Consider the following 476,956-nt stretch of genomic DNA (forward strand, 5'->3'; position numbering starts at 1 on the left):
TGAATACAAATTTGAAATTTACGAGTTTAACTTTCAGCAGCATGAAGCTGCTGAAAGTTAAACTCAAAAATTTCAAAGGAATTCAGGAGAAACACCCAACAATGAATGCCTATGCCAATCAGAAAACAATCAGGGGCTCTGTTATGGTTTTGGGCTCCATTTCAGTGGTGTTGGGGATCTTGTCAAAAATTGATGGAATTAAAGTACCATCAGGTTTTAATCCACCACGCAATACCCATCTGGAAAGCATCTGATTGGTAACAACTTGCCCTGGCCCTCACTGTAATTGAAGCAGTGTGCGATCATCTTGACAGAGAACATAACAAATGGCAGCTAACATCCAAAGAAGGGCTCTGAGTGTCCTCCAAGAATCCTGGAGAACTACTCCTGAAGACTACTTAAAGAAATGACAAGAAAGCTTGCATAACAGAGTTCAGGTTGTGTTGAAGAATAAAGGTAGTCACACCAAATATTGACTTTCAAGGTCATTAAAATGTTACAAACTCTGTTTCTGTATGCTCTGTATGCTTGATATCCATTTATCCATTTTCCAATAAATTACAACACTTATTTCAGGTTTTTGTGCAAAATATAAAGAAATGGTGCTGCTTGAGACTTTTGCACATCACCTCCACACAAAGCTAATTCATCCTCAGTCAGCCCCCCTGGGGGCACCCTCGATGGTTAGGGTTTAAAGTCTTTGTTGTAAGTCGTTTCCCACCTCTTTTTTCCTCCCTCTCATTTCGTGCCATTTCTCCAATAAACACAAAAAAGGAGGAAAATAGAAAAATGCTTAAAAACTAGCCCTCTTTTGAAGGTTCGGCCAAAGTGACTATCGGCCAAAATGAATTACAAAGACAGATGTTCGTCAGCACATCTGTCCTTTGGCTCAGGGTTGCAAGTGGATGACTTCAAACATATCTGTGTCACATCTTTTGATATAAGGATTAGCGTTAAAACTAATTGCAGGCAACAGTGTTTATGATCATTTAACATATCGTCTGAGTGATTGCTGAAATCTGTTTCTCATTCGAAAAACTGAGGGTGGGATGAAAGGAAGCAAAGTAAACATGAGGACTGACACCATTAGTCACTTCTCCCCCGAGTCCTCTCACATTTATTTAATTCTAAACTTATGCCGCTTGTTGAAAACCCCCCCCACACATTTTGCGTTTTAATGTGACACTGTATCGTCTGCTAAATGTGTTTTTATTAAGCCATTCACAATTACCATCCATCCTGAGACGTGAATGAAACTTGTTGACTCAATTAAAAACGACTCGCAAATTGTCAAATATTATTGCCGCAGCCATCTTTTGCTTGCAGTTCTTGTCAGAGGGTTATGTAAAGTAACTGATAATTGCTAATTATGCATACAGCGCTAATTGTCATCAATATAAGGTCACCTCCCTCTCAATTATTCAGTGTCTGTTAATCAAAGGCTCATCTTACAATTCTTCAGAAAACAACCGTTCAGGGGATTAATGATGCAATGTTTTTTTCCTCATTAAATGATTTTTTCCCCCCCTTTTACCTAATATTTTTTCTTTGGGCTAAGATGAATAACAGACTCGCTTTATGTCTAACAAGGGGTGGAAAATACACTCTCTGGACACATTATTATTAGTTAAACCTGTTCAGCTACTTGTTAGCGGAATATCCAATAAGCTGTTTACATGGCAAGAACCTAATGTATTTAGGCTCGTAGACTAGGTCACGATGACCTTCTAAAGTTCAAACTGAGCACCAGAGAGAGCGAGAAAAGCGACTAAAGTGAGTTTGAATGTGGCATGGCTGTTGGTATCAGAGTATTTCAGAAACTGCTAATCTACTGGGATTTTCATGCACAAACATTTTTAGTGTTTACAGTGAAATAAAGAAAATTATTGAGTTTTTTTGTGTAAAAATGCCTTGCTCGTCAAGCTGCTTTGAACTGATAGATTTAAACTCCAATAACCAATGTATGCAGAACAGTATCTCTGAATGCACAACAAAATACTGTGCAATAGATATTTTGGCTGCTACACTGGTTATTCTTACATGTTGTATTTATAGATGCATGTATATATGTTATATTTATGCTTATATATTGATATTCATTTTTCCCCTTTATTTTTTATTTTAATTTTTTATTACTAGGCAAATTTTTGTCTGTGTTTTGCTACTGGAACCTGAATTTCCTGGACCTACCCGATGGATTACAATTTTTCTCCATTGGTTAGGCTCATTTCTTGAAACAGAAATTACATTCTCAAAATAACATGGGCAAACCTCCAAACCTCTTGGCAAATGTTCACAACAGAATGGCATTTCTCATTAATTTTATCAAATGGTAAATGCCTTAGTACATGTCTCAATTGTCTCAGTGCATCTTTGCAAATGATTAAGTACAAGTAGCCTACAGTTATGCAGTTAGCCCACATTTAGCACATTTTCCAAATGAATAGATCTTGTAGATCTAAACTGATTAGTTGATTCTCAGTCGAATGATCATTCCCTCCAAAACATGTCAGCATGATTTCATTGTATAAGTACTCGCATGCACAACTGTCTGTTCAATTGTCAAAATTGGTCAAGAACATAATACCATGAATACCATATATGAATTTCTTTGAATATTTGATAAATTGATGACAGTCATTGACAGTCAGGTGAAACTAGACTAAGAGGGAGTGTCACACACAGGTGTGTTCCATGATTGTGTGCTGCCAAACACAGATATATAGAGCTTGATCAGGACCAGTCCGATCTCTGAACATGGATAGACAAGGCCAAGCAAACGGACAAGGGGAAGTTCTTCCTCGAGGAGGAGGAGGAGGAGGAGGAGAAGGAGAAGAAGAAGAAGAAGAAGAAGAAGAAGAAATTCAGGCCACAATTATAGACCATGTCATAAACCATTGCCTCACAATGGCAGAGGCAGGTCGTCGAGTGCAGCCTAATATGCCTCACTCTTCAGTCTCCTCCATCATCCAAACCTTTCGCAGGGAAAACAGGTATGGACTCCATGTAATCTATGATGGAATTATATGTTGTATAGGACAGGGCACTGTGCGTGAGGCAAAAAATGTATAACTTACTGTAGAGATTTTGTGTGCATCTGCCTACAGTTGTAGGTCTATACTAGCAGGTGGAGAGGACTAGTGGAATGTTTTGATACTAAATATGACAAGAAATGTATTGAACATATTACTGTAAACTATGGAATTACATAATTAGAAAATTAAGTTTAGAGTAGTATTCCAGTCACTGTGCAATGTTGCATTAGGATTGTGGTGAAGTTACTGTGAGTAAAACAATAATACAATTACACTGGTAACTTACTGTATTCTGTTCTTTTTGTAGGATTGGACGACAACCTCATGTGGGTGGCAGAGGAAAACTGCTCAATGAACAACAGGAAAGAGAGATTTGTAACATGGTGATGGCATACCTGCTTGATACCATAGAGGACAGGGCTGTGGCTCCCCACACTCTCTAGCAGATCATTACATGGAGAAACCTTTGGAATGCAAGCATGCTGATCCACACAGGTATGCACACAGGTGTACACATGGGTATTCACAGATGCGGACTACAGCTTTCTTGGCTGCTGCCTCAAAGCACACTGTGCGCTGTCTATCTTGCGTGCTGCACAATATCGTTTATTATTTAGTAACTATTGATATCTATGACTAGCTAGTTTATTGTGATGGTGCTTTTTTTTTTTATTATTATGTTGCTCTTTGTTGTTTGCTGTCTCCCCTGTTTTTTTTGTTTTTCTTTCTCTCCATACAGGTGACCCAGGAGTTTTTTTTTTTTTTTCTCTCTCTCTTCCCCCCCTTCTCACCGTCTCTTCTCCCCTTTGGTTTTCTTTCTTCCTCTCCCCCTCTTTCTTTCATTCTTTCCCCCTGTCCTATTAAAAAAAAAAAAAAAAAAAAAAAAAAAAAAGGATGACAAAGGATGAACTGAAGCTCCGCCATCACGTGATGTCACATGCTGCTGTTTCTGATGTCACTTCCAAAAAGAAAAAAACAAACAAACAAACAAAAAAAAAAACATGGTGATGGCAAATAATGCCATCACATTGAGACAGATCCGTGATGCCATCCTTCAGGACAATCATATATTCCAGAATATAAACACAATAAGCATCTCCACAATAGACCGGGTTTTGAAGAAGCATCAGATGACAATGAAACAAATCTACAGGGTACCGTTTGAGAGGAACTCTGACAGAGTGAAGGAGCTGCGCTACCAGTATGTAAATGTAAGTCAGTTACTGGTTGTCTCTTATTATAACCTTACCTGTAATCACAATAAGCAGTAGTTCTCTTATTTGGTTTCAATACCTCCATTATTCCCACTCCCCTTTCTATCAAATACCCCTGCAGTACTTCCTCATAGGCCTATCACTAGTTTAGAACCACTGGAGTAGTGGCCTGTAGTATATTGAACCTGTGGGGGAGAACAGGTAATTGTCTAACTGTAGTATATGACTCTTCTGTATGACTGATTTCATGTTCTTTACTCTATTTTAGAGAATAATGGTATTGGAAGGACATGAGACCCCTCACATCCTGGTGTTCGTGGATGAAGCTGGCTTCAACCTGGCCAAGGGCCGAAGACGTGGCCATAATATTATTGGCCACCGGGCCACAGTGGATGTCCCAGGTCAGCGAGGGGGCAATATAACTATGTGTGCTGCCATTTCTGAAAATGGTGTGGCCACTCACATCCCCAGTCTTGACCCATACAACACACACAAGCTCCTCATCTTCTTGGATCGCCTTTATACCGATTTTATCCCTGAAAATGAGAGAGGTCTCATAGGGCCTCACCTACCTATTTATGTAATTGTGTGGGACAATGTCAATTTCCACCATAGCCCACTCATTAGGGGCTGGTTTGCAACGCATCCAAGGATGGTCATGGGGTTCCTGCCACCTTACTCTCCTTTCCTCAATCCGATAGAGGAGTTTTTCTCTGCTTGGAGGTGGAGAGTGTATGAGCATCATGCTCAGGATCAGCCGTCCCTGCTCCATGCTATGGACGCAGCGTGTGACGACATTACAGGAGATCAATGCAGGGGATGGTTGCGGCATGCACGCCGTTTCTTCCCTCGTTGCATTGCAAGAGAACTTGGCATGAGAACTTTCTTTCCGTGTGAATAAAAAAATGGTTATAATTTCCTTGGTAGTGTGAGTGCAATCTGTGATATCAAACCTTGGAGGCTACTCTTTTCTGTTGTATATTGTTGGTCCTCTGCCATAGTGACAAAACATCTAAATATTTTGTATGACAGTACTCACACAATGCCAAAGGGACGATGCATTTTGGGGGCACTGACTATTCAGATTAAAAAGAAATGTAGTTTTGACACATGAGTGAACTGTTTTAGGAGAGATATGAGCTTTTGCAGGTGGACCATGTTGTTGTGATCAACCATCTTGGTTTATTTTGACAAAAGCACCAAGAATGATGAGAATGTCCGATCTGTGCCGAGAAATGAGCCAAAGCTATTGAGAAGGATCTTTGCCATTTTGGAGACACTGACTGTTTAAATGCGAAAGGGATTTAGATTGACGCCTGAGTGAACAGTTTTGGAAGAGATATGAGCTTTTGCAGGTGAGCTATAGTGTTGTGCTAAACTGTAAGAGTGTTTTGCCAAATGATCTTAGAGTTTTGAGAATGTAATTTCTGTTTCAAGAAATGAGCCAAACCAATGGAGAAAAACTGTAGTAAAGTTGAAAATGATGCTGTTATACTAACAAAAGATGAGATGAAATAAAAGGCTTGTAGACAGTGGGCAAACTGGCCCTCACAGTGTCTGAATTGGGAAAAGGAATTTAATTTCTGGGAAAAATCATTTCCTTTTGGTTTGTATTATGCACATAACAGCAGCTTTTTTAAAATTTCTAGAATCATCTGACACGAACATGTAATTTACACAAAGGATGGATGGGCGGCTCGCTTTGTTGCACCTGTAAGAATCGGTGATGTCACAGTTTGCTGGCAAACCTTGGAGTACTCATACCTGCGTTGTGCTTTCAGACGCCGCAGCTTAGCATGAAACTGTAAAAATAAACAAATCAAAAGGCAAAAAACCCTTATGAAGACAAAACAAATGACATTTATTTGAATGTAGTCATACAGTCTGGTTTAGTCAACACTAGCTAATAATTTTCTAGTCAATTCAAGCCCCCAAACATTGTAAATCCTTCTTTTTTTTACTTTTGCACATGTGGACTTCTCTTTGAAAAAATGTCAGTGCATTTCTTTCTGCCACATTCATACTGAAGTGATTATGAGCATCAACTGTGACACGAAATTGCAGCACACAAGGGATATAAGCTCGTTACATAACTTTGAAAGTAAATAGTGCCACAGATGGTTTTTGTTTTAAAATGAAAATTAGATTTTCATAATGTCTTTATTACGAACACCAATAAAATTTAACATCTTAAATCATGTTGTTAACAAGAAATTAAACTGTAATTGGTAACATATCTCTTGGATCCTAGCTCTTTAGATCTCATAACTGCGAAATGGATTCATACAATTTCTAACATATTCAAGTTTTAATGATTGCTTTAAAGAAAAGCAATAATTACATTGCTAATACACCTCCATTCACATGTAAATATGTTATATAACACATTCTCCTGTAGCTAATGACCGAATACGCTGATAAACCTGTAATAACAATACAATGATGTGCATCCTTTAAATCCCCAGTGTGGAGCAGATGAAAAGCAATATGTTGGATGACAAGTTAAAATGTCAGAAGGCCACATTGTTTTCACTGTGAACAAATATTGAATTTCAGTGTGCACACGGATATTGCACAATGTTTTGTGTTGTTGAAAAAGCAAGAAAAAAAGTCTTCTTTCAACATAGTATATGATGTATACTATATATCATGATCCAGCAGGCCTGCCAGATGCTGCAAACCAAATCATAGTATTTCAGTCAGAATCATTTTAGTCAAGGAAAATTATTTCCATCTGCAGTCATTTATATTTGGCTGTATGGCCCTGCCCTTCTCCCTGCTCTTCAGTGTGTATACATAGAAAGGATAAGGCAGGGAGAGCAGCAACCTAAACTCCATAGGGCACAGAACAGTGCTGGCTTCAGTGACAGCTGATTAAGTCAGGCATAGCTTGAAGAGGATGAGCAGGGGTGGAGGTGGGTTGCAAAGCAGTTTGTAGAGGAAGCAGCTTGCAGCTTGGATTGGCAGGCTAAAGCAGCTTTAATAGGATATTAGATTTGCCAACTGCATGCTTAGAAGGGCATCAGCTGAGCCATCAGCTGATGTGGGCCGGAAAGAAAATCAGCTGATGCACTGGGAATGTGGGCTGAGTTTTACTTTATGGCCTGCCTAGACTAGCACTTTGAAGCAGTCACGACTGTCTGACTGTCAAAGGAAATCCTTTCTATCTGCAGCATTTTATATAAGAAGAAAAAAAAAAAAGAAAAAAAAAAGCTAATAGGATAAACACTGCAAAAGCACTCAAAAAGTGTTTTGGGGAGACAATAAGGTGACGAAACAGATGCAAAAGTGACAAGATAACAGTAAACAGTTAATAGCAAACATTAATATTATATTAACAGCATTACATGCAAGTCATGCGATTAAAACTGTCTCCGTGCAAATCTTCACAAGTTTTGGTTTCTGTAGGATCTGTAGCTGCTTCGTCATGTTAGCATCTGCCCGAAAACACTACTGCTATGGTTTTTGAGATTTTTTTTGTAATTTGTTTGTGTTTTATTCAGCTTCTGTCATATTTTGTGTGATTTTGCAGTTGTTGTTTTGTTTTGTTTTTAAATTTGCTGGTGTATTCTTAACTAAGAGTGCATTTGACCTCTAAAAGGTAACCTTAATTATGGCTGTGACCATTTTGTGAGAAGAACAAGTCATCAAATTTGGATGAGAGGATGGTGTACTAAATTTTCATCAGCCATTATTATTAGCAAGGCGTATCCCTAAACTGTTTGGGTAAATCACTCAGACACAGACCTGATAATTACTGTTAACTAATGTAGAAATAAAATACTCACCAAAATTAAAGCGCAGCCTTTTTACATATCAACCACAGAGCCGAACTTACTATTTGTCAGATCGCTGCTTTAAAATGCTCAAAAAGCACCAACACCTCAAAGGTGTCTGTGAGGTCTAGTTCAGGGACTCAAATTTGCTCACTTTGGTCTAGCACAACATTAAAATTACAGTGTGCAGTGTATAAAATCTCATAAATCTCTATAGATGTCAATATAGGGAGTGCAGAATTATTAGGCAAGTTGTATTTTTGAGGAATAGTTTTATTATTGAACAACAACCATGTTCTCAATGAACCCAAAAAACTCATTAATATCAAAGCTGAATGTTTTTGGAAGTAGTTTTTAGTTTGGTTTTAGTTTTAGCTATTTTAGGGGGATATCTGTGTGTGCAGGTGACTATTACTGTGCATAATTATTAGGCAACTTAACAAAAAACAAATATATACCCATTTCAATTATTTATTTTTACCAGTGAAACCAATATAACATCTCCACATTCACAAATATACATTTCTGACATTCAAAAACAAAACAAAAACAAATCAGCGACCAATATAGCCACCTTTCTTTGCAAGGACACTCAAAAGCCTGCCATCCATGGATTCTGTCAGTGTTTTGATCTGTTCACCATCAACATTGCGTGCAGCAGCAACCACAGCCTCCCAGACACTGTTCAGAGAGGTGTACTGTTTTCCCTCCTTGTAAATCTCACATTTGATGATGGACCACAGGTTCTCAATGGGGTTCAGATCAGGTGAACAAGGTGGCCATGTCATTAGTTTTTCTTCTTTTATACCCTTTCTTGCCAGCCACGCTGTGGAGTACTTGGACGCGTGTGATGGAGCATTGTCCTGCATGAAAATCATGTTTTTCTTGAAGGATGCAGACTTCTTCCTGTACCACTGCTTGAAGAAGGTGTCTTCCAGAAACTGGCAGTAGGACTGGGAGTTGAGCTTGACTCCATCCTCAACCCGAAAAGGCCCCACAAGCTCATCTTTAATGATACCAGCCCAAACCAGTACTCCACCTCCACCTTGCTGGCGTCTGAGTCGGACTGGAGCTCTCTGCCCTTTACCAATCCAGCCACGGGCCCATCCATCTGGCCCATCAAGACTCACTCTCATTTCATCAGTCCATAAAACCTTAGAAAAACCAGTCTTGAGATATTTCTTGGCCCAGTCTCGACGTTTCAGCTTGTGTGTCTTATTCAGTGGTGGTCGTCTTTCAGCCTTTCTTACCTTGGCCATGTCTCTGAGTATTGCACACCTTGTGCTTTTGGGCACTCCAGTGATGTTGCAGCTCTGAAATATGGCCAAACTGGTGGCAAGTGGCATCTTGGCAGCTGCACGCTTGACTTTTCTCAGTTCATGGGCAGTTATTTTGCGCCTTGGTTTTTCCACACGCTTCTTGCGACCCTGTTGACTATTTTGAATGAAACGCTTGATTGTTCGATGATCACGCTTCAGAAGCTTTGCAATTTTGAGACTGCTGCATCCCTCTGCAAGATATCTCACTATTTTTGACTTTTCTGAGCCTGTCAAGTCCTTCTTTTGACCCATTTTGCCAAAGGAAAGGACGTTGCCTAATAATTATGCACACCTGATATAGGGTGTTGATGTCATTAGACCACACCCCTTCTCATTACAGAGATGCACATCATCTAACATGCTTAATTGGTAGTAGGCTTTTGAGCCTATACAGCTTGGAGTAAGACAACATGCATGAAGAGGATGATGTGGACAAAATACTCATTTGCCTAATAATTCTGCACTCCCTGTACATTACAATCAACTGAATACTTTTCTCTTACCGCTCCCATTTCAAGTGTATAATCTAAGCTATGATGGCCACCATAGGGCAAGGAAACCTTACTGTTGTTCATTTGTAGTGAGTGTAGGTTGTTAGTCCAATGTTTATCTGAGCAATTAGCATGTGTCTAGAGCTGGGCGATATGAGATTTTTTCATATCACGATATGTTTTTTTCATTTCAGGCGATAACGATATCTATCACGATATAAGCCAAATAACTATATTTGTAAGATTTAAATGTGCCGTTGCTCACAAGTAAAATGTGAAATAATCAGCAGCTTGTTTTTATTTAAATATTTATTTCCCATAATAAGTTCAACAGGGTAGATGTACTTAAGGAACATGAGACTTTTTCAGATAAATAAAGGCAAATATTGCAAACTACACAAAAGGCAGCCGCTAAAGCGTTTAAGTTTCAAAATAGAACAAACGAAACAGACTAAATTGTCAATTCCACTTAGAAACAAAATATTAATTCTAAAAATAAATCTTAGTTTGTTTTACAGAAGAACAGACAAAACTAACTAACTTTTGTCAATATCAAATAAACTGAGAACTAAAAGGAAATTCTCAATCTCTCCTTGTTGTATAGCTGAGCTTTTCAAACAGTTTTAACAGTTACTTTAGTCTGACAAAAGCCGAATGACGAATTAGCGCTTCCAGTCAGAGACTGAGGCTACGTCTACACGTACACGGGTATTTTTGAAAACGGAGATTTTCCGTTTTCGTTTTAAAAAATAATCCCGTCCACACATAAAGGCAGAAATGAAGGAAAACGCTGCTATGAACATGCCAAAGCAGCAGGTGGAGCTAGATTCCTAACCGTGCAGAAATGTTGGCCAATCAGAAGTCTAGAAGCCTCGGTGGGAAAAAGTAAACAAAGCTGGGGCATAGAAGCAGAACAGAGTCGTATGTGTGGACGGACAGTAACTGTGTATATGTAAGCATTTAAACACTGCAGAGAGTACAATTAACAGTAACAGTATTGTAGAAATTCATTTCACCGAAACAATAACGTGGCGCACAGTGTGACGCATGCACCAGTTTATTGTATTTCCAGACTTGCTTTCGGCACAATTTACAGTGCACGCTACTCTGTTTTTTGTCAGACTTGAAATAGCCGAAATACCTTCACACTACGGAACTTCTATGGCTCTTCCGTTCGACAATCTCTCCGGCATTGGAACCATCATCTGTTTTCTCTTCGGTCACGCTCGGTTGATTTTTCTAGTCGGCACACTCATTTCCTCCATTACGCGCTGGCTCCATTACCCGCTGGCTGCTTCCCAAACAAACACACGTGCGGCTTGGCACTTGTGCTGTACGTAACAAGTCACGCGACGTGACGCTGCGGCTGTGATTGGTTCGGCTCTGCGCTACTTAATTTGGATTGGCTGACCTTTTTTTTTTTGTAGATCTTATCCACTGTATTCAAGATTGTGGGGCAAAACATGACAGCTTCCACAAATCTGCTCTTTTGTATGTTAAATGGATTATTTCTAAGTTTATCAGAGTTCATCAATTTATTGGAAGAAGTGATTACACACTAATCAGCTTTAAACTTTCAACTAAAAATAACTATATGATAATAATAATTATTATAATAACCTGTTCACCTGTTGTCACAATGACAGAAATTAGCTATAGAAACTAATACTTTTTACCAGGCTGTGAACCTGTTTTATTTCTGGTGTAAAATCCCAAGAGTTTCTGGTGGGTTAAGAGTTCAATAGTTAAACAAGGATTTGGGTGTAAGCTTTAAAACACTATTACCAACCATAAACCCACTTTAGTATCATGTTCAGTAAATCCAGATGTTAATTTTAAAGTGAGCTAGTAGTATTAAGAACATATTCTGCTGGCTAATGTGAGCAAAAATAATAATTAAGTGTGCATTCAAATTAGTAACAACTAAGGCCATCGGCTGTTTTGCTTGCCAACTTTTTTCTTCATGAGTACAATATGTCACAGCTGCGCTTGAACTGCTCTGTGAGCTTCACAATGACAAAAGTAGTTTTTCTATATTAAATAAATCAGCCTGTGACTACAACCTGGCCACATCTTTCCTTCCACCATAAATCATTCGCCAGTTTAAGTTTCAGTATTCATGTGTGGAATCTCTTTTAATTAAAAGCACCATTGCAATATTTTCTAAGCCAAAATCACAGTTTAGCCCACAAAAAACAATTGCCATCTTGATTAAAGTCTTTAAGAAGGTGATCATGAAAAAGATGGCTGAGTGCGGAAGAGAGTAGACGTGTATTCGTGAGCTCTCGGCGGTAGGCCCAGGAATCTATCTTTATCCTGACTTGCCCTCATATAATTCTGGACCATAGCAAGAGGCAAGGTTACTAAGGAAACTTCTGTATGGCAAGTTATAATTTGCGACACTCAAAACGAAAGAAAACGGCTAAAACTTCAGGACACCTGCACATATTAGCAACAAGAAATATGGCGGATGGGAAGGAGGATTTGCCAATTAGCAAATTACTCAATGCTATCAAGGAAACTAAAGAGGACCTCACGAACCAAAAACAAAACAAACAAAAAAACCCCCAAAAAAACGGCTGACATACAAACAACCCTGACGAAAATTGAATCCTCTCACAATGCGCTTTCAGAGCAGGTTGAGGAGATGGAGGCGTGAGTGAGCGCAAACAAAGACGACATTAAAGATGCACACAACCGTGTCGATAAAATGGAGAAATTGACAACGCAACTCAAAAGACAAAATTGACAACTTGGAGAACCGCAGTAGAAGGTCCAACCTTAGGATACTGAACATCCCTGAGCAAGCAGAAGGCTGCGACGCTGTTGGATTTTTGGAGAAATTTATACCACAAATCCTGGGGAATGATAACTTCACCTCACACATTACCCTTGAAAGAGTACACCGCGTTGGGAAGAAGTCTGACAGACCACGGCCCCTCATTGCTAAGTTTCTGAACTTCAGAGACAAAGAGAAAGTCCTCTGACTGGCTAGAAGTAGGGGAGAGATGACGTATGAGAATAAGAAAATATCTTTTTTCCCGGATTACAGCGCAGACCTGCAATGCAGAAGAGACGAGTTCCGTGACGTGGAACAGAGGCTGCGAGAGAAGGATAGTGTAAAAGGGAAATATGGAACCTTTGAAGAAATTTGGGGCCCCTTCCTGGCAGTACTACCGTCTTTGGACCTAATAGATCATAGAGATGACGCAAATCCCCCTGGGTCTGCCTTGATTTGATCCCCGGTTAGGATGTACCCAGCGCAACTTCGCATCAGGCACCAGGGATCTATCAAAATTTTCCCCACTCCTGCCAAAGCGCAACGTTACCTGAAAGATCTTCCGAGTGATTAGACTAAAGTGATCTAATGTGATTTCAACAAAGCAATTCGCTCTTATACTCTCAGATGAGAAGGCCTCCACTGTTAACTTTGGGGGTGGGGGCAAAATGAAGGAAGAAAAGACTATAACATCAAGCATTGACATAGAAACTCTCCATCCTCTACTTTTCAGACGAATTGGAGATACGACGTATGGTAATCCGGTATTTGATAACTAATAGAAATAATTGCTCGTTAGTCAGTTAAAATAATGTGTACGAATTCATAAAAGTACAGATTTTGTGTGCATTTATGATCATGATATCAACCCCCTACTGGATGAGTGTGATTACATTTTGATCAACCATTTATTTGTCCCTTATACAGTTATGTTCTATATCTGACTGTAAAATTCAGTACTTTGCTGTAAATATTTCACCAAGAGAAATGCATCTTTGCACCAAACCATGGAAGTCAATAAAAGGAATAGCATCTTCTATATATGCTATTATGAATGAAAAGTTACCTGACCATAACAAAGCGTGTATAAAAAGAAAATGGGAGACAGACCTGGGCCATGTCTATGAAGAGGTAGAATGGCACCATTTACTGGAACAGGCACAGACCATGTTAATTTCTACAAAACACAGGCAAATGCAATTTAATATATTTCATAGGATATATTACACCCCTTATAGGTTACATACATTCTTATTGTATTCTAATTTTTGCCTCATAACTTTTGCACTGTCCACTTCCTGCTGTGACAAAACAAATTTCCCACGTGTGGGACTAATAAAGGTTATCTTATCTTATCTTATAAAATTGATAATAATTATTCCCCCAAATGTTTGAGATGTAAGGTGACAGATTATGATCTCCTGCACATGCTGTGTCATTGCCCAGTGATAGAAGAGTTCTGGAGACGGGCCATTGAAATAATCTCAAGGGTAATGGGGATCCAAATTGAACTGGACCCAAAACTATAATTCTAGGTGACACAGGTTCTATTAATGTGAATTACCATAAGAGATATTTTATTTTACTTGCGAGTACTGCAGTGAAAAAATGTATTCTGCTATATTCGAAATCTGAAAATTCTCCAACATTGAGACACTGGATTAATGAGCTAGCGTCCTACTGCACACCTGAGAAGATATCGCATAGTGTAAAAGGGAAATATGGAACCTTTGAAGAAATTTGGGGCCCCTTCCTGGCAGTACTACCGTCTTTGGACCTAATAGATCATAGAGATGACGCAAATCCCCCTGGGTCTGCCTTGATTTGATCCCCGGTTAGGCCCTCCTGACTCGATTTCCTGAATGCTGCAGTTTTATCGTGGGGGATGTTGATTCCTGTGCATGAGAGTTTCTATAGAAACTGTCTGGATACACGAATGTGATGAGGTTGAGAGCCATACAGGGGTAAAGGGGTGGGGGGGATGGTGGGAGGGGGTTTACATGATGTGTTTTGTGTTTTGCTCACTTTTTTTGAGTTCTTTGTTTCTTTTGTTTGTTTGTTTTTAAAAAAAATTCTGTAATTATCAATGTTGTTATGTTATTATTATTATTATTATTATTGTCATCATTATTATTATTATGCTTGTATTTTCTGTGTTTGGTTTTCAGATGTCTGAGGTTATCCTTGAAAGGCATAGATACAAGAGTGTGTACCTGGGAGTGCTTCTGTGGTCACAATGGCCTGCCATGTTGTGGTTATTTGTTGATACTTGCTCTGTCCCATAGTTGTGAGTTTTCTGGGGTTTTTTTTTTGTTGTTGTTGTTGCTTTGTTTGTTTGTGTTTGTTTTCTAATTTAAAAATGAAAATAAAGCTTGGGAAAAAAAGAAAAAGAAGGCGATCATGGTAATGAGTGCATGCTATGACCAATAATGAAAAGCTGCTGTTTTTCAGTCAATTAGGAGCATTTTTTCCAGGAATTCATTCATGCTCTCAGAACAGTTAAGCCAGCCATTAAAATGCATTGAAACCATTCTTCCCCAAACAGCCTTGTTTTGTACTAATGTTCATTTCTTTTGAAATATTTATAATAAATACTGTCTGAACTTGCAGAGTGCTTGCTATTCCATTTTTTTTAAAATTTAATGTAGTTTTATTGTGTTTTGACATTTGTGCCAAAAAAAAGACTGTTTTGTATTACAGCCTTTAACATGGTTTTAGGAATAATATTTCTTAAGTACAGTGTTTTAAATTTAGTAATGAAGCATATTTAATACAGCGGCAAACCAGAGGAAATGAGCAAACAACATCTATTTCCACAAGGAAGGAACTGTTTTAAAATGTAAATATCATAAAAATGCAATGACTCGAGAATCACTTAAATGCTATAATTATTTGAAACTAGTACACAGAAAGCATGACTGTTATCCTTCTTGAAACATACTTCATGGGCCTATTTTCTTTGGATACTGGCTGAATTTTAAATAATTTTCAGTCCAGTCATTGTACCTGATCATTTTCAGAGGAATGTCTTTTGTCTGTTTGTTTAAGTCACTTAACACTGACCTATAAATAATTCAAGCATACAAAAATTTGTTATCCAGATACATTTGTTTACCTGCTTGAACTTACACAGCTTTGATCCTTCATTATCATATTCGAGTTGGCATTGAAGGGGGGATTAGGCTTGGGGCCAGTGGTGGATATAGATAATACCACCTGCATCTAATTGCTAGGTTTTCCACTTAAAGACATCATTAAAAAAAGACATTCCTCAAAGGTGAATCACAGGCCTAAACTTGCTTCACTTAATGAAACACTGAAGATTATCTTAAATAGCAACATATTTAAGAAAACCAACTAAAACTAACTTTTTTTTTTGACAATTTCCTGGCAGGTTGCTCTTTAAAATGTTTTTCGAGGTAATATTTTGATCTGTCATTCTACAGTCTATTTACCCATGTCATTTTGAGCTTCTTCTTAGAACTAGTGTGTCCCCTTCAATTAGCAATAGACGTCATCACTGGCTAAGGTGAGGGTAAGAAGCAGAAAAAGAGATTAAAAAGCATGGCACAGCAAATTTTCAGATCTCAGTACATAACACTTAGATTCTTGCCATGTTACATGCTTTTTCACTTTGGTTCCTGCTCTTCTGATTATTCCCTTTTAGTCAGTCTGAAGCTGACGACTTGGGACCAGAATTAAATAGTCTTTTGCAAGTCTTTGCCTCAAATTTATCATTACATTTCTTGCTTCAATTTTTCCTGCAATGTCTAGTTTTTAATTTTGAGGTTTGTCTTTTGCTTGGACTTCTATAACTCTGAATTCTCCACTCCACCTTTAATTGTTTATTTTAACATAAACTATTGACATGCTCCAGGGCCTGATCAACCCTGGCAGGGCCTCCTTGGATGAGGGTGTCTAGCGATAATGGCCGAAACACCCGATGAATCCAAGGTCCACTACTGACGATGTGTCCCAAATTTTAACAATTTAGATCAGATCTCTAATCCCTAAACCTAACTGCGGAAAATGGCAGGTTAGTTTGGGTAAAAGAACTAAAGTTGTGCCACACAACGATGTGGTAAAGTTTCTGGGCTGCTTTTCCTCATAACAACCATCCCTCAAGATTTTCTCCATTAAAAGCAATGCATTGTCTGGGATTGTAACATCTAGTCCTTTACTGACTCATAATGAACCAGCAGAACTAGACATTTGACCTCTGCTTCTTGCTGTTTGAACTTTCCACTTGTCTCACTGTCATCCACATACATATGCTGTTTTACTTCTACTAAGTTTCTTTCCACTTCTCTAAAGAGCACATCTCCACTTCTCCAGGCTCTCTTCCAAATGCTCGTAAACATCATAGTCCATGGAGACTCCTGTCTGACCTTATCTGTCAGCCTGTCCATCACCACTGCAAACAAGAATGGGCTCAAAGCCAGTGTATACCGATATAATCCCAACTTCCACCTCCCTGAACCCATCCATCCCTCCTACTGCACACCTCACCATTGTCTCACTGTGCTCATACATGTCCTTTACCACCCTCACATACTTCTCTGCCACGCCTAACTTCCTCACGCAGTACCACAGTGTTAATCTTTGCTAACACTGCATCTGTAGTGTTCTTTCTCAGCATGAAATCATATTGCTGATTCTCTTCTTGAACTAGCTTCAACGAGTCATGTGGCTGTAGAGCAGATGGTAGAGCAGGTCCATCAGTTACTCCATCAGTGCTCCTGTCTCTCATTTTCTCCATTTGACTACCTGACAGGCAGATCGCAGTTTGTGAGACTGCAGAGCTGTGTGTCAGAGTCTGAAGAGCAACATAGGAGCACCCCAGTGAACTGTTCTGTCCCCTTTCCTCTTCATCATCTATACAGCCTACTTCAAGTACATCACAGAAATGTGCCTCCTCCAGAAATTCTCTGATGACACGGCCATTATTGGAAGCGTGGAGATGGGAAGGGAAGAGGAGTACAGAGGAATGATTGATGGTTCATGAGGTTGTGTGAGGAGAACCACTTGCAGCTGAATGTGGCCAAAACAAAGGAGCTGGTGGTGGACTTTGGCAGAAACAGATCCCGACCCTCCCCTTGTCTGCATTCGTGGGACTGATGTCAAAATAGTCACATCCTACAAGTATCTGGGAGTTCAACTGGATCACAAGCTGGTGTGGTCTGCCAACACGGATGCTGCCTACAAAAAGGGTTCGAGCCGGCTTTACTTTCTATGAAGGTTCAGATCCTTCAAATTATGCAGCAGGCTGCTCTACATGTTTTATCAGTCTGTTGTTGCGAGCACCATCTTCTTTGCTGTGGCGTGCTGGGGTGCAGGCATCAAAGCAAAGGACGCAAACAGACTGAACAAACTCATCAGGAAGGCAGAGTCTGTTGTTGACATGAAGCTCGCCACCCTGGAGTTGGTCATCAGTGACAGAATGCTGGCAGACTGCTGGGAATCATGGACAATGACTCCCACCCCCTCCATAACACACTGGACAATCTGAAGAGCAGTTTCAGCAACAGGTTCCTTCGCCCTCGCTGTCTGAGAGAACGTTACAGGTGGTCGTTCCTTCCTGCTGCTATCAGACTCTTTAATTCATCCACTTGGGTCAGGTCCACACATGTGGAACAGAATTAATCACACCTCAACGCACCTTGTCACTTTTGTACACTGCAAAATATTTCCACACATACTCGTCCTTTTATATTTATATGTATACCTATATCCATATATTTATCTATTTATTTTAATATTTATCTATTATAACTCTGTTTCTACACTAATCTTATGTGCGTGCTTGTGTTTGTTGTATATTTGCTGCTATGACAACTCAGTTTCCGTCTGGGATTAATAAAGTTTCTCTGATTCTGATTCATCAGCTTCTCAACGCACTCCTATCTTTCAGTCATACTCTCTTCATTCTTCTTCGTTAGTACATTTATAGAACAGCTTCTACCCGTGGGCTGTCAGTACCATAAATGCAAATTAAGAGTGTGAGCAGACAAATAGCAGCTATTGCTGCTATTTGCTATTGATTATGTTTAAATTTTTTTGTGCAATATTTTGTTCTGTGAATATTTCAGCAGATGTTCAATTTCCATCCCTCAACATATCATCACGTCAAATTGGCAGATTTACACCAGATGGACTTCCTGATACTACTGTCCCCAATTATATGGGCTTAGGACTAACAGTAGGACTACATTGGGTTGTATGTCAACTAAAAACAAAACAAAACACAAACAAACAAAATATATATTCACAGATATCTGGTATCACTTATAATTTCCAATGTAAATGTAAATGAGAGTAATACTCTTTAAATTTAAGGCGCATGTGGTTCATACTTGAACCCTTCAGCACTGTCAGCGTGCTATACTTTTGTTCAGGCAGTACTTGGCCGCCACGTTAGCCGGTGTCGTAGTCGTACAGGACCTTTCAACATGGCGGCGACGGGTACAAAGTCGGTTTTGTTCGTTTGTTTGGGTAAGAGACGTCTTTTAAACCCACAAAACCTCAGTTAAAACTTACACGTGTTACTGCTTAAAAGCAAACATGTCATTCTGTCAGCAGGTCAACTCATCGCATTTTAATAAATGAAATGAGCTTCGTTAGATGTACCTCAGAGTGCTAACTATGTACTAGCTGCCTTACAATGAACGCGAAGCTGCCAAACACACTTTCCACTTAAGGCTCTTAAACTTTTAACTTCCATGTGTGTATGTTTGGTATCTAATCAGCTGTAGCCTTATGTGTAAACGTCAAGCAAGGTGTCCGTGTTTAACTGGAGAGATACGTGTTTAACTGGAGAGATACGTGTCTAAGCTCAAAGAATCCAAAGTGAAAGCTGTCAGGAACTCACCTCAGCACGGAAACGTCACTGCAGATAATTTGAAGCACATGCGTCCAATTCTGAAATAGTTTTCAAGATGTAGCAGAGTGTAGGTTGGCTCTGTTATTAATTTGAGTGGTAGATTTTTCATTATAATTCGTTTCACATTTCATTAAAGCTTCTACAGAGGATTTTACTTTACCAATGGACTGTTTCCTGAAAAAATACTAAACGTGATCAAACATTTTAGAAACTGCTTGATGCAACTACCAAAACAGTAACTTAAACATTACATGTTAAGACACACATAGATTTTATGTTATATATTTTGGACATTAACAGATTAGTTGTTATTTTAGCCATTTACTAAAGCATCCCGTTTAGGGTTTTTTTTTTTGCATACTTTTACCTCTGGTGCTGTCGACATCCTAATTGGAGGAAGGGTTCAAGTAGTACTGGCCTTCTGTAAAACAGCACAGATAATTAGGCGGGTTAGACAAAAGCTGTGAACATTTTATTTATGGTTTATTCAATTTGACTAATTAAGCCCCTGAAAATATTTTTAATTAATTTGTTTTATGTTAATTGCATTACATTTAAGCCAAAAGTCTGCTCTTCAATTAGATCTTTTATGAGATTCTAGATTTTGTTTAGGACATTTAAAAGAAAAAAAAAGTCACTGTTCACAAAGTTGCGACTGTATTTCAAATAGGAGTTTTATATAAGCACAGTAAATCCATTGTCTTTGGATGTTGCCAGTAATATGCTGGACTTCTGCATGGGTCTACATGTTAAAATATGTGCTTAAGTTTTAGAAATATTTTTTCAGGTTTTAAAATATTGTAAAGGTTTTGCCCCTTTTCGTCTGTTATGCCTCAGATGCTGTCCCAGGGAGCAATCACAGTGCACAGAATAAGAAAGAAAAAAGCTTAATCAATATCTGGCCTCGACTCAAGATTTTAAGTCATTTTAGTTGTTGACACAGTCCGAAAGTAAAGTCAGTTTCACAATACATTTCTTTTTTGTTTTAGCAGTTGAAATCCATTTACCGTATACAGAAAAGTTTGTATTTTAAAATATCATACATATATCTTTATGATATACTGAAGTTATGTGTATTACCACTGGGATATTGCAGTTTTCTAAATATATCCTTATCCCTTTAATATGGTGATGTTGTTTGTGGTGTTGAACAGGGAATATCTGCCGATCCCCCATTGCTGAAGCAGTCTTCAGGAAGATGGCAACTGATGGTGGCATCGTTGATCAGGTAAAGTCATTGTTGACATATGTTTTCATTTCGTACTATAGATCTGCTGTACACATTTTTTCTGTTTATAACTCCTGCCATTTGATACAACTATGGAAATGACAACAGAAGTGTCAGCCACTCACCTTAAATGTTCTGTTCAGTGTTGCATGTTTGAAGAGCCCTTTACATATTACGTATAACACTACAATATGAATAACATATCAAGAACTAGTCTCAAAAATATTTCCTCTGGCATTAGTGAGGAAAATTATTTCTTCATACTGGTTGGTTGATAATATATATTTTTAATTTGGCAGTATTAACTTCGCAGTTTTAAAGTCCTGGTCTCTGGAGAGAAATTCTATATGAAATTAACTTTTGCTACTAACTGCAGTACATTGATTTAAAATGGAAAAAATGAAAGTTCAAAATTCCTCACTGAATTCAATTTGGATAATAGCGACCTGCTTACAGTCTCTAAAGATGATTAGGAACATTTACCTTCAGTTTAAATGTGGAGTTGCCCTTTATTCTGTACAGAAACTTCTTTCCTTATGAGACTGTAATTCGGTTTTGTTGAGTTTCTGATTCCCGTGCTTTGTTCTGCCTAGTGGAGGATAGACAGTGCTGCCACCTCCACCTATGAGATAGGAAACCCTCCAGACCACCGTGGTCAAGCCTGCATGAAGAGGCATGGCGTGCCCATGAGGCATGTGGCCAGGCAGGTATGATCACCCACCACCTCTCTCAAGACGTAGCTAGCGCCCCCTTTTTGTTCTCTGTTGCAGTGGATCATAGACAGTGGTGCCACATCAGACTGGAATCTAGGCAGCTTACCGGATGCCCGCGGTCTAGCCTGCCTCAGGAAGCATGGCATTGACACGGACCACAGGGCGCGACAGGTACAACCAGACGTCCCACAGCTGCTGTCACTGCAGTGGAAAGTGTGTGTGTGTGCGTGCGTGTGTATGTGAGAATGTAATGCTGCTCAATCACATTTTTAAAAATAAATTGTCACATACTTAAAACAGTGAGTAAGAAGAGTAGGTAGCAGTCTTCTCTCTTAATTACAGGATGATTTTCAGGCATCTTGGCCTCTTGTGGTAGCATGGATGTTGCTCACAGACCAGCTGAGTGTTACTGGTCTACACTCTATGTTTCACTTGGATTTTATTCTGAAGGTCTTGATCTGTTAGTCTGCTCCATCATGCTTTCTTCTGTCTACAGAAGAACTGTTAAATAGCTATTGTGGTTGTTTTTGATGTCAGTCAGCTGCCTACCAGGGAGTCTGTCATCCTAGAAACCTATTCTCCAGGTCTGTGTAGTCAGCTTTCTAATCACAAGAACCAACTTTCCACCTGCTAGAAGTTTTGGTTTGTGCTGTTTGTTCTTCTCTTTGGATCTTTCAATTAGTAGAGAAGGGTGACTGTTGCTAAGACTGCAAGACATTGTGCCCAAACAGCAGCATGAAGGAAGTGAAACACGTGTTTGTACTGCTTGGGGATAGCTGCTTAACTGGTTTTCTTTTGAAAAGGAGACTGTCAGCTAACCTGCTCATGAGTTAACGAGATGCGCTAGAACAGGATCTTCCACAGAACTGTCTGAAGTAAATTTTAAACCTGTTTGGAAAAGGGCCTACATTTTTAAAAAAACATTTTGAGGCACAGGCTATCTAATCCTTTTAAAAAAAGAAAAAAGTTTGTTTGTATAAACCCAATACACTAATTGCCATATTTGCTAAGCCAAAATGTAATTCATAATAGAACATAAAAACTTGGGAAAATTAACCATTTTAATGTAAATATAAGTTCATTAAGAAATTAATGGCAGCACCATGTCTCAAAAAAATGTTGGGCCAGGGCCGAGAATAATGTTCCTCAACATTAAAGACTTTTAATATCTCATTATCTGCAGTACAAGATATAATCATAATAGATTCAGAGAATCTGGAAAAAACTCTGTGCGCAAGGGACAAAGTTAAAAATCAGTATTTGATGCCTGTGATCTTTGGCCCCTCGGGTTGCACTGCATGAAAAATAGGCATAGATCAGTAAACATAGTTCGTCATGCCATCCACAAATGCAGGTTAAAGCTGAGTCATGCAAAGAAGTAGCCAATCGTGAGCACAATCCAGAACACTACAGTCTTCTCTGGGCCAAAGCAAAGCGGAAAACTGCTCTGTGGTCAGAGAAATTAAAATGTAAAATTCTTCTTAAAAATGCTGCGTCCCTCAGAGTAAAGAGGAGAGGGACGATCCAGCTGGTTATACGTATTCTGTTGAAAAGCCTACAGCTCTGATGGTATAGCAGTGTATTAATGCCTTTGGAATTGATATTTTGCACATCTGGAAAGGCACTAGCAATGCTGAAAGCTATTTTACAGGTTTTAGAATAACATATACTCCCATTCAGATGATGTCTTTTTCTAGGAATGCCTTGCATATTTCAACAAGACCATTCCAAACTGCATACTGCAGCTATTGCAAGAGCATGGCTTCATAGAAGAAGAGCCCAACTGTCTTGCCTGCAGTCCAGACCTTTCACAGACTGAAAACATTTGGCTCATCATGAAACCAAAAATATGACAAAGAACACCCAGGACTGTGGAGCAACTAGAATCTTATACCAGACAAGAAGGAAAGAAAATAATTTACCCAAAGATCAGCAGCCGGTCTCCTCATTTTGCAGTTTTTTATGGACTGTTGTTAAAGGAAGAGGAGCTGTTTCACGGTGGTAAACACGAACTTGTCGCGAGTTTTGAGATGGGTTGCACCATCAATGCAAAATGGCTTAAAATGGCTCATTTTCTCAGCTTAAGGATTTCAGAAAATATTCTGTTTTTATTTACATATCACAAACTGTATAACATTTTTAGGAGTTGGGGTAGTATTTTTGAGTGTAATAAAGAAGCTGATAGCCAGTCCCTGGTCTAGACTAATGTTCAAGTTGATGGCACCTGTGACGTTTGTGAAATATTGATGAAGCCAGTGTAGCAAGCATCACTGCACAGATGTTTCTAATCCTTAAAGAGGCCTGAAATTACACCAAGATGTTTGTCCATGTATGGCTTCAGGCTTTATGCTGCGCTGGCTTCTCCTTACAGTAACTCCTACTCCCCAGTGCCCTTAAACACTGAGAGATCTCCGGTGTTTCACCCTAGACTTGAGATCTCCCATCTCCTTGTTTTGGCTTACTGCAAACCAGTTCTGTCAGACCCTCATCTAATCTCCTCAAAGCAGGGATGGGAAGGCTCAACCCTTGGCTTAAACCCAACCAAATCCACACAATAAGCTTTGACAAGTCTTTGTTTTTTCCTCTTTTTCTTTAGCACTCTTTTCTGCCACGTTTTCTTTTTTAATAACCCACCCTCCAACTTTGCTGAAGGCCTGGCGTGGCCAGTGTCCAAGCAAACTGGCCAGCTGGGAGCTCGTTTAAAGACCTGTGTATCCCCAAATAAACAAAAGTGTGTTTATTTTATAAACACATATTTTTCAAAGTGATCCATAACAAGTAACTTAGGGTAATCAAAAATTTGACATCCAGACATCAGATTTAAGAGAGTTGCAATTTGATTATCGTAAAACCAACACTTGAGGAATGAACACTTTTTGCCAAAATACCATCATCCTGTAGTAATCACATTAATTTCACCTGTCACCAGTTCAGCATTGATGCTGTGCAGATAAGTTTTACAAGCTGAATTCTCGTCCTTTTCCCACCATTACTCAAAAGTGCAAACATAATTAATGAAGAAAAGATCTTAGCTTATCTGTTAATGGTTATTTTTTGGATAATTCCTAAGGAATGCTTCTTCAACACAACACACATTATTATGTAGATATTATATTTTATTACTGGCTAGAACTATAATCGACAACACAAGTGAAAGCTGGTGTGCAAACAGATAATTAACTTCAAATGTAGATGTGCCTGCTAGGTAGGGCTGCACGATTTTGCATAAAATGAGAATCACGATTTTTTTGCTTAGAATTGAGATCACGATTCTCTCACGATTTTCTTTTCCAGTATAAATATTTATTGCACTTATTAACTGCACATCAACTTCGTAACAGTTGAGACTGAACATAAAAACAATAAATAAACATAAAAACAACAGATGTCTCACGTTTTGTTGTTGCCGCAAAATGTTGCACTGCTTGAAATTCCGTCTCCACCGTTGCTCGACACTGCATGTATAGAGCAGGTAGTGCAACAATAGAAAAATAGTTGCTGGACGGCACTGTGTAGCGTTTGTCTAGGGTGTTTCATCATTTTCCTAAATCCCTGGTTTTGCACAGTGTTGATGGGAGCCATATCTTTGGTCAGGTGATAAGTAATAGCCTCCGTAATTTCTTTGTGCCTGCGGGAGTTCGACGGGTATAGGGAAGCGCTGTATAAGGTTCCCGTTATTGATGTTTGGGTGGTTGACCGGGACGGATTTTGTCCTGTCACTTTCTCGTCATCTCTGACGTGTTCTCTGTTGTTTTTTCCCTGCTAATTTTAGCATCACACGGCACAGCTTCTGTATCACGTGGTATAAGGCTCCGCCCTTGTCATTCGTTGAGCAGGAAGAGTGAGCGCTTGTTTTCATGCAGATTACGTCCCGGATCAAAATGCGGTACAATCGTCGTCGTCTTTTTTATTTTTTATTTTTTAAATCGTTGTCATTTGGAAATGAGATCGCACATAAGTATGAATCGAGATCGCGATTTTCTAACGATTAATCGTGCAGCTAGGGCTGCTCGATTATGGCAAAAATGATAATCACGATTATTTTCACTGAAATTGAGATCTCGATTATTTGACGATATTTATTTAACCCTTTAAGACCTACTATAGAACCAAGTCCGCCAGAGCTTATATTATATTTTTACATGTTGTAGTGCCATTTGTGGGAGCATTTCAAGTTGCTATACAACTGTTATAGCCCATATTTTAAATAATATGTATTCATTAAGTCCATAGTAACTACATTAATTGCAAAAAAGTGCAATAAACTACAAAAAAATTGAAAATCGTTTTTGTTTTTTTTTTACATATATTTCTACTTGGAGAAATTTAAGGGTTTATCCCTCAAAACTTTAAATACAAAAAAGTTGCAAAAAATAGTTTACAACAACAGGAAATTTATTTTGAGTGTCTTCATAGTTTTATTTTGGAGATACAGCAATTTTTATATACTGCAGGAAAAATGAAAAAACAATCCTATGATGCAAATTTGCAAAGAAAACAGCAGGTGCATCAAAATAAACTATTTCCAGCAGTGCAATTCGAGTTCTAAGCATCACAGAAACTATTCAGAAAGGTCAAACATGACCAGTATAGGCTTTTAAGGCCTACGAGTAAAAAACTACAATTTCCGCGAAAATTACGTCACTTCCGGTTTCGGCCAGGAAATGGCGGATATGCGGTAGTTCGTGCTGACGACTGTTTCAATGTGGGAAGTGTTACGAACAGCTGATCGGATCGGCAAAGCGTGTTTCTGGAATATTGTGTTTTTGTTCCTGCAAGCGCTTTTTATGCAATTTTTGCAAAGCTTTATGTGGAAGGAAACCGTGACCGAGGACAAGCTGATGGCATCAGATGTAAGTACAACTCCTCTGGTTTTATATGCAAAACAAATTATTGCGCTAGCTTACACGGTTCAGGTTCTACAGGGATTTAAAAATAGTTACACAACACGGAGCGTGCTGCTCTGACCGGCTTTAAAGGGTTAACAATGACTTTAAAAAAATAATGTAAAATAGTGTGCAACACCACTGAAGTTTTTTTTTTTTTTTACCTGTCTTTTCAACCAACAGCAGTCACTCTCCTCTCCAAATAACTTCTGCTTAGCTTTCTGAGCTTCCCTCGGGTCCTCTTAATCAGCGGTCTCCACCCTTTTTTGCGCCACGGACGGTTTATGCCCGACAATATTTTCACAGACCGGCCTTTAAGGTGTCGCGGATAAATGAGGGAGGGGCTAATAATCGGCTCAGTCATTTTTAATGATCGTTGAAAGCCCAGATCGTAATCGTGATTAAAATTCGATTAATTGAGCAGCCCTACGTGCAGCCCTACTGCTAGGGCTGTTCGATATAACGATATAGATCGGATGACGATATAAAAACGTTTATCGTTTCATTTTAGCTATTGTTTGTTTCGTGGTGTCGCAAAATAAACTGTTTACGGCAATATTTTTTCATCGTTTTGATGGTCACTGTAGTGGCTATATTAATTTCTTCAAGTTCTCTCTTTCTCTTATATTTAATATAACCACACTACGGACAAGCGCCTGTTTTTATGCGTTGTGGTTAGCAACAACGACGGTAACACCATCGTGTGTCTGCTTGTTTATGTTCCACATAAACCTTTCACAATAAAGCTCAAGATCCTGTTGAGACTTTTCAAAATAAACTGAATCACGTGAAAGAGCAGATTATTTACGGATGAGAAGTAAAAAAGAGCCGCCAGGTGCTAAAAAATAAACCTTAGACTCAAACATTAGAACAGGCTTTTCCCCGCAGCACCCTGTGTAATAAATACTCACAAAGAAAACTGCGGCTGTTACAACTTGTGTCTAAAAATGTATCGTTTCATGCATCTGTTAAAACACTCGACTCCAGCTACTTGACGTCCAGCTGGAAACACTTCCCGCAAGTCGAGCTGCCCGAGATTCACAGAATTTACAGAAAATGTTACATTTTTGTGATTTATATTGTTATCGAGATGATAGAATTCTTATATTGGGATATGAGATTTTGGTCCTATCGCACAGCCCTAGTGCCTGCTTACAGCAGTGTTTTAGTGTTTTGTTTTTTTGTGTTTTCTAAGACTGTTTCCCCACAGAGTAGTAAAACAGAACTTAAAATCACTCCGCTACTATTTCTTTATAAGAAATTGAGTTATGTATACTATATATCACACAGATCCATATGATTTTTAGGGCTTTATTATGTGTCGTTTTCATTATTCATTTATATGTATCATTTTAAAGTTTCATTCTATGCATGTTGATTGTTTTTTTTCCTTTTATGCCTCTTAACTACTTCCATCTTTACTTGCTTTTTCCCCCCATTTATTCTTAGTTAATTCATTCCACAAATAGGATCAGTGGTGGCTTTACAGTGTAGTAGTTATCACATTTACCTAACCTGTAAAAGATCCTTAGTTTGAGGCAAGAACACACAAATCCCTGGGACGGTTGCATCGGAAAGGACAGGCATAAGGGCATAAAAATCGGTGCCATACTGGATATACAGAGCTCTTTGCAGTGGCAACCACTTGCGAAAAAACCTTTATGAAATTGGATAAATATTAATAAATGAAATGTTACAATATTTTATAATTTTCCCCATCACCCATAACCTTATATAAAGTGTATAAATATATTAAGTGTCTTCAGACTGTACTCCATATAACCACGAGAGCGTTACTAAACACTTAAATCTACTAACAACTACATTACAGAGTGTCTGTTTTTTGCTCCTTTTATAAACTTAACAAGTTCAGCATATGTTGAAATTTAACTACAACAAGAGGACATGTTTGTTATCACCACAGGCTAAAGACGCAAATGTCTGAAGTGTCACCAAGGAGGCAAATTTCAGTGGCTGACTGGCCAGGCGTGCAAGGTTTTTGTTCCCTCACATAGAAGAACCTTGTTGAATGAAGATATAGGGCAAAATAAATTTACAGCTTTCCTGAATCACATATCAACAAGTACCTCTTTTGTTAAAGTATGACGGTAAACCAACATGCACGGTGACATGTCAAATTCTTCTTTTTTGTTAAAAAGAACCATTAACTTTTAGATTTCCAATCCCTTTTCTATGAGTGTCTCCCGACTCTTTCTTTGCTTTCCATAAAAACCTCCTTGCTCATTCTTAGCCAAAGATTTCAGATACCAAACTAAGCTCTCTGTCAACTTTGTGAGGAGGTCTTGCACAAGACTTTTTGATAGAGGATTACCACTGCTTCATTTACACTGTGAAAGAAGCAGGCACTGAGATTATGATCAACACAGATTATCATTGTGTGTGAGAGAGAGGATGTGAAAGTGTGAGAATGGGTGAAATACAGTGATCAGACTGCAGTGGCTGGAGCGTTTCGCTGCGTGAATATAATCGAAAACATTTGTAATGAACATCTTTTTACCCGTCTGCTGTTACAAGCTGTCACTGTTATTGTGTCCATATGTCAACATCTGGAGCTATGCGGGAGTTTTATTCATGCCTCTGTGCTCTCATTTGTTTCTCTCTGCCCTTAGCTTCTCCTTGGCATTCCTATAAATCCACTGTCAAAATACTTTAAAAGTATTCGGGGTGTTGCCTGTTTTTCTTATTTTTTTCTTTTTGTTTTTATTGCTGCTTGTGCCATTAAATCATCACAGAATGCAGTGAAAACTGTATAAACCCCTCCACAGGCATACAGACGTGCTCCTTTCCCTAACTTGGTTTTCCTCTAGGTCAAGAATCAAGAATTCAAGTTGTTATAAACGCGACCTTGTTTTTTTCACGTTAAAATGAGTTAGCCATTGAGCAGGAGAAGGAGGGAGGAGGAATAGATGGGAAAATAAGGCTTGTGTGACTTGTTGAAAATGCAACATTAGTTTATTTATGTTTTAAAAATTCTTTGTGCATGTAACAGCAGCTGGAATCCAGCACATGGATGCTGGCCTCCATTACGAACAATGAAACGTAATTAAAAATATTGACATAATATAACTACATCCAAAAGCTATTACTAAAAAGGCAGATGATAAATGAATGATTTAATAAGATCTGAGTTGTCTTATTTTTCTTGTCTTTAGAGGTTTAATGTGTCAGTGAAAAAGCTGCTTTTTTATTTTCTTTTAGCTGCATAACCCATTCAGCCCTCTTTGAAGGACCAGAGGGAGTCTCTGCTGGTCATACTGAATTTCCACACAGAGCCAAAAGTAATATTTGTTTTGTTGTTCTTGCAGGTGACCAAGGAAGATTTCATGAGCTTTGAGCACATTCTGTGCATGGACGAGAGCAATCTGAGGTAGTTATTTCAGCCCACAGCAGCAGTGTTTATTTTTTTTCTAAGAGTGTCAATCACGGTTGGATACTTAGACACTGAAAGCGCTGGTGTCATGTGTTAAGTGTCAAAAAACATTTGTCTTGTAACGGTCCAAACTAGTGTGTCCTGCTGTCATGACGTTTATCTGTGCTGTTCTTTCACATGCATACATAAAAATGGTGGGGACATTGAGCTATAAATGCCTTGTAGGAGAATGCCTCCCTTTAATGACCAATATCCTTTCTTAAGCTCTTTGCAGAGGTCAGGGGGAGGGATATTTTTTGCTACTTTGAACGTTTAAGGATCATTTTGAGATCACATGCCCACGGCAGATCTGATCTGTAAGCAGCTTACTGAGTTCTTTGGATGCCTCGTCTTTGCTCTTTGGGGCAGTCTTTTCTTTTCCCCCTGCACACTTTGTTTCCTACAAATTTTAAGTTGGCCAGACTGAGAATTCATTAATTCTTTGACCTACTGCTTTTGTCTGGGATTGACTTAAACATGTTAAGGTGTTACTTTTCATTTATGTACTCTGTATGTTTCCAGACTACACCGTTTTATTATTTATCACTGATTTAAAGTTAATGACATGAATGTAATTATTATTAGAGGAATGCTAGAATAAGAAGCAGACAATAAACACTATACAACAACATTATCTCGAATATTTAGAAGCATGTGACCTCTTTAATCCAGAGGTGCTCAAACCTCCCTTGTTTCGTGCTCTGTTCTTTTGGAGTTACTTGTTTTCTCTCACCTTTGCAGTGACTTGAAACGGAAGTCAAAGTCCGTGAAAGACTACACAGCAAAAATTGAGCTTCTTGGTTCTTATGACCCCCAGAAGCAGCTGATCATCCAAGACCCTTATTATGTAAGTATTCAAACACATCCCTATGTTCAACTTTATTGCTCAAATTTAGAGGATATGTTTAATTTAATGTTGTAGCGAGATGGTCCAGCAAAGAAGCCAAAGCCAGTAAAACTACAAGATGCAACATTTAGAGGCCTTTACTTACATTTAAGGGAGACACAAGAACTCATTTTAAATATCTATACCATTTGGCATGTTAAATTAAGTGCCATGCTAAGGTCTCAACCACAAAGGCCTAGAGACCTCTCTGGCAACCAATGGTTCCAAGGGGAAATGTGCATTCTCTGAAAGGTTGGTGAGTGGCAGCTGGCACTTGCTGTGAAATTGATTGCTAAAGCCCAATTCATGCAGGCGTAAAGACCTGTTAGTTACTCAGTGACGGCAACCTCAGCTTGCTAGGGAAAAGTGCATATTCCTGACTATCTCTATCCACATTCAAATTGGATAATGGTTTTAGGATTTTTAGCTCCTTAACACGTGCTCCTTTTTTTTTTTTTTTTGAAGGGACCAAAAGTAATTGGACAACTGACTCAAAGGCTAGTTCATGGGGTGGTGTGGGCAGTTACTTCGTTATATCATTATCAATTAAGCAGATAAAAGGCCTGGAAATTATTTGAGGTGTGGTACTTGCATTTGGGAGATTTTCCTGTGAACAGACAACATGGGGTCAAAGCAGCTCTCCATGCAGGTGAAATCCCCCATCCTTAAGCTGCAAAAACAGACAAAAAAAAACATCCAAGAAATTGCAGCAATTTTAGGACTGGCAAAATCTGCGGTTTGGTACATTCTGAGAAAGAAAGAAAGAAAGAAAGAAAGAAAGAAAGCACTGTTGAACTCAGCAACGCAAAATGACCTGGACGTCCACAGAAGACAACAGTGGTGGATGATCACAGAATCATTTCCATGGTGGAGAGAAACCCCTTCGCAACAGCCAACCAAGTGAACGTCACTCTCCAGGAGGTAGCTGTATCAATATCCAACTCTACCATAAAGAGAAGACTGCATGAAACAAAAAAAAAAAGCCAGCACAGTTCTGTCAGAAACATTCTTTGGACAGATGAAACCAAGATCAAACTCTACCAGAATGACTGCATGAAAAAAGTATGGAGAGAAGGCGTGGAACAGCTCATGATCCAAAGCATACCGCATCATGTGTAAAACACAGCAGAGGCAGGGTGATGGCTTGGGCATGCATAGCTGCCAGTGGCACTGGGACACTAGTGTTTATTTATGATGTGAAATGGGACAGGCGCAGCCAAATCAATTCTGAGGTGTTCAGAGATATACTGCTCAAATCCAGCTAAAGGCAGTCAAACTGATTTGGCGGCATTTCATAATAAAGATGGGCAAAGACCCAAAACATACAGCCAAAGCAGGACCCAGGAGTTTATTAAAGCAAAGAAGTCAAATATTCTTGAATAGCCAAGTCAGGTGATTCAATTAAAATTCATTCTGGTAATGTACAGAACCAAAATTAGAAAAAAAGTTGTCTCTGTCCAAATATTTATGGACCTAACTGTATACATCAAGTTTGCTTTTCTTCTGTTGAACAGATGATTTGATTAAAAGGTCCTTCCATATTTTTCCTAATATAGGTTTTTATGGCGATTACAGTTACATGGACTGCTGTTTTGAAAAAACATTTTCTTTCACTTAACCTGAGCTCACCATTCAGTAATGGCTCAGCCTTTTTGCTCTTCTCCGTGTGTGCAGACAAACTCCGGCTCCACATTAAACTATGACGTCATCTTGTCTGCTGTGTTTGTGCTATCAGTTATCAGTTTTTATTTAAAAACTGGGGGCTGCATGAGCTTAATGTTGTAATACTTTTTTATTCACATGCGTGGCCCTAGATACATTACTATTGCACATCTATTTTTAGTCTCAAATGCTGGTAAAATTATCACGTTTACATGGTGACAACTGAGCGCTACCGAGCTGTGGATTAAATGAAGCATTGAATTAAAACAATTTGTATTGAGGGTTTTTTTTCCTATAATTGAGTTATTTGAGTGACTCGATGAATTGTTATATCCCTAGTCTAATGTGTGAGTGGGGATCATCTGACCTGCCCTTTAGACTCTCTACCCAGGCAAAAACCCAATCTAGTATTTCTACTAGTGATAAGGTGTCTAAATGAACTCTGTTGTGCACTAAATGTGAAAAGGGGGAACTTTAAGCCAAACATACAAAAAAAATGAAATCTAATATATACAAGAGACAATAAAGCGGGAAGAACTTTTTTTTCATAATAAGAATCCTGATTAAAAGCCCAAAAAAGTATTTCAAAGTAAAACGTCAAACTCTTTCAGTAATTGTAGTAGATACAAAAAAGCTACATTCAGCCCATTCTGTAACATTTGTGTTTCTCTTCAAAGGATCACGTGGGAAAAATTCTATGGACAAGATAAAGGGCAGGAAATGTCACACAGAGCAGTCATTTGAAGTATATTTATGGTTTTGGATGGACCGGATCAGTCTTCAGGTGCAAGTGGAAGAGTTAAGTTGTCTGCAGGGAGAAATCCAGACACAATTGATGCAGTAAAGAGCGCCAAAACAAAATGAACGGTTGCTAGTAAAATAGCTGTGTTTCTCACAAAAAAGTGGTATTCAGCCTTTCCAGACCAACACTCACCATAATATATTAGTTTTACGGAACCATAACAGATGTTTTCTGGTTTCACATTGGTAAGCTTTTCACAGTCCGTGGCTCGGTAGTTCTTTTTGTTCCCTAGATGTTTTGAGTCCTGCCAGATGATTTGGACATGGATTCTTGGCTGGTTTTTATTGTCTTGAGTATTATGAGTGAAAAAGGCAAGAATTGGAAAAGTGCAGGCAGAGACCTTTGGAAGGCTTTGAAAGTTTGAGTGTTGACAATAGACATTTTAAAAAAAAATAAAAAAATCTTAACCTCCTGTGGCCATTTAAACTTTAATATATTTTTATGGTTGGTTTATTTAAATAAATGGCAAGGGATCTTATAATAAGTAATAATTTTCATATGTGGTCTTTAAGATAAGATAAGATAGAACTTTATTAATCCCTCGGGTGGGTTCCTCTGGGAAATTCGACTTCCAAAAAGCACAGCAACGACCGAAGTTACTTTATGAAAAATGTGTGTGGCTAGAGCTATTTTAGATGAATTATATTGTATAGTTCCTATGTCTTTGATTTTCCCGTAAGAACTTGGACTTTAAATAAAACAGTCATGAATTATTAGTGATGCAGCTGGAAGAAGAAAGAGTGACCACAGTTTATGTGATTGTATTGAGTGTATTGGATTGTGTGATTTTGGCTTTGGACGCTGTATTTCTTTGTGTAATTTTACCAAATCTCATTATAGTCAATGTGGTTTTGGAGGCATGTAAGATTGGTACCTCGCCAGCAACCACATAGCATGACAGCCAAGCGAGCAAAAAAGGGGAGAACAATCGCTGTCCGTGTGTCAGGATAAATAAAGAATTATGTTGTTTTTACACATGAATTCTGGATTGTCCGTAATTGCCCTTTTGCAGATGTTGCACATAATAGGAGAGTGTGCGTGTCAGACGTACCTTTACAAATGGAATTATTAAAATATTTATATTTTAGTAATTTGGAGTATGTGGCATGTGTCACAGGTGTGTAGTTACTCACTCAATCAGTTGAGAATAACAGTTGAATTTAAACCAAGATGAAGTTTTGTGACAAGACTACAAACATGAGTTCATGATGATGTGAACTGAAGAGGAGGAAAGAGACGTGTTAAACGGCCATTGTAAACTTTAAAAATTTAAAATACAGATAACAACGTTTCTCTATTAAATGTTTCTTAGCTCTATTATTATTTTCAATCAGTTGCATTGAGCGATTGTTAATGGAATATTTTAAAATGTAGGTATCGACTTTTCATTTTTTTTATTTCTTGTTTGTTAATTCGTAATTAAACAATAAGAACTTAATTATAGAACAATTTGGATTACTTATAATGGGTTAAATTAACTCAATGTCAAACTTTCTGATTCTTTTATTTTATCAATGTGAAGGTGTTCATCATTCATCTTTCTGCACATAATACACAAGAAATGCTGCTGCTGCTACTCATACAGTGCTGGATCATTGGTATAGGGATGTCATGATACCAGCAATTTAGTAGTTAGTACACAATAGAATTACACGATGCTTAAAAACCCAATTCAGCATCACAACAATCATTGTACTCTACGTACTTAAACATTTTGATGTGATGTCAAAAAAAATATTTGAAATGATTTGTTAAGGCATAACCTGACATGTTAGGAAGATTACCAAGTAGCCTATGAATTTCACAGTTACTTATTTTATAAGCACTTAATGGTGCCACTGAAAACATTTTAGCCTAGACAGGAAAACAGTGGCCTCTGCAGCTGCTTAGGTCCACATCCACGGTCACAGATACAGCTGAATGTCATCAGAATAGAGTGATACAAAATGTCAGAAAAGGATTTAATGATGCCAGCTAAATGGAATGTAGAAGGAAAATAATTGTGGACCCAGGATCAAACCTTGTGGAACCCCATAAGTTAGGGATGCAATGTGGGAGAAGGACTTGTTTGCCCTAACACAGAAAATTCTATCAGATAATGGGGGGAAAAAACAAATATAAAATATGTTTTATATTTTTATTTTTATAAAATATATAAAAAATAATAAATTATTTTAACAAAATAATAAATAATTTATTAGGGAATCACAAAATTCAATGTAGTTATGTGTTTACAAGTTCTTTTTTTAAAAACGTAAATCTCAGCGAGAAATACCACTTTGAATAGTTATGAATAGAATTTCAAAACCCTTTTGGCTTCAGTCTTGACAATTTGGTTCTCGGAATAAGAACATTTCTCAGTTGAGTAACAAACTGTCATTTTTTATAATTTGGGTGTATCCAGCCTGCATCAGAGGGCAGGCCGTACTTCTGTTCCATTCATATAACTGTATATTTTCACTGTGTGCAATAGACAACAAATTCCAGTGATTGCGAGCTATGAATAGTTGGCTAAATCATTTTAATCTCCCCCTCCCTAATTTTGTCTTTTAGGGAAGTGATGAAGACTTTGAAAAGGTCTATGAGCAGTGTGTACGATGCTGCAAAGCTTTCCTGGAGAAGAACTCCTAACATCTACATTGACATGTCTTAGATGTATGAATAAATATGGGTTCTCAATTAAATATACTTACACAAATATATGTATAACTCTGTTGTGAGTAAATACTAAATACCACCAGATTACCTGTTTTGGTGTACGCATAATGTACATTTAGAACAGTATTGTGTGGGCAAGTTAACAGACTGTAGATTCAATTGATTAATAAAACAAATAAAGTGAGTGTGACAGTTTAAAGTTCCTTTTGTTATTATTATTATTTTTTACACATTGTCAATTTTTGTTTCCTGAAAATTCTACAAAATTGATAAGATAATATAAGATAACTCTTTGTTGTCATTGCACAGTCATACATATTGCACATTAAATATTATTGCACCTTGTTATAAATATTATTATTGTTATTGTTTTTACCGTTGTTACCTCCCCCCCAAAAAAAGTCCAGGGAGGTAGTCAATCAGGTCAGCTATTTGCATTGATTAGGGCTATTGCTATAGTAGTAATAGAGGTGTATGGGTTAAATGCTGACACTGGGATCAAAGGGAATGCTACCATTAGTGCTTGATGGCTAGGATATTCTCTTGACATATTATTTTTATATACTGGGAGATGTTCGGTTTGTATAAAGAACATGGCATGTATTTGTTTTGTTTTAAAAAACAGCAGTGAAAAAAATTTATTTTTTTAATAGACGCAAAACTTAATCTTCTCAGTACAGCAATCACTTAAGTCAGAAGTGGCGACAGTGTTATAATAAATTTGGTCTCTAAATCACCCACACAAATGACCACTCAGTGCACTTCACAATGGTAGACTAATTTCACCACAGATAGAGATAGATGCAAGGAAAAACGGCTGCAAATCATTACACAAGAGTGGAGTAGAAAGACAAGATGAATCAACTGGTGGCTGGAGGGCTTCCAGTTGGTGATGACTCTAGTTTTAGCGTAGATATAGCTGTGTATCTGTAAACCTTAGGAGCTTTTAACTTTTAAATATGAGAACACAACTTTTTTTTTCCTGACTTAATGATTTTTTTCCTTCTTTTTCTGGACACAGGCAAGACCAGTCTGTTTTATTTAGCACTGAAATAAAGTATGTTGGGGAAAGTAAGCCAGGGAATTAATTTGCATACTAAATAACTTGTACTGATTTTCTGGCATAGCTTAAAGAGTAGTTTGACATTGTTTTGAAATCATATTTAATAGCTGTCTTACCTAGACGTAAATGGGGAGATTTCCGACATGCTCTCGTCTAAATGCCAGATACAAAGTAACATTCAAAAATTAGTTCACTAGCCCAGTTGAGAGTCAATATAGGGAAGGAGCTGGTTTGTCTAAAGCTAACTTAAGGTTATGTATATAACCCCGGTTCTCTGAGTAGCATGAGCGAGCGTCTCACTATGGGAACGCCTCCTGCTAAGTGACGCCCATGTCAGGAGGGGCTAGTGCCTCCCTATATAATAGGCTGACATAGCGTCAGATGTCATTCAAAACAAGCCCACCTCTTCCTCGCTTCCATAGCAAGGAGGGCGGTCCGATGAGACACTCACTCATGCTACTCAGAGAACCGGGGTTATATACATAACCTTAAGTTCTCTTTCATAGCATTCGTTTCGTGTCTCACTACGGGAGAAATACTGACTCCCAGATTGCCAGACATGCCTGTTAAGAAGACAACTGTCCCCAACAGCACTTCACAGGGGAGAAGGAATAGAAACTCCCCTAAAGAGAGCCCATGAGGTTGCCAAACCTCTAGTGGAATGCGCACGCAAGCCAGCAGGAGGCCGAAGTATAGGCCAGGGAAATTGTTCCTACTATCCAATGGGAGAGGCGCTGTTTAGACACAAGCTTTCCCATATGTGGTTTAGCCCAGGACACGAACAGCTGGTCACTTTGTCTGACACTCTGGGTGTGTGCAGAGCACGGACTGGGCACAAGGTATGCAGCTGCTGTTGCTCCTCTGAGGAGAAAGGTGGTGGGTAAAAAGCCGGCCTTTGGGATAAAGGCAGGGTTGAGCCTCGTATTATCCGAGGAGAACTGAATGCATGACTGATGCACTGAGAGAGCGTGGGTCTCTCCTACACGCTTAGCTGAAGCTAAAGCAATCAATAGAGCCGTCTTCAAGGACAGAAATTTTAACTCAACCTGTTCCAGGGGTTCAAATGGGCAACAGGAGAGCGCAGCTAATACTATGGGAAGGTCCCACGATGGAGCCAACGGCCTAGACACTTATGTTGACTCTCCATATTACTGTGAAGCACTTTCGTGTGCCTTCGGGTTTTTAAATGTGCTATATAAATAAAATTATATTGTATTGTATTCTAGATGTAAGCAATTTACGCCGTGCACCCTTCATGAAACGGCATATTAAGGGATGCTGGCCAACAGTCTTCCCCTCAAAACCAATATGGCAGGCTGAAATTGCTGCCAAATACACCTTGAAGGTGGAGAAGGCTTTACCCTTATCAATCAGGGCCTGAAGAAATGACAGAATCACAGCCACAGAGCACTGAAAAGGGATGGCCTGTGATTCTAAGCACCAGCTTTCAAACACACGCCACTTGTGCTCATATAGCATCCTAGTAGACGATGCTCTAGAACACTGAATAGTGTCGATAACACTATGAGTGAGCCCCACCGTGTTCAGGTTAAACCACTCACGGGCCAATCCCATAGAGCTAGCCTCTCTGGATGGGGGTGGAATAGTTCCCCCCGTGCCTGAGACAGGAGATCTCTGAGATCTCTGTAACGGCCGCACAGCTGCTGAAAAATCTCCGCCAGCCAGTGCTTCCCTGGCCAGTGCGGGGCTATCAGGATCATATAGTGCAGGGGTGTCAAACTCAAATACACAGTGGGCCAAAATTCAAAACTAGAACAAAGTCGCGGGCTAACGTTAATATTTATTGAAATATATTTATTCCTCCAAATATAAGAATGAATCTTTTCTTATGGACTCAAACACGTTTTGCTGAAAAACTGAATATGGAACAAGCAAAGCTTAATACTAAACAATATATATATATTAGCTGTATAATACCAGTAGGCCAGCTCTAATAGTAATTTGGTATGGCTTCGCGGGCCAAATGTAATTAGGCTGCGGGCCAGAGTTTGACACCTATGATATAGTGACTTCTCTCCCTCACTCTGGCCAGAGTTGGAGAAATGAGGGCCACTGGGGGAAAAGCATAGAGGAGGGTTCTCGGCCACTCGTGAGCTAGAGCATCCACCCCGAGTGGAGCTTTCTGATCGTGCAGCGAGTAAAACAGGGGACACTGAGCATTCTCCCTGGATGCATAAATGTCCACGGTCGCCTGACCGAATCGCAGCCAGATCTGCTTCACCACCTCTGGGTGAAGCTTCCATTCGCCATACAGCAGATTGCTCCTGGAGAGAAGATCTGCTCCAAAGTTCAAGATTCCCGGCACATGAGTTGCTCTCAGTGACAGCAGGTGGACACTGCTCCAGACTATCAGTCTGTGTGCTAGTGTGTGTAACTTGGGGGACCCCAGACCCCTTGTCTGTTGATGTAGGCCACAACAGTGGAATTGTCCAACCTCACTAAAACATGATGACCTCTCAGCCAAGGGAGAAAGTGTTTTAGCGACAGGTGAACTGCCAGCAGTTCCAGACAGTTTATGTGGGTGGAGCGCATGTGAGGGCCCCACTCCCCATTCACTGTTCTGCCCTCGTGGGTGGCCCCCCAGCCTGAAAGAGAGGCATCTGTGGAAATCACCTTCCTGGTTGAAACTGCCCCCATGGCAATGCCCTGAGACAAGAAACCTGGCTTCTTCTACTCGCGGACAGCGAGTGAACAGTCTGCAGAGACTCTCACGCAACAGTGGCCGTTTCGGTGAGGGTCCAGTCCCCGCGAGCCCACCCAGCGCTGAAAGCCTCTCATGTGCAGGTGTCCCAGTGTTATCGCCACTAGAGAAGAAGCCATCAGACCGAGGAGCCTCTGGCACTGTTTGAGGGTCACTGTGTTGACTTTGCGAAACAGTGCTAGGGATGACCGTATGGCCGCTGTTCTCTCTGGGGACAGAAAAGCTCTCACCCGGAGGGAGTCTAGGCTGAGCCCTATGAAAGTAGTAATGCATTGAGTTGGCTTCAATGTGCTCTTTTCCACGTTTATCTGGAAACCCAAACTCTCCAGATGGTGTATGAGAGCATTTGTGTGACAAGCCACTTCCTGGCGGGTTGGGGCTGCCACCAGCCAGTCGTCGATGTATGTGGCGACTCGAATGCCCTTTTCCCTGAGCGGGGCCACTGCTGCCTCGGTGCATTTCACAAACACCCTTGGGCTCAGTAAGAGACCATAAGGCAGGACTATAAACTCGTACGCTATCCCCTGGAAAGCAAATCTTAGATACTTTCGGTGTGGGGGATATATGGGGATGTGGAAATAAGCATCCCTCAGGTTGATTGATGTGAACCAGTCGCCTGCATCAACATCCTGAACTTGTATGTCCTTAAATGCCGGTTCAGGGCACGGAGATCCAGGAAGGCTCTCATGCCCCTCCCCCCTTTCTTTGGCACAAGGAAATACCTTGAATAAAATCCGCTGTGCATTTCCTCGGGAGGGACAACTCTTATAGCTCCTTTGTCTCTCAAGGTGGAAATTTCCTCCAGGAGAAAAGTGGCAGATTCGCCCAGAGCACGAGAGTAAACGATTTCTTTGCAGTGTGGTGGAGTGACATTGAATTGCAGCCTGTAGCCCTTTTCCAATGACCTCAGCACCCATCTTGACTGAGTGCAGGTAGCCCAGCTCTTTATGTGGAGAGACAGAGGGCTCACTGGCCACTCAACCGAAGATGGCGTTTTGGCACCCCCTTTTGGTTGCAGCGCGAAACATACGCCATTTCGGTGTTCCGTCACCTCTGTCACAGGTGAGCGAGGTGACGGGCTCATCTGCATTATCACAGCCGTGGAAATGAGAGATCTCTTCCCACACTGTGGTATCTGGTTTAGCTGTCATAATAATAATAATAATGGATTGGATTTATATAGCGCTTTTCAAGGCACTCAAAGCGCTTTACAATACCACTATTCATTCACTCTCACATTCACACACTGGTGGAGGCAAACTACAGTTGTAGCCACAGCTGCCCTGGGGCAGACTGACAGAAGCGAGGCTGCCATATCGCGCCATCGGCCCCTCTGGCCAACACCAGTAGGCAAGTAGGGTAAAGTGTCTTGCCCAAGGACACAACGACCAGGACAGAGAGCCCAGGGATCGAACCGGCGACCTTCCGGTTACAGATGCGATTCCCAATCCCTGAGCCATGGTCGCCCCGTGCATGTCCTCTTCTAGCTCAGCTTAATGACAGAGCCGCTGCCTTGTAGCACTTATCTGTAAGGCTAGACTGGAAGCGGTCTGTTTTGGAGGGGAGAGATGGGGCCGATGAGAACAGAGACGTCTCGGGTGAAGATGGCTTGCTACCAACGGCTCCACTTGTGGCATCTGGCGGAGGCCGATAGACTCCATCCCCTCACAATCCAGCAGGGAGCTCCCCACGATGGGGTCTTTCTCGCTGTAAGGTTTTGCTTTCCACGTCACCGCTATCTCATCAAGAAGCTCCGAGAAAACAGGCAACACATGCTTCCCCGTCTTTTTCGCCTTTGGCAATTTCTTTCTGTCAAAACGAGACTTTACAATCTCTGTTTGTATCGCGGGCCACAGGATGTTGAGCCTAGCAGCTGCGCGCTTGCACATGTCCTGCATGTCGAGATCCAGTTGCGGCCAAATCATCGGGCATCTCAGTTTCTCCTTGCGCTGCAGCAGCCTCACACAGCAAAGGGTCGCCACCCGACAGGTTAGCCTGGCGAGATAGCCTGCGGCGGAGTAGTTTGCGTGGGAAAGCCGCGCAGTGGATACAGTCGTGTGCGGGTGTCAAGGCAGCCCGAGTGTGAGATAAACCCAGGCATGCCGCACACACAGGGTGTGTATCCCAGGAAGAAATCTTCTTGCCGCTAGGACAGAGTTGTGCAACTTCGTTGACAGTCGTAGCTATGGTTAGCTAGAGGGTTGCACACGTTAGCGAGACTGACACTGAGTGTGGAGAATATTGCTATTCCTCAGCTAACGTGGGGTGAAAAGTAGTGCTACTTTTCTACAGCTATTGCTACCTAATGTGTAAAACCGCTAGCATCGAAGGGTATTGCTACCTGATGGTGAAGCTAGTGGTACCTTTATTAGCAAAGTGTTGCTACTTCGCTTTTGGAAAATACTGCTACTTCCCTGGGTGAAAGTATTGCTACTTGACACCAGCACTAGCTACAGAACAGTATTGTTACTGCTTGTATGCTAGTGGACAACTGAAAAGCTGGGAACAAAGCGCCCGGCGACCGAGTTGTTCACTCGAATCTGTGGACAGTTTAGCTTAGCACCCAATAGCACAGTTGTCTACAGGTTTCTGTGAGAAGCGAGAAGAGGTTTTTGAATGGCATCTGACGCTATGTCAGCCTATTATATAGGGAGGCACTAGCCCCTCCTGACATGGGCGCCCTTACAGGCTGCCCTTACCCAGCCTGTAAGGGCTGGCTAAGGTCACGCAGGAGGTGTTCCAATCCGGTTGTTCAGTGATGACGCGACGAATCCTACTTCCGGGTCTAAAGTAGTCTGCGTTTAATATGGCTTTTGTGTTGTTAACATGTTTAATGTTATGTATTTTCTTCTATTTGATCTCAAAAAGCTCCTAAAACAGTCAGTGATCCCGGTTGACCTCCCTCAGCTTTTATTACCACTAATCATTTATTTAAGCTCAGTTTTTAAAACCTTAGGATGTAACTACAGCCCAGCCCATGCAGCAGTATATGAATGACTAACCTCGTATTGTGGATGGATTATCTCAGTTGTTCTCCTGGCTGAAGTTTGGTCCTTTTACAGCATCCTGCCATGCGATTACATTTGTTCCTGACCACCGAGAACACTCACGTTAACTTTTATCGAGTGGAAAAAAAGTTAGCTTGTTTATATTATGCTAACATAGCTGTGTCGCTAGCGGTCACGTAGCACATCATTATATACCAGCTAGCCCAACTTCAGTAACCTTACAAACATCACTGCTGTTTAGTTTTCTGTCTTCATTTATGCTGGAAGTGATAACAGAGCTGTACGTTTGAATTTGTTTCCAAAACCCCGCAGTCAGGACATGCTATATTGTATTTAGATAGAAGCTAGCGAGCTAACTTCCTGCTAACTTCTAACTCCGTTAAATGTCATAAATTCCATTTTCATGGATGCCTGGATGTTAAACTCAATTGTTACACCTGGTAGGGCAGAACGCTGATCATTTTATTAAAGATGAAAGACTTTAAACAGTTTTTCAACTCTCAGTAATGCCATAGTGATTGTTTGATATATGGACCTGGAGCGGAGTTTAGACCCAGACACGGCTAGTGACGTCAGACTGAACAATCGGATAGTGAGACGCTCACTCATGCTACTCAGAGAACCGGGGTTATATACATAACCTTAAGTTAGCTTTAGACAAACCAGCTCCTTCCCTATATTGACTCTCAGCTGGGCTAGTGAACTAGTTTTTGAATGTTACTTTGTATCTGGCATTTAGACGAGAGCATGTCGGAAATCTCCCCATTTACGTCTAGGTAAGACAGCTATTAAATATGATTTCAAAACAATGTCAAACTACTCTTTAAGCTATGCCAGAAAATCAGTACAAGTTATTTAGTATGCAAATTAATTCCCTGGCTTACTTTCCCCAGCATACTTTATTTCAGTGCTAAATAAAACAGACTGGTCTTGCCTGTGTCCAAAAAAAGAAGAAAAAAAAAGTATTTGAGCTTCTATTGAGGTCATGCATATATGCACACAATCATCCCCCCTCCTTTTCCAAACGCCTTTGACGCTTATTCCCTTCCGATGCTGACGGGGATCAAGGAGACCAGCGCACGCAGGCCCGGATGTACTGTCTAATTCGGCTGCCTTTCACCCTTTACCCACCCCTGTTGCTTGTCATGTGTATTAAGAGTTTTTTTATGTGCTATGTGCAGAGGTGTTTTTTTCTGTTCTCAAACTGATCTCCCTGTTGGAGCTCAGTCTGGGGGGAGTTTTTTTTTTCCTTATCTTTCCTCATGTGGTGCATTTTCCATTGTTATACCTCTCTGACCTGTCTTCCCCATGTGATGTTTTGTGTAATGTATGTATGGTCGGAGGGTAAGATGGCACCGCCATTGCGTGCAATAGGTCGGCAGCCTTATGAAATTTCCCCTTGTGGGACTAATAAAGGTATATCAATTCAATTCAATCAATTCAATTCAATTCAATTGCAACTAATTTTTTTATGCCTTAGTAAACATTTTTTGTACAATTTAAAAACTCGTATTCTAAATAGTAAGCTTTAAAGGTTGATGATGAAATAGTTTTTTTGTTGTTGTTTTTTTAAAATTTGGATCTTTTCACCATGGGCTGTAGCTCAGGTGGTAGAGCAGGTCAGCTACTGATTTGAAGGTTGGTGGTTTGATCCCTGGCTCCACCTAGTCTGCATGCCAAATATCTTACTATCTTGCCCCCCAACTGGGGGCAAGATAGTAACCCCCAGTTGCTCTCCCATACATCCATTGGAGTATGAATGTGTGTGAATGTTAGCTAAACAGCACTAAAGTATAGAGGAAAGCGCTTGTATGAATGGGTGTGATTGGGTGAATGAGGCATGTTGTATAGAGCGCTTTGAGTACTGCAGGAGAGTAGAAAAGCGGTATGTAAGAATCAGTCCATTTACCACCATTTATGTTAAGTTAACCAGCTCAAGCCTCTTATTTAGTGTAAAAACAGAAATGGTATCAGCCTTACCTTACTTTACATAAAAAGTGATTATATTATTGTACAAGAGCTCTTCTTAGTCTTTAAGTTGCTCCCCTTTGGGGAGAAAGGAGGTCCTTGGCTTGAATCTTCCAGCTGCTGGGGCCTCTCTGTGGGGTTTGCGTGTACTCTCTGGGTACACTGACGTCCTGCTGTCTTCTAAAAGACATGCATGTTCGGTTAATTAATGATTCTAAATTGGCCATAGGTGTAAATTGTTATCTGTCTCTGTGTAAGTCCTGATACAGACTGGTGATCTATTTAACTCTTGCTGTGTGACAGCAGGGATAGGCTGGAGCCCCACTGTAACCCTGAATTGGAAAAAAAGATCAAGAAAATATATAGATATTTTAGTAGTCTAATTTTTAAAAACATACACGGTGGTCTGTTTTCACAGAGTACCTTGAAATAAACGACTTAATTCCATGAAGGTGCTTTAGCTTCTGCTATAAATGCATACTGGCTAACTGCCTCTGTCTCACTGGGATACTTGAATAGAGCAGAGCCAACTTTAATCTCTTTATGAAGTTCAACTCAAGGTCCTCCAAGCAGTGTGAGTGTTTTCTTGTCTTGGTTAGGATCAAACCCAAACAAATTAAGCTTCCCTCGAAAGTAATTTCTTGCAAAAATATTCAGTCTGCAGCAGTTGCATCTGTACAGGGTTCAAATTTCATGCAAAAGGCTTAAGAGAACTTTATCTTGATGCACTTATTTAAAGGGCCAGTTCACCCAAAAGAACCCGAAAAGTACTCAAGTATTTTGCCATGTTTGAGGTGTATTTTAGATAATCAGTCGTCCATGTAATCTGCATATAGTGGCAGTAAACTTGATCTTTGTCTTTGTAGGGACTATTTTTGCACCAGTTGTGGATTTACAGATAATATAACTGTCAATAGAATTGTATACTTTTTAATTAATTCTGTCTTGTTGTTATTTATCTCCTCCCCTTAATCAGCATAATTGCTAATTGATATTAGTGTGCATTCAATTTCTTTATCACAATTTGGTTTCAGTGAAGCCTGTCAGTTGTTGTGGTCTGTAGCACATCCACAGTAACAATGGTGTTGCTTTTCGTGGGTCCCATTCCTCCTTTAAAATGCTTTAAAAAAACCAACAACAAACAAAAAACATATTGCAGTGCTTAATAAATTTATTCGATTTGCCATAAAAATGAAGAAAACATAGGAGGTTGTTTAAAATTAATAATATATTGTTATTTATTAGGTAAGTAATAAACCGAATTGCATTACTTACAAAAGTAAGTGACAAAATTAAATAAGTTTCTATACCCAAATTTGAGCTAGAGAAGTCATAAATGAATGAAACATAACATTCAACCACTAAAACTATTTTTTCTGTTGTATTTACAGGGATAGCAGTAAATAAATGTAATTTTGAGCATATTAGTAACTCATCCTTTTTGGTAATAACCAGTATTCTTAATTTAGGCCCTACATTAGATATAATAAATTTGTTAAGCACTGTACATTCACCTTTGCTTAAGTGCATTTGCAGGAAACTTCTCAAAACCTGCTCAAATAACAATAAAAGGTTTTGATGAATAGATACCAGTAGAAATATACAGGAAAACCTGAGTGACTCAGCCTTTTAAGAGGAACTCCTTTCTCAATGTGACTGCTGCAAAGCAAGTGAAATCTGCTGACCGCCACATCTGGAAAGTGATCACATAAAAAAAAATCATGTTGCAATAACATGTATTCGAACACTTTGAGCTTTGCCAGTTGATCTTTTTTAACAGTCTGTCTGAAATAGCAGTGGGAAGTTCACAGGATCAGATGTTCCAGGACTCAGTCCAGTCACAGGGTTATTCGAGGATCATTCCTAATTCAAGATGGGAATGCAAAGCAAAATATCGCACAAGAAAAGAAAGGCAATCCATATTTGTACCAATCTCATAATTTATTTAAGTATATTTCATTTTTAAATATAGCTATGGTATATATATATTTATATATATATATATATTGGACACCCCTTTGGGAAATGCCAGTCATGTTAATTTATGGTACATCGGTGGCTTCTTTTTATGTTTCGCTTTACAGCGTGAAGATATTGCTCCTGCTTTTAAAGATGGCCTACATTATGTACAATGTTACCTTTGGATGACTCAAATACATAAATATACTCTGTACTGCACTCTACCAAAATCCAACAACCACTTCTTTTGTTTTATTATTATTATTTTTTATCTTTTTCACAAAGATGCAGAGGAAAATTCATGCAATTAATAATTTAATCACAGTTCTTTCTCAGTATGAGCACAAGTGGCTGAAACTATGCACTGACTGCCAGATGGAGGTCTGTGAAAACTTGTCTGTGTAGAAGGTAGTACAGGCAGGGTTGAGCATATTTGGATTTCGCTCTTTTCTTGAGCAAAATAAATGAAGAAAAATATGTTTTTGTTTTGTTTTAGCAACATCTTTTTTGGATCCCAGCATGAAGAGGCCCCAGGTTGGTGTGTCTCAACCGCTTGTTTCTTTATCTTCTCCACTCTTCAGTTTCACTGTCTTTATCCTGGTCTGGGTTTTGTTGCCTGGGTTGCTCCCCCATGCGGTGACAGCTAACCATCAAGGCCCAGCCTGAGTGGTGGGTGGCACCCATCCACGCCTTAGCAGAAGGAGACCTCAGTGAATGACAATACTGTGCCTAGTGTCCGTCGGGGCTGGTCAGATTTAGGCTTCCTTACTGTCCAAGGCACTTTTTTCCCAAGTTTTTTTTTCTTCTGAAGGACTCGTGTGTGACTTTGACCTGTAACAAAGAAGACGTGATATTCAGGACCAACTTGAAAACACCTGAAAAATTCTCCCCTCTTCAGAAACAATCACAAATAATAAGAAATTTGATACTTTGCTCTCGCTGTGCCACTGTTAGGGCGTGTGTGTGTGGACACAGCAAGCATATCACCACGGAGAACAAACATCTGAGTAGTGCCTCAGAACAACATAACCATTACACTATAACCATAACCGGAGAGGTTTTTGACTCTGAATGACACTGATAATTCATGCAGTGCAAACATTTTATTTATTCTTATTATTCTTAATTAAATACGAATCACACAAAAGTAAAAAAAAAAGAAAAGGTAATATCCTGAATCTAGTCTTTTACTTAAGCAAAATTATTCTTAGTACTACTAATGATTTAGTGTAGTGAGAATTTAAGTGCTTGATTACATCATTATTCTCAATTAATTCTATGTAAGCAGTAATTTTATGCTTTAAGTGCTCAATGTAATAATTGAACTCTGCTGCCGAGCTAGAAGAAAACACAGTTAAGTGCTTATAGGAAATAGTAAAAATAGCTTTAAATATAAATACTGTTATAGATTAGTGTATTAATATATTATAGAGCTTGGCTCGAAATACAGATTCATAAAATGGACATTCATTTAACGTTTGAATGCATCATAAAGTACAATATTTGAGTGGAAGTTTAGTTATCTGTACCACAGAAGTAGAAAGTAACACAGTATGTTTAATGACTGTAAGTTCAGTCAAATTAAGAAGTATTTTGTACTTCTAGCCAACTTTTAAGAGAGAAATGGCACTAGAACTATACCTTTCTTTCTTTCTGCTTTATACGGTAGTTATGTTACCAATCAAATTTACGTTAATGAAAAAAACAAACAAACAAAACAAGCTGTAATGCGTTTGTACAGATTATAACTACAATCCTGTATATAACGTAGTGACAGTTATAGAACTATAAAAGCAAGCTGATACCAAAAAACATGCATGCATTAGCAATGCTACTCTAGTAACAACAAATCAGCTCAGAGCACATGAGTCCACGCTGAAGACTTTTACTTGTGGCTGCAGTTTTACCACATGGCCTTGTTAATTTTGCTCAAGTAAATGACCTTGAAGACTACCTCATACTTCCTCCTTATCACATCCCATTCAACATTAATGACTGTGTTACACCCACACACGGTCTATAATGTGCTCTGAACTCTGTTGTCTACGTTCAACGAGACACATTAACAAGCTGTTCGCCATAAAAAATTCATGTTTGAATCAGAGGAACATGGTACCGTACCTGGTGTGTGCTACCCCTCCGTGCACTGTGGGCTGCCTGCTAGCCGTGTCAGAAGCCGTGCACATCTTTTGAAGTCTGAGGAAAGAAAATAGGATGGACAGATAGTGAGTGGTTTAGTGTGTTGACATTGAACGGACAAGATCTTTACTCAGGGTGTCAAGAGGGCCAGTGTAATGGCAGCTTACATGCAGGTATCGTGCAGTCTCTCGTGTGGTGGTAGAGTTTATACACTGACTTCCTGCACTTGGGGCTGAAGGAGAGCGGACCTGAAACAAGAACAGAGAGGAGGCTTTAAGAACGTTGCCGCAGCAACCTTCAATAACATCTGTTTTGTAGTCATTGTCTGAAGCTGTAATTCACTTTTGTGTGCTATAGCTGACTTCCCTGGCCTGTTTTTGTAGGAATCTTTTTAGCAAACACTTTAAAAGACATTGATTTTGCAGTAATGTCTTACCTGTTAAGTATTTTATGAACTTCTCCTTCTTTCTTAGATCTCTGGGAAATATGACTGTTTAAAGAGAGGAGATAAGGAAAGGGTGTCAAGTTTTAGTCTGTATCATATAGACAGAAGAAAATGGATGGATGGCATATTTTTATCAGGAGGCCTTAAAATATCAGCTCTGGAGTTATCCATCACAACACATAGAACAAGGATGTTTTTATCAAGCAAAATATAGTAAGAGAGCTTTAAAGGGCCAGTTGGCCCAAATGACCCTCAAATAACCGTCAGTACTATCAGTAAGTATAGTGGTTTTATAACCAAATAGTTTTGGTTATATTGCATGCACTTGGTAGCCTTAACGAGAAAATAGAGAGGAAATTGTTCTTCTCTATGAAACTTCCATATCGCAGTATGCTACATCCCTGACTGTACATCCAACTTAAGATTCCTTCCTGGAAGAAAACTCACCGACAGCCTGATTCCCTCTGAATGCTTTGAGGTCCCGAAAATCCTTCTGCTCCATCGGAGAGCTCGTCTCCCGTGAAATTGCCGGCGCTTCTGTTTTGGCACTGTGGCGTCCCCGACTCCCCTCCACCTGCTTCACGATCTCCACCATCCGCCTCAAGTCCTGCTGCTCGTCCATGCCGGCCGATGCGTCCCCTGTTGGGACCGTGGAGGGCGCGCTTTCGCCGCAGTGGTCGGTGAGCGTGCACATCAGTAACACCAGTCCTATAATGAAATGCCTGCGTAGTTCGCTCATAGCTCCCGGGGAGTGAGGGGGAAACAGTGAGGTCGTATTTTCTTTTCTGGGCACCTGCAGGAGAGATTGAGTATGAATGTTAAAAGCCTTTCATTTCCTAATTTCACAAGTCCCAGAATCCCATTAGGCTACACCCCGCCAAGAGCGACTGTAAATGCTGGTTAAAATCCTCCCAACGCCGCAAAACAATAACACAAGAGTTTCTTAATGGGCCACAAAGCGAAAATCACAGTACTGCACGCACCTAATAGTCCACCAAGTTCGGATCATAATTGATTGACCGAAGCTTGATGGACTGTTAAGTAATCTTACCCATGCGCTATTTAACTTTATCTTCAAATACGCTTTCCAAAATATTATGCAAAACTGCTTACCACGTGCTTGTTTTCAAACAGTTACTCTGTTTTTATGTTTTTAATAACTTGAGTGTCTTCATTGTCTAAATGTGGCTGTAGTCTTGTAGCTTAAAAAGTTTTATTTATGTTGATCCAGGCTTCTGTTACCGAGAAGTTACACGACACAGTTAAGTCACCCTCAGACAAAAGGCAACAATGCATCAGTAAGAGAGGAACTAAGAATAAAAACATAACAGTAAAGAAATCTAGATTCTAAAAGTAACAATTTAAAGCTATTTTTACCTTTATAAAGTCTTCAGACACTGATGACTTTCTGCGCACACAGCAGTAAGAAATGCAAACTGTGCGCAACTTCGGAGTTTGTCCGCCCCAAAATATGTCCTCTTAAAAGCTGCTTTTATTAATGCAAAAACAAAGCTCGTGAAGTCAGGGATCTTCACCGAGCCCCTGTGGTCATCCTTTGAAGACCGGCAGACTGCAGGGAGAGAGCGCACAGAAAAGCTCAAGTGGTCCGGTGCTCCCAGATCCCGTGCGCGTCCTGGCTGAAGTAGCAGATTAGTCGCCAAGAAGTGAGGCTCACTTTTTATTCTGTCTCGCCGACGTGGTGACCTGTCCGCTGTAGGTTACTCCGCAATGTCTGTGAGTGTGCATGGGTTGAGTGACCATCACTTGAATGCTGTGTCAAGTTTTCTGCGCCCCCCTCCTTTGCCTTACTCCATTTATATGTACGATACGCGGTTACAGGAAGCCTTTTTCCTACTAATAGGCTACTTCCACTGAAATTTCCACTCAGCCCAGAATACAGCGCAGATACCGACATCTTAGTGGAAATGCTCCCATATCCTTCTTCTGAGGCTCATAACCTCATTAGAGCCATTGCGCGTTTTACATCCATCATGGAAATTGAAACGCAATTATGCTATGGACAGTTTAAGGATCATTTTGAAAATTAATTACAAACGGGTTTTAATACTTATTGCCCTATAGTTTCTGGTCAGAACAATTCGGTAAATAGGATTACTGAGGTTTGCAGGTTTCTCCTCTTTGGGGATTAGTCTGTACTACCCTGCCGTAGTTTGAACAGCTTTTTTTTTAAAGGGGGGGGGGGGGGGGGGGGAAGAGAAAAGTATGGGTATGGGCGTGCAAGTGGCTCCCATTCGCCCCCTCCCAGTCCCCCCGTTTCCCCCACAATATTGTCAAGACACGATAGGGGTGAAGCGTTATGTTTCATACCCCTGAGAATAAAACACTATAAATAAATGTGTGTGTGTGTGTGTGTGTGTGTGTGTGTGTGTGTGTGTGTGTGTGTGTAATCAAAAACCTAACTTTTCATCTTGGAGTCTTCAGAAAAATACTCTCAGATTTTCCACATAATCTTCTGTCTTTCACAGTTCAATTGTTGCAGGGTATTTATAGTGACCACTCGGTGCTCTCACTGCATGGCTGGGTGAAGCTGTGGTCGTGCGTAAAGTGAAACCTTGGTGCTGAAAGGACAGTGCGCGCTGTCACCGAGCTCCGAAACTCCTCCGCCAGCAGGCAGTCCTTTGCTCGTTAGCGGTAATGCCTTCCTGTTTAACGGCAGAAAGATTTCCTTTGAACGAACTATATACTGATTTATAGTAAAATTATGACAAAAGTGGACACTGATTTCCCTTTCATTATGAGGTATCCCATTGTATCTGCAAACGAAAGAGGATGGATGTGCTTCAAAGGCAGTGACAAATCCAATGACGCTGCACAGCTGTTTGGCTTGGGAAAAACAACTCTGTGTGTCTTTATATTCGAAGGAGGATGTGATCACCGATTCTGCTGCTCTAAAGCCAAACTGATTGATCCGTTTAGGAAAGAAGTAAGTTCGATAATCAAAAGAAATGGGGGGAAAGGTGTTTAATTTATGACACGACCATCCACTCTAATGAAGTGCGCTTGAGAGAGAAACCTCTGCACATCTGGAGCAGTGTCCAGCTTTTGATCTCACGAAAACTAAACTGTTTTGCCACATTAAGCAATAAATTTGGGGAACAATATCAAGTGAGCCCAACAGTGATAATAACATTTAATGAAATGCAAAATAAACTAAAACTATTTTTGCCCATATAAGACTATATATGTATGTATGTATATATATATATATATATATATATATATATATATATATATATATATATATATATATATATATATATATATATATATATATATGTGTGTGTGTGTGTGTGTGTGTGTGTGTGTGTGTGTGTGTGTGTGTGTGTGTGTGTGTGTGTGCAAATGTCACTCATATAACAATCATCAGAGCAAATATTAGAATGCATTAAAAAAATAAGTATTTTGTGAGTGAAATGTGAAGAAACGCTTCAGCAGGGGGCATCATTCTGCACAAATAAAATCAGTGTTAAGTTGCTCACATTTGTACTCTTGTTCAGAACAACAAACCCTCAGCCAGCTCCTTGGCTGGGTTTGACACTTGAAGTCTTTCCACGCAAATGGAAAACAAAGTACCACCACGGAACGCAACATGCTCAAAACCACAAAACCCATGTCTGCTGAGCAGATTATCGCCATCAGTCAAATTACATCAAGCTCACTGTACCGCAAAGACTAGGTGAAAATAAGTCCAATATGAAAAATGTTAAAGCTTTTGGTCTTGGTTGGGATATAAATGTCTCTTCAGTTTGGACTGAAAGTAAATAAAAGAAACTGAAACAACTGAGTTTAAATGACTGGTAAGTACAAAGGAAGGTTGATGTTTTATAATAGATCAATATTCCTGTTAATGGTCTGGCAAGAAGATAAGCACACACAGAAGAAAAGCATAACTGTTTGGCACTTTGATGCTCATTTTAGTCCGTTATTTTTAATTCTTTGGACTGCTGCTAGAAATGTTTTGAAATCATTTCTGCTTAAAGTTCCTGTCAGCGTGTCTTGTGTCACAATTCCGGCGACAGCAGAAATCACAACTTTCTTTGTTTGAATGGCTGTTTAGATAGACGCATAACCTCATTTAACCCACTTTCTATTCTCAGTTGTATGACCTTTCTAACCTCTGGTACGGTCACATGTGAAACTTTGTTGTCCGGTGTGTGTGTGTAAGTCGTTGAGTCAAGTTCATGTGATTTCAAGTAAATGGCATGCCGTAAGCCTCATGTGCAGTGTGGCGGTCGTTGGTTTCAACATACTGATTATTAGGTTTGTTCTCCTTTTCCTTCTAAACTCTTTGTGACACTTCTCTTCTGGAAGGCGATCTGATTAATTAATCAGGGGAGGATATGGTTGTCTTCTCGCAAATGTGCCTCATTCTTCCTGATGTCTGATCCAAGTTGAAAATGTAACTTTCTCAAGGTGTTACTCGAGGGCATTGTCTCAGCCTTGTGAGAGAGAGAGATCTCCTCTGATTCTGACCACCACCACAAAAGAACCCCCTGCCATCATGATGGATGTTGAAAATCTTTTTATTTATGAAGGTCAGATGAACTGAAGCCGGTTACTTGAACTGAATCCTGAGCTAGAAACAACATATTTTTGAATGGTGTGAAAATAGAAAATGTGTAATTCCATTTTGGTGAGATTCACTTCCATTTTTTGGTGTCTCATAAAAAATTGACTACGATTAACATTTGCAGTTAAAGGCCCAGCTTAGAAACTGGTTCTCTTCCTTCTCTTCCATCCATGTGTTTTTGGTTAGAGAAAATCCTCCTAATAGATAAAATAGATCCTTCATGAGCCCGAATACTACAGATTCTTGTTCTCTTTATTTCATCATCCTTATCTCTCCCCCTCCACCTTTGTCTTTCAACAGATTGTTGGAATTTACTTTGCTTTAACGTGACGTGAATGCATGCAAATTGTTGTATCATTTCATTGAGTGCATGTATTAAAAGATTCAACCATAACCACAAAATTGCAGTAATAGCAGCGCCTGGAGAAAGCAGGAAAAGATCTCTTAGCAGTGACCCAGCTTCCACACTGTACATATCTGACTGAGCATTTTTGGCATGCACTGAAAAAAAGAGCAATCCACGGAGGCTCCACCCACTGCAACTCACAGATCCCAGAGAATTTGCTGCCAGCAACATGGAGCCAGACGCTATAGGACGCCGCCCAGAGGCCCCATGTGCAGAAGAGTCAGAGCTGTTTTGGCAGTTACTATGGGGTTTAAAATTGTGGCTGATTGGGGTAATAGGACATCTTCGCAGACCACCCTAGTCGGCGAAATTATGTATTGATTTTACAAGTCTTGATGAAGAAATAGCAATGAGCATCAGTCACTGAATAGGAAGTTGATGCCTGTGATCAGCTCTTCCAGATTATTGTCAAAATGTAGCTGTGGACAGTTTGAAAGCAAACTGATGTGTGATATGTCGGTACGCCAAGCTCGAAGATGTTGGATAAATCTTTCTGACTTTGCAACTCGAGATGTTTTGTATTTCTTTGGAGCAACAAAACAGTTTACCAGGGGCGAACAATTAATTTTAGTTAGCTGAGTAACTGTAACATTTACTCTTAGCAGTAATAGTTGATTTCTGTTTACTGGTTTAGAGGTCTCCACAACATTCCCAGTTTTTCATGGAGCCCCTAATGAAAATTAAGCTGTATGCAGTCCAACTTTTTTTTTCACATCTGTACAAGCCTTTCCCAAGACCATGAAAGTCTTCAAAAGACTTTGTGAAATCAGTCGAGTTCCTCTTTAATCAAAGTGAACACACACAAAAATTTCACGAAACCACACCTAATGCTAGATGAGGCCGGGGGAAGTGGAGGGTGGTAAATTGCAAGGCGAAGGCAGAGCAGAAACACCGAGGATCAACAGCGTTGAAGGAAGCAGAATGAATGAGACAGAGATGAATGAGCCCACATAAACGAGACGGATCACGAACATAAATGATTGGATGGGACAGGAGACATGTGACTATTAATTGATTTCTGTGCCTGCTTGACTAGAGAAAGACACTAACCATACATTATGAGCACTGAAGAAGGGGCTGATTGTAACATTTTCGTGGTATACGTGCTTTCACTAGAATGAATGGCTTTCCATATTTAGAGACAGTGAGTCATCTTCTGTTTCATTTTGTACATCTGCGGTGTCAAACAATATGGAGGCAGTTGAGCATGAAAGTTCATTTCTGACCATGGAAATGAAAGTTTAACTGAAAATCTTTACTCAAGGTCAAGAAAAACACATTAACAGAGAAGTGTATTCTGATATTACGCAGCCACTTAAATGTGGATGTTAGGAATCACAGTTTAAAAACAGTTATTATGTAAGAGAAGGCATAGAGGTTAGTGTCTGGTTATGGTGAGCACAAACATGACATAGTTAAGTTAGGGAAATATGTTTACAGACTTTATTGAGTTTACTAAAATAATAAGGCTTTTTGGGTAACATTTCATTATAAAATAAATGCCTATTGAACCTATTATTGGCAAGTTTGGTTCCCTTTTAGCATGACTTTCACTTTGCAGCTCTGTCTACCACCACCTGCTGTCCTTGACTACCCAAAATTACTTTTGTTTTTCTGTGCATTGCCATTGGCAGCTTTCCCCAGGTAGCTGAGTAAAAGGTGCACAGCCAAAGAAAAAGAGGCCTTTTGTCCGAAGAGGCAAAGGCTAGCGGTAAAGAGGCAGTTTAAAGGGAGACTGCCAGTTTAATGGCTATGGAAAGAAACAACATTTCTAACTGCTGGTTGGAAATCAGAAATGAACAGTGTTAAAGTTTTATTAACTTTTTTTTTTTTAAATATTAACTTTTAACATCCTATTCATCCACCCTAATCTTCTCACACCCAAAGTGTATGTGTTGGGTGTGGTCCTGGACAGCTACTGATGCTCTTGGACACTGTGTGCTGGCTCAGCAGCTTTTATTGGATTTAACAGCCCATGATGTTTACTATATATAATTTTATTTAGCTACACGTTATAGTTATTTTTTTTGTCTTTTTGTCTGTGTAAGTATTAGTTGTCATCATATGATAAGTAATACCTTGGATATCAGTACAGAGCAGAGGGAAAGCTTTGGCCTTGAATTCGTAACCTTCTTCCAACCAATCAATCATAACAAGCTGTTTTCCAGTCAACCCTGTGAATTGTTTTAATCTCGTGTCAACAGACCGCTTCATCTGCTGATTGCTGATGGTTTCCAGTGTTTATTCAATCGTGTTGCATATCCAGTTTAGATATCAATTAAGCATATGGTCAAAGGTCAGCTGTACTGGAAATGAGAAAATGTGTAAAACTATCTTTAACCTTCCAAATGTGTGTTTTCATCTGACGATTTGAAAGAATTGTAATTTTCAGTGGAGCAAGGCGTTATTAAAGTCCTCATACTTCCACAGCAGTGTTTTCAATTACTCTGGCGGATGAGATGACCGTGCAGGTATGTACAGACCACGCTTGACTGACACCTTCTATAAAGATGTAGAGGATGTAAGTTGGGGTTCCAGTAATGGTTATGTAATTGGCCAACTTTAAGTCGGCAAAATGAAACTGACAATACCATCATGCAATATTTTACTCCCAGATGTTGTGAATGCACTTATCATGCAATGGAAAGCAATGCTTTATAAAAAAATTGGCTTTGTCATTTATTTATTTTGCCCTGATTTGCACAAATTCACTCCTCCAGTATGGAACATTAAATTGCAGTTTGTGCAAAAGGGTTTTCAGATTTAACAAACTTTAAATGGTAACTTTATTTCCTTCTCAAAATGAAAAATGACCGCTGTATCCTCATTGCAGGATATAAAAGTTGTTATTATTTACATTTTTTGCTGGGGGGTTGCAGATGTAGACAACTAAACAAATAAGAAATATGTTCCTCACACAGAAGAATAGAGTGTAAACACTCTACACCAAAATGAGGGTGATGCTAGAAACAGGAAAAACTGCACGGAGAAGCAGCTCTTTCTGGATCTGTAAAGTTTAGGAGTATTCTTTTTCTTTTTCTAAATCCATGCAGTCTGAAATGTGGATGGGATTTGTGCTTGTGCAAATATTCAACATGTCTGAAAGGATTAAAGAAAAGAAAAAAATATATAAATGAATAATTTGATATGGAAGGCAGAAATCTCTGCACTTGGTTTTCATTAAGAAAAGTTTTATTAATACACAGTACAGATTAAGTGTTTGATTCTACTGTGATTGATGCTCATCTATTTTATACTATCTCTGTCAAGTCCATAAGTTGCGGGACAGATAGACATTTTTTGTAATTTTGTCATTGTACACCACCACAGTGAATTTTAAATCAAACAACCAATATGTTACTGAAGTGCAGATGTTCAGGTTCACTTCAAGGGGTTTAACAAAACTTTTGCATAAACTTTTTATGAATCACACCAATGATTATACACAACCCCCCATTTAAAGAGGCTTAATTGGACAATTGATTGACAAGCCGCTACATGGCCAGGTGAGGTCTGTTCCCTTGTTATTTCATGGCAAATGAAGCACACATACCTGAAGTTGATTTAAAAGACCTGCATTTGTATTTTCATGATAATTTTAAATGGCGTCCAAAAAGATGTCAGTGTGTGTGGGGGAGGCCATCATTGGGTTGAAAGAAATAAAAATAACCTATCAGAGTGATAGCGAAAACTTTAGGAGTGGCAAAATCAACATTCTTCAAATGAAGGAATGCACTGTCCAGCTCAGCAACCCCGACAGGTCTGAAAAACTACAGAAAACAACTAAAGTGCAGAATTATTTCAATAGTTAGGATAAACAACTTAACAGCATTTAAACAGGTCAAGAACACTCTTGAAATGTAAAGGTAAAGTCCAGGATCTAAAGCATACTACATCTATCAAACAGGAGGTAATGGTATGGCATGAACATGTGCTGTCACAGTCTGGCTGCGAAGCTGACTGTGTCGAGTGAGGAGGTGGACCCAAGTGCAAACACGCAAAATAGCTGTTGAGCGAAACAAAACGAGCCGTTTATTCAATGTCGGTGAAACAGAATAAAATAAAAGGCAAAACCAAACCATAACCTAACCTGGGTGAGCTAAACATAACAAAACACTAGAACATGGACATTTTTTTTGTTTTTTTTGTTTTTTTTGTTTTTTAAATGGTCATGTGTGTAGATGTCCAAATAATGTAAATGTATTATTCATTGTGCTTATTTTAATGTGTTTAGTAATCCCTAAGGAAAATTTCAGGTACTTTAGCTGTCAGATAATCCAAACCATCTTTTTTACTGCATCTGTCTGCAATTTGGTGCCAGACATTTAGTGTGTGAGGAAATGCTGAGCATGTTTTGGGTGCTGTGGAAGTAGTTTTTAAATGTCGAGAGTTGCTGCTGCTGCTCCTCCTACTGCAGGCCACAATTACACCGGTTATTATGCCATGTTTTGAAATCATTATGCACTGTTATTACAATAATTCATGCAGCTGCTGTTTTGTACGCTACAAGATAAAACTTGTGGTGATTGCTCAGCATGAAAAATAAATGTGTCACTCAGGGATTTGTAAAGTCAAATAAAAAAACCATTTAAGCCCTTTTGAAATGCAAGATCTCCCAATTTTATTTTCAGTCTAATAGGGATTCAAAGCCACACACTCCATTTCTTCCCTTTTGACTGGAACAAAATAAGTTATCCTTCATGTATGATACAGATACACATGTTTGCTATTAGATGCCGGAGTCAAGGAAGATGAAGTTTGGGTGAGATCATACTTTTATAGCTAAGGGTTTATGGTGACATAAATTAGCAAAGCTGCCTCCAAAATAATTTCATCCGAATGCAAGCTCTTTACTCTCCTTATATTCCACAAACAGAAAAATGCACGCTCTGAGTTAATGGAAGGACAAATCAGGTGAAGCCCTACCAATATCAAAGTCTTTAGAGCAGCTCTTTCAGTGACTTGAGACGTGTAAATCAAATGGTTCAATCTGCACAGTGACAAGGAGTGAGCATGAATGATGATTTTTGCTTGCAACATGGGAACTATTATTCAAGCCTCAATCCAGACTAGCTCACCTCTCTGGAATGGGACCTAAGGTGTTCATGTAATTAGGATTTGTGCAATGTTTGCAGAGACCTCTGGCAAACAGTTACCACTAGCTGCTGGAGACCACCCTTTCTGACTGATCTGACAGATTTATTGGTTGTTGAAAAGGGGTGGAAGTTGCAGGTCAGTATTGCTTAGTCAACCATGTGACAGACTTGTGCTGAAAATGTTAGGATGCCTGGGTCGTTGACCCAGGGGTTTTGAGTTTATTATATCATTTATACTTTTTAGTTTTTGGTTTCTTTGAGTTCTGTCTTATGGTTTATGTCTCTGTCTTCTTTAGTTGCTCTGTCTCCCCTATCACCTGTATCCCCTTGTCTAGTTCACGTCTCTGTGTATCCTTAGTTCCTATATCCCCGTGTTCAGTCAGTGTTTGTGTCTGCCCTGGTCCCACGTCTCTGTTCCCTCTGTAGTGCCTGCATGTGAGTCTGTGTTATGTGTTTCCTGTTTTACTTTGTAGGTTTCTGTCTTATCTCAGTGTGTTCAGTTTACGCTTCTTTGGTCTCGTCAGTTCTGATTTGCCCCAGCTGTGTTTCCCTCCTGTTACTCATTCCCTGATTGCTCCCTCTGTGTATTTAAGCCCTGTGTTTCTCTGTGTCCGTGTCGCGATCTACCGTTTTTCTTAGCTGTGTGTTCTGTCATTCCTCCGGTGTAAGTTTATTTTGATTTTTCCAGTTATGTTATATTTGAGTTTAACATTAAAGTTGTTTTGAGTTCACATCTGTTTCCGGAGTCTGCACCTTGGGTCCTATTCCTGCCTGCACACAGCCACACCTAACAGAAGATCGCGACCAGAACATGGACCCCGCAGACTCTTCAGCTTTTGGATTCGACGCTGAGATGGAGCGGTTGATTAAGCTCCTTGACCGCATTGCTCAGGCCAATGATTTGAGGACCATGGCAGTTGGGCTAAGCGCTGTAAATGCCATCATTCGGAGCAACCCTCGGCTTACTCAGCTTTCTATGGACACTGTGCTGGGCAGCTCCATTGCTGCCTGGAGGGAGCAAGTCAGGGCTGGCGAGCTTGCTCTCTCTATCTCCACCTCCACTTCTTTACCACCGCCCCAGGACGACACACACTCACCACCTGCCTCATCACTACCACAGACTGCCTCTCCTTCCTCACACCAGCCGGGACCTTGTTCGCCTGCCCATTCGCCTGCCTTTTTCCTCGCGGCTATGTGGTCGGAGGATGAGGAGGAGGTCTCCATTTCTCCACCGGTTCCTGTTCCCTCATCTAGAAGGAAGCGACGCCACCGTCACTCCTCTCCTCGGTCATCCGTCCAGCAACCTGCCTCCACTAGAGGGTCCGAGGGACCGCTTCAGCCGTCCGTTCCCGCTGGAGGGTCCGAGGGGCCCGTTCAGCCTCCTGTCTCCGCTGGAGGGTCCGAGGGGCCCGTTCAGCCTCCTGTCTCCGCTGGAGGGTCCGAGGGGCCCGTTCAGCCTCCTGTCTCCGCTGGAGGGTCCGAGGGGCCCGTTCAGCCTCCTGTCTCTGCTGGAGGCTCCAAGGAACCGCTTCAGCCGTCTCTTCCTGCTGGAGGATCCGAGGGGCCAGTTCAGCCATCTGTTTCCGCTGGAGGGTCCGAGGGGCCCGTTCAGCCACCTGTCTCCGCTGGAGGGTCCGAGGGGCCCGTTCAGCCACCTGTCTCCGCTGGAGGCTCCAAGGAACCGCTTCAGCCGTCTCTTCCTGCTGGAGGATCCGAGGGGCCCGTTCAGCCACCTGTCTCCGCTGGAGGGTCCGAGGGGCCCGTTCAGCCACCTGTCTCCGCTGGAGGGTCCGAGGGGCCCGTTCAGCCTCACGCCACGTCAGCTGGAGGGTCCGAGGGGCCCGTTCAGCCACCTGTCTCCGCTGGAGGGTCCGAGGGGCCCGTTCAGCCACCTGTCTCCGCTGGAGGGTCCGAGGGGCCCGTTCAGCCTCGTGCCTCGTCAGCTGGGGGTCCGGGAGGACCCAGCCAGCACGTCCTAGTGTCTGCTGATGGTTCTGGCGAGGCCGTTCAGCCACCACCGGCTCCACCGCCTGGTCCGGCCCCCGAGTCTGCAGCTCCGCCTGGTCCGGCCCCCGAGTCTGCAGCTCCGCCTGGTCCGGCCCCCGAGTCTGCAGCTCCGCCTGGTCCGACCTCCGAGTGTTCAGCTTCGTCTGCTCCTGAGGTCTCCATGCTGTCTGTTCCTGCACGTCCTGTCCGGCCTGCACGTCCTGTCCGGCCTGCACATCTTGTCCGGCCTGCTCGTCCTGCTCGTCCTGCTCGTCCTGCACGTCCTGCACATCCTGTCCGGCCTGCACGTCCTGCACATCTTGTCCGGCCTGCTCGTCCTGCACGTCCTGCTCGTCCTGTCCGGCCGATGACTGGACGTCATTGCCGTCATGGACGGCCCCCTGAACTACGTCGCCGTTGGTGCCTCCCGCCCGGCCGGCCTCCTGATCTGCTCCGTCGCCACCGGTGCCTCCCGCCTGGCCGGCCTCCTGACCTGTTTTCTGGGCTCTTGGACCATCAGCCTCCGGGCCGCCCCCCTGACCTGCCCGGGTTTGGACTGTTGTGCCGTTAGCCTCCGGGCCGGCCCCCCTGGACTTTTTTGAGACTATTGCCTGGGCCTCTGTGCCTTTCGTGAGCTCTTTTGTTTGTTTGCTTTTGGACTATGCCTGGGCCTTGGTGCTGTTGTTTTGGACTTTGTTCCTGTGTTTTGTTCTGTTGCTTTCCAGGCTCCGTTGTTTGTTTGTTTGTTTGTTTGTTTGTTTTTTTTCTGGCTCCTTGTTTGGTTTGTTTCGAGCCCTCCATCCTGTTTCCCCCGCCGCCCACCCTGGTTGGGTTGTTTTTGGGTTTTTTTGTTTTGGATGTTTTGGTTTGGGCTGTCTGGAAGCCAGCCCTTAAGGGGGGGGGGTACTGTTAGGATGCCTGGGTCTTTGACCCAGGGGTTTTGAGTTTATTATATCATTTATACTTTTTAGTTTTTGGTTTCTTTGAGTTCTGTCTTATGGTTTATGTCTCTGTCTTCTTTAGTTGCTCTGTCTCCCCTATCACCTGTATCCCCTTGTCTAGTTCACGTCTCTGTGTATCCTTAGTTCCTATATCCCCGTGTTCAGTCAGTGTTTGTGTCTGCCCTGGTCCCACGTCTCTGTTCCCTCTGTAGTGCCTGCATGTGAGTCTGTGTTATGTGTTTCCTGTTTTACTTTGTAGGTTTCTGTCTTATCTCAGTGTGTTCAGTTTACGCTTCTTTGGTCTCGTCAGTTCTGATTTGCCCCAGCTGTGTTTCCCTCCTGTTACTCATTCCCTGATTGCTCCCTCTGTGTATTTAAGCCCTGTGTTTCTCTGTGTCCGTGTCGCGATCTACCGTTTTTCTTAGCTGTGTGTTCTGTCATTCCTCCGGTGTAAGTTTATTTTGATTTTTCCAGTTATGTTATATTTGAGTTTAACATTAAAGTTGTTTTGAGTTCACATCTGTTTCCGGAGTCTGCACCTTGGGTCCTATTCCTGCCTGCACACAGCCACACCTAACAGAAAAGGCATAAAGATGCAGTTTTATCATCATCTTTCACAGCAATGCATTCTTATACAGGAATAAGTATTACTGGAAAAACAGGTTTCAAATTTTCACCCAATTCACAAATAAAAATAAAAAAATAAAAAAATAAAATAATAATAATAATAAACACTTTAATAAATAACAGAACAAACACTTTTCAAAAAGATTTGTTCAAGCGAGTTTGGAAATGGTGTGTGCCAGCAGACTTGAGAATAAGAGCTCAGGTGTGAATATTAACAAGAGTTTCATTCCCATGTGTAGCTCATTACAAGTAATCCCTGCCACTGGTGAACTTCTATTAAATAAAGAGTTGAAAGTAGTGGAAACAAGGATCTTGCGTGCATAGCTGCCCCTTAAAGTATGTAAACATGACCCCCGTTGTCATGCAATACGTATTTGCAACGTATCTGGTATTTTCCTGTTATTTCAAATTTTTTTCTTGAATAGAAAAAGAACCTGTTGTGCTTACATAAATGAAATCCAATTTCCCAAAAGTGGACCTAAACAATGGATGGTGACCCCTGGCAAGTCTTTATGGGAAAACATGCAAAAATCCAATATAATGTTATGACCACCTGTCTAATGTTATTAGATAATTGTGTCACCCTTTTGCTGCTAAAACAGTTGTAACCCAACAAGGCATGGACTCTATCTATCTATCTATCTATCTAGATAGATAGATAGATAGATAGAAGCCACAGGCTTTGTGATGGCTACCCAAAGCAGCTGTTGTAGGCGTGACTTGACAATTATTAGTGGAGATGTATTTGTATATTTGAGACTCTATGTATAATTTTGAACCAGTGTGGACAAAAAAATCCAATCTTGTGCAATCAATTCTTGTTTTTAGAGTTGTTAAAGTTGTACGCAGTACAATCCACCCCAACACAACAGTTCAAACAAATCATTAACAGTGCAAAACTGCCACGACATTCAAGAAATAACATAATATAATAATATATATAATAATATATACACTTTATAAGATGTATAAATCAAGGATATTGTCCATTGGACCTCGTCCTGTACCCTTAGCAGAAAAACAACCCCAAAGCATAACGTTTCCACCTCCGTGCGAAACTTTGGGGACGGTGTTCTTTGGTTCATATACAGAATTTCTCTTCCTCCAAACACTGCAGGTCAAGCTGATGCCAAAGATCTTGATTTTGGTTTCATCAGCACTTTCTCTCAAGCCTTCTTTGACTCATTTAGATGTTCACTGGAAAGCTTAAGACAGGCCTTTACATGTTCCTTGTGAGCAGGGGGACCTCGCCGGGCTGCAAGATTTTAATTGATTATGGTGTTGTGTGTTATCAGTGGTGTTCGTGGTGACTGTGGTCCCAACTGTCTTCTGATCATCAACAAGCTCCTTCCGTGTAGCTTTGGGCTGATCCACCACGTTTCTCATGATCATCCTCATCTAGTCGTGATTTTTTATTCAACTTAGTAGTATTGTGAAACTTTATTGATTTCATTGTTTTTATCTGTAGCCAACTTTGAAAGAGCTGTTCGTGCTCTAATTTCGTCAGATCCGTGTTATCAAAATTCCTCATGTTCCTGGCCCAGCCAAAAGGCCATCTCCCACTTCTAGACTTTTAACAAGTTCAAAGAGAGTGTCTTATCATTTCTCTTTCAAAACCTTAACCTTTAAAACCTGAGCAGAACTTTACTATTTGTTCCCACACCCTGCCTTATTACAAAATTTTCCTGTTGCAGAGTCCATATATGGATCCAAAATGGCAGCATCAGATTTACCAACAACAACAAAGAGACTTTGGTAGATAAGTCCAGAAAATCCAACAAACTGAAATTCAGTTCAATTCATTTCAATACATATGGCACCACATCAAAACAACAATCATCACAAGGTGCTTGCACGTCCTGCACGTCCTGTCCGGCCTGCACGTCCTGCACATCTTGTCCGGCCTGCTCGTCCTGCACGTCCTGCTCGTCCTGTCCGGCCGATGACTGGACGTCATTGCCGTCATGGACGGCCCCCTGAACTACGTCGCCGTTGGTGCCTCCCGCCCGGCCGGCCTCCTGATCTGCTCCGTCGCCACCGGTGCCTCCCGCCTGGCCGGCCTCCTGACCTGTTTTCTGGGCTCTTGGACCATCAGCCTCCGGGCCGCCCCCCTGACCTGCCCGGGTTTGGACTGTTGTGCCGTTAGCCTCCGGGCCGGCCCCCCTGGACTTTTTTGAGACTATTGCCTGGGCCTCTGTGCCTTTCGTGAGCTCTTTTGTTTGTTTGCTTTTGGACTATGCCTGGGCCTTGGTGCTGTTGTTTTGGACTTTGTTCCTGTGTTTTGTTCTGTTGCTTTCCAGGCTCCGTTGTTTGTTTGTTTGTTTGTTTGTTTGTTTTTTTTCTGGCTCCTTGTTTGGTTTGTTTCGAGCCCTCCATCCTGTTTCCCCCGCCGCCCACCCTGGTTGGGTTGTTTTTGGGTTTTTTTGTTTTGGATGTTTTGGTTTGGGCTGTCTGGAAGCCAGCCCTTAAGGGGGGGGGGGTACTGTTAGGATGCCTGGGTCTTTGACCCAGGGGTTTTGAGTTTATTATATCATTTATACTTTTTAGTTTTTGGTTTCTTTGAGTTCTGTCTTATGGTTTATGTCTCTGTCTTCTTTAGTTGCTCTGTCTCCCCTATCACCTGTATCCCCTTGTCTAGTTCACGTCTCTGTGTATCCTTAGTTCCTATATCCCCGTGTTCAGTCAGTGTTTGTGTCTGCCCTGGTCCCACGTCTCTGTTCCCTCTGTAGTGCCTGCATGTGAGTCTGTGTTATGTGTTTCCTGTTTTACTTTGTAGGTTTCTGTCTTATCTCAGTGTGTTCAGTTTACGCTTCTTTGGTCTCGTCAGTTCTGATTTGCCCCAGCTGTGTTTCCCTCCTGTTACTCATTCCCTGATTGCTCCCTCTGTGTATTTAAGCCCTGTGTTTCTCTGTGTCCGTGTCGCGATCTACCGTTTTTCTTAGCTGTGTGTTCTGTCATTCCTCCGGTGTAAGTTTATTTTGATTTTTCCAGTTATGTTATATTTGAGTTTAACATTAAAGTTGTTTTGAGTTCACATCTGTTTCCGGAGTCTGCACCTTGGGTCCTATTCCTGCCTGCACACAGCCACACCTAACAGAAAAGGCATAAAGATGCAGTTTTATCATCATCTTTCACAGCAATGCATTCTTATACAGGAATAAGTATTACTGGAAAAACAGGTTTCAAATTTTCACCCAATTCACAAATAAAAATAAAAAAATAAAAAAATAAAATAATAATAATAATAAACACTTTAATAAATAACAGAACAAACACTTTTCAAAAAGATTTGTTCAAGCGAGTTTGGAAATGGTGTGTGCCAGCAGACTTGAGAATAAGAGCTCAGGTGTGAATATTAACAAGAGTTTCATTCCCATGTGTAGCTCATTACAAGTAATCCCTGCCACTGGTGAACTTCTATTAAATAAAGAGTTGAAAGTAGTGGAAACAAGGATCTTGCGTGCATAGCTGCCCCTTAAAGTATGTAAACATGACCCCCGTTGTCATGCAATACGTATTTGCAACGTATCTGGTATTTTCCTGTTATTTCAAATTTTTTTCTTGAATAGAAAAAGAACCTGTTGTGCTTACATAAATGAAATCCAATTTCCCAAAAGTGGACCTAAACAATGGATGGTGACCCCTGGCAAGTCTTTATGGGAAAACATGCAAAAATCCAATATAATGTTATGACCACCTGTCTAATGTTATTAGATAATTGTGTCACCCTTTTGCTGCTAAAACAGTTGTAACCCAACAAGGCATGGACTCTATCTATCTATCTATCTATCTATCTAGATAGATAGATAGATAGATAGATAGAAGCCACAGGCTTTGTGATGGCTACCCAAAGCAGCTGTTGTAGGCGTGACTTGACAATTATTAGTGGAGATGTATTTGTATATTTGAGACTCTATGTATAATTTTGAACCAGTGTGGACAAAAAAATCCAATCTTGTGCAATCAATTCTTGTTTTTAGAGTTGTTAAAGTTGTACGCAGTACAATCCACCCCAACACAACAGTTCAAACAAATCATTAACAGTGCAAAACTGCCACGACATTCAAGAAATAACATAATATAATAATATATATAATAATATATACACTTTATAAGATGTATAAATCAAGGATATTGTCCATTGGACCTCGTCCTGTACCCTTAGCAGAAAAACAACCCCAAAGCATAACGTTTCCACCTCCGTGCGAAACTTTGGGGACGGTGTTCTTTGGTTCATATACAGAATTTCTCTTCCTCCAAACACTGCAGGTCAAGCTGATGCCAAAGATCTTGATTTTGGTTTCATCAGCACTTTCTCTCAAGCCTTCTTTGACTCATTTAGATGTTCACTGGAAAGCTTAAGACAGGCCTTTACATGTTCCTTGTGAGCAGGGGGACCTCGCCGGGCTGCAAGATTTTAATTGATTATGGTGTTGTGTGTTATCAGTGGTGTTCGTGGTGACTGTGGTCCCAACTGTCTTCTGATCATCAACAAGCTCCTTCCGTGTAGCTTTGGGCTGATCCACCACGTTTCTCATGATCATCCTCATCTAGTCGTGATTTTTTATTCAACTTAGTAGTATTGTGAAACTTTATTGATTTCATTGTTTTTATCTGTAGCCAACTTTGAAAGAGCTGTTCGTGCTCTAATTTCGTCAGATCCGTGTTATCAAAATTCCTCATGTTCCTGGCCCAGCCAAAAGGCCATCTCCCACTTCTAGACTTTTAACAAGTTCAAAGAGAGTGTCTTATCATTTCTCTTTCAAAACCTTAACCTTTAAAACCTGAGCAGAACTTTACTATTTGTTCCCACACCCTGCCTTATTACAAAATTTTCCTGTTGCAGAGTCCATATATGGATCCAAAATGGCAGCATCAGATTTACCAACAACAACAAAGAGACTTTGGTAGATAAGTCCAGAAAATCCAACAAACTGAAATTCAGTTCAATTCATTTCAATACATATGGCACCACATCAAAACAACAATCATCACAAGGTGCTTGCACGTCCTGCACGTCCTGTCCGGCCTGCACGTCCTGCACATCTTGTCCGGCCTGCTCGTCCTGCACGTCCTGCTCGTCCTGTCCGGCCGATGACTGGACGTCATTGCCGTCATGGACGGCCCCCTGAACTACGTCGCCGTTGGTGCCTCCCGCCCGGCCGGCCTCCTGATCTGCTCCGTCGCCACCGGTGCCTCCCGCCTGGCCGGCCTCCTGACCTGTTTTCTGGGCTCTTGGACCATCAGCCTCCGGGCCGCCCCCCTGACCTGCCCGGGTTTGGACTGTTGTGCCGTTAGCCTCCGGGCCGGCCCCCCTGGACTTTTTTGAGACTATTGCCTGGGCCTCTGTGCCTTTCGTGAGCTCTTTTGTTTGTTTGCTTTTGGACTATGCCTGGGCCTTGGTGCTGTTGTTTTGGACTTTGTTCCTGTGTTTTGTTCTGTTGCTTTCCAGGCTCCGTTGTTTGTTTGTTTGTTTGTTTGTTTGTTTTTTTTCTGGCTCCTTGTTTGGTTTGTTTCGAGCCCTCCATCCTGTTTCCCCCGCCGCCCACCCTGGTTGGGTTGTTTTTGGGTTTTTTTGTTTTGGATGTTTTGGTTTGGGCTGTCTGGAAGCCAGCCCTTAAGGGGGGGGGGTACTGTTAGGATGCCTGGGTCTTTGACCCAGGGGTTTTGAGTTTATTATATCATTTATACTTTTTAGTTTTTGGTTTCTTTGAGTTCTGTCTTATGGTTTATGTCTCTGTCTTCTTTAGTTGCTCTGTCTCCCCTATCACCTGTATCCCCTTGTCTAGTTCACGTCTCTGTGTATCCTTAGTTCCTATATCCCCGTGTTCAGTCAGTGTTTGTGTCTGCCCTGGTCCCACGTCTCTGTTCCCTCTGTAGTGCCTGCATGTGAGTCTGTGTTATGTGTTTCCTGTTTTACTTTGTAGGTTTCTGTCTTATCTCAGTGTGTTCAGTTTACGCTTCTTTGGTCTCGTCAGTTCTGATTTGCCCCAGCTGTGTTTCCCTCCTGTTACTCATTCCCTGATTGCTCCCTCTGTGTATTTAAGCCCTGTGTTTCTCTGTGTCCGTGTCGCGATCTACCGTTTTTCTTAGCTGTGTGTTCTGTCATTCCTCCGGTGTAAGTTTATTTTGATTTTTCCAGTTATGTTATATTTGAGTTTAACATTAAAGTTGTTTTGAGTTCACATCTGTTTCCGGAGTCTGCACCTTGGGTCCTATTCCTGCCTGCACACAGCCACACCTAACAGAAAAGGCATAAAGATGCAGTTTTATCATCATCTTTCACAGCAATGCATTCTTATACAGGAATAAGTATTACTGGAAAAACAGGTTTCAAATTTTCACCCAATTCACAAATAAAAATAAAAAAATAAAAAAATAAAATAATAATAATAATAAACACTTTAATAAATAACAGAACAAACACTTTTCAAAAAGATTTGTTCAAGCGAGTTTGGAAATGGTGTGTGCCAGCAGACTTGAGAATAAGAGCTCAGGTGTGAATATTAACAAGAGTTTCATTCCCATGTGTAGCTCATTACAAGTAATCCCTGCCACTGGTGAACTTCTATTAAATAAAGAGTTGAAAGTAGTGGAAACAAGGATCTTGCGTGCATAGCTGCCCCTTAAAGTATGTAAACATGACCCCCGTTGTCATGCAATACGTATTTGCAACGTATCTGGTATTTTCCTGTTATTTCAAATTTTTTTCTTGAATAGAAAAAGAACCTGTTGTGCTTACATAAATGAAATCCAATTTCCCAAAAGTGGACCTAAACAATGGATGGTGACCCCTGGCAAGTCTTTATGGGAAAACATGCAAAAATCCAATATAATGTTATGACCACCTGTCTAATGTTATTAGATAATTGTGTCACCCTTTTGCTGCTAAAACAGTTGTAACCCAACAAGGCATGGACTCTATCTATCTATCTATCTATCTAGATAGATAGATAGATAGATAGATAGATAGAAGCCACAGGCTTTGTGATGGCTACCCAAAGCAGCTGTTGTAGGCGTGACTTGACAATTATTAGTGGAGATGTATTTGTATATTTGAGACTCTATGTATAATTTTGAACCAGTGTGGACAAAAAAATCCAATCTTGTGCAATCAATTCTTGTTTTTAGAGTTGTTAAAGTTGTACGCAGTACAATCCACCCCAACACAACAGTTCAAACAAATCATTAACAGTGCAAAACTGCCACGACATTCAAGAAATAACATAATATAATAATATATATAATAATATATACACTTTATAAGATGTATAAATCAAGGATATTGTCCATTGGACCTCGTCCTGTACCCTTAGCAGAAAAACAACCCCAAAGCATAACGTTTCCACCTCCGTGCGAAACTTTGGGGACGGTGTTCTTTGGTTCATATACAGAATTTCTCTTCCTCCAAACACTGCAGGTCAAGCTGATGCCAAAGATCTTGATTTTGGTTTCATCAGCACTTTCTCTCAAGCCTTCTTTGACTCATTTAGATGTTCACTGGAAAGCTTAAGACAGGCCTTTACATGTTCCTTGTGAGCAGGGGGACCTCGCCGGGCTGCAAGATTTTAATTGATTATGGTGTTGTGTGTTATCAGTGGTGTTCGTGGTGACTGTGGTCCCAACTGTCTTCTGATCATCAACAAGCTCCTTCCGTGTAGCTTTGGGCTGATCCACCACGTTTCTCATGATCATCCTCATCTAGTCGTGATTTTTTATTCAACTTAGTAGTATTGTGAAACTTTATTGATTTCATTGTTTTTATCTGTAGCCAACTTTGAAAGAGCTGTTCGTGCTCTAATTTCGTCATATCCGTGTTATCAAAATTCCTCATGTTCCTGGCCCAGCCAAAAGGCCATCTCCCACTTCTAGACTTTTAACAAGTTCAAAGAGAGTGTCTTATCATTTCTCTTTCAAAACCTTAACCTTTAAAACCTGAGCAGAACTTTACTATTTGTTCCCACACCCTGCCTTATTACAAAATTTTCCTGTTGCAGAGTCCATATATGGATCCAAAATGGCAGCATCAGATTTACCAACAACAACAAAGAGACTTTGGTAGATAAGTCCAGAAAATCCAACAAACTGAAATTCAGTTCAATTCATTTCAATACATATGGCACCACATCAAAACAACAATCATCACAAGGTGCTTGCACGTCCTGCACGTCCTGTCCGGCCTGCACGTCCTGCACATCTTGTCCGGCCTGCTCGTCCTGCACGTCCTGCTCGTCCTGTCCGGCCGATGACTGGACGTCATTGCCGTCATGGACGGCCCCCTGAACTACGTCGCCGTTGGTGCCTCCCGCCCGGCCGGCCTCCTGATCTGCTCCGTCGCCACCGGTGCCTCCCGCCTGGCCGGCCTCCTGACCTGTTTTCTGGGCTCTTGGACCATCAGCCTCCGGGCCGCCCCCCTGACCTGCCCGGGTTTGGACTGTTGTGCCGTTAGCCTCCGGGCCGGCCCCCCTGGACTTTTTTGAGACTATTGCCTGGGCCTCTGTGCCTTTCGTGAGCTCTTTTGTTTGTTTGCTTTTGGACTATGCCTGGGCCTTGGTGCTGTTGTTTTGGACTTTGTTCCTGTGTTTTGTTCTGTTGCTTTCCAGGCTCCGTTGTTTGTTTGTTTGTTTGTTTGTTTGTTTTTTTTCTGGCTCCTTGTTTGGTTTGTTTCGAGCCCTCCATCCTGTTTCCCCCGCCGCCCACCCTGGTTGGGTTGTTTTTGGGTTTTTTTGTTTTGGATGTTTTGGTTTGGGCTGTCTGGAAGCCAGCCCTTAAGGGGGGGGGGGTACTGTTAGGATGCCTGGGTCTTTGACCCAGGGGTTTTGAGTTTATTATATCATTTATACTTTTTAGTTTTTGGTTTCTTTGAGTTCTGTCTTATGGTTTATGTCTCTGTCTTCTTTAGTTGCTCTGTCTCCCCTATCACCTGTATCCCCTTGTCTAGTTCACGTCTCTGTGTATCCTTAGTTCCTATATCCCCGTGTTCAGTCAGTGTTTGTGTCTGCCCTGGTCCCACGTCTCTGTTCCCTCTGTAGTGCCTGCATGTGAGTCTGTGTTATGTGTTTCCTGTTTTACTTTGTAGGTTTCTGTCTTATCTCAGTGTGTTCAGTTTACGCTTCTTTGGTCTCGTCAGTTCTGATTTGCCCCAGCTGTGTTTCCCTCCTGTTACTCATTCCCTGATTGCTCCCTCTGTGTATTTAAGCCCTGTGTTTCTCTGTGTCCGTGTCGCGATCTACCGTTTTTCTTAGCTGTGTGTTCTGTCATTCCTCCGGTGTAAGTTTATTTTGATTTTTCCAGTTATGTTATATTTGAGTTTAACATTAAAGTTGTTTTGAGTTCACATCTGTTTCCGGAGTCTGCACCTTGGGTCCTATTCCTGCCTGCACACAGCCACACCTAACAGAAAAGGCATAAAGATGCAGTTTTATCATCATCTTTCACAGCAATGCATTCTTATACAGGAATAAGTATTACTGGAAAAACAGGTTTCAAATTTTCACCCAATTCACAAATAAAAATAAAAAAATAAAAAAATAAAATAATAATAATAATAAACACTTTAATAAATAACAGAACAAACACTTTTCAAAAAGATTTGTTCAAGCGAGTTTGGAAATGGTGTGTGCCAGCAGACTTGAGAATAAGAGCTCAGGTGTGAATATTAACAAGAGTTTCATTCCCATGTGTAGCTCATTACAAGTAATCCCTGCCACTGGTGAACTTCTATTAAATAAAGAGTTGAAAGTAGTGGAAACAAGGATCTTGCGTGCATAGCTGCCCCTTAAAGTATGTAAACATGACCCCCGTTGTCATGCAATACGTATTTGCAACGTATCTGGTATTTTCCTGTTATTTCAAATTTTTTTCTTGAATAGAAAAAGAACCTGTTGTGCTTACATAAATGAAATCCAATTTCCCAAAAGTGGACCTAAACAATGGATGGTGACCCCTGGCAAGTCTTTATGGGAAAACATGCAAAAATCCAATATAATGTTATGACCACCTGTCTAATGTTATTAGATAATTGTGTCACCCTTTTGCTGCTAAAACAGTTGTAACCCAACAAGGCATGGACTCTATCTATCTATCTATCTATCTATCTAGATAGATAGATAGATAGATAGATAGATAGAAGCCACAGGCTTTGTGATGGCTACCCAAAGCAGCTGTTGTAGGCGTGACTTGACAATTATTAGTGGAGATGTATTTGTATATTTGAGACTCTATGTATAATTTTGAACCAGTGTGGACAAAAAAATCCAATCTTGTGCAATCAATTCTTGTTTTTAGAGTTGTTAAAGTTGTACGCAGTACAATCCACCCCAACACAACAGTTCAAACAAATCATTAACAGTGCAAAACTGCCACGACATTCAAGAAATAACATAATATAATAATATATATAATAATATATACACTTTATAAGATGTATAAATCAAGGATATTGTCCATTGGACCTCGTCCTGTACCCTTAGCAGAAAAACAACCCCAAAGCATAACGTTTCCACCTCCGTGCGAAACTTTGGGGACGGTGTTCTTTGGTTCATATACAGAATTTCTCTTCCTCCAAACACTGCAGGTCAAGCTGATGCCAAAGATCTTGATTTTGGTTTCATCAGCACTTTCTCTCAAGCCTTCTTTGACTCATTTAGATGTTCACTGGAAAGCTTAAGACAGGCCTTTACATGTTCCTTGTGAGCAGGGGGACCTCGCCGGGCTGCAAGATTTTAATTGATTATGGTGTTGTGTGTTATCAGTGGTGTTCGTGGTGACTGTGGTCCCAACTGTCTTCTGATCATCAACAAGCTCCTTCCGTGTAGCTTTGGGCTGATCCACCACGTTTCTCATGATCATCCTCATCTAGTCGTGATTTTTTATTCAACTTAGTAGTATTGTGAAACTTTATTGATTTCATTGTTTTTATCTGTAGCCAACTTTGAAAGAGCTGTTCGTGCTCTAATTTCGTCATATCCGTGTTATCAAAATTCCTCATGTTCCTGGCCCAGCCAAAAGGCCATCTCCCACTTCTAGACTTTTAACAAGTTCAAAGAGAGTGTCTTATCATTTCTCTTTCAAAACCTTAACCTTTAAAACCTGAGCAGAACTTTACTATTTGTTCCCACACCCTGCCTTATTACAAAATTTTCCTGTTGCAGAGTCCATATATGGATCCAAAATGGCAGCATCAGATTTACCAACAACAACAAAGAGACTTTGGTAGATAAGTCCAGAAAATCCAACAAACTGAAATTCAGTTCAATTCATTTCAATACATATGGCACCACATCAAAACAACAATCATCACAAGGTGCTTGCACGTCCTGCACGTCCTGTCCGGCCTGCACGTCCTGCACATCTTGTCCGGCCTGCTCGTCCTGCACGTCCTGCTCGTCCTGTCCGGCCGATGACTGGACGTCATTGCCGTCATGGACGGCCCCCTGAACTACGTCGCCGTTGGTGCCTCCCGCCCGGCCGGCCTCCTGATCTGCTCCGTCGCCACCGGTGCCTCCCGCCTGGCCGGCCTCCTGACCTGTTTTCTGGGCTCTTGGACCATCAGCCTCCGGGCCGCCCCCCTGACCTGCCCGGGTTTGGACTGTTGTGCCGTTAGCCTCCGGGCCGGCCCCCCTGGACTTTTTTGAGACTATTGCCTGGGCCTCTGTGCCTTTCGTGAGCTCTTTTGTTTGTTTGCTTTTGGACTATGCCTGGGCCTTGGTGCTGTTGTTTTGGACTTTGTTCCTGTGTTTTGTTCTGTTGCTTTCCAGGCTCCGTTGTTTGTTTGTTTGTTTGTTTTTTTTCTGGCTCCTTGTTTGGTTTGTTTCGAGCCCTCCATCCTGTTTCCCCCGCCGCCCACCCTGGTTGGGTTGTTTTTGGGTTTTTTTGTTTTGGATGTTTTGGTTTGGGCTGTCTGGAAGCCAGCCCTTAAGGGGGGGGGGGGGGGGGGGGGGTACTGTTAGGATGCCTGGGTCGTTGACCCAGGGGTTTTGAGTTTATTATATCATTTATACTTTTTAGTTTTTGGTTTCTTTGAGTTCTGTCTTATGGTTTATGTCTCTGTCTTCTTTAGTTGCTCTGTCTCCCCTATCACCTGTATCCCCTTGTCTAGTTCACGTCTTTGTGTATCCTTAGTTCCTATATCCCCGTGTTCAGTCAGTGTTTGTGTCTGCCCTGGTCCCACGTCTCTGTTCCCTCTGTAGTGCCTGCATGTGAGTCTGTGTTATGTGTTTCCTGTTTTACTTTGTAGGTTTCTGTCTTATCTCAGTGTGTTCAGTTTACACTTCTTTGGTCTCGTCAGTTCTGATTTGCCCCAGCTGTGTTTCCCTCCTGTTACTCATTCCCTGATTGCTCCCTCTGTGTATTTAAGCCCTGTGTTTCTCTGTGTCCGTGTCGCGATCTACCGTTTTCTTAGCTGTGTGTTCTGTCATTCCTCCGGTGTAAGTTTATTTTGATTTTTCCAGTTATGTTATATTTGAGTTTAACATTAAAGTTGTTTTGAGTTCACATCTGTTTCCGGAGTCTGCACCTTGGGTCCTATTCCTGCCTGCACACAGCCACACCTAACAGAAAAGGCATAAAGATGCAGTTTTATCATCATCTTTCACAGCAATGCATTCTTATACAGGAATAAGTATTACTGGAAAAACAGGTTTCAAATTTTCACCCAATTCACAAATAAAAAATAAAAATAAAAAAATAAAAAAATAAAATAATAATAATAATAAACATTTTAATAAATAACAGAACAAACACTTTTCAAAAAGATTTGTTCAAGCGAGTTTGGAAATGGTGTGTGCCAGCAGACTTGAGAATAAGAGCTCAGGTGTGAATATTAACAAGAGTTTCATTCCCATGTGTAGCTCATTACAAGTAATCCCTGCCACTGGTGAACTTCTATTAAATATGAGATGAAAGGTTTGAAAGTAGTGGAAACAAGGATCTTGCGTGCATAGCTGCCCCTTAAAGTATGTAAACATGACCCCCGTTGTCATGCAATATGTATTTGCAACGTATCTGGCATTTTCCTGTTATTTCAAATTTTTTTCTTGAATAGAAAAAGAACCTGTTGTGCTTACATAAATGAAATCCAATTTCCCAAAAGTGGACCTAAACAATGGATGGTGACCCCTGGCAAGTCTTTATGGGAAAACATGCAAAAATCCAATATAATGTTATGACCACCTGTCTAATGTTATTAGATAATTGTGTCACCCTTTTGCTGCTAAAACAGTTGTAACCCAACAAGGCATGGACTCTATCTATCTATCTATCTATCTATCTATCTATCTATCTAGATAGATAGATAGATAGATAGATAGATAGATAGATAGATAGATAGATAGATAGAAGCCACAGGCTTTGTGATGGCTACCCAAAGCAGCTGTTGTAGGCGTGACTTGACAATTATTAGTGGAGATGTATTTGTATATTTGAGACTCTATGTATAATTTTGAACCAGTGTGGACAAAAAAATCCAATCTTGTGCAATCAATTCTTGTTTTTAGAGTTGTTAAAGTTGTACGCAGTACAATCCACCCCAACACAACAGTTCAAACAAATCATTAACAGTGCAAAACTGCCACGACATTCAAGAAATAACATAATATAATAATATATATAATAATATATACACTTTATAAGATGTATAAATCAAGGATATTGTCCATTGGACCTCGTCCTGTACCCTTAGCAGAAAAACAACCCCAAAGCATAACGTTTCCACCTCTGTGCGAAACTTTGGGGACGGTGTTCTTTGGTTCATATACAGAATTTCTCTTCCTCCAAACACTGCAGGTCAAGCTGATGCCAAAGATCTTGATTTTGGTTTCATCAGCACTTTCTCTCAAGCCTTCTTTGACTCATTTAGATGTTCACTGGAAAGCTTAAGACAGGCCTTTACATGTTCCTTGTGAGCAGGGGGACCTCGCCGGGCTGCAAGATTTTAATTGATTATGGTGTTGTGTGTTATCAGTGGTGTTCGTGGTGACTGTGGTCCCAACTGTCTTTTGATCATCAACAAGCTCCTTCCGTGTAGCTTTGGGCTGATCCACCACGTTTCTCATGATCATCCTCACCCCAATGATGCAAGATCTTATGTGGAGTTCCAGACCGGGGCAGATTGATGGTCAGTTTATATTTCTGAATCATCACACCAACAGTTGTTATCGTCATCTTTTTATTCTGTGGACAGGGGTGTTTTGTACTTATAACGAACTGAGGTCAGGAGTACCTGTAATTGACTGATGGATTTATTGAGTTTGATTTGTATACCACATGGGAACTCAGCCAATCTGCAGGAGCCAGAATTCTGGCTGGTTTGTACCTGTGTGCCAAGTTTGGTTGCTCAAATCCTGATTGAGTAGGAGGAGTTGGCGGCGAAAGAAAGAGACAGACAGACGGACATGGTATGGTGAGGCTGTTATTCTTTAAATAATGTCAGACAGATCTCAGTGCAAACATTAGACATGATTATTCCCATTTCAATTTTTTCCAGCTACCTGATCTTCCCATCAGCTACCTAAACTATTCAAAAGGTTGTTGTGTCTTCATCTCTGAATGACACCAATAATGAAATACCCAGCTGGTATTGTACCTAACACAAAAACAGCTCTTACTCAACTTACAAATAATTTACTGCTCACTGCTGACTCCAGTCATTTCTCAGTTTTAATTCTCCTACCTTCTACATTTGATATGTATGATATACTTTAAATCTCATTGAACTCTGCACTGGAATCAAGGATAGTTCTCTTGTATGGTGTTACTCCTACCTATCTGACTCATCATTTCTCGTCTTAGTAGGGGATTTTTTCCCCCTTATTCTTCATGCAGTGTTCTCACAAGATTCAATAATAGATCCCAGTTTATTCTCTATTCATATTGTTTCCTTGGATCATGTAACTCATAGAAGAAATATTATTTTCCACTGTTGCACAGATGGCACATAGCTATATGTTTTGCTGACTGACGGATGTTCCCAAACTTCTGTTTAACAAGACCAGATCTGACGTCTTTTCATTTGTCCTTCCAGAGCTGACCCGTGACTTAAAGAATCTTGGAAACCTGTCCTTCAACGTCAGACATCCTGGCTGCAGTATCATTACTCAGAACTTTGCTTTGACATACAGCTCACCAGGGCAGTCTAGTCGTGATTTTTTATTCAACTTAGTAGTATTGTGAAACTTTATTGATTTCATTGTTTTTATCTGTAGCCAACTTTGAAAGAGCTGTTCGTGCTCTAATTTCGTCAGATCCGTGTTATCAAAATTCCTCATGTTCCTGGCCCAGCCAAAAGGCCATCTCCCACTTCTAGACTTTTAACAAGTTCAAAGAGAGTGTCTTATCATTTCTCTTTCAAAACCTTAACCTTTAAAACCTGAGCAGAACTTTACTATTTGTTCCCACACCCTGCCTTATTACAAAATTTTCCTGTTGCAGAGTCCATATATGGATCCAAAATGGCAGCATCAGATTTACCAACAACAACAAAGAGACTTTGGTAGATAAGTCCAGAAAATCCAACAAACTGAAATTCAGTTCAATTCATTTCAATACATATGGCACCACATCAAAACAACAATCATCACAAGGTGCTTTAAATTGTAACGTAAAGACCTTACAATAATAGAGAGAAGAACTGAGGCATGGAGAAACAGAAGGGGAGTAAGGCAGGTCATTGCTGGATAACATTCAAGTAAACAGGCAAAAATCAAGAGTGGCTACCCACTAAGGGCACACAGAAATAAATGGTGGTGGTGCAATGGAGTGGGGGATATTTTCTTGTCTTGGTACACTTTGGGCTCCTTAGTACCAACTGAGCCTTTTTTCTTTTTGAGTATTACTACTGACCATGTTCATCCCTTTGTGACCACAGTGTTCCAATTTTCTGAAGGTTGCTTCCAGCAGGATAACATGTCATGTCACTCTACTCATACAGCCTCCACAGTCACCAGATCTCAGTCCCATATATTACCTTTGGGATGTGCTGTAACAGGAGATTTGCACAATAGTCATACAGACAGCAACTCTGCAGCAACTGTGTGATGCTCTCACATTAATATGGACCAAAGTCTCTTAGGAATGTTTCCAGGACCTTGCTACCACAAGGAATTATTGTAGTTCTGAAGGCAGCGTGCAACTTAATATTATCTTAGTAAGCTCAGTTCCTAGCTGTGAATCACTTCTCAAAACTTCCGTTTACAGGAATCTGTTCCTTTCCTAGATTTTATTCCTCTTTCATCATTTATATTAGGTCAGTGTGCTTCAAGGGTATTTAGCAGTGAAGTACAGCTGAGGGTGGAGGCTGGCTAACATTTTTGTCATTATGTACTGAACAAATTGTTGGCCTTATTACAGGAGTAGATAAGAAAAGGGATAAACAAAGTTAATACAGTCCACTCCAAAGGAACTTGAATTTGCAAACCTTTCAAGTTGTCCAAAGCCTTGTTAGCGAGACATGGCCAGAGTCATTAGGCTTTGTTGTTGGGACTTTAGAGTTTAACACATCAGTTTATTTGCTTTAAGAAGTTTAAGAGTTTCATTTTTGCTTTTAGAAAACAATCTAATTTTACCGTTGCCAAAGTTTGAACACAGCTCACATGGCTACTGTTCAGCTTTATTTAACTGAATGATTTAAGCAATAAATTCGCACCAGTGTCAAAGGGAATTGTGGCAAATTGTTTCAGGGAATAACAAGAACAGGAAGCTGCAAAAATGTAACATGCAGCCAGCTTCCAAAAAAGAAAAAAACCCATCAAGTTTCCCTTTTTGCTCTCTCTTTCTCTGTGTGTTGTTTAAATTAAGCAAAATTGAAATTACATTACTGGAACAGACTAAACTTATACAAGTTCTATGCCTGAAAAACAAATTTATGTCTCTCTCCTTGACATATAACCATTATTTTGAGTCCATTCACCATGTGTGTGAGATTATTCACTACAAATAATATTGTGGTTCTTAACAGCCTGGCTCAAATAGAGATCCTCGGACAAAAAAACATGAAAGATATTGTGTGAACATAAACCATAAAAACTCTAATCGGTTTATCTGGTCCAGTCTGTCTGAAACAGATGCTGAAAAGCATCTGAGCCCAACAGCGTGCATAGCATATTTCTTAGCCACAGTATTGTGTGAATCACCAAAGCCATTTGTAACATATTTGTGACCATTGTGTGGTTTATCCTTCCAAAGGCAACACAATAATAGAGTAAGACCACACTCCTATCTGACATCTGTCAACGTGTTGTGGACCAACCTCAAGCACAAGTTGAAAAAAGCCAGACCACTGTTTTCTAGTTCAGGTCAGCTGCTTTCAGGCATGAGCTGAGAAACTGCACGGTTATAATAGTGTTGGAAAAAATCACAAAGCGGGAATGACAAGACATCAATAAATGTTGTAACTTTAAAAAATGTAAAGAGGAAAATGTGCAGAAAAGGAAGTCTTGACTTAGGATGAGAGGAAAGCTTGAAGGTACTGATATGAACATTTGTTTTTGTGTTGCATATATGCTTCTCATACTATTCTCGATGTTGCCTTCAGCAACATTTTAAAGAAGGAAATAATCTCTGCTTGAGCCAGTTCCCTTCTATTTCTCCACTCGGTTGGCTGCCCTTTTCTTTTGATCTTTTTTTGCTCTTTTACTTTTGTCTGTGCGTAATAACTCCGAATGTGTGTTTGCTATTATCAGATTATTATCCCGCTGAGTGCCTGTGTACGAGTTCTGGGCACCATGCCTGGGTCTGACACCAGGCTCCGGGGCTCTTCTTGAGCCTCCAGACATCACTGTCTTTGGCCGACTCTGAGAAAGAGCATATGTTAACAGCACGCTAGTAACACTGTGGCTTAATTTCAGTATTCTGTCCCTTATTCTGCAAACTCTGGGATGCCTCCCACATCTGCATGAAAAGCAAAGTCAGTAAGGGAGGGATGAATGAAAGCTGTGGAGGATTTTGTTTGTTGGTTTAGTACTGAAATCTCAGAAAACAAATGAGATGACAGTGTGGAGTTTGTTTATTCAGGCAGGATGCTTCACTGTATCCCAATTTTCCATTTCCAGGACTGCAGAATTACCCTTTTTGCTCATTTCACAGCGCTGATAGGCAGCGATAGGTAAGGACAACAAGACACGAGTAAGCAGATGTATTACCCAGCGCTTCAGAAGTGAAATGAATCTCATACCCTCGAGAGCATCCTGACAGTAGCCCCTGACCTCAGCGCTCTGCTCACTCAGTATCCCTGTCTTCTTTGGTATCCACACACAATTAGTCATGCCTCATCATCTGATCCAACACATTCTGAAGGTCAAGATGACAAACTGGACTTTTATATTCTGCCAAAGCATGCCTGAAAAGCTATACTGCATTTCTGTCTTGTGATTCAGCTGCTGAACTCACGCTGTATATTTGAAGGCAAAAGAGCTCTTCTCAGATGACGTTCCCCATGGGAGCAATTGATACTAACACACTTTTCCTGGAGGGCCCCCCAACTACTCAACATTGCTGACATGGGATCTAAAAGCTTGAGAGAAAAGGATGACACGAGAAGGGGAAGAGAGCCAGAGAGAGACAAGGTTGCATCAGCTCAGTGTTTGTAAATGTTCGAGAGAGTGAGAGCCTTGTAAATGGAATTTCTCCTGGGAGAATAAATGGTATGGTTTTGTATTGAATTACATTAAAAAATGTGCTTTTTTTTCCTAGCATGCATTGATGCAGCATGTCCATGGACTGGGAAAATCAAGCATAAGGAGAACAGGAAAGTTTCTAAATAGAAGAAAAGCATAAATACCCCCAGAGGAATGCATTTAAATTATATTTGTTATTAGAAAAGAGATAATAATTAATTCCAAGAAGACTCTTGCTGGACAACAGTGTATTCCCAAGAAAAGGCCTTACCATCACTGTACGGAAAATGCACTCAGGCATGGATCAGTTACTGTAGCTGAAGACGTTGATTGGGAGCCAGTTCCTCGGAAGAACTGTAGTGCTTATACCATTATCTCTGTCTGCACGATTCCTTGATGACGTTTTCTTTTTTTGTTTGCTTTTTGTAATCCAAACTTGCATATTGTTGTTGTTGTTGTTTTTTAAAAAATCAAACGAAAATATAAAGTCTTCAATTCTGCACTCTCAGAACGCCAAGACAGTTTTATGTCTTTATCTTTATCGCAGATTAAATACTGAAGAACTACAAATCAATCAAAAATTCCAGACTTTACTTACCGGATCAGCGTGATGTAATAACCCTCTGTCATCCTAGAAGGCTCCATGTCATCCTGATGGATTACAACAGAAGCAACTTTGCCAGTTACTTCCAGTAAGGGTTTTTGCTGAAGCAGAAAATTCTTATTTAGCCAATTTACATTTGACCTCTTTACTCTTTGTAGACTGTTTTCATGAGAATTGGTCTATAATATCTTTTGTGCATTTCACAACATGCAGCACTCTGCCCCTAATCCAATTCTAGCCATAAATCTTTTTAAAGTTGCAAATATAAAAATGACTGAGCACAGCAGTTTCCAGTCAAGTTAAAACAAAAAACTGAAACATTCTGGAGCTTGCAGTGCTGTCACTTGGAGAGACATATAAAACTGTGTTTTTTGATTCTTTTTTTAAGTTCATGGACACAAAATTGTAATGATTTCTAAGCATTCCTAACACAGCTACGGTTCGGCAATTCTTACCAGGTTTTTGTTTTATTTCGGTCTGTACTATGCCCAAGGAAAGAATTACTGCACATGCACCATCACCCTGAATTAAAAAGATCTGAGACAATCTTCGGACATCTGTTTTTTAATTTTTCCATCTCTCTGGTCTCATCACTGCTGCCACAGTAACGGGTAGTCTTTACACCAAGCTCACCTTTTAAATTTGTGTTTTGGAAAGGAAGTTTTATGTGTCAGGACATTGCAAGAATTCATTTGGCAATTCTTCTAAACATCAATAGGTAAATGCAGAAGCAGTGGGCAAAAACTAAGTGTACTGTTTGATTCAGTAGCTTGTAGAAAAAAACTTTAGCAGCAATAGCTCGTAGTAATTGCTTTGTGTATGGAGTCATCAGTGTCTCATATTGTTGTGGAGGAATTTTGGCCCACCATTCTTTAGCTGCTTCAGTACATTGAGGTTTGCAGGGATTTATTTATGCACAGCTCTCTTGCCAAAGCATTTTCATCAGGTGTGGGTATTGCAACAACTTTGTTTTGTTTTCAGCCATTCTGTTGTAGATTTTCTGGTATTCCTAGGTTCATTTGACCTAACTTCAGCCAAGCTTTAGCTTTTGGACAGTTCACATTTGACTCTAGAATACTTTGAAATGAAGGAGTTAATGGCTCCAAGGTGCTCAGGTCCTATGGCTGCAAATCAAGCCCAAATCATCACCTCATCCACCACCATGCTTGACAGTTGGTAAGACATGTTTGTACTGATATGCCGTGTCTGGATTTCTTCATAGATGGCTCTGTGCATTATGCACAAGCATCTCCACTTTGCAGGATTGCATGGTCTGCCCTTTGGATAAATTTGTTGGGATGTGCACTCCTGGTAACATCTGCAGTTCTCTTGAATAGTTCCTACTTGTGACTAATTTCTCTCCCTTTAGAATGATGGCCATGGAAACAGGCTTTTGACCCTTTGTAGACTAATTGGTAGAAACAATTGCTTCTCTTGTCTTTCCCCCTTGACATAGTGAATACTCCAGCAAACTACCAAAAAATTTGCTTTTGTAGAGGTGTTTGCACTTGCTGATGATCAATTACTCAAGTGTATTTCATCAGTAGTAGCTGGCTGCTACTTACTCTTGATTCCTATAAAACAGTAGTTTTTAAAAACGCACTTTTTCAGCATCTTAATTTTTGTTTTTATATTACACCATTATCATATATTATATATGATACATTGTAATATATCAACTCATCTTTGGGAAGATTTCAGTCTAAATGGTAGGCAAAGGAATTTGTAGCCCAAATGCTATGTTGAATGTTGTCAGGGCCCAGTAACCTGAACTAGCATCCATGATACTAAAGTAGCAGGCTCCAGCTAGCCTATATGTGACATCATCAAGGGTTGGTAAGGGGTAGTGTGGTCATTTGATTACCTTGTTCAAGTCTTTAGAGTCAACAAATACTCTTAATTTGCCTGCCATTGAATTGACTCAGTGACTTTTGTCATAATCTTTTGTCTCTGCATGTTCTGTACTTCCTCTTGCAGGTGATCACGCAAAGCAAAGAAAATAAAACACAGGCACTGCACTAGGGTCGATGTAAACGGGAAGCAGTCCTACACCTTTAAAACATCGCCAAACTCATCCATTACTGGTGACTAACATGTGCTAGACACAGACAGGGTGTAATGACTCCAAAGTCTAGACATGTTTTTGTCAGGGCTCTGTGTGCGGGCAGGCAGAGATGAGGATCCAAATGCAGGACTCGGAAAACCGTGACAGTTTTTTATCCTAGGTGGTGCTTTTATGTCTGGCATAAAATTTTAATATTAACTGAGTATGACTAGTTGCTCAACACCATAGCCCAAAGTGGGAATGCTGAGGGCTCAAACACACTTTGTATTCCTAGTCCTGTGAAAACATGTGGGAATGACGTTAGCTGAAGATCCAGAGTTATGCTTGCATGTTTGCACATAATTGCTTTGTATTACAGATGTTTTGTTCTTGGGTCACTGTATCAATAAATAAATCCTGACTATCTGCATTTTATTGGGTTTATTTTCAATAACCCAAGTAAGTAAGTAAAATTTTATTTCTATAGCACATTTCTAGATAAAAGATCACAAAGTGCTTCACAAGGTATAAAACAAAAACAGTCAAAAGTTAACAAATGCAATTCTAAAAAGATGTGTTTTTAGTTGTTTTTTAAAAGTGATCACTGAGTCCGCAGATCTTAAGTTCTGAGGAAGAGAGTTCCACAGTCTGGCGGCCACAGTGGCAAAAGCTCTGTCTCCCTTGGTTTTCAGCCTTGTATGCTGGATAACAAGTAGGCCATGATCAGTGTGGACAGTTATTGTTGCATATATGGTTCCATGATGTCATGATCCGGAGATATGATGGGAAATTCCATCAGGCACCTGAGTTCCTTTGGTCTCCGCCCCTGGGCGGATGTCTCCTGCAGTCCTGCACACCTGAAGCTGATTCTGGGTAATCAGGATGAGGTCTTAAGCTCCATGGGGACTCTTCTTTGCCGCCAGTTTGTCAATGACCTCACGTTGGTGTTGGCTCCAAGTTTTCATGCTTTTGTTTTTTTCTGCTTACCTTGTTTTCCTGTGCCACAGTTCACCTGGACCATCCTCGCCACTTACCTTCAGCTTCAGCTTTTCTCAGACTACCTCTCCATTCTGGAAAACTGCTGGTGTGGTCATTCTTGATCAAAACTGCAATAAACAATAAACCACAGTAAACAGAATATTCACTGAATATTCTGAATCAGCAGCTCTGCAGTGTATCGGTAGGTTGGTCCAAATTAAGATTCTTAGTTAAGTCGATGACTGGTTACAATGCTTTATTGAGATTGCAGGCTCGCAGTTAATCTCCTTTATACAATACAGTGCAAAGGGCAACCACATGAGGAATTAGACAGGTTTAAAATGATTTCAGTCTAATCCAGTTGGAAGTTAGTTGGAAGCAAACAGGCTGAATATACCTAATGTGCACATTAAATCCAGTTTTTATATTATTAAACTATGAACATTGCTTAAAATATTTAATATTTAACACAGGCAGAAATTATAGGTCCAGTTTAATTCCAAATGACCTCAACAAGACTGTAAGGAAAAATATGAGAGGCTTTTAAAAGTTTTCTTTATTTTTATTTACTTTTATAAGTTTGTCTAATATGTCTCTTGGAAAATGTGACCTTACACTTAGCCCTCATTCCAGAAAGTTACTGATCCTTTTCTTTATTTGATTGGAGTTTATTTGAGGAGGTACAGTGGGGCAAAAAAGTATTTAGTCAGCCACCGATTGTGCAAGTTCCCCCACCTAAAATGATGACAGAGGTCAGTAATTTGCACCAGAGGTACACTTCAACTGTGAGAGACAGAATGTGAAAAAAAAAAATCCATGAATCCACATGGTAGGATTTGTAAAGAATTTATTCGTAAATTAGGGTGGAAAATAAGTATTTGGTCAATAACAAAAATACAACTCAATACTTTGTAACATAACCTTTGTTGGCAATAACAGAGGTCAAACGTTTACTATAGGTCTCTACCAGGTTTGCACACACAGTAGCTGGTATTTTGGCCCATTCCTCCATGCAGATCTTCTCGAGAGCAGTGATGTTTTGGGGCTGTCGCCAAGTAACACGGACTTTCAACTCCCGCCACAGATTTTCTATGGGGTTGAGGTCTGGAGACTGGCTAGGCCACTCCAGGACTTTCAAATGCTTCTTACGGAGCCACTCCTTTGTTGCCCGGGCGGTGTGTTTTGGATCATTGTCATGTTGGAAGACCCAGCCTCGTTTCATCTTCAAAGTTCTCACTGATGGAAGGAGGTTTTGGCTCAAAATCTCATGATACATGGCCCCATTCATTCTGTCCTTAACACGGATCAGTCGTCCTGTCCCCTTGGCAGAAAAACAGCCCCATAGCATGATGTTTCCACCCCATGCTTCACAGTAGGTATGGTGTTCTTGGGATGCAACTCAGTATTCTTCTTCCTCCAAACACGACGAGTTGAGTTTATACCAAAAAGTTCTACTTTGGTTTCATCTGACCACATGACATTCTCCCAATCCTCTGCTGTATCATCCATGTGCTCTCTGGCAAACTTCAGACGGGCCTGGACATGCACTGGCTTCAGCAGCGGAACACGTCTGGCACTGCGGGATTTGATTCCCTGCCGTTGTAGCGTGTTACTGATGGTGACCTTTGTTACTTTGGTCCCAGCTCTCTGCAGGTCATTCACCAGGTCCCCCCGTGTGGTTCTGGGATCTTTGCTCACCGTTCTCATGATCATTTTGACCCCACGGGATGAGATCTTGCGTGGAGCCCCAGATCGAGGGAGATTATCAGTGGTCTTGTATGTCTTCCATTTTCTGATGATTGCTCCCACAGTTGATTTTTTCACACCAAGCTGCTTGCCTATTGTAGATTCACTCTTCCCAGTCTGGTGCAGGTCTACAATACTTTTCCTGGTGTCCTTCGAAAGCTCTTTGGTCTTGGCCATGGCGGAGTTTGGAGTCTGACTGTTTGAGGCTGTGGACAGGTGTCTTTTATACAGATGATGAGTTCAAACAGGTGCCATTCATACAGGTAACGAGTGGGGGACAGAAAAGCTTCTTACAGAAGACGTTACCGGTCTGTGAGAGCCAGAGATTTTCCTTGTTTGAGGTGACCAAATACTTATTTTCCACCCTAATTTACGAATAAATTCTTCACAAATCCTACCATGTGGATTCATGGATTTTTTTTTTCGCATTCTGTCTCTCACAGTTGAAGTGTACCTCTGGTGCAAATTACTGCCCTCTGTCATCATTTTAAGTGGGGGAACTTGCACAATCGGTGGCTGTGCAAGTATATATATATATATATATATATATATATATATATATATATATATATATATATATATATATATATATTCGAGATATATATATATATATATATTTCGAGATATATATATATATATATATATATATATATATATATATTTCGAGATATATATATATATTTCGAGATATATAGCATTTGGATAGCGTAGTGGTTAGACTACTCCTGAAAGGTAGGATCATGGCCAAGCTTGAAACCTGGACCCCCCGTAGCCGGTTACCAAGATTACGTGAAGTACCCTCGGAAGGTCTGCTAGATGATGTTAATGCAGCACTACGGACGATACCTACAGCCACGATTACCGACACTAACAAGCTGATCTACAATACGGCAGTGATCAGTGAGATTCTTGGCTACAAGTTGAACAGCCACAAGGGGCAGTACCCTCCATGGAGAAGGAGGCTAGAGGCTAAAATCAAGGTAGGAGGTCAGCCAACTAGCGGAGATGGAGAAAGGCACAATGAAGAAGGTGCCTAAGAAGTACAGGAAGCTGTCCATATCTGAGGCCTTGGAAACTGCCAAGCAACGACTCACAGCCTTGGCCAGCCGCTTGAGGAAGTACACCAGAGAGATAGAAGGCAGGAGAATTAACCGGCTGTTTATTCTCCTGCTGCTAGTTGACGAAGGATCAGGCCGGACAGTCCTGACCCTCAAGGACCCCTAGAAGGGACCGGTCCTCTCCAACTACCGACCAATAACCTGCCTCAGCACCACGTGGAAGCTCCTGTCAGGCATCATAGCGCCTAAGATGGGTCAATATATGAGCGGGGCACAGAAAGGTATGGGCAAGAATACTAGAGGCGCAAAACACCAGCTACTGATAGACCAAGCAGTCAGCAGAGATTGCAAGACCAGACTGACCAACATGTGCACTGCCTGGATTGATTACAAGAAGGCCTATGACTCAATGCCCCACACCTGGATCCTGCAATGCCTAGAATTGTACAAGATCAACAGGACCCTGAGAGCCTTCATCAGGAACTCAATGGGTATGTGGTGTACAACACTAGAGGCCAACTCCAAGCCCAATTAATTGATCCACACCACCAGAATATACAGCAATGACATCGGAATGTCGTTCGGACTGGAGAAGTGTAGTCAGATGGTAACAAAGAGAGGGAAGGTAGTCAGAACTGAGGGGATTGAACTACCAGAAGGCAACATTGCAGACATAGAGGACAGTTACAAGTACCTGGGGATCCCACAGGCAAATGGGAACCATGAAGAGGCCGCTAGAAAGGCTGCAACCACCAAGTACCTGCAGAGGGTCAGGCAAGTCCTGAGGAGTCAGCTGAATGGTAAGAACAAGATCCGGGCCATCAACACATACGCCCTGCCCGTGATCAGATACCCTGCTGGGGTAATAAGCTGGCCAAAGGAGGAGATAGAAACCACTGACATAAAGACAAGAAAGCTCCTTACCATGCATGGAGGGTTTCACCCCAAGTCCAGCACCCTGAGGCTGTACGATAAGCGGAAGGAAGGGGGCCGGGGACTGGTGAGTGTCAGCACCACAGTCCAGGATGAGACAAGGAACATCCAAGAATACATTGGGAAGATGGCCCCAACTGACCGAGTGCTCAGTGAATACCTCAGGCAGCAGAAACCCAAGAAAGAGGAGGGAGACGAGGAACCATCATGGAAGGACAGGCCCCTTGAGTTGCAGTTTCTGTATAATTTGGTCCACTGATGTTATCAGACATGACAATATTAAACATTTAACAATTTAAAGGCAACTCCTTGATAATATTATGACTGTCAAGCTTTTCATCCATCTATCCACCCATCCATTTTCTGCTACTTATCTGGCTTTTTTACCTGTCTTAATAGAGATCCACAGACCTCCTGGTCTCCACCCTCCTCCTCCAGTTCTGTGAAGGCGACAATGAAGTATCCCCAAGCTGACTTTAGCATGTACTAAGTCTGTCTCAGGGTCTCTTTGGAACACCACACCTGAGAGGCATCAAGAGGGTATCCTGAAAAACAATCAGAATCAGAATCAGAAAGGGTTTTATTGCCAAATGTTGAGCAGGTTTACAACATTAGGAAATTGCTGTGGTACTTAGTGCAAACATACTGTCATATAACGCTTAAATAGACATAAAAATAAGAATTAAAAGTGCTAAGTACATAGATATATACATGAGTGCGTGTGGTGATCAGTGACAAACATGGAATGATGCAGTGAACACAGCGTAGGGTCATGTGTTAGTGGTGGGAACAGTCATATGGTTACTGTTCATGAGGGAAGAAACTGTTCTTATGGCGAGAGGTTCTGGTGCGAATGGACCGGAGCCTCCTGCCTGACGGGAGCAGGTCAAACAGACTGTGTCCAGGGTGAGAAGGGTCAGCTGTGATCCGAGCTGCACGCCCTAGTGTCCTGGAGGTGTACAGGTCCTGCAGAGATGGGAGTCTGCAGCCAATCACCTTCTCAGCAGAGCGCACAACACGCTGCAGTCTCTGTTTGTCCCTGATAGTGGCTCCAGCGTACCACACGGTGATGGAGGAGGTGAGGATGACTCGATGATTGCAGTGTAGAATTGCATCATCGTCCGTGTTGGCAGGTTGAATTTCTTCAGCTGCCTCAGGAAGTACATCCTCTGCTGGGCTTTCTTAATGACGGAGGTGATGGTGGGCTCCCACTTCAGGTCCTGGGTGATGGTGGTACCCAGGAAGCGGAATGAGTCCACAGAGGTGAGGTGACACTTCACCATTATATCACTTTATATATCACATGCACACCGGAGGTTTTGAGATTGATCTTCTAATGGTAAACAGGAAAAAACCTATGAGGTGCCAGATGATTCATTCTTATTTGCTCCTACTTAAAATGTGTAAGATCTGACATATTCTCTACATTCTGGCCAACAATTTACACACTTGTTGGAGTTACACACATGATGTTAATTTATATCCTGTAGGTGTGATATATAACACGGCATGGGTTTTGTCTGTGGCTTCTAAGAATCTAGCCATCGTCACAATGGAGTTTAACGAACATGGACTAAAACTGTTAAAGCTGAGGGGCCAGAAAAACAAACAAAAAAAGCGATCTGACACCTTTAATCATGCTGCTTAGGAAGCTACAGGCAGGTCCTGACGAGACTTTTAAGAATGTTACCAGAATGATGGTGGTGTAGGTGATATATAGGGTTCTCAATCTAGTGAGATCTGCCATTTGTAGAGAATATTTCAATGCTCGGACTTGAAAATCAAGAGAAACCATGGGCAGAAGTCTCAGGGGTCAAGTGCGGGTCCAAGAACCTGGTTTCCACGTCCAAAGAGTGATTTGTTGTAGTTTCTTTATGCATGTATGTGAGCAATGACCAAAGAGAAAAGTGCATTTGTTAAGTATAACCTAATATAATGCTACAGGGTGAGATATGAATATCTGTGAAAACAGATAAAAAGAGGGAGTCAAAAAGGATCCCGACAGCTTGACACGATCTGTAAGACATTTAGTTTTGAAGTTAAACCACTTTTAAATACATAAATGTACAACACTTTGTCCTTTGACAAGAAGAAAATGATAAGAAAAATTCTTATTAAAACTTGCATCTCCTGGTGAGGTACTGACAGCCTCTCCTTTAGTTTATAGCTGACCTCATATCCCCACCATACTACAACATGTAATAAAGCATTACATTTTTGATATTAAGCTGTAATACTTTAAAAAACCTTTCTTGTGCAAAGGCTTTGAAAACTACTTTTTAACTGAGAGCCATGCTAGGCTCAGGGAGACTCTGCTGACCGTCTGTCCCGCGGTCATGCAGGGACTTCATCAAGCTTGGTTGTCTGTTCTTTGTGTGTTTGATCAAAGAATGTTAGCTACCGCTCACCGCTCGTCTGCAGGCTTTATTTAAATGGAAAACTTCCACAATAGGCAAAAAAAAGCTTTTTGCTAAAAAAAAGATTTAGAGCAGAAGTTTTTTGCACTGCATTTTAAAATGAAAACATATTGCATTTATTTACAATTAAAGACACAGAGCAGAAAGTGTGTTACTGTTTTACATCCACAGACACACAAGAAAAGAAGCAGGCAACATGAGGTCAAGTTATGGCAATTTTATTTGTGCATTTCAGTTTTTAAAAAACAAACAAACGTCCCAAGAAGAAGGATGGGGTGAAAGAAAGGTGGAGAGAGGGGGAAGAAACTATTGATGCTGCTGGGTCAGTTCTTTCTCAGCAGTCTGCTCCAGAATCCCCTCCTGTCCTCGGCTTGCTTTTCTTTTTCTTTTGCCTTCAGTTCGTTTAAGGTCTTGTTGAGCTGCTCCTCGGCATCTTTAAATTTTTCTTTCAGCTGCTGTTTGGCCAGTTTCCCTTTGTGTTTGAGGAGCTCTTTAGCTTCCTTTTTGTGCTTTCGCATTTCTTTCAGTGCGTCTTTGCAGTCTTTCTTGGTCACCGTCATTTCTTTCTTGAATACCTTCACCTCAATTTTCTCTTCTGCAAGTTCTTCTTGCACTTTCATCAGTTCCTTCTTCATGTTTTCAGTGTGACTCTTTGTATCTTCCATTTCTTTCTTTGCTTCCTGTATTTTAATTTTCTCTTCCTCCAACACTTTTTGAGCTTCCAACAATTCTTTCTTCAAATTTTCAATCTCATTTTCTGCCTCATGTTTACGTCTTTTCTCCTCTTCAAGTTGTTGCTTTACATGCACTAATTCCTTCCTTAGTGTTTCAGCTTCAGCCGTTACATTTGCAGCTTCTTGAGTTGCCAACTGCATTTTCCTTTTTCCCTCTCCAAAAGCTTCCTGCACCTCCTGTAATTCCTGCATCACATTTCCTGCCTCCTTCTTTGCAGTTTGATATTTATTTTTGGCTTCTTGTGCTGTGCTTTTCTCTTCCTCCAATGCTTTTTGAGCTTCCAACAGTTCTTTCTTCATCTTTTCATTCTCCTTTTCTGCCTGTTGTTTTCCCATTTTCTCTCCTTTAAGTTTGAGACCCACATGCAGTAATTCCTGCAATACTACATCAGTTTCAAACTTTGAATCTTTAGCTTCTCCTCTTGATTTTTCTGCTTCTTCTTTTAATTTGATATTTTCAGCCTGTATCATTTGAAGTTCTTCTTGCAGGTTAATCAGCTGTACTGAATTGTGAGGTGAAGCACTCGCCGATCCTCTTCTCGTTCTCCCCTGATTCATTTTGGCCTTTTAAACAAAGGAGCCAACGTTTTGTAGAGGAGTGAAGTGAAGTTTTCGATGTTTCTTCGTCAACTGTCGTTTGTCCTGCACAGAGATGCTGCTGTAGATGTGTCTCTAGCTGTGTCTGGATACAATGAAACATGCTGGAACTAAGTGCTTGTGTTGCACAGTTCTACTAAACATTCCATTTCATGCATGCTCCGCCCACATGGTCAGGAATGTCAGGTGCTGCATCACCAAATGCTGCTCCCGTTGCCTAGCAATAACAGCTGTTTACTTTTGGGGTCTGGTTCATTATTTAATAAAGAAAATATGTCCAAGTATTGGGTGCTGAGGCTCAGCGCATATTCTAGCCTGCTGTGTGGGTGGGCAGCTAGAAATCACTGGTGGGCAACATGAGTGAGGAGAAAACTGGAGCAGCCAAGCAGGGAGCTGCAGGTTGCTGGTTTGAGTCTCTGTTCAGATGCTGGTGTCTCCTCTCTCTGAGATGTCTGCAAACAGTCCCAGATAAAACAATAAGGATAATAAACAAACACGTGACTAAAATAACAATTATGACTCTGATGTGTTTCATGTGTAGCAGGATGGCCTCTATACAGCAGTCGCTGCAAGCATCCACATCGCCACACTCACTTTTCTTTAAGCAGGCGTGCTGGGCTCCTCCTAAGCAAAGTTTGAAACTTCATTTCCTTCATGTTGGTGAACTTTTTACCAAATATTTCCATCAAAGCTTCTCCATCACTGACAGGGATTGTTTGGATCTTCACACTCATCTCCACCAACCCTAAAAAATGAGTCTCACTTTGCTCATATAATGCCAGGAGTGTCTCCATATTCCACAAAAGTCTGTGCAAACATGTAACAGTATCCCATATTCATATGAATATTATTGATATTATAACAAAAGCTGTCACCAACACAATTGTCCCAAGTGCTTTTTTTATTAGTTATTGCAAATGCTTGATTGCAGTTCTTGCTAGATGACAAAACCACTTATTAGGTTTAGAAGGAAATGACTTTTTCTACATGAGGTAAAGTTGGAGCTGTTTCCCCAAACTAAATGAAATCATCATTTAAAAAACTACAATCTGTATTTACTCTGAACATCTGTGTTAACATTTGAAATTGGAAACATGTAAGTGTAACAAACATGTTAAAACATAAGAAATCAGGAAGGGGCATGTATAGGAATTTCTTTTACTTATGTATTAATCACATTATTTTATTGTATGATACCTTGGTGCCACTGGATTTTAACATGTCTCACACTCATACAGTAAGACAAATGGTGGGGGTGTAGTAAGGAAGTTGGGGGAAGCAGAAAACTCCACAGGAAGAGTCTTTTGTCTCTTTGAGGACTCTGGGAGGCAGCAAGGGAGTGTGAACCTTAAGGTGTGAAACAGCTGTGTACTGCCTTTTGTTCCTGGAGATATTTAAACTTAGAACTTACATATTAAAAAATTACATTAAGCTGGAAAAAATTAAATAAAGTAATAAAAATTAAAAAGCAAATATATTTAATTTTCTTTTTACTTTGAATATATTTAGTTACCGCGTACAGATGTTGTGTTGCAGCCTCCAGCCCACTACAGTACTAAAACAAGCGTTTGCATTGTAACAAATGACTTTTGAGAGCTGGATCTCTGTATTTGGATTTTATTACCCCTGAGAACTATATGCGGACCGTTTATGATATTCATCATAATGAATTGTTCAGGAAATGTCACTGGCCTTAAGAGAACAAGTTTGGATGGATTTTCTTTTCACATAAATTTTCAGATCTTATTGCCTTTTAAAAGCTGTATTATGACATTTCCATGGGCTTTCTGTTAGACAGTCTTCCATATTCAGTCCTTTAAATTCTTGGACAATGCACACATTTGCAGGACTGATAACTCTCTTTTGGAGTTATCAAAAGATTTACTTTTCCCCCAAATGATTTTTTTTAAATACACATTATGTATTTTGTGCCAACCATTTTACCTAAAGGTAATACTTTATCAAAGGATTCAAGTATCTCGGGATCATGAGTGAGGAAAGGAGGCGAACAGGAGATTGACAGATGGATTGGGCCTACAGCTGCAGTGATCCAGACACTGTACTGGTCTATCGTGGTGAAGAGCGAGCTGATAAAGTGAAAGTGAAGGCTGTTGATTTAATGGCTGATCTAGGTCCCTATCCTCACTCATAAAATATTAGATACTTTGGTATTATATTTTATTTGCAAATACCTCACACTTCACCATTATATCACTTTATATAACATGCACACCAGAGGTTTTGAGATTGATCTTCTAATGGCAAACAGGAAAAAACCTATGAGGTGTCAGATGATTCATTCTTATTTGCTCCTACTTAAAATGTCTAAGATCTGACATAATCTCTACACTCTGGCCAACAATTTACATACTTGTTGGAGTTACACACATTTCATATTCTTACCTATGGTCAAAAACTTTGGGTAGTGATTGAAAGAACGAGATCGCTGACACAGAACCGGTGGAAATGAGCTTTGTCCGAGGGTGGCTCGGCTCTCTCTTAGAAGTAGGGTGAAGAGTTCAGCCATCCGAGGGAGGCTCAGAGTAGAGGTGCTACTCCTCCACATCGCAAGGAGCCAGTTGAATTGGTTCAGCCATCTGACTAGGATACCTCCTCGGCGCCTTCTGGATCAGGTTTTCTGAGCATGTCCTACCTGGAGGAGGCCACAGTGACAATTAGTTTGCATGGAAGACACTGACTTTAAGCAAACATTTGCAAACGATTTGCCAAGCATTACTGAAACTGTGAAAAAACATAAATGTAGAATGTTTGCCTTCCAAGTAAAATTTTGAAATATGTTGATTGCAGCCATAGAACCCAGTCTCTTGGTAGGTTGTGATGTAATCTATTTATTAATCAGCTGATCCGTGCTGCTACGAGGATATTCATTTCTATTTTACGATTTGACCAAATATATTCAGGAAAAAAATAAATAAATACAAATTATATATATATATATATACACACACACACACACACACACACACACACACACAAGCACCACCAGACAATTGCACTAGAACTATATTTAACTGTTGGTATAATGTTCTTTGCATGAAATGCTGCATTAGTTTTACACAAAAAGTTAAACTTTGGTTTTGTCAATATGCAAAAAAATATGAAACCAGAAAGGGGGCAATCTAAGGAGCTTGGAAAGAAAAGCGTCTGGACTTCTTTAAGTTGCTTGAAGACGTTTCACCTCTCATCCGAGAAGCTTCTTCAGTTCAGGTCAGAACTGAAGAAGCTTCAAGGCCTCACAAAACATAACTTAGCAACACATTATATATAGGTCCAATATCTGATTTAAAAATACTAGCGGTTGTTAGTGCTTCCCCTCAGCCTCCGCGTAGATGGCCGTATGGTATCAATTTGAAAATCCTACATTATCTTGTTCTCAAGTTATTGCGTCAGCAAGATTTTTAGAAAACTTGACCTCTGACCTCAGCCTTGGGGTCACTGAGATTCAAACATAGCTGTTATTTTCAGTAGAGGCATTTATGGTATCAATTTGAAAATCCTATGTTGGCTCATACTTGAGTTATCCCATTCACAAACTTTGGTGTCCACACCAGCTGCCTGGTGGGGTGACCACAATACCGCATCAGCTTTTTACAGCTGAGGAGTAAAAACTCTAAAATGAAACACACGCAGGAATTAAATTCCTTGTAAATTTCACTTGCTGAGCAGTCCTTAGCTTTGAATATAGTTTCTTCATGTTTTTTCTCTGCCCGGGAAACTGTACATTTACACTCACAGATAATAGGCAGAAACCTTTTGTGTGTTTGGTGATATTGAGCTGCACCATGAATGTATCAGAGGAATAAAAAGGGAAAATGGGTGTTGAAGGTGCAAGCAGGCCATGGGATGTCATCATTTTATTACCCAGCAACTATCTCCAGGCCGTAATGGAAAGCAAAGCCAAGCTGCATCAAAGAAAAAAATGCATTAACCTCTCTATCACATTTAATTACTCATTGACTCAAGATGCCAGAACATCATTCCAGATTGTTCCAGATCACTTTAACTTCTGGCTGCACACTGCATGTCAATGCTAAACAACATATTATAAATGTATATACTTTGTGTGAGTCATTTGCAGAGATGGGCAGTACGCATTATTGTAATCCGATTACTTTTTTTAAGTAACGAGTAAAGTAAGGGATTACTATTGCAAAAACGGTAATTAGATTACCATTACTTTCCCGTGGGAACGCTGCATTACTGCGTTACTAAAACCGTGATTTTTTTGCGAGAATGTCTCATGACAGTGACATAAGCAAGTGCAACGTTCGTGACAACAGCTGTGTGCAGATCAACAATGGATCACATATCGATTGTGGGAGAGAGTATGAGCGTGCAGCGTGACCTTACTTTAAGTTTGATTCCATAAAAAGTGACAAAAACATTAGTGTCCGTTGTGCGTGGGAAGAAAACTTCTTTTTACAGCGAAAAAACCCCCTAAACTTCCAAGCAAGCGCCAAGTGCGCTACAACGTAATGGGAAATTCACAGAGAAACTCACGGATTCTTCCACTGACCGCTGCGGCACACCTGCACCAGGGTAAACCTCCGCCTACCTCACTCCTGCTTTACAGGTGAAAATAGAGCAACAGGACTGCTAGTCTTTGACTTTATTTATTTTCTGCTGTGTTTTACTTGCATCTATTTGAAAGAGTGAGTGTAAACACACACAAAAAAATTATTTTATGTGCTGGAATGTGTAGAAAATAGGTTTAAATATTAAACAAATTTCTTCCAGTCAGAGAATGTTGCATATAATTAAAGTTTTGCCTGATGCGTAAAGTTAAAAGATTAAAACTAATAAAACTAGTTTTAAAAAGGGACTTTTCCATTTGATTACATTTTGTATGATGGATTATGTAGAAAAAGTAGAATTAGGCTGAAAGATCTATCACTTTATCACCTATTCAGGTTGTAAATCGTGTTTTTAAAAAGTAACTAAGTAATTAATTACTTTTGAAAATAAGTAATCAGTAAAGTAACAGGATTACCTTTTGGGGGAAGTAATCAGTAATTAGTTACTGATTACTTTTTTCAAGTAACTTGACCAACACTGGTCATTTGTATCCTACATTAAATTGCGATACACCAAAGACCATAGGCCCTGCAGGTGACTTCCAAGTAGAGGAGTAAAGTAAAGCAAGCAGTGAGTCGATATCTGGCATTGATATACACAGCCTTCTCTGACCTATCCTCTTTCACTTCATTCAAAAGCTAGAGCACACACATGCACGCCCATCCTTAGTAGTTATAAATGTTGTCTCTCAGAGAGGCATGTAGAGGTGCACGGAGTGTAGAGAGTGGGAGGCTTCTCCCTCTCTTTCAAGAAGATTCATGAGTTACAAGTCATGTCGTAAATTTTTGCTGTCTCGCAGCCCTTCTTAGGCTGATTAATTTAAAAAGACATCACTGAGATTTTGTTGTTTCACTTTGCACTTGAAAGACTGAATTGAGACACATTTAAGACAAAATGATGATACAAGGGAGTTCACCGAAGATATCCAATGACATGCAGGAATTTTAAGGAGTAATAGGAATCTTTGTGTTTATATACTTTGGTTGCAAAGGAAGTGATATGAAATTATCTTCTGAAACAGCAGCATCCTTACTCATATCCTATAAGAATTACAATATTTAAATCGTGTGCTCGCATGTTATAATAACAGTTACTGCAATGCTTGGTTCTGGCATAAGTTTCTGCTGTCCTGAAATGCAATCTGGGAGTTACACTCAAACTTGTTTTTAACACTCTGAGAAAATTGTAAATGACAGTTGTTTGCACTGTGCTTATAAACTTGGCTGTCTACTGTGTGCTGCTGGGTAATTTGAGACAGCCATGTTATGAATGTAACGCAGGAACATTGCTCAGTCTGAATTCAGATCTTTCAAACCTGTCATCGCAGCTAGTATTAAGAGTTTGTAGTGTAGCATAGTGTATATGCTAATGCCATAGTTCTGTGGGAAACTATGGTAATTTTGCACAACTAATGCTCCTGGCAAAAGCATTCATCCCTCTCAATTTTGGGCTTTTTGGTTTTATGTCTTCTGTCAAAAAAGTGGAACGATTGTTATTACATTTACAATATACTTTAAGTGCAGATCTTATTATGTACAAATTGAATGTTCAGGTATGATTTCACATAAAATCTTTTTTTAGCTGTTCACATGAACAGTCAGGAGTGATGTGTTTTTGGCTCCACTGTCATGTCATGTCATGTCACTAATTATCTAATTATTCATTGATGAATTGATGACAACTCAAAAATTAAGGAACATTTCAGGAAGTTAGTTAAGAAGGTAAACTATTATGAGAAGCTAAATAACGCAATCAAACAACAAAAAGGGGTAAAAAAAAATGTCATTGGCTGAAAGTAAAATATATATAAGTCTTATTTAGACAGTTATCAATTTTGCTCAGTGTTGTCTCCATATTTTATTAAGGGCTGTATTATTTCAGGGCTGATGGGGCATGAGCTCTTTGATGATAAATGTGAAGAATTTCCTCAGTAACTTTATTTATTTTACAGATAAAATAAAAAAGATTTCTGGGTGCTAGGTGCCAAATTTGCTATCTCTTTTCATCTGTTGCCATTTTTGATGCTAACCTATGGCTAAAGCTTATATTGAGCAGAAATAAGAGTGTTTGCTCTTCTCCTACATCCTGGAGATTATTGTCTTTCACTGGCTTAAGATCGTATTTTCCCCAGTTCCATTTTTAATACGTTTGGTTCTGGTTATTAATCAGACTGTTTTAAATATTCCATTATTTATTCATTGCCAAAGAAACCTCATTTGGATCCAATGTCTTTTAATAACGACTCAGTGATCCCTAAACTTTGTACTCTCATACTTCTCCAACAGCTTTTTATGCCTCTGTGAGTGACTCTATTCTTCTACAGCTCTCTCCTAACAGACTAGAAAATCTTAAAACTTGGATCCTTAATAAAAAATAAACCTGAGATGTCCCAAGACTTTTTAAAATGCACAATGTTTGGTCCCCCAGATACCATTAGCATCAGAGTAAAGAGACCCCTCGGAATACTTGGATAATATTTGACTTTGCCTTGATAATCAAGTCAAAAATGTTATGTTTGTTATTATTTACTCCAGCCAAAGATAATCTCTAAAATGATCTTTTGCCAGTTTGGTTATGCAGTGCCAAATTATCTAAATAGCTACAATCTGCAGTCTGTACAATTTTTTTTTTTAAAGAAAAAGCAAATTTTTCAAAGCCAGGACAGCCTCGGTCCTGGACAGATCTCTGATTTATTGACGTGGTATGTGCCCCGTGGACCATTAAGATCTATAGGTGAAGCCCTGGTTATTCTCAGACCACAGTTAGTTAAAGTGATTTTACATTTCCTATCAAAAAATTTCACACCACAGAACTCTCTGCCTACTGAACCCTGATTCTAATGTATACATTAGCTTAAATACATTTGATCATTTTTACTTTTTCTGTAATTATGTCTCTTCTTATCTCTTCTGCTTTGTCTAGTATTAGTTTTTATGGACTTAACATAGTTAAGAAGAATGCTGTATTGGCATCTTACACACCAATAACTTTAACAGTGCAGACCATTTGTTTGCAGTATTCCAGAGTGCAGTAACTTGCCAGACAGACAGGTAACTTGCCAGACAGACAGGCAGATAGATAACTTGCCAGACAGACAGGCAGATAGATTAAGCAGATAGGCCTTTTCATGCATAACTTATATGCTAATTATTAGTGCATTTGCAATATATATTTAATATATGGATAATGCATGTGTTAGTCATTGAGCTTCTTCCTCCGTGATCATAACCTCTTGTAGCTTTTGTGTGTCTGAGTCACCGTATGACGTCACAAGTTTCACAGTATTCATACAACTGCTTCGGCTTATCATATTAGCAATGACATCATTCCTGCTGTGTTCATTCATTTGAGTTTGGAAAGAAAGTTAAGGTCTCTGTTTTCCCACAAATGCTATTATCTTTGAAATTCTATTATAGTAGCAGAGTGGGTAAAGCACACAACCAATATTTTTCTTTGACTAGATGACAAAGAACATCAGGTGCAACATACAAGCCCCAGGAAAGGGCTGACATTACCACTGATCTATTCTGTGTATGTGTGTGGCTTATAAATGGCTAAATTTATCTTTTGAGGAGGGAGACAGCATCTCATCTTTACTCATTATTGAATAAGCAACAAAGTCCTCCTTAAAAGAAAAATGGATCTGGTATTTTGTGTTTGACCTTTGAGGTCCCAGCATCCCTTTCTCATCTTTCTTTTCATCTCCTACTCCAGAGGGTGCACACCCTTTTCCGCTTATAGGAGGTGTTGTAGGTTATGGGTGTTTGCCGTCCGTCTTGTAGTGGGAAATTAACCTGGTGACAGAAATGTCTTTGTAGGGGAGACATCAGGAAGAGAAAGTCTCCTCATCCCAGACGGAAACCTCGGCAAACATGGCTAGTGACGCAAGAGGGGAAGACAGGACATTGCTCTTATTTTCAGACCAAACTTTGAAAGAATCACGTCTTTCGTGCTTTGATGTTAATTTCCTTTACAGATCCCTGCCTCTTCCTAATATGTAATATTGCTGATACAATTGTTTCATCTTTTTTTATCATTACTTGAAAATTTGATTATATATTTTTTATTTTAGTACCAGAACCCCATCTCCCTGGGTGGCCTCAGTTTAATCTCTTAACAATGGCTCTCCCTGTCTCCAGACATACCACAGACATGTGGGTGTGTGAGCTATGTGTCTCTTTCCTGCTGATGGAGTGGCAAAGTGTTCTTAAAGATGGTTGCTCTAACTGAGATTAATGTTTAATCAAGATTAATGAGATTGTGACAGATAAGAAGCAAAGTGAACAACTAGGAGAGACTGACATTGCATAGTATTGACTTAAAAAATAATCTGATCCAAAAATGTATGTTTAGCATGACTATTTATTTAGTTTAGAGTTTAGTTTCACTTTGAAGTGCTTAAAGAAGAAATTAAAACAACATAAAGCTATAGTTTGGGAATACATTCATTATTCAAAGAAAGTACACCCTCTTTAAATGTAAGGGTTTCACATATATGGACATAAAACTAACCTGGTTCTTAGCAGGTCTTAAGATTAGAAAAATACAAACTCAGATGAACAACAAAACACAATATATTACACTGTGTCATTATTTAGTTAACAAATAATAAGCCAAAATAAGAAACAGTATGTATTACTTAACTGAACATCGGTGAGTGTGAGCACCTCCATCAAAGCAGAGGTTTTGGTTGCTGCTGCTTGCTTTTTACAGACACAATTTTGCTACCCATCAATCTGTGAAGGGTTATAAGGTCATTTCCAAACTTTTTGAAATCCATCATTCTCAAGTGAGAGTCATTATTCACAAGTGGAAAACATTAAAGTCACTTGCAGATCTTCCCAGGAGTGGACGTCCCAGCAAATCCACCCCAAAGTTAAATGGGGAATGGTCAGAGAAATCACAAAATCGTGGCTCAAGAGTTGGCAGTTTGTCTTGTAATCGGAAGGTTGCCTTTTCGAGTCCCGGCTTGGACAGTCTCGGTCGTTGTGTCCTTGAGCAAGACACTTCACCCGTTGCCTACTGGTAGGTGGTCAGAGGGCCCGGTGGTGCCAGTGTCCGGCAGCCTTGCCTCTGTCAGTGCGCCCCGGGCGGCTGTGGCTACAATGTAGCTTGCCATTACCAGTGTGTGAATGTGTATGTGAATGGGTGGATGACTGGATGTGTAAAGCACTTTGGGGTCCTTAGGGACCAGTAAAGCGCTATACAAATACAGGCCATGTCAAAAACCCAAGAGCTATATCTCAGACTCTACAGGCTCAGTTAGTATGTTAAATATTCAAGTTCATGAGAGTACAATTAGAAAAAGACTGAACAAGTATTGCTTGTTGTTGAGGGTTGCCAAAAGAAGGCCTCTCCTTTTAAAAAATAACATGCCAGTACAGCTTTTGTTTGCAAAGCTGGAACTGGACAAGCCACATTACTCTGGAACAATGTCCTTTGGACAGACAAGATCAAAGTGGAGATGTACTACCAAAATGTACAGCACCACATTTGGCAAAAAACAAGCACACCATGTCAGCACAATCTCCTAATACCAACTGTCAACCACGGCAGTGGAGTAAAGATTTTGCTTGTTTTACACCCACAGGACCCGGACACAGTGCAGTCTTTGAGTCGACCATGAGCATCTGTGTATACCAAATGAGAGGTCATCTGTCTGACAGCTAAAGGTTTGCCCAAATTGGCCCATGTTACAGGAAACTGATCCAAGGACAAAAAGAACAAGACAAATCTCTTGAAAAAGAAACGAATCAATGTCTTCCAATGGCTCAGTCAAAGTCCAGAATTCAACCTAATTGAAATGTTATGGTGGGACTCAAACAAATGCCTCAGTGAAACCTCGATGAAATTAAACATTATTGTAATGAAGGTTAGGACAAAATTCCTCCACAACCATGTGCGAGACTGATAAAGTCAAACAGAAAATGATTACTTCAAGTTATTGCTGCTAAAGGTGATTATACAAGCTAATGAATCAGGGGTTGCTTCTACAGATTGGCTTAGTGTTGGGTAAACAAATAATGACAGTGTAATATGTCTTGTGCTGTTGTTCATCTGAGGTTGTATTTAAAAACCTTTAAAACCTGGTAAGGACTGGATAATTATTTTGTTGGCCTGGTATGTAAAATGTGAGAATTGCAAGAGGATGTGCTTTCTTTTTTACCATGAATGTAGTTTTAGAACAGTTTTCTTGTAAGAAGTTGAAATCAGTACAAACAGACACATAACCCAAATTTACAAGTATGATTCATGAGGTTACAGTTCCAAAAAAAAGGTTTTCTGGCCAAATTTCTTCAGTAGACAAGGTGCAGTCAGAACAGGCAACCAAATACACAAGAGAACACAAGAGACAGAAACCAAGCAAACAAGATGGGATCCAAAAACACTTGGAGACTTAAAGATGAGTGTGGCCATAACATAACAATGTATGAAGACAGTCTGGCTCAAAAAAGACCAGGAGATACAGGCTAAACAAAGAGAAGAGAAGCAATTAGTGACATGTTTGAGGCAGGCAATCAAACCGCCATGAAATGCTAAGGAGCTAAGGAAGTGGGGGCTCTAAGAGACGTGAATACACCAGAATAAAACAGGAAACAGAAAGAAAAGCTAGCAAAAGCAAAAGATGTTTCGTGAACCTCACAGCTGGAGCCAGCAAGTGTTAGTCTGCTCGAAGGATACTCGGGGGGGGGGGGGTTTAAAGTAGGTTGTGTTCGCTGTACTTCAGCAACTAGCTAGCTCTTCAGAAGAGATGTAAGCTTGAAGGGAGTGACATTAATTTCATATTTGGTCACATTTACAAAATTTACTTCTGGTTCAGGTTATTCTCTGTGAACTGACACAACACTAAAACGTCTTTAGAAGCATGCTAAGTTAGGTTTTGCACATATGCAAGGTCATGTCTCATAATACTTCACACCATACTATTAATGTCGTATTTAACAGCTCTGATTAGCTCATCCTAATCTCTGTGCAAAGATCAAACATCCTGGCAAATTCCTGCTAGCTGTTCTCAGGAATCAGTGGGGAGTATTCAGCTGTAATTCAACCGACTCAGGATAACACTGAAACAGAAGTGAGGAAAAAAACACAGTGCATTGCTCTTTTAGTGAAAGACCATGCATCCAGCAGCTCCTGCCTGCATTGTGACAAAGGAGCCGTGCTGACAGGGAGCATCCTGCTATAATATTGTTTTCTCAAATTAAACATTCACGATAAAAGTTTAATGTGAGCATTTACTGTAAACACAAAAAAGCAGACAGACTGTTAGAACAATGACCAGGACAGAGCTGGAAGCAACAGCATGTGCGTAGAATGAGTACGTCATATATATTTTCTACTCGTACTACTTATATAAAGTTACTGTAAAGTCAGTGTCTAAGCCACTAGACTCTAATTAAATGAACTTTGTGTCTGTTTTTTAAAATTTTGAGCTTTTACAGATGTGCTGCTCCAAAGTGGCTTGAACATTGTTTAAAAATGGAAGAAAATCTACTTTTCTCCTCTTTTCTTTTTGAATTTTCTTTGGCTCGCTGCACACAGATACCAAGATAATGCAGTTCAAGCATGATTGCAAGCACTCATCCAAGGCATAGCCTCATTATGCAGTTTGCAGCCTCTCGAGCCAAGACTTGATGCCTGACCCCTGTCTTTAAGATCTAATCAAGCACAGTGTATACAGCTTCTACAAATCAAATTCAGAAGCAAATATGTGCTGAAATTATAACTTGTGATGTTTTATATTAGATCTAAGTTTGCTTGCAATTGTAAAATCAATATTTTGGTACCTTTACCTTTAATCTTCAACTCAGTTCTTGTAATTTCTTTAGGTAGACTTCCAGAATGGCTCTCTATCTCTTAAAGGATATTAGGACAAAGTTCTTCTGTGGCTGTTGGCTGTCTTTTATTCTGTTCTCAGCCAAGATCCCACACTGTAGTACTGTTGAGGTCAGGACTCTTTTATGTGTTTCTTTTGCCATCCAAGCATGCTTTTACTGCAATGGCAGTATGGGGAAATTATTCAGCTGAAAAATAAAGGTTATTTGTAGCTCCTTCCTCCTGAAATCAGTGCAGAATCAACTAAAACTTAAGGAACTAGTCTCATATAATGACTTTAAGGCAATTTTAAATGATTTGGATGCAGTTAATGCAAATGTGTTTCCAGTATACTGAATATCACCTCTGTTTCTAGCTTTAGACAATTACTTTTACTGAAGTATTCTTTTTTTTGACACTGAAGTTTATACGTAACTGTACATGGATTTGGATTAGGAGCATTTCATTTTGATGTCTGTACTGGAACTGTTTTTATGTTATCTCTCTATCCCTATAGGGGGCACAGGTTTGCACAGTTTGCTATGTTGAGCCAATTAGTTATTAGAAGAAGTGTGATAAGATGTTGTTTCCTCATGAGTTACGCAAGACTGGGTGTGTTCCTTCCAATCTAAATCCATCCACTCTGTTAAATCTCTTTGAGTGGCAATATTAGTACGTTTCTTACTTGTATTCAATTATCAGACAGTTTATATGATATTATTGAAGTTATTTGGAAATGTTTGCTGTGTTTTATATGTCAATAGAAGGAAATCCAATCCAAGCTCATGTTAATGTGACATTTCTGTAGTTTGCATCATTTCAGTTTCACACTTTTTTGCATTAAATCCTGTCCAAATACAACACGTGCCTGTTCATTGGAGGAAGTGATACAAGAGAGAGTTTAGCTGGCTGTGAATCTTACTATATAGGACACGGGGTCACATTGGGTGCAACAGTACAATGTTCTACTAACATTTACCTCCTTATTCTCCCTTCGACCTCCCACAGCATGGATTTTCACAGCCGAAGTGCCAATGTGTGCATTTTTTTTTGTTTCTCCACAATCATATTGTATGTTAGCGCTCAAAACTTTACAAAACCTTTATTATATACACGCAGCCATGTGAAGACGGTGTACATAAAGTGTTTTTGACAAGTGGTCCTTTTACAACACAGTCATGATTTCTTAGCAGAAAATAAAGGCAGAAGAGAAAACGAGATGGAGAGAAAGAGAAAGTTGTATTTGGTCTCCGCAGAAGAAGTGTGTCACACATTTCCACATTTATTACATTCAAACACTTATGGAAGCAGCTGAGTGTGATCTAATTTTGTCTCTTCTTTGGAGAGTTCACTGATTTCACAGACCGTAGTCTGATGTGATGATCTTGTAGAGCTCCCAACCTTCTGCGTTTTTGATACTGCTCTTCACAAAGGCTTCTGTTTCACTGTAAAATACTCAGTTTGCTCAGATGAACAGAATGCTCATTTCTCAGTCCTGAAATCCTTAAACGCATTAACCTTTCTTTGACATGCCATTTCACTTTGTCAAGCTGATCTCCTGCATCCAACCACAACCTCAATAGATGTGGCTCAAAGATGGCAGGTTACGTAATGTCACGACGAGTCTCTATGGGGTTTTTTTTTTTCTTTATTTGAGTTTTGATACAAAATAAGATTTAAAAAAGTCTGGAAAAGCATAACTGAACAATGGTCCTGTCTTATAAATTCACATTTTAAATATTTATCAGTCTGTGGGTGTTGGATAATTACTCCTCACTCTGTAACTCATCATACATTTACATTTAAGTCATTACGTTTGTCTTCTTACTGTTGTCCACTCTGCTTTTTCTTTCTACTGCCTCCATGCAATTTTCTGCAGGCACATTATCACTATATTGCCAAAAGTATTTGCTCGTCTGCCTTCGCACAGTTATGCTTAAGTGGCATCCCATTCCAAGCCATACCAGTGGAATCCAGTATGATATCAGTGTTACACCCCGGCCTAGGCAACCGGGGTGCAACGTAGAAAAACAAAGATAAGGAAAATAAAACCACGAAGGCTCTCCACCAAAATCCCAAAACGAAAATATCCCATGACGAAAGTATTAACAAACCCATTCACAACTATTTACAACAAACTATTTATTTACAACAAAACACCAAACTATTTACAACACGGGGGAGATCGCGACCATGACACACTGAAACACAGGGTTTAAATACATAGAGGGAGCAATCAGGAAATGGACCACAGGAGGGAAACACAGCTGGGGCAAATTAGAACTGACGAGACAGGGAAAATGTAAACTGAACACACTAAGATAACACAGACTTTCAAAGTAAAGCAGGAAAAACATAAGTCATGCAAAAACAAAACACTGACACACCGAAACGTAACAATCAGCCCACCCTTTGCGACTACAGAGGAGGACGAGCGGCAGGTGTGGCTGTCTCTAGTGCAGAAACACTTCTGGGTTCGCAGTCTACTCAGCGAACCAAAACATCCGGAAGCTCACACGGAGAAACCAGGAGGAAAAAAAAGGAGAGAAAACCAAAGCACCACACGGAAAATATAAACATACACTAAAATACATGAGCCCTGGGTCCCTAGACCCAGGCCATGACAAAGAGGGCCCTTTCCCAAACTGTTACCACAAAGTTGGGAGCATGAAATCATCCAAAATGTCTTGGTATGCTGAAGCATTAAGAGTTCCATCCATCCATCCATTCGCTTCCGCTTATCCTTTTCAGGGTCGTGGGGGGCGCTGGAGCCTATCCCAGCTGTCATAGGGCGAGAGGCGGGGTACACCCTAGAAAGGTCGCCAGTCTGTCGCAGGGACAGGGACAGACAACCATTCGCACTCACATTCACTCGCACATTCACACCTAGTGGCAATTTGGATTATCCAATTAACCTATCCCCACAAACTGCATATCTTTGGACAGTGGGAGGAAGCCGGAGTACCCGGAGAGAACCCACGCAAACACGGGGAGAACATGCAAACTCCACACAGAAAGACCCAGCCACACAGAAAGACCCATTAAGAGTTCCTTTTACTGGAACTGAGTTAGCTGAGCCCAACTAAAAAACAACCTCACATCATAAGTCTCAGTCCGGCAAGTGCAGTTCTCCTGGCAACCATCAAACCCAGACGCATCTATCAGTTTGCCAGATTGAGAAGCATGGTTTATTACTCAAGAGAATACCTCCAGAGTCCGGTGCCGCTGTTCTTTACACCAGTGCTTTGCAAAAGCTTGCATATAAAGCTTGGATGCAGGTGCTCAGCTATGGAAACCTATTCCATCAAGCTCTCTACACACTGTTCTTGAGCTAATCTGAAGGCCACATGAAGTTTGGAGGTCTGTCACTCGTGACTCTGCAGAAAGTCTGTGATTTTACATGGCCTACCACTTTGTAGCTTAGTTGCTGTCATTCCCAATTACTTCCACTTTGTTAAAATACCACTAACAGTTGACTGTGGAATATTTAGTAGCAAGGAAATTTCACAAAAGGACTTGTTGCACAGGTGGGATCCTCTCACAGTACCACACTGGAAGTGAGTGAGCTCCGGAGAGCGACTCATTCTTTTACAAATGTTCGTGGAAGCAGTGTGCCTGCCGAGGTGCTGAATTTCAACAGCTGTCACCATGAAAGTGATTGGAACCGCTGAATTCAATGATTTGGATGAGTGACCGAACACTTTTGGCAATATAGTTTAGCAGTGGGTTTGAAGCCGCATGTGGTTACTGGCCTGCCTAGTGTTTATCGCTTCTCACTGCTGAGTTTACTTCACCTTGTTTGGTTGACGCAGGCAGCGACCTCCGGGTCTGATTCCATCTGAAGTTTTTATTGTCACCACGTACTTGCTCAAAGGGTAATTGCTGTTTTTTTCTTTATAATAATATTAAAGGATCTTGACGTTACATACATTCCCACCATAACTTATGATTTGGTGCTAGATAAATGAAATTATTGTGACTTAATGAACAGCAGCCATGCATCTGGCGACTTGGATGATGGCTACAACCAGCCCCAAACCCTTTATCTGCACCCCGTCTGCTTCGTGGTCACAATTAGATTTAAGTACAAGACAAAAAAGAACAGAAATAGGAAAGTCTTTGTGGTTACAAGAAAGAAGCACAAATATTAACATCTATGCCCAACATGACACAAAGGGGAGGAAAGGTCATATAAAAATCTCACCAAAGATGAACACCGGCACTGATTCACCGAGCTGTGAGATGTGAGAATTCGCTGTTTGGAGTCTCTAATGTGACACATGTGGATCCTGGATATGTGGCAGAGATGAATATGATGAGTCACTGGTCACGACACATACGGAAGGCATCTCACATTGACGAATGTAAAGAATAAAATGATACTTTTTGAGGGGAAAGACAGATGCATTTTGGTCCACACCCACACCTCCACTCACCAAGCTCCAATCTACCCATCATTTTCTGCACCTGTCTTTCTCCTTTTTCTTTATCAGTTGGCTTTAAACTATTTATTTTTATCTTCACATTTTTGAAAAAATATTAGTAAGGACTGGGCGTTTTTTGGTTTGTGCTTTGGATAAATGCATCTTAACCTCCTAAGACCCGAACTCTTCCACGGCATGCATTTTTAATTTCTCTTTGATATTTGGGCTGATTGGGGCCCGATGAATGTAAAAACAAAGAATTGCCAGATTTTTTTTTTTTACCTTATTTTTGTTTTTAAGAAAAATAAGAGCCACATATGAGAATATTTGTTTAAAATTTTGATAGAACAGCAGCAGTATAATGTCCTTGTAAGTGGATATCAGGCCCTTGTAGAGCAAAATTGAGTATTTTGGTCTAAATAACCCAAAATGTGATGTCCACATATGTGGACGCCAGGTCCTAGGAGGTTAATGGTTCTTTAAAAATGTAGCGAGCGCTACACACTCCTCTCCTTGTACATAGAGATGTAAAATATTGTGTATGTCATTTTATTACATTGCAGCATAACTTGGAGCACTTACAATGACCTTATCAGAGCAAATACATTTATATTGAGTCATTTTTTTATTTGCGAGAGGGTTCAAAGCATTGAGGTTTCTTCTTGGCATATTCACGTGTGTCCAGGCTTAAAAAGTTCAAACATCAGTGATAATATTTTTCCCTCTACTTCTTCTTTGTAACATTATATAGTACTAAATTAAACTAAATGACGACCATGAGAGTTATGAATCTATTCTTAACATGTAAGCCTTAGGTCTTCTTCAAAGAAACAGTAGATAGATCAGTGGTTAAGTTCAGGATTTGAACCTAAAGCCATGTGGGGCCTTTTTATGTGTAGTTTGCATGTTTGCCCTGCGCCTGGATGGGTTCTCTGCAGGTAATCTGGCTTTATCCCATAGTCTAGATTTTCACTTGGATTTAGGAGATGTGTAATGTTCAGTCTCTATATGTTGAGAACCCAGGACTAACAATCCAAACAAAAAAACTCCAAAAAACAGATTTGTCACCAGTGTCCTGGTACTGAGACCCAGGAAATCTGATTATTGTAAATCCTTGTAGACATGATACTCACAGTGGAGAGGCTGACATGAAACATGGGAACACATCAGAATGTAAATTAACAACAATAAAATATCAGTTCAAGTTATGAGATTATGCAATTTTCTAATAAAAATGATTCTAGGAAAACGAGGAGTCACTTTATTCAGTTAGCACACGTACACGAACACCATGTTAGTGTCCTACGTGGCCACACAGAGCCAGTGAACCTTTCTACTGAGTAGTCTGCAGTGATATCTCCATCTATATGTTGCCCTGTTGTAAAGGGTTTAAATAACAAACAGTGATTGAATAACACTGCCAACCTACTGCCTGTCTCTACAATGACCTGCGAGTCACATGGTGTCTGGACTCATGCTGTCTTCTATCTACAGGTCAGGCTGCTGGTGATGGTGTAGCAGAGAGTTTTTTATGCTTCAGTTTTAAGGATTCTTTAAACATAGATGGACTAAAAACTAAGCTGTTGGATTTTCTTTCTCGCTGATGGGACTAACTACGCACGCACATTAGAAATGTGGCATCTCGCTCCAAGAGACAAAGTTCTATAATTCAGCACAATAATGGGCTATGATTCATGCATTTCAGATAGGAGCACCAAATTGGCATAAGTGACAATGGAGACACTGTCCCTAGAGTGAACACGTTGTCCAGACAGACGGATATGTGTGAGAATGGGCATTAACGAGCTTATTTCATTCAGCAGATCCTCCATCCGCAGCTCTATTTTTATGTATTCAGATATTATTTCCCTTCAGGACTGCAGGATTGAGTGTAAAGTTGACTCTCTCCAGTTTTCCTTTGATAAATACCAAACACTCTCAGATATTTGTGTCTGTTTATGGAGGGGCTGTTTGCATGAATCCTCCCGTAGATTTATGACTTTAGAAACAAAACAGAAAACCGCCTGTTTGATGAACTAGGAGGCGGAAGACTTCAGTGTCTTTCTCTCTCGACTTGACATATAACATTTTACATAATTCTTGAACGCTTCAGATCACGCATGACCCCAGCTGTCGAATTTAAAAAACAAACAAACCTGTGGTCTTTTGAATTTCAACATATCTTCCAGTTTGTCAACCCGTCACAATCACCTCAGTTTATTTTTCGGCCTGGCCTGAATTACTCCCCCCAAATGTTTTGTTGCGGTCAGTGTTTTGGCAATGAGTGGTTTGCGCTTAGAGTTCTGGGTCAGTCTGTGGGATCCAAATCCTTTTTCAAACAGACTATTGCAAGTCAAAAACAGGAATCTTTGGCTGATGCATTTATTGTACAACAGCAAAAGAAAAATGTTCATGCAAAAATTGTAATCAGAGCAGTTGTAGGGAAATAGAATACAGTCTTCTTATTTATACATTATATAACTTTTGCTTAATGTGGTTCTAACACCTTGTTACATAACCAAGAACACTGACTTGATAAGCCTTCTTGACAAATTTTTCTCACTGATGATACAGTATGGACAGCGGACACTTTATTAGGCAAACCTTGGTAGTATTGGGTTGGACCCCCTTTTATCTTCGGAATTGCCTCAGTTATTCATGGCACAGATTCAATAGGGTGCTGGAAACATTCCTGTCATGTCAATTTTCTTCCAAATTGACATGATAGCATCACATGGTTGCAGATTTGTCAGTAGTGATCTGGTGACTGTAGGGAGCATCTGAATACAGTGAACTTAATGTTATGATCGGGAAACCAGTTTGAGATGATCTGAGCTTTCTTGAGGTGTTTTTACCTGCTGTAAGCAGCCATGAAGAGATGGACATGGTCAGCAAGAAGCTCTCAGGTAGGCAATGCTCAACTGGTACCAGTGTGCCAAGAGTGGAATCCAGTGTAGCCTTCTGCTGCTGTAGCCCATCTTCTTCAAGATTCGATGTGTTGGTTATTTGAGTTCCTTATACCTTCCTATCAGCTCAAAACAGTCTGGCCATTCACCTCTGAATCTGACATCAACAAGGCATTTGTGTCCACACAGCTGCTGTTCACTGGATCTTTTTTCTTTTTGGGAATGTGCTTTGTTAACTCTAGAGATGTTTGTCTGGAAAATCCCAGTAGATCAGCAGTTTGTCCATGTGGTACCAACACCCTTTCTTTCCCATTCTGATTTCAGCAGGTCACCTTGATCATGTGTACATGCCTAAATGGACATGCTGCCATGTGATTGATTAGATATGTGGATTAACAAGCAGTTAAACAGGTGTAACTAATGAAGTGGCCAGTGAGTGTACTTGTCTGAAACACTAAGATAAGATAAGATAAGATAGAACTTTATTAATCCCTCGGGTGGGTTCCTCTGGGAAATTCGACTAATGCCAATAACTGGAGTTTGGCTTACTGCATGATGACATTGCTCCTTAGCATCTCAGTGTTTCTGTGTGTGTTTACCGTCTTAATGACCTAAGAGTTTTGACAAGAACCCCAATATCATCTGTGGCTTCCCACAATGCAATCGGATATCTGTAACCGAGAGGAGCCAGTTTCAGAGGTATGAAAAAATGCTAGGGGTATGAAAACTGTTCACCATGAATAACGCGAGGTGGGACCGTACGGAGAACGATGATGTCGGTAAAGATTTCACCTGAAACATAAATCCAACCATATGTGTTATGTGGATATTTCATCCAAGTGCATACATCTGTTTTGAGAAATATTTGCAGATCTCACCTTAAACATAAGTCAAACAGTATCTGGTGATCTGGATTTTGTTTCCAAGTGCTCACATCTGTTTTGAGAAACATTTGATTTATAAAGTGGCAGTGCAAGATTTCTTGAATTTTATTAAGTGATCTTGATATATTTTAAACTTTCTCACAAACACAGACTAGAACTTTTAGAAAGCTTCCTGCATTTGGCATGCTCATATGATTTATTTTTCCATATCTCTCTCAATGCAATATCAAACCAATGCAACAGTGTGTCTTTGTGCTTAACTGATTGTGGCTATTACTGTGTTTACAGTCCAGATGCTACCGATTTTATTGATTAGAGTATTTAAAAGTCACTCAGATCTGAGGGCTGTGAGGGTAAGACAATCAAAATGTACAATCTTTTCTGCTATGCAGATTACATTGCTAATCATGACTTTGTTTTTACTAGCTACGCTAAAATCAAACCATAATGAAAGAAGGTGATCATCCTCTATGCGGGCCATAAATTGCAGTAAGTGCAGGCGGTTTGATGACTCACTGAATCCAGAGAGTGAGTCACTAATTTCAAGCCCCTGGTGGCTTTTAGTATTAATCCTGGAGACAGGATTAATGTAATCGAAATGCTGTAAATGTCATATTGATTTTTAAATTCTGTCAAAATAAAAGTATGTCCTCCAGTAATAACTGGGTATTTTATTTAAATTTCTATTATAGAGTGGCAGGCTTTAGACATCACCCATACCTTGGAAAGGTTTAATAGAATATGTCTATATAATCATGTATATCACACTGAGATATTCATAAGAACACCCGGAGTGAGTCATCTATCACACTCTCTCCTCTCGTTATTGCATTACAGAGCATGCCCAGTCACAGCGTGACTCAACCAGCAGAGATGTTGCTGTTACAGGACACCACCATCAGGTCAGAGTACGCTGCTCCCAGTACTCGTTGCTAAAGGCCCAAACCTAATTTTCAGTTTATAGTACTACTACTGAGATATGTGTTTAACATATTTCAACATAATAGTTCATTAATGTGTTTGTCAGCTTCTCCTTACATATAGGATCAATATAATGCTTAGTATGTCTGTTTATAAAATCACACGACCAAATCTGAACCACCTTATAAACAGTTATTGAGTTGTGTAAGAGGGGGTTCACTGTATGTTACTGAACAGCTGCTATTCATTTTGCAATAATAACTGAATAACTCAAATGTTTAAAGATTAAATAGCTCATTTTAACAGGGTAAAAACAAACTGTGGCTCATTATGGTCACTTTACATAACACGTGTACACTGTTAAGCATTCTGACTTTACTGTCTTGTGTGTCTTTAACCTTTACATACCTTTCATATTTCATGCCTTTACCATATGGTTTTGATCTGGGCTGAGAATCGGATCATAGAAATGGATGGATGGATGGATGAATCATGCAAAGTATCTATACTGTACTCAGGGTGAACCTGCCCTCATCTGTGTAAAGCGCAGGGTGCAACTAGTCATTCATAACCGGTAGACTGCTGGAGGTCAGGCAGTGGCAGTGCTCATCCCATTCCTCCTTGCACAAAGAAGCAGATACCTGCCCTGCCCAGCTCCCCTAGAGTAACTGCCTCTCCTGGAATTTCCTCCATGCTCTTGAGACTGTGCTGGGAGACACAGCTAACCTTCTGGCAATGGCAGATATTGATGTGGAGAACCTGGACTTTCTGTGGAACCTCTATAGGCTCCGAGTATAGTCTCATTAGTGGAAAAAACTGTCCGAAAAGATGAGAAGGGAAAAAAGTGCAGCAGCCAAAACAACAGGCATGATGCACCTGAGAAACCTCTATACTGAATCTTGTCTAAATTATGAGCAGGTTCAGATCTCATATCAGCATCAAGGCACCTTCTTACCTCTGCTTGACCTCTGTTCCTTACTTACATGCACCATATATGACCAGTCCTGTGCTGTTTTACTATTTCATCATTACAAAATTCCCCTACAAACCTTCAAAGAACAGCAGGTTCTTGTCTCTGCAGGAACACGCAGACAGTTCTCATGGCAGTGGCAGTGAACTCTCTATCCACTCTCCCATCAATAGACACAGAATTGGAATTCATAGTTTTCCTGATCTAAAATCCACCTTGCCAAATTTGACCTGGAATAGCCTCAATCGACAAAATGTTGCAGCATCTGTCCAACTGTATAAAATCAATATTATGTATTTTGGATCATTTTAAGAGAATATATAAAGTTTTTCAGTTTTTACACGCTTACATACACACGCAGTTAATGTCCCTCCATTTACAAAGGCAGAGGCTTCACGGTGTGATTATTTTACGTGTAGTTGTTTTTTTCCTGTGTAATAATATTCAACATTGCTGTCAATACATTTTTCAAAAAAATACCTCTCTGTGCAAAATGGATTTAAACACAGTAGTAGTTAGTCATTACAAGAAGTGTTTGTGAACTAAAAATCACGAATGTGGGATGCTGTTTGTCCGTGATTTAAACAGCCCAGCGCTGCTCCCGATGAAGGGAAAACCAATTCTGCAGGGGAGACCTACCTCGGCACTTGTGCAGGTGAAACCAAAGGGAAGAAATGCTTCACCATATTTTCTAGTCTTTGGCTTAGAATGAAGTTGGTTTGGAAACATATTCAGCTATGCTTCATCTCCTGCTTTGCGTTTCTGTAGGCGCCCGTGCTAGCAGTGTCCAAGCGTTTTGTTTTTTCCCCCCCTTTTCATCCTGTGCCCCCCTGCCAAGGCTCTGCGCCCCCCTAGGGGGGGCACTTTGGGAAGGTCTGGTCTAGGGAGACATACCATTTGGTCATCAAAAACCTTCCCCTACACTCTGAAGACATTTATACAACCTACGTTTTCAGCAAAAAATAACTGTTACATCCCCCAGCCCCTGAGTATGTTCATGCAGTCTTTATTTATTAACTGTAAAGCCACATAGGATCAATAAAACACTGGTTCATATCTATTAAAGACATTTTGAATAACATATTGTATACATCATTTCATGATGTTATGAGCTATGACTAAACTGCTGGTTTGTCGTCGAAACTGACATAAATCCTCTTGTGCAGAAACAAGTGTGTGCGCGTGTGTGTTTGTGTTGGGGCGGGGGGGTTGTACACTAAATTATTTGATGTCTCGCTTAATCTATATTTATGTTCAGCTGCAGTTGAGGAATGTACATTGATGAACTTGCAAGGTTTACGTAAAAGTGGTTGGAACTGTCCCTAATGAGCAAAACACTGTAGTAACAACGTAGTAGGTGCCAAACATCTTACCCAGTCAACTGCAGATGTTGAGAAGTGCAGCTGGGGCCAACATAAACTGTATAGAAAGAACGAGAGAGAACACTGAAAGCTCTGGCATCATTTGAGATCATTTCCTTTCTGTTCTCCAGATATAAACTTTAAGCAACCATTTTGTGCTACAGAACATCTGTTTATTGCCATTTTTTATGAAATAATAAAAAAAGTCTCTCTGTGTCTGCTGCCAGCTGGCTCCGTAATCAAAAACATAAAATAAATGAAACCTACTGTAGGTCACGTCTTTGAGTCTGAAGTTTTCTTTACAGGTTTAAAATCAATCCTGACAGGGAAGCTTCACTCAGAGACTTCTCTTACAAATAGGTGGATCTTATCCGTGGTGGTGAAAGACTGAAATAACAATACAGGTCGGGGATTTGACTCCCTATCATGCCACGCATTTTACAAAAAACCCAAAGAGTGTTTACCAAGGAAAACTTTGCATACTGCAAAATATAAACAAAGAAATAAAAAGAAAAAAAGGAAAGAAAATGTATAATTGTGTATACTTAGTTTTAAAGGCATTCAACTCAGTATGATTTATGTACTGCTGTAGGAATAAAAAACAATCACACCACATACAGATAAGACACATGAATTCTTCACCTTTTAACATGAGAATGTGACACTGCTGAAAATTTAGCATCAAGAAAAAGAGTAAAAAAAAAACCCAACCCACACAAAAACACATACATTCAAATTTTTTGACTAATCTGTCCAACACATCCTTGCAATCAAAGGAGCTTGCAAAGAAAAGCGTCTGGACTTCTTTCAGCTACTTGAAGACGTTTCACCTCTCATCCGAGAAGCTTCTTCAGTTCTAAGGTGAAATGGTGGAGAGTCCCAGATATAAACCTAGTGGGAGTATCCCCCCACAGAGGGACAAAAGGACCCCCTGATGATCCTCTAATCGCCTGAGCCAAGGTGTGAAACTGGGTGTGGGTCCCAATCAGCCAGAGTTTCGGGTGAGTTCATTGTGAAACCTGGTCCCACCTTATCATGCGAATTCCTGAGATCAGATGGCCCAGGATGTGAGTGGGCGTTAAGGCATCTGGGAAGGGATCTCAAAACTAGATTATAGATGGCAGACAGTTGGTGTCGTAAACCACCGCCTCTGTTCAAAGATGGTCGCTCACAGTGGACATAGATGGCTTCTTTCAATCCTCTTTCAAACCATCTGTCCTCTCTGTCCAAAATGTGAACATTGGCATCCTCGAAAGAGTGTCCTTTATCCTTAAGATGCAGATGGACTGCTGAGTCTGACTGGCTGATTGGGACCCACACCCAGTTTCACACCTTGGCTCAGGCGATTAGAGGATCATCAGGGGGTCCTTTTGTCCCCCTGTGGGGGGATACTCCCACTAGGCCCTATAGGGCTTTGGAGTTGACGTCATGCCGCAATGCATTATGGGAGCGCAGCGCCATTTTCGGGGTCTACGAATCAAACCAAACACACTGTGTTGGAACGACGACTACAAGAAAGATGCTTAAAAGCAGCTCAAAAGAGAGTGAACTGTATAGAGACCGATTTCATTCAGAGGCGACGCAGCGGTACTTGCAGAAAATAGCGTGCATTGGAAATGTGGACCCGTATGAAATACGGCCGTGGAGTAGAAACCCTGAAGACCAACCGCTACTGACGTAGCCTGACATATTTTCGTACCTTATCTGTGGAATCAGCGCGTACAAGTCGTCATTCAAGCAAAGGTAAGTCAGCTCGAGTACTGCGAGTGAAATGCGTTTGATTTCCTTGCAAACATTCAGATTAGTGCAGCATAAATTCATTCATGAGGGGAAATTACAGTGAGAACATGTGGAGGCTGTTAGGTGGATAACATAGCGAGTTCAGTGCATTGATGTGACATTCTCCTGAAGGATTGTTATTCTTTATGGTTAAAGAAATTGCACTAATTTATTCATATTTATTATAAATAATCCTAATTAAACATCTTGCTTCCATGTTTGTATCTTGTGTCACTAAAAATACAATTTATTTTAATTTTATATATTGATCAATGACCTGCAGAATCTCCTTATCATATTAAGGGATTCATAATTGTCACTTTATGCTTTCTCCATCTCTAAAGTGATGACATCCTTGCATTACCGGTACATACTTTAGGTTCATTTTCTGCAGGCAGATTTACACTATAACATGCAGCGTTCTATAGATGGACACATAAAGAAATGAAAAATTACATGTATGTGCTAACTTTCTAAACACTTTGTTACATTTATGATAAAGTAGACACATTTCACCAAGCATTTCACTACATATCGTACTGTGTATGACTGCGTACGTGACAAATAAAATTTGAATTTGAACATTTACGTCGGCCTTGGCTCATAGTTCTTGTCTTTAAATGAACTTTGTCTGTGTGTGTTTCAGGTGCTGCACTCTCAAAGACTGAATGAACCAGCATTGCAGCCATGGGTCACTGTGAGCATCACAGGGAAGGTTGAAGCCGCCCACTGCACCTGTATGGCCGGAGTCGCAGAGACCTGCAGCCATGTCGCTGCTCTTCTGTTTAATGTAGAAGCAACAGTGTTGATCCGTGGCACAAGGACTGTTACAGATGAACCTGCATACTGGGTTTTGCTGGGTAATATGACCAAGATACAGCCAGAGGTTGGCCATAAGATAGACTTCTCCTCTTCAGCTGCCCAAAAAAAGGCTCTTGATCAAAACCTAAACAGACCATCTGTAGTGACAGGTAAAAGGAGCTGTCCTCAAAACAGAAAAATCCCACCTGCTACTTTGGAGGAGTTGTCACTGCTATTGGATACTTTGCTGGAACACAGTAAAGCTGTGGGTTGTGGGAATGACCCATAATGTTTTATCTAGGGGTCTAGATTTATGCCTGTAGTGCACTGCCGTGTAAATAATTTGCATTTACTGAATATATACTGACTGAGTACCACTGTTCAAAAGTTGAATAAAGAAACAAACTAATTTTTGCCTCTTTTTTTTTTTTATTGAAACCACCTTATAGAACATCACATCAGTTACAATGTAGAATCCATGTCATTTATAGTTTACAAATGACAAAATGTTTACACAAAATCATGAGTGTTTACATGACATCACCCACTACTAACATTATTTACTGTATCTTTTGAAAAAATACAGCAATTTTAACAGCACAAGACTTAAGAATATTTAACAGGAGCAGGTTTCATTCTTCCCTGGTTTTATTATCACACTGTTCACCAAAACGCAGCAAACCTTCACCATCTTATCCAGAAGGGTCCCCTCTTCACCCTCACATGGAAGAAGTAATCTGATTGGCATGGTGGTATGTTTGCAGCAGGTCCCTTGTGTAGCGCTGGAACCCAGTCACGATGTTTCATCCATTTCATAGGCTGGTTTGCTGCAATAATGCCAAATAATTAGCATCTCTATAGATAGAAGGTAGTTCTGCAAAATCACTCAGTAGGATGTTTGTTCTAATTTGCTATGACCTCAGAGCGCATAGAAAATAAAACTAATAGGCTATAAAGAGTGATATGAACATATTTAGAACTTACCGGAATGAAAATGTCTGGAGCACCAACAGATATTTGGAGATGGAAGAGAACTGCACGTCAGCTCGTCTCACAGCTGCTATCCAGGCTAGACGCCTTCGTTTGGTAACATCAATACACGAGCTGCTGAATGAAAAGATAAACCATTTTCAACCTTATTCTCTTGCCGGTCGTGTGATCGAACATTGCAGCCGACCACACAGCAAATACGAACCATGGCTGGTGTGTGTGACTTCGCTCCCTTTTCACTTGCGCTAGACCCCCAAAATGGCAGATCGGGCCAAAATCCTTTCCACGCCCACCCCCCGTGACATCACGCTCCAAAGCCCTATATCTGGGACTCTCCACTATGTGACCTTAGAACTGAAGAAGCTTCTCGGATGAGAGGTGAAACGTCTTCAAGTAACTTAAAGAAGTCCAGACGCTTTTCTTTGCAAGCTCCTTTGACTACGATGACCTGGATGACTGAGAACCTTCACAGACACACCCTTGCAATGTAACCTCATTCTGTAGACGTAAGAATGATGGTGACAGTAAAGCCGATCATTTCCACACTTGTATTCATTCTCGATGTGCCAAGCTGTGCAGTGTATTCTCTTTGCTTTTAGAGGGACTTTAAAATTTAGTTCAGAGGCATCGATTGCAACTTTCTGCCTCGGGAACCTCTCCCCAAAAATGTAAACTAACCCTTGACTCTCACATGTCTCGAGCACATATTGTTGAGTTATTTTTGAAGCAGTATTCAGTCTCTCAAAACATGCCGTCATGTTATCCATGACAAAAGAAGCTGCTGAGAAGTGCCAGGACCGCCCATTCATTTATTTTGAATAGGAGGTTATGGAGGCATTGTTGCACTGAATTGTTCTGTCAACAGTGCGACGCTGAGACAATGGCTTCTGTGCAGTGGATTGGGATCTGGAAAACTTGTAGTAGGGTTGAACACTTTTCACTGATCATTATGTTTGAAGAGTTGCTGCAATGTAGAAGGCCCAAGTTCCTGCCGGGTAAGTCCACTGCCATCAGGGAATGCTGTTTCTATGTGTGACAAGCTTCTTCTGCAACATTGTTTAGTTGGATAGTAAACAACAGAGTACATTATTGTGGAAAAGGTCTTGCGTCACCCCTCAGTTCATTATATTTTGCCTCTGAGGAGCCAGAATTTGTTGTAACTTTTCCATTGGTCCTGAGCAATAGTTCTCCAGGTGTTCTGAAGGTCTTTCAAAGGTTTGCTTTGGACATTGGCTGGTTTTTCACTCATTTTCAGTCCATTGTTGTACTTGACCATTTTCAGATGAATGTTTTATTTGTTAATTCATTTAACAGTGACATATCAATCACTTGAGCATCAACTCAAGGGACACCAGTGTTGTGTCCAGAAGACAAATTAGCAAAGAACCAACTTTAAATCTTTATACCTGTATACTCCAGATACTTGCAGCCTGTCATAAAAACACATAATTTGTTCCCATTTCTTTAGTTAAATCTACAAAAAATGATGTTAAAGATAATGATGCCAGGAAAAAATAGTATATGTGTACAAACAAGGTGAATCCCAAAGAGCTATTAGCGGGATAATTGGCATATTTCACCACAATGTGCACTGTGTCCTTCAGATTTGAGGTACCTGGACAAGCAGAAGACAAAGAAAGTATGACTACTGAGAAAACCCCCCAAAACAAAATACAAAACAATCTAAATCTAAAAGATACATCCTTAAGAAACAGGAAGGAATTCGGCAAAACTCAAAATGCATCTGGCCCTTCAGTTGATCATCTACTGTTTACTGAAGCCTCATCATAAAGGGTCTTGGTGGAACGGTGGCTGTCAAGAAACCAAACTTAAGGAAGTAAAAGAATGAAAAGTTACACAAGAAATGTACTGAACAGATAAATCCAAATTTTTTTTAATTCAAATCATCATTCAATGTATGGAGAATGTCAGAAGAGAGGTACAAAAGTAAGAGCCATCAGCCAGCTGTAAAACACAGCACAGACTCTGTTATTGTTTGTGGCTGCACTTCAGGCAGTTGTGTTAGAGATCTTGTCAAAATGGATGGAATTATAAATTCAGAAAGGTACCATCAGAGTTTGATCCCACATAAAGCATCATATGAAAGATGTCTGACTGGCAACCTGACTGATCATCTTGACTGAGAACAACATATAAGGTGGCAAACATCCAAAGAAGACCTTAGAAAGTCCTTCAAATAGCCTGGAGAACCATTTCTGAAGACTAAGAACATTTCAAAATAAAGGTGGTCAATAAATTGCAACCTCATTAGTATCTTCAGGCTTTATTTTCGCCATATATGCTGTTTATTCACTTATAAGTTGTTCACTTATAAGTTGCAACAATAAGTTGTTGCATTTATTTGCCATTTTCCAGGCAAAAATAATGAAAAGAGGGATTGCTTAAGATTTTTGCACAGCACAGTACATTCACATAAATGCAGGACTCAAGTTTTCCTAGCAGAACTTTGCATAGTAACAAGGGGATCAGTGACATTCACGTCACCTGTCAGCAGTTTTACTGTTGTGGCTGATCAGTCTATTTAGAATAACTCATGTTTCAACGCTCTCGCCATAAAGTTTTGATTCCTCAAATCCTGCGTGAGCTTCAGCATCAGCCCTAATGCCATAATCCATATACATGATTCATCTTTGATATGTCATTTTCCCGGCAGTAATCCCAAACTGTTTATTAAAGTGTCTATACTGTTTTTAACTCACTATATTCAACATTTTCCTTATAAACGGCTCATTACATTTGGTAGACATTGTACCAGTTGTTTGTCTTAATTTACATCCATCAGTGTACAATGTACAGAACATTCTACAATATTCAATAAAAAGGTTATCAAGGGTCAATGTGTCTTTGGCTAGCGGGCACCTTTGACAAAGGCACGATGTTCATCTGCAATAGAAATCAGGGATTTTTGTGTTTATTCCCTGTCTTTAATCATAGATTTTCATGATTAATTACCCGCGGAGAATACAAGTCATTCATCAAAACTGATATTAACCAGTTCATCAGCATCGATGTCCAATAACTTGCACAATCTCCTCAGATCTCCTTCTAACGCATGTTTCTTCTTTTATCCAAAGTGTTTTTACTTGCAGGACTGCAGCTGACTGGATGTTGTGCAATATACGGTTCTACACGACAAAAAGAAAGCAGCCATATGTGAGAGTCATTAACTGGTGAATTTGGCATCAAAATTCGCACCAACTGAAGCCAGATTTAAACAAGGGAAAGCATTCACTCTAGCCTTCTGCTGCAGAAGAAAAAGGCCTTCTGAAACTAGGGAGGGTACTTAATCATTAATCAGTTGTATGTGACTCATGTGTCTGGATAAGATGAGATGGTTGCATCAGTTGTGGTGTACCTCAAAATGTAGTAACAGTCTTGTGATAAGCAGTCTCACAGGCGATACATACGTGAGTTTAACACCTGCTTTCACAGAGAAACTTGTAATGTTTCACCAGCTGTTCTGGAGGAGCCTTCAGCACAAGGGACGGAGTCTTGATCAATCTCGATTCACGTGTGCACACCCACACACTCACAACACCACCTTTTATCAGTGCAACACCACCGTTCCTCTTCCTTCCCATCTTTTTAGATAACTTCCATGGATCCAACTGCTCACTGCCAAAACTTAATAGATGCTGACAGATGAATGTAGGCAAAGCACGCCAATATATATATTAAGATTCATCCGCCCGGAAAAACAAATGAGTGATATAAATAAAATTTAAAACAACATTGTAGCCAAGATAAACACCCTGTCAAATCTTTGCAGAGATAAAAAAAAAAAGAATAAAAATGTAGTGTGGACAGAGGAATGATTCTCTCGAGTATGGACAGCTGCACATCTCATGTCATTTTAGCTAATACTGCCTTCTAGTGGTGCACCATCGTTCCCAGAGACTTACTGAAACCACCAACCTGCACATAAACTTTTTAGTTGTTTCTGCCTTTTTTACAATTTTGTATTTTTCATGCTACAAAACAGCAAACATGTTAAATCTATTTGACCTTTATCCATCAATACAGGCACATCGAATGCTGAGGATTCAACCTGAGCTTCCTTCGTGGCAATGGGGGCTACATTTGCTCCTAGGTGGGAATAATAAACAATAAAACTTTGTACAGTTACTTTGTTTGCAAAGAGAGGAAACTACAATGTGAATATTATTCACATCTATTTATGCCTTTCCCATCCCTTGAGGAAAAAGAGCCAGTGCTCAGAGCTTTTTGAAGTCCTGCAGAGTCCTGGCACGATCGAGAGGTGTGGGGAGTTGAAGCTTGCAAGAAACCTGTTGTGCACTGGGGGACTGGCACATCTGATTACACAGTGTGTCCTGCAGTTTCCACCCTCTGAGGCCCTACTGACAATTCATAGAACTTCAGAGACCCTCCAACCTCCCACAGCTACTGACATGTCAGATAAGTTTAACCAATCTGGGGATACAAAGCTGCAAGAACACGGAATTTATTAAGACTTAAATTTAACCCTTGTAGTACCTTTAAAATTTTAAAAGACAGTTTAACCTCGGGACCCCGAAAGGTCCCAAGGCAACAGGTGATATAGCAATATCATAAATGAATTAATTTTTTCACATCAAATCTTTTCAACAACTTCAGACCTAACCATAGGTATACAGTTTTTCATTAGTTTTTTTTTTTTTATTAATATTTGTATATTTCTATGCCCTTAATGTCATAAAGACCCCTGTTTTTTAACTGGAAAAACCTATAATCTGCAATATTTTTCAAAAAATTAGTTGCAAAATAGAATATTTGGCATGAGGTAATTGCAGTCTTGAATAGGTCAATAATTGACAACATTGATTTGGATGCATTATTATTTTTGGAGCAATGAGAGTTTAAAAAAAAAAAAGATAACTTTTGCCCTCGGGACCCCACATGATCCCGTTCACAAATGTGTTATAACAATGTCATATATAAATTTCCCCCCCCACTTTATTAACATCAAATCTTTTCAGCAACCTTAGACCTAACCATAGGTATAATGTTTTTTATTCTTTTTTATTAATATTTGTATATTTCTATACCATTATTGTCATATAGGCCCCTGTTTTTTTATTGGAAAAAAACATAATCTGCAATATTTTCCAAAAATTGGTTGCAAAACAAAATATTTGGGATGAGGTTATTACAGTAATAGGTCAGTAATTGATAACAACATTGATTTAGATGCATTATTATTTTTGGATCAATGACACTTTTTTGCAAAAACAAACTGAACTGAGCTGAACAAACTCAACAACAAACTGAACAAAGATGTAATTTACTTTTTATAACATAAAGCACAAAGTGTTTTCAAATGGATTTTGCAGACAGGGGCACCACATCTGCTGCAGTTGTTTATGATCCTTTTGCGCTGTTTGCACGATGCGCACTGCATCCGCTTTTTGGAAGGCGACTCCCACTCCTCCTCCTGCTGCTCTTCCTCCTCTTCCTGCTGCTCTTCCTGCTGCTCTTCCTCTTTCACCTGCTTCTGCTGCTCTTTGCCTTGGGCTTGTAAGACCAGGCTGAGTGCGAACGGTGTTCTAGGCAGGTAGTTTCTCTTCATCATGGTCGGGGCGATAAGGGCTCTGCCAACCTGGTCTATGTACAGACGCCGGATATGTCCCTTTCCTCTGTTCCACTCTGTGTCCACAGCAGTGAAGAGGACAAAAGCGTTGTAGCAGCTTACATCAAGCATGTGATACAGCAGACACATGGGCCACCTACGTGTCCTCCGACGGCAGGAGTAGTTGCCACAAACCTGCAAAATAAAGAGAAATGATCAGATGACATGAATAGATTTATACAACCTCCACTGTAACTATCCAAACTATCATCATCACATTTATGTTATCAGATAACTGATGGGACTCTCAGAGTTATAACAACGAGTAACAGTAAATAATTTGGCAAATAATTGATGTATAATTGTGCTTACCTGATCTAGATGATCCACAGCCCCTTTGCACTTGTTATAGTCCAGGATGATCTGGGGCTTTTTCTTGCCAGAGCTTTCGACTTGTGGCTCACGGTGCTTTGTGCTCAACAGGAGAACATTTCTTGATTTCTTTGGCACGTAGGATACCAAAGCAGCGTTGTGACTAAAAGCAAAGACAGAGGACATTAACTCTCTGTGTTGAATGTTCAGCAGCTGTGGGGGCAGCTCAGGTTTGTTAATCCTCAGAGTGCCCACCAGGGCCATCTTCCTTTTCCTCAATTCCTCTGCAAGAGGAAATGATGTAAAAAAATTGTCCATTGTTACTGTGTGGCCCTTCAGTCCGTCTGTCAAATCAAGCACCACCTGCATTCCTTGACTAACCTGCCTCTTTGCTGATTCAGACCTCCCAGTGTACAACTGCAGCCTCCAGGCATAGGCGGTCTTCACATCGCATAGGGCCCAGATCTTTAGCCCATATTTTGCAGGTTTGAGGCGCATATATTGTTTGAATGAACAGCGGCCCCTAAAAGGGACCAGCTGCTCATCCACACATATGTCCCTCCCTGGATTAAAAAATTTGGGCAGGCGGCTACTCCACTTGCTCCATAAATCCTTTATAGGACCCAATTTATTCTCCCTGCCACCTGAACGGGAAAGACGATCGTCAAATCTTAGGGCCTGATTAATTTGCTGGAATCTTTTTTGTGCCATTGTAGCAGAAAAAAAAACACGTCCTGTCACCCCATCCCACAGGCTTATTGTAGATTCATGTTGAGACCTGTACAGACCAGCCAGGATCAGCAGGCCCATGTAAGCCCGCAGCTCCTCCTCTTCTACGTCCTTCCAATCTTTTATCGACCTCTTCCCCTGCAGGTTGGTAAAATGCTGGATTAGCTGCATAAGGTCCTCCGCAAATAAAAGATCAAAAGCACTCACGGGGCTGCTGATCCTAGCAATTGCGTAAGGGGTTGGTCCTGGGGTTAAAATGGAAGAAGGAAAATATGGCAGGGTCTCCTCGTGTGTGGGACACCACAGGATTTCCCCATTTTTCGATCTCCACTGACTTTTTCGATCTTCCTTCTCCTCCTCAGACGAGCTGCAAGGCTCCTCATTACCTGGCAGAAATTCCTCCCCTTCTTCATTGCTAGTGCTATCTTTTTTGCTTTCGGAAGACTGCAAGACTGCAGCAACATCCTCGTCTGAATTCGATGTGGGCTTCATCGTGCAGAAATGACCAGTGTTGCAAAATCCTCAGTAAGGAAAATCGCTATCGGTGTCCTTTTTTCTCTCTCCAACTGCATTTACAAGAACAATGGAGATCGACAGACCACGTGACTTTCGCGCATTGCATTGTGGGTACGAGTAGCAACAAAAGTTGAAGTTTTAATCCCTACTTGCATTTTATTTGCCCCCAAAACAGTTATGTACAAAACGAAGGAGAACACGGCAAAGACAAAGACAGACTTGACAAAAAGGCAAAAAAAAAAGTATGAGGAAAAAAATCAAAGGAGTGAAAGGGTTAGACCTGTGGACTGCCATAATGAATTAATTAAATACACCATTAAATAATTAATTAAATGTGGCAATAATTAATTAAAATCGGAAATAATCAATTACATAAATATTTACGACACATGTAATTAATTAATCATTGACATATTTAATTAATTGACACATTATTTATTTATTTATTCCACATTTTAATTAATTATTGCCACATTTAAATAATTATATAATTAATTCATTTTGGCACAGTTGACTCCTATGAAACGCCAGGACTGCCATAATGAATTAATTAAATACATCATTAAATAATTAATTAAATGTGGCAATGATTAGTTAAAATCGGAAATAATTAATTACATAAATATTTACGACACATGTAATTAATTAATTAATTATTGCACATTGGAGTTTTGCCTACATCCGGTGATGAGAGTGCTCATTTCATCCTAAACCTATTTTTCATGCCATTAGGTATTCAAGGGAAAAGCATTATAACATGTCAGGATCACAGTATATTTGAAATATATGATTATAATAGAACTCAATGGGCACAAAAAAGGTACGAGAGCAAACAGTGTTGGCATATATGCCAATATCCTTTTCTATACACCAGTCTTTCTCAAACTGTGGTACACGTACCACTTGTGGTGCTTGGGCTCTTCTGGTGGGAAAGGCATTAATACTCCAATTTCTTTCTTAAGATTAAATGATATACCATTGTGGAGGTATGCAAAGGCGACACGAGTCACACTGATGATAAAAACACAGCCCTTTTCCACGGTGCCCTGATCCTAGCCTCCATCGATGAGGCCCCTGGGAGAATCAGTGGGGGCGTGGGAGATGCTGCTGGTGAGTCGGGAACTATTGTCTGAATGCTGAAGCTCCTGGTAGTCAGGAGAATTCAATCTGCTTTTTCTGCGGGTGAGTGGTAACCCTTTGCGGCCAGCAGCAGGGAGTTGGTGAGACCAGCTCCCTGCTGCTGTCGGAGAAAGACGTGAGAAATCCGCTCTCATCTGTTCCTAACAAGGAGTGTGCTCTCCATGAGCTCGAGAGCGGTACCATCACCCAGGCCGTAAAGGGAGTAGCACCGCAGCAGCAGCGCCTTGAGAGCGGTGTATTTTCCATGTAATCGCATGCTAAACAGACAGAACTTCAGTCAGGAGAAGAACTGCAATATAAGGTTAGTCATTAATATACTGCTGCATGGGCTGGGTTGTAGTTACATCGTAAGGTTTTAAAAACTGAGCTTTAAAATGAATAGTGATGATAAAAACCGTGAGAGGCCGACAGTGATCATTGAATTATTTAGGGGCTTGTTCAGATTAAATAGAACAAGATACAAAGTGTTACAACATGTTAAAAACACAACAGCTTTAATAAATGCAGAGTAGTTTGGACCCGGAAGCAGGTTTCAATCAGGTCATTAGTTAAAGATTTGATATCCCACCTGCTGTGAATGTTTTAATGTAGTACAGTTGTTATTATTATTATCACTTGTCACATCCTGTTTATGACAGTTAAAATAAATAGCATTTATATAAGAAATAAAATTGTCTGTGTAAACTGTATGTGGCCTATACTACTGTACTTTAATGTTGGTCATAAGGGTGGTACTTCAAGAGCCATTTATTTTATGAGGTGGTACTCATTGTGAAAAGTTTGAGAACCACTGCTACACACCACACTATAGAGGGGATCATTAAATTTTAAAAATAATCCTAAAAAACACACCCTGGCCAAGTTTCATGCAACTAGTGATGCAAATGACTGATATATTGATAATCAAAAAATGAGCAAAATGAACATTTAGGGTAACAGACACCTGGACAATTAAAACGATAGTCTTTTTGAGGGGAGGGGGTGCATTTTAACATGCTTTCACACGTTAAATACAAAACACTAAGTGTCCTTGGTCTTCAGAAATGTCATAGTGTACACAGGTTTTTAACAGTCACAGCCAAAAAACAAAAAAAGACACCCATTCCTCAAATTAACCGACATCAATGAAAAAATCCTTTTTAAGTCATACGATGGAACTGACTTTCCATTTCCAAAATTCGGGATTAGCAAATCCGAGTGTCCAAATTCCTCCAAATGAAGCCCATTTATGGACATGCAGAGACGGATCAGTCATTCTTCTCTCTCTTCTCTCTGCGGGCCTTTCTCTTCAGCTGAAGGGTCTTCAGCTCAGTCATAGTGGAAAAGGTCCTGTACACCCACACCATCTGTCAAAGTATATTGTAGAGGGAGAGTTCGATTTTTTTTTTTCTTTAAAAAAAAAAAAATCATATATGCCGAGAACAAGTGCCAAACATACCACGATGATGACAGCATTAAGAAGAAGAGGAATCGAGAAAACCAAAGATATGAACATGCCCTTGGAATCAAAGTACTGGAAGTTTGAAAAGGACCTGCAAGAAACAGTGAAGCTTAAGAACATTTTCTTGGCTTTGACATATCGCCTGTAATATTTAGCGCAACAGTAGTAAAAGAAAATATGGGTGATCAATGGTGTTACCTCCAGTTTCTGGCAGCCAGCTCATTTAGATATTCAGCACTATAAACCAGGCCAACTGTAAAGAGAGGGGATATCAGTCACAGGTTACACATGTAAATGGTAAATAAATGGTAAATGGCCTGTATTTATATAGCACTTTTACTAGTCCCTAAGGACCCCAAAGCGCTTTACATATCCAGTCATCCACCCATTCACACACACATTCACACACTGGTGATGGTAAGCTACATTGTAGCCACAGCCACCCTGGGGCGCACTGACAGAGGCGAGGCTGCCGGACACTGGCGCTACCGGGCCCTCTGACCACCACCAGTAGGCAACGGGTGAAGTGTCTTGCCCAAGGACACAACGACCGAGACTGTCCAAGCCGGGTACTACATGTACTACATGTAAACATCAAGTCATTTACATTTAAAAACAGCTGAAAAAAACGTGTAAAAGGTATAGCAGATTTACTAATAATGATGAAGTTAACTGGTAGCTTTGAGATTTATCAGTATTAATTAGGCTTAAAGTTAAGAAGCATTACGCTTTTTAACTGTAACTATTTTACATCATCACTATGAGCCAGTAAATATGTTTTCTGAGATTTCAAGGTCAAAAATGAGGGGTTGGGGTTTGTTTCTGCAGTTTATCCATGAGAAAGTGTTCAAAAAATGTCATTTTTCAGACATAGTTTTGAGAGGCATTTGTAGACGGTGATAGTTAAGATAACAAACACTGGAAATGTTGGAAAGTCTGGTTCCTGATTGCATCATTGCTTGGCTGGTTTTGTGCGCAGCAGGGATTCTTACTCTGCATCAAATGGTCCCATTTTCCCTACTGTGAGGTCTTCTTCTGACTTTGGTGCTTTCACGTGTTTTAGGTTGACATGGAAAAAAATTACGCTTCTCAGAGTGTTTCAGCAACACACTGGTAGGTTTTTTGTGTGCTTAAAGCTTTACTTAACATGTTAGCACTACTGCTAATGAGTGCATTTTGTAATGAATCCAGGTCAGTCTATATAAAGAGCAGTTAACAGTTTCTAATACTATCATCATCATCATGCCACATACATCAGGGATGTCAAATTCATTTCGAATTGTGGGCCAAATACACCCCATTTTGGTTGTAAGTGGGGCAGACCAGTGAAACTCCTCTTTCTGTCAGTGTAAAGACATTTGGAGATAATTTAATATAAAAGAGAAGTGCAATTTTAGTAAGGCATTTCACTTTTTCTACTTGAGAAAGAAATGCTGTTTTGGGCTTAAACTGTAATAAATAAATGTGTAAAATAACAGAAAGAGTTCTGTTAGCTCATTGTGCTGACTGTGATGTGATCATAAAGCAGATCAGCAGATTTGTACGGAGTCCCTCTGATGACATGGTGCAAAAAATAAATAAATTGTGACCACAAAATACTGTTTCGAGGGCATGAAATAGGTATAACGTGCGCACGAAATGCTAATTTGTGGGCACGAAACACTTGACCGATAACCGTGATCCTTCCCAGGCCCTTGCAGTTGGTTGACAATAAAATCTATCCCGGCGTCCAGGTCGTACTTACGTCCGTAAATCAACTGGGCTCTCAATATCCTGTTTAAATGTCTCTCCGTAATAATGGTTCGTTGCATTGCCAGGCTTTGCATTTGTAGCTCATTCGCAGCCTAAAATAAAACTCAATCATACTGTCTCTGTCCATGGTGTATAGGTTTAGCCTACTCCTATGCTTATGTCTCTACGCAGCTGTCCAGGAATTGTATCAATATGATGTGCACATGTTATCTATTTTGTTGCCACAAATGCGTAATTCGTTGCCACGTTATACCCAATTCGTGCCCACAAATTAGCATTTCGTGCGCACGTTATACCTATTTCGTGCCCTTGAAATAGTATTTCGTGGCCACAAATAAGTATTTCGAGGGCACGAAGTAGTATTTTGTGGCCACAATTTTTTTTTTTTTTTTTGGGCCATGTCATCAGAGGGGCTCCGTAGATTTGAATTGAATTGAGATAGTTTAAAAAAACAGGAACTTATTGTAATTTCACTGTTTATCTGTTACTTTCATCCTACTTTATTCTATTTTATCCACACATTTGTATGGTAGATACAAAGAACCAGGCCTTTTAAGTCATTTACATCTTATTTTCAATGCTTAGAATTAAAAGCTCCCATTATTGATAATAATGTGCGGGTTAAAGTGTCTGACCTGTAGCAAAATGTTGAAAGTCATACCCTTCCCTCTTTTAGCGACCGTGTAAATGTGTGGTTTTAAATCGTGCTTGATGACATCAATAATTGAGCAGTAATTCAGGTAGTTAGGTTTATGAGTTAATGGCAGGTCAATAGTAACAATTAACAGAAAACACATGTATAAAAATCAATGTAAATATCAGCCGATGATATGAGCCGTACCACATATAGGATGGGGTCATTGCTGTCCTGTTTGACGATGCCTTTCAATGGCCTTCATGTTTCCCAGACAATACAACTGAGAACCTCTGGATGTTACAAATTGTTGTATTTACTGTAAGATAATGCTACAGATTGTCCAGGAGCCAAAGGCACAGTCCCCAATCTCATCAGGAGCATGCCCAGGCATGGTCAGGGATGCACAGAAGCACCACTCAGGCACATTATGAAGGAAGTTGCATCAACCTTTGATTTCAATTTTTAACTTTCATATTTGGTGTGATTTAGAATTCCGCTCTCAAATAGTGGATTGTTTTAGTTCCCACTTACTAGGAATAAAAATTGAGAAACGGAGAACTTGAGAGCTGGTTCCAATTTTTCCAATTCATCAGAATCATACAACACTGAGTTTATCAACTCCTTTATCATTGCTTGCAGGTGCTGGAAATGCAAACTGACTGCAAATCAGTAACATCATACAAGCACATTTGGTGTTGCCATAAAAAGGGAGCCATGGGAGAGATTTGGGAGGTGAGAAGCGGTCCAAAGACTTGCTTAATTTGACAGTAACAGCTAGCTTTAATGTCTGCATCGATTATTGCATGATTAACATGATTATTTCAAGTAGGGAGTGGAAACACCAGCAACATTCTGAGACATCTTTCTACACAACATGAGATCCACTTATCTGATCTTACGCCATACATTTCTCGGCCAAGCAGCTCATATGTTACTGACGCCAAATTATAATAAAATCAAAGGCACATTTTACTTGCCTAAGAAAGCCTAAACGGGAATGAATGTCATACAAATATTCTCTATTTTCCCATTGTTAATGTTAATTGAGAGACTGATGCTACAGCTAACAATAGGCAGTAAGCTTGTTTGGGATTTAAAATAATAAGACAGCTGGGTATATATAAATCTGGGTAAAAAAAAACCCGATAAAGATGGATCAATAATGGCATAATGGACGCTTGTCTAAAGTTGTTTTTAATAAATTACAGAGCGTATACCAGTACAGACTTTTAACGTGATTATCAAGTTTCCTTCTTCTTTTTGAACAGTGTAGTTTGTTTTGTGACACGTACCTACGAGCAGGAAGTGGCAGATCTGAGCTCTGTAATACTTGCAGGTGAGCAAAGTCAGGAACAAGCACACAGCATGAAACACCAGCAGACCGATAAGCCAGGGCTCGGACCACTGCACCTGCATACCAAGACAGAGACACACATACACAACCGTTAATGGAGCTTTAATGGAGCTGCCAAACTTGAATTAAACTGAAAGAGACTTCTGTTAGCTGTAATAGCTGAAGCGTAGTTTGCTAGTCTCCGCTGGAATCGGGGAAACAAAATTGAGCTTACCGACATGAAGAAAGTCCATAACGACGTTATTCTTAAATTGCTGAATCCGTCGATGGGGATACTGCTAATATTGTCTGCTTTATTGACCGTCATCTTCTAAAAATATTAATTCTCCTGTGTGTAAACACCAGCACACTGCGGAAGTGACACGTTAAGTCGCAGCCGTTTGACGTCACAGGACGATTAGTTTCTACCAATGACTGTAGAAAACAGTCGTCGTAGTAAAATATAATAAAAACTGAATTAGAATAAGATTGCTAGGCAAAAAAAAATAAGACTGGGAAAAATAAGTTGAAACGTCATGATTTTTAGTTACCGAATTCGACATTTCGAGCTACAACCTGAAATGTTGTATTACCAAAGGAAGAAAGGTTGGGAAAAGAATCCATGGGTACATAATGACATGTGAAACATTAAAATACTCAAAATCGCATATTTTTTCGGTCTAAGATTGTTTTTCATTCATTTTAATTTTATTGATTGATTGTCTTTGTTACACTTTTTCGTTCTGCGTACTCAGCACAAATAGGGTGTCATCAGGTAAATTGGGGCATCAGGTAAAATGAGCCGTTTAAGGTTTAAGTCTCCTAGCTCTTTAATTTTTTACAGGCAATGGCCGTAAAGAATTTTCAAATTGCTGGCAGAACTGTACTTTAACAAAACAAAACAATTGATTTGATTGCTCTATAGTTGCTGTTGTGGGTGGGGAAATGCTTCACATCCAGCTTGGTGAAAAGAACTGAGGGGTGAGTGTTCTGGTTGACAAATCTTTCTTGAAAATATACATTGATTAAAAAAACGGGCTAATACTTCATTTTGTGATCGTTTCCACCAGATAGCAAGCATCTTCTTTCTTTAGCTATCTTTTTTTAAATAAAAATACATTTTTTATGGGCAGCTCAATTTACCTTAATGAATTGTGGTACATTGAGTCACCCTTTTCAGCTTAAATGAGCCTCCTTCAGCATTGAAATTTGATGGTTCCTTTTATCAAAAAAACAGTAAATATATCAATACATGTCAAATCATATACTAGATACATTTTAACATCTCCTTTCTAATTATGCAGATCTAAAGTTTGTGGGTGCTTTAGCCTTGATGTAGTGTGCATTGTGAGCAATGCACACTTAGATGCACACACACACACACACACACACACACACACACAGGAAAAGATGAACTAGCCATGACCAGTTCTCCTCAACCAAGGTGCTTGGAGTGGTTGGGCAACCATGTGTGGAGGTCTGTGCAGGTGAGAAAGGTGAAACTACCACTTGCTTTCTTAACAGCCTTCAACGCGGAAGGTGTTTTCAGTTAAAACATGATTATCTTCAAAGGGAAACGACTACGATGTGAGTGGCTCCAACATTGCCCAGAGAATGTTACTGTTCAGGTCTTAGTTAATAGCAGGATAAATGCTGATCTCTTCTTGGAATGGGGTCAGTTGTTTGTTCAGTCATTACCTCAGGATGACGCCAGACCCATCTTGCTACTAATCTGACAGGCAGCACAAAAGCTATTAAAGTCTGAGTTTTTCTCAGTTTTCTGCCCAGCATGCAGAAAGGCTGCCACTGTTGAAAATGCACAGGCAGGGTTCAGAGGGACAGGAATGTTCCCCTTAAACAAACACATCCTCCAAGAAAGTGCTCTTGCTCCCAGTAAAACAACCGAGAGACCCCTTCCACTTACTTCCCCTTCCCCTTTCAGCAAACCCCCAGACATCACAAGCACCACCAGGCAAAACTCAGACAACACTAGCCACTGCCCAGCCGACCCTAGAATCCATCAGCCCCATTCATCACCCTGCAGTGGTATCCGAGGTGCCCCTAATCTTTACATTCTTGGATGCCGAGGCGGTAGGATCTGAAGAAATAACAGTCAACTTTGAATGTGTTCCTGAGGAAGAGATGGTCTTTAACCTGTTCATACCTCAACTTGTGTTACATTCAGTGATCTGTGTTCCCTGCCAAAATGACAGGACTGTCAGGAAGAGAGCTAAGCCTCCATCATGTAGACTACATTTCCACCAAGGCACTGAAATCTAAAAAGAAAGAAAAGACCAGAAGAAGCAAAGGCACAAAGAAGAATGACATGTCCTTCAAAGCATGTAACGCAGTCTATTGAGACAAAAGTGACCCAGAGGCCACTGAGGAGTGGAGTAGCTGTGGGAAATGCAGCGCCTGAGTCCATGAGACTTGTGGAGAAGAAAACGGTATCTGGGCTGATGGTGGATTCTTCTGTAAAGTCTCTAAGAATTTGTCTTTTTAAAAATAGAACATACAGTTGTTATGAAAATGTTCTAATAATTAATTAATTCTAGTTGTTTTTTAGTAAAATGGTAAATGGCCTGTATTTGTATAGCGCTTTACTAGTCCCTAAGGACCCCAAAGCGCTTTACACATCCAGTCATCCACCCATTCACACACACATTCACACACTGGTGATGGCAAGCTACATAGTAGCCACAGCCACCCTGGGGAGCACTGACAGAGGCGAGGCTGCCGGACACTGGCGCCACCGGGCCCTCTGACCACCACCAGTAGGCAACGGGTGAAGTGTCTTGCCCAAGGACACAACGACCGAGACTGTCCAAGCCGGGGCTCGAACCAGCAAACTTCCGATTACAAGGCGAACTCCCAAACTGCCAAAGTTGTTATTCATGAATTATTAAATCAACACGTGAATGTGTTATGTTTGTTAAAATGAGTTCACTCTAATAATAGTAGTAATAATAATAAAAACGTCAATTTCTCTTCAGATGCATTCCTAGTAATGCTTTATTTTAATCAAAAGTACAAACATCATGAATAATTAATAATTTACAAATGATCAAATCTACACACATCTTTAAAAATATCTTAAAAGTCAGAATATTTTGTTCCAAGCAGAGAATTCTTCAAATCTTGGGCGTCACATTACAGTATTTACAGCAAAGTTCTATTTTTGTTTTTTAATTTATATTAGTTTATTTAATTTGTTGTTGTTTTTTTAAAATTGTATCTTATTTAGTTAGCTTTCTGTTTTTGTAAAGGCTTTTGACCGTAAAAGTCATGTAGCCGCCCACCACCCACCAAAACACCCAAAATGAAAAACCTCCTCATACTTGTGTTCTCAAATTTGCAAAAAAGATTTTAACTATTAAAACTATTACTACTAGTTTTGAAAGTAAAAAAAATATTTATTTTGTTAGTTTTCATTTTTGGTTTCAGTCTTATTTCATTTTGTGTTTGTTAAGTTTAGTTTCACAGCAGAATTTGTACACCAAAAAGCACCTAAGTTGTGCCACCCAGAAAAGGACTGGGCCGGTTCCTTTCTGTTTACTTGCTCTTCCAGTATTACTGATAATCACCTCCTTGTTGAGTCTTTCCTGCTTGCAAATCCCTTAAAGAGGTCTCTGGCTTGACTCACCTCACCTGCAGCTACGGTGAATATTCCTGTTATTGCTGCCCTGCTATAGTTTCCACATGCCCACATAATCCCTTTGAACACATGCAGACACTTGATTTAAAAACAAGTGTTTTCAGTATTTAACCTAATACTTAATAAGATTTTATGATCTTGCATATTTCTGCAAATATGACCATGCAGTAGATCTTGTAAGATCTGCAAAAGCAGGGAATTTGAAAATGTAATCTGAATTGCACAATCATTATTCACATTTTTAAAGTCTTTGGTAAGAGTCTGCGAGTTACTGGTATATATAGTATGAAAACAAAGTGGAGGAGATCGACAGAGCTCGAATCAGGTCCTGTTCCTGCTCGGGTGAAAGTCAGGGACAAAAGTAGCAGCCACCGTGATGGGAGTGGAGTATCCGAGAGCAAAGCTGTAGAGACCAAGCATCAAACACTTCCATGTGGAACGCAGCGCCTTGCCGACATTCTGAAAGATAAATTGGAAAAATGACTTAATAAATCCACCTATCATTGACCACATTTTTATGATCTATAAATCGACTAATCCACTCATTCAGAGAAGGCAAGAAAGAAAAGAAACAAGCAGCGGTAACAAATGTGATTGTTTCCACACAGGTCATAATCATTTTTACTTTCGCAGTATTCAGACGCTGCATCAGTTCTCAGAGATTCTTCAAAACGCAGGTGAAAATAACAGAAAATCGAAGTTAGGACATAATTTAAGTGTGCGTGCTTTAGAACAATGGCGCAGCAGGAAGAGTGGCACACTGTGAGCACAATCCTCTTCTGTACTCTCTGGACAGGAAAGAGATAACTGGCTGCAGAGGATGCAGGAAGTCAGAAGTTTTACTGGGGAATGCAACAGTCTGCAATTTAAATTAATCAGTAACAAAACCACAACACACTAAAATCTGAGCACCCTTTTATTTATGATTTATTTACCTGGCCTACATTAATGTTTACAAGAAAGACAGAGCTCACGTTCCATTTCCTTATAAATCACACGTGAGCACTGGTTAAAAAGCAACTTGTTCTTTCCAAAAGGAGCCACAAGCCTTTGCTGTGTTTCCTGCCTCTAGATTTCCAGCTGGGGTTTGTTTTGTCTCATGGTCTAGTGGTTTATACATTTGCCTAACAAACAAAAGGTCCCCAGTTTGTTCCTGGGAGGAGACACAAATCTCTTTAGGCCTTTTGCCATGCAGAGCTAAGAAGAAATTCAAGTTATCATCTTGAAATTTCAACTTGTTGACACAGAATTCTGAGTAAATTGAAATTTTGAGATAATAAACCCGAATATTTGACTTATGGATGGCAATTTTTTCAGTAGTGAAAAAAGCTTCCATAGAGGAAGGACATCCGGTGTACAACTCTTCCAAATCAAACATGGGGATCTACCCACTGTGGCGACCCCTTGTGAATAAGGAAGTAGCCAGAAGTATCTTTATGGGAAATAATTATGATAATGATTATGATAAACAATTCAATAATTGTAGAAAGTAATGATAAACATTAAAAAACAAATGAAGAAAGTGGGGCGCATGCTGTGAGGATGAGAGACTTAATAATTTCAGGACAATTTATAGAAGCGATCTTGGCCATTTTGGTCATTTAAATTTGAATCATCAGCTTGCAAAAGATTTATTAGCCCTTTGTTCAATAAACAGCAGGATGTCTGTGTCACGGTTCTGGGTCCGTTGGACCCAGTATTTTGAGTTTATTATGTCTTGGTGTAATTTTGCATCATGGATTGTTTTCTTGTTCTCTTGTGGTTGTGATGATTATTATTATTATTAGAGTTTCATGTTTCTGTTATCCATGTTTTAGGAATTGTGGTTTCATGTATAGTTCAGTTCCATGTGTCCTTTTCTGTCTCTCTGTGTTGAGTCCGTGTCTCTGAGTTGTGATTCATGTTTCCTGTTTTATTGTGAAAGTCTGTCTTATGTTAGTGTGTGTGCAGCTTTGTTTCCCCCGTCTCGTTAGCCCTGATCTCCCCCAGCTGTGTCTCCCTTCTGTGGCCCATTCCCCCATTACTACCCTGTGTATTTAAGCCCTGTGTTTTCCCATGTTCGGTGTCGCGTCGTACCCTCAGACCCTGCCTGTGTGTTCCTGCTTGGTTTCATGGTTTGGTTTTTGTTTCATGCCAGCAATAAAAGCTGTGGTTTTAGTTACATTTCGTCTCGGAGTCCTGCATTTGGATCCACATTTCCACCTGCCCGCGCACAGAGCCCTGACAGACTGAATCATTAGTTTAAGGCTCATTGATCACATATTTTTTTTAAGTGAAAAAAAGATGGAGACAGAGATTATTTTCAACTTACCCAAACCAGAACTACAAGAAAAGACAAAAGTTTGAACAGTGTAAGTTTTCTCTTGAGTTCACCACATCATTATATTTTAATGTTACTTAAAAGAAGAAATGACTCCCCATTAATAAAGAATTTGGGAATTTGCTCTTTGGAAGTTGATTCATGGACTCTTATGTTTTGAGTTTGTTTGTTTGTGCGTGTGCACATGTTATGTTCAGGTCATGAGATAAGGTTGTTGTAAAATTGTTGCTTTCCTATCACTCACGTGGTATGGTTATAAACCTCTCTGCTTAGTAAACTGACTGTAGATGTGCACAGGGTTAAATACAGACATGCACTTGAACTGAGAATGCGAACGCTGAGAAGTTTGAGTGCAGGCTGCCTTCATACAGGAAGTGGGAAACTCCTTTGAACAGCATGTCCTGAGCTCTATTGTGTTAGCCTGAACTGTTGTCCACCTCGGTGCACGTTTCGCCACACGGCTGACACATATGAAGCTATAAAAGATCTCTAGAGAGAATAATCTCTGATAACCCAGAAGTTAGTCCTATTTGCCAAAGGAAAGGCCTCTAAAATATGTGCGTCATCATATCAGCCTTTAATCTTACCTATGATAAAAAGCTTGTTGTGATTATTTACGTTGGAGCATCTTAATCTCAAGATACTTTACACAGTAATGCTGAGAACTGTTTTATTAAGAGTTGTTTAAACCTTGATCAAATAAATTAAAATAATTTGATTGCAGCTGATTGATTTCATACTGAAAGCATTTCAACTTACCCACACTGACTCTATGAAGAAGAAAAAAATTTGGAGAAAAACTGTCATTAGGCTGGATACACACAATGAATTTGCAACTTTAAACTTGGATTTGGAAAACTGCACTGTTAGAAAAAAAATATGTAAAAATAAAAATACACAAACCTTCTTAACTTTTTTGTAGTTTTCCTTCTTCTTTTTCTTCTTCTCTTCTTTTGCCTTGGCTTTCGCCTCATCATCCACCAGTGGCTCGTACCTCTCTGGCAGGAAGGCGAAAAGTGTTTCTCTGTGGCACTTCTCGTGTTGCCTGTTGCTGTCAGCTGTTTGCTGCCCGTCGTTGGACAAAGATGGATCCAGCAGCTCTGGGTGATCAACGCAGTCCACATGCCGCTCATACTTTGCTGCACTTCTGCTGGGACTCTTGCCTGATGCTGTTGCAGGTGAATCTCTCTGAAACAGCCTGGATGGAAGAGACTTGGGCTTCATGTTTACCCGATTGTTGCAGTTCTCTGAGATGTAAGGAGGGGGGAAGAAAGGCACCAGATTCCTCAGGAGGTCAGGTTTGTTGTCAGCAGACGTTATGTGCATGAGTGGAAGTGCATTCCACTGGACCGCCTTGTGTGCTGGGATCTGGCTCAGAGCCCTTAAAGGTGCAAATCCTTCCTCCTCATTAGGCTGACCTCAATAGGTCACAGGGTTTCAGTTGGAATATTTTAATGAAGTACACTGAATAGTTTACCGCAGAGCAAAGTGCAAATCAATAAACTACCTTTTATCTGCACTTTTCTTAGTTTAGGTTTAGTTCAGAGCTAAGGGTAACAGGGTTTCCCACTCTAGTCCAGCTTGGAGCATTGCATCTCTAAGCTGTTTCTTTAGACTGTCTTAAAAATAGCTTATAGCATTTTAAAGAGAGTCATTTTTTTCTGTTTTCTCTCAGTACTGTTTATATGTGCGCAACATCCATTCATTCATACTCTTCTGCTTATCCTTGTCAGGGTTGCAGGGGCGCTGGAGCCTATCCCAGCTAACATAAGAGGCAAGAGGCAGGCTACACCCTGAACAGGTCATCAATCTAACGCAGGGCTAAAACAGACAGACAACCATTTGCAATCAAATTCACACCTATGGACAATAAGACAATTTAGACCTATGGACACATTAGATTCATCAAAATAGCTTAACCCCACTAAATGCATGTCTGTGGTAGGAAGCCGGAGTACCTAGAGAGAACCAACACAGACGTGTAGTTTGCATGCATGGGTTAGGTTAAGTGGCAGTTTTACACTGTGAAAGTGTGTGTGAAAGTGAGCATCAATAGTTATCTGTTCAGGCTGTATCCTGGCTTTTTCCTCATGGTAGCCGGGAAAAGCTCCTTCAACCCTGAACTAGAGAAACGATAGAAAATGGTTGGATGTTTTTATAAATACAAGCAATTTGACCTCATACTGTATGTTCAAAATGTACAAGGTGATGAGCCTGTATAGTTTTACAAACTTAAACTGTCAATATAAACATGAAAAATTTTTTTAGCAAGAAGTTAGAGAAATGTGTTTCAAAATCTTTCTGATTAATATGTCTGTTCAGATCCCTGTTTTAAATAGCACTGTGGTAGAGTAAGGAAAAACTAGTTACTGCCTCTCAGTTTTACTCCTTTGCTGGACAACCAGCTAACATAAATGTGCCATCATCGTGCATTTATGTCCACACTCATAAAGATGGAATGAGAAGTGAAGCCACAGCAGAAGTGACTTAAACCAGAATTATTTTTAATAGGCACAGGATAAGGGAGCAATATCCTGCAGAAACGCTCAATTTAACAGAGTCAATTTTGGATCGACTGAATTGTAATTATCAGTTTTTTTGCGAATGAACTGATGAAGAAAGCAACAGCATTCAGCTCAATGATTTCACCCATGTAGATCCATCTTTTATAACGTCTATGCTCATAATACCATTGCATCCCCCCACCCAAAATCAGAATAATGTGAAAAAGTTTTAGCTCATCCGGCATGAAGGACCAATGAGTTAATACAACAGGAAGATGTCTGTTGCTCCATGACAACAATCCTCCCAGAGGGAAAGATTCATTGAACTTTGCACACAATAACCAACTAATGTTTCTTCACCCATAATTTATTTTTTAAACTGTAAGCTGCCTGAAGTCAAAGGACGAATAGAAGAGGAAGATGTGTTCGGAGACGGGAATTTGGCACGGAGGACATGCTGACACGTGGTGTGAAGGCAGATGATCCACTGCAGTGACCTTAAACCTTTGCTGACAACTACCTCTGCCCAAAATTCAAGGTGTCCCTAAATATTGCATTCATGAGATGATCATGAAGAACAAAAAAAAAAAAAAAAGCCGTTTTCTGAAACAGATTTATAAAATTATCTTTAATTATAATTATCAGTGAGCAACAGGTTGAAATGTCAGTGGGGATGAGGGATTACCCTTAAATTATTTTAATAAGTACTGGGAAACATATCAGTTAATAAATATAACAATATACATAACATAGGCCAATTACAATAACCAACGGGTGCCCTATATCACCCCTTGCTTTGTGCCACAGCCAAACTACCACACAACCCCTGTAACCTTCAGGACAGCACTAGCACAGTAAATGAGATAGTATAACGTAAGACAGTCAAAGAAACCTTTATAAAGACTATACTTAAAAAAAACAAAAATATGCTCAAAATTTTGGTGTCACAACTGTGTTTTAGGTTTCTTCAGCAGCACCTTAATACACTTACTTGCATTAGACAAACCTGAGGTGGAAAAAGACTCCATGAGGCTACACTTAAAACAAAATAAACCAATTTTGAACTGAATTTAAAGAAACTCAACCCGCGCTTACGATGACCCCATTTACTCCTCCAATGTGCCCGTTTTCAAGTCCGTTAACGGTTATTTTTTCTTGTGGGTATAAAAACACTCCTTCCCTGTAACTGTACTTATCTGAACATACAACATTTTTATTACTGTCTGAATCCAGTTAAACAGAGCTAGCAATATTACTGGTCCTCGTCTTCACTTCTCTGCGTATTTCTCTGGCCCCGGTCTGGATCTTTGAGGCGGAGGATGCGGATGATTTTGCTTTCTGGAAGGGAACTTAACATAAAATAAAAATAAATAAAAAATTATGATGTGAATACTGAAACCAAGCAGCGCATTGAAGTCACACGACCTTTACCCTACAGTGGCTTAGTCTACAACGACCAAGTCAATAAATCACATCTGGGTGGTCTAGCTGCTGTAGCACACAAATGCTGTATATAAACACACAGAGGTTGTGTCAGTGGTTACCTCATGTTCTGTGGGGTTAAGAAAATGAACTGTCTGTAGCGCTGACTGGCAGCCACCTTCAGCATCATGTCCATGGATATCCTTCTGTTCACCATGTCCTATTTAAAGAGAACACCCAAAGCCAATGTTATCTTTAAATGGGGCCAAACCCAGTGGGACAGTTTTGCAACTGTAACGAAGTGTTGCATATTCTCTGTCTCCTTATCGTTTGTTGTTTTTACTGATGATTATCTCAGTTTGCAATATGCATGCACCCGCAATCTAAACATAAATATAATGCGAACGAAAACTATTGTATTACCATGTAAACATCAAACTCATCAAGACAGCGGAAAGGCGCCTCTGTGATCGCCCAAAGAGAGAGGACAAAACAAACAGTGGAGAAAGAGCGCTCCCCTCCGGACAGCAAGCGCATGTCACTCAAGTCAGCCTTGTTTCCTTGGCCTGGCTGCACCTACAAAGTTATCATAAGAATAATGAGTCTCTGTTTAAATAATAATAATCAAAAACCTTTAGGCACTTTAATATAAATCTGAGGCTGTAGTGGCCTCTTACTGATGAATGAAAAAAAGGCTTACGGAAATGGAGAGGGTTTCGTTCTTGTGATCAAAGATCATACTTCCACTGTAGCCTCTCTGGGCTAACATGCTATCAAAGTAGTATTTACAGCGGGCTGACAGGAACCTATGATACCGAGAGAGAGAGAGAGAGAGAGAGAGAGAGAAAAGTAATCATATAACCGCAATCTTAAAAATATAAATATAAAAAATAGAACTTTACGTATAGACTTCAGAGGGACCTGTAGGAGTATTTAACAAATTGTTGTCAAATATGGTACTAAAGCTACAAGAACTACAAGTCCAGGTTTTGAAGAATTAAAAATTCAATTTGATCGATCCAAATAAACATGCAGTGTCTGTGATTAAGCTAGGAGAGAAGATGAAACCTGAAAGTAACTAATGCTCGTGACTAGCTAAACCTGTGTGTGAAGCAGCGCACCCTTTTGGGGAAAGTTTGTGATATGTGTGATGAGTTCTTATCTGCCAATGAACAACGATGTCATGGTCACAGTCAATAGCGATAGCTCGCCAATCAAGGCGACTTTTTTGATGCATTAAAATTAATGTTGTCCATTAGTGCGGGATTCATCCATTTCTTTTCTTCCACTCATCCAAATCCAAGTGTTTGTGTGGAGCAACTATACTGACCCATCATCAAATGATAGGAAACAGCAAGATGTTTGTGACTGTTGAACTGATATTTAAATCTGTGCTTATTAGTGAAAAACTTACATGGTGGGCATGAGACGGGTGAGATATTTTACACAGAAAAAGACCCCAAAAACCTCTAGGCTGTTGTTTTGTTTTAATATCTTGTTCTATCATTTTGTAGTGCAGGGGCTAACTGGAGGGTCATTAGCATGAGCTCCTTTTAAGTACACATATGTGGGCAATGCTTTGAATTTGATTTCAAAGATTCAGTGTTTTATGTTTATATATTCATGTAATTTAAAGTGAGGTTTAAAAAAGCATCAGGCCAAAATACCTTCATTTGAACAGATTTGCACATGTGCTGTCTGGACTGTTAAGCTAACATTTGTTTTAAAAATCTGACTAGTCACTCGGTCTATAACTAGACAAAAAAAGTTCAGATTCAGAAGCCACAGTCTTAATAATTTAATAATTATTACCTGGATTACAGATGTAACTATTTACTCTCTTTTACTTTATTGCACAGGTAAGTACATCACTGCAAAATACAAACAGCAAACTATGAATTCACCACTTACCTCCTGAGCTCGGCATAAGCCTGAAGTCTGTGGTTCATAACACTGTCGAGGCTCTTGATGAAGCTGTTGAGGTTCTTCATTTGCTGTGTCATATTCTTGTAGCTCTCCAGAGCCTCGTGGTACTGCCTGTAAGTGGAAAAGGAAATCAATTCACATTTGGCGTCAAGGAAGGACATCAGTTTAAAATGCGTGTACATTCAACACCTCACAGAAACATCACTGAAATCATGTCAGTAATACACCGTGAGGATCCAATACCTCACAATCTCCTCACGGTCTCCCTGTTGTTCCTTCTGTGAAGTGATCTTAAGCTTGAGACGACTGATCTCGCTGTCCAGGCTCCTGGCTGACCGACGGCTCTCCACACGTTCCAGACAAATCTCTTTGGCTTTGGCCACTGACATCTGAGTCACAGAGCAAAACAAACCACTATTTTAGCTGCTAAATACAGGCAAAACTTCAAGAGACAGTGCTATTTAACTCCTAAAACTAAAGCAGATACATTGTATACAAAGTGCTTTTCTGATACTCATACCTCGTACTCCTTCTCTTTGCTTTTAAGGTTGCCTTCAAGAGTTTGAATGTTGTGGAGATGGGCACTGCGTTTCTCATCATAGTGTTTCTTGTGATGTTTGCATTTTATCACCTCCTGGTCAGTTTTACTGAGATCCTCCTGTATTAAGAGAAAGCAAATAAAGAATTCGGTAAAAACAGACAAACACCAACTCGGAGACAGAGCACGGTGGGCTGGCATGGCCAACACACAAAGAGTTAGAATCACACCAAATTATCAGGGTTGATATAATGTTAGGTAGTTGCATTGACACAATGTCCTTACCAATCTTACTGATCACTGAATGCACTGTAGACTACAAGTCACATTTAGCAGTACGTACACAGGAAAAAAATCATTTAGATCACGTTTGATATCCTGTTTTCACCTTATTTCTTGACTTTACTGCCAACTGTCTCAAATAAAAGAATAGCACATAGTGTCACTACAAGATTGCAACATTAAAAAGTTGTCCCCCCCATATATCTACTGAAAGTTACTTCATTTGATTGACCTGATACCTTATAAGTCAAGAATTTAGCAACTGAAAAACAAAGGTTCTCACACTGGGTCTTTCTTTCAATATTACCTTGACTGAGTCAGCCTCCTCTGCGATAGTGTTAATGCACTCTTTGTGCTGCTTGTATTCCTGCTCTGCCTTTTCATAAGAACCCTTGAGGTCGGCCATTTGGGCCAGTCCCTCATCTAACTCCACTCGCTTGGACTTGATCTTGGTAACAATCTCATGAAGATCCTCCTCCTGTTGAAAATTAGAGATAATGGTGTATCATAAGAGTAGATCTGGTTGACATTATGTACAATATTTAAAAACTCTAAACCAAAATAAGCTGGGACAATGCTTATAGTGTAAATAAAAAGAGAATTCTTCTATTTGTAAATCTCATAAAAATCACAGAAAACAGATCGAATGTTTAAAGAGACATTCTACTTTTCAGGAAAAACATTAGCTCATTTTCAATTTGAAAGCAGACACAGGTCTTAAAACAAGTTGGGATGGGGGAAAAAATGGCTGGAAAAGTAAGCGGTACTACAAAACAGATGGATAAACATAAAATTAATTCGGTTTCTATGATTTTGTTCTCAGAATTAAAGCTGGACAATTTATTTTCTATGTTCTATTGTGAACAAAATATGGGTTAATGGGATTTTCAAACCACTGCATTCTGCTTTTAAATTTTACACAGCATCCCAATTTGTGGGATATAGCCAGCTCTAAGTCCAGTACAAGTGTGCATCTTTTTATACAGATGGAAAAATACATGGTGTTCTTTACAGACCAGGGGCCTGAGGTCCTCTGACTGAGGCTCTTCAACATTTTGTAGATCTGTGAGCTCTAGCTGCAACTTTGTGGCCTTGTCCTAAAACAAACACACAGACTTTGTTAGCAAATTCATTTCATATGATATCAGAACACTTTGTTCTCTTTCTAATGGATAAAGTATATCAAAGTAAGTGAAATGAATGACTAATATGCTTTAAACCCCAAATATGATTATATTAAAATATTAAAACTGAAAATACAAATTCTATTAGTATTCTTATCTGCCCTTCAGAAAATACCACTAACTTTAATGGTCTTTTGCTCTTGATGGGCTCTTCTTAGTAGGCCTTCATTTTCCTTGACGTCGTCATCCAACTTTCTCATCTGCTGCTGGAAGCGTGATGCTTGACCTTTCTGGTTTTCCAACTCCCTCTGTAAGTGTCTGAGAGGAATCAAAGAGACAAGGAGAGGCGAAAATGGAGAGACGTGGACAGAACATTTAAAGCACAAGTTTAAAGTCTAAAGACAGAGAATAAAATACGAGTTTTCATGTGTACAAGTCAGACATATACCTGATCTCCTCCTCAACATCTCCTGAGAGATAGTTGGCTCTAGTCTGCTCAGCAGCATAACTCCGGTTAGTAAAGATCTGATCTCCATCCTTAGAGAAAGCATGGATGCAGTTCGCAGGAGGATTTTTGCTCTGCATCACTCTCCGAGCTTCTGTTCGATTCTATCAACAAGGAAAACATGTAAATATGACATGAAGTCTGAACACAGAGTTCAGAAGGTAAGGAGCAGACATCTCTTCTATGGTATCCAAAGTCTGACTCCACATAAAGAATCTGTCAAATATTCTTATACAAATTTGAATAAAAAATAGATATAGTAAATATTAAGAAGCTTTCAAAAACATTATAGGTCTCTGCCATATTTCTGACCCAGCAGCTGAGGTTTAGGCAGATTTGTGACCATAACCACACTGACTCCACTGTGCAAAAGGTCAGATTCCTATTCCTGTACCTATGAAGCGCCTTGAGGCGACTTTTGTTGTGATTTGGTGCTATATAAATAAAATTGAATTGAATTGAATTAGATTCCTTGACTTGGATCATTTTCATTAAAGCAAAAATTCAGGCAACATTCAGGAGACTCGGTCAGGCAAATAAACAAATAAACTTTCAGGCACTGTTCGGCAAATGTACAGGTAGCTGTGTACACAATAAGCTGACTTTGGCAGGTATAAAACTTTGATGTAATAGCCATTCAGGTTGTAGAGAAGATCAGATCAGGGATAAGCTTAATAGACCTAAACAGCTGATTCATTATGGTTTGTTCACATGCTTAAGGCCCTTCAGTTCATTTACAGTATACTTTATCTAATATATGGCTTACTTTACACATTGCATCATATAAAAAAAGACATGTCTAACCACTCAATGTGCAACTATGGCTACCATCAAGCATCTTGTGTTGAAAAAAGTTATGCTTTACCTTAATGAGCAGAATGCTCTCTATGCCCTTCTGATCGATCAGACAGTTGGCCACAACTGGGTCCTCAATTTCTAGAGCCTGAAGCACGGAGGGGTAGTTCGGATGACTGACAGCCCTGACACAAAACACATCAAAACTAATTTCGATTCATTTTTTCAGATATTTTGTAATAATTAAGTAATAAGCTACATAAAGAAAATCTTTATCATACATAATATATGTATGTATGATAAATTGGGCAGGGATAGCTCAGTAGGTAGAGTGGTGGCCCCATGATCGGAAGGTCGGGGGTTCGACTCCACTGAACGGCTACCCTGAGGTACCCCTGAGCGAGGTACCGTCCCTACACACTGCTCCCCGGGCGCTGCATTGGTGGCTGCCCACTGCTTCACTGGGTGAATGGGTTAAATGCAGAGGAACTATTTCCCTATGGGGACTAACACATGCACATTACATTACATTACATAATATTTTCCAAAAGAAAAAAGTTACAACATTTGAGATGCACTAACACTCACTCTGAAGGAGGATACCTTCTAACTGAATACTTGTTGTATTAATTGTACTTTGCACAACTATTTTATATATATAATTAAACCTCTATACTCACTTTTTTCTTGTATCATGAACTTGTGAGATGAAACTGCTAGTTATGATAGCAGGTCTGCGACCTCCTTGAAACATTTTGGCCATGAGGCCCTGCAGAACCTTCTCATCTTCATAGTTATCACATGTGAAGGCCAGCAGCTGGCCTTTAAGACATACTTCTACGGCCAGTGCGAGCTCTGGGTCCTTCAGACTAATTAGGTAACCTGTAAAAGAGAAGGAAAGTTAGAAGTGTTTTTTTGTTGCCACACATTTTGCACTGTGGTTGCGCACTTGGGGGGGGGGGGGGGGGGGGGGGCGCACATGCTACACATGCTACACTTTCTGTGCATAACCAGGTCTTACCCAACGGTCCTCGAGGTCTGTGCTTGAAATGGCCTCTTCTGTGAGATTCCTGAATGGCGTTTAGCAGCGCAGGCATCTGCTCTCCAAAACGCCGCAGCCGATTGGACCGACTGCTCTCCATTGTCTGCAGATTCCTCCTGTTGGCTTCAATGGACCTCTGGAGAACCTCCTGCTCTCTCCTGAAAACAAACAGGGGGGCAAAATACAGTCATTTCTAGAGAATAGCTTCAATTAGAAACTGCAAATACATTCCTTTAAGCTACCCTAGAATCAGCAATTATTGGTTATTGCATGTACAATGATTTTCCTTTGGTGCATTGTTTTACCTCATTTTTCCTTGTTCTTCTTTGGCGCGACTGATGGCATGCTGATACTGGTCAATCTGTTGGCCCAGTGTAGAGATCTGATGCTTCAGGTTTTCCAGCTCAGTCTGGATCTGCTCGATCCTTTCTGCTCTGGCTTTGCTCTCTGCTCCCGTTTTCTGACTGATGCTAGAGGTAAGAAAAGGGGTGTGATGAAATAAAGCACAGGCGAGCCAAAACAGAATAAATAACTTTTCAACCTCAATTTAATGCAGAAGACAACTAAATAAGATGACACAAAACCTCAGCTTGAGATCTTTTATCCTCGACATCAGCTGAGTTTTGTCCTTTTCCAAGTCTCTCAGGTTGGCTTTGCATCTGTGGACTGTGACCTGATGTGCACACGTAAATGAAGAGTTAAATATTCACAAGTTGACGTACAAGCATCACAAAGATAACAGTCATTTTTTAAAACTAATTTTGAATTAATTATATGACAGAATGGTGATGCAGCGCTCCTATACTGATGACGACAAACAAACAAACAAAAAAACACATCAGATGATGGAAAGCCACTGCATCTGCTGAGGAACACAAATGCACTTAGACACTGCTCAGCACTATAAACTAAGCCTCAGACTTGCTACATAAAATCATTAAGTACTTGTAAAAAGTGAACGAGCCGACTGTCAGAAATCCACCATATTCTGCGGTTATTGCACTCAACTCTCACCTCGCTGGATTTTAAAAGGTTGTTGCGTTTCTGCGACTCAGTCTTGAGCTCAGCACATTTAGGTTGAAGCTCCTGGACTTGCTGTGTGATCCTCTCTAGCTGTTCCTGGACCTGTTTGTACTTTTTCTCTGCTTCATCGACCTTATTCTGCATGATCAAAAAGGTTTAGGGTTAAAAGGTTACAGAATGAACAGTCCAAAAGTCTGAGCCATAAAACTGAAGTAGCAATTACTTAATTAGTAGTAATTTGTGTTAATTCTAAAAGAATTATTAACATTTGAGATGTGTTATATGTTGATTTCAGGGTTACTACCGAAGAAGTTTCATACCTTCCATTCGTTCACCTTGTCGTCATATTTCTCTGTGGATCGTCTGTCTGCCTGCAGCTTCTCCTTCATTGGCTCTAAGTCCTTCTCCATCTCAGTCACCTGCAACATTTAACATATTTGTACAGGAATTAAAATTTAAACAAGTGATCTTAACTAAATAGGGAAAGGGAAATACTGGAAAATTGCGGGAAGTTGGAGGAAAATGATCTCACCAAAGCCCAAGCCATCTGCTTCTGCAACTCCTCCAGTTTGGTGTTCATTTCATCAAGTGAAGCCAGGCTCCTGTAACGGTCCTCCTTCTCCAGGTACTTCCGTTTTAGGTCTTTCAAGCACTAGGAATGACCACAAATGAATATTAAAAGATGCTTTAAAACAAAACTTAGCTGTGCAATCCAAATAAAAGGGTTTAAATTCAAGAAATGTAATAATATCACTACTGCCCATTTCAGCGACACAAATACATACTTCACTGTGTTGCTCAACTTTATCCTCTGTGAGATTCTTAGTGGTTTTGATGTAGATAAAGTCCTCTCTCATCTGCTCCAACTGGGTGGCTTTCATAAAAAACTGCAGAGAGAAAAATAGATTAAAAACAACCGGGGCTTATTTGTTTCAAATATTTTGTTTCAAATATTTTTATTGAGAGCAAGTATCATGATTGTAGTTTTTACAAATTGACATAACATAGCTTATGCTCCTTTTTTTCTCTAAACTAACAAGGCAAATAATTAAACAACACCAACAACAACAAAAAAAAAAAAAAAAACAAAACAAAACAAAAAAAAAAAAAAAAAACCCCGCAGTCACCCATAAGGGGTCCCAATACCCCGGCTGTCGACAAAAGGGAAGAGAAACAAGTAAACAAAGTTTTATATTTTCCCAAGGTATATAAGTAAAGGGTGCCAGATTAATTCAAAATCTTTTACATTGTCATTCATACTATATCTTATTTTTTCAAGGTGAAGAGTGTTTATAAGTTCAGTAAGCCACATTTTTAATACAGGAGTCTCATTACCTTTCCAAAGCTGCAGGATCAATTTCTTTGCAATAATCAAAGCATATGCCATAAACCTTTTTTGAGAATGTTGTAAATTTTGTGTTTCGTTGGAAATCCCAAAGATGATTACTGTCGGATTTGGTTCAATCTTACTTTTAAAAATATTAGACATATAAGTAAAAATATCATACCAAAAACCCTGAAGCCTTGGACATAGTGCAAAACAATGTAACAGATTTCCATAGTGTATCTTGCATTTTTCACAGAGGGGGGAACACTCTGGATACATTTTGTGAAGTTTTTCCCTTGAATAGTGTAGTCTGTGTATAATTTTGTACTGAATTAAACAGTGACGGGAATTAATAAAAGGCGTATTTATATTGTGTAAGGCCTCCTGCCAGAAATCTTCTGATAGGAGAGTCCCAAAATCTTTTTCCCACTCCTCTTTGATTGAAGTAGTTGAAGGTATACTCATCTCCTGTATTGAATTATAAAATAATGAAATTCTCTGTTCAAACCCCCTTCCATCACTAAGACATCTGTCCAAAGGATCGGACGATATGTTTTCAAATTGTGGCAGGTATGTACGGATATAGTCTCTTAGTTGAAGATATCTAAAAAAATGACTGTGAGGCAATCCAAATCTATCTTTTAAATGTTGGAATGACATAAAAGTATCATTTAGGTATAAATCTTTTAATTTACAAATTCCCAATTCCTGCCATATATTGAAAGCTCCGTCTACACATGATGGAAGGAAAGAGGGGTTAGCTGTAATGGATGTACACATTGATAGTTTTTTCAATTTGAAGTGCTTAATTATTTGTCTCCAAATTTGTACGGTATTATAAATCACTGGATTCGAATTGTAATATGAGTTTGTCAAAAGAATAGGAGAGAGTAGTATTCCACCAACACAGTAAGGAAGGCAATCCTCCCGCTCCATCTGTAAGCCGTTAGGGAGTATTGCTGTGTCATCCAATAGAAGGGAAATTATTCTTAAATTTGATGCCCAGTAGTAGTACATAAAGTTAGGTAGTGTAAGTCCACCAAGGGATCTATGTTTGCATAGGTGGTCTTTTTTTATTCTATGTGTTTTATAATTCCATATAAATGGCATAATGATGGCGTCCATCTTTTTAAAAAAAGATTTGGGCAAGAAAATTGGGATGTTTTGAACCAGATACAAATACTGCGGGAGGAATACCATTCTTATTGAATTCACTCTCCCTATTAAAGAAATAGGAAGTGTCCTCCAGTACTGAATGTTATTTTTAAGTTTCTCCAGTAAGGGAAGAAAATTCTCTTTCATTAGGGAGCTGTATTTTTTTGGTATTGTAATGCCCAAGTAAGTGATTTTTTCATAGGATATTTTAAATGGGAGAGATGTAAGCCATTGTTTATTCTCTAATTTAATGGGCAGTATTTCGCTTTTTCCCCAGTTAATCTTGTAACCTGCGAAAGTACTGAATTTATCAATCACGGAGAGAATTGCTGGGAGGGATATTAATGGTTTTGTTATGTATAATAATATGTCGTCAGCATAGAGCGATATAGAATTAGAAGTGTATGTTGTATCATAACCGTGTATATCCATATGGGTTCGAATTGTCTGTGCTAAGGGTTCCAAAGCCAGGGCAAATAATAATGGACTAAGAGCGCATCCTTGTCTTGTACCTCTGCTGAGTTTAAACTGAGTTGATAATGTCTGATTTGTAAGAATTCTGGCTGTGGGATTATTATAAAGTAGTTTTATCCAAGAGATGAAATCTTGTCCCAGTTGAAATTTTTCTAGGACTGCAAAGAGGTAGGACCACTCCACATGATCGAATGCCTTTTCGGCATCCAAACTAAGTATAAGTAGGTCCTGTTGTACCTTGGGGGAGTAGATTATATTAAATAGACGTCGAAGATTATTAAAAGAACTCCTGTTTGGAATGAAACCTGTTTGGTCTGAATGCACCAATTTATCTATTACTGTATTAAGTCTACTCGCTAGTATTTTAGCCAGAATTTTTGATCAGAATTTAATAGAGAAATAGGTCTATATGATCCCGCTTCCTCCGGTGCTTTGCCTTTTTTTGGAAGTACTATAATAGTTGCTTCATTCAATGTTGGAGGTAGGGTGCTCATTTTGTATGCATGGTTATATAATTTAAATAGATATGGACTTAATTTGATCTTAAAATATTTATAGAACTCATTCCCTAACCCATCAGGGCCTGGACTCTTGTTGTTTTTTAGTGATCCGATAGATTTTGTAATTTCTTCAATTGTGATCTTAGCGTTCAAAATATTGGCATTTGTCTGGTCTAACACAGGAAGATCACATTTATCTAAAAATTCCTGCATTTCATTAGGCCCTGCAGTGGGATGAGAAGTATAGAGGGATTCATAAAACTGTCTAAAGTTATCGTTAATATCTTTGTGTGATGTGACCAGATTTCCGTTACTTGTTCTGATTTTATGAATCGCTCTATCATTTTCTAGTTTCTTTAGTTGTCTGGCTAGCAACTTATGGGGTTTATCCCCAAATTCAAAATAGTTCTGTCTCACAAAAGTGAAAGTTCTATTAATATTAATAGATAATATTTGGTTTAGTTTATATTTTAGTGCACAAATAGTATTATACTTATCTAAAGAAGGAGCCATTGCATTATTGACGTCCAGTTCGTGGATTCTTTTTTCTAAATTTAGCTGTTCTAATTTATTCCTTTTGTTCCGTGACGCTTGATATGATATTATAAACCCCCTGATATAAGCTTTAAACGTTTCCCATAGTATATCTGGGGAGGTCTCAGCATTATCGTTTATATCAAAGAATAAAGACATCTGAGAGTTTATATATTGTTTAAATTCTAAATCGTTCAGTAATTGTGGGTCAAATCTCCAATTTCTGTATGTTTTAATGGGGTTACTAAGTGCAAAGGAACAAGTAACGGGGCTTATTTATAGTTAACAGTTAACAAATTCAAACAAGGAGATTGTGCTGCAAGTTAGGGAGCAGGCTAACAAGATGATCAAGCTGGTATAGAATAGAATAAACCTTTATTATCCTACGGATAAGAAATGTGGGTGTTACACAGCTCTTATAGCAAGGGGAATATATAAGGTCCTGTATACATAAGCAACTGAAGTTTGTATATGGTTTGCCATTTTACCAATCAAAACAAAACTGCAGATGAGGCTGGTGACAGCATCATTAGATATGTATATATGTGATCAGAAATTCCAAATGTACCAGAACAACATCTATACCAAATCTCTTCCATGCTAAATCTAAACTCTTATTGGCATTAGATTCGAATCAAAGAAGAGGGTTTTTGTTGCTAGAAGCTACTAACCAAACACATTTGGGCAGTCTTTTGTTACATGCAGGTAAAGAGTCTGTGTGGAGAATAAGAGAGATGAAATAGAAAAGCTATTTTGTCCACACCCCCGCCCCCGCAATTTCCAAACAAATATTTGCATTTGGAAACAATGACTGGCAGATGAAACAGAGTGTTGGCCTGCCGGTTGGTTTTATATGTACTGGCCACACCAGAAGCCCTACAAATAGGCACAAACTTAATTGCCTTGACTGACAATCATTTTCATAGGTACCATAAAGAAACACGTTTCACGGTGTAGCAAACTGTCCACCCAATGCTGCTGTGTGGCTTAAACATGCAAGTACTCTGAACTAACCTTGTACTTGTCCCCCTCTCCTTTAGAATGTAGGAAGTACTTGCTCATTTCCTGAGTGAGAACTGATACAGGATTGTTGACCTTTGGGAGAGAAAACACATTAATAAGCATGACAGTAACACAGGTTCACGTGACACCCTTTAACAACTGACATGGCCCCACAATTTGTTGCTTAAGTTTCAGCTCAAATGTTGAAATTGTACAGATAAATACAGCTAAAATCACAGCATAGTCAAAAGTGCAGTTTAACCAGAACATCAATGTGTGAAGGACAAAAACAGAGTTGGCTGAAAGTTGGCGGTAGAGCATCTCTGAGTTACATGAAAGAAGACCTGCATCTCTCATACCTGAATATTGAAATTATCCAGAATAGAGACAAGTTCTTCCTTTTTGGTTGAGATTAGCTGACCTGTAAGAGAGAGAAAAAACAAAAAGAAAAACATTGTGAACATTCACTTTACTCTCACTGACGATTTTCCAGACTCCATTAAATGACTCATCTTTGTTCTTTCTGTTCTTATTTTAAATCAATGGACAATTATAAATATACTTATGGAGAATTTACTGCAAATAGTTTGCTGCAATATCTAAATTTACAAACTCCTTCGCATTTTTACCTGATTTACTTCTCAGCTTATATGTTCTCAGTCCGTCCCGAGTTATCCTTAGATCTAGAATAATAGCCGACCCATACACCTCTGGTTTGTAAGCATCCCTTCCTTTATTACGCAATGTGATGGAAACATCAGCTGAACTGAGGAGACAGAAATGCACATCAAGGGTCAGATACTTGCGTTTGTTATTTGTAATTACTTTTCACATTTATGATGTGCTCTCTCATCACAAAATAAGATAACAGATAGTGCGTGACGGATAAAAAAATTATTGTGAAATCACCTTTCTCCTTCCTTCACAAAACCCCTGAGGGATGATCCTCTATTTGTAGCCTGGGCATTCCCGCCTAAGGCAACTATGAGAGCTGTCAAAACGGCGCTCTTTCCACCTGTCACAAAACAATTGGCACACAAAAATTGAACAGACAGGACACTGTAATAAACAAAGATTTATGGATGATAATAACAGCCACTGAGTTTCCACTTCACATTTTATAAATGCACCAAAACAACTTCAAACCACTAATAACACCATATAAATAATGACATTTGCAGACATGTGCAACAGAAAGCACCAGCACTGAGAAAGCAACAAGATCTCACTAAACCAAAGTGATTAACTAGTAATTATTAGTTAATAATTTTTCAACTATTTTCAGCAATGATAGAAGCCTTTACATGATAATTACAGCACACAATAGAGACATTTTGGCCAAAATGTAAATATAGGGTTGCAGCCTGCATTGGCATGAAACGAGGGGGATTCAGAAGCCTCGTTACATCTCCGATCTGCCAGATTAGATAGTGCACTTACTTCCGTTGTTGCCAACAACAAAGTTGACATTGGAACCAAAGGTAAACGGGCCAAGGAGCGAGTGGCACATAAAATTCTTCAGAGTGATACTTTCTACAATCCCAGCATCACTCACCACCTCCGCACCACACTGCAACTGCACACAAAGTAACAAGTATCCACACTGTGAGCCTCTATCCTTTGCATTCTCAGAGAATTATTTAAGAAATAAGTAAATACACGAGGGTGAAATTAAACAAAAACTGGAAATCAAACAAAACTAGCGTGCTTCACTGCACGGCAGACGTACATTACTCAGAATGGGATCTTCCTGGTCACTGTCAGCAGCATTTTCACTTTCATTCACAGATCTGGATCTCTTGTTGGGATTTTCATTGACGGAGGTGCCCTTCCTTTTAGACATCGTAGACACCCCGTGTTGCTTTTAACGGTAAAAAGAAGAAGAAGAAGAAGTAATAATAATAGAAAGCGACAGAGTGAAAGAAACCTGATACACATATAAAACTACTAGCACAGTCAGACATCTATTTAAACTGTCGAATCAGCTCTCCATCTAAATTCTGCCGTCACGTCGGCTGCTAGTTAACGGATATGAGTTTTAAAGCATTGCCTGCAGTTTAAACCGCGACATTAGTAGCTTAATTACGTTTAGGAAAAGTTACACACGTTACAGGACTAGCTTAGCTGGCTAACTAAGGCTACATGCTAAAAAGAAAGTCAACGACTGTCTATCCAAACGTGAGTCGAGTTTGCTGCGGGTTAGTTTTGTGCCGCCTTAAGTAACTGGAAGCGCAGGTATGGTATTTTGCGGAGTGACAACTGACCTACCTTGCGGTACCCTCACACTCTCCGACGCAACTGATGGGAACGACCACCAGACCGGCTATCGAATTCGCGCCCGCTATCCGCTTTGAAATCTCGCGGGAATACGCGAGATCGAGAAATCTGAACAGCTATTTAAAAAAAAGTAAAAAATAAAGAAAATGAAATATTATAGACTTTAACAATGAAGAAGAGAGTTAAAGAGAAGCAACGTGTAAGAATAAATTAAATGAAACAAACAAACAGTTGCCAGATTAATTCTTTAAGTAACAACGAATTAGTGCTGTAGTTGTGCTTTAATTGTACTAATGCTTTAGTTGTACCCTTTCCTTTCGCAGTCGTAGCACGCGGAAAGCTCCTGCTGTTTGTGTGTGTGTCAGATGATTATTTTACTGTACTCGGATGATTCTCCGGTGGAAATGTCTGTATTTAAACACACATTTACTAGAATTGAATGCAACGAGCATTTTCTAATTAAATATTATTGTCAAATGAACTCGCATATAGCTCTTTTTTGTCTCTTCAGTTCTTTGTATTTGCCTGGTTCCACTCATTGTAGACGTTAATATCACAACACTCTTTAGGCTGTTATTTGGGGTAGGAACCTGCAGTCATGTGCAGCATTTATCCACCCATCATCCAATTCACGGCCACACAATTTTCATTTTCATTTAATCAGCACAGAGGACCGCCAACACCCTGCTACCTTCACTACCTTCAGGTCTACAAAACCATCAAGGCCTCTTCTCATCCAAGCCACCATCTGTTCACTCTGTTGCATTCTGGAAGTATCAAAGTACTGAACTCTGTCTCATGACAAGGTGCACTACCACCACTCGGAACACCCTGTGTAATATTACTAAAGACTGTGAAACAGATATTCATATGTGTGTCAAACCCATTTCTGACTAAAACTGGATAAGAAAAAAACCTTAATAAAGTATACACGATCGTTGTTGAATGTTAAATTTATTTCAATCCAGGAAAAAGAAAATTAAATGCTTATGAAATGAATGAAATGTGTATGGTGAAAGTTACTGGTAAATAATGATACAGACAAAAGAGCTTTTATAATTAAAGATACAGTCTTTGGAAACATAAACGAAAGAAGTCAATGTAATTTTTTTTAATGTAATTGTATTGCAGACTCAGATTACCACATCACGTTAAGTACAATGACAATGCTGTAGTCAAAAGTACTAATCAAGCTGTACGCCATTAGCTCCGGGCAAGTCGCTTAAGGCCAAAAACCTGTTCAGCTTGAACTCAAAGTCAATCGGCCGTTCACTGGGAGGCCTGTAGTTCCCCTTCATTACAGTGCTCAGGTAGGGGATGAGCATGCAGTTCTCTTCAAATGAGGCCAGCTTCTTTTTGTACATCTGGCGAATGGAGTCTGTACTCCTGTGGTTGAAAGCTATAACAATGTAAAATTGGAATTATTACTTAAGTAGGAAAAAACACATGAACAAGTTCAGTGCTGGAAGCATATAACAAGTCTTAAAAGGTGAATGAGATACATTGTACATAGTAAACTTTGATAGGAAAACATTTCAGAATGAGGTAAAGCAGCACATAAAATCTTTACTTTAAACTTAAAGTAAAGAGCGATCGTGGCTCAAGAGTTGAGAGTTCGCCTTGTAATCGGAAGGTTGCCGGTTCGAGCCCCAGCTCCGACAGTCTCGGTCGTTGTGTCCCTGGCCATCACCAGTATGTGAATGTGTGTGTGAATGGGTGGATGACTGGATGTGTAAAGCACTTTGGGGTCCTTAGAGACCAGTAAAGCGCTATACAAATACAGACCATTTACCATTTTAATCATCCTAATATTTCTCATAATATATTAAATAAAGGTTTAAATATAACATTCCTACCTTTCAAATACAAGGCCACATAACTGAGAGCTGATCTCTTTAAACTGAGATAAGGATGCTTTGGTTTGAGACACCCGGCAGCTGTCATTGCCTTGATCACTGCTTCTGCCACACCCTAAAAAATACAATGTGGTTGATGGATGTACTTTTAAAAATCTCAGCAGACAGGACGATACTGCAATATTTTCCATGTGATACAGAGTTTCTGACCTGCTCCAGGTAGCCCAGCGTTGGAAGGGAGGTGAGATGTACAGGTTCAGAAAGGGGAGGAACTTTAATGGGCAGCTTTTGGGCCCAGTAGGTTTCAGGAGTCCTTAAATAAATAATTTCACATTTCAGTGAATAGACCAAAGGTTTACACACCACCCACTTTCTTTATAAGTGTAGCTCAAAGTAGTTTGTAAAAAAGTGAAGTGAAAAAAGAAAACATTAAAAAAAGGCACACGTTTTTCAAATATACAAAGAAATAACACCTCATGAACTTGTCCCGTTTCTCCTTGGTCTCAAAAATATAAATTCGTTCTCTGTACTCCACAGCATATTCCATCTTTCCTCGAACCAGAGCTTCGTACCTAAGAACAAATAAGACTTCCATGTGAAAAAAATGTCACAGAAGACATATTCAATATTTCTGACATACTGTGATGGAATAAAGTATTTAGATTTTAAATGCTACAAAAAAGAGAAGATCCTTAGGATCTTATGTATGTCTATCTGACACCACAAAGTCAGAATCACAAAGAAATATGTTTGCCAACTTTCTTTCTTTCTTTCTTTCTTTCTTTCTTTCTTTTTTTTTTTTTTTTTTTTTTTAGCAATTTGAAGCATATTTCTCAGTGACACAGTGGATAATGTACCTCTGCTTTCCATCCAGGTAAGTAACAGGACAGTAGCCCTTCATTTCAACTTGCTGTGGAAACCTGTTCTTCACGTGTATCTCAGTCAGCTTCCTTGGCAGGAGGTGGGGTTTTGGGAGGGTGTGCGGGCAGCCAGGTGTGACAAATTGATCAGGAGTAGACAGGAACATCTGTGATTGAGAGAGCAAGATAACAAGTTCCAGTTCCAGTTTTTAGGTTTGAATGCCTTCCCATACTCATTTGGGCATTTACCTATGAATCTTGCAATTAATTTATGGGGGAACTTCCAAGAAACTGACCTCTAAATGGTTTTCATCACACATCTTGAAATAATGTCCCCTGTACTCAGCCGCATGAGTCAATGCTGCAGTTTCTGAGATGTCCACCAGGTGGTAATGTAGGGCCATGCAGACAGGGCAGTACTGGCCAAACTCTCCAAGTCGGCAGTCAAACTCCTTGGGTGTGATGCACAGCTTGTTGATGCAGGCTGCTTGCCCTGGTTAAATCATCATGCGTGGAGTTAAGAGGTTCAACATTTAGGCGCATGTAAAACATTTAGCCCATGAGTTTGACAGCATCTTGAGGGGATTTCTGGTGAAATAAACCAGCTTAAACTCTTCTTGAACTTACCCTTCTGTATCCTGTCCAGGTAAGTTTGAATATATTTCATGCTGGTGCTGACCTCTTTTATCATTCTGTCCCAGATCCACCATTTGCTCTTGAGGCCATTGAGAAGCAAGCAGTTTTGATATTGTTGTTGGAAGTGATGCCTCACATGCACCACCTCCTTCTTGTAGCAGGAATTACGAATGTGTAGGATCTCAGAGCTATCGTGCGTCAAGTGAGGCCTAAAGTGTAAGAACAAAGGAAACACAAGAAGATTATAATTTTTGCAATTATAATCAGCTGTCAGACCTAAAATCTGTCATTATATTTATAAGTTCTGTGTTCTCTGACTTGTTGGGCTTCATCTTGTCTGCAAGACCTCTCTTCAGCACCTCCACTATGTCCAGCTCTAGCTCAACTACTATCATGGGGATGATGCTCTGAGACCCCATCAGTTCTGCCTGCTTAAGGGTCATTGGAAACCCATCAAGCACATATCTGAAATACCAGAAATATCATAGTATATTAGATACACACTAAACCAACAAAAATAGAGTAAATTATACAGTCTTGACTTAAAAAAAACAAAATCCATGCCAAAGATTAAGTTCGGATCGCACCTAGCATTGAGTTTTGCTAAGTATTAACACATACATGTGATAAACCCTTTGTCTTACCCTTGCATGCTACAGACTGAGTTCATCAGTGCCACCTCCAGACACTGAATGGCCAGTTCATCAGGCACAACAAGGCCCTGTAAGAGATACTCTTTCATCTGAATAGCCAGATCGGTGTTCCCCTGAGTGTCAAGCACCATACGCATAACGCTACCAATGGACAGCTGAGCCAAGCCATATTTCTGAGAAAAAATTTGTGCCACTGAGGAAGCAGAAATACAAAAAGTAAAATAAAAGAAATGAACATAGTAAAAAATGTAATAAAGTTCATTTTTAACTATCTTGTATCTTACCGGTGGTCTTTCCAGATTTTGGAGGTCCAGTCACTGCTATTTTAATAGGAAGTGACGTGGTGGGCTTGGGCTGCCGCAGGTACTTTAAGGGGTTGAGCATAAATGTGTTACAGTTCTCCTTAGATGCAAAGAAGTAGATATACTGATGGAACAGCAGGAGGTATGTTGTGTTGAAAGGCCACTTCAGAGGCTGGATCAGGTCTCTTTCTTTGTGTAGCTACAGGTTGGAAATGGATGAAAAAAATGTTAAAGTATACTTTATGAAGGACATTTTACATATTTGTTTTTTCTGTCAACATTTCAGCTTAAAACAAAGGAGTAATTATATTAAAATATTTCTTGGAACTATTGGAAGCACAGCTGACGTTCCTAAACCCTGCCTACCTTGATGGGGTCCAGGAAGCCAAAGGCACTGAAGAACTTAAAAGAGGAGAGCAGCAGTTTGCATGCCAGGCTGTAGGGGATGGGGTGGCATTTTTGGAAGAGTGACTCCCTGTTGGTCAACAAGGGTTTGATTTTCTTGAGCAGCTGACACTGAACAATGCGTAGTTTGCGAGACGCATTGATGACCATTCTGGGTATATTGTGTTCACCTAGGAGTTCCTAACAATAGAACAACATATAGCACCATATATAAGATCCAACTAGTTTTATTGTAAAATACAAATATTTTAAAGTAAAGTCTTGTTGTGAATATGAAATACAAGTAGAATTGATCAGGGCTCATTTTTGTTTTGTGTATATGTACCATCACAGAACTAAGGTTGGTCTCTTGTGTCACAAAACGCTCTTTTATTCCTATCTCCAGCCTGTTGGTAGCTAGTTCCTCAGTCTCCTCATTCTCGATGTCTTCCTCATCCTCTTCTGCAGGAAATTCCTCCTCCAGCAGGGCCTCAATCATCTCCTCTATGTCTGCAGTTTCATGCTCTTCATCATCTTTTGTGCCATCTTGAAAACTGAGCTGTTTTGTTTGCAAATACAGAAAGAAAGAAGACGTTTGAATCAAATGCAGATGTGATAATTCGGGTTACCTCTTTTGCTTACCTCTTTTTTAGTTGCCTTTAAATCTTGCTCTGCCATGAGTTCAGCTTTTCTCTTGGAAATATCCTCCTCCTGAATTACAAAATTACCATGAATGTTTCAGATCCAAGAAATGAATTTATCCTAATTTGTCAAGACAGACAGCAAGACTAATGTTTCCTGGCAGAAAAATAACAGTTACTAAAACTGGGACCTAAGTATCACTTATTTTTTTACCCGTTTTTTTTTACGCAGGTCATGAAGGAGTTTCAGCTGTGCTTCACGTTTGTTTCGACGCTCACGCCAAATCTCCAGGTACTGTGGCAACAGACGACTCTGGACATCCTCAACATCCACTTCCATCATTACCACAACGTCAGGGAAAAACTTTTGCTCAAACATGTACTGCACCTCATTCAGATCAATAGGAAAGCCCTCCAAAATAAAACCTGTAGACCTAGAACATAGATGATCTTAAGTTAAAGAACAATATCTCTTGTAAGGTGACCAAAACTCTCAAAGAGACCTTGATGGGAAGTTACCGATCTAAAGTTCATTATGTATAAAGCTACTCCAGCAAATTTGCATTTAGAAAAAGCTAAAAACTAGATGTTTACCCTAAGCTAGCTTTTTTTTTTTTAAAACGCGATTTGCTCTGAAAAAGACAGCAAATAGGCAGAAAACAAGAAGAGGCAGGAAACATCCAGTTTTGTAATAGCTACTTGTATGGTTCATGTTTCCAGTATGGTGCAATAGTCATGTCCAGAATCTTTGGATTGAGAGGATCTCCATCAGATAGGTAGGCTTTGATGGCCATTTCATCCTCAGTCAGTTCTTCTTGCTAAAGTTACAGAAAAGCACATACACAGAAATTCAAAACCTGAAATGAAATATCATAACAAACTGTGCTAGAATGAAACTGTGTTGAAGCTGACCTCCGTCTCATTCATGTTATCATAGGGATCCTCTGACTCCTTCTCGTCCTCCGCCCTGGCTTCCATTATTTTGGCATCCAAGTCTTCAGAATCATCTTGTAAGAGCACTAACTCATCAGCATCAGGTATCCGCATCTTTGTCTTGGCCATTATGAGCATTTGGAGCTGCTCTCTGAACTGGATATGGAAGAGTCCAAGCTGCTGTGCAAGCCACTTCCCATTAGTCGTCTTGCCTGAGCCTCCGCTGCCGAGCAAAAACATCCGCAGAGCAGGAGGCTTGGATGGAAAAACATGACAAAGAGCCAGTGAGGACACTTTTGTTCAGAACTACAGCATATGACTTTCTCTTTTCATGTTAAGGTTATACCTTGAGAGGCTCAGTGTGTGCAACAAATTGATCAGGATTTTGAAGAAATGATTCCCTGGCTTCTAAGCTGGAGAAGTAGTAGGTCTTCTCACGATACTTAGCTGCAATTTCATCGGTACAGGGTCGCAGGACATTATGGTCTTTTAAGACAACAGGGCAGAAATGCTGGGTGTCACCTAAGAATCTGTTGGTCGTGGTGTCTCCCTGCATTCATTAAGAAGATAAGATAGACATACTTCAATGGATTGCTTGCCTTACTAATATTTGTCAAGAAAGCAGTAAGTTCTTTGTTCTCTTTCTACAATTTTAAATAGCGCTGTAAACATATGGATATTAAAGCTGAAAGACTCCTTAGTTTACTGACTTCATCTCTTTCCCCTAGGGAATAATCATCATCACTGCCTTCCTCTGTTCTCTCCAGCTGAGCTAAGGCCTCTATATCTTCTGCGTCTTTTTCCATGTCCTCCTCTGATAACTCCCAGGACACATACTGAAAGGGTTCTGAAGATCACACATGAGAGCTAAAGATTAGATTGGAACTTTTTAGCAGAATATCACATGATATATCACTCGTTAGTTCACCATTTATTTATTCCAATCCATTACCAGTAAAATAACATAATATTTGTCTCAGTATTTTTTTGTGTGTGTCTGGCGCAAATTTGTTTCTAAGACAACAGTGATTTGGTCTGCATAGCTTTACACTCACTGTCCATCTGCTGGATCATCTCTTGAAGCAGGTTCTCTGGGCTTTTCCTGCCAATCTCCAGGGTACAGTGGGTTACCGTTAAACCAGACTGCATTTTCTCCCATTCACCCACAAACTGTCGTAACTGCAGTTTATACTCGTTCATCTCGGGGCTATCTGCATAGCCCAACTCTGAATCATCATGTACTACCACTGCTGCTTGGACCACACAAAGAGAGTGTGAACGAGAGAGAGTTAGAGAAAGAATGCTAATGATACTTCAGTGGTGCTCACAAACAGTACAAATACAACATATAAATTAGTTAGCACATTCAAAAATGTATCTGTGATTTTGATTGAAAATTGGAGTTTTTATTGGGCAGCATAGCCATTTCAGCGCACGTCCAAATTCAGAGAGTCATGAGAGTCAAACCCCAGGAAATCCTGACAATGACTGACTGACCTGAATATGCACCTTATACTAGTTTCTCTCTTTAGTCAATTTGCATTTTTGATCTGAGAAAAACAAACCAAACAAAACAAAACAGCATGTTCTTGTTGTAACTTTACCTTCTTTTTGTACTGCATTTGGATTTGCAGAGCTGGTGGTGTTCAATTCCTTAGGATCTTCTGAAAATAAAAAAGAATGTAATAAAAATTATACTGATTGAATGGTATATGTTCAAGGGTAGTATATAAAAAAAACCCAAAACCAGCACCATGAGCTTCTCCCATAACTGTCTTCATATTTGATTGCCCCTCTGATTCTTGCTCCTCTTGGTTTCTAAAATGGAGAGAATTAAGGCACAAAAACAAAAGTTGCAACAAAAATCTAACTCAGAAACATACAAAGAAAAAAAATTCACAACATCATTTCATGTGCACTTACGAGAGCTCTATCGCCTGAGACTGTTCATCCTCTAACTTCTTTACAGTGTTCTTTACACTTTCTTTATTCATCTCATAAAGTCTTCTCAAAACTGCTCAATGAAAAAATGTATTAATGGAAATGTAAAAAGCACCAAAGTGTATGCGTAAACACTGAAGGGCATTTCAAACCAAATTGTTGCAAATTATAAATGCAAATTTATATGTTTAATCTTTTCTATTTGTGCCTCATACCCTGGTGTCCATCGCTGTCTGTGAGACAGAAGAAGACCTCTGGCAGAAGTCCAGCTTGCTGTAAGGCATCCATCTGGGAAAGGTTCTTGGGAAAGTTGTCAAGCACCCACCCAGTCTTGCCCTCCACCTCTTCAATCTATAACATCAAACTTTTTATCACGTAAGTTAAATTTACTTTATGCATGTGACTGTCTAAGTGTCGTGTCCCTGTATGCGTGATTTAGTGTTGGGTGTTGTGCGATGTAAGTCAATGATTTTATACAAATAAAAAAAATCTAACAATGCCAAACAAAGTTGCAGAAAAATCCTGTTGTGTGTCATTAATCATTCAAATATATGAACGTGTATGCATGCTAACTGCTTAAGACTGGGAAGTCGGTGTAAATCTCCCACCTGGGTTTAAATCTTTAACGTACCTCTTTTATACGCTTCTCTAGTATCTCAGCATACAAGCCAAAATAAGTAGTACTCGATTGCTTTGCTTGCTGCACAGCACTGAGTACCATGGCTTGCACCAGTGGATGATCCTCTGTCACTTAAAAACAACAGAACAAATAAGATCCTCTTTCATACAAATATACTGTTGTTCAGTATGCTTCAAAATGTTAGAACAACATAACACAACAACAACCAGAATATTGTTTAATTATGTCCTGATATGTTAAACCATGAAACTGAAAGAGGGTGCACTTTCCTTTTCACATATCTATGATACATATGGTTTATAAGAAAGTATTTTCACATCTTACCTTCACATTAATTCTGTGTATGACATTATCAGTCACTTGTTCAGCAATAGGTACAAATATTGCTTTATATCATACAGTTTGTTGGAGGACTATTACATACATATATATAGAAGCTACACTCTTAATAGTATATAGTGCTCAGACAAGTTATTATGCCATGGTACATGGCATTACTGTTATTGCAAAAACATATTATTGTCAGTCACAGTTTATCAAATGTAATTCTACATGTGATTATAGAAAAAAAAATACCAACAAAGTTCAGCTTACCTGAATTTTGTCCATCTTCCTTCATCTTCATTTTGATTTTGTCTATAGCAGCCTGTGTTGTCTCCTCTTTAATTTTATTAATCCTCTCCTCTTTAGCCTTGACCAGAACTGGCTGCAACAGTTCCTCCATGTCAATTACCGCTGTGTTATAGTGCTGAGCTAGAAGTTTACATAAGGTGGTCTTCCCTGCAAGGGAAGGCCCAATGATTGAAACTTTGCAGGGTAACCTCGGCATTGGAGGTAACAGGTAAGGGCGAGGGTTTGTGACAAATTTATGGTGTGCCTCCGCTGACGAAAGGATGTACAGTTTGTCCTGGAATCTGTACAATGAATGAGAGTTGTTTCACATTTTCACATTGCTACTCAATAGAATCCTCATCTGGAAACAGTTTTTAAAAGACTGCTCACCCCACACTAAATTGTGGCTTGCCAGGAATGACCTTGCCCTCTTTCAAAGCAACAGGGCAAGTTCTGCCCCAGCGGCTCCTTCTCCACCTAAAGCCAGGGACCATAATCCTGTAAGAGGACATAATTCTCAGTAGGTCCTCCTGAAAAAGATATGGTTTCAATATTAAAGCAAGTCCAGTCTTAATTCTTAGGATCAGGATTATTGGGATGGTTGTAGTACACATGTTATTCAAAATACAAGTATTTTGTACATGTTCCCATTCACTGATTGTGTTTTGAAATAAAATGTGAAGACTTCCAGACCGTGCTAACGTCCTCTGGCATTTCCTCATCCTCAGTCTGGTGGAGGAGGACTGGAACGGGGACGCGATTTATAGCCAAAGTTTCGAGACGCGACATAACAGACTAGAAGTACAAAATGTCAAAAAACACACCTTACAGAGACAACACTTCTGGAAAACACCAATACTATTTGTTGAAGTTTTTTTTAGTCTTTACCAAGTGCCACTCTTCTGTTGAATTATTTCCATCCAACTCCAAAAGGTAGAGAGGGTTGTGGTTTGCCATGTAGTCCTGAAAAAATATCAATTAATATACTTTTCATTCTGTGTTTTTCTTTTGTAATTTATTCTTTTAATAACAATAAATATTAATACAGTATATAGTTTGTCTGTAGTTAAATTTCAAAAGCCCTTAAGTACTGCCTTTTGAGTCAAAAAAATCTGGGATGTTCACTGCCTTATGATATAAACATACTGGTTAAGCAAAAACAGCATCTCCCAAGTAAATTCAAATACAAGGTTTAAAGGAATTATGAATTTTTATTCAAGATTTTTTTAAATAACACAACAAACTACATTTTTGGTGTGTCAGTAGTGGGTGACTTTGATGACAGGTCTAGGTCTGGGCAACTCACCTCCAGTGGTCTAAGCATGTTATCCTTGTACATGTTAATTCGAACAAAAGCATTTTTAGCCAAATACTCTGGTGTCCACACCATTCTGTCATTGGTATCCTTTGAGAGTTCCTCTTCCTAAGGAAAAAAAAATACTAGTATGGAACTCAAAGCTTGGCAGTTTTTTCTTTGCTATGATAACAACTGATCACCTGGGGAATAAAAGGTTAGCTAAAATAAAAACAGCCCCCTAAAAATGCAAAACTGAAATCCAAACATGTACGGAACTAGGAAGGTGCTAAAAATATTAATCGTCTAAGAATTGCTGGATAAAATTCTGATTAGCATTCAACACCCTTAAATCTTACAGTTAAGATTGAAACTAGATCAATAGCTTTATTTCACTAGGCAATAAATACATAGGTAAACATGGCAAAGCTTATAATATTTATGCTCCTACACCAAGACATGAGTACAACTGCTTCTGGGTATTGCTTCTGGTACTTTAGGCTAGTTTGCTCAGCGCTATCATGACAGCAAGGATAGCAAGTCCTATACCTGCAGACTGACGTCATTTTCTCTTATTTACTCAAGAAATGCAGTGGCTCTGTCATTCAAATCTGACCAGCTGGGATTGGGGAGGCAGAGGATTTTAAAGGCAGTGATTTCTGTCAGTTTGTTTTGGTTGATACAATGAAATAAGAGGAAAAGCAGCAAAACAGCAGTCATTGGATTATATTTGTTACAAGCATCAAAACAAAAGGAGGGGGGAGAACTAAAAGAGCTATGATTATGCATATTACATGATCAAGTGACAACACTTATTTTCCCTTAAGTAATACCTGCTCCTCCACATCCTCCACATCCTCTGCATCCTCTGCATCCTGTTCCTTGCTCTTCTTCTCCTTGTTATACACCTCTTCACGCTGCCACTGATCCCTGTTGTAAAACTGCCCTGTCTCTGGGTCCTGCTTCAGACCAGATAGCCTCTGGACAAGGTCCTTGTCTGGACACTGGTGAAAAGTAAAAGTATTTAATTTATAATCAATTCAGTAAAATCCTGACAGATCTTTTTCATAAATGAACTTAAAGAGATATTAGATTAAAAAATTACGACATTAAACTATGCAAAAGAAAAAAAATCAAATGCAATGGACAACTCCAAATAGAGAATGACAGTAACCTTGATGTTAATGATAATATCAGGCGTTAGCTTGAGGTTTTTGATCAGTTCAATCTGCTCATTAATCTTCAGATGCTCTTCTGACATGAACGGCAGGCAGCTCAGTACATAACCTGTATCAAAAACATGTGAATTACAAAACAGTGCAGAGCTTATCATATTGCTTATTGTCTAACCTATCAGTCATCTTATTTTCATCTGCAAAGAACATTTGGTGACTGAAAAGTTTGTTTTGCATGCATAGCCATAATTAAATGACGTCTTATTTATTACCATAGTGCTCCACATCTGGCGAGTTAAGCCTGGCAAGAATCAGCTTCAGCACCACATTCTCTGGTACACTTCTTCCCTCAGATAAGATGTCCAAAAGCTATATTCAACAGAATGCAACTCAGAGTTTCTAATGACTATAAAAGCATAAAGAAAACACATCACAGGAACAAAGGGCTTCCTTTCAAATGATACAGAAAATTTTACTTACCTCCAGGCCCTCTTTTGTTTCATTTTTTATGTGTGTGTTGAGAAGATTGGTATCTGAAAGATGTGAAAACTCATCTACATACACATCTCGAATTGGTAAAAAGATTTTTTTTATGAAAAAGTTTTTTTTATGAAGGCATAAAAGGGTACTCACCATCAATAAGGATACACCTCCAGGACTCTGCAATTTTTTTGGCCAAGGTGGATTTGCCAACACCCTGCCAAGAAGTGGAATATAGAGGAATTGAAGCATTAGAAAAAAATATTTGCTAGTGTTTGGGTATGCACTTGTTGAGCTTTGGTGGGGACTCTCTGCATGATGTTTGTGATTGTGGAGTGCAGCTTAAGACATGGAAAATTCTATAGTAGTTGTGTCCAGGAATTTTAAGTATAGCCTAAACATTTTACACTTGATGATCTACTAAACGTCATAATGTGTTTTATAACTGCATGGCATTCATGGTCTTTCCTCTTTGTTTATATATACATATCTGATTCACTGACAGATAGTACTGTGCATACTGTCTTTTGGACTTAAACACAACTACAAAGGTATATACGTAACCTAGCTAAATTTCACTTTATATTCACTTATATATATATATATATATGTAGATTACCGGTCTTCCAACGATGATAAAGCAGGTGGGCTTAGCAAGAAGTCTCTCTCTTTCGGCTTCATCTTCAATTAAGTTGTCTACTAAAGTAGCCATTCAAACTTTGTGAACACAGAAATTATAAAAGTCAAATAATCATTCAAGCAATCAGTTTTATAGCTTGAATGTGTAGTTTACATAATCTGACAAATATGTAAAATATTATTATTATTATCATATTTTACTTCAATGTTACTTACAGTTACCTTTGCGAGTGTCTGTATTTTCTTTTATCTGCTAATACCCTTTTTAGCGCAGTTGTTCACTAGTGTTACAATAACCTAGCTATCCATATACGGTTACCATGACAACTTGCAAACTAAAGGGCTGGCTGAAGGTTTCTTAATACCTAGTTAATGCTACCTTTAGAGTTTGAGGGTTGAAATAGCGTTTATAAATTAATCAATTGAATTATTTATTTATCATACTCAAGAGCAGTTATAAACGTTTAAAGCCGCTGCAAATTCAAATGCAAAGATAGTAAACCCATGTATCAATCGCATTTTCAGTCCTTCGAGCTTTTTGACTTTGCGAGGCACCGTACGACCCGACAAGCGAAGTCATTCATGACAGTCACCTGACTAAAACAAATTCAACTCCAACATGCTAACGGGATACACTGGGCAGAGTACAGATGCATTTTAACTGTTGTTAAGTGAAGCGTTTACAGTATTTGTTGCGACTGCATGGGGAGATGTATATTGTCATCAATGAAGACCATTTGTGGTTAATCATACAAGCTAAGTGGATGAATGGTGAGTGATGCTAGCTAGGAAGTACTGAGGGAAAAAAGTAAGCTATATACATGAACACATTTGTTAAATATGCTGGCTCGTCATTTTGTGTCTTATAATGTGAAGAAATGAATGTAACAACATTCATTTCTTTTCACTTTCGCTTTGTAGCTCCTCTGTAGCCTCTTCCAGACTGACTGTTGAACAATTCAAGAATAGAAAATGCCTCAATCAGCAGCTATCATCGGTGGGATCCAGCGACTGGTTCTGTACGAGACCAGAGCAGTAAGTCTTTACATGAGCCCTTAATGTCACCATTTCTTCATAAAGTCCAATTCACCTGGGCAGTTTACAACTACACGCGATGACAGTTCTTTAAACTGCGCTGTTTCTCCATTTTGCTAAGCTTCCTTAAGGAGTTTTCAGGAATAGTACATTCAAAACTCTTTAGATGGTGGTTGTCTTTTGTTGTGTCGTGTTGTTGTGCTGTGCACGCCGCTTCAGTAGTGTTGAGGTCCGGTGTTTTTGACGAGGCCAATTTATGACTGATGGTGTTCAGTTGTGTGTGTTTTCTATCTAGGGTCAAGTGAGTGTTTGTGGGATTTTTTTCCCCCTGTTTCTTAAGGACGCGACTTTCAGATATAGTCTTCTGCTGTAGATATTTTTTTTAGGTCTGTCAGTTCTTCTTTTGTTCAGTTTCCTCAATTATTTTAAGCCACACTGCACAGCTCTTTAGCAAGCATGTTGTTTGTGCAAAAATAGTATTTTATTCCAGTCAAGCTATCTTATATTTTGCATTTTTTCAAGGTTTGGTTAAAGAAATTGAAATAAATTGTGTGTTTTGTGACAGAATGCATTAGTATTGATGTGCCTAAAGATAAAATTTAAAATGGGCTCTTTACTAAGTTGTCTGTTATATGTAAATAATTCATTCCTTGAGTTAGGTGCTTTTTCTATGCTTGAATGATTCATAGGTCAAGTGGCTTAACAGACAAAAAAAATCTCCAGAAAATAGACTGAAAATGAGTGAAAAAGCAGCTGATGTCTAGAGAAGAACTTTAATTTGTACATTAAAACCTGGAGAACTATTGCTCAAGAAGATTTTAAAAAATTACATGTTTTCATCTGCTTAGAAGGAAAACAAATAAGGGGTGGCTGAAGGCTTTCAGACAAGACCATACTTAAGACATATGTGCTTAATGGGGAAATGCTCAAAGGTTCATAAAATGATATTGCTCAATTTTTGTGCCTAATACATAAATGTCACAAACTTGATATATATTCAGGACAATCACTGTCTTTGAAGTACCATGATAACGACACTGTGGCACAACTGTTCATTTAAGACAGCCAAAACCTATTACCTATTACCTTTTTTTTTTTTTTTTTTTTTAAAGTGCTCTCTAGTCTTTGGTTCAAGAGTTCTATAGTTGATCTGGGAAAATGTTTGGGACACTAGTGTACACGCTACATGTACACTAGATGGCAGCAAAAGCTGCAGGTGACTATATGAAACCTCAGGACCTGACATCCATGAGGTCAGTAAAGAGCATGTGTGTGATAATTATCTGGACATTTAATTGGTGAATTAGATTTTGGCAGTTAAAATTAGTTTTCTTTAGCTTTTTTTATTTATTTATTTATTTTTTTTTAAATATTAGATGTATGTCCTTGAGAGGTAGAGTGTCTATGCTACTTTCTTTGCTGCGTATTCTAATAGTATCATGTTTTCAATTGTCGCTGCATTTCACCAGCTGTGGTCATGCTTGGTTTAAATGTGTGCTTAAGCTGGGTTTCGGTTTGCTGTTCCCATTTGCTACAAATATTTAGACACTAAGGCAAGTAAACATTTGTCTTATTTGATTTATAATTTCTTATTGAACCTCTGCTGAACAGTGCACGTGCAGGCTTTCTGTTACAGACAAAGAGGGTTAAATTAGATACTGGAAAAGGTGGAACAGGGAAAAAAAATGCTCTAATGGTTGCTGAGTGTGCTGATACAGGATGTTCCAATTTAACACTCTTTAGTGGACTGAAAATTTTGGGCCATTTTGCAACCCTGAATGAGAAGAGTAATGACCTAAAAGAAAGAAAGAAAGAAAGATGCAAGGAAGACACACATCTTGACAAAAAGAACATTGTAAAAATGTAACTTGTGATGAAATATGTGCTGTGCCTGCATGTGCTCTGCACTGTATGCACTCTTATTTCAATCTGTGTTTTTAAGATATCGCCTTTAGTTGAATACATACTTGAGTGTAATTTCACAAATTTCAGACGCACTGATTCTTACTCGGACTGTGGAAATAAAATGTTTTATTATAGGAAAAAAAGAAATTCAAGTTTGACTTCAACAGTGGTGCTGCAATGCAGGAATGTGACTTGTCATTGGATTGATTCTATGTCTATTAAATACATATCTGCTCTTGGTTGAAGTCTAAATTGGTCCCAAGTCAACATCATCCAGGACAAAGCTGCAGTCCACAAAGTTAGAAGACTGTATGCAAGATTCCCTCTATGCATTTATCACCACATGCAGCTGTGAAAGGTTAAGGTTGCAAAGACTCTTCTGATAATAGGCTCCAAATGCATTGCAGCACTCACTTGACTTGTCATTTTATTTTCAGAGGTATTTTTTGGTTGGGAGCAATCATGCACAGACCAAACATCGAGTCCTAAAGATTGACCGCACAGAACCCAAGGACCTCGTTATAATTGACGATAAGGTAAGTGACGACTTTCCACGAGTTAAATTTTAATGTATATTCTTATGTAATACACAAGAAACATGCCTAAGGGGGAAATTGTGCAATCACTCAGCTGATGTGAAGTGTGCTGCTGATGAGAGTTTGGCTGCGTTCACACCCTTTTCTTATTACCAGGATCTATGAGCTGGTTTTTGATTTGTTTGTTTGTGTTGTGGGTAATTATCCTTCTGATGCAATTATTATGAAGCATCCATTAATAAATATTCATCACCCAACAGTCTCATTCCAAAAGATATTAAAATGACATCAGAAAACTGTGTGTTTTCAATTTTATTGGCATTGTGTAGCATTGTACTTGGATGCATGGATAATTTAATGAGTTGCTAGGGAGGTTTTAAAGCTAGAAATACTCCCTCGTCTTTTAGTTTTTACATAAGAAGTGAAGACAGTGGAATAAAAGACTTTGATAGAAGTCCTAAATTAATTTTTTCCCCACAAGATAACAGAATGAGAATTATTGCAATCTATAGAATCATGCACTTAAAACAAATGCAGTAGCATACAGCACACAGTACATTACTACGTTTCTCTTTGGGGTCTGTGCCAATTGTAAAGCTTATTATGTAAATGAGATGGGGGTTTTTTTGTAGATGAAATGCACGCAAAGCTACTCTTTAGTCATTTAACATTTCAGAACCAATGCAGAAAGCAGCCGATCTATTTTCAGACTAATTGCCTCAATGGCAGTCAATCTAATCCCTTTTGTAGAAATTTTGGGCATTGATTAAACAGGGACTGTTATTCATTTACCTGCTATTGCACAGAAAATAAAGAAGTCTTAATAGTTCTGACTGAAGCCATTAGTCACCCGCAAGCAGCACATTTAAGTCACTTTTGTCAGAACACAGCTTTATATATTTTAGTGTTGATTTTTAGATGGAAATCAGATAGGATTATGTGGCTAATTAATAAACTAAACTTTATAAACACTTCATCTAATGTGTATTTAATACCGTACATGCGTGCATGTGTGTGTTTCCAGCATGTGTATAACCAGCAAGAGGTAAGGGAGTTGCTGGGCCGCCTGGACCTGGGCAACCGGACTAAGATTAGTCAGAAGGGTTCCTCTGGCCTGTCCAGGACTGTCTCAGCTTTTGGCATTGTGGGTGAGTACATTTCCTCCACTCAATGGCAAAGCAACAGTCATTGCAGTTCAGAATAATGTGAGAATCTACCTCATCTCCAAAGTCTACAGTTGGGTGTGTTGGCCCATTATTACTGCAAAATAAAAGAACACCTGGGAGTCTTTTGCAAACCACTGTAATAGTTCACAGCTTTTTCACGTGTTTTCTGCCATTATGTTTTTTAACATGTGTAACACGTTGTACAAAAAGATCCGGCCCCCAAATGTTATTAATTTGCAATTTTTTCAATAGTGGCTATGTTTAAAAAGATAAAATAGAATTATGCAACACTTGATTGTGTTACTGACCACTACTAACTCTTTAACACCTTTATGAATGTTTAATTGGGTACAAAAATGAAAAACCACAGAAAGAAGGTCCTGAGCTTAATTCCACCATCAGGCCGTGGTCTTTCTGTGTGGAGTTTGCATGTTCTCCCCGTGTTTGCGTGGGTTCTCCCCGTGTTTGCGTGGGTTCTCCCCGTGTTTGCGTGGGTTCTCCCCGTGTTTGCGTGGGTTCTCCCCGTGTTTGCGTGGGTTCTCCCCGTGTTTGCGTGGGTTCTCCCCGGGTACTCTGGCTTCCTCCCACAGTGCAAAAACATGCAGTAGTGGGGATAGGTTAATTGGTCAATCTAAATTGCCCATAGGTGTGAATCTGTGAGTGCGAATGGTTGTCTGTGTCCCTGTGTGTTAGCCCTGCGACAGACTGGCGACCTGTCCAGGGTGTACCCCGCCTCTCGCCCTATGACAGCTGGGATAGGCTCCAGCACCCCCCGCAACCCTGGAAAGGATAAGCGGAAGCGAATGGATGGATGGTTGGATGGATATTTTACTTCAGCTATCTGAGACAGTAAAAGCACATCTGTGTTTTGTACGTTGCCCTAAAGACCTGATTACAATCCTAAACTGACTTTTTTTCCCCTTATAAGCAGTTTTTTATTTTTAATTTTTGTTCCAAATAAACTACCTAGTGAGCTAGCTATCATTTTTCACCTCAAATACCATCATATCATTGTACCCATAATGACAAAGTAAAATAAGTTTGTTTGAAACTCTTGCAATTGGGGGAAAAAAAAAAAAAAAACAAAAAGCAAAAATATAGAATGCATATAAATATTCACTCTTTGCCATCACAATCATCATGTTTTCCCTGATCATCTGTCAGATGTTTCTACATTTTGATTGGAGTCCACTTAAATTCAATTAACTGGACATTATTTAGAAAGTCACACACCTGTCTATATAAGGTCCAAATGGCTGACAATGTCAGAGCACAAAACAAGCCACAAGGTCCAAGAAATTGTCTGACATCTGAGTCAAGAGTTTATCGAGGCACAGACCTGGGGAAGTGTACAGAAACATTGCTGCAGCATTGAAGGTCCCAGTGAGCACCGTGCCCTCCATCATTATATATGGAAGAGGTTTGGAGGACTCTTCCTAGAGCTTACTGCCCGGCCAGTCTGAGTGATCAGGGTAAAAGGGCCTTACTCAAAGAGGTCATCAATAACCTGGTGGTCACTCTGACAGAGCTCCTGCATTTCTCTGTGGAGAGAGGAGAACCTTCCAGAAAGACAGTCAGACCAGTCAGATCTGTGTGGTTGAGTGGCTAGACAGAAGCCACTCTTCAGTGAAAGACACATGACAGCCCACCTGGATTTTGCCAAAAGGCACTTGAAGAACTCTCAGACTGTGAGAAACAAAATTATGTAGTCCAATGAAACAAAGATTGAGCGTCATGTCTGGAGGAAACCAGGCACCACTCATCACCTGCCCAATACCATCCCTACAGTTAGCCATGGTGGTGCTGTGGGGGTGTTTTGCTGCAGTCAGGGTGGAGGGAAAGATGAACGAGAGATCTGAAAATGACTGTGCATTGATGCTCAACCTGGACCGTGAGAGGTTCTGCAAAGAAGAATGGGAGAAACAACCCAAACATAAGTGTGCTAAACTTGTAGCATCATATTCAAAAAGACTTGAGGGTATAATTGCTGCCCACTTCAACAAAGTAGTTCTGTGGACATTTCCACAGCAGGTTAGTCGGTCACCCTGACACAGACAGTTGTTTGTCCTCTGCTTGAATAATATAGATACTCCGCCAACCCCCAACCCCAATTACATCTTTGTTCGCAAACCATCATTTTGCTATTATGTAATAAAAGTGTGATGTAGCCATGTAGGGTACAAGGTGTATTCTAAGAGGCCTTTTGCCCGGTAGCTTTCTTATTACAGTACAAAATGAATATGATTAGCGTAAGTATATTTTTATTCGCAGGTTTTGTCAGTCTGACCCATCTCCTCCAGGAAGAAGGACAGTACCGGTATACTCATACAGGAACTCATAAGTGTTATTTAATCTTACACAGGGTTATTGCTTCTCGGTCATCATGCAGAAAAAAATACAAAAACCTTTGATAATGTAGACACACTAGCACACCATTACTTTGAATTTGTCACGTGAATGTTCATGAGTGAAACAGAACTTCTTATTTCAAAGGTTTTACCTGATTAGTTTATGAAACGGAATATTTTTGGTTAACTTCAACTGCAGCGTTTTGCAGATTAAGTACAAGCCACTTCAAAGTATAACTTTAAGAGTCCTTAGTGTGTGTGTGTGTGTATATGTGTAGTATGTATGTTGCACTTACCAATTCAACACATTTTTTTTTTCACCCAACTTGGATGTCAGGCCACTTTCTAGTTTGAAGTAACAAATTATTAAAGTTAGCTAATGTTGATTAACTTGTGACAAATTCACTAACTAATCATATAACTAATTACATACCACTACTTAGGCGGCATCATTTGCCATTGTTGGTTATCATTTGTCATTGATCAGTTATTTTAGATTTTAGCTCAGGTTGTGTTTGTCTTCAAGTGAGAAGAAATCTGTTACACTACAAGTGAAGTGGGAAACTGTTCAGTGGGATTCTCAATATACAGTGGCTTGCCCCCTTGAACTTTTCCACATTTTGTCACATTACAGCCACAAACATGAATCACTTTTATTGGAATTCCACCTTGTCTTGGTAGGTTTACAGTTGTGCCATACTCCTTCCATTTCTGAATGATTGCTTGAACAGTGCTCCGTGGGATGTTCAAGGCTTGGGAAATCTTTTTGTAGCCTAAGCCTGCTTTAAATTTCTCAATAACTTTATCCCTGACCTGTCTGGTGTCTAAATCTAATCGAGAATCTGTGGCAAGATCTGAAAACGGCTGTTCACAAACGCTGTCCATCTAATCTGACTGAGCTGGAGCTGTTTTGCAAAGAAGAATGGGCAAGGATTTCAGTCTCTAGATGTGCAAAGCTGGTAGAGACACACCCTAAAAGACTGGCAGCTGTAATTGCAGCAAAAGGTGGTTCTACAAAGTATTGACTCAGGGGGCTGAATAATTACGCACACCCCACATTTCAGTTATTTATTTGTAAAAAAAAAAAATGTTTGGAATCATGTATGATTTTCTTTCCACTTCTCACCTGTACACCACTTTGTGTTGGTCTTTCACGTGGAATTCCAATAAAATTGATTCATGTTTGTGGCTGTAATGTGACAAAATGTGGAAAAGTTCAAGGGGCCCGAATACTTTAGCAAGCCACTGTAAGAACTGTATAAACTGAAAAAAATGAATTGATATCCAATTAAGTTAAATAACACTAATTAATCAAAATATTTACATAGTGAAATTATGACTTTATGCATCACAATGTCATATACAAATAAATATATATCTTTGACTGCTATCAGTGCTATTGTGCCATATTTTCCTTTATCAGTTTTACTCTTTGTAAATATGTGGAATAAGAGTAGGAATTTGTATAAGATGTTCGATTTTAGCAGGGCAGCAGCCGGTGTTGTTTATACCTGAAAATATTTTTTAGCTTTCCTGTCTTCTCGCCACTGTTCTAGCTACATAAAGCTACTAAAAATATTAAAAATGTATCTTTAAAGCTCCAGGTTAGGTGGAAGATGGTGTCTCTTGTTTTTGAAAAATCCTTCTGAAACCGCAGGAGACATTATACAACTGTTCTTGAGGGCTGAGTAGCACTCTTGGCCGTGTGTCTGTATTGTGATCCTCAATTCATCCATTAACAAATTAGTTCTAGTAATAGTTTTATAATGAAGGGGAGGTATATTTCTAGCAGACACACTTACATAAACTGTGTTTATCTAAGTAAGATATTATTAAAAACATACAGACATTGTCTGCATTATTTTCTAAATGTCACAGATGGAAAAATAGCTTGTATGATGCTGAAAGCAAATCATTGACTGTGTTTGCATGATGTTTTCTGGGTCAAAATTTCAAAGCGTAAATGGAGCAAATTACATGGTTAATATTGTCAAATATGACACACATACATTCACTATCCACCTCCGCAAGTGGAGCTATTCACTTGTTTGTCCTGTCAAAACTGTAGCAGATTTGCTGGCAACAATAAAGTTGACCTACAAATCAACTTGTTTTGAGCCACACTACATGTTGCTGGAAAGGAAATTCCATTTGATGAGATTGTTGTAAAAGATTTAAAACTTGTCTTCTTTTTGCCAGGATTTGTGCGTTTCCTAGAGGGGTACTACATCGTGTTGATCACGAAGCGCAGAAAGATGGCTGATATTGGGGGCCACTCCATCTACAAAATTGAAGACACCACTATGATCTACATTCCCAATGACTCAGTCAGAGTTACACACCCCGATGAAGCAAGGTATTGTGTTACTCTGTCTCCCATTTATTACCTTGAGGCCACTCTATTTAAGTACATTACTGTATGATTTTATTAATTTTGAGTATGGAAATTTTCAGAAATAATAAAATATCTTGAAATGCATTTGTAGCAAAAAACAACAACAACAACAACAAAACGCTTACTCTCTTCTGCTCACACCCACAATTGTAGTCTGGCCAAAAATAGTGTTGTCATACAGAATGTGCCAAAATAGGAAAAAAACAACAAAAAACCCCACAAAACAAAACACAAAGGCTGACTCATCCACTACCAGTGGACAAGGACTGAAGCTTTTCTAATAGTGGCTTGAAAAAAACCCCCCCATGATTTCACACATGTACATAATTTTAGTGTGAAAACATTATTTGACCACTTGACTGAGGAAAAGGTGTATCAGGTATTTATAAACCACCCAAAATCCCCAAATTGTATAAAACAGTGGAAAGTCTGACAAAAGAGGAAGAATCTCTCAAAGCTGAAGAAATATTGATGAGTGCATTATTATATAGTATAATAATAGCATTCCCATTATTATATATACTATATATATCATATGCTAGTATGGTCACCACTTGCCAAGTTGTAACTATTTGTTCGCTTTGATTCATTAGTTTAACTTTCTAGTGCAGCAATGCAAGTCTTGTTGCTTAGTAGCCATCTTGAAATACACCCAAACATTTATTTGGTTGTTATTTTGAGGCTCTGTCCAAGTTAACCACTGTTTTTGCTATTGCTGTGCATTTCGGTTCAGGAGTACCTGAATGCAGTAGATGAAATGATAGCTGTTACACTGGATGTGCAAATTAAAAATGTTTTTAAAAATAGATTTCTTCTGACAGGTATCTCAGGATCTTTCAGAATGTGGACCTTTCCAGCAACTTCTACTTCAGGTAAGACAGTTTGTTATTCCAAACTCTCACTATTAGAAGGATACAGTAACTTGTATATGCACAAATTACGTCAGATTATAAATGCTGTTATCAAGGGGGCTTTCAGCACACTCCCTCTAGGCTTATTTAGTACAAGTGCCCTTTGAATTTTACAATATCGCATCACACCAGACTAAACACGTGTACCGATGCCCTGCTCAGCTTGAAGGCTAGGAACAACTAAAAAGCATTTCTTGACCTTGTGGCCTTGGTTGGGAAAGGAACTCTGGCTATGGCCTGGAGATTTAATTTGATAATATGAATCATTTTCTAACAGTTTTTGCAGTATTAAAGATGATAAGAGGGGAAAAAACCCTTTCCAGTGAGGAAAATTATCTCAGAGGTTTGAAATGAGTGATTTGCTAATCACTCATCTGATTATATAGTATTTTAAAACACCAACATAACTGCTGAAAGATATGTAAAACATTGTGTTTATGTTATAAATTTGCATTGCATTATGGTTTTACTAATATGTGGGGAAAAAAGAATTTCTGTGAGTGTATAAAGTATTGCTTGGTGTAATAATGGTGTGCAGCACAGGTTGTACTTGATTCATATGACTTTGCTTTTATGCTCTTTAGTTACAGCTATGACCTGAGCCACTCACTCCAGTACAACCTGACTTTGCTGCAGAGACCTTATGAACAATGGTCTTCAGCAGCTTCCTCTACTGAGGAAGAGGTACACACACAGAGCAAGCAGGACAGCTTTGACATCTTTGAAGATGAGGGTTTGCCTACAAAAGGTGAGAGGAGTTTATCTATATTCCTTTCATTTATTTTCTTCATTGTATTGGCTGGGGAGGAGCTCATTGGGAGACACAAAACTATGATTTCAATCTGGAGAGGGAATACATGTTGTACCTGAAGTATATACAGTTGGGTCCATAATTTGTTATTTATTTATTCAAAAAATGCTGTGGTAGTGTACAGAGGTAAAACCACAAAATATATGGAATTTGCATATATGATTGCTAGTGAAACAGCATTACTATTATTTATTGGTAGTGTGTGACTGCTGATAGAAGTGGGAGAATAAATTGTGAATTGTACAGGGTTTTACTCTCTGCTCAGATTCAGACACATGCTGCAAAACTGATCAGACTGCAAATGGTTAATGATCAAAAAAGTATATTGCTGAGAGTTTCTCAAGCCAAAGAAATAGGATATTCTTCAATGGACAAATCAGTCAGCTGATCTTAACCCAAGAGAATATACTTTCCAGTTATTGAATACAAGTCCAAATGCAGTGAGACACAGCAACTTAAGGTGGCTACATTAAAACCTAACATACCATTAAAGTCACAGATACTCTATTTGGGAAATACTTTTATATTCTTTGACACAGGATTCGTGCCATTTATGACATATTTTGTAGTATACCAGTAGATAAAATTAATCAGTTATATAACTATCACTAAATATGATCTTTATGGTCTGATGAGCGTGACTGATACCAGTCCAGAAAAATGCTTCAGTCTTTTTTTTTCTCTCTACAGTGGTTTATGGCCTTTACAACGAGCCTTACTACAAATATGTGTGGAACGGGAAGCTCCTGGAGCGAGTCAAGGACATAGTGCATCATGACTGGCTTATGTATATAATCCATGGATTTTGTGGCCAGTCCAGTATCCTTTGAGCATCAGCTGTTTATAGAATTATTTAGTGTTTCCTTTTTAATTGCCATGACACACTTGCTATGCTTTTTATGGAAACCATAAAAGAATATCCTCAAGGTTAGTACCTTTAGTGCAGCGGTCCCCAACCCCCGGGCCATAGACCCGTACCGGTCCGTGAGTCATTTGGTACCGGGCCGTGACAGTTGAGGCTCGGGTGTGAAATTTATGGTTTTCAGGGCTTTTATTGTTAACTAGGTTTCCCTGGGTTTTTTCCCGTGTTGTAGTTGTGTGTCTTATTTTGAAAGGAATATTTTTGCGTTATATTACCATTACCATAGTAACCAGAGAGCATTAAGGGGCAGAGAGGAGGATGTTACTCAATGTTGTTGGCACATTTCAAGAGGACGCTGCTAATAAAGTTACACAATTACACCGTAAATTTGCGCTTATTATTGTATTTACAAAATACCACCGTTTTTGTCTTGGTCGTATCATTTTATTTTGTTGTATTTATCCGTGACACTTTAAAGGTCGGTCCGTGAAAATATTGTCTGACATTGAACTGGTCCGTGGTGCAAAAAAGGTTGGGGACTGCAGCTCTAGTGCATTCTTTTAAGTAATAAAGTTGGTGCCATGTTGAGACTTTGTTGGGATGCATCTGTCAGCACTGATCATTTTAACCAACCACATAGATGCAGCTGCATGCCAGGGAGTCTGTGTCTTTGTTTTTTGTTTTTTTTCCCTTTTTGTCACAGCAAAAAGAACAGGGAACTGCTGTTATTTTTATTTATTTTTAACGGTAAAGGATTGCTTATTTGAAAATTAAGTGAATAACTGATTACTCCATGTGTGAAACTACACCCAACACCACAGAAGACTCTCACATTGTTATCCTTTGTCGATACTTCTCATCTCTCATTCGCAGCACCACTTGTTGAACTGTGCTCAGCCCCCACCAGATCACGTGGATCACACTGTGTGATTCATCACAGAACTGCACAAGCAATTATTTGGTTTTTAGGGATTTAACAAAGCAAATATCAGAGCGTATCAGGTATGCATACACGGGCACTTTCAGAAGTGCTCGGGCTGTTATCTGCAGGGAGAAACAACACTGTGCATATTAAACAGATGAGTTACACGTGCTTCTTTCTGGAGACGTGCCTGTGTTTTGTATGAATTATGAATACTTTTCTTTTTTTTGGTTTGTTTATGAGCTTCAGTCCTTTAGTATCATTTTCTTTTAAGTTTTGAGTACACACCAGCAAATTTTCTCTCCATGAATAAATTCTCCTGGATTTCTTTTTATTCATTTATTTTTTGTGTTATTGATGCATGGGTAACTGCTGCAGAGGGACTTTGCACTTGATTACCTCTGATTTATGGGAGTAAAAGTCAGCCTCAGGTTCAGTTTTCAAGTTTTAGTCATTCACCATTGTGTCTCGTTAAGCAATCTTTCCTTATTTTTGTTCAGCCAATATTAATAACGTTAATGGATGTTCAATATACAAATACTTTCAAACCAGATTTATCTTGTTTTTTTTTCTTTAGCCACGTTCTGTGAGTCTTCTGCAGATAAACACAGAAGTGCAATAACTTAATATGCAATCAGGCCTGTTGCTGTTGTCTCCCTCTTTAGGCAGCCTGCTGCCGCTGTGGCAGTGTGTGGGTGTTTTGAGTTTATCAAATTCCTGGAAATTGTTTGGCATTCAGTCCTCTTTTCTGAGTGGATGAAAGGGCCACTGGGTGCAACAAGAAGAGACTCACCAGATAGGAAATATGCAAAACCTTTTAGCAGATGGGAAGACACAGAAATGCACTAAAAAAGATGTGGAATGGTTCAATCACGAGCTATAAGTAAGGTTTCTTATTGGTTTCTTAATATTGGTAGAGGTGGGATGAATCGGAAATAAATATATTTCCCAGGTTCATATTCTAACTACAAGTGAAACTGTCATCATTAAGAGCTAATGTCAAAGCATGACTGCTATGAATGAAATACAATTTTAAAAAGGATTTTTCTTTACATTTTACTAATAATATGTGTTTGTTTCCACAGGTCATTGTTAGGCTGTTAGGTCTATATTGGTATTATTATTATTTTTCCTTTACCGACCACCTACAGAACTTCTGATCTACGGCCGACCGGTTCACATCACCCTGATTGCCAGGCGCTCCAGCAAATTTGCTGGCACCCGTTTCCTCAAAAGGGGAGCCAACTGTGAGGTACAGAAGTTACCAGGGTAACTCGGAGGAACAGATAGTAGAGGGTGGCATCAGGGCCACAAAACAGATTGAGAATGACTCTGGTTAATCACAGGGGGTTAATTGGACACACTTTCTCTTTTTGGAATGGGAGTGAGTGTCTTTGAGATGGGATGTTGTTCAGTTATATCCTTTTTTTCTGTAGGTAAAGAAGATGAAGAGTTTTCTTGCCCAGATATGTAACAGAAAAATCCCCCAACAATTTCTAGTATTTACTGTTCACATGACTGTAGTAGGAAAACTGAGAATGAGGAAGGTAATTGCAGACCGAATGTTAGAAGTCTTATATTAGAATGTTAGATGAAGAACATAGACATAGACTTTATTAATCCCACAGTGAGGAAATTCAGTGGGGATACAGCAGCACAAGAGTCAGTGAAAAAGGAAGTGAATTAGAGCTATATTATAAAAAAAATAGCAATAGAAATGAAAAATAATTTAATTTTTTAAAAAGCCCAAAAAACTGTACACCAGTAATTTCTGTTACTGGTAAAATGGTTGTTATACACAGGAAATAAACTCAAATTATTTTTTTCATATGTACATATACATACATAAAGTGCAGTGGGAGTGTTTATATAATATATACACGTAAGTTGTACGTTCAGTTTTGAAATGTTTGCCATGTGAAAGGTGAAGAAACACTTTGATATCTTATGATAAACTACAGCACTGTGTAAAGCTTTGAGCCTCCCCTCATTGGTTCACAAGGCGATGGCATCGTAATTTTTACATTAATCTTGAGCAAAAGCTCTTCAAGCTTTCTGAAGTTCATGCAAAGTTTTTCTGTCCATTCTTCAGTATAGCAGTGACTGTCTACAGCCATCTATAAAACACAGGAGAGGTGGTTTTAGTGCTGCATTATAGTCATCATGTCAAAATTGATGGAATTATGAACACAGAAAAGTGCTATGTTATTTGCATCCATCATGCAATACCATCTGGAAAGTATCTGATTGGCAACGGCTTCATTTTTCTAGCATGACAATGATCCCAAACACACTGCTAATGCAGTGAAAACATACCTGGGCAGAAAAACATCCCGGATAGTCCCAGTGCCCGGACCTTAACGTTACTGAAGTAATGTGAGATCATCCTTACAGAGCAAAAAACAGCGAACACCCAAAGAATAGCTCTGAATGTTCTTCAACAAGCCTGAAGAACCACTCCTGTAGACTACATAAAGAATTTAGATTTATATAATTGTATTATAATAATTGTTTTATGTTCTCTAAAGACATGTTCTTGGGTTTCCCAATCATGCCGAAGTTTATCATTTCTTTTTTGCTTTTCTCATTTTTTGTTTTATTTTGTTTTTTTTTTTCAGGGGGATGTGGCTAATGAGGTAGAGACTGAACAGGTCGTCCATGATGCCTCAGTTATGTCTTTCACAGCAGGGAGTTACTCCTCATATGTCCAGGTGCGAGGCTCCGTCCCACTCTACTGGTCCCAGGACATTTCCACCATGATGCCAAAACCTCCAATTCGATGTAAGACTTCTTCTTTACACTTCAGCATCAGCAGCTTTTGTTGTAGGCTGAAATATGTAACATGTGGTGAACTGTATATGTATTATTTTTGTCTTTTGATACTTCAGAAGAAATAAGTCATCGAAGAAAAGCTACATTAAAATAAGAGAATATATGTAGAGTATACTGAGGCCATTCCTTTCAACTATTGGCAAAAGATTAAAAAAAAAATAAGACTGTGAAGGCAGGATGGCCCCTTTTGGCTTCAGCTTTGTATCCGTCCTATTTCATTATAAGCAGGATAAAAACACAAAGCCGTGGCCAGAGGGAGGTGATTAGGTACCGAGACTGACGGTGAGGACAGCTCTGTGTGTGGGGGTGTACACACAGGAATAGACTGGTGTTTGCATGTGTACAATGCCTGTATTAGATTGTAATCTTTTTTTCGTTTGGTTTGCCCTTTAATTCATCCTCAGGTGACATTTACCTGTGAAAGATAGACACTGAGCATGTTCCTAAGATCTCTCCGTGTGTCATCTTCCCTCATCGTCCTGCTTCCACTTTGATCCTTCAAAACGGTCCTTATCTGACATTTCCTAAATGTTTCCCCAACCCTTCCACCATCAGTTTAACATTTGACCTGTTTACGTGTGTTAACAGTTTTCTCAGTGCATGGCATACTTTTTCCCCTCCATCATATTTTTGCCTCCACTGAGGAGAAGTAATATGCCATCTAATTAAGTGGTTGACGCAAACTAGTAGTTTAGTTTGTTGAGTCTTTAATCCTGTTCCCAATAGGTCTACTATTACTGGGGATTTCATTTTTAATAATTAAAAACACTTTAAGATCAATTTTAAAATTAAAATCACTAAATTATTCATTATTCGTTCCAGCTGGACTTTATTTTTGTACATTTCACATCTTTGTGCTTCCTGAGCCTTCCTAATTTTGAGTTAGGTGAAACTAAAAAGCTGTCCTGCTCACATTAGCCCATGTTTAATACGAGGAAAATGTTGCTTTGTTGTTGACTGGAGAGAAAGACATCTTCACTGGTGCATAAATGTTTATAGAAAAATTATATTTAAATAAATTATTGGTGTGCCAGTATAGCTTGCTTTCATTGATGGTACAACAAATGAAACTCAAAAATCAGTTTTATTTGTTTCTATTTAATAATATAGGTTATTATTATTGTGGAACCTTTCATATTAAATAACTGTCCGTCTCCAGGTCACTTATGTTGGTCAAAACAAATATGTTCTCTGTGGTAGGCTGATACACACATTTATTGATTGGACCATAATCTAAATTTTACCTAGGGCATCAAATTGACTTGGCTCTAATCAAAAACAGAACAAATCTTGGAATACTTGAAGTGGTCTGAAGAGCTTAAAATGCACTTTTGGGTATTGGATCAATCTCCTTAATAAATAAATGACCAACATGTAACATTTTTGTCACATATGTTTAGTTGGGTTCTTTTTACTTACTTTTAGGACCTATGTGGAAATCAGTTGATATTTTTTTCTGTTTTTCTGCTGAAATTTTAAAGGGATCACAAATATCCAAGCCCATTGTCGTAGCTGAATCTAGGTCAACAACGTAGCTAAGAGACATACTGGACTGAGTGCATGCAGAGTAGAGAGCGTCTATATTACACAATGCATCTCTCCTTGCCCCATCTCTGATATGTCAAGACTCATTATTGCATAATTGAATCCTTTAGGAGATGACCTTAGTTGACCGCTGAAGGAAAGTCACCAATGTCATTATCCAAACTCCCCTCCCAAGGTGCACAAGCGCTTTACATAAACTATCATCCTTTGAGGTGTGAGCAGTGGAAAACATGACGATTAAATGGTTTTGGGGAGAAGCTGAAAAAGGTGACATTTAATTTATCAGTTCTGACACACAAGCAGCTCTGTGGGATGAACTGCAGCACGATCTGACCTATTTTCTTAAGTCTCCTTTCTGGCAGCCGCACTAGTCCAATTTGGCAACGTGTGCAGGTGTGGGGTTGAGCATTAGTGGCAAGTAGAAGCTGTAAATGTGCTTTTTAAAAGGAACATTTAATAGAAAAATGAAAATGCAAAGGTTCAGTGCGGTGTTAAAGGTCGTCTGTTAAAATAGTCACGTGGAAAAGTTTTAAATTCAAAAAGAAAAGTATAGATACAAAAAATGTTAAGAATACTTGTTTTATTACAAATAAGACTACATAAACATTGGAGTGAAATCCAATCAAGTACTTTTACATTTTAATCAAAAAAATAATTATGTGCTTTATTGTTTTCTGTTTTTTAATTGTAAACCAGTTAATTTGGAAATTAATGGATAACAACAATATTTAAATTTTGACATGAAAAGTATAATTTCAATTAAAGAGCTTTCACACAAAGGTGTATTAACAGTTACAAACATTAAAGATGATTTTGGTAACTACCAGTACTGTTAATTTATGGTTGTGACATAAAACAAACATTGGGTGCTGATCTAATACATTTCTTAAGCCCTTTATGTAGCAGAAATATTTTTAAAAACACATGAATTGGGCTTGGTCTAAATTGTTTGTATCCCTTCTTGTAAATCCTGGATTTACTCCATGATGTAATGCCAGGGTTCGATAGAGGTATTGCTCTCTATATCAGGAATACGTTTTAGTAAAATTATTTTAAAGTTATCATCAGATCTAGGGCTGCTCAATATAACGATATACATCGGATGACGATATAAAAACGTCCATTGTTTCATTTTACGCTATCGTTTGTTTCGCGGTGTTGCAAAATAAACTGTTTACGGTAATATTTTTTCATCGTTTTGATGGTCACTGTAGTGGCTATATTAATTTCTTAAAGTTCTCTCTTTTTCTTATATTTAATATAACCACACTACAGACGGACAAGCGCCTGTTTTTATGCGTTGTGGTTAGCAACAGCGACGGTAACACCATCGCGTGTCCGCTTGTTTATGTTCCACATAAACCTTTCACAATAAAGCTCAAGATCCTGTTGAGACTTTTCAAAATAAACTGAGTCACGTGAAAGAGCAGATTATTTATGGATGAGAAGTAAAAAAGAGCCGCCAGGTTGCTAAAAACTTATGTCTAAAAATGTATAGTTTCATGCATCTGTTAAAACACTCGACTCCAGGTACATGACGCGCAGCTGGAAACACTTCACGCAAGTCGAGTGTTTTGTTCATATCGCACAGCCCTAATCAGATCTCTATTATCAGATCTCTTTGTCATGTCATGCCTTGACGCATGCTCAGTCATGCAGGCACAACACAGCGGATGGCTTTATCATAGTGATGTGTGATGGATAAGAATTTAAGCATTTAGTCAAGTGACTCAGATAACTTCTTTTTCATAGCAGCTAGACCAAGTGTTCCACTGTAGTGATCTTTGGTGGTGGTGGTGATGTAGGTCTCTCAGTGTTGTTGCTACTTTTACCTCAGCTGTGACAATATGCAATATTGTTTTGAAAAATAATTTATATTGAGGTCAATAAAGTTGTGTTATATTCTTGTGAGGACCCTTAAATATTTAACCATTAAAATATTTTTTCTGTCTAATTTTGCAGTGGACCAAGCTGACCCATACGCCTATGTAGCTGGCCTCCATTTTGACCAGATGCTACAGCGGTTTGGCTCACCCATCATCATCCTCAACTTGGTCAAGGTAGGGAGGTGCTGAAATAAGTATTCCAAAATGTGTTTAATGACACAAAAATACAGTCATTAAGTAATAAAATCACTTACAAGCTATTTACTATTTACATAAATTCTTGTGATATAAATAAAATCACATCTCCACACAGTTATGCAAGTATGCAGACTTCGAACGTCTTAGTTATTAAATTAATAGCAGATTTGAATGTACCTGTGAATCCATTCTAGGGCTAGAGAGTTCACGGTTAAATTTTTCCAGTGCTACAGTTAATTAGCACTTTAGGGCACATCTGCAACACAATGCTTTCAGAGAAACAATGCAATAAAGGGAAATACGTAAATACACAGCTCATGTTGTCTTCTGCTAATTTATCTACATTTTATTTTCTGTATATCAAATTTCAGTTCAATAAAGTCAGTAAAATCTGTTTTATTTACATAAGCCCAATTCACAAAAACAGTCAATTCAAGGCACGTTATATTGTACGGTAAACAGCTTAAAATAATACAGAGAAAACCTTAACAATCCCTCCCCATGAGCAAGCCCACAGTCTGACAGCAAAGTGCTCTATTGTGGTGATATGGTACTAGGAGGCCTTTAAGATAAAATGCCACCTGGTTATTGAAGACCTTGTAAGTGAGGAGAAGGATTTTAAATTAGATAAGCCAATGAAGAGAAGCTAACGTGGGAGAAATGTGGCCTCTCTTTCTAGTCCCTGCCAATACTCTCGGTACAGCACTTTTATTAAAACTGAAAGAGTTAAAAATGGCTAAGGATTATATATGCATCAGGCATATCTTTAGATCAAATATAACTTTCTTGTGTGATCACTCAAGAGGTAGCTATTTAAAATTATAGTGCAGGGCACGACTGTAATTTGTCAAGCATTCTGTTGATATTGGTGCGTTAGGTGTTGCTGTGGAGCCGTTTAGTCACAGGAGACTTTCTGAGTGCTTGCTGATTACAAGCAGTTGAAAAGCTGCCTTGAATATTGATCTGCTTCTGCATTGTTCTGGAAACACAAGCATACCAACACGCACAAGCACATTTGATAAGACACACCTAGCTTTCACCACATTATGCCTTCCATATTATTCTGCTGAAAAATTAACATAATTCATTTAAACTGCTGTCAGTTTAAAAAAAAAAAAAGAAAAAAAAAGCAAGATTATTATGTTTTATTATAAATTATGAAGATTATAAAATGCTTTATCTTGCTTCATGCTGCAGATGTATCCTTGTGTGCATCACAGTTACTTTATGTTGGGCACATGGCCATATACTCCGTAGATTGGGTCTCCAGCTCACGTTGTCACTCACAAGGGGAACTGTGAGATGAGGAACGAATCACAGAGCTCAGAGGTGTGCACAAGCCACAGCCATGTGAAATTTGCAGACTGCGGGGAGCAAAGCAGGGGATCCCCTGCTAACACAATACCCCCCTCCAGATTATCCAAGAGAGACAGAAAGAGGAAGGAAATGGCATTTAACCATAAAACCCACTGCCATCTATCCCTTAATGGAGGTGGCATGGGCCATGCTGGCCCTTCAAACTCTTTTATATGTGCATCATTTTGGCAAGGGCTAATGCATGCATCCCAGCATGTAAGAAAGGAGGCGTAAAGGCACACATGGTAAAGCATGTGAATGACTTGTTCAGGATACCTTGTACGCTGTACCCTTAGATATATAATTTGGATTGTAACCTTACAGAAAAACATGAAACCCATTAAACCATTGTGGTAAAATATACACCCATATTATTACAGTGTTCATTAATGTCACTAATACGTCACTGAAAAGCCCACTCCCATACGTCAGTGTGCATGTGTGACTGTTTTATGTTATCATTCGTGATCTGCGACTGCACTTTTGCACCTCAACATTATTGTGGCCTTTTATTAAAGCTTGTTTATACCTGTGAACAATACAAGTCTGCTGTTCTGAGTGTTTGTTCACGTGTACTGTACTTGTAGCATCTCATCTGTGCTCAGAAAGTGTGACCGAGCGTGTATACGTGTCTGCCTGTATGACACGCTCTGCTGAATGGTCGAGGAAATGTGCTGGTAATTTGACTGGTTGCTGTGGTGCCACTGCTGGATGTTTGAATGGCGATGTGAGCTGCTAAATGATGCGTCCAAGCTGATTATCACCCTGGGTGATCAGTCATAAAACTACAGTGGAGTTCATGTGGAAATAGCTTAATGGATAGTGTGACTGCAGATCACACAGAAGGATTATGAGTTCATGCATTTTAGTTGACAAAGAATAATTCCTTCGATTTTTTTTTTCTGTTTTTTTTTTTTTTTTTTCACTTACTGATTACGACAAAATTAGAGGCAAGATTTATAATCACTGTAATATTGTTGCACCATGTTTGCTCGCCAAAGGTACTTTTAAATTTTACACCATCAAATTTGCTGTATTTTGCAGTTTGATGTTGTTGCCCATCATTTTTTTTCTTAGTGAGCTTGGAAACCAATCTGGTTGGTTGCTAGATGTTGACCAACAGTTCTTAAGGCCACAAAGTTTTGTAAGTTTGTGCAGGCATAACTGAAGTAAAAGGCAGGAGAAAGATGTTTTAAATATTACTTTGGACAAAATTTCTAAATGTTTTACTGTTTTTTTTGCCCCTCAGCCATAAAAGGCTCATGGGGTATCATCACCCCGCCAGGCAGGTGAGAGGTCAGGCGACGTGGACACCCAAGTTTGTGAATGGGATCATTCGTGAACAAAGCAATTTAGGACTTTCAAATTGATACCAATTAGTGCCAGAGGTATATCCTATATTTATATTTAAGTACCCGTGTGCGTGTGTGGACCGCTCGTTTTAATATTTTACACACAAAACATAACCCCCTTTTTTTTCTGATTATTTATTTTCCTTGTGAAAGTCGTGTTTTTGTTTTTGTTTAATTAAAATGTTTTTTCACATTTAATTTTCATTTTTAGGTTGATTTTAGTAGGCTGGGATGTCCTTGGCCTGCATCATGTGGTTTCTATTACATATATTCTACTCTGCTCGATACCTGTAAATTGCATCTTGCAGCTTTGTGTTCTCTGAGGTCACTGTGTAAAAGACATGAACGGATGTTGATTAATACTTCAAAGGAAAACACAGAATCTGTTACATGTCTGACTACAGCCCTAATGGAAACCTTTCAAAGAACTCAGATACTATTGTGACTGTACATCAAGCTCCCCATAATGTAACACTTAAGTTGACGTTTGATAGAATCACACATACATGTGTACATCTCTTTGTTGTGCTACAGAAGCGTGAAAAAAGGAAACACGAGAAGATTCTGAGTGAGGAGCTGTTCCGTGCTGTGGTCAACTTGAATCAGTTCCTCCCTCCCTCCCATTGCATAGACTATATCGCTTGGGACATGGCCCGATACACCAAGAGGTATTGACAAATACTAGTGCACAGAATATCTTTAAGGTGCAGGTTTATTATGTTTTTACCATCAAAATAAGAAGCTCACTTTGAAAGAGGGGAAAAATATCATGGTGTGACGTAAGCACATTACATAAAGAGAAAATTGAACCTTTGGACAAGTTTGTATGCCTGTAAGCACTCAAATAACAAAATCACTGTGACCCCCATGTCCACCTCATTCCTGTGAAAGTGGTATATCAGGAAAATCAGAGTCACTGTGAAAAACTAAGTACATCCTGGGCTTTAGTAGCTTGTATAACCAATATTTAGCAGCAATAACTTGAAGTAAACATTTTCTATGTGACTTTATAATTCTCTTAGAACTGCTTGAAATTCCTCTCACATTGTTGTAGAGGAATTTTGGGAAGGTCCGGACAGACGTGTTAAAGAGAGCTCAAAGCAGCTATCTGGGATACTCTGAAACTTCTCTGGATTAAAATACTGACATTATTCATTTCCAGACCTTCTCATTGTTTCTGATACACTCATATGAGATCTTGACATTTTAACCTGAGCCCTTTTGGGAGCAAAGAATAGAGATGTTAAAGTCTAGGGACTTGGATATAAAATTTGATGAATGAGCTTCTACAGGCACATCCATTTTTTAAAATGATTTATTCTTCAGCGAGTTAAAATGACATTTCCAATCTTTCTCTTTCTGTCCCAGCAAGTTGTGCAATGTTCTCGACCGTCTGAGTATGATAGCAGAGAACGTGGTCAAGCGAACGGGTTTCTTCATTAATCGCTCTGACTTCTACTGTCACACTCTCAGACCAGATGAAAGGTGAGACTTTTTCTTTTTTTTTTTTTTTAAATCCTATTCGATTGCTTCTTTTTCTGCCCCTTTAAAACAGAGAAGGCCGAAACACACACTGCTGGACAAGAATTAAAACTTTCAGTCAGCCCCATGTGCAAAACAAACACATCTGTTACTGTTTCAGTTTTATTTGAAGCAAACTAATAAGTAAAATGGAAGCTGCTTAATGAATCTGAATATGACCGGGTTACAGAAAACTAAACCGCAATAGTGTCTTTTTTTAGATTTATATATCGGATGTTTTCCACAAATTTTGTAAATTTAAGGTTTTGTCATTTTCCATATTCATGATCACACTTATCGACACTTGCTTGATTTTGAAACTTTCCACATATGAATTCTTAATGGAAATTATGCCTGATGGCAGTTGTATTACATTGAAATTTCTGCTAATGAGCTGAGTAGATTGCCATCCATGTACATAGTGCCTGGCTCTTCTACTGTCTGGATGATTTAATCGCTTTTACTCAGCATTAGCATTCTGTTACATAACACAACGACCATGCCAGAGCACATATTTATTACCCTTTCTTTTGCATTACGTAAGCTATCACACTTTCTTTGCTTTAAGGACTCATACGCTCAGCCACATGCTCCCAACTACACACATGCACGCACACACATACACTGGTAGGTGTTTTGTTTGTTTGTGCAATCAGGTATGACACCTGTAGCATTCATCACATGCAGGAATTGGGTCATGGATAATGAAGATATTTACAAAGTCTTGATAACGCTGCCTTGTTCTGATCATTTACACGTTTGTCTGAAGTTTCCATCTCGCTGCATTCAGACTTTGTACTTTGATGCATACTTTAGCTACACCTGCTGATTGATTTTAAAGTGGGTCACGGAGTTTATTCAGAGATGATAAAATGTGTTTTAAAACTTCCTCTTAAATATCCACAGCTCACAAGGAGAAATTCAGAATTACTGGGGTTTCTTTGCATTGATTGATTTCTGCTTGCTTTTGTACAATTTAGTCTGCCTTTCGTCAAAGGGTGATTTTCTTTATTTGCTGTTTTTCCCTTTTAAAAAGAAAGTGTTGAATGAGAGTGGTAGAGAATTTAAATGGAATAAGGAAAATACAGTTACTTTGTTAAAATAAAGGGATTACACGGCAGTCTTTTCCTGTTTCATATGTTAGGCTGTCCCCTCTCTATTTTTGGTAATTCCACGCATTGCCGGTGTTGTGCCAAAAAGGGATTGTCTGCCAAAAACTGATTTCTGGCATTTGCCAAAAACTGATTGGTTGTATTTAAACTGCTATAAATAACTTGTTGATCTACAATATGTGAAACATATGTCAAATATATCCCTCATGAATTATATCCAGTCATCTTGACCAACAAACAACATTCCTGTAAGAAGGTAGAAGCCGCAATCACTTTTTGGCAGTGACTTTTATGTGTCCTTTATTTATGGAGTTAAAAAAAATTCTTGTTTGCTTTAAAAAATGTCTCTTTTAAGAGTATTCTGGCCAAGAGGACAGCTGAAATTGCAACAAATGCAAAAATAGTTCTGTAAACATATTTTAAGTGGACAAAAGGAAGCTGATTGATTATAATTAAGTACAATAACACAGCTACAAAGATAATTGAGAAACAGGTAATTTTTTTTAAATTGTGTATTTAACCCCTTTGCAATACCTGTTCACCGAAGTCTATTTAGCAACATACGTAATGGTATTACACATAAAAAACAGACGGAAACATTGGAAATCACTTTTTGGCACAACACTGGAAACCCAAACAAAAAGCATTAAGAGGCTCTAATGCCTGTGTCTCAATCTCGCGGCCCATGTCACCTCTACTTGCAGCCCACATAATGACGTGACAAAATATGTTTTTTTAATTATTGTTCAAAAAATTATTTAATATGAAGGCAATAGGCAGAGTGCTACAGGCATAACCCTAAAGAATGTAGCCTCATGGGCAGTGTAGCCCAGTTGTAAGTAAGCTATTAAGACTCGACTGTACACTGTGTTCGTGTTTTCCTCCAAAACAAGACGTTCTGTTGGAGCAGCCTTTCAACGCCTCTCTCTGTCTCTCGTTAGCAGAGTTGACCCAGACAACAAAGTAAAACTAGTTATCGGTTACGAGCCTGACGCGGAACCCGACGTATTAGCCAGAGGTCCATTTACTACGGTTCGGAGACACAGACCTGCTTTATATACACGCCGAATAGTTTTCGCTGCAAAAAGTGCAGCCTTACCTAATGTCCACCCTACGGTTACTCATTTTATATTAAGATTTAAAAATCTAGTTGGTACTGGTATGGCGTGTAGCCTTCAGTAATAGTAATAAATCACACAGCAATAGTACATTCATGTAGTTGTAAAAAGCTTGATAATATATAAAGTAATCCATTGTATTCAGAATACGTTACTCTCATACGTTACATTTTGGGGCTTGTATTCTGTAATCTGTAGTGGAATACATTTTAAAAGTAACCTTCCCAACACTGGTGGTGGGAGATTTGCATCATGGATATGCCGCAGACAGATCTGCAGCAATGTGATGCTATCGTGTCAATATTGACCAAAATCTCTGAGGAATGTTTCCATGACCCTGTTGAATCTATGAAACCATGAAGAATTAAGGCAGTTCTGAAAGCAAAAGAGGGTCTAAACTGGTACTAGCAAGGTCTACACAGTGAAGTGTAAAGCAACGGCCAGCTACTGGATGGTTCAGCTTGGCCCCAAGTAACACAATATGTACCTACTAACAAGTTCACTAATCAGTAAATTGGTGTCCTGTTTATTAACATTCATGTAACAAAAAAAAAACTATTAGCAACTAGCACTCTGGTTGTTTGCCTCTTTCTGACTTCACGTTAACAAAATAACCAAGAATTAATCTCTTTTTTTCTAAATTTTAAACATACTGTAACTTTTTTTTTCTAGGGGTCAGTATAACTTTGCTTGGTTTTGCACAGAAAGTACTACAGCAGTGTAAATGTGAACATGAGTTCCACTTTTCATCTCTGGGTATTAGAATTTGTCTGCTGAACATTTTCTTCTGTACTTGCACTCCTGATGGGGGTGCATTGTGTCAGGGTGCCTTTGCTGTGTCTGCACCCATTCCATTATGTTCATTCTCGTAATGGTGACAGTCACTGTGATGACAGTTATCATCGCAGTTTCATCATACTGAAGCCGGAATAAATTAGAAAATGTTCTTGCAGAAGAATAGTATTGTGATGTACGTGTTCGGTTTGTTTCCGTTTGTTTATTGACTTCAGTAAATTAAGTAACATTTTTACAGGTGGGGAGATGTAGGTGGACAAATAACATCCACTGGGCGACTGCAGGTAGGTCTTTTGCAGCTTTTTGCACACAATTGTAAAAATTTAGTCTTTTTTAAAAAGGCTTGCCTGTTTGTCATCATCATAATGATTACTACTACTGAGTTAATAGGCTGTAGTTTATAAAGTCAGCTGTTTTCCTCTTGTTGCTTGATGTGTAGACTGGTGTGTTGCGGACCAACTGTGTGGATTGTCTTGACCGGACCAATACTGCCCAGTTCATGGTGGGCAAGTGCGCTCTGGCTTATCAGCTTTACGCACTGGGAATGATTGACAAGCCCAAGCTCCAGTTTGATACTGACTGCGTGAGGTAAAGTTCATATAATTGCCTGAAAATCTAATCCATGCTAAACTTTATCTTTTTCATTTATTTGGAATCCTTTTGGCAGACGCAGTTATTCCAACCTTTTATTCCAAAGTTTGCTGCTCTAAATTCAGTATTCGCAAACATTAGTCAGTAGTGTGTGTCTCTGTCTACTTTTACTTGAAACTGCCACTTAAAGCACCACTTAATATGACTCATAACTCTCTAGTAGTTAATCACTGTTGCACACATACAAAGAAACAAGCACAAAATACAGACCCAATCAGTTGAGGTATTTTTAATTACTTTTTTTTTTTAACACCTTTCTTTTTTTTCCCAAAAAATAATCCTCCAAAAGTCCACATCACCAAAATAATAAATGAATCACAGTTTTATTTGCCCTTGCGAATTGATGACATTTTTTCTTTTGTGCTATTCAGGTTGTTTGAGGAGTTGTATGAAGACCATGGAGACACTCTGTCACTGCAGTACGGGGGCTCTCAGCTCGTGCACAGGGTCAAGACTTACCGCAAGATTGCACCCTGGACACAGCACTCCAAAGATATCATGCAAACGCTGTCACGGTACTACAGCAATGCTTTCTCAGGTGTGTTCTACGCTAGTTCCTTCTATCCTCAGCTATGCTCCGTATTAAACAGAATCTACCCTTAGTTATGTTCCAGGTTTCCATAGAAATGGGCTCAACCTGTGCATGCATGTATAGTTTACACTCATGTGAAGTATGAAGAAAACGACACTCTATAATTACATATAAGCAAACATTTCTGCCTTTACTTGAACAGAACATAGGACAAATGTGAATCGGCTCACAAAACGTTTTGTGAGAAAGTTTGGTCACAAGTGAAAATCACTCAAGATAGTTGCCAATCTTCCCAGCAGACAACTTAACAAATTCACTTTTAAGCCAGACTGTGCGACTGTGTGACTCAGAGAAACTGCACCAAGTCAAAGAATTGGTGACTGTAAAGCCATATGTTAGCATGTTAAATATCAAAGTTCATGACATCTCAATTCAAAAGAAAATGAACATGCATGGCTTGTTTGAAAGGGTTGTCGGGGAAAAGTATTGTTTCTCTAAAAAACAAAAATGGCTTATGTTTGCAAAGTTGCATCTGCACCAATCACAAGACTTTTGGAACAATGTGTTTTGGACAGACGAGACCATAATGCCATGTTTGGCAAAATCTAAATAATAATAATAATGGATTGGATTTATATAGCGCTTTTCAAGGCACCCAAAGCGCTTTACAATACCACTATTCATTCACTCTCACATTCATACACTGGTGGAAGCAAGCTACCGTTTGTAGCCACAGCTGCCCTGGGGCAGACTGACAGAAGCGAGGCTGCCATATCGCGCCATCGGCCCCTCTGGCCAACACCAGTAGGCAAGTAGGGTAAAGTGTCTTGCCCAAGGACACAACGACTAGGACAGAGAGCCCAGGGATCGAACCGGCGACCCTCCGGTTACAGATGCAATTCCCAACCCCCTGAGCCACGGTCGCCCCAAACACCTCATACCAACTGTCAGCACAATGGTGGATGCGAGAAGATTTGGGTCTGTTTTGCAGCAGCAGGACCGAGGCACCTTACAGTCATTGAGCCAAACATGAACTCCTTTGCATACTAAGCTATTCTAGAGTCATATATGAGGACATCTGTCTGACAGCTAAAGCTTGGCTAAAATTGGGACATGCAACAGGATAATGATCAGCTTCAAATATACAATTCAGTAGCTAAAAGACTGCAGCAACAAGGTGTCAGTCCAGAACATCAGCGCTGCTGAAATGCTGGGACAAGACCTTGAGAGACCTGCACACAAATAAATGCCTGCAAAGCTCAATGAACTGTGGGAACATGGTAAAGAGAGGTGGGTCAAAATTCCTCAGGAAAAAAAAAGGCAGTTACTTCACATTTACCTTTGCTAAACCCCTTTTTTCTGCGCATGACTGCAGATGAGATTTTTAATATTGTTAATTGCAGATATTTTTTTGATTGCAGCCAATTTGTAGACATGACATAATTACCCAGCAGTTACTGATAAAAGTGGCTTTGCAATGTCCGCAATTTAGATTTTTAATCATTTTAAATGACACCCTAGTGCGTGGTTACAATCAGTGTATCTAGAAATCTTAATGGGTTTACAAAGGTGTTTTCACAGTACACCAGCGAGTGTTCCAGGAGTGAAGAAGAAGACTGTGTACTGTCTTAAACCTTGATTAACAGAACTGCACTACTTGACCTACAACATCGACCTTGTTTGTGGTGCTTTGCTCTTGATTTAGTTTTGAGAAATTCAATCAGTAGTTTGTTGCTGAGAGTAGCGTGTATTAAGAATTTTTAAAAAGAAGCCCATATAATCCAGCAGCACAGACAGCCAGAGACCATCACACTCGAACGGGATTCATGAACTGCAAATTGAACAATCCCATGACCTGAATCAGGTAATATGATTAACTACTTGTTGCCACTTAAGAAGACTATATAAGGACAAATTAGCCTAAATGCTTTGTAGTCTGAGCACTGGCTGGTTTGTTCTGTCAACTTGACCCTTTACAAGGGCACAACCATTTTCACAGATTTTCCCGTGGTCATGTTTTCCGTGGTCATGTTTTCCATGCCCTTTTAGACTAGTTTCTGCAAAATTGGAAAAGGGTAATTCCACCCTTGTGTTGCTCAGTAATTTCTAAAAAAAGAACACCCGGTAAATGTTAAAACCATAATCCTTCCATAATAAGTTCTCCTATTAATGGCACTCATATGTGCATATGTATGTTGTATATATTTTTATTATGTATATGGGGAATTAAAATAAATACAGTAGAATAAAATTATAAAATGCTACTTCCTATGAGGTAAATGACATATAATTTTATATCATAGTCAAGCACTGTAACAGCTTCCCCTTGAATCACAGATCAATTTTATACACAGAACCATGTAGTGTAAGCTTCCATATCCTGTGCAGCCTTTTAATTGGTAGATGCAGTGTGACCTCATATGCTTATTAAGACAATTAACAGACATGATGTCAAATTATATTCCTCCTTCCTTTCATTGATAATGGTTGCACGTGTATATTATTTTCAAAGATCACCAGTAACTCGTATCATGTGTGATACACGAGATAAATCTCAGAGAAAAAAACGTAATTGGAGAACAGTCTTGGTGGTGGGCTGTAATAAAACCCAGTTTAGTTTCTAATTACCTAACGTGACTGTTGGGGCAGCATGCACGTGGCTTCGTGCTGTAGTTAGGGAGGGTGAATTAAATGGCACTAAACCAGACAAATGTACAAAGCACGTGCCACATGCTGAGCACACAAACGCTCACAGAGATTATCTAAGCACACACTCATAGCCAAAATGCTGTAGTGCAGTTGTTACAAGAGTTTTTACTGCTATGATGTATGTACAAGTCAGCGTTACTTAGATGTTGATTCATTAACTTAAATCTTTTCAATGCTGCTCACAGTGAAGAGCTGGTGTAGTTTGCCATCATGGTAAAGGAGGCTTAAGTTTGCTTCACATTCACTTTTGAACTGTACTCTCCTGCATTAGGAACCACAGTAATTTATAAACTAACATTTTTTTCTTGTTCTTTTGTTTTTTTTAAACAAGGCACTGTTGACACAAAACTCAAAAGTTTAAATATATAAAATGGTACATGATTAAAAAGATTCAATTTAAAGTATGCACATTATTTGGCTTTCCTCTTCCTGAGCATCTCTGGGCATTAGTAACTTCAAGACTTTTTTTTTCAAGCAGTATATTTTTTTAAGTCATCTACATCAGTAGTTTTCCAGGCTTCGAAGACTTTCAAGGTTTATCTTTTGCCATTGGCTGCTTTTTCAGTCATTTTGAAAAAGCAACCAATGGCTACCTAGACCAGTTGAGGATGAGTTCAGTCTGTCTATCTACTGTTCACTGAAATGTCATCAGAAACGGTCTTTATGGAAGTTTGGCTGTCAAGAAGCTATTTCTAGGTAAGAGAAATTGGAAGAAAAGGCTCAGCTATGTCAAATTACCCAAGAACTGGATTGGAAATGACTGGCAACTCTTCTGGCAAGAGAGGAGCTTTGAATGTCTTTCAAGAACCCTGGATAAATATTTCTGAAGACTACTTAAAGAAATGACAGGAAAGTTTGCCTAAGAGAGTTCAGATCGTGTATAATCACGTCTCTTGATGAACCAGTTATATCATCATAACCTTTACAGTTTGTTTTACAGTTTTTGGGTTTTTTTGTTTTTTTTAGCTATTCGTGTTTCCATCTCTCTCTTTCAGATGCTGACAGACAAGATGCAATCAACTTGTTCCTCCAAGTTTACCAGCCATCAGAGTTTAAGCCACACCTTTGGGAGCTTCCCACAGACTTCTATCTGCATCATACAAGCACCATGGCCATCCCCCAAGACAGACGGAGGTAACAGATAACCCTAAATACACCAACCAAAAGATTACTGTGCTTGCTTTGCATGAACACAGACTTTATTTCTCTGTCTTCAATATTGAAGTTGTTCATTTAAATGTTGGTGGATTTTTATAGGATTGGGATTGCACACTTTTTGCACATCCAAGTGTGCAAAACGTCCAGCTTTTTCTTGAGCTGGACAAGATTTTCAAAAATTTGATCCTGAAAGTTTAATTATATGCAGCTATATGTTTCCTACTGGGTTGAGCTTTATGCTTTTATACCTGTGTCTATGTGCAAATTGGTATCTTATGCGTGGGTTCTGAAAGTACAGGAATGCTAAACTTAGGGAAGGAGATCCAGAGGAAACACAGGCAAATTAAGAACAAATTTTTAATGTTTCCACAGCATATGTGCAAAAATCAGTGCAAAGTGAGAAAAAACAACACAGAGTTTTGCAACTACACACTTTACTATTAGATTGTAGTTGCTTCAGACTTCAGACTTTGACTGTCAAAAAAGTGACCAATTGTATTTATTTATTTTTGTAGCTTTCACCTGTGAAGCTCTTACACAGTACTTTCTTATGAGAAATAACCTATAAGAGATGCAACCCAAACATTAAATGAGGTATGCTCAAAATTCAGAAATCCAAAACCCCTACAAAGAGGAAAATGTATATATGCTGTAAGATAATCCTAAGAGGGTGATCAGTTTGATATAAATACTCATTAACAGCACAGAGAAAGACATTGAAAGCTGTTTTATTGCTTATCCTATCAATGACTTGAAGAAACTGTGTGTGTGTGTGTGTGTGTGTGTGTGTGTGTGTGTGTGTGTGTGTGTGTGTACAAAATATCCATTAGATTTTAAATAGGTTGCCATTTTTTAATGCATATTTTGAGATGTGAGGATCTGGCTGCTCCACGACCATGCTCACTGATCTCATGGAGAACAGTCTTAACACAGTAATTACTCTCCTTGTAATTATCCTAGTGGTAATTTAACACTGGCACTGATGTCTGTAGTATCTGGATATGATATAATTTCTATTGTAAGATCAAATCTGATCTTTAAGATAGAATATAACAGTCGTTGCTGTCAGTTTGTCTCGAGGTAATGTTAGGTTATGCGTTTTATTGGGGAGTCTACGATCGCTTCGGTGAAATCTGAAATCCTTTTATGTGAGATATTGTTAAATATAATTGAATATATGATAAGACAGGGCTACATACTAAGAAAATATCAATAATCTTTTTTCCTTGTATTTCTGTTTATGTGGTTGATTGTTTATTTTGTGTCTTCTTAGAACCACCATGCAGTACATAAGCATGTCCGTATGACACATGTCTCTATCACCTGTTGTTTGTTCATGCAGGTGTTGTCTGTTCAAGCTGATGTCCTACAAATTTCACAATGTCAGTTTATCAATTGGTCTGTCCTAGTCATGATCCAGTAATGACTGCAATTCACTTCATGTTTTGACCCAGAGTGATTTTGTGCTTGTTATTTATGCGCGTAAGTGTGAGAGTGTATTCACTTTGGTTGCTTCATACTGTCTTCATGCTTACGTAAAAGCAGACCCAATTTTCTTTTTCAGGCCACGAATTTGTGTAGCCACAATGGGCCAAAGTAGCTCAGTCATTATTCCAAGAAATTAGCATGGCTGCAGCTAAATTCAATTCAGCTTCCACACTTTGCGCTTTTCCTCTCAAAGAGGAGTAAGAAGCAAATCGCACGCTAAACCAGATCATCATAAGAGCGTTCGCTCAAATTGCTCACATTGAATAAAAGTCTAGGTGGTCCAGACAGGCCAATTTTCCAAATGTAGGTTAAGTCCCAGAAGAGACTAATTCAGACTTTAGGTTGCGTTCACCTTCTCAAAAGTTTTAATATTTTAATGCTGTGTATTTTATTTGTTTGTAGCTATACACTCTGGTGGTCAGAGGGAGTCCTGTCCTACCTTCCTGTCCCCTATGATGAAGGTATTGTCAATGAATTTAATGGTTTTAATTGTAAGAAACAGAACTATTTATGAAACTGATTTGAACGACCAACCATCAATGGCTTTGTCTGTCATTGCTTACCATATTCCTTAGCCTAGCAGGAACTTTGTATTTGGTTGCAATTATTGTTGGTAAAAAATAAATGCAAAATAACTCTGCAGACCAATCTAGGGATTCAACAAACCTTATACTGATGTTGTAACTGACTTGTTTAAATATACACTATATTGCCAAATCATTGAGATCAGGTCTTCCAAACACTTTCATGGCCACAGGTAGGGCTGTTCGATACAACGATATATATCGGATGACGATATAAAAATGTCTATCGTTTCATTTTGTTTCGTGGTGTCGCAAAATAAACTGTTTACTGCAATATTTTTTTCATCGTTTTGATGGTCACTGTAGTCGCCATATTAATTTCTTAAAGTTCTCTCTTTCTCTTATATTTTATATAACCGCACTACGGACGGACAAGTGTCTGTATTTATGCGTTGTCGTTAGCAACTACGACGATAAAACCATTGCGTGTCCGCTTGTTTGTTTTCCACATAAACCTTTCACAATAAAGCTCAAGATCCTGTTGAGACTTTTCAAAATAAACTGAATCACACTATGCAGAGTATTTACGGATGAGAAGCAAAAAAGAGCCGTCAGGTGCTAAAAAATAAACCTTAGACTCAAACGTTAGAGCAGGCTTTTCCCCACAGCACGCTGTGTAATAAATACAAGGAAAACGGCGGCCGTTACAACTTATGTCTAAAAATATATTGTTTCACACATCAGTTAAAACACTCGACCCAGGTACACGACGCCCAGCTGGAAACGCTTCACGCAAGTCGAGCTGCCCGAGATTCACAGAATTAAATTTTTGTGATTTATATCGTTATCGGGACGATAGATATCTTATATCAGGATATGAAATTTTGGTCATATCGCACAACCCTAGCCACAGGTGTAAAAATCAAGCACCTAGGCATGCATTCTGCTTCTACAAATGCTTGTGAAAGAATGGGTTGGTCTCATGAGCTTGTCGAATTCCAGTGGTAATATGATAATGTGTGCAGAAAGTCCCAAGTTCGTTGGGGTGATGAATCTTCTTTAATCTGATGGAGGAGTCTGGGTTTGGTGGTTGCCACAAGAACGTGATCTGCGTGACTCCCTTGTGCAAAGTTAAAATTTTGATGGAGGGGGGATTATGATGTGGGGTTGTGTTTTTTAGGAATTGGGCTCAGTCCCTTAGTTCCAGTGAAAGGAAACTCTTAATGCTTCAAACCAAGACATTTTGGAAAATTTGATGCTCTCAACTTTGTGAGAACAGTTTGGGGATGACCCCTTCCTGTTCAAAGATAGCTGTGTATCACAGTACAAAGCAAGGTCGATTAAAACACTGACTAGCAAGATAGGTGTTGAAGAACTCGAGGTGTCTCGCCTAAACCCAATAGAACACCTTTGGAATAAATTAGAGTGGAGAATCCGAGCCAAGCCTTCTAATCCAACACTAGTGTTTGACCCCACTAATGTGCTTCTGGAAGAATGGCAAAAAATTCCCATAAACACACTCCAAAACCTTGTGGAAGAAGGGTGGGCTGATGTCATATCATATTAAACCCTGTGGATTAAGAATAGGATGTTATTCAATTCACAGGCGTATGATGGCAAATGAGCAAATCCTTTTGGCGATATAGTGTATTTTTGTGTTGAAAGTGTGTGGGTGTAGCGGTTGTAATTGTTATAAATATTAATATTATTTCTGTTCCTGTTTGGATGCAGTTCCCTGTGAGGAAAATATGAATAAGGTCAAAGTGAAGAGAATGAACCAGTTGGACGCGAGTATTGACATTTACACGGAATTCTTCAAACCGTATGAACTTACCTCCTTTGATGATACGTTCTGCATTGCCATGACCAACTCTGCAAGGTGGATATACACATACAAAAGCAATGATTTTGGTAGTGAAACATGTCTCTGATAAACAGTGTGTTCTGAATTTATTAGCTGTTGTTGTTATGCAGGATGTCGACTAATAGCTATTTTCTGATCATAAAGGGAATTTATGCCCAAAACAGTGGGAGCGGATCCAAACCCGTTCACAGTGCGCAAGCCAGAGGAAACGGGAAAATCAGTGCTGGGGTGAGTGTAGTACTACCATGTACACATCAACCTTTGTGTTGTAGCTTTTTATTTATTACATGAAAAATAAATCAGCCCGATGTCACTGTGCCCTCATGCACACAGCTTTGTTTAACCACAAGCAATGTTACACTTTTCCCCTATTTTTTGGTTTCAAAAAACATTTATATGTTAATATATTTTCCAAATAAATATGTATGCACACAGGAAAAAATAGGATAATGCAATTCCTCATGTGCTTTTCATTGTCCCTACATTAGCAAGACCCTTACATATGAAATGCTTATTTTTGATTTGCTGTAGAAATAGAAATTAGAATCTACATGTTTAAGCATGCAATTGAAGTCCATTTGTGTTCTGTGCTTCAGATAGCTTTCCCTGTACAAGCTAATCTACATCCCCAAAAGCTGCTCTGTGTACCTGTTGCCATTTTTCTGAGAATAAGAATTGTGTTTCATTACTCTTATCCTTCATATCTGCTTTTTCTTGCTTGCTTTGCAAGGTTCTCCTCCTAATATTGCGGTCAGGGATAACATTTGCAGAATCCTCTGTATACAGAGATCATGGGCTCAAACTCGTACAGCCTTTGGGAACCATGAAGTCTGTTTCAGTTACATGTTTAGTCACATTTCTGCTGGGAGATGTTGTGGAAGAACATGGTGCCATTTCTGATCTGATGACTCATTAGACATGATAAAAATAATCGGGATTCTGCTGCTTGACTAAACTGTAAAATGTACAATACATGAACGATAGTTGTATGTGTTTATACTGTACATACGTTGATCTGTGTGCATGCGTGTGGATCTTGGCAACAGCAAGAGCAGTAAAGAGGAGACGATTCTCCAGAGGAAGACTGCAGCTAGCGCACCTCCTCCCCCGAGTGAGGAGGCCATATCTAGCACATCAGAGGATGACTCCGAGGAGGACCGTGAGGATGAGGGGACTGTATCTCAACGATCCACACCGATCAAACTGCTAACGGAGTCTGGAGAGAGTAGTCGCACCCAGGAGGTATGAACACACAAACACTGTCCTAACAAGGCAGATTCAAATCCCCAAATATATTAAAGGAAGCTATCAGATTTGAATTTGTGGATCTTATTAAATAAATTAAAAATAATTTCACTTCTGAGTGTAATTGTTTAACAAGTTAATATCCTCTAATAATTCAAGGATATGTTATGTTGTCTAAAGACCTCCCAGCACTTCTCAGTTTATGCTGGGTTGCTAACTGCTTATATTTTAGGCCTCAAATGAATGTTGCGTTCCAGTATGAGTATGTCACCCTGGTTGTGTTCTCTCTCGCCCACCTCCCTTAAGTCTCCCAGAAGAAATTAGTTCTTTGTTTTGGTTTACGTCAGACGGAAGAGCAGACGTCACCTTAATCGGTGTCAGTGATAGAGCTGAGGCTCTAAATAGTGTTTGTTTCTTCTAACGCATTGAAGAAATGAATTGAGATAGTTGCACAGTTTCCTCTCTTGTATTATTGCTTACAAATCTACTGCTGCTACTACTCTGCTTGTCAAAGGAAACAAATCAATCCTGCATAATTCCATTTGTTTTTATTTTGGTTTTTCTGGTTCTGTGCACGTGTATTGTGATAGCGTGTAAACCTTTTTGATGTCCTTGATGGTCCCTTTGGGTGAGAATGTGGGGCATGTGCTTCGGGATTTTTGGCTGCTTTTAGAACATCAGGTGATGAGAGGTCACCAGCGGGTTTCCGGCTTGCCTTAATTTTTTGATGACTGATTCGGTTCTCTTTTTTGGTTTCTTGCCAAGGTAGATTTTATGGTCCAAATCAGCTTTGAAACTCCCTAACACTCACATTAAAAGCCTAAAATCACACTAGAGTTAAAAAAAATAAAATACGAGAGGCAGTGAGGAAGAATTTGTTTACCCAATGATTGCACTGAATTCTTTTGCCTGCAAGTAGTTGTGGCAACCGGCTAGTAACAAGAGGTTGAGTATGTTGCACTTTTGATTGTAAATGGATTTCATGGGTCACCTGGTGGGAGGCTACCTGTCTCCAAAAAGTCAGTCTGACTCAGTTTCAGTTCAGTTCTTTTTTATTTCAAACATATACATTCACCAACATTTCATAAAATCATTCCATACAGTTGTTTGAAAAGGAGTAGGCAGAAGTATATACTTATTTAGCCCTACCCCCTCAGGTTTACATCCTCATCATCTAAATTTGAACCACAAAAACGTATACAATACCTTCAACTTAGAACATAACATCTCAAAAAAATATTTTCACATGTTCAACTAAAACTATATTTAGATTTGCTAATTTGCAGAAGAAAATAAACATGAGTTTGACTGCTGTCTTGGGTTAATTGCATTTTCTTCATTCTTATACTTATTTAATATTTCTTTTTTGAGTTTTATTTTAAACTGGTTTATATCACTACTGACCTTTATTTCTTCTTTTAACTCATTCCAGAATTTAACTCCCGCTATTGAAATAGACATCCTTTTCAATGTTGTTCTTACTCTTTGTAATTTTAAATTCCACTTCCCTCTAAAATTATACCTCCCTTCTCTTTCTAAGAACCATTTACTTATTTTGATTGGGAGCATCCCTTTCCTTACCTTATATATTATTTGCACTGTTTTAAACTTCACCAGATCCTGGAATTTTATAGCTTGCGTCCTAATAAAGAGTGCATTTGTGTGAGCCCTATACCCCTCCTGATTTATTAGTCTAATGGCCCTTTTCTGCATTATGATTATAGTCTGAATATTACTTTTATATGTATTTCCCCAAACCTCTACACAATAACTCATGTATGGTAATAGCAAAGCACAATATAACATATACAATATTTTCCTATCCAGAATTTTTTTTACTTTCCCCAAGACAGCAATGCCCCGTGCTAACTTTCCCCTCACATAAGTGATGTGTGATTTCCAACAGGCCTTTTGATCAATGATCACACCAAGAAATTTTATGGCATTAACCCTTTCTAGATATATATTATATCGACACAAATTTCAATGTTAATGTTTTTCTTATAGTTTCCGAATAACATAAATTTTGTTTTATTTCAATTTAAGGACAATTTGTTTCTATCAAACCACTTCTTTAATATCTTTAACTCCTCTGTGATCACCTCCAAAACCTGTTGAAATTCCGCACCTGAACAAAGTATATTGGTATCATCTGCAAAAATTACAAACTTTAGTATCTTCGATACTTTACAAATATCATTTATATACGTAATAAACATTTTCGGACCTAATACTGATCCTTGAGGTACTCCACATTCAATATCCATCAATTTAGATTTAAACTCATTTATTTGTACATATTGCTGTCGATTCATCACATAGCTGTTTATCCAATCCAGTACCACACCCCTGAACCCATATTTTTCCAGTTTGATTTTTAGAATTTCGTGGTCAACAGTATCAAATGCTTTTTTTTAGATCTAGAAAGACTCCAAGTGCGTACTTCTTGTTATCCATACATGCTGTTATTTCTTCCATTAAATCCATCAATGCCAAAACTGTTGATCTATTATTTCTAAACCCATACTGGCAATTTGCCAACAAATCATGTTTAGCCACAAAGCTATCAAATCTTTTTAGAAATAGTTTTTCCAGTATCTTAGAAAACTGGGAGAGTACTGACACTGGTCTATAATTTGTAAAACAATGCTTTTCACCTGATTTATAAATAGGAATAATTTTTGCAACTTTCATTTTTTGTGGAAAAACCCCTTCCTGGAAAGACAAATTAAAAATATATTGTAGTGGTTTTACAATACCATCAATTACTCTCTTTACCGTTACCATATCAATATCATGACAGTCAGTACTCGTTTTACTGCAATCACTCTCAGGCAAATTGGTAACAGTTTGAAAATGATTTGAATTTGTAAACACAAAGACAACACAATTGCAACTCGTCTGCTCAACGCATCTCTTTGCAATATGGAACTCGACTCGGCTGGTTGCCAACAGGTTGTGTTCTAGTTTTATTCCTATATCAAGCAACTGCATTATTATTTGTGGAGGCATTTCTCTTCTCTTTTCAAATCTATGAGAAGACGGTAGTTGTGGCTGTTTCAGTGACTGGTCCCCGTCAGTGAAAAAAACATTTCAAAGTCGATGAAACTCCAAATTCAGTGCACACAGTCGCAATAGCTGTGGTCGTGCTGACGTCTCTAACCACTGTTCCTTAGTGTGACCACAGCATTGATGAATTTAAGGACATTAATCACTTGCAGATACAGTGGGGCAAAAAAGTATTTAGTCAGCCACCGATTGTGCAAGTTCCCCCACCTAAAATGATGACAGAGGTCAGTAATTTGCACCAGAGGTACACTTCAACTGTGAGAGACAGAATGTGAAAAAAAAATCCATGAATCCACATGGTAGGATTTGTAAAGAATTTATTCGTAAATCAGGGTGGAAAATAAGTATTTGGTCAATAACAAAAATACAACCCAATACTTTGTAACATAACCTTTGTTGGCAATAACAGAGGTCAAACGTTTACTATAGGTCTTTACCAGGTTTGCACACACAGTAGCTGGTATTTTGGCCCATTCCTCCATGCAGATCTTCTCGAGAGCAGTGATGTTTTGGGGCTGTCGCCGAGCAACACGGACTTTCAACTCCCGCCACAGATTTTCTATGGGGTTGAGGTCTGGAGACTGGCTAGACCACTCCAGGACTTTCAAATGCTTCTTACGGAGCCACTCCTTTGTTGCCCGGGCGGTGTGTTTTGGATCATTGTCATGTTGGAAGACCCAGCCTCGTTTCATCTTCAAAGTTCTCACTGATGGAAGGAGGTTTTGGCTCAAAATCTCACAATACATGGCCCCATTCATTCTGTCCTTAACACGGATCAGTCGTCCTGTCCCCTTGGCAGAAAAACAGCCCCATAGCATGATGTTTCCACCCCCATGCTTCACAGTAGGTATGGTGTTCTTGGGATGCAACTCAGTATTCTTCTTCCTCCAAACACGACGATTTGAGTTGATACCAAAAAGTTCTACTTTGGTTTCATCTGACCACATGGCATTCTCCCAATCCTCTGCTGTATCATCCATGTGCTCTCTGGCAAACTTCAGACGGGCCTGGACATGCACTGGCTTCAGCAGCGGAACACGTCTGGCACTGCGGGATTTGATTCCCTGCCATTGTAGTGTGTTACTGATGGTGACCTTTGTTACTTTGGTCCCAGCTCTCTGCAGGTCATTCACCAGGTCCCCCCGTGTGGTTCTGGGATCTTTGCTCACCGTTCTCATGATCATTTTGACCCCACGGGATGAGATCTTGCGTGGAGCCCCAGATCGAGGGAGATTATCAGTGGTCTTGTATGTCTTCCATTTTCTGATGATTGCTCCCACAGTTGATTTTTTTCACACCAAGCTGCTTGCCTATTGTAGATTCACTCTTCCCAGTCTGGTGCAGGTCTACAATACTTTTCCTGGTGTCCTTCGAAAGCTCTTTGGTCTTGGCCATGGCGGAGTTTGGAGTCTGACTGTTTGAGGCTGTGGACAGGTGTCTTTTATACAGATGATGAGTTCAAACAGGTGCCATTCATACAGGTAACGAGTGGGGGACAGAAAAGCTTCTTACAGAAGATGTTACAGGTCTGTGAGAGCCAGAGATTTTCCTTGTTTGAGGTGACCAAATACTTATATTCCACCCTAATTTCCGAATAAATTCTTTACAAATCCTACCATGTGAATTCATGGATTTTTTTTTTCACATTCTGTCTCTCACAGTTGAAGTGTACCTCTGGTGCAAATTACTGACCTCTGTCATCATTTTAGGTGGGGGAACTTGCACAATCGGTGGCTGACTAAATACTTTTTTGCCCCACTGTAAGTACTGCGTCGTCCTACCATGTAGCAAGAGAATTTGAGAGTGAGTAGAGCTTGCAGTGGATATTCTTAGAGATGCATTCATCCATTCATTTTCTTAACCATGTATCCAACTAAGACTGATGGCAGCTACAGCCTCTCCTGGCTGACACTGGGCAAGATCCATGCATACCAAATTAGGCAGAGCTGTAGATTGCATGTAAGACCTTTTTAGGCCTAAAAGGAATATTTTCATTGAAAAAAATTCTCAATATGCGATTCTGATAAATGCTTTTGCTACTTTCTAAACAGACACATCACTGTATAGTTCATCAAATGCAGTAAAATCTGCGTATGTGTGTAGATATTAGTAACGAACCTTTGTCATGTCCTGTCTATATTGGTATCTGTTTCATGTCCCGGGGGGACTGGATGCACGTTTTGACCCAGATTCCCTATAAGCACAGTGAGACCAAGAAGCACATTAATGAGCACAGGTAGAGTAGGTCAGTGTGTCAACAGGACTGATGCACCAGATAACTACATCCTCTTAAAATGTCTCAGTTTCTAAGAAATTACCTTTGTCATGCATGAAGGAGCCCCCAGTGATGTGTAAACTGTTGGTTTCAGAGTTATTATATTGCCTTTGCTACCGAAGCTGCTCACAGTCATCATGACATGACATGAAAAAAAGACAAAACTAAAACAAACGCTGTTGTGACAGTGATGTACACTGTCTTGTTGGTATATATATATATGTATGATTTGTATCACCTTCATGTTTCCAAACCGATATCATGAGCAGCAGCTTTTACAGCTGTGGCTCCAGCAAACATCAGCTGATACTAGAAATTAATTTAAAATAAATTATAACAACAGCTTATCAAGCTTGAACGTGCTGCTGTTGTTGTTTAGCGCAACATCCGCTGGTTTCCTGTTTCTGGCGCAAAGTGGGAGATAAACAAACAAGAGAGACGATCAGCTGATCATTGATCAGTTTCATGATTGAAGTAGCAACAGGAGAGGGAGGGAGGGAGGGAGAATGAGGGGAGAAGAGGCAGCTGACAGCGTAAAGACAGAATAACTCCAGCTTTGTGTCTTTTTTTCATTCTAGCTGAAGTACGGGACTAATCGCGTTCCTTTTCCCCTCAATACGGATGTATTGTAATTGGTCCAGCCCAGAGTTGATCATAACCAATTGGCTAATCCACCACCTTTTAGGTGCCATTTAGATTAGTTATTGATTTAGGAAATCTTCACATTATTCTCAGCCTGGGCTTACTCCTGTTTTGTAATTCACTAAAGGTCTTGGCACCTTAGACTGCTCTTGTAGAAAGTCCCAGCTGTCCTTGAGGTCTCATCGGTAGACTCATTACATTTTTTCATGTAATTGTCCTATTTGTGCAGCACAAAGCTTTGAATCTACAACATTGTTCTAACAACAAAAAGAAAAAGCACCTTTGCTTGATTTATCTGGGCAGTGGCACCGAGAAGGAGAAATATCTTGAAGGCATTTGGTCTTCAGAGTTGAAAGCAGAGGCACTCCCTCTTTCTCCATCCATCTATTTCTCCTCCTGATTTATGATGTATTTTCCTTGGGTTTCCTGCCTGTCTTCTCGTGGCCATGAGCAATGAGCTGGTCATGAATATTTTGGGCCGGACAGCTTGCTCACGTGTTGGGCGCACGCAGTCACTCTCGTGCATCTCGTGTCGCTGCCTGCAAGCCTGTCCCCGAGAATGGATTGCCAGGGTGCCAGCACAACACACAACTGTTGAAATATTTAAACATCGGATCATTACTACGTTTACCATGTAATTACACATGCTCATTTGGTATTCCACCTCGATTTGAGCGTGCATGTGCTCGGTAGATTTGCTGTGTGTTGCTGTACAAGCAGATATGCGCCTGCACAACACCCTCGCCTGTGTGCTGCACGTAGGTGTGTATGGTGCGGTTAGTGTTTTGCGAATCCCCGTGTAGTCTTTGAACAGGGCTCTGTGTATTATTGTGATCTTGTGTGTGTTCACAGCTGCTGTTTTCCTGGACATGGTTCTGGTAACACCCTGCGTAATTCTCCCCTCCCTGCAGCTCAGATCAATACAGTTACTGGGAAAATTGAAAGCTTTATGTTGCACATATTACTGCAATGTCAGAAAAGTGAGAGAACGGACTGCGTTCATGCAAATCCTGTATATGCTGTTACATAACAGGCTTTTACCTTTTCTGTAGAGACTATAGGCAGAGTAAAATGTAACAAAACACCCCCACAAATCATATTTTGCCTAGAAAATGCTTTTTTATAGGACATTTTGAATAATCAGGAAGGTTATACAGATATATCTGCTAAATCTTGTTAAAATATTGACATGTTAATCTGGTCTAAAACTAGCAGATGTTGGATTGGAACTCAAATTTTGAGAACAAAGATGTTTTACAGGATATGTTTTGTGTTTTCCACTTTTTAATCATTTATTTATCAAGATTAAAACGTGTTGCACAATTCTGCAGCATCTACCATTTCAGCTGTTTCACCTTCCTTTTGATTCCTTTGGCAATTTTCAATTTCTTCAATAAAATAAATTAGCTCGAGCATTGCCTGTTAATGGAGGGTACTCTGTTACAATTTTATTGTTTTTATATTTACACAGCCCCACTTGATAGCAATGATAATCTTAATATGTGTTATATTGTAAAGAAAAGACTACAGACTACAATAAATTAATGATGAGTGTTTATAATTGTATTTTAAGGATTACAGTTCTCTCTAAATTAAAGTTTCTGTTGAGTTTTTTTTTAATTAAGTGTCACATTTGAAATGCCCCGTTGCCTCACAGTTTAATTCTATTCCGATCAGTCAGCTTGAACCAGTTTGACCTTTTTATTATGATCTCCTGTTTATTATGATTATTATATCCCAACAGACACTGAACACTGTGTGACAGATCCCCAGGAGGGCATGTCCCTAAGCACGAAAGAACATGAAAGCACCTTACCAGACACCAACAATTAAATTACTTTTGAAGTTGCTAAGATTAACCTCCTTGCGCCATCCTAATTACTGAATCTGTTGGGGAGAAGCAGCTGAACCTGATGACCTTGTCTGTATGGTTTTATAGTTATAAGTCGACTAGCTTACTTTTTTTTTTTTTTTTTGCGGTCATTTAAAAGCCATGATTAAACATTTATGAAAACTGTTTTTTAAATATTTTTTCTATCTTGTCCACATGCGTAAGTATGTTTTTGTGTCTCTCTTCACATTTTCAGGAGGTTTATCAGCAGCACATGGCAAAGGAGCCTTATGGACTCAATCTGGCTGAGTTTCCCTCTGAAGATGACCTACTCGTTTACCAAAGGTAAATCTGAGCTACTAATTACATACAAGGGATGAAAACTATAACAATATGTAATAACATATATTCAGTAGTCATCATATCACAGTTACTGGCCCACAATTTCACTCACGCAATCTCAGCAATATTACTTTAAATTTAAAGATGGCCATCCATCCATCAAAGAATCTGTTGACATAACATTTAAGCAAACTGGGTAATCTTTATTTTTCCCACTCAAAGACCTTTTGCTATACAAAATAGCTTCGTTGCCTGAACTTAATCACCTCTTCCTTCTTTTGACTGCTTCCTTTAGCGGTTGCCACAGTGGATCATCTTCCTTTATCCTCACCCCATCTCTAGCATCCTCCTCTGTCACACCCTCTGTGTGTCCTCTTTTGCAACATCTGAGGTTTTCCTCTTTTTCTACCGCTTGGCAGCTCCATCTTCAACATCCTTTGTACACTATATCTGCTATCCCTCCTCTGCACATGTCTGACCATCTCAGCCTTTTCTCTCTAATTTTGTTACCAAACTGCTCAACCTGAACTGTCTCTCTGACGTACTCATATCTGATCTCGTCCATCCCGTCACTCCCAGTGAAAAACTTTACATCCTCATTGCCTGAACCTAACCTCGTAATGACAGTGAAAACAAAAAAACAACGCAAATGAAAATAAGACAAAGGCACCAGCACACATCCAAATACTCCCACTGCAGGTGCATCAAGGCGCTGAGTATTTGGAGCTGATGAGAATGCACTTTTTCACACTGAACAAGTGTGTCCTTTTGGACTGTAGTGTAGTGGTGTCGTCGAACTGGAAAGATTGCGTCAGGAATATTATTGTGAAGTGCCAGTCTTGTAAACTGGACATGACAGGAATACAAGGAGAAAATTACATTACATTGTCACTTAGAGTTGAGGGGAACAGATTCAATTTTGGTGGTCAAAATATGTGACTTCCAAAGAAATTGTATATTTATAAGATAAATATTAGAAATAATATTTATAATAAAACTTTTGCACATAGCTAGTAAGCCAAAATTAATTGTCTTGCAGTTTCTCAAGAAAGAAATTGTGACCACATTTCAGATTTTTTTTTGGGAGGGGGTGAATTGATTTTTGTGGCACTAATGTTTACTGCCCACCTGTTAATTTCATTTAACCTCCCAGGACCTGGCGTCCACATGTGTGGACATCACATTTTGGGATGTCTAGACGAAAATAGTTAATTTTTCTCTACAAGGGCCTGATATCCACTTACGAGGACATTATACTGCCACTGTTAAAACCATACGTGGATCTCATTTGTCTCAGAAACAAAAATTAGGTTAAAAAAAATCTGGTAATTCTTTGTTTTTACATTCATCAGGTCCCAATCAACTCAAATGGCCAAGAAAAATTTAAAATGCATGCTGTGAAAGAGTTCAGGTCTTAGGAGGCTAATGTTTATATTAAAAGATTGAGCTGCAAATCTGGACTGCGTAATGAAATGAAAATGTTTCCATTAGTCCATTAATGCTTCAGTCACACTAAGAAAAACTGTGGTTGGAGATACAATTATTGCTATTTGGAGTCTCTTTGCCTCTGAAATGTTTTTTTTTCTTCAAAGTTTTGGTGCATCAAGACAGCAATAAAATGCCAATAAGACAGAGAGACTATTCTGTCATTCTGCTATCAGTTTGCAAGTGAAAGGGGTCATGTTTGCATCTGCAGTCTGCGAGTTACTGAATTCCTCAACAAATAGTGATGTAGTTGCTGTAGGATGGCGATTTAACTGTAAAAAGACTTAAGTGCTCGGCAGCCCTGCTTTCATTTAGGAATATAAGCAGTTGAGTCAGTTCCCACATTGCAAAGAGACTAGTAGTCAACATCAGCACATACTACCTCAGATGGGTTGTACCATGGTGATAATCTGTGTGTATATATTAAACAACAATTATTTGCAAATCTTTGATAATCTGAGAGCGACTGCAGTCAGTCAAGCTGGGCTGTGATTGTTTGGAGACAGATTGTGTCCCATTAGGGGACGTGTTTAATCATAAAATCATGATTCAAACCCTCAAACTTTTGTTACTGATACTACAATCAGTGCCCGATTGAAGGGTTTGGGGTCGTCACGTGGGTCATATGGCCTTCAAATAGTTTTTCTTTTTTAACTTCCTACCTTTTAGAAATGCATCTCAAACTTCTGTTCTTTTATAGCTCTATGCCACGGCTAGCAATTCTTGCTACCTTTCAGAATGACCATGATCCGCCATTGCTATAAAAATGAAAAAATGGTCAATTGAAGTGAACGGAGTCTTCCATTCAACAGCTCTGGTTGCAAGAAGGTTGCTGTCCTAATTTTATTCTAGTCATAAGATGACTAGGCACTGCTGGAATGTTAAAGTGAAAAGGTTTAGCTTCCTAATTTACTATTTTAGCGTCAACGACAGACATTCAGGTCAAATGTCAAAGTATTGGACAATCTGATATTTTCACCTGCGGATGCTGCTCAATAAAAGTAGTAAAATCTATGAAGTCTACTTTATCCTGAATGAGGCACTTAATATTATCAGTCAGAACAACGCAGTGTTCAAGACACAGGGGCAGAACAGGCAGCCACCCCCTCAGGGTGATATGGGTCATCCTGAAAACAAGCATCAACCAGGCGGGTTTATCACGCCTCTGACCTCACTATTCTTTCTCCACCTTTCCCTTCCTTCTCTTTTCTGCAAGTCCTTTCTATTTCATTTTGTACTTTCTCCCTGTTTGCTGCCAACACTGATTTAGGACACAGTGAATAGCCATCAGCAGGCTTTGAATCTGAACACAACTGTCTGTCTGTTCTTTGGAAGCTTACAGCACGTTTTATACAGAATGATCATTGGTTGAAGCTTTGATAGCTTTTTCCCCCTCACACTGCTGTCCTAAATCCAAAGAGGATGACTGAAGTAGAACTGTAGATGGTGGATAGTTATTCTTTTAAGAGAATCTTTGCTGTTTATAGAGTAAGTGCACATTATAGTTTGGAAAAGACCATGTGACTGCAGACCTCAAACACACTTCAAGGCATTGCAAGAACTGCTGAAGACCATAAAATACCAATGGGCACCTGACACCTGACCTGGAACCCATTGGATAAAAAATGGAAGATTTTTGGAACATTGTGCAAAACCTCAATTTAAGATAAGACAAACTTCTTGAGTTTATGTGAGCTCACATCCAAGCTGTCATTAAAGCAATGGGGGCCATACATGCTATGTGTTTATTATATCAGAAGATATGTAACATGAGCTTTCATCCTCTCATGTACTGTGCTGTGCAATAGTTTTTAGCCACGCCTCACTATTTTATTTTATCTTTTTATCTGGCAATTAGATGGTCAGTTTGCTATCAGATTGAATGGAGTCAAGTTGGGAATTAAACACAATCTTGTTCTGATATAACAGTGTGGTAACTTTGCAAAATTTGCAACTGTTACAGTTTGCGTACATAGAAATTCAGATTGAACAGAAACTTGACCAATAACTGAAATTCTTATACAAATGTTAAAGTAAGATGGACGTTTAATTGCGAAATGATATGTGTTCAGCAACCTTACTTTCATATTGCAGTGTAATCAAAATACAACAGTTGGCAGCTCATTGAGTCTGCTGATTCAAAGAGGTGCCCTCATTCCTACACACTGACTCTGACTAATTGCAACATTTTGGCGACCTGTTTGCATTTATAAATGAGGCAGCAGTTGTTTATGAACCTTTCAAAATGTTTCTGAGTGATTGTTGGTCAAGTTGCAAGTTGGTCTTGCAATCAGTCGCAAAAGCAAAAAAATGAAATGCAATCACCGATTTTTTTCTAGTTGCAAAGAGGTTGAATGGTAAATGATTTTTATATAGCACTTTACACTGTATGCCTCATTCAGCCATTCATACAAGCACTTTTTTCAATGCTTTCTATTGAACATTCACAAACAACCAACCTTGCAATCAGTAGATGACCTCTGAGCTACAACCCATGGCATCCTATTTTTACTCTGTCACCAAGTAGATGAAACTACTTGCAGCACAAAAAAAACAATTTACTTGACTTGACTGCCAATCAGATTAACTTAATTTTCAGCACTTCTATCCGGTCGTTAAGTGATGACGTGACGAATCCTACTTCCGGGCCTAAAGTAGTCTGCGTTTAATATGGCTTTTGTGTTGTTAACATGTTTAATGTTATGTATTTTCTTCTATTTAATCTCAAAAAGCTCCTAAAACAGTCAGTGATCACTGTTGACCTCCCTCGGCTTTTATTACCGCTAATCATTTATTTAAGCTCAGTTTTTAAAACCTTAGGATGTAACTACAGCCCAGCCCATGCAGCAATGAATGACTAACCTCATATTGTGGATGGATTATCTCAGTTGTTCTCCTAGCTGAAGTTTGGTCCTTTTACAGCATCCTGCCATGCGATTACATTTGTTCCTGACCACCGAGAACACTCACGTTAACTTTTATCGAGTGGAAAAAAAGTTAGCTTGTTTATATTATGCTAACATAGCTGTGTCGTTAGCGGTCATGTAGCACATCATTATATACCAGCTAGCCAAACTTCAGTAACCTTACAAACGTCACTGCTGTTTAGTTTTCTGTCTTCATTTATGTTGGAAGTGATAACAGAGCTGTACGTTTTAATTTGTTTCCAAAGCCCCGCAGTCAGAACATGCTATATTGTATTTAGATAGAAGCTAGCGAGCTAACCTCCTGCTAGCTCCTAACTCCGTTAAATTTCATAAATTCCGTTTTCATGGATGCCTGGATGTTAAACTCAATTGTTACACCTGGTAGAGCAGAACGCTGATGATTTTATTAAAGATGAAAGACTTCAGACAGTTTTTCAACTCTCAGTAATGCCATAGTGATCGTTTGATATATGGACCTGCAGCGGCGTTTAGGCCCAGACACGGCTAGTGACGTCAGACTTAACGACCGGATAGAGAAATGCAATGTAGAAATGAAAACAAAAAAAGCTTGAATAGATCAGAATGACATGGAAAAATCAAACATTTGAATGTCATAAACATCATGAATCAGTCTCACACACACCAAAACACTGAAACTGATGCATACATTTAAAATACAGCATATGCATTACATAGAAATGTGGCATTGGTCGAGAATGTATGAGCAATTTCTAATAAGTTAGGTAGTTAACGTAACAATAAATAAAATGGTCCTGACATTTAGTTGTTACCAAAACATTTATTTATTTTAACATCTTCACTGACTTAGGTCTGTATTCTGTCTCATCGCACTTCGATGGCAGTCACATTTATACTGGGTGACTAAAGCAAGGGAGTAAACCTTAAAAAACACACACAATTCAAATTGCAGTGAAGAATGCTGTTCATATTCTCCTACTACAGTGGCACATAATGAGAATGAAATTGCATTCATTATTGAAGTTGAAACTGCTCCAAAGATGGTGGCTGCAGCCAGTGCTCTGCTAATCAATGCATTAATATTAAAAATCATAAGCAACAGCCAGAGGGGGACTCAGCAGTTGCATATTATTGAGTCTTTGTGAGAGAAAAATGACCTACAGGGAAATTTGTGATTTGATGATGGTGAGATCTAAATATTAGAGATCTCAGAAGACAAGTTGAACACTGAAGACAGTATGAAGCCTTAAATTGAAAGCATTCGGTAGAGCCATAACGACCCTATTACAGATTAGGGTTATTTGGATCGTTCCGCTCACGATGAAGAGGGCAGAAGCATTTGTAAGCAATGCACACCTACACTACTGGCTTATTTTGCAGAAATATCATTCATTCTCTGTATTATGTTTTGTATTTTCCTGCAGGTTTGCTCACTTGGGTGAGAGCCAGCACAGAGTGGAGAGAACTGAACACATAAACCCGGCAAACATCATCTGTCTGTGAGTAAAACATATTAATAGAAAAAAGGGGAAAAAAGCCACATGTACTCAAACTCAATAAACCTGGCTCACGTGTAATGTATGGTATTGTATTCTTGGTTTGCAGTTATAAATGACCCCTTTTATAAAGCACTCAACATTTTCACTAGCCTTGGGAGAAGGATTGCACTACTAAGTGGTCTCAGTCGAGGCTTCTAGCTGCGCACTGTTTAATTGTCATATCGTTAGCTTCATAGCATAATTGCCTAAGTCATTGACTTAGTCAAATGACTTAGGCAATTATGCTATGAAGCTAACGATATGTTTCTTCACTTCTTTGCATACATGCTATTTCCCAGACAGTCCACTCTTTACCGTAGATGGTGTTTGTTTGGTTTTTTTTCCCCCTTTTTTTTTTATCCCTCAGCCAGATTCAAAGTTCAACCACACGTGTGATGGCAATGTGCAGCCATGGAAACGCACAAGATGTTTTTGTCGAGCTGTCTTTTGAGCTGTAAGGCATGCATGCACACACACCTGTGCAAACACATAAATCAGTTTAGAAACAAATTCCTCCTCTACATGCACTTGTGATTTTCTTACATGATGGCTTCTTATATATCAACATTCATACCTGCTAGGTTTTGTCTTCTTGTGAAAGTGCAAAAAACTTGTTTGAACATTTAAACTTATTGATGGTCCTTGCGCACCTCCAGTTTTTAGTCTGTTTAAATCGAACTCTGGCGCAGTCCATTTGTGCTGATTTGAACACTGTAATCGCATGTAAGTGCGAGCCAAAACAACCACACTAAGACCCTTTGGAGGAGGGGGCCCCTGTGTGGTCCCAAATGAACTCCAGAGCAGTCTGTGATTCTGTGAACTTGATTTGACCCCTTTCCAAACCTACTACCAGGTATACATTGCAAGTTTGAGCTAAAAAAAACTTCCTGTAGCTACATGTGCTTTGTGTTCTGGGATGCAACAAGGCGCAATCGATGTGCTGGGGTCTGTATCTATTAGCAACCATCTGTGACATGAGCAGGAATTCTTCATTTTATGCAGTAGATCAGAACACAGCACCTTCTTACTGTATTTACTGCTCGCACCCTAGACATATATGCCCAATAAGCAGACTGAATATTCTGTAATGATACATTTTCGTTTGCTTGCAGTTCACTTGGATTTTTTCCTGTGTGTAAAGAAATCAAATCATGTGGAAAAGCTACAGCTTTACAACCCCCCTAAAATTACTTTACAACCCCCTAAAATTACTTACTCATTTTGAATCAAGTAAATACAAATTTTTTTTGTCCTGGCAAGAGTAACTATAAATAACTCCCGCACTCGCCTTCCCAATTTCATATATGTTGTACATGGAAAATTCCCATCTTTCAGCCGCTGTTTTCTCTTTTAAAAAATTGTCTTTCTGTTTATAGTAAGACAATTTACCTATAACAAATCTCCATTAGTTCAGCCAAAGCCTCCCAAAGCAGAAATCACAGATTGACGTTTTTAATCATGTTTTTATGGATTATACAAACGAGATATGACTTGTTAATTTGTGACGATTGGCAGGCAGAGTCCATACTAACTCGCAGTTGGCTCTAAGACACGGTTTAGTTTAGAGATTTCAAATTTTACATATTTAGAAGTTTTGATGAAGAAGTACAGAGATGATCAGAAAGAGCTGTAATGTGTCATTTTGGAAAGCATGTGAAAGGATTTTATAGGATACCAAGAGAAGAGCTATGGTACTGTATGAGGAAGCATGTGATGAAATATTTAATTGTGGTGCAGGACACTGAACCCCTCTTGGCAGTGGTCATGGACAGCCTGGCAGATGAGGTCATGCAGGAGTCACTGTCAACTGTGATGTTTGCAGTGAGATTAGGGAGGGAGGTGGAGGGAGCTCCTTGCAGTTGTAGTAAAAAAACAGCAAAAAAAAGGTAGTAAAACCTCGCTTCAGGAAAATAAAAAAACACTTTGAGACACGTTGATTATTAAGCAAATGTTCCTGAAGGGAAAATGGCTTAGAGACTGCATCAGAGGGAATTGGTAGCGGTTGTATTGTTCAACAGACATTATAGAAATGATACCTTTTTACAGAATGAAAAAGTGCAAAAGTGGATAGAAATTTCATGAATTAGTTTTCTTTCCCTTGTTATGTTTGAATGCATGGGTGAGAGGTGAGGAAGGTATTCACTTTCAGTTTTCTAAGAAGACCATGAATGCGACTCGTTATCATTGCCAGTAATTTCCTAGAAAACCAGATCGGTTGTCATTCGGATCGACTAAGTTTGATGGTCATGTGGAACTGAAGAGGATATGGACAAGAAATGGTCACTTAGAGGAAGACTGACAGAGGCTGACAAAGACACAGTGGGGACATGTAATCAACTTGGAGGAGGAAAATTCAAGGATGATGAAAGACATGCCTCTGATGTGTTTCTAGTATGTCTTTGGTGTGTGAACCGTTTTTAAATGTGAAAGTTTCTTGTATGTATCCCTTCTTACAGAACAGGAGAAAATTTGTAATTTATCTTACAAAAGTGGCAGAAGTATCAATATTTTCTTTTAGGAAATCTCCATCAGCAGGGAATCAAACCTTTTCATCTACGTTGTCTTTCTCTCTGGCCTTTCAGTAGTCCATCCAGCCATTGTTGTCATCCTCGTGTCAGGCCCGCAGGGTGCTACAGGTGTGTCTGTTGTTGTGCAACAGTGCTATTCTAAGATGTTACAGCACCCCAAACGTGTTGTCACTGTTAGAAGCCTTTTAGAGTGTCACCTCCCTCTATGTTCCTCTATTGATCCATCAGGCTCAGCCAAAGATGACTCAAGTGACGGAGATAAAAATGGAAAAGAAATGAATACTGTAGCCCATTCCTGTTGAGAAACATCAGTGAGGTGTAGAGATTAATGGCCCTCTTTTCTTCCTCTGCTCTCCTCTCACCCCAGCTGGTTAGGACAGATGGCCGCCCACCATGAATCTGGTTTCTAAGGTTTCTACCCATTAAAAAGAACTTTTCGGCACCACCGGGGCAAGTGTTGCTCATGGGAAGATTGTTTGATTTCTGTCTTCAGTATTGGAAGGTCTTGACCTTAAGACCTGACTGTACTCCGTTGCAAATTCGAACACGGACAGCTGGGGGCTCAATGGCCGAGTAATCATTCCTTTTACACTACTTTCAAGTTCGCCGCCTGAGGTGTATGCATCGTTGGTGCGCTGTAAATCCTCCACAGACAAATCCACGTGGTGTAAACAAACAATAGGCTGGCACGTGGATATCTGTATGGACCTTCATGCTGATGATGAAATTTATATCACTTGGACTGTAGCAGACTCATGTGGAAGGTATAATTGAGGCTTTTCTATGCTCTAAAATAAGTTGTCTTATAATAAGGCAAATGTAATGTACAAATTACAGACATTAAACAGTTTATACAGTAATAGTAAGCTCAACAGGCCAGAAGATGAAGTTTGAAATATTTGAAAACACAAACATATTTACTTGAAATGTTTTCAGTGTTGCTCACATGGTTTGTAGGAGTTTGTAGACACATTATACTTCTGCTTTATATTATGTGAACAAGAAAGTAAGAAATAAAAATTATTTTTATGGGTAAAAAAAGGTCTGCTTCTAATAAAAATTCACAAATCTTGTCAATACTGTTTGAATAAGTTTGAAAATAGCCAAATTGTGACCCATGTTTCCAGCTCTGTACACGCAACTTATCAAATTTCTTGCTTGTTTAACTAATATCAGCACTATTCATGTGACAATGTATTAGGGCTAGTGAAAGTTTAAAATAATATTTTCAAGATGATAGTTTTACAAGGAAATAATAGCAAATTTAAGAGGATAAAAGAGGCAAATTTATTTAAAAAAAAACAACCTCAAATTTAAAAGGAAAATATATCTGAAAAATATACCAGTAATCAATATTGCTTCACTTTTCATTATTAAATGCACATATTTAAACTGCCAACATCAATATCTCATAAGAACTTTATTTGAACACCAGCACCACCTCTTTATAGTCGTATTAAGTCACACTGCAAACTGTGAAGTTCATTTTCAATCAAACATATTGTCCTCTAACCTCATCTAACAGCACCGGTTTCTTTGTGTAGCAGGCTGTGAAACAAGTGAGACTTGTTAGAGTCAGATCTCTCCAGCAAGTCTCAGGTGTGTGTGTAAAATCCACTCAAAGTTCTGATGAATCTGTGCCACAGGAATCACTCCTCCTGCTGCATTGGGCAGATTTTAATCAAACTTACACACAGTAATCATCACGGGGCTTTTCGCCCAGATTGCGCCTAAGGGTCACGGTCATATTTGTTATTTTACGGGCAATAAACAGTGAATTGTAACGGATTGCGGTTTCTCAGTTTATGATGAATGAATGCATCAGTCAGTAGTTTTCATTTTCCACATTTTGCAATAAAAAGCCCCAAAACAAAAATGCTATTTGTTTTCTCAACTTGGCCTAGAGATATTTTTTACCTTCAGCACTACTGACTAGTCTGTGTAATTAAGGATTCTTACACAGCAGCCTTGGGGGGGGTTGTAGCCATATACTCTATGGCTACAACATCCTCCACAGCTCATAATTTATCTCAAGGCTTCCGAGAGCCTCCGCTGTGCCTTTGAAAACAGCCCATCATGAGGCAGGTGCCATTTGAAATGCAGCCATGTGTCTAAACAGCCTCTCACTCAGGCCTCAGCTGTTGTTGGAAGCCTAACTGAATAGATGACTTGACAAGCACGCAGTTGATAATTCACCCAGAAGATGGTAAGACATGCTTTAAAATCTAGTTTTTGGAAAATATGAGTAATACTGCTGTGAAAGCACTCATCTTCACCCTCCTCGTGTTGTTTCCACTTCTCAGCAGCAGTTTACAGTCTTTTGTTGGCTCAAACAAACTCCTTTCCACCTCTTGTTTTTGCCTTGTCTTAAGCCACGTGATTTGCCTAAAGTTAATGTATATGGTGATACACCAATCACACATGCTTCTCTCCCATTTTTCTTTTCCTTCTCTCTTAGAGAGCCAGTGTCCTGCTTCCCAGAGGACAGCATCTATGCAGTTTTACCTCCACAGGTGGGCAAAAACAGCCAGGAGGTATTTGAGGGCCATGTGATGACCGGTCAGGGCCAGGTGAGGGCGTTGTGCAGAGAGGACATGTTGATGTACAGGGAATACATCAAAAACAGATATATGTGAGACACGGATAATACAGACTGGATCTCTGTTACCAGTGTGAATGGGAAGCACGATCAGCTGCTGAAGATGTTTCGTCGTCATTAATCATGTTTGCTACTACAAACAAATGCAAAATAAAATGTTCTATTTGAAATTGATGTGGGGGGTTTTCTATGGTAAAGGCTGTAAAAAAAACAAAGATAACAGTGCATGAGAACTCCGCTTGGCCTCTACTTGAACTGAAGAAAGGTGTTTTTTTTTTTTTTATAGAAGTCTTTTTATTTTTTGCGATCCACAAGCGTCATTCAAAATTGAAATACTTTGAATGTTAGATTTATCATTCAAAACTGTGCACACATTAAACTGCATCACAGACTGGAGTTCAGGGGTTTGAAAGAGTCAGGCACTTACAAGCCAGTCGTTATAGTCTGTGAGGTCAGGACACGTTCATGTCCTTGTCTTTCCTTTGAGGGTTTTTTTTAATTTTTTTATTTCTTCAGCAACCTGGAAATTTCTCCTCAGATGTGTTGCATTCCTTTTGTTAAACAGTTTAAGCTTTACCATTTTTAAAGTGCCTTTTGAGATTTTTTTTTTGCATTATTTAAAAATAGGGGGGTTTTGTCCTGTATTGAAGAGTGCACTGGTTAATTTAAATAAACTGTGTCTTCTTGTGTTGTTAACGATCTGTACAGAAAAACGTAGCAGTGATAGCTTGATATTTGTTTTTGTTTTTTCAAACCTTGCCACCAGTTTACAAAGTCACACACTAATTTATGTTGCATAAATGCTCAGATCAGATAATCATTGTGTACATTAGTTCTACAATAAAATTGTATTTAGTAACAAAGTAACAGTGTGACAGAATGTTATTTGAGTTTTGGGTTGTTGTTGTTTTTTTTTGTTTTTTTAGTTTTCCACTTTTTCTATTGGCTGCCAGAGCTTTTATTGCAATCTTACTTCACTCTTTGTACAGGTAGAAACGACAGTACCACAAGTTGTTTTGAACAGTAGTTTTTTGAGAAGGTCTTTTAAAGTCCTCTTTTTGACCTTGGTTACATATTCACTCATTTTCAGGTCAGTCTATGCACCTGACTGCTTTCATCATTAAAGCCATCATCATTCAAATCAAATAATTCAAATACCAAAGATAACAGTTTGGGTTTCAATTCCCAAAGAACTATTATATGAAGACTTTGCATATAGGTATGCCAAATTACACAAGAACTGGACTGTAACAACAGGTCTTATGGAGTGATGAAAAATTTCAAAGAGATCCAGATTTTAAACTTTTGGTTCAAACCATGGGTCGTGTGTCAGGAGAGGTATAACATGAGTGCCATCTGTAAAACATAGTGGGGGCTCTGTAACAGTTTGGGGTTGCATTTCAGTCAGTGGTGTTGGAGCATATGATAAAGAAATGATGGGTGGCTCAACACTTTTGCACAGTACTGTAACGCTTGCTGCTTTCACGTGGCCTTTTATAAGTGTTCCCACTCTCCTGTAGTGACTTCTTCTTGGTTCTTTCCCCCCCCCCCATCTTGCACCGCCTTTGCCCTTTTTTCTGTCTCACGCTTGTTTTCACTCTCTGCTCACTCTTTTAGCGCTTGGCCTTTGACTGCGGGTGTCAAAAAAAAAAAAGGCAAACGTGATGAAGGACGGCTTCCCAGCAATGCACATACACATTCAGTAAATGTACTGACTGGCCACTGGTCTCAGCATCACTGCCTCGTGAGTCTGTGAATAGGGGAGGAGGTGCCGGCTGTCTCAGCATGTGATGTGACAAAGCAGAGGAAATAAAGGCGAAAAATGTTTTCTTCTATATTTTAAGAAATAAACGACGAGGAGGAGAACGAGAGGAAGGACGTATCTTCAGTATCTGCACACCTTCCACGGGTACACTGGAAATTGTTAAATATGTGCTATAAATATCCATGATACAGTCCGATAATGACACATCCCACCTTGCAGGAGACTCTTGGAGTCTTTTCACATTGTTGCCTTCACAAGACCACAAGAGGGACATGAGGGAGGCTTTGTCCTTACCTTCAATGCTACAGTGTCACTGGGTTTTGCTAAGAATAACAGCTGTGGAAAGTTTATTATAAAAAGTGTTCATGCTTTGTTGTTTTTTTTTTTTTTTTTATACACTCAACATTTCTTGTCCCGAGTATTATGTGCTTTATAAAGATTCTACATTCACTGAACTTTTTAGTTTTACAAACTTTTAATTCAAGGCCAACAGATATGTGAAGGCTTTATATGCGTGCCAGTGAATCCTCACAGATCTCGTGCAGGCATGTTAGTTTTAAAAAATGCTTTGATGTGAATACGTTTTGCCTTTAAAACAGAATTCTTGCCTGTTGCCTTGTTGATTGTTCAAAATCTGCACAAGTCTAAGAGACAGTTGTCCTTAGACAACTATAGAAATGAACTATAGACTGTAATATTTAAAAAAAAAAAAAATGTTGATAGCCATATCCATCTAGGTCCCTGTGAGATTAGGCATGACCAAATATCTAGACAAAAGGGCTATGGGAAGTTGTTAGCCATTGCCAAGTAGCAACTTCCAGACCTGAAAATGGCAGCTACAGGCTTGATCGTAAAGTTGATCCTCGTAGGCTCCCATATTAAAATGCACAACAGCATTAAAAAGCCAGGCCTTAGTCTCTGTGGATAGTTTACCTTTTGCCTTCAGAACTGCAGCACATCCACGATGCCAATTTCCTGTTCCACCACATCCCAAAGGTGCTCTTCTGGATTGAGATGAGGTGACTGTGGAGGCAATCACTGTTCTTTTTTTTCGTTACTTTGCACGTTCTCCCTGTGTTTGTGTTTGGGTCCTCTGGCTTCCTCCCACAGTCTAAAAACGTGCAATAGGTAGGGTTAGGTTAATTGGTGATTTCAAATTGCCCACAGGTGTGAGAGGGAGTGTGAATGGCTGCCTGTCTCTCTGTGTTAGCCCTGCAACAGACTGGCATTGTGCTCTCTTTTCTAAATTTAATATCTTCTGGCTGCAAAGAACCAACATGGCGGTGTCTGATACCTATTGATGAGGCTTAAAAATATAGTGGGCTGACATCACGGTGGCTGTTTTAATTACAGTCTATGACTAAGGCTAGTGCTGACTAAATAGCTTTATTAGCAATTAGCAACATTCACTAGGAAAATAACAGGAATGAAACAACACGAAGAGCTGACTCAGTCTACTGAAGTCTAAACAAGAAGAATAGCACGCACCTAATTTTTTAACCACTTTATTTACGCACAACTTTAAATCTGAATACAGCCTATGGGGTTGAGTTATACAATGCCAGTTCTGAAAATGATGTAATCATAGTCCAATCAAAAGTTAAAATAAATGTATTTGCAAATTGCATTGCAATAGTTTAAGAGTAGAACATAAAACACATCAGATAAACTTAGGAAATGAACAGTTTTACCAAAAAATAAATAAATAAATAAATTTTTATTTATATAGCACCTTTCAAGACAGAGTCACAAAGTGCTGCACATAAGTTTACAAGTCATAAAAAGATTTAAAAAGAGAAAATAAAACAGGCAAAAAATTAACCAAAAGCAGTTTTAAAAAGGTGAGTTTTGAGTTGTTTTTTAAAAACAGCTACTGAGTCCACAGTTCTTAATGCTTGAGGGAGAGAATTCCACAGTCTAGGGGCCACAGTGGCAAAAGCTCTATGCCCCTTAGTCCTCCTCTTAGTATTTTTTTATAGCAAGTAAGCCCTGATCAGATGACCTCAAAGACCTGCTAGGGACATAAGGCTGTAGCAGATCAAAGATGTAGGCAGGTGCCAGTCCGTGCACAGCTCTGTAGGTCAAGACCAGGATCTTAAAATCAACTCTAAATTTAACAGGAAGCCATTGTAACTGAGATAATAACGGTGTCACATGTGAGTACTTGGAGGATTTTGTCAAAAGTCTAGCTGCAGCGTTTTGCACAACCTGCAGACGATCCAGAGAACCTTTGCTTAGACACATAAACAGCGAATTACAATAATCCAAGTGTGATGAAATAAATGCATGTATAGCAATCTCGAGTTCAGAGCGAGATAAAACCGGGCTTAGCCTAGCCACATTTCTCAAATGATAAAAACAAGACCGAACCAGAGATTTCACATGCCCATCCAATGTGAGACTCGAGTCAAAGGTGACACCTAAATTCCTGATAGAGGATTTAACATAAAGTGAGAGAGGACCAATGGCTTTCACTATCTGCGATAGAAACCTATCAGGGGCGCATACGAGGACTTCGGTTTTCCCCTCGTTGAGTTGGAGGAAATTTGCAGCCATCCAACATTTGATCAAATCTAAGCAATCATTCAGACGCTGAAGCTTAGATAAATCCTCGGGCATAAAAGAAACGTACAACTGAATGTCATCAGCATAACAGTGATAAGAAATGTCCTCAAAAGAGCCCATTATATGCTGGAGGGGGAGAAGATAAATAAAACAATAAAGGCCCCAAAACTGACCCTTGAGGGACACCATAAGTAAGGGAGGTAGAGGATGACCTAAAATCGGAGACTGCCACAGAAAAGTATCAGTGATGGAGATAAGAGAACCACTCTAATGCAGTTTGTAGGAATGTTTAGCTTATTTTAGAGTTTAGAAATGTGTTATCATAGAATGTAGAACTATAGTAGAGATACTGACCCTGCCCTCAATATAATAAAGGCCTCACTGTGTTGTGAACTTAGGAGTAGATTGTAGGAGACCCCTCCCCCACTTCAACTGTGAAAGTAAAACAGAGAGGAGTTAATGCTGAGTGGAAATTCCCCAGAGAATGTTTGGGTGGGGGTCTCAACATTTGTAACTGGATAACTGTGGTCTGGAAGGGAGATGGGTTTTATGACCTAGGGAGTCACCTACACCCACAGTGTTTTAACTGTCACGCACACACATCCACACGCACACTCACTCATGTGCACACACATACACACAGGTATGCGTACACAGTCACACACGAGCACTCACATAGACACGTGGGAACGCGCACATGTAGGCATTCATGTGCTCGTGTACATAGACACAGACACAGAGTTTGCAGCACACCGTGGGGGTTTTATGATAGGGTCGCCCCTACAAAACTGTGTTACACAGACAAAGGAGTGAAGATTTGCAGAGGGACACACCGGCCTCGTCTTCCCTTCTAGAAGTGCATGCTTAAATGAAGATGAATAAAGATGGCTTCATTATTCATCAAGATATCACTTGAGACCCTAAGAAGAGCTGTCTCCGTGGAGTGAAATTGACGAAAACCGGACTGAAACTTATCATAAATGCCATGTTTGTCCAGAGCTGCCATAAGCTGCCTAGCCACAACCTTTTCTAGAAGCTTAGCGATTAACAGTAACTTAGAGATAGGTACTCCAAAGAGAGGAGTCAAGCTGAGGTTTTTTTAAAAGTGGGAGAATAGCAGCGTTTTTAAAATAAACCGGAACTATACCAGATGCCAGTGAAGAGTTGATGAAAGTGAGCACACATGGGCCAATAGACTGGAAGACATTTTTGAATAATGATGCAGGTATAATGTCAAGTGAACAGGAGGATGCTTTCACAGAATTCACTAATTTCACTAGCTCAGGTAGTGAAACCAGAGAGAAAGTATCCAAGATAATGGGCCGGGATGGGGTAGAGATTGAGATAACAGGTGAGTGTGTAAAATTCATTCTCACGTTACGAATTTTTGCAAGCAGAAAAGACATAAAATTTTCACAGTCCTCGTTAGAAAAAATAGGGGCCGCAGGCAGAGCAGGAGTAACAAAATAAATTAATATAGGCAATTTGAATTTCACAACAGCAATGTTTCAGCACTTACTGCCGTGTAACATCATCTCTGTAAACATCTGGGAACTGAGGAGACCACCTGCTGGAATTTTGAGACAGGAAAGTTGTCCCATTTTTGTTTGATCTGGGTTGGGGCAGCCGTGTTCAGCACCCAGACTCTACTCCTACATAGCCATGCTATTCTAACAAATACAGTATGTGGTTTAACATTTTCTTGCTGAAGCATGCAAGGCCTTCTCTGAAAAAGATGTCATCTAGATGGGAGGATATGTTGCACTAATACCTCTATATACCTTTTAGTATTGATGGTGCCTTTCCAGATGTGCAAGCTGACAATTCCATAGGCATAAATGCAACCCGACACTATTAGAGATGTAGGATTTGTAAGTAAGAGCTGATAGCGAGCCAAATCAAATCTCTCTCCTCTTTAGTCTGGGCAAAATTATCTGTAAAGACGAAAAGCGGTCTCACCAATGTCGTGGAGCCCAGAACATTGTCGAAGGGTCCAGTCCAAATCACAGGATTGGATTTGTACCGCTAATTTGAAACTATGTACCAAGAAGTCAAAGGGAGGTAGAAATGTTATTGAAACAAATGCTTCAGGAATATTTTGTTTTTTATTAAAATTAATATTAAACGTTAACCAAATGCTTATTTGAAACAGTAAGAAAACAACCGATAAATCTGCTCATTCCTTTTTTTAAAAGCAGGAACACTCTGATTTATGGTTTAATGCTGTGTTTACAGTTCATCTGATTAGGACCATTAGCAACACGTAATTACCGTAACATGAAGGTCATGTTGACATCTCCAGAGAAACAGGTACAGAACGGCAGGTCAGCCATCTTTATCTGATATGTGGGTGATTTTTTTTTTCTTTGAGTTAGAGCCTGTGGGTAAAGGTTGCATCTGTTTTTCTTGTCAGAACTAGTTCAAGTTTATGAGTAAATTGAGGTGTTACGTCCCTGCAGTGCCTCCCTTCATCTGTCACAGTTTTATCCCTGTTTTCTATCAGCGCCTCACCTTCTACTTCCACTTATCTCCCTCCAGCCAAATGTCTTATCAGCCTTTTCAACCACAAATGAATGTTAATGAACTTTTCTCATCTTCTTTCTTTTCTCTCCTCAGCTCACCTCACATGATGTAAGTGAATATCATTACAACGGCCTTACATTGAGGTCTGAGTCACTGCGTGTGCCTGTGCGTTTGTGTACGTACGAGCATGTGCGATCAGGAGCGTGCTTTTTAAAACGAGAGCACGGCTGTTTGCCTCCTCGAGCTGGAGGAGTGGGTGGGGGGCTGCCTACGGTTAACATTTGTTTCCTGAAATGAGCTGGTTTGAAGGCTTTTTATGTAAAGCCCTGTTTTTTCCCCATGTTGTTACGTCCCTAATAGCAGGTGTCTCATTACACTGAAACCTCTCAGCACTCATAGGGGGGAAATAAAAGCATGATATTTTTTTGAGAAGCATATTCCTGGTAATTATCCCAAAATAGACCAAAGGTTCAGCTGCTTGATGCCTCCATCTTTGGTATTTCAATTATTTTCTGGAGGCAAAGAAAATAATCCAAAATTATTTTGAGATTTTTTTTGTTGTTGTTGCTGGTCTCATGTGTTGTTGGGTATCTGCCTAGGTCTTTGACATGAGTCACTAGGCACTTCATGTGACTGCTTAGCTTATGAATGAGAACACCCCCACCCAGCCCCCAGTCCACTGACAAAAGGTGGCCAAACAGCTGTTGCCTGGAAACCAAAACTGGTTACCATATTGCTATGCTGTGCTGCCATGAATCTCCCCCTACTTTTCCTTGTCGCTCAGCATTTGAACGTTTCATTCAAATGACTAGTTTTTCATTCAAAAACTAAAGAAAGAGTGATGGTCACTCTTTCTTTAGTTTTTGCTGTTTCAAAACAGAAAAAATGATGTTATTTCTAAGTACTTTCAACAGGTTGCTGAAGCATGTAACAAACAAAAACGACGGCCAGAGGTAAGTATGAAAAATAATGACTGAATTCAAAGTGACGGTGATGGTTGCACCAAATGATTAAAGGAGTAAGAGCAGCACTCTCGGTACCTATAACAGTACAGTATTACATGAAAAACTGTGGAAAATGGTGTGACTTTTAAGCAGAGCGCACAGATGCTCACAAAAAACGAAGAAGGATCTGTTTCTGCTGTAAACACAAACACATATAAGGTGCTGAAATGAGATGGTAAATCTACAGTCCCCACACTGCAAACCCCAAGAAACTAGCAGAACTACTAAAATAAGGCAGTTGATTGCCTTCATGTGCTTAAGCTGATAATCTTCCAAGTCAAACATTACAAGAAATATAATGTTTGGATTTACTGTATGTAAATGCTAACTAAAGTTAAATGAAATTGCTTTTAATGGCTGGATGGATGGATCACGTGGTTTTAGTCTTAGTGTTGCTTACTGAAATCCCATTACTTCTGCCAAGAACTGTACCTTCTCAAAATAAATGCTACAGTTACTGATAAAAAAACAAAAAATGGAATGCTGTGTGAATGTAAATAAAAACATAATCTCATAAACGTATATTTTACTCACAACAGAACATAGAAAACAAATCAAACGTTTGAAGTGATAAAATTAAACATTTCAGGAAAACGATTGATAAAAAAGTTGGGACAGGAGCAACAAAATGTTAGCAAAAGTCAGTGTACGGTTCTGAAAAGAAGGCTCTGAAAAGAAAATTGCAGGAGGAACTAATCAGTAACCTGACTGGGTATAAAAAGAGCATCTTAGACAGGCAGAGCTTCTCAGAAGTAAAGATGGCTAGAGGTTCACAGATCTACAAAAGCAGCCTCTTTCTTCAAATTTTGGAACATTTTCTAAATAATGTAATAATCTGCAGTACATAATATCATCAAAAATATCCAGAGAATTAATATTAATCAATGCTGGATGCTTGTTGTTGTCAGGTGGCACTGCATTAAAAACAGGCATGAGTCTGCCATGGAAATGACTGCATGGGAAAACTTTTAGATATCACTGTTTGTGAAGGCAGACTACAAATGCAGACTGTCGTGTGCACACGATCCAGGAATAATGCCCTTCTTCTCAGGATGAAAGGTTATTTAAAATGAACTGAAGTAAAGTGGAAAATTGTTCTGTGGTCAGATGAATCAAAATCTCAAATTCTTTTTGGCAAACACGGACACCATGTCCCCAGATTAAAGTGGAAAGGGATCATCCAGCTTGTTATCAGCACTCTCTGATCGTACATTAGTGCTTATGGACTTGGCAGCTTGCGCATCTGGAAAGGCACCATCAATGCTGAAAGGTATATTCAGGTTTTTTATACAGATTACGTTTTTGTTTTGTTTTCACAAAGGAGGCCTTGCATGCTTCGGCAAGGCAATAATAAACTGTATACTACGTCTATCATGACACTGTAGCTTCATAAAAGAAGAGTCTGGATGCTGAACTGGCCTTTCGTCGAGCTTTTTAGAATTTGCTTTCTATAGGCTCAGGTAAGGAGAGCGCGCAAGAACCTGCAGGAGGCTCGATGAGAGAGCGACGGAGACGTGCAAAGTCTCTCTCTCTCTCTCTCTCCCTCCCGCCCGTGACGTTACTCCGTTTTAAAGCCACCCTCGATCGTCCCCTCCGGTCCTCCTCCTCCGTCTCGCATTCACCTTCCTCACCGAGCTCAACATCAGCCAATGCTTCACGGCACTCCTACCCTGCGTGTCTATCCCATGCGTGGGAAGCACAGCAAAAACGAGGGCTTCACTTGAGTGAGTGAAAAGAAGAGATCGACGGAAAAGCGGGAATCGTTTCATCAGTTTTCATTGCTGAGTTTTTCGGAGGAAGCGGCTCCTGATATTAGCGAGAATCTCTGGTTTTTATCACGGTGGTAAGTATTCTTAACTTTTTAGAAAAAAAAATCGTAGTATCGAAAGAAAAACAGGTTTATAGACTGTTTATTTGATAAGACTGATTTTATAAACGGCGTTTGTCTCTTTAGAGTTTTATGTGGTAAGAGCTGCTGTGATTTCAGGACCACGGAGAGCTCTCAGGGCACCTTTAGTGGAACTTTCAAAAGGAAAATCTGCCCACAGCTATTTTCTATTCATTTATAAATTAATATTATACTACTACTTGATTTTAACAGATCTCTGAATACTGGACATTGGATCATTCAAAGTTATTACTGATTCTATATATTAATTTTTATGTCTATATTATGCATTTGATATGTGAAAACAAATAGAAATTGTATGCTAGAAGACAGCAAGAATTGTTCTTGTTTCCCTTAGAGAAGGTTTAAGCTTTGTAAGTAATTTTTTGTAAGTTATTTTTCAAAGTTACTTGAAAACCACCTTGCTGTCTCATAACAAGACTTGTCCTTTGGTCTCCTCATATAATTCAAGCTAAAAGGCACATTCACCTTGAAAAAGACCCTTTTTAATTAACAAAGCAATCTTCTTGTTCTCCTGCTGCCAACAGGACAGAGAGACGGCATCGTGGAGCTATGAATGAGTCGCTGGTGGTGAACGACTCTTCTGCGACTCCTGCATCAGGAGAAGCTCTCCCGTGGATAGAGGCTGAGTCTTCGGACCGGAACGGCAGCCTGGAATTCTCCACCGCCGCATTAGATTTCCCTATCAACCCATGGGACATCATGCTCTGTATGTCAGGCACCGTGATCGCCTGTGAGAACGCCATAGTGGTAGCAATCATCTTCTACACGCCCACGCTGAGGACTCCCATGTTTGTGCTGATCGGGAGCCTGGCCACAGCCGACCTGCTGGCCGGCATGGGATTAATTCTGAACTTTGTGTTTCAGTATGTGATCTCCTCTGAGACTATCAGCCTTATCACTGTAGGCTTTTTAGTGGCCTCCTTCACTGCATCCATCAGCAGCCTCTTAGCCATTACGGTAGACCGCTACTTCTCCCTCTACAATGCCCTGACATACTTCTCAGAGAAGACACTGCAGTACGTTCACTTGATGTTAGTGGGCACCTGGGGGGTGTCTCTGTTCCTGGGCTTGCTGCCGGTGCTCGGCTGGAACTGCCTGGGCGAGCCGGCCTCCTGCAGCATTGTCCGCCCTCTGACCCGGAGCAACGTCATGCTCTTGGCCACCTCCTTCTTTGCCATCTTTGTGCTTATGCTGACCCTTTACTTCAAGATCTGCAAGATCGTGTGCCACCACGCCCACCAGATCGCCCTCCAACAGCACTTTTTTGCCACTTCGCATTATGTCGCCACCAAGAAAGGGGTGTCCACTTTGGCCATCATCTTGGGGACTTTTGGTGCCAGCTGGCTTCCCTTTGCCATCTACTGTCTCGTGGGTGAGAGGGAGTATCCGTCAGTGTACACCTATGCTACACTGCTGCCGGCCACCTACAACTCCATGATCAACCCCATCATCTACGCCTACAGAAACGCCGAGATCCAGCGCTCCATCTACATGCTTCTCTGTGGCTGCTTTCAAGCCAAGGGAGCTTATCGGTCCAGGTCACCAAGTGAGGTCTAAAAAAGGTGCTACAGCTTGCTGCGTGTGTGTGTGTGTGTGTGTGTGTGTGTGTGTGTGTGTGTGTGTGTGTGTGTGTGTGTGTGTGTGTGTGTGAGAGAGAGAGAGAGAGAGAGAGAGAGAGAGAGAGCATGCATGTGTGTGCGTTAATGGCCGAGCAAAAAGACAAACCCAGTAATCATCGACAATCTGCTTACAGTTGACAGTGAATGCTTTAAAAAACAAAAAACAAAGCAGGCGTGATGTTCGGAATGCGTCTCTCATGCATACTGTGTCTGCACTTTATTAGCCTATGTCTCAACACAAGTTAGGGGGAGAGTTTGGAAATGCTGTGAACAAGAAACTTGTTTTTTTTGTTTTTTGTTTTGTTTTGTTTTTTAAAAAAGACAAAGCAAACCTGTGAATGTACTTAAGTGGAAAAAATAGGAATGGAAATCTTGCACTTTATTCAATGTTTTTTTTCAAATGCCAAAGCAGTATTGTATAGCCCTTAATGTGTTTAAGCATTTGAACCTGTGAGTAACCTTGTGCCATTTTTCTATTTTGTATTGTACTGTCTTTGATGTCCATTTTGTACAAGAGGAATAAAGGGATAAAATCAAGTGGTGGCTCAAGTATGTGATCCATATTGCTGCACTTTCTGTGTGTGTGTGTGTGTGTGTGTGTGTGTGTGTGTGTGTGTGTGTGTGTGTGTATTACACACAATGTTTTCTTTTCTTTTAGTTTTTTACATCCTAGTACCATCCAAGTACCTTGTTCTAGTTCAAACCTAGACACATATGATTGCTTGCTCAGTTTTTGCGTGTCATACAGGGAGTGCAGAATTATTAGGCAACTTGTATTTTATTATTGAACAACAACCATGTTCTTAATGAACCCAAAAAACTCATTAATATCAAAGCTGAATGTTTTTGGAAGTAGTTTTTAGTTTGGTTTTAGTTTTAGCTATTTTAGGGGGATATCTGTGTGTGCAGGTGACTATTACTGTGCATAATTATTAGGCAACTTAACAAAAAACAAATATATACCCATTTCAATTATTTATTTTTACCAGTGAAACCAATATAACATCTCCACATTCACAAATATACATTTCTGACATTCAAAAACAAAACAAAAACAAATCAGCGACCAATATAGCCACCTTTCTTTGCAAGGACACTCAAAAGCCTGCCATCCATGGATTCTGTCAGTGTTTTGATCTGTTCACCATCAACATTGCGTGCAGCAGCAACCACAGCCTCCCAGACACTGTTCAGAGAGGTGTACTGTTTTCCCTCCTTGTAAATCTCACATTTGATGATGGACCACAGGTTCTCAATGGGGTTCAGATCAGGTGAACAAGGTGGCCGTGTCATTAGTTTTTCTTCTTTTATACCCTTTCTTGCCAGCCACGCTGTGGAGTACTTGGACGCGTGTGATGGAGCATTGTCCTGCATGAAAATCATGTTTTTCTTGAAGGATGCAGACTTCTTCCTGTACCACTGCTTGAAGAAGGTGTCTTCCAGAAACTGGCAGTAGGACTGGGAGTTGAGCTTGACTCCATCCTCAACCCGAAAAGGCCCCACAAGCTCATCTTTAATGATACCAGCCCAAACCAGTACCCCACCTCCACTTTGCTGGCGTCTGAGTCGGACTGGAGCTCTCTGCCCTTTACCAATCCAGCCACGGGCCCATCCATCTGGCCCATCAAGACTCACTCTCATTTCATCAGTCCATAAAACCTTAGAAAAACCAGTCTTGAGATATTTCTTGGCCCAGTCTTGATGTTTCAGCTTGTGTGTCTTGTTCAGTGGTGGTCGTCTTTCAGCCTTTCTTACCTTGGCCATGTCTCTGAGTATTGCACACCTTGTGCTTTTGGGCACTCCAGTGATGTTGCAGCTCTGAAATATGGCCAAACTGGTGGCAAGTGGCATCTTGGCAGCTGCACGCTTGACTTTTCTCAGTTCATGGGCAGTTATTTGGCACCTTGGTTTTTCCACACGCTTCTTGCGACCCTGTTGACTATTTTGAATGAAACGCTTGATTGTTCGATGATCACGCTTCAGAAGCTTTGCAATTTTGAGACTGCTGCATCCCTCTGCAAGATATCTCACTATTTTTGACTTTTCTGAGCCTGTCAAGTCCTTCTTTTGACCCATTTTGCCAAAGGAAAGGACGTTACCTAATAATTATGCACACCTGATATAGGGTGTTGATGTCATTAGACCACACCCCTTCTCATTACAGAGATGCACATCACCTAATATGCTTAATTGGTAGTAGGCTTTCGAGCCTATACAGCTTGGAGTAAGACAACATGCATGAAGAGGATGATGTGGACAAAATACTCATTTGCCTAATAATTCTGCACTCCCTGTATATGTGTGCTTGTGAGTGGTTAAGAAAAACCCAGAGGTACCACAAACGTGTAAAAACATGAGCCACGTGATCTTGGCTACTTAGCTGTGATTGCCTCCCCTCCAGCTTTAGCAGGTGAGACATAAGGCTGCGGAAGTCAAATCAGCATTTCTTTCACGTAATTTACTAACCCCTACGTAACATTCGCAGCCACTGCTGGCCTTGGTATGCGTTCGCATTGAAAATATATGATGCACTCTGTCTTGGTAGCGCAGGAAATGAGAAAGGTTGTCTGGACCTTATCTTGCTTCATCCCATCGACATCTCTAGTTATGATTCAAGAGTAGAGCAGCTGAATGCACGTGTACGGGTGTGTGACAAAGTGAGAAGAATGATCATAATGGGTCCGTGTCACCTGTTAAACACAAAGTAAACCCGGCAGCCTGCGGAGCGACTGATGCAGCCGTTTATCTGCCGTGGTTTTCAGAGCCTCGCAGGAATGAAGATAACTTTGTAGACCAGGAAACTTAAGCTTTTCTCCTCTCCTTCAATAACTTCTTCTTCCACATCCTGCTTTTACACAATACTTCACATTCCTTACTTTTTCTTAATTGAAAATACAGCATATACAGCTTGCAATACCCAGCTTTAACCTAGGTGAAAGCTACTTTGATGACTGCATCATTAGTTCTTTAAAATGAAATTACTGAGCATTGAAACACTATTTAATTACTGAGAACAAACCTACATGCACAGTTAAATCTTTAATAAATTCAAAAATACAAGCTCTAATTGATGCTGACCAGCATGCCAGTAAAATGAAATGATTGGAAGCTCTAGAACTGACTCGATAATTGTAAGCGCTGTATCTTTGCAACTAACTTGTACCTGCAGAAGATGCTTGAAATCTCAAAAGCTTCATGTCAGGCTGAGCCTCTCCTGTCGAGAGACCTCGGACAACTTTATCACATCAGTGGCACTGAGGTGCAATCTAATCTGTGCAATCTGCACGGAGCCTTTCTTAGTAGGGGTTTGTCCTCAACACATGTCATCCCAAGTGAACATTTCTCTGTGTGCCCCTTAAGCCTGCTCCTCTGGAAACTGCAGAATCTAATGGTAGTGCCTTTTCCTAAGATATACTTTATATACACAACTCCCTGTGAGTAATGTATAGTATATCTTTCATCTTCATGGATGTTGGCCTCTGTGCTTTAGAGTCTCCTGTTGTTGGCAGAGGCATTCATAGAAGCCATTTACTGCTTTTGCTGATCTTCTCCAAGAAGTCCACATACAGCCCACTAAATAAAGTCACTGTTCCCACCGCAGCTAAATTCTGTTTCGTGATGAAACACTTAAACACCCACATTGGAGATAAATCGTTGCAGCATCAGCTCAGTTTAATTATTCGGTTCTGCAGTAGTCGTGGTAACCAGCATGTCCGAGAAGGCCACTGAGCAGGTGGGCCTATTCAGGTCACACTTTGGGAAGCGCTTCTCATACCTCATTGAAACTAAAAACCAGTCATTCTGCAGCTCGTGCAGCTAGTTTTAAACCATCATGGTACTCGAAAACTGCAGAAAAAACAGAAATGTGTTGAGGATATTGCGAGCTCAGAGCCTGCAATAGGGTGAGAGGCAGGGTACGCCCTGGACAGGTCACTATTGTCTCACAGGGCTAATACAAACAACTATTCACACCTATTGGCACTTTAACTGCATGTCTTTGGACTGTGGGAGGAAGCCAGATTACCCAGAGAGAACCCACACAGGCACAGGGAGAACATGCAAACTCCAGATGGTGGATCTGAACCCAGGAACTACTTGTTGTGAGGCAAAGAGTGATAACCACTGCCCACCTTTTCAACAGGAAGTCATTAATTCAGTAAATTTTTTTCCAGACAGAATTTGTTTGACTTTTTTTTGTTCTCGTTGTTGTGTTTTTAAATGTCTGCACCAGATAATACATATTTTAGTCGTCAAATTATGCGTGAACTTTGAATTTAGTTGCATATTTTAGACTACACTGGCAAAGGTCGGGAGTAGAAACATTCTCTGTACTGTTCTTTCATTTTTAATTAATTCTTTTAAGCAAATAGCACACAGTTGTTTTTCTCGTCCAGTTTTAATTTCAGCCAAGTGAAAAGTGTTTTTTTCACTCCCACTTTTATTCGTCAGTTTAGTTTCAGTTGATGACAACCTTAACAGTTTCTGAGAGATCTGTGATCATCATGAGCTTTGGATTTCTCCCAAAGGACACGATAGTATCCGAGGAAATTCCAACTAAATCCATCTTCGTTTTTTCTTGTTTTTAGGTTTCTATCCTTCCCTCCATCTTTTCTGCTCTTGATTCGCTGATAGCAGTCTGATTGGTGCATACGCAGCCTATTCTTTATACTTGTTTAAGAGAAAAAACAGCTCTGCATGGAACAAGTAGTTGCTTTTACAGAGTATTTTCTTGCAAACTAAATTTCGACACAGACTTAGACTTGCTTGCCATTTCTGCTGGCATTCACAAGTACTGTATGTGTGCTACTGTTCCTGCCTCTTACTTTGTCCCAATAATAGCTCTTACACAACAACAGCACAAAGGTCAGTGTGTTTGCTCCTCGTAAAAGCTATCAACTTTATCAGTCACCACTCTGAAAGCAGTGGAGCCTTCAGTCAGTTTAGGGCTGATCACAAAGTGGGGTAAAGGTGAAGGATGCTGAGGGCCGCTAATGCGCTGCATGAAGAAGACTGGCCGCTTTGAGAGCAGGAGATGTTTGTTCAACTTGTTTTTTGTTCTGCCTTAACAGATGTTGCTTTCGGTCACTCACCAAATCAGGCAACCACCTGTTTGTTCGCAGGGCTTAGAAAGTAAACCTGTGGCAACAGTCTAAAAGTGCTCATGTACTTTTTAGGCCTTCGATTTCTAAAATGTTACATTTCTAAGATCCAGCTCACAGGCTACATTAAATCTCTTGGAAAGAGATTCGGATTTCTCCACTGTTTCTTCTCTTTCTTCTTTCTTTTTTTTTGGGGGGGGGGGGGGGGGGGGGTTCATTTTTGTAAAAACCGTGAAGTGATTCCAGTGTGTTTTGGACGGGTAGTTTACATTAGTTGTTATATAGATTTATTCTTCCTGTCATGGTGCAAAGAATATGTGTTTATCAAGTTATTTTCTTAAATGTAATTTTTAATGTTCCACTTGCAACAACCTACTGGTATCAATCACATTTAACACGGCACATTCAGATCACTCCTTCAAACCTGTGGATAAACTGGTGGATTTCACTTTCTTGTGTTTATTTTAACCAAAGAAATCATTCTGTCATCGTGCACTTTACTTGTCTTCTGTCAAGTTCAGTTTTTTTTAAATGCAATGGATTTTGTCTTCTAAAGCTTTTGATGTCTTTCATAGGTTTATGTGACTAATGATGACGTCCTGCTCTTACACTGACATCTCTTTGAGCTTCATGTTTAAAATTACATTAAAAAGCATACAAATTCAACACAATTAACTACATATATTATGTCTGCTTCATTTGGAATGATTGAAGAAATGGATAACTCTCACTGCCATGAAACTGCTGCTCGGTCATTTCTCCAATTGATTTTGATCTGCTGAACATAGGTGACGTAAAGGTCTGTTACCCCCAAAGAGTTAATGCAAAGTTGCTGTAAAATGTACTGAATTTAACTTCTGCACTTCAATCACATAAAAATTGTTAGATTTAAAATACACTGTGTTGGTGTGTTTACGGACCTAACTGTAGTGCTTGTCATTACAACGGGCAGATCATGCAGTGTGAAAAAAAACAACCATATTTTTATTAATTAAAAGTCAATCAATACTTGGTATAACCACCTTTATTCTTCAACACAGCATGAACTCTCTTTGGCAAGCTTCCTTGCAATTTCTTTAAATTCAGAAATACTTCTCCAGATTCCTTGAGGTCTACTTTGGATGTCGGCCACCTTTCTCAATCAGACATGTTCCAGTTGGTATTGTATCGTGGACCAAATCCTGATTGGCTCCTTAAAAGCAAAATCTAAAGAAATGAGTTGTGACTCAAGACTTCTGCACAACACCGTGAAAGTGCACTGAAATTCACCCACGGCCCTTCACTTAAATATTACATCCATTAGACCCAATACAGGATAGCAGAAGTGCTTGAATTATGTAATGCTTGATCCGTGCAGACCTGCGCACAAGTCCACAGTTGAATGATTCCATCACTAATAACATTAATTACAGCAGTGTAGCAAATGCTCTCCACAGAAACACCACCGTTACTGAGTTAGCCATTAGCTTGATGGAAAATGCTTTAGTACTATTGATTGTGTAATCACGCAAACTTTTCCACCTTTCTTCTCTCAGGGTTGTCTTTTCATATTTAGATGAAAGTGATGCTGTAAGAATGGTTGACAGACAGCAAAAAGTGTCAGTAACATGTTATCTTATTCTCCAATGTGAGCTTGGTGATAATCCAATAATGGTGATTGTTAGACGCACGTGCAAACATGTTACCTGGGTAAGCAAAGACAATCCCATCCCAGCTAGATGAAAGTTTTCTTTAAAATAAAGTACACGCCACTTGTGTTTTTGTGAACGCAATTGTCATGGCTAAATTACCAGATTGCCTGTGGGCGACTGTACATGTGCAGTATGTATGCTGTCTGTAGTCTCTGCTGTAGATTGTCCATGCGTGTTCGATGAAGGATTATAAATGGATGAGAGTGCGTTCAGGAAAGAGACGCCAGCCCTAAAGCTCTTCCTTCTCAGAATAACACTACGTGACGTGTTGAGTGTAACTAAGGGACATTTTTCAAGGTACAATGAGCTCAGTAGTAAGTGTTGTGGACACTCAGCAACTGTTTGACATTTAAGCTTTGTACCTGCGGCGCCTAACAATGTTTGCTCTAGAAGTTAAACACATAAAAAGGACCGAATGTCCCCTATGAATAGATGATCCTTGCAATATTTATAGATAGAGTAGATCCCATTTTAGAGAGTCGAATGTTTTTCGCCTGATTGAAGTATGATCATGTGATTGGTTTTAAAGTTTGATCACAGCTTTTTGCAGAGTTGACTGTTACTGCATATACAGCAGCTGTCTGAAGCACATAAACAACAACGTGCAGATTTCTCTGTATATCAGTGTGCTGCCTCTAAAGTGATATGCGTTACACGGCTGCAAGAGCGCACAGTAAACAAATCACTGCATGATCAATTTGGTTTCAATTCCAGGAAACACTTTTGCATACGGATGAACAATCTTTGCTTAACTTCAGCAAAAAACAGCCATTTTTAATGTGTCCATTAAATGCGGAAACATTCTTAGCGTATTATCTAACTCGATTACTGTAACAGAAAAATAATAAACCATCGAATAATTAACATTTTCAGGCTCTACTGGTTTTCCATGATGGATAATTTTGCTGGTTCTCCATAACCTTGATAACAAGCTACTGCTTGAGTATTTGGAGAATTATAGTAGATGTCTTTGAAGTATTTGAAAACACTGAAGACTGATTAGTTGAGCCATCAGCCTTTCTTTAGCTTTTCTGTAGAAAGGAGATAAGAAAACATTTAAATTCTTAAAATAGTTCCTTAAAATAAAGTAACAAGAGGAAGTGTTGCAGTTAATGATCCGGTGACTGCAGCTGTGCAGCAATTTCTGTGTGCTTGCAGGCACTGATACTGCTGGTAGCAAGCCAGTGCTGTCCAACTTGTGACAGCAGGAAGATGGAGCTGTCAGGCAGGGGGTGAAGAGGGAAACCACAGAGGAGGTTCATAGATTTAGTGGAGGAGGACAGAGGGGTGAGAGAGGGGCATGCTATGGATAGGGTGAGATGCAGGAAGATGGTACTTTATGGTGATGTCTAAAGGAAGCAGTCGAAAGAAAAGATGAAGTATTCAGATTGGATCGCGTGTGGTATAAGATCTACTGTACAATACAGACATGGCAGTGTTAATAATTCCACATGGTCAGTGCCAGTTTCTTGGAGGAGATCATCGTGTAAGCTGAGGCGCTGTATATGTTTGTAATTTACTGTTGAGGAGGAAAAACAGAAGGAGGGGAGTGTGTTTGTGTGCATGAAGCAACTAATAAAAAATCAAACACCTTATGGCTATAACTCAATTCCCACTAAAGCTTCATTTCCGCAGCCAGATCAAATTGACCGAAACATTATCTCAGTGATTTTGATCAATTATGTAAACATGCCAGGGGCTCAGCTATGTTCTGAACTGGATATGTATGGTATAAATAGGTAATTTTACAGTTCATTACAGTGGTTCAAGCAAGGTGAGGAAGTATAATGCGGGGGAAAGTCTTTAATGCGCTGCAGGTCAACTTGTCCTCAAGATATAAAGCCAAATAATGAGGTAGCTCACACTTCTACGGATGATTGTGTGGTTTTTGGATGTGGTGACACTGCAGGCACTTCTGTCTTTGGATCCAGCTCTCATTTACTCACACCTTTCATCCTGACCCATTACCTCCCATCAACTCACCGTGTATGATGCTCATGTCCTCTTCCTCACACCGAGTGAACCCTCCTACCCCAGAGTAACCATCACAGCCTTACAGCTTAACGCTTCAAAGACACTGTTGTGACACACGCTACCTCCCCAGCACGACACGATTACGCCCGTCATCGTCCTGACTTTAATATTTACCTGCCTCAGGTCTCATCTTCTTTTTCAGCATGAACTAATTACTAATTAGGTGATATGTCACCACTATGAGCACAGCAATGATGACTAACAGAGAAAATAAGTATGGAGGGGATTTATTTAGCCATGCAGATGTAGATTTCAGGAATAAGACATAGTCTTTTCCAGACATGATGACTCAACCCGTAATGATTAGCTGCTTTTAAGGATGGCAATTTACAAGAAATATGCTTTGGATGCTTTTATGCATCATTCAGGACTTGTTTAATATATCAATCCATCCAGTAATTCAATGCAGTTTGATTTGTAATGTCATCAAATCTCAGAAGAAAGTGTAAAAAAATGGCATTTGTAACATTAATTAAGTCAGGAGTGCAAGAACTGGCTCCCTGCTGAGTCTCCAAGTAGATGTGTTGTAAAGTGAGAAAAACTGCAGGAGGAGCAGAGTGAGAAGAAGGCCTCAATTTTTGGACAGAAGAGTGACTGAATCTAGACGCACTGCTTCAAATTGTTCAAATCACCTTTATTTTTTAATTAAGATATCTCAGGTTGTTCATAATCTATTTAATAATCAGTTTTTTGAATACTTTTACATTTTTACACTGAAATAAATAAATAAATAAACGGGGGTGTTTGTTTTTGCCCAGCCCACTTGAAGTTGAATTGGGCACAGATGTGCATTTGAGCTTTGGAAATAATTTGCATGTAAAACATCATTGTCTAATAAAACGTGATGCTTTGGTATAGATTTAACAACTCTACCATCTCTGCATTAGGCTTTGCTTTGATAAGCTCTCGTGTTGAAGGGTGAAATATTAGGCTTTTTCTCTTATCTTCTCTCATATACTTACTGTTAATATAGTGGACGCCTGTATTAAACATGGCTAATGTTTCAAATAATGAGGAGTGTATGTGCAAGTAATCCTTGTGTGCCGAGAATTCTTGGCTTCGGGCTGTTTTTAATGTTGTCGGCTGCTATCAGTGAGAGCAGATATCCTTAACATAGTAACATGGTCATCTCAGGCACCAAGCAGCAGCTCCTTCAACCTGCTGTTCAAACCTTCTGCTTGTAAGAGGAACTATAGATGCCTGTTTCAAAAAGCAGGTGAAATAAGGGGCTGAGTGTCTGCAATGTGGCCAATATAAAATAAACAATGAACATTTTTGCAAAGTGAGTACTTTTATATTTTAATACTATAATAAAGAAAACTAGCTAACATGTTTAAATGTAGGTGTGGATGTGAGTCTGTCGAGTAAAATGTAAACAGACTTTAGGTGAGCTGACCAAAAGGGACAGCGTCCAAAAAAACTTATGTAATGACATCTGACCCGGGTGGAGATGCTGGGCCTTCACTGCAGCTCAAACATCGTTCTGTGTTAGAAACAAAAGAATTCAAAGTGACATCTGGCATTTTCATGCTCAAACAGACCTCTTTTTTTTCAGTTATTTCATTGTTTTTAAGTCATGTACTTTCATGACTTCAGGAGACTTAACACGGTGTGGCATGAAATATGAAAGTGAACACAAGGTCACTCGCTGACTGCAGGAGGAGCAAGCAAAGGCTGAATGTGCAGGAAGCACATGGTAACAGCTGACCAAAAGTAAAGCTAAAAAGTTTTTTGGGTTTTTTTTGCATGGGAGTATTTGTTATTGATTTATTTCTAATTCAAGAAGTTTTTATTTTATAAAACCAATTATTTTAAATGAGCAATAAAATCAAATACAAGGTGAAAATGAATATTCAGAGACTGCAGTCACCAATTAAACCCCACAGTCGTGTTGCATAATAGGCTTGTTTACATTTATTTTATCTGGGGCTGAGAGAATGAGTGTGCGTAGGTCTGACGAGGACTGAGTCGGTGATAATAGACAGCGTGGGAGGTAGGGCACACACACACATTTGTTTGGTAAGGTGTGGTTATGTTATATAGTTGTTTTTTGTTTGTTTGTTTTTTACTGTAACCAATGCCAAGTAGCAAATAGGGCAAGCAAAAAAATGCATCTTAAGTTTTTCTGCGTGGAAAAAAACCAAAACCAAAAACAAACATCGTTCAGTCCACTTCCTGATTGGGCAACACATCCCCCCGCTTTTCCAAAAATACTTACTTGAGCATTTAAAATTTGTTGTCATCTGTGGCTCGAAATAGCCTCACTGTTTGTACAAAAATTATGCAAGGTTCAGGAAAGGAGGAAAAGCCGTATAGAAATGTATTATAATCATAAAACATCTGTTGAAATAAAACACACACACCGTCTCTACCGTCTCTACACACTGCTCCCTGAGTGCTGGATTGGTAGCTGTCCACTGCTTCACATTTAACATGAAAGCAAGATGAAATGCTTTTGTTTTACAGTTTGGGAAAAGTGCAAGGTAAAGTGTGCCTAACCCAACAACCTAGACACAAAGAATTTTATTTCCTGTCTGATTTCCATAAATAGTGGACATGAAGAAATGAGCTTTAAGAGTAAGTCCACAAAAAGGGTGATTACTGATCACGCAATGGTGAAAGTCAGGTTATAGAACTAGCAGAGGTTGATAGTTGGCTTCCTTAATGACCTTTAATTTCTCTCTCTCTTTCTCTTTGTTGTTGTTGTCTGTTAACACCATATCAAGAAATAACCCACCCGCTCCTTGTGGAACATCTGAAGATCTATTTAAAGGACTTGCTGTCCTTTTTTAAGTTGTCTAAACGTGGTAATAAGGCACAAGTTTCAGATAATCAAAGTTTAATATTAGGCTAACGTCACCAAAATATATATTTTTCTTTTTTTGTGTGAAAAAGCAGTTAACAACTAGTTAACTAATAACTAGTTGTGCCACCCTTGGCTGCAAGAGCTGCAATCAAACCTTTGTGGTGACTGGTAATGAGTCTTCTACATTGGCCCAGTCTTCTTTGAAGAATTGTAATTCATTCAGCCTGTTTAAGATCATTCCAAAGCATCTTTCACTGGGGCACTAATTTTTATTTATATTTATTCTATTTGGTTTGTTCGTTTGTGGAGTTGTTTTGGATGACTGTCCTGCTGCAAGCCCTCTTGAACTTCAGAGCATGAACTTACGGCTGAACTTTCTTCTTCAGGATTTTCTGGTAGAGATCATAGTTTCATGAATTCACGTCCAGATCCTGAAGCAGCGAAAACCATCACACTACCACCACCATGTCTGACTGTTTGTAAGACGTTCTTACAAACAGTAAGTGTGTTTTTGGTAAATGTGAGACGAGTCTTTTTGTTCTTTTTGGTTAGCAGAGCTTTTCTCCTTGGAACTCTCCCGTGGATGCCATTTTTGCCCAGTCTGTTTCTCATTGTTAAATATTTAACTCTGGCCCTCATTGTTGCTCACTGGCATCCCAAAGCCTTATAAATGGCTTTGCAACCCTTTCCAGACTGATAGATATCAATGACTTTAGATTGTGACATGATATCATCATTTAAAAATGTACCTTTTATATTTATCATGTTTTTTTGGTCTAATATTAAAACTAGTTTGAAGATCTTAAACAACCTATAAATAAATGCATTTAAAAAATCTCACACTGCGATGGATTACAGTGCTGTCATAACCGTACACTGATATTGCTTTTTACAGCTGTCCAGCTCATCTATAAGGTCAGATCACATATAAGTAAAGTGTACAATATTAAAAGAGTACGATTTAAAAACTTCTGACTTGCTGACTGTTGTAATGCTTCTCACGATAACAATAAAAAAACAAAAACAAAATGCAGATCATATTTTGGTGGTTTTAGTCCCTCATGTGAATGTTGCTGATGAAAAAGGACAGGCTAAACAGATGTCGATACAAATAAGACACAGGAATGCTGCTTTAATCATTACATTCTCAGAACTATAGGAAGGCCTTAAGACTTTTTAAATCAGACTTCCCCACCCTGCCACAAAAATCCTGCAATGGCTGTGTGACTGGGTGAAAAATGTCACCTCTGACACTAACAATATGTTTCCTGAAGAGATCACGCCTTCTGTACCTGTGAAATTATAAAAAAAAATCTCCTACATGTTCTCTCAGAACATGATAAATCCTAGTCTGCTACTTTCAGGAAGAATGAATGGATAAGTTATCTAAATAAATAAAAAAATAAATAAAGGTGTCACTAAAAAAAAAACCCTAGCACATTACAAATAGTACATAAACAGTAAACAATATGCATTGAATTTGGCACAAAGCATTTATTATATGGATTTAAAAGACATACGCACAAATGGCAAAAAAAAAAAAAGCATTTAAACAGATCAATTATTTAAAAAATCCAAATTTCAGAGCATAACTGTGTACAGTCATATTTCAAAGGACATTTGTGAGCATGTTGGCCATTTCTGGAAGCGCAGTTATTAGGAGGTAGGTGTACGACCAGCATGAGTATCGATAAAAGGAAAGAAAAAAATCTCCAGGCTCGGCCTTTGACTTAATGACAATACAAAGGGCACAAATATCAAATATTTTCATGCATTTAACTGCACAAATACTGTGTACCATGCATACAAACACTTACTGAAATGACTGAAAAGCAGACTTGTCTGGCACTGCTTGATAAAGTATCTATTTGACATGTTGCGCAAAATACAGCAAGTACATGGTGGTTTGTTAGGAGCACGATGCTGCTTTCATTTGATGTTTCCTGTCAGACTTAGAAAGTCGAAGCATCCGCAACCAAAACTGCAACACTTGTAATTTGTACTATTACTATTATGTTTCTGCGACTTGCTAAAAAAGTCACATGCAGAGCAATGTTTTTTTAAGTGCTAAAAGGCAAAACAAATCCCACATTTCCTTACTTTTGTTACCTTACTAACTCAGGGTTGATGTCACTCCCAGCTCGGACATCTGAGGCAAATGGAAGGCAGCATAAGGTAAACATTCAGATGAAGAATAGTGTTACAAGTGTACAGAGGTCAAATATATAAAGGCATAACCAGAATTCATTTTCTTTGTCTGCTGGGCCTTTTCATGTGTTCACAACCGTGTCCCTGTACCAAGATGGCTTTGAGTTTGATGCTCTTTGCAGAATCATGGGTCCCATTTTTAGTGTGGTTTTATGACTTGTCTGTGTTGTAGAAAAACCCGTAGTAGAAGAAAGCACTGATAGCCAGCAGAGCGACTGACAGCAACATGTTCCTCCGGTTTTCACCTCGTAACATCTCCAGCTCCTTGTCTGGAAAAGCAAAAGAAAAACTGTATAAAATATGCAGCAGCCATCACTTTCTATTTATTTTTAGTCCTCTGGCACGAGCAAAACCAGCAAATGATCTGCTGTCGCAGCCTGGGGCCAGTTTACAACATACTGAAACTATTTTTGTTTTTTTTATATGGGAAAGCTGGCTCAGTCAAAAGAAGACAGAAGACAAATATTTTGTATACTACACTCAAAAAGCACGACATTCTTCAGTTTCCTTAAATGTGTCATCAATAAAATTTTACTTTCACCTGCTTTCTTTTTAAAATGCACCTTTCAGGATGACTAAATATGACATGTTGATTAGTTTGCTAATCAGTTTGTCAATTAACCCTTAGTGAAAACGGGACTATGTGGTCCTCGAGCGCTCAATAAATATTACAAATACACAGGAAAAGTAAGAACACACAGTGAATACACATGAACAAGAATTTTAATATTAAGGCTCACCTAGCTTCTGCACCCTCTCATTCATGATGGTCATTTCATCCTCCAGATCTTGTCTGATTTTTTTTTTTAAAGAAAGAAAAAAAGGCAATATTAAGGAGAAACATCACTGTTGGGTGAAGTTTTTACATTCTTTCTTTCTTTTTTTTTAATCTCTAAGTGGCACAAGATGCCTTTTCATGAGTTCTTGCTCACTAAAGAGCCACGCAGACCTGCAACTACCACAAAACAGCCACAAACAGGAAAGCCAAAGACATGCAAGAGCAAATCCAACACAAATCCTTCACACCTCATGCAACAGAACAACACATTCATTTGTTCCCTTATGTTCATCGTTTATTTCAATCCCTTTTTAAAATCTATATTCTCAACTCATACACTTTATTTAGACTTCAGATTAGTGTTCAACTCATTAAAATATTGTTTTTTGTATTAATAGCTACTTTTGGTTATTTCCTTATTCACAAGGGGTTTCAAAAGCAGGAAGCTTGGCTGATTTTGACAGACACACTTCCTGAATTCCTCAAATGTGATGGATGGGCAATTCATTTTCCCAAAGAGCCGCATGAGAAACTGGGACTGTTGTGGAGGGCTGCACCAACTGAGTTCAGCTTATTGGTGTAGGGCTCCACGAGGGGCACCAAAAGTTGATATCACTGAAAACAGGTATAATAAATAATAACGTGCTTTAAGCAGGAATAAATAACAAGTATATATTTTAACAAGGACAGTCTTGCAGGGAGCTTCCTCCACAACAGTCCCAGTCCCAAGGCCAAAGTTGCCTTGAAATGCCAGTGGGAGGTATACACACTAACGTGGAGTCTTCATCATCTCCTTCAGCCTCACCTCTGCTTTTCAGAGAGCTTCTCCTTCCTGCTCTTGAACTCCGCCCTCTCTAAGTTGTCCTGGCAACGCACCCGCTGCTCCTCCAGACGATCAATCTGTAGGATTTTACAGGTGTGACACACGGAGAGGTCAACGTACAAAACACAGAGGCAGGGAGCGACCTAAACGAATGAATTTTAAGAATGTACACGGGGAAAGCTACAGCACCTATCAGACGTCAGCTAAACAGAGAGATAGATGGGAAATGTGAGACAAACGCTAAAACACTGTACCTCGGAGGCGACGCTGATTTTCTCTCGCCTTTTCTCTTTTAGCCTTGCCATGTTGTGACCAAACCGGAGAACCACAGTGCAGTGAGTCTCCTGCCTGACAGGGGAAAGAAAAACCTGTGACTATGCGGAACTATTTTTCTTCTTCGTAATGTTTACGTCTTCCTTTTGACGAACCGCTCTTCGCGCACTTTGCTGCCCTCTGTCGGTGGAAAGTGACAAACACTTGGCCGCATAAACACAAATAACTCCCAACACCTGAAAGTGAAGAAAGCCAAGTCATTAAAAAAAATGCTGTCATGCTCAAATCACAATTAAACGGTTATTGTTCTCATGCCAGTATGAAGGCAACATACTGTAGTCTGCACCTGCCAAACACAGACAGGTAAAACAGAACTGAGAGAGTTGCTGCTGAGCGTTGCTAATCTGATTATGTGACCTGAGAGGACAACACATGATCAGCTGAGAAAGAAAAGGGACGAGGCCAGGCAAGCTGCTCTATACTTGCTTCCTTCCTTCTACAAAATGCCTCTCTTTATAAACCGAGACCAAATATTTGCTCATCAGGTACACCTGCTGGAGCACAAATTAAGGGTGAGTCATTGTTAGACATTAGGGAATGGTTTATTAGATTATTATTGGTTTATTATTGGTTTATTAGATTTTTTTTTTACAAGTTACTGAACATGAGTTGTGCAAACTGCATCCCAAATCCTTCAGGACACATTTCTTCGTATTTCAGAGTAAAGAGGAGAGAATACTTGAACTGGAGACCGAGAATGCCCTTCTTCATTTAAGACTTGCAGAGGTGAGAATACTTTTGACATCTAACACACATATAGGCTTATCTTTAGCCAAAAAGTAGATTTTGATCATTTTATTCTAGTATTTTCCTGTCTGCACCTTATTTATCATGGTTTTTTATGGACCTCAGGCACAGCTTTTGTGTGCATAACTTCTTTCTTTCTTTCTTTTCTAAATTATTTTTAGTGCCAATAGGCGTTGGAGTGTGCTTGTGCACTTACTTTAAATGCATGAGGTTTATTACACCTTAGTACTCACGCTATGTGCGGGAACATTTGAATCGGTCTCTATTTGAGTGCTTTAAATGGATGGTTAACTGAATGTGTATCTAAATGGCACATTGGGACAAAATGGATCATAATTTCTATCAAGCTGTTTCATTAGTTAGGCATGTAGCTCAAATGCACCAGAATTATGTGCAAATGACTGTTACCCCCTTCACTGTACTTTACAGATCACTTCATCCTCATTTGTTTGTTTCCCTTCCACTCTCTAAGACTTAGATCCATAATTTATTGGGAAAAGGCACATTTTATTTTGTACACCACAGTACAAAGGCAAACAATCAAGAAGTGATTGAAGTGCAAACTTTCAGCTTAAATTAAGTGTTTTTACAAGAATTTGGCAGTAACTTTTTAGGACTTACAGCTATTTTTATACACAATCCACCACCTTCAGAGGCTATGAATTGGACAACCGAACATAATTTTAAATATAAGGATTCTTTTTGTTACATGGATGATGATGTTTTGCTTCTATTTGACTTCAGTTTTTTCTTCAATAAATAAAAACCACATTCTCTCAGGTTGACATCAGGTGAATGACTTGGCCACTAAAGCATATCATATTTCTTTGCCTTAAGGAAATCTTGGATTGCTTTTCCTTTGGATCATTATCCATTTGCTGGATAATGAGTGCTGTTCGATCAGTTTTGCAGCATTTGCCTGAATGTGAGCAGAGAGTATAGGTCTGTACACTTCATCCTGCTGCTTCTATCGGCAGTCACATTAGCAGCCCAATGTCATCACACAACTGCCAACGTGTGTGACAGATCACGCAGCGTCCTTGAGATCTTGAGCTGATTTTCTCCTTCTCCATACTTTTATGTAATCTTGGTTTCATCCGTCCAAAGAAGTTTTTCAAAACTGTGCAGACTCATTTTGATGTTTTCTGGCAAAGCCTAATCTGGCCTTGTTGTTCTAGTGTAACCAGTGGTGTGCAGCTTGTTGTTAACCCTCTGTATTTCCATTCATTGATCGCAGACCTTAAAAGTGATGTGGTAAGTTTTTCAATTCAATTCAATTCAATTCAATTTTATTTATATAGCGCCAAATCACAACAAAAGTCGCCTCAAGGCGCTTCATAGATACAGAGAAAAACCCAACAATCATATGACTTCCTATGAGCAAGCACTTTGGCGACAGTGGGAAGGAAAAACTCCCTTTTAATAGGAAGAAACCTCCGGCAGAACCAGGCTCAGGGAGGGGCAGCCATCTGCTGCGACCGGTTGAATTGAATTGAATTGTTGATGTTGAACTACGTTTTAACTTCATATAAAAGAGAAATTTTGATGACTCACTTTTGCACGTTTGATTTTCAGTGTTCGGGTAGACAGCGCCGGGACCATGATGAGGGAACCAAGGCTGTGAACGATCATCAGCTTCAGAGTAGTACACGGAAGATAACCCAATCAGCCCTCATCAAGCTTCTCTCAGGGGTTCAGGTAAAAATATATTGAGATGTGTGTATATGTGGTAGATAGTAACTTGGGTTCAGTTCACTTTACTTCAATTCAGTTCAATTGTTTATTTATATAGTAGCAAATTAGAAAAAAAAACCCCAACAATCAGGCAACTCCCTGTGAGCAAACACTTTAGGATAGTGGGAAGTGGGAAGCCACGACAGGTTGGGAGTGAGAGGGGAGAGAAGAGAAAATAAATAAGAGAGCATAAAGAGACAAAACACAGACTAAGAGAGGAAGAAGACAAAGGCATGCTGCAGTGTTGTATTAACATGTGTTGACTGAAAAGACAGTGGTGCAGTCAGCACCAGTCTGAGCTTATAGCAGCATAACTAAAGGAGGCTTTAGAGTCACCTGATGCAACCTTAACTATAAAATTTACCTTAAATCTTAAAATTAGACAGTGTCTGTCTTCTGAATCTAAATTGGAAGCTGTTTCCACAGAGGAGGAACGTGACGATGAAGGCTCTGCCTCCCGTTCTACTTTTAGAAATTCAACAATAGGATAACTTGGTGGGGCCTGATTGTTCAAGATTATGTCAGTCATGATGATCATGGATTTTAAATTCAGTTCTGGATTTGTAAAGGAACCAATGAGGAGAACCCAGAATAGGAAAAATCTGGTCTCCTTTTCTTGTCCCTGTCATTAGTCTAGCTGCAGTGTTTTGGTTTAACTGATCTGTTTAGGTCGGGTTTAGATATAACTGAGTATCATCTTCATAGCAATGGAAATATATGCAGTGTTTTCTAATATTATTGTAGAAGAGAAGCATGTATAATGTATATAGTACTGGTCCCAGCAGAGCGCCCTGTGGAACTCCATGACTAACTTCTGCATGTGAAGAAAATTCCACATTTACATGAACAAATTGGAGTCTATCAGACAGATATGATTCAAACCCCAGCAGCCCAGTTCCTTTAATGCCAATAGTTTGTTCTAATCTCTGTATTAAATTATTGTTATCGAACGCTGCCCTGATCTCTAACAGGACAAACATAGACATGAGTCCACTGTCAAAGGCTGTTTCTGTGCTACAATGTACTCTAACTCCTCAAAGAAACTATCCCTCTGCAAACTATAAGTTAGCTGTTTGAAACTAGGCTTTCAAGAAATGTTTACATTTCAGTGCTGGAGATTGGTGTATAATTAGCTACCGGTAAGTCAGTTGGGTCAAGTAAAGGCTAAAGTAAAAGCTATATGTATATCCTCCTGAGAACCAGCCTATTCATTTATATCCTGCGTAATTTGTTTTTTGTCTATATCTTTTTACTTATTTGAGCTACCATACTAAGTCCTGATGTACTAAATAGAGGACATCCTGGGCTTTCCATTGATATTTCATGTGTTTGGGTGGCCTCTTTTAGCTCCAAAGAGGCAGGAAATCACAAAAAAGTTGAAGGGGAAGGTCCTTTTTTCCTCGGTTCTTAGGAGAATATGTATAGTTAGGAAGGCTTTGTGTAAACACTCCCTTCATTTGTCCACTCTGTGTGTTTGTGGCAGGCTGTGAAGCATGACCTGAGTGAGTTGTTTGCAGTGTATGTGAGTTTTGCCACCGAGTTGGAGGAGCAGAGCAAGCAGCTCCTGGAGAAAGTAGAGCAAGCCAACTCATCTCTGAACGGTCACAGTGAGGATGGATTTCAGAGTAAGTATCTGAATGGAACCTCAGGTTAATATTAAAGTAGCATCTGTAGGCAGTGACGGTGATACTTTTGGTGTTTTGAAACCTTTTTTGTTTAAAATGTGAAAACTGCAATGCATCCCGAAACAGTGAAGCAGCAGTTAGAGGAGGCACATCTTAAAGCATGTGGACTCTGACTTTAGGATTTCATTTGATTGACTAAAATTTCACATAAAATTATTTTTAGGCTGACAATAACAGTATTCAGAAGTTTAAGATGTTAAAAGGTTCTGCTGCAGATGTCACCAGCTGATCACAAAGACAGAAGGATATTAGATAATGTTCAGGTAAACCTGCCAAAAAATACGATGCTGTAAGTTGATTAAAACTAGGTGCACTTTGATATATGAATACCTTAATATCCATGTCTTTTACTGTATATTAGTGTCAGCTTTCTGAGACGATATCCTTTATATTAAAGTCCAGTCCATTTTCTCAAAGCTTCCCCAATAAAATAAAAGTATTTTCTTATAGTTTCAAATAAGGTTTAAACACAGAGACAAAGTTGTGGCCTTTCACAGTTCATTTTTACAGTCATGATAAAAATCAAATGGCATCCTTTTCAAATTCTAAGGTTTTACATATCAAAATATAATTAAAAAAATAACATGATTTACTGGTCTGAAGCATTTAGGTGGCATCATCCCAGCAAATTCAGCCCAAAGTCAAGCTGTGCAATGATCAGAGAAACTGCAAAAAACCCAAGAGCTACAACTCAAACTCTACAGGCATCAGTTAGTATGTTAGTTGGTGTAAATGTTGGCGTTCATCTGAGGTTGTGTTGTTTACCTGATATGTAGAAGTTTAGAATTAACACAGGGTGCACTTTCTTTTTACCATGACTGGATATGTTGCTAAAAAGAGGACAGCATGATGTTGAATATTTGTGTGATACACTGAACCTTAGTTCTGACTGAAAAATGTGCACACCATGTGCAGATTTGCAGGTTCGTGTTGCAGCCCTGGAGCACTCTCTGGAGGAAGAAAGGGAGAACTGCAGGGCAGAGAGGCGGAAGCGGAAAGAACTTCACAACACACTGGTGGTAAGAAGACAAAAGTGTTAGATGATGGAATAAAAAGAAAGAGCTGTACTGAATCTTTTAATCACTGATGTTTGTTTCACTTCAGGAGCTCAGAGGGAACATTCGGGTTCACTGCAGGGTGCGTCCAGTTCTTCCTTTTGACCAGATCCAGTCCTCAACTTCCGGATCAGGGTGAGTGAACAGGCAATGCAACATGAATACACAATTAAATGAAGAAAAGTTGTTAAAAATGAGAGAACTTAAGATAACCCAGTGTTTTCTCCATCAGGTCTGCATCATCAGAGGAAGTAATCCAAGCAGTCAGTGATGTCAGTGTTGCCGACTCTTACAAATGATTTTCATTGATTGCTGCATACCTGCCTTTACTTTAATCCCTCTTTTTATTTAGGATACAGTGATGGTGAATTGCATGAAGGCGGGGATGCTGGTGCAAAACAAAATGTTTGAGTTTGAGAGGTAAAACAATATGCTGGCATCACCATACAATGGACGACATTTCTCCAATTATTTTTCAGTTGTTAGTGACTGTGGCAATGCGCACTTCTTTCAGGGTACACGGACCAGAGGATTCCCAGGAGGCTGTGTTTGAAGAAGTCAAGTCACTTCTAACATCTCTGCTGGATGGGTGAGCATGAAACTATGCGGAAAAAAAGAGCTCTATATCAAGTCAAATGTTATTCCGATGGATTAATTCAACTGTCTTCATTTAACACTCTGGTGCGTGAATGAGCGGAGCAAACTGAGCAGCATAATATGACTGCATGGCTTCGACAGTAATTGAATGTCACCTTGCTTCCTGCCTTTCAGCTATAATGTGTGTATCATGGCTTATGGGCAGACAGGCAGTGGGAAGACTCACACCATGATGGGATCCCAGTTCCTGGATGAGCTCTCAGGGACACAGCAGGAGGCACAGCAGGGTATTATCCCAAAGGCTGCTGCTGAGCTCTTTCGGTGAGAGAAAAAAGGGTTGGATGTGTTTCTCAAGTCTTTTTTAGTAGTTTGATCCACAAGAAAGCATAATATCTACTTTGTTTTGCTTCTTTCCTTTCTGTTACCATGTGATGCCCAGGCTGATCTCTGAGAAGCCTGCAGAAAGTCACACAGTGGAAGTGTCAGTGATGGAGGTGTACAACAATGAGGTGTTTGACCTGCTGGCCAGGGATGAGCACAGCAATGCAGCTGGCCAGAGACGGGATGTCATCACCTCCTCCTCCGGTGCCAGCCAGGTCCCCTCCCTCACATCTGAGTGAGTAGAGCCAGAGCTAAGATACAGCAGTTTATGTGGGCTTTTGTATGACTGGTCTACATACTAGAAGAGCAATATACTAGAAGGCTTTTCATAAAAATACTAAGACCAGTGTACCAATCATCATCATCACCATTCATAAAAAAGAGGGCATGTATACCGTTGGGCCCACATGGAATTACAAGCTGTCCTCCTCTGGTTTTTCAGACTTTATTTAGTTCTTGATCACACAGACAGGAATTCTGCTCTTGGCCACGTTTCTGGATGTAGTGGGCAGAGAAAAGAAGCTCAGCCCACTCCGAGCTAATCTATGAACGCATGTTTATGAAGCTTTAAAAAGATAAGACGCCAGAAATTCAGCTCCGAATTGAAAAGTGGTGAAAATGAAGCTAAAGGAAAGCAAAAGGGTGACTCCTGACTCCTGATGAGCTCTCAATTGCTTGAAAGGTTTTTACCCTTAGCAACTTCATAAAACTGGAAAGTTTCACTTTTTTCAGCAGCAGAGTTGAAAAAATGAAACAGCTTAATCCTTAAACCTTCACTATTTTCTGTTTATTGGCTAAATTAAATTAAATCTAAAATGAGTAGTGGTTGTAGTAGAACATTTTAACGTCAGCTAACAATCATTATTGCTTCACAGTAGTTTGCCTTTGCCAGCCCAACGAACACATATTTCCACCCATACAGGTCGTGCCTCATCTAAACAGAAGCCCTTAAGATAGAGGTCCCTGTTTGTGAGGTCATTTTTGATGGTCTGGATAGCTTCTTTCCCCATAATAAATAAAACGATCATTTTAAAACTCCATTTTTGTATTTATCCGGGTTATGTTTTTAATATTAAAATTAGTTTGATGATCTGAAGCGTGTAAGTGCGACAAATATGCAACAACAACAAAAATCAGGAAGTGGGGAAATACCTTTTCACAGCACTGTATATAGTGTACATGCTTCAAATATGCATGCTACAGACACATTTTCAGCCCAGCAGCAAAGCAGATCTGTGTAATCACCACCTCTCCATATCCCTGGCACTATTGCTTCGCTTTGTTTACTAAAAAACAGGTTTAAATTGTCTCGTATTCCTCTAGCCATTAAACGTCTAAACACTGGTGACAGCCAGCTTGCTGCAGCAAAGCTAAGTTTGCCATGTGTTTTACCACAGACCAGCTCACTGTTGAGGATCTGTTATATAACTCAAGAATTCATGTGCCAATTATGACAACATCCATCTCTCCATCAATTTTTCTTACTCATTATTGAGGCTGGATTGAAATCACGTGATATTCCCATACACGTACATGGAACAAGCATTTCAACATAAAAGCATACAATATATGCAGACAAAGACATCCTCTAAAGCGCCCTCAGCTGTGCTACAGATGTCTCCTAGTTTGACACAAAGCCCCTGGGACCCTCACAGCTGATTGCCCAAAGCGGACAGGCACACTGGGACAGGAAGGTAATATAGAAACTAAGAAAGTGGAGCTGTCAAAGAATGCAAACAAGTCTAATCTGATTACATATGGCAGTGAAATTTAGTAGAAAGGTTGTTGTTCCTCTAGATATCGAGTGTTTTACAATTAAATGAACAAGCATTGTTGTCGCCTTTTAAAGCTGATTGTGAATTTTTAAGAATGCCTCTGATGTGTATCCAAGAATCCAAGAATCCAAGAATAAAACCAGCAGACTCCACAGAGCAAAGAAGAACTGCAGATTTGACTGATAATATAATAAAGAAATCTAAAAATACTGAAAACAGTTTTAATAATGTAATCTTTTTTTTTTGTATTTTAAGGACTTTCCCTTTATGTTTTTCAGGCCCGTGAGTAATGCCTCTGAGGTGATGCAGATTATTAGCAGCGTTCTGAAGCTCAGAGCTCACTGTCCCACCCTTGTCCACGCGGACTCATCACGCTCTCACCTCATTGTGACCCTCACGGTTTCCTCCAAGAGTCCCAATGCAGTGGCCCTGGGTGAGATGCATGTCTGGGAATTCATTGAGGACCTCTTTCAGTGACCTGCCGTTCACACGTTCTTGCATCGTAACCCTTTCGCTCTTCCAATCAGCCCGCAGGCTACAGAGTGCCAAGATGGACATGCGGCGCTCCACCCAGAAGGAGTGGTGGAGTCCACGCTGTCGCCGTGCCAACCTCGCCGCCCACCACCCAGCGGACGAAACCTCTGCAAGCCCCGCGTCCTCTCCCTGCTTGACCCCGTCCCTTTCTCCCTGCCCCTCCCCGAGACACAGCATCACTCAGACTCCATTCAGGACAAAGCTTCAGCTGGTGGACCTGGCTGGCAGCGAGTGTGCTGGTAGGTGCTCCGTGCAGGAGGACATTCTTTGAAAAGGTTGGCATTCTGGGAAGTGGTTTATGGTGCAATAATTTACTGGGAAACCGGAGACTCGAGACATGACAAATCTGCCTAGTGCTTAGTTTTCCATGACTATTTTTTAGTCTGTTTGAGCTAAATATGCAGTTTAGAAGTTTCTTTTTTCCAGTCAGAGCCTGGACTAGGAACTACAAAATAATTAATCAAAAGGTTGGGCTTCAAAGTACAATACAATACAATACAGTTTTATTTATATAGCATATTTAAAACCCGAAGGCACACCAAAGTGCTCCACAGTAATATGGAGAATCAACATAAGTCAATAACAGGGTACAGATCAGGCACTAGCACAGACAGGATAGAGGCACTAACAGACCAGAAGATTTAGATAAATACAAAATCCACTAAGAAGACAAAAACAGCAGTAAAATTAATAATAAAATAATAAATTTAATAAAATGTAATAAAAAATGTAAACGATTTAAAAGTTTAAAGTTTAAAAGATTTAAAAGGGTATTAACTGGTCATGAAAGCCAAGTCAAATAGATATGCTTTCAATCTTGATTTAAAGGATTGGATAAAGTCCAAGGCTCGAATAGAAGCAGGGAGGCTATTCCAAAGGTTGGGTGCAGCTGAAGCAAAGGCACGATCGCCTCTGGTCTTCAGTCTAAACTTAGGTTGGGCCAGGAGTAATTGACTTGATGATCTTAATGCACGACAAGGAGTGTACAGATTGAGGAGGTCAGTGAGGTAACTGGGCGCAATGTTAATCAAGAAAACAAAAGTAAAACAATTCAGTTCAATTTCTTTTTGTTATACTGCCAAATCACAACAACTGTCGCCACAGAGCGCTTTATATTGTAAGGTAAAGCCCTACAGTAATGGAGAGGAAACCCCAACAATCAAAAAATGCCCTTTGAGCAAGCACTTGGCAACAGTGGGAAGGAAAAATTACCTTTAAACAGGAAGAAACCTCCAGCAGAACCAGGCTCGGGGAGGACAGCCATCTGATGTAACCAGCTCTGGCGAGGGGTGGGAGACAGGACCAAAGTTATCCTGTGAAAGACAGCCAGAGATTCTCTTTCTAGTCCCTGTCAGTACTCTCGCTGCATTATTTTGGATCAACTCAAGACTTTTGAGGGCATTTTAAGGGCATCCTGATAATAATGAATTATAATAGTCCATCCTAGAAGTAATAAATGCATGAACTAGTTTTGCAGCATCACTCTGTGGCAGGATGTTTCTAATTTTAGAGAAATTGCCCAAATGCGGGAAAGCAGTCCTGCATATTGCTATAATATGCACAGTAAAGGACACATCCTGGTTATAAGTGATTGCTCACAGTGTTACTGGAGGCCAAGATAATTCCATCCAGAAGTATGTGGTTAGACACCATGTTTCTAAGATTTTTAGGGCTGACTACAATAACCTCAGTTAGAGAGCACATTATCTAACTTTAGGCCGTCTAAATGTGTCCCAGGTATGTCTGGAGTTTCAGGTGCAGCTCTCTGGGAGTCATCATGTATAAACCGTAGTCTCTCGGCTCTGTCCGATGTCCTTGGAGCTCTGGCTGAACACAGACCACACATCCCTTACAGGAACAGCAAACTCACTCATCTGCTGCAGGATGCCATAGGTGAGTCACACACACATTATTTATTCTTTTTATGTCCAGTGACTCACTATTTCCCGTGTCCGGGTCTTCTGGAAAAGATTAACTCAGCTCCACAATAACCAAATCCAGGGTTGAAATTTGTGCCCAAAAATGACAGGAAAAACCCATCTGTCTTCCACCTTATGTACCTCTCATTTCATCCACCAGGTGGTGATGCCAAGCTGCTAGTGATGCTCTGTGTCTCCCCGACGCAGCGCTTCATCACAGAGTCCCTGCAGTCTCTTGGTTTTGGCACGCGGGCACGGCAGGTACAGAAGGAGCCACCCCGAAGAAAAAATAATAGCCTCAAAGTTAAATAAGAAAGCAAAGGAAGATCTTTAACATAGATCCTTTATGAGTCATTACAACAGATAGAAGGGCGAGTGTTATAATAGGGGCACAACATTCACCCTTATATTCTAGCCCAGTGGTTCTTAACCTGGGTTCGATCGAACCCTAGGGGTTCGGTGAGTCGGTCTCAGGGGTTCGGCAGAGCCTCCACCGTGACATGCACCGCTCATTTTGTGCACCAATAAAAAACATATCTATGTCTTGAATTTGAAAAAAATCATATTTTATTTTTCACTAAAGAGGGGTTCAGTGAATGCGCATATGAAACTGGTGGGGTTCGGTACCGCCAACAAGGTTAAGAACCACTGTTCTAGCCTTAACTAGTATAAGAGTATTTTTGATTTTGCAGTTATTGGAAGTTTGGTTACTTTGTGCTGGAAGCAGATCACATTTCACCCTTTCCACAGTACTGTTTTCCTTACTAATAATTATGCAGGCATCTTTTAAGAAACATACATATATGCATTTACTTAGAATTTAATGTCTTAAAGTTTTCTGAAACTACTGATTCTTAGGAATGCTGTGTGCAATGACATTCTTGCACTGCATGTGTAGTTCATGATATACAAACTTAGTACATGTGAGAAGACTTTATTAGCACTTTATTAAATTGATTAAAGCTAAAATAGAAAACATGCCAACAGCAAACAGAACTGCACTATATATGGAAAAACAAAAGCTGTTTTAATCCTAAGGCATTCTGCTGTAAATTCATTTCAACACTACCTACCCCTGCTTTGCCTTCTCTTTTGTTTTGGTTTTCCACCCCAGCATTTATGTTTACACAGTATTTATACACATTTTTGGTTACATATTAAAAATCTTTCTAAATATTTGATGAAGTAGAAAAGTGTATCCGTATTAGAAATAAACAGCTGACATGCCTGTTCTTGTGTAATCAGTCTTAAGAATCCTATAAATAAAAAAAGACAAATCATTTAAAGTTTATGGCTCACGCTTTATATACAAATTACAGTGGGCTGTAGTTCCACTAAGCTCTCACTTCTGTGTAGATAACACGGGGGGATCCATGCACGTGCAGGTAGGGAGCTATAAAGTTATTAGCCCAATGCGACATAATGCATCAGTGTGATCCTAAAATACACACCCTAATGATTATTTGCAAATGCAGTTTCAGGTCGGTTGACTCCAGTTTAATGCTGGGAAGAAAAATCACACAATTCCCTCTGAAGTGAACCAGTTGGACATCTTCCCAGCACGAATAGAATAACACACTGTATCTGGTAATTAAATCTCTTTTTCATCAGCTCCCCTTAGTTCCACACACTCGCACTTATTAATAAGGCTTCCTCCTACCAGCAGGCTGCAAACTGCGAAATGTTGTGATTCTCTAATCCGTGCAGTCCCAAAGCTGGCATGCTATTGAGGCACGCATGTCATGTGCCACCCTGACAGGAAAACTGAAAGGCCCAAAGTGGGGTTTTTTTTTTTTGTTTTATCTTTTGTTTTGTCTTTTGAAAACAGCAGGCTTAGAGGATAAAGAGTGACAGAAGAAAACAAAACTATGACTTGAACAGAAGTGAGAAGATAATAAATAAGGAAACTACAGGAGTGTTTAGGGAGGTGACAGACGAGAGGAAATGTGAAAATGAGCTGAGAGAGAAACGGGAATGAAGGAACGTAAGAGTGTGAAAGCACATGTAACTGAACTTTTACTTCAACCTTCACTCTTTATCTGCGTTATTATGTTTCTAACAGGATGAGTTTTTGTACAGCGTTCAGGATATGGATCATCTGTTGAAATTCTCCTTTACACATAGATTACCTGGAAACAGATTGATAGGTAAGAATGTGTATTTCCCAGCCGGTTGGTTAGTGTTTGTTGGAGGTGGCAGGGAGTCACTGCGAAACATGTTGCTTAAGCCCCAGTCATGCAGATCTACAGACTGGTCAGTGACCCTCCCTAACAACCACAGTTTGCTAGGAAAATATATTGGTTAGTGGTTGCTTGCAGTCGCTTGGTGAAATTGGTTGCAAAAAAGCCAAAAAACCTCGTTCTGAGTGCTTTGGTCTCTCAGGAGATTATGGCGAGCCAGGAAAGCCAAATATCACCAAATATCTCCTCAAACCCATCTGTTGGCTCAACTGGCTTGCTGGCAATCAAGTTTAGCAATCAGCCTTTATTTGGTTCATGTCAGCTGGAAATATTTCCTTCAATTCCCCCCAAATACTGGAAATACCTTACAATCTCCCAAATTAAATTTGAGTTGTCTCTTTTTTCTTAATGAACAGATATTTGTAGGTTTTTCCACTATATTTAAGTATTTAATTCATGTCATAATTATAAAAGCAAAATTGCACCAGCTTAATGAAAGGAGCAACTCGTCTCTAAAAGCAACTGGTTCGAGGTCTTGGCCATGATCCAGTTACTTGTGAATAAATCTGCACTTTTGGAGGTTTAGGGGCCGCTGCTCTTATTAATTTCATTTTTAATCTGTGTAGCACACTGAGAAATCATGGCTTGTGTTCAACCGTAATCAAATTAAGCTAACTCGGTTATTGTTTTACAGAGAACAGGACTCCGATCAAGCAACCTCAACAACAACAACAACAAACCCTGAAACATAACATTAGATTTTTATTAATTCAAGCAAACTGTTACAGTAAACAGTTACATAAGTTACATGGTATACAGTATTGATCCAATCTTTTTTTTTCCTCCTTTCAACTCCCTCCCCCCCAGCCAAACATAGAAACAGCGAATTCATACAAGCGCAGGCAAGTAAGTAGTAACAGCACAATACATTCATCAACTCAACGATACGTTTTGTACGAACAATAAGGCAAGTAGAAGAAAAAAACAAAACGAACGAACGGAAAAGGATGGCAGACATTTCCTTTCAAATGAGCCAAAACAAGGCAGAATGTAAGCTTCTTGTCTTACGCCTCAAACGGCAGTACTACGCAGAGCTGTAGTCCCAAACGAGGTAAGGCTTCCCGTTAGTGAGCAGTTAAACAGTAAAAGGGCATCTGAGAGAAAAGCTGCCATCAGTGACGTTGACTGGTTTGCATCTGGTGTCAGTCAGATTCCCAAAACTCGAAAAAGTTTCTCTCTGTACGCTGTATTTTATTTTATTTTTTAATAAATCAGGGATAATAAGAGAGGCAGGAATTCTGATGTTTATCTACAGAATCAAGTTGCTTCCACCGTCCATTTCTGCGGCAACAAGCGTGAGAAAATGAAGGGAGCTCGATATAAACAATGGCTTAGTGTTTCTCTTTGACAGCGCCTGATGTCAACAATAGCAGAAATGGCTCCTCTGAACCCAGACAGCTCAGTATCTAGGCATACATTTCCCTGGGGTAAAGGTTAAATGTAAGTGGATGGATATGCACACATGTGACCAAAGCAGCCATATGGTTTCCCCCATCATTTCAGCCATACAATATTTATCACATGACACAGCAACACAATCTTTTGCTTGTCCTTAGTGGTAAAGTCATTCCTGATAACAAAAAAAAGTGTGTGGGGGGGTGACGACAACCCAGCCTGTGGTCAGGGTTTGATACTACTGGCCTGTTAAAACAAGTGTTTCAGTTGTACTAGGTAAATAAAAGATGATTAAAATAAAGCAGCATTCACTCAATGCCATGTTCAGCAAAACCATATTGGAGAACTAAAGATAGATGCAACATGCCTTCATTTGTTCTTTTCAAATTTCTTCTTTGTTTTTGTTTTTCCCCAACATCAAGGTACAGATAAGAAACGAAAACAAGTGGCTCTTCAAAAAAGTTATCTTCGTGTATACCGATAGTAAACATGAGGGATTTCATCACAAGAAATCCAGCCGAAACAAAGTCGCGTGGTAGGTGCAGAAGAATGAATTCGAAAAAAGAGAGAGAGAGAGAGAGAAAAACGACTCTTGGAACACTAGAAAGACCGACAACGGCGACGTGGAGTCCCTCCACTGAACACAAACCACAACGAGACAGACATATGACAAGATATAAACAAAAAAAAAAAAAAAAAAAAGAGAGAGGAAAGGTGGTCGTAACGGTGTTTCGGTTCTTTGATGTCGAGGTGTGGAGTGCAGGGATGCGATACTGCTGGAGGGTGGGGCACCTCCATCCTCCCGGTATTCCTTCTGTTCTCTCCCTCGCTGCCGTCATTCCATCCAGTCTCCTTCGTCAAACTCGGACTCGTCCTCGGAGTCGGAGTATTCCACGGCGATGCGGCGTGACAGGATGGTGGCCACATCATTACCCACTCGCTCGTGCTTAGCCTCTTGTTCTCGCTGCTCCTCCACTTTTCGCAGCTGTATGCCTGCAGCAGGGAAACGGAGAAAGATGATTACATATCATCGCTCCTGAAACTCCCGATTAGGATTATAACGACTACAGCAACAATAACTTGGATATAGATGTGTATTTATCCTGCTTTATTAAAATGTATTTATGTGAAATATTAAAAACTGGTCTCCGATTTGATTAATCTGAATGAAGCTGGATCTTATAGACACAGCGTGACACTATGTGCGCAGCACCTGCTCCCACTTGCTATTTAAATCTGTTTGCAAGTGCCAGCCAATCAGAAGAAAGCTTGCTTAAAGGGAGGGGTAGGAGAGCTAAGAATGAGAGGCTTGTTTTATACAGTAGATGAAACTGAATGCAAAGCTAATCTAATAGAGACCAAGCTAGGTGTTCTTTTCTCTAACCATTTAGTGTGAAAAATGAATCCTATGGTCCTAGAAGAGTAATGAAAAGGGCGGTAAACAAAAGAGTGGCATCTTCAAAGTTATTTCACGGCCTTCTTTTACAGATTTACAAAAATACAGTTATCTATGATGTAAGACGAGAAAAGCAGCAAAGATTGGAGGAAGTTTTGCTTCAAGACAGGCTTAAAAATATCTGAATATATTCTCTTATCATCACATGCAGAGCTGGCATTACACAATCTTTTCAAGATTTGGAGGCAGTTAAGCTGCTACTATGAAAAAGTGGTCACAACATGGTTTTAAAGAACTATTTGCACATGCATTTACAAACACTTCACCTTTTCTGATAGCCTCCAACAGGACACTGCGTGCATCGCTGATGGGTGGCAGATTGGCTGGATGGTGCCTCTTGGTCCCCATGTCGTGGATGGCGTGGGGGGGAGGGGAGGCCATGGCTCCTGCTGAAGGGAAGGCGGGCACAGGTGGTGGCCCTGATAGGCACGGTGATGAGCTCCGCGCTCCTGGGAGGGGCAGGGGAGGTGGTGGCGGTGGAGGAGGCAGGATGGTGCTGTCTGACTGAATACCAGAACCCGAGGATGGACCTTTGTCCAGGACCTGCTGGAAACGAGCTGGAGATGAGGAGTGGAGGGGAGGTGCCACGGGTGGAGGGGCTGGATGGAGAACACCCGGGGCTATCTGGAGGGGAGCGGGGGGAGGCGGGATGGCTGGGGGATGCTGCTGGACTGGTAGAGGAGGAATAGGAGGAGGAGTGCCGCGCAAGCCTGTGGAGGGTAAGGGTGGAGGAGGAGGGGGCAGAGGGGGAGGCGGAGGAGGAGGAGTGTTGGAGTTGTGGCCTGCTGTCCGGGCTGGAGACTGGGGTCTGCTGTCGGAAAAGCCCGAGCTGGAGCTGGAGGGAAGAAGAAACACGAATGAGGTGGAGGCAGTGGTGGTGCACTGCTGCGGCTCTTTAAGCCTTTCAGAGTACCTGAGAAAACGCTCACCAACAGGTAAAAAGGAGGCTGGACTTTGGTCACCATGTGCTTCATGTGCAAAATTTGAGAGATAATTGAGGTAACTTCAACTTTTTCCACTTGGGAAGATTGTTATATGCCATAAATTCTCTCAAAACACAACAAAACAGCTTGTATATACATGTGCACTTCAATTACTAGTTTTTTTTTTTTAATTAATAGTTTGACAAAATACATGAAAACTGTATATAGCGATAGAGGTTATGAAATGTAAACATGCCAAAATATTATGGTTCCAGCTGTCTGCAAATTGTCTAGTTTTCCTTTGGTAATCTTGATCATTTAAAAGTGCATAGAACGAGTGTATGCAGACGAGATCAAGATGATCTGGTGAAGTTCAATCTGAGCATTAGAATGGGGAAGAGAGGAGAGAGGATATCTGGTACGAGGAGAACAGTTTAACAAAAAACCATTGAACTAGCAGCTTAGTCAAGCCTCAAAATTGACTAATATTTGCTCCACATTTTGCAGCGCTGAGTGTGATCAGCAGAAGAGCACATTCCACCTGGCAGGGACAGTCTAACACCAGGCTTTGCATTTTCCCAATTAAACTTTCTATGAAACTAATTTGACTCAGACTGCGAAAGAAGAACATAGCTGCTTATTTATATCCATGACATCCACCTTTTTAGCCTCAGACCATCTGTAGCACATCATGCATAATAAAACCCCCCCATAACTCCAAAATTATCTCTATCATCTGTCTGAATTTTTAAATCTGTCACCGACAAATGCACGTGTGCCAAGTAAAACGGAAAGCCTGACTATTGTAACGACAGAAACTGCCTGTTCACAAAAGGTGCATGTCAAGAGCCGAGTTTGTTTCGTTCTTATCTTTTCAATTAAAAATGTGCAGCAATGCGTCAGAAGCAGCTGCTGGGAGTGTGGAAGTAACCATAAATACAGCTGCTTTGTGAAACTGCAGAGTTGTCACAGGAGCATGGATAGAGTGACGAGGCCAAAGTATTTCCACTTCACTGTCAGTTCAATAAATTAGAGGTTAAAGATCACCGAGCAACCGGCTTATTGTAACTTGCACATTAAAGACAAGAGTGTGAATAACAGTGGCCGTTCACTGATGCCAAACCTGCGGGGGTTGGTACACCGCTAACACTGCGACACAGAGGAATGTGTCCACAATCAATCCTCCTCCTGTGGTGAAGGAGAAGGGGAAAAAAAGGCACAGCAGGAGGAAGAGAAGACGGAGGAAAAAATAAAGTGTGGAGTGTTTCCTCTCAGGACAGCAGTGCTACTTAATGTGCTGTAGTAAAGGAAAGTTTTCAGAGGAGGTGAAGTGAGAAAATGAGATACAATGGAACATGGTGACGGGAACTTTTAAAATGGCAAAAAAAAAGGAAAATCAGCACGAATTAAAGGTCAGAATAAAGTAAATAAAAGAGCAAGAGGAGAAGGCAGATGCAAGGGCAAGTGCAAAAAAAAAAAAAATCAATGCAAGATTTCTCCAGTGTTACCTTAATCATTCCCTCTGATCTCTTCATCCTTTCAAAAACAGCTACATAAGCGGCCAATATGTGCAGCAGAAAAACAACCTGTAATATGTTCAGTGGCCTTAACAAACAGCTGATCCTGCCCTTCAACAAGCCTTTTTCTTATTTTACTTCATCTTTGTTCCACACACTCTCAAACCACACATTCATCAACCTCTTCAGAACCAGTAATTGAAGGTCGGTCTATGATACTGACAGATGTGTATGAGAAAATGAGATAAACAAGGCTAAGAGATGGGGAGGGAATCGCAGTAGTTACAGATAATTCCTTAGCACTTTTTTAAACTGCTTGAAACACACATTTATGTTTTAGGTGTAGGTAGAACAACAAAGTGAAAACTGAGGCTGATGACTCACCTGATCACAGAAGGTGGCTTTATCTCTCCCAGTGGGTGCATAGGAGGTGGCGGCGGTGGAGGGTCGTGAGGTCGGGAATACATTCTGTCCCCTGTACGGTTAAGCAGTTCGTTCATCTGAGTGTAGGGCAGCGCCGCCAGTGAGAAGGGCCCGTCCAAATGCTCCATGTACAAATGAGTCCTGAGCAGAGAAACCCAGTCATTCATTCACACTGTGTTTGGTTCAGCTGTGAGTCTTTGTGTGTGTGTGCAGTTTTGTGTTCTTTGCACTTACTATTCTTACCCGCATAAAGCTCATCTGTCAGAACTTAAATCATGTCACTTAAACAAAACCCTACATATTCTGGGTAGGTGGAGGTGCTGTATATAGAACTGAGGTATGTTCCCAATCATTTTACCTTGTGTGTGTAAAATATTTGTAAAGGATTAAACAAAAACAAACAAGAAAAACAAACACAAAGCAAACTCACACACAAAAAACAGAAGATATACTAATACTAATATACTAATTATATTTACTGTGGAGTTTGTGTTTGATTAAACACAGCACTAAGACTTTTTGATGATCAGAAATTATGTAGTAATTGGGTCATGGAATTCACAGAGTCCAGTAATCGTAGCCAGCAACACAAATATTGAAAGCCAATATTTAGTATGAGCACCTTTATTCTCCACTACAGCCTGAACCTTTCTTGTCATTTCTTTAAGTCGTCTTCAGGAATAGTTCTCCAGGCTTCTTGAAGGACATTCAGAGCTCTTCTTCAGATGTTAGCTGCCTTTTGTTCTGTTCTTTGTCAAGAAGATCCCACATTGCCTTAATAATGCTGAGGTCACGGACCAGTATGCTTTTACTGTACTGGCAGCGTGTTTGGAATCATTTTCATGCAGAAAAATGACAAATTAATGTTTTCACTCAGAGACCATCTAGATGGTCTTGTATGGGGGATCAAAATCTGATGGTACATTTCTGTGTTCATAATTCCATCAATTTTGACAAGATCTCCAACAACACTGGCTGAAACGCAGCCCTAAATCATGACAGAGCCTCCACTGTGTTTTACAGATGTCTGCTGTGCCTCTCTCCTGATCTCCACACCGATGATGATTCGAAAATCATCGAAAAATGTGGAATCGTCACCACATGAAACTTGTTGTTCAGTTGGCATACCTCAGCAGTGAGTGGCTTCTTGACCAGCTGAGGGTTTAGATCCATCTCTCAGGTCCTGAGTCCAGTCTTTGCAGGATTTCTTTCTTAGAACAATTTTTAACTCTTCATCTGCTGGGAATAGTTTTGTAGGCCTACCACGTCCTTCATTTCTCCTCCACTTGTTTAGTTTCCTCGTTTTAAGGACACTAAGCCTGAAGAACTATTGCGCAAGACCTTTTTTTTTTTTTTTTTTTAAATGTATGAGGATGACTGGCTTCTTTTAAGCAAAATACTTTTAAAAAACGACGTGTGGCACAAGACCTGCGCTCATTATGTTCTTTAAGGTCATGTTTATGGTTTCTTCTGGCCATTACAGAGATCTGGTCACACAATATACATATACACATAAAAACAAGTAAGTAATAATAAGTAAAGAGGCACTTTTCATAAAACAAACGTATTCTCACAGGCCACAAAAGTATACACTTCCTGTTTCCATTTCTCAGCAGTTTAGAATATTTTTTATTCACAAGAATGAATTTCTGCTACAATTATTCTGTTGACAATGCCGTTGCAATCTAGGTGAGTGCCCATCAAAAGACACTGTTATCCACAACATTGTAAATCAAATGCCGACAACCACATCTACGGTCCATTTGCTTGAAATCTATTCTCATCAGTGCTCGCAGAAAAGATTTTGTGTCAGCTATCCACGCTACTGACAAATCCAACAAAACTACCAATTTGCATAAAATGTTTTCTTATTAATCACATTGACTGGCAGGGAAATTACTGAACACGAGTGGCACTGCAGCTCTGAGGCACAATAAAAGCAATCACAACTTTGAAGGACCTTAATCATCCCTTTTGTGGCTGCATTTCCCCAGTGCCACAGAAGTGTAAATTGCGTGAACAGATTCTCTGTGGACAGGACACTATTTATTTTTGTCCATAGGATTGATTTAATCCTGCAGATGAATCCGTTTTTATCAAGTTTTTCAGATTTTCAGCTCTCGTGATGTAATGTGTACGTCATTTCCACCAGGTGACACCTGACTAACTAGTGCCGTCCACCTTCACTCACCTGTTGTCGTGATAACCCGCCGATCCGTTGGCCTCTCTGTGTTTGTCTTCAGGTAAGTCCTGGGCGAGCTCTGCCCCCAGTGCCAGTTTCTGCCACTCCTTCTTACGATCGTGAGGTGCTCGCGGTATCTTCTCCGGCTCGTGTGGACGGTCGATCGCCTTCAGCTTTAGAAGAGGAGGCGAAGATGGTGACGGGGATGGAATAGTTAAAAGGAATAATGGGAAGTGGTGGATGAATCCACATGAGGTGTTTTGGGGATGACAATGAGGATGAGAGTGGAAGGAGAAGAGCAGGAGACAAAAAATAATATTAGCCATTAAATATATTTTCCAAAACTGATGGATTGTTAAACATTTGAACGACAGAGCTTGAAAATTACAGTCAAGATTTATCAATGCAGAAGTAGAAAGAAGCGTTCACACACTCAAACAACCAAATCCAAAACTTAATAACTGATCCAAACTGTCCCTCTTTGTAATTTACTTTAAGGTGCCAAATAAACATCAACCTACCACAACAGTCTTAACAATATCTGTGCTTTCTAATCACCTTAAACTTAAAAGCACATTTTTTTAAAGGGGTAGCGCTTCACAGAAAATACTGCATCACACAAGCTTGGGAGCAGGGAGTGCTCATTGACTGACTGAATCAAATTGTGGGTAAATATTTTTTTTTCCCAAAGCTTAAAAGTCTATAAAGAAAGATGGGTAATATTTTGTGATAATCTCGTGCCCATCGTCAAACAGCAATCCCTGACTCCCAGATTTCAGCATGACTGATTTGCAACAGAGGGAAAAAAAAACAGCAGCAAGCTGCTGAGGTAGAAGTTTGTTCTTTTTTTTGTTTTTAAATCAAATAATTGCTGTTTTTTCACATACCTGCCCTGGAAGGTCTAAGTACCTATAGACCTGATCATACATGCGGGGGTCCTGCAACTACAAGAACAAAAACAAAAACCACAAGAGAAGCACCAGGGGTGAGGGGACGGGGTTCAAAATAATCAACACGGCACAGGATTGAGCACAGCGCTGCTGCACACAGTCAACGGGGACAAAAACAGAGTGGGCGGTGAGAAGTAGGACAAAAGGGAAAGAGGGGGGAAAAAAAGTGCTGTTAAACAGAAAAATGACAACGTGCACAGCGCGGGGGACGTCACAATGGCACGCAAAGACCCACACACACCCACGGTGAATATAACAGAGCGCCGCTTCATCCCAAACAGACAGACTAAGGCAGAAAAGGAGAGATCTCACTGGAATGGGGGGAGCAAATCTACAAAGGTGTGTTTCTACATGCGATGCACAGCAACAACCCACACTGGAGAATGACATGCAAAACAGAAAATGCACACACTCGTGCTAGCCAACCCAAAACAATGAGAGAGCAGATTATATTAAAGAAGGGCAATAAAAACATAAAGGGGACTTTTCACAGTCAATCTAAATATAAAGATATGCATGAAAACACTTTACAATCTTTAGTCAACTTAAACCAGCTAACAATATAAATCAATGTGAAAAATTATTCTCAACGCTAAACATAGACAACTGTAATAAAAGCAAACTTACGAACTAATAAAATAAAACATATTTATTCTGCAAAAACTGGATAAAACAAGTGAGTTTGGCTTTAAATATTATGTTTCTACTTTCTATCTTCTTGTGGTGCTCAGCTTATTTGCTTTATTAAGGACATGCATGTAAATTTTCACAAATATATTTACAGTCGACAGCTGCGTATAGCGTAGATATTAACCAATACACCATTAACTTCAGTTTGCAATTAAGAGTGAACAGCATATTGGTTCAGGGACTCTTTTCAGCTGCTGGTCTATACACAGCTGGCACTTTGGAGAATATTTACAGTATGTGGGAGCAATTGTGTTCATGATAACGAGGGATCATGTCAGCCAGTACAAGTGCATCATGTGGCTGTGATTTAAAGAGTTTTACAAGAAGAGGGGGGAGGACTGCAGCACAGGAACACTGTTTTTTTTCTAAGGCTACACAGACAATACCTGTTAGTGGGATGCTTTTATGATGCATTTTTTGTGCCTTTTTTTGACATTAAGACAAAAAAAGAAAGCACAGACATGCTTGTGTGTTAGTAATTTAACAAGACGTATTTGTGCTGATTATAAAAACACAATCCGTTTCAAATAAAACTATTTACAACACAAGCCGATATTCAGTTAGGGTATCAAACAATACCAATATTATATCTAGCTGTAGACGTACCAAACAAGAGAGTGTGTGTGTGTGTGTGTGTGTGTGTGTGTGTGTGTGTGTGTGTGTGTGTGTGTGTGTGTGTGTGTGTGTGTGTGTGTGTGTGCGCGCTCAGATGAAGCATGTTGGCTGAGGTGACAGGTTGTGGACAGCATCTTCTCTGGTTTGGTTAAATGATGCTGATTTTGTTCGCTGAGAGAATAAATTCCAACTGTAACGCACATCGATTCGGTTCTGAATCATCGTGGCCTATTATCCCTGATGAGGCATCGACTGAAGAAAAGCATCTCCGCTTAAACACACACAGTCAGACACACAACCGCCTCCTCCTCTGCTTAAACACATTAATATATCTTAACTAAAACTTTATTATTTATTAGATTGTCAAGACCTTTTACCGTGTCTAAGCTGCGCTGGGCCTCTAAAATCCAGCTGCAATCATCGAATCAGTTATGAGTTTTACTTTTCCTAAACTCGGCTTCCTGAAAGGTTTTCAGTTTTAGCCTCGTGGCAATATAACATTAAATAACACTTGAAATAAAAATAAGCTAATGTACTATAAAATTCCATCTATGGGTCTATAGACTATAATGAGTGAATTTTTTGCTTTAATGACATAAGAAGAAGGGTTGGCAGGAAGGACAGGTGGCAGTCAAACGTATAGTGTGACACAAACCGTCCATCAAACAGAGTGTCTGAGTGATGGCTTTAATGCTGTAGTGCAGCAATCAATGTGAAAATAAGTTTTTGTTTTAATGGAGGGGAAAATAGCTTAGATAGTGTTCGTACAAGAGAGAAAATGAGACATTTTTTTCTGTGAGCGTGTGTTTGTAAGCGTGCATGTGTGAGTCACAGCTGTTATATATGTAGCTAATTTTCAATGGGCTGTGTGCCTCTGCTAGGTCGTCATCTTTCATCTGAATGGACTGGTACTGGCAGAGGAAGTGCCGCTGTGTAAGCACAGTGTGTATATGCAACACAGTGGTTATAGATTTATTTTATATACAGACTGTATTCCTGTGTGCACACCTGTGTCCAGACCGTTATACACACTACAGGCATCATTTGTGCGATCATTTGTGCGTATAGTTTCAACTGACAGACTCAGCAGAATCGTGGCTATGTAACCCCCCCCTCCCCAACCCCCATCACAGGAATGCCCACAGAGGCATTCAACCACTGCTGACAATAACGCTAACCTCTCACAATATGCACACATAGCTGCTGCTGCTGATCTTTGTAAAATAAACCATTTGGATGCAAATCCTTAATGAAGCCTCATGTCAATACTGAAATAAAGTCCTAGCAAGGTGAAGAAGGCTCAAAAATAGCACGAAATATGAAAAGTTACTGATGCCTTTACTGCAGCAAAAGCAAATGTCTTCCTGTACAATGCACTCTGACGTGTGCTTTTCTCAGTGTGCTTTTCTCAGTGTGCTTTTGTAACAATCCAAGCAGAAGACGTCCCGCTTTCATATGTCCTTTAGTGTTAGTTTGACCAAACCACAAATCAAAAGACATGTGGAGGTAAGTCAAAAGCACTACCAACTACCACACAGGTAAGTTACTGCTCTGAGTTGTCTTGCAGTTAGTATAGTGAGTTCTCAGCGCTGTATCCCAAATTCCTTATTTTCAAAAGGTGTGCACTGACACGCCTACAGGTATGGCTTGAAATTATTCATATTTAAACTCAAACAGTACACATTTTTTTTTATGTCATTGTTCATTGCTCATCGTTAGACTGCACTAAAGACGTAAACATAAAGTATTATTAGAAGATTAGAGTATATTAGAGTATATTATTATTAGAGTATATTATCTAGAAACACACAAAAGATGTTTTACTGAGCAGCATACTTTGTGTGTGTTAAAGCCACAGCCGTATGTATTTAAAGCTCATGTAACCACAGGCTATGTTTAAAACTTGAGTTTTGTCATCTGCCCTTTTTTGTAGATTGTTGGTAAAAGGCACATCAAGGGCTCTTGCCCCCCCCCCCTTTTTTTTTTTCTTAAACAGAACTGGGATGCAGGTAAGTGTTAGAGGGTTGTTAGTGATGGGCTTGAGGTGGGCAGCTCACTTGCCCAAAGCAAACCAGAGGGGGGAGTGGAGAAGTGGGAGGATAGAGAGGGCTGCAGGCCACTGCAAAGCAGAGCAGATGCTCTGGTGGAGGTGGAGAGAGGACAAGGGAGAAGCTCTTACCTCTGGGGGAGTAAGGGAGGGAGGAGGGGTTTCAGAGAGGACTCTTATAAGGCTCTTGGGACACACAAGATAAGGCATTTCCAGCTGCACAGAGTTAGATAAAGATTCAGAAAATAATGTAAAAGCAATGGTAGAGAAGAACAAGGACAGTGGAAGCTAGATCCTGAAGCAGGATCTTGACTGAACTTTACTGTTAAAACATTACTTGCTTTATGCTTTACATAGTATTAGCACTTAGCTCAAAATTTAAGCTAAAATGGAATCAAAAAGCTGTAAATTGACTGTAGACAAGCTGAGTTCATATAAATATAGCTAGTAAATTGGGATAAGAATACTGCACTGTCTGCTTGTCTCTTTTTTGCTTATTAGCCATCGTTGCTATTGCAGTAACAAGCTATTAAACTAACACAGCTCCACTAGCCTGCAACAAGCCATAAGAGCAACAGAAGGAGGTGTACTGTTATGAGGCAGGTGGCAGAATTATGCCTTGCGTTGTAGGTGCAGATGTCTCCTCTACATGTGTCGTAGTATCACAGAAATTCGATTAGAAATAAACAGTTTCTCATACCAGTGTCCTAAAGCAAAACATCTTGATAGTTAAGGCTCTCTAGCATATATGCAACAGTGACTGCAATGTCGTTTCAGAGTCATTACATTTACTCGGGATGACTTAAGCTTCATGAGAACCTGAAAACAGTCACAGATCTGCAGCTGCATTATCAGTTGGTGAGCAAAAAAGGACGACATTGTCAGTGGAGACATGAAAGTGACTTTTCTATATCATGTGTTTAAAAAAAAGAAAAGAAAAAGCCATTCCAGTCCCACTCAGGAACAAATGCTAGAACTGCCCACTATTAAACAACCAACACCCACTGGTGAACTGGGAGCCATGTGAAAAAAATGTATTCCTGCTTATAGGGAAGTATTTAAAATTGGGGGGAAAACATCAATAGATATCTGCTCCAGCCACGAGTGCTTTAATGAGACAGGAATAGCAGAGGAAGAGCAAAGGGGATTCTTCATAAAGGGGATTCAGATGTTGGAGATCTCAATGCCTAGTGGACCCAAACACTGATCTCAAAGAGAAACACACGATTTTACGTCTTTCTCTCTGTTCATGTTCTTCTCATTCGCTGAGACTTTCACCCTCCGTTTCCTCTGACTAGCTCAGCACATAGTCTACTGCTAATCCACTGAGGCTAACACAGAGGCTAATGAGATTAGGAAACTGCAGGTTTCTTCCCCCCCTCTCTCTGCCATATGCTGCTTGTCATTTATCACTGGCTTCTAGCTGGCTGGGCCTGTGAATACCACAATTTGTTAAATGTGGCTTCAGTCTAATGATTAGTGATGTGACCATGTAAGAAAATAGTTTGGGGATGAAGAAGATTAAATACAGTGCTGGGAAACACTTACATGTTTGAGATCATGAAACTAATTTATAATATTAGTTAAAGATAACAGATTTAATACAAAATGTAGTTAATTAATGAAATCATCATTTATAAAGTGGGGAAAAAAAACTATCCAAACCCTCAGTTTTTAGCTTTCAGGCAGTTTTCCTCGTTCTTACTTTAATCATTCCTTCAGCTTTCATATGCTTACCACATTTTCCACGGCCGTGAATGTGACCTTTCAAGTAAACTTAAGACTTATTTAACTTTGTCTTGATTCCTTCTTTGATTATTCTTAATAACAACCCTTACAAATTGAGTTCATTCTAGCACTGACATTTTAAAAACAGGAGACATCAAGGTTGCTCAAGAAACTGACCATTTACTTTAATAAATATCAGAAATGTAATTTGAAAAAAAGAAAAGAAAAAGAGGTATTGCTTAAGGCGCGTGTTTAACATTGATATCGGTTTCATTATTCTGGCCACTGATCTATGATGGATGTCCTTGTTGTTACTTTGTTCAAGGAGTTATTCACTCCCAGCCTTCAACATCGTGAGCTGAAATAATATATGTAATTTTTTTCATTTTTTGTAGTTTAAGAAAGAATGCAGACGTGACCGAATCAGCTAAGCTGAGTCTCTGTTTGAAAAGTACAATAATTCAAAATACCCACTATATAGTATATGCATCAGAAAGCTTCTATGTTTAAATATGTGTGATGGCAACGAAAACTATATTTCTAAATGATTATTTATTGACTTTTTGTGTGGATTAATTCTCAGAGCAAAAATAAGCAACCTGCCTGGGGACTGCATTTAATTCTTTTCAAATTTGAGACTAATTGCAGTGAAGGCAGGTTGCTAGTGTGAAGCAACCTGCCTTCACTGCAATCAGTCTCAATCTGACTCAAGATTGTGCATCCACACAGTGACAAAGGTTGGTGGCAGTAATTTTGGCTGTCCTAGTCTCCAACCACCACCTTCACTAGTGTGACTGCAGCCTAGATATACTGTTTTTATGTTATTATAATATGTTATTTAAAATTAATGTCAAATGAAAAATGTAATTAGAACTTTTGCAGGTTCAGTTTAAAAAAAAAGAAAGAAAGAAAAAAGTTTAAGGTTTAAGAGTTTTGTTCTTCACGGTACAACTTCATCTGCTACTCCAGTTTCATTTACTAAAAACTATGGCGTTCACACCAGATCACCATTAAGGTCTAGAGCAGTACATATGTGACAAGAAAAGCCATCAAACAAAAAACTAAACTAAATAAATAAGACGAATTTAAAAATATAATTCAAGATAAACAACACAGCTGCTGCAGCCAGAGCCCAGAAGCATAAGCGTAATGTCTTAGTATCTCGGCATCATCATTAAGAATATATCTGACTTTAATTAAAACTGTGCATCCATTAAATAAATGCGTTATTTAGATGGATTCTTCTGGCGTGTAAAATAGTTTTAGGCTTAAGTTGCAGTGTTAAATGATGTAAAGAAAATTATTTTAACTATTAAGTTAAAATAAATATTTACAATACTTACAAATATTTTATAAGGCCAATGAGAGACCTATTAAGGTTTAGTGCCTTTTGATTTAGGATTAGGTAGCTATAGATAAAAGCTATTTAATTGTTGTATATTTCAGTTGCTTGCAGCTAGTAAGGAAGAAAAAAAAAAAAGAAAAAAGGAAGCACTTAATAAAGTTTCTATCTAATAACTGATGCTTATGATAGAAAGCAAAACAATTTACACAGTCTGTAGCTCCACAGACCCTCTTATTATCCACACAGCCCCAAATTATGGTCACTTTGTACATGTTGATCTATTATCTTGAACAAAACCTGCTCCGTGATAAAAATGAACTTGAAGCTTCCCAGCTAATGTTAATGTTGTCAGAAAAAAATAATTCAATTTGGAGGAGCAAAGCGTCTGCAAACTTCTGAATTTTCTTCTGAAATTATAAGATGAAGTATCAATGGTAAACATAATTACAGCTACAAATGCATAAGCACGCACACACACACACACTGAACCCCATGACTGAGAGGGCCATTAAGATGATGTGGCAGAACCACTCAATCAGCAAATTGATGAAGTGTAAAGTTATCAAAGATCTAAACCCGGAATTTATGTGTGTATATGCGAGTGCTTTTTCTATCCTTAATCTTTTCAATGAGTGATTCTGCATGCTTCCAGCGCGCATGTATGCACGTGCACCTTCTTTGAGCCATCTTTGTCCTGTTTCTCCATGTGACCATGTATCCACCATGATGATTACACAAACCACCATATATGTTTGTGTAATAGCTCTATTCCTCCATATATCCGGTTCTCCCTGTGAATATCTTTAAGGCCTTTCCATGGGGTCTGTCTAAGTGCCATTGTGGTGAGAGGGAAATGAACATTGCTTTACAAGCTGAGCCCACCCGGAGCTTTAATTAGAAGGAAATCATTGGAATGAGCTCTGGCTGCAAGCGGTCATATCAGCCTAACCCTCTGGAGCAAATAAGCTTTACCTAATGTTGCATGTTGTAGCTTTCTGTTTCATTTACTGCTTAAAAAAAAAAAAAAAAAAAAAAAAAAAAAAGTGCACACAGACTAGTAAACAACCACAAATATCACTACAGTTACTTTTATTCTCTCAATCCTCCAACTAATTCTCAGCAAAACTTGTCCTCTGTGCGTCATTCCCACAATCATTAAAAACCTCATAACCAGCAAATTATATCCTCAGTGTTCACATAAACCCTCAACAGAAAATCTCTTTACTCCTCAGTGACATGATTGTAATGAGCTTTGATTGACTGCGAGGGGGCAAAATGGGGAGCATGCACCGCTTCCCACGCAGGAAAATGCAAGCTGGTGCTGATTAGAGCTCCTGATGCTGAGGGTGGGAAACCCCTCGGTTTGAGTTGGGGGGGGTCATAACTCAGCACTTGGCGAGGAAGAGCCAAAGCCACATAATTTAATTTGTCTGTGTAAATACATTGAAAAATAAAAACAACCTCAGAATGCAAATGCTTATAGATATTCCTCATGAGGCTACGAGTGACTGTTTATTTGTCGAGAAGAAGAGACGTGACGCACAGCGCAGGGGCAACTGAAGACCAGATGCTCCCATTAATTAGATGTAATGATCACACAAGCAATAACTAAGAGGGTTGACAGAGGGAAGAGTTTATAATCTATGAGTGGTGACTAATTAACTCATTTGGATGTGTGGTATAAAGCCAGACCTCTGAATCTATTAGTGAATCACCCTGCCAGTTTTTTCAAGCAGGACAGATCAATCTGTATCTGTGAAGCCTCTTCGCTCTTCTACTCGCTAACCTCCGTGTGCTGCTGCCTGTCATAAACGCCTCAGTCTACGGCAGTGCACTCGTAAGCTGCTGTGTGAAAAAGCAAAAACGCAGCCGAACCTGTGCTTTTTAATTCTTCTAGACTTACCTTCTGTTTCCGCCTCTCCTTCCTCTTGTCCTCTGTGTCCTGAAGCATCTTTTCTCTCCACAGGTCAAAGAAATAGGATGGATTGGTGTAGAACTTTAGACCCTCCTTTCCATCGTCTCTGTAGACGAGCAAAAGAAACCAAGGAATCTGAGATTCGTGATTAGCAAATTTCAAATTAAAGCTCATTTATTTTCCTCTGAATCCCTGTTGGGGTATGTAACCTTTCATTTAAAAAAAAAAAAAGAAACATCACTTTCTTTTCTTTAAGCATTTACTGCTCCTAAAACTTATTTTCATTTTCAGCGAATCTGCTCGCTAATAACTGGATTAAACATTTGATCTATTAAACACAGTGACAGCTTTTAATGTTTTCCTCCCCGTAATTTTACTAAGACAACACAAGACCAATTAAAGCAGAATATTCTAATGTTTAAGGAGCTAAAAACCAAAAAATATTTTGCCATCCATTCCTGAAAACTGTAACCCAAATATCAAAATACTTGCAGGTTTTATTTTTATATCTCCTGAATAATTGTTTCAGTGCTTCACAGTGTAGGCTGGCAAGAGTGAGAGGAGGCACAAGACAAACTGCAACAAAAAGTCATTATTCTGATTTATTTGCTTTTTTTTTAATGAAGAGTTTCCAAAAATGCGGGAGCTGCAGAAGTTGAACATCACTGAAACTCAAGAGCAGAGGATGAAAAAGGAGGGTAATGTTTATTTGCTTGTGCCCCTGCTCGTCTTTGTCTCTGTTCCCTGTGAAAACAAGCACTTGTCATGAATAATAACTAATGGTGTGTGTTATCATTCATTCCCAATTCAACTCTCATTCTCTTTCTGAATTCCTCAGTAGCATTACAGAAGGGCACGGTGGCTCGTGGTGACTGGACGAGATCAGTGCTGCGAGTATAAGGAGGGAAACATAAAGGGACATCTGACAGATGCAGATAGTTATCACATAATATCATTTCCTCTTGACAAGGAAGTAATCATACACAGGTGCCCCCAACATGCCGCCTGGAAATGCCATTTGATATCAGTATGGGGTACGACTAATTTGCTCTGCTGATGTCTTTGTCCAAATAAATTCAAAAAATCTTTCACTGGTGTTTAACTCATCCGTCCAGAATGTTTTTAAAATAAATGATTATTGTCATCTGCCCTTTTTTGTAGATTGCTAGTAAACATGGAATCTTTCTGGCATGTAGTCACCAATGACTCAATGACTAAATACTACTACTACTATTACTATGGTTTCGTTTATCATGTTGTTCTTCATTCTCTCCTCGCTAGCAAAGGCAAAGCTGTATTTACGTATTATCACCTATCACCTGTTCATGTGCATAGCTATATTTTTTGAAAATGTGTGTCTAACACAAACCTGTATCATCACACTAATAGAGTAAGGTATCCACATATAGAGCCAAGCCGAAAGGTGACGTGAGGGTGAATTAGAATTGCGTAGCAGCTCATCTGGCTCAGTTTACAAGTCACTGCCCGTAAGACAGCAAATGTGACTCTGGCCTCGAGCACAGTTTGGATGAAGTCCCATTTGGGTAATCTCTGTGTCCAAGTTCCTTGTGAATTATATAAGGATAGACAGACAAATGACAGATGCCTGGCTGTAGAATTAGCTTGTCCTTCATTCGGATGAGTTAAAACCTCCACGTGTGAAAGTATGTGTCCGGATATTGATACAGACCCAGAGAAGAAATATGAGCTTCTGAAGGCTACTCAAGAGAGAGTATCCCCATGATGAGATACCGAGTGAATGCTGAAAAGAGAACTCTTATTTTTAACCTTTTAAACCTTGGCCAAACCAGGAGCAGGAACTGCGTCGGCTGAGGCTGTGTGTCCAGACCGTTCGGTAGTCCTAAGGTGAACCTGTGAGCACTTGCATTCACCCGCTGTTGCCCACGCCTAGGGAGTCAATTATTTGGCAATGTCATGTTCATGAAAAAGCGAGGCTTCAGAAGGCAAGAGTGGAAAGTTTAATGATATGCAACACAATAAAGGGAAGAAAAGCTTCTGCGGTGTGCACTGCAGGTCCTCTTTGAGAGTTAAAGTAAATTATTATGCCTGCTATTTTTTTGTGTAGTTGAGGTGCATGTTTATGTTGTGTATGAGAAAGAGAAGCTCTTTTCAGGGTGGATCTGAGAAGTAACGGCATAAGGAAGTATCCTAGGGAGCCTCTTAGTAGAGAGAGTATAAATACAGGAAAAAAAGGGGGTGGGGGAGGAAGGACAAGAGGAGGAGGGAGAAATCTAACAGCAAAGAAAATTCAAAAGATCCCAAAATATGGCCAGATTCTAATTAATTAAACAGAAGAATGAAATCACCACCCATGACAATCCTAATCATTAAGCCAGTGCTGATGAACAAAAGATAAATAAATAAATAAAAGCAGCTCCAGATGACTCCAATGACTGTAGATGCCAGTCTTTAGGTCAAAGGAACATCTAGTAGAGAAACTGTTCTCTATATAACGGCAGTTACATCGAACACACTATTGGACTATGTGCCCAAAGCTACCCTATCACTTACTGGAAAATTGAAATTATTTTTTCAAACATTAGCTGTTAACCTCTGAAAATAATAAATGAGAATAAATGAGAATTCGTTTTCTGCTAGCGTGACAGCAAAGCACTTAAGCGAAGCAGAAACCTGTACCCGGCTCTCCCCCGGTCTAGGCCACGTCAAGGCCCATGGGTTAAAAGCACAGCAGTGACGAGGTTTGTACACCTCAGCCTACCTCTCTCTTACAGTGCACGCATCTCTATAAGCACATCCACCAACAAAGAGATTATGTTTGGCTTTTAACCTTTTTTGCAAGTGGCCCTATCAGGGGGAAAGCATTAGATAGAAAAGGAGGGGAAAAGGTGAGTGAAGAGTGAGGATGAAAAAAAAAAAGGAACAAAGTGAGAAGGTCATAAAATAGAAGAGAGAAAGTGCTGCCCAGCAGAACTTTTTATGGATTATTCATCTTTAAATGCCTCGCTCTTCTTGCTCTCTTCGCCCCCTACTTGTCCACAAGAGCCAGGAGAGATGCCTGGTGTCAAGGACTGACAAGCCTGCCAGTAATAATAAAAAAAACAAAACAGTGTCCTCTTGAGTTACACTTTAAAGCCAACCCAAAAAAACTGTCCAGACACAAACCACACAAAATAATGTTTAACTGTTTATCCATTCTAAATTTAAGTAAAACTGCCACATCAGCATCAGTGTCTTGTTTAATGAAAGCTTTTATAATGGTAGGCACAACCGTAATACGAGTGAATGGGCCGAATGAAAGCTGTAATTGAGGACCGTTTGGGTACATTTTGCTGACACAGTGGGGTGCAATCAGCCTCTTCTGGTGCCCATCAATAAAATACGAGCGCAATAATGTTTTCCGCTCTCCAGAGACAGAAAACACAGGGTAAACTTCTATTAACGGGAAACATGCAATTGTAGGAACAACCCCTTCTTTTGCAAACCATTTCCAGAATGCTAAATTAAACATGTATTATAATTGTAAAAAATACAAATAAAAAATACTGGTGGTTGCCAGTCCCGCCCTTTAGACTCCTAGTAAATGCACCTGTGATATCAATTTGAAAATCTTAGGTGACATGTTTTCATAAGATTTTCAGAAAACTTGAGGTCAACATCACTGATATTCATATTTGTGTGAGATTTTTAGGAAATGCACCTATGGTATTAATTTAAAAATCTTGAGTTATCGTGTTCACAAAGTTGTGTCACACACTACCCCAAGCCTATTCAAATGGCGGCCCGCGGGCCAAATGCGGCCCAGAAGCAACCTGCGAGTGGCCCTGCCTGTGGTCCTGGCAGAAACACAGAGAAAACGCAAAAAATTAATTCATTAATTAATTTTAAAAAAATTTAAAAATTTAAAATTCCCACAGCGTAGTGTAGACTGTGAATGCAACACTCCTAGTAGCCTAGCAATATTTAACCCACAATGCACCGTGATGTAAACATATTAAACAATCATCGTAATATATGATGCGACAACAGCATGTCTTTCTCACTCCAAAAGCGCAAAATTGACAATGAAAACTGTCGGTTTAACCCTGCCTGGACTGACAAATACTTATTCATTTTACCGAGTTTAATAATCTTACAACCGGAGTTGTACTACCATGGTGAGGGTCCTGTACAGCCCAAGAGAGAGCTGCAGCATCTTTCCTTCGTGTTTGCTTCTTGGCGAAGAAGAAAAGGCCTTTCACAGATTCTGAAACAGTGAAATACTGCATGCTGGCCGTGGTGGATGCGGTGAAAAGTGATGAAAAAATTAAAGTAAGTGTGACATCTGCTATTAAAAACGTACCCCTGTAGGACAGTTCAAATATTCGTAGAGTTGAAGTTCTGGCGTCAGACGAGTTTGAAATGCTGTTAAATGACCTGAAGAAAACTGATAATGCACAGTTGTGCGTATATGTCCGTTTTTTGGATGGGAAATTGCTCGGCTTACTACCGTTAGAGGGACACACAGCTGGCGAAATAATGTTTGAGAAGATTTAAGCTCTTGTGAGAGGTCACCAGATTTACAGGGGAAAAGGAATAAAAAAAAATTACTTGTTTTTCCAGTACAGTTGTGTGGGTTTGAAATTGATCATGATCTGCTGCTTACTGGCTTCAAAAAAAAAAAAAAAAAAAAAATACCTGGCCCAGATAAATTTGAAAATCTGGCCAAACTAACTTCGTAGTTGAATAGCCATGCACTACCCGCTTGCCCACTTGGTGGGATGATGACAACATCCCATTACCCCATCAGTCTTTCATGGTTGAGAAGTAAAAACCCCAATACAATAGAACCAGTTACAATGGTTTGCAAAAAGGATCCCAGAGTCAGTGAAACTGGCTGGATTCAGACCTGTAGGGTGTGAGGATGTTGAGCGGTGGGGGCTGCTCGCAGGTGTGGTACGTCTCCTGCAGTGGGACAGGCAGAGACGTGCGATCAAACAGCTGCTGGTCCTGAACAGTAGAACTCCTGAAGGCCTTCCTCATGGTGATGTCCTGAAGAGACACTGGGAAAGGAGGGACAGATGGAGAAAAGAGAAGAGAGGGGAAGAAAGCAGGTTCTTTGTGAAGCATCTGCCACATGTATGTTTGCTACCTCTATGAAGGTAGAAGGAGAGACAGCATTTTAAGACCAACGCTTACTGCTGTTTGACTGTACCTGCCTAACAATGTTCAGAAAACACACACACACATCCCAACCAACAGGCTCTTTGTCTCTCTCATGTCATTGATGAACACAATAATTAGCATCTGGTTCCGTCTCCTCATTATCATCATCAATCTGACATCATCAATCAAACAGTCACAATCAACATTACAGCAGACTAAACCTATTATAAACCACTAAGCGTCCTCCCTCAGGCTAACGCTACATTGCTGTCCTAACTGGTCGTCTTCAAGTCCCTTAAAGTAAACAACAACATGATGAACAAGATAAGCTAGGCTAGGCGAAGCTAAGGTCGTCTCTCAGAAACCGTAGAAATGATTGCCCTTCTTTCATCCGGGAATAACTGACATTTTCAGAGGGCAATAAAAAAAAAATAACAGAAGAAAAACACACACACACACACACACACACACACACACACACACACACAGACCAATGCTAACCCTCAATCTGGTAAACAGAAAGTCTTGGAAAGAGATCTAGAACGTTGCAACTAGATCTGAATTATACATGAGGAAGTGACAAATGGATGTACTTTAATGGTGCCCAGAAGAAGCTCAGGAAAAGAAAAAGAAAAAAAAAAAAAGTCATGGCACGGCAGACCAACAAACATGACAGAACGAACGTACAATCTAAAAAACACTGCAAGGAAATCACTTACAGTCATTTAACCATTGCCTCAGCAAAATGAGATAAAGCCCAGTAAGGGTCTACTAACACAATTTAGTCCTCTACATTGCAGCAATGCAGCTGGATAATGACTTCCACAGACTGTCAGTGTTGTGACATACCAGCCACCTGAGGCACTGAAGTATCATTATGAACAAACACCATGAGGGAGCTGAGCTTTCGTGAGTAACACTCTGCAAGGGAGATAGGAGGCCATAGAATGCAAGAGGGAGATAATAAAACGACTTGGACACACCAGAGCCGGTATAATGGCAACAGGGGACAGACAGAGACGGAGAAAAGATGTACCAACAGTAAAACAAAGTGCAGCAGCTGACATGAAAGAACCATTCGTAAGAAATACTGGCAAACAAATGGTGAAAAGAGAGGAAATTTGAAGAGAGAAAAGACCTAAAACTAACATGGGAATGTGCAGCGAAAGAGAAGGAGGGGGCCGTATTAAAGAGAAAGAGACGGAGAGAGAAGATACATAAACACATCAAGTAGGATTTTAATAAGAAAAACAGAAAATATCCCACAGAAGCCCGGGACCCAGAGAAGCACAGTAACCTGAGCAGAGCCAGAGGGTGGATTAAGCTTCAAAGACAGCACAAGGGAAAAGCTTTAACAGCCATTTATACTGGATACACACACACAGGAGGGAAAATAAAACATACTGCACACAGCATTTTGTCCCAAGTTAAACAGAAAAGGCTACAAGGTGACACTGAGGGGGTTGATCTGTCTTCTGTGGCTTCCTGCTACAAGATTTATGGAAAAACTACATGCATTTTAAAATGTGCTGTGTACCTGCATGCATATACACATAGCATTTGGAGCACCTGGGTGGGGGGATCCCAGAGCTCATGATCAACTTAACTGTCATTTTTGTCTTATATGTCTAATACAAGTAGCTTTAAAGTTTATCCATATAAATTAACTCATGTACCTTACACATTCCCACTGACCTGTTGGCTTGCATTTAAAAGTGCACTCTATATGTATTTAGTGTTTGTCTATGCAACCTGATTAAACTTTTAAATAATGATTTTGGTTTATTACAACCTTGTTCATAGTTTTGACAATAGTTTCTCATCTTTATGATAAAGTACTACACCAAATACGATGATTCCGCTGATTTAAATACCTATGTATCAGTAGAACATCGTGTTAGCCAGGCATTGGCTGATGAGATTAGTCTCTGAATTCAAAGTTTGGGTGTTCTTACATCAATTTTGTGGTGACAATGAAGAGCTGAGGTTGTATTTTGTATTTCCTCATTTTTTCCTGGCATGAAAGTGGGAATAAATAACAACAATAACATCGCATTTCTATCCATAAAACTTGAATTATGCATGGTATAGCATGATGCCATCAACTTGCCTAGCAACCACCTAAGAACAGACTAAAAATCACAGACCAAACATGGGCATGTACTTGCTACTGAAATCTAGGAACAATGTAGCAACGTTAGACTTGATGATCAGCTGAAAAAAGCAATTTAATGAACACAACACTGAACACAACTGCAGTAGCATGAGTCAGAGCAGGAAGTCAGTATGTAATGGATGTTTATGATTTACAGACGTAACGGTTAACTTCAAAAAAAGAAATATGAGTATGTCTAACTTGTGGGGCTTTTTCATGTATATAATATTGTTGCCTGCCTGCTAGTATTAACTTGTTTGTAGCGATGCTGCAGTCATCAGCCTCCGCATATCTCCAGAGCTCGAAAAATAAGAACCCATGCTGAAAGAGAGATTAATCCTTTAAGATTTTAACTTGCGCTTGTGCCGGGGGTGTAATAATATACTTCAGTCGCTCCAAGATCAGACACACCAGGGATGATAAGGGCAAAAAAAAAAATCAAAGTCAGAGCTACAGTGGCATGACAATTTGACTGCCCACAGTGATCAGAGAAGAGCCAGGGATAATTGTAGGAGTAATGTTGAGATCTAAGAAATTAAAGTGCATTTTCCTCTAGCTGAAAAGGGAGAAGGTAAGGGATACAGACGTGGGAAGGGTTATGAACATTAAAGTGATATTTTATTATTTTATACTTTAGTGATCCCTGTAGGGCATTTCTTTTTTGTACTACCCCTGTTCCACAGGAAGGTTGGGCTGAAAGTCAGGAAAGTGCACCATGAGCTGATGCCAGTACTCCCACTCCCCGCTTGCAAATGTACAGAAAAACCCCACAGAAAGGACTCTTATAGCCACATAACAGCCTGTGAGGGCCAGGTACAAGCAGTGGTCAAAGGGTGAGTGCCAATTTGGTATTGTTGTATGCTGAGCAAGAGCACTGTGCCCTGCTGCCCCTGTGAATTAAGGGAAGTGCATGAGGCTGTCAGATGGTGTGACAAGTAGGTGCAAAAGCGACAAATAAGTGAGAGGCAGCGCACAAGTCTGTGCCAGGACTCATTTGATGCAGCGTGAGGTGCTATAAACCTCCACAAAGCAATACTAGAGCTTCAGTGCAGATTACTACACTAATCAATGCGGGCAGAGAAACACAAGGCACACAAACACGCGTGCTCAGATGGATCTCTTAACATGAGCATTTACATCCTAATTACAAAATGTCATTTATTCAGCTGAACTACCAATTAGACCCATTTAACGAAGACATTTAGTTAATGTGAAAAATGTGAGTGTATGTATAGGAGAATGAAAGTAAATTAGTGAGAGATATAGCGAGAGAGTGTGTGTGTGTGTGTGTGTGTGTGTGTGTGTGTGTGTGTGTGTGTGTGTGTGTGTGTGTGTGTGTGTGTCTGTCTGTCTCAATTGATGAGTGGCCAAAATGCTCTCAAACCTTGAAAGAACTGTTTGAGGGTTAAGATTTGGTTTTAGGGTCCGTGTAGGAATTGGGATATGGGGTCCTTGCAGAGGCATAAGTAGAGTGTGTGTATACGTGTATGTGTGTGTTAGGTCAAGCAACACCAGGTGCAGCAGACTCTGATCTCAGGATGTGAAGCTTCTTATCAGCAAGCCAGTGCTGGAAAGTTTATCTCTATCCCTCATATCCTTCTCTTAAACAGATAGCATCTGTCTAAAACACTTCAACTAAAGAGAGGTGAGGAAGTTCTTGTCGTTCACATACCCCTCCCTTCAGCTCCCCTCCTAGTTTCACGAAAATTATGTTTTCCCTCTTTCTTCATTTCATCCCCCTATCTCATAGACATGCAGTCCTATGCGCAGCAATACTAGATAAGAAAAGTCACAGGCCAAAGTGTCTTTTAGTATGCAGGCACGTCTCCCGCTGCTGTTGTACTTCAATGCAAATGTTGCCCTATATTTCCCCTTCTGCGCAGTTCTTCACACTCTTTCCTTTCCCAGATTCGGTTTTTGCTCCGTCTCTCCGCCTAAGCTTGTTTATTGTTTGTCCTCTGTCTTTCATTTTGTCCTTTAGTCAAATTTATCTAGAAGTTCTTCCATGTGCATAGAAAACCCTCATAAATTACAAGTGTTATGCACAGTTTTAGAGTAAACAGAGTGAGTCTTGTACTGCAGTGAGACAGACTGTTGCAGAAGAAGAACAAATAAAAGACACACGAAGTGCATGCCAACCATCTGAAATTCGTACTGGGACATCGTGTTAGTATTCACAACTGCACTGTCAACTAGTGTGTACTAAGAAGAAAGTATAAACTGTTGAAGTCACCTTATCAGTTTGGGGTTGACTTCAGTAGGCTTTCATCACGGCTGCTTGCTAGTCATCACTCATAATGCTTTTGGGTGTGCAAATGCTCTTTTAGCATCTGCATAATTGTCTGAGTCTGCCTGAAGAAAAACTTTGTCACATGACCATGTCCCACTGGTTTCTACATAAATGGTGAGGCAGACCAGAAAAACCATCTAGTGTAAGAAATTGAATGCCTGGCAAATAAAAACATTTCATAATACAGTACTTTCAACACAAAAACAACACAAAACATAAACACTGACAGAATTATAGAAAAATGTCTATAATGTTATATTAAAATTAATAATTAAATTATACATGTAATTATGTCCATTTTTATTGCATTATTACTTGTTTTCTATTTTGTTTTTTCCCCCCGGGTGTATCAGCCCTCACTTTTCAGCTGCTGAGGGCTGCACTTTTGCTTTCCTGTAAGCCTTTACCAGGGCTTTTATTCAAATCATCCATTCCTTCACAGAACCATTCATCCATCCGCTTATCCAATTCAGGGTCACAATGAGACCATCTTAACTGTCGTGGATGAGAGGCGGGATACACCCCATCGCAGGGTTAACAAAGAGAGACAAACAACAGCACATTCACATTTAGGTTCACCAATTCACCAAGCAAGCACATCTTTCAACTTTGGGACGAACCTAGAGTAATAATAATAATAATAACTTTATTTATAAAGCGCTTTCAAACAAAGTGCTGTTCAACTATTTGACCTAGAGTAGACATAGAGAGCACCACACAAGCACCAAGAGAACATGCAAACTCCACACCGAAAGGTCCTAGCTAGGGTGGATTAGACCCAGAACCTTCTTGTTGTGAGCCAAGAAGTGCCACCATGGGGGATACATAAATATGTATACATAACAAAAGAAGAGGACATAAATGAGAAAAAAAAAAAACCTCAATCTGAACATTATTTTCCCTGCGATTCTCAGGGATGTGTATACTATAGATCTGACCACTTGATACACTAAACACATTTAAACAGATGCTTCCTCTTACTATCTCGGTCTTTCCAGTCACAATGGGAAATGGAGACAAAAAAACAACAACAACAAATCGGAGCTTGGGAGAAAACAATTTAGCCTTTTTTTTTTTTAAATGCTCTACCTTTATATACTCTGTACACATGTAGTACTTTGTAAAAGATAAAACGATAAAAATATGAGGAAAGATCAAAGGCAAGAACAAGAAAAGTGAGAGGAGTCAGGGAAGGTTATCAAGCAACTGAAAAAAACTGAAGTAAAAGAGAGAAAAGCAAATACAAAACGATCAAAAAAAATCATGTTAGAAAAGAAAACTGGTGATAGAGGAAATATAAACCATGTATAAAATAGGTACACAAGTAAACAGATGAGAAGTACTAATAGGGGAAGCGAGAAATGGAATAAGACACCACATAAAGAAAAGTGCACAGGGAGTTGGGGTGGCTTTGTGGCCTTCCATAATGGCCCGCAGCCAGTGCAATGATATAACGGGGCCATTAAATAGGGGATACAGGTCATTAGTTTGGCTGGCTACAGTGATAGGGGGAAGAGAGCCTGACAGCACACAAATAGCATCCACGCAAGATGGAGGAAGAGCAGAGATCAATCAGAGAGATGAGAGTGAGGAGGACAACAAAGACAGAGGGGTGCAGGGGGCAATGCAGACAGAGACGAAAAGGGGAGTGGCAACTGAGGTCTAAAGGGCAGAGTACCCTTTGAAAAGCCTGCAGGATGTGGGCAAGCTATGGGTGTGTGTGTGTGCGCGTGTGTGTGAGACTTAACATACTGTATATAAATTCATGTGATATAAAACTCTTTGACCTTAACCACTGCACCAGCAGTGGCACTGCATACATCACTATGGCCATTCCTTCATCCCACATTTCTCTGCGACCTTCAGCTGAACTTCTTTCAAGTCCCCTACTTTCCTTCACCCCTTTTCCTTACGATTTATACTGTATGTCTTTAAGCGGCAAAGCTCATTTAGACCCATACAAGCTCCATATGTACATATACACAGAAACAATAGGATGTGTCTGCTCGTCACAGGTATTATTAAACCAACACTTGCCATCCTCAGTGCGCAAAAGGTTTAAATTTAGCCCTTGGGTGTAAAAATACCAATTATGATTCAGTGAAAGGTGCTAATCTAACAAATTCCAAATATCTCATCTTATTTTAAGTACAGCTATAACACCATTAAGGTAACAGGGAGCAGTCATTATCACCCACCATTTATTTCATAAAGCAGTCATTCTCTTTCTGTCAGGTGCAGATTATGTATATTGGCAGAGTTGGCAGAAGTGCTTATTATGATATGTTATGCCTACCACAGTACACTTTTATGGTGTTTCCCTGCATCATTGCTAACCATGACCCCTCTGGTAAAGCTAATGTGAGATTTACATTTTTTTTTTTTTTTTTAAACATACACTTTTTTTATTGTTTAAACCTCAAATCAAGAGTCTAAGAACTTAGACTCTTTGATGGTTCATTATTTAGACTACCATCACTATAGACTACCCTGACCCGGGTGCCTGAGAACCATCACAAACAATTCAAGATCTTAAAACTTTAATATGAAAAACTCAATATTTCACATATTTACAAATCCTGTAATAATTACTGCAACACTGATTATGCCTGGCAAATTAAAAGTATTAGCACTGAACATGATGATAACTTAATCACAAATTACAGTATGTGTGCACTAAATTCAGTAGCACCAATTGCTAATAGCTGTAAGGTTTTAAATTGTCTCACAGAAACTTGTTGTGGTTTTGTGGACAGCATCTGTAAAATATAAGTGCACTCCTCTACCTTGCCTGTGCCCCATCCTCCACCCTATCTTTATTCCTTCACTGTCCTGATTTATGGTCCAATCCCTTTGTGCACTCATTCTCCTCTCCTTCACACCTCCTTCTCATGGCAACCACAAGGCGGAAACACACACTTGCCATATTAGAAAGCAAGCTATGTGCTTACTCTAAAAGCATACAGTTGAACTGTGGTGTGTGTTTGACCATGAATGGGTAAAGAAAGAGGAAAGGGAGGTGGTAAATGCAGGGTCGTGTTTACAAAAACCCTAAAATCTTCGCACAACTGATCATCTTTCTGTTCATCTCCTGTGCAGTCATAGCATACTCGCTTAGTTTGCCGTTTATAACTTGATTTCACTAATCAGTTATTAACATATTACGAGAGAACAGTAAGTGTGGGCTTTTTGATTCAAAGACAACTTTCTCTTGGTAACAAATGAATACCGAGGAGCTGAACTGAGTGGGAAATCTCTGTAACCTGCAGAGGAGGCCATTTCAACCTGGCCCAGAAAATTCTGCGGTACAGTCCTTTTACACACCACTGGTTTTTGCTGCAGTGTCCTGTATTATGCACCCATCCCTCTATCCTTCCATTTTTCTTACTCTCCACCCCTCCAGCTCTCCCCCACCACCACCACCACCACACACTTAAACTGCAACTGAGCTGATTCTTATCCATTGTCTCTCAAGCCAATACTTTGAGCTAAAAGGGGATAAGTCAGGCTTGTATGTGAGGGGAGATAAGACCATGGACCACATGCACACAGCGAATAAAGACAAAATCATAATCACATATTTATCAACTCAATCACAGTAACATCACATGAACAGGAGCTAGTAATCTTTTACTTAAATGATACAAAGATTGACTTAGTTTTTGCTTGGGTATTTCCCAAAGTAAATCCATAGATGTGTCTCTAAAATAATAAATATTTATAGTTCATACTCTGCAGGCTAAGACAGTGAACCTTTTGAGGAGTGCGTGTTAGCCCACACGTGTTTCCCCTCCAACCTCTGCACACAAAAACATCTCACTTCCCAGCAAAGACCTGCACAACAGGCTTCTACAATTAGATCACTTGCAATTATCCATTCAGCACAGATATTATATGCGGACATGCTCAGGATAAAGGGTGCAGACAGGATGGGGAACAGCTGTGAGGAGATGATGAAGGGAAAAGGTGAAAATGGTGTTGATTAAAAAAAAGAAGAAGAGTTTAAAGTGATTTGGTTAATGTCAAGGTATCATTGCACGAGTGGGAAAAGAAAGAGACCAAAGTGAAGATTGGAATGTGCAGTCTACCGTCTATCTGTGTTTAAAATAAAAACCTATAATTCTGCACAAAAAACGAAACAATTCATTGCCTTGTTTAACAAAAAAAAAAAAAAGTCTCTGGTTGCATTCACAGAAAAGTTATAAGTGAGTACAACTGAGTGAGCATTTTACCGTCTCTGTCAGTGACAAGGCAGCAGTTACAGTAGCATTGTGCAAAGCCGTAAACACACCGCTGGCCCACAGGAAATCGATATGGCGCCTTGGAGCATGGTATTATACTGCTATGATTCTCTCCCCTTTTAGTTTGCAATGCATTCCCCACTAGATACCCTATTGTGTCATCCTGCCTACCCTTTCTCAGGATAACCTAGATTACCTGACAGTCCCACAGATGATCACATTCCATTTTTGTTACTGCTAACAGAAGCTACAGTCTAACCACTGGATTTCTCCTCACATAAAAACTTTATTGGGTAAAGAAACTTTTTTTTAAATTACTGGCCTGGGTTTTCACCACCGGGAGGGTTGGAAAATTTGTGTTTAATATTAGTGGAGGAGATTCAGTTTAATCATCCAACAGGCACATTTACACATACACAGAGCTGTCTTACAGACACACAAATCAAAGTAAGAGAGACAAAACCAGAAATTCAAAAAGAATGGGATGTGGTGTGTGAAACGGCTCGTGTGGATACAACACTCACGTTCCTCTTCTTTGGGGTCCAGCTGTGTGACACTGATGGAGAGGCGGTCCACGCGCTCCTGCAGGGAGTTGACCCGGAAAGAAAAGGAGTGTGCTTCATTGAAGAGCTCTCCAAACAGGTCCTCTGCATATTTACCTAGGCACACACAGAATTGAAAAACAGAGATGAAAATAAGTACTGAAATGGACTGAGTAGCTTGATTAAATATATTTATTTTAAAGATATTAAGAGCCGAAAGGTATTCAACTGGTGGCTGTGGAGGTAATTTTTATGTAAAGCGAACTTCCTGTTGCACTTAAAAAACCAGATGCGATGATTTAAACTTTGTGACACGGCTGCTGGAAACAACCATTAGAATATCAGCAACAATACTCAGATAGGCTGTGGTGTTTAAATGACACTCAGTTTCTTGGAGTGTGTCTTCTGCATACCGTGGCTATAATGAGTGGGTATTTGAGGTACTGTTTCTTTCCCTTTGGCTTAAAACAGTCACTGTCCTCTGACAGTCAGATAACAGACGCTCATTGGCTAATTTCTCTTTTTTGGACCATTCTCCGTAAACCCTAGAGATGTTTGTGTGGGAAAATTGCAGTTTCTGAAACGCTCGCACCAGCCCATCTGGCACCAAAAGCAACACCACCTTTCACTTAAATCATCTTTCTTCCCCATTCTCTATTTTCCACTGAAGGCAATGGATTGTTTTGCAATTTTAAAGAAAAATGTGCAAATCTTCTCCAGAATTCAGTGGATTCCCTCTTTGTCTCTGTTCAACTGCTTTACCAGTTTTCATGGAATTTGGCACCATAGCTTTTGCATAGTTTTTCTGACAGACAGACAGACGTCTTTCCTTTGCCTGAGCTGTGCAGTTAATGATAGTAGGGGAAACACTGGCTCACTGGTGAGGTGGAAAGCCATTAGGGACATAAAGGTGCTGCCTGACTGCTTTGAAAGAGACGTAAGCATTGATGTGTGATAACAAAATTTAATTTAAAAAAAAAAAAAAAAAGAAAGAAAGAAAAAATGGTGTAGATTAAGCCAGAATGATAAAACTATTACTTTCTGCCAACATTTTCTTTATGCTAATACATTTCAGCCAGGTTCACTTATACATCAGCGTACATCCCAGTTTCTGCCCTACTAAATGTAGGCAGTGATTTTACATTATCACCCACCATTTATTTCATGCACTGAATTAATTTTTTAGCTTCTATAAAATGAAGTGGATTCATGCCATGGCCTGTGAGTCATAAACATATGCTGCAATATGCAAAATGTTTTCTCAAATTTCCCAGCACGAATGAATTCATCACAAACTATGGCGACCAAAATATACTATGAATGAGATGATTTACACTCAGGCATGTTGGTAGATTTTTAGAGCACATACTACTTAAACTAGAATTGTGTACAGTGCAAATATCTCAGTCTTTAACTATGGAACAACCTCACTGCCAATATAAACAAATTTCATAAAAGTTATTATACTTAAAGGAAGCAAGTCTGTGTATGTATAGTGTGCCGTGTCTGTTTAAATTATGAAAGAACACATGTGTCTGTACACGAGTGTCCTCAGGTTACTGACTGAGGCTGCTGAGCTGGCGGATGACGTTGGCCAAGGAGATGTTAGTCACACATTCCAGCTCGTTCTTGATGTTTCTTGGCAGCACCGTGTGGCACAGGTGCCTGGGCTCGATGGTGCGCTTCACCAGCGGCATCCTTCTGCTGAGAAACTGCTACCTGATAGAGGAAGGGGGGGGCAGAAAAAAGAAAGAATACAAAACTTCAGTGAATCAATTCTTGTCATAAATCTACTTTTGCTATTTATTACACCTTCAAATATAAGAGGTACAGAAAACGCAGTCTTCACTCACACCCCGACTGAGAGAACGAGAGAGATGGGCTGCAGGGTGAATATGAAAAAGGACACGTATAGAAATGGAAATAACTGTGGAAAAGGGTCTCAAGTTATAGAAAATGCAGAAAAATAGGACACAAGTAATGTTTTGACATTGCCAATAGCCATGTTGCCTCATCTGTTTCACTGACGTCCCGCTGTCTTGTTCTTTTCATCATGCATAGCCTGCATAACACACCTCAGCACTTTGTCTGCCCACTCAACCATGCTAATGGCATTAAGGCTGCACTGAGAGCTGCTAAGGCTCACATCTCCTCCTGTCAAACTAACACAAAAAAGAAGGACAGCTGGGTAAAACCACAGAACACAGCGATGATACACACCCACGACTACTCACTGTTGTGTCACCTAAAACACCCTTTCACCCCCAAAACTATACGAGAGGTGTTAAGCAGTACAAAGGTATAAAGTGTAACACGTGGAGTATGCTTAAAGTTCACTCCGTTTATCTTGGTTTGTTTTTGACTCATAACCTGCCGGTGACCAGGTTTTCTCCCACAAACAGCCCCTCCCCTCCTGCTGCACCCAAACCAGGTCATTTCATTTCCCTATTAATACATTCACTATTAAAGCGCATGAGTGCTGTCATTCACTGAAGTTTATATCTTTACAAACACAGACAGGTGTTTGACTTTGTTTTTTATTCTTTATATTTAATAGAAACACTGCTGGGTAAAAGTCTTGATACACCCTACGTTTCTTTATATTTTTGCTAGGAAAATTAGAAAAATTTGGAGCAACGATTTTCTCAAAAACACTGGGAAATACTGTACACTGCATGCGGCAAAAACAGAATTTGAAGAATTCTAACAAGATTGAATATTTTTTATGACCGCCTTTAGTCTTCAGCACAGCCTGAACTCTCTTAGGCAAGCTTTGTTGTCATTTTCAAGAATAGCTCTCCAGGTTTCTTGAAGGACATTCAAAGCGCTTCTTTGGATTTTTGGCTGCTTTTTGTTTCGTTCTCTTTCAAGATGATCCCACACTGGTTAAGTAATGCTAAGGTCCAGGTTTTGGAGAAGCCAATCAATGACTGATCGTATTCCATGTAATAAAAAAAGAGACCAGTAGCTAAACATAGCCATTCGCTAGCATGATACAAATTGTCATATATAGGAGTTATGAAAATAAGGAGGAAACAAGGACCAGCAATAGCAAGTAAAGAGGGCTTAATGCATGTCTCCCTTAGTGACCAATATGTGCAATTTCTTAAAGATCAAGTACTCAGATGAACCAGCGGACCAACTGACAGGTATGGTAAATGGCCTGTATTTGTATAGCGCTTTACTAGTCCCCAAGGACCCAAAAGCGCTTTACACATCCAGTCATCCACCCATTCACACACACATTCACACACTGGTGATGGCAAGCTACATTGTAGCCACAGCCACCCTGGGGCGCACTGACAGAGGCGAGGCTGCCGGACACTGGCGCCACCGGGCCCTCTGACCAGGTATGGACAGTGATTGACATGTGATGTTTCCAGTGCCCCAATATATTATTAGAAATGCTTCCATCATTGAGGAATAATCACAACTCTTCACTGTAACCATAGAAATGTAAGACCAGAATGTATCCTGGCTAAGGATGGTAAGATGAGAGCGAGAATGTCCAGAAAAGACTGTGCTGAGGTGAGTCATCTAGGAAGCATCTTAAATGGGAGCATCAGTGTCCATAAAAGGAAAAACCAACAACATGTGCCTCTTTTATGTGTTGCTGAAATGGTTTGAAAGAAGAGTGGAAGTGATGTTAAAATGACACAAACCCAAACATGGTGCCAATCTCTGCCCACCACTAAAATAACAAGAGATCCTCTCCACTTCAGAGATCCTTTGAGTGTACACACACTCACCATCCGCCCCTCACTGGGAACAACTCTTGACAGAATGGACACTTGTCAGAATCCAGATGTCTTCAGAATATCAAATCTACCTGCCAGCTGTTACCATGTTGACCTTTAACAAGCAGGCAGAGCAGTACTACCCAAAGTAGCATGTAGGAAGATCATCTTGAAATGCACATTTCCAAGGGAAACGCATGCCATAAACTATATTCTCATATGAAAAATATTTGCCACTTGAACATTTTGAATGTACATTCAACTCTGTTTAGCTTCTACTGGTTGTCAGACAACTGGCTCAAACCTAACCCAAATAATTCAACACCTAGTCTGAGGCTTTTTACTTTACTAAAGATTAAACAAATGAGCCATAAAATATAAATGAATTAATTCATTGCTAAGAGGCTCAGAAGTGTTGATAGGTAGGGCTAGGCAGATCATGCCTTTCTCCCGGCTTCTGGTCTTTGTGTTATGTAAAGCTGCCCAGCTGCTGCTGGCAGCTTTGTAAAGACTATGAGTCCACTTTTCAAAATGTCAAACTCTTCATGTCCAAAACAGTAATATTTGTCATCTTAATTTATAGTCTCTTCTGAAAATTAAGCTGCATCTCCCTAAACGTTCCTTGTCAGAACTCTTTAGTATGAGTGCTGTGCTCCTTAAAAAAAATAACTCCATCTCTTATGCAGTTTTCACATCAGAAATCAATAACACATTTATTTATCTATCTATCTTTAATTAGTTTATGTGCAAAGTAAGTCACTTTAGATTGTATATACTCAGCATATCAGAGAGGTTCAGTGAGAAAATGGGCAGACACGCTCACACACAGACGTGCGCACACACACACACACACACACACACTTTGTAACATGTGGGTTTATTTCAAAAGGGAAGTTAGTAAAAAAGAGTTTAAAAAAGATACGTTTTTTTAGTTATTAAAATGACCTGTGAAATTATAAAAAAAAATACTGAGTTAAGTTAAATGAATCTGGGAGAAAAAAAACAAATTCAATGAATTTAAAATACATACATACCTGGATAAAAAAAAAAAAAAAAAAAACAATAGGACACCAACAGTCTTCAATTGGCCTTCCCAGAGCACAAAACTCAACATTACTAAAGTGTCGGATCTCCTTGAACAGCCAAAGAAGAGATTTGAACGTCTTTCAAGAAGCCTGGCGAACTATTCCTGACGACATCTTAAAATAAATGACAAGAAAGCTTGCCTAAGAGAGTTCAGGCTGAAGAAGTTGAAGAATAGAGATGGTCATATCAAATATTGACTTTCAAGCTTGGTAGAATAGTACAAATTCTGCTTTTGCCTTATATATTTTATTCCCTTGTAGTAATTTTCCTGGCACTAAAAGAATAAAGAATAAACAAGGGGCTGCTCAAAACTAAAACAACTGTTAATTTATATTAAATAAATCAGAAAAGGCCAAGAGCCTATATGATTTTTTTTTTTTTTTTTTAAACAGTGAATGTGTTGTCCTTTTAACAACCTTCCTTCTAACCAATCACAAGAGTTAGTTTTTTTTTAAGCTGACAGAGAACAGGTTTGTTTAAAGGGGGGATTAAAAGCAAACAGTGACAGAATATTAAGTTTCCAGACAGCAGCGAAATAACAATGAGAAACAGGAGAAACAAACAATTTTTGGCAGAGGCGGGAGGCGTGCACAATCTCAATATTAGTACTTTTATTTTCATCTGCCTTTTTAAACAAGTACGGCAAGGATGACAGACTTGATTTTGATTGTATCGAAAACAAAGCAGCAGTAGATAAAACCACACAAAAAAAAGCACAAAAAAAAAATAGATGGTAAGTGATAATACTGATCCTTCTTGGTGTGGGCATTTCAAATAGTAGCCACTAACAGTTTTCTTTGCTCTCAAAAACAGATTTATGAACGATTTAAAAATACTCTGCTCAACGATTTGGTCAAACTGAAGCGGTTATGAATTTCAGTGTTTCAAAGTCACCAATAAAAATCAAAGTCAATGAAGAGATTCACTTCTCTTATCTAGCTTTAATCTTGTTTTCCAATAAACGCGGACAGAAGGAGTGTTGATCTAGTACAGGCAGGCAAGGTTACTGCATTAACTTAAAATAAGTTGGCACATCATTAGTAAGTAAACACAGTTAACTTCACATTGCCTTGCTTTTCAGTCAGTGTCTTGCCGCACTGCATGAGCTTGGATTGTGATGAATGACTGCAGCATACAGTACATACTGCCTGCTGACAGGATATGAAATAATTTAGGACTGCCGTCCATGATGGAGGAAGATATTCTCTACCCACACACGATTACTCACAAACTGCTAGCACACACTTTCATTCTGCGTTTTTACACTTACGTTTCCATATTATATGGTGGCATGATGATGTAAGTATATGACAGCATTGCTCCTGTTAGAATTTCTTCAGTCATATATACAATCTTGGTTGTGATCAAGAGATAAATTGGGAAAATATAAGAGAAGAAAAACAAAGAAGGGCTGACGGGACAACTGCAGGGCACTAAGCTCAAACATATTCACATTTAGAAAACTAACATAACTATAAATATTGTCCTGAATGAGATAAGGGGTTTGATAACAGGTCGGTCACGCTAGAGTAAAAATTAGATGGCATCCTCCTTGTGACTAGGAAAAGTTGGTGGTTGTTTTGACATTGCATTGAAATGGTTCAATTCCTACAAAAAGTGCTGTAGTAACGGCATTACTATTTGCACGGGAACATCTAAATTTCTGTTTCAGAGCTATGAGGTTGTGGATAGACACTGAATATAAGTAGTTAATGTCCATTTCTGTGAATGTTGATGGCTATTTAATCACACTTAATGGCAAGATTATCACAAACAGGCTGCATGTAATTGCTAACTTGACCTCATTCAATCACAAACTGATAGCAGACTGACTTCATACTATTGCGGGTTCATTACAGTCTTGATTCACCAAACTCACTTTAAAGATAGCAACTGACTGCAAGTGGTCGCAGACCTGGTACCCAGTTTCAAAGGCAATGAGATCACAATTTCATTAAAGACGGTCACAGTAATTATGGTCATGCTGGGGCCTCCAAGCAGTTTTTCCAAGTGTGCCACAAAACTAACATTCAGATTAAATAAAGAACTCAAACATGGTGATTATACTCTGGAGTATAGAGACACTATAGACAGAAAATTATTCTTGTTATAGTTCTTCAAAGTCTGACTGAAGTTTGCCTGCAGGGCGCATGCATAGTTAGTGTAATGTAATGTAAAATCTCAGCATATGAATCAACCTAGATGCTTGCTCAGAGACTTGCACTGGGTGAAATTTACGTCACCCAGGCCCAAGCAGAGCCCATAAAAACAGCTGCGTTAACGACAAACCACCGAATAGGAGATTTATTGAAACACCCCCCCCCCACAAAAAAAACCAATACAAAACAAAGCAAAAAAGTGCTCAACACCCTGTTAAATAATGAATGCTCATCTTGAATGGTTAATCTTATGAAAAGGATTGAAGCATTTTCAAATCTGAGAGTCAACGGTGTGCATTTTGTGGGATAAAATGCTATAGGCATACGGATACAGTATATTTTGTTGTCATTCAAGCCCTGAGGAGATGATTGTCCTAAAACTGAAAGGCAAAATTGTAGGTTCAGCAGAAGAGATCATTTCTATGGAGAAAGTACAGTTCACATGACAGAAAAATTATTGTGTGTGCATTTTTCTGTTTCAGATTTGGTCTTTGTAATGTGTGGCATAAGCACAATGAGTTGCAAAATCTAAAATCTTGTAATTATCTTAGACTTTGATTCACTTTTACGTCTAAGTATCAAAGTATCGAAATAGTTTTCACACAAGTATTCTTAGATTTTTGACAATGCTGCACAATAGCTGTTCAATGAAAGAAACGTATGTAGATGACAAAACTGACAGCTCATATTAAGGAAATATTACACTGCTCCATTTTCTCTTTTATCTTGATTCAATCAGGAAGACACTGGATAGGTGTTTGAGAGAGTGCCACGGTCTCTCTATACTTTTTCTCTATTGGGATGATTACTACACATATACGCACACAACAAATTAACATTCATGTGATTTTACTTTCCCCCCCCCATCCCATCTACGGACTAGTCAATCCCTGTCAGCACACCCTTTGGCACTCTGCTACTACTTTTATGGCTCATTCATCTTGATGGGAGGGCACGGGGGGTGCTTCCCGCTGTCACCTATCACCATAGCAACAGCTGCAGTGGGATGTCATCGGTCACTTTATAATATCGCACGTTAGGCGGGGGGCAGGAAAAGGGAAGAGGAAGTGAATGGGTCAAGATCACAGTGACACTTCGCAACAACGATAGCACTTGATGAATAAATGCAATATGAGTGCGAGAACAAGCCAGAGATCAGGGATTGCTCATCCATTGTGTACAGGCACAAAGTGGGGTGAGGGACGGCACATGCCAGGAGAGAGCTAGGGGCCTCCTCTGGTGCAGCTCGTTGCACCCGAACAATGAGTCCAACTGAAGGCTCTAATGAATCCTAATGGAGTATTTACTCACTCACACTGCAGCACAATATAGCTCCCGACCCCTCAATGTGGAGCTAGTCAAAGACCTTTTATGTGGAGGGTTTTCAGAACTGCCAGACTACACCATCAGATACACTATGAGATAAGAGTGGATAAAAATGTAAGAGAAAACAAGATGATTTTTGTGTGTTGGTAAATTATACAAGGAATTTTAAATGAATACAAAGAAACCTCAGATAAGACAGAATTTGCATTTCTTTACAAAAAAAACTATAAAAATCCAGCGTTGATCCAATTTGCTGAGTCTTAGTTTGCCATTAGTAGCTGCATCAGAGTAGTTTGGGGAAAAAATAAATATATATTTAAAAAAAAAAGAAATATTTTTAAAAAATAAATAAATAAAAATCACAAGATGACTAAAGTAAGCTGCGATAAGGAAGCCAGCCAGTGGTAAGGAAAGCAAATTGCCTGGGTCTCAAGAGAGATCTCATCATTAAGTGATGTAAAATTCATGGTCTGAACTCTGATTTTTCTGCTGGATCACCATGAAACAGAATCCAACACAAGGCACACATAGAGAGTCTGCATGCGCTCATGCACTGATTCTAAATGTAACTTTTTTGAAATTTCCAAACAATATGCAATTTCCTATTTCATCCACAAGCGTACTGACCTAAGTACGAAGAAAAGAGAAATATTCGGATCCTCTTTGTTAAAAAGATTTTTTAACAGTTGATTTCTAGGATTAACAGTTTGACTGAGCTAGTATGAACTTTGGTTGATGTTTTTTGGGGGGTGGGGGTGGATAAACAAAATGTTCATTCTACTTTCGTTCAACTTAACACTTCCCTATGACGTGATCTAGGGCTGGGCGATATGACCCAAAATTCATATCTCGATATTTTTTAGCTGGATGGCGATATAAGATATATATCTTGATATTTTTTTTAAAGCCATAAGTTGAGAACAAAAAGAGAGTTCTTAGTCACACTGTGTCCCAGATGTCACACGGGCACTTTTATTTACATACAGCGTAGATGTACATGAAGAAATTACTTAAAAATAAATTATCAGCATTTATTAAATAATCATGGTCCATAAATAAAAGAAAACAATGTTGTTTTTGTGCATAACAAAAAACTCACAATTGTGCAGTCAAAATGTAAACTAATAGACGCTGAGCATAATAACAAAGAGACAGATTTCACAGCTGCACCACGTCTCTGAACAGGTGCCATTTGTGGTCCTTATACACACACAGTACGTATCACTCCGCGAGGCTCCTCCCCGGTAGCCGTAATCCTCCGACAATCCATCAAGCGGTGCAGCTCCGTAGCTTAGCAAAGTCATATTAAAACATTTTTTGACAGATTGCTGAGCGCTGTGTACCACATAAAATCGGTTCGCGGTCAGTAAGCACAACCAGAATTCATACATAAGGCGCACTGACGATTTTTGAGAAAATGAAAGGATTTTAGGCCGTGCAGCCCCTCCGGGCTGCATGTCGTTAGCGCGGTTAGCTCGCTAGCGCGGTTAGCTCGCTAACACGTTGACGCCGTCCAGCCCCACGCACGGTAACTCGCTAACGGAGATTTTCCGCTTTCATCTTGTCATTGCCTGCAGGTGAAGCTATGAGGGAGGCGGAGTTGTGTTCAGTGAATGAGAGGCGAGGCAGAGTAACATTGCGTAGAGACAAAAGTGGACGAAAGAGAGGCAAACCTGCGGCTCCACAAGTATAATTATAACATAACATAGACTATATCGATATAAACGATATTGTCACATCTTATATCTCGTATGAAAATATATCGATATTTTTTAAAAACTCGATATATCGCCCAGCCCTAACGTGATCAGTATCCTTGGAACTGTAGCTTGCAGTAACAGCATGGTATTGAGTAAAATCCAAGCTATAATTAAAATCTACGCACCGGATGAAACCTCTGCATTCCTAGTATGCTAATAAAAAACATCTTTCATCTGTACATTACACATAACACTTTTCTATTTCTGAAGCAACATAATTCAGTACTTCTTCAGACCATCCTATTTGTGTGCTATCACATTAAATGCACAGAAAAGAAACTGCAATTGAGTTAGTATCTACATGCTGACATCCAGTCACCTGTGGAGGTCAACAATTTAGCTAATGAATCTGGCGTTCTAAATCCAGCATAATAGTTATACCACTGGCACCATCTATAGGTGTACGCCTATAGATGGTGCCATCTATTAGGAAACAAAACAAAACTCTCATACTGACAAACTGAACCAATCTGTTAGACTCTGTTTTGAAGATTTCCTGTGTACTGATGTTTCCAGGGAGGATCTTTGCCAGTTAAGGCACTACTTTGCACAGGAAGTATAATGAGGGATTTCTCGTGCTCACTGCACAGATCTACGATTTCTGTGTCAGTGACATCTTACTTTCTTTTTGCATTGATCCTGCTGCAAATTAAAAATGACAAATTAGCAAGACAGAGTGTGCTGCTAAGCAACAGCCATAGTGACATGAGCATTCGAATGAATGGTCATGACCAGGTGTGTTTAAAACTAGCTACAAGTTTGGTTGGTGCAGCTCATAAAGTCTGTAGACAAGTCTTAATAGATAGACCAGTCACTGCAACCAGCCCTTGGGATTTAAAAATGCAGCTTCAGAGCATTTTGATTCTTACAGCTTAAAAATTAATGCATTTTCTGTGTCAAATTAGCCTGAACATTTTGTCCTTTGTTCAGTGACTCTGGGAACTACAGCTGTATTCTTAGAGTTCTCTATGAACTAAGAACAGCTGCAAACATAAAACACGGGCATATAATCAGTGAAGCTGGCACAGCCTCAGCAAGCCAATGGCACTGGGTTAGGAGTTCAAACTGGCAACGCTTAATAACAGCTGGTTTAAGTCAGTAATGCAGATTTGCAGTGCAAGAAAGCTACTGCAGTTCATTTTCCAAAGAAAACATAGGCAAATAAAATAACTGGGCAAAGCTGAGCTCAAGCTCTATCAACAGGTCTGTTTCTTCCTTTAGCCTATTTAAAAAAACAAAAAACATTTTTAACAGCTGCAGAGGTTAACAGGAGCAGTACTATATCTGGCTCATCATCCAGCTATTAATTTTTTAAATGCCATTTGTTGTGACTGAAATTCTCTTTGCAACACATTTTAAAGCAGCTGAAATGTTGTTACATTTTTAACATAAAGAATAAAATTCTGAATTCACTTTGTTCTTTAGGCAGTAAAGTAAATCAGAGGGTACAGAGATGGAACAAAAAGACAGATTTTTTTCAAATCAGTGATAAAATACTGAAGGAAAGAGGGCCTAATGTTAAAATCAATACCACTGAGGATTGATTAGGTGACCTATCTAAGCTGGACACCTCCCCTTTAACCAGAGTGTCCAGGGTTTAATATGCTTCAAAGAAAGTGCTTATCAGATTATAGAGAATCAAATCTTGGGGTTAAGAGCCTGCTTCAGACAACTTTTGTGACACTCTGAAACAGAAAAACCAGCGAGTCTGATGCAAGATGCCTACAGATTTATAAAAAGAGTGCCTGTTCAAGCAACCCCCTATTAAAGCTTTGCTGCAGTTGGTGGGAACAGACTGTCAAGCCTGACAGATGAGGTGAGTAGCCAGAGGAGCGATCATATGTACAAAATGAAACAAAATGCACAAATACCCTGATGATGTTGCAATCTTCTGACAGCAACCTACGAGACCGGTGGAGTTTCTCATCAAAGCATGTATTCAAATAGCAGGCCCGCATCACAAGAATAACCGCATACATGCATCAGCCCCTGCTCCCCACCCTCAATTCTTCAACTCACCCATCACAGCAGATCACGTTGGCAGAATATATCATGGCATGCGCCAGTGTGTCATCCTCCCAATTAAAATTATGCATCAGCAGACCCCCATCCCCCTTCTGGGGTGAGTTGTCACCTTGCAGGCCCTCACCAGCATGGTGCTATAACACACAGACACATAGAGACCTCTTGTTGTCGGGCTATAAATACACCTGCAGCACCAGTGCTGTCACTTTTGGCTCACACAGCTATGCTAACTAGGTTTGCTGGTAGTGGGAAACTTTAGAGTGCTTGTGGCAAGGGATAAGGGAAGATAATAAGCTTATTTCCTCGTCTCAATAACTGAATTTCTGACTGCACCATTTCTCATGTTATCCTGTCTGATATGCTGTATTACTTGCAGATAAACAAAAGCTTTTCCTCCATAGTGGTGCAAACTTTATTTCAAACTGAAGGCTTCCTTGGTGGTTTTCCCTCATCTGAGCTCAGCTGTTTGGACCCCGGGTCAATCTGTGGACTTTTTTCATGTACACTTAAGCAAGGCAGTCATTTACCATGATGCCCTGCATATCCTTTTGATCAAGGTAAGCATCTTGGAACACTGGTATTCAAATGATACATATCCACTCGCTGGCTGACTTTCTGAGCTGTACTGATGCTGCCTGGTAGCTGTGAACAATTTTCAAGAGTTGTTTCAAACAACAACAAAAAACTGCAGTTTGTGTTTGTTAAGAATTAACAATTTCCATCTAATATAACATTGAATTGATTGTAAAGGTCTTGATAATAATCAATAAGTAATTGAATCGTCAAGCATAAACAATTTCTAATCTTAAATATGCACATAGGCCCAAAAAAACCCTCCAGATTTTGTTGTTTCATTGGTTTTGGCATGTACTACTCCCTTTACAAAATAGCGGCTGTATAATGGGTTCCTTAATCCGCCACACACACACACACACACACACACACACACACACACACACACTGCTGTGCAAGTTGTTCGCCTGCCAATGATGCAATTAAAGGGAACTCGTTCTAGCCCGCTCTAAGACCTCAACCACAACTGCCCCTAGAGGATAGCAAAGAACCGAAACGTTCCTGTCATCAAGCGTTATCTGTCGGTGCGCTTGTGAAGAGAAGTCACTGACTCAACAGTGAGTTTCCGTCCACTATTCTTTACATTCAAAATCTTATTCAATGAAGAACCTTACACTGACTGAGCAGCTGGACACAGGCCACATTGTGATTGGTTACAAAGAGATTTGATCCCTTCGGACGTTCATTTAGCAAACATGCTTTATCCTACTGTAAGACATGCACAACTAAATATTCATGGACATCTGTGTGCCAGCGTCAATGAGTAAAGTGTCTGATGAACAAACAGACTCAAAGAAGTTTATCTGCTGAGTGCACAGAAACCCACTGGTATGAATAATGAAAGCCCGCTGCTCAATTATAAATGTCTGCATGCTTGCACTGTGCAGCTGCGCTTGTTTGGCCTGTGAGGGAAATTTCATTATACTAACTCCCTTGTTGTTCATACAGATGTGAAGGACATGCACACACAGTTACCAGAGCAGCCACCCCAGTCAACTTAAAACTAAAAACACTAACATTTAAAAAGGAAAAAAAGAAAGAAAAAATTACCAAAAACTAGAAGCACATACAAATTTACAAGCCCAACACAGAGTAGATATATTTGATCCAGCTTAAAAGCTGGTTGGGAGGGCAAAATAAATAAATCAAAACCATTTTCTCACTTTGGAGAGTGAGAAAACGTTAGACATTAAAATAAAAGGCATTTGACCCGATTAATTTTACGTTTTTGTTGCCTTAATATTGACTGGCCATTAGTAGGTAGCCAGTTCCTGTAGAGATCCACTTCCCTGTAGTCCGATTCCTTGGAACCGTTAGTCTGCCTGCCTCTCAATCTCTCTTATCGGTTCTTGCACTCTTGCTACGATCTTGCTCCTCTGTGACGGAGGAAAATAGTGGCACAGTTTACAGTGTGGATATGGAGATTACTTTTAATTTAATTGCAAAAAAGGACGAGTGCCTTGGTAAAGCAGGAGCACCTGCACAGCTAGCACGCAAACGCTAAGCTAGCCAAGTGAAGTTAAAGCTGAGTAAATGCTGAACCGCCATTCACGGTGAAGCCAGCCACTGCTGAACTTCAACACGTAATAAACTAATGATCAGTCAGACTGCAGCCTCTGTTTCTACCTGGTCATGTTTCTACAGTCGAATCACCGTGACGACGCTTTGAAGTCCCTTTGTGCTGGTTTTAATTTTTGATTTATGCTCTTGGCTTTGGGTTCATACTTAAATACTAAGAGAAAGATATACATGTTCTCATGCGGATAGGGATTTGTGTTGGTGTGTGGGGCTGTAGCCTGTAGGTTTATATTGTTAAATGGTTATTATGAGACAGTGTGTTTCAGATCATTTTACAGAGTAACATAAAAGTAACGTAACGAGTCATATAACGAATGTCTTTCTCCTGGTGTAATTAAGTAATGTACTGTATTACTTTTAAGTGTTCTGTATATGTGTAATGGTAAATGGTAAATGGCCTGTATTTGTATAGCGCTTTTCTAGTCCCTAAGGACCCCAAAGCGCTTTACACAACCTGTCATCCACCCATTCACACACACATTCACACACTGGTGATGGCAAGCTACAATGTAGCCACAGCCACCCTGGGGCGCACTGACAGAGGCGAGGCTGCCGGACACTGGCGCCACCGGGCCCTCTGACCACCACCAGTAGGCAACGGGTGAAGTGTCTTGCCCAAGGACACAACGACCAAGACTGTCCAAGCCGGGGCTCGAACCGGCAACCTTCCGATTACAAGGCGAACTCCCAACTCTTGAGCCACGATCGCCCCATACCTTTTTTACTTTACCTTTTTTGAGTAATGACCCCACACATCACAACAAAGAGGGGAAATACCTCTAACATGCACAAACATTCGACTAAGCGACACATAAGTTGTATCAGTGTAACAATGTAATGTCTTTGATGTGCTGCGTAGAGATGGTGGTGACTGATAAATTATATCAACAATGGAATTGGAATCGCAACATTCTTATCAATTCTCATCTGTTTGGATGGTCTCCAAACGTCACATTTTAGTGATGATAGGCTCAGCTCTGTAGGAGTGACTAACTCTATGATTTCCTAAATAATAACAGTGATGTTGCAATAAGATGACAATGACATAAAAAATAATCAACACCTAGCAAGAGCTGTTGTTTTATGTTTCACTAGTGCAGCTCTCGTTCAAGAAAAAGCTAGATCAGAACAGTCCAGCTGTCAACAAAACACACCACTGATTAGACCTACCAATATTTGGTTGGAATCCTCAACACTCTTGAACTACAATCCAGATATAAAACATTATCTGGCCTGGTTTTCCACACATAGGCTAACATTTATTCTCACACAGCACGCATTTGGACTACTTTTGGCACCTCGGGCTCAGTTTGGTTGTCACATTTCGATACACAATGCTGTGGGGTGAAGTCTGACAGCCCTTGGAGGTCCCCTTACGGGCTGGTGTGCCATACGGTTGAGTGTCATGCCATTTCACAAGCTGCATCTCTGACTGTTGTAAAAGTGTCACAGTAAACAACATTTAGCCAAAATATAGACATCCAAACAACTTCAAACTCGACATCGCACTTCCTTGGATCAAAAGCAAGACAGATGCCAAGTGAGAAATGGATCAATTGTTGGGAAAAGTGAAGAACAGAGACACCCACCCACCCAACAGATTCTTGCTTTACTAGATTACTGGTCAAGTAAAGCAGTTCCCTTCGGTTCAGAAACCCAGGTGCTGCTTTATTTCTTTTCAGCATGTCATTGTAACACCAAGGCTTATTCTCATCTTCTCTAGTGTTGGTCTCATTCTTTTTGTGACTTCTTGAACTCTTCTTCTTGTACTAAAGACATAATTTTAATATTCTTTTACAGTCTTTTTATGTTTCAGTTTCAGACAATGAAATCACTCACTGATGGTAACATCTGCTATGGCGTCGTCCTTGACGTCTGCACAATTTGTGGAATGGGAGAGCAAGACTGTCTCTCAAATGGCAAATCCAAATCTCTTTAGAAAAAAAAAATTAAAAGGTCATACATTAGCTTTCTAAGAAATAAAGTCATGACAAATTTGAAAAATAGTTTTATTTTTTGTGCATTTTGTCATGCTGTTATATTTTTTAAAAAAAATGTATGCCAAGTCATTATATTTACTCCATCTTCACTATTCATAGTTTTGTTTTGAAGATTCTTTGTGAAAGAAGACTGACATGGTTTCTTTAAAAACAATATTGTGCAAAAGTTTTGAGCCGAACCTCCTATCTTTATATGTTGCTTCCAAGGAGGCAGACTTTTTCATTTGGTCTTGAGAAATAGTTCTCTAGACTTTGAGGGTCTTTCAAAGTTTTTCTTTGGACTTTGAACAAAAAAACAAAACAAAACAGGATCTTCTTTGATCATTCATACAATGCCAAAGTGTCTGACTGGCAACAACTTTATTTTTCAGAATGACAATGATGCCTATGGATTAAAAACTTACCTGAACAGAAAAAAAACATATGCCATGAGTTGCCTTTCCTAAAGCCTGGACTTCAACATTATTAAAGCAGTGTGCGATCATCTTTGAATGTCCTTCAAGAAGCCTGGAGAAAGCCTTGATGAATACTTAAAGAAAATATAAAAAAGTTTGTCTAAGAGAGTTCAAACTGAGTTGAAGAATAACGGTGGTCATGCCAAATATTCACTCTTAAGCTTATTAGAATTGTTCAAACTGTTTTTGCCTTATATACCATAAATCCATTTATGTTTTCACATGTTTCAATAATTCACTGCTGCTATTCTAGGAAAATGGATGTCTCAAGACCTTTGCAGAGTACTGTACACAGTACCACGCAATGTATAGCTCATGTATAGCGGTGTGCCCTTTTTAAGGTATCTTCTTTATGAATAAAATTGGACAGACTTTCACAGAAGAACCATAACTTCTTCTGCAAGTTTAAAGTTTTCTGAGCTCTGTTCAGAAATAGAGGGTCTCCAGACAAAGAGAGAAAGAGAAAAAGGGGGGAATATGAGGTGGGCTGAGAGGGGGATGCTTGCGGCAGAAAAAAGAAAAAGCTGTGTGGGTGGTATCAGGGGAGAAGGAGAGAGATCATCTTTTCTCATTGAGATCAATCCCTGAGTCTACAACAGGGCCTCTGTGTTCTAGGGCAGAGAGGAGAAGTAAAAAAAAAAATCTGGACAGTAGAAGCTAATATTTCATTGATACTGCAATTTTTCTCATATATTGCAGTACAGTAGGCATTGTTATTCAGTACTGTACAACATACCAATTCACATTCATTTGACTGAAATAAATACCCCAGGGGGAGAACAAGTCAGAAGCAGTTATTCTCAAAATAAAGTGACATGAATCACAAGATATGGCACCCTGCTATGCTGCGCCTGCGCCTTAAGCACTCACATTTTCATGTTGATCACTGCATCACACCTCTATCTACCTACCTCTGGTGCAAAAGTCCAAATTCAGCACACTATAGTTGAACTGTTCTTCTGTCAATTCCCTTTGATCTACATCTAAGAATGCATCATGGTCTGAGACTGAAAAGACGAGAGGAGGTTTGTAAAACAGCTTGGAGGCAAAGTGTATTTCAGTCAGTCTCTCCTGCACCACTGCCTTGAGTACAGTGAGATGTGTTTAAATAAGGCCAAAAAAAAAGTCTTTAACTTCCAAAGTTTATATAAATAATTTTTTTAAATTTACATAATAAAAACCAAACAAAACAACCAGTTCCATAATTTTTTTCCTATGCAGATTTCATATGTTGAGACAACCTGAGACATGCACGCACAAGGCACACCTACCATGAACCAATGTGTTTGTGAATACAACAATAGCAACATCCATTCAAGACCATTCAACGAACCCAGTAGCATTTGGCAGGAATTGCGAAATGGTTATATGAGAGAAGCAAGAGGGAAATCAAGGCAGATTTGTGGTCTAAACTAGACCGATCAGACAGTGCCCAGAGCAGCTGTGCAGACCTCTCATGGGCTGTCTTGTGGCTGTGTGCAATGTCAGTGTTTGTATCTGTGCATGAGAGATGATTCTGAGAATATGGCGCCTGGAGACCAGAACAATGATGGTTAGTGAAGATGCCCTTGCTGTGAGGAGGCTTAAGGCGGCACCAGTGGTACAGAACAGCAGGGCTGACCACTGGGGTGATATCAAGTGCTCATTTGAGCAAGCTCTAACTGATTCAGCTAACTATAACATTTTCTAATGATACATTCCTCAAGCAAGCATGCCATGAGCTGCATCCTCTTTGTTCACACTGTAGCTTACCAAAACCAGGGACGGTCAACTAGTGTTGTGCCATGTCATATCAAATTTATATGTGAAATAAAAGTGTCACAGCAATGACATTGCGACCCCAAGTGTTCACGTCCTCCAGTACAAACAATGAGATGAGCCAGGGATGTCTGAGATCAGGCATGTTGCAGCATGTTGCCTTCCTCATCCTGGCTCTTCCAGAGCTTTCTTCCCATTATGAGAATGCACTGTCACCAAGTGCGTTCTCATAGCGGGTCATCTGGTTGTTGGGGTTTTCTCTGTATCACTGTAGGGTCTTTACCTTACAATATAAAGGGTGTTGAGATGACTGATTTGGCACTATATAAACAAAATTTATTGAATTGATGCCCTTCCCAACACAACCCTGTGTCTCCTGCCAGTCTCAAACTGAGTTGTTTGTAATGCAAATTTGCAACATACTTCTCCAACAGCTCTGGAAAATACACTTCATTTTGCTTGCACAAATAAATGCTTCTGCTTGACAACTGCATTCCCCAATAAAACATCACCATTTTTTAAAATTTCATCATGAATATCAATATTGCACATTTCCTTTAAATATCTTGATATAATTTTGAGTCCACCCCTACTGTCAGTCTAATTGTGACTTAGAAATAAATAATCAGTGTTTAAATATAATTTAACTGACTTACCAAAAAGAAGTGTCAAGTTACTTGACACCGTAACATAATGCATTTCTCACCAGTGTTGGTCACGTTACTTGAAAAAAGTAATCAGTAACTAATTACTGAAGAATCCGCGAGTTTGTCTGTGAATTTCCCACTCCGTGGCAGCGTACTCTGTGCTTGCTCGGACATTTAGGGGTTTTTTTAGCTGTAAAAATAAGTTTTCTTCCCACGCAGTGAACAGCGGACGCTAATGTTTTTGTCACTTTTTACGGAATCAAACTCAAAGTAAGGTCAGTACTTCCACGCTTTAAATGCTGCACGCTCATACTCTCTCCCGCACTCGATATATTATCCGTTGTTGATCTGCACACAGCTGTTGCCATGAAAATCGCACTCGCTTACGTCACTGTCATGAGAGACACTTGCAAAAAAAAAAATAAAAAAAAAATCATCACGGTTTTAGTAATGCAGCGTGCTTACGGGAAAGTGGCAGTAATCTAATTACCTTTTTTGCAATAGTAATCCCTTACTTTACTTGTTACTTGAAAAAGTAATCGGATTACTGCCCATCTCTGTTTCTCACTGCTGACTTGCATTTGTGTAAACAACGACAAAGAGCCACATGGGTCAGTATGACTTGGGTCAAACACTAATTGAGCACCTTGAAAGTGTAACTAGTCATTAAACAGATGTAAAACAAAAGGATATAATAAACTACAGTATCAAATACATATCTTAAACCTAAAAAATGATAGTAATAGGTGGTCCTACAGTAGCAGCCAAGAAGGCAGAGGCCAGTCACTGCCCTTTAGGCCCTTTTCCATATATAGAAACAGTTTGCTCATTAGGGGTCAACAGGTCAGCCGCAGGCATTTTTTGACCTGTGCCTTCTGATATCTCATGACCACCACACTGGCTTCCTCCACCTTATGCACACGCACACATTTAATCCTGGACGATTTTAAAATCCCTCTGCAAGTCAAAATGGTAGATGCTAATCTAGACAACTGGGTGGGAAGAAAGAATGAATCTCTACAGAAAAAAAAAGAAGAAGCTAAAGCAAATTATAAAATGTGGTCTAACAGGCTTGTATTAACAGTACTATAGAAGATTTGACTCAATTAAGGCTTTGGTCATTCACTTACTCTGTCATTACATTGAATAATGGTAATCTCCAGGCTTACCAGGCAGTTTTTCCAAGCAATGAGAAGACATTTTTATATTATGGCAGACTGTTACTTAAGGTGTCTGCATGATTCAGTTCACTATATTCAGTGAATAGGAGCGCTTGTGTGCATGCTGGTCTACAGACACAATCCTGTCTTCCATCTGCATCCACACACATGGACACACATACACACACAAGTCATCCATATAGATTTGATCATTAGATCAAAAAAAAAAAAAAATCCAGTTTCTTGTCTCTAGAGAAAGCAATACGGGTGACAATGGTACAAAGATGAGGGAGACAAAGCACCTCTTGGTCCCTTTTCTCCCTCTTTCTTTTGGCTGTCACCAGGCATTGTGAGGCTCTCTGCTCGTCTCCTGTTGGCACATCTTGAAAGGGAAGCAAAATCCAATTCTTCCGACAGGTAGAAAGCCCCTGACTTGCGTATTCCCTCTACCTGTTTGCTTCTGGGGGTTTTTTTCTCTTCTTATCGGTGGGCATATTTCAAGCCTCTAGTCTCCTCAGCCGCAATAAGTGAGGCTTGCGTGTGTGTGTGTGTGTGTGCGTGCGTGTCTACACAGGCAAAAGTAACAGACGAATAAGAAAGAGACAATCTATAGTAGCCGTTATCTCTGCTCCCACACGATTCTTTATTATCTATTACGGTTGGTCAAACTTTGGCTTCTCTGCCACCCTCCTCATCACTGCACCCCTGAGAGTGTGTGTGTGTTAGGATATCTGAGACACCCTGCCCTTGTCAATCATAGTCACCACTGCATCATTCGACAACCCAGAGCTCTCGATGCTCCTCTGCTACTAGATAAGCACTTCCTAAGCTAAACTAATAGTCCAGCTCTCCCTCCCACACATAAGAGCCCTTCACTTTGCAAACATAGAAGTGTCTTCCGCCCCTTAACAGATATGCAGGAGAAATTCAGGAAAAGAGGCCCCTTGCAGTAAATACACTACATATATTAATCAAGTAAGCTCAGACTCAGGAACAAGGTTCGTTAAACTCCCCAATGCATTTTAATAATTTGTGATCCAAATCAAAGCCCGGGGAAATAAGTTTCTTCTATTTTCTATAACTAAGCAAAATTTGGGTATTTGCAAGGAATAATAAGACATTCAAGTTAATGCACTCTCTCAACAGCATTTCGACTGAACAGCTTGATGGTTAGTGGAAAATTTTCTAGAACGGCACCAACTACTGCCTGTGTTTACTTTGGCAAATTTTGTGCCTTTTTACAGTGAAGAAAATGCTAACACATGCTAGCATGTTAGCATGTGGCTGTGAGCGAGCTTATGGTGCTGTGCCCATATTGCACATGCATGAAAGAGAAGATCAGGGAGGCTGACTGGCCAGTCACCAGTAAGAGCCGAGAACACTGGCAACTGATTCCAGACTAAGTTCTCACCGGCTCCATTTTGAGAATAACCACCGTTGCCAAGCAGCAATAAGGAAATTATATTCATGCAAATTAGTTGCATGCTGTGCGTCAAAGGTTTGCATGTTTGTTGAGGTATTTCCCCTGTTTGTTGTGATCACTGTTAGAGTCGTTACTCAAAAAAAGTCATCATTACACATATTACACAAAACGCTTTTCTTAAGGGTAATGCAGTACGTCACTTAACTACTCCTGGGAAAATGTAATTTGTTATAGTACTTGTTAAATTACTTTCATGTTGCTCTTTCATGTTACTCTTTAAAACAGCTGAAACACGCCATCTCATAATCGCCATTTAAACCTGAGGCTACAACCGCACTGACCAACACAAATTCCTAATGAGTACACACATCTCGAAGATCTTTCTCCTGGTAGAATACAAACCTAACCGCACAAAGCAAAGATGAAAACAAGCACAAAAAAGCAACCGTCACATTGAATCTGCTTTAGAAAAGGGAACAGGTAGAAAGAGAGGCTACAGCCTGACTGCTCATCTGTTTGTTACTTGTTAAGTTAAGGGTCTGGCTGCTGGGGTCGGCAATCACTAAGCTTTTACTCTGGGTTCTTGCCTAGCTTAGCTTAGCATGCCGACCTAGTAGATGCTTGCAAAAAAACAAACTTGTGTTAGCAGCATAATGCGGTCGTTTCTTTCCTGGATGCAGTTTTCTACTTTACCACGTTACCATTTATCTCGCCCTTTTGTGCAATAAACATAAACGTGCATATCCATGCTCTAGACTGCCTCGCTATTTTCCTCCTCTGACTTTCGAACTGAAAACAGCTGATTATAGTGAGAGTGCAAGAACTGATAAGCAGGATCAATAGACAGGCAGGCTAATGATTCAAAGGAATTGAACTACTATGAACTGGTTTTCTACAAGAACCGCTTCTCGATTCCAATCTCTAATATGCTCTCTGTTTCAGTTGCAAGGAAAAAAAATCTGAACATTGAAAAAAAAACAATAATAACAATAACAATAATAAGGTGTGAACAACTCTGTTTCCACTCTCTTTTTTGATATTAAAAATTAAAATAAATAAATAAATCAGGAAATGGGATTTTTGACCTTGTCAATGAATGATAAACCTAAGGGTGACAGGTTTGCAACAACAAAATACAACAACTCACGAAGTAAGCATGTTAGTGTTAAGGAAAGCAATGAAACCAGTGACTCTTTTAGAATCAAACCGTGATAGTAATACACTGACAATATAAACTTATCTTTTAAATTTGATAACTTGAATTAATTAAATACATTTTTAAAGATTAATATGGTTTAACTTATATAGGAACTAATTTTATTTAATTTAAATCAGAAAAATAATGTTATGAAAACCGTGAAATAAACTTGATTCCCCCCTGCTTGTTGCAGGTGTCTATAGAAAGTGAGAAGGTAACTGTCAGGTGTTTGCAACAGCTAAATACAATAAACAACTCACCAAGTAAGCATGTAGGTTCTAATGAAGGCAATTAAACTAGTCATGCTTTAGACCATAGGTGTCAAACTCTGGCCCGTGGGCCAAATTTGACCCGCAGCCTAATTACATTTGGCCCGCGAAGCCATACCAAATTACTATTAAAGCTGGCCTACTGGTATTATACAGCTAATATATATATATATATATATATATATATATATATATATATATATATATATATATATATATATATATATATATATATATATATATATATATATATATATATATATATATATATATATATATATATATATATATATATATATATATATATATTGTTTAGTATTAAGCTTTGCTTGTTCCATATTCAGTTTTCCAGCAAAACTTATTTGAGTCCATAAGAAAAGATTCATTCTTATTTTCAATAAATATTAAAGTTAGCCCGCGACTTTGTTCCAGTTTTGAATTTTGGCCCACTGTGTATTTGAGTTTGACACCCCTGCTTTAGACTAAGACCTTGATGGTAGTATAGTGGCAATTTAAAATAAGCTTTTAAATTAAATAACTTAAACGAATTAAATAGCTCAATTGGCTGAAAAAAAAAAACTACAAATATTCTTTTTTTTTTTAAATTAATTATGCATTGGGAAAATTATATATAAAGCTCTAGGCAACATGTGCCCTTGTTTCTTCTGCTTCCTCTCTGTTACCGTTACTCTCTGTCACCTTTCCTTGCACTCACTTTAAATCTGATCAATCCTTCAGACATGGCTGATGTACAACTACGACTTAATGTTGACCGCAAAACCAGCAATCATGAGCTTCACCGAAAGCAGTCAGCAGTGAATGTGCAGCTTCTGCTTATGTAAAGTAGGACACGACAGAGAGGAATATAATATATATGTGAGAGGCAGTGGATGAGAGGTGTGAGTGAGACAGGAAGCACACAGGAAGCTTGTAATGAAGAAGGCGAGACAAACTAAGGGAAAAAAAGAAAAAAGCTTTCCAGCAGGCCAAGTGCCGAGGCCAGGTCTGTCTGTCAGCACCCATCTGTCCTCCTGAGGCTACGCAAACTAGACTTCTGCCTCAAGATGCCGCTAGCATTTATACAACCAAACACACTAAAGTAAAATGGTTCTTTGACCTTATCCTACACTCCAGGAAGGACCTATGTGGGCTGCCTCTTTACTCTTTAGATAGAGGAGGATGGCTTTCCTCCAGGCAGCTCACGCTATGCTAATCCAAATAATGACCTGGCATTTAACCAGCTATAAGGCTGATTAAGCAAACACAAGCAGACAACATTCTTTGGTGAATACCCATCTCCTATATGTCATAATCTGCAGCTCAGAAGGGAGTGCAGATTATGACAGAAAATCTTCATCAAATTTAATACTCAGAGAGCACCTTAAGTGATCACCCACCATCCCAGCGATTGACTCTTTTTTTTGGCTCTTGCCATTATGGATTGCTTTAGAGCCTAAACAAGGGCTGAATAACCTTTCCTGCAAAACAACAGGACCATTATTACTGCAGTCCACATGCCACCGTTCACAGAACTAACTTTTCCAGGTTATCACGGATGTTTCATGTGGTCCGTATGTATTTCTGTGACAGTTTTTAAATGTGACCATTGTGCTACTGAATTTGAATTTACACCTTGCACCAATAGGTTGGAATAAAGGCACGCAAACGTCTTTAAATTTGGGAGTAAAATTTCAGGCGGCAACAAAAACCTTCCAGATATATGTATGTTATTTATCCAACTGGTGCACTAGCCTGAACACCTGCCATCTGGGGTGTACACTGCATCTACACCCTAGATGGCAAGATAAAGTGAATGCATTTTATTTTCATTGTGCACTTATGGGGGAAAAAAAAAAATAAAGTTGCTAAAGTGAACCCATTGATCTAATTTCTAGTCCCATCATTTTATTCGGATACTTTTAGGGCAGCTTTGCATGATTCACAGTTCAAAATAATTCTTATTTACCGTATCCATGGTGTGCATGGTGTTCCCTCAGTTTATCTGAAACTTTGGCCATGTTTAATCCAAATATAAATGTAAATAACCTTAATAGTATACATATCACAGAAAATATAGAAAGGGATAAAAGGTAGCCTTTAAGGTCTTCAAAGAGCCTTTATTCATGTAATGGGGAGGTGTGGTGCTAGAATTATGTTTTGTTTTGTTTTTAATAAAGGTATAGCAGAAGAGAGTTGGGATTCAGGTGTAATATGAAAGTACCTTCTAAGAACTTACTTTATACCTGTGTAAATGGCAGATTTACTGACTGCCATGTTGACTGTATTCTATTGATATTGGTATGCAATGGAAACGCAACTGACAGAGCAAGTAATTTTGAATAGAAATGCATACTGTACTGATAAAGTTAGGAACTGTCAACCAGCCAGTTGCAACACGACAAACAAAATTAACATTTCTCTGCAGCAGGAAAAGAGCAGAATTTCCTGCCGTGGTGAGCTAGCACAATCTGTTATGTCATTCACTATATTAATGGCGTGGAACTAGAACACATTAGAGGTTTCAGCTTAAAGTACCGACTGAAATAACTGTCATCAGTATTCTTTTTGCCACAGTCCTATTTGCATTTTTGTGTTCTCAGCTCAAACTAATTCTGCAATGGGCAGACCATAGCCATCAGTGTCCTGCATCATAAAAACAGCGGAGTAGTAAGTAGCTATGTCAAGCGGATGACAGTTCACAGTTACAGCTCACTGGCTGGCTACACTCTGACCTCTGAGGCAATGAATCACATTCACACATCGGCCATCTTGTGACCCACTCAACAGCACTAAATGTTTAAAAATAAATAAATAAAAATGCACCAGGATATGCGTGATGTCAGGTGTGATACAAAAGCAAAAAACACACACATTGATCCCCCACCTATTGCTCTAGATGTACAACTAATAAATAATCCATACTGGTAATGTTAGTCTAGAAACATAACTTATCTCAAGATGTATCATCTCTAATGTATATGAACATTAGAGATGTTCATATACATCTGGTAACGTATTCCCTTTCTTACATAACAGTGAGCCTAGACACGCTCTTAGCTGTGGGCATGTGTCTATAAATGAAAGACTGTTATGTAAGCAACTGCTGCATCTCAGACCATTCCCATGGCTTGGCAGTTTAGAATGACTTTGATTCAGCATCATATCAGATACATTTTACTCTACTTTAGAGAGGCCTGACAGTAGATAATCACAATCAATAACTACCTCCATATTTCCTCTGGCCACAGCAATGAATTTTACAGGAAAATTACAGCATATAGGATTCTACTGAAGCAAAACCTTCACACATTGACGCCCTATCCTACAGCCAGTAACAAATGCCTAAACTCCATCTGACCCCTGCTCTGGAGCAGTTTTTGTGCTGGAGGACTGACAGAATCGCTTTATGATAAGCATGTATTTAAAAAAAAAAGAAAGAAAAAAAGATGAAGTGGTTACTGAATAGGAGGTTTCTTGCAGAGGATTTAATTGAATTTGGCATTTGCTGCTAACCATCAGAGACAAAAGGAAAGGCGAGCCTCCACTTCCGATCGTCCCATCTGAGAGGGAAGAGCAGCTTACACTCACAGCCTCTGCTGGGCTTCCATCCAGTGCAAATCAGACAAGCCTTGTACTTGGGCCTCATGCAAATCAAAGCAGAGCTGGATCCTTGCTGCGAGCTGTAAATGAACAGCCAAATATTGGCTTCTAATTGAAAGCAGCAGTTGCCTGTGTGCACAGGCACCCCTGCTGTGAAACAGTGGACAAACACACTGAAGGTGTACACTAAGGTTACTGCTCCATTTGTGTCCTCTTTTCCCACCATTTTCCTCCATCCCTTTTTGCATTTTTTTTATTAGCCATGGCTTTGTTTTCCTCTTTTAAAGACTACTATTTAAATAACATTTTATAATATTAAGATCTTTTATAGCAGCAGCACTTCTAACAAACATGGTAGTCTTCAGGGTAACAATAATCCTGAACTAGATCTAAAGAAATTGTGTAAAACATAATACGCCCAAGAGAAAATCTCATCTGCATCTCTTATTTTCTTCGTTATTCTTGATGGTAACGTATTCCCTGCTCCACCACAGGGAGAGAAACAGAGAAGAATAATGAGTGCTTATGAAAATCCTGATGAAAATTCGGTGCATCTGTAATTGAACACAGACATACTAAGTCTTGACAAGAGAGATTCAAGCTGTGGCTGTGATAAAGGTGCTTTTGCTTTCCATTTTTCAGCCTCCATCAATCATCGCACATGATCACAATGACCATTCCAGCTCAATAAGAACCAATCAGTGAAATGGGCAAAAATAGGAGACTGAAGATATGGCTGAAATCAAGACAGAAAAAGAACACACGTATTCAAAATGAGGAAGACGGGTAAAACAGAAGAGATTATATTTTTATTCTTTGTGAAACATTATGGCTCTATTTTGCCTAACTTTGAATATTCAAATGCATTCAAATATGCACATGCTCTAAGTGCAGCTGAGGAGATCGTTTTGAAGTCAGAAAGCAGCACTGACTAATGGTAGCAAACAAGGCAGAAAAAAATAAATGGTGATCTAAATTGAGAAAAGGCAACTTACAATTTAACTGCTTTGCCAATATAAACGCCTAGAAAACCCCCAACTCTGGACATCATATACGCACAAATACAAACACTGTTAGTCTCTGAGCCTAAAGTTCCCAGGGAGAACCGTGTATCCAGTTTGCTCCTAAAGCAGATGAAGCCTACATTGTGCCGAGAAAGGGATCAGACTACATTTACCTTCCAAACATACACTTGACACCAGGGGAGTGGCTTCAACCGTCCACAGTTTACCCCATTGTGTAGCGATTTTGGCTTTCAGCTGGCAGAATAAGCCAGGTCAGTCATGGGACACCATGGTGCTCCATTTCCCAAATGCGTGGCTATTATGTCAAGTCCAAAGAGGATTCTTTATTAAATTTGAAGCATGTGAGCCCAGAAAAGACCTCATGATTGTTATTCTATGAGCTGGAAGTTGACAAAATATTTTTAGCCAGAATTTCAAGCCTTCAACCTTTTTTCCTTATATTTTTATTTATTTATTTATTTACTTGCTTGTTTTTTTGTTTTTGTTTTTAATCAGCTCTGTACCATAGACTGCTAAGACAGCACGTACATACACTTCCTATTCCTCAAGCTGCATCTGACAGATATGAAATACAGTCTCAACTCAAGACAAATCCTTTCTAAAACTCGTCAGAGCCTCAAGTGATGTAGTGAATGAGAGAACTCTTGCATGTGTTTAAACACTGTGCAGCTGTGGCAGCAACAGCGTGCTGTGTAGATATAACGAAGGCAAATAAACTGAAGGGAATAACGCCTTGTGTTCCATTCAGCTTTAGATGACGGAAAGACAGATAACAGATCGTTACAGATGGGAAAGGGGTACCCTTAAACTCAGTTGTGATATCTTTCTTTTTGTCCAGTTGACTGTCCCTCTGGCACTATCAGGCAAGTCTTTTTCAGAGTTACCTTGTCAACTCTAAGAAAGCCTGTCAACACCCTCTCCTCCCTTGTGTGAAGATAAAAGACAAAAGGCAGAGAGTTACTTACTATGCCAGATTTATAAAAGACATGGTATAGCAGATTTTTAAGACTAAAGATCAAGTTATGGTGCTCTGTGATCAAAATTTTGGATTTTATATATCTTTGGAGATATTAAGCCTTTCTTCTCAATAGAAGTAATGTATTTTATTTCTGAAAATGGCGTTCTACCTTTGTTCCAGGGTGGCATCACTGAAAGAAAGCAAAACATTATCTGCCATGAGGCACAACAGTAAGTCCTGAGTTAAGGCACACTATGACAACTTCCATCCCTGGAGTTTGACCGAGGACTGGATTAAGACATGGAAGCAAAGCAAAAAATTAATAAAGGAGAGAACGTGGACAGCATCCCCTACTGAAGAAAAGCAAGTTAAAAAGAAATGGTTAAAGAAATACAGTGAGGCAGTTGGTGTAAACTCTTGGAAGTGGTGGAGGCAGTGGTAGTAAGACACAAGGAGCACCAGTCAGGGAGGCTTAACCGTGCACTGGTGTCTCTCTGTCAGACCAGTTCACACTGCAGACAGAAGCAGTATTATAGAGCTGTGGGCCTGGCCAAGAAGAACAATAGCTCCTGTGTGCTGGGCCCTCTGGAGGATCCTAACAGCTGGGAGATAGGAGGGCTGCCTGTAGCTCAACTAAATGGCACGTAAGCTGGCATTACACATTACGCACACTCGCATTCATTTTTGCGCTCTCTGCCTTTCCCAGAATCCCTAGCCCACCTTCCTCCCACCACCTCCTCTCGCCTCTTCATGCCAGGCACCCATCACTCACTTAACTCTCATCTATTCCCCTCCTTTCTCTTTCTACACACTCTTTCCTTATGCCCCCTGTCATTCTGCGTCCCCCTATCACCCTTCTCCTCCTCTGAGGAGAAAGACCAAAAAGAAAGACCCTAAAAAAAGACAGCAGAGGAGAAAGAGATTTCTTGCTAGCATGAGAAAGTCAAAGACTGGCAGAGGATCAGAGCACTGTCAACAAATAATAGACTTCCAAAAGCCTCCACAGGAGGCTGTTCAGTCATGAGGGCCTATGAAACACATTTAAATAAAAAAGCACGAGAAGTGCACACTGATGAAATGTCATCCCTCACAGCAAAAAGTTCACAAACAGCATAACATAAAATGGCAATAGGCTCGATTCTATTCTGAGGAGACACCTGTAGCAAAACTGAGAAACTTTTGTATATATTCATGTATCAAAGAGCGGCCAATGTGAACAGAGCCCTCAACTGTGTATTTGTCACCTTGGCATGACGTTTTTCAGGACCAAAAAAGACATGCATATAACATAAAGGTCAGAAAGTCGCCTGCTTTAAAAAGAAGTTGCCTCAAACTGAACTACTGCCTCTTGTCTGGACCACATCAGACATCCTTTAAGACATGTCCACTGAGGCTGAATCAGACCGGTGGTTAGGGGACAGTCTCTGGATTATGTCCTCAAGCCAGCTCTGAATCCAAACAATATGACAAATGGTCCCTGCATGATCCCTCAGAGCGCTTATGAAAGCTAGGCTATAGTTCTCAGTCATGTGATAGTTTGGAGGCCACTCCTGCAGGCTGATATATTTAACAGCTGCAATGGCCCACAGACCATTTTGTTTCTGCCATATGCTCTTAACCTACAGATTTTTTTTTAAACGTTTTTAAAAGATATCCATTCATCTGGAGTCTTGGTGACATTCACTGCACTACTGTAAATTTTACTCATCTGCAGTTCAGGTCACATACAGTTGATCAGAACAAGACTAAAGTAGTATTTCCCTTGAAGTTGAGTTCTTCTGCTCCAGCCATCATACAGGACCATGACAGATCTTCTCTCTCTCATATATATATATATATATATATATATATATATATATATATATATATATATATATATATATATATATATATATATATATATGTGTGTGTGTGTTTGATGTGGGCTAATTTGATATAACAGGTAAATATTTAAGGTCATCTGGAAAGAGTCAACATCTTCTCTATCTGCATTAATTATTAATGCAGCTTCTGATCAAATCGAGGAATTAAGTCTTATTTATGCATTCCACTGAATCACAGCCAAGGCAATGTGAGTGTACAGAGCTCTGCATTTGTTGATTTGGACAAGATGTCTAGCCTTGTAGGATAAATAGCTTCTTTCTTTTTTTTAACCTCACTATTTATTAGAAAAAAAAAAGAATAATTATTAAATTCCTGCCATCACATGTAAACCCTAGTTTACCTCGCTCTGTATTTGTTATTTTAACACATCAGAGGCACACTAATCCACTGTCAGAAGCAGCATCCACAGTGGCATACATGGATTTTTAGCAATAGCTCTGCAGCTGATGTTTCTAAAGGTGATTCATTCATCATCAACCACGAAGCTGAACCCACACTGTCACTACAGGCTGTTCTTACATTTACTATTGCATTTTTAAAAGAGGCAAACCATGAAATATGCTGCTGGCCACTCAGCAGGCAATAGTTACCTGCAGCAATCCAAAGACCCAACTCTTAGTTTGTCTCAACTGGACAGACTGTAGAAAAGATATGCTCACTTTGATGAAGTGCAAAGCCCATATTAGCCGGCCTCCTGTGTATCAAAGAACATATTCGTGCTGTCACTACATATAAAAGCTGATTACTGCACAGCGGTCACAAAACGACGATGCCCCTCGTGCCCACTTTTCTTGTTGCACTTGAAGTAGTACAAAGAAGGTTTCGGATTTCACAGAGCATGATTTTCACTGGGCTGAAGGCTTACCATCCCCCCATGACTGCAAACGAAGCTGGCTGGAATAGACCCCAACCCCTGTCCTCCTTCTCCTCTGCCTCGCAGAGGCAAATCAATGCATTCTTATAAAATTAACTGCCCGTGGTTCCCTTCATGACACTGTAGCAAACTGCCCACTCCACAAACTCGCTAACAAATAAAACACACTCTACGTCTTTTTATTTATTTGTTTATGCACGTTGGGTTAATTGGGGAGCATTGCAAATATTTGCTCTCTGCTTTTCTCACTAGTGTGATATTCTTCAGACTCACTATGTCAAGACGCTGCAGCGGGATCTCATGCAGATGTGCAGCTGCAATTTATCACCCAGCGGTCCCATTACCAATTCCTCCTTTAGTCATTCAAAAATAAAAATGCTACTGGTAGGTAGGCTACTTTGTGGGATTTTGACCACTTTGGTAGCCTAACGTTGTTCTCATTGCCACAATTGTCAACTGTACACCGGGTAAACGTGGGAGTCAGTGATGGCCAGGCAGTTTTAAATTACCAAGACCGTTATTAGTCGAGCAGCTCCAGTTGAAGTCTAATGTTACAACACGGTGACTCGGTTTTATGACGGTAAGTTGCCGCTGTGCTAATAGCGATAACATAACGTTACTAAAGTCCCATTTTGCATGATGCACTGCAGTGCAAAATTTAAAAAGAAATTATTTACCTGATACGTTTGTAAGAAGAAAAAAAAAACCCTCTTATTTTCTCTCCATCCTTACTGAGCAGCAGAGTGTGCCACCGTGTCCAAAAATTTAAATCCCCGGGTCGGATCCATGGTTGTACTGTCTCCGTAATCAAATGTACTCCTGCTGGAAGAGGCGGCGGCGGAGATGAATCCAGCCACTTTTTTTCCAAAGGGATTCTCTGGGCAAATGTTGATGAAATTGGCAATAAAGTTAGTCCGGTTAAGCTTACATCAGGTTTCACGTCATAAAACCACTTTGATTTTTACCCGTATGCGACATTTGTTTTCTTTCTAAGAGAAGTAGTGTGAAATTACGTATATCCACAAGAAAACGTCCCCATTGAAATCGGTAATAATGGTACGTACCACTCTATTGTTGGGGCGCGAGAAAACGTCCCATGCTGCTGCTGAAGTGTACTCGTGGGAGGCTCGTGCGCGTTCGCGGTATTGGCTTATTATCTCAAACCTTGGTGTTGTGCTGTCCAATCGATTTCAGGGAGGGACACACTGATTTGGATTATTTCAAACATTACAGTTGAAGAGAAAATAAAATCACACAGTGAATCAATATATTCACAACAACACATTAAACAACATACTGACAGCTTATCTTGAAAAACAAAATACTGCCTCGTTAGTATTTCGTCTCATTTTACAAACTGCCGCCATAATTTTGGTAGTTTTGCCTAAAAGTGTTAATTGTAATAATTCTAATTCTAGCAAAGTAATATTTAAATGAGTAATATTCTAGCCAACTGAAATATCTGTTTTATGAATGTCTTCAAAATATATAAATTAATACATTTATATTTAATGAATGTAATGAATTAATAATTTTAAGTTAATAATTCCGGTCATACGTATAAGATTCAATGCTATAGTTCTTTAAATTCTCAATCCTAGAGAATAATAAATTATCTATAAATTCTTTCTTCATTTCTATAACGGAAGTACCGCCCTTCTGCTTCCGCCACATTCACAACATCCAAGATGTCTGCCGCCATAGCTTCCCTCGTTTCATACGGCAGTGATTCCGATTCAGAAAATGAGTCTGAATCTAATACAAGTGTTGAAAAAGTGAACCCAGTCGATACGGACGCTACGGCTCACCTTAAACCGTTGCAGTCAGAGAGCAGTATGTCTCTGGCTGTTTTAAATTCCGCCCCTGAGGTCGCTGTCAAGGTAAGCTAAGCTAAGCAGCTAACGTTAACCTCACTTTATAATTAGATTATTGGGAGTAACTCTGGCTTACTTACTTGTTATGCTGATAATAATAAAGGTTATTCAAATTACTGTGGAAAGGTGGTGTTGTAATTAGAAGTTATTTATTCTCTAAAATTACAGATTTGTTCTAGTAGTACTAAGCGGGAAAGATTCCGCAAAGTGTGTTGTAATCTTTGCGGAATTACTCCTGAGCTAATTCTAAAAAAAATACACACTGATTGAGCTCTGTGTAACTTAAGGTCCAACTACATGTATCTTACACTGTACTAGTTAACGTGTGCTTGTGTAAAACAAAACATGCGAATTACCAACCTAGAGCATGTCTCCTTTATCAAGAAGCTCGTTTGCTCATTGTTCGAATCCCGATTTTAGGAGGCTGTTGAGACGGGCATACACCTGGACCCTGCTCTGAAAGAAGTCACTTATAACCCAACATATGAAACCATGTTTGCACCCGAGGTAAGTCTGAATATTTGTGAGCTGGGTTACACATATAGTTAGTTAACTGATAATATAACATGAGTGGCATTTGATCACTTTGTTATGCAGTTGTGTGAAATACATATATTTAATTATTTTTAAACGGCACTAAACGATAAAGGTGATACATATATGAGCAACATGACAGAGAAATTAGAAAGTTATTTCAATTATTCATCCTTAAAAGACATTTCATCAACTGACATAATATTCTAATATGGAAAAGGTAAATTAGCCTTGCCCTTAGAATGTATTGTATTATTGTCAGAAATAACTTTAAAAAAAATAGTTTGCTGAAAGCCTTGACCATCTTATGTGCAGAATCACTTCAATGCAAGATTTTTGTCCGATTCCTGCCTGTTTCAAGACCCCCTGCAACATTTCAGTTGCACTGCAACCCAAACTAGTAACATGAATGTGTACTTACTTTTTTTAGGGTAGGTTTTGCAGAAGATTTGCCAGAATTTGTCAGTATCAGAATAAAATCATATAAGAAGGTAAACAAGTAAATTATTGTTTACCTTCTTATGGTTATTTTGTTTCAAATTGTGACCAGATGGGAGTGATTTTTAAGTTTATGAATCAGAGTATTTATTGCTGTTAATGGTTATTAATGTTAAATTATTCATGATTGTTGTCATACCACTGCAGTGTCCCTAACCTGAGTATTTTATGTTATTCATTGATTTTTTTTTTTTTGTAAAACAGATACTTAAGGCTGCTTACGGTAATTGCTCTTAATTGCTCCTGCAGCCTATCAGTCTAACTGCTGGTACATTGATCACTGTATCAGTTGTTATTGATGTTGTGGGGGTTTTTTGTTTTTTTAAGATCTACATGTATGAGAGGGCTTGTGAAAAAATAAATTAGTTTTTTATGAGGATCCACAGAAGTTTATCTGTAGCATTGCTAATGATTTTATATTTTTTTTCTTCATAGTTTGGCCCAATGAACCCTTTTAAAAGCCAGCAGATGGCTGCCCCCAGGAACATGTTATCTGGCTATGCAGAACCTGCTCACGTCAATGATTTTATGTTTGAACAGCAAAGGAGGACTTTCTCCTCATATGGTAAGCCTAGTGATTTGGGTTTGGATGATGCAGTGTATTGATGCTGTTTAAATTTTAATGACTTTACAATTCTCCCTTCTTTGCTTAAAGGTTATGCTTTAGATCCATCTGTTGATACACACGAGTCATCCTCTAATACCTACATTGGTGCAGTGGAAGAGGCTGAGAAACATAAAGGTAAATATTATTTATATTCAATATGTTTGAGTGTTAAGATCTACTGATATGTTCAAAAAGCTTTTCAGTTATTTAGTTTAGGGGAAGTTTGTGATTCTAGTACCATATGGCTTCTCCTACAGGTCTGACTGTGTTTGAGAGCGGTCTGAAGAAGTCACAGAAGAGGAAAAAGGTCAAAGGTGGAGATGCAGGAGAAATTGACAATTACCTTGGACCATGGGCAAAATATGCAGATGAGAAAGATGTGGCCAAACCAACAGAGGTAATTTTGACTGCTTCTCCGTGTGATTAATCTATTTGTTATCCTGAAAGGCATTTTTTAAATACTTTATTTATATTCATATATTTTGCCATAATGCAGTTAACGTCCTCTAAAGACAAATTTTTTTAATCTTCCATAGTGCAGGTGATGCAATGGAACATATTTTGTTTAAGTTATGTAGTTGTGTACTAGACTTTAATAGATGACATGCACAACTGGCCAAATGCTGATTATTACTCACATTTCCTTTTTACATCTTAGATGAAATCCATTTCAGTTCGCTGTATTTGTTTTCATAATTATATAAAAGGCAGTAAGTGTGAAGTAATCCCCTGGTTGTGATTATTGTTATTGTACAGGATGAGCAGAAGGAGCTGGATGAAATTACAGCCAAGAGGCAGAAGAAGGGAAGGAATGAGGATGATGCTCCTTCAGAAGAGAAGACTATTCTCCATGGTACTGACTTTTTTGTTAATTTTGATCGGCTGTGGCAATTAGAGACATGATTTAAAATGTAGCCTAAACGAGCCTATTTATTTATTTATTTTTGAAATTATATTTTGTGCTGTTATAAACAGCATACAGAAACAACAGGTCATAAATGTCTTGATGCATGCTCAATCATCCAGGTAAGTAAATTCCAAATAGTTGATTCTGTTCATCTGGACGTAGCGTTTTCAGTGGGAGAAACATTTCGGCACTCGTCCAAGTAGGGCTGTTCGATATAACGATATAGATCGGATGACGATATAAAAACGTCTATCGTTTCATTTTACACTATTGTTTGTTTCGTGGTGTCACAAAATAAACTGTTTACGGCAATATTTTTTCATCATTTTGATGGTCACTGTAGTGGCTATATTAATTTCTTCTTTCTCTCTTTCTCTTATATTTAATATAACCACACTATGGACGGACAAGCGCCTGTTTTTATGTGTTGTCGTTAGCAATAATGACGGTAAAACCATCGTGTGTCCGCTTGTTTATCTTCCACATAAACCTTTCACAATAAAGCTCAAGATCCTGTTGAGACTTTTCAAAATAAACTGAATCACGTGAAAGAGTATGCAGAGTGTTTACGGATGAGAAGCAAAAAAGAGCCGCCAGGTGCTAAAAGATAAACCTTAGACTCAAACATTAGAACAGGCTTTTCCCTGCAGCACGCCGTGTAATAAATACTCACAAAGAAAACGGCGGCCTTTACAACTTATGTCTAAAAATGCATTGTTTCATGCATCGGTTAAAACACTCGACTCCAGCTACAGGACGCGCAGCTGGAAACGCTTCACGCAAGACGAGCTGCTCGAGATTCACAGAATTTACAGAAAATGTTAAATTTTTGTGATTTATATCGTTATTGGGATGATAGATGTCTTATATCGGGATATGAGATTTTGGTCATATCGCACAGCCCTACATCCAAGTGATTTCTTCAGTCTCAGCTGACTGCAGGTTTCCCCAACCTTATAAACAGTACATTTGCACAATGACTGAAACGAGTCCACTGACTGGACCTCATACCACAGGCTTTACCCACGGAAATCTACACCAAGTCTGTATGGTTTACTGAAGGGTGTACCTTTAAGACCATTTGTCTGTAGGACCAACTCAGTCACCCATAACGTCTCAAAGTTTCTGTGAGTCCTTATATGTCAGGACTATCAGAACAGTTGAGAGGTATTTTTTTCTAAACACCGCATCTCTGTGGCTTTTAAACCCCACACCGCGCTTTGATAAAAAATTGGTCCGCCCAAAGGATCGGGTCCCCCAACATAAACAGAGTAATGTAGTGTACGCTGTGAAATGTTGGGAGAATTGCCAGGGAGGAACTGGGAGGAACGCTGGTTTGAGCGCGGAGTCAAGGAGGCCATTTACGTGAAAACGGAAAGACCATCTCTGAATCGAGGAGGGCGCCTAAGGGTACATCTTTCGCCATCTTACAATGCTGTGATTGCAGCCATTCCCCAACTCTCTGTGAATAGTATTCATGGCCATTGATCAGCGGTCTTTGATCAATGATCAATGAGCTTTGATCAGTGGTTGTTGATCAATGGTCATGACAATTTGCATATTAATGATCAAGGAACTGACCTCACAGCCCATTGTTGCCTCAGTGGTGCTAGTTTCAGTCATTGTGCAAATGTACTGTTTATAAGACTGGGGAAACCTGAAGTCAGCTGAGACTGAAGAAGTCGCTTGGATGAGTGACGAAACGTTTCTCCCACTGAAAACGCTACGTCCAGATGAACAGTATCAACCTTTTTGGGAACAGGTCGTAAAGATATTTCACAAAGTTTACTCATTTCTGTTCTCAAGTACTTAATATGTCAGGTAGTTCCTTTGTCCGGCATAGATCCAAATACTGCAGGATTCTTTTACATCACATTTTGTCTGTTTCTTTTGTTCTCTCCCACAGTTAAAGACATGTATGATTACCAGGGCAGGTCGTACCTTCATGTCCCACAGGATGTGGGCATCAATCTGCGTTCTGCGGATGCTCCAGACAAATGTTACCTGCCAAAGAAACAGATTCATGTCTGGTCTGGACACACCAAGGTCAGTTTGAGGCGGGGGAAAAAAGTTCTAAAAGTATTTGTTTTAATGATTTTGAGAGCAGTGAAACATGGGCATTTGTGTATACATATTTCATTATCCAATCCTTGTAAAATGTCTGAGAAAATCCATAAAACCTTGTAGGTATTTCTGAACACGGTGATAACACGGGCATATACCAGCTGCTTCGCACCGACATATCTGAGATTATTTTGTTTGATTCAAAGCCATGTCTTTATAATTCACATATAAAGGCAAACACTGGGTTATTCCAAGAAAGATGTGATTCAAGTGTCTGATCTGCCAGTGCGCTTCAGGGAGAGGAAATCACTCAAGTTTTAAATTGGCTCCTTTCTGCTTTGTGCAGAAAGTTACAGACTTCAGAGTCTAATTTGAATACAAAGAAATTTGAAAAGGATAAGTGTGTGGAAGTGCTGATGTTGAGATAATAGTTGGAGAGTGGCTCATGTGGTGTCACCAAAGTTTTGTGACACTTTGAAACTTTGGTATGTTGCAGAAAATCATGGATATTTTCGATAACTATTACAGAATTAAGATGATAATAAAGAGTCTGCACACATGCTGTCCTGCATGCATTATTGTTTTGGCCGGTGTGTCCAACTTAAAAATCTTTGAATAGCAATAGCCTGGCCATGGCTTTGTGATTTCAAGTCACATTTATATGATATACATTGCAGCATTTTCCTTCTGCTAGAATATTTTTCTGTGCTTCAGCCAAGAGTAAAAAAACCCCCAAACAAAACAGAAAAAGACCCCCAGAAAACAGATAAGCACAATATCAAAATTTACAAAACAGCTTGCTTTTACTGTAAATCAGCCATAAGCTGTAACAGTGACTGGGATACTCAAAATAAAGAGTCTTGGTTAAATATAAATTTCTCATCACGTGTATGTTCTAGGGTGTCAGTGCAATCCGATTGTTTCCAAACTCTGGTCATCTGCTGCTCTCCTGCTCCATGGACTGCAAGATCAAGGTAAATAAGCTAATAAGGTTTCTGGAGAAAAGGGGGGTGGGGTTGTATACACATTTATCTAAGATGTGATCTTTATGATTGTGTAATAATCTCTGTAGCAATAAAGTAGCCTGTTACCCCGTATTTTAAATACGACAAAGTATAAATCAGTTTTTTTCTCTTTTGTAACTGTGCTCTCGTCTTCACAGCTGTGGGAGGTGTATGGTGAAAGGAGGTGTCTTCGGACTTTTATTGGTAAGTGTGCAAAATGCTCATCCTACATCATCTATCATAATGATGTGGTACATGATAAGTGTTGGTGTCGGTTAATAATTCGCTGTATAAAATTGAATTGTGTCGTTTATTCAAGTAAATCCTTTTATAAATAATAATGGATCATCAGCAAAGATGCTGACATTAAAATATGGTCAAGGTATGAAGTGCGCTCAGCCTTTTGGGAAATACAAAGCAGTGACACATTGTGAGCTCAGCATTACTGGAGGACTAATGACATGTCTGCTGACCGCTTACAGAGCGCGGGGGGATTTGGGATTTTTTATTTATTTTTTTAATATACAGATATATGCGTATTTGGAGTCTGGGGGCAGGTTAGGCTAATGCATGCAGGACTCTCTTACACTCTTTCCAGAGATGGCACGCTGTCAGAATAGAGATCGTTTGCAGCTGTGGTTCTGCTTGTCAGCTCCTTCACTGAATATGCATAATTCAGCAGCTCAGAGGCCGGGGGGAATGAGGGGCAAGGGAGGGCACAAGACACGAGAAGATACAGAAGGAGAGAACACAGTTTAGGAGTGAATAAACTGACAGAGATTGACTAGCTTAGAAAGTAGTGAGTAGGAGAAACAGCAGAGCTAAATATGATGTGTGTTAGAGTTATTGGCTATGCCTTGTGGACAGAACCCTCAGACTGATATTGATATTCATATTTTCTCCAACAGCTTAAAGAAATATTTCTGGGGTTTTTTGTGTGTTTTTTTTTAAATTTTCTAGAGGAATTTGCACATAGCTGTTTATAAGGTGATGTTGTTTGTAATGTCTACCAAACTAAGCAGTGATCAGCACTTGCTTGGTTGTGTGCGCCTGTTTCCGTAGTTTTAATTGCAGTCTGTGTGGCCTCAGTGGGCTCCGTTAATGCTGTAAAAACAGTACAGCCCTGCTTAAAGACTTTTTCAATGTGGTAAGCCTTTGCTTGCATGAGGCCCACAGGGACCTCTCATCACCTCTACTGTATGAGGGGGAAAACCCAAAGGATTACATAGACTGATATTAGGAGACAATAAGGTGTGTCTTTTTTCACCACCCTGTTTTACAGGCTCATTTTAAGATTCCGTTTCCTCCATTTTCCCAGATTCCACTTCATCTTCCTTTATTCATCTCCCTTTTTTAATTCCTTTATTCAGCATCTTTTATTCCCCTTAACCAAATTTCATATTTCTCAAATGATTTTGCTTTCAAAGGAGGACAGCTGGGGGATTCTTGGTAACAAGATTGGGGAATGCAGGAAAATGAATTTTAGAGGATGTATTTATTTGTCTGTAATATATGTGTGGTCTGTGTCTGTGTTAGGTCACAGCAAAGCAGTGCGAGACATTTGTTTCAACAACACCGGGACCCAGTTCCTCAGCGCTGCATATGACCGCTACATTAAACTGTGGGACTCTGAGACAGGTACGTGGGCCACTGACAGCAATACGTTCTTTATGTAGGCGTACGGCTCCTTTTTAAATCTTAAAGTGACCAAATCAATAAAACTTCAAAGAAATAATTAAATAGAGAAATATATAAATGATTATCTTGAAGATGAATGATTTAATTAACCATATATATTCCTAGATGATAAATATTTTCTCTGCACGAACTTTTTAGTAATATAAACTTGTTTTCAGTCCAAGATCACATGAATTTTATCACTAACGCTAAAACCAATTAATCAACAGAGATTTTAATAATTAATCATTTAATTTTTTTTAAGCAAAACTACCAATACTGTAATCCAGGATTTGGATTTCTTTTTTCTTTCAGTAATTTATATCGGATGCAAAAAAAATAATTTACAGGTTAACTGATTTAAAAATGGTTATACCCGGTTAACATAATAGATCAATTAGGATGAATGACATGATGTCTAACACACCTTTATTGTGGAGGTGAAGTCTGCTAGTAAAACCAAATTTTAGTTGATCTGCTCGATCTGTGTCAGTCTGTGCTCCCTCTAGAAGTTGGGCCCATGGTTTCCCTTTAAAAAAGAACCCACTTGGCTCATCTGTCACATTTTTACCCCTTTCAGCTCAAGAGTGCCGCTCCAGCAGAGGGCAGAAAAGCATTAAATCCCCCACTTGTTGATATCAGTGGAGGACACATCATCCAAATACTTCTCCTAAAAGTTGATTTGCTTGAGTTAGATTTGTCAAATGAAAAGCATTGCTTACTTTTTTCACACAACTAGTTGTTGTGTTTTGTTTTTCTGGGGATTGTTTCTTCCTATATTATAGCAGTAATATAAAAAGCGTGCTATTTTAGCATACAAGTGCCTCTCAGTGTTTTCAGTCATTTCAATTTCCTGTTTCCTTGGTTGTAGCAGTAGTTGGAGCATCATCCCTGTGATGATTCACCTTTACCGAATGAACACTAGGAAATTTTTGTGTGTTACAGCTGAGTTGTCACCACCTGCAGGGATATGGAGCATACAGCATTGAAAGTTGTAGAGTGTGTCCTTAAATTTTAAAGCAACTTCAGTGTGCCTTTGTGAGGGAGCCACTGTGGATTATTCTGGAGCTCTGACTTTCAATTTGCTTCCCACCACAGGCCAGTGTATCTCCCACTTCACCAACAGGAAGGTACCATACTGTGTGAAGTTCAACCCAGATGAGGACAAACAGAACCTTCTTGTGGCTGGCATGTCAGATAAGAAGATTGTTCAGGTAAAGCTGACCATTTCTTCCACCGCAAGAAAAGTCGATCATGTTGGCCAAGCAGGTTGCACACATGAATTTCTCTGTTTACTCCCTGTGCCCGCAGGACCGTGAAATATACTCCTGTCTCATCCTCCAGCGCTAGTGTGTGTAGTTGTGTGGGAGTTGTAAGAGGTTCAGTGGCTGACAGGACTAGAGCAACTCATTAATCACAAGAAGCATTAGGGTAAACAAGAGGCGAAGGAAAGAGAACAATATGTGATAAAAGTAGGAAATCTATAAATGCACTATCACGTTTTTAGAACGAGTCATGCGAACCTCTCAACATGCTGAAAGGACAGCTCAAGTGTGATATAGTTTTTATTTTCGACATTTCAGAGCAATGGATGTTTGGAAATCTCTAGAAAGACATTTTAATTCTGGGAGATTAGCTAATAGGGGAAAAAATGTTGAGTTGTAATTGTCAGTCACAATCTGGCACAATAATCAGGGTTAGCGTTAAATCATGCAGGTCCCCTTTTCGGGTTATGAGAACAGATGGCTGTTCACCCCAAGGGTGGGGAAAAAATGGAATTTGGTGTGAAAGCCATCCGAACAGACGAGCTTCATTTTATTTATTTATTTGTTTGCTGTCCCTGGAGGGGTTTCTGTGTGGTTGCCTTTTATATTTTAATTTGTACATGCTGTTTTCTCTCAAAATATTAATTTTTAGGACTAAAGTCTGTTTGATTGCTAATCGCTGTGATTACATTAAGGCAATTTAAAAGGTTCATAACATCGGTACAGTTTATAGCTGCTCTCATAGGGAGTCTCCCACAGTGAGCCATATTCTCTGTTTTTGCAGTGCGATTGAGACGAGCTGTATTTATTTTGGTAATCATCACTCCATGCGAATATAGCAAGGCGCAGTGGAACAAGTGTTGGAGGGATTGTGAATTCATTTTAGTACTCCACTTTTCGACTCATGGGATACATTTGTTTACCTCCCTTCTGTCTGCTGTGCTGTCTGTGCCTCTTTGTGTCTCTAAAAGTGGGACATCAGGACAGGCGAGGTGGTTCAGGAGTACGATCGTCACCTGGGCGCCGTCAACACCATCACCTTTGTTGACGAGAACCGTCGGTTTGTCAGCACATCAGACGACAAGAGTCTTCGAGTTTGGGAGTGGTAAGTGCCGAGTGCAGCCTGAACTGCTTATGCCATGGTTGAAACTTGAGAGTGCCGCTGTAGTTGTTGCTGCCGTTCTTCCAAGCAAGTCATGTAATCCTCCTCCCTAATGCTCTGCGTTTAATAACAGAAGACTGTAGCTGATATTGGCTTGGAGAAATCAATCAACAATATGAATGTAAAGCAAGAAGGAAGTGAACCAGTGTGGACTATAATTAAAAAACGAAACAATCAGGAGTTACAGACAGCTGGGTATTCAGTGTAATTTTGAGCTGTGCAAGTATTAGCTCTGGATTGTATTTTTTTAACTTTGTTATAGGCTTGTTAAGATGCACCTTGGGCACATCAAGTGCTTTTATATATTATTGTTCTTCTGTGATGAGCAGGATACAGATTATAGTGTTTTACGAGATTCCTTTTATATACGAGTGTAACTAACTAAAACGATGTGAATGAAATGATTTGTAATGTGTATGTGTTGGGATGACCGGAAGGTTTAAATCCCACTTTTGGGGATGGTGAAAGAAAACGCGAACATGAATTTTAATAACAAAATTAAAAATGTCCATATCCTGCTGTTTATAATTGTTTGGACAACCAAAAGACCACCGGGAAGGGCTTGTACACTGTCTGGGGTGCCCTGTCATGGTAAACAAACTCAGCTATTTGCTGTTTATAGATAATAAATATTTAAAAACCACCAGATAAACAGAGCTTTCCATGGAATGCGTCAAGGGGAGGTTTTGTATCAAGGGCAGCCATTTGTATTTAGTTTGATTTAATTGTCAAAACTTCCTCATGAGCTTGTGAGATGGATTATCTGCTTAAAAAAGTTTTTTGCACACTTTAAGTCAATGTGAAAGACAGAATTAAAGATAAACACAACAACAACAACAAGCTAAAGAATTAAATCCTAAGAGTCTGCTTTGGGCAAACTTCGGGCTCCCATGAGCTTTTTTTTAGTGCAGCGTGGGAGTAAGCGGGCAAGTGGTATGTCAGGCCAAAAAGTGACTTGACGGTCCCGCTTTCTCCCATGGATACCACCTGGCTCTAGTCCCCCTGCCCCACTCTCCCTGTGAGAGCTGCATTAGGCTGAATTTACAAGAATAGTCTCATGTTGCAAGAATAGAAGCGGCGTCTAGCAGAGAGAAGCATGTTGAGAGCACGCAGAATAGACTGCGAGGCAGCAAATCCACAAGCCATTTGCGTCATAGTGAAAACGCCTACACGCAATTTAAATTCTGTCCACGTTCTCACACATAGTGTTCCCAGGATTGACTACTTTATCTATAGCATAGGTTTGTCATCAGGAGAGTCTGTGAATGCTTTCCAGGAGGATTACAATTGATTCGAAATGTACCAAACTGCACAAAACAAGGGGAATTAACTCTTGATCATAAAGACATCATGTAGAGAGCGATGAAGCCCACGGGGACACTTGGAATGATAATAAAATGAGAAGGAAAAGGATAGCGGGAGATAAGTGGTGGAGACTGTGGAAGCATATTGTAGGAATCACTCAGGATGGTCAAAGAACTGCTAAACCTCCCCAGAACTTGATTTCTTAAAAAGCCTGCTTTTTTAGAAGCGATCGATTTATCTCAGCTTAATAAAACTCCCAAATCGGAATGTTCTTAGAATAATTTGAAAAGGAAACAAATGAATAAATGAATTAAATCTGTCAGTGCTTGTTTTGTGAAACCATCCTTCGTTTCAAATTAGCACATATAATGAGATAAATTATATTATAGAAATCTTAATTTCAGACCCACTGAAGTAGTGTGTCTAAAAACAAAGTGTGGGTTCTTAGTTATGGAGTTTAGTTTGGCTTGACTGCAGATTCTGGCTTGAACAAACACAGAAGCTCCTTAATCTCTGACCGTGTGACGGTCGTGCAGCCCCAGCTGTCACTCGTCACAGAAAGAAACAAGGACGTGGTTTTAGTAAAGCTGATGGCAAGTTGAGTTTAGGACTTTGCTTTATTTTACAGCAAGTCTCAGCAAATTGGCACGCTGTCATCCTGACAGACACACATACATGCACTGTACATTTGAATGATCTTCTTCAGACAAGTTAAGATCAAATAGCCAAGTTTGCTGTTTCTCCCAAAGCAGAGAGACATAGCAGAGCATAAAAGAACAGCGAGGCCGGGTGAAGGAGCAAAGGAGGGTTTCATAAATAATTGGTGGCTGGTGCAGCATCAAAAGCATCTTTCACATTATTTACAAGATTTATTTATTTACTGTAGCACTAATGGTGATACAGCCTGTTTTTTTTTCCTTCTTTACCTCCACCACAGCTCTTCTCTCTCTAGTAAATAAGCAGTTTTGAGCTGGCATAAGCACCTTCAATGTCAAACAAACAACAGCTCTGTCGATGTTTTCCCATAGAGCTGTTATTGCTAAGGGCCTTCTCACGTTGTTCTCATCCACTGTTTAACCCGTCTTCAAGTGTACTCACAGTGTTTTGTGCCTTTTTCAGGGACATCCCTGTGGACTTTAAGTACATTGCTGAGCCCAGTATGCACTCCATGCCAGCTGTGACTCTCTCCCCCAATGGTAAGTAGACTAATCATGGCCAAACACTCATAAACACAGTCAAGGACAGGCGACTTGAGGGAGTAAAACCTGCATTACCACACTGAAGTACAGTCACACCTTCTGAGATTTGCCATCGCTCAGGCAAGGTGGGAAAAACAGATATTCTCAGTGTAGTAAGTTTGTTGTACGTGGAGATTTCTGCTTGCCACGAGATCCAGATTTTCTATCAATACATGTCAGCTGTCTGTGTTTCCAGTTCTGTGTTTAGCTCTGGCTGTTTAATCGTCACAGATAATGCATTAACTGTTGGATAACAGAAATATTTGGACACTTGAGTGACTTAAACTGTGTACATTTGATGTCAAAACAAATGTTTAATATTTGAGCAATTTTGCCTTTTGGACACTGGAGCAGTAAGATTAGACAGGGAAGTGGGGCGAGGGAACAAGAGAAGACACACAGGGCCATGGGTCGGACTCAAACCTAGGACCTGTTGACTGCTCCATCAGTGAGCTACACTGGCACCCAATGCTATTTATTTTTAAGATGAACAGCTGTATGACTGTATACTGTCAGTTAGCATACCGTCGTGTAAAAAAGAGGGTTTTCATAGTGTAATGGAGGAGGTCACGAGAATGGGTTGCCTCACCGCTCATTGGCTAAACGGCAGCAGTATGCTGATATCTTACTCAGCAGATGTGGCTCCGTTCGTGAGTTCTGCCGACTGGCTGGCCTTTTGTACACATAGGACTCAGTGCAGCTGCCATGTTTATTTTAGAGACAAGTCTTTCTTCGGGCAGCCCTTCCAAGCAAGCCACACTTGTTCAGTCCCTCTTTCTAATGGCACTGTAATGTTTTCCACTTTTTCATTGTGGAATTATGGACTTCAAATCAATTTGGCCTTATAACCCTTCCAAACTGATGGGGAGCAAAAATGTGATTGTTGATTGTTGATGTCTTTCTCCACACGAGCAAAGCTTTTACTTCTTTGATAGTAGAGATTTAGGTCAGGGTTGTAGGACTCTGTTATAAGCCTGTAATTTTTTTGTAATTGCTGAATTTTACATTTCTTTTTGTGTAAAGTACCTTTACCATGCCTTCATGCAGTGCCGCCAGATTTCAGAGCAGTATCACTCTGTGAAATCCATATATCCATTCATATTCTTACCAATTACTGAGGTTATGGTACTCTTACCTGTACTGTAAATAAGCTGCAGCCAGGAAATGTTATGTTGATTAGACCCAGTTAACAAATTTTAGATTACATAATAGGAGTGGGCAATAAAAGCCTCAAAATTAAATCACAATTATATCAAGAAAATTTGTAATGTTATTGCTGTGGTCTCACTTCATAAGAGAATTTTTCTGAAAATTACTCAGGATTTTTTTTTAATTGTAACATTTTATCTGTGATTGCAGGCAGTAGCGTTTGTAGTGCAAACTAAATAAAGGGCATTTTTCATCTTTGTTTTTTCGATATGAGCTACAGCCATTGATGAAAGAATTTACTAAATCTATTACTACATGGTGCCAGCAGCATAGTGTAATAGGAGATACAACATGGATCAAGTATTACCACAAAAGTAGCCAAGGTAATATTTTCCACTGTGATTTTTTTTTTCTTGATCAAGGCATTTATTTGTTTTTATAATATAAAAGTGATCACATATAACCAAAAATGTGCTCTGATCACAGGATAAAAGAAAAAAAGCATAACAGTCAGATCACACAAAAGAAAAGAAAATGAATTTTAAAAGCCACTTATTCATCACAGATCTTTTGCTTCTATATTTGACACCAAAGACAGAAAACCATTTAATAGATCCTTTTTTTAAGCAGTGCATCTTTTTCCCCTCCCCAAGTTGTAAAAAGTATCTGATGTCACTAATACTCTGTCCTTCCATTTGTGAAGATGAACCTTCATGCCACAAAAGGCTGCATTTGGGGTAACAATGAACTATTATTTTCCAATAAATTTAGAAAACTTCTTATGTATTGGACATGAGCAATTGGATAATTTGGGACATAACCAAAACATATGAGCATAAACATGTGCTCTAGCCCACATGCCTGGGCTTGTTGTAGGGATGTAGACGCATGATCACAAAATTTAACAGATGAAGCATAGCTTGTTGAAGCTGGCCTGTTAGTACAGGATTAACTTTGGCTGGTAGTCATTAGTTTCCAGGACTGTCCTTGGTTGAGCTGCTTCTCTCCACTGCTCCCAGTTTCACCCTGTGTGTCTGCTTGAATGCGTGTGTTCTGTGTGTAAAGCTCTTCCCCACACATGGAGCAGAACCTAGCAGAGGAGAATCTGCCCCCCACCCAAGTATATTACACTACCATTTTGTATCCATGGAAACATCTCCATTGTAATTTATGTAATATCTCTGTAGGCAACCTACAAAAACCTTTTTTTGTCCTCATTTGTTCTTTTCCTTTCTACATTTTTTTCCCCCAAAGTTTTAAATTTTTTCTCTCCTCCTGTTCTCTTCGTACTTGCCTTCTTCCTTTGGGCAATATTCGTATTTGTTCCAGCGTGGTTTGTTTATCTTTAGCATGTGAATAATGAATGAGCTCTCAGTGGGAGACCATTCAGTTTTCTCTCAAGCCTAAATGGCGCCCAGCCCCACTTGGCACCATATATACAACACCCCCCCCCCCCCCCCCCCCCCCCCGGCTCTTCCCCATCTCTTTTTCATGTTGACTAAGCAGACAGGGCTCCAGTGCGCTGCTGAAATTGGTCAAGTTGTTTTCATTCTCCTGCACTTATTCTATTTGACATTTGCTGACAAGTTTTCTGGAAGTGGTGTAAAAAGAGGACACACATATCAGAACTACATTTCTTTCTCAGATCGAATTAGTAATTTCCTCATGTACACTTTTAAAAAGTGCGGAGAATTGTATAATGCTTTGACACTAAAGCACTGCCTCTCACCATCGTGCAGTGATGTTGAAACTGTTGGATTGTCAGGGGCTGAAATGCTCTCTAAAGCAGATCTCTGCTGAGCAGCCACTGATGCAAAACCTCGTTTTATTTTTTTCCCCTAAATTGCCTCAATCTTTCCAATTCACTGATGGCAGAATGATGAGTTCATGCCCTTTTCAAAGGGCTGTCCACTTCAATCCAAATTTCCAGTTTTGCTGTTTTGAAGAATTTTGGCCATGAGGCCGTTTCTACCATTTACTGTGTAGCTGCTGTTAGTTAATGTCCCTCCAGATCACAGTTTTTGCACTGTCAGGTTTAGCGCATGCTAGCAGTGTCATCAAAATACCGCACTGAAGATCTGAGGGTCTGCCTGTTAAACACTTGGCTGTACAGAATCATGCAAATAATACATTTAAAAGGTTTGGGGACAACTTTTAAAGTTTATATGCGTTTGAATTTGAATTCAAACATTACCTTGAAATTTCAATGTGAACAACCAAAAATGCTTTTGTTTTCTCTTTGATTTTTTTTTTGCAAGAAATGTGTATTGTGTTATCAAGGGCACAAGTGCTTTGCAGCATAGTTGGCCAATGGTTTATTGTTTTGTTTTTTAAGGTAAATGGCTCGCCTGTCAGTCCATGGACAACCAGATTTTGATCTTTGGAGCCCAAAACCGCTTCAGACTAAACAAAAAGAAAGTCTTCAAGGGTCACATGGTAGCTGGCTATGCATGCCAAGTGGACTTCTCCCCAGACATGAGGTAAGCCTTCACAATGTCACTCTGAAGGGCAGTTTTATTCTGACAGAAACCACAAAGTAGAGATGCTTAAAGCTTTAGAATATTCCACTAGTAAATACTAAACAGTACTTATGAATAAAAATTTGCTATTAGTGTAATGGGTGAATTAAAAACTGAGTCCAAATGCACCATTGTGCAGATGATCAGTATATTGAGATATCTTTGCTTGTATTCTGTAAGCTGTTTCTCATCCTGAGCTTTAAAATGCATCCAGGTAATGAAGCACTCTTGGTGGAAAAAAAAACATACAGCCATCGCTAGGAGAGCTCACAGGACATCTTCCTATTTTTACACAAAACGCCCATTAAGACCCTTTTTTGTCCCTCTTCTCACCCACCACCCACGACTGTGAGCAGGTGCCCTCACTTCCTTTCAGTATCCATGGCAACATTGCAACCCCTGCCTAGATTAAATACCAAAAATTCCAACTCCCACCTTTTGGCTGCTGAAGTGAAGATAGAAGTTATTTCTTTATTTTTATAACCATGTGCTAATTATGAAACACGTTTCTTTCTACCAGTTATGTGGTGTCAGGAGATGCAGATGGAAAGCTGAACATCTGGGACTGGAAAACCACCAAGCTTTATCACAGGATCAAGGCTCATGACAAGGTGTGCATCAGCGCCCTGTGGCATCCACATGAAACCTCCAAGGTCATCACCTGTGGCTGGGATGGACAGATAAAACTCTGGGATTAGATCTGTCCCTGAGGACGGGTTTCTGGAAATAATGGACATGACCTGACTGGTTCAATAAAAAGGAGGAGGCCAATTGTCTCATGGTCTGGAACTGTTTTTGAGTCGAAGCCAAAAGACTGGCATCCAGTCTGATTGTACAGGTGTATTTGTTTTTTTACCCTGTGTAGGATCAAAATACTTAGTCATGTAATATCTGTACAAACAAGAACTTTCAAAGTATTGGTTCTACTGCAGAAGAAGTATTACAGGGGGTACCTTGTTATTCTTAATGTTTCTTTTTTTTGTTACTGTATTTTCCAATGTTCTGGTAGTATACCTTTCATATTCTTGATAAAATATATTCTTTGTTTTCAGCTGTATGGCCATCTCTTTGTGGAAATAAACAACCTAAAGTCTACCTTTTCAAAAAATGAAGCACTCCTTCCTTTGGGGGGAAAAAACCCCCCCAAAGTGTTTATTCTTTAAAATCAAAATCATGAGGAGAAATTCGGTTCATCATCAAAAGGTTTGGTAAATTTCAATAACTGAACAATGTTGTTATTTTAAAGTGTTACTTTTCCTGATTGTTGGCAGTGTTGCGGTGCTGAACAGACAAACGCCAGCTGAACACGAGGAAGGGAACTGATGGTGTAAAATTCTTATGTGTGAAGTTTTTTTTTGGGGGGGGGGGTTATTCTATTATAATTCCAGAAACTGGAATTACAGTTGTTTTTCTCTTACTTGCACAAATATCCACGTTTAAATAGCCAACAAGCAAACTCTGTACAAGTGTACAGTCCCATTTTTTCACATTGTCATGCTGTGGTGATGCATGGAAACTACTTCTTCAGGAGCAGATCCCGTCTCTTTCCCGCCTCCTTAAAATATTCACTCACTGTCGGTGACCCTGTAACGCTGTATCCGCTTCCTTGAATTCATAATTTAGCTCGTGAGCTGCGTAGTCTATGGACTTCTGCTGTCTACTATCAGGTAGGACTGCCTGGCTTTGGGCCAGGCTTAGATAGGACCTTGATGATTTTGACTGTGACTTTCCTGCAGCCAATAATACAGCCACTATGAGGTAGAACACAGAGCCTCTGGAGGTAATTATGCTGCTCCTTTACTTGGCTTAGGTCATCGCAGGCCAGCAGAGGATGAGCGGGAGGATAAGTAGGAGCAGAGATTTTTACTTTTTTTTTTTTTTTTTCCAAAGGTCGGGCCAGATAAGAGCAGTGTATTTGAAGAGAGCTGTGCCCCAGAAAGTCCATGTTACACATTCAGATTTCCAGTTATCAGCGACGGTAAAAAGTTATTTTTGAGTTCTATCTGGTTTCCCTAAAGGCCTCCACTGAGTATTCACCCAGCTCAAGGTGTAAGCACTGCTGGCATTAAGCACATTCTTCTGTAGAAAAATGTGAGGTTTAGCAGGATCGCTGTGGATGTGGAAGAGGTGGAAGCCGGAGCGCTCAAGCTCCTTCAGCAGGCTGTACCAGTACCGCACCACAGATGGCTCATCGCCACCCACCTCAAAGCCTGCCCAGTGCAGGTGAAGCTCCAGCAGCAGCTGTCCCACTGAATCCAGAACTCTTTCGAGGATCAAATTTTCCAAAATCTTCCATTCTGCACTCTCCATGTCTGCCTTCAGTACATCCACCTGAAACACAACCAGAAAAACTTCCGATTTAAATGCATCTTGTTTAGGTAATAAATGACACCAAGCTGCATGGAGTTCTTACATGCAAAAGCTATTAAAAGATGAAAAGTGAAGCTTGATTTTGTTCTGCGCCGGGGATCTTGATGATGGATTGAGTGAAAGAGCAGCCTGACAAGACTTGCTGTGATAGAGCAGGGAGGAAATTTTCAGAAGATGAATGTTAATAGCACCCTTAGGTCATATTCATGTAAGGACATTCATGCATGCTCAAAGTTTAATGCATATCCTCAGGACACTGGGTTTCCTCTCAGGTCTAGTATAGCAGAGTCTTTCAGGCTCACCAGTATCTCGTAATTTTCTCAGGAAGTCCATCATGTAGCCATAGTCAATAATACATTAACCAAAGAAAATATCAGGGATTAGTGCATTAAATAGTCTTTCCTACAAAAAAAAAACTAAACAAATAGGCTGATAACATTTCTTGAGCTAAACTAAGTGTCGGGTGGTATGGCAGCATATATATTAAACAAGCTCCTCTCCAATTGATGCATTTGACACCGCACAATATCCCCAGACCTCATTAGTGTAACTGAACAGGATTCAAAAACAACTGTGGCAAAATATCGTCCTCTGTCCTCCCCACCATTGTCCCTCACTCCCACAAGCAGAAACATGTTGTTTTTTTTGATTGGACAAAAATCACGTGATGGAAAATGATGAGACATCGCTGAAAACTAATGCTAATGTAATTTCTATCTGCTTATGTGTGTGTACATTGTGTTGTGTTGTAAGGATTATAGATGATCACACAGCTTCACTCTATCTGTCGTCATTTTTCTCTTCCGTGGACTTCCCAGAAATGGCCTTTTTGCCTTTGTGGTCCCATATCCATGTCTATGGGTGGAGCATGGGGGTTATTTCTGTTCAAATATTCTGATTTCCTTTGGCTTCATGTTTAACTGCAGACAAGCGAGCATTTTTATTTTCATGTCTTCTAAATGGAGTGTACTCACTGAACTGGTCAACAGTCTAGCACAGGTCCAACACAGAGAGGCAGATAAACATTCACACTCACATTATGTCAATCCAGTTAACCCAACATGCACATTTTCAGACTGTGGGAGGAAGCCAGAGTATCTGGAGAAAAGCCACACTAGCACAGGGACAACATTTAAACTAAGCAAAGAAATGCAGTCAGGTTCAAAAAAAGGAGGTCATGGGGGTGACAGACAACCATTATGTACATCTGTGAATTCACTCACGATAGTACGCTTATGGCCATATCACCACGAGCAATCCCGATCTGTTTGTATTTTATATTTTATTATATTTAACAATGTCAACTTTTATCTTTTAAGCTTCATTTGAATTTTAAACTGTGCCAGCAAATCAAAAAGCATGCATTTCAGTGGCTGTCTTATTAAAATTCATTTAGAACTCAGGATTAGATTTGAAACACACACAAAACACAAAGAAAAATTGACTGCAATAATGAAGCTGATCAGCCCCAGTGGATAGCTTCCATAGACAATTTTATGTCAAATGACTTTGCACGCTGTGAAATTCCTGCCCTCCCTAACAGAGATATTAATGTGAGACTGCTGTAAACGGTTTTAGCCAATGAGCAATGAGTTCCTCTGCTTCCAGTGAGTCATAATGTATGTGATTACTTCTGTACAGCAATCTCAGCATTAGGCATTGGAACAAATTTTCATTTTAGAGAGGCTTTTGATAAAAAGTTGTCTGAGTCTGTGTAAACAAACAAGTTTGCTGATTTGAGAGCAGAACAGCAAAATGGGAGTTTACATTCGGGCTTGTTAATTAAATGGAAATGTATTTATTTGAGATAAATCCTAGCTATTACCCAGACTTTATTTTTTCTTTTTATTGCACACAGAATACCTCAACTGACCAGCCAAACAGGACACAAATCCTGACATTATTACTAGGAATGTGTGCCTTTATTGGTGACTATGCCACCAAAGAGCAGATCATACTTCCAAATATTAATTTTACTAGAATCTAAAAGGTTGGTGAAAACACTTCAACAGCTGCATTAACCTCTCTTTGGGCTATTTCTGCAACCGTTTAAAAAGCAAGCAAAAATGCGTGAGTGTAACATTTTTTTCTCTAATTATTTCAGTGCATCGTTTAGGCACAAAAAGCACATTCTTAGTCCAAAGATTGTTAGATGTAAGTTTTTCTGCTTAGGCTAATTAAATCCCGTATGGTAGCATCTCTGGGCAGTGTTACGCAATTACTGTCATGATCGATTGTCCAATGTGCAGCTCTTTTTCGCTAAATGAGATGTGACTTCCTGCTACTGACATTTGCACAGTGTGTGTGCTGTGTCAGCTGGTCACTAGAGCTGTGTGAATGAGTCATCTGTGTGTGTGTGTGTGTGTTTCTTTTTTAACTAACGGAGATAAGAAGTGCCGCACAAATGCATATTTTGACCTTTCAGAGCGACTCCCGTCTCTTGATTGCTGCCTTTCCTGTCGCCGAGGATTGGAGAAGAAACAGTTCTCCTGCTGTTTGCTGCTTGCTCCTCCTGCACACTGTGTACTCACATTAAAACCTCATTACAAGAATGCATGTGTGGCTCTGCATTTAAAACAGGTGAGGTGTGTTATCTATAACGCAGCATGGTGTACAAACCCACCCACACATACTGTAAACACGCCAGCCCTTATTTGTTCATATCTCGTCACACACCGACGTCTTCATATCTTTGCAAATACCTTCTATGATTTGCGTGTTTGCTTTTTACCTGCAGAAAAGGGTTTAACAACTCGAACCGCTCAGCTTAAATCAGTTAAAACAAAGCACCTGGTTTCTTCGCCAGGGATTCTGCTTTAGTCTAATTTAAATTTAGTCTATTTAAAACAAAAAACAATGATAAGCCCAGCTAGCAATCAATATATATTAACTGAAATGTTCACTTTATTATAGGAGAGAGGGTTAGTGGAATAAACTTTAGAGTGTTAACAGTAGTGATGCAAAAAAAAAAGATTTTGCCCTGGAGGGTGATACAGATGCTCTGCAAAGCTCACCCCAAGAAAAAAAAAAAACAGAAAAAAGGATAACCTCTGTGTAAAACACACACTTTATCCTGAGGGTGGAGTGGGAGCCCAAATTTCATGAATCAGTTTGGTTTTCTTTGGTTTTTTCATACACCAGTGAAATTCAAAGAAAACAAATAAGCAGGAACTTGACTATCAAATTGTGTTCACAATAATTAAAAGCCACCCACACCCTTTAACAGTTGGATTTAAATGCATCATGGGTGTTTACGTCAGCTAGAACACATCTGCGTTTACACCTGCTTTTGTCACGTCTCCAAGCTATCCAGATGCCCACTGTTGTTCAGATTTCATAAATATATCATAATCTGTTGCCAGTAAAACACCACATTTGTTCAGAAAATGCAACATATATATATATATATATATATATATATAATCCACTCATAATATCAGCAGGACCAAACCATATGTGAAAGGCGAAAGGGATAACATGAAACAGGGTCGCCGCACCCTGAACTGATTCTTGTTATGTCCCTGTGGGGGACACATCAGCGAACATGACCGTTTACACTAAACCCATATGTGACCACAGAGTCTCAGGGAAAAGGATTTGGCTTATTGTGCAGCATCATAAAGCTCGCTGTACTGTAAAAGCTAGTACTGCAGAGCAGCTATACTTCCAGCAACACTACACGTACAGAACAATTTCTGCTGGGAACTTTCACATTTTTCAGCAAAAGAGCCTTCAGCTGCACAAATGTTTCAACTTCACTGTGTCTTCACTGGCAGTCTTATTAACGAGTGCACTTTAGTCCTTCCTGTCCTTTGAAAGTTTGTTGTCCGCAAGCTGAGAAGTACCTGATTCAGCTGTGTTTTGCTGGAAGCTGCATGCTGAACCCCGTTTCATATTTTTAGTTCATGCTGACTTACAGCTATGACACACATTCCTTGAACCAAGGTAGAAATTGGTTATATTCCTGTTTTGTGTGTGTGTGCACTGTTAGCAGGTGCCTGTAGGCTTCTTTCAGCTGCTCCCTTACTTATGAGCAGTTGCCACAGATTTGGCTCTGAGGTATTTGTACCTCTTCCTGAACTCAAACCGAGAATACCGCACATGTTAGGCAAATGTGTGAAACACAATACTGTGGAATCACTCATATCTATGACTCCTCTAACAGGAAAAAGGAGGATAATCAGAAAAGGTGGCTGAGGGAAGTGACAATAATGGCTTTTAAAAAACAAGCAAACAAACAAAAAATTACATATTGGATCCTTAATGGTATCAAGGCATTTATGTACCAAACTGAATGCTCTGTCTTTAATCAGTGTTCTGTAACCGTAACTATTAAAGTTACCCGGTGAAGTGGATATATTACAAGAAGAGAGCCTTGATGCCTTTAAGTCATGATTTAATTACCTCTTTAGAGAAGCATGGCTTCCTTGACCTTGAATTACCATTTAGCCTTCCTATTCAGGCATGCTTGTTGGCTCTATAACTGTGTTTATTAGCATGCATGCTATGACTGGGCTTGGTGCGTGTGTTTATGATTGAACGTGAATGCAGATCCCTATCTGATGAGGTGAAACACAAACCCTGAGGAGTTTTGGGGAGGTAATACATCCAGCACAGTCATATTTACAAGAAAAAAAGTCACATATACGTGAAGATATTCACCTGGAGTTTAAGACAGACAGAGGAATTAATCATAATGAGCTGTTTTATGTTGAGGCGCGCAGGAGCAAACCTGCCCTTGCTTGCTATGCATGAATAATGCCGACGTTGATAAAGGAACACCTTCATCAGGTTTAAGGCAGAATCTACAACCATTTATCCATTTTATTCTGCTTATCCAAATTCAGGGTCATGGGCAGGCAACTGTTAGGGGACCTAGACCGCTGTGGGACCACTGAGAGCTGACAAGCTTGCAGTATGAAATGTCACTAGGATTGACCTGACCTCCCTAAGTGGGCTCCACCTGACTCCACTCACTTATGTATGCATGATTCTGTTTAAACAAACTGAAAAACCACAGAGAAAAAAAGGAAAGAAAAGAAAAAAGAAAGAGGAGAAAAGCAAGTTAGAGGTGAGCGGAGCAGACAACCACCATTAAATAAAATGCTAAATAACTAAACGCGGCTAGCCTAGCCTTAACTGTGGAGGGCAGGCAGTTGAATGACTTCCACTATCATCATGTTAGTTCTTTTTTTAGTTAGATCTTTGGCTAATTTGGCTAGCAGAGTAGCCTAGCATGTTATTTTTGTTGTTGTTGTTGGTGTTAGATTATTACACTGGTTGTATGTGCCCCCTTTGGGAGGAAACTGGAGAGAACCCATGCCAACACTGGGAGAACATGCAAACTCCACTCAGGAAGACCCCAGTCTTGCTGTGCATGCCATGAGCATGCCTATCTAGAGCCTCAGTGGCCTATTCTCTATCTCTTACCTCTCTGTGTCCAAAGTCATTAAGTATGGTGGCTAGTTTCTTCGTGCTGGCATACTGACGCTGGGCAACAACGGCCGGGCTGGGATCCCTCCAATCTACAGAAAGACGATGGAGCCACATTTCAGCTTGTTGCAGGTGAGGCTGCTTAAGGCTGGGATCAAAACAGTGAACTTCACAGCCTGATTGGGCGAGAGAACTTTCCAGGGACCGGTCATCCACTCCTAACCTAGAAAACACACAAAAATACAGACAGGGCGAATATGTGAGAGTCAGCTCCATTTACAGGAATGCATATTTCATCGTCTTGACTTCATTTGTGTGAAATGTTCCAATGACGAGATGAAGAGATTCTTCATGGGACACATGAAGACTAAGTGGTACGAGTGGCCCAAATTATGATATTTTGACAAAGTTATATGGCAACTAGCTATTGAATTTCATACAATCTCACCCCTTGTGCACATTTTTAAGGAAGTCAAAGTGTGGTACAGGTACAGACAGTCAGGTAGGAAAACACAGGTATTAAAAACTTTCTAAAAATAGCCATCGTTAGAGAGGGATGTTTGCATGAATGCAGCTGTATAACTTCAATGCGTGTTTATTTCATGCAGGGTTGGATTTCATTAGAAATTGGTCGCCTACTATAAAACCATCGTCTTTATTGTTGCTCCATCATTTGATAGGGCCAAGTGCTTATGAGACCCATATGGAAAAGATATATATAAATCTTATAAAGTTTTTATCTGTCTTGTATGAAACTTGTATGAAAAGCATACAGGAGTGAAAACACATATAAGATCCCTTGAAAAATTATATAATGAAACTTGTATGTTTTATATACTTACTAAAAAAATATATGAAAGTAATGAGAAAGTGGCCACTTTCATGAGTAAATCATATATGTTTTTACTATTTCTTTTCCATATGGGGAACAACGCAGGATGAAGCCCTTCTGTTGTATTCCAGTGATCTAAAACTTTAAAAATGTGCTCTGAGGCGCCACTAAAGCAAAAACATTTGATCAAAGACCCAAAGATCGGTTTTGTGACATGAAACAACACCTTAGCCGGTCGTTACACGTGTCAAATGCAACAGAGCGAGTAAAACTGATAAAAGGATACAGACAAGATAACACCACGGCGTCACTGTGATCTTACTTGGCCTCCGAGCCAGAAAAGAATCAATAATTCAAACGAAGGGAATAAAGATTTTAGCCAGGAGATACTTGACGCTTGTGTTTCTCTCTTATGTCTCCTTTGTTTCATGTTTCTCTCCTTTGCTCTCCACATCTCTTTTCCTACAAGTGGCCTGCTTCTCTATTTTAAAATGTGTAAATCTAAGCAGACAGACACGTTCCCTCGTGTCTCTGTCTCTTTCATGCCTTCTCTCCCTTCTCCCCGCACTTTTTCACTAACCTCTCTCACTGCTGTTCACTGTTTATTCCACCCCTCCCTTCTCTAATTCCACAATTTTCTCCTTTTCTTTCTGTCACTGTCTCTGCATCTGCATTCCCCTGTGTCTTGTTTGCGCGGCGGCTGTATTCTGTAATCGTGACAAAGGGAGTAGATTTCACAGTACGCGTCTTTTACAGATGAGGCACCGGGTCCCCAAATGCATCACGCTGGTGGGAAGATGAGAAATGAGCATATGTGAGGGATTGAGATGCAACTAGATGTCTCTTTTTAAAGCACTAAATATTTCATTGAGAGTTTTTCATTCTCTGGTGAGGTTTTGGTGAGCGGCTGAGAATCAGTGCAGCGAAACTCCGGGGATCGGGGATGACTCATGAGGCGGCAGGAGCAAAAGGGGGGAGTCACAGTGCATCACATGCCCTTCAGAATAACAATGTTCATAAAGGAGGGTCTCTACTAGGTCTCTCATGAGAGCAGGAGGGGTAACATAATGGATGAATGGCTACATAAATGTGGGTGTTCTAGAAAGAAATTTACTTCATACACATTCTTTATAGAGGCTGTAAGGAGACTGCTGTTGATGTAACCAAATATGAAGATCTGTGATTGTTTAGATTCTTGGTCACAAACTCCCAGAGGATTGTAAATGTAATAAAGAGCTATGAATCCACCTGACCCATTATGTCAGCAGCCTGTCTGGGTGTGGTGAAGTCTGGGGCTGATTAACAAACCCTTGGTGGGTCGAGAAACTGTCCCAGTTTGTGCCAGTTTTTTCTCATTCTGGCCTCTGTCACTGTCTGTCTCTCACTTTAAATTTCACACTTGGACAAGATACAAGGGAATTGGTGGCAGAAAACCATAACCACTGGCGTGGCTTTGCCTCAGGCACAGGTATAGCAGTTCGACCCCTGGCTCCACTATCTTCGGACAAGATACTGAACCCCGAGTTACTTGTGACATATTCATCAGGGTCTGATTGTTATATTGATTTCACTTAGGCAAAGAAACAAGATGTGTATTGTTTCTTTGAGGGTCCACGTAGAGAAGAAAGGGGCTCTATACCAGTCAATTTAGAGTTACTAGGAAACCTAAAGGCCAAACTGAAAATATAATCAAGAAGATAACGACATGAAAATAGTAAAACTACAAAACACCATAAACACAGGAATCCTAATGGACTAGAAATAAAGCAATAAGAGGAATAAAACCCATTGCAGTCCAAATACTAATAGAAAAACTCAGAGTTAAGGAACAAAACCCAATTTTATGACAATATTTGTCTCCAAAGGACATGAATAAACATGTCCTTTAAATGTGAAAAGGTTTTTTTGTTTGTTTGTTGGGGTTTTTTTTCACCCTCATGTCCATTAGCCTGTGTTGATGCTCTAAAGTTGTGTCATTCATTCTACAGGTAACTTGTCAAGTTTAGACCAGTTTCATAGAGCAGAAATCTTTTCTGCCCTTCATGTGCAAATCCAACATGACTTCACAGTTCTGTCTCCTTGAATGTTGACTAAAAATGAGACAGTATGATCTGAGCAAACATTTTCAATATTATCTGTGAACTTGAATGTTGCCCCTCCAAAGTTTTACCTGCGAAATAGAAAATGTGGAGGTGTAGTCAACGACAAATTTTAACGACAAACTTTTCAGCATCTCGCAGGAAAATGACAGGTGTAAATAATTAAATTAACACTGCTGTTGCTGCTTCAATTTCAAGGTTATGGTTATGGTTTCAGGCTCACTGTCACACTAATGGATTACTGATCGCTGATGTCATTAAAAACAGTAAAAACCCAAAACTTACAGTTTGTCCAGTGGTCACTTGACTAATGTTTAAATGCCCAACTTTACAGCAGAAATCCTCTTAATCAGAAGTAAACATCTTGACAGCCTCATTAAAAAAGGTCCTTACAGGCTAATTTAACCATTTTTCGCAACACTGTTCATGTTAAGCTTGTTTTTTTTTTTAAATTTAGATTATTATCAGGTTATTGTGACTGATGGGTTGCTGCCAACACAGGAAGAAATGTCTAATAGACATCTGCAAATACATTGATTTGGAAATCTCAATTGGCCTTTTTTAATAAGCCTGTGCTACAGTTTTGATGAGTGAAATAAGAGTATATGTGTTGTGTATATATTTAGCACTGAATTTCTTAGCACTGTCTCTTAGAACCCTGTCAGGTTGCCAGTCTGTTGCAGGGCTTAGCTTCACATCTATCTTCGTCCAGCTTCTATATAAAACCTATGGTTATTAACTGGTTGTGGGGGTTTTGTTACACTTATTTAGTTCATACTAAAGCCATCACTCATAGAATAATGCTTGGTTAACTTCCTAAAAATCACCAAACAGCCTTTACTCTGGGAAGAACAATAGGTAATGGTGATGAGATGGCTGATTATCATATTTTCTTAATTTTGCCCAGAAGGGGAGCTAAAGGAAACAAAGCATGAGAAGCCAGAGCCACCGTTGCTACTAGCTATACTGCAGGGATTTATGCTGTTATCCACTAGCAGCATCTCACATGCCCACATTTATGTTAAAAGTCAAGTCACTTTATTTATGTAGCGTATTAAAAATGCTGGACCTCAATATTCGATCTCAAGTTCTTTCCACCGGAGGCAGATGGACTAATTATACAAATACTGAAGAATACACGGAAGACAAGGGATACAAGTTTAAACAAAGCCTGCTTTAATTTGAGCAGAATGTGGGCTGTTTTTACAGCAGTGGAAAAGGTGGATAATTGGTCTTTCATGTGGAAAAACATCCTGCGTCCCCCCCTATACACCAACATGTGACAGACCAATCAGTGAACAGCTGCTCATCCTTCCCAGGCACAGCCATCCCCGGCTCGTTGCACATCATGCAAATGAGATGTATCAGCTGCACACGTTCAGCAAAACACACGAAAGTGTACCTAGATAATGTGCTGAGTTCAAAGGCACATACAGAGGCGTACTAAAAGCATTTGGCTTTTCTATTAAATCCCTTTTAATCTTCTGCAGTTGACTACAGTTGAGGGCTTTGCAAGTCAGAGAAACTCTCCTGAGAGTAGGATGCTCAACATACCTGCCAAAGAGGCAAGAGTATGACCAAGAAGTGTGTGTGAGAGCATGTGTACGTGTATGCACGCGCGCGCGCGTGTGTGTGTGTGTAATGAATGTAGGTCAGATAGGGGACATGGGGAGGAACTTCAGAGAGCAGTTTGCAGGCTGACTTGATTAACTCTCTCCGTGAGATTCTAGGAAATTTATTTTGTTACTCGGGAAGTTTAATTTTTTTTAAAGAATTTAATGTCTTTTTGGGACTTGCTTTTACTGTATTCGACAGAGTTGAGTTGACGTAGTGTAAACTGATTTAATTCCAGAGGTATTAAGTGATCAGTTAGATAGGAAGAGATCGCCAAGTAGCTTTCATTGATTTGAAAAATTAGATCTGAGTCACATTTTCCAAGCCGATATTCAAGCCAAATATCAAAATGTTTGTATCAATCTCTGAGATGTTTGATAAAACTCATTTGAATTTTAGTGCGTGTCCATGTAGCTTGTCTGCACAGAGTGCCGTTGCAGTCAGCCAGAGGATATCAGATGTTTTTTTCTCCTGTCTATTTGGCCTCTGACACCCTTTTGACCTCCCCGCCCCTCCTGCCACTCTCCCACACCTATCTGCGCCTCGCTTGCCTTGATGCCAGCACACCTGTGCTGTCTCTCAACGGTCAAACTAATAAGCCTTCTCTCCCAGCAGAAAAATCCCTTCAACCATTGCTGCACCTCAGCATTGGCCGAGCAGACTTAGACTGAGCCGATCCATGGCACAAAGTTAAGAGTGAATGACAGCCTGGGCTTAAGAAGGTCAAACGCCTTGGTGGTCTGGCTGACTGAAGTCAAGGTTACATGCCAATCCAGTTAAAGGAACCAAAGGTAGAATAGTTATGTGTTATGTGTTCCCCTAACAATTCCTTGTTAGGGGAACACACATTTAGCAAAAACAAAATTATGTGTGAGTGTCTAACAAACAATACTCACCCAAAAGAGTACACCCTGCAGTGTCTGCTCTCTATCCTGCGGATCAGTTTATAATTGGGATCTAGGCACACAGCCCATGCCCCAATGGACCCTTCCTGGTCTGCTTTCTTGCCTCGAAGTGACGCACATGACACCTGGACAAACATAAATGTAAACACAAAGCAAGACATAATAACAGCCATTTTTCCAGGAACAAGGAGCAGAACTTATTGTCAAGACAGCCATGTTATCTGACACAGTGGGAGTCCTGTATTGCAAATATAAATGGAACAAGAAATGAATGACAGAGCAACAGAACCACATCGACTCGATTCGCAAAGCAAAAATAAGTGTCTGTGTCTGTATGCTGGACATTCAAGACCACCTGCGCTGTTTGGATATTGATGTCCAAGTCTGTTCACTGCACTGGTCACTGAATGTGAAAGTGAACTAGTCGTTAACTGGGCAGGGGGTTGTGGTGAGATAAATCTTCTGAGAAGCGAGCATTTCATGTGTAAGAGCGCATTACTCTTTGACAGCATTACTCCAACCAAACGAGTGAGATTTCATTCTGTACAATAAAAGGAGTCCTAGGGATTTCAAGCAAACACGAGTCAAATGTGGCAGCATAGTTGACACTCTGATATATCCTGATTTCTTTAGGTGAGTTCTACAACTCAGACTCAGACATGATGCACAGCTGGTGCTGATGCACTGCCGAGTGTCACTGGGTTGGCAGAAAGAAACTAAAAACGAGGACTTTAAATCCTTCATTTATGATTAAGATTGTACTTTTACCCCCTTTAATCCACAAAATTTGTTGGATTTAAAACACAGTATCCTTTTAGCTGCTTCCATATAAAAGTCTTTGGATCCTGCCATATCTTTAACAAAAATATTTTTTCAGTACTGTACAATAACAGTGTATTGTTCTATAATGTTGTGGATTATATTTTTCAACCTTAAAAATACAGCTTTCATAATCAATTTCAACCAAGACTCCAAGGACCAACATTTGCAAAAATGCTGTATACACACCTGCATATACCAGTACAGAGCAGGAGCTACTGCTCAAATGTTTGCTGTGCGGTTTCTCCACATTCTGTCTGATGCCGAGATTAACTTTGCAAGGGAAGAAACAATATTGGCTCAGACATCAAATGTCTGGCTTTACTGTACTACACCATTCAAGTCCAAAGTAGCATGTTCACAGCTACACTTTGTTTGTGCTACTGCATCTTATCACAGCTAGAGAGTTGCTAGGTAAAATCATTTGCAATGACGTATACAGTGGTGCACTGAAAACCTCCATGCAGTTGCTTTGGTTGCCAGCAGATTGCCACTCTTACATAAAGATGCTGATTTGTCTGCAAACTACCCTCTCCGTGGCAGTGAAACTGTGTGCAGAGAGAACATTTTGTGATGAGAATATTTGCCTTCAAAAGTGAAAGTTGCGCCCTTTTAAATGTCTTAGTTGCAGCAGCAAGGGGCAACTCTTAATTTGAAAGCAAAGCAAGCATTTTCGGTTTGCGTCACTTTTGGCAACCGCTTATTGAGTGGTTGGCAGACAAGTTAGCATTTTCTATGCAAACTACAGGTGACTTCAGCAATTTGCTAGCAAACAAAGCCACAAGGAGGTTTTTAGCATCCTCTTTGCGACTAATTTCACCAACAAACAGCCAGCAACCACTCACCATCTAGTCGGGGAGTGCATATTTGTTCCTAGTGATCAGAAGTTGCCCGGGGATTTCTCACCAGTCTTTAAAAAAGCTAAAATCTCCTTGAGCAAGAGACCAAAGCTTATATTATTCCCAATAAAAGGCATCCACCTTGCACAGCAGCTTCCACAAACTTCTAGTCTAAAAAGAGAGCCTAATGTGAAAGTATGCTGATTACCATTACATATCTTCTGGCTGCAAAATGAAATCTGAGTGTTTAGAACTCTGTATTGAAATGAGCTTTTATCTCCCCTGATTGATAAAATCAAATTGCTTTCGCAGCTTTCTTTATTTCCTAATCAATCTCCCATTTGCTATAATGTCTGCTTTCCAAACACAACACATTTAAAACACTCAGCCTAAATTTTCAAAATGGCACTTTGATAACTAGTAGGTGACGGCTATATCCATCTTTCATTTACATTCAATGGTGAATAAGAAATACTTTCTAGATCCTAACTCAGGTAAAAAGACACAGATGGCAGACGTTTTGCAGCCAAGCGAATGTGTAAGAAGAAATGTACTATGTCCCAGCCTCTTATAAATCCACTTACTGTTCCTAAAATAGAAGAAATTTACATTTGAAACTGTTCATTAGCCGTGTTTACATTGCCAGCCTTCCCTTTTTTGGCAAGCTGGATTTGTACAGTTTCAAAAGAACCTCTTAGGCGTAATTTCTTACTGTGGCTTTTGTATAAATCGCCCATTTTAATGAGATCATTCTGTGACAGGTCACGCAGGAAGGAACCAACTGAATCACTGAAGTGCAGTGTCACCATCTGACAAAGGACAAAAGTTGCCCGATGTGTCTTTGTTGCTCTCTATTTAAACCAATTCTTACATATTGAACATTCTCCACAATGTCCGTCATCGTTAATGCGTTCGAGTTGAAAGCGTTTATCTGCATACAATGCACTGTGGAAAATTAAATGCGAAATCACTCTTGATTATTTTGCCACTTCACATCTAAAGACATATCAGTTGCATTGAGCTGCTGAGAGCTGAACAAAGCTACAAAGAATACTGAGCTGTAAAACCGAGAACATTCACTGAGCGTGAATGAGAAGTTCATTCTTATTGTTGATAAGCTAATCAGAAATTGATCCCACGCTCCTGCTGCCTTATTCTTTCACACTATTATTAGTAGTATTATTAATATTTTTATATAGACTTACTCTTATCTGTGCATGAACACGTGAAAGCTGCTGACTGGTATTGATTGGACAGTTGTGTCGCAGGCCATCTCTCTTAGTAACAGTTCCACCAGGCACTATGTCAGTCAGCATTACAGCAGAGGATGCTGCTATCCCCACACCAGCTCCCTCCACCCTCGCCTGTCACTGTCAATGACAGACAGTTCCCTTCCACAGCTCCTCACAAACACACACTTGTACACACATGCTCACAAGATCTCTTTCTCTCTGTTCCTGTCCTTGTCCCTTCCTTCCTCACGCACAAAAATCCAAAAGTACCTAAACACACACACACGCACATCCCAGCACTAATTCATAATGAACTAAATTTCTGCTTTGTGAAAGACAGACTGAGTGATGCTTAGTCATTTGGAGATTGGTACTCTGTGCTCTGGCTATGTTGTGTGAGGGATAAAGATAAGATGTTGATTTGTCTCCAAGCCAATTTACTGCAATAGAAAAACACACACACGCACACACACGCACACACACGCACACACACGCACACACAAACTACATGAGTTCAAAGAATGCCTCCATCGTAGAGACAAAGATTTTCCAACCTTCCAACCAGAATTCCAACCTTTCTCAGTTCCTTTTTATATTTTTCCTTTTTTCCTTCTTCTTATTATTATGATGCAAAACATCTTCATTGATTTGTAGTAATTAATACTGATGCAGTCCAAGGAGCAAACCACAACAACTCATTGATTAGATCTGAATAGAGGGGCTGTGAGCTCCATCTGTATAGTAATCAATAGAGTAATGAATTAGTTGCTTACTGTCAGGGCAAGAAAAATGTTTTGGCTATGCTGAATGTGAAAGAGATGCCAGTGCAGCTCAATCATGGGCTAAGAGATGCAGTCTTATTTTTTTTTTTTAAAAAGCAGCCAAAGGTATGTGTCTCATGGCTTAACTACTTTATTTATTTTTGCCTCAAACTCTAGTCTTAGATTTGCATTCAGTGTCAGGTTAATTTTTGCTTTGAGGACAGAAAATGTGATTAAGAGTTAAAGATGATTAATCCCCCAATCGATGGTGCTTGCACTGCATCATTAAGCACAGCCAATATCGCAAATAAGAAATAAATAGTAAATATAAAGCACATTATGTCACAGTAATAATTGAATAGGGCTTTAATAGTGGACATCAGGAAGGTGTAGGCAAGCTATAAAGCATCAGAAGTAAAAGTACTTATTCTCGATTTAAATATTTCCCTAAAGAGTTAAACGATCAATATGCATCATAGTCTATTAAAAATCACATGTTTGCATTATGGCTGTCCTGTCATGACCAGATATCTAAAAATAATATTAAAAGTGCTTTTAATGAGCTCAGAAAACAGACCTAGACCTCAATTAAAAAAATTATATTAGAAAATATTCATAAAAACAAAAAGAACCAACAGGGGGTCGATCAGGTTACCTACTAATCAGAAGGTTGGTGGTTTGATCCCTGGCTGCTCCAGTAAGCATGCCAAATATCCCCGGGCAAGATACTAACCCCAAGTTGCTCTCCAACGCATCCATCAGTGTATGCATGTGTGTGAATGTTAAATAAAAAGCACTTGTATAGAAACAGCATAGAAAACAGCTTGTGAGAATGAGTGTGAATGGTGTATAAAGTGCTTTGAGCGCTCAGGTAGAGTAGTAAAGCACTATATAGGGAGTGCAGAATTATTAGTCAAGTTGTATTTCTGAGGAATAATTTTATTATTGAACAACAACCATGTTCTCAATGAACCCAAAAAACTCATTAATATCAAATGATGAGTTTTTGGAAGTAGTTTTTAGTTTGGTTTTAGTTTTAGCTATTTTAGGGGGATATCTGTGTGTGCAGGTGACTATTACTGTGCATAATTATTAGGCAACTTAACAAAAAACAAATATATACCCATTTCAATTATTTATTTTTACCAGTGACACCAATATAACATCTCCACATTCACAAATATACATTTCTGACATTCAAAAACAAAACAAAAACAAATCAGCGACCAATATAGCCACCTTTCTTTGCAAGGACACTCAAAAGCCTGCCATCCATGGATTCTGTCAGTGTTTTGATCTGTTCACCATCAACATTGCGTGCAGCAGCAACCACAGCCTCCCAGACACTGTTCAGAGAGGTGTACTGTTTTCCCTCCTTGTAAATCTCACATTTGATGATGGACCACAGGTTCTCAATGGGGTTCAGATCAGGTGAACAAGGTGGCCATGTCATTAGTTTTTCTTCTTTTATACCCTTTCTTGCCAGCCACGCTGTGGAGTACTTGGATGCGTGTGATGGAGCATTGTCCTGCATGAAAATCATGTTTTTCTTGAAGGATGCAGACTTCTTCGTGTACCACTGCTTAAAGGTGTCTTCCAGAAACTGGCAGTAGGACTGGGAGTTGAGCTTGACTTCATCCTCAACCCGAAAAGGCCCCACAAGCTCATCTTTGATGATACCAGCCCAAACCAGTACTCCACCTCCACCTTGCTGGCGTCTGAGTCGGACTGGAGCTCTCTGCCCTTTACCAATCCAGCCACGGGCCCATCCATCTGGCCCATCAAGACTCACTCTCATTTCATCAGTCCATAAAACCTTAGAAAAACCAGTCTTGAGATATTTCTTGGCCCAGTCTTGACGTTTCAGCTTGTGTGTCTTGTTCAGTGGTGGTCGTCTTTCAGCCTTTCTTACCTTGGCCATGTCTCTGAGTATTGCACACCTTGTGCTTTTGGGCACTCCAGTGATGTTGCAGCTCTGAAATATGGCCAAACTGGTGGCAAGTGGCATCTTGGCAGCTGCACGCTTGACTTTTCTCAGTTCATGGGCAGTTATTTTGCACCTTGGTTTTTCCACACGCTTCTTGCGACCCTGTTGACTATTTTGAATGAAACGCTTGATTGTTCGATGATCACGCTTCAGAAGCTTTGCAATTTTGAGACTGCTGCATCCCTCTGCAAGATATCTCACTATTTTTGACTTTTCTGAGCCTGTCAAGTCCTTCTTTTGACCCATTTTGGCAAAGGAAAGGACGTTGCCTAATAATTATGCACACCTGATATAGGGTGTTGATGTCATTAGACCACACCCCTTCTCATTACAGAGATGCACATCACCTAATATGCTTAATTGGTAGTAGGCTTTCGAGCCTATACAGCTTGGAGTAAGACAACATGCATGAAGAGAATGATGTGGACAAAATACTCATTTGCCTAATAATTCTGCACTCCCTGTATAAGAACCAGTCCATTTACACTTAATCTGTCAGTGGTTTTAATGTTGGCATTTTAAATGAATAATAATCAAAAATACATTTCGGTAGTAAATGAAATTTAAAAAAAAATCTCACTTGCTGAGTTGTGATGTAGCTGAGGAACCTTTTAGCTTCATCCTCCAGTGACTGACTCTCACTGGCCCAGGGCTCCAGGTCTATATGCCACCGTGGAGTCTGAATAGGGGAACATACGCATATACATGAACAGTTACAATGGAAATAATATGAAAATGAGCAACTCACTAACATCAAAGTAGGCCACTCACAAGAAATCCAGTGCAAGGACAACAATAAAGGGAGCTTTATTCTTTCAGGTATTATAACCCTCTTGTGTATAGCCACTGATAGAACTAGGTCACAGTGTGCTCTGAGGAAAATTTCCCCCACACACACGTGTTAGCGACAAACAGCTAAAGTTCATTTCTGTTGTTATTTTAGTAAAATGGGGACTGCTAGCCTATTTACTCACGTGTATGCTTTGCTGGAAGGTATGGATTGAGCTTTGTTTGAAAGTGGAAGAATAAGATCTTAGACCCCTTCATCAGGGGGCTTTAGCAGCTTTAGCTCTGTGCTGCATTCCTGAAACGTGGCAGAACCTTGCTTTAAAGCCTGCTTCCATGCTACAGGAATGCGCCTGTTTGTGATTAGAGGAGGGTTAAAGAGTATGCAGTACAGAGGGCGACAGAGACGGCTCTGTGATGATGTATTCGTTGCTTGTACAATCATTTCTTGGGTCAAACACCACAGCCAAGTGTTCATTAGCAGCCCTGGAACAAATTATCTGCTGTGGTTTGATGAGAGTGCACGTCCCTGCCTAGGGCGCTCCTGTGTATGGGCACTGCAGTTTATTTCATAATTTCCCATAGCTGTGCAAATTAGATTAGGCTGTCTTTACTGACAAGATCGTGTTTAGGTTTGTTGCTGTGGACACGTGTGGCATGGTTCTCTCATGGTTAACGTGGCCTCAACACAGAGGACTATAACTAAGACATTTGACACTTTCACTAACTGATCCTTCTTTTAATCTTCATTGCACATGTACACACACTAGAGCTTATACATATATTTAAAAAAAATATACTTGAGTCTATACAGTGCACACTTTGCTTGACTTTTTACAGGCCTGTACGTAACCCCACACCACTCTGCTAATATGTTATCTGACAACACCATATGTGTTATTTTCTTCTCCACTGAGGCAGATCCTGGACCTGCCAACACACAAAAAATCTGCTTTTGCTTTAATGGCTGCAGAGCTTGATCCACACGACACTTTTCAGTGTTTGGCATCAAGCCTTCAATCGATTTACAGAGTGTCAAAACATCCGAATGCTTGCCTTGCCTCAACCCATCCGTTCTTTTCTCTGCTTCCTTTTATATCATGGCTTCTGTTTTCTTTTGTCTTTCTCGGTCTTCTAATATCCTGTTGCTCTTTTCATTGCCTGTTTTTTCTTTCTTCTAACATCCTGCGTCCCCATTGATTGTTTACTTCTGCTTTCTGCTGGTCTCTATCACTGACCTCAGCTTCGTAGTTAAAAAGGCACTCAGGACCCACAGACACTCACCGGCCACTTTGTTAAGGCCAGAGGTCAGAGGTGAACAGCCAGACTCCTTCGAGCTGTTAAGAAAGTAGTAGTGACCACTCGTTACAAACAGTGCACATGACATCAAACCTTGAAGGCGACTGGCTACTGTAGCAGAAGACCACACTGGGTCACACTTCTATCAGCTAAGAACAGGAAGCTACGGCTAAAGTTTGCGTTTCCTTTCCAAAATTGCACAAAAAAAGATTAGAAAAATGCTGCCTGCACGAGTCTCAATATCTGATGCAGTATTTGGATCAGAAATTGGTGTAAACATCATGAAAGCATGAATCCATCCGCATTAGTATTAAAGATTCAGGCTGGTGATGTATGTGTGTAATGGCTCATTAGTACAAGTTAAGCATTTATGAAATGCCACATCCTACATCCTGAGTATTAATGCTGAAAATGTCCATCTCTAATACATGTTTATATAAAGAAAAATGCGATAACAGACACTGAAAACAGAACAGGTTTTGTTTTTAAAATCTGTATGTGTATCAAGCACAGAAGAGATCATTATCTGACAAATATGCTTGCGCATTATGAGATAATTTGAGTGCTATAGTGGCAGCTATGAGTGATGGGTTGAAGATTCGAAGAGTCAAGGTAAATAGTCATATTGGCATTAAACCCATGGTAAAGCATATGTCTGAAGTGTCTTGAACATAAACTGGTTAATTGGTATAGTCATATATTTACTTCTGGACAAAACATCTCCAGTGGAAATATGCAGCTTCTCAACAAAAAGAGCTCAATTCAATAAATTTAAAGCTATTTAAGCATAAACCATCATCATTAATGTACAGCAGGGCTGCACAGATTTTGTGTTTATTTAATATCAGATGCTATGAGTGTTAACAATCATTGGGCTGTCTGTCTTTTGATTTTTAACTCGTGGAGTATTTGTTGTTTAGATTCCACCATATAATTTTAACTCAGGCCATAAAAAAAAATCTCTCTGGCAAAGCCCCCAGTCTGACAAACAGCCCCTGACAAAAAGAAGAAAATAAAATGCCACTTCTAATCAACATTGTTCCTAAACTGCAGTATTGAAGCCAGGAGGGTTTTACAGAGACAGAAAGACGGCATTTGAAGTACATTTACACGTGTACAAATAACATCTACCTTTCTGCATCCCGGGGACTCCCAGAGCTCTCTGTCTGTGAGCTGCCCTTTTCATCTCCTTACCCAGTCCTCCCTGAACAACTCAGCTGTCAGGCCCCATACATCACCCTGGTACAGGTTGGGACTAGGGTACTGATCAGAGGGCAGATATCTGGGACAATGAAGTCTCTGGGAGGTTGCAGTATGTGCTGTAAGCTGCGGTTGAATAGAAATGGAAGAGGAAAAGGACAATGGGAGGTTCCAAAGTGCTCACACAAGCACGAGTGATCCAGCACTTTACAGCAGAGAAGAAATGGAAATATTTGGAAGCATTTGCCAAGGGAGGAGGTGTCTGTCAAAGATTTTATGGCTACTTTGAGACTTTATGGCAGTGCTGGACTGGAATAGCCAGCCTGACTTGTACAGTGCAAGTTTAAATCTAGTGTGTTTATACTTCCCTCAGAAGTTAAAATGATTTTTGCCTTAATGGGAAATTAAAATAAATTCAATCTTTAATCAATAGGCTTAAAGTGCAAAATAGAGACTATGGGTTTACTGTGCATACCTATCAGGATTTTTTTTTCCAGCTGGTGATTATTGCTGAGCAGTGATGCGATTAGTGCTAAACTATGTGTTCAGTCAAGCAACAACAAGTCATCAGCACCTAAGGTAGACAGAGAGAACATCACTCATCAGCGATGCAGCCTTAGTCCTGTGAAATTAGACATAATTCTGTCCTCAGCAAGAGATTTTAAGGTTGTTGCCTTTACATAGATGACATGGTCAGTGGAAATGAATTAAATAGGGGGTTCGTTAATCTGAAAAAAAAATGTACATGAAACATTATAACAAGAAAAGCATGTCTATTGAGGAAAGCAGCAGCCGAAATACAATTACAGCGTCCGATTAAGTGTGTGAACTGAGTGAGGTTGAAGCATCAGGTGAATTGGAAGTGCTGAAAACACTTAAAGATTCAGTTTTACCCTCGAGCACTGAAACGAGTGGAAATGTCTGCGTAAGTGTAAGTGATGAATTAAGGTTGAAGGGTGAGTTAGAGTGGAGGAGCTGAGAGAAATTAGTGTCAGTTCAAGTGTGTCAGCCAAACTTTGTCAGTGGAATGACAACAGGAACTGTAAAGCTTTCCAGAGGCTTGCTGCGGAAAGTCTGAATTTAAAGAAAAAAAAAGATTTCTCACAAAATATTTCAAAGTATGTGGCAGCTGAAATTAAAATCAAGAAGCATTTAAGACATTAAATAAAAATGATGAAGGAGACTGCTTGCCGATTTCGGTGTGAGAGCTCAGTTAAGTTGAAGTATCACTTCAATTAAAAATCCAATGAAATGGTGGAAGAAGTGCTGATATGTGCTTCAGTTTAAGCCTGGCGAGCCGCATGAAGCTGAAGCACAAATGCTGAGACAAGCAGAAGTATCAGATCAGATTTAGCTAAACTTCAGCTGCTGACAGGAGATGAACATGCAGGTATAAAAAAACTAATACGTATTGTTGATCTTTGAAGTTAGAACTAAAAATATATGCAGAACACACATTTTTATTTTTATCACCATAAAATCCCAGAAAATGTTCCAAGAAAATTCTACTTTTCCCTGGCAGGTAGGAAAACCAAACCCCTGGTATGGAAGAGAAGCTGCAGGAAGGGTTTGTGGTCACGGGAGTAGTGACTATGGAAACAAAATGATTTGAGTACATAAAGTAAAGACTGAGCTCTCTGGCAAAAAATGAGCAGCATTAATTTAAAAGAGCACCTTGCCTGCTGCTAACCAGGTGGGTGGGAAATACTTTACTTTAGGGTTTTTGGCAGTCATTGGCACAGATAGCAGGAAGACGGGATATCTTTAAATGTCAGCAAATTCTGGATGAAAATGTCATGCACTCAAATAATGAAACAGATCCGAGACATACCCGAAACACCATCACTGGCAGCTTTTATTATGAGGTGCTCAAATATCTGCACAAACTACAGTTAATGTTTACACTTTCCATGAAATAAAGATTTGAGGGGTTTTTGTATTTCCTTCTTCTTGCGTTAACCCCCCATCCACCAAAAAAAAAAAAAAAAATCAAACAAAGATGGAATTTGCCCTTCTCCACAGCCTGGGAGCTGGGTGTGTTATTGGATCGGTGCCTCTCAGCCTGGGAGAGAGGTGTGAGCAGCCAGGCCAAGCATGAATAATCCCTTGGGGAGAACAGGATGGATGGGTGAACAAGAGATGACTGGATAAAGCAAGAGAGGACTGTCTGCCAGAACAATGAAGGCGGTAAAAAAGAATGGAGAGGTGGGAGGTAAATAACATTGGGTGGAGCTGACAACAAACACACAAATTGTGGAAAAATGAGAAAAAAAGGATGAGTTACACTTTTTTTTTTTTTTTAATTGCCTTTACAACAAGAATGAATTAAGTCTGTGTATGTAGCGATCGCTGACAGTGTGGGCAGAGTGTCTGAGATGACACGGCACAATCACCACTTGGATAAACAAATTCTCATTAGTGTATCAAATGTCATGCAGGACCAAGCCACAGGTGGGTTGGGTCTGCCTATTTCGAAAACATAAGGTGTCAGAGTGAATGCTGCCAAGTCACTCCTATCCACTGGTAGAGTGCCAGGGTGGCTGAGTGTCAGACCTGCTGCTCATTTTAAGCTATTGCTCTCATCAGAGTCCAGACACTTCAGAAAAATATCACCAGGCTGTACAGTTAGGAGGTCAAAGCTTTTAGTTCAACAGCATGTGGACTGTTTTTTAACACCATGAACTGTCCTAAAGTTCAAAAAATGGTCTTTGACGAGGTGTATTTTTCTGACAGCTTGGACGGAAACCCAACAGTATCCAATGGCAAGCGAAGGTCAAGACGTGAAACGGGCAAGTGGGCAGACAGAGAATCTGCGGTTTAATGAAACAGCTGGTGGCTGATTCACATTAACCTCCCTCTGTTTCTGAGTGGGTGGTGAACCCAGGTGTGAGATCATATCAGAGATTTATGTCCCACAGGGTTGTGTTAATGTGGTTCAGGGAAAATGCAGAAAGATTCAGATTTTTAATGGTGTTGTAAACACTGGTGCAATGCAACATTTATCACACGACGAAGCTTGATTTCTTTTAAATTAAAATCTGTAACTACTATGAAGCCTGTTACTAAAGACAAACAAATCTACATAGTACACACATGACTTCAGTGGCAGATGGGGACATTTCTGAGAGTGAAAAATAGTTTCCCCTTCCAGATTTCTTAGGGTTTTGGTTTTTTTTGGACATTTGTGACACTTACATGTTTTAGTTAATAAAGCAAATGTTAATTTTACGCAAAGACAAACCCAAGTAAATATAGTTTTTGATGATGAAAACTTATCCAACCATACCTGGCCCTATGTGAAAAAAGGCTAAACCTCATAATGGTATACTCACTTTTCGTTTTTACGCCAGATTCAAAGAGTTTAACTTTTATCTCGTCAGTTCATAGACTATTTTCTTGCTGATCATCAAGATGTTTTTTGGGGGGGGGGTTTGCAAAATGACCCCTTATGTTCTCTTTAGTCAACTGTTTTCACCATGGAACTTTCCCATAGACTCTATTTATACACAATCTCTTTCTTATTGTTCAATAATGAACACTGAGCTTAACTGACATAACCGAGGCCTGCACTTGTCTCGGTTAAGCTGGTATAGAGTGTAAGATATGTACATTAGTAGATCCCACATGCTGATTTTAATTTGAGATACAATGAATTCTGATCCTACGGTCTTACGTACATTGCTGCTAATTGTAATGGTCGGATTCCATAGGTATCCATGTATACTTGGGTTATTTAGAGGAGATGGACGGCCAAAATTATTATATTAAGAGCAAAATCAATCATCTATTTACAGAACTGATAGTCTTTCAATACGACGTGACTGTTCTGAATGGTATATAGAGGATAATCTCAAAGAATGATCCTCACTAAGCTCTATCATTCTGACTAATCTGGGATATTGTGAGACTTGGATATAGACCATATACAGTCATCTCTATTCCTCTGGCAGGCCCGGCTCATCGGCCAATCCCAGCTCACTGACAGCGTACAGTGAGAGACAGGGAGGGTATAACAGAATTAAAGTGGAGGATTACACTGATCTTTTTTAATAAAGGCAGTAATCTCAGAAGACTTGAGCCTTCATCTCAAAGGCAGTGGAAGGCTGCAGAGGAGTGGAGGGATACACGAGGAGGAGGAGGGCTGAAGCAAAGCGTTTGGATGAATGACGAAGAGAAAGCAAGAAATTGGAGGTTGAGGCACAGACGGTGAGGAGGGAACGTGAAGATCGTCTTTGTATCTACGCTGTTTCTCATTTGCAGAAGTCTACGAAGCCACATCTGGAATGCGTTTACTGTAAAAGAGAGACTGTAACGTATGAATCATGTGGGTGAAAAAGAGAGAAGTTCTAACTGGAATACAATGCACCCGGTCGATCCCAGAAAACTGTTTTGCTTGACTTTGAGGTTTTGCATTCATGCGCAACACAATGTGTTACATCACAGATATTGCTGCTGGCAGCAGAATTAACCGCCCCCGTGCTGTAGACCAAAGCTGGTCGAACACCGGCACATGTCCATTTTGACTCTGCATTTTGTCATCAATTGCATGGCAGCAGCATTTTGTGTCCGTCTAGTTTAAACCGAAACATATCTGCAAGCAGCACCCAAGTGTTTTGGGTAACAAAGAGCTACATTTCCTTTTTTGCAGGTGTATCACAAGCACACTCAATAAACTGTGCTGGATCCATGAGTCTTTGCAGCCTTGAATTTCAGGAGTAACATAGCAGGAGAATAAATAACAGAAATTGAACTTAACTAGTTATATAAAGCATCAGTTCACCAAGACATAAAAGAACAGGATAGTTTCCTTTAAGTGTCGAGGAACAATGTTAGAAAACCTATCAAGAACTCGGTTGCGATTGCTGACCATTTTCAGCTCAATATTTGCAACTCTGAATGGGAAAGGAGAAATCGAGGCACTCCACAACAAGAGCTTGTCGCTTTGCCATTAAAGCTCAATCTTTTTCAAAGCCACAGCGGCTGTTAGAGAAAGGAAAGGCAGTGGTGTCTGACTTGGTTTGATAGATTCCTATCAGCCAATTGTGGTTTCCAGTTAACACTCAGCACATCCACCGGGTTAAGAAGCGGCTCTTGTCAGAACAGAAGCTGATCACTGTCCTCCCTATTTCATGTACACACACAAGCGTGCATATTTGAGACCTGTGTGTGGTTTGTGCAGTCGTTTGGCTTGTCATGACACATGCTATTAACTTCTATAGGAACCGGCTGTTGCCTTGGAAACGCCTTCCAGTCACATCATGGTAATTTTGCTCATGCATGCATTCATAAACTCAACACAGGTATAGGTGCTCCCATGGACTGAAATATTTCATATATAGCTATTTCGCATAATAGAAAAAAAACAGAGTGACACTGCTGAAAATACCCCGTCTTCTGTCTGGATTGTGTTGTGTTTGAATTGGGCCCTCTTGGCCAGCATCTCAGGAGACAGATGGGGCCTCATTGTTTGCAGTTACAATCTCTTTGTGTGCGTGTCTGTGTGTGTGTGCGTGTGTGTGAGGCGATCTTCCTGGACAATATCCTAGATCTGAGATTTATGTTTGATGTCTGGTTGGGAAGAGCAGAGGGAGCATGCTGAGCACCATATGACACTTTCTTCCGAAGATGGAGTTGGAAAAAAAACCCAAAAAACAAACAAACAGGGAAACTAAGACAGACACATGGAGGCAGCAGTTTCCACTCTTGGCTCTTCCTCATTTTCTTTCTTCCTTTATTCATCTATTAGTCCGTTTGTGTCTTTTGTGTAAATAATTGCAGTACAGAAATGAAAAAAAAGATGGCTATATCATATAGCAGTATACAGATATCTTGAGCTACCCCTCATTTCGTCATCCTTTCTTATTAAAATACAAAATAGTACAAAGATTTTTTGACATTAACATGTGCAAACATACATGGAAATGTTGCATATGAGGCAAAAACAGACTTTGAAAGTTAGCCAACGTTTCTTCTGTTCTAAGTCAAATTGATCCCTCATTTCTTCAAGAATATAGAGGTTTGGGCTCTGAGGGGGGCAGTTCATGACTGATAGTTTGCCATTGTGTGTTTTTCTACCTGAATATAGTTTTACTTGAGTGGCAGTTTGTTTGGGATCAATGTCATACTGAAAGTTGAAATTGTTTCCCTTTTTTACGAATGGCTTGTTTACAGCCATCTACTGTTTGAAGAAGAGTAGATACTTCTGAACCTTTAGTTGATGTATCTTTCAGACCCTCTCTCAGGTTGGACAGGCTGGATTTTTTCCCTGTTTTTAAAGGACAGGACTTTCAGATATTTTTCATCTTCTCTAGTTTTTTAGGTCTGACACTCTTGTGTCCTTCACATGTGCAGTTTCCTAATTTTTTTTAAGTACACACTGCACATAATGCTGAGATATTAAAGATTTTTTTGGCTAATAATGCTTTGGGAATCAGTTTGTTGGAGCAAAAATAATATATTTGTCAAAATGTGTTATCCTTGGCATCTTTCATGGATTCGACTAAAGACATAGGAACAAATTTTGTTTCTGCAACAGGAATTCTCTTTTTAAGCAATAAAGTTTTTTCTTTGTCAAGTTGTCTGTTATGTCTAGACACAACACTTTTTGTGCTTGAATGGTTCATATATGTAAAATGGCTTAAGGAGCAAACGAAATTCCTCGAAAATGGTCAGGTACAAGGACTGGACTGAAAATGAGTGAAAAAGCAGCCAATGACCAAAGACAGCCTGTGAGACCTCCAGAAAGCCTGGAGAAGTATTGCTCAGGGAGACCACTTTACCTCTTACTCCTTGACAGCACTGTAAAAAATGTGATTATACTTCAACAAGAGATTCACTGGTGTCTAAAAAGTTGATGTTCTCTCTTGCATAGAACATGGGGTGGCTCAAGACTTTTGCACAGGGCTGTAATTTTAACGATAATCCTTTTTGTGATATTCATGTATAATTGTTTTTTTTTCCTTTGTGTTTCCCATTCTCATTCTCATTTCACATTTGTTTGTCATTAACATAACTTTTATAGAGTGAAAGACTTTAAGGCAGAAACTTCCTTTCCAAACAGAGATAGCACCGATTTAAATGAGTCTCAAAGCAGCTGCATTCTCTTTAAATGATTGTTCTTGAGGTTCATTGGCCTTCTCTGCTGCTGAGTGGTGTCTGCTGCCATATTAGCATGGTGCTACTGAAATTTCTGCTTCATTAACAAGCAAGTGTTTTGCTGACATTCTAAGCACTGCTAGCTTGAAAGCTGAATTCACAACCTGTGTGTGCATGCATTCATAGATGGGCATTGAAGGTGAGCAGCAAAGATGGGAGTGAGGGTGTCCAGTTTCAGAGGTCAATGCACTTATTCATGACGGTTTGGATGGAGGCTGAGAACTTTCTGGAATGTTCCAGACAAGTCTGAAGGGAGTATTGTGCGATCAGGACATTGGACTCAGATCCTGACACTGAACGCCCTCTGTCCTCCATTGGGCGTCTTTGTGTGATGGCAGCTAGCACACAAAGCAGACTCACTGTAACATAAAGTGCACTGAGTGATTTGTGACTTTCCTCCAGCAACATGTGGTTGGAGGTTGGGTTTGTACAAAATAACACATTTAGAAGTTGAGAGTGAAAGCTCCCAGCTGTTATCTTAACAGTTTGACAAATCAAAAGAGTATTAATATAGCCTTGGCTGCACTAGGCCATGTGCTCTCAGTTGTTTCTCATGGTTTAAAAAAAAAGTGCAGATAGCTTGCTCATGAAAGTAAAATAGTCATATTTCTATAAACTCTTAAGAAAATAGGTAATTGATTATCTGAAAGCTCTCTTTGTGCTCTCCCTGACATAACTTGGCACAACCACGTAGTAGCTTGTTTTCTTTTGGCTGGACTTTGATACTAATCTCATATTGAGAAAAAAAAGCTACGTGCCTGTCTAGAGCTGTTTGTTTTTCTAGGGGATGGTCTACGCATAATCTGTGCTGCAATGTCACTGCAGCAATATGATCCAAAAGTTGAGAAAATCAAAGGTTTTGTATGTCTAAACATATTTACACCCCTTTCTGTGATTTTTCTGCCTGCAGTTAATGCACAACTTCCTATGTAGCCTGCTTGTGAGGTGCTTGTGATCCTGCGGTAAAAGCGGATTATTCTGCTTGTGCTGTTCTCTAAGAAAGATCACTTAAATAAAGTCGGTTTTGCACTCAGTGTGGCAAATGCAAACCTGAAATGCCACAGCAGTGCGCTTGCAAGTTTCAATGAATTAACAACAAAACCTAGATGCTTTCTTAAAAGTTTATAGTTTGCAGATGCATTTGCTTTGCATTTGACTTTATAAATATTCGACTTTAGTTTAGTCAATTGCCCCCCCCCCCAAAAAAAAGAACAAGTTTCAAATTGTGAGTTTAGATTGGTGAAAAACACTAAACAAACAAAAAGATTTATGATTAAATCTTTGCTTTGTAAAGTGACTAAGTGAAGATAGTGTCTGCATAGCCTTTACTCAATACATTATTTATGCACAGTTCATCTGCAGAATTGCATGGCAATTGCATTATTTTTTTAAAAGTAATGCAGACTTGATGGTCACTTTGATGGAGTACACTCTGATGTAATGCTATAGGGTTTAGGTATAGGGTAGTAAATGTGCTAAAAACATACCAAGCCACTGGTATGGTTCTTTAAAGCTTCATAGACTGTGCATTAGTGATGTGTCGGTCGCAAACGAAACGGATCTTAGAGCCGACTCTTTGAAGTGAACGATGCGAGCCGTGTTTTTTTTCTTTTTCTTTCTCTCACCCTCTCTCTCGAACTTTTTTTTCCGCTTCACTCCGCACGCGAGCCTCGTGCTTTGCGCTGGGAAGAGGGGGGAGGGCCGGTAGTTACACTCGCAGTAGCACAGGAACAGAGCCGGAGGGAAAGAGAGAGAAAGAGAGCCAGGGACAACAACGTCACATTAGAAAGGTATAGTAATCATCCACAACTATTTTCAGTTGCGGATGATAAAGGATTCAGAAAGTTTATTCATGCAGGCCCATATGACAGAGAATGTCCATCCATCCATTCGCTTCCGCTTATCCTTTTCAGGGTCGCGGGGGGCGCTGGAGCCTATCCCAGCTGTCATAGGGCGAGAGGCAGGGTACACCCTGGACAGGTCGCCAGTCTGTCGCAGGGCTGACAGAGAATGTGTATCTTCTTTTTGTTTTCAAATTTTTTCATATTTATATTTGATTGTGTTGTGGTTTGCAGTGTTTTGTGTTGTTTCACTTTAAATTTGTTTAAAAGGAAAAAGCTGAAAATTTAAATAGTTAAAAGTTGAAATGTAAATAGTTGGTTTTTGTATTATATGATTGATTTATTACATTTTATGTGGAGTGAATAAATAAAAGTATATTTACGATGGCCCCTAGAGACAAAGCACGTACAAACTCCGAAGCACGTACAAACACAATAGAATGCTCCAGGATGCTAGGGGGCAGTGTTGAGCTTTTTGTTACCTAGTGGCTACACTAGCCAGGAAGTACCAATAACTGGATTTGGTGTGTGGTAGTAACAGGTAAATGATTTTTTTTTAAATTATTTGAATATATATGAGTGCGTGTGTATAAATACACAAACAATACACATATGCTTTCAATTGTGTAATTTAAGTGATCTAGGTAGCTCTGTTTTGGAAGTTCAGTTAACGCTAGAAATGCATTTTGGAGTTTGTACGTGCCTTGTCCCCAAGGGCCACTGCATATATTCATATATAAACATATATAAATAAAACCACTTTTTTTTTTACATTAGTAACTCCTTTTGTGCATAATTTTATATTGTTGTTGATAATAAATTAATTAAAGCAACACAACAACCTGAGTTGCCGGTTGGGAGCCGAAAGAGTCCTGTCATAAAGCTTGTCTTTTTAGTGAGCCGAGCCAAAAGAGCCGGTTCTCTAAAAAGAGCCGGAAATCCCATCACTACTGTGCATACTGAGAAGTTTCTCAGGCACTTTTATCTATATTTATATTTATTTTTGGCAGGTGTGTCAGATTAGCTAAAGTTTATATTGACATTTCTGACAAGTGACTGAAGAGAAAAATAAAGCTCTCTTATTAAACATAAGAAAATGTACAGTGACTACTCAGCTCATGTGTTACAAATTTGTCATTATAAGATTATATACGTTTTTGTGGAGTTCATATAGAGATGTAAATATTTTATCTGCAACATGCAGTGTTGCTAATGGATATGGAATTTTTAGCTTAAGACCAGGCAGGTAATGTACCAGCTTTCTTAGCACTTAGTTCTTGTGACTTCTTAGTTCTCTGAGCATCTCAGTTGGTGCTTAAGGGTGCCAGTGATCTGACTTGAGTCACACCTTTGGGATTATACAAGGTCAACCCTTTTCTTCTTTTCAGCAGTCTTTTATCTTGCTCTCTCTGTCTGCAGAGGCAAATCTTTCAGTTTTCCGTGACATAAGGAAGGTCATCGGGTGTCTGCTTAAGAAAATCTACTGGGACCTGATACCGCCTGGCAGAGATTGAAGCAGGATTGCTTTTTCTGTTCTCACTTTATCCTAACTCTGAACTAATCAATGCTCAGAAGCATAGTGTTAATTGATAATCAAGCTGTTACCCATTTGAACAAAAGTAATTAAAAATTGCCTTGCAATGAATGAATTTGTGTCTCAGCTAATTAAAAGGATCATTTGAATTAAACTGGAGACTGCTTTGGCTTGTTGGTTGTTTTTGAATATTATAATTATAGGTTTTGAGGCCATATAGTAGCGTTTATTCTATTCCTACAGACAACAAGCATGTAGTTTGCAATTTTGATCATCTTTCACTTTAGTGGTTTGATTTACTCTCATGAGAAAAAGTTTGACACGATCACTGTTTTTGTCTCTCACAGATGTAAATTGATTCATTTTGACTCAAGGCTACAGATAATGTGAATTAGATTTTGGAGCATTTGTCTTTAGATGTCATTTGAAGCTGGAGTTGGAGCAGTCCCATCACATAAAAAATGTTAAAAAAAAACTAAACAAATGCAGTGGTTGAAAAAAAAAAAAAAAAAACCCCCAAGAGCCAAAAACCTCTGGAGACCTCACTCTATACTCTAAATTTACTTTTAAGGGAATCATAATGTATTTTGCATATATTCCTTTTGTTTTCTTTATAGTGCAGTAAAAATCAGGCAAGGGTAGCATGACCAATGTTTACTGTGATTCCACAAACATTATGTAGGTAGCAGGTAATGGATAATAACTGGACACGAGTAACTTGAGCTTAATATTATAATATAACATTTCTAACTAGGTAGACAGCTCGTTCTCTTTCTCTTGACAATGCTTTCTTTAAAGATATAACATATTTTGGGAACAACTTGAAAGAATGGCAAATAGCGTGATATTTAGAAAGCCTGTATGCCAATATCGTTCCCTACATGTTGTCGACAAATATGCAGTTTTCTACAAGACTGCAAGAAGCACAATAGCGACAACGACAACATCTGACTGCAGCCACAAGACGGCAGTAATGTAAAGGATGGATGCACATATTAATTGGCATGCGACAAGCTTTATGACAGGACTGTCTGAGATGAAAGGAGAGAGGTCAATTTGCTTTGGTACATTTTCACTTATATCTGTTTTTAGATTTGACAAGGCAAGCAGTGCCTGCCTTGCTTGTCCTGATGGAACACCACTGGTAAAATAGTCTAAAATGAAAAGAGAATCCATGGTTCATCTTTGCTTTTCACTAGTGATTTACTGTATTGAATAAAGCCTGTCTGTGGGCTTTGAGGTTCAGTGTGTTTGACATGTGATTGGCAGCCGACCTATCTACAAGTAATCTCTGAATAATGCTGCCACTGAATTCCCGAGTAAAAGCTTTACAGGTCGCAGACTCTCAAAATACATTCACAGTGTGAAATAGGACACTGTGGATATGGAAGGGAGACTTGAGAAGATAGCTATGAAGTGATTTCTGGTACAAGTAGCAATTTATGAATAGTACTCCATTTCTATATGAATTTTGATGATGATGATGATGATGATGTTTTAATATTAAGTGATGGCAAGGTTGGTTTTAGATTTTAGAGTTCATTACAGAGAGTAAATGCAGTAGTAACAATCAGTAATGTCTTTTTTTAACAGGAAGCAGTCAGACTTAGTAGAAAGTGTCCTTAAATTAAAGAAAGTTGCTCCAAGCACAGATTTCTTCCTCTTGCTTCATAGCAAAATTGTGGACTGAAACAACATCACTGTATTAAGATTGATCAGTATGATGCATGCTGTTGTTGCTGCTGAATTTAACTGCGTTTAAGCAGTAAATGATTACAAGTCAATACTTTGAAAAGCATAAGCTCTATTTAATGTTACATTTCAGTGTTATCCATTTTCCTCAGTGCCAGAAGTGTCTTTCTGTAACACAGCTGAAAACTTTCTTAAAACAATATTACTACAGATACACCTCTTAATTCTGAATGCTCTGCTACGCTCAGCTAAAGAATTTTAAACAACACAGTAATTTGTCTTTTCAGTTTATACAACCTCAAAACATCCAGGGGTCAGGGGATTAACATTTCTTTACAACATACTACATCTTTTTATGCTTTTTATAAAGATTATTTATCTAGAAGACTCTTGAGATGGACAATCTACATTGATTGTTGTATTGTTAGGTTTGCTGTACATTTGTAAATGTACATTTGTAAATGTACAGCAAAGACAGCACTGAAGTATTGATCACTGGTAGTGCAGGTGAGCTGTTAATACAAAAACCTATTAGCATCACAAACCATACTGTACACAAAATTGGACAGGGCACTAAACTACTTCTTAGTCATGCAAAGCTTTAAAGATAACAAGATGTTTAGTCTTCACAACAGATGCAACAAAACTTTGATGCCCAACTCAGAAAAAGTTGATATCCGACCTGAGTGCTTCCTCTCGCCTTAACATCAGCATAAAAACTGTGTGCCAGAAACTTCATCATGCATGTGCATTGTGTAATTATATTATATGGACCATACAGGGAAAAATTGAGATTACATACAGACTCCTAATACTGACAATTTGTTGCACCACTACAACTGCTACACATCAGGATATATTGTTACCACTTTTTTTGTTGCAAACCTTTTAACCTTATTATGGCTACATTATACAATGATGGTATTTGTTACTATTATCCAGTTATGGCAGTGGCGGCCCTTCCTCTCTAACCAATGGGAGGATAGTAGGTCAAAGCAGAATCCGCATAGAAAGAATAGTTGCTTAAATTAGCAGATATAATATGGTGACTTCTCGTGACTTTGCAAGTCGCCAGCATTTCAGCTTGGGAGATGGACCTGCGTTGGAGTGTGTAGGTTATATATTTTGTGTGTGCGTCACTGTGAGAAAAGGCCAGCAGTCTGTTTATTGCTGTTAAAGTCAGGGGGCTGAGTCACCAGAGCCCTGCTGTGTTTGCTCTCTTCTGTCTTTCTTTCTTTAGCCCTTTTCAAACATTGGATATGTAACATTGCTATCCCTGTAAATGTGTTAAATGTGACAGAATTCTGCCATTCAGACACTGGTTTGCCCGTGTTTCCCCTTCCACCCCCGCTGCTGTTGTTTTGACCAGCACATTTTATATGTGTCTATAATTTACCAACTCACCCCTCTGCTCCTTTCCCAGTGGGGAAGAAAGACTGCATGAGGTAAATGATTCAAGAAGACTCACGCGTGTGTGTGTGTGTGTGTGTGTGTGTGTGTGTGTGTGTGTGTGTGTGTGTGTGTGTGTGTTTTAACGTGGATGTGTGACAGCCAAGAGATTACATTTCCTTTAGATTGGTTATAAAAAAGACCCTGAGGCTCTAATTCACACTCATACCTGTACAGTTTATTAAGGGAGACAGAATGTGTCAGCAACCGTCTGTTATTCAAGGTGGTAAAGTGTGGTACAGTAGCAACCTCTCCTGTGCTTTACCCTCTTGAATGAGTTTTAAAATGAGATTTGCCTTTTCTAATGACCTCTCACTTCATCTTGCTCAGAAAATGCCTCAAAGCTGAAAATCGTTAATGTCTGACATTTTCAAAGTGTAGCAAAGATGACAGATCAGCAAGTGCTGTGTTTATAAAGCTGTTGTACTTAAGTTGCTGGTGTGCAGTAGCAATATCATCGACCAAGCAGCTAATGTGAAAGAGAAAATATTATGGATTTGTACAGACAGCTATACATTAGATCTGTGTATCATTAAGCCCTAATTACTAAACACAGGCTTTATTTTGTTCTTCAATTATCTTTTACTTTTATTCGCTTTTGCTCAGAAGAACCTAAAAACTGTTAGGCCTTGTGCATTTTTGATTAAATGGATGACCACTACTTTATCCATCCATCTGGGAATCTATCCCAGGTATAACCTGATAACCTTTCAAACCTATCCTCTATTTACAAATTAACATCTTTTGGTAGGGGGATGAAGCCAGATTACTCAGAGAGGCACAGGACACAGAAACTCTTAGAAATTTGACCGGTGGATTTGAACCCTGACTTCCTTGCTATGAGGAAACTGTGCAGCCACCTACTTTGTTCAGTGCTTGAATATTTTGTGATCTAATGACTTGCTTCTTTATCATATATGTGCAATGAGAAGACCTGGAGACCACAATTACTGTAAAAGGCTTAAAATGTAGCTAAGAGGGCCTTAAAGTGCGAACCAAAACTGCATATATAAGTATCTGCACTCAAACATTATTTTCTCTTGCAAACACAAAGCAATAGTTTTAAGTAAAATGAATCTGAAATCTATAAAATCAAAGATTTATTTATTCAAATAACTACAAATTTAGGATAATTTGCTTGGTATAAATGGAATGCATACCAGTCATGTCAATTTCATTTGACCTGATGTTTTACGTTGCACTTCTGTAACAACACTGCACGGAAAATTTACATGTAATCAAATAACTTCAAGTCAGCCATCTGGTAATAAACGTTATGTGACATGCTGAATTGTTTTGTCAAATGTTGTTTCCCTTCTCAAGACTCGTGTTCAGCTGTTGCTTGTAGCATTTTCAGCAGATCTGTTACAGATTTTTAGAATCTGAACACAACAACTGATACTCTAGTCTATTTGTATGGGGTTTATTAATGCACCTCAGTCTGAATACTGCCTCACGTACATGTTATCAATTGTCTGGTCAGAGCTGTTTAGTTTCATGAGTCATCTGTAACATAGATGCAGTCACATGCCCCTTCTTTTATGTAATTCGTGAAGATCATCCAGCCATATGAAGAGGTATAAAAGTACGATTATCTTTACTAATTATCAATTACCTTCACCGCAGCTCACAAGGAGGTAAAAGTGTGAATGAAACCAGTTGTGTTCATGGTAGGTGTAACACTTTCCACAATAGTGGCATTAATACCATCCATCTTCTTCTGCTTACCCAATTTAGCATCAGCTGGAGACTATCCCAACTGCCATAGGGTGAAAAGAAGAGTGCAGCTTGGTCAGATTGCCAGTTTGTTGCATGCCTAACACAGAGAGAGACAACCATTTGCACTCACATTCACACCTATGGGCATTTCAGAATAACTAATTAACCTAACCCCACTAAGTGCATGTCTTTGGGGTATGACAGGTAGCCAGAGTACCCACAAACAACATGCAAACGCCACACAGAAAGGCCCCAGGCTTTGTGCCGCCGTGGTGCCTTAACTGATACCCAGATCTTTTAAATGGCATAGAAAGGTGGACTGGGATAAGGTCTACATGCTCTCATTTTTACAGTACCAGGAAATGCTGAACTGAACAAATCATTCAGTACATAAATTCCTAAATCAGTGAGCGCTTATAAAAGCACAATGCTTTACAAAGCCTCACCGGAAATTAGGTTTTAAAATGTAATTTTCCTTACGGCAGCCTGCAGCTTTTTTAAAATTTTATCTGAGTTGCATGAATATGTTCAGGGAGAAGAAAGCAGTATGCTAGTGAGACAGGAAGAGAGCGATGTTCAAGGAAAAGAGAGAACATAAGAGAAAGACAGGTTAGAGAAAGTGGAAGGCGGGTTTGAAGTTTTAAAGTGATTCAGACAGCAGAGATGAGGAAGCAAAACGGAGCATGAGAGGGACAAGGTAACATGACAGAGCAAAAGCGTTAACACACATCTTCGAGATGAGAGGGAAAGGAAAGAAAAGCACAGTCTAGGTAGAGAGGAAGCGAGAGAGCTAAATAGCAGCAGCGCATGACACAGAAAATTTTATCTGGGCACCTCCGGGGCATCTTAGGAGACAAATTTTATGTTAGAAATTAGGTGGAGTGAGCATATGGTGCTATGTAATATTGATGGTGCACAAGTGCCCATCTCAAGGCATGGAATGATAGCCCTGCAGTGATTTTTCACGGCATTTAAAACTCTTGTGCTGAGGCTTCTTTGTCTCTAGTTTAGGTCATTAAAGATTTAAAGACAGAAAAGCGAAGAAGCATTTATTATCCCAATGTAACAGAATGAGAAACTAAAGTAGGGTGGAAAGAGCTCACCGTGTGTGTGTGTGTGTGTGTTGCTGGTGGGAGGGTTGACAGAAATTGGCAGTGAAAGGGGAACAAAAGGAAGAATGATGGATGGGAAGATCAAATGACAACATGAAGGCAACGGCGGAGAGCAGAAATGAATCAAAGAGAAATGCATGAAGAGACAGCAGAGGGGAGGGAAGTGGAGGGTTGTAATAATGTAATGTAATGTGTAATGTAATGTAATGTAATGTGTATGTGTTAGTCCCCATAGGGAAATAGTTCCTCTGCATTTAACCCATTCACCCAGTGAAGCAGTGGGCAGCCACCAATGCAGCGCCCGGGGAGCAGTGTGTAGGGACGGTACCTTGCTCAGGGGTACCTCAGGGTAGCAGTTCAGTGGAGTTGAACCCCCGACCTTCCGATCATGGGGCCACCACTCTACCTACTGAGCTATCCCTGCCCTTGTTAAGCTGCTGCACTAACACACCCTTCGTGGGTCACAGGGTCAAGCTTCTGGAGTTCATGCATGTGTGTGTTTGAGTGTGTGTAAAGTAATGTTTGCTCCAGAAAAAAAAAAAAAAAAAAGGGGCAGGGATAGCTCAGTAGGTAGCTATCCCTACACTTTAGAACACACAAATGAAGTGTTTCTTTGTTAGAGCTGACTGTCTTAGATTTGCAGCTGATGCACTAAGGGAGTGCTTGATTTGTCATTGTGTGTTAGGCCAACACTTGTCTCAGAAAAATAAATGCAGTCCTGTACTGCCAGAAATCTGAGTGGCAAACCCTCTCTTCTTTGACATCAAAGCATTTCAGAGGCACTCGTTGAACATGCATCAATTCTGCTGCCTGTTCTTCCATCATCACCCTTCTGGGATTTACCGAGCATTAACTCAGTAGTTCTTACTCAGTAAGAAACCACTGATCTAGGAATCAGATAAACCTGACAAAAATCTTAAACACAACAATTAAGAGCTAAGAAGTTGATGGTATATCAAACATACCTTTCTGTGTAGTTGCAGAGGCGGGCAGCATCGTGGTGAGGGGCCCTCTGTGTCTCCCTCAGTCTTCCTAACTAGACTGTCCTTCTTCAGTTTGTGAACATAAGAAATTCTCCTTTTAATGCTTTTGCCCAGCTCCTCTGCTTCTTCTGCAGACACCTGTTTCATTTTACTCTGTTCACCCCACTTTTGATTAGATTTAGTTGGACGTCTCAAAGCCAAGGGTGCTGAGGCACCCTGCCAACCTCTCTCCAGGTAAAGATGAATGCACACACACACAGCAGTGAACAGGATGCCCAAACGCAGCAGCAGTCCCAGAGTGAGTCGCTCTCTGCCCATATCCATCCACTGTTTTGTCCTCCCTGTCTCTCTGACTCACCCAAATCCAGTGTCTCAACTCAAGGTGTCAGTTTGATTGCTTTTTCTATCCCATTTTGGAAGTTCTCTTCTCTTCCCCTTTGTCTCAAGGTTAAAATCCACCTTTACACCAACAGCGGTAAGTTAATGAAATGCAAACATTTCCACCGTTGCTCATAAACCAGCACACACGCACACATATTTGTGCTTCCTGCAAGGCTGTGAGGCTGTGTAAGTGCTGAGGCTTTGGAAGCTGAGCGTGAAGTGCAGAATATGCCACCCTCTTTGAAAACTTTGGAAACTCCCTCCTCACACTTGTAAGTCTCTTTCTTTCTCTCTTTTTTTTTAACCCAAACACACGCCCCTTTAATTTGCTTTCTTTTTCTTTCTGAGGTTCACATCACACTCACACACACAGACACACACACACACCACTCTGTTGTTCTTCCCCCTCCTTGGTGCTGCTTCATCCCGCCCAGCAGAATCTCATGTTACGGTGTAGCTCCAGTTATGGGCTGTGTCTCCAGCTCCATAACGGGTCCATGCAAGATTTCCTCTCAGCATCTGTTGGGCTCTCTCTGGAAACAGCAGCGACATTCATACACGAATGAAAGTTTAAGTATTTGTGAAAAGTCATTTGAGGTGCTCCAATGCAAACATTTTGTTAGAGTGATAAGTTTCTAAGAACTTTTTGTTTTTACTCATTTATTTGAAGTCATTACTCTTGAATTTTGTCTGTGTGCACATGTTCTAAAAAAAATACTATATCAATTCCTATATTTTTCTCTGTTATTGTACAAATTTAAGAAAATGTGTGGGTTTTTTCACATAAATTCCATACTTCTCTCGATTCCTGATTTAATGAGGGCATATTTGATATTTTGGACAAGAAGAGAACATTCATCTGGTGTTTTCAAGCTTCCTTTTTTTGTCTTTTTTAGGGGTGGGGGAGGATTAGACCTTACAACAAAACTTGAGAATTAGAATTTGCTTGACGTGGCACTGCTAAATGTAAGAAGAGGCAGATAATAAGAGAGCTGATCTCCCACCTACTGTTTGGAATCAGTTACAGCCTTTTTGAGCCTACAAATAATTCTCTGCTGCCCCCCTTTGAAGTACAAACAACACTCCTCTAAATACCAGCTTCGGCACACAAGCCAATTACAGTGAATCAAATAAATTAGATCGGGAGAACCAGAGAGAATAAAGGATGTCGGGTACAGTAAGACGATCTCTGCTGCCACCTAGTGGTTAATTCTAAACAGCTGCATATGGAACTGATTACTGTTTCTTCTGTGTGATTACACATAAAAGCGTCCAGCTTTTACCTCAAAAGAAGTTGGAAAAACTCTAAATTTTAGACGTGTGTTTTGTATCAAACATGTAGCAAAACAATGTTTCTTTTGTGAGATGCAGGAGACCTCTCTCTCTCTCTCGCTCTCTCTCTGGAGACAGCATTATTCATATTGGAATGATTTGTCCAGATCTGGTCAAAATCAGCTGCCACGTGCAATGCGTTTGTTTCTGGCTGCCCCCCCCCCCCCCCCCCCCCCCCTTTTTTTCATATCCTCCAACAAAACAGGGTCCAGAGAGACAGAGAGAGGCCGTTTAAGCTCTATCTACTCACATATACTTTAAAAGCAGTGTCTCAATATGGGGCCTGATATCACAGACCGATAGACCACCTGCTAATGAAGCAAAGGCAAAAATGCCTGCTGGATAAATTTGATAGCGGCAAGGCTTATAACCACACAGTAAGCTCTAAGAGGGCGAGAGTAAACCCAAAAGGGCTCATTTTGCTAATTATAGGTTACAAAAGAAATATCTAGAAATGAAAATCTCTTTTCATGGTTAGATAAGATAAACTGTCGAAGTTGCAAGTGGAATTTACTCCATGGTATTTTGTAAACAGCAGCTGGTCTGATATCTGCAGTGCAAATACAGGTTTCCTAACACAAAAAGCAGGAAAACTGGAACAAGCTGGACTAATACAGGTCAATCTGCACCATAAGATCAATGTGCTTCTTGTATTTTGGGAAACACACCGATGTCTGGATGAACTGCTGAAGTTTTGCACAGTGGGAAGTGGCCAGTTGTATCAGGAAGAGGTGAAGGTTACCGTGTGTTTACTTTCAACTGGGGTCCAAAATGACACACACACACACACACACACACACACACACACACACACACACACACACACACACACACATAAGAATAACTTGATTGTTTTATAAGATTCAGGTCCTCAAAACACTGTAAGCACTGTAAATACATAATAAATAGCTGGCAAGGGTCTCAGCTCACTACTCTTGAGCCTTGTGAGATAATTGTGTAAATGGTCTAAGTTGCCTTGAAAAATGACACACCCCTATGTTACGTTTTTTCAACTCACGTGACTGCAGAATAAACGTATTGTTATAATAATATTGTTATAATAAGCTTGTAGTTAATGACCTTAAGTAATAATTCAACAGTTGGGATTTTTGTGTACATTTGTGTAGTCTCATCTAATATGTACACATTGCACAATCAAGATTAACTGGATCATCAAATAAAAAAATAAATAAAAAAATAATAATAAAAAATAATAATAATAATAATAAAATAATAATAATGATCTTAACGTATATTTTTAGCTTTTTATTTACAACAACGGTAACATGCTCACATACTGGTTTAATAATAAGCATTAAAAGGGTCAATATGTTACAAGGTTACACATCTGAGGCAATAAAATAAACCTGTTTGACCTTTTTTCCACACCTCAATAAATGATTGCACAGCAACCAGTGGCAAAGATAAGCACCTTCTACCCCGAGAGACCGCATGATATACATATGCATACATACAGAAAAAGCTGTGAAAGTTAGCAACACTTCAAAAACTGGGATAAACGATCAAACCTATTAACTGGACTGACATAGATGTAAGAATATAAGATATAGTTGCTTATATTCCACACCATATTAACGCCATACAGCCTCACTTAGATGTGGAAGACGATTTATAGCTGACCATCTGTTTGTGTCATAAAATCTTACCCTTTTACATAAAACAAACACATTTGTGAAATGCAATTGACACAAATGCAACATGCAGTCTTGCTAGTAATGTGTCAATTACTTTTTAATGTCTAAATGTTAAACCTGATGACTTTCAAAGCAGACCTGCAGTTAATTTCACGGTAACACGCTGTTTAACAAATTGCCACAGTCAGCACGTACAACCTATTTCAATGATCCTTCTCCCGTTTTATTTCCCAGATGAGAAGGTGGAGTGAAAGCAAGTCAGTGTGATGGCAAAAGCAAACGCTGTTTAGTTTATAGTTTGTATTCGTATTCCTGCTGAATCCAGCCAAGACAAGATGCAGTGAGTCAATACAAACACAACGGCTGAACGTATCAATCATTAATCAAAGGATTCGTTAGGAGCACTTGGAGAAGCAGAGACACAGAACGGGCTTTTAAGTTCTAAATGTGGGTCTTGCACAGACGTGAATAACCTGTGATCTCACCCCACAAAAATGTGGTGAAGAAGATTAAATGCATTCATTAAATGTTTTTTTAGTCGCTCAAACTAAAATCAAATAAAATGCACACTTTCACAGAAGTAAGGACTTGGTCTGTAATCCATTGCTGCGTATACAAACACTACCCAGGCCAGCTATGTGTTTATGGTTACAGCTGTTTTGCTTGTTTTAATTCGAAGCAAACTATACATTTTGGAAGTTTGGATAGTTTATTAGAGCCATGTGAGGATGCTACTTTGGAGTCTGGGCATTTCTAGTTATTTCTTACTTCTTAAAATGTTAAATGCTTACTTAAATAAGCAATTAAAATAGCCATTGTTGCTGTTGCCACAATTTTGAGTGAGCTAGCCAAATAGAAAGAGGGAATGATTGCTGGTGCAGAGACAGGACCTTGAGATTATTATGAACCCAGCAGCTCATTACTGCTTTGCTTAAACTGTAAACACCAGGCACATTTAGAGTAACTAGTTGTTTCAGTGGCCGCTTGTTTATGTTGACCCTGATAGGGGTTAAACTTTACACGTGGACGTTATGCAAGGATAACCAGTTAACAACAGAATAAACAGATCTAATACTTCTACACATCACATCACACTACATCACAAGATCTTCAGTTTGCAGATAGGTATAGTCACAGGTGTATCAAAGCAAACAACTCTCATCACTACTTCACTTTGTATCAAAATGTGAAAAAAAGCCCTTGGATACATCATAGGTGCCATTTCCACAACAAAAAGTTCAAATTAGACTGATAAAACTAATGTAATCAAAGAGGTGATGTCATCAAACAAATGTTAAGTCATCATACAGACCTTTAAGTTTCCAAAACGTCATCATCATCACCAGTGATTTTCCCAGCTCATTTGGGGGTTTTAAGTGAATCTGAAGTTGGAAAGACACCAGTCTATTTATTAAAACCACCCATTCACGTGTTACCAATTATGAAGACGCAATTCTGGAAAAGTGTTGTGCTGACTTTTTCATTTTAGTATCGCTGAGGTGTTGCACTCTGTAGAGAGCATGTGTCCAGATTTGAGGGCGGCTCGCTTAGTTTAAAAATAAAAATTAAAAAGATTTGGGGCAGTTGTCTATTTCATTATATCTGGGAAGAGAAGAGAGGGCGTTTTTTTTTTAACACCAGCGTCTCGCTTATAAGGTAGTTGCCCCAGGAGCTCGAGTCTGTCAATAGCCGTGTGTATGTGTCTGCCCCTCCCACCCTGCTTTCGTGAAGGCCTCTGTTCATTATTTGGTGCTGATCCGCTCAGGAGCTGCTGCCCGCCAGGGAGAGACGCACCGGGAGCCACCGCACACAAACGCGCCGTCAGAAAATGTCTGTGGAGAAAGTATTCGACGAGCTCGGACATTTCAAAAGGTACCGTGAGGATTGGCATGTTTTCTCTATAGTCAGTTGTAACTTTACATTTTCTTTATTCTTTATTCGAGTGGGGGGAATTTTGTGGTAGGAGGCACCAACTTTAGAACCGTAAATATTACACATCCCACTTCACATTGCTATTTTGAAAACAAACACTATTGAAAGTGGGAGATGACGTAATTTGTTTTACAGCAATGATACGGTATTTTTTTTTTTTTTATCTATACAGATATATCCATGTTTCAAAAAGGGGGTGGACATTCGCTTAGAGAAACTTTTGTCACCTCTTTGTAATTTTGAAAAATAACTAATTACAGTTAGAAATGGGCCTGTGTATCTTTAGGAGACACATGGTTAATGTATTTAAACTATAAAGTTTATATATTCGTTTTTAGTAGGCTTTTTCAAAATGACTTAATAAACACACCTAGAATTATTTCTTTCTGTGCGGGTTGGTTTTACCTGACTACCTCTCCATCAGTCAAGTTGTTTTCCCACTTTTTAACCTAAAAACGTTTAGGGTTTTATTAAAAAGCTGGTAAAAAAGTTTTACCTTTCCACACAGGTTGGGTACACTGCTAAAATCGCGAGTCACCATTAATTTCTTTATATTTTGAAGATGGAGGAGCAAGGGTTGGATTGAAAATCAGTAAAAAAAAAAAAAAGGCAGCCAGTGTCCAAAGAAGAACATGGATAGATTTTCAGAAAGCCCAGACAACTATTGCACGAAGTCACTTTAAAAATGACAAGAAAGTCTGACTCCTTGGAAGAAAACCGAGGCATGAGGGGTGTCTCAAGATGCTGTCTATGATATGTCCAGTGTTGGGAAGGTTACTTTTAAAATGTATTCCATTACAGATTACAGAATACATGCCCCAAAATGTATTCTGTAACGTATTCCGTTACGTTACTCAATGAGAGTAACGTATTCTGAATACTTTGGATTACTTAATATATTATCATGCTGGTTCATCAAGCGAGGGAGGGAGAAAAAGGAAAAGTACGAGCTGTCATCGAGCAAAAACAGGAGCTGAAGCATGTAAATATAATAATAACCACTGCAGCCAAGAAGAGTGCCTGAAGAGCCCAGTTGTAAGTAAGCTATTAAGACTTGACTGCACACCGTGTTCCTCTGAAAACAATAAGTTCCGTTGGAGCAGCCTTTCAACGCCTCTCTCTGTCTCTCGCAAGCAAAGTTGACCCACACAACAAAGTAAAGCTATTTTTCGGCTAAGAGCCCGACACAGAACCCACCATATTAGCCAGAGGTCCCTTTACTATGGTTCGGAGCCGCAGACCTTCAGTAACAGTAATAAATCACACAGCAATAGTACATTCACGTAGTTGTAAACAGCATGATAATATATTAAGTAATCCAAAGTATTCAGAATACGTTACTCTCATTGAGTAATGTAACGGAATACGAATACATTTTGGGGCATGTATTCTGTAATCTGTAATATGTCTGTGAAGGTTCTCAGTCATCCAGGTCATCATAGTCAAAGGAGCTTGCAAAGAAAAGCGTCTGGACTTCTTTAAGTTGCTTGAAGACGTTTCACCTCTCATCCTCTGGCTTCTTCAGTTCTCCCTCTGTGGGGGGTCACTCCCACTAGGTTTATATCTGGGACTCTCCACCATTTGACCTTAGAACTAAAGAAGCTTCTCAGATGAGAGGTGAAACGTCTTCAAGCAACTTAAAGAAGTCCAGACGCTTTTCTTTGCAAGCTCCTTTGACTGTAATCTGTAATGGAATACATTTTAAAAGTAACCTTCCCAACACTGAGCACGGACTACACTGCCTATGATGCTACATTCTTTAGAGCTATACCTGTAGCATTCTGCCTATTAGCTTAGCACAACAACAACAAAAAGTGCTCTCTCACCCAGGAAACACGCAGAGAGAGAGCATCACCCTGTAACCATGGCAACCGTAACGCCTGGAACAACAGAACATAGCTGTCAAACAAAACCCAAACAGTCCTGACCCGCGACAATATGAAACAGGAAAGTACCGCCGTGTAATCCACTTATTTCAACAAAGTAACTGTATTCTGAATACCACCTTTTTAAACGGTAACTGTAACGGAATACATGTACTCATATTTTGTATTTTAAATACGTAACGGCGGTACATGTATTCCGTTACTCCCCAACACTGGATATAGACTTGTTTTCTGAATAAATTACTACATTCAAAGCAATTGTCTTGAAACGATAATGCTGTTGGATACCTGGAAATGTCTTTTAGATTCCATTAAAAGTTGAACTATTAAGGTTGCCTTTGTAGAAGTTTTTTGTTTTTGTGGTGATACTGTAAAATCACCACAATAATTTTCCTGTATTCTCCTTCTGTCCAGATTTCAGGCATGTCTGTACTTTGCAGCAGTCTTCCAGGCCATAGCTTGTGGAATCCACTACCTGGCCTCAGTTTTTCTGGTGGAAACTCCAATTTTTGTGTCTAGCGTGCCCGGCAACATCACCGACGTTCTGTATGGTAACGTGACGGCAAGCAGCCTGGAAGAAATCTTACCAGTCTTCAAATCAGGTAGTGGACCACTGGTGGTGAAGACAGCAGAAGGAGAACAGTGGGAGCTAAGCCGGTGCCGCTGCACCCTTCGCATCAACCCAACACACTTTTCGTATGACTTCGATGGCAACAAAACAGTGAAAGAATGTACAGGGAACTTTGTTTATGACCACACCGAAGTTTACCAAAGCATTGTGACCGACTGGGACTTGGTATGTGATAAAGAGTGGCTGGCCAAGCTGTGCCAGCCCACATTCATGCTCGGGGTGCTGATTGGAGCGCTGGTGTTTGGGGACGTTGCTGACAGGTAAGCAGGGGCTGCTGTAAGATGAGGTCAAGGTTATTTTCAGGCAACATGTAGAGTCAAAGACAGGGGTTAAATGTTACCATGTGACACTTTTTGAGTTAAGTTTTAAACAGGAAGGGCTGTCCTGGCATAGACTATATGTTTAAAAAAAAAAAAGGAACTTGCCAAAGTAGTTGTAATTCATGTAGTTGTAATTTCAGGATGTATGGCTTCACATTAGGTCAAGAAGGTAGTGGAAAGAAATTATTATAGTGAAAATGAGGCAGGACAAGTGAAAGCATAGTTGATGTAGATTGGGGGAAAAAGAAGTGGAAGGTAATGACTGGAGCAGAATGCAAAGCCAGATTTGAGTGGTTAGCATTTACATGTGCAGGGGTGGCTGTAGCTCAGGAGGTAGCGCAGGTCACCTACTAATCGAAAGATTGGTGGTACGATCCATGGTTGCTCCAGTCTGTTTGCCAAATATCCTCTGGCAAGAAACTAAACCCCAGTTGCTCTCCGAATGCGAATTCGTTTGATTGTTAGATAGAAAGCACTTGAGCAAAAAAGTGAAAAAAATGCTTGCATGAATGGGCGAATGAGGCTTGTTATATAAAGAGCTTCGGGAGAGTAGAAAAGCACTATATAAGAATCAGGCCATTTACCATTTACAGCAGTAAATTTTAGCAGAAAGCAGTCAGTCTTCTCCGTAACTTCATGCACAAGTATCATATTCCTGTCAAGCACTCCTGTCGAAATGATTTAAAACCACGTGCGACTGTGACAACTTTATAAGCCCCTTTTAATCGATTCCTTAACTGAATATACAAGCTCTTTTCTCTTCCTTTATTGGTCTGCTTGTCTCTGTAATTCTTTTTCACATAGTTTTCTTTCTCTCCACCAGAGTTGGGCGTGTGAAGATTCTGATGCTCACCAGCGTTTGTCAGTTTGGGTTCGGAGTAGCTGTAGCATTCTCCGGAAACTACTATTTCTTTGTGGTGCTCCGCTTTCTCCTTGCTATGGTGGGTACGGTTGTGAATGGTTACGTACCTGTGCGTGCGTGTGTTTTATAAAAAGCCAACGTGGGACAAGAGAAGTGGCATATTTGCAATGTTCTTCTTGCAAACAGCCACCAGTGGATGTTTCTCAGCTAAACAACCTCTTGTCCAGTCCCTAATGTTCTCAGGTAATATACTTGAATACACCCCCTGTAGGCATATTGCAGCTAAGCCAACATGCAAACCAAAAATACTCCTTAAATATGTAATTTAAGGAAATGTGACACAAACAGTGACAAACAGGTTTAGTTTCTGTCTTTATATTTAAACATGGGTTTGTTTGCTTTAGATGCAGATTATTTCATATCTGCTTAAACTAACACCCCTAAGGAAGGCGGTCTGTATGGTTACAAGTCCACATGTCAGTACATTAGCAGTGGTAGGGCAGCTACAGCTGTTGTTTTTCACATAGAGTCAGGCCCTTGTACACTGATACTGCACAGCTACACTATGAAACCACACGGCAAACCTACAAAGACTTATCCCCAAATCATTACTATGAACTATAAATTTGTTGTGTGCTGGTACTGTGTACAACAAGAGCATGCAGTCAGTTTCTCTTTGTTCATAAGTTCATAAGGTTGAACACAAAGGATATACTTCAGGTTTACTAGCATGATCATAACCTTATATTTAAAGTCTGAGGAACATAAGTTTTAAAAGACTAATACAGATATTTGCTGATTTAAAAATCTGATATTCCAATATATCGACCGATATTTTCCAAAACAGATTTCCCTAACATTTGTTATGTGTAGTTATTTGCTTATTTGTTTATACTCTGTCCGACTCTGTTGGGATTAGCTGGTTGTTGGGCGTTTCAAACACGGTTGCCAGCAGGGAAGCTGCAGAGTGCCATCTTGTGGACAAATTATGGTACTGTGCAAAAGTCTCAAGCCACCTCTCACTCAGCATTTGCAGCTGTTTATTGAAACATGAGCTAACATACAAGGAAATACAATAAATAGGACAGATTCTGCAAAGGTCTAACAAGTTTTTAGGGAATATTTGGTATGACCACCTTTATTCTTTGACAGACCCTGAACTCTCACTTTTTAGTAATTTCTTTAAGTTGTCTACAGGAATAGTTCTCCATGCAGCGTGAAGGACATTCAAAGCTCTTCTATGTATGTTGGCTGTCTTATGTTCTGTTCTCTATCAAGATGATCCCATAGCACTCTGGGGAAGCCAATCCACGACTAATAGTGTTCCACTGTGATTTTTTTTTCTGTCCAGGTGTAAATGGGTTTAGGATTATTGCCAATATGAAAAATGAAGTGCAATTACATTATTTCCTAACGGTATTGCATGGTGGATCAAAATCTGATGGTGTTCAAATATCCATCAATTTTGACAAGATCCCCAACATCACTGGTTGAAACGCCACCCCAAACCACGACACTGTGTTTTAAAGATGGCTGCAGACAGTCGCTATTGTACCACTGAACTGACATCCTCTGTAAATATTGATGATGACTTAAACCAAAAAATTTAAATTTCGATTCATTACTCCATAAGATCTGTTCCCACTCAAATTCAGTTCAAGTCTTCTATAATTTGGCATACCTCTGCCTTTTCTCCCATTTCCCTTTCATAAGAATGCCTTCTTGACAGCCACCTTTCCACTCAGACCGTTTCTGGTGAGGCTGTAACCAACAGTAAATGGATCAACTGATTGACCAGATCTATCTTTCAGATCTTTGCTGTCTTTTCCCCCCAGTTTATCCCTGAATGATTCATAGGTCAGTGTTAAGTGGCTTAACAAACAAAGAAACAAAAACCACAAACCTCCCAAAGACAAATTAAACAAAAGCAAAAAATTTCAGCCACCAGGTCAGGTAAAAAGTCTGGACTGAAAATGAGTGAAAAAGCAGCCAATGTCCAAAGAAAAACTTCAGAAGGCCTGTTTCTCAAGTGCACTTTAAAAATCTTAAGAAAGTCTAGCTCCTTGGAAACCAAATATTAAGAAATGATGGATGACTCAAGACTTTTGCACAGTACTATATACAACATCAACATCTGTAACATGTTAGAAGGGCATTTTGTCCATCTCTTATTTTATTTTTTTACATTTTCATTTCTTGGCCACTTTATCTGTTTTCTGTGGAAAACTGCTATTAAACTGCTATTAAAATGACTAGTTCCTATTTCTCATCTTTGCTTTTGACAGGTGTCTAGTGGCTATCTGGTGGTGGTCTTTGTCTATGTAACAGAGTTCACTGGCAACAAGGTACGCACATGGACATCGATGCATGTGCATGCAGCCTTTGCTGTTGGCGTCATGATGGTGGCTCTGACTGGTTACCTGGTGCGGGTGTGGTGGATCTACCAGATAGTCCTCTCCGTATGCACCGCACCTTTCTTGCTCTTTTGCTGGAAGTTTCCCGAGACTCCCTTTTACTTGATGGCCAAGGGCCGCTATGAGGAAACTGAGAAACTGCTGAATGTGATTGCCCGCGTCAACGGCCTTGAATGCAGGCTGAAAGCTGAGGATCTCCTGGAGCCAGGGAAGAGAGAAGATGGCAAAAGTCTGCTGAAGGGAGACACAGACGAGCAGTCATCCAAGCCTGAGAAGAAGCTGACCATCGTGGACCTGTTTGGCAGCTGGAGGATGGCCGGTCGTACATGCACAGTGTGGGCCATCTGGTTCATCGGCAGTCTGGGCTACTACGTCTTCTCTCTGGGCTCAGTAAATCTGGGAGGAAACCAGTATGTTAACCTCTTCCTTGCTGGTAAGTGATTGTCACATGAGTGTGAATTTGGTACTGAGATTGCAAAACTATAAACATGTATTTAATATTGTGATCATATTGGCACTTTTTTTTTTTTTACCTTTGGTGTCAGATGTAGAATAGTGTCTCTGCTTCTTACTCTACTTCAGAGTGTTTCCAGTGAGTCTGGAGATGATTTAGTTCACCTGTTTAATCTAAAAACAACTCTTGCTACTTCTAAGTTGAGCAGAACCTTATGTGGAAATTTCAAACACAGTAAAAATGATATGTTCCTCTACTTTGCTTTGTTTAGTGCTCTGTATATGTAACCGAGAGTGAAATCAGACTGCGAGGACTCAACAAAAATAGCAGCGCTCCATCTTTAAGCTAAATGGCTTCCTCGTGGTTTTCTGTCTGATTGAGAAAATAGGATTTACAGTCTAACAAACATCTTTTAGTTGAACTGATATAGTGTTCATGTAATGCTATTTGAAAACACGGGATTTTATTTAACCTTTGACTCAGGACAGAGGAGGTGGAGCCTGGACAAAACAAAAGGTTAATAGGGAGAAGAGACATCCTCCTGGGGGATGTAACAGTACGATCACTTAATTATAAAATAAGTTTGCAGAATTTATTACTAGCTGTGACTTAGGTAGGTAGGTAGATTATTAATCCCACAAGGGAAATTGTTGACATTAGATAAGAGTAAAGATTGTGGCAGATAACCAAATGTGTAACCAAGTCGACCAAGAAAAAGTCCACTTACCTCCATCTTTACCTAGAGGTCGAGTAGAAGAATATTTCTGCCACCTCTCCCTTAAAACTGTCATGAGTCTAGAAGCATGATTGGATAATGATGTTGTTTGGCTTGTTTTTGGGTTTTTTATTGGGGTTTTTTTGCATTTCACAACTCTCCAGTAGATTTCCATTCAGGACAGTAAACTTGAAGGTTTTTTTCAGATTTGACTGTTGATTCTTAACATGCAGATTGGATGTCTAGGTCATCACTGAAATTGAGGTTAACATCAAAATGACTGCTGAAATGTGTTTCAGGATGACTGCTTAGAAATATAATTGTAAATTATGTTAATTCAAGTCACAAAGTAATTGTTTTAAATGAATTGTCTTGTATCTTCACGCTCAACGGAAAGTGTATTTTTAATCTTGATCATTTAATTGCCAGAGGAATATTTAGTGAGTGATCCCCATTTACTTCCATTAGAGGCACAGTGAAGAGCATATCTGGGAGGCAGCTTTTCAGATGGTTATTTAGGTCCTCCAGATAGAATGTCACTGTCAGTGCCAGTGATAACCCCTGACAGAGAGCGGCTGTGGTTGGTTGTTTCCAGGTGCAGTGGAGCTCCCCTCTTATCTGGTTGGCTGTTTTGCAATGGATCGGATTGGAAGGAAGAAGACGTGTGCCCCATCTCTGCTCCTGGCTGCGGTCGCCTGTTTTCTCATTATTGTGGTACCTGCTGTACGTACAGAGATGCACCCTACCCCCACCCCCACCCCCCACCACCAAAAAAAAGTTCAGCTGTTCACAGAAATCTGCAGTCATCTTTAGGTGCAAGTGTCAGAGTTCAACAGTACCAGCCCAGTGACAAGGCGATAAATCAGACAGTCCAAACTGTACAAGTACATGTACTTTAAGAAACTCTCTCTAACATGTGTTAAGTTCTGAGGCAACTTTGCAATCCTAAGCTATACCGCCATGTCTTTTTTGGAGGGAAGAGGCTTCGTCTTGGTAACTCTTACAAATGAGCCATGCTTGTAATCCTGCATCCTAACTGCATGTGGAGCTTTACACATGTGACAGTGATGCTACTGCTTACAAGATAGAATAAATATAGCATAGAGTTACTTAAAGTACTTGTACTCTAATGAACTCGACTGTTATTGCGATGTATTTTGTGATCACTGACCAGTACTAATGAGATCCGACACTTGAAGCTCCCAACATGTGTTCTGAGCTCTGACCCAAATTAGCACTGTTCATGGATGAGCTGGCAAACAGCTGGTACTTCATTTTTAAATAAATATGACCTTTGATCTTAGGAGCCACGCAAACAGTGAAAGATGGAAAAAAAATAGCAGCATGCAACCCTGCTGACACGGCAGTAGCGACCCTTTTACTCACACCTGTTCATTCCAGCTGTCATGAATCCAGTTGCAGTCTCATTAAGTTCCAGTTTGTTTCCAGCACTTCTTAATAGAAACCACACGATAGCTTGGCTGTATACAGTTTATACACTGCTTTGTAGTCAATGGGAATTAATAATCAAATACATTTCATTTTACATTCAAGCTTATTCTTCACTTAGTTACCATATATTAACATGTATGTTTTTATGGATGTTTTAAGTCAAGGGCATGTTTGACACACAATCAGAACTTGTCAGAGAGTATAATAATGAATTAAATTATAGTGACTGACAGAGCAACACTTATTAAGTTCGTTAAGTCTCTGATGAGCAAGGGCAATCAGGTGTACAAGTACTTAAGTACAAGTACTTACTTGTGCTTTCTTGAGTTTTTAAAAGTAGTATATGCACCTGGAATTTAGTTTTGTTATTTGGTGCTACGTGATTAAAGCTAAATTGAATTGAAATCTTTGTCTTTCTCTTTGTTTTTCTTTCTCTCTTCATTTCTACAGGACATAGAGATCCTAACTATTGTTCTGAGTATGATAGGAAAGTTTGCTATTGCAATTGCCTTTGGTCTCATCTACCTCTACACCTGCGAGCTTTACCCGACTATCATCAGGTAAGCACGCTAAAGAGTTTTGTTTTTGTTTTAAGGGTTTGCTAAAACTGCTAAAACTATTATTTTTTTCATATTGCAAAAACTAAAGAACTCTTTATACGTGAAACAGAAAATTCATGCATTCATATACAACCATAATTTCAGGTTAAAGTTGATTTGATTTGGAAATCATTGCATTCTGTTCTTGAGAGCTTTACTGGAATAGGGGTTTGTACTTTGCTGCTATATTAAGGGCAAAGTTTCATGTTTGAATCTTCCACTTTAGAACTAGCTAGACCTGTGAACTAAATTTAAAAACTGAAATCAATGTAATATTCCGACTTTTAATTAATTCTAACAGAGGGAGTAATGCTGCTCTTCCTCCAGGTCTTTGGCAGTAGGTAGTGGCAGTATGATGTGCCGTGTCGGCAGTGTGGTGGCCCCTTTCTGTGTCTACCTGGCTGACATCTGGATCTACCTACCTCAGGTATAGAAATGCATTTAATGTTTTAGCTGTCAACTTCCATTTGTTCTCATTTATCATAGTTTATTTCTAAGTTTACCCTGGCAGCACTGCTAAATTAAAAAATTTCCCCCCTTTTTCTCAATCACAACCTGTGTTTAGCTTATTGTAGGAATCCTGGCATTAATTTTTGGAGTACTCGCACTGTTTCTGCCTGAGACCCTTGGCAAACCTCTGACAACCACCTTGGAAGAGGCTGAATCTCTGGGACGTAAGCCCAGCAAGATGAACGACAGACTGGAGCTGAACCAGCATGGAGCAAAAGCTTGAGCCGTACACTTCAGGGAACACAGAGATCTACACACAAGGAGACAAGCTGTGGAAGAGAGACGAGGTAACAACAGTTAAATACCTGGAAACAAAAACGACATAGATTAATAGGATGGTTGGAAAAAAGTGAAAAACAAGAAAAGATACGTTTTTATGATAACTTGTGAAGTGACTTTTTTGTTGACATTTTGTTCTGTAAAGTGACCAACAGCTTGATATTTTAGGAGGCCTGAGAACTTCCTCACAATCTTCTGCTCTATCATGTAAACACCACAAAACAATGAAAATCATGTGCCATGTGTGGTAATTTGTGAAAGCATACTTTGAGTCTTTTTTGTAGTTTCGATCATAATTTCTATTACTGATTTTAACTTTGTACTTAAAAATTTTTTCAAAATTTCTTGGAACACAGCTACAAATAAGACAGACATGACAGACAATAGAAAGACTTTATTTATTTTTAAATCAAATGAAGTTTTTGTAGTTATAGGCAGAACAAAAGCAGATTTTTATGTTAGGTCGTCAGGTGTTTCTTGCCCTGTTGGGCTTCTTTCAAGCAGTGTTTCAGCGGGTATCCTCCTGCTCTTACCACAGTGTTTATATTACCGACAAGAAGTGATGACCAAAACTATTAAAATCAGACTCCAGCTGTACTGAACCAAGTCATCCTTTAAAACAAAGTTATCAAAGCTAAACTGCTGCACATTTTTTGGCATCTCCGACCATCTGACCAGATCATGGCAGTGCCTTGGTTATTTTATACCATAATAAATCGTATGTCGTGTATCTAGAATGTATTATTCTAATATTAAATAAGTGCCTTCAACTTGCCTTTTAAGGCTTTCTTTTAATCTCAGGACATCAGTTTTGCTGTGAATCTATCACTGGATTTATCCTCAACTGCCTCTTGTTAAAGATCAAATATTTAAAGGTAACAAAAGAGCAAAGTTTTGCACACCATTGTTAGACCTTTATTAGTTCTTCTTCTTCCTATTATTGTGACCTTTATTAAAGGTTAATGAATTTTCTAATTACCCATAAACATTACGGCGATCACAATAACAGTGTGCAGGAGTTTTTTAATTGCTCATCTTGTCTAAGATGCCATTGCTGAGCTTTACTATGCCTTTGTTATCTAATCTGTGTGCATGTGTGGGTATAACTGAGTAGAACAGTCAAGTTAAGATTTTTTTTATATGCGCTTATATGCAATCAGACGCTAGGCAGATTAAGAAAAGAAGCATAATAGTACCTTATAGAGTCTTCAAGAGTCAAATATGATCTCCAGATGTTTGGACCAAATACAGGGATGGACCACAACACTGTGGAGATGTACTGTATATACCTGATTTACAATATTATGTTACAGTTATGGTGCATTAATCCAAAGGAGAAAAAGAACAGCGGCTGGTGTTCTAAAACTGGTGACTGGTCTGCAATCAACAGTATGGACTTTTCCATTAATAGCATCCTCGTCTTATTTTGATTTACAATAAATATGCAGAGGATTGACACTGGGGTTTATGGCTTTTTCATTCTGTTCATATGAACTGGCTTTAGTTAGCACAGTTTTACAGTGATACAGAAAGAGACTTTATAAACCTCGGTAAAGGAGCAAGTGAATTCCTTCCATTTGTCAATAAGGAAAGTTTGAACTTGGTGCTGGAAATGCAAAAATAATACAGCAGGTCTGAGGATACGGTGCCTATATACATTAACAGCTTTGTGTTTGATGGTGAAGGGGAAGTCCCACAGCCACAGTGACATTCCCATCGCCATTACCGAATACATAAAGGTCCTCTGTGTTCAACTTTTCAGGAGAAAACTACCAGTTTTTATGTGTGTGTGCTTATGTGTATGGAAAAGTACTAAACATGAGTTCTTCTAACGTGAACTTCCAGTTCTGGCGTGATACTGGTGCCTCAAATAGAGTGGGGGCTATTACTGGGCTAAATGGAGCGAGTAAGGATGTAAGGATGTTGTTATCAATCTGCTTCATGTAAGTGATTATCTCCTGTTGTTGACGATGTGCCAAAATTCTGAAAATGTAATGAATGTTTGTGGATATTTCCAAAAACATTTTGTCACTCAAATTTTTCAAGATTTAAATAAAAAAACATTTGAGTATTACAATGAGTGATGACTATTTACGCTTTATTGAGTGCACCTTGCTAGTATTCGGTTGGAGCACCTGTTGTGTTCAGAACAGCTTTAGTTATTTGTGGCATATATTCAACAAGGTGCTGGAAATATTCACACATTCACATTGTGCTCATAAAGCAGTGGTAAGATGTGGCATTTAAACACTGTTCAGGTCCCAGAATACGGCAAGAAAACCCCATTTAAACACCATCTGTGGCCTGAACCATTGATATAAGTCGGTATAGATCATGATGGTTTTCATGATGTTTACGTCCTAGCATAAATGTCTGAGCAGAATTCAAGATATCGGGCAACATTCTTCCAATATCCTGTTGAATTGTAGCCACAGTTTCCTGCTCTTAGCTCAAAGGAGTGGCACCTGGTGTGGCTGCTTTAGGCCATCTGCTTCAAGATTTGACATGCCAGAATAAATACTCTTGTGCATACAGAGCTGCATGCTAGGTATGTATAGTAACTCATGCCCCGAGTTACACAGTTACTTAGCTTGAAGTGGTATGGCCATTCTCTTCTGACCTCCGACATCAGCATGGCATTGTCACCCAGAGAAATGCTGCCAAGTGGATATTTTCCATTTTCTTCTGACTCTACTCTGTTAACCCTGTGGTGGTGTGGGAAAAATCCCAAAACATCATGGTACCAACAACATGCCTCAACGTCCCCAAAATTACCTTTCTGTCTTTAAGGGCCACTTTTTTTAAAGTGGTCAGTGAGTGAATGCCCTCTCTTAAACAAAGGTTCTTGGAAAAAATGCCTACATATTATACATATAGTTAGCAATTCCCCGAATGGAGTCACCATAATAAGTCTGTAAAAAGTACGTTTTTTTCTGTATCAAAACCATTTTTAAGTAAAACAGGGGCAATAGCTGCAATAGTAAGAGGACATTTATTGACGGTCTTTGTTAGTTGTTCATTCATTGTCCATTGTTCATTCTAGACACCCTTAAATGCCGAAAATTGTTTTATAGCCACCAGCATAAACAACAACAAAAAATATGTGAGCGTTAAACATTGTTTTTTTTTATCTTCCTGAGAATTTTATATGGAATGCAAATGAATAGAAAACAATAAATAAAACTAGCAAAAAACAAAACATGGAACATAATGATGAAGATACGCAGAACAGAGATTAAGATGGTAGAGTGAAATGTTTAGTCACGTAATAGCTTATGGTTAATTGTTTTTTTTAAACATCTGTGATGAAAAAGCACTGTGGAGCTGCTGGATAATTAGAAATAAGTATTAACTGGGCTTGGTAACACTTCACACACTTTGATGATAACATTAATATACAGAAAACCCTTAAACAACAAATAATCTGAGTTGAAATGACAGGCAAATCAGCATTCAGTTGTGACCAAATCCCTCATTTTGCTGCAGATGTTAAGGAAATGTCACCTAACACAAAGTGCAGTGTATTCATACAGTTTTGCAAAAAAAACTGCTATTTGGCAAGCTCAATCTTTTAAACTTTGGAATACAAATTAGGCTTCATAAAGGCTTTTAACTCACTCTACAGTATCAACATATAGCCTGTCCCAAATAATAAATCTTTGCTAAAATACACAGCTTGTTTGGTCAAACTCAATCATTCATGCACACTTTTGGAATTCTCTGAATTCATACTTGAGTGCTCGCAGTTTAACCCTCATTTACACCTAATAGTATTTAACAAATTACACAAAATTACACAAAATGTTATAAACCAATACTAAAACAAATGAACTGACTATGTCACAACTCTGCCAGCTGTGCACAGAACTTTCTGCCACACAAATCCCAGAACCCTTAGTAAGGTCTGACAACAGTCCTGGAAGACTAATATACCTAAAAGGCTTATGGCACTTTTTAAAATTCACAACAACATCCAGCTTTCAGGACATCAAACCTCTCATAAAGTAGTAATCTGTCTTGGGAAATGCCTTTAATTCCTCTCCTATAGTAAACAACCTGGCGATAACATTTAGCACATTTCCAATCACAGTTAGCTGTCCAGATCTTGCACTAATCTCTCCCTGGAGATGACAGCGACAGTACGGTTTTTAAACGAACCCAAAAAGAAGCCCAAATTATAAAAAGGAAAACTTGAGTCAAGCAGATTGAGTTGAATATTATTTCCCATTGCCCTTGGTCAATTTATAAATAGAGCATTTTGTCCATCCAGTTTCTCAACTCTACAGTTTTCAGTGCTGAGCCTGTCAGTTTGGGAGTTGCACCTCAATTCTCTGGGTGACGCTGAAAGATTGAAACTCCTCCCCTTTGTCCTCAGGGTACAGTTTTCTTTAGCCAGTCCTAGCTAAGCAGCCGTTACGTGGCTGCGTCTAATGTTCATCGAGCATCCCTTAGGGATGAACCAGCCAGCTATTTGCATCCTCCAGATCCGTTTCCAGTTCCTCGTCTTCATCCAGAGGCTCTGGGGTTCGAAGGGCCAGTTGCCGCAGGAAATCATTTGAATAGGCGGGGGGTTTGGAAACAGACTTCAGGCCGATTTTTTTCTTCGTGAGGTGGAACTGGTCACGGACGAAGTTGTAAAACTCGTACTCATAGCGCATGCGGTGATACAGCACCTGCAGGGCCTCTAAAGTGGGGGTTTGTTTACGCACAGTGCCTGTCATGTTTCCCATTTTCCTATAATCTGCAACAAAATGATGGAGAGACAAAAAAACAAAGTTCAGCAAAGACTAAAATCAAAATGTTTTAAAAAAAAGTTTCAAGCACATTTATTTAGACAGGAAATTACTTAATAACTATATCATATATCATCATCTTAAGCCACTTATTTTTCCAGTTAAGTAGCAAGTGATTGCTGTTTAATGTGAATGATTCATATATCACCTCATCTATTTAGATATCTTGCTACTAAGTCATCATGACAAGCGGTTCGCTAAGCTGGACAAAAATAACATGCAGCTCTTGGTATTTCTTCCTAGCTATATCTGTCACTATGGCCTTCTTGCTCTGCTTGTCCACCACTACTATGCCCTGTTGGTTAGCCATCACCAGTTTGTTTGTCTGTATCTGGAAGTCACAGGATCTTGACTACTATCCATATGAGTGCTAAGAGTGCTACCTAACTCTTATTGCAGCTCTTATAAAGGTGATATTTTTGATAAATCACATACAAAAGGTGTTGCTACCTTTTGTATGAAGTCACTAAATATTTCTCGTAATAAAGATCACCCCAAATCATGTAATAGCACATTTTTATGACATTCAAAATAAACAGATAAACTGTATCTTGTGATCAGAACCTCATTAAAAAAAAGGTATGCATAAATCAAATCATGAGAACTAACTCTGTCCTGTGTGGAAGTTAGAGCATTTTAACGGTCACTACCAGGCTATGCAAATTTGTGACAAAATACCCGCAAAACTATTCACATTCTAATTACGTTGATCACGTTACCATGCTAAAGACTTTTTTATTGTCTTGTATAGGAAAACATTCACTCGATACTCTGACAGCATAAAACATTCTATATCACAAGGTGCAGCTACCAGGGCTCTTGTAGATGTTGAGTACTCCAGTAAAGTAATGAGGTAAGAGCCTCTCTAGCAGGAGCAGAACGTCCTCCAGCTCTTCCAATATCCCCACAAGGAGGTAGTTCTCCAGCACATTCTGTTTGGCCCTCTCCAAAGCCCATACTCCTGGCTCTCTGTGTGAGACAGAAGGAAAATAAGACCAAGAGAAAGTTTGCACTAGAGTAGCATTACTTGGAAAGAAATATTACCAAGCTTTTGTAATGCAACTTGACAAAATCTCATAAATACCTGCACTGAGGATGCTGTCCACAGAAGTAGGGGATGATGTAGAAAACCCTTGGGTTGGAGCACTCAGGGTAATTCTCTAGGATGCAAACATTGATGTCCTGAAAGCAGACAAGCACATATGAGTCTTTATATTTTTGCTTTACTAATAATTTATGCTTTTTAAAATTTTTTTATTCTACTTGCAGTGAATTTGATCTCAATCAGAATTGCAATTATTTCTTTTTACCACTAGAGGAAGCTATTCACTTGCACTGCCGTGAACCTGGACTGCTTGCCTGTCATTACCCCACAAGCCAAAGTGCTTTGTCAAACCACATCTTGTGCACAAAGATAAGCTCTTCCCTCTCATCTCAGTTGATCTCATAGGCTATGATACCACATAGGAAGAGAAAGTATTCTCAAATGAATTCGTGTTTAACTTAAAGATGTCACGATTAAGATAATGAGACCAGAGTTGTGAAACTTGAAAAACCACTTATCTGAAAAGCTATTGAGTAATGAATGGAAAAAAGACAGTTGCAGGAGTGAAGCTGGCCAGCGACTGAGTGCCACGGAAACAGCAGTCAAATCCATGTCAGGTGACGTAAGCCTCAGGGATAGCAACAAGTCCTGAGCAACAAAACACTCCACGAAGCATGGCTCACATCCACACACAGCAGCAGGCACATGTGTGCACAAGGCTTGCGCTCAAATATGTCACCTACAGTAGGACCAGACTACATGCATGAGGCAAATTTAGAACATTTTGTCATAGGTTGTTGTTTAGATTTATACCATAATGGCTCTGTAATGACTAACTTAAACAGCAATTTGGCAAAAATAGTCTAAGCCTAACATGGATCATCACAAAAATGGCCAAGTCCGACAGGACAAAAGTCAGAGAGCCTCACGAAGGATCCAAGCTGCTGCTCCTGCTGCTGCAGGTGTGGCATAAGAAATCATCTGAGTGCAATAGGAAGCTTGAAACAGAGATGCTGACTGGAGTGTAAACATAGAAAAAGGCATAAACCATGTGTAGAAGAGCATGTTTATATGCTTAAGTGTTTATGTGTCTTGGAGACATTTGCACACTCATTGCTAATGTTTCTATTAGCCTCGACTTATTTATTTCCAGTTGTATTTTCTGGCATGAAAGCCTTACGAGAACCCCTCATTGAAAAATGTTGCCATCAGGTCTGCTCAGGGTTTTTCATACAGTCTCAAACATCTTTTTCTAAGGCTGTACAACCTTTGTTCTCAGACTACATAAAGAAAAACTGAACCCAAAAGCCTGTTAAAACAAATGCAAGAAAGATCCTGGATCCTCTGTAGGAGGGGCAGGATTGCAGTAGATGTTGCATAAAGTCTGAAATACTTGCAAGTAAAATGACTTAAAGGCTCCAAACGGAGAAAAGACTCAACTACAACATCATGGACTTGATATTTGAAATAGTGATATCACTTTAGCATCTATCTAAGCTGCAATCACAAGATGAAGCCTTGTGCAGCATGCGCTGGAATGAAATAAATTATTCACCTGATTAGTTAGATTTTTCTTGCGGCTGAAAACTGTGGTACAATTGTGCCTCTGATTCACAGAGTGGCTGCAGGGTGTGTTTGAACTTTATGAGTGACTCCTCTCAGCTGTGCACTGGGAACAGGACTTATTGGTGATCAGTGAAGCAAAAGACTGGAAAACCCTTCAAAGGGAACCACAACAATACCCCAGAGGAACCTTCAGGGAAAAAAAGAAAAGTTCAGCACTGTACTATTGTTAGTGTACAAGTCTTGCGCAGACTTGCGTAAAGTTTGCCATGTTTTTCTTTCATTTTTCATTTCACTAGCACGGACCACATCTTCAAGACATTGTTTCTTGAAGGAAAACAGTAGGTGGAATAAAGCTAGATCCAGGAATGGAGATCTAGACAGCGGTTTTGGTGAAGGCCTCAGTGAGGACTGGAAGGCAGCTCGCGGACTGGGCAGATCCCCAGGTACTAATGACAGGTTTATGAAGCGCCATTCTATTTAAAGAATGGTGATGTGAGTGGATCCAGTTTCATCAATTATGAGTATGTTCTTTGATGGTAAAAGATGCAAAAGCCATATACACTAAAACAAACAAAAACAGACAGGAAGTGGCACATTCGCTGACAGAGACCCTCATGCGTCAACATTTAGGCGATTTCTGGGAATCCAGCCACAGCTTGTATACAACAACGCACACACGTACACACACACGCGCAGACAATACGCACTCTCTTTAGAAAGCCTTATTAGTATTTCAAAGACAGTTCCTGTGTGCACACTCAAGCTCATTGTTCCTTTTCTCACTGTGGATTATGCCAACAGAGCATTCACAGAAACTGTAGCAAAATAGGCACTAATCTGTACAATGGTCTCCCATTTCACTGAATGGAATGTAGACATAAATTAAATCAGGGGTAATTGATGATGTTAACCTTTCCCATGGGACGTTTTGCATTCAAATTTGAGAAAACAAAAAAAGAACTTTTTGTTTGTATTTGCTATCTGGAGGCAGTGGAAAGACGCTTTCGCTTTTTGAGTTAATCTTTTGAACACATGAGCAAGTGGGTGCCTTTTAAACAGGTACATCAGCATTTCTAGTAAAGATTAGAGGTAATAACTGTAATTTTAATATTCTTTAAGTTTTAGGCCTATTTTGGGCTTAACCATTCCATTTATTTTTCTGGTAATTTTACAAAATGGTCTTGAGGCTTCCTGACTGAATTTAATATTTAATATTGGTAATCCACTTAACACTGACCTATGAATCATTCAAGCAGGAAAAGGCATCTAACTCAAGGGATGAACCAGCGTCGTGTCTACATAAAACAGACAAAATAGCAAAGAAACTATTTAAAACTTTACCTTTAGGCACTTTTTACGCGCAGCCTGTCACAAGAAAACAGAATCTGTTCCCATGTCTTTAGTCGAATCTGTTAAAATGCCAAAGTTGACTAAGTTTGACATATCTTGGCATAGTTTGCAGTGTGTCCTTAAAGAAATTTAAGGCAGCAAGCCAAATTAGGTTTTAATTATTAAAAGAGTGAGGACCTATGCTTTGCACTCATGGTTTTCCTCAGTATCAAAACACTGATTATAGTTATGTTACACAAACCACAGAAATTCATTAAAAAAAAAAATCTGTAATGAGTGAACCTTATGTGTTCGTTGTGCCTTAGGCCAACAGTGTGACACACCACCTGTCTGTTATTGTAGTGAAGGCAGGCTAAGGCAAGACTGGTGCCAGTAAACCCTCTAATATAATTTGTGTATTTATTTAATAAGTCTACTTGTCATTTTAAATGTTGGATTATGTCAAATTACTGTGGGAATCTCATCTGATCGAACCAGTATTTCCAAGTCTTGAGAAAAAGCTGGGCCTTTTAGGTTCAGTGAGGACAGACACTCTTTTTTTATAAGTGTTTGCAAGCGTATTCATATGTAGGCTGCCACGCATGCACTTTGTACTTTGCGGCAAGACAGAGGTTGATTTAGTACTGTCAGCGGATGCATCTGTATTTTGTTTTAATTCATTAAAAAACATGCACATGCACACACACAAAACAGTCAAAAACTCAGCTCAATACAATATAAATTATCCAACCACATCATTCCAAGTTGGCATTTTAAAGCAACTTAAATTTGCATAATGGTTCACAAAATAACTGCAAATGTGGTAAATATCATGTGTGTCTGAGTGTGATTAAGTGTGTGCGTGCTATGTTCAACTGACCAGTGCATGCCTTTGTATAAAGTAGCATGTGTGTATGTAAAAGGGGGTGTGGGCACTGACGGAAAATCCAAGCCGACCACAGGAATGTCTCAGTAACACGTGCATCAGGCTCCCTCGGCCCCGGCTAGCAACTGACAGCGCTCTTTCATCAACACCTCACATACAAAACCAACACAGGACAAGCAGGCTGAAGCACACCAGGTGGAGGATACAGCCATGCCCAGTCTGAGGGGTGATTCTTAACATTAGGGGTACTCTTTCCGTACATACTTGAATTTGTACTTATAGTGTGGACATTCATCTTCCCAATACTGTCAATGAAACTTTAACCATGAAAGACCTACTTAATCTCCCTATAGAGGTGACTTGCCAAGAATCAATGCAGTCATCCTCCTCTTTTCCAAAAGGAAATGGTCGTGTGAATATGATGCTCTTCACTGATTTGATATTCTTCGTTTTTCTTGTTTATTAATTTGTTGCTTATATGTGTGAAATAAATATTTGATTGATCAATTGATACATGAAGCCCTAAATGTATCTTTTTGCATATAATACATTTCTGTGCATATTCTGCAGTGTGTACTGTTTTCAGCAGCCGTGTACACCGTGCAGATGGAAGGCATATTTTCGCAACAACTGTTTTTTTGGTTTTACTGATTAGATACTAGAACTAGGTTGCTGCTGTTGCTAATAAAGACAGTACAAAAATAACACCAGGAGTAGCAGTGTAACATAAAAAGCAAAGTAGGAAACCAAAGGAAGACTGAGTTTGAAAAAGTTTTGATTTATGAGATGCTGCCACGAGACACTTTATGCCAGTACAGTAAGACAAAATCTGTGGAACACCATCAACATATTAATTCCTGATATTTTCAGAGCTTTTGGTCAGTTACTTCAAACCTTATAAGACACTCTAGTGATTTAAGTACAACACAGCATTCCTAAACTATACTCAATTAAAGGATTAAGCACCATGGTTATAATAATCTAAAATTTACTTTTCTTTACCATTTCTGGAATACTTTCTCCTCATAAGTGTATCTAAAGCTAAATGCACACACAGGTAGGCTAGTCGATGACAACACAGCCTTCCCCTCTCCTTTAACTGTAGCAAGGGGCCCCTGTGGTCTGCATACTTTAATAACTCAACTCACATGGTCCAAAACTGCAGGGCAAACAGTGCAATACTTAATTACAGCGAGTCAGACTCAAGCCAGAATGACATTCGCTCCTCTTGTTAGCTTCTCAGAACAGCCTCCTGAACCCTTTAGGTCTCTCATAGCACTTACTGTGGGAGGAAAGAATGAGAAGAGTTTGTGCCTAATCTTAAACAAATATTAATACGATTTTGTTTTGACCTCACTTTTGTTTTGACACACTGTTTTCCGTTTTTGTTGGATTCCCCCTAAATTTTATATGAGGCTTGGGCGTCTCACTTCAGGGGGATTTCCGACCTCCGATCAGATGCTTCATCTCACTTTTAACTTTTAACTGTCATCTGCTTAAAAAGTATATAAGGGAATGGAGTGAACACAAAGATCAAAAAATAGTAGCTTGAAAATTACAGTATGCTTCCAAATGGTAGGTAGAGTTAAAAAAAATGGTATGCAGTGACTTCAATCTGGTGCTACAGGGATAAACAACTCTGTGAGGCAGATGTAGGATATCAAGTTTCTGATGTGGTAAATCGAGTCTTTAATTCGAATCCTAATCAGATTTATATATTGGGTTAGCGTCAGACTGTCATGAGTTTACAATTTGCCATCCACCCTGGAGCAACACCACATGTGGAACATCTTCAAAGAGAGTAGAGTGTGGTTTTAATATATTGCTTATATTTTTGAATTTAGGAAGTTAAAATTTGTCTTGAGACAGCAACAAACAGAAATACAGAAGAAAAGGGCTAAAGCAGAATATTAACGTCAGGAGGATCATCTCTTCTTAACATTTTTTAAAGAGATCCTACAGGCTAATTACAGTGCAGTGTATAGTATCATTACTACATATATGTAGAGCATGTATAAACATTCCTCAATATACATGCCCCTGTAATTAAAGTCTACATCATGGAAACACCAGAATAAGACTTCATTATGCAACATTTCAGTTCATGTCTCTACTGAGCATCACGTTGCGAAAATAGTGAGCCTGCAACCAAAGTTATTCAAATTTAATGCACTGTTACCGGCCAACCAGTGATTCACGCATAGCAACTAAGTGTGTTAGCTTGTCAAACACTTCTAATGCATTCATATTTCAAATCACAAGCATCTCTGTCACTGATTTAGCAAATGTCAATATGAGAGCAAATGGGTTTGGGGCACTCGGACCAGCATTAAAAGCAGACAGAGGAAAAAGGTTCAGTATTTGTTTGACCCATTAAATAATACTGTTATAGTTTGTGGGCACTGGATATTGTGGGATCACAACACCATGGCGACCAGATGTCTTGCCCCCTCAAAAGTCACAGCGTTACCTGCTGTTACGAGTGTGTTTTCTTATTGTTGAGAGCTTCTCTGATTTGGTTATTGAATTTGAACATGCGAACATCAGATTTTTGCAAAGTGGTTTGTGGACTATAATTATGACCACATAGACCTCATTGTGGTGAGTTTTTAGCTAACCTTAGCCAGTTTGGTTAGTATCTGTGAGTTAAGTGTGATGACCCACTCCACGTTGCCTTCCTGTTGGCCTGTTTGTGGTGTAGGTATTATCTGCTGGCATTGGAGAGCTGTTGTGTCCCATTTTCCATCAATAACACTGTCAACACCTGGGCCCAGTGTGGCAATGCTTTCTAAAAGCCATCGAAGTTGCAGAGTGGAGGCTCTCCTATCTGAAATAACCTTTTGGATTTTGTTCATTTTTTGGGTTTTGCAATAAATGTTCTGTAACCCAGTGAGTTTACACGACTCAGTAATGCACTACAACATGTTATTGTTAATTGGGATTTATCATTACTCTGTTAATCACTGAGTTGATCAAAAATAAATCAATAATAAAAGATAAATACTATAAATGTAAGAATAAAACCCAAAGAGTATATTTAACACCCCTACTGGTTAGGAAGGAACAAGCCCCGCCTTCCCCTGCTCTGTACCGTCACGTGCTCAGACACAGAGAGAGACGGAGGTGCACGAGACCATCGCTGATTTTCACCGCCAAGCTTTTCGCTGGAAAATAACTATTAACTTGATAAATTGAGCAAATATCCATACCGGAGATCTGCATGGACCTTGGAGAAACGGACCTGATTTATTGTGAACATTTCGGACCTTGAAACCATCGCGGTGAGTCAGAAGCTGTTAAGCTAACCTTGAAGCTAAAAAGCTAACAAGAAGTTAACAGGGAATATAATGGCCCGATTTCAATGTTGTAGATCTGCGCGGGAGCGGATGAAGTGGACAAGATCCTCTCTGAGAGTTGAACAAGATCCTCTCTGAGAGTTGAACATTAGAAGTGTGCTGGTGAGTTAAACTGGGACTGGGCGAATCAGGCTAATTGAAAAGCTAACTAGCCTAATGCTCATAGCTGTAGCTGACCACGTTTTCACTGTGGGAGAACACACGGGGTTTCTCACTGAGTTCAGCCATTTTGAGCACTCAGCTTGTGTGCTGATGATGTTCTAGTATTACTTGTTGAATATTAAATGCACTAAAATTAGATGATGGAATAAGTTAATGTTGATCTTAAAGGTCATGAATCTACTTTATTTTGTTACATTTGATGCTCGAGCGGCACTGGATAGATGTCCGTGTGTATTCTTACTGTGCTGATACGTTACCACATACTGTAAAACTACAGCCTGTGGGTTTTTGTATATTCTTTTGGTAATTTTATTCTGTACATTGAGTGTAAATAATATATTGCTTCATTGCTATGCAGTGTAAAGCAATGCTCCTGTAATTCAGTTAAAGGGCAATACTGTAAAAAAATAATCTACCATAGTTTATGGTTTATTTCTGATTTCTGATAGAAATGTGCACCTTGACGATAGAATAAGCTGATTGTGATTTAAAGATTGCATTCATGATTAAGATGCACTGTATAGACTATAGTTAGAAATTAGAATTAATGTTTTGTGCTTGTTTTGTTATAGCACTTACATTATTTACATATGGCCATGTATATCATTAGAGTGTGAACTGAATTAGTAATAGTCCTGTTGTTTACAGGCTAGGTTTTTTTATGGGATCGTGAGACCTGGATCTCTTCCTGACGAGGAAGATGGCGAGCCTTTCCCTTTGAACCGAACCACAGCCATTCTGAGTTGGCCCAGAAGGGCAGGTTGCTCTTCTCTCACGAACAATTGCAACAGTGCGGTAGGACGAAATCGCACCAATCACAAACTTTTGACCTGTTGGATTTGACTTGACTGAACACTGACTATTAAGCCGGCAAGACTGACATATCTGAGCTCAGATAGGATTCTGACTGTTATTATTATTGCTGTCACTGTATTTTATTTTATGTTTTCATTCCTGTTCATAAAATGCTGTTAAATTGTTGCTAAATAGTTTAATACAATTCATAGCAACTTTACCTGTGGCTCCAGTCATTCTTCTCCACGCAACTCCCTTTATCCCTCCTGCGAATCTAGCTATTGGCCCATTCTCTCCATCTTACTTTAATTTCCCCTACCCTATCCTGTACTTGGCTACAGAAAGTGGCGAGCCAGCCAGGAGGGTTTGCAGAGTTGTTAGTCCACCCAAAATTTAATAAAACGATTAAGAGTGCCTGGAGCTTCACAGTGACTTGTATTTTTTTCTACTGGTACTTTTACGTGTCCTAACCATGGAAGTTGTGAAAACAGAGAATGTTAAAGTTCAAAATGCTGTCTTGGTCAGTGGTTTAACTAACACAGACATTGATAAAGAAATAATTGAGTTCTTAGAAGCTTTCGGTCCTGTCAGTAGGCAGATTAAGCTACCAACTGGTGGTCAGATTATTGTGGAATTTCAACATGAGGCTACTGCTAAAGAACTAGAGAAAAGATATTTGCCTTATGACAGACCTTGCACTGTGAAACCTGAAGTTGTCTATCACGTTCGAGACCTAGCCAGTGCGTATAGCATTGAAACCAGCGCATCAGCTACTGTAACTTACCTGTCACAGCTTAAAGATGTGGCAGCACGAAGCAACCGATCGTTTAAAGACCTTTTGATGGAGGAACTAGCTAAAATTGGGGAGTCATTGGGAGGGGATGTCCACACAGTTGAGCCTTCCACTGAACAAGAGCCAGTGCCCCACAGTGATGAGGCCCTACCTTCTTCTCCTTTAACACCCAATAGCAACCATGTAAGTGCCTTGAATACTCACCCACCGGCAGAGGCTGAGAAACAAACCCCTCAGATTCCCACCAACCTTTTAAGCACACCTGAAGTGCAGCGGGTTATTGTAGAGCACATTGTTAAAAGCAGTGAAGTCATTCCCCCACCAAACTCGCAATACAGACTGAAACCTTTTTCAGGGAGAGTTCCACATCCTCCTTTCGAAACTGACTATGACACTTGGCGCAGCAGCGTAGAGTTTTGCTTGACTGATCCTTTGCTCACTGAAACTCAAGTTGTGCGAAAGATTGTTGAAAGTCTTTCACCCCCTGCAGCGGACCTGGTGAAAGCTTTTGGTCCAAAAGCAAACCCCAAAACTTACCTTGAACATCTTGATTCTGCCTATGCAACTGTAGAGGACGGTGACGAACTCTTTGCTCGCTTCTTAAACACCAATCAGAATGGAGGTGAAAAACCCTCACATTACCTGCAAAGATTGCACACAGTGCTAAACCTAGTCATAAAAAGAGACGGAATTGCTTCTAGTGACATCAATAAACAGCTCCTGAGACAGTTTTGTAGAGGGTGTTGGGACAGCTCATTGATTGCAAACCTTCAACTTGAACAAAAGAAAGACGACCCACCTCATTTTGCAGAGCTACTCCTCCACCTACGCACCGAGGAGGACAAACAGGCAAGTAAAGCAACCCGCATGAAACAACATTTGGGGATCCAAAAGACTCGTGTTTATTCTAACGTGCAAACCACACGCTCTCAAGGTAGGAACGATTATGAGCATGAAATGGACAGCAATTCGTCTGACCTCCAGAAGCAAATTGCTGACCTCAGGTCTCAAATCGCACAGCTCAGAGCTGATAAAACAGAGAAAAGATCGCAGAAACTTCAAAAGGAAGCAAAAAGGAACCCAAGTACCAAAACTCAGAACAAGCCGGGACAGATACCACAAATTGCTGCAGTGTCAGCCAAACCCAAACCTGGATACTGTTTCAAGTGTGGAGAAGATGGTCATATCGCTTCCAGCTGTAGTAATGATCCCAACCCAGCATTAGTAGCAGCTAAAAGGAATGCCCTCAGACAGAAGCAGCGAGAATGGGAAATATCCAGACCAGTTGATGAGTCATTTAATTTAAACTAGAAGGAGCCCCTGTCGCGGGACAGATGGGTGCTAAATCTGAACCAAGTCCCACTGAGAAAAAGACAACAAAAGCCCAATGTGAAACAGCTAATGTTCACTCAGTACCTAAACTTCCCAAAAGACTTGTGGGTAGAAAATGCACAGCCAGAGTTGTTATCAATGGCGTTGAATGTAGTTGCTTGCTCGACTCAGGCTCTCAAGTAACCACTATTGCCAAATCCTTCTATCAAGAACACTTACCTGATCATCCTATAAAACCCATCAGTGATCTCCTAGAGGTCGAAGGTGCGAATGGTCAGACAGTCCCTTACTTGGGATACATTGAGACGAGTATCATGTTCCCCAAAGATCTCGATCAGTCAGAGCTTGAACTATCTACTCTTGCCTTAGTTGTCCCTGACATTCGCTCAAACTCAGACACACCTCTACTAATTGGCACAAATACACTTGACCCCTTATATGAGCATCTTTGTGAGAACACCTTACCTGACTTTAAGGTACTCCCTTATGGATACCAACAAGTGCTAAAGACATTAGCATCCAGAAAAAGACAAAGTGACAGTGGCAAGATCGGCTTGGTAAAACTTCAAAGTAGAACCCAAGAAGTCCTTCCTGCAAATCAAAAGCTACTAGTGGAAGGTTTTATGCATGCTAGCCACGCTAAGCCTGAACAGTGTGCACTTATTGAACAGCCCACTACCGGCTCCCTACCTGGTGGTGTGTTTGTAGATTGTTGCCTTATATCTCTGCCAAAGCACGGACCTTATAAAGTTCCTGTGTTGCTGAGAAACGAGACTAACCATGACATTACATTGCCCACTAACTGTGTAATTGCTGAGCTAGTTGCCCCTGACTGTGTCATGCCATGTCCTGAGCCTGAGAAAGGCGACCAAAAGGTGTCTGCAACGTGTAACTCTCAGCAGCAGACTTCAACCTCAAGACCCCCTCTCAGTTTCGACTTTGGTGAATCACCACTATCTGAAGAGTGGAAAGAGAAGATAGCTGAAAAGCTAAACACCTTCTCTGATGTTTTCTCACACAATGATCTTGATTTTGGGCATGCCACACATGTAAAACATCACATCAACTTAAAAGATGAAACCCCCTTCAAACAGAGATCTCGCCCGATTCATCCCCATGATTACGAGGCAGTTAAAAAGCACTTACAAGCCCTCTTAGATGCAGGCATAATCAGAGAATCTGAATCTCCATTCTCATCACCGATAGTGGTGGTCCGCAAAAAGAATGGTGATGTGCGGTTATGCATTGATTTTAGGAAGCTTAACTTGCAGACCATCCGCGATGCCTATGCCTTGCCAAACTTAGAGGAGTCATTTTCTGCTCTTGCAGGATCTCAGTGGTTCTCTGTGATGGACCTTAAGTCAGGGTACTATCAAATCGAGATGTGTGAAGAAGATAAGCCAAAGACAGCCTTCGTGTGCCCCTTCGGCTTCTACGAATTTAATCGTATGCCCCAGGGAATAACAAATGCCCCAAGCACTTTCCAAAGGCTTATGGAAAAGTGTATGAAAGACATCAATCTGAGAGAAGTGTTAGTCTTTTTGGATGATTTGATAGTCTTTTCCAGTTCCCTTGAAGATCATGAGACCCGACTCATTCATGTTCTTGAGCGACTCAGAGAGTACGGGCTGAAACTCTCGCCCGACAAATGTCGTTTCTTCCAAACATCAGTCCGTTATCTAGGCCACATTGTATCTAGAGACGGCGTAAAGACTGATCCCGAAAAAACTGAAGCACTCAAGACTTGGCCGAGACCCCAAACCTTAAAAGAACTCCAATCGTTTCTTGGTTTTACCGGTTATTACCGGAGATTTGTCAAAGATTACTCAAAAATTGTCAAGCCCCTCACCTCCCTCACAGCTGGCTATCCTCCGAGACGAAAGCATAGTAAAAACCCACCCAGTGATCCAAAGTATCTGAACCCCAAAGAGCCCTTTGGTGATCGTTGGGGACCAGAGTGCCAGAAATCGTTTCAAACTATTATTGAAAAACTCACCACCTCACCAGTCCTTGGGTATGCTGATGCAAAGCTACCTTACCTGGTACACACAGATGCCAGTACAACCGGACTTGGGGCAGCTCTTTATCAAGTGCAGAATGGAACCACACAGGTTATAGCCTATGCAAGTCGTGGTCTATCCCGTAGTGAAGCTAGATACCCCGCCCACAAGTTAGAATTTCTAGCTTTAAAGTGGGCCATAACTGACAAGTTTCATGACTATTTATATGGAAACACATTCACAGTCATCACCGACAACAACCCATTGACTTACCTTCTGACCACAGCAAAGCTTGATGCCACGAGTTATCGTTGGTTGGCTGCATTGTCCACCTATAACTTTGACATTAAGTACAGAGCTGGGAGACAAAATCTTGATGCAGATGGACTATCTAGGAAACCACATGACAAACCTGAAGACGATCCAGTTTTTACCCAGGAATGTCAGCGCATTGATAAGTTCAGATCCCATCTCTTGTCCTCAGTCAAAGATGTCGAGTTCCAACTTCAATCCGATACCGTGATGGCAGCCTGTCAAAGATATATGGCTATGGATCAGACTGAACCCTCTTGTGCTCTAGTCCAGTCACTTGCCATGTCTGCAGGTGCCATTCCAGACATGTTTCAAGAAGAAGGCAATGATAACAATCTCCTAGCCTTACCCAGATACACCCATACTGATCTTGTCAACCTGCAGAGAAAAGATCCAGCCATTAGTAAAGTCATCAAGCTGCTGGCAGCTGACTCACGTCCACCAGCCGATACTAAGTCTGAGTCTCACGATGTTCTCTTATTTTTAAGGGAGTGGAAACGTCTTGACCTCCAAAATGACTTACTGTACCGGAAACGCCAGTTGGGGCCAGAGACCTTGTTGCAGTTAGTCCTTCCTGATTCCTTACGCCCTACAGTTATGCTTAATCTTCATGACAACATGGGGCATTTAGGGGTCGAACGCACACTGGAACTCATTCGGTCACGTTTCTACTGGCCAAAAATGGCAGTTGATGTCGAAAAGAAAGTGAAAGCTTGCGAGAGATGTGTCCGTAGAAAAGCCCTGCCAGACAAGGCTGCTCCTCTGGTAAATATTAAAACTTCCAGGCCCATGGAGCTAGTCTGCATGGACTTCCTCTCAATAGAACCAGACAGTAAAAACACTAAAGATGTCCTAGTGATCACGGATCATTTTACAAAGTATGCTGTGTCCATTCCAACCAAAGACCAGAAAGCCACCACCGTTGCAAAGAACTTATGGGAGAACTTCTTAGTTCATTATGGCTTTCCAGAGCGACTTCATAGCGACCAAGGGAGAGACTTTGAATCGCGTACAATCAAAGAACTGTGCTCTCTGCTCGGTATCCGCAAAGTCCGAACAAGTCCTTATCATCCTCGTGGCAACCCTGTTGAGCGATACAATCGCACATTACTCAGTATGCTTGGTACCTTGAAAGACACCGAGAAACATCACTGGCGTGACTTCGTAAAACCACTTACTCACGCTTATAACTGTACAAAAAATGATGTAACAGGCTATTCTCCTTATGAGTTAATGTTTGGTAGACAGCCTCGCTTGCCCATTGATATTGCCTTTGGCCTGCCACAGCCAAACAAGCCACAGTTGACTCACTCTCAATACGTCAAGCAGTTGAAAAGCTACCTCGAACAGAGCTACGAAATAGCCATCAAAAACTCCCAGAAAGTAGCAGACAAAAACAAGAAACGGTTTGACAAAATCATCCGTGAATCCACACTACATGTGGGAGACAGAGTCTTGGTTCGAAATCTCCGCCTGAGAGAGAAGCACAAATTAGCGGACAAATGGGAGCAAACAGTGTATATTGTTACCAAACAAATGGAAAACTTACCAGTATACACTGTAAAACCAGAAAACGGAGATGGACCCAACAGAACGCTCCACAGAGATCTGTTACTTCCCTGTGGATTTCTCTCACCAACAGAGCATGAACCCGAGCGAGTCACAAAAACTAACAGACCACGCACAAGACAAAGTTCAGCTTTGGAAGTTGACTCCGACCAAACACTTGAGGAAGAGGAAGATGAGTTTTATTACCCTGAACCTCCACAAGTGAAAGACAGACATTTCTACCAAGTATGCGCCATGCCGCCAACACAAGGATTCAAACAAAACAAATATCCTGTAAATGATGACGAACAACCTAACACATTACCGGACATGACAGACTTACCTGAAAAGGAAACTGAGAACGAAACTGAAACATACTTACCTGAAGGCGAAATTGGAAGTTCAACTGACACCAACTTACCTCAAATGGACCGTGAAACAGACCTACCTCAGACAGAATGTGAAAGTGAAACAAACGTATCACCAAGTGAAAGTGACACAAGCCTACAAAATAACACACCAAGTGAGTCTGAAACAGACACTCGAAAAGACAAAAATGTTTTGTCGACCAGTTTGTCAGATTCACCATTGTCAGAGAACTCAACTCATCAACTTTCACCTGAAAGACAAGTTGAAAACGATGATGAACCTGAAACCTTGCAAACAGAAACACAGATCAGAAGATCTGAAAGAATTCGCCAACCATCCCAAAGACTCACTTATCCTCAGCTAGGTAACCCACTAGTAACAGTGGTTAAATCACTCTTTCAAGGATTGAACAAAGCTTTCATCGACTCCCTTGCTCATGATGTTACCTATTCCCCCAGAGCCATGCACGGGGACGTGCATGAGATTTAAGAGGGGAGGATGTAACCCAGTGAGTTTACACGACTCAGTAATGCACTACAACATGTTATTGTTAATTGGGATTTATCATTACTCTGTTAATCACTGAGTTGATCAAAAATAAATCAATAATAAAAGATAAATACTATAAATGTAAGAATAAAACCCAAAGAGTATATTTAACACCCCTACTGGTTAGGAAGGAACAAGCCCCGCCTTCCCCTGCTCTGTACCGTCACGTGCTCAGACACAGAGAGAGACGGAGGTGCACGAGACCATCGCTGATTTTCACCGCCAAGCTTTTCGCTGGAAAATAACTATTAACTTGATAAATTGAGCAAATATCCATACCGGAGATCTGCATGGACCTTGGAGAAACGGACCTGATTTATTGTGAACATTTCGGACCTTGAAACCATCGCGGTGAGTCAGAAGCTGTTAAGCTAACCTTGAAGCTAAAAAGCTAACAAGAAGTTAACAGGGAATATAATGGCCCGATTTCAATGTTGTAGATCTGCGCGGGAGCGGATGAAGTGGACAAGATCCTCTCTGAGAGTTGAACAAGATCCTCTCTGAGAGTTGAACATTAGAAGTGTGCTGGTGAGTTAAACTGGGACTGGGCGAATCAGGCTAATTGAAAAGCTAACTAGCCTAATGCTCATAGCTGTAGCTGACCACGTTTTCACTGTGGGAGAACACACGGGGTTTCTCACTGAGTTCAGCCATTTTGAGCACTCAGCTTGTGTGCTGATGATGTTCTAGTATTACTTGTTGAATATTAAATGCACTAAAATTAGATGATGGAATAAGTTAATGTTGATCTTAAAGGTCATGAATCTACTTTATTTTGTTACATTTGATGCTCGAGCGGCACTGGATAGATGTCCGTGTGTATTCTTACTGTGCTGATACGTTACCACATACTGTAAAACTACAGCCTGTGGGTTTTTGTATATTCTTTTGGTAATTTTATTCTGTACATTGAGTGTAAATAATATATTGCTTCATTGCTATGCAGTGTAAAGCAATGCTCCTGTAATTCAGTTAAAGGGCAATACTGTAAAAAAATAATCTACCATAGTTTATGGTTTATTTCTGATTTCTGATAGAAATGTGCACCTTGACGATAGAATAAGCTGATTGTGATTTAAAGATTGCATTCATGATTAAGATGCACTGTATAGACTATAGTTAGAAATTAGAATTAATGTTTTGTGCTTGTTTTGTTATAGCACTTACATTATTTACATATGGCCATGTATATCATTAGAGTGTGAACTGAATTAGTAATAGTCCTGTTGTTTACAGGCTAGGTTTTTTTATGGGATCGTGAGACCTGGATCTCTTCCTGACGAGGAAGATGGCGAGCCTTTCCCTTTGAACCGAACCACAGCCATTCTGAGTTGGCCCAGAAGGGCAGGTTGCTCTTCTCTCACGAACAATTGCAACAGTGCGGTAGGACGAAATCGCACCAATCACAAACTTTTGACCTGTTGGATTTGACTTGACTGAACACTGACTATTAAGCCGGCAAGACTGACATATCTGAGCTCAGATAGGATTCTGACTGTTATTATTATTGCTGTCACTGTATTTTATTTTATGTTTTCATTCCTGTTCATAAAATGCTGTTAAATTGTTGCTAAATAGTTTAATACAATTCATAGCAACTTTACCTGTGGCTCCAGTCATTCTTCTCCACGCAACTCCCTTTATCCCTCCTGCGAATCTAGCTATTGGCCCATTCTCTCCATCTTACTTTAATTTCCCCTACCCTATCCTGTACTTGGCTACAGTTCCATATGCCATTTTTTCACCCTGACTGCACACGCCACAGATGATTTCTTTCCTTGTTTTTTATTTTATTTAAAATAGTCTTTTCATTGGCATTTGTGTGCATCTTCCCCACTTGTTTGTTACAAGTACGACCTTATCTATTTAAATGAATTTGTTTGTGGCTGTTTTGTTTTGTTGTTTGGGTTGTTGCCATTACATTATGTTTTGTGTGAAGCATGCAATATGCATTGTGTTTGCTGCAACTTGTGTCCAGGAGATATATTGTGAGTCAGAACTGAGTTGTTTGAATTTGACTTGTTTGGTTAATTTGAACTGTGTCTGTCTGGTAAGTTTTTGATCCTACAGCTACTGCTGTGTGTGTGTGTGTGTGTGTGTGTGGGGACACCTGGGCAGGTGTGAGCTATTAGCAGTGATTGCATGGTTCTCTAGTATAGTAGGTGCATATCAATGTGGCCCATTTGTGCTAGTTGTAGGTTTTTTGTTTTGGTTGTGTCAGGTGAGTTACCAGCTTGCTGCTGTTTAAATGGCTCACCTCTAATTTCAATGAAGACTAGGGTTCATAAAGTAGGTAAGCAGAAGGAGGCTTTTCCGCTTTGGTTCAGGGACATGTTGTATCTTTCATGTACTAACCGACCTGGGGCAATGCTGTTTGCTGGCTTTGTTTTTTTCCCCTCTCTTCCTGGGTCTTAGACTGAATCATGGCAGGGATGGAGGAATTTGTTGCATCACCATTAGACGGTTTTCTGGATTGTTGTACAAAAGTTCACCTTCTGATATTTACAGACAATTATGAACTTGATTTGACTGGTCTTGGTGATAACTGTCATAAAGAAAACACAAACTCTGAGAGTAACTTGCAGCTGACTGAAATAGGAGAGTTAGTGGCTGTGCAAATGAGAGCTGATCACACATCAATACTGTCACGTGTGGTTACACCAGGAAACCTGGCTTTTGAACAGCAGAATCAGAATCATCAGAGTCAGAATAATTTATTAACCCCTAAGGAAATTATGTAAATGACTCACTTTGTTGCAAATGACATATGAAAAGGAAAAGCAAAGCTGGAGATTGAGAGGCAAAAGCTGGAAATGGAAAAGGACAAGCTGGAGGTTGTTAAACAAAGGACAGTTGAGCAAATGCAACATGAGCAACAAGCAAGATAGACTTGCAAAATACTTGGCTGGGTTTGGTAAGTTTTGCTGGAGGAGCGAGTTTTACTGGGGTTATTAAATCGGTGAACAAATAATTGTTGGGGACTGGCAAATGTTTTAAGCAACTTACCGTTTGTGACTGACAGCAGGTAGACTCTGGGTTTTTTGCACTAACTGACACTGCATACACCATTTCTTTGCCAATGCACTTATTTACACTTCTTATCATACTGACTAAACACAGCATGAAGTTCTTTACTTGTTTGTTATAAATGAAAAAACAGTCTTTTAATTGGCATTTGTGTGCATCTCCCTTTTTTAGTCATGGCCATGTGGCCCAGTTTGTGATAAAGGTCTACCATATTAATAAGATCTTTAAAAAAAAACAACTTGAGCACAGACTACTTAGGCAGCATGTTTATTACCATTGACCTACTTTATTTTGTGAACAAAAACTGCATTAAAACCATTCTAAGAGACTTAAACCACAATAGAGGTTCAGATCAAATACCCCCCAAACTAGTTGCTTCCTGTTAAAGGGGAGGTTTTCCTTCCCGCTGTCGCCAAGTGCTTGCTCACAGGGGGTTATCTGATCGTTGGGGCCGAACTGAATTGAACAGTTAGGAATGACCTCTTCAACAACTGTCTTTTAGATTATTTATCTGAATTTCAGGTTCGGGATCACACCTCATACACTCCCCTTCTGGTTCCACGGCTATATAAACCTTCCTACACTATAAGTAAGTTCACGATTTTGTGCCCCACCCTTCCCCACTTTTCTCAGCTCTCACGCCTCTCATTAGTATTTGGGGATTTGCCAGGCCTGGGAGCAGCCACCACTCCTCACTGAGGCCTTCCAAAAAACTGCTGTCTCAAACTTCGGTCTATCCTTATGCCACTTGTCATTCTCTGTTAAGAATCACCATCAAATCAAATTGAGGATGTGGTGCCTTCTAGTGAACTGAAGCGTAACACGAGAGGCCAAAACTATTTTTTGTACTATGCCGTAAACATGTTTCTCCTGTAAAGTTGACCATTTCGACACTGGAGTTTATGGGAACTCTTTTGCTTTTGCAGCCAGCCTCAAGTAGCAAACAGCTTTGAAGAACCGCAGTTTTTGCCGCTCTGGTAATGATTCCTTTTTGTTAGTCTCCGAGGCTGTGGTGAGTTCAAACCTCTTTGTTTATAAGAAAAGCAATACATTTATTCACCAGCTTGGTTTCTTGTTGTTTCATTTACAACAAGGAGAGAAAAAAACGAAAGCCCAAAAACCCAAAGCATAAGACGCATATCTACGAGAACTTTAAGCAAGTAAGTCCATGTGCACTTAAGGCTTTTCAAAAATAAAATGTATCTCTGCAGAAAAGCTTCTCACCAGGTATCTCTCGTCATCTTTCATCCCTGGAGTTCGGATTAGGTGGTTCTGCTCGCCCCTCCAGTCACCAAAGCGACGGAAGAAATAGTTGGAGAGGAAGCGATTGATGGGATCCCGGATTATGTTGATATACACAGGCTGCTCTATCTTGAACCTGACACAGATAAATAAAAAGCACTCAGTAAGAACCAAAAAAAGAAACCCAAACAAAAAAAAAAAACAACCCCACATTTTAGCCAACACTGATGAAATACTTTTGTAGACATTACCTTGTAAAGTTGAGGAAGTGAACGTGTCTGGTATAAAGGAATGGCTGAGGAATACTGCTGATATTTTTCATTAGATCCACCTGGGGAAAAAATGAATATGCATAAAATCAAACATCTGCAATGGATACGGGCAATTTAGACAAAACAGCATCTTTAATTTTTGTTTTTTAAAGAGAAATCAAAAATTCCCATCTGAATTAGTTAAATATTTGACCTCAAATAACCTCTCATAAAATAAACAAGTCATTATGTAAATAGCTATGGGGCGGCCTGGATTCACAATAAAGAATCAGAATGTAATATCACTGTTTTGTTCGTCTCACAATGTTCATCACCTCAACATCTTGGATCTTTAGCCAAGATTTTGCCAACACCTCTAAAGCTGTTATTCAAAGTTTCTCCACCCTCTGCAGAATGAACAAATAAATCAATTAAGAAAATGAAATAAAAAGATTCCCACTGGGCTTCCAGGTCTGCATGGAGAGGCAAGCAAAAAGTACAACTACAGAGTGCAGAATAGCATAAATACTAAGCAACTGGATCCAAAATCTTAGTCATTCCTCACATAAAAGGTTCCATATTGGAGTAATGCACTATGTAAGATCCAGTTATCAAAGTCACACATGTAAAAAGTTAGTTTAATTCAAGTTATGTCTCTGCATCAGAAAATGATGCAGTATGCCTAATTTAAAAATAATAAAAACACAGAACAATGACTCAAAATATTGGCTAGCTTGTAGCGACATTTAAGTACTTTGAGTGGCTTTTACTTTAAGATGTGAGAGTGCAGCGCTCTTTTCCAGTTTGAAATATACTAAGCTGCATTTGTCTATTTGTATGCAAGCTGTGAATTTATTTTCCCCTTACTCATTTGCCTTTCTTCATTCCAGTCTCTGTTGTGTAGTTTAACTTTGGCAAGTTCATTTAGCTGAGCCTTTAAAGACAGAAGATAAGTGTAAAAGAGATTATAGGCCCAGTCTTTCAGTATGGCCACAGGGGAAGTTAAAAAACACTGGTACTTTGAGTCCAAAGATGAATGTACCTCAAGTCCAAGTAGCTTCTGTTACCCATTTGTCTCGTCTTACTTTAATTTTCTTTCATTTAGTCTCTCAAATTACGGAGACCTTTTCTCCTGCACCAGAGTCACTTTTAATTACATGACACATTGTTTTCAGGAACTTTTTCTTTTCATTTTACCAGTGATAAAACTGCAATAAAGTTCATCCTATTTCTCTATATCAAAGCCCTTTCGACCAGTGAGCAGGAATCAGCACTGCAAAGCCAGGAAACAGACCGCACATTACAGCTCGAGGTCATATTCATGTGAAGTTTAAGTCAAAAGGTGTGTTTGTGTGTCTGCGTGTGACTTTGCCCATCAGTTTCGACAGAGAGATAGAGGCTGAGGACTGTACTGAGAGGCAAGGCTAACCCACAAAATTAACTGCAGAAGACGGGCAGAGATGGTCTCAAGGCAAGGTTATAATGGAAACCAGCATGACCATGTCTAGCACGAAACAAGCTCAATGGCAGAACAATGCAGGCGATTTGAGAACAAGGGAACAAAACATAGTGGTCCCAACTCCTCCATCCTAACTATATATAAAAGACTGACAGAGCTTCTGATACTTAACAATTCCTGAAAGCAGTATTGAAGCACCTTAAAATCTGTATTATTTTCTACTGGCTATCAGCGGCGACTGCTGTGGTTGGGGGAAAAAAAGGTCAGATAAGGAACGGTGTCCTTTTGTAAGAACCTATCTTGTTTTTAAAAACTCATTATATCCCACTACTTCTGAGTGATATCCACTTCTAGCTTGTCATATCTGCTTCAAAAACACCCAAATGGCTGAATTGCTCATCATAGGGTTTCAGGATGGGACTTGTATGGTTGCCCTCAAAACTGCTGTGATATAATTGCTTCTTTTCGTTGTATTCGTCTTTCAGCTTGTCCCTTTATTGTCGACACAGCGAATCATCTGTCATCTCACCCTATCCCTAGCATCCTCTTCTTTCACACCAACCCTCTGCACATCCAACTTTACTATCCGTGAATCTTCTCTGTGATTATCCTCCTTCCTTGCAATTCCACTCTACCCAATTTCCCCCCCTCTGCCCAAACCATCTCAACCTTTGTCTCTCTTTGTCTCCAAACCGCTCAGCCTGAGCTGTACCTCTGACATACTCGTTTCTAAGTCAGTTCATCCTAGTCACTCCCAGAAAACCTTAACATTTTCAACTGTCACCTCCAGCATGGCCTAATGTCTATTCATCAGTGCTGCCATCTTCAAACCATACATTACAGCTTGTAAACCTTCTCTTTCACCCCTGCCACTATTCTTCTGTTACAAATCACAATCCTGACACTCATCTCCACCCACTCTACCTTGCCTGCACTCGTCTTCACCTCTCTTGTGGACTGTCCATTGCGTTGGATATAATAGATTTAGATATAATTGGTTCTTCTTGTAATGCCTTCCATACTCCACACTTATCAGATGCTGTCACTGTCACCTCTGAATAACAATATTGTTGCTACAGAGAGCCATAGTCATTTCTGTCTACAATCTGCAATTCTACATTGCTGCAAATTCAACAGCATGGTGTGCTTGGGTAATGAGGATCTGTAAGACGTGACTCTAGCACCTTAAACCCACATCTTGCATATCTAGCGGAATCTGGATTGTTGAGATCTACCTTTTATAGAGGTGCAGAAAAAGAGCAAGAGAACTTCAACAATATAATCTCAATAAATCAGTCTGTTTTTATTTGTGTTTTTTTGTTGTCGTTGGGTTGTGGAGTTTTTTTACATTCCATGCTAGGTTTCATTCATTTATTTTAAAAAATAGTGGCTGAAAGGGCTTCTGTGTTTTCTGCATTGGTCCATGTCCTCCTTTTTTCATCCAGTGGCAATACACAGAGCATGACTCTACCGGGAGAGGTGCCTGCTGTTACATCATTATCGCAACGAGTACACACAAAACCCTTCAAAAGAAAAACACAGTCTTTGTAGAAGAAAACGAAAATCTATAAAGCTGCAGCAGGAGAAGAGGACACCAACTTGGCACATTTAAAATTCTCCACTACTGCACAGCAGAAGGACAGCGGAGGTGAATTATGCATTACAAGGGAATAATGGGCACATTAAGAAAATGTCGCTGCAGGCAAATCCTTAACAAGTTGGAAAGTTTCTTTTTTAATCTTGGCTTCCAGGTTACAGCGGCTAGATGTCAATGAGCCAAGACTCTCTCAGTGATGAGTTTGTGTGTCCATCAACAAGCTCCAGGAGAGACCAAGCACAGTTATTTCAGAGGTTACCAGCAGCAGCAAACTAAATGCAAGGCAAAGAAAGGTCGATTACATGAAATTTCTTTCAAGACTTTATTTTTGAATACATGACCTGCAGAAAGGTGCAAAGACCCTTTCCTCACATCCATCAGGTAAGGCTAAGAAAAGTTTGGGACTCAAGTGTTTGTGTTTGTTAAAGTTGCTTTAATGCGTTACTTTTCCTTCTTTCCGTTTCCCATGATCCATGACGTCAAGAGTAAATCTTAAAATACAAGTGAAAAGTAAGTCTTGGTAAGTTGGGTTTCACTTTAAGACGTAAAGTATTGTCATTGTCGCAGAATAAAGATTACTGTAATTGGCATAAACAGTTTCTTAATACTCTCAACACGTCTGTAAAACTGGGGCCGATTCTCAAATCTTACTTATAACGGTCATGTTCCCTGTCGTTACAGTTTCGGTCTTTATTTAAAATGCTCTCAGTCAAATGAACCGATCGGTTAAGTAACAGTTTGAATGACCTGCTCTTAACAGCTGCCTGTATGTAGTTTTTTATGTCATAGACTTACTGTTTGGATAGCAACAGTAATATGTATACTTGTTTATGTACGGAGAGTGGTTAATCTGAGGCCCCAATCAGATTTGGGCTCAGTACATTTCCACTCACTCTGCTTCCCCTTCTGTGGATCTCTCCTGCTAGAAAAGTAAAAAAAATGTAAGAGTTTCATTAGCACTGTGGAATTTGTTAAGCCACTCTACAGCATTTATTACTTTACTTGAATTACGCATATAAACGTACATTTTAAAAAACATTTTCCCCTGATGTTCCCACCCCCGCGCCCAGGTTAACATGCAGGCACTGAATGCATTTAGCACGTTTGCTGTGTTTGTGTGTTTTTCAGCCCCACCCCTTTAGTCCATCTGGCCAGATCTCACTTTCATTCACCAGAAAGAAAGTAGAGGACGGTCTGAGATTCCAGGCATACCTGCAACCCTGCGAGCCCCTACTACCTCCTCCCCACAGCTCTGGTGGTGTCCTCACAGGGCTCATCAGGGGAAACGAAGGGGGAACCACAGAAAGATTTGACTGCTGCCCTGGGTTCAGTTTGCCTTTATATCACAATCAACTTGTTATAAGCCTAAATAATCAGTAAGTGTGGTAAGGTACACACTCTTATCTTTGGCCAGACAGTGGTAGGAATCATGACTTCGATGGCAGACAAATGGATGGTAAAGAATTTTTCTCCTTGTTTTTTAAAGGTCTTACGTTTATTTTTTATAATTATTATTCAGGAAATGCCACAAATCTCTTTCACTAAGCCTGTTCTGGTGCACAGATAGTTCACGATACTGTGTGCCTCAAAGCCCATAGCAGCTTTGCAAAGTGCAAACCCATTAAAGCACTACTGGGAGTGCCAGCAGGAAACCCATCCAAAACTGCAGTCCAGAGCCAGAACCACAACTGATGAGACCAGCATTTCTAAACTTAGGTGACATGCGTCTGGATCTGCGTAAGTCAACACAGAAGTACACATGCGAGAAGAACACACAAACACAAGCACAGACTTACACTCTTAACCGGATCCCCCTTGAATGTGCACAGTCTTTCTAAAAAGATGTTTTATACCCCGTGAATTAATGAGACTAACCGTGTTCTGCCACTGTCTGTGCAGCCAGCATTCAGAGATTGATGAATGGGCAAACAAGTAACTGTTTCAATATTAGTGTAATATTTACATCAGTTTGGTCAGTAATGGTTATATATATTTAGTGTCTGCTGACCATTCAGAAGTGGTTAGCAGTACCTTACTTCGAAAGAAGGCTGCAAATGTGAGTCACTACTGCAGCACTCCCACACAACCACATGATTAAATTTCTTTTTTGCCCAGATGGCTTAAAAGAGCATTGCATTACTGAAAAAGTGAAATCTAAAAAGTACATGTGACTGGTATATGATACAATAATTCTAAATTACTCCAACCCACAATACAAAAAAGAGAGAAGTAAGACCACACAAAGGTAAGGACTGGCAGCTCGCAAAGGAGACCCTAACCTCCAGGAGCATGATGCATACATGATGGATGATTGCGAGCATATTTTGAATAAAGTTTGATGCTGCGGGAGAGGAGATCAGACGTTAACGATAGACAGCGATAAAGATGCATTTGATGCTGAAGGCTTGTGATGAGTAGACACGGTTGAAATGGTGTCTAATTTATATGACATCGATGCCAATAAGACAACATTTACTGTAACATTTGCTATTTTAATGCACAGGAAAAGATGGGCATAGGAGATGAAGTAGCAACAATGAAAATTCAGGACAGCTGTTGAAAGTTTGACAATTTAGGTCCATTAGATAAAAGCAAAGATGGCAGTTTCTTCTTCACATAGATATTTCTACCAAGGCTAGGTTGTCTGCATGAATGAAAATGGATTTATCAATTTGCTTTATGCCTCCAACGCAGAGCTGCAGTTACTACAGAACAAATTTAAAGGCAGCTAAGAACTGACATGAAAGAGTTTAGTGATATTGACCAATTCTTTGAATTCTTACTGGTTCTTCTTTGGAGTTCCTGCAAAACCCCCCAATACCAGTGAAAGGAGTGGCATCTGTGTAGAGTTAATTTGTGTTGGAGGACATCTTAAATGTCAAGTTCCTAAAAGAAGATACCATTTAAACTCACAAGCGGGGTCACCGAAGGCACATTTGTGATTTAGAGGAGCTGTCATGGGTAATTATGCTGATAAGCAAGGGTGTAAATGATGCAGCGAGAGAGTGGCAATGAATGACTGGTCAAGAAAGATGATGCACAGGGCTAGTATCAAGTGCCAGAAGAGGGAGCAAATTGGGGCAGGAAAGGGTAAGAAGAACATTTTGTGAGGAGGACTATCAGACTGATGCTGCTGAGTTTCACAGAGTAAGAATTAGATGGTTCCTGCCATGGCATGAGGAACTTGGAGGATGTTGTCACTTTTTGTTATTATCGATGTGGATCCACTACCAGACTTTATAGAGCTGGCATCCGTAGAACGGAGAATTGGCTCTCAGTAGTTCAAGGACATAGCAACCAGTAGCTAAAATGTAGCCAGATGATGAAAATGCAATAAGCAGTATTTACATCTGGCAACTTATGCTAAGAAAGTTGATGAAGAAGCAGGTTGAATTGTTAATTAATCAGTGCATCAGTTTGCCAACACTTAAAAGCCATATAGTGAGACTGATGTGCCAGAGAGAGGTACAGAAGATTTTTAATTTGTAAATGTCGTCAGTGGTTTCTGACAGGAATGGTTTAGAGAGTAAAGAGTGTTAATGGGTTTGACAAGCACTGGATGTTTAACTTAACACAGCGTGCCTGTAAACCCTGCTGGACAAAAACATAGCGCAACACTGGCTTGTCATTATTTTATTTATTTATTTATTAACCTTTATTTAACCAGGAAAAGTCCCATTGAGATTAAAAACCTCTTTTGCAAGGGAGTCCTGGCCAAGAGGCGACAACACGTTGAAATTACAAAGTTACATACATATTATAAATAACAATTACATTTTAAAAACATTTTTCTCTGGCTCTCTCAATCTGGACTTAAAAGCATTTAATGAAATAAGATCTGCTATCTTCCAGTCTTTTTGCATCATGTTCCATGTGAAAGGGGCAGCATAAGTAAAAGCCCTCTTTCCCAGTTCAGTTCTGGCAAATGGAACATTGAGCAATAAAAGATCGCTTGAACGCAGGCTGTAAGAAACAGTACTTCTCCGTGTGAGCAGATCGCAAATGTAGGTGGGCATTTGTCCAAGCAGGGCCTTATAAATAAAGATGCACCAGTGAGCAAACCTCCTGGAGGACAACGAAGGCCATCCCACTCGAGCGTACAGATCACAACAATGGGTCAAGGCCCTACAGTTTGTAATAAACCGTAAGGAGGCATGATAAACTGAGTCAATCTTATGAAGACACTGGGCGGAAGCATTCATGTACAGCAGATCACCATAATCTAAAACAGATAAAAATGTAGCATTTACAAGACGCTTTTTTGTCTCAAAAGAAAAGCAAAATTTGTTTCGAAAGAAAAATCCCAATTTTAGTTTGAGTTTTTTCACAAGATTGTCTATGTGAGATTTAAAGGTCAGAGAATCATCAATTAAAAAGCCAAGATATTTATACGTATGCACCACTTCTATGAGGTTTCCCTCAAGAGTGGACACCAAGGGGACAGTTTGAGGAAATCTCTTCATGTTTGAAAACAACATTAGCTTTGTCTTTTCAGCATTGAGAACCAATTTCAGCTCCAGAAGTGTGTGCTGAACCACGTCAAAAGCTTTCTGCAACGATTCTATTGCCTTTTCAAAGTTTGAGCCAAAGGAATAAATAACTGTGTCATCAGCATAAAAATGCATACTAGCATTGGACACATTTTGTCCCAAATCATTTATATACATGATGAACAGCAGAGGTCCTAAAATTGAACCCTGTGGCACCCCAGTGTGAATATTCAAAAGTTCTGAGCACAGATTTTCACATTTAATGCATTGAGTCCTGTCACTCAAATAATTAGTAAACCAGGAGACAACATGTCTAGACAGCCCCAAAGAAAGAAGCCTATGCTTTAAAATGGCGTGATCCACAGTGTCGAAAGCTTTTGACAGGTCAATAAAGAGAGAAGCACAGTGCTGTTTTTTATCCAGAGCAACAGGTATGTCATTTATCACTTTTGTGGCAGCCGTGACAGCACTATGCTGTTTTCTAAACCCAGATTGTAGTTTTGAAAGAACTTCATTAGAGTACAAGAACTCTTTTAATTGCTCACTGACGAGAGACTCAAGGACTTTTGCCAAAACACACAAGTTTGATATTGGCCTGTAATTAGTCAAAATGTCCGGGTCGCCTCCTTTTAGTATTGGCGTAACAAAAGCAGACTTCCAAACAAGTGGAATTTCTTTATTTTGGATTGAAAGATTAAAAAGGATCGTAAGAGGTTGTGCAATGTAATCAGCTGCTATTTTCAGAAAATAGGGCTCTATTAAGTCTGGCCCTGGGGGTTTCCTGTGATCTAAGGCTTTAAGAGCTTTATGCACTTCCTGGACAGAAAAAGGAGAAAAATCAAAAAGCTCCCCAATATATGTTTGGGGTTCTGTGCAGGGAATCATGGGGGCTGCTCCAACAGAGTTAAATAAAAAACCAGTAGCTACAAAGTGCTTGTTAAAGCTGTTTAAGACCTCAGTTCTGTCATAAACTGGGACAGAATCTTTTAAAATGAATTTTGGAAGAGCCTGTGATATTTTATTTATAGATAAGGACTTAATTACTTTCCAAAATTTCTGAGGGTTATTGAGGTTTTCTGTAGTAACAGATAAATAATATTCTGACTTAGCCTTCTTGATAAGTGTCGTGCATTTGTTTCTTAATTTCCTGAAGTCTAACCAGTCAGTCAGGGAATCGTTTTTCCTAGCTTTTGCCCATGCCACGTTACGCTGATGGATGGACTCTGATAATTCCGATGAAAACCAAGGGTTCTCCCGTCCCTTGACCCTAAATTTTTTGGCAGGTGCATGCTTATTTAAAATCTTCATAAAAATTTCTTTAAAATAAGCCCAAGCCAGATGGATGTCTGGTATCAGACTCAAGTTTTCCCAATTTACCATAGACAAGTCATAATGAAACGCTTGCTCATTAAATATTTTAAAATTTCTTTTACAGATGATACGCGGTTTACATTTAGGGATTTTAGTGTTCCTACTGGTAGCAACTACACAATGATCACTTAAATCATTACAAAACACGCCTAGAGACAGAAACTTATGAGGGACATTTGTCATTAATAGATGGAATGCTTGATCTATCTGTTTTCCCTGCATATATGTATTTGTTATTGCAAGAAAAGGAACAAGACCAGCTGGTGCAGAGAATGCAGATTCTTTGAACGCAGCCCCAAAGAGACTTGAAATGATGGGACATCAACTGGCATCCTGGTGCCAAAGATGAGCCAAGGGCACTTAAGAGCAATTTCATTTGCATCAGTTTCCTATAGTTTCTTGATTGAACTATGAGGAATGATTGTCACAAGTGTACCCAGTCAGCAGTAATACACCTTGCTGTATTAAATGACAGAGTACGCCACAGACCACCGTAATCCCATTTGAGGCAATACTTGTATATGATAGCATCTCGTTGCTATGTTTTATCGAGGCTAAACGCAACCCAGGAGAATGGTCAACTGTGGGGATGGAGAAAGATTTGGCAACCTGGTCCTAGAAGTTGGAGTAGATAAATATAACAAGTAGGACAGAGAAATTGCATCTGGCAACCCCGCTGCCTGCAACTTTTTCAACATACTGAAGTATGTTGAAAAAGTAAGATAGAAGAAACGGAAACTGGCATCCTGGTGCTAACTGTGGAAGTAATGAAAGGATGGTGCTGAAAACGATGCCATGAACTATGTTCTTGAAGGTAGAGGCTCATTGCTGCTCAAAGATTAACCTTGCTGAATGGGCAAGTGGAAAGGATACTGATGCTGTAGTGGGGTCAGACTAGAATAATAATAACTTGATTTTCCTGGTCTTGGACCGCGAGCATCATTAGGGTAAAACACTTTCAATAAATTAGCTGTATTTTTTTGAGCAATAATGGCTCATCCTTTCACTTGGAGGACTCACTGCAAATTGATTCAATTATCCCAATCACACTCCCAGTTTATTAAAACCATACCTAGATAGAAAAACAGTTATAGATTGACCTCCTCAGAGCCTAGACCTCAACAATACTAGAACAGTGTGGGATCATCTTGACAGGAAATGGAACAAAAGGCAGCCAACATCTAAAGAAGAGCTTTGAAGGTCCTTCAAAAAGCCTGAAGAACTATTCCTGAAGACTATTTACAGAAATTACAAGAAAGTTTGCCTAAGAGAGTTCAGGGTCTATTGAAGGATGAAGGTTGTCAACCAAATGCTGATTTTCAGAATTGTACATGCTCTGTTTTTCCCTTTAGCTACAAAAACTTCAATTTTTCCTAGCAAAATCTATAGAAATGATGGGTGGATCAAGACTTTTGCACAGTACTGCATATATCAATTAGAAAAAGATTTAAGAAAGGGCATTATTTATACACCTTAGCATTTTCACTCTTATTCCTACTAGCATGGCTGAGCACTACGTCTTAAAAAGCTGTGGTATTTTTAAAGGAAAGCAGTTTTTCCTCTGTAAACCCAATGCTCATGTCCTCAAGATATTCCAGGAAATAATAAAAGAAGATTCATGATCCTTCAGTCTTTTTCTCACAATAACTACAAAAACAAGCACTGAATAAACCGCTGCTGTTAATTTGACACTGACCACACAGTTATTTGAACAATGCACAGTTGCTTTAGCTTCACCTGGGGGACACACGCTGCTACTCGAAGGATGTGACAATATCATCTGGCTGTTTAACAGTGAAATTATTTAGACCTGTTTAACTACACTCATATAAAAACAAATGATGAATGAGTTAGGAAACAGTTTAAAGTTGACGGATTTGAAGACCACAAACCCTCACATTTAGTGTCATTTTTTCCCCCATATTTTCCAGGATGATTAAATTGTCCAAGTAAAAGGGAAGAGAAGAAAAAAAAAAGTTACATTTCCATGGCAAACTAAGTTTAGATTGTTTTAAATGATCCAAAACTGCTATTAAGGGACTCCAATGTAGACTTTTGATAGTTCGGCTATCTTTTTGTGTAATGTACAGTACACTTGTTGTATTGTTTTACATGTGAGATGTAGTGCTTCGGCGAACCTTATTTTTGGTACTAAGCTTGCATCTACTGCTCTGAAGAGCAGCTGGCAGATTTTAAAGCCTTGTGCCTCTTTTTTCTTCTTTTGATGAACTATTAAAAGGACGTTTTTTTTCATAGCTGAACTGCAAATGATTTTTTAGGATGAACTAGGATATTGTTTGGGGCTTTCACTGACCGCAGACTTATTTAGAGCTTCCAAGACCCCAAAGAGATTTTCAACATAATTTTATACAATTCTGAATTGTACACACACACACACACACACACACACACACACACACACACACACACACGTTTTCATATCTTATCGAGGACATCTCATTGCCATAATGCTTTCCCTAACCGCTTACCATAACCCTAATCATCAAAAATGAATGCCTAATCCCAACCTTCAACCTAAACCTATCCATAACCTCATTGTAACCCTGACACTAAAACCACATTTTGAGCCTCAGAAATGCCTTCAAACTCTTGGGAAGAGCATATTGTCCCCATAAATGACTGTTGGTCCTCACAAGTATAGTAGCATGACAATGTTCTGTCCTCACAAAGATGTCTTAACATCTAAACATGTACACACACAAAATATAATACGAAAAAGATAGATTTTGCTATATTTTGTGCTTTCTCTTTTGTTTCCGTTCAGTTTTTTGGTTCTTTCTGTTGTTCCACAATATAATGTGTTATGACATGTTAGATCTTCCCCATAATCTTCTACCAGTCTTTTAAATCCATGCATCACTGGACCACAGTGCGATCTGGGCTACCTTACCTGTTCATGCTTAGTGAGCCGTGTTTTGTTGTGGATGTCAGAGGAGACCAGGTTGAACTGGTGTTTCTCAGCGAGTAACCTCAGTAAGATGACCACCGTCCGGCTGCCGCACTTTCCCACACGATTATAGATCACCTGGCTTGGGAAGGGGAGTACCTGCGAGGACAGAAACGCACACATGTATTCTGTATTTTACTTTCACTGTTGATAAGTGAAATGTGCATTTACTCTGTGCCATTTTGACTATAAAAAAGCAGCTAAGGAAAAAATATTGTGAAAAAAGCAGAAAAAGGGAAATGAGGAAATGTATTAAATTCTTACGACATTCTCCTGTAACTTTGTGTCTGAACTTTGACCTCTAGTTATAACCTACTCTCTCTAGAGCTGAACTAAACTGCCTTGACAACACATTAATAGTACATTAAAAATAACAGACACAAAGACCTAATATGAGTATACAGTGCTTCACTGTTCTCCCCTTAAGCTCCTCCACAGAACTTAGTCAAAACGATACTGAGGCAAAATCACTTGGAAGTTCACACATGACTCACCAATTAGCTCATCCATGATTCACAAACTTAAAACTGTCGATACCAGTCTATTTCATTTCCAAGAAATTGACTAATGATTTACATTGGAAGGTTATCGCTGATGTGTAATTTAAATATGAAACACATTTAAGCACAAGGTCAGCAAGAATGCACTAATTTGGCATTTATCTCTAAGAGTTCACAAGGCTTACACAAGTGGCCCCTAAAGAATGAAAGCACTCTGAGAAAATTTATCAGTGAGAACACCCCCCTCCCCTCCCTGACACACACACACAAAGCCTTATTTTTCTGATTCTCCGCTAAGAGCAGCCCCACCCCAGCATAGAATCCGTACAAACAGTGAAGGCCTCTCGGACTATTTGCCAGAATTTAGTGGAAAAGCAGAGAAAACAATAGGACTGATGTTGAAGCGTTCAAGGAGGGAGAAAGAAATGATGAGAGGGCCAGAAGGGAAAGATGACACCACCGTATCAATATCACTTCCCGCATATACGTCCCAGAATCAAAGCCTGTTCCTGGATTTCATTAGCAAGTGAATACGTTTGATGCAAATACACGAGAACACGCCCTCAGATAAAGAGGTAAAGAACTGAAATGACAACATAGCTTCAGTTAGGATAAGATTATACAAGTTTAGAGATTGTTTTTTTATTACCTAACAAGAAAAGTTTGTTATTCTAACAAAAATATGAAAAAAAAGAAAGAAAAAGAGCGATATCATTACATTTGGGAAAAGTTTTTGAGCTGACAGGAAATAGATCTCTTGGACAGCAGTTCAACTTTCCACAGTGTTTGCCAAGTAACTACAGGCTGAAATACATTCAGTGTTTCACAGGACAGCATATCATGACAAATGACTGTCAGACTTCTAACATCCTGCTGCTGACTAACAGGAATAACAGCAGACATGCCTTCAAAAGTCCAAATCTCCCGCTGGCACTGACAACACAGAAAGGGCAAGCTTTCAGCTCGTGCTATTGTTGTTCCCACTCTGTAGAGCTTGGTTTCTGATACACGCTGGGAGAAATGTCCACAGGGTCTGCCAGTAAAGATTCTGTCAGAAAGTATTATGTAACCATGCTGTTTCCCATCATGTTAGAGAATGACACTTTTTCCTGTTAATATTCATGTTGTTATGGGGTTTTTTAATCTCTAGCTTATATCAAGCAGACTCGGAGATGAGCAGTCCACTTTCCTATTCTCCTTTTCCCCCTCTCTTACTTGCTATTCCACAATTCTTCCCACACATTCACACAAAAAAAAAAGTATCGAGTTTCTTTTTCTTTTGCACAGTTTGAAATGTGTCATTAGTTCAAAAAACACACATAAATTATTATGAGTTTCTCATGGCTGGACCGGCCATCTCTGATATGAATATGATTAGCGGTCATTTTTCTCAATCTTCAATCATCTAACAGGAAGTTTGAGAAAATGTCCCGGTCGGCTGCGCGTTACGACCACAGCACACACACTCATCTGTCTTTTGCAGCTGCTCCAGGAAAGCCACACACCGATATGCTGCTAACCTGCCCTTTGTTTGTGTTCACCCTGGTTTTATTTAGGACTGATTTGGGTTCAGTGCTCCTTAGTATCAACGGCTCATTTATCGCTAAGTGAGGGGTGGCAATTAGTGTTAGGGTGCAGTCGACATTCTCAGCAACTTCCTCTAAATACTGACCAATCCATTCTTCTTCACTCTCATCCAAAAGAGGAGAAAGGGAGTCTTACTGCACTCAGTAGCAGTAAAAGTGGAGTTTCAAAGTATCTAAATAAGCACCACTAATGCTTTACATTAGTTGAAATGAACAATGACTTGATTTGTGCCTTAACAAGTGAGACAAGAATAATTCAACTCAGTTTTAATCATATGATGCCGAATCACAACAACAGTTGCCTAAAGGCGTTTTATATCATAAGGTTATGACCCTACATTAATACAGAGAAGACCTTAACAATCAGATGACCGACTCTGAGCAAGCACATGGCAACAGTAGGGAGGAAAAGCTCCATTTTATAACATGAAGAAGCATCTGGCAGGACAAGGCTCAGGAAGGTGCAGCCATCTGCCTTTGGAGGAGGGAACCAGGACAAAAGAAAGCTGTGGAAGCCCGATAAATAATAACTCGGATAGTAAGAGAAATTAATATAAGATACTTGTGCTGAACAGCCCTTTAGGATTATGCTTGAGGGAACTATTGTTGCGACGCTATGTAAATAAAATTGAATTCAATTAAAATAGTGTCAACAAGAGATTATGCTTTTCAGTAAACATGCCATTTTTGCACTTCCAGAGCAGAAGTTCATAAGCACCATGTTGTGTTTGATGGAGCATAATGAGGTCCCCTCTAGCATATATCTGAGCCCCCCCCCCAAATCTATACAATAACAAATTCATCAAAGCTTAAGGGCAGATGGCTTCTCCTAACAATTCTAACAATTAAATAAACTATGTAATTATATTGAAAAGTGCTGCAAAGTGTGTTTCATAAAGTGACGGATATACATTTCACACATGTGCAAAAATTGTAGAGAGGACATTCTTGTAGTGCTTGCACACACAAAGGCTCATAACTCTATTCTGAGAGCTGCGTGGTTTTTCCATACACCCTCATTCATGCTGAGCTTTCAACTCGATTTCTAATCTTTCCCCACATTTACCCAAAGCTCGACCTTCTGCACACGCATGCTACGGAATGTCAGACCTCTGCTGAAGGTGCAGATCAACTGTAACTCTAGGGGGATGTTAAAACGATAATGAGAGATGAGGCTCATGTACTGCTTGCCACTGACATGGCAGTTGCATCATCTGTCTGGGAAGAGATGACAGAAGATATGGAATCAGTCAATGCAAGCAAATAACATATAATCACTAGTCTGTGCCTCCAGATGCGCAGACTACTCAACCTAGTTTATATATTTGGAGGCTGTATTTAGTTATCAAAGCTGCTACAGTGGTTGCACATGGCAACTGTCATCTAATTTGAAGTCAGAGCCCGAGTGAAAAATCTAGGAACTTGGTGGGAACTTTAGAAATAAACCACCGCCAAATTAAGAAAATAATAGTAATGATAATGATAATGAAGCCTAAAAAAACAAGAAAGAAGTGTCCTATACTTATACTTCTGTTAAATCAATGTATGAACAGTCTACCGAGTGGGTGTCCGTGTCTATGATGCATCCACACGGTTTAAAGCTGCACCGTGATAACCAAGCTACCAAGAACACCATCATTGGCTCTAAAAGAAAAACAACATGAGATGTTAAACCAGAGATGTTCATCTTTTATGTACAGTCTATGCTTTAGATTTTATTGTTGTAAAACACCTACAACTAGAAAGTGAGCAAAATTGTGATATCAAGTTAGTTATAGACACAGTACACATCTTTAATGATATTTAATAATATCTGGTAATATATTTAGACATAAAGTAACAGATTCAATTCTTAAATGATCTCTTGTTGTTTTCAAAAGTTAAAAATATTCCCCCTTTTCACACTTTTCTATGTCAAATGAATTCCAGAGCTTCTGTGTTTGCATAATAAATATTATAATAAGATGCCTCGGGACATATTTAAGCTGTCCAACTCTATTCATTCTTCAGGAGAAACTTATGGAAACGATTTGTAATTTATTAGGCCTACTTGAAATTCATTTTCTGCAATATCCTATATGACATTGAAAGCTTGACATCAACCCTGCACTATGCAGTTTAGAGACTAAGAATACTTGTGGGGTCTTGCTCTAAGTAAAAAAAAAAAGTTTCTTTCAGATAACAGTACCGTGTTAAAAAATAAAACCGCATAAAGGAAATTACGACAATCTTTCCACTGTGTTCCAGTCAGCCACAGTTTGTTTCACGTACTGTAAATAAGACCCCACTGTTCTCTTTACGAAACAAACACAGCAGCTGCCAGGTTTGTCTGAGTGGCCAAAACGAGTTTGAAACACACAACTCACAAAGGCCAGATGTGATCTAACCAAATCCAAACAGCTGCTCATATCGGCCACAAGCAAACCTCGTAACCATACTTGATAAAGCCTCAAGTTAGCAATGCAATAAATCCTGTGCCCGGCAATATAAACACCAGTGACTCCTTTAACTAAAAAGTGAATAAAGCAATTAAGAAAGGGATTCAATGAGGTGAAAATGAGGTGATTGACTATAGAAGCAGATAATAAACAAGGGGCCGACGGAGACAGAAACAAGTTGGCAAGGAGAGAAAAAGGGAGCACAGAGGAGAGATAGTCCCGTAGACATGCAGCTGGATGAATACAAGGCCCCTGTGTCGGCACTCTGTGTACGAGAGAGACTGCGTTCAAAGCATTACTGTAGCACTGAAGCCAGGTCTAGCTGGTATTTCGAGTGCGTTTGCACGCAGCTCCCTTGCACAGACCAAACCATTATCCTAACTGCACTTAACTGCAACTGTGAGGAGATGGGGAGGTGAGAATGCAGGACAAAAAAAAAAAAAAGAAAAAAAAAAAAGGAAAATTAGACAAAACAGGAGAAGAAGCACAGTGACACTGAGACATGATAACAGTGACTCACTCTTGGAGCAGGCTGTCCGTGATCATCCAGATACGTGGATCCACCTGCAAAAGCAAGTATCCAAGTTGAAATACTGAAAACATCATATTATATATATATATATATATATATGGAGAGATTATATTTTATAACGAAATAAGAAGTAAACTAATCAATAAATAACATGAGGGTAAAAATGACTCATTTATATCAAAATAGAAAAACACCTGAGCTGTATTGTCTACACGAATGCTTTAGTTCAGCCACATTCTTAGATCTGATATCGGATGTTTCTTTTTTATTAAGGTCATTCCAGAGTATCTCTACATTTTTTGTTATCATCTATTCTCTTCCTAGGCTCGTGCATATACTGAAACTATTCTGGAGTTGAGTTGATCAAAGCGGTCCTATCGCACGCCTCGATTTTTGTCACTGACTGGTTTCCAGGTTTGCAAACTACTGGCTCTAATTAGTTTTTGCTGATGCCAGCAGACCCAAGGGTTCATGTTTCCCAGCTATGCTGTGAATGTTTGAACTTTCTCCCTTTTATGACTCTGTATGTTTATTTTTGGCCGTTTGGAGTTTTTCAGGCAGTGAAAGACTTCTCAGAAGTCATAGTTGTTGTGTAAAAATTGTAGAAAGGTAATAGTAACAAGGAGAAAAAATTACATGCAATGCCACTAACCCATTGCAGCAAATTTTGATCATCAACTTGTCAACACACTGAAATATCGCTATCATGAACATAAAAAGTACGAAATCAGTGACATCAATCATCACATTTTAGTTTCCACTGATATGTTTTACTGATGCGAACGCCTGTCTTTTAAACCCTTCTTCCTTTAACCACTTCCTCTACCGAAATGCTTCAAAACCCTGCCGCATCTAACCACGTGAAAGCCTGCATCACACGGCGCAGCTCGACCCAACTCTACATCATTCGTCGAAACCACACATGGCTCTTCAGTGTTAAAGGTGAAGATGTTGTGACGAGAGCTCTAGTCGAAGTAGCTCCATTCGTAGCTGTTTATGGAACAGAATAATGGTGTTCATTGAAGGCTGTTCCTACACTGAGGATCTGTGCCCGTCTTTCGGCCCACACTCCAAATGCAAGCCCAAGCCTATGACAGCGACCTTTTCTTTCATCACCTGTTTAGACACAAAGGCTGCCCATCACATTTACAGCACTTAGACTGCAAGAAAGAAAGGGAAAAGACAAGCTGGCGAGCGTGCATGGGTGGAGTCTGAGTAAAGTAATAAACTGAGGAAATATTACATAACAGAACAATCTCTCCTTTTGTCTCTGAAATGTGATCCAGAAGAAGAAAGAAATGATGCGTGAACACACACGTTGTTTTATTTCAGGCCAAAGTTTCCCACTTGGCACATGCTTGTAGATGTTACTCTGCTGGAAGTTCATAGCTTTGTAAATACTGTTTACACTTTAGATAGTGGTGTGTAAGCTTTGGGTAATTAGTCTTACACTGACATAAAATCTGCCTGACTGTCTTGCTTTCCCACACACACACACAGTAGTTACTATATATAAGACTTGCTTGGATTCAGTTTGATGTCGCGGCTCATTAATTCATCGGGCACTGGATGTATAAATACAGCTGCACTCTGCTCACCCTCAGGTGTTTCTTAGTCTCGTTCTATCTTTTCATCCGTCTTTGTAGCGCTTTCGTGGCATTACACAGTTTTCCTGAGGAATGCAGCGGCAAGCGCACATTTGCACCTCTACTCCGAGGCATTTCAGGTCACGGCAAGGTGAGGATGCAGAGACGCAGACAGACTCTGTTCCTTCCTCTGTCATCCATCATAGACAACCACCCCCCCACCTGCCACCACCGCGACCTCCAACCCCTCACTGCCTCCTGTGTGTGCTTCTCATTAGCGTTTTGGATAGAGGATCGGAACTAATTTTTTCCAGGGTACGAGGCTCGCAAAAGCTGACAGCTGCCCTCCGCCCCCACCGCCCACAGAGAGAGGAAAATCAACTTAAAGAGCCACTGTACAAACTGTACTCATTGACCTGATTGTGCTGTGAGCCTATGCCAAATATCAGAGACGACAATGACAGTCTAATGGGACTTGAGTAATAAATATTTTAATTCCCAAACTGACTTTTTATGACTGCCCTGGACATAATTCTTTTCCACTAAATAATCTGATAAGAATGACTTAACACATGTAGCCCAAAACAGCCCATAAAGGAATGTCCTTTAAAAACTAGCGAAAGGAATGCAAGTTAATTGGAAACAATACACAGTGCTGCTGTTATGTCTCTTATGATTTCTCCCATGCTCACAAGGGAATTTGTGGATCAATAGGTTGATTTAAAATCAACAATCCCATCACTAACATGAGGAAAACTCCAGGGCCATAGATTTCAAAGATCAGTGAAGTTGCTCTGACAGCTTTTGTTAGGCTAAAGGCTGAATGTGGGTCCCAATGACACATGGGTCAAGAAAGGTCAAGTAGAGAAACTATTAGGTTACAGGAAGAGCAAATTTACAAATTTAATCTAAACTAATCTCACATTTGAGCATATCGTCAGGTTAATGGTTGTATTTTGTGAGTTCGTGTGTGTGTTTGTGTCAATGGCTGATTGACAAGGAAACTAATGGAGTGTGGGTTTGCATTGGTATGTAGCTAAATGGTTAATTGGATTACTGAGTCACAAGATCCATGGACTTGTTGTTAAGAACAGCTGCATTACTATTTCCAACTCCAATTAATCAATACCACATCATGGGCAGCATAAAGCAGCAGTGATTTTAAGTTTTAATCACCGAAAATATGAAACATATTATACTCACAAGTGCAAAGCTAATTTAAAAATGCACAAAACCAATAAAACAACAGAGCCTAAATGGCCTAGAGGGAACTGTGCCATGCGGGGATGCCAGCATTCTGTAAATTACTGTTACATCGTCTCCCAAAACAGATTTTCAAAAGATTTTGTCCCCAACAAATTAAAAAAAAGAAAAAAGTAAGTATCGTACAGCTTCAAGCTGAGATAGTACGCAACAGGATTGATGCAGCAAAGAAAATGTGAAATTCATTAATGCACAAGATGCTGTTTTCTGCACTGATTAAGAAGCCCACAAGAACTAATAAGAGTAATGGAAATGTGTTGAGGGGAATCACAGCCCAGCCTCACAATCTTCAAGAAGTTTAAGAATATTAATGTCTAAAACTCACACCAAAACCAACAACATTCAGTTACATTTTAATACAAGCACACACACACACCAGGCCAGCAGCTGCCCCTGTTCAGGAACTTCTTAAACCAAGTGACCATGCACATCAATTAATCACCTCATTAGCTGAACTGATTTGTTTTTCTTCAGTGGAAGAAAAAAGTCACTTGTTGTTAAATCAAAAAGTTCAGGTATAAAAAAAAGAAAAGAAGAAAGGTAAAAGTGCATCCGTCTGATGTTTCTATCGTGATTACTTCAAACAACAAAGCTAAGACTGGCTTTATTGTCGCGCCCACAGCTAAAACAGGCACAAGTATAGACCTCCGTATTCAAATTCCTAAGCAAACAAAATAAAAATCTAAGATGTGGACAGACATTTGGAGGTTAGGTACTACAAAACACACAGGTGGAACGCCAACATAGCTGGAGGAAAAAAGCGTTTGAAGGAAATTTTGGTCTTTAGGATTGTATTCTGTCAACAAAGCCCAGAATCAGTCCTTCAGACTCTGGAATTTTCCGTTGTTGTTGGCCTACTCCAGGAATGCTACAGTAAGTTTGGGAATTTTATAAACATGTATTTAGAGCGTAGACCATTTCATTTGCTTTGCGAAGCTGGCAGCATGGCTAAGTAGAGCTTAGGAAAGAACACGTCCCAGAATAGGCAGAGGTGGGAGTGGGAAACCACACAGGAATGGCTGCTGAGAGCAAGGCCAAAAGGACAGGCACAGGGTTGGAGTTAAGAGTCCTCTAGCTTTGCTGTGGGACGCGACTGAAAGCGCTGATGGAAGGTTACAGAGCTGCTGCCATGGACTGTTCTACAAGTGTGTGAAACCAGATTACAGGTTCCCCATGTTGTGAAGACTAAGCTCTTTCATGTGTAACCACATCCTGCTGTAGTTTCTCTATACCAGACGGAAACGACTATTAAAGGTGTCGGCGTGCTGAAACTCAAGCAGAGAAAAGAAAACGCAGGACTGTTAGATACAGAGATCACGTGATGTTCCTCAGTCCAGTCAAAAGTGACATAACTCCAGCCTCACCAATCTGTGTAAAAACACACCCAGTTAGATTCTCCACACGTCTATTGTTACAGCCCTCACTAAACACTTGTGTCACTATTGTCTGCACAAGCAAACAAAGTGAGTGTGCAGGAGTTAGATACAGTGCAGGCTTTTCTATGTGTGTTTGCTTGTGAAATGAGGGTGTGCGGTCACCCGACCCTTTGATCCGACATGTGGGAGTCGCTCTCCATTAAGACGAGAATCGCGACCCATGTCGCTAATTACAGGAGGAAGCTAAGCTGAGGGTCAGGGTCTCCACCCACTTCGCCCTGCTTCAGCTCAATCCCACAGTCACTTGAGAATCAACAATGATCAGACAAGTTTGTGATATAAATAGAAAGGCAGAGCCACTGCTCTGTTATTCCAGGTGCCCAAAGACCAAACCCTGGTCGGCAGCCTAATTTGTGGACTTGATGCTCCCTTAAAATTTTGGTTGCTGAAATATAGTAAGAACATATACATGGGCATGCAGATGTGCAGGGGATGGGAGCGTTCAGCATGACTGTTGGTATATGATTTGCAGGCACCAGTGGTTGCCACCATGTATATTGTATGACAGGGAAGTACCAGTAAATTGGTGACCCAGCAAAGCAGTGTTGACTTTAGTGGCTGTGCAGCTGGGAATGCCAAGAAAGCCCAAAATAAAACAGATAATTTACAGAACAAGAAGAGGTAAAGCTGAAACATTTCCAGTGATTTATGTTAAACACAGAACAAAGACATCTGACTCAAGAATTAATAATAAAAAAAGAGGAGTATAACTGACAGAGATGATAACTGGTTTTTGAACTGAAGAACACAACTCTTACGGTCGCGCTTCTCTGATGTTTGGGTGGTTGATCAGCACATTAGTGCAGCTAAAATTGACGTTACAAATAATACACTTTGAGCTGTTTCTCCCAAACTATCATCAGTAGATTTTACAGTTGTCAAAATCAATTGATTTACGGGACCCCCAGCAGGCCATTTCATGTCTCCAAACTTGGAGAGGACTAGAAGCAGTCATCCAATCAAGTGAGGCAATTTAATCAAGCAAAGCGATGAGCAGATATGCATTCACTTCTTAGAGCCCCAAAGCCACGTTGCTGCTGCACTCTTGTATTTTAAATCTGTTTGGGGGTTTTTTGGACTGAGGGACTCGCTGCCCTTTCAGAACCAAATTTCACAGCCCACAGCAAAGACTACTCTCCATCTGCCTGTTATGAGTAAACGAATTGAAATATTTTTCTTAGGTATGCATCGTAACCGTGTGAGACCTTAGTCTATCCGGCAGGCTGTCACAGAGTTTACAAGCGCTGAACGCGCTTCGAAATGAGGTGGCTTTGAAATGAAGAAATGAAGCGTGAAGTAGAAAATTGGACAAGTCTGACGCCACACAGTCAAAGTCAGCAGCGTAATCATCCTCATCAGCTAGTGAAGAAGTGATGCGAGGAACAATGTTCTTCTTTCTCTGGGATTTTCTGTGGGTGACGTTAGTATTTGCGCAACGGCAAGAGACACAAAGTACTGGCGCGTCACAGATGTGATGCGCTCGAGGATTTCTCATAATCTGAATGCTTTGTCAGCCAATTTTGGATAATTCTTATTAAAGGGCACTCGTGCTTGTGCAGTTTGTACATACCTTTTCTCCTCTTGCAGTCATGTAGGCACGACACCAGATGTCTTGCTACCCTGTCCTTATGGATAAAGAGCCTGCTGGGGGCCACTTTGACTGACCAGTGATTTTTTCCACATAACCCTACAAAAGAAGTCAAATGGAGGGGACCTTTTAAGTCTGACTTCTAGATTGTTTAATTGAACAAAAATAGCCATTGGGGCCAAGGGGGGCATCATATAAAAACATAGTTGTTGGTGTAAGACTACAGATGTGAACAAAAGCTATATATAAATATATAGTGCATTTCTTTTATTTTAAATATTTTGCCAGGAAAATGGGAAAGAGTTGCAGAAATTTATTGAAATGTGCAAATATAAATGGAAATGCAGTATACAAGGCTGTAAAATTCTAGAGAGCTTGAAAGTCAATATTTGGAATGATCCACTTTGTGCTTCAATATAGCCTGAACTCTCTACGGCAGGGGTCCCCAATCCCAGTCCACGAGAGCCGGTGTCCCTGCAGGTTTTAGATGAGTCCTTGATCCATCGCAGTGGATTTAAATTGATAAATTACCTTCTCAACATGTCTTGAAGTTCTCCAGAGGCCTGGTAATGAACTAATCATGTGATTCGGGTGTGTTGACCTAGGGTGAGATCTAAAACCTGCAGGGAAACCAGCCCTCGTGGACTGGGATTGGGGACCCCTCCTCTAGGGGAAGCTTTCTTGTCATCTTTTGAATACTCTCCAGGAATAGTTCCTCAGGCTTCTTGAAAAGCTCTTCTTTTTAGATTTTGACTGACTTTTGCTTCATTCCCTGTCAAGATGATCCCACACTGCTTCGATAATGTTGAGGTCTTGACCAGCGGTCCCCAACCCCCGGGCCATGGACCAGTCCGTGAGTCGTTTGGCACCGGCCCGCGAGAGTTGAGGCTCAGGTGTGAAAATCATAGTTTTCAGGGTTTTTATCATTTTTTAGCGTTATTTCTTTATCGTTAACTCAGTTTCCCTGGGTCTTTTCCCTTGTGTTTTTAATAAATCTTCTTTTTTTGGTATTGGTACTGGTTTTATTTTGTTGTATTTATCCACGACACCTTAAAGTCCGGCCCACAAACATAAACCTGTCCGTGGTGCAAAAAAGGTCTAGACTGTGGGGAGGCCAATCCATGACTGATACTCATCCATTCTGTGTTTTTTCTTTATTCAGCTTTGCTTTTACTGCATTGGCAGTGTGTTTTGGATCACTATCATGGTGAAAAGTGAAGATGTTCCTGTCTCCATAACTCAATCACTGTTTGAGTCATATATATATTATATATTGGACTGAACTGCATATTAGTTGGTAATGAAAATGTCTTAAAAGTCCTTCAAATTTCTTACGATTTTTAGATACAAATATTGGTACACCCATATGTACAACAGCAACAACACCAACTATCCTATTAAAAGCCAACCGCAAGCAGGGTAACTACTCACCCTTTGTTACTTTGCACCAGCTTAGACTCATAAACACACACCAGATGTGGAAATGCATCTTGCACAAAGGGCTGTTCCCCACTGCTACACCAACACAAAACTGGTGACAACTGAGCGATACACAGCTGGAAATGACTGAAAGATCATAGTTTCATTACTCAATTAAACAATTGCCTTGTTGTGAGCACTAAGATCCTATAAATACACATGGTTTTGTCTAGCATCTGGCTTCAAACTGGTCTTTTTATAGTTAAAAACAAAACTGTTACTAAGTGTTTTCACACTAAGTGTTTTCACTGTAACTGTGAAATTAGGGCTTTGTTATTCAGGAAACAGAAGAAAAAAAAACAGTTGCTTTTTCTTGTACTATTCAAGCAAAAAAGACCTTGTTTCGTTTGCTTTATTACAGTGTTTTTCGGCAAGATCACAATTATTACTCTTTAAATTTACCACAACATTTTCTCTGGGGACACAAGGTTCTGCTTGAAGCTACGAAAAGACACAAAAACACCCTGCTTTAATTGTTTGTTTACAATACAGCTCCCTTGGCCTTGAGCCTAGACCAAGCTAAAACAGTTTTTGAAAAAAAGAGCACATTTTTTTTCCCAACATGCAACTGCTTGTTTGTGGCTTGGTGGCCTGCTGCTGTGCTTATCTTGTATATCCCTGCGCCGATAATGGTTTTCCTGGTGATATGTGGGAAACATAAGCAAAAAACAAAACAGAAAAAGTGAATTTTTGTGAACAACCAGTTATGAGTCTTAAGCTCTTGTTCATTTTCTTACATGCACACTGCTGGAATGCTCATATTAAACATGGTCAAAGTTTCAGACCATCAGGCCTGCACATGACCAAGTTATTTCTGTGAGACAACAGCTCGGGCTTCAGACTGTCGTAATCATTCGGTTTCAGTAGCTTCACCCACCTGCGGTTCAAATCTTCTGTTTATAAGAAGGAACCAATCAAAATTAAGTTGGCTTAAAGGAAAAATTACCAGACAATAAAAGGTGCTAAGACAGCTTCTTTCAGATAGTACAAGCCTTCAGTTCATCCCCTAAGGAATAGAATAAGATGAAAAAGGAATATTTTGCACTATGAATCATGCATAACTGCTCTGATAAAGAATAAAGGTAGAAGCTGGAATGAGGGGCATAATTGGTCCCCTTGAATATTTTTCATTAACACACTTTTTTAAAAAATATACGCATACGTTATTGCAACCATGCAGCTGCTGAAGCTTTAAACATCCTACACACATCTTTTTGGGATCAGTGGTGATGCTTCTGAATCTTGTTTGAGGCATAGCATAGATAAACATGTCAAAAGACAAAGAGCTGGGTGCGTACTCATGCCTTCCTGTACATAATAAAAACATCTAGTGTTTTTTCTGTTTTTCTTGGCATGTCATGCTGTTAGTCATGAAGAGTTCTTTTCCCACATAGCCACTGATCAAACTAGAAAAGCAGCCTTAAGCCAGAGAAACAGCTGCTTATAAATGCCAAGGAACTTTGCTACATACATGTAAGTGTCGCACAGAATTTCAAAAATGGCTCATGAGTCTAAACCTGAAGAATTTTCTCCTACTGGGTGTGTTTTCACAGAGTGCCGGCTATCTGTTTGCTTTAGGTTTTATGCTCGGATGTGCGTGTAGCCACCAAGAAAGCCTTGAAGATTTATAGATGCACAGAACAGCTAGCTTGAAAGGATCTGAAAGAGAATCAGGAAAAGTGTCTGAACGCTCGAGAAGATTGACTCAAAAATGCAGGGAAAATTAAACACTGTCACACTCAACGATACGAAAACTATTACAAGTTCCCAGTCTGTAAGTTACGGGAAGTCTGAATTTGAGCCAGGAAACAGTTAGTTTAGATTAATGTATAGCGTGAAAGCAATGGGAAACAGAAGGCCTTGCTTTAATCAAGGGTGAAAAAAGCCCCAAACACTTTTAGTCCATCTGAATCTCACTTAGTAGATTTAGAGATGCACATCAACAGATTTTATTATCTTTTGACAGAGCCGGACTAGCTGTTTTCCTATTTCCTGTCACTGTTTCCTGTTTTATGATAAGCTAAGCAAGTCAGCCACTGGCTGAAGCTCACACATAAACACAACAGTGGTATCGATTTTCTTATCCAACTCTTGGCAAGAAAACAAATGTGCATTTTCCCAAATGTCAATGTACTCTCTTCAACCACATATCATATTATGGTCTCTTAAACCCTGAAAGGAGAAAAACAGAGCATGCAAGCTCTCAGACAAAAATCCATGAATGTCTGTGGTGTGCTATGTAAATCGCCTTCTGCCACGTGCCCTGTGGGGGTGTTTGGGGGGTTGGATAAAGTTCTGGATGGAAAAATAGGAAAATGCTAGAATGGGATGTAAGAGAAAGGGTAAGAAAAAAAGCTATATAAAGGAGGAATGAGAGGGAGTTTGTGATTTATTACATTTCGTTGTGTGGCACAAAACAGATTCAGGAAAAGCAGGTGTTATACTATACAGCACACAGGAAATGAAAAGAAAGTCAGGAGGAAGGATCAAGAGGGGTGGAGTGGGAGACAGTGAACAGGAAGAAATTATTACCCAATCAGTTTGTGAGCCCTTTCTGGAGGTCAGCAGAAGAAGATGAATTGCAATATTTGAAATCTAGGGGTTTTCCAATGACCTTTGCAAAGTGCCTTCAACAGAGAAAAGCATACAGATTCCACCAGGAAGTGCACTCATGCACGTACACACACACTGTTACAGCAGCCCCTAGATACGAGTACATATGTACTTATCTGAATGTTAATGAAAATTAGGAACTCATTCATGAGTTATCTAAAATGATACCTGATGGATCTAATGATTAAAAAGTATATAGGATAGGGAGTGTGATGGTGCTTTATTGCTTCTTGACAGATGTGCTGGCTCAGAAATTCATCCAGCTGTGAAAAAAAATCATCGTCTTTTCAGCGATGGCGAGAGATACATGCATTCCTCTTTATATTTTTATAAGCTACGACAGCACTTTAATAATAACAATTTGTGTGTCCATGTGTGTCGGCGTACGTCTGTCAAGCATTCGCGCACACACACAGAACCGCTCGAGTCTCAGATCTAATATCTAGTAGCTGTCTATCTCTCGCAGTAGCAGCATTTCTCATCAGACTTCGCTCACCAGCAAGGCCGGGATAGAGCTGACGCTTGGTCCTGCAGAACAAACAGACTGCATAAAGCACCCCTGTGTGGTGCTAAGTCTCACACTGAAGTGAGGGGCAGAAGAGAGAAGAAGAGAGAAACATAAAGGCTTTTCAAAGAATGATGAGACGGAGGTAGATGTAACAGCAATGCACAGCGAAATGATGAAATGGAATAAGAGACTTATAGTGCAGAAAAAGTTTGGTTCTTGTAATAGCTTTTTGGATGCCTTGTCAAAACTGAGACCATGTCATAAAATATTTCCAGAGGGGGGGAAAAAAGTGAGAGCCCTACACAGTATGTGACTGTGGTCAACTGAAGCATGCGACTTTTCTCATGGGCCCCAACAAAAGACCTTTCTAGGACTTTTACAGTGCTCTGTTTGACACAGAGAGGTGTGATTTCAGCACAGACGTGATCCATTCCAGATATAAGGTACACTACTGACATATGTAATGGTCAGTTAGCCATGTGAGCAAGTTTATCCACTATTCATATCTGCTTATTCGTCAAGAAAAAAAAAGCAAGCGCTGTTTTTCTAATTTGTGTAACTAGTCTTCAGGAATAGTTCTCCAGCGTTCTAGAAGGGCATTCAAAGCTCTTCTTTGTCAGCTGCTTTTACTCTATCAAAATGATCCCACACGGCTTCAATAACGTTAAGATCCCGGCTCTGAGGAGGCCAAACCACGACTGATAGTGTTCCATGTTGGGTTTTTCTATTCAGGTATACTTTTACTATACTGACAATGTGTTTGGGATCATTGTCATAGATCCTTCTAAAAAAAAGAACCTGTTAGCAATCAGATACTTTTCACATGGCATTGTACAGTGGTTTAAAACCTGACTGTACTTTTCTACAGTCATTATTCCATACAGTTTGAAAATATCCCCAATATTACTGGCTGAAAAGTAGATCAGAATCATGAAAGATCCTCTAACATGTTTTAAAGATGACTGTAGACACTCTTTTGTATCTCTCTCCTGATTTCATACTGTCAACGATTTGACTTGAATTTAGATTCATCACTCTACAAGACCTGTTGCCACTTATTTCCAGTCCAAAACCTATGAAGTTGGCATACCTCAGCCTTTTCTCCCCGTTCCCCTTCCTTAAAAATAGCTTCTTGACAGCCACCCTTCCACTGAGATCATTTTTGATGAGGCTTCAGCGAACAGCAGTTGGATTAGGGGCCAGATCCATCTCTCAGGTCCTCTTTCGTGTCTTTGCTGGATTTCATAAGGACGTGACTTTCAGATAATGCTCATTTTATATAGATCGTTTCTTTTAGGCTTGTCACTTATTCATTTGTCCTCTACTTGTCCAGCTTCATCAGATTTTTTTAAAATAGACACACTGCACAGTGTGTTGAGATATGCCAGGTTTTCAGCCAATAGCACTTTGGAAATAACGTGTTGGTGCAAAAATAACATTTTCTGCCTGTCAACCTGTCTTACATGAAGCGAATACAGTTACACAACATGGTACTTTAAAGATACTATTTTAAATGGGTTTGTTGATAAGTTTTCTGTTATGGGCAGACACAACACTGGCTAATCGTTTAAGTTAAGAGCTTTTTTCATGCTTGAATGATTCACAGGTAAGTGTTAAGTGGTTTAACAAAAAAATATTAAGATAGTATGTCCTCTGAAAATGGGCAGGCAAGAGGACTGGTCTAAAAATATGTGAACGGGCAGTCAGTGTCCACAGAAAAACTTTGAAAGAGCTTCAGAAAGCCAGGAGAACTATTGCTCAAGACCATTTTTTAAAAAATGACAAATAAAGTCGGGCTACTTGCAAGCGAAATATTAAATAAAAATGAGGGGTAAACTCAACACTTTTGCAAAGTATTGTAAAAATAAGTCTCATAAAAATAAATCTTAAACATAACTACAGCAAAGGACCTTACGGAGCTTAGAAAGAAGGTGACTGGACTTTAAGTATACTTGACCTGGATAATGGAGAACCTACACAGACAACACAAAGGAGCCAAAATCCATTGATTTTTTACACACACACACACACACACACACACACACACACACACACACACACACACACACACACACACACACACACACACACACACAGCTAGTCAGATATCATAATGAGGTAATTGCTTCGCTTTAATTAAGCTAATTTATCATCATTATAATCATATTTTGGAAATGTTTTTCTAGCTTAATTGCAACTTCAGAAGAATTAAACTCATCCAAACCATGAGTCTCCCTCTCTGGATTTAACTGTTTTCCATAAACAGCAGTGATGTGCAGCTGTAGAGTACAGCAGCTGCCAGTGGGCATGTGCTTCACATACATAGAGTATGTGTTCTTCTGTACTGAGACTTGGTCCAATCAGAAAATAGGCATGTGCATGCACATGAAGGTCAGCTTGTCAGCTTCACATGTATGCGATGAGTGCCTTTATGCACGTGTGTGTATTCGCATGTGTCACCGAAACCCCAAACCACTCACTAATCACACAGTAGATGGTGGCAGGGCCCTGACCTCTAAGCATGCATCATCTGTTACATAAATACTCATTTGAAGGAAACTGCTGTCAGCTTCCATCGGTCTAGAGAACTGGTCAGTGCCAGGTTAAACCACTGCTGGATCAGGACATGGCCACTCCCTTGTTTTGGGCTCTCTTGTCTCGGGATATATATGCATGTAAGTGAATGTGGAAGTTAGGGGGCACAAAAAAAAGAAAGTGCATGCGTCTGTGTGAGTGTGTTTCACAGCGTATGAAAAAAAGGAAAAATGCTTGCGTATTTTAAAATGCAAGTCAAGGACATTTTGCAGTTTTGGTAACAGAAGCCACAGGATGTGCGTCTGCAGCAGACCACCTTGTACCACATGACATCATTCCATTGCCTCCTGACGCTCCACGCACACAGGCAGGGACGCTCGCTTCTCAATACGCGCTATTTTTTCCGTATTCTCATCAGGTGCCAAATAAAGCGCACTTGCCATGTGTGGACCACATGTTGGTGACGCTGATCTGAGCCAGTGAAGAAGAGAACTTTAACACACTTGTTGAAGAACACTTGAGAAATCAGATATCGCGCTTGTGTAATCAAAAACATGTTCACGGCAAATCAGTCGAGTTGAACAACTTTTTAATATGGAGATTAAAAAACTGTGTAATCAACTAAAGTGAAATGGAGTGACAATGTTTGAACAGTTTGGTTAAAATGCAGTGACAGGCATTTGGTGCCTGAATGGACCACAGTGGCCAGAAAGAGAGTAAAGAGCAACAACTGAACAATAAACAACAGATGGTAGCTCGCACTTCCAAGAACAGCAAAGCAGTGTTTGTAGATGAAGGCCTCCGAACAGGCTCCTCACTGCAGTTAAAATTGGGGAATTTCAAAGTCTAGGAATCAGATTTAACGGCAAATCCCAAACATTAACCAGTTTGTAGTGTTTACAAGCTGATGCATTTATGTATTTTGTGGTCATTTAAATATTTGACATAAGTGTAATTATCCACTAAACAAGGCTGGTATTTGAGGTAAAACTGTCGTATAAGGCTCACTTTATGAACTGTAGTTCACTCAGCTGACAGTCATATTAAAGAATGGGCTGTAATAGTACTGATCACATTCTTTGAATTCCAAGTACAGTTTTCGCGATGAGCGCCAACATTTTTGGCATAATAACAAAACGGATGCTTCGGTTGGTATAGAAAAGATTTTTTAGATAGTTCAGTTCCAGCAGAGCTACTCCAACTCTCAATTAAATGGTGTCTTCATCATAGGTGGATTTTTTTCTAAAACTTGGTTTCTGGCCCAGTGTCCAAACTCACTTTTACCATTATAGAGACTCTGACTATGATTCTATTAATGTCTGTCCAATTAGAGATAAAATAAGAAGTGCATGGAGATCTTGGAGCATAGACCCCTGCTCAGATTGCGCAGTAGTGACAATACCAGTCAGCAGTCTATGAAAAGGCTCACAAAGCAAGACAGCTGTTTATGTTCATATGCACAGTCACATGGTCAATCGCTAATCCATTCATCCACATACTTCCGCTTATCCAATTCAGAGTTAGACAAGGCGGGGTAGATCCCAGACAAGTCGCCAATCTGTCGCAGGACTAACACAAAGAGACAGACAACCGTTTATGCTCACATCCACACTTATGGCCAATTTTGAATAACAAAAAAAAACTTAATATACATTCCCCTTGAACGGTGAGAAAACCTTGGCAGGCACACGGAGAACTCCAGAAAGGCTCCAGAAAACCAGGATGTCTTAAGCCCAGGAACTTTCTGTGAGTTGACAGGGCTTTAAGTTTTACATTCATTTATAATTAACCTTCTTTTAGTAATTAGTGTAAAAAGACAAATATCACATTGGATTTCAACAATAGCTAACAGTTACCACGTTATATTACATTTAACTGGTTATGATAAAGAATCTTTGATAATACACGTGGTATTGTTAGCTTCTGAGTATATTTTAGTCATTTCCCTTTTTTACCATGCCTTCTTACTTCAGCACTTCTCTGTCAATGAAACCCAAACCACAAGCTTTAAGGAGAAGCAGTGAAGAAATATATGGCTATTATGGGTCATTAGAACATAATTTTCGTCATAAAGTGGGTTCCCTTGTATTAACAGTGGATTGCCAAGAGTACTCCTTCTCTGGTTGTCATCAGGGGCAGAGGGAAAGGGCATTAGAAAGGCTTACAAGTGCTAAATGTGCTGTGCCGTGTTAAGGCGTGGTCACATTTTGGCCTTTATCACATCTAGGTTAGAGGCGGCACACTAAAACCTTGTACTGTATCCACCTTCCCAGCAGGGACACTGCTTAGTCTGACAGATCTCGCTCACTCTCACACACACACACACACATATCACTACTGTACACAGGCATGCAAGGCAGAGGCAAACAAACACGGCATCGACCCGCCGACGCTGTTGATTTATGCGCAGTGGTGGAGCAGCAAGGCCTTAAGGTGAGAGAAACTCTCTTACCCTCGACTGGCCTGTTGGAAACACGGGCATGCCTTCAAATTCAGGCCAAATATTAAGTCAGAGAACTGCAGCAAGAAATAACTAGCCTTCATTCATAAACACCATCTGACGGTCAGCTTGTTGTCATTTGAGGGCAGCTAGGACAATTAGCTCTTAATTGTGGCTAGGCTGTTTGGTTGTGAATGGCTGGCATTCATTCATGGTCTGTGACTGGCATGCGGCTTAAAAACATGTTGAAAACTGAACCCGGTACTGAGTAATGAGTTGATATGGGCCGTAAAACTACTGAACATTGCATCCTTACCCAATTTCTGAACTATTGGCTTAGTCAGCGTTGTCTGGATCCTAGTTATATTCTCACCTCAATACATGTACTCTATTTAGGAAACATCAGGACCAAGCCGCACAACAGCGGTGCTCCTCCATGTGTCTAACTGCAACTCCGAGCAGGTCGTGGTCATTTTTGGTCACATCCTCCTGGTCACGGTTCAAAAACGCAGACAGTCTGCACAGACCTGTAATTGCTGTGTCAGTTGTGAGATTTTGTGCAGGCAAATGCTTGTAGCTCGCCCTATAAATATAAAGGCAGGAATCTGTCTGACTCATTAAGATTCTAGTCTGGGAGGTGGCACTGTCAGAGGGATTTCAGAAGGAGAAAACAGAGGGAGAGAAGAGATAAAGGAAGCAGTAAAGTAAAGGACATCTGGCAAATGAGGATATAGTGCCAAGCGGGACGCCATACATTTCCATCCGGTACCCTGAAAAGCACTTAATATTCCACAGCATAAACATCGACCGGATCGCACAAACCCTTTTAAAGCTCGACTCGAGGGGCGTGGCTTCTATCTCTGCAGAGCAACACAGCCGGGGAAGCTTGAATTGTTTTTTGAAGAGAATAACCCACATGAGTCCAGTTTGAGCTGGTCCTTCACCCCCTTTATTTACACCAACCCAGAGGGATCCTCTACTCTTATAAATAGACCGGCACGGCACCAGCTTGTACAGCATAGCGTGTGATTAAGCAATGGGTACCTCTCCATTAATGCACATTTGGTACAGATTGTCCGCAGCCGAATCACTGGTGTAGTATTAACTGTGTACATTTATTACCTCATTTTATTTTGAGGTCCTCATACTGTAATGGAGCATTTTTAGGTTTCTTCTGAAAAGAACGATCCCCCTTTCTACAACACTACATTTATCTGACAGCTGCAGCATACATAAAACACTACAACTGATTAAAAACCTGGAACAAAATAGAATAAAACTGTTGCACGTAACTGTAAAGGCAAAAATCTTTTATACTGGATACTACTGAATACTGTATACTAATAATGTCCTGTACAAGCTCTGAATAATACTTTCACCAGTTGGTGGCAAAAAAGAGTTAAACAGGAACTATCATGATTGAAAAAAAATGAAGTCGAAGTTAAGTGTCAAAAATGGCATTTCCTCAAACGGCTAATTATGGCTCCAAATTAGTCATAATACTAAAACGGAAACTACTCAAACTAGTAGGTAAGCTAATGATAGCTGTCTAAAAGCACAGCAGATCATGTGATCATCTGCCACCATCTCATCCTATCCTTTGTACTGTCAAACAAACTTTCTCTGTGGTTTACCTCCTGCATATTTAACATCCTTCGCTCAGTATATCCACTATCCCTCCTCTGCACATGTCCAAACCATCTCAGAGCTGACCTCACTTCCTCTTTGCTAATCCTCTGCACTTCCTCATTCATTTACTTTCCTCTCTCCATCCTCCTCTCTTTCATTTTCCCCACTCATCAAAGCACTCCTTCCATCTTCTCAGCTCACTCTCTTCACTTGTTAGTACATTTCCATCTATATCTTTAATCATCCTAACCTGCTGCCCATCTTTTCCAGCTCGATCTCTGTCTAGCCAATTGATACAAGTCATCTTCTTCTTCATCAGTGTCCACCCTCACACACACACCTGAGTAAAAGCCTTTGGCACCTCTCATTTTGCCACAGCCCTAGACTTCCAGTACTCCTCTCTACGTTACAAGACATGAGAGGACAAAAAAGGGCAAAAGTTAACCTGCATGTTTTCAGTAACGCGCGTTTTTGGCTCATATGTAAAATAACTCAGACACAATGCTGTGTAACTCCGATGTAATGCCAAAGATAAAGCAAACGTACTTGGTCCTGCACTTCCACTTTTTTTCCACAATGTTTTCTATGTTTACCACTCACTAAAGTGCACTAGCCTACCATCTGTGAGTGCTGGCTCAGGCTAAGCCTGGCCTTAAAGATCAAGCTTCTCTTTAATTTGGCAATGTGGGCTGAGCTACGCTAGCTGGTGGTGAGTGGTTTTCTTCAGCCCTTCAAAAACACCTCATTAGAATTGAATGGCTAATTATAGAAACGATGACACTAAGCTCCATGGTAAATGTGAAACAACCTGTTATGAAACGCACAAGTGAGAGACAGAAAATTTTTGAGGGTCGTCTTCGCTGTCGAGCAAAGAGGCTCAAACATATCTTTTGTGCTCCGAACCCAGACATAAATATACGCAAGTGCATTTGCAAAATTGTGGACATGATGACACTTCTTGACTTTCTGTAGACACACACAGACAAATCTTTAAAAAAAACATGAATAAACAGTAACACACGCAGATGAATAGGCAAGCGACTGAATAGAGGATACAAGAGAGGTTTTGAAATTGCGTGGTTGAGGATGTAATGGAATTGCACATAGTGATTAGGGGCAAACGTTCCAGCTGGCAAGATCGCACGGCCGGTATACCCAGTGGCACATTTTTTTGTGTCGCACATGTCTACTGCAGTGTGCACTACAACACAGAAGTTGCATCTGTTTGCTGTCCAGGAAAGAATTTAGATGGAAGGTTTATGCAAACACTTCCACCAGAAGAGGGGTGAGTGGGGACTTGGAGTGATACATAACATTAAGATGGAGGCCAGAAATGTAAGAAAATGGAAAAAGCAAAGCAGGATTTGAGTGTTGCAATACCTCTGGTGAAAATTTGGGTGAAAAAATTAGAGTTTTTACAGATTGATGGATGGATTCAAAGGAATGGCAGGTCCAGCTGGCACAAATTCAGTACAGTCTAAACCAGACGGGTGCAGCAGCAGAGTGGTGGTGGGCCAAAAGACAGGCAAGTTGTTCTGGGCAGGTCAGTGGAAATGCTACACAACCAGGATCTGTGCCAATGAACCAGGCCAGACAAGTGATGGCTTTTTAAGGGATGTACCAACACAGTAAGTGTAAGAAGTAACACTAAATTATGAACAGCAACCCATTTAACTTCATACTGGATACATCCGAAACCTCTCTGGCTGGTTTTAAAAAGTAGACACCGTATAAACTATTACAATTTAGCCCATCACTTTCTCTTTTGCACACAGACACACAAACACTAGTCAGATACAAATCATCCCTCTCCAACCCTGTAATTAACACCTCTAACCACACCTGCTGATTGCTTTGTAGAAGCAATTCTGTGGGAAGAATAGGGACTCAACCTCAGTCTGGACTGTAAAACTGGACGGGAAAAAGAACAACTTCTTGGACGCTACGCGTTCTTGGATAAAGACTTTGTTAACTTTGTGTTGCTTTCACTCAAGATGTCTTTTTAAAACATCTGGAAAATGCGGTTTCCCCAGCGGAGCAGAACATTTGTACAGGGTTACAGCTACACTGCTACAGTACATCTCTGCTTTAGTACTTGAAAAAGCTGTTGTTTTGAGGGTAAACGTGACAACAGCGACAAAAGCGTCGACTCCTATAACGTCCAACTTTTTTGGAATTGTTTGATGAGAAGTTAGCTGTAATTTTTTTTGTACACTTGACTTCATATAAGCGGCAGGGAGGGTGTTGAAAGAAACAAAAATGTAATGAGGGACACTGGGACAGAGGTGGGTTTCAGAGGAGAACACATTCTGAGACAGAGGTGTGAGATTTGGCACAGGTGATGTTTGCTTTTCGCTGGGGACAACCACATTCCATATTGAGAATGCTTTTCGGGCTATGATCCTTCAAACGCTCTAAAATAATTGTATTTTCTTAGGATGATAACTGGACACATTATCGCATTTATTTCACCTGTTACGAGGTTTAAAAAAAGAAAAACAGCTGAGAGTGTCCAACAATTTGCAAAAACGAAAGTAAATGTAATAATGTGAGCATTAAAATGTGCGATTCTATAATAGCCCACTGAAAGCAGAACACACAGGTTTCACTTCGAGCTGTTTCAGTGGTAACAAACTGCGCTGTGTAACAATAACAACTTCTATGACCAAAATGTGTCAAAGTTTGTGCTTGTGGTTGTCTGTCTATTTCAGTCTCGTGTCTCTGATACAAAGTGACAAATTGAAATATAAACCAGCTACCTAAAGCTTTGTTCGGGTGGGGAGTGGAGGTTGTTACTAGAAGTGCTTGCTTGTGCATTAAGGTATGGAGTCTCGCTCTAAAAAATTTTTTTTAATACTCATCACAAATATATATTTTTTTCTAGTTTGTGTGAGGAGTGGTTTTTTTTTTTTTTTTCAAATATCAAGAATATAGAGGGAGAAAAGCTCATATTAAAGAAAGGGAGAAGCTGCTGGGCCGTGAAGTGGAATGAAATCGATAAAGTCAATATTTGCACCACTTGCACAGCAGTGAAATAACGGCATCGTCTACGTGACGTGTGGGTTTTTGTGCATATGTGTAGGACACCCTCACCTGTTTATATACAGTGCCTAACAAATGTATTAGACCATCTGTAAAAATAAGAACACGCAAATATTTTAGGAATACTACTTTAAAAAAGTTTGATAAAAAATAAAAATGACAGAATTCATGTTTTTATATCCAAATTTGAACTTGTACACTGGACTGGACAACATCGGTCACCTCAAGGCACTTTAATTTGTAATGTATTAGACCACCTGTGGCAATACAGTGAAAACACAATTAAAAATGATTTTGGTAAGATACAATAACATATTGTTTAATAATCCCAGAGTTGGGAAATTCCCATTGCTACAGCAGCAGAGTCCACAGGGCAGTAATAAACGGCAGGTAGCTACCACTATTGTTAATTTAGGGTGGTTGTGACAAAAAACCTTACGTAAATTTGTTAAGTACTGTATGTAACCAGTAACTGTAATAATATCAGCTTTATCTTTGTGTCAGGGTTTTGAAGTAGATGAAAGACTTCCTACAATTTTAAAAGCTAGAGGTTATAGAAAAGGCTAAATTGTGCTTTACGAAAGAAGTAAATTCTCACTAAATCCTTCAGCTGCCTGTAGTACATCGTTATTATAGACGTATTAATAAGTGCAGCTTTGAAGTCTCAAATATACTCAAAGATGACTTTTGCAAATAAACTGAATCTAGAAAACAGAAAAACCAGTTTAACTCCGCTGAACCTAAAAAGGGAAACAGGCTCCATAAAACTTGCAATCCCCAAAAGTGCATGTAGTGGTTTCAAGAACATGGGCTGGGCCCTCCCACTATATCTCCCCTGCTATATATTTAAGTCAGCTATTTTAAACTACTTCTTACTTTTTCACTTCCATGAAATGAGGGTGGGCTGACCAAGATGTGGTAAGTTCACTCTGAGAAAAGTTAACCAGGCTTCCTTGATCTCACTGACCACCGGGCAAATATGTTTCTCTTTAACAAGTCCTGTGGCTTCTGGTAATGTGTTTCACACTCTCAGTCCAGTTGCTTGATAAAACTGGAAGATAATTGCTTGACTTTAGTGACCTGCTGTTTGATCGGAAACGTATGTGGCCAGCTGGCAGAAACAAGTCCTCAACATTTCAGATGATCTGTGGCAATAAACTGGGGAATGTGGGGTTATTTACCACTCGCCAAAGTAAACAAAGAGACTTCCCAAATGGCTAACAACACCAGGACACAGAGATATGAGGAAGGGTGCAGCTTAAAAAATTCTCATGTAGCAGGGTGCAATTATTGTATTTCTATTTTTGACATGAAAGGACTTGGATTCAGATTAAAGGTCTTTTCTTTCTGAATGAACAGGGAGGAGTTGATTAAAGCCGGGAGCTCAGTTTACACGCTGTAAGCAGACACTTAATTCTCTCACAGGACCTCTATTTATTCGGTCAATGATGTTTTAAATTATGGGATATGCTGTGTGTAGTCACCTTTTTTCAAAAGCATGAGCCTGGGTACCACCCAGTGGCTCCGGGCCTTGAGCCACCCACCCATTCACACATCACCACAAGCACTACCATAAAAGTCAACACAGCCAGCCGTCATCAGTGACTTGGCAACCCTTTAAAACAAGACAAAGCTTTTTTGAGATGATGTATTCTTGACTACACAGCATACAAACAAGTGAAACAAACAGAGTCCGTTTTATAAATGCTTATGGGGTATTTTCACATCATAAACTTAATAAACTTGAAGCAACCACTTTGCTTAGCTTCCTAGACGCTCTGTGAATGGGGGGAGACAGCTAGCTAGACTCTTTATATGACAGCGAATCCATCTACTAACACCACAACACATCAATAACTAAGAAGGTAGAACTAAAAACTACTTTCGGCTGCTCCTTAATTCACAAGTGGGTATCCACATGTTTTGATTTGGCAGATTTTTGCACTAGATGCCCTTCCTGATGCAACCCCAAAGGGGTTTGGTTTGAATTTCCTCCCGGGAAGCCGCAGATATGCTTGAAGCACGTGGCCCTTGACAGTGGTGTTGGGGATGTGGCCCTTGACAGCCCTTTTATACTTGCTGCTAAGCAAAGCAGAAGAAGAAGAGGCAACATACAGAAAGTATGCTACTCCGATGAAACATAAATGAGATGCAGCAGATCAAGAAGGAGGGAATTTTCCTTTGAGCTGGCACAAATGATGGTGGCCCTTTTGTCGTTTGCACGAGGGAGACTTCAGTGAAGGCTAGTTAAAGCCAGTAGGTCCTCCAGCTCTTTCATTTAGCATATGAGTCAGACATGCTGTGCACATCGGGTTACCAAAACTTTGGATATGCATGACAAACGCCACTGACAGGCCTAAAAAATGCCACTCTAGTGACAAGCGTGAGTGCCAGCACATTTACGGCTCAATAATCAGAAAATATCGTCTAGTTTTACAAACCATGGGGAAAGGGTTCATACAATTGAAGACTAAAGTTAGTAGCATGCACTAATTGCTGCATGATATATGCAGAAAAAGCAGGAAAGCAACTGCAAAATACCCGCTCAATTTACTGAAACATCACTGAAAACAGCATTACAGAAACAGTTTAACTGGACACATCCCAAGTTTGTAGAACAAATTTCATGTTTTTCTTCAGTGACATGCAAAAAGAAGAAGCACTGTACGTTCAGTAGCGCCGCGCAAAAACCCGATCACAAACCATTGCCCACAAATTCATCTGGGATTTCTCTTCGGTTATAACCATCATTGCTCAGCAAGCCTTGAACAGCAGTTGCAGTTTAACAGCACTGGTACATTTGTAATGTTCTTTCCATCTGCTCTCTTTTCATGTGGCAAAAACAAATGCACTAATGAAAGATAATTACCCTGTGTTGTTTTAGTGTTTGCCTGTCTCTCTGGAGAGGGAGAGCAGTCTCTCAAGCGTGGAGATGCTAATTGGTAATGCTAATTGCTTCCATTATGTAATGACAGGGTCAACAAAAATATTTTTTTCAAATGATTTCCTATCCTGAAAATTCAAAACACACAAAAAAAGATAATAGATTATCATCAATGCATGCCTAATGGAGTACTTGTAACAATCATAAAATAATAACTTAATGACTGCATGTCTTCATTGCGAACCCCTCTAATTTGAAGCACTGAAGCTTTTCCCCTTTGGTTTCCATTCAGTAAAAAAAGCCGATTATCCTTTATTGACCCTTAAACTCAGTTAGAATCTGGCGTGTTACAAAGCAGGTAAATACTCTACTCAGCAGGCAAGGCTGCTTGTTTTACCAACCCTAAGAAAATTATGGGCCATCTGATTGTTTTGGCATTTAAGTTGGATGTGCTGCCAGTTAGGGGTTATTTTGGGGTCTAGTGGAAGTAATGTGTAGTTTTTCTCAACACTTGAGTCCTGCAGTTAGAAGGAATACAGAGTAAGTAGACCAAGCTGTCCTGCCTTCACTTCCTAATGAGGCTTGTCAGGTGGAGGTGCTGGATGGATGCAAAATATTATTCTAAATATTGGATTATTTTGAGTCTTTAGCATTAAAAATAAATGTATGTCTGTGCTTGGGTTGGTAACCTCTGCTTATCTGCTGCACAAGTCAATAACAAAAATGAAAAGGTGTTAAGTAAAGAATTAAACCGGGAGCTCAAGCACCTTTCCACATCACCGATTTCACTTAGGCTCAAAGTGCACATCTGGCAACCCTGTTAGGCAGCTGAAAATGCTGACTGACAGCTTGACCAGCACTGGCCTGATTTTCACTCTATGTGACATTTGGTATACTGCCATGAAGCCTGGAGACTGTCACTTTGGGCAAAGAGTCAGTGCCAATAAATCTGTCATTTAAAAGTGCAAAATATGATTTAAATTTTAAAAAGAGCTTGTTTTTAATATCCTTTAATAGGAAGTGGGTGTATTTGTGTGACTACAGTGGCGAGTTTGCTCCAGAATTCACACTTACATGACTGCCTCATTCAAAAAAAGCTTTTTAATGTGACTAACTTGTCAGCTTTTTCAGTATGAGTGTAAACATAAATGTGCATGCATGTGCATAAAATATATACTATTAACTGTGAACTATAAAATATTTAAATTCAAGCAGAAGGTGAGATTTGAAGTTAGAGGTCTGTAAAGGTCACCGGTGCAAAAGGTAAAGCGAAAAGGTTATTCTGATTAGGGCTGCCACAAACGATTATTTTGATAGTCGACTAGTCACCGATTATTTTTGCGATTAGTCGACTAATCAGATCATCATCCATTAGACGTAAAACTACAGCTTATTGCACCAGCAGCATCTGCTCTTATATAACTATCATTAGCTTACAGCTTTAAGTGTTTAAGGTATGTGCTAACTAAAAATAAAGACAAGATGATAGTTTATTAAATTTTAATGAAATTTGCAGATTGTTTCGGTGAAGTTTAATAAACTCCTTGCTATCTAAAATATAACAGGACACTGGAGTATATTCTGGAGCATCTCACACTTCTGATAATCAGCTGTCTGCTTGATGTTTATTCAGCTGTGTAAAAACTATAACTTTAATCTCAGACAAACTGATTTACTCAGGAACAAATAAAATACTAAAAAAAAAAAGCCAAACAATAACATTTTAAGTTATCTAAGTGACTCATATATATTTAACCAGAGTAGCGAAAGATGGCGGTGGGTTTGAAAACGATTTGCGGGGAGTCCGGTGTTCTCACGGCGCTAGTGACCTAGCCCCCGGCTAGCTAGCGAGCTAGTGGGTAACAGATGTCTCCGAAAACGTCAGAGCGCTTTTGAAAATATGTGGTGTCCTGATAAACTGAGCAGATATTTGAGGTTTACACAGCTACATTCTCGCCTGAAAATATGTTAAACGTTTATTTTGTGACCCAGAAAGAATAATAAGAGTAACATTAAAACTAACTAGCTGCCGCCATTGTTGGAAACTGCGCTGGGCCGCGCTATGAACTCTGGGACACAGCTGCTTCTTCTTCTTCTTCTTCGGGGTTTAACGGTAGCTGACATCCTTGTACATGCAATGCTGCCATCTTCTGTTTCAGTCCGTTATTACACTCTTAAATCCTGCCACTTATTCCTGCGTCTTTTGTGATCGTACAAAGTTTCAAACGACGCGTCGACTATTAAATCAGTCGTCGACGATTTTGATAGTCGACGTAATCGTGACTAGTCGACAAATCGTGGCAGCCCTAATTCTGATGTGAAATAAAGGAATGATGAGCAGTTTAATGCATCTGATCTTTGACCACCAGAATATCAATGATGTAGTAGCTCATCTGGCAGGTTAATATAGTACGTGAAGCACAAAAAGAAAGTTGTAAGCTGTCATTGGTTCGCTGTACAAACCAATGAGAATTAAAATCCATGAAGAAGGCAGGAAGCATCTCAATTAGAAATATTCAAAACAAATTAATCTAATTTCACTGCAATCTGAGCAATACTCAGTGAGGAGAAGAGCATAAAAATTGGAAAAAGGATCCATTAGTTGGTCATTGTGTTCAATCTTCGCTAAAATCTGCTCAGCGCTCTAAGAAAAGTAGCTAATTTTGTGAATTGTGGAGGGAGGGATGGATGGATAGACACACTGATGGACGACAGAGGCCTCGCCATCTCATTAACTTCCAGACTTACTTACAACAATTACTCCATTAATGGATTCACACCTCAAACTCCATCATTTATTTTAGAAAATAATAAGCATACAATAATATAAGTAGAGCAATAGAAAATAAAGGTAAGCACAATATATCACCAAACTGCTATTTGTTTATTTCCCGTACTATAATCTAATTAATTCAGTTTAGTTTAACTTTGTTATCACCCACACTAGTCTGGTCCACCCCACAGTTTAAGCACCTCTACATTAGCGGTTTCAGCCCTGTTAAGGTATGTAAGACACAGTGTTATACTCATTGTGTATTATTCATGAGTCTGTAGGAGGTCGAGGAACAGTATGTGTTCTTCCCTTTCTCTCTCTGCAGCAATTCCCAACTCATCCTCCCTGAATTTATTATATACATATAAAGTTTGTGTCACTACACCTACTAAGCGTTGACCAGCCAAACTAAACTTTATTTGAATTCACTTAAAAAGTTTGCTTTGAACCACTTCCTGGCCAGCAAAGGTGCAAACATGACACAAACTGAAGGGAGGCCGAGCGACCCTAAAGCTTCTTCTGTGTCTACGCATACTTGTCTAATCCCTAATACCGCCCCAGAGTCTCCAACTTGGACACTTTACTGGCCCGTTTCTGAAAAGTTAAATTTACGTGTGTGTGTTTTAAAAAGGTTAAAGGGTTCTTTTGAGAAGCAGAGCAAAGTTAGTGGTGAAAGACTCCCAGCCACATCAAGTTCAGCATTTATGATTCATGGCAAGAAGACTGGGGGCTATAACAACACACAAACACTTAGAAAGACGTGCATACTTAAATGTTGCTTAAAAGTCCATTAAATCGAAATATATGTTAAAGGAGTAAGTGCACCATGTATTGAGTAAGAGCACAGTTAAAGAGGACATTTTGCTTCGCTCTGTTTTGCTGTCTCAGCTCCAAGCACTTAAAAATATGGCATAAAATATGAAGAACGCTTCTTTCCCAGTCGTTGAAACTTTGTTGTAACTTTTCATTTATATACAGATTTTTGCCACACAGACGTGTCCATACACCCCCTGGCAAGAAGAGGCATTTTCTGGCAAGGTAGCTGGGTCAGCATACAGTTTATGAGCAAAGGAGGGAAAGACAGACACGAGAAAGTGTTAGACAAGGTCAGCGAGTGTGAACGCACAGTGGTGAGCAGGCTGTAAATTCAGCAGGTTTAAAGGTCTGCACGGCAGTTTAGTTACTGCGACTATACGGCATGTTGAGTGACATCCTCATCCACCGACCTCCCCACCGAGCCAAACAAAACAAGGTCTGTTCCCTACCGGCAACATCTGACTGAGAGAAACCCACACACCTATCACACAATCACACTAAATCAAGCTGCCAACCTCCACGTGCACGCCCACACTCACCCACCTCAACAGGATTCCTCACCTTCATCTTGGCACAGCGCAGCCAAAAGTAACACAAGTTAGGTCACACGTGTGTTTAACGAGGCACAGCAACAGACATAAAGTATCTCTTCATCAGAGAAAATGTGGTGCATTAGTTAGAAATGCCAACGCCAGGCTTAGAGCTATTATATTAAAAGTAATTGATTTATTTTATTCACTAGAAGGAGGCATTTATTTTAAAGGTCTGCTTCTCCTCATAATTCTGGTGATTTGTGAAGTTTCCCCTTATACAGTTTTTGGAGCTTGCATCTGGGTTCTGAATAACAGACACAACAAACTAAGAGTGAAGACTGTGTGAGCTCTTTGTGAAAATGACTTTCCTATGAACCTGTTCAAAGCAGTCCCAATCACAGGAGTATTTTGTACCGTCCCTCCTTTATCCTAGATTTCTTCCTTCCACGGTCTCTCCCTCAAGACCACACACACTTCAGAACAGAGACAATGAGCAGACCACATCTCAAGCTCTTTCACACACCAGCCCAACTGGATTTCTCTTTCTACAGCTGTTTTACATGCAACAAAGTTACCTGAAATGTGTCACAAACCTGCTGACTCAGACTCAGGAAACAAAACAACATCAAAAAAGGCTTTAACTTTATATGATCGATTTGACCCTGTCACAACTTTCAGCTACAAAGTCGTTCTTCATTGCCTCAGCATCATAATAAATGCAGACGATTAGTCATCCACATCCCAGTTGAGGTGCTACACTGTGGCGCTGTTACATAAAGAAAAACCCTCCCGAACTCCATACACTACAGTGGAGTCACTGTTTAACAAGGCTCAGGTCCACAGGGTCTCTGTGTAGAGATGCTGTGGAGATCAATCGTGGAGGTGGGAGCAGAGACTAGATTTTCTAGAGGGATTCCTCATCCTGGTCCACAAGGCTGAGTGTCAATGGCTTATGCCCTATAAGCCATTAACACTCAGCCTTGTGGACCAAATTATACATTTCTTTTTTCCTAATGGTGTTTTGATGTAATTTTCTTGCTTGCTCGTCTGTGGTAATAGCACATACATCTGCCCCATCATCAGCCTAGGCATATCAGTGTATTTGTTCAGAATAGAGCACTTCTTAGAAGCAGTACTGCAGTAAGGAAGCTATCTCACCATGCATGCATTAGCTTTGTGCAAGTACTTTAAAATAAAATAAACTGGTGTTGACTGCCATGATTTCTAGATTGCATTATTAGGCTCCAAAGTTGAATGTTCTGCAGTGTGAACTTTTAATATTTTAGCACTCTTCAAAAAAAAAAAGGTAAAACGTTCTATTTTAGGAATCTGTGCTTATGCTTTGAATGAAATCCACGTTATTTTTGACAATATTGTGCAGCTTTAGTCTGCCTATGTATTTGTATGCCAGTCGGTTAGACTGTGTGCTTGTGTGTGTCTACAGGAAACCAATCTGACCCAGGGGATTAGTAGCTGACCTGGAAAGTGACTCTCATTCTGTTCCAGATGTTTATCACGTGATAAAAGGTTAGCCCCCTGTGAGAAATAGGTAGAAATGCAACCTAATTTTTTCAAGACACAGGCCGTGTTCTCGCTGGAAAATCACCTTTGCATCTGATTCTGTTTAGGGTATCAAAGAGGTTGAAGTCACAAGATCAGACTTGTACAAGCAGACACTGCCTTTTGACTCTTGACAGATCTTATCCTAGAGGCTGACACTCAGACATATGTCTATGGCAGATGTGGCCACAAATGGGCTCTTTTTCACACACACAGTAGACTTTATCCACTTTACCGTAGTTAAGATCCAGTGCACTGTAATGACAGAAATATAGCTGCCAAGTAATGTTAAAATATATCTATATAAATATTTAAAAATAATCCCTTCAGGCCAGAATATTTTAAATTGGAAACCTGCCTGACATTAAAAAACTGGCAACACTGTAGCGTGCTTTTTATTAAAACAACCACAGATGCACTCTAGGCTTTAAATAACCGCATAAATTCAGCCTTTCACCCCTCGTTCAACCGGTGCAAGCCGTGCGTAATGAGAGCTGCGCGGCTGGAGCGCACCAGCTGGCTGTACAAGAAGAGGCGTCAGTCTTCAGCATGAATCCTAACAGTTGCTAAGTTCTAGTTGCCATAACACCTCTCAATCATGCTCTTAGAACTCACAGCGGCGTAAAAGTGACGATAAATACCCCAGGTTTAGGTGGTTAAACAAAATGAGTGAAAAAACTTCACATTTTTTCACACATCTTTGTAGACTGACGGGATGATATTGACTCGGGATGATACACAGCTGTGTATATGCAATAGTTAGTGTCTGCATTGATATTAAAATGTGGGGGTCTTTTGGGGTTTAAAACAAACTTCACGTGGATAAATTAACACTTAGAAATAAGCACGAGAGAAAATCGGTTTCGTCCACCTGGGCTGAATGAGGTTGAGGAGACGATGTGGCCTCCGGTGGGTTTCATGAAAGAGACCCTTTCCATTTTTGATAAACGTTTCTTAATAACTCCTACCGATAAAAAAAATGTCCAGACGCGGAGAGCAACTTCTTACTATTATTTTGATAACGACCTTCAGGAAGGAGGGTTTTTTTAAGGAAAAGTTCTTACCGAGATACTGTCTGATGTCTAGCAGGATTTTAGGAGGTCCTCCGTTCAGCTGGTAAAATAGGGAGCCGAAACAGAAGAGAAACAGCGTAGCCATGCAGACCCCATAACCTCGGAGAGAAAATCGCAACGGTAAAACAGAGAGTAAGCTGTACTTTCTGCTGTTTCGCTCTCTAATGTGGTTGGTAGACTGGCTATGGCTGTGAAGGGCACTGCTGTTGAAATTCTTCATCCTCTTCTCCTCACAAAGCGCTGCGGAAAGTCACCCATTCGCATGCGGAAAGTGAAACTTGTCGCTTTGAGATCATTTGAGTGAGACGGACAGTTAACTGGAGACGCGCTGGCACCCAGATCTTCTCCGCTGCTGGAGCCACGGGGCTGTTTTTTGCGTACAGCGTTTCGCTTCTGCTCGCTCCTGCTCGCTGGATGACTACTCCTTCCTTCCGTCCTCCCAGCCGAGTTAAGGGTCCATCCTTCTGCTCAGAGTCTGGGTGTCAGATTACTAAACGTGGAAATCAGAAAAACTTCCACTTCACACAGGATTTGGTTTGGATTGCAGTGCGTAAAACAGCGTCGCCTAAAGGCCAGGGAGCGGACTCTCATATGATATCGGTGGAAACGAGTCAATTATCATGCAGCAGCTTTTTTTTAAAAAATAATCGTAGTTCTGTAATTTGTGTTTACAGAAAATTTTGAAAAAAAAAAGGCTTTAAAAAACAGACGGAAAAGTTTATATTCTCTGATAAAACGGTCATTACTCGGAAAAAGCTTAAAATTGTCTTATCACCAAATGAAAAGGAAGTATTTGTCTGATAAATGTTAAAAAGAAGCTACCGAGTAAGTTTATCTGCTCACCCCTCGTGTGTGTGTATGTCGTAACTTTCTCTTTCCCCCTCAGGCCTGTTGTTAGAAGCTTTGCTTTCCACAGCACAGCCAGAACCCACCATTACACTACACCTGTACTTAGGAGGCCATTCAAAACAGTAACTATTTCCTTGACAGCTACACAGGAGCTGTGACAACAATTTGACTCCACAGGGCAAATGTAATAAAGAGGAATAGAGAAAAAACTGTGCGCACACTGAAATGAACAGCATAATGCAAGCTAGACACAAAAATAAGGAATTTAGTCAAAATCTGCCATACAGCACAGAAGTTTATTTCATGGTACTACAGTATGGAAAGCACTGAGGACACCACAGTACCTCAGGCGTAGTCTAATTAGAATTACTGGACATGGCTCCAAAAGTCTTCTCCTTTTGATGTGTTTCAAGTCTCACATGCACCAAGAGGAAGCTCATAGTCTGCAAGGCCACTGCGAATGTTTCAGATGTTGGTCATTTAGATGTGTTTACTTTTAAGCCATCTTAACTTTAAAAGACTACTATGAAGATACTATAAAGATATTACTGACCAACTCTGTGTTGGTCAGTAATATCTTTGGACTGTAGTACTACTGACGTTTCTTTGAGTTTGCGCTTTAACATAGATGCACTGTGCATCTGCGAACCAAGCTGTGACTCCTCAAAGATTTGTGTGAACTATACAGATTAGTAAAAGCTTGAAAAATACCAAGAGGAACAGAAAATGAACTTCAGTTTTGCACAACAAACCTTGTGGTGGTGGAGTTATTTAAATCAATATCGACCTCTTTTATGGGATAAACGGTGCAAACAAATTTAATGATGGATTAAAGTATTGCATTGTCTTCAATGTATCACTGTGTTTTGTAGAATCTTGGGATAATGAGGACACCTCTCAGTCTCATGGGATTAAATTTGCTGGTGGTTCCTGCTTTTGATGAAGTCCACAATGATCCAGTCACACTCGTTGGTCACTTTATTATGTAAACCTTGCTAATACTGACTTGCACCCCTTGCACCTCCAAAGTTCAAAACACACCTCAGAGATTTTGGTCTATACTGGCATGAGGAAATCACACATCTGATTTCGTCATGTCAGTTCTCAGTCATCCAGGTCGTGGTAGTCTAAGGAGCTTGGAAAGAAAGCGACTGGACCTTTTGAAGTTTCTTGAACTTTCAAAAAACTTAAAGACGAGTTGCTTTCTTTCCAAGCTCCTAGAATAGCACAGTTGCAGACATGCCAGCTACACATCCATCATGTGAATCCTCCATTCCACCACATTCCAAAGGTGATCTACTGGATTTAGATCTCGTAACTGTGGAGGCCATTAGAGTGAAGTGAACTCATTCTCATGTTCAAGAAACCAGTTTAAGATGATTTGAACCATCACATATTTTTGATCTTGTCCATCTTGAAGGAAATGCTTGTTTAGCTGCGTTTTCACTCCGAAGAAAGATAGATATGAGCCGAGATAA

The 476,956-nt window shown here is 39.7% G+C and overlaps 16 protein-coding genes across 30 annotated transcripts; 7 read left to right on the top strand and 9 right to left on the bottom strand.

Annotated features, from left to right (window-relative positions):
* Nucleotides 1-2,757: 2,757 nt before the first annotated feature.
* Nucleotides 2,758-6,147, top strand: LOC147312585 (uncharacterized). The gene is made up of 4 exons (XM_086264432.1): nt 2,758-2,993; nt 3,343-3,415; nt 4,037-4,246; nt 4,518-6,147. The coding sequence occupies exons 1-4, from the start codon at nt 2,758-2,760 to the stop codon at nt 5,148-5,150; spliced, it is 1,152 nt and encodes a 383-aa protein (XP_086120558.1). The 3' UTR covers nt 5,151-6,147.
* Nucleotides 6,148-19,016: 12,869 nt separating this feature from the next.
* Nucleotides 19,017-35,958, top strand: acp1 (acid phosphatase 1). 2 transcript variants are annotated; one of them, XM_086264099.1, is made up of 6 exons: nt 19,017-19,106; nt 20,649-20,722; nt 21,316-21,429; nt 29,648-29,709; nt 30,493-30,598; nt 35,655-35,958. In XM_086264099.1, the coding sequence occupies exons 1-6, from the start codon at nt 19,064-19,066 to the stop codon at nt 35,730-35,732; spliced, it is 477 nt and encodes a 158-aa protein (XP_086120225.1). In that variant the 5' UTR covers nt 19,017-19,063; the 3' UTR covers nt 35,733-35,958. The 2 variants fall into 2 exon arrangements, with proteins under 2 accessions (XP_086120225.1, XP_086120224.1); XM_086264098.1 differs by lacking the exon at nt 21,316-21,429 and adding an exon at nt 21,493-21,606.
* Nucleotides 35,959-46,394: 10,436 nt separating this feature from the next.
* Nucleotides 46,395-51,182, bottom strand: alkal2a (ALK and LTK ligand 2a). The gene is made up of 6 exons (XM_086264039.1): nt 50,441-51,182; nt 49,511-49,856; nt 49,055-49,108; nt 48,786-48,866; nt 48,601-48,675; nt 46,395-47,310 (listed from the first exon to the last, which is right to left on the bottom strand). The coding sequence occupies exons 2-5, from the start codon at nt 49,800-49,802 to the stop codon at nt 48,611-48,613; spliced, it is 492 nt and encodes a 163-aa protein (XP_086120165.1). The 5' UTR covers nt 49,803-49,856; nt 50,441-51,182; the 3' UTR covers nt 46,395-47,310; nt 48,601-48,610.
* Nucleotides 51,183-127,213: 76,031 nt separating this feature from the next.
* On the bottom strand, nt 127,214-133,787 carry tmem18 (transmembrane protein 18). Its single transcript, XM_086264102.1, has 5 exons — nt 133,622-133,787; nt 133,346-133,463; nt 129,863-129,917; nt 129,662-129,755; nt 127,214-129,569 (listed from the first exon to the last, which is right to left on the bottom strand). Exons 1-5 carry the CDS (start codon nt 133,712-133,714, stop codon nt 129,471-129,473), a joined length of 459 nt encoding a protein of 152 aa, XP_086120228.1. The 5' UTR covers nt 133,715-133,787; the 3' UTR covers nt 127,214-129,470.
* A 2,593-nt stretch (nt 133,788-136,380) lies between these two features.
* LOC147312589 (required for drug-induced death protein 1-like) lies at nt 136,381-140,703 on the bottom strand. Its single transcript, XM_086264584.1, has 2 exons — nt 140,265-140,703; nt 136,381-137,500 (listed from the first exon to the last, which is right to left on the bottom strand). Exons 1-2 carry the CDS (start codon nt 140,685-140,687, stop codon nt 137,363-137,365), a joined length of 561 nt encoding a protein of 186 aa, XP_086120710.1. The 5' UTR covers nt 140,688-140,703; the 3' UTR covers nt 136,381-137,362.
* Nucleotides 140,704-142,476: 1,773 nt separating this feature from the next.
* LOC147312590 (structural maintenance of chromosomes protein 6) lies at nt 142,477-157,890 on the bottom strand. Of its 2 annotated transcripts, none has more exons than XM_086264107.1 (27): nt 157,783-157,890; nt 157,244-157,375; nt 156,955-157,090; nt 156,424-156,529; nt 156,144-156,280; nt 155,874-155,935; nt 155,527-155,607; nt 151,308-151,409; nt 151,055-151,174; nt 150,843-150,941; nt 150,514-150,660; nt 150,084-150,172; nt 149,805-149,969; nt 149,479-149,657; nt 149,138-149,339; nt 148,528-148,642; nt 147,606-147,766; nt 147,340-147,475; nt 147,050-147,130; nt 146,341-146,511; nt 145,734-145,871; nt 145,457-145,602; nt 145,199-145,324; nt 143,988-144,093; nt 143,711-143,863; nt 143,410-143,507; nt 142,477-143,214 (listed from the first exon to the last, which is right to left on the bottom strand). In XM_086264107.1, the coding sequence occupies exons 2-27, from the start codon at nt 157,355-157,357 to the stop codon at nt 143,118-143,120; spliced, it is 3,267 nt and encodes a 1,088-aa protein (XP_086120233.1). In that variant the 5' UTR covers nt 157,358-157,375; nt 157,783-157,890; the 3' UTR covers nt 142,477-143,117. The 2 variants fall into 2 exon arrangements, with proteins under 2 accessions (XP_086120233.1, XP_086120234.1); XM_086264108.1 differs by having other exon boundaries at nt 157,779-157,859.
* An 876-nt stretch (nt 157,891-158,766) lies between these two features.
* On the bottom strand, nt 158,767-171,300 carry ak9 (adenylate kinase 9). Of its 4 annotated transcripts, none has more exons than XM_086264104.1 (36): nt 171,060-171,300; nt 170,818-170,915; nt 170,352-170,415; nt 170,199-170,272; nt 169,991-170,087; nt 169,718-169,830; nt 169,377-169,547; nt 168,556-168,672; nt 168,138-168,212; nt 167,943-168,044; nt 167,640-167,779; nt 167,232-167,551; nt 166,629-166,747; nt 166,213-166,348; nt 165,980-166,070; nt 165,810-165,874; nt 165,661-165,720; nt 165,112-165,306; nt 164,767-164,903; nt 164,403-164,606; nt 164,036-164,311; nt 163,823-163,941; nt 163,338-163,557; nt 163,125-163,193; nt 162,829-163,041; nt 162,465-162,683; nt 162,081-162,297; nt 161,788-161,989; nt 161,462-161,608; nt 161,135-161,352; nt 160,804-161,000; nt 160,505-160,674; nt 160,121-160,219; nt 159,858-159,960; nt 159,648-159,762; nt 158,767-159,190 (listed from the first exon to the last, which is right to left on the bottom strand). In XM_086264104.1, the coding sequence occupies exons 2-36, from the start codon at nt 170,908-170,910 to the stop codon at nt 158,976-158,978; spliced, it is 5,172 nt and encodes a 1,723-aa protein (XP_086120230.1). In that variant the 5' UTR covers nt 170,911-170,915; nt 171,060-171,300; the 3' UTR covers nt 158,767-158,975. The 4 variants fall into 4 exon arrangements, with proteins under 4 accessions (XP_086120230.1, XP_086120231.1, XP_086120229.1 ...); XM_086264105.1 differs by having other exon boundaries at nt 170,199-170,251; nt 171,054-171,300; XM_086264103.1 differs by having other exon boundaries at nt 171,054-171,300.
* Nucleotides 171,208-227,900, top strand: fig4a (FIG4 phosphoinositide 5-phosphatase a). 3 transcript variants are annotated; one of them, XM_086264111.1, is made up of 24 exons: nt 171,208-171,608; nt 171,759-171,872; nt 174,215-174,313; nt 175,338-175,461; nt 180,027-180,183; nt 181,044-181,094; nt 181,718-181,881; nt 182,635-182,763; nt 184,880-184,980; nt 186,347-186,509; nt 190,068-190,165; nt 193,432-193,565; nt 194,266-194,382; nt 197,682-197,727; nt 197,883-198,031; nt 198,466-198,632; nt 202,331-202,469; nt 204,384-204,442; nt 206,237-206,384; nt 206,514-206,597; nt 207,416-207,611; nt 215,688-215,776; nt 221,589-221,663; nt 224,598-226,831. In XM_086264111.1, the coding sequence occupies exons 2-24, from the start codon at nt 171,810-171,812 to the stop codon at nt 224,638-224,640; spliced, it is 2,595 nt and encodes an 864-aa protein (XP_086120237.1). In that variant the 5' UTR covers nt 171,208-171,608; nt 171,759-171,809; the 3' UTR covers nt 224,641-226,831. The 3 variants fall into 3 exon arrangements, with proteins under 3 accessions (XP_086120237.1, XP_086120236.1, XP_086120235.1); XM_086264109.1 differs by having other exon boundaries at nt 171,209-171,608; nt 226,689-227,899; XM_086264110.1 differs by lacking the exon at nt 171,759-171,872 and having other exon boundaries at nt 226,689-227,900.
* Nucleotides 227,901-236,283: 8,383 nt separating this feature from the next.
* gpr6 (G protein-coupled receptor 6) lies at nt 236,284-238,729 on the top strand. Its single transcript, XM_086263847.1, has 2 exons — nt 236,284-236,529; nt 237,123-238,729. Exon 2 carries the CDS (start codon nt 237,148-237,150, stop codon nt 238,153-238,155), a length of 1,008 nt encoding a protein of 335 aa, XP_086119973.1. The 5' UTR covers nt 236,284-236,529; nt 237,123-237,147; the 3' UTR covers nt 238,156-238,729.
* A 12,588-nt stretch (nt 238,730-251,317) lies between these two features.
* ccdc167 (coiled-coil domain containing 167) lies at nt 251,318-254,158 on the bottom strand. The gene is made up of 5 exons (XM_086264124.1): nt 254,085-254,158; nt 253,911-254,004; nt 253,639-253,733; nt 252,796-252,848; nt 251,318-252,324 (listed from the first exon to the last, which is right to left on the bottom strand). The coding sequence occupies exons 1-5, from the start codon at nt 254,141-254,143 to the stop codon at nt 252,206-252,208; spliced, it is 420 nt and encodes a 139-aa protein (XP_086120250.1). The 5' UTR covers nt 254,144-254,158; the 3' UTR covers nt 251,318-252,205.
* kif25 (kinesin family member 25) lies at nt 253,726-268,764 on the top strand. The gene is made up of 15 exons (XM_086264119.1): nt 253,726-254,501; nt 254,650-254,715; nt 256,312-256,434; nt 257,954-258,095; nt 259,071-259,174; nt 259,260-259,345; nt 259,443-259,482; nt 259,563-259,630; nt 259,725-259,799; nt 259,982-260,128; nt 260,247-260,423; nt 262,242-262,396; nt 262,491-262,736; nt 264,235-264,390; nt 264,577-268,764. The coding sequence occupies exons 1-15, from the start codon at nt 254,433-254,435 to the stop codon at nt 264,726-264,728; spliced, it is 1,806 nt and encodes a 601-aa protein (XP_086120245.1). The 5' UTR covers nt 253,726-254,432; the 3' UTR covers nt 264,729-268,764.
* On the bottom strand, nt 267,334-330,815 carry wasf1 (WASP family member 1). Of its 4 annotated transcripts, XM_086264121.1 has the most exons (12): nt 330,754-330,815; nt 330,367-330,566; nt 299,759-299,913; nt 298,177-298,311; nt 288,710-288,863; nt 283,831-283,948; nt 278,987-279,070; nt 275,440-275,496; nt 274,562-274,725; nt 272,332-272,511; nt 269,774-270,342; nt 267,334-269,044 (listed from the first exon to the last, which is right to left on the bottom strand). In XM_086264121.1, exons 3-12 carry the CDS (start codon nt 299,889-299,891, stop codon nt 268,887-268,889), a joined length of 1,752 nt encoding a protein of 583 aa, XP_086120247.1. In that variant the 5' UTR covers nt 299,892-299,913; nt 330,367-330,566; nt 330,754-330,815; the 3' UTR covers nt 267,334-268,886. The 4 variants fall into 4 exon arrangements, with proteins under 4 accessions (XP_086120247.1, XP_086120246.1, XP_086120248.1 ...); XM_086264120.1 differs by lacking the exon at nt 330,754-330,815 and having other exon boundaries at nt 330,367-330,732; XM_086264122.1 differs by lacking the exons at nt 278,987-279,070; nt 330,754-330,815 and having other exon boundaries at nt 267,335-269,044; nt 330,367-330,730.
* Nucleotides 330,816-331,347: 532 nt separating this feature from the next.
* On the top strand, nt 331,348-348,587 carry cdc40 (cell division cycle 40 homolog (S. cerevisiae)). The gene is made up of 15 exons (XM_086264129.1): nt 331,348-331,569; nt 331,984-332,070; nt 333,031-333,160; nt 333,251-333,337; nt 333,460-333,599; nt 333,959-334,055; nt 336,016-336,155; nt 337,073-337,147; nt 337,336-337,381; nt 338,714-338,815; nt 339,953-340,068; nt 341,091-341,224; nt 343,706-343,782; nt 347,309-347,453; nt 348,013-348,587. Exons 1-15 carry the CDS (start codon nt 331,378-331,380, stop codon nt 348,188-348,190), a joined length of 1,746 nt encoding a protein of 581 aa, XP_086120255.1. The 5' UTR covers nt 331,348-331,377; the 3' UTR covers nt 348,191-348,587.
* On the bottom strand, nt 346,455-387,859 carry mettl24 (methyltransferase like 24). Of its 2 annotated transcripts, XM_086264130.1 has the most exons (5): nt 387,136-387,859; nt 366,964-367,062; nt 360,737-360,870; nt 355,293-355,518; nt 346,455-349,823 (listed from the first exon to the last, which is right to left on the bottom strand). In XM_086264130.1, the coding sequence occupies exons 1-5, from the start codon at nt 387,475-387,477 to the stop codon at nt 349,479-349,481; spliced, it is 1,146 nt and encodes a 381-aa protein (XP_086120256.1). In that variant the 5' UTR covers nt 387,478-387,859; the 3' UTR covers nt 346,455-349,478. The 2 variants fall into 2 exon arrangements, with proteins under 2 accessions (XP_086120256.1, XP_086120257.1); XM_086264131.1 differs by lacking the exon at nt 366,964-367,062.
* Nucleotides 387,860-392,280: 4,421 nt separating this feature from the next.
* Nucleotides 392,281-473,469, top strand: slc22a16 (solute carrier family 22 member 16). Of its 3 annotated transcripts, none has more exons than XR_015125034.1 (9): nt 392,281-392,393; nt 394,754-395,230; nt 396,114-396,231; nt 398,438-398,999; nt 400,331-400,458; nt 401,638-401,747; nt 402,114-402,213; nt 402,352-402,583; nt 473,441-473,469. XR_015125034.1 is itself a non-coding variant. In XM_086264140.1 (8 exons), exons 1-8 carry the CDS (start codon nt 392,350-392,352, stop codon nt 402,517-402,519), a joined length of 1,707 nt encoding a protein of 568 aa, XP_086120266.1. In that variant the 5' UTR covers nt 392,281-392,349; the 3' UTR covers nt 402,520-404,638. The 3 variants fall into 3 exon arrangements, 1 of the variants encoding a protein (XP_086120266.1); XR_015125033.1 differs by lacking the exon at nt 473,441-473,469 and adding an exon at nt 403,889-404,638; XM_086264140.1 differs by lacking the exon at nt 473,441-473,469 and having other exon boundaries at nt 402,352-404,638.
* On the bottom strand, nt 405,549-475,115 carry usta (uronyl 2-sulfotransferase a). Of its 2 annotated transcripts, XM_086264141.1 has the most exons (9): nt 474,621-475,115; nt 450,727-450,843; nt 444,860-444,903; nt 439,759-439,914; nt 427,931-428,010; nt 427,662-427,815; nt 408,453-408,550; nt 408,180-408,337; nt 405,549-407,316 (listed from the first exon to the last, which is right to left on the bottom strand). In XM_086264141.1, the coding sequence occupies exons 1-9, from the start codon at nt 474,847-474,849 to the stop codon at nt 407,024-407,026; spliced, it is 1,329 nt and encodes a 442-aa protein (XP_086120267.1). In that variant the 5' UTR covers nt 474,850-475,115; the 3' UTR covers nt 405,549-407,023. The 2 variants fall into 2 exon arrangements, with proteins under 2 accessions (XP_086120267.1, XP_086120268.1); XM_086264142.1 differs by lacking the exon at nt 450,727-450,843 and having other exon boundaries at nt 474,621-475,113.
* Between the last annotated feature and the right edge of the window lie 1,841 nt (nt 475,116-476,956).

The sequence above is a fragment of the Aulonocara sp. 'chitande type north' Nkhata Bay genome, linkage group LG15 (genome assembly GCF_057382095.1).
Source record: "Aulonocara sp. 'chitande type north' Nkhata Bay isolate Kocher_YH1m ecotype deep benthic linkage group LG15, A_spYH_male_GT1.1, whole genome shotgun sequence".
NCBI classification, from domain to species: Eukaryota; Metazoa; Chordata; class Actinopteri; order Cichliformes; family Cichlidae; genus Aulonocara; species Aulonocara sp. 'chitande type north' Nkhata Bay.

Bases quoted from the DNA above. Each gene is read 5' to 3' on its own strand.
- LOC147312585 (XM_086264432.1), top strand. From the start codon at position 2,758: ATGGATAGACAAGGCCAAGCAAACGGACAAGGGGAAGTTCTTCCTCGA. The intron at 3,416-4,036 runs ATGGTGATGGCA...AAAAAAAAAAAC, and splicing joins AGGAAAGAGAGATTTGTAAC to ATGGTGATGGCAAATAATGC. The intron at 4,247-4,517 runs GTAAGTCAGTTA...ACTCTATTTTAG, and splicing joins TGCGCTACCAGTATGTAAAT to AGAATAATGGTATTGGAAGG.
- acp1 (XM_086264099.1), top strand. From the start codon at position 19,064: ATGGCGGCGACGGGTACAAAGTCGGTTTTGTTCGTTTGTTTGG. The intron at 20,723-21,315 runs GTAAAGTCATTG...TGTTCTGCCTAG, and splicing joins ATGGTGGCATCGTTGATCAG to TGGAGGATAGACAGTGCTGC. The intron at 21,430-29,647 runs GTATGATCACCC...TTGTTCTTGCAG, and splicing joins TGAGGCATGTGGCCAGGCAG to GTGACCAAGGAAGATTTCAT.
- alkal2a (XM_086264039.1), bottom strand. From the start codon at position 49,802: ATGAGCGAACTACGCAGGCATTTCATTATAGGACTGGTGTTACTGATG. The intron at 49,109-49,510 runs GTGAGTTTTCTT...CTCTTTAAACAG, and splicing joins CAGAGGGAATCAGGCTGTCG to TCATATTTCCCAGAGATCTA. The intron at 48,867-49,054 runs GTAAGACATTAC...TTCTTGTTTCAG, and splicing joins GTTCATAAAATACTTAACAG to GTCCGCTCTCCTTCAGCCCC.
- tmem18 (XM_086264102.1), bottom strand. From the start codon at position 133,714: ATGACGGTCAATAAAGCAGACAATATTAGCAGTATCCCCATCGACGGA. The intron at 129,918-133,345 runs GTACGTGTCACA...CTCTCTTTACAG, and splicing joins CTGCCACTTCCTGCTCGTAG to TTGGCCTGGTTTATAGTGCT. The intron at 129,756-129,862 runs GTAACACCATTG...TGTTTCTTGCAG, and splicing joins CTGGCTGCCAGAAACTGGAG to GTCCTTTTCAAACTTCCAGT.
- LOC147312589 (XM_086264584.1), bottom strand. From the start codon at position 140,687: ATGCACATAACGTCTGCTGACAACAAACCTGACCTCCTGAGGAATCTG. The intron at 137,501-140,264 runs GTTTGTGTATTT...TTTATCTTTCAG, and splicing joins ACTACAAAAAAGTTAAGAAG to AATGTCGGCAAGGCGCTGCG.
- LOC147312590 (XM_086264107.1), bottom strand. From the start codon at position 157,357: ATGTCTAAAAGGAAGGGCACCTCCGTCAATGAAAATCCCAACAAGAGA. The intron at 148,643-149,137 runs GTGAGTATAGAG...GTTTTGTGTCAG, and splicing joins GTTCATGATACAAGAAAAAA to GGCTGTCAGTCATCCGAACT. The intron at 147,476-147,605 runs GTATATGTCTGA...GATTCCTCTCAG, and splicing joins GATGTTGAGGAGGAGATCAG to ACACTTACAGAGGGAGTTGG.
- ak9 (XM_086264104.1), bottom strand. From the start codon at position 170,910: ATGGCTACTTTAGTAGACAACTTAATTGAAGATGAAGCCGAAAGAGAG. The intron at 169,831-169,990 runs GTAATAAATAAG...TTTTTGATACAG, and splicing joins GCCAGATGTGGAGCACTATG to GTTATGTACTGAGCTGCCTG. The intron at 168,045-168,137 runs GTAAAGACTAAA...TTGTACTTCTAG, and splicing joins CAACAGAAGAGTGGCACTTG to TCTGTTATGTCGCGTCTCGA.
- fig4a (XM_086264109.1), top strand. From the start codon at position 171,810: ATGCCTCAATCAGCAGCTATCATCGGTGGGATCCAGCGACTGGTTCTG. The intron at 197,728-197,882 runs GTAGGTCTTTTG...CTTGATGTGTAG, and splicing joins CATCCACTGGGCGACTGCAG to ACTGGTGTGTTGCGGACCAA. The intron at 207,612-215,687 runs GTATGAACACAC...TCACATTTTCAG, and splicing joins AGAGTAGTCGCACCCAGGAG to GAGGTTTATCAGCAGCACAT.
- gpr6 (XM_086263847.1), top strand. From the start codon at position 237,148: ATGAATGAGTCGCTGGTGGTGAACGACTCTTCTGCGACTCCTGCATCA.
- ccdc167 (XM_086264124.1), bottom strand. From the start codon at position 254,143: ATGCGGCCAAGTGTTTGTCACTTTCCACCGACAGAGGGCAGCAAAGTG. The intron at 252,849-253,638 runs GTGAGGCTGAAG...AAAAAAAATCAG, and splicing joins AAGCTCTCTGAAAAGCAGAG to ACAAGATCTGGAGGATGAAA. The intron at 252,325-252,795 runs GTGAGCCTTAAT...TTGCTTTTCCAG, and splicing joins TGAGAGGGTGCAGAAGCTAG to ACAAGGAGCTGGAGATGTTA.
- kif25 (XM_086264119.1), top strand. From the start codon at position 254,433: ATGCCTCTCTTTATAAACCGAGACCAAATATTTGCTCATCAGGTACAC. The intron at 258,096-259,070 runs GTAAGTATCTGA...CACCATGTGCAG, and splicing joins CAGTGAGGATGGATTTCAGA to ATTTGCAGGTTCGTGTTGCA. The intron at 260,424-262,241 runs GTGAGTAGAGCC...TATGTTTTTCAG, and splicing joins GTCCCCTCCCTCACATCTGA to GCCCGTGAGTAATGCCTCTG.
- wasf1 (XM_086264121.1), bottom strand. From the start codon at position 299,891: ATGCCGCTGGTGAAGCGCACCATCGAGCCCAGGCACCTGTGCCACACG. The intron at 288,864-298,176 runs GTGAGTGTTGTA...CTCCTTTCCCAG, and splicing joins GGACCCCAAAGAAGAGGAAC to TGTCTCTTCAGGACATCACC. The intron at 269,045-269,773 runs GTGAAGTGTTTG...TCCCTGCTGCAG, and splicing joins GTTGGAGGCTATCAGAAAAG to GCATACAGCTGCGAAAAGTG.
- cdc40 (XM_086264129.1), top strand. From the start codon at position 331,378: ATGTCTGCCGCCATAGCTTCCCTCGTTTCATACGGCAGTGATTCCGAT. The intron at 331,570-331,983 runs GTAAGCTAAGCT...TCCCGATTTTAG, and splicing joins CCCCTGAGGTCGCTGTCAAG to GAGGCTGTTGAGACGGGCAT. The intron at 333,600-333,958 runs GTAATTTTGACT...GTTATTGTACAG, and splicing joins ATGTGGCCAAACCAACAGAG to GATGAGCAGAAGGAGCTGGA.
- mettl24 (XM_086264130.1), bottom strand. From the start codon at position 387,477: ATGGATATGGGCAGAGAGCGACTCACTCTGGGACTGCTGCTGCGTTTG. The intron at 355,519-360,736 runs GTGAGTATTGTT...TGTGTTTTCTAG, and splicing joins TGCAGGGTGTACTCTTTTGG to GTTAGGAGTGGATGACCGGT. The intron at 349,824-355,292 runs GTAAGAGATAGA...GTTGTGTTTCAG, and splicing joins ATGACTTTGGACACAGAGAG to GTGGATGTACTGAAGGCAGA.
- slc22a16 (XM_086264140.1), top strand. From the start codon at position 392,350: ATGTCTGTGGAGAAAGTATTCGACGAGCTCGGACATTTCAAAAG. The intron at 396,232-398,437 runs GTGGGTACGGTT...TGCTTTTGACAG, and splicing joins TCCGCTTTCTCCTTGCTATG to GTGTCTAGTGGCTATCTGGT. The intron at 399,000-400,330 runs GTAAGTGATTGT...GGTTGTTTCCAG, and splicing joins TGTTAACCTCTTCCTTGCTG to GTGCAGTGGAGCTCCCCTCT.
- usta (XM_086264141.1), bottom strand. From the start codon at position 474,849: ATGAAGAATTTCAACAGCAGTGCCCTTCACAGCCATAGCCAGTCTACC. The intron at 439,915-444,859 runs GTGAGTCACTGT...CTGTCCTCGCAG, and splicing joins ACGGACAGCCTGCTCCAAGA to GTACTCCCCTTCCCAAGCCA. The intron at 407,317-408,179 runs GTAGCTGCACCT...ATTTTGTTGCAG, and splicing joins CAACATCTACAAGAGCCCTG to ATTATAGGAAAATGGGAAAC.